Source organism: Aythya fuligula, chromosome 13 (genome assembly GCF_009819795.1).
Source record: "Aythya fuligula isolate bAytFul2 chromosome 13, bAytFul2.pri, whole genome shotgun sequence".
Taxonomy (NCBI): Eukaryota; Metazoa; Chordata; class Aves; order Anseriformes; family Anatidae; genus Aythya; species Aythya fuligula.
The window spans coordinates 7,084,991-7,567,816 of NC_045571.1; the positions used below are offsets into that span (position 1 = coordinate 7,084,991).

The following is a 482,826-nucleotide window of genomic DNA, read 5'->3' on the forward strand; positions in this document are numbered from 1 at the left end:
TCCTGAAAACCACTATGAGTCAAAGCCTATTCAAACGAGGGAAAGTGACATAACCACTGGTTACCAGTAGCAATGCAATGACAATCTCTCTATCAGGCATACGCCAACAGTATTTACATAGTTACATAGCAGACACTTTTAAAGAGATAACAATTGTGGAATAAAGGGAGGTTTTCTAGCAGCACGTGAATTCAAGATAGGGAATGAAAATAGATTATCACTGAAAATGTAATCAGGATTTGTGCTCTGAAAGGAACTTCCACAGATTCTATTTACAGCATAGGAAAGCGTCCACGGGGCTAGCTGACAGTCTGATCACTTGGGACTAAAATGAGTCTCAAAAAAGCACTGTGCAATGTACCTCTGGGAATTCTCTTACACCAGTAGGGACGTAGCTGAAATATTGCAAGAGAAAAGGGCAGCTGGGGCTTGTGAGCTGTTGCAGTGGTAGAGGCTGTATGCTTATGTGGATCATAGAATCACAGACCAAAGCCAAAAAACTGTTAAGACCTTATCGTGGATGGCTTATGGGCACCAGCTCTGTGACTTCTTGGGGAGGAAACCAGCTGGCTCTGCCTCTGCCAGTTCCTGCTGCGCGTGATGTTTGGTAAACGTTAGTACTGTGTGGGGTGTGACAGGTACAGAGTGAACCTTACGCTCGCTAACTTAAGTGTTTTAAAGCCAAGATACTACTTCACTTTTCACCAGTACAACTACACAATGCATGGTTCTGACAACCTGCCCAATTCTGCAAAGACTGCTTTAGCAAAAACAGCTGTATAAACTGATTGTACATACTCAATCTGGATATGCTGGTTTTTTGTTTTGCTTTGTGTTTTTTTTTTTTTTTGGGGGGGGGGTTATGTAACATCTGAAAGCATGGAGTTGTCTTACATTCATATGTGTTGATGGATTTGGAGCAGCAGTGGGTCATGAAATGTATTTGATTATAAAGGGGGGAAAAAAAAGGAAGGCAAACCCTACCTACCGGCATTGTTCATGAGATCAAGAACTGATTTATCCTTCACTTAAACAGAAGAAGTTAAAGCTAGGAGGTGACTCACTCTGCAAAAGCACATCTCTCTTGTATGATTTTTCTACAAAGGGAGGTTTAATTTCTTCCTTTTAATGACAACGAGCACAATACTGATCTTCTTCCAGCAGTTAATGGCTGGCGTAACAGACAGCATGAGAGCATGACTACATTCTTCAGTCTTCTTTGGGAGCTATAATCTGCATCACACTTAGAGACCACAAAACCAGTGAACAATCCCGTTCCTTTCCCCTCATGAACACAACTAACCACGTCTGAAATTCTGACATACTACTCATCCTGATGAAGCTTCTCCACTGGGAGTAGGAATGTTAAGTCACATAACAAAGCCCCAGATGGCTTTTTCTACTCAGGTGCTTCACACTAACAGTCTGTAGGTGAGAAGAGATTTGGACAGATGGCCCATGGAGTTGAGCCAATTAAAACCCAAAGTCAGGAAGCTGCACTAACTTATGGTTAGGTAGAGAACAGGAAGTGAAGACGTGTTTTTTTCTGTGTTATTTTGCTCCTGAATCTCTGGACAATTTCTAGCAATTATCTTTAACTCTCATTTTACGTTCTGCCTACTATGCCTATTCCTCCATGCACTGGGTGTCTCTGTTACCATATACAAATTATTTACATTGAAAAACAATCAAACTCAAGTTCTAGTTTGAATGTTTTGACACGTTAATCTTGAAAGAAAAAGTGTAATGTTCCATGTGCCATAAAGGAAATGAAAGAAAGGGAGTAATGATGAGGGAATTTATGTTCACATGTCATGGTTAGAAAATCACTAGGATTAAGACATTCACAAACACATTAGCCAGATTAAATAAATGCATGGCACCATCAAATAGAGAAAGCAAGTGTATCACTGGGGTTTGTTTTTCAGGGACAAGTACTAGTAGAACTTGTACAAGTCCTTGTTACCTATTGATCCGTGAACATTGTGTAGTAAGAAAAGCAGCGCCCTTCTCATGCAAACCTGCCAGCTTCCTAATTGATGGCTGACTAGCGATTGGCTTGACAAGACTTCAGGACTCAAACAGTGAGCATCCATCCCATTCCAGCTGTATCTTTCACTGTGTGATACTGAAAGAGGGACTCGCAATGTGTCCCTAAGCATAACCAAACCTAGAGTGAGCTGGGTAAAATCAGTTCTGTTCAGACATATCCAGACTCTTAGAAGGTTACTTTTATTCTGTATTGAAATGAAAAGACTATAGTCACAAGTTCAATGGAATTCAAATTCCAGAGTATTTTAATACTGAAGCAAGAAGATATTTCAATGCCAAACAAATATTTAATGAATAACTCACCAATTGGAAGGCTCATTTTATCAAAACTGAGGAACTATCTGACAGCCATTCCCACTAGCCATTTTGGTGAAAACTGAACTGTTTTACTGAAAAGCTTATCTGTCAAAAGCAGAGCCCAAATGAACTCTTTTTGCAAGTAAGAAATAAAAACCCAAGTGTTTAAGCTCCTGTCAGTGTGCACAGTAAACCACCAATAACGGTAACACGATGCTTAATGTGTGTCAACCCGAGACTAAGAGGTCCATTAGCCCTTCCAGAGAACACGTGGAAAATAGTCAGGAAGCCCTTCCATTTCTGGGAAACACATGCACCTGCTGTTACATAACCACTGAATGAATACGTTCTGTCTCGAAGCTAAGCATATTTATGGATTCTTCTATGCTGACCAGTGAAAAATGTCTTGAGCAACAGAAGATGTTAGACACCCATGCAGTGTTCCATTTGTCACAAAAGGCTTCATTAATGGTCTCAGCTGAGATACCTTTCCAGCTCAAAACCACATAAAGATAAACATTTAGAAGGGAAAAGTTATAACAAGGAACATAAGAACATATGTTTTGTTTCACACTTTGTGATAATGGAATTCCAGTAAGATGAACAAACTTCACAAAGCAAAACCAAAACATCAAATTAATGCAATGTACAGACCTCTTGAAGTTAGAGAAGCTAATTTTTATTTGCTTTGCTGTGAGCTAAACGTAATAGTTAATAATATGGATCAAACCATACTGTAAGTTGATGGGTCCCCTACAAAGAGCAAATAGGACATGCAGCTTTTTAACAGTTAAAAATCATGGCTGACCAGTTTATTACTTGAAACTACAGGACGCTTTCATGCATAGGTTTGAAAAGCTTTGTCTTGCAGCTATTCATCTGTCTGTAGATTGGTATGGACTGCCACCAAACAAGTCTCCTCTTAAAAAGTGTAACACTGAAGTTTTATGCCTGTTGTGATTCTTAAAATCCAAGACCAACTCGTCCTTTCCTGCAAACACCTGTTGAAGTGTAAAAGGCCTCCCAGATCCATAATTTTAATTTCAGTAGTTTTCTGCAAGGAATGAGGGTGATAAAGGTGAGTTCTACACTCACACAACATGGGAAGGAGAAGTATGGGTGGCACCACTTATATAGAAACCCAGCAAGCAGCGAGGTTAAGCCATTGCTCAACACTGGTAGCAGCATATGTGTTCTAGATTACCTCTGACAGCCGGATAAATCCTGTATTTGTAGGGCCCATCAGCTCTGCTGTTTGGCTGTTGCTCAGCCTTCATGTCTTTGCTCCTGGGGGAAAACTTTCAGCCACTGATTCAGGAATGCATCCCTTCTTGGCAAAACCCTTCCGGTAATATTTGTGGTCCCCTTGAGTTTAAATGAGACTTCAAACATATGCTTCAAATTAACAGAATTCCTCAAAGCTTTACGCATGGGGCAAAAGAACCTTCAGCCTGTGCTTAACTGTTTTTTTGACTTGGGTGCTTGAATATCCTCATACCTGTCACCTTCATCCTCATCCTGTGTTCTGACTTGCACTACTAACGAGTATATCAGCTGTAGTGGTCTACCATGCTGCTGCCTTCTGCTGTTTGCTACTATCTCAGGCCAGAGGTTTCTGCCCTGTAATGAGTCAGACGATTCAGTTCACACTGAAGACAGGAAATGCATGAGCTAAGGCAGGCATTCCCACTTAGAGAGATTACTACTGTTTGTCCCATACTTGTCAACCTGGCAGACTTGCATTGCACCTTCCACTTCTTCAGTTCCATGGAATTAGTTTTAGAAGTTCAATCCATACTTCTTTCTTGGTCCCCAGGCTTACAATTTTCTTCAAAATTAGCTTTTAAATATCTGTACCTATACCTGAGTCACCAAGAAGGCAGACAGCAATTTTACTTATGCCAAACTCAATCAATTTCACATTTGTTGTACTACAGCACAGCAGTGGGTTGCTTTTTTTTATTATTTTAAATTTTTTTTTATTTGAGACATTGCAGGGCTTTCTTCTGATACACATTGATGGGGCTTCTGGGAGCAGGCTTTCAAAAATAATTATAGTGATGAATCATAATCAGGAAGAAATGGTTCTTACATCTATTAAGACAGTTATTTAAAAATGTTTTGATGAATCATGCAAAAATGGTCACAAATAGGATTATACTTTTTCCATCAATATATTTTTTGTTTTTAAGTCTTAAGAAAAGAGCTTGTGCTTTTAACACTTGAATTGAAAAAATATTTACAACTGACATAAATGCTACATTGCACTTCAGACAGGCAAAGTGGTGATGGTCCTCTGCTTTACCATTCACGAAATTCACTGAGGATTTCAGATCTGTTCTGTAAACTCTCGATTTAGAAATGTTCAGTCCTGTATCTTCAATATGCTTCTTTTCTCCAAATCATTCATTTCCTTCAGTATAAGGGCAACATTGTATCTCAGCTCCTGAAACTTTGCGACTGGCACCTGAAACAGAACACTTAGGTTAGAAAATGTGACTCAGGTTAGGAACTTTGCATAGGGCATGCCTATGGATAGGGAACATTCCACAGCAGCAGCCCAATCTCTCAGCTTTTTTTTTATTTAGACTTAAGACAAAGGATTTGAGGTTAATAAAATTAATTCAAATAAATCATCTTTTATAATTCCTCTTTTTATAAAGAGGAGAAGAGCAGAAAAAAAAATCAAATAACACCTACACAGTATGTTTTCTATACTATATGATGTGAGAAAGGAAATATTCCAGATATTTTCCTTGTCCAAATTTGCAGGAGAAAGGAATCAAGCCTCTAACCAAGAAAGAGATTCAGCAGCAACCTCAAGAGCAAAGAAGACTGTGAACTAATAATATACATTGCTGAAAGCAGGCAAGGGCTACTACTGGGTGAGAATTTTTTTTCATAAGGAAGAAAAATTTGTCGTTAAAAATCTCTTCACCATCAACTTATGGAACTGGATCAGTGTAGTAAAGCAGCACAGAAAACCATGCACAAAAAACATTTGCTAAGTTAACTAAGGACCTGCCCCAAGTCTCCACTGCTGTCAAAGTCAGAAGGGAACAGCAGACCATATACTTTTTCAGGCTATAGCAACGTGTCAATGAAAGAACTGTGGCCATCAAATTCCTCTTTCACTGTGAGGTTAAAATTTTCCAAGTAGTTAATTAAATTCAAAATAATTAACCTACGCAAACAGGTGCTGCCCTGTCACCCTCTCCACAAAGTTATATTTACAGCATGGTCACAACCATAACAATTCTGATTATTTGGGTGAATTTCCTTTTGAAATGATCCAAGAGCTGTGTGAGGCAATGCTCAGGGTATAAAAATCCAGTTATGTTGTAGTTACAACTCCTTGATTCTATACCAGACATTTTCAGATGTGTTGTATCTCAGACTCAACTTTCCTGTTATCTTGATATGCCAAATTGATGGGGTTTTGTGGGTGCCAACTAGCAGAGAACAGAAGATCAAACTAGATTTAATCTTCTTTGAAGCAACCACTACATGAACGTGACTTCCAAGGTTCTTACAGGTCTCAAATCCAAATTCTTTGAGCCTGGACTTTTATGTGGGTCTTGATATATCTTCAGTTTGCAAATAGCACATCCAAAACAAGAGGCCTTGAGTTCCAGATTAACTCGGCTAAACACTTGCATCAGATGATAAAGACATGAGGTGGTAGAGAGGAGTCGAAAGAATTATAGTGTCACTTATGGGGATATTACCACAAAAAGACTATTTAACTAATGAGCAGACAACAGCTTTACATTCAAACTGAATAGTGTATTTCCTTATCTTGCCACCTAGTCCTGGTTAAAATGCAGTTTTACAAGGGATTAATGGTGACTAACTGCTCAAACACAGAAGAGGCCTTATGGTTGTCTACACTGACTGCAAGTTTACAGTCAGTTTCATAAATGAGCCTATTATGAAGCTAATGAGATAACATCTTCAAAAAGAGGACAGCCTTAGACAGCAAAAGCTATGTGCTGCAATTCAGCATTGTAAATGCTGCAAAACTAACTGGACAAGTGGACAGCAGGCATTTGTTTATGCACAAGCTTCCAAGTTAAGGAGATCAGCTTTTCAAAGGCCAAGAGGTAAAATCAGGTTATGGAAGGGCAATGTCTGCTCTCTGTGGATCAGGCACCAATGGTGCCCATGGTCGTTATTTCATTGCATGAGATTCATCATTTGGAGGAGCGGGAGAAGGCAGAAGACTAACGGATTTTCCTTTAACATTTCAAGCCAAATGGATGGAAGTCTATTTAGTGCATTTAAGACCCTTCTGAGAATGCATCTGAACACAGGCACAGACTGGTGGGACAGATGTGCTTGCGTGGGTACAGTCCCAGGCTGCTCTGCAGAGCACTGGCTAATTTGCTTTACTTTGTCTACACTGAAGGCACAGACTCCTTTGTCATCCTACCCACTGTAGCACAGATATCAATTATGTGACAGGAATCCAGCATCTGATTTACAATTCCCATATGTATCAGAAATGTATAAAATGCATTTTTGACATATATACCACGAAACTTGAAATGAAAACTTGAAATCAGAAACTAGTGTGCTTAGACAAAAAAAAAAAAGCCCAAAGAAAAAAACAAAACAAAAACAAAAAACAGGAGACCAAACAGTGCAACTTCTCCCTCTGGCATGTACATTTTAAAATTGTTCATAATGGAATTATCTTTGGGACTTATCACCTTACATAAGCCCTGTTAGTTAAGGGGACATTCAGTACATGTTGGAATGAAAGGAAACTGAAGAGGTGAGGACTGTGTTTACTTGCATATGGTATCAAATCAAAACACAAGTTTATCTCAAAAAGTGTCTGTGTGAAGACCGCTCATCAGATACAGAAATCCTGTTTACAGACAGATCTTTGGTATTCAGGTCTAAGCAGCAGCAAAATGCTGATTTTAAGAGGAAGGCATACTGTTTGCTATCAGCTATCTGTGCTTCTGCATGCACTGGACAGGCATAGCAGCACATCCCCACTGCAGAATAGCTCCAGCAACGTGTCTTCTGCAGACTTAAACAAACAAAACAACAACAAAATCAAACCAGAACAACAAAAATTTCCCAAACCAAAACACCCCACGAATCATGCCATCAAGACTTGACATTAAACGGAAACAAAGACCCAAATCAAAACAGTTAAGAGTACATGCTAGTTTTTATTCTCTTAAGTGAAATTCACCATGCTGTAAAGAGTTAACCTGAAGTCCCTGGCATCACTTAAGTTCCATGGAAGACCTCAGTCAGGGCTACAGGCTGCTCTAAGAAGGACTATCCACAGAGAAGTGAATTTGACCTTCTGTGAAGTGACACCCCAACACTTTGCAATGTAGCACAAAATTTATGCCTTCCTCAACAGCTGTCTTCTGGCGAAACGTAACACTGATACCACTCCACCTCTTTAAGCCCTCTGTGCTTTGGTGCTTCCTCCAGACTACTACTAATGCATGAACTGAAGCCAAAATCTTTAAAGAGTTCAAATGTAACAACGCCTGTTGTGCACTGAAATCCTGCATGCACTACCACGTTATTTATAGAACAAATAGCATTCCTTTTCAAAGGTTAGAATTATGGAAGGGTTTATGCCATTTTCTGGCAAGCAATTACGTACAGAGTCATAAATGCTGCCACTGACTAATTCTGAGGTAAAAAGCAAAGAAGTTTTTTCACTTTCTAGCAGCAAGATCTGAAGAAAACAAGACTACCTCTGCCACAGAAGAGAATGTTTCACCAGGTAGGAGGTTTAGTAGTGCACCATATATTATATAAACTACACACTAATTTTTCTCCTCTCAAAAGCCATCATCAGGTCTGAAGGTTAGAGTTGATATCTAACCTGTAATTTTTAACCAAACCAGGTATTATGCAACAGTGCTTTTCAGTATAACATTCTTCTACCAAATGAATTTGCAGCAAAATTTGAGTAGGAACAAGGTACAAAATGATTTTAGTTGGCATTCAGTTATGTGTTGTATGTGGTAACACCGAACATGGAGGAAAGAACAAACCAACCAACGACAATGCATTGTTTACAAAAGCTTTAAGGTTTTAAATAGTAATTCAGCTTTCTAAAAAGAACTTTAAGTGGTTTCTTTTCTATTTATTGCGGCAATCAGACTTACTTCAAAGCGATGAGCTGTCCCATCTGAAAGCTTCATCAGCATTAAAATGGATGGTTGAAGTGCACGGGCCAGTGAACTGAAATTATTTACATTATTAGCACTACAACAATAGACAGCGGCAGCATGACGAGTATAGCATTGTAGGCTAACCATTTAAGATGTTCATACAGGCTTTACATAGAACACATGAGTAATTTCTATTACAGAGTCACGTACCTGGCTGGTTGGAAACTCATAAACACAGAAGACTATCTAATTTACCTCAGTATTGAGACTAAAAAAACGTCAATAGTTTAATGGCAAGCTTAGGAGCATTTTCATTTTACAGAACTGTCAGTTTAGTGGAACTGTGATAGGGATAAGAGCTGACCAGCTACTGCTAGCACTAATGCACACTTTTTTTTGTGCATTTTCCTATGTTGCATTAACCATTTCCATCCCTTCGTAATTTCAATTGTTGTCTCATTTGGGGAAATAAGTTCTCCCAGTCTCCATCCTAAATTTGTGGGTTGCTCTTTATTTTACTTGATGACCCAATGAGGGGAAATGAGTCATTCTTGTGCAGCTTCCATCAACAGATCCTGCCAAAACCTGCTCAGGTACTGACAGGCATTACAGCCAGAAGCCATGCCTCTTCACAGAGGCCGTTGCTGGATGATAAACAAGAATTCCCAAGGGGAGGTTGACTGGAAAGGAAAATAAGAGGAAGGAAAATAGAAAAGGATAATGCTTCGCTCCTGTGTTGTTTGGAAAGCAATCACAGGATTTGCCTGCAGCTTGCAAGCATTGTGCCTGAGGACGTTTATCTGTACGTTTTGTTCTCTTATAGGTGCAGATTTTTCTGCATCATGATACCTGTGTGGGGCTTACAGCACTGCTCATCTGAGAGCCACTTGAACTAGAAGCTCGTGGCCATCAGAATTTCCACTTAGGAGCCTTCTTCCTTGGCTTCAGAAAGACTCTTCGGCTCTAGCCAAAGATTCATCCCCTAGCTGCCTATGCCATGGCAGATGGCAAGAAGCTGTTCACTGCAGGCACCGACAGGATGATCACAAAGGCCTTTATTCCTGTTTTGTGAAAGGAGCTAGCAGGCAGATCGATGACCAATTGCATAACTATGGCAGTGTGACGCTGCTGTTCTGAAGCCTCTCTGTCGAGTCTACAGCAGACTTGAGAGTTATGACAAGTCCTTTTATTTAACGCGTGCTACACACAAATGAGAGTCTACTTGAGAACTGAAGAGACAATTTCCATCCCATACTCCAGCGCAACTGAGAGCTTGGCTGGCTGCTTGAGGCTCAATCCATCTAACTGCTTCCATCATCAGTGAGAACCAGAGTTTTATCAGCTCCATCAAGTTTTAAAATATTAAAAGAGAGACTCAAACTTGGAGTCAAATGTTTCTAGCACACAAGTTTTAGAGCTTGTAACAAATACGCAGCATCAAAAAATATTAGTAGAAGATAGAGACAGTAGCCTGTTGGCAAGTCTGCATAATAGCAATAACCTTTTGTATATAAACTGACTTACACACTGGTCAAAACATTCCCTCCTTATCTTGCCATTTCATGCTACATGCAAATCCCTAACAGCAAGATACATTTTAACACTATTAACATTTTAAGCAGCACAAGAAGTCAGTTTAACCTTGGACAGATCTTTCCTGTGGTCATGCAGGGTTCTCTTTTTTTACCTTGTGGATATAGCTACATCCACTCTCCACTTGAAGTCCTGGACATTTGGCAGCCTACTTCCTTGTATCAGAGCTGTGCCTTCAGAAACAGGACGCCTACAGAGTAAATCAGAAACAGGAGACTGCAATGCAAATTCGTAAAAGCAACAATATATCTGAAAGTAAAATAAGACTCCCCAGAACAAACCTGTCTGGAACTTGTTTCTCTTGTCCATTTATACTCATTTAGAGAGGTGGCACAGAGTTGTTGAGGTTGGAAGGGACCTCTGGAGGTCATCTGGTCTAACCCCCTGCTCAAGCAGAACTACTTACAGCAGGTTGGTCAGAACCACGTTCAGACAGATTTTGAGTACCTCCAAGGAGGGAGATTCCACAACCTCTCTGGGCAACCTGTTCCAGTGCTCAGTCACCTGCACAGGTGTCCCAAGAGGTTTGAATGGGTGGTTTTGTGTATTTGAGATGGCTGTGCTCAGATTAGCCATTTTCCTGTGCTTAAATATCATCACTGTTTGTTTTTTTCTTATTAAAAAAAAATAAGAGAGAGAGAGACAAAGCTACTCTGTGTAATTCCAGTAAAGTCAGGTCATTATAGAGTTTAGTAAGAGTCATCATGGTGGCTGGCGTATCTATTATTTCAATTCTCATGCAACTCTAAGAGGTATGGAAAGGGATCTGGAAATAAATCTCCATGCAGGAACAGAAGACAGATGACTTCTCAAGCCAGAAAGTTGGAACAAGCTCACTGGGCTCCTTCAGCAGAAAGCATCTAGAATTAGCTAGCAGCAGTGCTTTAAATCTAATGATATTAGTGTGTACTCTGGAGCATACCTTAAAAATAAAAACCATACAGTGGTTCTTACTAATCCAGGATGCTTTACAAATTCCAAATTCCTCATGTGATGTTCACTGCCAGCCCCAGCACCACCTTCATGACTTTTGTCTAGACTAGTGTTTAAGAAAGCCCAGCTTGCCTTTATTACTCATTGCAGGAAGAATCAGGCTCATTAAGCCTCAGTTTATTTCTGGGAGGAAATACAGTTGACATTGATTAAACTTCAGACGGTTGACAGTCTTTAAAATTTTAATAGCATCTTAAGCTCTGGGTAAGTAAACAAGCCAAATCTGATACAAAGACATAACAACCATCCATTTTTAGCTATACATAGAGAAATGCTTTCAGAATGAGATCATTCCACTGGTCCATTAGAGAGCTAGTCTGGACCTGTGTGTTACTTACCAAATAGGTTTATTTTTTTCTTTGCTTTTTTTTGTTAAGCATCCCATGTCTCTGGCAGTTATTTACAGTACATTTCAAAGCTACTCCAGCTAAGGGAGGATAAGAAACGTTACATCCTTTATCCATGGTGCTAGACATAATCTAATTACAGTCTTTACATCAGAAAGGAATCCTCTCTGAACAAATCAAGGACTGTAGGAATGATAGTCTAACATCCCTACTCAGCCTCTTGTGTGCAAGTTAGCTGGTGCCTTTAGAAACTGCCGAGAAAGATTAGTGATTTGATAAGGTACAAAACACAGACAGGCTAAAATCCTCCAATACTCTTGCATAGTGCTTTTGCTACATAAGAAAGAATTTATCCTTTTTTTGGGGGAGTGCTGGGCAGAAGTGACACACATCCCTAATAGTATGGCAAAGTAACGAGCAGAGAAAAGAGATCAGCTGGTCCTTACTCACTGTACTACTACTAGAAGTAGGTCACCACAGCTGGGTGCAACCGTCAGGAGCCAGTCTGGAATGGTCATTAGCAGGATTAGACAATAAGAACAGGCCTTTCCCTCAGTGGTGAGTTGCTGCCAGAGTATTGCTTAATTTGGGGACTGTCTAAAAATAGCCAGACTGCTGCCGCTTCCTTCAGTGGAGGACAGTTCATTCAGTGCAACACCGGCATTTTGGGCAAATAATGAGCAGGGATGACAGGAAGGTGTTCTAGTTAGCAGTGATGGGAAAAATCAGTGATGTCCAGACAGAGATGACATTTCTCAATATCATTATGTCAATTCTGTGGCTAAACTCGACTGTACTTCAATACCATTTCCTCAGAGACTCACAACTTTTATAGCTCAGTTTCAGCTTCTGTCAGCACCCTTCCAGCTTGGACAGGATCACAACTGAACTGAAAGAATCCTGTAAGAATGACGGAATGCACATAGTGGCCAACATACATACAGAAATTATATAGGCCCTACATCAAGCTATTGGTTTCTAAGAGGAAGAACAAAATGGAGCAGAAGAAACTCAATGAACCTTGTACCCAACACCAAAGGAATATAATTACATTTCAGAAACTCTCTGTGCCAACAGCTGCAATATACTGTCAGCACATAATGCATAAGACAGAAGTTAGAAAGAGTAAAGCAATATGGATCAATTAGAGAACATCCAAATTACACTTGGGAAGGCTGATACACCTGCTGACAAGAATGTCACCTGCCAAAGGTTGCGGCAGAGCAACTGAAGAGGGAATGTTAGAGAATTTGGAGCAGCAACAGACCTAACAGTATCAAAACTGAAGACAAATTTGGGATGGTTTCAGATGCAGATAACTACGTAGCCTAGCAGGCCACTGAACTGGGAGAAAAGTATAAACTGGTATGTGTCAAACACTGTCAGATGGCATGCAGAATGCCCACTCATGGTAGAAACTAAAGCTATGCTATTAAAAAAAACCACAGTACATTTACTATAAATATTCAAAGAGGGACAAAATATGGCTATGCTTTCCCTTGAAAAAAAAAAAAAGTTTTATTTTCTTGCAGTTATTTTATGGCGCCAGCATGCCAAATTTCTCTTCCCTTTCAGTCTCTGTAGTTTGACGGAACTATGGGGACACAGAATTAAGAATGTTAAATTTCCAGCACTTCAGAGTTGTTCAATGAACAAAATGGCGAAAATAGGATAAGATGGCAGGAAAAGTATTAAAAACCTCTGAAATTGATTTTTCTGGGTTATCTAGCTCATGCTGAATTTTTGATCAGATGCTGATCCTTCTCTTACCATCACAATCATATGTATTTACAACTCAATAAGCATATGTATGATTCAGTGCTACATTTAAGATGATAAAAGCAGATCTGTCTAGAAATCAGATCCAAGGTGCTCTTCTCTGGTCTCAAAACACAGAGCAAGATTACACTGGATAATCACAGCTTTTGAAATGAGAAAAAGCTAAATTTTCCAGCATCGTGATTTCACAGTAGAAAACAGACAATCATGCATGCTTCAAATGACATCTAAATTTATCTTTTCTCCACTGCAAACAATATTTCCACTTTGCAACCATGAATTTTGCATTCTTTAACACCTATAATTCAAACAGAATAGCAGAGAAAAGATGAGAAGGCTGAATTTATTTTTACTCCAAGAACCGTAACTTTTAAGCCAAGATCTTGAGCAAAGAAATGAAAAATATTTTGAATTTTGGTAGCAGCATTCAGACCCTTGCAAGGGTAACTGAAATCCCACAACTAAAACTATCAGTATTCCATGAAGAATATGTGAAGCAGCTCTAGGTCAGTGATCTGGGGACACAGAATTAAGAATGTTAAATTTGCCTCACCGCTCAAGGAGGAAAGCTTTGCATATGCACTGAGATCAAGCAGTTTCCACATATAGAAGAAGACAGATATGTTTGAGTAGAGAACTGTACGGAAAAACAAAAAGGAAGTCCTAAAAGGAACAGCAGAGAGAGCCTTTTAAGAAACTTTTTGATTAGTACACCATCTGAAGCTAATGAGGTATATTGCTTGGTGAAATGAATAACAGCTAGTAGAGCAGTTGCTATCTGGTATGTATCATCAAGGCGCCCAGTGTGAATTCAGCCGTACGTTATCACTTGATTAAATGCTATCTGAGAAAGCTTCCACAAGCCACAGCATGTAAAAGGCTGCTTGTAGCTTTCCTGTCAACAAGGCAAGTCTTTCACTTTTGCTCTAACTTGCAATGATAATGATGATAAAATCACTTAATTCTGCACTGTATTTTTCATCTGTAGGTATCGATGCACCTTACAGAGGATATAGAACATTATAAAAAATTGACTGGCAATGATCACAAAAATGCCAGGAAAGCTATTTACTGCCACACCTGATGGACAGAAGTTCATACAGAATCAAAATAACTGTGCAAATCTTGTTCTCATGAATTGCTGTTTCTTCAACAGGTCTGGGACTTGGTCAACCAGCAGGGTTGCCCAGTGCATGATACATGAAAATACTAACCTGTTACCAAAGACAACACTGGAAAAGTCCGTGATGAACTCTTCTGGTATCCTTAAAGAAAGAGCAATACAGAACAGTCAAGTGTTTTGTAACCACAAATAAATGGGCTTAGCTACAAAATAACTATTGCAGAACACAAATACAGTGTCAACATTTTCCATCTTCCATTGCTTAAAATTGCCATCAGTTCTTACGTAAGCACTTCAGTATTGATTCAGTCTAGGCTCTCGGAATAACAGCCACCGTTTTTACAAGAACCCTAAAAGCTGTACTACATCCTCCTGTCCTACAAAGAATTGTAAGTTAGTTTCAAAAGAACCCCATATTTGCCTAACTTCTCTCATTAAAGAAAAGTTTTGCTGATCACTCTGACAAGTGCAGAAGTCAGACCATCAATGAATGCTTTAAAAAATCCCAAACCTATACGTTTACGTTTCACTTTCACCTTGAAGTGTAATGGAAACAAGATAGAGTGACTTGTTCCCTCAAAAGTAAAAATAGAGGTCCTTGTAGCTAAGAGTACTTACAAAAGGAGTGTACTTAACATGAGGAAGACAAGCATAAATTTATTGGGACTTTAAGAACAAGTTGAATATAATAATTCACACTCCATCTGCCTTTTGCCTCTCCACCACTTCACCATTCCCCCGATGCTGCTGCTGCTTTACAAACAAGCTGCTGTTGATTTTCAGTTCAATGTATCAGGCCATGAACTGCAAAGACTGCAGAGCAAACACTATCCATTCAGCTGCCTTTGCCATGGGGACAGTAACCTCCTACAGCGAGGCAAGTTGAACAAGTGGAAGAAGTAACTGTTTCAGCTGCCACGCTTAAATCCAACATTCAACATGAATCAGTGCCCTGAGACATTACTCACCAATCCCTTGAGATACACAGCAGTCTATCAAAGACAAAGCAAACAAAGAAGTTACCTGTCCTAAAGGGCTTATAGTGTCTGATGATGGGAAAAAAATCAACTCATCAACTCACACAGTGGGAAAATGAAATGGCAGTTATTAGAGTTTGAATCCTTAAAGGAAGAAGTGGGGTTGAAACATGTTTTAAAATGGTACTTGGATAAAACTGCATATAGTAGTATTAGTAAGCTAGTTATCTGAGGCAAGCTGGAAATTGAGGAGGAGGGACTAGACAGTGATTTCCAGCTGCACGTGTCTTTCAGAACAGAAGAGAGAAGGCAACTTCTGCAAACATTACCTACACTATCTGTGCAAACATATCATTAATCCATGCTAATGATGACCAAATAGCCTCTCTACATAGTGGAATGGCTGGAGAAAGGGGGTTGTAAGATGATTATTATGATAACTATCACAACACTTACTTGAACGTAAGAGCACGTGTTACTAAAATAGAAGCATTACTGCTACCTTGGAGCCTGCATTATTTTTGTTATGCAGTTAGTGATTTTGCTGCAAATTCTGTTCCTGGCTCAAGCAGCTTACACTAGACCAGTCACATCCTAAGCAGATCAGACACAGAACATGGCACAGCTAAGGCCTGAGCTACAGGTGGTAATCAGTTTTCAAAGGAACATTCTGAGGATGGGACTCAAAGGGCAAGGAAGAAGGTGGAAGGATGTCTCAATCCCATGTTATTGGCCCGAGCCATAAACTCATCAAACATACAGAGAAGGGAAGGAGAAAATAGCACTCACAATTTAGTGTGATTTTTATTCTTACTGACTGAGCCAGCCAGTCAAGCCAAAAAAATATGGGATATGGGATGACAACCCTGTGAAACCAGTAGCACCGATCTAATTAATCACAAGTGGGCATGTCTCCCAGCCTCTGTCTCTAACAAAACTAGAAGCCAAGACCAGCTGCATCACCAGGAAATTGAGAATTACAAGACTTTATGTGGATGGAACTAGGCCAATCTTCAGCTTCACTGAAAGGAACAGAATAGAATGCATGAGAAGTTGAAACAGGTAACCTGGCTCAGATCTCAATCCTCTTAAAAGAAGATATGACCAAAGAAAAAAAAAAAAAGGAAATGAGCAAAATTTCTGGCTTAAAATCCAAAATACTTGCCCAAACACTGGGTGCCAATAATGCCATGACATTGCTGTTCAACTACTTACACGTGTTCTTTGTGCACATGATCACAGGATGACACACAGGAGTCAATGCAAAAGGATAAATGTCTGATTGTAATTAGTAGGTGCCTTAAATCACGCAGGTATTTCACCACCAGACCTGACTGCATTGGGAAACATAGGAAATGACATTTCCCATGGGAATCAAAGGTGCTAACAAATTTACTGAGTACCCTAACTTGGGAGTAGAATGAGCTGTTCTGAAAGTTTATCCACAAAGCAAGGAAAGCTACTCACTTGAAAAAAAAGACTGTCAGAGGTGGAAGTTTGGAAGAATTCAAATAACCTCTGAGAATCATGGGAGCATATGAGCAACGATGAGCAGCACATAAAACATGTGAGTGCAAGCAACACAAATGCAGTTACCTGAATATTGTTGCTATGTCAGTCATATTAACCAGACCAACAAAATACAAAAGATTTAGCAAGACAGGAGAGAGAAAAGATCATTCAGACCAAAAAGCATCTTCATATGGCCATGAATAGTCCATAAAGTAAGAAAAGAGAACAAATACAAAAGAGTAAGGCATTAAAGTGCGGTCAGCTGACAAGGACAGAGGCCCGGGAGCCTGTATTTCTGGACACAGTGTACACAGCCAGCCCAGCCAGTGACTTCTGACACTCCTGTATACCTACTTTCTCTACTGTTCAGTAGAAGAATATTCATCCACCCCAAAAGAACTCAGCACAGAGATTTTAGAGTTCATCATTATTCCTTAATCACACTGAATGCATTCCGTGTGCACCTCAAAATACACCAACTCCCACTGGGTCAAAAGAAAGTCATCAGTTTCTTACTGACCTACTTTAACCTGGGTGTGAACTCCGTGATGTGCCAGAGGAAGCAGCTTGCATTTCAGCTCACAAGACAAAAGAAAGGGCAGACTCTAGCACTGAGCTGCAGACAAAATTATATCAACAAGCAAGGCACCTTTCACCATGGCCTCAATTACACTTCTCACCAATTAGACACTGATGATATCCATCAAATTTTTACAACCTTAAGTTGCTCGTAAAGCAACTTATGCTTACGATTCTGCAGAACAGAGTCTGAGGAGGAAGCTGATTTGCAGGATAATGGACAAATAAGGAGAAAAGAAAGAATTAGAAACATAGCTTTATCTCCTAGGTAGTAATCAGAATGCAAAGAATTGTAGGAAGTTAACATTTTAAAACATTTGGGCCTTGGTGCATGAGTTTCTCTATAGATGAAAACATAAACTGCTGTTATCCTCTTGTTACCACTGGATATGGAAATCAGGGAAAACCCTATAAAGATTATTAGTATGTGATGTCTGGCTTTTAGGATATGTACTTCTATTCGGAGATACTCTGAACAGACTCTGTAGTCAATGTAACAAACGTTATGCTTTGAAGGGTAATTGGAAGGAGAGATCATAGCGGAACAAGGTGGTAGGATTTCATGCATGTTATATCATTGGCCTTTCAAAGAAGAAAAAAAAAGTAGGGCAGTTTCTTAGCTTCTGAAATGTTATCGCTGTCTTACCAAACACGTTAAAACATATTGCAGGGCAAGGTGGGGATGACAAAGAGAAGGTCACTCACATTTGCATAACCTACATTACAGGCTAAATTAGACCAATCTCCCCAGCATGTGAAATTTACTGCTCATGCTCAGTGCTAAATCAAGTCTTACACAACACCTGTTTTTTTCCTTTGGCTTCATGTGACATTTGGCGACAGATGTATTGTGTGTTATTTACAGGTAATTTCTATACCAAGTTTGTTGTGTAAAAAAGTTGATTTAGGGTAGCAGTTACATAAAAGTTGTAAAAAAAAAAAAAAAAAACAGATGGAAAAAACAGGCATACCTGAGCTCCTTTAGGTCTTCCTTAAAAACCTAGAAAGACAAGGAAGGTAAAATTTTACAGGATGTAGGCATGACAACTGATTTCTTATCAAATAAATTAATATTGCTTACTTGCTTAGTATTTCCCACCCAAAAGTTTTAGTCTCAAGTGCCAGTAGTTTTGAAATGACACATTACATATTGAGAAAAATTTCTGAAAGTGTTCCATTAAGTTGTGAGAAATTATTTCTAAAGGCCTAAATCTCTTGGAAAGCTTTATTTTTGAAAGCAGCATCCCTACTATTTCTTTTACATAGCTATCCATAACATATCTTATTCTTTAGAGTAGTTATGTGACATTATTCTCATGTGTGCTTTGCAGTAACTCGTTTAAACTATGACAACAGGAAAGAAGCAGCAAAAGATAAGCTCTACATATTAAAAACACATTTTCACTGAGTTTCCTGAAAGTTTTCAGATATGAAAACAGTCTCTTAAACTAGAGAGAGGTGTCAGAAGTGGCTCATCCGCATAAAAATAAAATGAGAAAAGAAAAAGTGTAAGGTAACAAAAAAGTGAAGAAAATAGCTATGAAGAAGAAATAGGGATTGGGACTATGGCAGGTGTATGCATATTCACAAAGAACATCCATAGTGTAAGCACAAGTAGCACTTTCTCCCATTTCCCACTATGTTGTTCTGGCCATAGCACGCACCTTCCTCTAAGCAGAATTATGAAGACAGACAATTTCTCATAGTTGTCTGTACGTGTAAACAAAATGTGTGAACACACAGGGTAAGGGAGAGAGTCAATGGCAGAGAAATGACATTTTGCAGTGGTTTCTTCTGGGGTTTTAATTTAAGAGTGAAAATAAACATACACAGTAAACAAGATGCTGCAGCAGAAAAAGACAGAAGAATCTCTTTCCCAAAGCTTAATTTTTTTTTTTTTTTCTGTAAATCTACACAACAAGAAAAATAACCTCTACATTTCTAGCAGTTTCTTTTGACTGCTCTAACTTGGATCAACATTTCTGTGTGGAGCTCCCTGCTCTGGTAAACAGGGTTTAGATGGTAATTCATACAACTTCAGCTTATCGAGGCCCAGAACTTACTTCTTGTTTGAAAGTCGATAAGGGGAGTCTCAGAGCTTCTCGGAGAAGGGTATACATGCCAGAAATGAGGAAAGCAAGCTGCTCTTCTGAGAGATTAGTGCTTTCTGCAATCAGCTTGACAGATTCTTTGCAGTCTTTTCCTTCCAACGCATTAATGGTGACTGTGAATAAGAAAGCAACGCAAGATCCCTTTAGAAAGAGGAAGCCCCAGAGATCATGAACATTAACATAAGCATGTCTGTGATTGTACTTGACTCAGTGTGCTGACATTTTTCCTGGTATCAAACTCTCAAACTGTAAATACATCTGATTATCTTCCACCAAAGGTCAGTCTCGCAACACTTTACCAAGAGAACTTCAACATACTCAGCCTTTGCATTTTAAAATTGGAGATGATTTCACTGTGGAATTTGGTTCCAATGGGATAATGGAAAAAAAAAAAGTTCATTGCTCATGAGTTCACATCTGACGTGAGCTTCTATCATCAACATTGTTCACATCCAGTCTGCTTACAGCTTAACTACAGCTGCGATACACAAGAAAGCACTACAGAGTAAACCATTCAACACTGTTCTCTAACATCTCTCACAATTTGTCTTGCAGTATCAGCAGAGACTAACAATTAAATGAACAAGAACACAAAACTAAACCTTCAAGTCTTATAGTTAGCACAACTGCCAATTTATTCAAGCTTTGAAGGAAACGACTGTTAACACACAGCAATATTACACACTTGAAACTTCTCTGAGTTTATCTCAGCCTTCCAGCACTCAGTTATTCATTCTTTTTCCATATACAACCTGGCTTATACAAATGACAAATTTCTGTTGTCACATCAGCCTCTGTCCTGCACTCTGATCGGTCTCGAAGGACTGCTGGAGCCACAGGAAGCCCCATGGTGGATTAAAAAAAGACATTACTGACACAATCCCATTGCAGGATTGAGGAATTAGAGTAGTCTTTTATAATGTGTCATATACAGTGCTGTTAATAAAACACTGAAGTTAAAAATGACCATCAAGTCTTACCAAAAGCCAAGACTAAGAGATTAGTTTAACAATATGGTTAAAAAAAAAAGTTGTAAACTGTCAGCCTTCCTGTTGGTGTTGTGTGGGTTCCACTGACTGCTGTCTTCTTATTCATGAAAAATTTTCTTTGCTTTTCTCATTTTTACATGCACATCAAATAAAGTGGTGAGTCCTGGATCACTCATGTGGCTGGCTGAATGTGTACAGCACGATCTGCAGCGCAGACTTGGCAGTGGTTAGCTAGGATGGACAGGGTGCTAGCACCAAGCTTTCCACACTGTCTGGAAAAGGCTCTGCTCTAAGACAAAGAAACTGCCTTTGAAAAAAAGGAAGAAGATTCAATTCACCGGAAAAGCCAAACACAGATCACCACTGAGGCCTGTTCACTGGATCACGTGCAGAGCACTTCGTCCCAACGGAGCCTCCCTGCTGAGAGTCCCTTGCTCCTACAGGATGCTGCGGCCACAGACTTGCAGTTTAGCACTGCCTACGATACCATCACTTACAGATACTGTTATATGCAGGTTTTGTGTCTTTAAATGAGTGGGCATATGAAACAGCATTTTTTTTTTAATATATTAGTTATTATTCAGTGATAAATTGACTCCAACAGCATCAAAAAGACAACTTGGTGCAAGTGCCAGCGCAATCTGGACACAGCCAGCTGAAATCTGTCACGTCTTCATACTGCCCGTCCGTGGAAGGGCACACTGCTGTCCTGCACGCTGTGAATCCCAGCCCAGCGAGAGCAGAAGGCTCCTGGATGCTTCTGCAGGGCCCTGGGAGCCCATCTGCGGGCACTGGTGAACCTGCACGGCCTGGCTGCAGTTGCGGAGGGCTGTGTGCTCCCCCTAGGGCAGGCAGCACTCACTGCACACCCCGGGGATGACCGAAACCCACGGCGGGGCTTGGGGGACGGTCAGGTTTCCTGGCACCCATGCAGCCTTTCTGTCTCCATTCTCCCTGCACCGGACAGCAAACCTGGTTCCACATCGGTATTTATTTCTGTCCCAAATTTCCCTGCCTATCTGTAGCTTTATTGCTTGCAGTTGTTGCAGGGAGCGATGCATCCAGGATTTCCTGCATTCAGGATTTCCCTTTCTGACCCTGCATAGCAACACTTCTTAGAGACAAATCTTTTTTAAAAGACAACTACCAGCTGTTTTAAGCCTTTATTGACTGAAGCGATGAAACAGCCCGAAAGTTAGCAGGAGGAACGTGCACAGAGGGGCGGCGGCCCCGCACCGCGCCGTGCAGCCTGATCTCCCCTCAGCGAGCCCCAAGCCCGACCCCTTGCTCCCGGCAGCTTCGCCGATCGCCCCGCGATTATGTGGCCGGGACGGCACCGGGACGGCTGCAGCCCCCCCCGGCCCGGCCGTACCTCTGAGGAGGCGGCGGAAGGTGTCGTGGCCCACCTCCTGCACGCCCCGCGCCATCGCCTCCACCTCAGCGGGCACCCGCGGCCCCAGGAAGCCGCCGCCGCCGCCGCGTCCCTCGCTGTGCCCGTGGGCCGCGCCCGCCGCCTTCCCCGCCGCCACCGCCGCCGCCGCCATGGCAGCGCCGCCCCGGCAGGGCCCCTCCGCCGCGCCAGGGGGCGCAGCGGCCGCCGGAAGGAGCCCGGCGCCTCCCGCCCCGCTCCCTGCATGGCGGCGCCTGCGGCTCGGCCGCTCGCAGCGTGAGGCGATCGCGCCGCTCCTTCCCCCGCCGCCGCTGCCGCCATGACCGAGGAGCCGTACGAGAAGTTCCTGGCCCCCGACGAGCCGTGCCCGCTCCTCTCGCACCAGCACCCGCCGCGCGGCGGCAGCTGGAGCCTGAGCGAGGAGGGCTGCCTGGACGTCAGCGACTTCGGCTGCCAGCTCTCGTCCTGCCACCGCACCGACCCGCTGCGCCGCTTCCACTCCAACAGGTCGGCGGCGGGGGGCGGCCGGGGGTGGGGGGCACCCAGCGAGCCGCCGGGGGCTGCGGTGAGGCAGGAGGCCTGGGACTGCGGCGGCTCCCGCGGGAGCCTTTGGGTCCCCTGCTGCTAATTAGGGAAAAAAGCGACGGGCTGTAATTTGTGGGGAAGGCCTGCAAGGAAAATGCCGGTGCGGCTCTGCAGAGAAACGCCGGCTGCGCTTGTAAAATGCAAAGCAACCAGGCCTGCTTGCCAAGGGCCCTGGCTCGCCTTCCGTACACGCACACAGCCCAGCCTGGCTACAGCCACAGCGTCATGAGAGCAGTGCGAGGCCTCAGCCTTCGGCACGTGTACGTGTGGGGTTAGTTCCTGTCCCAGAGTCGCAAAATACTTTTGCTGGTTATTGGTGTTCCTGCTGCACCGTGATGGGGAGTAATGAGGCAGTCTCTCAACTGAATTTGTGTGAAATGACGGAAATTACGCTTCAAAAGTGTTCTCCAGTGCTCTGAACTGTAGGTTAAGTGTTTCGACATGAGAAGCATTGATCAAGTACAGTACAAATATCCTGAGACACGATAGTGGCAGGCAAAGTAAAATGCTTGGTATTTGTAGCGTGTCTGTAAGACTGATTAAATGCAGATGTGGGGAGGATCACTCCTTTGTCTTGTATATTTCCCTTCATGCTGTCTTCACCTTCTGAGTGTTTTCTTCAGGCTTGCTCATTTCACAAACCCAGGTACTGAAGGCACCTCAGGAGGGCATTTCATTTTCTTGGGCACCCATGCCCAGCCTCACACAGATTTAGCTGTTGCAGATGCACTGCACAGTCTGTGGTGCTCACAAAGGCTTTAATTTTTTTAAAGTTGCAAGTAACTGTAATGCAGTTCCCCCCTCTTCCTAACCCAGTTCATCCCAGCAAGCACAGCAGGCTGCGTGAGGAGAGGGCTGACTGCCTCCAGCTGCAGCGGTGCTACGAACCTGGCGTATCTGCACGCGGTTGGTGACAGTCTGAACCTCACCCCATGTTTTGAGATGTCTAGAAGCTTTGTCTGCTGTACCTATCCTTTTGTCAATACTTCATGAATATTGGAGCTGGAGTAATGCTCAGAATCATGCTGTGTCACCTCTTGTATTCTGTATACCGACTGACTGCCCTGCCTGCAGAAAGAAGTCTGTGCTACTAAAATGTAGCACACGGATACGGGGTGTGGAAAGGGAGAACAGAACCTCGTAAATCTGCTAAAAGAAAAGCTTCTGAGGTGTCTTTAAATTGTATAAATTCACTGCTGGCCAGATAGATGAGGGAGTGAGTCCATCACAAACAGCCAGCCAGGTGTGCAGCTAAATAACGATGGTGAGGACCTGCCTTTCTCATTGATGGCACTGCTCAGCCCTTGCAGTTGGATAGAGGAACATTTTTTTAGTTAGCCAGATTGAAGTGGGTAGACTGATGGGAGTTCAGTGCCTGGGTTTGTGTGGTGGGCCTGGGTTTGTGTGGTGGGTTTTGGAAGCTCTTTTCAAATTGTTTGGGCCGTATTGCAGTGCTGTGCTGACTCATAGTTGTCTCGACCTAGTTTTCACCAACATGTAAAATAAATCCAGATAGCGAGACTGGTTGCATGAGCTTGTTAAATTTTGGCTTACTCTTAGAAAACCTGTTCTGTGAAATCTGAGTCCTCAGTTGTTTTACTTTAGCAACAGCAGTAACTGGCTTTTAAAATGAAATTATAAGGGGAAAAAAGGTGTTGAGTTTTAGCATAACAGCATTTTCACACAGGTCAGGTTCCCACCTTGTACTGTCATTTCAACAGTGTGTCTGATGTTTTTGGTATTCAGAGCTGAAAGCAGTGAATAATGGGACCTTGAGTATATCCGTGTTGTGTTTCCCTATTAAGTATTAGTTTTGCGTGGGTTCATCATCCTAGAATTGCTTTGACTCCTGTTTGGAATGTAGATTACGAAATACTTTGTCATTCTGAAGTCCAATTGATTTAATCCTTGGTTTTGGTTATTTCAATTTATATGGCAGTTATATGAAATTATCTTCTAGTTTAGTGTATTTAAAGAAGAAAAAAGCAAAAATGCACGCACTATAGGAGTCATCACTCTGGGATGGAAAGTGTTAATATGTTATATTAAAGGTATAAATGCTCTGTGTATGGATTTTTGCCTTGCCATTTTTAATGTTGAATTCAGTTTGGTATTGTTTGCCTTTTAAAAATACTTAAAAACAGAATATTTCCATTTGAATAATAACTTCAGTATATTGTTACTGACAAGCAAAGTGGAGATGATTTTTTGAGGCTTAAAAAACCTAAGCATTTTCCAGGATGCACAATGCCAATACATTTTCTACTTTCTATTTATTTTGTCTTGTTTTACAGGTGGAACTTGACTTCTTGTGGAACCAGCGTGGCCAGCTCAGAGTGCAGTGAGGAGCTGTTCTCTTCGGTTTCAGTTGGCGACCAAGATGACTGTTATTCTCTGTTGGATGACCAGGAGTTCACCTCTTTTGATTTGTTCCCTGAGGGCAGCGTCTGCAGTGATGTCTCTTCCTCTATCAGCACATATTGGGATTGGTCAGACAGCGAGTTTGAATGGCAGGTAAGCTAGTTCCACTGTAAATGTAAAGTTTTATATAGACTGAGTCCTGGATTTATCTTTAATAGAAAAATCCTCTGCTGTTTTTTTTTTTTTGTTTTTTGTTTTTAATATTCTTTAATTCCTGAACTTAAGTACAGATATCCAAATTTTCAGTAATAAGGAAAATGTTTTGTTCCATTTTATTCTGGAGTATGTGGTCTGGAGGAGAGTCTGAAGGTTGGCTCCTCCAAGAGGAGTGGTTACATATTCTGCTTGCTTGGTTCTCGAGGTCATCGTGTATCTTGTAGCTGTGAGCTTAGCTCCTATGTCTTGAGGATCTGCCGTGCTGATGAAATCTGGCTATAGATGTCTGCTGGTGATTAGGTCATATTAAGTCTTCTGCAAAAAATGGAACTGACAGATAAAGTGTAGAAGCTCTTGCTATAGTCTATTTCCTTTTTTTTTTTTTCGTGTTGGGAAGAGTACAGAGCTCGCTTTGTCTTACCTGGATGGGAAAAATGTGAAGATGAATCATATACTGCTTCTGTTCTAATCTGTGTAGGGTGTGGTCCTAGTCAGGCATCGCCATGTGTCTTACTACTTTCTTTAGTGGTCTTCTAATGATAAGCATTTGTTCTTACACATTATAGACTTAACTCTTTTTATTTTATAGACTTATATCAACTTTTAACATGCATGTGAGTTTGAAATAGGAAACGTGCTTCAGAATATACTGAAGACTACTTTCAAATGTTGTCATAAAGCTTAGTCTAAGCATATACAGAGCCTTATAAATGCAACATAAGGACCAAGAATACAGATTTCCAGAAAGCACAAACTCTGTTCTGGAAGATACAAATAAACTTAAGAAAACATGGACAGAATATGCTCTGAATTTCTTACAGTTTTATTCTAACTGATAATCTCTGTATGCACTCCTTGAAGTTACAAGTGCGTTTGTGTAATGCAGCCTGTAGGAGCAGCTCAGATTGGATCCCAGTGTTTCACTGAGTTGTGAAATTTTAATTGCCTGATAAACTGGGGGATTATTGTGAGAAGAAGCAATTTCTCACATCTTAGTTAGCTGACAGCATGTTTGATTAGTAACTAGCTTTTTAAACAAGTATTTCTTAGGAGATGTACTTGATTCAACTTGTAGAATTTTTGAAAGCAACTTGTTGCTTTTTACAGTGTTATCTGGCAGAATCTGAGCATGAGTAATCCAACTGTCACACTTTAACTGGAAGTGCATTCAGAAATTACATGTCAGTTGTACAAATGAAGTTAGCTAAAGTTCTGCAGTTGCTTCCAAGAAAATGACAGCAATTTTAATATTTTATTTCAATTGTATTGTGTAATTATGGGATGTAATATAGATTATAGAACTAGTCTGTAATTATCTTTCCTAAACTAAAATTGTGCTCAAGAATGGGAGGTTTAGGTTTAGCTTTAGCTTTGGAATGTCATGAACAATTTTCACTGATGGAGAAGGAAAGGAGTGAAATGCCACATCCTACTGCTGTTTCTTTAAATGTATTTTTTTTTTTTAAGAGGTTTGAGTGTGATTTGCTACACTTGCAGTTTGTTGGAAGATTAAAACAAGTACTACAGGGTTTTGAATACTTATCTATATACTCTAACTATTTCCTAATAAGCAGTGCTTTGCTAATTTGAAAGCATGTTTTGAATTTGTTAATAGTGTTGAAATGACTTTAAATGTGCCTACGGTATTGTAAGGCTTTGTTCTTTCTCTTGCTCATTACAAGTTGCCTGGCAGTGACATTACAAGTGGGAGCGATGTACTTTCTGATGTTATACCTAGTATTCCAAGCTCTCCGTGTCTGCTTCCGAAGAAGAAAAACAAGCATAGGAATCTTGATGAACTTCCATGGAGTGCAATGACAAATGATGAGCAGGTGAAATTGACTTTCTTCTGTATCTTACAGTTATCATTATAAGAACAACTTTAATTAGTGCTGCATCTTAAAAGATATACTGGTTTCTCTAGGTGTAAATGCAACCATATGCAGTACTGTTTGATTTTTGAAATTAAATCTTGTCTTTTGAATCTGTAGTAGGCAGTTTAACATTCATTCAAGTTTTCTTCTTGTTTTTTTTTTGTTTTTTTTTTTTTTGAGGATACTCAGAGATGCAAGAATCATAGGAAATGGGATATTTGAGCGATTTATTCTGTCAGTCCTTTTTTTCTAGTTCTTTTAGAGTCAGTAATAGTTTTAAATGACCTGCTTATCTTTGGGTTCTAGGTTGAATATATTGAATATTTGAGTCGCAAAGTCAGCACGGAGATGGGCCTTCGAGAGCAACTTGACATTATTAAAATTATTGATCCCACTGCACAGATCTCACCTACAGATAGTGAATTCATTATTGAACTGAACTGTCTCACAGATGAAAAACTGAAACAGGTGAGTTAAGGTTTGTATATATGCCTTTGGGTTTTTTAAAGACCTCCAGCATCTGGTGTGTCTTGCAAAATGTTAATGGTGATCAATTTTTCTACATAGTTATTATATACAAGGAAATACTCCTAGTTTCCTCCTTCACAATAATATGCTCTAGTGTTCAAAAGCATATTGCATGTATTAAACTTACAAGAAAGACCCTTTGATTTTATAATCTCAGTACGTATTAGAAGTCTAGCAAACACTTCTGAAATGCTGGCATGTATGTAATGAGTCATGCTGTGGGACTGGTACTGCTTAAGACAAAGTTTCCATTTCATGACTGTCAACTGATCAAGGATATTAATTTGCTAACTGAACATAAACTAAACATAATTTAAAAGGGTAGACGGTCACTGTTCTTATGGACTAGACTATTTCGTATTTCAAACATTTTACAGGTATCACTGAAGTACAACTCTTCTCACACCAACTTTGTTTGTGTGTTTGTAGCAAAATAAATGTGTTTTAATAATTTAGGTGACATTGGCTGGTATTTCTGTTTTTTGTTGTTATTACAACTTAGTTGAAATATGTGGGGTTGGGCAGGAGGTGGTGGTGGTGGTGGGAAACAAAAACTTGTTAGTTAGTTTTCTTCCTTGCACAACAAAGTTAGTATTAACTTAGCTCTTGGCAAAGTTAGTTAATTTGATGACTGTGAGGTGGCATGGTATTTAAGCAGCAAACAGCAAAATGGTTTAAAAGACTTAACTGAACTGATCCATTAATTTCATCATTAGTAATAGGAAAATTATGTTTCTTTACCATGCAAAGGAGTATCTCAGTCCAGTGTTAGGCTTTAGTAATTCCATTGCCTTTGTTTTGAAGGTGAGAAACTATATTAAGGAACACGGACCTCGTCAACGATCTGCAAGGGAAAACTGGAAGAGGAGTAGCTACAGTTGTGCAAGTACCAGTGGTGTGAGCGGTGCCAGTGCCAGCAGCAGTAGTGCCAGCATGGTCAGCTCAGCAAGCAGCAGTGGTTCTAGTGTTGCTAACTCCGCATCAAACTCAAGTGCCAACATGAGTCGAGCACACAGTGATAGTAATTTGTCCACAAGTGCTGCAGAAAGAATCCGGGATTCAAAAGTAAAGTTTCTAGTTATGTACATGTGTATTAAGCTGTATAACTTGTTACGGTTGCTTATATGATCTGAACTGGGATGTTTGTGTTGAAGGAGCCTAGTTAGTAACTGTGGATCTGCTGAAGTCATCTAGCTAAATCAATGCTGTCTTTCCTCTGGCATGACCATAATGAATTTAAACTTGTACTCTTATCGTTTCTCCTCCAAGTTAAAGCCTGATGTTTGTATGTAGTAGATCTTCTGATTACTTTTGTTTGAATAAGGTGAGTGGGGGCTGAATAAGGGATTATACATCGAACTTTATCCTTTGAACAAGCACACGGTTCTACATTACATACCATTTTTTTCAACATTGATCAACCTAATCTTGCCATAATTTCTGGATAGTAAAGACAGTTTTGTTTATGTAGGCTTCATGGATCTTCAGTTTATTCTTCTGACATGTCTCATGAGATTACTTTGTGAGGAGTGACCTACTGAAGTACGTTTCAATTAAAGTAATACTGTGGCACTTGTCCCGTCTCCATAATTCCAATTTCAGGTGTGGAGGAGAAGAGCAGTTCCTGCTTGCTCTTCAACGTGTCAGGTTGGACTTCGGTTCTGTTTGCTATTTGAAGACTAACTTTTCCACTGTAATAGAGACTCTTCTGATCAAAGACTCAGCTGTGCAATGTCATAGGGTGATGTTGTGCCACATAATTGAGACACGGTAAACAGTCCCGATAAAGAATATGTGTACTAATCTTAAAAAAAAAATAAAAAAAAAATCAAGCTATAACAGGCATTTATTTAAATAATAAATTTGATTTTGGATGATGTTTGCGCTACCTCAAAATTCGTTTTAGTTATTTTTCAGAGCAAACCTTAATTTAGAGGTTAATGTATTTGTCAACTTTAAAGGTGGCTTCTAACATACCGAACAAAAACTTATGTCTGTTTTCTCAATTTTGGCAGAAACGTTCCAAGCAACGGAAACTACAGCAAAAGGCCTTACGCAAGAGACAGCTCAAAGAACAAAGACAAGCTCGTAAGGAAAGACTGAGTGGATTATTTCTTAATGAAGAAGTGCTCTCTTTAAAAGTGACTGAGGAGGACCATGAAGGAGATGTGGATGTTTTAATGTGACAGGGGTGAATTTATCAGTGTTCTTTCTAAGCCTTAAATGTATTATTCTTATTGTTTACATATATTTCTTGACCAAATTTTGATTAGTGTTAACAATATAAACCAGATCTTTTCTCCAGTATAATTTTGGTAAGACGTTCTAAGAATTGAGTAACTTCAGCTTTTTGAGACTAATTTTGCAACTGAGACTTCAGAAACTTAATTGACTTCTGAAAAGCTGCTGAATAGATAAATTCTTTTTAAGGAAAATTGAATTTGGCTAACATGCTACTTGCAAGACGTAAGTCTAGGGATGCTTTTGGATGACACTAAGTATGCAGTACTGTGCTTCAGCTTTTTTTCTGTTTTCGCCTAGTTAGAGATTAATATTACGCTTAGCTTGCTTTGTCTCTTCCTTTCTTGTTAGAAAGATTGTTTAGCATGAGGAAAAAATAATTCTATAAGGCTTTCTTCAGTCTTTCTCTTGGATCATACAGAATCAAAATACTGTGATAAATCTGATTTCTAGAAGTTTTGCTTTAACTCAAACGGCATAGAAAGCAAGAAGCAGGACTTCTAATGCAAAAAATGTATGTACACAAATAATACTTAATGACACAGTTATTTAGAAAACAGAGTCAAAAATGAAAACAAAAATTGCAAACTTAGTCTTTAAAAAGTTATTTTGCTGCTCAATATCTCTTAGTCTGGTCATTAATAACGGTTGACTAGTACATCCCTAGTATTGCTATAAAGAGATTGAAAGGAAACATCATTATGCATTAAAAGTACATTAATCTTCAATAACGTTGTCTAGGACACTTTAAAATAGCTGAAAATGCTACTGGAAACAGAAGTGGAAACAAGTGGCACACAACTTTGGTGGCTTTTCCCCCCCCCCCGGAATTTTATCTAAAAGGCAAGAGAAGTTAATGCAGATGTGTCGTACAATTATGTTTACTCCTTTACCACCCAACTAAGGATGGGTCTTCCATGCGGGTTGTTGCACAATTATTAATGTGCTTCATAATCCTGCTTTTGTTGTCTATCTTCTTTTGAAGTATCTCTTGCTGAGAAAATGAGGTAAACTTATGTGTTTTTTTTTTTTTTTTTTTTTTTTCAGGTAGGGAGGTAAAAGTAGTTGTTTTAACCTGTTTCCTAATCAAGACAATCTGTAAAGTGACTTCTGTCTTTATCTTGGAACTACGTGTTACAAAACTCCTTTCCCTCCAACCTGAGATGAAATCGATAGCTCTAAATTTCACAGTGAAAGTTGAGGAGTTCAAGTATTTTCTATTTCTGAGTTCAGGAAGGTGATTTTCTTAATACACTGATGCTTTACTATTTTAATTTTGATCACATGAATTAAGGTGTCTGGCAATTTAGTATGGTCACAGGTGCCTGTAAATGCAGGATATAACCCAGTCCTGCAGAATTGCATGATTCACTTTATATAGAGTTTTGGGACTACTCATTCATTTTGCATGTCCTGCACACACTTGTTTGCCATGACAGCTGAAGTCTATTTACTTCAGAGGTGGCATTCCATGTAGCCTGAAAATAAACTAACCAATAAAATATCTGAACAGTGGCTTCTGAAAGGGCTTCAGTAAGAAATAAATGATGTCCATAGTCTAACTAGTCTATGTGAACTCAGTCACTCATTGCAGCCAGGCTTGGCTATTAATAAAAGCTATGTAATGTCATTTGCAACTCAAATGTTAGCTACCCCATGTTGCCAGTCATTTGGCTGCAAACCAGAAGTGACTCTAATCTGTTAGTATTTGTTTGCACTGCATTATAGCTGGCTGACGCCTCTCTTACTCCTGTAGAAACAATACTAAAAACAAAGCTGTGTACAAGTTATTAAGAATTTAGATTGATTTGTATCTGCAGCTTTTTAAATGGATGGGAGAAGAGAATCAATTGCTGTCAATTCAGCTAATTTCAGGATGCAGCAGTTGCACTCTTGCAACTTACTATGGCAGTAATGGATGAATTCATGAAACATTTCACTGTGTGTACTGTCACAGTTGAGTATAACCTTTATTTTCCACAGTGATTTTGAGATGTGTATATTTATTTCCTGAAGAAAAATGTACATTTAATATTGTAGAGCATTGAAATTCTGAAATGAATTGTAAGAAAGGTGCAATACCTCAGCATGGTGGAGCATGAAAGTGTCGTTTTATTCTGTTTCAGTAGCTCTTCAAAGTTCAAATTCCTCAGGCCTTGTTGAGAGAAGACTTCCTCATTTTGATGAGGTACCTGTCTACTAGCTTTCAGAGGCTGTAAAATGAGGGAGGATAGTATTTCCATCTTGATTTTAGTATAAGCATGTAAGTATCAATTTACCCAAATGACTAAATGGTTCAAATTACTCACCTGTTGTATTGGAGGAAAGTTCCTGGGTGCCACAGTAGCTGCTTGGGGTAAGTTATCTCCAGCTGGGTACTTCAGTTACTTGTATGACAGTTAAAAGGATAGAAAAGTGTGAGTTTAAAGGGGTACCAGGTTAATAAGTCATAGCTCTAGAATCTCATAGTTCCAGAACACTTCTAACCTAAGAATACAAAACTGTGGATGTTCTGATCAGAATGTAGAATAACTTCTTGGTTACCTGAATTTCCTCTTTGCTAAGTACTTGGCATCTCAGAGAATCAGACCTGAAATAGGTTTGGGATCCAAACTTTGTCCCATACTTCTACATGCTCTCTTTTTTTCCTCTTTCATATCCTTCTTAGTTCTAATGGTACCCTCGTTTTGAGGAGGAGTGGGAAGTGTTTTTACCATATTTTGATCTTTTCTTGCAATATGCTGTATGTTTAAAATTTGTATTGGATGCCTGTGGCATTAGTTAGTTGGAATTTTAGTTACACTTTGATCAGCAAGACAAGGTTCAAGCCATAGTGGCTGCTATTTTGTTTTACAGGAGGCTATCTACAGCCTGTTGGGTTCAGATAGCTACAAAACAGCAACAGACTGCTAAAATTCAGCATTCTTTGTTTTTTTGTTTTTTTTTTTTTCAAAAAAACCCAAACAATCAGATCTCTATTTATTAATTGATGTAAAATGTTAAGCTTAAAAGCAAAACAGAGATACATGGGAAAAAGCTAGTAGTTGTATGGCTCCATGGTACTGAAGCTGTATATCTAGGTGCTTTGTACCCCCTGTAATACGAATGTAATCAGTTTACACTCTGTAACATTAATGATTTGCTTCCATGGTAACTTTTTCTCTAAAAAGGCTTAGAAGGAGCACTGAAAGTCTGATTGCAATAGGACTGTAAACAATAGAGAACATTCTTTTCTAATATGATTTTAAATATGAGGAAGAGAGCTAGCTGCCTGACAACCTGTCTAATTTGTGTGTATCTGGTGTTACCCTTTGTCTCTGTTAAGATGAACTATTTTTCTTTAACTGGGAAACTGATTAAAGGATGGTTATGGTATGCTCTGTATGGGGTGCTTACTAAGAAGAGCAAAAAGTCTTTGCGAAGCTTTCCTGGGCTTGACTTTTAGTTCTCATATTGTGGTTTGAAACCTGTGAAGAACATTCTTGGGGGGGAGGGGGATAAAAAGTTTAAATTCATTCATATGCATTTACATCAGAGTGCATATAAGGTGTAGAAGCAAATAAAATGGCAATATTTACTGTTCATCTATGCTGAGTGGCTTAAAGCCATTTGTTTTCTCTTAACACTCTTTGAGCTTTGAAATCAGTTGATGCATTGGTCTATAAATATTAATAATTTTGACTGTTTGGGTGGCTCTTGAAACTGAAACTCATTCTTATAAGCCAGCTTTTCATGGCCAATGTTGTTAGATTTATTGGTTTAAAGTTCTTGAGCTTATGGGTCTTGCGGTTCTTGGGCATAGAAAGGACCTGGTTGACATGCAATTTTCCATTTAAGGATTGCAAAATTAACTTATTAATCTACCAAGTGCAAATGTTAGTAGTATTCAAAGTTTGTCTATTTTTATTATTAACTCTGATAATCGTACTTGCATTCTCTCTCATCTGGCTAACTTTAAAATATTTCCAAATTACAAATAAATTCCGCAATTAAAAAATATATGTTGAAGCTTGAATATAGTTCATAACCAAAGCAAGGAGAAAATGGTGGGTTTTGTTTGTATTTTGTTTTGGTTTGTGTTTGGTTTTTTTTGATGTTTTGGTTTTCTTTGGGGGGTGGAGGGTGTAGATTAGAATATATGGTACTGCTTACATTGATTTTTTTTTTTTCCAGGTTCTCCACTAATTGTATGGCTAAAATGCACTTTTGTATAGAAAACTGTCCTATGTACATTCTGTATCTGCTTTCCACAATGTTTATAGAGATTTTTTCTGAAATTGTGAAGGATTTACCAATAGCTGCCATGCTGGTGACTGATGCTGTTTACATCAAGTTTTCATTGTATTTGAAAATAGTCATGTGCATATTGGAATACAGGTTGGAATTAAAACTGATGACATAGCAAAGATAGTCTCATGAAACTGTGGTATCTTGTTCAGAGCAGGGTTATTCATATATAGGGCTTATATACACCAGGCAGGCATAAAGTACGAGTTCATGTAGCACACATTTTCTGTTCTTTGTGACAGCAAGCAAACCAGTCCCTCCTTAACTACTGTAGTTTGTTACCCATACAACCTGATCAGAATTGTTTCTTAAGAAAAAAAAACACAAACGATATAATCCAAGATCTTGTACTGAAAACTGTCCTCTGTCATTGATTTCTGTGCCAATGGATTTTTCATCTTTAATATATGTATATGCTGTATATTATATATCTGTGGGCCTGGACATAGGAAGTCTGATCACTTCTTTTTATCGGCAATAACTGGATTTTCTTCTGCTGTCATCCTCACTGTCTGTAGTCATCAAGCCAACACCTGTCCTGTAATGTTTAAATATCCCTGATGGGATTTTTTTAAAAACTTATAACCAACCATGCTCTTGTAATTCATCATGCAGATGCCTATGTGTCACTCTATTGTAAATCCAGTTCTCAAATCCTCTGCCTTCTGCAACACTGAAGTTTCAAGTGTAGTGTTATGAAAAATCTTGTTTCCTACCTGGAACCAAGCAGAAAAACCCTGAAAATGCAGTAAGATCTCTTGCTGCGCAAGGATGTATTCTTTGACAGTTCAGAAGGCTCCCTGCAGTGCCTCAGGATTATAAACTGCCTTGTTCATCCCAGCTAGGGCTACAAGTCTCATCACCTAAGCAAGTTAAAATTCACCAACCATTACTATTCCAGCCTGCTTCTGTACACACAGAGGGACAGAGGAGGGTAGATGGGGGCAGAAACGTTGCACGCTACGGCAAGTCTTGTCAAATGGTCGGAGACCTCTAATTGTGGAGTGTGTGGCTGGGAGGCTGCAGAGTGCAACTGCAGGAGCTATTCCTCTTGTGATGCTTTGCCTTTACTCAACAACCTGCTTGTGCTTTTAGTCTGCTTTCACCTGAAGGCAAGGAACAGTGCAAAGTCTTCTGCAACAAAATAAACAGAGATGTTGCCAAGGTCCTTGACCCTCTGTGGTGGTCTCTAGTACTAAGGATTTCCCACTGTGTGACACCTAGAAGCTGTACAGAAGCTGTTGCTTGTGTTTTCTGAACTGCAGGGTCCCACCACGCTGCTGTGCTGTGTTCTCCTGAACTTTCAGAGGAAATCCCTTTGCAGCAGTTCACCACTGAGCCATGCAGCTGTTGGCGAAGTAATGGTATCTCCTGGCTTGACTCCCAAGCAAGGTCATGTGGTCGCAACTAAACAGTGCATGTTATGGAACTCTCATCAGCACTTACACATTTCTTCATTTATCCTTCTTGTGTAGCAAGTCTGACTGCAAGGAGAGAGTCTCACTTGTTGGCAAGTCCTATTTAGGCACAAACTGAACCAAAATTTCTACTTCAGCAAAATAAATAAATAGATAAACTTCCTTTACTAAATTGAAAGATGGTATTGGATATGATCTTGCTGTCGTCAGCCTTTTTATTACTGACCTGTGTGTTTTATGCTTTATTCAACTTTATTCAAACATTTCCTAGTACACTAGCAGTTGTAATTGGCTTCCCTCAGATCTTATCTAGTTTACCAACGCGATTTGAAAAGATCACTAACTCACCCGTGTGTATTTCCACTAGAGGGAGCACTGTACTTGCCTTTGAGACTATAGCTGCCAGCTTTGTTTTGCTACAAATACTTGTTTCTTTATTGTCCTGTTAACAGTTACTAGGAGGATTCACTTATGCTTTTTTTTTTTTTCTTCTTTTTGTAGGAGGAATGTGTCTGTTAAGAGTTTTATAATAAAAAAATTGCCAGTGACTAGAGAAACAGATGCTGCTTCCTGCCTGGTGCTGCTTACTGTGATTGAAAGATGGAAGTGTATCCCTATTCAGTGTTAATTTTTGTATGCATACTGCATTACTGCTTTAAACTTCCTGATTTGTTTCACATTCAGGCTTCTTTAGTGTGGGTTATGAATCTTGTAGCTGAGTATTTATTCTCATGTTACTCTAGTGGAGAGAGACCTCATGTAGAGCTGGGAATCTGCTGTGGTCAGGCCTTGGGCACACTGGCCACACTGGTTGTGGGCAACATGAGGCTGCTTGCTGTAAGCAGTCTGTCTGGTCCCCGTGTCAGCTGTGCCCCTGTGAGGAAACACGGCATCTTCTCAGTTCTGAGTGCTTGTCACAGCACTCAGAAATGGCAGCAACATGCCAATCCCGTGAGCCAGCAGCATTTGCCATCTCAACATCCTCAGCTGTGATGTTATCACTGTGCTGAGGACTGATGTCGCTGTCCTATTACTGGTGATATCCCAGACCTACAGCACTAGTAAGCACTGCTCTTTGTCCTCATTGCTACAGCACGGCCTTGCAAGAAGGGATGCCTCTGATGGTATCAGTTGGTTAAATGTTGTTGTCTGTGTTTAATGCCTTTCATAAGCTGCCTTGTACCAGTATATCTTCAAAAGCCACGCTGCCTCATGTCTAGCAGCAGTTTGCTGCTTCTGCTGTGGGACAGTTGGTGTGGATTGCTGCTCATGTGCACTTTTCCTTTGAAAACGGGGAGCTGATCTGAAGGGTTGTTAGTTCCACTTTGACCACAGTGTAAGGTTTCTTGTGAACGTGTTGCTTTATTCACTCCTTATAGATGGCTTGCACATGGGGACAATTACAGGGTAAATGATCTGAAAGCTGAAGTGCCAGGTTCCAAGTAGCACTTCCACATCTGTATCTGAAGGATCCTGTTAGTAATGTTGCTACTATGAAGGCTTCCTTCTCGGGCTCTTTTCACTCATTCTAGAATATCTTCCTCAGTGAAAACGTGCCCAACTAATCTTGAAAGGATGATGATTGCAGAGTAAAGAGCTTTGAAGTATGACATATAGCTCTTAATGTCTACATAGCTGTCTGTTTTTTCCTGTCACCTAGTTCCTGCCTATACTTCCTGAAAATAATAAATAGCAAGTACAGCATGGCAGTCATGAAGACTGCTTGGGAGTTACTGAAAAGATGCTTTGAATTCATCACAGACCCTAGTTATTTAGGTAATTCTAATTCCTTGGTGTTTGTTTCCATTCTTAGGTAGTTAAAAGGCTGTTGATTTAGTCCCTCCTTTCTTTGTTCAGAGTAGAAATTGATTAGTCACGGGGTTTTGTTTCACCCTCTGTTCCTGTTTGTGTAGAGCAGGAGCAAAGGAAGAGCTGACACAAGTTCCTTTCAACAGCTGGTTAACTTGCATGAGCGGACAACTTCTGTTGGCCATAGTTTAGATCACTATATATTTGATGTCTCCTGCATTCAAGAGATACCTAAAGGTGTAATGTATCAATTACTATCCTAAGGAGTGTTCTCTGTAAGCAAGAACTGTTACTGACAGGTGTATTCTTTGAGCAATACGTGTTCCACATGCAGGACCATTTTGTGCGTGTCCGAGGATCTTGTACTCAACCTCTTCCCTAAGCCAGAGCACGGTGCTGTGTTCACTGGCTGGGAATTTCTAGCAAGAGCAGCACGAGCTGCTTGGCAATTTCTATAGGTTGTTTTGGTTTAGGACCTCACAACTCTTGGATGGTTCTGCTTGGCATCTCCTCTCTGTCTTCCTAAAACATGGAGCAGCTTGGGTCTAGATGACTATATGGTTCCTAGTATTACAGGTATTGCTGATCAGAGCAAAAAGTGTTTGTGTATTAGGTAGCTTCAAAAATTTTTGAATTACAGTGCTTGACTATATAATTTAACCATGTAGTCACAACTATCGATGTCTGTCCACTTAGTGATTCCCTTCTGAGAGCAAAACTGATCACTAAATTTGATCAAATTGTCATGTACTTCTTAAATGCTCTTTCAATTGTATTTGATACTCATCCAGCTCTGCTTTGAATTGGTTCCTGTCTGGTAGTATGGAGTTCCAGGTCCTATCATGTCAGAGATTGCACCACAATCTCTTGCCTTGGAAGTTACCATTGTAGGTTGGAAACGATCACTCCAGAAACAATGTATATTGACAAATTTGGCAGACTGACACATGTGTGAGTGTATCCAGGTGTTTAATTTTGTTCAATTCAAGGTGAAGAAAACGTGCCAAGGGGCTAGCAAGTCTTCAGGAAAATTTAAAGAATATATTTTTTTCCTGTTTAATAGTTAATAAGGTGAATTTATTTACCCAATAGAAAGCATTCAGTGTATGTGCGACTTACAAGCGTGTTGCTCAAAAAATCCGTGCACTTCCTCCTGAAACAATTTAGATCATAAAATTGTTTATAGAAGTTACAAACGTTAGCCAACCGAAAACTAAGCAGTCTAAAATCTCAGTACAAACCCATTTGTGGACTGATAAACCCATTTGCAGACTGATAAAAACGAGTGTAATTTATGGTCTAGATACCTTATTGGCATATGTATTAAAATTCTGGAATATGTCTATTTTTCTTAGCGTTGCATTAGCTGTAATTTCTATGTAATGCTTCAATTCATTTATATATTTGCACAATACACTATCAGATAAAAAAGTGCCAAAATGTGTATAAGGAGGTCATCACTTTAGCTTAATTGCGCACAAATTTCCTGCAGACGCTGATGCTTAAGACCAATAACGAGAGTGCTACAGCTAGAATAAACGCATTAGCCTATAAATTTAGAGCTTCTACCTGCTTTGCAAAGGGAGAATCATCTCTAAATGAGCCTAGTAACATTGATTTGTGATTAATCATTTTACTTAGTGACTCATCTATGATCACAGTACAACAAAAATGTCATGTTTGCTTAGTGGCATTAACTCCATTTATCTTCTCTGCATTCGGAGAATTGCCTTGTTGTCAATGTGGGGCTGGGAATACAGCTGAGCAGTACTGTTGTTAAAGGGCTTTACAATGTCAGCTTACCAAAGCAGAATTCAGACCAAGAAAAAGGGGAAAAAATATTGGGGAGGGGGGAGGGAGGGATAAACATCCTCCTTGAAAATTAATTATTCTACTTGGTCAAGCCAAAACAAAAACATTTACAGTAGTGATATTGTATCTGCAAAAACAAATTAATGTAACCCTAGGTGCTTCTAATTTTTTCTAAGGTTGTATCTGCAAGTTAACAATTGTTTTAATTCTACTTCTGAGACTATTTTGCTTTACATGTTGCAAAGTAAATCCAAACATTACTAGAATGCTTTAGTTTGTTTCCAGTCAGATGCCATCAAAATGGTTTTCTAAAAATGCACTGCTGAGTGTTTGTGGAAAGTGATAGTCATTATCTTTAAGAACTTTTCTTAATAGCTTTATGTTAAGAAACATAGTAAACCCTTCACACACACATGCACCAGATTAAAATAAATAAATAAAAAGAGCTATACTGTTCTTTGCTAAGACTTGCATTGCTCAAAAACAAAGATCAACATGTTAAGAGTTTTTTTTTTATAGTATCCTTTATTCAGCAATGGCATAATGGCAAGGATCTGCCTCCCTGGTCCTGCAAATAGATCGCTAGGTATGGAAAGGAGATGCCTGATGTCTCATGGATTGTGTCCTGCTCCACTGCCTTATCCGTTGGCAGTGTCCTTTGCTGCTATTCCTCTACTGTCCAGCTGCTGTGTTCAAAGTGAAGCCTTTGCCTTCAGACATCTCTCTACAGCACTGCATTACAGCACCATGATCTTAACTAGAGCCTCTGCCTGTTGCCAAAGAAAAGACTGGAGGTGAGTTGCACTTGTACCGTGTTGTAGAATAATAGAAACACTCACTATGAACATGCACTTCCAGAAAGTTTAGTGAGGATGAAATTTCAGACCTGCCCTGTATTGCCTACTCAGTATTTAAAAATTGAGCTGGATCTCTGCATCAGGAAATTACTTTAAAAATCACTAATACTTGCACACATGCATAAATCCAGCTGGTTATGGATTTAGAGGGTGTGCTTTCAGAGTTTCTTGTGACTATGGAAGCTGAAAGTGATCTTTAAAGGAGGAGGCACACTCCTGCAACTTCATACTGGTGTCAGGGCAGCTTTAATAAAAGCACTACTTACAGTGAATGCTTATGAACTTGGATAATGCATCAGGAGAAGACCCCATCAGTGTGGTAAGTGTTGATATTAAAACAGAGTCCTAGTTGCTGCTTCTGTGGGAGGTATTTTTTTCTTTAACTTTCCAACTTAGACTGCCCGCTTTCTGTGCAGTTTAGCGATGATCAATATGAACATGCTGGAACTGTTTAGCTGAAGTAAGCTGAGTCATTCAACCTAATATTCATTTGTTTGACTAAAGCCTCTTTAGAGCCACTTGTGATCTGATGACTAATGTGGCACAAAGATGCTAATGCTCGATGTGTACATAAATCATTACTTAATTTGGATTTGGTAACCTGAGGCAACAGAATGCTCCATGGAGAAGCAGCTATATTTGTTTCTTTTCATTGTCAACCACCTGTCTCCAGAGATCCAGAATGCATTAGAAAAATGAATGTAATGACTGAACTAAATCTAGCTCTCCTGTTCCAGAAGAAACAGCAGTTTTTATGACCAGGAAGGCACGGAAATCCCAGGTCTGTTCTGCTAGCTGAGACAAGAAAAGTCAGCTCAAGCAGAAGGGATCTACTTATCCTAGACAGTAGTCTTGCAGTACTGCCAGAAAAAAACAAGATGAATCTAATTTTGAATTTTTGAAGGTGGCCTGGATAAGACTGCTTGAGGAAGAAAAATGGAATTCTGGTCCTTATTTAACTCCATTTGGTAGGATTTCATGCTTTAAACTCTGACCTGAAAACCCCACTTCAGCAATGCGTCAGCTATTCAGAGCTTACATTTGCTGCTCTTATCTTGTTTCTTACCTGTGGTTATTTCTTGAAGAGCCATGTCCCACTGAAATACCATAATGCATATTATTGATATCAGAGCCTAACAGAGCTTGTGCAAGGAGTTCTGTCTTTGTGCTGGTGCAGGGCAATAGACTTGGAACTTCATAAAGGGAAGCTTTGAGAAGTTCAATTTTTAGATGTAAATTGGCAGAAAGCAAGTGTGTAAGTATTTTGTAATGAGGTTTGTGAAAGAACTGAAGCTTTTGTTGAACTGTTACTAAATAAGGGTAGGTGGGTGTATTTAAATGTGTTGTATATGTAGAGCACCAGCGCTGCCTCTGTACCGAAGCTGGCTGGTCCTGTGCTTGCTCCTGCGAGTCTGAGAGAGGTTTTTGCCTTAGTTGTGAGCTAACCAGGATCCTGCCAAGTGTTTAGCAGCATGGGAAACGGGACCCGCCATCCTTCTGACCTAACTATTGAGCTATTCCTCCTTCAATACTGCAGTACTACCAGATTGGACCTCTTCCTCTTCAAGTTGTTCATTTGATCCTGTTGTGTAAAGAGCATGGTAAATGAGAACCTACAGGCATGTTATCAAATATTTCTGTTTGAGCCACATTTGGAATTTACACATACAGTGTGGGTATTTCAGAAATATGCTGTTTAACTGAGTCTGTCCTCCAAATCTCAATGTTAGTTTATTAAGTAAAGTCGATGTTTTAAAAATTATTTTCCTGTAAACATCAGGTGGACCCCCTTATTTTTAGAGAAGCATTACTGAAATATTTATGCCAGCATATCTTCCTGTTTGATCTGTCCTAGGTGAAATGTTTGCTTCATCTTTAAATATATAGCAAATAAACTGTACTGCTTTAGATCTTTATGGAGATACAAATTTGGAAAAGCGACATGCAAAAAAAGATACAATTTTGAAGGGCAAACAGGAGTTATGCTTCAGAGAAATCAAAATCACTTCAACATAAGGATCTTTGCAATGCACTCTCAGCTTAAAAGCTGGAAAATGAAGTGTAAGGGGCGAGTCAGTATTCTCACAAGGACTTGATTTACTTTTTGATACAAAACTTGGAGATTACTTGTCAGCTACATTAGCTTTTAAGGTCTGTTTACAGTGAAGGATATATACTTTAGAAGTAGTAGCTCTTTTTCAAGGATAACATTTTAATTTTATTTCAAATATTGAGTGAAAGCAACTCCAAAGAATTTAATACAATAAACCATTGCTGTGTTCAAGACAGTAATATAAGGTGTGTTTTTTTTTTTACAGTTGCTATTAGCAACTTATGTGGCGAACATAAGTACAGCAATTTAAAAGGACACTGTGGTAATGTGAATTTCTTCAAGTAGTTAAATACTAATGTCTTTCACCAAAACATCAATGTCAGCTCTGCTCCCAGTCAAGAAGTGAAGGACAAATGAACTTACTATTTTTATTTGCTTTTTTTGAATAGGAGGTTTTCAGAAAAGTGACAGTAGCCAGTCTAGTCTGTAATTTTAACTTGATTTATTTGAATTAGTGAAATCTTCAGTAAATACATCTCGGTATGCTTCTTAAATATTTCCCCATAGAGATTAAACTTCCATTTACTTGGGCTTCACCAGTGCTCACAGACTTTAATTGCAGTGCCTGACAGATTTCTCGAGAAAGGAAAAGTGATGAAAGAGGAAGAGAAGGTCACTCGTGTGCAGAGCCACTGCATGGAGCGGGAGCACTGGCTAGCACGCTTCAGCTGCTAATCTGAATGCCAGGCAAGCGTGGTCCTGCAGCAGGAGGCAGAGCTGAACCATTTACACCCCAGATTTCTTTTGTGTGTGGTGATCAGGAGGAGTATTTGTCTACTGCTAAAGAACTTGCCTTTCTGTGGGGTGTTCCCGGCTACTTGCTGCTCTGTGTGCGGGTAGAGTGGCTGCATTCATGTTACTTACCTTCATCTATGTTTCGGGTGGCTGGGTAATGGGAAAAAATGTTTAAGCAGAACCCTAGATCAGGATCCCACGTACAGTGTCAGCGGAGCACAAACCTGTCAGAAGAAGCTGGCAATAAAATGGCTAATTGTTAATGTCCATGCTGGAGGTGGAGTTCTACCTGTGCCGAAATCAATGGCAACAGCACAGCTGATTTCAGCCATGTCTGTATTTGCTGTCTGCTGCTGGTAACCATGGTATGGCAAGTGTGCTGTCTTCTTGGCTTGACACCTTTTTGCAAAGGCTGTGGAAGTTGTCAGCAGGGTTTTTCCTGCCCACAGTGAGGTCAGGATTTGGCGATATCAAAATGGAAATAAAAGGCCTGTGCTCTGTCCTGCTCCTTCCTCTCTGATCCCCTGATAGCTCTTTTAAACTATCCAGGTTGAAATGGCACAAACAAGTGCAAGTGCCCTTTTTGACTCCTGGTATTACTACTCAGAGGGAGAATCCCTCTGGGCAAATACTTGAAATAATACAGAAGTATTTGCCAGAGCTCACCTTTAATTCTTCGTTCCTTACTTTTGCTGCTTCTGTTGTCCCAGGAATTTACCCTTTAAAGAAGGACTCTTCTGCCCTCCTGGGACTTGCCTGTTCCCTGGTAATCTGAGCAACACAAGTGAAGATTCCTCTTGAAACAGAAATGAGTTGCTTAAGAAACTACTTCCAGACTAGAAACTTCTCTATTAACATCCCAAGCTGTGGAGCCCTCCAACTTGCTTTTGAGAGGTTTGTTTGCAGACACTGACTTCAAGGAGTGAGGAACAGGCCTTGTGCTAATGTCATCGTCCTTGAGACATTGCTTGGCTGTGCGTGTCTTCCCGTGCCCTTTTGGTGTTTCTAAGCAAATGCAGGCTGAACGAAGAACGTCATTCTCTACCCTGGTAAAGGTTCTGGAAACTTTACAAAGGGAAAGAAATGGGCAGTATTTTGAAAGATGTATGTATTTTCTGCTATAATTAGGTAGAATATGGACATAACATTATCGGTTCAATTAAAAGCATGTCAATAAAAGGCAGTTGTGCGCTACATAAAAGATTCTTTTGTTGAAAACTGGCCTGAGTTACGACTGTTTTATACACATTAATTTGCTTTGTACATACAGAATGGAGCTGATTGAACAGCATGATTGTCTGACGAGAGCTGAAAAGCAGCACTTGCTGTAGGTAATTTAAATTGAGCCCTATTATCATTTACGGATTTATTCTGCTTAGAATCAATAAGATGAAAAAGGGTCTGAAAGCTTTACGCTAATGCTAATCGCTTTTGGGTCAGTAACTCCTTGTGTTTAAGTTATGTATTTCTTCCCTGTATTCACAGAGCTACTTGGAAAGCGAAATATTTAAAATATTTTCCACTGAAGAGAGTCTCCCCTCCTACTTCACAGAGAATTCAGCATTGATAAACCTTTTGTTAAGCTGAAAAAGTTCCCTGAGAGGGAAGTGACACTAACCAAAAGGACAAAAGAGATGCTCTGGAAAGAAGTTCAGCACAAATGCACTGGAAATTTTGATTTAAAGCAGCACTCATGGTGGCTGGTGACTGAACTTGTCCCTAGGACACAGAGTGAAGCCAGGTTAGGGTAGCCACAGTCATTCTACTTTCTACGAGAGCAAAATTTTCTTCTTGGATAATTTATCTTTGAGAGTTAGAGATATCCCTGGGCTCAGGACAGAAGAGAAAAGACAAGGGCAGGGAAGGTTCAGAACCATGATATTTTTGGTATAGTGACTCAATCAAGAGGGAATACAGTGAAAGGATTTCACATGTATTAAACAAGGGAAAAAAAAAAAAGTGTGCTTTTTGGTTAAACAGGACTGAAAATGACAAAAAAAAAAAAAAAATTGACAAGTTTAATTGTCTAGTAAGACCTTGTAATTGTCTTTGGGGCTGCAGGCAAGGGACATAGTTATGCTGTGCCAAAGGGCTATGTTTGGCAGACTGGAGGAGAGCTGACAAGTTCCTATGAGGAAGAAACCTAAATACATCACTGAGCAAGGAGCCATGCAGGAGTTCCCAGTCCTCCAGACTTGCTTTGTTCCTTTTGAAGCTCAGGAACTGGTGCCAAAAGTCAGGCTTAAACACAAGGTGAGGAAAAATTGACCTCTGTTACAGTAAGAATGTCTACTGCATTAACAATGCCTAAATTATGAAATTAAATGTCATTTATTGGTTATACAGTAGTGAATGGACTGTGTTCCTTGTGAAGAAGCCAGGAAGGCTGGTAAGAGAAGTGTGCTGAATTGGATGTCTTTAGGAATTAGATTTGCAGTTCTGTGACAGAGCTTACTCTTGTAAAATAGTAATCTAGGACTCCTCACAGAGTAGCAGAGATGATACATTAGCAATGCTGCTCTGAGAAGGGTCCCTTAAGTACTGGTTTTGCTGTTTCTGCTAGTGCAGCTCCTCCTAGTTTTGACAGGAAAGATCAGTTCTGGAGGTTGAGAGGGAGCTCAGGGTGATAGCTTCTGAAATGATGGGCGCTATGGTAGTGCTGAGGTTCAGGATCCCGTTGGCACTGTCAAGGAGCAGAGTATGTGATGCTCCTCGCCCTAAAGAGACTTGGCAAGGTGTTGCAAAAGGATGAAATCTCCTACCCAAAGTGTGGGGAGCTGCACGGGCTGAGTCACAACTAGAATTTGTCTTCCAAGTCACAGGTGAGTGTCCCAGCCGCTGCACTCTGCTGCATCTCTGTTCAGATACAGAAAGGCTGGTTCTGGATGGTTAAATAATTAGTGCTGTTACAACTATAGTCCCCAGCGGACACCACTGTTGGAGCTGATTACCAAACCTTCATCAATGAAGATGCTTTCCCTCCTTATACTCAGAATCCCCAGATACTTTGGACTACTACTTTAGAGGTTTAACTTTTGTTTAAAGGTGTTTTAAAAAAGCATGTTAAACTTTTCTTGTATTAAAATGGGCAGGAGCAGCTAATACACTCTCTTGCAATAAATAGCTATAAAAACATCAAAGGTTTGGATAACTGTTAGCTGTATATTTTGTAATGCCTATTGTATTTCCATTTTGTTAGTTCTATTTAAAGAGTGGTATTATCATGCCCCATTTCCTGTTAGATAGTTCTATTTGTCTGCACTACAGGAGGCAGGAGATTTTAGGTCCAAAAGAAATTATCTCTCAGTAAATTACTCCTAACTCCATTACTGAATACTAAGCACTCTCCCCTTGCTGTGTGAGCAGCTTGAAGAGATAACATTGCAATTTATTTATTTGTTTTGTCCCTCATATATAGGTGACACACAGACTCATCTGAGCAGAGACAGCGATAACTGACAGGTACATTAGATCAGCCACATATAGCAAAGTTTACTTTGATTATGTAGTAAGTGTCAAGATGTACAGTAGCTGATGTCAGTTTGATCTCTCTTATAGTATATAATGGCTTGTCCTCATGGTTGAATGGACACTAATTTTTGTCTAATAAGTAAGCTATCAGTTGAGTGTTTTAGAGAGTAGCCAGAGTTTTTTATCCTACTGAAAGGGAAACCATTCGTGAAATTATTTTAAAATTTGTTTGGATTGCTTGTTGTATTCATTTTTCTCCTTCTCCAAGACCCCGTTTACTCAAAGGTACTAAAGGTACAATATTTTCTAAGGACCCGCTGTGAATCTATTGCAATGTGTATCAGACCTTTCCATATTAAAATAGTTGCAGAGAACAGAATATTTTTTCTGTCTTGATGTGTATTTGCCAAACTGCAAAGTCCATATGTACCACCTTTTAAACTTTAAAGAGAGGAAAAAACATGTTCTGTTGTTATGATCCCCTTCCTTCTCCCTTGTGTGGGTAAAGTAGGAAGGGTATAAGACTAATGTTTGTAGATGTTACGTTTTCTTATTGCTATGTGGTCATGATTTCAGTGAAATTGTATTTATGAAAACACCGTATTAAAATGCGTTTTGCAAGGCATAATATAGCTAATCAATAATAGATTTATGACAAAAATAAATATATTGACGAGCTCTTAAAGTGAAGAGTAGTGTTTTAGGTTGTCTAGCATGCCTTAGCTTCCTGGCACAAGGACAGTTCCAGGGGAAACACATTTACAGTGAATAGTAATTTCTAAATTTTGGAGATCTCAATATAAGAAGAGTAAACAAAAGAAAAAAAAAGACATTTCTGGTTACTACAAGTAATCTCTGAACCCTGTACTAGTTAAGTGTAAGTCACTGGCCTCACAAAGACTTAGTTAAGTATGGTTAGATCTTTTGTCGCTTACAGATTGAGCTGTTTTAGCTCCAATTAAAGTGATTTGCAGCAAGGTGCTGAGGCCTCTGATGCCTGGCACTCATAGATCTAGGGGGTTTTCTTTCCTTGTTTTGTTTGTTTTCTGTGGTGTGTGTGCACGCTTTCTTTCCCCACTCCGGTGTAGGCATTTCTTCCTTCTACCTAAAACATTACTGGTTTATAGGAATTTCTTATAAAAAGCATTGTCTTATCAAGGATACCCGGTGAATTTAAAAGTGTATGGACACTACCTAGTCAAAGGCAGGGTGTGAATGACTACTTGTGTTTCTGTTTGATCCAAGTGTTCTTCCATAAACAAAACTAATGAACACTTCATTGTAGAGGCTCTGAATAACTTCATTAATATGCCTTTGCAATCCAGAAGTTCTGGTAACAGAAAGTGTCAGAAACCTTAATAATAGAAATACTTAGTTTTAATCAACACAAAACTCACTACAAGAAAAAGATAACTTGTTAAAAAGGAGAATGTTTTCAATACACCTGACAGTAAACATTGAAAACATCTCTTGATTTAGGAGATGTTTGTGTCATTTCCTGAGGTATCACCCCGTTTTCTTTGCGTATCGCAGGGGCAAAGTATATCTTCATGTGAATTAAGTAAATTGTTGGACAACTGTGTCCTACTTTCCTCTTGTCTAACGGAAGTATGTGGTCTACCTGCTTTAGACAAGGATTGTGGGTCTCCAACCTTTTTCAGTTTACAAAGTGGAAGGTTTCAGAAGTAAAAGCTTCAGAAGTAGCTTATAAATTAACAGGAACCTGCAATCAGGGGCATACCAGTGAACCAGAGGATGTTTTTGAGTCCTGATTAATAGTGGTGTTCCCCCACTTCCACTGGGCTATGCCTGGTGCCTATAGGATGTGACTTATGTTTCTTGGTACCTTGAGTACCACTGGCAGGGTAGCTGCAGCATGCTGCAAATTTAATGCCTGGAGCTGCTGTTTTCATGTCCTTTGAGGCTGTGCCTTGCCTGTCCTTAGCAGTCCCCATCCACTCTTTGTGGGAGGGTTACTTGTTTTGAGCCCAGAACTGGGCTCAGAGCAGTGCACTCCACAGAGTCCCAAAGCAGAAGCCCTGCTGTGCTGCTGGGAACTGAATGTGAATGTCTTCCATCTGTTCTTCTGTTCTCCACATGCAGCCCCTTGCTCCTTCACGTTCTCTTTGCTTAGCTCTGCACTAAGAAGGTGAAAGCTTACCGTGCCAGTGTTACATCAGATGAAAGCTTTATTGCTGCAGTCAGCAACTTCTTCACTTGTTCAGTTTGAGAGAGCGCTAACAGAGGTAAGACTTAGATGTTTCTGATAACTTACTGATGAGAAAGTGTCTCCAGGCTCTCCTCATACATTAACATTGCTGCCTGCTTCACTTCTCTTCCTGTATTCTCTTTGGGATATATAGAAAATAAGGCTATAATAATGCTGTCCTTTCTTGTCTTCTTTCACAAACATTAATCCCATGATTTTTTATCAGTATGAAATAACCCTAGAGATAGGGCAGTCTGTGGATCAGCTTGTATGAAACTAGAAAACTGAAATTATTTTGTTTAATTGCGTGTGAAAGTCAACTTTTGTCAAAATCTCTAGCTGTGACTGGGTACTTACAAAATGCAATGTATTCTTTTCTTTAGCAGATCACCTAAATACATTTTACTAGCAACCCTTCTGAACCAGATGAAACTGTAATTCAAGCTGTCTTGTCTGCTTCTGCTTTAGTTCACAATAATGTCACTATGCAGCTCACACCAAAGACTTAAGTTTTTATCTCTAACAGCTACATCAGATATTTTGTCCTGAGTTTTTCTGCAGGTCATTACTGGTAAGGTAGCTTTTCTAAAACAATTAAAAAAAAAAAACCACTATTCCATTCAGTGTGTGTGTATATATATATGTATATATTAATGTAAAAGTTTTGCTACTCCATCAATGTGACTTTGCAAGTTTGTTCTAATCTTTCAGTGACCAGCAATAGTAGAGCAGTTCTTCTCCAGCTGGAATACAAGAAACATCACTGCAGCCAACAAACTAAATTAATGTAGAATGTTATATTCCTTCTAGGAATTGTGCTTTGGCATACTGCTTGACTGAACATCTTCAGTACGTGAAGGTTGTCTTTGCATTTGTTAGTAAATCGGATATATTAGAGGTAAGGGTACAATATGGCCAGGTGATGAAGGGATTGAGCAATGAACTAAATGCGTGCTCCTTGTGGTTCTGTGCCCCTGCTAAGTAAAGCACTAAATGCGTTGTGCTGTGGCTCCTTCATCTGCAGAGGGTTTAGCCCTGCCCTCAGATCTCTGTGAAGCAGGGAGGATGTCTCTGGGGTGTTGTTCAGACCTGGAACAAGAGTACAGGCGGTGGAGTGCCTGGGTTCCATGTAGGCAGAAGGAACAGTCTAGCTAAGTTCAAGTATTTCTTAAGCCATGGGGAAGTTTCAGGAGTAACAGGAGTTTGTGACACATCCCTTCAGAGGATTTGTCCCTGTGCTGGGTGCTGGTGCCCAGGTGGGGCAGCAGCCTGCAGGGCGCTGTGAGGAGAGGCCGCTTCCAGCAGCCCCACCACAGGGCAGGCCTGGGACCAGCAGCTCAGGGGAAACGTGTCTCAAAAAGGGCCAAACTTTACCAAGCAGTGAGGGGGAAAAAAGTGCAGGGAACAGCCCTGTGGCACCAGGGTCAGGGCAGGAGGCAGCGGGAGGTGCTCCAGGCCCGGGGCTCGCTGCGGCCTGTGGAGAAACCATGGTGGAGCCGGGGATGTGCCCTGAAGGAACGGCAGCTCATGGAGAGGAGCCCACGCTGGAGCAGTCTGTGAGGAGCCAGCGTGGAGCAGGGCATGAGTGTGGAGGAAGGAGAAGTAAAGAGGAGCTGTTAGGCACTGACCATGGCCACCATGCCCTTCCCCTGTGCCACACGGTGTGAAGGAGGAGGCAGAGGAATTGGGAATGGAGCGAAGTTGATCCTGGGGTAAGGTTAGGTGGCAGGGGGAAATGTTGCTTTAATTTGTTTTGGTATCTTACTATCCAACTTTTTATTTTTGAATTGGCAATAAATTAAATGAACTTTCCCCGGGTCAAGTCAGTTTTGCTCATGATGGTAACTGGTAAGTGATCTCCCTGTCGTTATCTCAACCCACAGGGCTTTTCTATCCTATTTTCTCTCTTTTCCCTTGAGGTTGGGGGGGGAAGAGAGAGAGAGAGAGAGACAGCAGCTGGGTGGGCGTCTGGCAGCTGGCCAAGGTCAACCCACCACAATCGCACAATTTCGTGCCATGTTTAAAAAGACTGTGTGCCTGGGCCTTTTACCAGCAGGATTTGCTTTGCGTGGTAGATCTGTTCAAGGAGACGCTGGTGTGTGAAAATGTAGTTGGTAGCCTTATTCGACCTTCAGGAGCAGCTCTGCAGCCCTTGTTTACTTCACTCTGCTGTACTCTGCTGTGTGTGTCTTAAAGTTTCCCCGCAGTAGCAGATTGCTTGGACACTTGCCCATCTCTTCGTTTTGGGAGAAATTTGCAGTGTGAGATGAGAAGCTCAGATCTGTCTGTCCTGCATGCTGACGATGGCTCGCGTATAACTTTGCTGCCAGGCTTTGTGTGTGTGTGGAGCAGCCAAGCTTAATTAAGGTCATTGGTGCATTTGTGTGAAGTAAGGTGCCATTGTGCCCTGATGGCCTTTGTGTTTGTGGGTGGCTCCACGTGGATCAGTACAGACTGTAACACAACCTGCTAGCTTCATTTCTTTGTAATCCTTACGTAGAGCTGCTTGGACGTAAGGTGTACAGAAATGCCCTGTCCTTAACTGCATTTTATGCAATTTGGGTCTTTCTATAGCTCAAGTGTAGTATGAGTGGCATTTGTATCATCACATGCTTCCACTTCTTAGGTTTATTTTGTTCATACAGCTTCATGGGAAGCTGCAACTCAGAAATTTGCTGGTAAGTATAATTGTGTTGCCAGAGATGCCCTATGCACAGTCTCTTTTTTTTAACCTTCTTTTTTTAAATTCTTTTGGCAGTATAAGCTTTATCTAGTTGTGATCCATGGCATGTAACGACAGGATTGAAAATGAACAAGTTGTTAAAAACCTCAAAAATAGAAAAAAAAAAAAAAAAAAATCTGTCTTGGGGGAAAGAAGATATTTCAAGGTTGGGGATACTGTTTCCTTATCTTCCCTTTCCTTTAATTTCAGGCATCTCTTGCAGGATGAGCAAATGGACCAGAATTATTACCTGACCAGAGGAGAGAAGAGTTCTTAAAGACAGCCTGTAAGTAGAGAAATTCTTATTTACCTGGTTAAAGTCAGTAGATCTCCATTTCCATGTGGCAGTGCATCCACGTTTATTGTTTGGACTAAGGAGAAAAGTAACATCCCACCCTATGGTTGGCAAATTTGCAGTGAGGACCCCATCGCACGCTAGTGGTTTACATCTCATATAACTTGAAATAAAGGAGTCACTCACACATTCATAATCAATACAATTACCACTACTTTACATGAATTAAGTAATTTGTATGGTATTACTGTTTGGGGCATTTGTATCCCTATTCAGAGCACTTCTGTATTTCAACCCCACTGATGGTAAAGGCAGGTGCATGCCAGTTACCCACAAAATGAGGGAAAGCTCTATGGGGAAACTCTTTTATGTCCATCTAGATTTGAATTTGTAGTCCCTTTCCAATTACTGTGCTAATTGTTTAAGAGATTGCTAGACTAAAAAAGTTTTTAATCGCTAATCTGTTTTTGAAAGGAACTTATGGGCTCAAAACCTGAACTACATACTTCTTAAATTAATTTTCTTCATGAATACTTCTTTCTCAATACAGATTTGTGAGTCAGAACACCCTACTGTGCTTGTTTCTTTTGTCTTTTCTTCAAACACCTGGCCTATTATTCTCCTTTTTTTTCCCCCCAACAAAATTGCTCTTTCTTTGTAGGCAGGGTTCTGATGATATTATGCCACTGGAAATACGAAAATTTACCCGACGTCCTATGTTACCAGAACTGAACTTGGGGCAGACGACAAACTAAACAAACCTGTCAATTTAGCCAAATGTGAGTACTCCAATAGAAATATTTGCAAGCATTTCTTGAAGAGGTATCAATATTGTCCAAAATCTACAAGCAAAACACCTCAAAAAATTGTCACACAGAGGGTAATGTCAAGAGATTAATTCCACAACTGCGTTTTTCTCACAGTGGCCTAAAGCCTGCAGAAGATGAAGGGGCGTGGTGGTGTGTTCAGATCTTGTGCTACTTTGAAAATTCTCCCCAAGATTTTTGCTTTCAGGGAAACCAGACAAACCCAATAAAACAAGCAGGGCTCTAGGCCTGCCTCAGTTGAAGCCTATGCCAAGAAACTGTGTTGATGTCACACAGAGAAGAATTAGGCTGCAACCCTGACAAAAAATCCTGCAGTCTTAATCCAGATCAGTGTAAGCTTTGCCTAAATTGCACTAAATTCTTTAGTCCTGTAAGGCAAAATAAAGTATCTGGAAATAATTGCAATGTTCAATGTGAGAACTGTTTAAAACAAACACAAATCAAAAAGCTCTCTGACTGGTTTGGAATGTAGGATGCTGCTGCTGCAGAGAAGAGCTAGGAAAGGAAATGTTCCTGCTTGGTTTATATAAGTGTTGACCCAAGTGTAGCTATGAAACCAGACTGAAGGTTTTTCAGTTAAATTCTTCCCAACATTTCTTAACTGCAATTTTAATGCCATGTCCACAAAAACTTTTAATCTTCTTTATTTAAATTTAAAACAAAGTAACATTTCTAAACAGGTAAGCTTTCTTCCTTGGTGTGATATTTTGTTAAAGAATAGCAATAATTAACATGAAAGGCTTGCTGAGTTTTGGTTACAGGTGTACTTTGATTTCTAAGCTGATTTCAAGTGTTGCCCTGCATATTTATTTTCATAATATCATTAGCTCTCACAGCTGGCTTTTTAATTCACATGAAAGAACAGAAATTTCTTGGAAGCACTCATTAAAGCAGAAAAAGTTAAATCAAGTTTAAAAAAAACGCACTTATCTGCATTTCAAACTAAGACTAGGTGGCACATCAGTGATCTGTGTTCCCTGCTTGCACCCACTGTGAGATGCTAATGTCTGCAGGCACCATCTTCCACTCAAATGGCATAGGAATGGCAGCCTTTATTTAATCTGTATATATCAAATCAGTGTACTTGCCATTGAAATTCTTTCACATATCAAAAAGTATGCAGTGGCTCGAAGCCACAGAGCCATGGATAAATACGCACTGGAGTCCCTGACTCGGTGTGACAAATTCAGAAGTTAGGGTGGCAGAGGAGCAGTACCAAGCAGGTGCTTGGTTGTGGTTGCAGTAAGAGAGGAGGGTGTTACCAGAGAAAGGGTGCCTTCTTGTAAGGTGAATCTGGAAAGAGCAACACCAAATCAACATGGGGAGTGGTTTAGGAACCAAACCTGGTATCCAAACCTCCAGTTTTGACAGGCCTGTGGCCTATGTAAAAGTGGCTGTATGGGCTGTGTAAAGGTAGCAGCTCCTAGATCTGGGTCTGGTACAAGCTATAATGCAAATAAGTGAAATTACTTGCCTCAACGTATTAATTGCTGTCCCTGAAATCATTCATGTCCATAGATATTAGCAAAATTTTGACAGATAAAAGTTACCTCTGCATGTAACTGCTGAAATCAAGGGAATTTTAGCATGTGAATTCACTTTTTCTGGGTGAAATTTTGATGGCCCTGTAGTCAAAGTTTTTGGTGAGCGTAAGGACTTGCTATTTCATGCTATTTATTCAAACCAGCCTTCAGCAGTTATTTTTCATGTGCTGCTTCTAGTGAATTTGTCTAGGAATAAAACTTGGCAGAAATAGGTTTCATTTTTATTGCAAAGTCCTCTTCTGAATGGCTTGTGGCAAATGCAAGACAGTTCCTGCTGCTTTTAATGAAACAGTGGCACAGTCTGCTTTCCTGCAGAACCTCCTCACCTTGCAAGAGTGACACTGATGGCAAGGAAAGATGCCACAGTCTACTCTGTGAATTGTGTACTGGCAGTTTTCATACCATTAACCTACTTAAAAGGTTAATTTGGAACAAACCCAGTGCTTGAGTGGATACTGTGTTGTGCTGCCAGCTGGCACCCTGGGCTATGGGAGTGGACTGGTGGGAGTGAATAGCTGTTGTGGAAGAAAACATGCACAAACTTCTTGTGAGAGGTCCTGGTCACATTGCCTTCCACGTCTTTGGCTGCTTGACCCACACAGCAGGACTAGCCAGTGTACTTTGGGTACAGAGCTTGCTTTTCCTAACAGTAAACCACCACCTCCCACCTGTGGTAACAGTCAGATCTGTGAATCCAGAAATACTTCCAGTCTTGTGGTAGGTTACAGCCCAAGAGCAGTCAAAGCAATTAGTAGTTCAGAGGAAATGAAAAACAGATCTACCTGATGCAGCAAACTGTCTTTCTTAGTCGCAAACCTGAATACAAGCTCAGAGAAGTCTACGGAAGCAGCAGTTGGGTATCTGGAGCCCTGCACTCAAAACCCTAGCCTAGAAAACATCTTTGATAGTCTCAAGAGTAGTCCCAGAGTTGCTGTGAGAAAAAAGCTCTAAAATTTACAAAATCTTTTCTCTGAATGTAGTGCTTGTGAATGGTCTTTAGGAACCAGACAGCATCAATGGGTGAGTCCCATGTTGTCGCATCAACCCACAACAGAACTTGCTTGGAGTGTCACTACAGCCTTGGGGAAGGTAATCTGCAGGTGTCCTCAGCTGTTGGCCTTTCTGCTGTGACTACTAAGAAACAATGAGCACTTGTGTAGCTCTACCACGTTTGTTTAATCAGTCCTCACAACAGCCCTGTGAGGTAGGCAAGTAAGCTGCAAAGCCTAGAGCTGGGATAGTTGTTCACAGTCTATTTGACGGATGGGGAAGTTCAGCAAAAACTTTGAAAAGATTTGTCCAAAACCAGAAAAGGAGTTGCTGATTTGGCTGAACTAGAGACTTCTGGTTAGTAGAACCTCTGTTTAGTCATTTCAACATCAGTCCAAGGAAGAATTTAACACTTCACGTTTAATTTTTGCTTAAATTCTCAATCTATTCAAGGCATGAAACATGGAAATATACAAGCGATTTGTTAACTTAGTGGTCTCATAATACGTGCCATTAGTCATGCTAAAAGTACTCAGTAACCTCATATTTACAGCTATTAGCTACTTACTGATGTGTCTATGTGCACAGAGAACTACACACAATTTACTGCACATTAATAACCTATAGTCACAGGGTACAGTTTTCAAATACGAAGTGTATTTTTTAATTATTAAAACATTGCCACTCTGAACATAAACATTTCTTGATTGAAACAAGGTTTACTTTATACAAACGTAGTTCTGAATCGAAAGCCTATACTGAAAATAGTCTAAGTCTCCTTCCTGCTAAGTCTGTCTAAAATGTGAGATTTCATTGGCATCTGTACTTCAACATGAAGCAGGTTTTCAAAGTTAAGAACATATCGCGTACTGGTTCTTACGTCTAAAGTACTGTATGTAAGAGTTCCTCCTGAGAAATGAGTTAAGAATTGCTTATGAGACTGAAGTTATTCCTACAAATTATTTCAAACATGTGAACTAGCATCCAGTGACTTAAGGAATTTCGAAGCTTCAGTTTCATTGTAGCCTGAGTTATAAAGATGAGGGCAGTTCCTGCTTATTTCTGTAGTGTCAGAAATTCACTCTGTATAAAAACAATGACAAAAGTCAACTTGCTACAGGATTTCATGTTGTAATAAAGGAAAAAATTTAGCAGGGTTACCTCCTTGTAGTCCATTGCTGAAGTTGGATGAACTACAGCTGGATGTGTTTTCTCCTTTTTTTTTTTTTTTTATTTCCTTTAAATGTCTCTAACAGGCGCTACTTATTGGGGAAGGCATTCACTTTCCCCTCTGTGGCTGCAGTCTGTGGGAGAGCTCCTAACAAAGTTCTTTGTTAGTGTTTGTAAGACTGGAGATGAGGTTTAATTGAGGGATTTGTGCTGAATGTTCTTTCGCTTTGAGCCTTAGTGCTGCAATGCTCGACGTTTTCCTTTCAACCGCTGCTGGATCAGTGAAGGCAGTAAGAGCAGGGTCTGACGGGGGTCCAGGAGCTTTCATTAGTACTGAAGCTGTTGTCATGAGAGGATTTAAAGCATTGAGAAACCTGTATTTGAAAGAAGTCAATATTATCCAAACTAAGAATTGTTTTGGAGAACAAGTACTTTCTGAGTTGCAGGGAATAATAATAATAATAAAAAAAGAGTGGGCTGACTTGCCAAAACTACCAGTTTCTTCCAAATGTACATTGTTTTGCAGAACGTATTTTTGCTTTATTTTGCAGTATAGTATCTTACTCTTAAAGTAAACAAAAAAACAGTTCATTGAAATAAACCTGACAGCTGATCAGACTGCAGATACCTAAAACATCAACCACTCACTTAACTCCTAATCCTTTCTCAGCAAACCTTGGATGCTGGAGCTCAGCCTGTTCTGTGAAAACAATAAATCACCTCATAAAAAGACCAATTCATGTAGCTGTTTACGTAGCCAATTTGTTCAGACAAGTTGCTAGATGTGAAAAGCAGCATTTGCCTGTGTGGCAGACAGATCTGCCCCTTAACGTGGAACTGATGCAGGCTGTAACTTCAGCAAGAGGAGAACACTGCCTTTTACATTTGTGTAGGTATATAAACATGTTTATACATGCTACACAGATGCTTTTTCATATCTTATGGGGTGCATTATGGAATCTTTTGATCTCCATAGAAAAAAATGACTAAAACCTTTATTCTGCCAAATCTCCTAGAAGCCACATCTGTCTGCAGTCACATCGTTATTTATGCAAGGTAAGGATGGAGCTGAAGCTACCTAGGTTACAGCACTCTATGTGAAGACCAATATTCAGTGAGACCAAAATTTTGGTAAGTATGCACAACTGATATTCAAACAGCAATTACATGGGAAGCTTTCACTAGCATGACTTACAACTAAATTTTTTTTTTTTTTTCTAATCAAGCGATCCCACACAGGAACCAGCTCCATTTTAAGTATGGGAGCACATTTGTTAACATATGTGAATATCAAACTAATAAAAATGCAGTTTTTAACAGTTCTGAGATTTAGGGGAGAAAAAAAAACAACGTACCTTCCAAAATGTGGATTTAAAATAGGATTTCTGAAGAGAGAAGTCCAGGTAAGGCTGCTGAGGCCAAATGGCCCTAGGGTTGAAGGACTAAAGGCTGAAGAGATGGATGGCACAGCCAATGTTGAAAAAGGCATTGACCTCCACGAGTGATCTAGGATGGGGGAATGACTCAGTGGAACATCCAAAAATAGACCAAGTGGGTGTGTTAAGGAGATTCCTGGAACAGTCCCCAGAATTTCAGTTTTTTCACGTTTCCTCCACTTTGCCCTTCTGTTTTGGAACCAGACCTTCAATAAGAAATTATAAAGGCATTAGCTGAACTTACTCTGAAGTTTGTCTTACCAGCTACTCCTGCACGCAGTGATATGGATGGCAAAATATTTACTGTTAAACAAAAACTTCTTAACATTAAAGATACATACATAAATACTGTAATGAGTTTATTAACAAATAAATTGGTTATAAAAACTGAATTTTACTACTGTAACTCTGACTGTATAGTCCCATATGGTTCAAAGCCATTGTGATAAACTGATCACTTGAGAACTTATGATCAGTTATTAAAATTATTATTCTTCCTTTCATAAGCTATTTATTGAAAATTAAATTTCAACAAAGCCTTTCAAGAGGTAGCTATTTCTGTACAGATACCTTGGGAAGCACCTTAATCATGACTATTAGAGGAACTTGTCCAAATATGTGGCATGTGCTTCTTATCTTGATAGCTGGGCCACTCATTCTTACACATGAAATTTAAAAGTAAAATGAAAACCTTTTGTTACCTACCATGAATGCAAACAGCATATAGTGATATGACAGTGATTAACTGAATTGCAGTGGAAGTCAATACTAAACTAGAAAATCTAGTAAGTCTTATTAGAACAGTGTATCAAGCTGTTCCTAAAGGGGCTTTAGCTAGCACTGGTTTTGTGTAGTAAGCCGTTGGGTACATTGCCTGTTCAAGCCTGACTAGTCATTATTTTAGCCCATTAAACATCTTTTAAAGATTTTAGTCAATCCAATCTACAGATCAGAAAACCTGACTCTTCACACTGTCATTATTTATCATTCACTGAGCTGAACCTTTCAGACCCAGGATGGTAGCAAAGAATAGACTGAAGAGCATCAGCCCTAAAACAGCAGGGAGAGGTTTTTTGTATTTTTTTTTTAATAATCTTGAAAGTATATGCTGCTGAGGTTGTACACTCAAAATCCAACTGTACTCAGCTGCTTGGGTTTTTGAGTCCCCTCTGTAGTGGGGACCATTCAAGCTAGATTCTGAACTGGATCTGGACTTGGAAGAAAGGCATTAGCTGTGCTTAATGCCTAATAATCTCAGCAGTCTTGTGTCGCTCAGTGAGCTGTGTGCAGGAGGGTTCTGTGTGTAATAATTAAACGCTCTGATGAGGATTCAATATTTAGTAGAAAGTGGTAATACAAAGAACAAGAGTTCTTGGAAACACACTTCTCAGTCCTGTACAGAACCATGACTTTCTGAAGTTTACTTGTGATTTAGGACGAAGGCAGACTTTAAAGATGGAGGTTGTTTAACATACAATGTAATTAACTTCATATCAAGAATCTGTCGATGTCACTAAACCAAAGTAAAATCATAAAATTAAGCTGCAAAAATGAAGTCTTAAAAAAAAAGACAGCAGATGCTAAAATAGTTATTCCTTTGGTATTAGTCTTTCTGAAATAGATTTTATAGCAGTAAGTGTTATGACAATCTTTGAATTTTGATGCAGAAGTTTTATGGATGTATGGCTTTTAATAGCTGCTTACTATATCTGCAATTATATTTCAGCCAAAATATTTTAACAGTTCTAAATTTCTATCATGTAATGTCTCAAAACTGGGTTTTGGGCGTTCCCACCTCCACTGCTCCTTTTAATATCAGACATGCCATCTAACTATTTGCAGAGACTAATTTACCTTCAGGTGCTAAAACAACATTAAGTGTGTTTGGAAGGAAAGGTGTTAGTGTTTTCCATTCAAATAAATCAATTAAGAAAGGCAGTGAACAGTCTCACACTGCAGATATGCAAGTGAAAAACTTTCCTAAAAGGAAATAATATGCTGCAAATGTATTAATTTCCTTACTAAGTCTTAGTGTTGTTCTTCAATCTGTTCTTCATCAAGAAGCCTAACATGAAGTGAGATGTGTGCTTTTCTGCTTTTTCTGTCCTAAAGCAAATCCATTTGATCACTGGTACTTTGACTACAAAATAACTTTTTTTATTGTTACAGATTTTGGGTTTACAACTAAACTTGATTTAAATCATCTCTCAGATTTTGTATTCTTCAAATGCGAAGAAGTATCACCACAGATATCTAATAATTACCTTTAGAAAAAAGCTGACTTTCAGTTTCTTACTGTTACAAACTTATCAACTCAAGTGCTAAAAGGGGCATAGGAATGTATCATACGTGACAAACAGCTATCAAAATTTAATGTATTATAGTCATTATCATTCAGATTAGTCATCTTGAAGCTTCTATTAAGCATTTTCCCTTGGCTTTACTTGTCTTTACTCTGTTTTTGGATATATCTGAAGTGACAAACTAAACATAAGAGAAACTGCTATGCTAGTGTTAAGGTATTTATGGTATGAGTTTGATAGCAGTGACAAAATACTTTTTCCAAAGTGCGTTACTTAAGTCTGAATATTTGAGTTTTAATACTCATAGGAAGATGAGTTTTAAAGTAATGATTTTGAGTTGTGCACTACATTATCCACATAGTTTTTGTAAGGATCGTAATCAGAAAACATGACAACACAGATCAGCTTTAGTTGTAAGCTGATGTTTTAACACTGATCCAGTTTGCGGAACTACCATACCCAAATGATGGCTTGCTCTACACATTATGAAAACAAAATATCCCTTTAACTTGTTCTTCTTTTCCTCCCGTAGCAATAACGTGAATTATGAGCAGAATGGCAAGAAGAGATGTTAATGCTACCGAAGAGCTTCCTAACACAGGTTCAGATGAATTAAAATGTTTTGTGGACTTTCAGACTACCCCTTTCATGGTATGGAAGAATGGGAAGATTCTTGCTGCCATCTCTTCCCTTCCTTCCTACAAGCAAATAATGAGTAGCAATGGTTGATGTCTTTTGAAGTGATGCTGAACTGCGACTATATTGATGGGTATTTTTTTTCCTTATTCGTTCACTTCCATATAAGGCTCCAAAATGCACAAGTGAGGGACAACACAGTGGCTTGTATTTATTTCAGCTGGTTGATAGAGGGGTCGCTGCAGCAAAGGTCTCAAATTGAAAACAATGAGGTGAAGGAGTCTGATTGTACTTGGGAAGATCAATTAGTTTCCTGGAATTACACTTGAGTAAATTAAAGATACTGCTTTTCATGCCAACTGGTTTATTCAGGTACTGTATAGAGGCATGGAAGTCTTCTCACAGGACACCATACAGAGCGACTATGAGCATGGGTGTTTGAGGGATGTATTTGGACATTAAGGTAGCTTGTTATTTACAGCATATCTCCATCCATACACTACCTGTTCCTATGAATCCTTTCACCTCCAAGCTAAGAGGTTTCCCATCTACCACAGGACAAGAACACATACGCAGACAGAAGTGCTGCACACTGGAAGTTTGCCCCAAGTGAACTGTGCTGACTGGGTGCTTGTGCTCTGGAGACTTGTTAGGATCTGAATCTGACAAGGAATATGTAAGTGCAAGGAACAGCCTTTTGTTGTTCCTTCCATCCACTGAGGATACATGAACTCTGAAATTTTGCTTGTTAATTCCTTTTTGACTACATCAAACCCAAACATTTCCATGTCTTTTAGATGAGTCACTATCAGATGAGTTCCTTTTTGCCATCTACCATTGCACTATTCCTTCACTAGTCAAATGGACTACAGAGTGAGCACCCTAGGAAGGGAATGCGACAGTAACAGGCAAGTTAACAGCTTTTCACCTGTATCCCTTCTATGCATAGGTGCTGTGTGTAGTTGCCAGATATTGGGGTATTTCAGTGAGTAGAAGTTTTAGTGATCATTGGTGGTAGGGAGAGGGAGGAGCACAAAACTTCTTCCAAGCACACACAAGAAATATGAAAAACATCCAGCTATTCTCAGCAGAGTAATGGTGAAGTACTGTTAATACTTCTAAGAACCTTTTCTGAAGATGGTGCATGTTAAAAGAAAAAAAAAATACAGCCTTACAGGTGTTCGCTAGTGTGAACCATCCCAGATCCAGTGAGTTAAGTTATGACAACAGATAAAAGCAAGGCTCTGGCACCAACAGTAACGAAGCTATGCAGCAATAAGTAGGACTGTCACACGGAGCAGCTGCACCCAGCTTTCAGTTCTCCATGAATATGCACATACCCAGGGCTGTGCTGGAAGAGTAGTTCAGTTGGTATCTGATAAACAGCACAAGCCAAATTTTATAGTTTTTTTATTCTGAGCTTAAAAATAGTTTGGAAGTCTTCACATAGTGTGAAGCAACATTTTCAAAAACGAATAAAAAAAAGTCCAACACAAAACGCAACACCAGAACACCTTGTTTTTGTACAGGAAGGGACTTCTAGCTTAGATGAGACATTCTGAGCTACGTTTTAGAAGGTATCAAGTGCTTAAAGTCAGGAAAAGCTAGTTGGGGCATTTGTAGATTAAGGAAAATGCACTCGATGAGAACGTGAGGCATGAACTCTACGCCTCAAGTTCTACGAGCGCTGCTGTTAGCACAGCTCACCCGGGCCATAAAACTCCCCAGGACGGTGCCTTGCTGTCACACGAACGTCAAACCAACCCCGTATTTCCTTTACCCACTCACTTCGCGCTGTGACTCGGAGCTCAGGCAGCGCAGCCGAGTGCTGCCAGCTCCTCGGGCTGCCCGCAGCTCCCCGGGGCTCTGCACGCCAGCCCCGCGCCCCGGCACACGGTACCTGCTCCAGCCCGGCGGGGGGTGCTCCCAGGAGGCTCCGCCGGTGTCCCCGTGGCGGCCGGCCCGTGTCTCTCTCTCTGTCTCCATCCGTCCCTGAGGGGCCGAAGCGCTGCCCGCCCGCCCCCGCCCGCCCCCCGGGCCGGCTCCCCGCCGCCGCCCGGCACTCACCCACCTGGACGCGGGCCTCGGTCAGCTCCAGGCGGCCGGCCAGCTCCTCCCTGCGGGGGGCAGCGCACCGTTAGCCGCCTTGCCCCCGTGCGGCGCCCGGCCCCTCCGCCCGCCCGGCTCCCCCCCCGCTACCTGGTGAACACGTCGGGGTAGTGCGACTTGCGGAAGGCTCGCTCCAGCTCCTCCAGCTGGAAGGTGCTGAACGTGGTGCGGTACCGCCGCTGCTTTCTCCTCAGCGGAGCCGGCGCCTCGCCGCCCACCCCCGCCGCCGCCTCATGGCCGGGCGGGCGCCCCCCGCGCCCCGCCGCTGAGGGCTCCTCGGCGGGGCCGGGCCGCGGCGGCGCTGGCTCCGCTCGCTCCTCGCCTGAGGGGAGAGAAGCGGGCAGTTAGCCCAGAGCTCGGCCCCTCGCCTCGCCTCGCCTCGCCCCGCCGCCCCTCACCGTGCCGCCGGCCCGCGCCGCCGTCGATGAAGCAGGAGGTGAGGAGGTGCAGCGCCGCCGGGGGGGCGCCCTGCATGGCGGCGGGCTGGCGGCGGGCAGAGCCCGGCACCGGGTTTTATGGGCGCGGGCAGCCCGGCCGGCTCGGCGCCCCGGTAATTAGCATTTCATTAACGCGTCAGGGCCGGGGGTGGGACGCGCACGGCCGGGCTCGGGGGGAACTCCCCGGGCTGTGCCGGGCTTCGCTGCTCTGCCCCTTCGGCTCCGCTTCAGGTCCCTGCGCTCGGCGGTGGCTCCGTGGCGACAAACACGGGGCAGGTGCACAGAAACCTGCGGGATTGTCGCCCTGCTGCAGGTCTCTACGCCTTCTCCCGGTTGAGTTGTGTTGTCGGCGCTGTTAGGGCAGAGATGGCTCAACAGGAGGCCTGCAAACTTTCCTGCGTGGGCTCCCAGCAGTTCCGTGATCTTGCTGAGGTATTCTGCTAGGGAAAGGACAGAAATTGGGTCACCAGGTGGCTTAATCCTGAGGTCTAGGTGGTGGAGGATGAGGATAAAATACCACGTTCCAAAAACTCTTACAGAGTGCCACGGGGCAGGGCTTAAAGGAAATTTAATCCGAAAAGTGACTGAAAGTTGAAGCCAGACACACTTAGATTAGAAACGAGACAGATTTTAAAATCCGTGTGTTTATGACTAACCCATAAAATAGCATAGCTGGTGGAGTGCTGGGTCTCCACGTCTGGGGATCGTCACACCAAGGCAGGGTGGTTTATGTTTTAGCTAAGGACAAAGAAGCTGTCCGTGTGGAGACGCTTCCTGAACTTGTAATGTCTCTCACACCAGATGTCTGACTGAACAATCTTCTGGTTTTGTAGTCTGCAAACAAATGACTTGGACTTTTGTCCTCTCTTCTCTCACCTCATGGGCTGTGTGAGTGCATAAGCGCTTCTGTCCTTGGTTACGGACAGGCCTCTCTCTTGCTGTGCCACAAGGTTCTTCCTTGAGCCAACTGTCAGCTTTAATCCTTTCACCGCAAAAATTGTGTTTGGCCTGAAGCAGTGTGCGTTTGTGAGCCTATTCCTGCAGCATCCTTTACGAGAAGCTTTGGGAAAGCACCTGAAGCACTTACTGATGCCTAATCTTGAAAATGCAGGTTGACTGTTTGAGAGATGGCTGCAAGGGTGATGCTTACAGAAAGCACCTTTACACAGATTTTTCATGACCTTTCACAGATTCTTGTCCTCTTTAGATCCTGACTTTAATTTTCAAACCTCAGACCGCCTTTTATTTTGTCTTTACAAAAAGACACTACTTAAATTTGTAGAAGCACGACTAAGGCTGTAGCGGTTGCCAGAAGTGGTGCCTGCAGTGTCACGCAGGAATTCCCAAACTACCTCTGAACAGGCCATCGGAAGCTCTTAAGAGGCAGGGTTAGCTAGCTGTTGCCAAATGGCTTGGAGGTGGTACTGGCCAGTTTCTGGTGCCCACTCTGGCTTGTTCTGGGCTAGTCTGGCTTTTGCTGCCCTGGAGTAAGGTCACAGAGCCGTATCGTGGTGGAAAGTGCTGAAGGCAACACAGGAAGGGAGATGCCATGCAACTGAACTCCCGAGTCTCCACATGTGGCTGTAGTTTTCAGCTGGGGCCATAGAAGAGTGGAGTTGGTCATCTTCCCTTTTCAAGAAGAGCCTGGAAATCAAGATCCATCTGTAGCCTCTTGGAGGGGCAGAGGTCTGGGCACGTGCATCCCTTAGAGTGGAGAGAGAAAACCTTCATCTTCTCCATCTGCCACGAGTTTACTAGGCATGCTAATGGAGAACAAATGGACAAAGACTTCCTGCTGCACAACTGCCTGTGTGGTGTGGGCCTTTTGCTGAGGGAACCCAACACGGGAGAGCTTACGTTAAATATGTTTTTTCCGCACATATCAAACAAAATGAAATACCTAATTTCTGCATGTTCCTATGCAGTCAGCTATGTGATTTTTCCTATGATTTTAAGTGACTGTACAATAAATCTGTTTCAGTAACAGGTAAGCAGAACGTGTGTGCTGTAGGTAGTGGAAGTATTGTAAATGTACTGCCTTTGCCTTTTGGGAGTGACTGCTGAACCATTCTCCGGATCGGATCTTCTGCCTGAATTGCATCCCTACCGCTCCTGTTAGCTGCAGAGCTTTTTTGACTTGGGATCCCAGAATGTTTCTTCAGTTGCTGCATTTGCTTCTGGGCTCTTTATTGCTAAACTGTTCTTAATCATTGGTGAAGATAGGTGTGCTTTGAAAAATCTTAGCTTTTACAGTAAGAAACAATCTTTTGGGGATTGTTGCAAATTAAAGAAGATACACTTAGAATTTTTGAATGATATATTTTTCACTGTACACAGTCACCTGCAATAAAAGAGGGATAGGTGCTTCATTTACGATGGATAGCAGGGAAAAAATATCCATGTGTAGAAGTATTGGGATGTGTTCTAGAAGTAGGACAGTGAAGAGGTATAGGTCAGCCCTGCACGAGCGTATGTTAAATCATTAAGACTTGCTAGATGTGCTCAGTGCTATCTTTTAAAGAATGACGTGGGGAGGGGAACAAATCTATGCCTGCTTCTCCTTTTGTGCCTCTGGATATTTTTTCCCTCCCTGATACTTCAGTGACTTAGGGAACTGCCGGTGTTTTCCCTGTTTGCAATCATTTTAGCAGCTTTTGGCTTTCCATTTTGAAGACCTTATCTATGTTTGAAGGCTTAGAGCCTCATTTGTGGTGGAAGGAACAGTGGTTCTACACAATAGTCTATAATACGGTTTCTTTTAGTTTCAGGAAACACGATTTGGGCCATCGAATTTCTTCCAGCCACAAGAATTGTCATCAGAACCTTATCAAGGAATGTCTTGCTTGTGTAACACCTGTGTAACCCTCCTTTGCAGGTTATATTTGCACACACATCTCTGCCCAAAGGGGGAGACTGAATCTTGGAGACCAGATGGAGGAACTTGAATGAGATCTTCCAGAGTCAAATGCAGACAAGTTCTACATCTCCTTTGTTCCAAACATCCCAAATCCAAGAGTACCCAAACCAGCAGATAAAGCACACTTATCTCCTTGCTACCTCAGCAGCAGCCATCTGACGCAAGCTGATTTTCATAAAAAGTATTTTCAGCAGAGCTTTTTATTGGGAAGCTGTTTTTCTTCCTACATCTGTTGTCTTTTGCTGGTGTTTTCTCTTTTGAAATGGAGATAAAAATATATTTTTATCACAAATGGTTGGATGAGGCAGTTAGCCATATTCTGAGGTTTTGTACATCGCTACAGGATGCTTCATTCTATTAGTTTGCAGTTTTCTAGCATTCTATGATCAGGTGAATCATGCTCCCCCTGGAAATTTTCAAGGATGAATATGTTTTAGCTGTTAATTCTGGGATACAGTGTAGTCTTCCTTTTCTGTCATGGTCTGGATTTTTTGGACGTCCTCAGGCAAGTCCCATACTGCTGGCTGAACTTCTGACTTAGTATTTTGCAGTTGTATTGTGTCTTACTGTGAGCTGGAGAGCCTGTTTCACAGTTGCTGCCCAGTGCCATTGAAAAATGCCCAGAATGAGTGTGATCTGAATGACATTTTCATCGTTTTGTGATTGACCAACCTTGCTGCTACTGCTTTCTTGCTTTTCTTTGGCTCCCATAAAAAGTAAAATGTGACGGATCAATAACAAAGCTCAGCTTCTTTGAAAGCATTTGAAAGGTGAAGGGAAGTATATGCTTATGTTTGGAGATGACAGCAGCTCTGGAACCTGCCGAGGGGTCTGATGCTTGATGTGCTTGAAATGTTTCTTGGTTTGTTTTAAGGGCGCACTGATCATATGCCAGCTTTCTTCATAGAACTTCATTAAAATATATATTTATATTTAAAGATTAATACTTCAGCTCAGAAAGCAAAGCCTGTCCATAATCATGTTGCAAGAAAATTATAAAAGAGATAAAATACTTGACAGGGTTAACAGGAAACACTTCTTGAGGTGTGTCCAAGGAGTTGATTTGCCAGCTCAGCACGGATCTTCAGTGAGCAGACGTCGTCTTCAAGCCAATAGCGACGTCAGTGCAGAGCTTGGATAAAGAAGTGCCTCTGATGAAAGCTCTGATCCAACTTTGATGTTCTAGGAACCAGATCCTGAAGGGTGCTGAGCATCTTTAATGCCAGCGTACCTCTCCAGTTTGTTTCATATTTGCTATTTCATTATATTTCTGTTTTACACAGCTCTCTGTGAGGATCTGTGTGATCTTTGTAGATCAGCACCTCTCTTTCTGTTTATGGTTTGAGATCTTGGTTACGTGGCAATTCTGCACATGCTGGTGACCTGCAAGGCTGGATTTTGTGGGACAGAGCCCTAGCTGGCATAGCTGGATTCTGTCGAAGCCAGTTGATGCTATTACACCAGCTGTGCTTGAGCGCAGTAACTCTTTTGTAATGGAATCACAGTATGCTGGTTTCCCATTTCAGTTAATAACTTTGGAAAATAATGTAACTGCTTTTTGCTGATGAGGCATACCTGACTGCTTGGAAAAAATGTGTGCACATTACAAGGCAAATCTGCTTCCCTTTCTCTGCTGCATATTCAAGAGCACAGTAAAATATTGGTTGGAAAACAAGTGAGGTAAGAATGGGGGTGTTGCTGCATGACTGTAGAGAAACCGTCGTGTTGAGATGATGGACTCTGCTGTCACCGTGCACATTCAGCCTGGAGCAGATGCCTTCTGCTGTGTCCACATCCACTTCTGCTTACAGTCTGGATTTCATATCTGTTCTAATCTCCCTTTACAGGTCTTTTATATAGGAAAATAAAGAGCACTTCAGCCTTTCCTCTGTGCGTTTGGTACTTGAAGGGGTTTGTTTGCGAAGGGCAGGCATGTAAGAGGTTGTAAGAGGTCCTGTTGGAATTACGTGATGAAGTATTGTGAGAGAGACCTCGAACAACCCAAACGCACCGCATTCTTTCAGCAGCTGGCATAATGGACTGTTTCTTAAACCCTCTAGGTGAAAAGTGAAGAGCTCCTTGCTGCATGGGCAGCTCTGGCAGTGTTGTTATGATACTGAAATACGTTCTGGGTCTGCAGAAGGCACCCCTTCTGGGGTCACAGCATTGTACAAGGCTCTTTTCTGGGAGTTAAAGAATACGTGTTTTAACTTCTAGGAGATTTTAGACTTTGCATTTATGGAGAGAAACTTAAAAACCTGGTAGGGCTTAGGGGAACCACAGGTGCAAGGAACAATAAAAACAATTCAAAACAATTTTTTGTTTAGTTAATTATAATGACTACTTGAGAAATATTTTTTAACAGATGTTGTTGTTTGGTATTGTCTGAAATTCTCCAGGATTCCTTAATGCAGATAAAGGATAGACACCCAGTTCATCCCAAACACAGCAGGTGCTGTGACTAGGTCAGCTCACTTCTTCGTTTGCAGACAGGGACCAAAGACACAGCGCTTTGAGGGCATGGACTGTCTGGTAATATGCAAAGGAGACTCTTAGATAAATTTGGTATTCTCTCTCTCTTCCACAGCTGGAGTGAATGCTGCTTCATCTGGTTGCTTCATAGCACTTTTTGCTGCTGCTGCTGTCATTTTACACAGGAAAGTGAGTCATGGAGGGACGGAGTGATGTGGGGAAGGTGGTGGTGTGGTCTGTATATAAAAAAAAGTGCTTGCCCGTGTTCTGCCTTACTGGCTCAACTATCAGACTCCCTTTAATGACACCCACTGTAATACATTTAAAATTTTAAAGTAGGTGTAACTGTAGAAACCTGTAGTGTGTGTGCATCTTTTCTCCTGTCAAATATTGTCGGTGAATCAGCCTATCTGGTAAAAGTCTGTAGTGGTAAATCTGTCTCTGTGTGCTTACTGCCAAACCTGCAGCTATTCCGTAACAACTGAGGATTTTACTGTAAAACACACTCAGCTACAGGGAGGTATTTGTGCTGTTTTGTGGATTGCATCTGTCTCATTCTTGCCTTTTGAACCGCCTTCAAGGGAAAGGACAGAGTCCTGCAGTCGGTAATGGTATGATCTGGGAGCTCCCTCTGCTGCATTTGCCAGGGCATCGAGACTGAGGGGACTCGGGTTATCGTGTGCCTGTCTGACTGCAGCAGCTCTGCTTCTGATTGATAACAGTGCGAGGATGAAGGGAATTGTGTCCGGTGTGTGCTCGACTGGTGACATGTTATGCAGTTACCAGGTGTGCTGCATTTCAGAAAGTGCTTACCTGGGTCTGCTGCTGTTGGTGTTTGTGACAGCCTCTGCCTATCAAGGGGAAATAGCTGTGGTCTGCAGCCACGCTGACATTCTAGGACTCAGCACGCCCCTCATTTGTGTGTTTGATCCTCATTGTGAGTGATGGGACAGATGCAGCCCAGATCTGAGCAGAGTTGAATAGCTACAGCCAACTAACCTTAGCCAAAAGGAGGGTAAGTGTGAGGCAGAGGGCTCAGTTCTCTTCACCTCCTTCTAGAAAATACGTCTGGATATAGTCTGTCTTTGTCCAGCAGTTTGTAAGGATATTTGACTTACTGTGTTTGATACCAGTGATAAAAATGGTACAGTTAAAACTCCTGCATGTGGGAAGTCAGTGGGCCGAAGCACCTGTGGGAGTGCTCTGCTGGGATGAGATTTTAGTCACTGTTTTTAATAGTGGTGTCAGCTGCAATCTGTAACTGCCTGGATTTAAGATTCATTTTTCCATTCTAACAATTCTGTTTCATAACAGTAGAACTTAGGAGTGTTAATGATCTGAGTGGTAAAAGAGAAAAGGAATGACCAGCGAGACCTTACTATTCAAAGAGCTCGTTCCCTCTTTGTGGCCAAGTTTATGCTGAAGAAGTGCTAGTAGTTCAGGAGGATTTTTTAGGAAGCTGTTTTCAGATAACATATTTACTGAGAAATCACAGGATGCTGCAGTTAGAAGCAGTACGTGCTGCTAGAATTATCTAGTTCTGCTCCTTGTCCCTCACCTCCACATGCATACCCAATATAGTTAGAAATGCTCACAAATTTCATGTAAGCATCCTGCTAGCACTGCTTTTTTTTTTTTTTTTTTTTTTTTTTTCCTCCATCAGGATTGTCTTGATTGTACCAGCCTTATGGCATTACTCTGTCTTTCTGTTCCTCAGATGAGCTCTGCAGCAACTGCTGACTTTGAAGAGAGCTCTGCACGGTGTGGATGTGAGACAACACCCTTCTCAAAGCAAAGAACTGCCCCTGTGAACTGCCCGAGGACCTGTGTGCTGTGTAAAAGCATCATAAACTGCCTATGACCAAGTTCGGCCTTACTGATGACGTGGAACTGCTTTTCCTTACCTGTTTCTCAGATCAGAAGGTGAACTCGTTGCTCCCTCTTGTGGTATTTGTAAAAATGTGAAAAAAAGTTTGGGAAAAAAACTGCCTATAATGCTGAGAAAGTTGAGAGTATGCATTTTCCTCATCCTTTTGTGATGAGTTAAATGAGAACTTTGACATCAGCTCAAATGGCATGAAAGTAAAAGATTTTATGAGATCAGAACACAGCTCTTAGCAAACATATATTTTTTTAAGTCTGTATTGTAGCATTCAAACAGCCAGGGAAGCCAGGGAAAGCAGAAGGATGAAATAAAGTTACATATATACTCTGATGTTTTTTTTAATGTTTATTTTTTTATATGCAGGGGAAGGAACAGCTTAGGGCTATTTGTCTAATACTGCCTAAAATTGTTTGTGGTACCTTTGTGCCACTTGGTATATTTTTCCATCATACGTTGTTGAGTGTTCTGCAGGTTTGTGATTCACAAGCAGAAAATGCCTCCCTTCTGTGCCTTATTAGCTTTCTTGACCTTAGAGTGTACAAAGCACTTAGATGTCCAAAGATCCTTCACCATATTCCTACCAATTCCTTCACCAATTCCTACCCAAGAAATGAGAAAAGGAATAGTTGTAGATAGCAAGACCACAGATTATTACGGGTTACTATGTACTGTGTAAAGATGTAGTGCTTTCCTGGACTTTAATGCCATATTTGCTGATGTTCTTTTTCTGGAAAAGTTTGTGCACTTAAAGGATGACTTTTTGGTGTCTTTATAGTGGATGTCATGTACGATGTCATCTGTGGTGCCAGGAGCCTGTCTGATGGGGACTTCATTGGCAGTAAGCCTCCTCTCCTTGCAACGGGCTGACAGGTTACTGTGTACATATGTGGGTGTCCAGAGCTCCAGCATGCACAGATACTCAAAGGTAATGAACTTACATGAAGTCTGGGCTTGAAGATACGGAGAGACAGGTGAAGAACTTCAGAGAGGTGAGCAGCTGTGTGGTGGTTAAAGCTGATGAATTGTGTTACCCAGATAGAACAAGAGAGACAGGCCTAGCTCATTTACACAGAACCTAATACACAGTTATTGCCTTTTTGGGCCAAAAATAAGCTTATGTAATTTTGGTTAAACAATGATGATATCACTGCCTATGTTTTCATCTGACTGAAAAAAATCTACAACCCTCTTTGGTAGGGGAGACCCTCTTTGACTTGCTTTAGTATCAGCTGCCTGCTTTGCAGTGTTCAAACACAGAGTCCAGGGTGTGAAAGCACATGATTCAAGCACAGCAGCTGCCTGCTGGGGAAATGTTTTGACCAGGTGGACCTGCTTGATAGCAGCGGACTATGGTCCTTGCAACTCTTGAGCTGCAGGCTTTCCGTGGAATGTTTTGTGGGAAGCATCTTCTTTTGCCTCACGTTAAAACAGGGAAACAACCTTTTGCCACCTAAACAGCAGTACCTGGGCTAGAAGCATTCTGCAGCTTATATCATGTCTTGTCCTCTCTGTTGGCCTTAATTATATCCCTTTAGTGTCTGCAATCTCCAGTAGCACCAACAGTTTTGTGGACAACATGAACTACTGGGATTTGCTAAATATATCATGGTTTTGAGAATGTGGTGAAAGATTTTGGTATTAAAGTAACCCTCTGATTTTGATGTGGTTCTTTTCATAGTTCCAGTCAAAATTGCTTTGCATTTCTCTTTGTTGTGGTTTAAAGAATTTGAGTCTGCTGCAGAGTGGGTTGTAGATATTTGTAATTTTAGAGCTGGCATAGGAAAAAACAAATCCAAGGAAACCAGTTGTTGCTTTATTTGAATTGGAAGCTGGGCTTTATGCAACATGTGCATTATTGCTTTATGCAATAATTTTACAGCAAGCGCTGTGTGCAATGCTAGCATTGAGTGAGCCACCAGGGCTTGTATTTCCAGTACAAGCTATTGTAAAAGTGAAATATCCTTGACAGCAATCTCTTCACTTTAAGTTTCAGTTCAACATTTAATTAATATATCCAGGGTGAATTTAAACAGATAGGTGTCTCCTCTGTTACTTTTTCAAGGTGGTCACGTTGCAGGGGCCTTGCAGGGGTTGAGATAAATATTTCAGTTGCTTAAAGTTTTTGCTTGGTGATGGAACGTGTCTCGAAGCATACCTGAGATGTACTGGAGTATTGATTGCTCAGGCAGCCCCCAGCCCCCTTTAGCCCTCTCATTGCATGGGCAATAGAGGATGGATGATTGCAGTGAGCAGTCAACTACATGCAAGTGGTGGATGAAAGATTTCCCAGGGAACTGGAGAACAAAACAGAGTGAAAAATGTTCCATTAAGAAAAAAAAAAAAAAAAAAGCCAATGAACCAAAACAAAGTTAACTAGGAGGTTGTGAAAAACCTGCCTCATGGGTGCTGGAGGTGCAAGCTGCCTGTTGGTTGTTGTGCTTTAGGTACAGTCGGTGTTGGGATGTGCTAACTGGAAGCTGAAGCCTATGGGACAAATCCGTTTCTTTCTCTTTGTCCTTAAACGGCCTCAGTGCTGCTAGCTCCAGGCATTTATGCTGCAGGTGACAAGTGCTGGGTGGTTACAAAACTGGCCTGGAAAACCCTGAGATTACAATAAATAACTGAAAGCATGAGTTCCTTTTTATACGCTTTCTGGCTTGGAGCTGTTCGAGTTACATATGTGGCGGGTGTACTGCTCCCAGTACCTGCAAGGGATATGGCTCTTTTTGCTCTCTAAATGGAAAAGCTGAGTTTCTGCTGGGATCACATGGCTGCAGCAGCAGGGTCTTTAAAGCAGACCCATGAGACAGAGCAGCACTTGTGGTGAGTTATGGGAGGTCTGACAATGCTGTTTAAAGAAAAAAAAAAAAAAGCCTGTATCTTGGCTCTTGCTGCCCGTTTCCTTGCAAAACCCTTATGTGTACTGCTCTCCTTCCTAGTACAGACAATAACATGATTTTTGTCCCCAAAGTAGCCCTGTAAAAGGGGAGGCTGTTGTAATTGCAGAGAAACGAAGCCGAGATTTATTTTTACATTAACCTGGAACATAAGTATCTTTCATCCTGTTAGGCTCTTTCACAGTCCTCGTTAATGGACTAAACTTGCTAGTTTGTCTCTTTATCATTTTGATAGACCTTTTAAATGAAACCCTGAGAGATCAGACAATTTAGTCCTGTGGCCAGTGGCAGCTTTTCATAGCAGTGATTTCTAGCTGGGTTGTACGTGCCAAATGTCCAGGCAGCTTGTGCTTATCAGCATCCATTATACTTTTTGTTGACTTGAACCATTAATAACCTGTCAGATTAGGTAATTAGGCTGTCTCTAGTAGCCAGGGGAAATTGTTTTTCCCTAACTGATGGTATGGGTTGTGCAGTTGTGCAGATAAGCACTTGGTCAAATGGTGGCTCAGGCGATTTTTAACTGGCCTTGCTGATGAATGCAAAACTAGTGCTGAAACGTTAGGGGCAGATAGCAACACAGAGACAGGCACCACGAAAAATAACCTGCCTCTTTCAGAACTCTATTCAAATAAGACACTAATTGTGGATCTGATTCTGCAAATCTGCTGCACATAGGAGTAACCCTGTTAATTTCAGTGCTGTGTGGTTTTATAAACATTGTTCGTTCCTTCTGAATTAAAGCTGATCCTGGACTTGGGGAACCAAAGGGATCCTCTGAAGGAGGTGCTGTTTTAATTCAGTGAACAAAGCTGGCTATACTAGTACCCACTGCTGCTCTGAGATGCTTTTTGTTCAGTGACCTTCTCTCTTTGGCACTGATGGAGTCTGTTGTGTCCAGGAGTTGCTTCAGCGGTTCGTGGATGCAGGAAAGGACTGTTTGTTCCATTCAAGCAGGAATCCCAGTTCTCAGGTGAATGACACTTACCCGTTTCTAGGACCCATCAATCTTCAGCATGAAAAGGCAGAAGTTTGTGGCAGCATCCATCAAACAGATGTGTGTCACTTGAGTTACGTGAAGGCTTTCTGTCAGAATAGACAAGAAAATGAATTCTCCTGAAAAGCCATTTGGGTTTCCCATGATTGAGGACTCAGGTCCTCAGTGCTTGCCCGCTTTTATTTGTGCCAACTGATAAGACGGGTGCAAGAGTTGCAGAGGCTACCTTATCTCCCAGAATTGGTAAGATGAATGAATTCTTACACAGAACAGGATTCAAAGAGAGAACCTGACCATACCCCCTGTCAAAAACCTACCCATACCTCTGAATTGGAACGACATGTCGGAGAGAAGCCAGCCAGCATGCAGCCAGTGACTCCCACAATCTGACTGTGGCTGCTGACAGATTCCCACAAAGGGCTGTGAGATGTGCTCAGCTGCCAGTCCTGTCAGCTCTCTGTGACACCGAGCAGGGGTGCAGGGGAGCTCTAGAAGGTGGAGAGACGGAGTGCTCTCTGTGCAGGTAGATGTTACAGTGAGTGTCTCAAGAGGGAAGACTTGGTTCTGGCTTAAAGCCACCTGCCCATGCTCACCTTGCACCCCAGATAAATGGAGCAGGGTCACAGACAGGTCTGGGGGGAAGTTGCCGCTACAGACACCTCAAAGGACCTGCTAGCCAGCCTGCCTCTACCGGGTCATTGTACTTTGAGTCCGTGTGTGTTACAGAGATTTGGGATCTGCCACTGAGATACATGGCCCAAACCCAACCACCCCAAAATCCAAGTACTTTGACAGGCCAGCCCTGTGTGGGATATATAATGCAGGAGAAGGAAAGCTTCTTGTCCCAGTAAGAAGTCCCAAAATGGCATGTGTCTGACCAGTGGGTTTTCCTAGTTCCCTGAAGTGTCCTTTGGGAGATGTACGCAGGATGTGAGCCAGGCCTAAGGGAGGACTGGTGTTTGCCCTGTAGATGTACCATACAGATCCCCAGGGGATCTTACCCAGGTGTTTTCTGCCTGGGTAAGAGTAGGAAAGTTCTGTGCAAGAATTCATTCCTTGCCTCTGTGCCCAAGGAATAGCCCGTGTTTGTGCTTGTCTGCAGCCCCTGGTGGGATGACAAAGCTTCTGCCTTTAAATGTCAGTGAAGAAATTTTGCTGAACCTCTGGCTGATAAAAACAGAAGATGACTTTGAACTCTCTCAATTTGATTTACTGTTTGAATTTCTTTGGTTGTGGGCTCCAATGCAGCATTAGGCATTTAATTTACTGTGGGTTCAAGGACTGGAGGCAGCTGATCTCTGGACAGCGATCCATTAGAAGCCAGCCTTATCCATCACCGAGATGGGTTAAGCCACTGCTTAGTTTGTGGAAGTGGCCGGATTGAGTGTATTGAGCTTTTCACTTAAAACAAGACTGAAATCCCCTCGCTTTGAAGTTCAGCAATCGGAATTAGACTCCAGCAGTTCCTGTCTCTTATTTTAGGGATGCAGTTGAATTTTCAGTATTGCTTTTTGTTAATGTAGTTACAGGCTTTGAGCTAACCTAATTCAAACGCAGCCTGCATCCTGGCTTTGTTTGCCTTCCCTCCTGTCCTCTTGTCCCCGTGAGGCATGCGTGTTGTGGTAGTGCCCGTGCCTGCCTCTCCTTAGCTTGACAAGCACAGCAGCACTGTTATAAAGCCCTTTGTCACCTATTTCTGGCAAAATGTTAGCCAGAGGATGGGCTGCAATAAATCAGAGGCCACTTTTTAATATCAGGAGGCAATTAAAGTTTGTAGTTAACTTCCAGGCTGGGCAGCTTTTCTTTCCAGATCGTGAATTGGGCTCAGAGACTGTGACAGGGAGGGGGACAAGGAGGCACTAAGGTGTGAGAGGCCAGAGTCATGCTGCCCGCAGAGTGGAGCACTGCAGGTGTGCAGTGGGATTCCCTGGGAAGCACACTCTGTGCTCACAGGTGGTTGCCTTCTAAAGCCATACCGGTACTGCTGAGCTGCAAGATCTACGTGCATCAGGGCTTTGATGGCTAATGAAAGCTTATTGTGGATTCCCTGGGAATTAACCCAGCGCAGCTCCCAGCTTCGCAGCAACAACAGCCACGCAGTGGAGACACCAGAAAGCCCAGGCTCCCCCTGTTACTTTTACTGGGGCTCCTTGCTAGCAGGGGAGGCGCAGCCCACAGCCCCAGCCCTGCTCTCCTGCACCCTGTGCCCTCCTGGTCCCTGCAGGGAGCGGGCCCGGAGCCGGGCTGGCCACGCGGTGTCGCCCGCCGGCCGCACACAGCTGCCTGCAGCACAAGGAGCTCCGTGTGCCGCTTCCTTTTCGTCGTGGAGCCCACTCGTCTCTGGAGTTGTTGGTGCTCCACGTGTAAGTCTGTATTTTGGCGGCATTACAGATGCCAGCAGTTAGGTAGGTGGACACGCTACTGCTCCTCACCTGCTCTCTGTGACAACAGGAGCCTGAGGCATCTCCAAATAACTTCTGGTACTGTTCTGCAGCATCCCAGCAAAGCAGATGAAATTAGCTTTTTTCAGACATCACGTACTGGTAGTAGCTAAGAAAAAACAAGAGTTAAATGGTCAGAGGGCAAGAAAGGAGCTTTTTTCCTTCTCCATCTAAACAACTTTTTATTCTGTAAAAGAGTCTGTATGAAAACTGTGTTGTGTCTGTATGTTTAGTCTATAAAAACTATGTTTAGTCTGTATAAAAACTACTCTGTGTCTATCTGTTTAGTCTACAAAAGCTGTGTTTAGTCTGTATGAAAACTGTTGTCTGTATGTTTCGTCTACAAAACTGTGTTTAGTCTGTGTGAAAACTATGTTGTGTCTAGTCTCCAAAGGCCAAGGAGGAAAAAGGCAAAAAAAAAACTGGCCTAGTAGAATTCAGCTGTGAACCTTACATAAAATTTAACAGGACCTTATGAACAGCTCCTATAAAAGTGACATTCAGGTTGGAAGGGAACCCCCTGGGCATCCAGGCAAACAGATGCAAAGAGTAGGAAATCATATCTGAACCCCAGAAGCACCTGGCTGTGGATCGCACAAAAGGTAAAAATACACTTTCAAAAATCTTGGTGCATTTCAGGACACTACATCTTATTTTCAAAGGTGATGGAGCAACCAAGGTCTCAGCATCCTTTTGACTTGCTGCAGGAATCCAAGCGCTGAGGTCTCATGAGCCCAGCAAGTTGTGCTGCTTGATATGGGGTAATGCCTCCAGCTCCTCCTTGTTCCTGTGGAGATTGCATCACCTGTAGTAGATCAAGCAATGGTTCAGCTCCTAAGCCTTCACAGTTCTGTACTGTAACTTAAACCATTGCTTGCAGCCTGTGAATGTGCTACACTGGGAGCTGCAGTGGCCAAGGTCCAAAACTTGTATGGAACTGGCTGAACCAGCTGAAGATGTAACCCTTCTTGCTGGTTATTCCTGACCTCTAAAGCTGCTGCAGCTCAGCCTGAAAGTGCTTGTGAGTCAGAGCCCTAAATCCATATCAGAAAGAAACCTGAGGTTTTAACCTGTTGTCTACTCATTGATGGTGAGAACAAATGTGAATCTGTTTTACATGTATTCCTTGTTTGCTTTGCTGAGCAACTGCTCCTTATCCCATGGAGAGCAGCTTCTCTAGGAGATGTCTGTAGTCAAACTTGCTAATAGAAGGTATTACTCTATTTATCTAGGCAAATCACAAGGGTATTTCTGGGACCAAATGGCAAAAGAGGTGCTGTCCCCTGACAGTGTTAGATTGGCATGAATTATTGAGCTGTTTCCATTGCATGGAACACTTGGAACCCCAGCTGAAGTTGGTCACCCTCTGTTTTAGTCAGCAGGCTTGTTTTCATTCTGTCATCGGAAATTTGGGCACATTAGTCTAAGGAGCTTTGTTAAGAGTGGCCAAAGTGCAGTAGAATGCAATTCCATGCTCTGTCATAATTCTGCAAAGTTGCATTTTGCCACCATGGACAGCGAGCTGGCTGTCTGCAAGGCAGCTGCAGAAGGTAATCCGGTGACATGTGCACTGCCAACATTTGAAGCAGCACTTTGTGCTGGGAACTGCCTTTCATCTTGGCAGACATCAGTTCTGGAAGCCTCCCTCAGCTGTATGGCAGATGTGTTATCTTCCCTTTCAGGTGGGGATTCTAGGCAGAGAGCTGGAGGGACTGACTTAGAGCCTAGAAATGAGGAACCCCACCTTCCTTCATGCCAGGGTCAGACCCTTTGGCACTGCAGGCCCTGGGCTATGTTTACAGCATGACTTCAGGTAGTGTTGTGGTGTGCAAACACTTGCTCTGTTTAATGAAAGTGGAATAGATGTGGCAAACAGGGAGCCGTAAGGACAGGAGTAATGAAAACAGCAGTTTCACACTCCAGTTGGGTTTCAGCACGTAGCTCAGGGAATTGCCCTCATGCTAACAGGAAGCAGCTCAGTGGGATGGGATGTTGCACAAGGTAGGGTTTCTTTGAGCAAAGCCCCACTCCAACACCTATTTCATTGCCCTCCATGGCTGGGCAAACCAATGCTTGTGTCCACCCCTTGGTGGACTGCTCAGTACACTGGCTAACTACCCATCATTTAGCTGCCCTACTGCTGTGCTGCCATTTCAGGTGGGTTCCTGCTTCATCCCGGGTAATGAAATTGCTCATAAACACACAAATGCTGGAGCTTGCAATGCTCAGGAAGCTGACAGTCGGCTGTGATAAGTGATTTGAGCAAAAATAACAATGAGATCTATTCTCAGCCTCGCCACTGACAAAGCAATCAAAACACACATGGAAGGATGTGTTTAGAGGAGGCAATGACATTCTCACACTGATAGAAATTAACCTTTAGTAGCCCTAAGGACCAAGGCAGGCAAAGTGGGAGGCAGATGTAAATTGCTCAGTCAAAATCTGTTGTTTGTGATTGAGATGAATGAGGAGACCTTGCCACTAGATTTCCATCAGTGCCAGTGCCTTGAGGGAATGAAAAAAACGTCCTCTAAAATACGGTGGGGGCTGGAGAGAGTGAGAACAGAACTCATTCCCTGCCTGCAGGTAACTGACACCAGCTTGTGGAGGATTGCACTCCCTGTGATTCTCTGCATCACCAACGTGAGCCCACACTGCTCAGCTAACCCAGCTGGGGAGAGACAGCTGGCTGGCACTCCGTCCCCTCTAGTATCAGCCCCAGGCCCAAGTTCTCATCATCTCTGCGTTATCTTCACAAACCATGGATGTGAGGCGGGGCAAGGCAGGCAAAACAGAGCCAGACTCTGTTTCATCCAGTAGCAATCCCGCAGCAAAGCTTTTAGGTCAGAAATGGGCACTTTTCTAGAAGGGAACAGAGAAATGTGTAACATTTTCTGTAAGGGAAAATCCCAGAGAGATGGTGAAGATACCAGCACCTGATCTGGAAGCTGGAAGCTGGGAGTCTCTCTGTCAGTGGATGCAGGAAAGTTCTCCTGGCACAATTACAGTTTGAGATGTATGTAAAACCCACTAGAGCTATTTTGGATGTTTTTTCCTGTGCCTGTTTCTGGTGTATGTTGTCAGAAATTGCGCTCAGCCTGCTGTTCTGCTCAACCAGCTGTCTTGGAGAGCTTTGGAGGAAGAGAGACAAAAATTAGAGGGGACCTAGATTAAGACTGAATCCAGAACTTCATGGTGGGTAGCTCCTGAATGTTAAAGACAAAGAAGATACAGAAGTTGCTTGGTTTTACTGCCTGGGTTTAGTCTTCCAATGGCTTGTCTCAATCCTACTGGAAGCAAGAGAGCAAGACATGGCATTTCCTTCCATTGCCTTGTCTGCAGCATGGTGCTCGTGGTGCTGGACGGGGTCACCAAGACCAAGATTTGTTTGTCAGTCTCCATGGTTTTAGGCAGCTGGTTTGCTGCAAAGCAACTGTTAGCACAGCTGAATCAGCAGCAGGGCTGGGAGATGATTTGGGAACAAGAACCACTGACAAGAAAAGTCACGGACCCAGTTTTCTCTTGGCTTTTTGCTGTGTGTTTCATGTTGTGGCAAAAAGCACCACAGTCTAATGCACGCAGCTATGAGCATCCTGCAGCATCCAATATCGAGTGCAAGAGCATAATAAAGCATTGATCAGCTCTTCTCTCCAGCACAACGTGCCGTTACATACTGCTGTCCTGAAATTATTGATTAGCCCGGGGTCCTGCCGATCTTGTGCTGCAAGCTGTTCTTGTGCTCAAACATCTGTTCAGCCTCTTCTCACTCCTTGGAAACGAAAGCTACCTCACTTGTCTGGCCGTTGAGTTTTGCGTGGTGTGTAGCAGCCTGGAGTGTGCAAAGCACTGCTCATCTTGTAGGGTACTGGGGTGGGCAGGACACTGGGATGGCTCGCTGTCTCTCTGGAGTAAGGGTTGAATTTCTCATTTTGTGAAAACTTGCAAAAATCACAAAAATGTCGGTGTTTCTGTATTATGCCCCAGCTGTTTGTTGCACTTTCTTCATCTTCACCTTCTTATACCTGCTAACTTCTGGTACATGGTGGGGTCAGGGTCAGCTTCCTGCACCTCTGCTATAAGCCCAGGTCTGAAATGCAGTATGTACGTAAACCTTTGTTACTTCTGGCTCTGGAATTTTGGAACCTGTGGCTATTGAGGATACACTTTGCTTCCTTCTTCCTATCCCATAGGCAGTATGTGCAGATTTTTCTGTGCTCTATTGGCACGATTCCCCCTTTGTTCCCAACCAGAACTTCAGCATAATTAATAAGCAGACTGTGCCCAGAAAATGGTATTTGTGTTTGATGTGTTGGGACACAAATTTGCAGATTGTTTGGGTACTCAAAGAGCCTGTGACTCAGTAAGAGTCCTTCCAGCAAAGACAAGCTTTCAGCTAAACCAGACTATGTAATTATTTACCTGCTGAACCCAGTGCTTTGATCTAGGTTGTTTCCAGTCACTTGGAATTACAACAATGTCCTTTTCTCATACTGGTTTGCTACAGCTGCCCCCATAACGTGTTGCAGATTCATAAAGTATAAAGTTGCAGATTCAGGTATGTTGGTTACTGTGCAAAGCTTGTAGTGCCGATAAAGTCCTGGAAGCCCATGGTTTGGGTATTGCCCTGAGGGAACCAGCTGTGTTCAGCGAGGTCAGAAGTGCACTTCAGTTTCTGCAGAGCTAAAAGAGCGTCTATAAAGTGTCAAGAGGAGAAATTTATCCTTGTCTTGCATGTCCTCTTATTTATTACATTCCTCATACAATTCCGCACATACCTGTGCTTGTAGCTTAGTTTTGCAATTTTCATATCTCATCAGAGGCTCACATGCATGCTGTTTTAGAAGCATAGAATGAAACGTAATGGGAAAAGACTTATCTCATAGTTTAGGGAGAGATTTATTCTCCTAGTCTATTTATATTGAATTAAGCTCTGTTATTACTCTGTCTTCTCTATTGATTACTTTCTCGAGTATGTTTAAAGTGAGCAATTGCCATGATCTTCTAACTTGCTGACATTTGAAAAGAGGGAATTCAAACACCCTCGTTTTAAGGTCTCTTTCTTAAATATATTTACCAAATTCTGTAATTTATCCATTATCCACCCCTTAGGTTCGTCTGTCTATACGTAACTGCGCCTGCTTGCATTGTGTGTGATAATAACACTCTGCGATGTGGCTTTCTTCACTGTAGGCAGAAAATTGGCAGCTGACAAATGAATCCGTCAGAATTCTGCGGAAAGAACACACAATTTCTGGATGTTTACAACTTCCAAGAGCATCACTACAAGCATTTTATCACTTCAAGATTTCTCGGCTTGTGTAGTTAGCAGATCTTCATAAGGCTTGTCTGGAATTCTATTTCTTAATAACTCTAATAACGTTACTCTTTGAAATCATGTTATCCATGTACCATGAGATCCAAATTTCTTCTATGCATATGGAAAGTAAAATGCCAAGTGTATATGCAGTCTAGAAAACTGTTTTTTACCTCAAACTTTGAACATTACTGTTGTTCTTAGAACCTGGAAAAGCAGGACAAATAATTTTGCATTCTGCTTTTTGGTGGGTCGATGTGTTCCTCTTTATTCAAAATTAGTTTATTTTCACAAGTTTTGGCTCTGCTGCATTGGTTATGCTTAAGTATGGAGTGAGACCCTTGGAGGTAGTCACTAACCTCCAGGCATCCGTGTAACAGAGTTATTATAACACAGTGCACAGGGTACGTGCATGGGTACCCTCAGTCACTAAGGGGAGCTATTTTGTAACAGAAGTGAGTTATAAGAAGGGAAAAATGGGGCCGCTGTTGATGCCAAGAGAAAAACTGACTGATGGAGCACTTTTTTTTCCTGAAAATGTATGTTACATTGAGGTCCCATTGGTATTTAGAAGCCAGTGGTCCCTTTACCTAGGAGCAAGGCAGCTTAGCAGGCAGAGCTCACAGGGGGTGCACCTAACTTGCAGAAGGCCAGATCCCCCACTGTTAACTTCACATGACTTTGGAAAAGGCTTCTGACCTGCTTCCCTTATAAACAGCAACATAAGTTCATGCCTGAATTTTTTCTTTGCACCTTGTCTAGATATTTATACCTGTGAACAGGGAGTGCTGAGCTGCCACCAAGAAAAAAGAACTCTTATTTGGAAGAATTTCATAGTCACTTTGTACAGGCAGAAATGAAGACTTAAAAGCTGTGGCAAAGGAGAGTAAGACCTGGAGACTGTCCTGAGCTCCGTGGAGATGATCAGACAGAATCCTTCCCCATCACAGAGCACTTCTGGCTTGTCATTGGTATGTTGTCTGTATTCATCAACTGCAGGGTTTGCCCTAGGCAGCCAAAAAGTACTGGAGGGATATATAGGCCCCAACCCTTGCATCTCTGCTAGTTTCCCTTCTTGTCACTCTGAGAATTATATGACATGTCATTTTCTGTCAGCTTCTTTTCTCTTTCAGGAGTGCTGAGGCAAATAATTTAGCTTGTTCCAGAAAATGTCATTTTTCTATCTCAATAAATTAGCCTGGCTGCTGTATCTCTCCAAGCCACTGAGACTGCTACACTCATAGCACCCCATGTGTCCTCCGGACTTGAATTTTTTATTATTATTTGTCTGAATGTCTTGCATCATCTTTTATTTATCCTACCCCTTTGCTATTCTTCTCATTTGTTCAGTTTTGAACTTCAGTCTTCTCAGTCTTCACTGCCTGATGTTTACTGTCCATCTGCCTCTAGAGCTCTTTATGGCTTTGTAGCAGCCTTTATTGTCCTTTTATGTCCAAGGAAAACTCAGGTAGTGAATCATGTCTTTACCACTGAGCCCAAAATGGTCCTTTCACATACCACAGAACATGCAAGCCACTTGTCCTGGGAGTCTTGTGAAGTTCTTGTGTGGTTTGGTTAGTTTTGTGATTTGATTAGTTCTCAGTGACTTGGAAAACTCTTCATTTCCACCCTAGCAGTACAAAGGACTTGTATCTCATGCTCACAGTGAGCACGATCTCATGCTCACAGTGGCCCACCGATCACTTAGCGTTGCAAAAAATGCAGTGTCCAAGTCTTGACATTACTCAAAAGAAAGGAAATGGCCTTGCATGTGAAAATTCATGAAAATTGTACATTTGCTTCTCTCCTACAGGTTTGCTCAATGACTTGGAAAGCAGTTCAGCAGGCAGTACCACTGAAATGGCAGCTTCTGTTGGTGGAAGATGACGCAGGAGATAAGGAAGAGAAGAGAGAGGAGCAGGCTGAGGAAGAGGTAGGTTCAGATATAGAAACAAGATGGGAATTTATTTATAGACAGCTTTTAATATTAGCACTAGTTTTGGTATCATCATTGAAGGGGCAAGAAGATGGATGGGATTAGCAGCTGGCCTCAGGTAAGAGAATTACTGGGTGAGCTTAAGACTTAGGTCCTGTGAATTTAAAGCACAAAGAGTTTGAATACTTGCCTTTCATTTGCACTGCATCTGCTCACTGTGTCTATGGAATCAGATCCAGTAATGTTACTGACACACTCAATTTAGATTGGATTTTGGTCCTGCTAGTCCTGTGGACAAGAATGGTTGTACTTTTTTACAGGTAGAAGTGTAAAATGAATGCTTTATTCTGCAGAACCATTTGAAGAAGACAAGATAGCAGCTTCGCTGTTGAGCTAGCATTGACTTTTCCAAGTTTCCCCCCCTTCTTTATAAACCGAGCATGTCTGATCTGGAGTCACTCAGAGGCAATAAGCATGAAATCCTATGACAAATGTCAGGAACCACATTTCAAAGCAGATTTGCTTCTTACTAAGCCCGTAAAAGACAAAGGTGTGAGTAAAGGCTTGAGAAGACAGAGTGAAGGTAACTATATTCAGGGACGTGATGGCAGGTGAGGGTTATGTGGGAGGAAGAGCCTGAATTCATATATAAGGATGTCTTTGGTACTTCATGGCCTGATCTGCGGAGGGTCTAAGTTTAGAGAATAAAGTTAAGATCTGAGCAAAGGGGAAGCAGTTACAGGAAACATAGCACATAGAGAACGTGCCACCCTGAAGGATTTAACTCAGTTGTAGGGATTTATGGAGCAGCCAGCAGCTGACAGCTCAGAGAAAGCCAGCTACAGAGATCTGAGTGAACAGTCCCCAGAGCAGTAACTCATTAGTGTCCCCAGAAAGACAGAACTATATAAGTCTGTTTCTCAGGTGAAAGAGATGTTACCTTCCAGCAATGAAGAGTTGTGCTGATGAAGAATTTCTGTTGTAAAAGCTCTGCTTCTGACTGAAATTTGCTGCTCTGCCCAGACTCAGCAATAACGGCAGATTCTGAGGCCATAACTATTTATACATACATGTATAAGGCAGCCCAGGATTATAGGGCTAGCATCAGCCTGATTCTCCTGTTAGCCTAGAGTAAACAAGTGAGCTCTCCCTTTTCTCATTTATGCGAAGAGTTTCAGGCTCTGTTCTCGGCAGGAGCAGGGACTGTTCAGTCCCTAGGCAGGGGAGATGCAGAAAGCTGTAAAGAGTGCAGGGGGCTGGCTATTGGGCCAACCATCCTGGCATGGCAATGAGGTGCTTGGCTTAAAAGATGGTAGGATTGCTTCTCTCTAGTACTGCTTCTGCAGCCCTGGCTGCTGCAAAGTAGTTTCAATTTTATATCTTGGAGTAAAATACCTGCCATTTTCTCGTTCTCCATTTCCGAGCTTTCCTGTCCCTGAAGAATCACTGTGAACAGCTTAGAGTACTTTTCCTTACAGCCTTACTTTTTCTTTTTTGAGGAAAACTGTGGTGTTTTATACTGTTAACCCATTATAGCAAAAAAATAAAGCGTTGCGGTTTTATCGTGAACTAGTGGTCTGGTTTTATCCACAGCTTGGCCACAGTCTTTAACCTGAATGCTGTAGCCCAGGGACTGCAGAAAGCATTAGCTGATTGAACAAAGAACTGATCTGTGGTGTAACAGTAGTTACAGATTTTGGCATGAGATTTGAAGAAAGCAGCTAACTGTTGGAGTTTTCTCTTGCCTTCGTTGGCTTTCCTGTGTTATCTCCTGAGGCCCTCAAGCTGGACTGGTAGCAGTTATGGTGCTTGTGCACTTGAGGGCAATGTAAGATCCGTCTCTCTGCTTCGTAATGATGTGCTCTTCGTCAAGGCAATTCTGAGCTGCTCCTAGCAGTGATCATATAACATTTTGAACTATTTTCTTACCTTTTTGTTGTTGTTTGTGTTGGTATATATTAGGTATAAATTAGCTATAAAAAAATAGTAGAAACATGTCTCTTAATGTTGTATCTTTCATTAAAAACGGAAATTTTAAAGTAAAAAGTAGGGAGAACAGTGAAAATTCTGAGTAGTTCAGGTCACAAATCAAGTACAGACTAGACTTTCGATAGGAAAGAGCCAGTACAGAAGATTCAGTTTCATCTGAAATCTAACAATCTGCCTTAGTCAAATAGACTGAAATATCCAGCAAAGTAAACTTTCCCTTCAACTTTCTGGGCAAACAAATAAGGATTCATTTATGCGGTGAAATATAGTGCCTGAATCTGACTCTGACCAGGCAAAAGAGCTAAATTCATGATCCTATTCCTGAGCTTCTCCTTGCTAGCTAAATCCACAGTGTCATATGCTCGGAATATATGCGAGTATCTCAGCTTTCAGTGTGCCAAGAATTAGTCCAATATCTGCTTGTTCTTCTATGTATGAGTACTTGGTACATTACATTGCATTATTCTGAGCTACCAAATGTAGTGGGACTTCCGTAATTTTTTTTAATGTAGACTTCAGAAGTACAATGTTTAGCTAGTACACCAAATGGATCTGACTGTTTCCCAAATTTAAGGACCCAAGGCTGAGCAAACAGATCATTCTTAGATGCTGGAGCATCACACAGGGATAATCAAAAGATTATCCAAGAGCAGTAACAGAAACATGCAAGTGCCACTGAAATGAGCTGTGCATGGCCTGGAAAAAAAAAAAAAAAAAAAAACTAATGTGAAAATTCAGGCCATTTACCTCTGCTCCTTTATGAGAAGTGTTTATACTGCAGACTGCGATTGATGCTTAGTGACGATGAGGCACGGTATGACAGGGAGAATTAGGAGCCAGGAGAAGATTGGATGCACAGCCACTTTCTCCCCTGTCAGGCTGGCCCCTCTGAGTTACTGCTGATGCTGTTAATGTTGTCTCCAGCTCACTTCACTCTACTGCTGCATGGAGGTGGGGGTGTTTCGCCCACTGCAGCTTGGTAGCGTGCACTGGCCACATTTGTCAGTGGGGGAATGTGGTATGTTTGTTAATCAAGCCAAATTGCTTTAAATGTTTGAAAAGCTACCTGAACTTCTGAGTAAGTTCACGTGTTTGTTGTCATGGCAGCTTTTACTGACTGGCTGTATTGCAATATCCTGCTCAACTGGGCAGTTTGAAAAAAAAAAAAGGGAAAAAAAATGTTCTAGAGAGATGGTGAGTTATGACCCTGTCTTTGGATGAGTGGAGGTTTCAAGGATGATTTCTGTTCCATTTCCAAACAGTCCAGTGAAGAACACAAACACAGAACTCCCTATTCTAGTTGCTTATTTTAGAATTAGATTGCCTGCTTTGAGGGCTTTCTAATCTCACATGGGTAGTCTTATTTGTGGGCAGGCTGCACTCCACAGATCTTCATTTTTCCTCAATGAGTATAAGCAAGGAGTGGGAATTGGACCAAATGACTTGCTGCAGCATCTCGTTCTGTTTGTTAATAATGGTCTATCAGTTACTGCTAAACAAAAGCTTATGAGAGAGCTGGCTACCTTAACATGAATGTGAAATTTGCCAGGTCTTTATTACCTGTATTATGTACATCACAGCAATTTGTTAAATTATTCTCCTGGAGATAAGAATTTTAGGGTTAGCATGAAGTTAGAAATAGCAGAGCCAGGGTGTGTAGGGGCAGCATACACATAGGTGTTATGCCAGTATAAAAGTCATTAATTCGAGGCTACTATACATAAAAACACTGAAAATAAATTACATATAAGAAGGGGTTTTGTTTTGTTTTGTTTTCTGTTTGGTTGTTTTCGTTTTTGAGGGAGAGGGATCTTTTCTTGGCAAATCAACTAATTCAAGGTGCTTTTTTTGTGTGGGAATAAAATCTTTTTTTTTGATTAACCTGTAAATTGGGAAACTTTATAAAATATGATTGTAATCATAAAGAACTGCTAATTATGGTATGAATAATGTCTGCTGTGGCTTCTCCTAAATACCTGAGTTGACTTTATCAAAGAAATAAGGCAGCTATAGTCAAAACGTAGCAAATGAAAAAAAAAAAAAAAAAAAAAAACAACCAAAGATTGGAGTTGACTGCTTTTTCTGTACTGGAATATTCCTGATTTTGTCTCAAGTTGGAGCAAGCTTTATGGTTCTCATAGCAGAATCAGGGGGAATGGATGGAAAGCTGAATCGTTTCTTCTGTGTTGATATAAAAACGTAGTCACAGGAACAGAGAGAGTAGTCTTAAAGAAGGACCAGAGAGAGTGGAAGGAGGAGATGAAGAAAATGATAACAGAAAACTGTCAGGGTGTTGTCACCGGAGATTGGAATCGGAGGGTTGAGACTGTCAGTGTTGGGGTGTCACGTTTCTTGAAGGTAACCATACCTGGTTCTGCTCAGATGAGGGCAGGCTACAGCTCAAGTTGCAGTTCTGCATTTGTGTTGAATACGGTCTTAATATTCCGAATGTCAGACCAAGCCACCCAATGGAGGAACTTGAAGTTTTTGTTTGTTTGAAACCTGGAATTTCTCTTGATTTCTCTTGAATTTTCTGAATCTGTCCCTGGGATGCTGCTTGTAAGAATGTTTAGAACTTAATGCTGGAAATTCAAGAAATTCATGCAAATATGGGTAGTCTTGGTATCTCTAGGGATGTAGTGGAAGCCATAATCTATGTTGATTATGGAAACAATTCTCCAATTATAGAACCACTGGATTTTGGAGATACTTTTGCTTTGAACAAGCATTTATGTTTGATTATTATTTATTTTTAATGCTCAGTTTAAACAACCAAAATTGTGATCTAAACATTAAATTAAAACCTCGTCATGAGTTGGTTTGTGTATGTTTCCAATTGCTTTTATGTTAAATGGCTTACATGGATGGTGTTACTTGTCTTGAAAGCAGGTTGACATACATATTAATGAGACCCAGGTGTTAACTTCATGCTGTTTCTTTCCAACTAAGAAAATCTTTACATTAACTTAAGATGTTTTTTTTTACATGTTTCTTGCAATAGTTACATGACAGCACTTAGTGCACCATAATGTTCCTACGTTACGGCCCCCTCATTTTATTCTTTCCCTTCTTGAGTCTCTTTAAGCTGCAGACAAAACAGGGAGCTATAGTAGATACAGTTCAACATAAGCTGAGTACAAAAATACTGAGGAACCTACCAAAATACCAGTAATAAAGTGGATTCAGTGCTCTCTAGCCCAAAAGACAGTCTTGGCGTATTCCTAGCTTCCCCTGACTCTACATAGCTTCATAGCAGTTCTTTAACTAACATGACTTTCCTTATTTTCCTTGCTGCCAGAAGATGGTACCATCTTATATGGAGATGAAAAATGTTGCATTTAGGTTTGGGAGCTGCAGCACAGATAGCTTTTACTCGTGACCTTTTATTTTAAAGATAGGTAATGCTGTCAGTGATTGAGGTGTGCTCTTGGACTTGTTGGAGCAGGCTGGGCAGTTTGTACAGCTAATCCTAGGAAAGACACTACTGGGCTGCAGAACTGCAATTCAACTGTAACTCCTGCAGCACTGACTTCATCCTTTGCTTGCATGTGAGGCCTTGGAAGCTTCTAAAGCATTGTTGGCTGTTGCTGGAAAGCAGAATTCATGTGTGTTAAATGAAATCTGCAGAATTATGCTCTGCACAGCTCTGGCTTAGCATGATGGATGTTTAATTAGCAAAAGGAGCAAGGGGTGAGCATCTGTAATAGCTTGTCTGAGAAGAGCTAGTTGAATGTGGAGGGATATGAGAAAAAGGAAGAATCCTTTAAAATCTGAGCCATCCAAAACAAAGCTAAATTCCAAGGAGTTTAGGAAGAAGACCCATGTTTCATAAGTAGACCTAGTTCCTGTAGAAGCCCAAATCTGAATTCCTTTGGATGTTGGACTCTAGTAGGACTGTGTGGTTTCACTCTGCTTGTGATAGCTGATTCTTCGCATGCATTTCAGTACCTGGCACAAGAACATTGTTCATCTGAGAGAGTTTAATCCTTCAGGATGCTAGACTTCATGCCCCTGATCTGATCAGCCACTTTGGCTCTAGTTCTGCATGGGACTTAGGCATGTGCTGAATGTAAGTATTAAACTCATGCTGTGTAAGAGCCGAAATGCTTCCTATCCTGCAAGCTTACTCCCAGGCCAACTAATGGCTCATAATGGGTGTATTAATCCCTGGTTATGTAAAGTATTTGGATTGCCCTACTAGAATAAATAGCTCGGTACATTTACATCCAACACAGACGCTTATTTATAGGTTTTAAAGGATCAGTACAAGAAGTACAGGAATAAATATATCTTTAAAAAGGAAAGAAAAGGAATTAGATTTATTCAGTTCAATTTACTGCATGTTGCTAAAGGACAGTGTATATATAGCAAGTGTATGTACTCAGGTTACAGAAATAAATTGATTTAGTAGTGTTGCTAGACTGAAATGGATGTAAAACACAAAAGTATTTTAACAGCAAGCCAAGACAAGCAGTGAGTTATGAATCCTTTCAATTAAATTTTTAAAAACATGTTTGTTTTTCCTTTTAATTTGAAATTATGAGCTCAATGAGCACTTAACTTTATTTCCAATATTAGTTACAGGTACTAATGGCTTCATTTACATTAGGTTAAATCATTACATTAAACTCTTGCTCAAGCAAATCTTTTTATGGGAGTCACTAAGAGTTCTTGTGTTAGGCGACAGGGCCAGAATTTACAGCTTATGGGAGTTGCTATTAAAATGTTAGCTTCTTTTAATGGATAGAGGTGTCAAATAGCTGCTCCCTAGAAGAATTTTTTTTAGCAATGGGATATTGGGTGGGTCTTTGTAAATGTTTTGGTGGAGAAGAGCTGGTTGTGAAGGTGGTCAAAGAAAGAGTGGAGAGCAGAAGGGCTTTGTGGAAATAGTTGATGAGTTTTTTTTTCAATGGCGGGGAGGAAGCGCTTGTCTATTTTTGTCAATGTTTTGAAAAATGTCATCAGTTCTCAAGGACTGTCAGCAGGTTTGTGAAGCTGGCACATTGGAGGGTGATAGAAAGAGAGCATTTGGCCTGTTCTTCTCACCTAGAAACCCTGCTCCTCTCGCCAACCCCCCGACAGCTGAGATTTCACTTCTTCACAAGTCTGCGAGAAGGGAAGAACAGAACCAGAGCTGGAAGGGACCTGCTAAGGGCTGGCCCCAGGCACGAGCACAATGTGCTGTTGCTCAAGGCAGGAAACAAGTGGAGAAGGTGACCACTCTGCCTGCTCTATTTTACAAAGCTCCTGGTGGAGCACTGGCTCTTTTGGCTCCACGGTATAGAGAGGAATTTACCCTCCAGAGCCTGTGGTTTGCATCAGAGCACGTGTGGCATTTTCAGGTAGCATCAGGCTGCAGGGATCTCTCCTGAGCGTCTTCTGCAGGCATGGCAAGCAAAAACTGGAATCTGCCAGACTTAGTGTCCTGCAAGAGCAGAAACATGTACAACTCATGTACCACAGGCACTGGTAATTCCACTGGCTGTTCTTGATTTAAGCTGAACCTCCGTGTCATAACTGGAATTTCCTCTGTGAGTCTGGGCTTTCAGAGCGGTCTGTGTGTAACCAGGGAGACTCCAGCAAAACCTGCAAGAACAGAATCCTTTTGCTGTAGTCATTAAGCTAATGAGCCCCGGTAGGATGGCACAAGGACCCAAGGGACAGGGCAGGAAGGAAGCAAGAAGGCTGATGTAAGCTGTGGCCAAGGCAAAAGAGCATGATAAATTAAGTGAAAGTGCAGTTGTGTTTGCCTTGGCTGCTGCAAGCTTGAAAGATTAGCAGATCGATGGATCCTGGCTGCAGAGGGTGAGGAACAAGTGGGCTTGTGAGGTGTGCAATTTTTATATTAGATATAAAAACAAGAGTTTATCTCTTGGATTTGTAAAGCTTTTATAGCTCTGATTGAGATGATGAACTGATTCTAGATGGGAATTTCAATTTTTAGAAATACTTAGAATAAAAGTTATTATGTGAATGCCATACTGCTACCAGGAGACAAATTTTTCACTGCTGGAGCAAGAAGTCTTCAAAGATGACTACAGAGCTGGTTGGGTCCATTACCCCTGAAGTGATTTTTCCCCAGCACAGCTCTGGCAGAGGTCAGGATGTTGATGGGACATTTGCAGGGAAGCAAACAGGGTGCTAAACTGTCAGTCAGGGCATGTTCTCAGCTCCATGGAGCCCAGCTCTCACTTTCCTGGGTTCATAATGACTGAGAGAATAAAACATTCATTGCAGACTTAAATTATCTCTTTTGGAGGAGGAAGTTCTCTGGTGGGATTGCTTATCATTTGAGTACAAAAAGTCCCCACTACTAACTTCCAGAGTGAACACCAGTATTTTTTAGAGATCTCTCCCATATCTCATGCCTGGCTCCTTATAACGTGAGTGGAGAGTTCATGAGACCTCAAGCAGCAGACACCAGACTCATCCTGAGGCTACTGTAAGCTGTAAATGGTTCTCAAAAAATCTGTTAAACTAGAATGCAGCATCTCTCTGCCTCCTTAGATAGAAGCTTGTCTTTTTCTTTGTGAGGTGTTCTTGTGCTATAAATCCCAACCACTGAGATGTGTGTAGTTGACATCAGGTTTTGAAAGACAGCAGAGACTGACTAGACTTTCTTTTTCCAGAAGTTATTCATGATTGAAGATGGGGAGAAGAAACAAACAGCACATGCTGAATGCTGGGGAGACAGTACTCAGACCATGGCATTGGCTAGCTGGTGCAAGAACAGATACAAACTGAAGTGCATGGAGATCTACGGACAAGTTAGTATTTTCACTCATTTTTATTACTGCACAACATTTCTCATTATAAAACCTTGCTTCAAACTGTCAGTGACTTTTCCACCCTTTCAACATTTAGTTGAAATTTGTTCACCTTCACTCCAACTTGTAGTTCTTCTGAGATATTCTGTGTGTGTAGTTCTCCGGATGTTGGGGTAATCATGGACTTGCTGTCACTCCACTGAAGTAATCAGATATGAAGTTACCCATTAATTATGGAGAGGGGTGTGCCTTTTCAATGCTTCATCAACCCCTATGTTGCTGACATTGAACTAAAGACTGTTAGGAATGTCTTATTCAGGATGCCCCGAGGAAGGATTCTAGTTATTTTTATAAATACCCTTCATTTCTCCTGCTTTCGAAAGGCTTCCTTTCACAAAACACCTCTTCTCGGAAAGAAAAAGAAACAACCCCCCAAAGAACAAGCAAAAAAAACCAAAACCAGCCAACAAAATTTGCTCTCATCTGCAGTTTTTAAGAAATGGCTGAAAGTGCACTTGGTACTTGAGTTCCCAGGAGAGTGTCACAGTGGGTGAGGCCGGTGTGGTAATTGCTGACCATGGGTAAGACTGAGGGGGAGTGCTTGAAGGAATAGTAACAAGAGATTGCTGCTTACAGCTGTCCAAATTTGCTCTCCTTTGCATCTCGGTAATGAGCAATTAGGACTTGCAGAGCAGCTTTATTTGTTTGCCCTGGTTTGTTCAATGTGCCAGGGTTTGCCTTATCTCCTGACTTGTTACGAGGTCTTGAAATTTTCAGCTAGTTGCTGTTAGGTTTTTGCTGCCTTGGAGGCTTTGGAAGAGCCCGTTAAATCACAGTGTGACTGCAGAGGGGCTGGAAGCAGCATATTGAGGCAGTCTTGAGATCTAGGACAAGCAGGCTAACTTTAGGGTATTGGTCCTCACTGGAGGGTAGAAGTAAACTTCCAGCTGTGGCCCAGGTTTCTTTTGGGAGGGCACGCCATGCAAAATAGGCATGGGGTGCTGATTCTGGAGCAAGATGGAGGTTCCTTTGTTCTAAGGCAACTCCACGTCCAGCGGAGGTGGTGGAGGCATTTCAAAAGGTGGCTGGGATTTTTTCAGACATTTGGCTTTGAATTGTTAAATTTAGCTAAATGGAATTTCTAAGCTGGGAAGTTCCAATCAGTATTAGGGCCTGGCTCTTCAAGCTTGGAGTGACCCATATGGCTACGGTAAAATAGGTTGGATAGTTCTCGTATGCCATGTGAATACCTGAGCCTCCGAGCTAAAAAGTCACCGTACTCCCTACCTTGAGGGGGTACATACACATTTCATAAAGAGAACAACAATTACTGTAGGAGATTGCGTATCATCAAGCATATAATATCTGTTGCTTAAAAACAATCAATTTTAGGCTATAAAATTATATATATAAATATATATTAATCAATAATCAAGCTCAAGAAATAATTCCCAGTGTTGATTACAAAGTAGACCAGTTTCAACAGAATTGAGTTGGTCCAGAGAGATCCTGGTGTTTTAAAAAAAAAAGACAAACACTACCCTGATAAACAGATTTGAAACCTTATTCTGCGATGAGTAGAAAAAGGATTTCTTTTATCTCTATAGATTTTTCTTTTCCTAGCTGAATTAGCAGATAGGCTGTCTTGCTGATTTTGTGATAGAGTGTAGCTGGCAGATTCTACTCTTTGCTGTTATTTGAAGAAGTTCAAAGTGAAACAAAAGTATTTGGGGCTGAAATGAGTAGTTCAAGCCAAAATGAATAGTTACTGTTTTAAGAAATAATTTTTTTATATAAATATATATACATATATATAAATACACGTGTGCACACACACATGCATAAATGTAAACAAAATGAAATAGCTTCTGGTCTACCTGAAATGTGTTTTTCACTCTCCAGCTAACCAACTGATCCAAAGGGATCAGTTATTCACACATCTCTATTGGTGAGGAATGTTTGCCTTTGTCAAATTGTCAGGTTTGTAATGAAATTGTAGTATACTGTAATAGCTTCTATCACAATTTTCTTTTAGGGTTCTTCTTCACCAGCTCGCTTAGAAACCTGACTTTTCAAATATAAGGATCCTGTGTCACCAACTTCAACCTAGGCTATAATTTCACCACATAGTTTTTCAGTAAAAATTCTAATTTCAGAAAGTGTCTTAAGGCAGCTGCTTTGCTTCCCCTTTAGGCATGTTTGGTTTCTCTTCTGACTTGTATCAGAAAGAGTTGGGGGGAAAAGTCATAATTTCTTCTTTTCTTTTTTAGTAACCTTTTCATCAAACATGAAGAGCTGCATGTCTTTTTGCTTCAAATAGTCTATCCTTAGGCAATGGTAAGTAGAAAAATGTGTTTCTGCCTTGAAAATCTTATCACCTTGCTTTCAGATTCTTCACTTCTCTTGTATCTCTGTGCATCCTTTGTTGACTGGGCATGTACTGTAACAACATTATTTATGTTAAGTACAGGAAAGAGCTGTACATTAAGAGTTCAAAGGCAGTTTGTAATTCAATAGAGATCAGGCATTTCTTTGATTTGCAGCTGGTTTAAAAAAATGAAAATGAAATACAAATCATCATTTCCTTCCCTCAATTATTTTGAAAAATAGAATAACATTTATGCCTTAGAAAATGATATTTTCTTAATCTAAAAATTATACTTAAATAGACATGGTTATTAGGAAACTTTTCGAAATGTGCAGCTTGGGGTTAATTTGATATAAAGAGGACAGTCATGAGTTTATCAATGTCCCTTAGTGGATAAACAGGGTAAGAGCCCATGGGATACCAGAGGCCTCCCCAGTCCCTAAGTAATGGAACAGTTTTTACTCAGATGCAGCGAGCTAGACAGTCAGGCTTGGGTGACCAGAGTGGAAAAGCTGCTTGTTTTGCTTCTCCAGTCTGCCCCTGAGCTGAAGGAGATTACCCCCACCTCCACTTGGGTCTCAATAAGGGCTCTGCAGGTTCAGAAATCTCAGGACACGAGGGGTAGCACGGCTTTGAGGTCAAGGGGCACTGCTGTGAGAGCAAGGAGCCTGGAGCCAGAAGGCTGAGGTGGGCTACCAGAGGAGAGCAGGACCCAGCAGGACCCTGCGTCCCCAGGGTGCTGAGCAGGTAGTGGGAGGGGAGGAGGTGTAGGTGTTGCAGTCACTTCTTGCATCTGAGCCAATGGGCCATTGCCGGGACTGGAAATAGACGTAATTTTAATGCAGAAGACCTAGGGTGATGTGGGATGTGTCCCATTCCAGGTGACGTTAATGAGGCCTGTGGACATGACAGGAGAGAGGACACCGCAGATTCTTCAGGTTTGTGAATCTCATCCCTCTAGCAAGCCCCTGAAATATTGGATCCGAGAGGCAGTCCTAATGTTTTACCAGGTACTGTAAGCAGCGCGGCAAAATGATTAATGAGACCTGGCCCTAGCTCTGTCAAAGCCAGATCTGTTGGGCTGCACAGTTTCTTCTTTTTTGGAATATTCTGCTCAGCAGCATGTTGCAGTACAGACTCATCAGCAAATGAGTAGCAGATGGAGCAGTGACACATTTTATCTTGCAGCAGCAGGGACATTGTATGTGCTAGGAGCTTTCAAGAAGTTAGTTTCATGTGAAGTATGTGATTGAAAAAAAAAAGAAAAAGCTGCTGATATTTTTTTGCTCTGCAAAATTGCAGATGGACAAACAGAGAGGAAGGCAGTTGTCTCCAGGGTTGCAAGGCAGTAACAAGAATCAAATGTTCAAGAAGTTAAAATTAAAACCATTGCCATGGCAAAAACATGCATCTCTGCATCCTGTGCCCAACTGATGCACCATGGATTAGTTTTTGTTTCAGGTAGTATCCTATCAGTGAGGGCTTTACAAGTTGGTAGGTAGAGTTACTGCTCTTTGAATGCCGGGTGCTTCCTGTCCTGAGAGCAGTCGCAGTTAATCCATATTTTAGGCCTTGTATAAATTGATTCTTCCACCCCTCCTAATACGTAGCAGATGAGACATTGTAAAGGAAATTTGAAAAGGAATCTGAGCTGAGACTAAGTTTCAGGATTGTTTGATTTCTGGGCTCTGCTGATGCATACTTCTTCTTCTCATAAGCTCCAAGCACCATAATGTTTACTACGATGCCCAGACTGGAAACTGCTGATTGTGGAGTTCTGGTCTGGAAAAGCAGGCGTTACAAGGCAAGTTGTCTGCATTTGTCCAGACAACATCTAACACCAGAAGATCCAGCCATGTTCAAGGTGTGTGTGGGGTTTAACTTGTGATTGTCCTTGCGGTAACTCATTTTCCTCTATTTTAGCAGACATACAGGGGGATGAATACTGCCTGGTTTATGTGGGCAATGCTTTCCTTTCTTGGTTGCCCTGATATTCATGCTGCATTCAGGGATTTGGCAAGTATTTTTTCCCAGTGACTGTACTGATCTATCCAGAGAGAGCATATGCAGTTGGCAACATACTGCGTGCCTTGCTGTTTACCAGGAACGAGGCACATCCATAGATGTCAATTTGCCATGGCAATGCTGTACAGTATTGGTAGATTTGGGCCAATGCACCCAAAAATGTCACCGCCCTCCCAGAATCTGATTATTCTTGAGATTGAGCTTGTTCAGATGAAGAAAGGTACAGGTAGCAGCAGGGAATCAGTCACAATAAACCAACTGTCCCTTTCTGTCCTTTATCACAGTCTCTACTGTGTCTTCTACAATAATTAATATCCTGTTTTAGTGCGCATAAGACATAATTCAACAGTCCATTCTCCTCACTTGCCCTTTGTTGTGACGTCCTTGAGGCACAAAGGGCTGTGACTTATAACAATAGACGAACTGGGAGCCATGTGCTGGGCTGTGAGGTCTGTCATGCTGTGCAGAGATGGGAGATGCTGGCAGCCAGCTTCAAGCCTGGAACTTCCTGAATTTAAATGTGTGGCTGCACTGCATTAGATTAAAATGTGTTGACTACTGGGAGAAGACAGAAAGAGCAGAAGTGGGACACTTGGGTGAGCTCCAGAGCTTTCCAGACAGTAAAAATGCCATGGTGGGAAAACCCTTGCCCTTCCCCGCAACCGTTGGCCAGACCAAATTCCCAGTCCCAAAGCTTTTGAGACAGAGAATCTGTAACTCCCTACTGATGATCTTTCTGCTGGCTGTGGTCTAGTAAGACAACAGTCGGATGTTTTTATTTGTAGTTGAAAGCTTTGCTAAAGCACCCAGCTCTGCACCCAGACAGCAAAGCACCCGAGGTGCCTACCCAGAGGCACACGAGTGAGTTAGTGACCATGAAATCTGAGAGTCCTGCTGCAGCTAGGTAGAATTTAAATACCAATTTTGCTGAGAACCTCCAACCAGCTCTTACGAACAAATAACAAAACTTCCCTGAAGAGGGTCTGATGTATATGCTAGTCAGGGAGCTTTGAGTGCTTTTGGAATCAGATTTGTTTTCATATAGAAGGCTGATGGAGAGGAGAGAGAAAAAGACAACCCTTTTTATCCTTGGGATCAAAGTTTAGATGAACTCTGAGATGTGCTTATGAAGCTTGGCTGTCCCAAGGCCAGCTCCTCTACTTATATTCTGAGCAGAGCTGCTGAGATCTCACAGAAGTTCATATATACCAAGGAAATCTTCGTGCTGCTCTGCCAGGTGTGCTTTCCCTCCTTTTTGAGGTGTGTGTAGATACGGATACAGAGCTGTACTTGTAGGCAGCAAGTGACCAATGTGATGTTCAGGTATGGGAAACCTGAAAGTTATCACCTGTCAGGGACACTGCCTTGTGTGAAGGGCATGTCTGAGAGGTCTAGGTGCATTTTAGTGTACGTATTCAGTCCTGAAAGAATCAAAGTAGGGTCATTTTTTCACACTTAGTGGGGGTTTTGTTTTCTGAATTTCAGCTGAAGACTACAGTAGAGCCAGTCTGACCTCTTTTTGGTAGCATGTAAAAATGATATTCTAATGACAAGCACATAAGTCCAGGTATTTTCTGCTCTTCTCTCTCTCTCTGAAGATCAAAGACCATCTAACGACGACAGTAATGAGTCTCCCAAAGGAATCAAGATTCAGGATTTAATATTTTGCCATTTGAAAACAACCAGACCTTTTATCACAGGAGAGAAAGGGAGGCACAGTGAAGAAAAAAGCATTCTGACAACAGTCAGCAATGCTGCAATGCTCAAATGATCTGTTGAAATACTGGCCTTGTCACACCTGGCTAGGCTGGGCAGAGCTGTAACAAGAGAACTTATTTTCTCTTTGAAATCTTTTTTTTTTTCTTTTTTTTTTTCCCTCCTTTGTGAGAGAGAATAATGAAGCAGTTGTTAGCACACAGAACTTTTACACCGGGCTAAGGAAGGTATGGGGGCAAAAGCTTTAAAGTGCCTGTCGATTATTTGATATATTCTGAGTTGTGATTTCTGAGGCTTCATTCTGAGGCACACATTCATTGTGGTCAGGGAAGGTCTTGCCGTACACTTTAATCACCTGCTAATCTTCTCAGGGACATTGACTTTCTGGTTGGCTGATAAATGCAGACAGCATCACAGAGCATGAGAATGGGAAGAAACGAGGGTGCTAGAGGCACACATTGCAGCTCTTATATATTTGACACCTAATGGTTGGAGGCCTGACTGATGCGAAGAGGTTTACAGAATGGTATTGTGCTCCTCAAACCCTGGCTCTAGGCTCTTCCTGACACTGAAAGGTGTTTCAGACTTCAGAGGTGAGGATGCTACTCTCAGTAGCAGTTGGTCAGAACACTAAGACAGCAACAAATGAGGGAGGTGTGTGTTGAGTTAGGATGGAGACATGTCTCAAAGAAGAGGGCAAGTGCCCTGCTCTTCAGGGAGGTTGTGGGTGGCATGAAGAGACAAGTACTTCCCTTCTGGAGAAGATGGGGAGGTTGAGGCTGGTGTCAGTCGCGCATCACTAGAGGATGAGAGTGGCTGGAGTTGGTAAAAGATAAGAATAATTGGGCTTCAGGAAGGGAGAGCTGGAAATACACATTTTACTTGAGAAAAAAAAAAAAAAGACCGAATGTGAGGCTGTACACAACAAATTGCAGTTACCTGAACAGACAGAGGGGCAGGCTGCCACCAGCAAGGCTCCACAGGTAATGCAGAGAGAGCAAAGTGCCTCTGTCTGGGAGCAGCAAACCACTGGAAGCTATCCTCTGATCAGCGTCATATGAGCAGCTCCTTACTTAGGTCACACTCTCAACAAAAAGCCTGTCCTCCTTCCCTTTTGTAGTGTGGTCTGTCCTCCTGGGGAAAGGTGGTTTGGGAAGTGATTGACAAAAGTCTGAAGAGGTCCCCTTCTGCTGTGGGTGAGTAACTCTCCTCTGGTGCTGTGGTGTTTGAAATCCTCTGCAAAACAGACTCCTAACCTTGTCATTAACGTCTCTGGCATGGTTGGGAGGAATGAAGGATGAGCTTCAGCTGAACATTAATCTCAGATTAGTCTGTTTTAGGGAAAAAAAAATAAAAAAGGCAATTGCGTAATTTCTGAAAACCGAAGGGAGACAGAAACCTATTCATTTAGATGTAAATCACCTTAACGTGCTGCTCTGTAGGCTAAAATTTAGTTGATATTAAATTTGTCAGCTTTAAAAAAAGGGCAGGGGGGAGAGAGAGAGAAATTGCAGGACCGCTTTCAGACTTCTTTTATAATCCTGTATATTTAGAAGGAAGTCAAATCCTACCTTGTGGTAGTACTACAGATTTGTCTGACAGAAGAGGAGGGAATATTTGCCTTCCAGTGCTTGCTTTGAACTTCTGAGCTTATTAGAGCCTTGAATCAATATTCAGTGCAATTTCATTACCAGTTGAGCGAATTTGGATTTTTCATTCAAAGTGATTATTTCCCTCCCTCTAGCTGTCAGAGCGACTCTTAAATACCCTTTTGCTCCAGACTGATCAAAACATTAGCAGAGCTTTTGTGAAGTTTGGACCTGCTGCTCAGCACCAGATCCATTAATCTTTTGGGTTCCTGACAGATGCTAACTAAAAGCAGCTGTATGTTAAAATTTTCCTTTGGTGATCAACACGCATTGGTATTAGGAGCTGGGAGGAATAACACAGTATATGTGCTGTGAATATGTAACTGAAACAGATAAAATGGCTAGAAAATGAAATATAAAACTGCAGCTTGACACGATTTGTTAGAATGTTTGTAGAGTATTTAACAGCTTAGTTTTCTTAATGATTTTAAGTGTTTGCTCTGAATATTTCTAATAGATATACACAGATAATATGGAGTTTAGCATTTTTATATTCAAGGCTGGAATTAATTTGTACAAAATTCCTCCAGTAAAAAATAGGTTTGTTTAATACTCTGCGTGCAGATGCTGCCAGTTCTTTAGGAATTTCCACGCTTACCAAGAAAAACTGTGTATATAATGAGACAAGTCTAATAGATCATATAGTTAGTCATTTAAACCTGCGGGAAACATATTTATTAGGATTTAATCTGTATTATTAAGCACTCATGGGGAATTTGCTATTAAGCCATAAATCACTGTCACTGATTGTCTCTAGAAAGCAATGAATTCTGACCATGATCTCCCACTCTTGGCTGCTCAGAGAGCGGGCACAACCTCACTTCCAGATGTGCCTGGATTAAAGTGGAGTCTCTTGGGGGTGGTGTGTGTGGTTGGTCCTTACCCCAAGCATCCATGCTATGCTGCATGTGTGATGTGACATCTGGCCGTACAGACCAGGGCCCACCTAGGCCATCGTGGCCCTCCGTCACCAACCAGCTGCTGGTGCTCATCCCTTGATCAGCATGACGGGGATGCATCCCTTAATAAATGTATTTATCTGGAGGCGTTCTGAGCTGCTGGTCCTCCTGGGCTTTCGTGAGTTAAGGAGGGAACAATTTAACTTCTGAGTGTGATGAGGGGAGTTACAAGAACGAGTTAACTGGGCAGCGCTACAGAGTAAGAGGCAGTGTGGGCTAAGCACAAAGTACTGTGACCAGTGTGTCCATTTGGACAGCTCTACTGGGAGGAGGTGGCTGATCTCTGACAGCTGACAAGCTCAGTATAACAAGAAAAGCCTTAAAGTGCTGCTTGGTAACAGCAGAAATCTGCAAGAAGGACAACATAGTGAATATTTTGCTGCATCCTGAAGGATGGAGACTGACGTGAACGTTGTGGCATTCAGCCACCACCCTGAGCAGTGGTTTAGTTCTCTCCGTTAGGCATTCATATAAATCATTTTCCTGATGGCAGTTTGATTTCGTTCTTGTTTGCTTTGATATGTTGTGAATTTAATTCTCAATTGCACTCAGGATTTTCGTTTTATCTGATGTCATATCAGAGGCTACAAAGCATGTTCACACGAAGTGCTCTTGTTATTGTCAGAGTGACTCCAGATGTCTCAGTCTGAGTGAGGAGAAGGTCTTTCTTGGTGCAACTCGGTGCTCAAATCCACAGAAGTAAAGTCTGCTGAAGTAAATGTTTATTTACTTGTTGTCTGGGAAATAAATATCAGTGTGATCACCAGACTGTGGCTGTAATTCATATTTAACTCTCCCGCAAGGTCTGGAGAGTCTGAGACAGAGACTGAAAAGACTATTAGGTTATCTACAGTCTTTCGTCTAGAATCTTTTCATTGACTAATAGCAGGATTACAATCAGTCTGTTATTCCTCCTCCGTGCACATTTCCTTGGGTCTTATTAAATATTCTTCTAGATAGCTTTGAATAAAAAGGTTAGAAATTATTCTTATTTAAAAAAGGGGCTGATTCAGAGTTAGAAAGTGTAAAACTAACATTAAAAATAGATGCAGAGTCCTGTGTCAGTCTAGTTTCAGATCCAAAGTGGTACTTGCATCTTGCAGAAGAACCACTTGGTTTGGCCCAGTGGGGATGTAATGTATTGACATCGGTGGCACGAGTATAACTGAGATGAATTTGATTCCACTTCTCAAGCCACTTCTTTCTTGAATCTATATTTCACCTGAGAAACTTGATTTGGTATCAGACAGAGTTGCATGTGGTAAAGGGTCCTGGCGTTTTATTGCTCCTGCCTAGATGATATTACTAATGTTTCAAGGAGTGCTGTAAAGCATAAAAGCAAGACATAAATCTCTAAAGGTAGCCTAGCTACTGTAAAACTGTAAAATAAATGTGAGCCCTTTGCATTTTTTGCTATGGTGTTGGAAGAGAACTAGGCTGATTGACTGCTAATTCTGCTGATGGAAAATGGGAGACAGGTTCCTATCAGCCCGATGAGATCTAACAGGCAATTTGCCCCCTTGTTCTTACAGTTGTGCAGTGCAGTAAAGGGAAAAAAAAAAAAGAACAGAGAAACACATGCCTGGTTTTTGTTTTGTTTTGTTTTTGTTTGTTTTTTTTGAGCTGACACAGGGCTATCAGTTAGAGCTGGCCAAAAGGCAGATTTTCCATGTTGTAAAACAACTTGTTTTTTTAATTACATTTCGTGTCAGTTTGAATCAGGCTGCTACCAAATATTTTGACACTTCTTGTGAACTGGATATCCTGGCAAAACATCATTTTGGAAATGCTGAAATATGTCACTTTAAATTTATTTCCCTTGGCCCACGCTGCTTCTGGGCAAAATACATTCCTCTTTTTCAGCATCGCCACTGTTGACAGCAGCCATGAAACAGGTAGGAGCAGTAGGGGGCTGGTGACCTGGAGCTTGTTCTGTGCCACATGCTCTGAGCTGTGGCCCCACAGGCTCCAAGGTGCCAAGGCAATGCCACTGGTGGCTGAGGGTACCCTGCTCTGTCTCCTCCCATTCCCTCTCCTCCCCTTGTTTATGCAGGTTGCTGCTTTTGCTGGCTCTGCTCTTGCTCGTTCCTCATTCAGAACCCCTTTTTGTGGTAATGAGTGTTGGTTTCCGGAATTATGCTCTGCATGCACACCCAGGGTCACTGCATTTGCAGGTTTCTGTCTACCTCATTGCACAACTTTTGCAGGTTCAATATTTGTCCAGCTTCTGAATGTACTCTGTTTTCAGGAAACTTTCTTTCCTGTGGACCTTGTTCCTTGAAACCCCTTCTTGTCTCAGTCTCAGCTTTATCTTCTCTTTTTTTATTGTTTTTTGGATGCTTCCACTGCCATTTTAGACTCCTTCAAGTCTAAAGCTGTAACTGTTGTACACAGAGTTCTGCTTTCGTTACCGTAGGTGTTGCCCTGGCATCGCTAGGTGACGTGCAACGTCTGATTTGCATGGCATTACCATCTCCACTTATGCCCACTTGAAATGTGCAGCCTGGCACATACTGCAACTGGAGCTGGAAGGAAGGCCCTGCAGCTGAGGCTGAAGTGTCTGAGCAGACACCTGACCTCACCTGGCTGGTTCAAGGCAGAGATACTAATTCCTTGCTTTCCTGGACATGCTTGCACAGCTTATTTAAAAACAAAACAACCAAAAAAAAAAAAAAAAAAAAAGGAAAAAGCAAACACCCTGCAAACATCTTAAAGTGATGCTTGATTACTTTTTGCTCATGCATTGTTAATTATGTTGTTCAGGTGGTTTGGAATCTAAAAATTACAGTCTTCAATCTTTAATGAGACATCGCTGCCAACAACAAAAAGCAGGGAAACTGTTCATGAGCATAATGGCAGGATGACTTAAATTCTCCAAAGTTTCTCAAGGATTCCAGTGCTAGCCTTAAGTCAGGCTCCCCATTTCCAGTTGCCACCATGCACTGTCAACTCCTGTCCTGAAGTGTATGCCAAAGGCATTAACTCATCGCTAAATAAAAATTGACAACTGGGAGTTATAAAATATTATTTTGCACGTAATTCTGTTTTCATTTTTCGTTTTGTTACTTGTTAGGCGATGTTGCCTGACACATTCCTAATCATCACTGTGAATGCATCACTAATTGTGTCAGTCTCTCCCTAGAAGGAGATGCTGTGATCTTGAGAAGGTATTTCAAGCAGAAATTACTGATCGTGATTTAAGGTCTGAAATACAGATATTTCAACAGTGAAAACTTTTTTACTGTATGTCGCCTCATATTCTGGAAGTGATGACTTTGGGAGTATTGAATGAGATACAGAATGGAGAATTAATTTTTCCAAATAAAAAGGGGGAAATGTCCTTTTTTTCCCCAATATGCTGAAGCCAGTAGTTATACCACAATTAAGTGACATAAAAGGTCTTGATCAAAGTAGTGTTTTCCAGCAACAAAAACCAACAACACTGAGTTTCAGCACTGAGGATTCCTAGGAAATTGCATAGCTGCACAGGACAGCTTCCAGTCCCCAGAAGATCGATTGTTTCACCTCTATTTCCTCTTTGATTGAACCAATGCCAGAGGCTGGCGCTGTGCAAAGTTAGGATGTATAAGAGCTAGCTGGCTAGATCTCCATGTAGATAAACCTGCAATGTAGTTGGGTCGGTGGGGAGATTGAGTACAAACAGCAAGACCTCTCTCTGCCCTGCCGTGCACGCTGGACACTTGCCATGGGACGTGATGGTTTGCTGCGCGGAGTTATTGCAGCTCTTGCTAAGCAGGCATTGCTCGACCTGTGCAGGAGTTTGCAGCCGTGCCCTTGGGATGTGCTCCTTGCTGTCGTTTGTGTTTTCATTCACTGGAGGTGCTGCGGCTGCTTTTGGTCCGCAGCCTGCCTTGTTCCAGAAGCTGGAGCCAGTAGCGGTGCGGCAGCTGCGGCAGCAAGCACCGTAGTGAGCACACTTTTGCTGCAGTCAGGTTTAAACAAAACAAAACAACTGACACCCAAATCTACAAAAAACAAACAAACAAACAAAAACGCCCCCCACTTTGTTTCTCTTGTCTGGGGTGGGGCTCCTGAGGCGCTGTTGTTGGCCTTGTGCTAATCAGAGCACTGATGCTTGGCAGCCAGGTCCCAGCTAGTCCCCAGCATCTAGCCTGGATTAGTACCCGCACAGGCAGCAATGTTACTGGGCTGGTGCAGCACTAATAGCCCCTGAGCCATCTAGAGTTCTCTGGGTGGGATTTAAGGTATTGACCTTCACTTGTTCTTATGGCTCACCGGGCTGAGAAGTTGCTCCTTCTGCTGTGCAGTGCTGTTTTAAAAGAGCATGGCCCACTGCACGGGCATTTTTGGTCAGCAGTGCAATTCTCTGTTCCTAAGTTGGATTGGAAATGGATCTAGTTTTAAAGTAAGTTTCAAAGTGCACATTTTCCTTTAGATTTTGGAGTTAGCTTCTGTAGGTACAGTGGGAATGGTCAGAGGGATTTTCTTTCCTCGTGTCTGCCTGTCTTCTGGAAGAATTTCCTTGGGTCTTTCCGTCAGCTTCCCAGGCCTTTGCATTTTGCTCATTTAGAGCTCCCTATTTCCTTTCCTTTACATTGAAATTAATGGATGAAATGCACATCTTCTAACAGGCACTTTAAAACTATAAAAACAACTACAAAACCAGAGGGGCTCAGGTTATAGCATGTTTTATAAGGAGTGAGCTGCATATATGAAACAATGTGCAGAAGATATTGTAATGAAGAAAGTATCAAAAATGGTAAAGAAAGTGAGTATAAAAGAAAATTATAACAGTGTGAAGTGATATGAAATAAGAGTGATGGTTTTAGGGTATAAAACTCAATGAAGTTGGGAAAAGATAAAATAATGTTCCTGAACTGAAATGTATCTGTCTCCTTGGCCCATCAGGCCAAACCTGTTGGATTGCAGACTGAAATGTATTCATGACTAATATGTAATGGTCTGCTTCATCTTTTCAGTTTGATGTTTGGTAAATTCCTGTATTCCATTAGAGCTGGGACTTCGGTGTTTCGTAATCTCTGAGTCCTGACTCTGTCCCACTCTGTGAGCTGTTGTATTCCCTTCCCACCACACTGGCTAAACTGTGAAGGAAGAAGTTGAATTATGTCAAGGCTTAATTGTTGCTAATACCAAGTGATTAATCAACACAGGATCTGTCTGATTTGCATCAAAACTTGTGAGATGATTTGGGGATAAAAGTTGCTGTTTTACAAGTCTGCTGGTCGAGATGCGGACTCACAGTGACTGGTCTTCATGTGATTTCTTTGGGACTGCCATGTGCTTTGGAGACCTGGCTCCCAGGAGCAAAGCAGTGCTCTGCTGCTCTGCTGGATGTTGTGGCTCACCTTGGGATGCAGAGGGGAGGTGGTGCAGGGCACTCACATTGTCATAGCTGACACAGCACCCTGCTCAACTGGGGCCTTCATTTATTGGAGCTGTCAATCTGGGATATTCTGTGAGCATAAAATCCTCTTTAAAAGTCCCACACAAATAAAAGAGGATTGAGGCAGAGCCAAACTGTTGAAATAAATTATCCAGAGTTAAGCAAGCATGAACTTTTTTGTTAAATTATGTAAATGTTAGAGAGGGCTGAAAAAATGCCTGGTTTTGAAGAAATGAGAATTCATCTTAAGAGTCTCTGATAGACTTCAGGCCAGCCAGGTCTGTCCCCAAGCAGCCTCACAGATACCAAGAGCCATGTTTGCTGCTGCTACTTCTCTCTTTGTTCTGGATGCATTAGGGGATTTCTCCTCTCTTCTTCCTCCGGTGTGACATTCAATGTCTTGCTTTGATAACTAAGTGGAAAGCTTCGTTTACAACACGCCACAGTTGCTGCTGACAGGTTTTCTGACAGCTAGCTAGAACCATGCTTCCCACCTTTGGACTGTCTGAACCTAACCAGCTGTGAGTAGTTCCTTCATGGGGAAGATTGGAGCATGTTGATCTTATTATCTTCCGATGACCTCCCTGTCAGTCTGCTGGGGTTCCCTCTGGTGTGCCTGCTGTGTCCTGTGCAATGGAAGGGTCATTTAACGCACATAGTGTAGCTTACATGTCTTGGATGTGGAAGGAAGATGTATGTTCTGCTTTTCCATGCCATTGTCTTCCCAAGGGCATTGCTATGATCTGTAACTTTGCTTTAAAAATTCCTTTTTTGTTTAACTTACCTCACCTGCTACCAATTGCTGTGGTCTTGTCTTTAACCGTTTGTGCTCTGACTTTTCCATGCAGGCTAATTTTCTTAGCAGATTTAGCTGAAGATATTCAGAAATACTACATATTGCTGTCATTGCAGAGTGCTAGGACAGATCTGAACCTTGGCTCAGATCTGACATGAGGGTACGAACAGAAGGCTGCAGAGCTGAGGATGCTTAGGAGCAGCAGATGGATCCAACTTCAGAGTGGCATTTCCAGCTAAGAGAAGTAGGATTGCTAAGACAGAAAGGGAGGATACTCAGTACTGATGGACAAAGCTCCCATTAAGTGGTAAGATGCAAAAGTCCATAACAATTACTGTGCTTGTGCTATCCAATGATTTGTACTCAAAATGGGATGTGGAAAAGGAGAAAGTGAACTTATTTGTTTGAAGCAGGGGATAAGACAATCAGGGTGATTGGGAATGGCCACGGGTCAGTAACACAGGTGACATCGTATATATTGATGTGAAATTATGCACCATGCCAAGCTGGGTTTGACCTACGCTTTTTTCTTTATTAATACAGTATTTTTAATTGGCCTACTTGTCTTTACAGCATTTTCATGGCTATATACAGAGCACTAATGTGGATGGAAATGTCCCACCCAAACAATACCTGTGCATGAGGTGGTCTTGCTGTGTGTATGGTGGGCCATGCCCCAGGAAATGTTGGGAATCTGGATCATATGGAATCAAATATGGGCTGGCTTTGGAATGTGTAAGAAGTAAAGTGGTAATTTGGCTTGGCAGATGATACACTGGCCTGGGAGCAAGGACACTACTCTCTGCTTTTCAGCAGTGCAGTGGGAGTCATGAGTTCATTACCTTTTGCAGCCTTTTACCCTCTTTCCATTGGTTTTGAGAGTCTGTTCACACTGCAAGCGAGCGTCTGTCCATTGGAGCACAAATGAGCCCTGACCACCACTCCATCACCATATAATCCCACTGATACAAATAATGCCCAATGTTTTTAACAGCCTACCTACAGCAGCCAGCAGAGACAGGCACTCATTTAAAGCTAGGAGCATGCCCAGATGCCTTCCCTAGGTGGGAAGCTTTCCAAAGCAAGAAGTTGAGGTGCTACTGGAGTATGTTACCCATAAGTAACAACAGAGGATCTAAATGAACAATTGCAGAACATTTTAGCTTTGGAATATCCAAGATCTACAGCTCATTGTCAATTTTCATTTAGTGCTTCTTTGAACTGGACCCTAGGGTCATTATTTGTGGTTCTGTCATTAAATTGTCATAAAAATATCGTGTATAGTATTAAACTTAGTAGCAATCATCTATTATAATTGTTTAACCTCAGTGACTTTCTACAAAGAACTGTTGGGAGCTGCCAATTTGCTCTATGATTAAAATCAAGGCCAGTAAGAGGGTTTGTGTGTGGCTGTACGTGCCTGCTACCCCCCAATGCAGAAACCTCATGGATGAAGAAAGTGAGAGGATAAAACCCATCGTGGTTATACATCTCAGCTGGCACATTCTGGGAGATCAGCCACTCTTGCCTGATCCTCTCCAGAGTCATCTTTGGTTATTTTTGCTGTAAACCTTTGTAACTGCAGGGAAAGAAAATGACAGTTCCATTTTCCCTTTTAGTTTTAGCAAAGGGTCGAGGGCCGGTTTTAGATTGCCTGCAGTCTCAGCAGCCTCAGGAATTTGTTCTGCAAGTGCCAGGCCTGTTCTTTAGCAGCTGGAGATGTAAACACACAGCAATTGAGCGTTTAATTTAACTTTGAGGGGCTGTATGACTTTCAGATTCTGAGGCAAATTTGCTGCTATTAAGGGGAACCACTGATGTTTATATATACATTTCATTCCAACAAAAGGCTGGAAGAACTTTTTAATATTTATGGTGCAATAATTGATCTTTTACCACTGTCAAAAGCTGTTAAAGGCTTATCAGCTTGCTATTTCAGCACCATATGCTCTACACCAGTTCCTCACCATGTGTCTTTCCTGCACTTTAGGGGAAGAACATTTGTTAGAATACCAAAACAGAAATGCTTCTTCAAGTGCTGGTGCCTCTGTGGATGTGCGGGACCTCAGCGTAAGCTCTCGTGTGTTGCCAGCCCTCTTGTGCATGGCGAGGTCTGGGGGACGCACGGTTGGGTCTCTGTGTAGTGAAGCGTGGTGATGGTGTTTTGTCAGAAAATGTGTCTTTGAATTTGCTTAAAGGTTGGCCTCAATAACTTCGTGCAGTCTCTGAGGGCTTCCTGAAGGCTGGAGGCTCCCTTGGTGAAACCGTGTGTTTCTATCCCAGTCACACTTTGCCAGCCTCACACCCATTTGTGCATGAGAAATGCGTCCGTAAAACATAAAGGATTGAGAGAAGAGTGAGAGGGAAGCAATAGGGGTGTGGGAAGAGGAGTTATTTAGATTGGATTTCTGTTTATTTTTATTGTGTAGTGAATTTATAGAGCAAGAGGGATGGAGTGAGTTGCTGTCATTCATAAATACCCCGTTTAAAGGGTCAGCCATGCACGGCCCGTGAAGAGAGGAAGAAGCCAAGCCTTTGGTGTGTCTTACGTCTGCTCAGAAGGTACTTGTGGCTTCTCCAAAGACCCTCAGGTACTGAAGAACTGCAGGCTTCCTGCGGAGCTGGCCCTGTGCCGTGCCCCCACCTGTAAGTTTGGGCTGTGTCCCTTGTTTGGAGGAACACAGCCCTGCAGGCCAGGCTGGCAGTGTCCGGAGCAGAAGGCAAATGCCTGCAGATGCAGCAGCCCAGGGGGCTCCTCTCCACACCAGGGCAGTCCCTACACAGGATTCAGGCTAAGACACAGTTGTCTGGGGGTCTTCATAGGTGAAGGCCTGATGGAGCCATGCTGGATGGCTAATTGGATTCCTCCCTCAAGGAAAGCTGTGAGGTGTGAGGAACTTGGTTCCCGTTGCTTTTTGTCTGTGTTATTTGGGTCCCTTTCTCTTTCAGGCTCTGGTGAAAAATCCTACTGTCACATCTCAGAAGGAGGTTACTGTGGCAACCTTAACTCTTGCTTTCTTGGCTGTGCAGCAGGCGTTGTGCCTTATTATGAGATGATTTTTGAAGGTTGTGGAGCTTTTGCAAACCTGTCTGTTCTCCATGGGAAAGGAGAAAAGTTCTGCTGGGGTTAGTGTTGGCCCTGGGAGCTCCATCGAATTCGGAGCTCCTCTTCTAGGAGAAATTACAGCCCTCCTTCATGTTCCTTCTGATCTTTCCTCAGGTTTCCCTCCTCTCCCTAACCTCCCAGTGACCTGTTCTTTCAGAGAGCATCTAAAAGTGTTTATAGACCTCCTATAACTAAGTAGGATGTTCAGCTGTGATCTCTTTTTTCCTGCTGTTTTTCCTCTTATCCTCCCTCTCCGATTTTAGCCATTTTCTCTAGCTGCTGCCTTCCTCTAACGCACAGCTGGCTGTCAAAGACTTGTGGAAGCAGCCTGATAGTAGAATTTACTTAAGGTAAGCTTCCTGACAACAGTGTGCTGGCTGATTTTTCAAAGTCACGTTTTGCTACGAGGACTGTTTGGAACTAAATTAAATTATCTAGCGCAATCCTTGGTGGATAGGCCAAGGCTGGGAGGTGTAACACCCTCCAAGGCAGTGCTACGTGCATGTATTTTTATATTTACCTGTAATTTGGTGAGGTTTGTTTACATGCAGTGAAATAAGATGAAGCAAAAACCCTAAGAAGAGGAGCAAGCAGAAGGGTCCCATTGGGCCAGCACTCATGGGTTGCTTCCTAATGAGACTGGCAAGGCCAAGAAACGTAGAGAAATTTGGGAGAAATTACCATAGCAGCTTTACTTCGTGTTAGTTGAGGACATGAAGACTGATAGGCTTAAAAGTGCAGCATCTGTGTGCCTGGCATAGCGATGTGGTGCTGTAAGCATGGGGCTGCGATCCAGGGCACCTGGGTTCTGCAGCCACTTTCTCTGCTGCAGCTCAAAGGATGTCGCTTACCCCACGCTGTTGTTTCTCCTTGTGGCTCTTGTCTGTTTTATCTGTTGTGATTTTTGACTTCCCTCAGCAGATGCTGTCCCCTGTATCTGAACAGCACCAGACACACTGGGGCTTTGCTTCTTATTAATGGTATCTGATGCTGAAGAACTACAATTTTGTCGTTTGGAGTTATGTTGGCTTGGGAACGAGTCCAACTCTGTGATATTCCAACGGGTTGTGACAAAGCAATCGATCCCATCCCTGCTTCCAGTGGAAGGAGTTTAGGAATGCAGGAGGCCATCAGGTATCACGTTCTGGGTTTGTTGGCCTGCTTTGCTTATATGCAAGGGTGTTAAGATGTTTTATGGTCACTTGATGGGGAAGATTATTCTAGCCACTGTATGATTCTGCAAGAGAGCTACGTCCATCTGTGAACTGTTGGTGAACTCGTGACGCGTGGCTGGGAGGTGGCAGGTTCAGGCCTGAGTCCCTGCCATGAGGGATTTGGACTGGGTGTCCACACTTCAGACAAACATCTTGGTTGCTAATCTGTTTTCTGTTTGTTTTCCTGTTTTTAGGGTAAAAGGCAGGGCATAGAATGACCACTGCATATAGATGCATTGTGTGCGTAGTGGAAATGTTTCTTGTTTGCGATTCACATCTGTGATTCTTTCTCACCAGTCTTTAGAGGCATGTTTATCTTTTCTCTTTCAGAGAGTAGAGACTGAAGGCAAAGAGGACTTGGGAAAACAGATAAGTGATCAGCAAAAATAGTCCAGGGATGCTTTTATCACATGCCAAAAGGCTGAGCCCATGGCACTGACATGCAGGCTCAGATTTACTTGTGAACAGTGTGATTTGAGATCCCAAAGACTAAGCCAGTGCTCCCTGATCTTGCATTCGTTACACAGCTCCAGTACCTTGTAAGATCATGGGAAGATCTGGAAGTCTGTTAAAAATGCAGGACTGAGCGTTATGTCACCTTAGGTCCTTCCTGTTAATAATTTAAATGTCAGGAGGCTGCATGGTTCTGTATGGAATGGGTCAAAGTATGGCTCGATAACATAAAATAGCTGTTTCAGCCGCGTGTAGTGAGGGGGACTTCAGGTCTTTGTGCCCTTTGAGTAGCTTTGTTTCCTCACAAGGCTACACTTTTTTTACTTTACTTGAGGATATTTTGCCCAGAATTGGAGAAAGTGTTTGCAAAACTGTGAAAAGGCATTGAAATTAAGAGTTGCTACACAAAATCAGAAATCACAAAGTTAATTCATTACCAATTAGCTTGCATTTCAGTACAACTTAGTTGATTCAGTGCCCCATTCGTTACGCAGAACAGGGAAAGGTTTCTCCACTGAAAGCCCCATCACACTGCAAGAAAGTAAGAAAGTCTTTGGGAGGCACCAAGGAAAGTCAGCTGTTATGGAGGCCATTGGGATCCCTCCTCACATCCCACATGGGCATTGCTGTTTAGAACTGCTGTCCAAAAACGATTAACCAATGATGGTTAATTCAGGAACACACCACCAAAAAGCAAAGTGGAAGCTACACACATTTAGCCTGTGTACAGGGAAAGACAAAGGCTGATGGCAGTGTATGAAGTAAATCATTGCCATAGCTTATAAACTTGAGAGCATGAACCATTGTTAGCCTGCATTCTCTGTATTCTTTACCAGGTGCCAAGATGACTCTAGGAAACAATTTTTTTGTAGGGTTGACTGTCGTCTTATCTGAATTACATTGGATGATAGAGATCTGCATAGGATAGGAATAGGAATTTATCTTCCCTAAATATATTATCTTCTCTTTTAAAGTTAAGTTTGCAGTGCTTTCCTAGCTTCTTTGTTTGCCTTAGTAAGACTCCATGTCCTATGTGCATTCACTCTTGCCAAACTTGTAGGAACTTAATAACTTTTGAACATCTCACTTTTTGCTGAATTTAAATCAAACTGGTCACCAAGTTCAGTAATTCCTAGGTGCCGACAGACAGAGGGCACAAGCAGTGCATGCCTCTCCTTAGGAAGTGAGACTAATAAAAAAAGGTCATATTTTGTTTCCTGTTCTCAATTAATTTATGTTGCTCATAAAAACACAATCCGTTTTCTTAGAAGTATTGTTTTAGAATTTAGAACACAGTAGCAAGTGTGACTCCCCAAGGCAATTCTTTTCCTCTTATAACTTCTTAAATATATGTTTCTATGGTGGTACTAAAATGAAGTAGAGAATTCACTCTAGACAAGGTGTTAGATGATGTGCATTACATAATTACTATGGAAATTGCTATAACATGGACAGCTAAGTATAAAATTTGTTTTTTGCCTTTAGTAATTTTGGATTCTTTTTTTCGCTAAATGTTATGATCCTGAATTGGAAGAATTCGTTTTGGTTGAAAAAAAAAAATCAAAAAGAAAATAACTGTGTGCAGTTCCAGAGTCACGGAGGGGTTGAGGATGGAAGGGACCTCTGGGGTCCCAGAACTGGACGCAGTGCTCCAGGTGTGGCCTCCCCAGGGCTGAGCAAAGGGGCAGAATCCTCTCCCTTGACCTGCTGGCAGCACTCTTCCAAATGCAGCCCAGGGTCCCATTGGCCTGCTTGGCCACAAGGGCACGTTGCTGGCTCGTGGTTAACTTCTTGTCCACCAGGGCTCCCAGATCCTTCTCCATAGGGCTGCTCTTCAGCAGGTCAGCCCCCCAAAGCCTTGCTGAAGCCAAGGTAGGCAACATCCACTCCTCTCCCCTCATCTACCCAGCCAGTCATGCTATCAGAGAAGGCTACCAGATTGGTTAAGCATGATTCCCCCTTGGTGAATCCATGCTGATCACCTCCTGATCACCCTCTTTTCATCTTTTTTTTTTAAAGGCAATATAAAAATGATACCCCTGTTCCCACTTTTTTTTTTCTCTCAATGAGCACTGTTACATTTGTTCAGTCCAGTAATATTATTTAAAACTGCTGGTCCTGCAAGCTCAGCAGTTTTTAAAAATGAAGGTTCTGTGCTCCTGTGCCCAGACCATCACACATTATCAGAAAAAATAACAGTGGAATTGACAAGAAATGGAAATTTTGGTTCTCTCTCTTGCTGCCAGCACTGAAAATGTGTCTTTTGTTTTATATTTTTTTTCCTCAGAGCTATACTTTTTCTTCCAGGACAAATTCTAGCAATCTGCTTATTTGGGAAACCTAAGGAAAATTTGACACGAGCAACACACAGAGTTCTAGCTACAGCTATGGATAGTATCTCAAGAATGGTAGGAAACAAGCTTTTTCTTCACCCTTCTCTGAGTACTGTAGTACTGCTGGTTTCATCCAAGGTCTCGGAGACCCATGGGATTGTCACTGATTTGGTGGGAATTTGAATCTGGCACTTAAAAAGGCCTTGCATTGTATCAGTAACCGTGCAATGAACAGATTTGGGTTTTACATCCAGTTTTAAATTTATATGAATTGACAAATCCGCTGTTTTAATTTGCATCTGTTCAATACTTAGCCAAAGATTTCTTGGAGCTGATGGGGGATTTATTAAGATGGGTAGCTGCCCTTTGTTTTTGCATCTGTGTTTTCATTCCTAGAAATATTGGCTTTGTCTGGTGAGTGCACGAGGGGTTGACTTTGAGATTTAGGAACCGATGAAATCTATTGTACAGAAGAGAACGATATTCCTACTGCTGCCTTTGGGCATAATTTGAGCTAAAAGCTGTCTGGTTTCTGTTGGAGGGCAACAATCAGATCTATGGTATTTATTTTTGCTCACTGCATCTTTCAAATAACCTAGTAAAACCCTTCTCTTTCTAGCATCTGGCTCTGTCTCATTAACTTGATGAGCCTCAATGCTCCATTCATCCGTTTCTCCCATAAACAGCTCTGTTTTTCATTTTCATGCTGCCTCTTTTCCATAGGATGTATGCTTATCTGCAAGTTTCTCCTCCTTCCTAGCATAAATCTCATGAAAAATCATTTGAGTCTGCCCACAGTAAGTGAAATAATGACTATCTTTTTGTTAGCTCCTCAGCTGGCAGATACAAACATGGGTTTCAATTTTTTGGAGCCTGGAGTCAGATTTGGCTCTGGAGAGGTAAAACTGCTGTGCTGAGGTGCTGCCTCCTCCAGGTGGGCAACATCAAGGGCTGGTGTAAAAGAACCATTCGTTTCCTCTGTATGTAAGGTCACTCATGTCTTTGGTCTGATGGAATTGAAATCTAGGGCAATTAGAAGAAATTCCTTTATTTCCCAAATTTAAAACTTAATTTTCCCATGTACCATTCCATAAGGACAAGGTTTTATTGTAACGATTGCAGGATTTTCTCTCTCTCTCTCTTTCTTTAAATTTCATACCGAGGCAGGACTCTTTCTCATATAAAACTTGGTAAAAAGGACCATTATTATCCTTTCAGTCTTTAATGCATTCTTCACTTTTTGAACTGGCTCAACTTCCACTTCTTTAATCTTTTAAAATTCTTCAAGGACATACTGGGGGAGAATGGGTAAGCATCTATTATTGTTGTGCCACTTCATTGTTCTGCATGAAACGAAGCCCTGCTATCTTCAAAGACCTATTCTCTTTCCTTTCCAGGGCAGTGGCTCAAAATATTGTAAGAGGAACATCTTATAATGTGCCTCCGTCTGTTTAACCATATCTTTGCTGTGCTGGCAGCGTGCAGCGCAGCGGGTTTCTTTGTAGGGGTTTGTTGCACACTGCGTTTGGGACAGGTCTGTGGAAATAGTGCTGTAGGGGATAGCTGGGAATGGGGGAGATGTTCAAGATGCTGTGGGGGTGTGTGCACCTGGGCTGCCCCGAGCTGTGCAGCTCCAAGGGCTGGTGGCTGAGCGAAGGGGGAACGTAGGTCCGGGCAGAGACCTGCCCCCCAGCTATCCTCCTGCGCTGTGCTGCTCTGAAGCCCTGCTGTCCTGTCCCGACTCGAGAGAAGTTACTTAGAGCACAGAGTCCTGTAGGTGTGCACGGGCATGTCTGTAACTCTAGAGGTGTTCATTTGTTCTGTAATCCACCTCAGGACAGATGCGAGACACAGGCTGGTATTCCGGGATCTGTCTGTGCTCTCCACCAGGTGTGCTGTTTTAATGGTGCCCTATGTGCCAAGGCAAACCTGGAAGTCTCCTCGTTTTTGATTTTTACTGGCATTAAATAGAGCCCAAGGGGGATTCAAATGGCATCAAGCAAAGCTCTGGGCTGAATTCTTCCGATGGTCCATCACTGCTAACTGATAAATCTATTATACAAGCCTGAAAGCCGTGTGGGACAAAGGATGTTGAACAAAGCTGTATAGATAATCCATAAACACTGTCCTGCTGGGAAACAGCACAGAGAACACCGCTACCTTGGCAATGAGAGATCTGAGGATAACGCACCAAATCCTGTAATTAAATGACTTTTAGTGTTCCTAAATGTTATGTTTCATCTAGACTTCCTAAACAGAATTAATTAGAAGCTAATTAAAAGGGCCTCCTGCTTTCTTTCAAAGTATCTTTCTGGTATCAACTATAGCGAGTTTATCTACTCCCAGAGCACCATGAATCACTCCCCTGCTTAAGGGAAAATTGATTGCTGTTCTAATACTTATTGAATACCTATAACAGATGTTCAAATCTCTACAAGCTTGAGATAATTAAAATAATAAATCTATACTCATTTGACAAGAATGTTAGCAGGAATCAAAGATATAAATAACCCAGTGGAGCCATAAGACGTTATTCTGCCGAGTGCTACGATCGTGTTCGTATGGAAATTTTGAGCCTGACTCTACAGCCCTTATTTAGGAAAAACTCCCATCAGGGGATGGTGTCCTGAGCAAGGCAGCGCTCAGTAAAGGTGCCCGAATCAGGGCTCAGGGCTGCATAACAGCAGTCCTCACTCACTGGAGTTGCAGATGTCCTGTTTTGCTCTCCAACACCAGAACCAGAGAGATATTGATCACTTCGTTTAAACCAATGAAGTGTGAGTGAATTATCTCTCAGAGTACAGAGAATGAAAGCACAGACAAGACAGCACATTACACAGGCAGGAAGACAATGTCTGGCACCTCTGTACACGGAGAGAACTTCCTATGCTGGCTTCTCTGCGTCAGGCCTTGGCAGTAGCTGGCTTTAATCCTTTCATATGGGGCCCATAAAGACACAATAATGGTAAAAATTACTCTCCTACCTAACCAGTCACTGACCAGTAAGTACATCCAACAGGAGAAGCAGCCACACATGGGGAAGCTGCTGACCAGATGAGGAGTTGTGCTCGTTTAACAGGAACCTCCGACACTAACGCTGTTGTTTTATAAAAGAGCTATGGGACTAGAGGTCTCAATTCCCATAGTGTGGCTTGTATGACAATTCAAGACAAGAAAATTAAAAAAACATTTTAAAAATCAGCATTTCTTTTCTTCTTACCACGGTGGTAGCTTTGTGATTCTTCCTCTTTTCAGTCTAATGAGCATGTTAAGCTGTGTTTCTTGTGTAGTTTCTGGCACCATGTGTCTTCTCTCTGTCAGCTTCTTAAGATCACTTGAAAGGGAGATTAGTGGGAAGAATGCCATGGCAGGGTTAGGAAGATAACTTTGCAAGGCTCTCTCTTGTTCCTTTCCTAGCCTTTCCTAGCTTTTCCTGTTCCTTTTCTAGCCTTTGTGCTCTCCCACAAGGATCCTGGCTGGCAAAGGAGGCCCAGCACTGCTAAACGTGAGGCAGTCACAGGCACACACTATGAGTGGGTCGCCCTTTGTGGTGTGCAGCGCTCATGCAGCACACACATCCTTGGCTGGGTGTGCCAAGTGCCTGGCAGTGTCCCTCTTGTGCCCTTGTGTTTGTTTTGCTGTGATAGCTGTCCTTTCAGGGGCTCTGTTTGCACTGTGACTTCTTTTATCGCCTTTGCAGCTCTATTAGCAAAGAGATCTACCAGCACTTCATTCATTATGTTTTTTCTTCCAGGGCAGATACATATAAATAAATAATTTTTTGTCAAGGGAACTCTAATGGTATGCTCCTATGTGGATAATTACTACTCTGTCAGCAAAAGGTTGTAAAAAAAAGTTCCTTTTGGGAAAATGCAGCAGGGACTTTTTCCTGGCAGGCAGATATTGTACAGATGTTCCTCTCTGGATAATACAGCTGAAATGCTCCTTGTAGGGTAACCTGACACAAACGCTTCTGTTGGGCTGATTTCTGTGTTACTGAAAGGCTGTCGACTGTTTTCCTAGGATGGAAAAAAAAAAACCTTCTACAGTTTCCTCCTACTGGGAAAGCATTATTCAGGCACCTGCTTCTGTCAGGATAATATAAAATAAAAAATGCTCTTTTTCTCTCCTTAAATGCATCAGCATCTCGCTTCAGAAAAGCTGTTAAACACGTGCTTAAATCTGCATTTAGAGGGACGGATCCCTCCCTGCTCAGCTACTGCCGAGCAGTGCCCGCAGTGCTGGGAGCAGGGTGTGCAGGTGGGGGCAGATGGACTCGCTGCGGGGGGCACGTTGCTGCCGGAGCCCTTCGCGGGGCTGGGCTGGGTGGGCTTTCTCCTGGCATCGTTCGTCTTGCGTTGAATCGTCCCAGGCACGTTACCTGGGGGAAGCTTTGCCTGCTGCAGGGTCTGTGGTGAGGGGGAAGGCAGAAAGGCAGACCTGGCCAAACCAGAAACCTTCCTGATTTCTGTCCCCAGCTGCAGCTGGATGGTGCTGCAACGCTCAGCTCCAAGCCCCAGCGCTTAGGAGGGCCTGGAGGAAGCGGCAGGTGGTGCAGTGGCTGTTTGTGCTTGGTGCCTCTGTGTAAACACGGTACTTTTGGGAGGGGAATTATTACCTGGCTCTGTCTATAAGCACGAACTGCTGCTTGGCCCGTTGCCTTGTGCCAGGCACTGCCCCTTGCGGGAGCTGGGAGGAGAGGAGCCCAGAAGAGCTTGTCAGCCTAAACTTGAGGATATGTATGTGAGAAGGCTTCTTTTTTCTTCTTCTTCAAACCTTTTTTGCCAGTGGGGGTGGGTGGGGAATGGGGGAGACAGCTTGGGGCATTTCAGATACTTTTGACTATCAGCTCTATAATGAAAGGGTTGTAGATTAAAGAGTAGGCTTTAATTGCTGATGAATCAACGTGCTGTGCATGATGTGTGTACAGGAGAAACAGAGAGCTACTCAAGGAAATTACTGCTTTTCACCCTCCTAATTACTGCTGCACTGAGGTCTAGGCAGAGGTCTAAGTGCTGCTTCCCAGTTGCTTTGTGTCCAAGAGTTCTGACAAGTAAAAGGAAATGAAAAATGTTTTTGTAGTTCAGGCAGGTCCAACCTGGTCTCATTCCTTTCTGTCAGGCTGTCCCCTCCTTGTGAACTACCAGTGGTGTCACCCGTGCAGAGGGATGGTGGCATCCCTGCCCCGGTGATGGAGCTAAATGGCAGTGGTCGCTTTGAGAAGGCCGCTGTGGAGCTGGTCTGAGTGCGTCTAACATTGGTTTATTTATTTATTTTATTTTCTATAGGACCAAGACTTGGAGACTTTGTGAAAACTGTTTTTAAAGATGCTTTGTATGAGCCAAGCGTTCAGGTGTGGTGCTCGGTGAAGGCAGTAGTTGCTGCAGAGGGAAGTTAAAGCACTGCTGTGCTGCTTCACCGTGGAGAAAGAATAGTGTGAGGAAATCAGGTAAATGTTAAATCCAGTGGAGCTCACCCAAGGCAAAACTTGATCAAGTGATACATCTGCTGGTTGAGCGATTCCCTAGAAAAGCACAAAGAAAATGATGGCCCATTTAAATGATCTGGACCTGCTGCATGGATCTCACTATGTAAAAAATGTATTTCTCTGTCCCTAAAGCAGATGCTTTGGAGGGAGAATATGATGTTGGTGTGAAACATCAGTATGGGTCCTGGAGTCACCCTGCCCAAGGGAAGCACAAGGACACCTGATGGGTGCAGGGGCTGGGAACAGGATGTGGAAATTCCACTGTGCAGGCTGTTGCTCTGCCCCCAGAGGTTTGAATTAATACAGACGTATTCCAGACTTTCGTGCCTTCCCTTTGTACAATTTGTTTTCTCCTTTCTCAGGAGGAATACCTACTAGTGTAGAGTTTCTGCTGAAAACCAAATCTGTGAATCCGTGACATTGCAGCATCTTTACTGGATTAACCAGCCCCAAAACAGCAGTGATGGCGGGGAGACTGCCTCATCTGCTCCAGCTCCTTTGAGTTAGCAGTGAGTAAAACCGAACTCCTAGGAGAGGGAGAAATACCTCAGAAACTTTAAGGAATTGGGGAATCCAAAGTAAAGGATTTTCTCAAGGTTTAAGCAATTATTCCTTTGATAAAGTGTGTGTAAATGTCACAGCTTGGTTGTTCAGGCACGTGGGGATGTATTTTAAGTACAGCTCTGCGCAGTGCAGAGGGTAAAAGCTGCCTCCTAGCCTTGCTGTTTCTCTTCCTCTGTGAACAAGAAATGTTTGCTCACAGAGGAGGAAGAGCTTTATCTGCCCAGCCTGATACTCTGACCAGCAGGTTGCAAGGTCACATCGCTCTTTCTTGGGTGTGACGACCTCCCTTCCCAAAGCTTGCCTTGCACTTGAAATAAAGTCCCTTAAGTTAATTGCAGTTTACTGCTAGTTTTTGGAAGAGGCTTTCAGTATTCACATATTTCTTTCCAGCAGTAGATGGCAGCAATTTTCTTAGTCCTGATCTGACAAAATCTGCATGTTAATTACTGTAAATTAAAGTATTTTAAAACTAAAGGTTTCAGTTGCCCTTTTCAGCACTCATTATTAACTAAGATGTGATCCCTGCTTTCCCCTGATGTGGAAGGCGTCAGAGGCCATTCATCCTCCGATGGCTGGCCTCAGATCAGAAGCCAAGTCAGTCCCGTGCTGGGCAAGAGCAGAGACCAGTGCCTGAGCCTGCCTGTGCTTGTGTTTTGTAAAGCCCAGCCAGCACCAGGGGTGCCAAGAATGGTCCTCCAGGCACCAGCAAGAGGTAGAACAGCCTCCAGCTCCTTTGAAGTTATGCTGGAGGCTAACGCAGGTAAGGGAAGCACATGGGTCCACATCCTTGTTTTCAGCTAGGAAGGGAACAAATAGCCTAGCAAATAATAAAGTACATAAACACCATGGTAAATGGTTATTTCTGAGACAGATCATTTCTGCTCTTTTCTTTTTCTTCAGACTGTTTAACTAGTCAATCCATGTGTATTACTCTAAGCTGACTTTCTCCCCTTGTACATGCATTTCCAGAAGACGGTCCTTAGGAGACTTATTTTTGAATGAAGTGTTCATCTTCAGTACAGAGGTTTGCAACAGAAGCTGCAAAGTATGAGAAATAAATTGGGCAACATTACTACATGAATCTAAAATATAATGGCTCCTGTTACGTGCCCATGGAAATAATGAGGTTGGAATTAGGGAAGCTTCATCAACTTTAAATGAAGAACTGATCTCCAGTGGACAGAGAGAAAACGGATTTTAATGATTGTTTTAAACCAACATTTGGCGTAATAAATGTTTAATGCATTTGTTCTAAAAAAGAATTAACTGCAGTGCCACATCTTATTCAGGGCACAAGCACTGCTTCTGTTTGGTACTTCCTCCATCTTTGCTCTCTTCCAACATCTGGGATAAGCTGAGATGTTTAACGTTTATAATCCATGTCAGGATGTCTGATCAATATACCCCTCTGCTACTGCTTTTGATGGCGTGTCTGCTTGACTTGGCTGTGTCACATGAAATGCATCTGCAAGGCCAAGAATCAGGCAAACTCATAATTGGGCAATTGTATTACAACCGTATTAAGCTCTGCTCACCCTGAAACATTGCAGGAATTATGAACTGCAGCTTTGCAGTCACGTGTGCTCCATTTCTAGCTCTACATTAGGAACCCACACACTATGTCATGTTTAAAAATGTGCTCGCAGTGTAATGCTGCTGCGTGCAGGGGCCTGACCTGCCCCAAATCGCAAGGAAAATTAGAAGGGGATGGGGAAGGATCCCTGTATAAGGAAGGCTCCTTGTATAACTTGGGCATTGTCACCATCACAATCGCTGCGGACAGCTGACCTATCTAGTGAGGGAGATGAAAACCTTCTCCTTGCTCATTAAAGGAAATCAGGTGTTAGATCTGAGCCCGAGGTGGTTCTGCCTGAGCACAGCTGTTTTCACAGGGGCCCTGGGGGAGCTGAAGGGATTTGGAGCATGATACCAGTGCTTGTAGGTTTAATGTGATGAATCACACCTAGGGCCTGAGCAACCTGGCTGGGGGCTCTCAGCACTACTCGGAGCAGTTTTAATTTGGGGCTTTCTTCCTCTTGCTGGTGTCTGAAGAGTGACAGGCTGAGAAAGCAATTGTGGTTAACAGCTTGTGTGAGAGTTCACGTTTCCTGATAACTTTCCAGAGCTGCTAGGAGCTTTCAGCTAGAACCTACTGCTGAACCATCCTGCTGGGGTCCTCTGCCCTCCCAAGGACAGGACTGCATCTTCTGAGCCTTCTGCTGGCTGTCCAGATGATGCCTGGAAAGTATTATTGGGTCTCAGTTTTGTTTCTTGAAATTACAGCAGAGATGTTGTGTGCTTCCATGGAAGTAGTTCAGTAGTTGGTACTGGCAAAAATGCTCTTGCTTGCATCTTGGGTAAGTGACTAGTTCTGAAATTAGCCCTTAATCAAAGAAAAGCAGTCAAGGGCTGTCTGCTATCCTCTAAAGCCTCCTCAAGGAGCTCCTCAGTCATTCTCTTTGCTCTTTCACTCTGGCTGCTTTTACGTTCTCCTGAGTACACTCTAAAGGTGAAAGTGCTCGTGGGACTGGATGTTCACTGTTAAAGCTGTTTTCTTCCAGGTGTTCCTTTTGACCTTGCTCTGTTTCCCCTGCTGAAAAGGTCAAGTACACAGTGAGCAGAGCTGTGCCTACCTAACAAGCATCCTACCTTTTCCCATGGTAGCAGGACCATTTCCCAGTGAAGTGCTCCCAGCAGAGAAATGCAGGTAAACAAATACGCTCGTACACTTCAGGGGCTCCTGCAGACTCTGGCTTGGAGCAGCAAGGTGAGCAGGAGGCAGCCCCTGAGGCACAGGGTGAAGGGACTGGTTTAGGAGGAGGTGGCTGGGAGGATGCAGAGCAGAAGCTGTCTGCTGGGTGGGGGGAGAGTGATGAGCCTGTGCATGGAAATAGCTTGTCCTGGCACTCGTACACAGCTGCTGTGAAAGGAAAGCAGCAGAAGTTGCGAGGACCACATTGTTGAGTCCAAGTCATGTTAGATGTCTTTGATGCTCACTTTCAAAGTGATGTTTAGGCTTTCTATTTATCTGTTTGAAGCCTCTGAAATTCTCTCTCCCTGACTACATCACCGCTATGGGCACTTGTGTTTTCTGGAAACAGGCCGTGTGATACCTCGTGCGTCCCCCCCAGAGCCTGGGTTGGAGTGATTTTGTTCTCTGAAGTGCTTCATGCTTTAAAGCGACTGCACGTTTGGGGTTTGTGGTTGTCTTCTCCATGACTCCTCAGCATGCAGATTTGTCTCTGAAGCCCTGAGCTTTTTTGCCCCTTGCTACTGCCAGCACCATAATTCTTTGGGATGTGCTGGCTTAGTGCTGCGTTTTGACCATGTGCTGCTGTAGCTGCTGTGCAGGGTTTGTTTGCAGCTTTGTCATGAAGGTCGCACGGGGATCTGAGACAGCAGGGACCAGCTCCCTTTGCTGGGGATGAAATGTAAGCGCTCTCATTATCAAACATGCACCACGCTCCCGCTCAGCACAGGCTACATCTGCCGGGAAGTTGAAAGGCGATGAGTTTGCATTAGACAAGTAAACTTGAAATATGAATTCTCCCTGTCTGAGATCCCTGTGGCCCTCCTGATGCAGTCCTTTGAGCAAGGGCTGTCATGTACTACATGGCTGTGTAGCTTAGCACAATAGGGCTCCGGCTCAGCTGATGCCTCTAGATACCAGCAGGAAATAAATATTAATAACACGGGAGCCTCCCTGCTTGCTGTGTTCCCGTTTCAGGCCCTCTTATTGCTGCGCCTTTGCAGCTGGAGAAATGGATGCAAAACGATCATCTCCTTTCAAATAACGGTAGAGCTGGAAGTGGAAGGGGCCAGAAGGGGCAGCTGAAATAACTATGAGCATAGGGGGACTGTCATCTGAGACGGTATTAAGCAAGATAAATCCCACTTAATTCTAAGAGCAGGCTAATAAAGAGGAGTGTGACAGAAGGATGTGTAATAACGAACAGCACTGAGAGGGTCAGTGGGGTTATGCCTCACTGTGTATTATTTGCAACACACAAAAGGGATGTTCAATGAAATCTGAAGGCAATGAACTTGAAATGGGTAAATGAGTTCTCTTTATACTCTGTGCAAAACTTAACCTGGTAGACCTCGCTTCTGCAAGATCCTGAGTTGTTATGAGACATACTAAGATACAAAAGTGGTGAGGATTTTATGTGCCACGCTGTCTAGATCTATTCAGTTCATTTAAAAACAGTTTATGTGTTAGCCAGAAACAAGAGCAAGCTCTGCTTCAGATGCAGAAGCAAGCAACTTCCTACAAAAATCCTATAAAATATAAAGTGAAGACTATGCCAAGCAGAACATATAGCTTTCAAAACTTTATGTCTTTCCAGTATGATTGGGAAGATGAGGTGCTAAACAGGGTAAAGGTTGATCTGGCTGGTTAGACCATATTATCTGATAGGACTGTAGGCTCAGAGAGACTGGATTCACAATTGGTTTTCATCTTTTCACAGAATCACAGAATGGCTTGGTTGGTTGGGACCTTAAAGTCCATCTGGTTCCAACCCCCTGCTATGGGCAGGGACACCTCCCACCAGCCCAGGCCGCTGTTTTTTTATTATTATTAATAATTAAATAGTTATTGCTTCTGTGGTTTTCATTGCGCCTGATGTTTATTTTTTGCTTTCTAGAACTTGCTAGAAGATTTTAATAGCTGGGAAAAAAAAAAAAGTGGTGGAATTATTTAACGCATGACATTATTTATCTTTAGATATTAGTGGAAGTAGGATAAATGACTGCAGATTCAACTTTGTTCTAAAATTGATTACATCTCTTTTGCACGCTTGATGTTATCTGTGGGGCTTTCAGTCATGCCTGTGATTTCGTTATCACACGGCATCGGGTCATACCTGCGGCTCTGGAGCCTGAAAGAATTGGATAGGGGTTAGTGCTACCCTAGCAAAGTAGAGATGAATTCCAGATAGGCAGACCAAAGTAGGTCGAACTACTTGATGTGGTTTGCATGGATTCCTCCAAACCCAGGGCTAGATTCCCCTCTTGGTTATGTTAGCACGGACTCCATTCAGTAGTTACCAGTATTCATTTAGGCAGAACAATTTCATCTCTTTGGCTGATGTCTGTGCTCAGCAAGGCGGGCTACCAATGTCAGACATCCTGGACAGATGGCCACTGGGCACGTCAAGCAGCTCTGCAGGTCAGATCACTGCCACGTGGAGTTACTATGTCCCTCGTGGGATATTGTGAACGTCATGCTTTGGACTGCCACAGCATGGAGAGTCTGCTCCAAAGCCCTCCTGTACCAATAGCACATCCTGCAATGCAACTGAGTCTGGCCACTCCGAAAGGTACTTCTGATGTCTGATGATAATTTCTCATTGCACCGAAAAGCAGAAGGGAAATTGTTTTTCAAGACCTGATGGGATCTTGAAAGCCCTGAGTAAACCTGCTCTGATCTCATGGCTGACCCTGCTTCAAACAGGGAGCTGGACTAGAGACCTCCTGAAGTCACTTCTAGCCTGACTTGTCCTGTGATCCCAAGCAAATAACGTGCCTGCAGGGTCTGTAACCCTTATGGAGCCTGTGTCACAGTGTGCCAAACTGCGGCTGGTGACAAGCAGGAATCTGCCTTTTCTGGAGGATCCTTGACTTTTCTAGCTTGGTGTGAGCTGCTTGTGTCTGAGAAGTCTCTGGTCCCTTATCTGTGGTGGTGGTAAAACAGCAGCTGGTGTGGGAGAAAGAAGGCTGCACACCCTGACTAGGAGTTGCAAAAACTTACTTCCTCTTTGTCTGGGGTACATTTTACGCTGGGTGTCAGAACCATTGACACACCTGGTGAAAGTTTCCCCAGAGTATTTGGTACTAAATTATTTCCAGTTGTGTAACACCTTTGTGTTTCAGAATATGTGAATAACGATCCAGAGACATTGGCTGTAAGTCAGCACCCCACAAATACAATGAAATTTGAGACAATGGTCACTGATCATCACAGCATCCCAGGACTGCATGGGCACTTGATATGGTAAAAAGTTTATTTTCGCAGAGTTTGGACAGGTACAATAAAACTGAACGCAGTTCCTCTGGGGCCTTCTGCTGCAGTCACTGAAATCCGTGTTTAAACCAGTAAAGCACTTGGTCCTTGCTGCCTGCTTCGAGTGGGAAAATACAGCTGCGATAGTGCAGTGCTTATGTCTAAAGCTATTTTAGAACTAAATTTTGTTCAGTAAGACTCCTTCAATCCCACAGAGACCTTTCAGCAGAAGGTTATTGTATATTTTCTATATTTTCTAGCTTTTTTTTTTTTTCCTTTTGCAAGGGGGAAATATTCCCACAGGTGCTTAGGAAAATAAAATAAGAAACTGAAATGCCAAATGTCTCAACCAGTCCTGCTTAGCACTGAATGTGGGCATCTACTGAATAGAGAAGGCAACAGAAATAACTCCAGTGTTTGTTTTGCAATCAGCTCGTTTGCACAGAGGACCAGCAGGGGAATTCAGTCTGCTGGCATTGTTGGCTATTTTAATTTTCAGATGCAGCTGTACAATCAATTGTGATCATCAGTCTCACTAACATTCTTATAAATACAAATCAAGTCAGTCAAAGGGCTTGGGTTTACATCTAATTATTAAAACTGCTGAGTTGGAAACCACTTTTCACTCCTGGTTTTGAACCTTTTGCTGTATGTGAACCGTGTCACCCATAATAGCCGTCCCTCAGAGAATTCCTCTAATCCATCTGGTAGCACAAATAGTTGAGGGATTCAAAATAACAAGGAAATTATTTACCTTTCTAAATAGGATACGGAATGGCTTTCTTGCCTCGTTACGGCAGCTCAGACACTTGCACAAATGTGTTAAGCTGCTTAGAGAGAGGATTGTTTGTCCAGGTAATGCGTCTTTCGGCAAGTTAAGCTGCGAGGAAAGCAAATGCCTGACTTCATGGAATTGGGGAATTCTGGAGAAATTGCCTCTGGGAGAAATTTAAATAAATAAATGGAGAGCTGCTGATTTCTTTCCTTCCTTGCCTTTATTCTGGGCGAGTTATTCGCTCTCTGTGCAAATGGGTCTATGCAACGCTAATAAGGAAGTCGTTTAATTATGTAAAGCTGCTCCAGGTAAATGTTATTTACAGATGGCTGAAAAATTTTGAATTATACTCATTTGCCAAGTGTAACCTCACTCTTTTCTCTATTGCTGGAGAGGTGTTTGTAGTCGTCATCAAGGTAGCTGCAGATTGTGTGCTCCTGTTTGCAGCTTTCTACCCATTCGGAGTGTTTACTTTCTTTGTGATTTTTAAATGGTAACCCTGCAGGCGTTGTGCACGTAATTGAAGTAAGCAATCTGCTTGTTTATCCCTGTTTCCATTAATTAAATATGTGCAAGCTAAATTTCCTACTGACAAACATGCGATGACATGCTAAGGGGCCAAATCTGCTTTCTCTCACAGGGCTGAACTGCCAGCAGTGGGGATGTCTCCAGAGCTGCATCTGCAGCCATCTCAGCTCGGGCCAGGCGGTGAGTGGAGGGCAAACATTTTACACTTGGAAGAGACTGGAGGAATGCCCCAAGGGGCCCCTTTTTTTCACCAGCATCTGTGTGAGCCCTCATGTCCTTTGGGCTTGCTGCAGGCTGAATGTACTGGAAGGTAAGTGCATGTCCATAGGACACCCTGAAGCTACGGTGTTGCCCCTGGGCAGTGTGAGATGGTGCTCCAGGAACTTTGCCCTCTGCCCAATGAATGCTTTTCTGTAGGCAGCTTTATTTTTCCCTACTTTGTTCAATGCTGTCCCAGTGCTTGAATCTTCACTTATTTATAAACAGCAAAGGTTCACCTACTAACCTGAATAGTTGCCCTTGGCCTACAGCAGCACAGCAAGGCCTAGAGGTGCTGTTACTTGCTGAGGAATCTCTGGGCCAAGATGACAATTTGCTTCTTGGCAGATTGTTTGCCTGGGTGCCAGCTCTGAGCGTTGGTGGTGGCTCTCATTTGAGGCTGGTGCTGCCTGCCTGGTTGGGAGCTCAGGGAAGGTGGGGAGTCACACAACTTAATCCACAGCAGTGGCTGCTGCTCCCGATTATAACACGCTCTCATTCAAATCACTGAGCAGGGGCACACTGAAGCCCTGGCACGTGGCAAGTTACAGCAGCAGCACACAGCGGGCACAGACTTGGGGACATGGCTTGGCCATGGCTGGGCCAGGGGGCATGCAGGCGTGCTGTGCTCAGCAAGCAGGTAACTCTGCCCAGCTGCCTCAGACCCAGCTTACTTGAAAGGAAGTTATATTTTTTGTTTTGTTTTAACCTCTTTTTATAAGGAAACACATCTTATTTGGGGCTCAGCAGAAATTGGCTTTTCTGGCTCTGCTGTCCTTAGAAGAGACAGGACTTACTCGGCCTCTCCTTTGCAGAGGAGGTTTGTGCAGGATCAGTTGTTTTCTAAGCATCTTGGCTGCTGTGGCTGAGTAATCTGTCCTTCGTCTCACCCCAGGCTGGGTGAAGAGCCTGTAAGAGGGAGTCCCACCCTCATGGCAAGCCTTGCTGCTGCTGGGCAGAGCTGGGGAGCTTGGGCACTCCGTCTGGATCCACCAGCAGATAAAGGCGAGCACGTACCTGTGCACTTAGTGAGATCAGGGCCTACCACTGCTTGCTGAAAGGGATAAATAAGTGGTTCTGCAAAGCTAATGGCCTCTTTTGCTTGTATATATGTGCCATAATCCCATTGCAATCCTGTAACAGCCTCCCTGATGTCGGAGTGGCCTTGTATACACTCACAGTAATGAGCTATCGCATCCTAACTCCCTGCCCAGCCCACACCCTCGTCCCTCTCGCCTTCCCTCTGTTGCTCTGAATCATTTTTCTTTTTCTCGCTTGTTGCTTGCCTGCAGTGATAGGTGCCTGCCCTTTTGCTCAGTGGGAGGCTGGCAGTAAATCATATGTTTACTTTTTTTTTTCCTTTTTACATTCAGGAGCAGCTCCTTTGCTTAGTTTGAAGCAGAATAAAAGACCTATAAATGGGGAGAATCCTGAAGGTAAGTACTTTACTGTGGACTTAATGTCAAGGTACAGTACACACAGTAGCTTTTACAGGGACCATTTAAAAACTGTTATCCACTGTATATTTTAAGGGCAGAGACATAATTCAAACATCTGATTGACTACCTGGAACGTTGATTCAGCAACATTTTTATTCTACAACTTCTATTATTAATAAACCTTGATCTGAGAAATACCGAGAACATCAAACATTGTGTTCATTGCCCTTAGTGGATTAATTCTGCTATCTGAGTTGCGACAGATTTGCAGTGACAGACAGGCAGAGAAAGAAATGGCAAGGTCTAAGAGAGGAGCAGTGGAAAAGTCGCTCCTGTACATTTGAGGACCGCTTAAGTGTTGTCTTCCCTTTTCATTGTAGGAAGTGTTATTTCCGATACTTCTCCAGGTGCTGATGGCTCCAGGGAGGACATGATTCAGTGATCTGGGATCCCTGCAGAGACCACAACACCATCTTAGTCCCTGTCTCAGAAATGGGGAAATGACAGCGACCTCCAGGGTACCCTCAGCAGACAGAGCATTGCCATTCTCAAGCACCAGGGATTTAAAACAAGGATTCAGGAAGAGAATTGGACTTGAAATATACTTGAGAAAGCTGTCAATCAGTTGTCTGTAGCTTTCAAGTCAGGCTGCTGCTGCTGTTGAATGCGTTGTTGTGATAATCTTTAAACTGAGTTTGTCACAGCATGTCTAAATTCTGGTGATTCCTGTAACTCTTTTCCTGCCCCTGTTCCTATCTGCCCTCAGACACACCCTTGTGTCTACCTCCGTGTCTGCAGAGCTCAGTGCAGGTCTGCAGCCCTCTGGAGAAGTGTTGCTGGGTTTGTTGCATCGGGTAGGGTGTTTGAGCAGCTTCTGCAGCCTGAGGGTTTTTACTGAACAGCCTCTCCAGGGCTCTCCAGATTTGCTGATCACCGGCATCCTCCCAACAAGCAGGATTTTCATCCGCTTTTGCACCTAACCTAACACCTGCTTCTACTCCCCCTCTCACAGCTATGAGAGATGCTGACTGGGGTTTCTCCACCAGGATGCGTTCTGTGCTCTGCATTTCAGAGGTTTTCATCACATCTCAATTACCTACCATTGCTCTGACTCCTCTTTATGTTGTTCCTCAGCTCAGCAAGGAGCTCCCTGCTTCCCAGCCCTTGCCCTTTTCTTCAGTCCTGGGAGTTGTCCCCCACTCAGAACATTTTGGAACATAGGGTTTACACTGCACAAGATGTTTCTTCAGGTCCTATGAGGTGCTTGAAGTCAATGCTGTGGTTCTGCTACTTGAGCTAAGGCTGCCTGTGATGTTCGTGCTCCAAAGCTGTGGTTATCGAAATTCCAAGACAACTGGCATATGGCTGCTCTGCTCAGGCAACTGATGCTGTGTGCTGACTTCCAAATCGCTACTTCTGTATTTTGGAACTACAAGAGATGCCTCTGGCCCCAGGCAGTTGGATGGAAACAGCACAATGGTCATCTTATGGAGGCTGAAGAGCACGGGCCATATGTGCCTGCGTGTAAGAGACATACCTGTGTGTTTGTCCTCCGCCTGTTTTCTGCCATGGAATATTAGCACTCAGAAGAGGAATTAATCAAGTAGTGTCAGCATGAACGTTCTGCTTCATTTAAGACAGGATATAGCTCTAGCGTGTTTGATATTTCCAAGTACTGGCATTTTTACATAGGTAAGAAACCTTCAAGTCTGAAATGCACTGAACAGCTTCTTACAGGAATTGAAGCCAATTTTGGAGTATTACCGTGTTATCACAAGCCAGAAGCATTGGCAATCAAAGGTGTTTTTGAAGCCGTTAGCTCCAGTTTCACTGACTCGTTTGGTGTTTTTGTCTTTGGTAGCACTCATTGCTTTTGAGGAAATGAACTCACTGACAGCTTGGAGGGCAGGACAGGCTTAGGCATACTGGAGAAAAACAAAACCAAAATGCTATATCTAAAGCCACTGTTTAATCTTTGAATCTGAGATTAAAGCATATTATTTTATTTCCATAAACGTTTCTCTTTACAGACGTCCTGGGAGACCGGAATTTGATGCCTTAAAATAGTTGCATGGACAACAGAGAATGAAAAAGCCTGAGAACAGATGTCCTGAACTGTGTTTATTACCATGCATTAAAGCAGGTAAGCCTGGAAGAGGTATTTTAGCATATTTTTTTGTTTTGTTGACTGCTGCTAATATATTTGATGGCTTTTTTTTTTTTTTTCCTCTCTTCATCTCATTCATAGGATATGGTCACTGGCTTAAAAAGACCTTGAAACATTAACACCAGAACTGAATTACGGATGTGATGAATTAAGGGAGCTACTTGAGCGGGTCGCGCTGGAGCAGCCTGCTCGGATGAACGGTGGCTGTGCAGGTGTGCAAATGTGGAGTACCTTTTTCTTGCCAAATGCATTTCATGTATCTATGCCTCAGAAAAACGAAGAAGAGTGTTTTCTGCCAAATCCTCTATTGCATAAAAGCAAGAGGATCTTTATGCCTATGTTGCCCTCGAGGTAAAATGAGGTCTCGAGGTCTTAACTTTTGAGCCCTCTCCCCATGCCTCTGGCACGACCTGCGCTCAGGAGAGCCGAGCCAGCCTCCTGCAGCTCCCCTTCCACCTGGAGCTTGGCACAGGCATCCCTAGCTGGGGGCTGTGTCACTGCGGCTAAGCAGCACCAGGCATTTAACACGCTTGGCTCCTTCTGAGCTCTGGCACGCCCGGCAGCGACTGCAGCGTGAGAGTGCCCAGAGCCAGGAAGGACCTCATGCAGATGTAAGCGGGAGCAACGAAATCCTCCTTTTCTGCATGTCAGGCTGGCCCCGTGCACCTGTGTCACTTGAAGCCCAGTTGGCTTTCTGGGGAGCACTAGAAAGACTCAGACTCTGTCATATACCATTTAACCTTGACCTTTACATTTTAGTTATGGTGCTGTTCAACCTGAGAAAGAGATGCTTGCTTACGGTATTTAGGTTTAATATAAGATTTATCTATTTGTAAACAAGGATATGAAACAACACTTAAAGATGATTATTGTTATTTTTACCACTTTTGTCCCCTGCTCTGAACCTCCATTTCATTTAGGTCTGAAACAACATTTGTCTTTTACTTTTGCCAACTGACCTGGAAAATCCATTATTCAACTAAATCTAAGCTACCCCAAATACATAGCTTCTGTTCAGAAAAGTAATTTGTTTTCTTTTTGCTGTCAGTCTAGAGTTTCGGATCATTTGTTGTACCCCTTCTCTTCATTGTTATGATTTGCTCTATTCTGTGGCCTGAAATGTGATAATATGAGCAGAACAGAAATGTGAAGTGAGAATATTTTTACAAACAGATCCAAAACTTATTTTGTTTGCTGCAAACACAGAAGTAAACAAAGTGCTATATTAATTTCTTCTTTTCTAGAAGTACCAGGAAAAAGTGGAGAGGGGAAAGAAAATTTGTAATAGAAAAACATAAAGATCAACATCAATATTTGTTGATTTCTAGGTTTTATTTCCTTTTTATTTTTTTAAACTAGTTTTTTCAAACCATCCACTTGCAGAAATTTGCATTTTATGAGGAAAAAGGTACAAGATATGATGAGATCATCTTAGGTAGCATACCTCTTTTTCCTCAGCTTGTGGCATCTAAAACTAACCGTGCTTGTCATCTTCTCAGTAATTTCTTATCATTGAAGTTAAAATATAATCTAAGTTTGCACCAAATGAGCTGTTCCAAGATGAGTTTGCCAAACTGTGTATTGCAGTGGGATTTCTGCAATTACGATTAGATACTGCCAAACAAGAATGATCTGTGGAATACAAGTGAATCCGGCGCTGATTAGCATCTCTAAATCCCACAAGAGGTTAGAAGCAGCACAACTCACATTTAATCTTTTGTCTCTGTGTCTTCCAACCACAGCTCTTCTGCAGTAGATGCAGCATGACTGAAAAGGGACAAACGGGGAAGAAATGAGGGGCTGATGGAGAGCTTTTCTATTATAAGGGGCTGAACTGCTTTAGGATGTTCTTGCTGCTCACCAGAGGTCTCTGCTGGATTGATTGATCATGTGGCTGTGTCCCATCCAGAGGACAGAAATTGCCAGTACGAGAGTCTGCATGTTTCTGTGGGCTTATTTTAACTCCTCTCATCCTTCTTCTAATTGATTATTGGTTCTCCCCACCCAAATTGAAATAAACAGCCAAAGGCAGCATTTGTCTTGGTTTTGTCTGAGAAATTACCAATGGGAAATGAAAACGTTTCCACTATCTGTTAGTGAATTTTACATTACTGCTCCACAAACTCTTCTGCACATGAAAAAAAGCTCTCCATCTGAGCAGTTTCACTAACAAGCTTTGTAGCTGCTTGCTGGATTAAGGCAAAGTTAGGATTTGTGTCTGATTTTAATTAATCCCAGGCAGTGCTTCCATTTCTGCTGTTGGCCAGTCAAGAGAGACAGGTAAATAGTCAATACGCTGTATCTTTTTACTCTTACCAAAAATATAATGCCTGCTGCATGAAGATGTTACTTCTGCTGTACGCCTGTCATGTTAGTCTCTGGGGAAAGAAATTCTTATTTTCCGATCCATATACTTATGTAAAACAGTCACTTCTCTTACATGCAAAACGTTTAATAATTTTATCTTCAGCTTTCAAACATAAAAGCAAGAAAGTTATCCTATTCCAAACTTAACTGCTTGTGTATGTTGTTGCTATTGCATAAGATTACTGCTCGGAAGACGGTGCATTTATCTTTCACTTGAAATAACCCAGGAGAATGTCAGATGCAAAATGATTTTTGAAATCTTGGCATTTACTGCTGCTTTATACTGTCTGTGTGCAACTTCAGTCAACAGCAGTGACATTACCGTGTGAGTCCCTCCAACTGAAGGGAATTGGCACCCTATTAAGGCTCCTTCTTTGCAGAGCTGAACTGGAAATATGGTGTCATGCAGCCCTGGTTTTACCTCCTGACAAGGAGTCATCAGAATCATGGCTGCTGCCAGTCAGGCAGGGTTCTCCCCTTGTCTATTTACCCCTTCCTTAATGGATCTTTCACCCGATATTAGCCACCCATTGATGTCCTCCCCATTCCTTTTGCAACAGGCTTCATTTTCCTTTGGCTTTTGTCCCATGTAAACGTGACCCTGCCAAGTCTCTCTGTGCTGAGCTCCCTTCCGTGCTCTGATGTTGCAGCATCAGCATCTCACATCCATGCGGCTCAGCGCTTCTGCCTCTCTGCTCCAGCGACGTGGGTGCTGCTGGCAGAGCAGCCCCCGGGATGTGGTGGGGCTGGGGACTGTGGACATGGCAAGGGGGTGGGTGATGCTCTGCAGTGTCCTTGTCCTGCAAGTCTGTCCCTGCCACTTGGTCTCAGGGAGGCTGGACGCTTGGCCTGTCTGCAGTGGTGTCACCCATCAGCTTTGCATCACTGTCTGCTGAAATTAATTGCTGAGTAAGGGTGGTGGTGTTTTTCAGCCTTATTTCCTCTTGCTTATGGTGGATGTTGCACGGTGGTGTGGTCTCTTCTGAGCGGGAACAAAGATGTGCTGCGTGTCCATGTGGGGCTGTGTTTCCCAAAGATCAAAGACCTGTGCTGCTGTTTACAAAAGACCAGACATAAAGACAATTAATGGGACTTGATGCAGTGGTAAATTCTCTCATCCTGTCATCTTTCCATTCAGGCAAGAAAGATGTGAGAATCATGTAGATGCAGAAGCAGAGCTTCATAGTAAGATGGAGGTCTTCTGATCACAGCCACAAATGATGGCCTCTTCAGGAACTAGCTGCTAGTGGTAGGGTTTATTAGGACAGTTTAGCCCCACCCAAATTCCCCTACTGCTGCTGGAGGCTGCTCACCTTGTACCCCAGTTTCTCAGTTGGGAGCTCTTTAATTTCTGCTATTTAAAGTCAAACCAAACCTATCTTATTTGGCTGAGGCAGGACACTGAAGCAAGGCGTTCAGCTGGCAGATCCATCAGTCCTTGGCAGGCGAGAAAAGAGCAGCTGGGAGAGACAACCTCTGCTGGTGGCAGTCAGAAGAGGATGTTTGGCCACAGCCTAATTGTAAGTGATGTGCATAAATTGATTAAAATAGATTAAGAAATAGACTGGGGACTATTCCCAAGCTAACTGTTGTCAGTGGAAAAGGGTCTTTTTCAGTGAAATCTGTGGCATTGGATCCCAAGCCTAGAAACACATCATGGAATAATGTGGTTAGTGGAAGGAATGGAGAGAGCTAACAAATCAAGAGTTGGAGAGCTAAATGGGATTTGAGGTGATGCACTGAGTTCCTGGCTCACCACAGACTTACTGCTTGGTATTGCCCAAGTTAATCAGTCTCTTTGGACATCTCTTCCCAGCATGGGCAGCGATGTGTGTGAAAAATTGATCTCTCTCACAGTTTTATCAGTATGTCCAATGCATTCTCCTTGCTCTTCCTGCGCATGCCTACAACACATGGTGTACCTGGCACGTCTTAGCTGGGGCCCCTAAGCTGCTTTATATGACACCTTAAGGAAAAAATGTCATAAACAAAGGCCACAATAGGTCTCGTTACTTCCTCAGTGGTGTCCCAGAAGCTAGCATAAGGTCCAGCGCATGGCAGGCTGTGCCTGCGGTCCCTCTGAAGGCTGAGCTTTTCTGCTCCATATGCAGCTGCATCAACGCCTTGTTGTTCCTCCTGAGCCTACCAGCTGTATGTCACATCGATCATACTACTAGTGTCTGTGAAATGGATCATTTTCCACAGTGGGTTGTGATGAGAGCAGAATAAGGGGAGCAAAATAAGCTTAAAAATGTTCAGTCTGAGGTATATTCCCCTCGTTTTTATGAGTTATGTATGCATTGTTACAGCGTGGCATAGTGTATAATTACCTTTTTTGACTTACTATAAAATGCTAAAGTATGCTTAATGATAGTGCTTTATCTATTGATTTAAAACCTAAACATAAATCCAAGGTATTATTCAATAGAGCTTCACATAACTATATTTCAAAGTTCGTGGGATGCTTTATATCTAGGCTTTTAATCTCTTAATTCAGCTAAAAAGTGACTTGAGTAAGTGACTTGATAAATAATTTAAAAACTAGCACCTTTACACTGTAATCACGCCAGGAGAAATGAAAGAGCAGCTGAAGCGTCAGGGGTTATAAATTGCAGCAAAAGTATTAAAGGATTAGCATCCCGGTGCCGAAGTCAGTGTCACAGGGAGAAGCGGGGTCTCCCGGCAACGTCTTGCCTCTTCCTAATTAGTGAAAAGATTTATACAGGCGGTATAAACGGGCTAGTTTATTGATCCTTGTCACCAACGAGTTTGGGTCGTTCACTTCAGGGAGAGGAACACCGGGTGGGCCTGCGGGGAGTCCCCGGGCCTGTGCCTGAGGGGCCGCGAGCGGCGGGGCCGGGGCCGAGGGGCCGCTGAGGCCGCCAGGGGGCGCTGCGGGCCCTGGCAGAGCGGGGCGGGCGCACCTGCCGTCGGCGGGCGGGCAGCGCCGCTCCTCAGCCCCGCGCCTCTCCCCTCAGCCCGCCGGCATGGAGGCGTAGCGGGGAGCCGCCGGCAGGTAAGCCCTCGCCCCGCGGCTTTCCGCTCGGAAGCTCCCCTCGGGAGGAGGAGGGGGGATCAAAAAGAACTTGGGACGGGGCTCGGGGGCTCCGTGCCCCCCGCGGGTGCCGCTCTCGCCGCCCTCTCGTCAGGAGCGAGCCCCGTCAGCAGCGGGGGGCTGTGAGGGGCGCTGCCGGGGGAGCCCCGTCAGCGGCGGCTCCTCAGCGGGCGGGGAGCCGGCAGCCCGGGGGAGCCTGCCGGGGGAGCCTGCCGGGGGAGCCTGCCGGGGGTCGCCGCTCAGCCCCCCGGTGTCCGAGCCCCGGCAGCCCCTCACGGCGGTGGGCGCGGGGCCGGTGGCGGTGAGCGGGGCAGGGCGCGGAGCTCCCTCACGGAGCCGTTCCCGAGCCGTAGTTGGGCAAAGTTACCCCGGGGCGCGGGGCAGCCTCTGCCCCGGTCGGGTCTGCACCCAAACGTGGCTTTGTACCGCACCCTGGCAGCACCCGGCTTTTTATTTTGTATTTTTTTCCCTCAGCGTGTTTGAGCTCTGTAGGTTTTATTGGAGTTATTTAAGAAAAAAACTCCGTGTTCAGCGGGTGCGTGGGGGCTGAGGCGGCGGGACCTCGCCACGCAGGGCAGGGGGAGCGGCAGGACGGGGCTCAGCACCCCCCGGCCCCGTGTCCCAGGGCTCCCACCAGCACGGAGCTGCTCCGGGCTCTGCGTTTGGACACCTCAGCCACAAGAGCAGGCGGCTGCCTCCTGCCCTGCCACCGTACCGTGCTGAGGGACCCCCCTGGGCAGCAGGAGCGCGGCGAATTTGGGGAGGACGCGGTGCCCACCGAGCCTTGGTCATGCCAGACCTGAGGCAGGAGGTAAGGCTGCAGAGGGAGCCTGACAGCGAGTCGAGTCCCTGCTGTGCAAACGCTGCTGCTGGGGAGGAGACGGAGGAATAGGTTGGGATTTGGGCTCTGTGAGCCGGCGGGATGTAACGCGCACACAGCAAACAGGAGAAGCAAATGCTCCTGTCAGGTTACTGAGGGACAGGCAGTGCTCGGCGAGCCCACGGTTAAGGAGAGGCTGCGCTTGGTGACGTCCAGCGTGGCTTTGCAAGAAACTCCCAAGGATCGACTCGGTCTGAGCGTGCCCCTCCGTGAGGGGAGACCCCTTGCAGGGGGAGGCCGGGGCTCGCCGTGGCCCCGCGTGTTGCTAAGTAGCAGCTCGCACCTCCAGCAGTGTGAGGCAGAGAGGGGAAACCTTCCCCTGCGCCAGCTGGAGCTTGCCAGCCAGCCCCCGAGGGTGTCGGGAAGTGTGTGTCCCATGTGAGTGTGTGTGCACGAGTTGCTGGCCTCCTCCAGAGCGCAGGGATGGCCGCTGATGGCACCGGGCCGTCCTCACCCCCCTGCCTGGGCTGTGGGCAGGTGCAGGAGAGAAAGGGGAACCTTCAGTGTTGGTTGCTCTTTCCATAAGGCTCCAGAGTTCCCCTCAGACCAGCCTTTTTACTTCCACAGTACCTGGAAGCTCACAGGAGATCTGTCTTCAAATTGGTTGGTGATGGATGGGTTAGCAGTTAAACAGCGGGAGGGATTTGCTTTCACGTGATGTAAGGAAAAAGACCCAGGTGAGCCACATGAGGGCATTTAGCCAACTTGTTAGCGGATGCCCCACAGCTGGCGGAGCTCCTGCATGCACATGGTGTCAGCTTTGCCTGCACTGCTCGGTGTGTCGCAGAGCAGGAGCAATGGAAAGCCGTTTAGTCCCTGGGGCTGCTGGTCTCCTGGAAGCATTTTGAAGAAGTGCAGTAGCCGAAGCTCCTGGAAACCACTGTGGGGGGACTTGTGCTCCAGACAGAAGTCAGGCCAAAACAGACCCTGAGAGGGTGAGGAGGGATTCAGAAGCAAGTGGTGAGAAGGTGAGCTCGGCAGAAGGGCTGTTCTTGTGGCACACACTCCTGGCTGTGGGGCCAGCTGAAGGCAGGGAGTGGCGGTGTAGGAGAGAGAGGAGGAGATTTCCTGGTCTGGTCTGGTGGAGGCCTCAGAAGAAGCCAGGCTTCGCAGCCTTCAGTCCCTAGAAGTGGCTGCAGAGGAGCGAGGAAGCAGAGGCAGGTAGGAGTGTGCGCGCTGGGCTCCAGCTGTTGTTTGCACTGAGGAGTTTATCACCTCAGTAGTCCGGGTGTCGTGCCTTGCCACTGTACGATAAGCTCAAGTCTCCGAGGGTTTAAGAGCGTGTGTGTAGGTGTCGGGCTTCAGTTCTGTGTAAAGAGCTGGGCAGAGGTGCAGGGAGGCTGCTGGATAGCAGGGGTGGGGAAATGGGAACTGCGTGTCAGGCCCATGCACCTCTGGGGCTGCTCTGCCTGCAGGGAGGTGGCAGAAGCATCCAGGTGAGGCTCGCTGGCTGGGACGGTCTCTTAAAGGTGTTTGGTTTGTTTGCACAGGTGAGTAGTTTGTTCCCTGACTGCAGAGAACTGGAGAGGGAAGGATGTGTGCTACAGTTACCTGGTTTAAAGTTGCACAGAACAGTGCCTTCTGTGTGGCATTTAGAAGAGAGAGAGGCTGTTTTCTGGTCCAAATTTTGTGTCCTGGGTTGAGGAGTGCTTGTGGGACTGAAGGCAGAGTTACAGGGAGCACGTCTCTGCCCTGTGGAGCCAGTAATCCCTGCTGGCTGGAGGCTGCAGAAGGAGGAGGCTGCCAGGGGTGGCTGAGGCTCAGGGCATGGACCTGCGTGTGAGGGAGAGGGCCTGGAATTTGTGTTCGTAACGAGAAGTACAAATAAAGCACTCCCAACGTATAGACTTCCTGCTCTCCATTACGTCTGGGCTGTGAGTAATCTCTCACTTCAAACTGAGGCTCAAGCTGAAAATACCAGGGGATGCTAAATTGTCAACAACTATTAAACAGCCTTAAAGAGCTGTATGGGAAGCTGGGTCTGCACTCTCAATTTCTGAGCGTTCCTCAACCAACCTGAGTCTGAGCTATTTATCAGGAGGTCTTTAGTGCTGGAAGGGGAAGGGAGCATTTAAACTCTAGCACAAAATAAGGAGGCACTTTAAGAGGCCATTTGCTTTTCAGGGTGTCCAACTGAGAATAAATCTTCCTTTAAACAGCCTTGAAAAGAAAACAAAGGAAAAAGATCCTGCCCTTGCTGCAAATAATGAGAACCTTGCTGCTAGCTTTGATGGTCAGGGTTTCCTCCCGCATCTTTCTGAGCATCTGGTACTTGACCTGGGTGAGCCCCCCTGGAATTGGCGAAGGGCTGAGGGCTGCGTTATGTTTGGTGGTGAAGCTGGTGGGGAGAGACTGCGTTAGGAACTTCTGCAGGTCTCTATATTAAATATATATATATATGTATGTGTGTTTTTTTTTTTCTAATCTTTTCTCTTTCTATCTCCTTCTACCCCAAAAGCACCACAGGGAGGGGAATTCCCTCCACCCCCCTTCCCACTGCTACATATAACAGTTAAATTCTCAAGGTTATCTATTTGACAGAGCAATTCCAGGGTATATAAAACACAAATTTGGATTTGATTTTGGCCTGTTTCAGTACAATACCACATTACTTTGAGATATTTTGTGGAGTCTTGCAACTAATGTTTTTTTTTGTTTGTTTGTTTTTTTCTCATAATTCTCAGATTCTGGAGGTTTTGTTTGTGAGAAAACAGTTTAGTTTAGCAAACAGAGAAACGTGGCAAATACGTAGAGATAAAGCATAGCCTCTGGTTATGTAAGGGGAAGAAATCCCCACCAAGGACGTGTTTTTGTCCAAGGCAGTAGGAGATAGTGAAAGCAACTCTCCTTTTGCCTCCAGCAGAGCAAAGTGCCCATCTTGCTTCCCTGGCACTGGTAAAAGCGTGTTTGCTGAGCAGCGTAGCAGCTGGCACGTCAGCTTTTCCTGCTAATTCTGCCTGCTTTGAGCGTTATGTATGAGGGAGGCATGTACTGTGAGTGAGACCAAGGGCACGCTGCCTGCAGAGTTGTTCTGTAGCTCGTTTCTTTAATGTCCAGGAGCGAATGTGAACCAAATTTGCCATGAATAGTGCAGATATCGTTACTGCAGAGACATCGCAGAGGTGTGAACGCATACAGCAGCAGATAGAAAGTCGATCCGGCTGCTGCTTGTAGCGACAACAGTCTGCCTGTGGTCCCAGGAAGAGCACTGATGAAGGCACTGCGCGAGCAGCTTCCCTCTCCAAGCAGGGAGCGTTTCAGCATGCAGATGGCAGCCCAGTCTCAAATCTCGTTCTGCGGCGTGCTGGGCACCTCCGTAATGAGCCTCAAGGAACGCAACGGGAATGAGAGGAGTGTGTGGGAGGGGGGGAGAGGAGAGCTGTGCTATATTTCAGGATTGAGACCTCTGCTTGAACTGTCTTTCTCTCCATTTTTAATAGTGTTTCTACAAAAGCTGCTTGGGGAGCAAGGTTGGTATGACTATAAAGAAGCAAAGCATCTAATCTTTTGGCTTAATAATGCTCTTGCGTAGGCTGCTGTGAATTGGAAGCCTTTCTTATTGATGTTAGAGCGGTGAGTGAGTTTTGAAATTGGCGTGGGTGAGAATGGACTTTTCTCATCTCTTTCAATCTGAAATGTCTTATCCTTTTGTGGCTGAAACTCCGTAGAGGAGATTTGCATTCATTGGCATGATCGCCTCAAGCGCTTAGGAGGCTGAGGCTGTGACCTGCCAGTGGTGTTTGCTTTGGGGGTCAGCAGTTGAAGAGCTGGAGCCAGGTGTAGCCGTGGGTTTTCACCAGTTTGCAGGCTTCAGAGCTGTTGATAAGCCCTTCAACTTCTCATCAGCCACTTGTTCTTCTTCTTTCCCCACCACCCCTGCAGAGCAGGGCGCTGCTCTGGCTTCCTCTGCTTCGGGAACTCATTGGCCCTAACTGCATCAACTTTAGGGCTTGGGTGAATTTAAGGATCAAACCAACCTCAGTACTAGCACATTTAGCTTTCCAGGTGTAGACCATCTGCCTGTTTTCTCCTGCCCCCCCCAGGTGACTGTTCTGTGATCTTCGAAGTACTTCTGCAGAGTTTGAAGAGGCTACACCCTGCTCTATAAACGTAAACTCACCAGCTCTGGCAATCTTTACGTTGCCTACAGTGCTTCACGTTGCCTGAGGTACTCTATTGATTAAACCACAATCTGCAGAAGTAAATATATGTAGAATATTAATAGCTCCTACCCTGGGGGGGGGAAAGGGCTGTAAATTAATAGATCCATTATGCTGACCTCATAAACCAGGAGCATTTGAAGTACAGCTGTAATCCTCCTCCCACAACACGTATTTCACTTTGAACATCTATAAAAGGCCTGGACTACTCAAATTTAAAAGCTGTGATAGGGGCCGAGCACATCCATATATCTCGTGGTGCGTAGCTAGCGTATGGCCAAGTTAAGGCTGGAACAATAGCTCTCTGTAGGGTCCCTGCTAGTGGTGGATCAGTACATCATCGACGAGGCATCTCGGCATGAGACTTTAAAACACAAAACAAAGAAGCTAGCGTTCCCCTTCCTTTGGTGTTTTTTTTTTTTTTTTTTTTCTCCTACTTTTCTTCTGCATTTCCACTTGCAGGAGATGCTGCACTAAGGGAGAAGGGGTGTGTGATTCAGGGATTTGAAATGCAATTTGAAGGTATAATGAACTTGAATTCTGTATGATGGAGTTGCTTGGGAAATCAAGGTCAGAGTGTGGTGTGAGCTGACAGCACTTGATCTGCTAATCAGTGCTGGGTAGGTTTAGCTCTTTTTTGTCCGTGAATCTGTTAAGATGGGCTGCTCAGGTTTTTGTTCATTTATCTTAGCAGAGATTTAGGTGAGTGCCTTTAGTACGTGTTCATCACTGACCCTTCTGGTTAGCATTTTGATTCTATTGATACAGGAAGCTTTTGTAGTATCGCAGGGCATTTCTCTATTTTCTGCTCTTATTTTTTTCCACTGTAAATAAGCTCTTAAGGCAGCTGTCAGTTCAGAAAGTTCCTGCAGGAAAAGGTTCTCGTGTTAATGCTTGCAGGGTTTTCTCGATACAGGACGGACCAGCAGCTCGCTCAGCGTTGAGCCTGCTGCTTTAACATCCCTAAAGCCACTTCTGCTTCTTGCAGCCAGGAGTCTTAATGGCACGAGTTACTGTGTGGAGGCCATCCATGGTATTTTTGTGCCTGCTGCTGAAGCCCATTTTTTGTTTTGCAGTTACACTGTCAGATGCCAATTAAGGCTTTAAGATGCTGCACTTAAATACTGTCCGAATGGCAACCTAGAAGATACCAAATTTTTAATGGAAACATTCCAGTCTTTCACATAAAGCCCCAGTGTTAACACCTAAGGGATGTTTCTTCTGAAATAACTGATAAGATTCTGAGTTTGCCTGCTTCACACCACAAAAGATCCAGGGCTTTTGTTCCTTTTCCTTCGCACACAGACACGCAGCCTTTGGAGGAGTCCTTACAGATTGTAGTTGGACCTTGTCAGGTTCTCTGCTGTCTCTTACATTTTTCATAGGATTACAGCTGCACCAGGAGAATTAGCCCAGTGTGAATTTAGTTAAGGACCTGAGCCCAGTGGAGCATCGCTGCCACGGAGGCTCTAATCCAGCCAAATGAATGCTGAATGCATGCTGCCTCGTAGAATTAATGTTCATCACATATTTAGGCGACTTAAGTGGCTGGTTATGATGGTGAAGATGCACAGCGGATTAGGCAAAATGAAATATTCTTTGATGCTCATTGAGCAACAGAGCGAAGAAAGGCAAGTGACTCGTATCAAGTAGAGCTGAAGATGTGATATTTGAACTAGCAGGTGGCTCTGATTTTAATATTTTGTTCATGTCTGTGAGATCAGGGTGTCAACAAAAGGGGCTGGTGCCTGTTCTGGCTTGCTTCCATCCAGCACACTGTTTGTATCAGCCTTTTACTCAGCTCAAAGTTTGGTGTGTAGGCAAAAGAAGACCTGAGGGAGAATTGTCATTAAAATTAAAAACCTTAAAAAGCAGAGTGGGCAAATGACTCGGAAAGAAACGAACATAAGTCACCACCTAGCATGCTGTAGAGAGGCCGAAAGAATTACTGTTGCCATTTCTTCCTTTGTGTCTGGGGTGAAAACGGTAATTTATTTCCCTGAGATTTCTGAACAACAAAACCTGACAACTGGAAACCACTAAGAGGTGGGCTGCTGGTTTTAATGAGCACCTTCTGCATCACAGCTTCTGTGGAGGCACCAGAACCTACAGAGCCTCATGGTGTGTCAGCAGCTCTCAGTCTGTGCATGGACGTGTGCGTGAGTGCATGCACACACCGCTTCTCTTGCTTTGCCTTCAAAAGGAACACTGTACAAAGCAGAGCTTGGGGTACAAATTAGAGCAAAACTAAATTACGTTTAAAGCAGTGACTTGGGAATCTCAGTGCTGGGCTTTGCGCAGAATATTAATGCTCCACTTGCCTTCCTGTTTCTAAACACTTTCTTCTAACCTTGTCATTTGATTGAAATTCTTCTGAGTCTTGGAAGCATTATGAGCCGAAGTGGGTGCTAGAAGGACAGCAAGCAGCGCACAAAGAAAAAGGAATGCAATTTTCCAAGGCCTCTTTTCTGAGGACTCAGAAGAAAAGAAAGGGCTAAGTTTGTCAGTGCTGATGAGGACCATTAGGCAGCATATGGGAGTCAGTCTTTTTCTTTCCTTTTTTTTTTTTTTTTTTTGCCTGTCTGTGGGCTGCAGCTTGTCCTATGCCTCTCCCTCTGGTAAGGACAGGAACCTCTTTGCTCATCTCCACACAAATGCAACCTGGTAGGTCCCACCAGGGCTGGATTCACTCAGTGATTCTTTCAGCCTTCTCAACCAGCACACGTTATTCTGTCTCTCTTCCCTCCTCTCAGCGATCTTGGGCAAGTTAGCTGTAATCAGCATTTCTGTGTATCCTTAGTAAGGAAAACATCTTCACTTTCCTGGAAAATGTCCCGAACTTGGTCCTCCTCCTGTGAGGTGTGCCCAGCAGTATGTTCTTGCTACAGCCGTGAGTCCCTGCTCGCGGCTGCTTGGGGTTGGCAGCATCAGAGTAAGCAGCTCCTCAGGGAATTGCTGCTGGGGCCTGGGGGGAAGGGTTCTCATTTGACAGGAGTTGCTCAGCTTTGCTTCTAGTACCTGGGGCTTCTGCTGCTTTGCATTGGCTCAGGCCACGTGTTGACCAGCAAAGCTGTGTGCTCCCTTTGGGCTTTGTCCATCCATTGCTGATGGGTTGAGCTGTGGGTATGAGCACGTGGGGGTAGGTCTCGTTACCTTATGTGTCATCGTGTGTTTCAGGTGGGTGTGAAATCACATCTGCCTCCTGCTGTGTGTGGGCTGGTTGGGTGTGCGAGAACTGTCCCAACACAAGTCCCTTCAGTGGTCAGCAGTGTACACAAAACCCTTGCTGGTATTTAGGGGGAAAGGAAGAAAAATGCACCAAGACATCCTGTTAGAGTAACGTTGCCTACAGCTTCACGTGGGAGCAGGTTTGTGGATGGGTTTCACGACTTCAAGGTCTGTCTGATGCACCCACATGCGTGTTTCAACCTAGATGTCCCAGGTTTCATGCACAGTGCAAGCATCATCTTTTTGCCGGTGAGGATGTGGGAATTATACCTCCGTTTTGTAATGAAACCAGTTTCTGTCATGTGTTCTGTCTATCCTGAGTCATTAAGTCTTAGATCTTAATTGTACGGTCCCAAATGTTGGAGGTGTTTGAGAACCTGTCACATGTACCTGTGGAAGGTGGGCAAATAAGGTGGTTTTGATAACCATTTTCAAAGGCAGAGTGACTGAAATTATCTTTTCTTCTTGTATTTGAAATAAAGGGGGGGAGGGAGAGAAATGAGGGATGCATTATTATAAAGGTACTTCTGTAACATACAGATATCCTAAATGGAGATGCTTGGTTTTTAAGAGAGCATCTTTGCACCAGGACAGGGAGCTTGGGGGTTTTGCAACTTAGCTGTTTCATGGGGAGCTGGAAGTGGGGAGGAGAAGACACTGCCTGGCATGAAATGAAACTTTAGTATAAAATGCTGTTAAAACCAATACTTTGAAATCTTGCAAGCTCCTAGCTGTAACCTGCTTTTTATGAAATGTGCTTCTAACTGGAGGGTATTGTGCTGTCGTGGGAGGTTTAAGTGGATTGCAGGAGACACGAGGGGAGCCTTAGGCTCAGCCACTGAAATCTCCTGAGCAAATGCAGAGACTGTCCGGGACACACGCAGCCTTCCTCCTTTTGGCTGCTTGGTGTTCTTCTGGGGGAAACATCTTTTACTGTACCTTGTGTTCTTTGACACGTGGTGTGCTGAAAAAAATGATGTATGATAGAGGAGTTTGAAAAGCCTTGTGGTCTGAGAGCTGTCCAGCAGGGGACGGAGGCAGTAAGCAGCTGAGCCACTGGTTGTGCTGGGCTGATCCTGCCTTCTGCTCATGGCCGGAGCAGTGAAGACAGCACTTCAGACACTGCTGTGGGTTTTTGTGCCAGCTCCAGAGGGGCTGTGTCAGGTGTGATGAGCTGGAGCTCTGGTCTAGGCTGCAAATAATGAAATGGTGGAGTAGTTTCTTGACCGCCTCCTGGTGTACGTCCAGTTCTGCTGGTGCAGGTACAGGCAGCAGCTGCCTTGGGGAGGCCGGGGCTTCAGAAAGCAAAGCTCCTGCTGATGCTGACAGAGCCAAGAATTTTCCCCTATCCCTAGCATGAATGCTGGATGGCAGAACTGGCTTTGAATGTGTATTTAATGCAGCATAGCTCATTTGGGGTGGGGATGAAGGGACCCCCATGAACAAAGAGCTAGGAGTTACATCCCTCAGCTGGAATAAGCGGAGGGAGGCAAGTGGAGAAAGCAATTTGCAAAGCTACACTTGAAAATCATTCTAGCATGCCATCATCATTACAATTATCTGTCAGAAGATTTAGTTCAATTACTTTTTTTGGGTCTCTTGTCAAGATGGCCTTGCCTGTTTCAGGATTTTGATACTCCAAGGAGAGGTTAGGGAAGAACGAATACTAATTCTCCCATTAACCACTGTCAGCCAGCCTTCAGCGCGTGTTATTCCTTGCGTACTCCTTTGGTTCTTCAGCATCATTACCCAGGGGAGTCAAAAGACATAAAGTGCCCTGGGGAACATAAAATGCAGGGGGGGAAATGGCGAAATCTGCTGCCTATTTATAGCTGGTAGTGCGGTGGGGTGAGGGGTGAAAACTTGGGATGGAGGTGGTAATTCTGCAATAATTGAATAGCAGCGTAACTGCCATTGTGTAAGGGATTATACATGGTTCCTTACACTGCCTTCATACAACAGTGGGCTGGTAGTAAAATTACAGGAGAAGAATACTTGATGCTATAAGCTCAAATTAAAGTGAATAATTTTCAGAGCACTGCAGGACATTGCTCTGTCGCAGCCTTACCAAGCTGAGCAAATGTTTGGAGCTGCCGGGGTCTGGGCTGGTCCCAGCGCTGCGGGTGCCTCAGATGGGGCTGGGAGGATGTGATACCCCCTTTAAAGTTTGCCTCTGCTCTGTTGGCCTTTGTTTTCCTTGCTAATGCAGGTGATTCAGTGCTTTTCTGCTTAAAAGAAACTGTAAAATGTCTGCTGATCATTTTGATGCAGGTAATAATTCCACGCTGGTTTAGATAACTGCCCCCTATATCTGAGAATAAGGGTCCTGATCCCAGTCTGTGTCCGACATGGAGGTGAATTCCTGGGGTCTAAGTACACCAAGCTACTTAAAGGTTTGACTTCAAGCTAAACATGTATTTGAGGACTCCAGCTTGTAATTAAGCATCTCTCTCTTTTCCCTGTAGAGAAGGATGGGCTTTGCTGGGTTTGGATTTATTACGCCTCTTTTTAAGTACACGTACAGAACCTCAGTTTGCTCTTCCTATTGCTGACTTTTCTTGAATGACCTTGTACTTGTAAATGAAAACAGTAATAGTAATTATATAAAACTCTAACTATGATATTAAACTACTACTTCTTGTTTTTTTAAATATATATATTACAAAGTAGATAGTAAAATTCCCAGGAGAGAATAATTTTAGCTTTTTAATAAGAATGCCAAGGTCTGCATTCATGCACTTCTGAATTTCATTCAGCTGCCTTTACTTCATTTTTTTAGGAGAAATGTCTGCAATTGCATTACTTCATTGTAGGAGCTTTTACAAGTTCACTAGTGGGGAAAATAAGGTTTGTAAGAGAAGTTGCATGAATAACTGACTCTTATCTTTTCCCAAACAATGTAAAGTTTTGTTAAAGCATGTGGCTTGTTTGCATTAAAAGTAGTTATAGACACTGGGGTCTCCTCCTTGATAACATACAAAAAACTGCCACATTAAACCCATGTGGTTTCAGATAAGTAGTTAAGTCTTATTTTGTTTTTCTTAAGCAAAATAATATTTTCCAAGTGTCATTTAAAAGTAAAACAACTTTTGTGTGATATTCAGAGATAAATTATTCATAGACGGTTACTTTGAACCATTCTGTTTTCCTACCTCTGTATAAAAATAAACCCAGAAGTCGCTGGGCTCAGCCACTGCCCTGCAATGGTTCTTTGAGAAGTGTTTAACTGTAGCTGCTGCTTTGTTGTAGTGAAGAGCTGTGATTCAGACTTGTACTGTTTGCATTTCAGCTGCCAAAGAAAGTGAAAGATGAAGCCTCTTGTTCTCTTGGTTCTTGTGATCTGTACTGTAGTCAGCATGAATTTGAAGCTCGTGTCAAAGAGAAATTCTGGTAAGTCACAGAAAAAAATCCTTTTTACTTTTGAATCTGGACTTAGTGCTCATGCAATCAAGCGTTTTAGATGGCTGCTTTTTGTCTTGCATATATACTTGCTCTCTTCTGAAAAACAAACAAAGCAGTGTCTGCTTACCAGATGTTACAGGATGAATTTTATCACTATAATGTTCTGTTGATGTCACTTAAGCTATTTCAAAATGTCCTTATGTTTTCTTAAGGGAAAAAAGGGGGGGGGGGGTGGGAAGGTTGATCTGATTGAAAGCCCGCCAAAGTAGTGATGGATTTGACATTGTGTTAACATCTAATCTTGTGCTCGTGCTAACGGATTTTCTTAGCTGTGGATGTGGTTCCTGATGACTTCTAGGTCTGGGTGGTTTTTCTGTATATTTGAAATACCCAGGATTCTGAGCAGACAGGTGGGTTACCTCTGGCCTTGCCTAGTGCAATCTGTCTGCTAGAGCCTCGTGTATGTGGACAGATAACTGATACGGTGCTGCAATTCTGAAATAATTCCCTTTGTCATTTTACATCTTCATGTAGGAGCTAATATAGGGTAGAAGTACTTTTCAACTTTTGTGTTAGCTTCATTTTTTCCCCACTAATTGTGTGCTGCACATACGAGTGTGAGGCCTTTGATCTTACTGTCCTCAGTGTCTTCAGCAAACATTTCTGGCAATTCTGGTACATACAGAAAAATCACTGATTTATTTGGTGTGGTCAATTTAAAGTTTAATTTCTGCATATTTTTTTTTGAAAATGTAGAAAAAATAGTTATTGGTATGTCCGTAATAAAGAACTGGATGCCCCATCCCGGGCCAGGAAATGTTTCTCTGGGAATCACCAGATCCTAGGCTGAATTCTTTTCACTGGGCTAAATGTTTAAATGGACGTTGCTAAATCAAACTAGTCCACAGCCTCCTGTTGTGGTTACTGTGAGCCCTCTTTGCCCTGTAGGGCAGTCATGGAGGTTGGGATTTGGCTACAGTATGGAGCTTGATCTAAAGTCTGCTGAAGGCAATGGCATTCCTATTTTTCAAAACTGCTATTCCTGGCCTGGATGGGAACCCCTGTGAGATCCATAATCTTTATAATTTAGCAGCCTTGACTCACTGATGCTAGGCAATACCACCTGGCTGCAAGGAAAGGCCTTTATCAGAAGTACACCTCTGTAGAAGTAAAATGCCTGTGGTTATCAGCATCATTCAGCTGATAGTTTACCTTTAATTATATTTTAGTATATTGTATTTTTTTTAGCTCTTTTCTTTGACTGGCTCTGTGGAATGCCTTCTGTTATTGGCAGCTGTTGACAGTATCAATTCAGGTTGAGTACTGGGAAGAAAAATGCTTTAATATGTTAGGCTGCTTATTGCTAAATATAACCCACTGTAGTGAATAGTTTGTTCTGTTTTCTTCCCATTTAATTGAGCCGGTATATGTTGAGTATAAGATGAAGGGGAAAACTGCACATAAAGTGAAATTACAGTTTCTTTGCAAGTACATGATCATGTAGTTGGCTTTCACCTTTCAATATTCATTCCCATGTGCTGATTTTCAGGTTGCTGTGTTGAACAAACTATTGATTTTTTTTCCCTTTTTCTTCTTCCAGCACATTGTGTGTGAAATGCATTTTCTGTTTCTGTAATTTCAGCACTTGGAGCGAAATTGGTAATTTGACTCCCTTTCTGAAAGGGCCTTTAGATACAAAGTACTCTCACTTGATTGCTTGGGTCCTCCCTGAATGTTAGGTTGTGCAGGGACAGATGCTGTTGATTTTTAACTCTGTGTGGTGTACGTAGAAGATTGGAGATGGAACAGAAAAGGAAAGCCAGGCAAAGGAAATGATGAGACCTTATTGCTCAGTGGGGTGACAGTAGCTGTGGCACCCTGGTGCTGTGCTTCAGGGGCATTTTTTTAACTGATGTCTTGGTAAAAGAGTGTGGGAAGGGGAAAGCACCTGGTTAGTTGTGGGCAGTTACACTGCGGTCTGTATGGCAGGATGTCTGATAGCAGCAAGGCTGGTGTTGCTGTAGCTGAGAGCAGGAGTGGATGAGGTGCCCAAATGATTCCCCGTGGACAGGAGCTCTGCAGCTGTGCTCCCTGGATGCTGTCAGTCTGTTTCTTGCTGCCTGTATGGGGATGTCGAAGCTGGTGAGCATCCTTAAAAGGGGCAGGGAAATTGTGTAGACGTTTACGTAGAGCTGTGTGAAGCAGTGCATGGAAAGTGCTGACACCGGTGATAAAAGCAGGTTTTGACTACCAGGGCAAGAAACCAGCAAAACTGGGGTACCTGGGTCTTGGCTGACCTACATAGACTGGCATTTTTCCAAGCAGTATGTAGAAATGTAGCATGAGTGGCAACAATTGTGATGAGTGTTGAGTACAAGAGCAATTGTGAAGTTGACCTGTGTGTGTGTAATACCACATAATGGATTGTGCCTTGCTTAAAGGTAGGGAGAATCTAAGGAGAGCAGGATTGAAGTGGACTTGGCATCTTCAGGGGCTGGTGGGAAAACCTACCTTTGAAGCCAAGGAATGGAAATGCAAGGGGAGAAAGCTGAGGATGAGATCTCCAGATAGCAATTGCAGACAGCGTGCAGAGGCTGGGCAACAGGCACGAGGTGTTCGAGCTGTCCAGGAGAGGAGTGTCTAAGGTGTCAAAAAGAAGGTGATGAAATATGGTTCTAGTAGCAGGAGTAGAATTAAAGCTTGCTGAAGAAATGATTCTCATGGAAGGAGGGAAAAAACAAACCAAGAAGAACTGAAAGAAATTTGTCTTGTGTGTCTTTGCTTGTGCTTTGTTATAAATCCAGGTGTTCGTATTTCCATTTGGAGAGGACAAACAGGAATGCATGTGAGGGCTATGGGTAGGTTTTAGAGAACCTTGCAATGCTGCAAAAACAACATAGAAACTTGGCTTCTTCTCAGTTGAGATGCTGTGCCAAAATAATTAAAATGGTTGAGCTAATTTAATTATGCTAGTCAGATTCTTCTTTACAGGCAGCAACTTCCAGATGCTCCAGAAGAAATCTGTCATGTCTACAGAGTAATGATTGCTGTTTGTGGTGGAAACAGAAGAGTTTGCTTCAAGCATCTGTGTGAATGGAGTGTTGACTTCAGTTTCATAAGCATTTCTTAATATTAAGGAGCTCTTCTGAAAGCTGCAGGTCATCCTTTTTGCCTGCTTTGAGAGGTGAAACTGAGCAACCAGCTGATGCTGGGACTGCAGCCCTAGTGATACCCTGGAAGAGTTTAGTAGGTGGAGGTTATGCAAATACACTGAGGGTGTGGGAGCTGTTAGGCTCCCAGCTGGTAGGGGATTTCCTTTTAATCTGATTAAATGACTTCTTTTCCCAAGCCTTTTGTATACAGTGCTTTGAATAATCGTCGCAGGGAATATAAAACCAATTAAAAATCAGCACACTTTTTAAGCACAAGATTTTTCAGATTATAGATTGTTTGATCTATGAGACATAATTCCATTAGTGACTAATTGATGTCCTGTATAGCTGCTGTATTTATTTGCTGAGCTGCAGTACCTCATCCCAGCACGCTTGGGCTCCGGAGGGCATGCCTGCCTTGTGCAGCAGAGCATGGCATCCCTGAGCTCTGTGTAAGGCTGCTGCCTGCAGAGCCAGGGTGGTCTTGTTCAGGTCTTTGGGGCTTCCTTGGCTCAAGCCTGGCATTGACGTGTCCTCCCAGCTACAAAGCCAGAGTCTTGTATCTTCTCTGTGTTGCATCAGATGGATGCTCTCTGGGCTTTCTGCTCTTCTCCTCTTTGCGTTGGGACCACCCCAAAGGCAGTTGTGTGTCTCTGAGCCCCCCTGCCCCGAGATGCTCCAGCGGTGTCCAACTTTGTCTCCAGTGGCTTGGGAGACAGAGGGCTTGATTTAGCATCGTGCCCTGCTGGTACGGGCATAGCCAAACTGTCTTAAAATGTTAATTGGATTAAATGCTTGGGACTTTAATGCGTTCATTTTAACGTATTCACATGCTTTACCATACTCATTTTAAACCTATTGGCTTGCTATTTCCTGCCTTCTAAACGCCTTGCAGCAGCTGACTGTGCTCTGCTGCGGATGTGTCAGGAGACCTCCACGTTCCTCCTGGCTGTGCCGGCTCTAGCCCAGGGTTTCCCCCTGCTCCTTTCTGTGAAGCTCAGCTTTGTTTCCTGGATTGCTGCCTGATTGTTGTGGCCATGAAAACTGCAGCGTACACAGAAGTGGAGGTGCTTCTACTTCAGAGGTGACCGAAGGATTTGTGCCTGGAATGGGATATTCTGGAGGAGCCCAGCTCTTAAAGGTCCATTTCTCCTGCCGGAATGGGTCCCTGGAGTGAGCATGTTGATTCTGTGATGCTCACTCACAGTTGCCTTTTCCTTTTTGTAGCAATTGCATCTGCCTGAACAGCTGACTCCTGCCCATCGTGTAGAATGCATGGCTTTGAATCTTCCCACTTCCTGAGATACAAGCAATGCAGAAGAGGTTTATCAACTTGCCCTTCCTGCAAATAATGCAAAGACAGTGAAAATGGGAGCGTGGCAACACGAATTGGCGTACACTGATCTCAAGATACCGTAGGTTATTTGCAGCCCCAGGAAACAAAAATGCAGCAAGGTGGACATTGTTCTGGGCTCTCACTGGTACAAGAGTGCATAGGGTCCCTCTTGCAGTCGTGTCTGCTCACCGGTTCCAGGCTGCTCTCCATCTGTAGGTTTTGGATCAGTGGGACAGGAGGGGAGCAGGGCTCCTGTGCTCAGTCACATCTCAGGGGGCTGTTGGAAAGAATGGGCGGTGTGTGCACCTCGGGATGGGTGTCTCAGCCTTGGTTTTCTCTCCTCTGGGTGCTGGTGGCAGCAGTTAGATGTTCTCTTTACTGCTGGAGGGGAAGGGAGATCTGTAGAGAAGAACAAGAAAGGAAATAATCTGCTAGAGGTTTGGTGTTTTTTTTTTTTTTTTTTAGTGACCTCAACCTGACAGGGTTTAAATATTGAGCTTATTTAAACACTCAAATTTTTAGCTATTACACTCGTTTAAAATGAGCTCATGTATAATTAAAACAATTAAAATATTGAGCTGATATTTAAATATTAAAGCTAGACTGCTCTCCCAAAAGGGAAACCGCAGCTGTATCTGAATAAAATAAATGAACACAATTAAATTGTTTCAGACTGCAGTAAATCATGAAGGTAGGATCTTCAGGGATAGGGGGAAATAAGAAAAGCATGAAAGAAATGTCATTTCTGAAGTTAGGAATTTATACATCTGTACTCTTCCACTCCTGCAGTGGACATCATGTCAGCTGGTGGGATGGCTGCTCTACATCTAGCTGCGGCATGGAAGAGTTTATTAATAATGTCTGAGCCTCTAGAAGGCATTTCCTTCGTGACTGAAAAATCTTCCAACTCCATGCCTTTAATTGGATAACGCTTTTTTTGAGTCCTTTTTAAATGAAAAAAAAAAATAAAAATCTTGTATCCAGATGTCTTGGCTTTGTTTTCTGTAAGGTCCTGAACAGAAATTTGAAGAGAGATCTTCATGTCAGTATTTCTGGCACTCTCATTTTGTGGGTGTGGATCCTAGGTTTGTGTCTTCTGACATTGACTGTCCTGAGGGACAGGGAAAGGTCTGGCATGTTTTCTTTTTCCTCTTATTCATGGAAATAGTATAGTTTTGGAAGGTTTGTCTTACGTAATGTTCAAGTGAAATCATTAATAATACAGCTGCAAACTTACCCAGAACACGGTCTTCAAGCTCAGCATGCACTCTGGTCCTGGTGCTTTGCAAAGAGCAGCCCCCCCGGGGATTTACCTAGCAGAAAGGTGGGGGATCTTTCTTCCTGTGGATCGTTGTGGTGTGTTACGTGGTGGGAGCAGCCTCCAGTACACTTGGATTTGAAAATACCGGGTTAGGCAGGCTTTTTAAAAACGTATTTCTTATTATTTTTACGCTTCGCTCAATAAAGTCTAGTAACCTCCTGGGCTCGGAGGTTGCTGAGGCGGGTGCGGACCTGCGTGGGCTGTAGGCAGGCTGTGGTGTTACGACTGAATTTGGGCCCAGCTCCTGAGCGAGTGCAGTTCTGTGCGTGCCTGGGTTTCTGTAACTCGGGTCTGTGTGTAAGGCAGGCTGTACGGGCTGCTGTAGGAATATAGACGGGGCTCCTTGGGCTCAACTGAGTACGAGCACTAATGTGTGTTCTCATCTCTCTGCCCACTGAATTTAAAGAACTTTTTCTACGTTACTTTCAGAACCTTGCTTGTTGCTTGAAGCGTGCTTTAGTTTTTAATTCCTAGTCCCCGTGATGCGTTTTACCAGTAGCTTCCCTTCTGTTTGTTCTGTTCTTGCTGTGAAAGCAACAAGCAGTAAAATCCTGAGGTAGGAGGCACTGGGATCAGCATGGGAAACAGCAATGGGGTGAAGAAATGAGGTGGTGCACTCTTGGTTAGTTTTCAGCATTTAATGCTGGAGAACTTGTTTTCCAGCAGGAAGGGAAGCATCAGAGGTATGCTGTCTCAGAAAGTGCAGAGCTGGGTTTCGAGTTGTAGATCTGCGATGCAGGAAGGAATTCTTTTCAGTGCAGTGCATGTGTGGAAGTGCTAGTATATGGACCTGTGAGACTGTTGTGGTACTGTTACCACTTGCTCAAGTAGAAATGATTGCCCATCTACCAGCTGAAAGAAAAATTGATCTGAGCTGCAGTGTCACCTCTAGACGGTGTTTCCTCACTTTATTAATCTCTAACCCTTTCAAATCCAATCGATCCTTTCCTACAAGGAGCATGATTAGTACTCATAATACATACCGATAGGAAAACGTGGTAGATGGAGTTGTGTTTTCAGTGCTTCACCACTGAAGACAGACTCAGGTAAAAGTTAAGCTTCTAACCCGAGCTCTTTGCTTTTCCAAGATGTGATGACTGAGCAGCCTGTGCCATGAGTTGCCCCACACCAGCCTCTGCCATCCATTCCTTCTCACTTTTTTTTTTGTGTGTGTGTGTGTTTTTTTTTTTTTTTTTTGTGTATTTATTTTAAATTTAAGAGAGGTGCAGATGTTTAGTCTTTTAGGGGTCATTATTCCTTTAAAAAGGCGTCTGGTATCTGTGCATCCATTGTTCCAGGTGTGAAATGGAATTGTACTGGAACACTTAGGAGACTGTTTAAGCCAGGCAGCTGTAAGCAGTGGTTTTAAATAAAGAGACTGGAGGCAATAGCAGTACCTGGTGTGAGCCTTTTGTGTCTGAGCATCTCTGTTTCAGTTGCTGTAATGGAGTGAGAGGAGTGGGAACCTGCCTCAGACTGCAAACAGCACGGCTGGGGCTGGAGGGCTCAGGGCAAGCCCCTGGAAGGACTTGGCTCCCCTTTCAGATAACAGGCATGAACCAGGGCAGGAGAGAGCCTCAAGCTCCCAAATGCCTTGCTGATGTTTAAAGTCTGGTATTTTTTGTGTCTCTTGCTTGTGTCTGTGGGACCTACTGCTGTTTTGCCATCCAGTAACCACGTGTACTGTTCAGATGTTAAGGCCATGTGGTAGAGGCTTTGAAACATGATGGTTACTTAATATTTTTGCCCTTTTAGTGTTGTAATAGTGCTTTGCTACCTTGGCAATTTTTTTTTTTAAGGTCTCATGGGACTACTCGGTGTTTTAGGTAAAGGTCTGCTACCGTGGTACCAGTACTACTTGCTCTTCCGTCCTAAAGAACCTTTGCTGGCCATAAACTGATGCAGCAAAGCTGCCAGTCCCCTGTGTCTGAGCCATGCTGAGCTGCCTCTGTGCTCACCCAGTGTCTGCCTTTCGTTTGGTAGCAGTCCCAGGGCTGGGATTCTGTCATCCGCTGTGCGAGTGGCTTAAAACAGCTCTGTCCAAGGACACCTCCATCTGCGTACAGTCTAACCAGATGTTCGTGTTTGTTCTTTGGTCCTTTCATCCTGCTGTACGAATGCATATCAAATCAGTTGTGGAAGTTGTATGCTAAATAGTTTCACAGGTTTTATTATTTGAGAGTTAATGGACTTTGTCTGGTGTGTTGAAGGTAGAACTGCATTAATATTTGCAAACCCTGATGTTAATGCAGCAGCTTAGACATGTCATGAGACAACAGTGGGGCTTGCCGGTGGGTCTGCTGGGTAAAAGCTCTCCTGTAATAGTTTCCTTGCTGTGATCGGAGCTGGCAAGATTTTTCAGGTTTGTGCAAGACAAGCACATCCTTTCCTGCACACGGGGTTGCCCTTTTCTAGATCATAATGTGTAATATAGTTGTAAAAATCGGATCTCTTTTAATGGCTTTATTGTGCACATGAAAGCTGTGCATTATCAATGTAATTACAGAGATAATTTAATACTTGCTCTATGCTTTACTACAGCACTTTCCAACAGGGAGCTGTAAAAGGTAATTTTGATCTCCTTAAACTTTGTTTAGATTATTAAGAAATATTTTCTAGTGGCAGAAGAGGGAATTCTATTTCTGCATGATCTACTAGCCCCTTAGGGCTAGCCCTTTACAGTCGTATTCATCAGGTAAGGGACGCGATGGGAGCAGTTAGTCACCTCCTGAAGAGCCGGCTGGTTCCCGAGCACGCAGCACCCGCAGACGAGGATCTCCACCAGCAGAGCTGTGTGGCCTTTGGCGATGCTCTCTGCCAGGCTTTTGCCAATGATTGGGAGGCAAGAGGGAGTAAAACCATCACAGGTCTTACAGCTGTTGCAGTCTGCCCTTTGAGGCGTTACTAAAGGAATCTTAGTGCCCCAAGCAGCCTAGAGTGATGGAGTGGGCTGAGCGACCTCCTTTGTAGGATGCTCCTCTGGCAGCTTCTGTTCCACATTTGGGCCACCCCGGGGAGCAGCAGGGTGGTCCTGTGCTCGTGCCCCGTGCAGGGAGGTTGGAATTGGACTGGATTGTGTCTTGTCCCCCGTCCCCTTTTTTTTCTTCTTGAAGAAACTCTCTTTAGAATAGGATCCCCTGTAATATACCTGGAGAATAAACCAGGGAAACTTCTAAAGTGAGAGGGGCTTGCTAATTGCTTAAAAATTAGGCAGCCTCCATCTGAATAATCGCCATTAGCTGGCTGGCCTTCTTCAGTCTAAGTAGCAGCTCATTAGTAGGATACACACAGATGGTTCTGTGCTTCAAGGTATTTAAAATACACAGGCAGAGAGCTGTATTAATAAGGCAAACCTGTCCTTAGTTTCTGTGAGTGAGTTTGCTGCAAGCAGCAGAGGGAACAATGCCATTTGGTAAATATCATTAGGTAAGGGCATTTCATACATTTATTTAGTTTGCACATTTTTCTGCAGATAACAGATTATGATAAATACTGAAAGTAATGTACTGTTTTTGGGAAAATTATATTGTAAGAACAGACTTACAGCAGCTATTTAGTTTATTCAGTAGCTCATTTACCCATATAATTGCTTGGAAAGAGATTTATTCAGAGCCTAAGCTTTATTTGGAATATATGTCGTTTCTTGCTTTCTGTTCTCTCTCTCTCCTATGATGTTTCCTGTAGGCAGTTTGCTAATAGTTTACTCAAAATAATTAATCTTCTGAGCTGGATTCCTTCTGCAAGTGCTAGTGGATAGCAAAATAAGAGACCACCTGTCAAGGAAGCCAGGAACCGCTGAGCCCCAGCCCTCAGAAACGCCAGGGAAGGAGCTGCCGTGCAGAGGAGCAATGTAAATTCAGATGTGATGGTAAACGTGGCTTCGTTGTCAAATGGCAGACTTGCCCTCTGCTTCTCCTCCTGTGTGTATCATTGGATGGGCAACTGCTCCATCCTTCCCTCAGGCAGGCTCTTTTCTTTGTGTTACACCTGAGCAGCGTTCGAACCCATCTTATAATGACCGTGTCCATTAGTGCACTTGGCTGTGAATCCAGCTGTGAATCTATTAGCATATCGGCTTTCCAGTGTAAGAGACTTTTACCTCTAAGACCGGGCTCTGGAAGAAGGAAGTCTCCCTCAGACAGTTGTTCTTCCCCAGACAGTCAGAATTTGGTCTTTATCCCCTCCCTTGGAGGGTTTACACAGAGGGGGTAGCTCCAGCCTTTTCTCCCCAAGTCCTCAACAGACCTGCTTCCATTTTCAGCAAGCATGATTCACGTGGTTGCTTCGCTCTTCTTTTTCTTTCTGATAGATTTGGCGTGTATTACTTGACTATGCTGCTGATGAGAAGAAAGCATGTTTCCCTTTCCTTCTGACTAGTCTTTGCCTTGCTGTGTGTGTGCAAGTTACAGCGCTGCTTTGGTAGATCTCTGAGTTACTGTTTGTTTTTCTGGAGTGTATTTCAAAAATATTAGTCCAGACTAGGAGACTCTCAGCTGGAACAGATGTAGTCTGAAGAATATATATATATTTATAGCTACCATGTTGTGTTTTTTTTTTTTTTTTTTTTTTTTTTTTTTTTTTTTGTTATACATAAGTGTTCTGAATGATTGCAATCCTCTCTGTGGTAAATTACTATTTAGTTCAAGTCCTGCTTTGGGCTCCTGTTCAGCATGTGGAAGTACACGTGGCTTCTTCCACTACCTGCACTGGATGGAGCAGAACTGTTTGTTTTGTGGGACTCGAGTCTGAACCTGAAAGAAAATGAAGAAACACTAGGAGGTACTTACTGCTCATGGGTGATGGGACTCTGTTTCCAAAGCCGTTTAAGGAGGGCTGTAAGTAGGAAAACAACCTAGTGGTGTATGGAGAGGATGGGATGGATGTTGTGCTGAGGGAACTAGGAAGGCTTCCTGCAAGGATCTGTGAAAAGACCAAGATTTCAGTAGAAAAAATATTTAAAATGTTTAAATTTTTAAAATGTTTACCTATTTATAGACTTGGCTTCCTGGAAATGTGGGGAGAGTTTGGGATTTACAAGGACGGGAAGTCACCAAGTGACCTGATTTCCCAGGAAAGTGCAGGAGCTGGGTAGCAGTGGGATTCTGTGAATGGTGCAGGGGTGGCACCTCTGGAGCAAGGAGGGCTTTCAGGTGAAGGTGGTGAGGCAGGAAGAACAGTACTTCATTTCAGCTCTCAAATTGCAGGGTAATTTGATAGGGTTTACTAGTAACCCTAGGCTATGCTGTTTGTTTGTTTGGTTTTTCATACTGCTGTAAAGCCACTGAAGTTGGTGGAATGAAACTAGGAATTAACAAACATGACTGCATAGCAATGGGACTGTTTCTCCTGTCTGTGTGCCAAGCTTCTGCTTACTTGGTGTGATTCTGCAAAACATCCATTGATTTTGGTTCCTCAGAAGCTAATTACCTCGTAACCCACAGGATCAAGCAGCAGTGCCCACTTATTTAGCCTGTAACAGCGCCGTTCTGACTGTGCTGCCCAGTTGTGCTGGCACTTGCTGCAGGGAAGCTCCCATTGACCCTGCCTGCACCAGGGCTGCAGAGCAGCCCCCGCTCACGTATCCTGCCCCTGCACTGTGGCTGTTGTGCATGCAAATGGGCAGGAATTGTCACTGAAGCAGTGGGTACTTGATGCATGTTTGTAAATGCAGCTCCTTTTGGAGCTGAAATTTCCCTGCCAGTGTTAATTTGGTATTTGTCACAAATTGCAGGGGCGAGAACAGGAGGGGAAGCCAGGCTCTCAGCCACGGTGGGCTCCAGCTGCTCCTCTTCCTGCTTCTACCTCAGGCATTGCCACAGGTGAGTGGGGAGAGGAGCAGAAATGTCCCAAGGTAAATCCCCAGGAAGAATCTTTGTCTTTTCTAGGGAGTATCATGATGCAGATTGCATTGATGTGGATTTTGTAGGGATCTGGTTCATTAAAATAAGACAAGCCTGCCAATATACAGTAGATGTAGCAGAACACCCCCGACCCAGAATGATGCCTTGGTTTTAGTTTGACAAGTCATAGTACAGGGTGAATTCGGGCACACTGTGCATCTTTCTTCACTGCATCCACTTGAGAAGGCCCTTCAGTGCTAATCCATTTGGATAGCAAGGTATTGTTTCCAAATACGTTGTGTGAATCTTAATTGACGTTTTGTAGCCCACAGGAGAGAAGTAATACATCACTGCTATTATTGCGAAGACATGTCCTTTGGGGGAAACCCCCAGTTGCAATTCCTCAAGCATCTTTAAGGTTCTGAGAAGCAAATCAATACATTTCTCAACAACGGTTATCCTCGGAAACCCTCGGAATTAGATGTGAGAGAAAGAAACAAAGCTGGGGTGATCTCCAGCTGAGCTTTCTGCCCACGGAACTGCCCTTGCAACTGGAAGGCTGAATGAAATTGTAAGTCTGAGCTCGACTGTATCAGTAAGCAGCTATTTTTTGCCAAGTAGGCACAGTGATAAAATTGCCTCTGAAGTGGTTGATGTGTTTAATCTGCGAGTTTTCCTGGATGGGCACCATCTCATGTCTTCAACTGGAGCTTTCGGGTGCTTCAGCTGTACAGAGAACCAGGAATGCTTTAGTAGTGCCAGTGAGAGGGACTTGGTCTGCCCCAGAGGGCTCGTTTGAAGTTACATTGATAAGAGTAATCAATTAAGTCAATCAAGTAGTCAATTAGGATTACTTGCAGATGTTTGGATCTCTCTGTACAGAAGAGCAGAAGTGCTGCTGTTTCTGGTTGGTCCTTTTAATTCGGTAACAGAACGACTTTAACTACTGATAGCATTTATGGTTGACTTCTGGAGGGCTTGTGCCAATTGGAGTAGAACTAAGAACTGCTCTGTGGATCAAAGCTGCTTGGTAAGCTGTGAGTTGGGTGCTCTGCTGGAGCACCTGCCTGGTGAGCACACCAAGCAACTTTTTATTGTGGGAAAAGACCCTGAATTGCTTGTCAGTGGTCATCACAGTCCTGTCCTGCCTGTTCAGTTTGCAGCAGCAAATCTCCTGGATGTCCTGTGCTGTGGATCTCCCTGGCCTTGGGGATGAGGAGCTGCATGTTAAATTTTGTCTCGCCAAGCTAACGATACTGCAGCAAGCCACGCTTCTAGCTAGGAAGAAGCAGCCCTGAAAAAGCGTGTGTTTAATGCCCATTTGGAAATGTCCAAGTTAAATACTCTGGTGGAGCACTGTACTGGAACAAATGTATGGGAATCTCTCTTTTCCAGGGGATCGCAGGCTGGCTGTGCAGCCCTTGAGATCTCCTGGGACTAAAAGGCTCGGGGAAGTGTCCAACACTTCACAGCACAGCAAACATCCACCTCGTGCTATTCGCTCAGAAAGGGTTAAGGGCTCTCTGGCAACTGCTGAGTACTACAGCAGATATTTTCCCTGTGTAACAGTGGAAGAATGACTATGCATAATCTAATTTTAACTTAATCTAGTGTACCTGGTATTTTCATATATAGGATAATGCTAGAGGAATGTGAAAAAGCTTTCCTCTTACCAAAGCCTGTGCTAAAATTCTGACATCAATAGAGGAAATGTGTTGATTCAAAGAAATTTTAAAAAGCTCACTTTGTGTTCTGTATTTGATGATTTAAAAATACATTGTCATGATTAATTTGTTGTTCTTGGTACAATCTTAAGCTCTTCTTCTAATAAGATCGTGCTGATAGTAAAGATTCATACACTGGTGTGATTTCCCTCTCTGTTAGTTAATAGCTGCCTAATTGGAAAAGTAAAAGTAATTCTTGTTGTGTAAACAGACTTCAAAACCTCTTAATGGATCATGCAGCTTACTTATTTAATTTTTGTAGTGCTGACAAAGGGAGGACTTTGCTTTGAATTTCCTCTAGCAACAGTAATAATTAAGGAAAGAAAAAGGCCTGCTTCTAACTGAAATGCTTTTTGTCACAGCGGACAAAGGGGAGTTTTGAGATGGTGGGGTGGGAAACTTCTCTTGTGGGAAACAGAAGCAAATGAATGGATGTTCTAAAGAGACTTTGGGCTTTTCTCCTGTTTGCGAATTCTCCAGTGGCTCCCTGTACTTCTCATATTTCTCTCTTAGACCATATTTTGTTACATCTTCTCTTTTTACATTCTGTAGTGGGATGGGGGTCTCTAGCATTACTGTCACCTCTTCTGAACCAGAAAGCGAAAGATTATGGAGAGAAGGAGAAAAAAATCACGTTGTGACTTCCCAGAAGTGCTGAAGGCCTTCATACCCTTCAAAGAATTGTAGCTCCCAATTCTTGTTGACTGCAATATATTTTAAAATACCTACCCTTAAAAAAAATGGCCTTGAGTACCTACAGCCTGTTTGCAATTGATGAGAGTTGCAGAACCTAAGCACCACTGAAAATCAAGCTATCAGTCACGCTCACTGGCTCCCTTTGATGGAAGCAACACTGCGCCTTAGGGAGCGCTGAGAGCTGTGCTTACAATCCCAGCTCCTAAATGAAGAGCGCTTTCTGTTTGTCTCCTTGCTTCTGGTGGAGTCACCTTTGGGGAGCAGAGCTGGGGCTGTCCTGCTGGAGATGCTCTCCTGCATCACCTTTCGGGATGCCCAAATCCCCCCAGACCTGCTCTTTTCCCCATCCTGCCATGGGGCGGCAGCCTAGAAAGTGAGCAGTGTTTATCAGGTAGTGGCAGTCAGGTTTTGATTACTGCTTTCTGAAGCTTATTGTTAACAAGACACATCAACTAGACACAAGAAAGCCCTGACTAAATATGCAGTGTTGCATCCCAGTACACACGGCGTATGTTGGCAGACTGATAGTGCAACAAGTGGAAGCTCATGGCTTCGTGGGGCCTGTGTGCACGCCCCGAGCTGCGTGCAGGTCATTCCCAGCCACCTATTTCTGTGCTGTAAGCTCTTTCCCAGGAAATAGGGTTTCCTGGGCTTCTGCACACCCTCTCTGAGCTTTGGGGGTGTAAATGAGCTTCCCTGAGGCCATTGAGAAGACTAAGCAGTGCTGAGCAAGCAGGCACGTTATAAACCTGGCAGAGCTGAGGTTTGGTGCAGGAGTGTGTTTGCGTGATGGCTGAGGGAAGGAAGGAGGAGAGGAAGGTGAAAAGTTTGGCAAAACCTCTTAGCTTTGCCAGGATGGAGAAGCTGGGGAGAAGAGTGGGTTGCTCATTCAGCAACCTGGAGTTGGATCCCGGGCCGTGTCCTCACGGTGCCTTCCAAGCATGCCCCTGGGAACGCGCTGGCTTCAGCTCAGTGCTAACTTGTGCCAGAGAGATGGGCTTTCTCGGTGGAGAGCAAAGAGGAGATTAGAGGGAAGTGAAAATGTCAAGTAGTCGGGCAGAGAACGATTTTCTCTAAACACAAAGGGGGTGGGAAAGCAGCTGAATCCCTTCTGCATTTCCAGCCTGAGTTCAGACTTCTTTTCCACCCTGCAGGAGCAGGGACTGGCTCGCTGTGTTCAAGTGGCAAGCTCCGGTTGCTTTGCTGTGCAGCACACGTGTTGGCTGCAGGGGGAATCAGGGCAGAACTTCTCCTCCAGTTGCAAGAACCTTTAATGCCCGCAGAGCTTAGGGTGCTCCAGAACGCCAACCTGTCTTCATAAATAATTCTGCACGCCCCCCTCAGGCTGTCGGCAAACACAAACAAGGGGCAGGTTACAGTAAGGAGCGCAGGGAATCGTTGTCACAGAGCTAAAGAGGCGCTCCAGGTAGTAGTGCTCCGGGAGTTAGTTCTGGATCTGGTTGTCCCAGCGAAACGGACTGGCTACCGAAAGCAGAGCCCTTTCCAAAGCACGTCTCTGCGAAGCTTTGCTCTCCGTCACCTCCAACTCATCTCAAAGCAGGGCTGAGCTGGCAGCTGTGGCCCTGAGCATCCCCCAACAGCCTAGACCAGGGGTCTTGGTGCAGGATGGGGGCACTGCGGGCTCCTGGCCCTGTCCTGCTGGGTGCTGAGCAGAGCTGGGTCTGCGGTGCTGAGAGCAAAGCCCCGGCCCTGTCGCTGTCGCCAGCAGCGCCTGTGAAGCTGAGGGACAGCTGTCAAGGTAAAGAGGATTTGCATCAGCAAAGCAAGGATAAACCCTGGCTCCTTGCCTCGGGCAAGTTTCCCTCGTTTTTTGAAGACTTGGGGCCTGGTGCCGGGAGGTCACCTGCCTGACTTGCGCGTTTTTGCGATACCTGAGATGAATGCTCGCTGCCTTGCATTATGTATCAGCTATTGGAGGCAGAAACCGAAATGAGAATATAATTAATATATAAAAGCCTTTGTTCTTTGCCTCTGGCCTGTTTCTAGTTTGTTTCAGTACATCCCAGCGTGTGCTGGCCTTAGCTCACTGACTCCAGACCGATGGCTGGCATCAATGCAGCAAATCCCGCAATCAGCTGTGCCTCCTTCCTTCGGAACCGCCTCAGAAGTGGTGGCTCAGGGCACTGAAGTGTCACCTGCAGGTACTTCTGGGGCCCCCAGCCCTCCTTTTTGAGGGCAAGCTGTAAAAAACTGTTGGCCGTAGGAAGAGTTTGTTTTCCTGGGTGCATGAGACTGATGGCAGAGGCTGCAACTATTTTGAAGTAGTTATTTCCTAGACTCCTTTGCTTCACTCCCAATACTGTTCTGGATCTACGCAGACCCCTGTACTTCTATACAGGGTATCTGTCACTCTGGTTCCTGGAAAGAGGGCAGCATATTCCTTGTTTTGTTTTGTGGTTTTGTAGGGTAAATAGAGGCTTCTACCAACATTTTTGGTAAAAAAAGGTAAGGTTGGCATTGCTTTGAGAACTACTGAGCAATGGGGTTAACTAAAACTGTTTATATTGAGAAGTTTTTTAATATTGAACAGTGAGAATGGTGGCTGATGGATGGAGAGACCGTGGGGTTATCTCCGTACCCCCAAATAATGGGGGTGAATGATCCTCTTGAGTCATGTGGAGTATTCAGGAGGTCTGTTTTGGACCGTGGCTTATTTTCTGTTTCAGTAGGTTTAAGTTTGTACTTGCTCAGAACTTCTGTGTCCCGATCCATCATAACGTGTATGTTTTTTCTCTCTGAAGACCTTTGTGGGTCTGGGATACTGAGGGTCACCAGTAAGGACATCAGCCTATCCCATTTAATGCTGTCCTGGTTGTGACCATGTCTCTTCAGAGGTTCGCAAACCCTGTTTGTTGTCTCTTGCAGTAAAAGACACCTTTGCTAGTGTTTACTTGTGTGTAATTTTCTAAATGCACAAGATGATCCCTTTCCTTCCATGGCACTTGTTAATTAATGTCAACTGCCTTGTGCTTTATGTGAGCCCTCTCACCAGGCCAGCCAAGCAGCCTGGCCCCTGCCCTGTGCTGGAGCCCTCTTTAGAGTCCCAAAATTGCAAATTTCATAGCCACAGGTGAGTGCATGTTGAAATATATTAAGCACAAGAATGGCACAACTGCAGTTCCTGCATTTTTCCTCTAAAAGTGCTTCTTGGCTGTGGAATGCTTGACTAAATATGAGGTAGTGGCAGAGTCTGAGAGCTTGTGGTTTCCTGTTGAGGTTGGTGCCAGTTCAAACAATATAGGGACTTGGTTGGCTTCAGTACGTCTGTATCTGCTCGATGCATCGAGATATAGAAGGTCAGTGAGGTTCACTCTGAGCTTCTTGGCTTGGTTAAACGTACAGCTGCAGCGTAAGGCCATCCATCTGAGACAGAAACTCGAGAAATGAGATGCCAGCAAGTGCAGGGGATAACGGTGGTTCTGCTGTAGGGGAGCTCGCAGCATCCCAGCAGGGCCAGTCCAGACTCGGGATTTCTGGTTAAAAGGAGACTTTGCACACTTGAAAGTCAGTCTCCATTCCAGTTCAAAACCGAAACCCACCTTTCCCCTTCTTGAAATGAAACGAAGCTTTCAGTGCTCTTACAGGTGGGAAATAAGATGTTGCTTTAGTGCCTGATGTTCCCCAAGGCCTTCCAAATGAAGGGGCTCCAAGTGTAGGATTCATGGCTTGGCTATTTGCGTGCTACTTTTGTTATATTTTTAAAATGGCCCAACATGCTACAAAATAATCTTTTAAACAAGGAGAAAGGCCATAATATAATTACAAATTTAATGGGGAAATGAGTGATTCCTTTTTTGACCCAAATTCAACCAAACTCAAGCCCTGTGGAAACCCTTTTGGCCAGCCACTGGGTCGCAGTCTGAGCGCCGTGGTGCAGCGGGGAATCGGTGTCAGTCGCCAGGGAGCGAAGGATGAATGGGACATTAAGAATGTCAATATTTCCCTTTCTAAACCCAACTTCTCGGCAGCGTTGAGATGATCCATATGTCTTAACTCGTGGTGTTGGAGTGGGAGGAAGCTCGCGCAGGAACTGCTTGAGGAGGAGGAGGAGCAGTTAGTCAAAATAACTGCTTCTCTCCCCGAGGACTTTTGGGTGCTGGAAGCATTTAACAGATGAAATAGGGAGAGCAGCAGCCCTGGGGGAGCTGCCAGAGGCGAGTGACACTGCGGGTGGTGCAGATGGCTGAAAGGCTGCTTGCCTGCGGAGGGCCGGGAGGTGCTGGCCCTGCAGGGAGGGCTGAGGGCTGGCTGCTGCTCTCCAGGGGCAGCTCTGTGCTGTGGGGTGCCCTCAATTCTGCTGCCTCCGAATTGCCAACTGACCTGCTGGTGAAGGCACGTTGGCAGGTACCGTCGGACCCATCAGATCTCACGGCCTGCGAACTTAATTAGCGTGCAAAACCCACCAAAACTTAATTAGTCAGCAACTTAAGGTTGTTAGCATACTCTCTGGGGTAATAATATCCAAAAAAGAGTACGTGAAGGCTGTGATAAAATAATTAACAGTATAAGATCCTCGTGGCATGCTTTGTTTAGCACTCATCTCTACCATGTATAAGTCTAGGTGGAGGAATAAGGACAGCAGCAGCTCGAAGGTGGGCTCTGAGAGGGATGAGACTGGCAGCGAGTGCTCGGGCAGGATGTAGCAGTGCCTCACTGCGGGCCTTCGACAGAAAGGGGATGGGATTTGGTAACAGCAAGCGTGCCCCGTCTGTCACAGCAAGAGATGGATGCCCTCGTCTTCCCAATGCTCTGCTGCAGCACCAACCTGCTGCAAAATATTTATTCCAGTGACCCGTGGTTTTGTGAGAGCAGTCTCTCTCTCTTCTGAGCGGAGCCTGGCTTAAAATGAAGCAACGAAAAATACTTAGGGCAGCCCTGGGCTCGACTGCGGCCTGGTGCTGGATGCTTGTGCTGTGAGTGAGTGCTCCTCGGTGTCCCCACATGCCATGGGGAACGAACGGAGCAAACCTCCTGGTCCTGGGAACAATATGTGCAAGTCAGCAGTGACTAAGAGATGTCTGGAGGCCGAAACCACTTACCCACTTACAAAAGAAAAAATGAATAAAACATCCTCTGGCTTCTCCCTGTCTTTCCCAGAGGATGGTTTCTAACCCTGTTCCCTCTCCTACCTACAGCAAGACAGTGACTTTGGTTCATGGGCCCTGCAAACTTGACAGGGGAGGCGTTTTGGAGGCACCTGAAACTATTCCAGCTGCCTCCCTGCACAGCAGTGCCACGGAGGGTCTCTCGGAGATCCGGGATAGCGAACGGGAGATGTGCTCAGGTACTCGGACAGGGAGAAGAGGAGCAGCATCCCACGCTTCAATATGTGTCTCTTGAGTTTTGCTTTGGTTCCTGGTGAAGCTGAGGGATCAAAGCAGGGCCGATCACCGAAGGCTCCTCTGTATCACGTGCACGGGGCTCACTCTCATCTCTCAGGGAACCTGCTGAAAAGGCACGGAGAGTTGTTGGCTGGTCTCTGCACAGCTGCCAGCAGGTAATGGGACACACAGTTGGGTCTGGGATTTTGCTCTGTCTCGTGTAACATCCAGCAGAAGTCTGGCTGCATTAAACTCTGGAAATTTCAGGCTGACATTTATAAAACCAGAGTTCTTGGTGTGCTTTCATCCCAGGCTTGTGACAAATTAAAGGATGAGTGACAGGATTTTGTAACGTTACCAGATTTCTGAGAGCCAGCCTACATACCATTAAGTGTGCTTAATTTAATGAAGCAAGGGATGCCAAGTAATCTAACCACTTATTATGTTAAGAGGCAGCAGATAATCCAGTGATCCACAGGTGGCTGTTTGGGTTTTACTGCCTGAAGTTAAAGACGTGCTTCATGTGCTACTGGAGAGCAGCTCCTTTCAGAACCAGGAGCAGTCAGAGCAGAAGGTGTCACCTCACCTTCTGGGTCCCTCACTCCTCTGCTTCAAGCAAGCATGATGTAGGACAACTCGCCTCGAGCCATGGCGTCGGCACTGAGGCCTTTTTTTTGAGGGGTAGGGTCCCAGTTTGCCTGGCGGCCCCCTTCCCACCTCTAGGAGCTGGTGCTAGGAGCACAGGGTCAGGACTGAGCAGCCTCAGTCTTACAGCAACCTTCAGTTTTGTGACCCTGAAGTTCCTGTTTCACCAAAAGCAATGCTGGGATTCTTACTGAAAACCAGCAAATGCAAATTTATTTATTTATGAAGAATGTCTCCTAGTTTGCTGCCTTCGTATACGTGCGTAAGTGCTGCGATCAGCTGAGGAAGTACACGTTTTATTTTTGTGGAATGCATAGGTACTAAAAAAGTATTTATTTGCAACCTCTAATCAGGTTGTAATCATGATCTGTAATCACAATCAATGAATTAATAGATTAATTAAAAAATTAACTTAAAGTTTTATTTTTATATTGATTTTATGTCTTTTTTATCGCTTTTAGTGGCTGGGAATGCCAGCTTCACCTCTGGGTGTACCTTCAAAGGAGCAAGGTGAATTTTAGTGGTGTTTGTGTCTAGCAGTTAGGAACTCTCACTGCTTTTTGGTGTGTGCCCCTTTTGGGCAGAGTTAATGTTATTCCTATAAACCATTTCCATTCCTCATCATAACGGTCAGCTCTACTTCTAATTGGGTTTGCTTCTATTCAATCTCCCTGTAATAATTTGAGTTTTTTTTTTGTTTAAAACTTCAATCATGCCTGCCATATGGTGAGTATCATTTATACATAAAAGCTACTTGCTGTTTTACCTTTGGAAGTGGTTAGAGCCTTCGCAGTGAGAGCTTCCTAACCATCTGCTCCCCTCTCAAACCTTGCGCTAATGTAGACATCTGCAGTTGTGACTCCGGGGTTATTAAGCAGCGCTGTCCGGCCGAATGCCCTTGTGCCTGGCTTTCCAAAACTCAGCGCTGCAGAAGGCGATCGCTTCAGCTGCAACAAAAGCTATTAAATTGGCACCCGTGGAGGGCAGGCACCCACCCTTCCCTGCATTTTCCTGTGGCCCAGACAGAGCAAGGGGCTTTGGCCGGGGGGCTGCAGCCCTCCCAGTTAGCTGTGGGTTCAGATCGGTGTCCTGTAATCCCGTAATGCTCACGAGGCTCCAGCATGAGCCCCCGTGCTAATCCTTTTTTCAAACGGGCAAAGAAGATTAGGCCATTTTAAAAACGAGCTAATTAGTTGCGGTTAATCAAAGCATCCCACAAATTGCAGAACTGAATGCTGGGGGTTGAAATCCTGGCCTCAGTTAAGGCAGCAGCAAAAGCCCTGCTTCAGCAGGGTGAGATTTCGGTGCTCGCCCTGTCCCTCAGCCAGCCCTGGCTGCTTTGTATGCTGGGCTTTGGCTTTTTGGGCTTCGTCTCGCTTTTTTCTGTCAGATTTTTGTATGCAAATTCTCATCAGTGAGGAGGGAGAGGTGGCTCCCAGTGACCTCCTGGCTGGTGGGAGCTGAAAACAACTGAGCTAATTGCACAACTCAAATGTGAATGTCTTCGGTGTTTAGAGGCTTGATATTTTTCATCTGAGCGCTGTGTAGATGGCAGGTAAAGACACACCGATCATTTGAGAGCTCTGCTTTTACTTAGGAAAAGAAAACAGGAAAGGAAAAGCTAATTTCATTGTGTTGTCAATGTCCTTTAAATTGTACTTTTTGAAACAAATCGAGCTTATTAGAGCTGTTAAAGTTGTTTATATACACATTTTTTGGTATTGTGTGCAACCACAATAATGAAAATCAAATTTAATGCATTCACATCAATACAGCTGTATTTTTCCTAAAGGAGAATGCTTTTAATCCCGTGCAATAATGTAGCTATTGAATAGCAGTGGTGATAATCAGTACAAAAATGTTTTATTTTGGAGTTTTTCAGGCAATATGTCAGTCTAAAACTGTCTTATCTGCATTAATGCCTTTAAATAACCCAAGAAAAGTGTTCTAAAATGTATTGGAGGTTAATGGATTATGTACAGCAGTTCAATGCCAGGATTTTGGATAAGGTGGCTGTTTCTAATGGCCCACCAGCAGGTAATAAATCCTGACTGGGGAGTAAGAGTTTGGGGGAAGGAAATGTATCCTGTGGTTGCATCCGTAGTGTCAAGCTGTTAAGTTTCCCTTGTGCTGTCCCACAGCAGAAAAATAAGCGTGTTCATGTTCTTTGGTGGTGGTGATGTAAAGCTGCTTATTTATTTAGTATTTTAAAATCCAATCTTATGGATTTGATGTCTGAAATAGATTGTTTGCTACGATGGAAGTGTGGCCAAACTTGTCTCCTGGCAGTTGGGTAAGTCAGCGTCGCTGTGTGCGGATGGACACATTTAGGCTGCTGCTGTGTCGTTTCCTTCGAGTCTACAAAGAGCCTAAAAATGGAGCTGACAAACTGCATGTGTTCTCTGAAAAGAGATCAGTGAAGTGTCTAAAATGCTCTCTAACTTACTATTTTTGACCAAATTCCATAAATATTTCCACGCACCGTGTTTGGTTTTCAGGTACCCCAGTGCTGAATTTTTTTAGGCAAGGCCGTGGTGATGCTCGCTGTGTGGTCAGAGGTGGGTGGTATGGGGGTGGCCAATGGGGAAACCAGAGGGCCATGATGCCCTTTTTAAAGGTAAGGCAAGAAGAAACATAATGAAATAGAATGCAAAAGGAGGAAAAAATGCTTATGGAGGGATCTGCTGGGTGGCCGTCCTCTTAAGAGAAGGGGTGAGCTCCAGAGCATCCTCCGCTGTGGGCTCAGAGGCTGCCCTGCTGGAGAGGAGGGCATTGTGGTGGGCTGGCAGAGGCATGGGTGCGAGCTGCTGGTGCTTTTCTTCAGCCCGGCGTAATTCCTGCAGCCTGGCTGTGGCTAAGCGGTTCGTTAGGGAGTGTAATTGACCTTGAAATGTGCTGCGAGCGAGGAGGACAAACTCTCTCCCACTTCGGGGAACTTGTTTATTGCCGGTTGCCACTTGCTCCTGAGCCTTAATTTAATTCTTTCTCAAACTCTTCTTTTCAAAATCCCTTAAATCCATGTGGAACGGGGAGAAATGGCAATTACGGAGGTTACCTGCTTGCCCACGGAGAGGGGCACGGGAGGAGGCAGCCCTGTGAGCCAGGGTGCCCGCAGGGACCTTTGTGGCCGGCGTGGAAAGGAGGTGTCCCAGGGGAGCTGCGTGGCTGCCTGGTAGTTTTGCTGTTGTCATTTTTATTTAAGCATCTCTGTTGCTGGAACTTGAAACGGGGCGCAGCCGCTCGGCCGTGCTGTTCGTGCTGCCTCATAGGAAACGCACAGCGTGTGCTTCCGAGGCGGCAGCGCGCTCCTGGGCTTGAGGATGAGATCGGTGCGCAATGTTCTCTTGCAGAGAGGCAGATGTTAGTGATCTGCATGCCATAAAGGAGCTGTATCCGTACAAACTGCTGCTAATTCTGCTGCAGCTGTCTAGGTGAATGCACTGCGATGCCTTTACCCAGCCCCACGCTGCTTTACAGGTACATGGCAGAGCCCACTCCTCCCGTTCCTTTAGCTCCTGGGATGAGGAAAGAAGGATATACCTAAATCAGCGAGGCAGCCGTGTATGCTGGTCATCAGGACACAGCTTCCTACTTCAGGGTGACATTTTCAAATGCCTCTGTGCCTTTCATATTTTACTTCTTTAAAAAGGCAAAAGCTTAGTCTCTACCAGCAGACTTGTTTCTGGACCAGATCCTGCCAGTTGTGCTAGGAAGCCACAGCAGCCTGTGCATATGTAATTCATTGCAGGGTCTCTTTTAAAACGGTTTAATACACTTGTAGCGGTAGAAATGCGTACTTTGTCTTGTAACTTCCAGAGTAAACTACTTAATATTGCTTACTGCTGTGTGCTGTGACTGCTGGCAGTTTAATTAAGTGAACTGTTGTTGTGCCGAGATGTTCAGCTGTTCCTGCTGCAGCTATTCACCTTACAAGGGAAGATGTGAAGCTCGTCACAGAGCCAGCAAGCTCAGGTACAGGGAAGTAAAGACTTGTCCGTTTCGTTACTGGATGAGGGATTTTTCACCGTAGTTCACCAATTCTAAATCAACCGCACTAGTGCTTAGGGGAGGATTTCCACAGAAGCTCCTTCAGGTCCAGTTGACTTTGGAAACCTTTTCCTCTTTCTGCCAAGGCAGCCCTGGCACTTGGGGTCCGGCTGATCCTCCCGTGCAGCCGGAGCCCCGTGCCTGGCAGCCCTGCAGAGGAGCTCCTGTCCCCAGGGGTCCCGGGAGCCTGCCCGAGCACACCTTTGTGCACAGTCGCTCATTTTTCATTAGGCAGTGATTTGATTAGATAAAAATAAAAGTTGCTTGAGCATTCACTTTTGCAGTGATGCATAACAAATTTATGCAGATTTGAATAGAACTAATCTGCATGCAAAATATAAAAATGTGATTACTAACCCATATGCACCTGTACCGAAGTTTAATCGGGTACAAATACGAGCAGGAAGAAAGAAGCTTAACAAAATGCACGGCCTCGAATTTGGGTATGAATTAATGCAAAGAGATCCTTATAGTGTTAATGATGATTCAGGTGTTTCCGGAGTAAATTAAATCTTCCAGTTATTTAAGAACACTGTTATTCTTTAATTAACTTTGGCTTTATTAAAATAAAAATCCCACTTTCTGCGGTCCTTGAGCTGCTGACTTCCTTTAGCTGTGCTGCTCTAATGGCATTCAGTCCGTGTCCAGGATCACCCTGAAAACACAGGTGATGGATTCCGACCAGGCGTGAGGCAGTTTGCAATGAATACAGTTTCCTTGACATAAAGGAAGCTTTATCTACTCTGACGGCGCGCTGGGAGGTCAGGCCTGAGAGTTGGGGGAGCTTTAAAGAACACGTTAGTGCTGATTTTCCTAATAGTCGTGGTGGTGTTCAGTGATTCGTTCCTCAAACCCTGCAGCTTGGGTTAGTGTTCAATACCAGAGCGTATCACTTGGCTCTGAAGGTTTTTATGGTCCAGGAAAGTTGGATGGCAGCGGCAATGCATTTTACCTGATGTTTTCTGCTTCCTGGATGCTCTGAGAAGGTTGTTAATGTTCCATGGTTGAGGAGAGGAGAGTGAATGTAGTTGTAGAAATGAATGAGTAATGAGAAGAGAAGCTGAGAGCCAGTCAGCAGCCCTTGCTTCTCTTTCTTAGAGCATGTCTTCGAGGGGAGGCTCCAGCCCTACAGGCCCCGTATCTTCTCTCTCTCCCTGTCACTTCCATATTTCTGGCAGGGACCATCTCTGTATTGAACAATGGGCAAAGCTCGAGTGAGATGGTGTTACACACTGAAGCCAAGTGTTTCCCTTGTGAAGCAGTGCCGGGAGAGGAAAGCCTCTGCCCGTTCCAGGAGGCCTGGGCTGGGACCATGGCCGGCTCCCTGCCCTTGCAGACAGTGGCCACCCTGGGCTTTGGAAGCTCCTCCAGGTAGTAGCAGCCTCCAACACGTCTCTTTATAACTTGGCCTGTTGCAGTGGGAGTGATGCTGTGGTGAGGACAGATCCTATCAAGGCAGCATCGCGTGTTGTGGCCACCAGCGGTTGCAGCTGGGTCCTGTAGCCCCTTTCGGGCACGGAATAATTCTGATGAAGAGATTTCTGACACATTTTGATGGAAAGCAAATGCCAAGGAGTGGGGATGCTTTAAGTAAAGCGAGCTGACATCAGATAATCAAAACCACTTAACATCGTGACACAAAGTGACAGCGTCACGGAATTTCAGAATCGGAGGTGACACTCTGTCCTCCGCATCAGGAGGCGCAGAAACGAAGAGCGCGGTGGCACGGGCTGAGCACAGGGCGCTGGGGTTTCCTCTCCAGTGGCTGCAATTCGGTGAGGGCGGCCCGTAACCCCAGTGTTGTTTTAGAGGAGAGGTTTTGTAGCATAGAAATGAACAAGCCCTTGAAAAGTAAGCTGCTTAAAAAGTGCCTTGCCCAGAAGGCTCCAACTGGAGTGATCGGTAGGATATTGGATGTAACAGGGGAGAGGACTTGTGATTTGAACCTTGCTAGGCAGAGCCTACCCCAGTTTAATAAAAATATCCTGAAAAGGCTGCAAGGGGAGCCTCGGGTTCAGACACCTGTTGAAGCTAAGCATGTGAGACCTCTCCATTTGACGAATTTCCCAAGAGGAAACAGCCCGTGTTATTTCCCTTAAGCATTTGCACGGGGATATGCTACTCACAACAGCTGCTGCTTGCAAGAACCTCCGTTTTGTGAACGCCACCTTTGCCAGAAAATATTAAAAACCAGATCGTAACGTACCTACGGTGGGGTGTTCAGCTCAGCAGGAAGCGGCACCGGTGCCAGGACAGAAGGAGGCACAACAAGAGGATTGAGGAGCAGACAAGGTATTCGTGTTTAATGAGTTGGGAGAGGTACCACAGGAAGAAAGGCTGGCGTGATTTGGCAGTGCTCACAAACTTGTGGGAAGGCTTTGTGAGTGTTGGGGCTGCACTAAGCTCCCAAGAAATATCTTTATGTTCTGGAAAGCAATAAAGAATAAAGGAATGTCTTTGTTTCGTTAGGCAGAAGGCAAATTGATGGGAAGGGGTTTTATCCTGAAGTACCATCCACATGTCCCTGAGCTGCTTGTGAGCTGAAGAAAAGGGTAAGCTGTCCCACAACCCCTTGAAGGCCTGGAATTGGCTGATCAACAAGTGCCTAACTGGCTCACCCATCCTCCTTTGTCTGCTTTTAGCTGGTGCTGCTGACAGGCTGCCATGCTGGTTGGGTCTCAGGTTGCTCTGGCAGCCCTGGCCCTTGCAGCGGGCACTTGCTAGTGTCAGAACAATATTTTGGTGAGCCCTAAAGGAGGATGGAGGGGGTTCTTAACACAAAAGAAAAGGGGGAGAAAAGACGGGAAGGAGGCAGTGAAGAAGGCTGGTCTTTTATATATATTTTGCATATCAGTGGGCTTTGTGTTTTAATATCCGTGAACAGCCTGTGAGTATGTATGTGCCAGTGGAGGGTGGCATTTCAAGCCAGAATACCCTGATATTCCGGGCTAAGTGAGCTCATGGCGGTGTATATATAGCCGAGGCCAGCTTCGGCTGTGTCGCTGCCACTGGCTGCGTGACGTGGCACCATCCTTCACTGCCCTAGAACATGTTCAGGCCACGGAGGTGCGATGCGTGGGTACACAGCAGAGGCATATTTGGAGCTTGGCTTTATGTTCGGATATAGCAAAAGCGAGCTTCCCAGTTTGGTTTGCCTCGGGTTGGGATTGCAGGGTGGTGTGGGAGTACCCAGAGCCTTTAGGAAAGACTCCAGTGCAGTGTACAGAGTCTCCATAGAAACATTCACGTGTTGAGAGTGTGACAGGATTGTCAGTGTGGAGGCTTCCTGAGGCTTTGGAGGCTGATCATTTTAGGAAGTAGTGGAACATGACCAATGAAGCGAAATGGAGACATTCGGAGTATATCAGATATGTCTGGGTGTGCGTGGAGAGATGGGGATGGCTCTGGATCAAGTCTTGTCTAGTGGGCAAGCATGTCACATCCTCCTCTTCTTAACTGTACCAGGATGCATTGTGAGATAGTGGGATCCTGGCTCACACTGCTGCTGCAGCCCCCCTGGGCTCGAGTGGCTGGAGACCTCCTTATTCCCACCCCACAGGGACATGGGGTTCCTCAGGGCTGTGTGAATAGCTTGTCTGCCTCCCCGGTGCTTTCATCTGAAGTACTTAGGAGTCAATTATTTTGCTGTCTTCACCTTGGAAAATTGAATCTCGGTTTGCCTGGCCCCCTAGGTCATCCTTCGCAGCGCTCCTCTCAATTTGAATTTTTCAGTCATGGGTGAGTGACACTGTGCAGGTCTAGCGAATCCTTTCCCTTTCAGCTTGCCGTGTCCCACAGGTGCATGAAATCTTGCAGTGGCCATGTCCAGGGGCCAAAGATAATTTACCCTTTAGCAAAAGCTTCAAGTTGGTTTGTATTTTTTTTTTTTTTTTTTTTGGTAAAATGATCATGGTGGGCTCTGAGCTGTCCCATTGAAGAGGCCAGAAATGTTATCTGTTCACATCTCCAGTGCTGTGGGAAGTACGAAGCATTAATTAACCATTATATCTCTAAAATTCATACACCAGTTCTTTCTTGCACAACGAATAACCTGTTGCAGCTCAACACTGGGCAGTTTCTCTAGTTAAAAGATATTCGGTCTCCGTCTTCATCTTGTTTTGGAAGAGTAGGGACTTCAAAGAAAGGAACTCAGAGAAAGAGCCCTCCCTCGGATGTCGCTTGCAGATGATGACTGCTCTGTGTGTGCCGCTGGCTCACCAGGACGTCTGGGAGCTCTGTGGGTGCTTGGAGCACAGATGAGGAGCTCAGAGCTTCCACAAGTGTGGGCCTCCCGCAGCTCCTGCTCTCTCCTCGAAAAACCTTGCAGATAGGAAGCAAATCGGGTAGTGCAGCAGTAAGCACTGATGAGCCTTTCTGTTAGATAATCTGTGCCTACGGAGGCTTTGTACCTGATTCAGAAACTACATTTAGTCTGTTTTTTAATATCTCTGACTATACATTTGTAAATGCACACATGTTTCTGAAGTTCTGCTGACAGTAATGAGGCTTCAGGTTTTCGCCTCTTCTCCAGAACTCTTCAGAATAACGTTTATAGAAAAGGATGGTGAACAAGCATTGCTTGAGCCAGCCTTAACAGGAGGTAATCCAATTTGTTCTTAGAGAGTTCCTTGGCTTTAGGTAACCATTCTCTGCTGTTTTGCTGTCCTTGCAGGGGGATTTGTAACGCTGAACCTCAGTCACCTGTGCTGCAAAATACTCCCATGAAGAAGAGAATGATTGCTTGGTTTAAGTTCTGCTTTCTGGCACTGTGGTATTTAGTGTTGTAAGTGTTCTCCATTCCTTTTGGAAATGGAATAAAAGCAAGGCCACCTGGATGATAAGAGTGCAAGCATGCTGTTATAACAAATGGAGGACACAAACTAGATTGAAAGTTCAGAATATTTGCTTTCTGGCATGGCTGCTAAGGTGTTTCCTGTTTCTCAAAGCTTTATAGAGAAATTAAGGAAGAATAAAAGCTGACGGGAAGAAAGGAATGTTATTTTAACTCCCACAAGAAGTGGGAAGGTGGCCATAAAGAAATGATGTTCAGGGGCAAATTAGGAAATTGAATTCTATAACGCATAGAGAATGAGCTTAATAATGTTCTGTTGCAAAACTCGTCCTCAGCATGGTGCTTGGCTGAGGGGGCTGGAAATATCTGACCGGCCTCCTGTGGAGAACCAGGTTAGAGTGAAACCAGTGAGGATTTTGCCCCCCAGGTTCAGAAGCATTGAGACTTCATCATTTTTTTTTTTTATTTTTTCCCTTGTTGAGGATGGGATCCTGTAGGGTCTCTGGTTTGTGTGTGCAAGACAGTCAGCTCCTGTCTTTGATGGAGCTGATTGTTTTCCTGGAATTTGTGTTGTTATTTCATAATAAAATATTGAAGACACCATTTATATATATATATTTTTTTTTCTGATAAGTTACTTCTCGTCTTGGAGAGTCACTCTGAATTATCTGCCAGGCTCCCAGTCCTTTTTAGAATTAATGGCTTGACCCAGTCACACAATTCATCCCTCATTCATTTTTGCTTAGTATCTTAGTCATCTATTTCCCCTCTCCTTGTATATTGCAATGACCTGTCCTGTATTTTGCTGGTTATTTAGCTCCCATTGGGACATGGGATTTTCTGGAGGCTTGACGTGCACTGCCATACAGACAGCTTCTTGTCTTTTTCCTAAGTTCTCGTGGGAGCTGGTTGGTACTGCTGGTTGTTTTGTGCAGGGCTGGTGCATGGTGCTGTGTGTTAGAAACATAATAGCAAAGCAATCTTCATCAAATGGCTTGATTTTGAGCAATCTCTGAACAACAGGCTGAAATTAGCTGTTTTCTTTCTCTTCCCAGTGCCCAAATATTGCTAAGTCAGTGAGGTTAGAACTAAATCCATGTTTTTGTGTCTTAAAAAATGGCACGTTAAAAATTTGAAGCCGTGGTGGCATGTTCTCCTATTGCTAATACTCGCTGTAGATTTTTCTTTTTCCTCACCAGCGCTTTTCCAAGCAGGAAGGAGGTGGCTTTCTTTGTGTTCTGTTTATTTGAATCATTCAAAGTGAATGACAGTGGACTCCCACTCCGCATGCCGTCCTTGTTGTGAGTTTTGAAAGAGCATGCATGGATCTAATACAAATTCTGTCTCTGCTGTTATTTTAGTGCTGTTTTTTAATATAACATTTACAGAAACATTGGCAATCAAAGGACTTGTTACCATTTGTGCTAATTTCAGGAGATGATCACGGGACTACGTAATTAGCATTGCTTTAACAAGGAGCTGAATGGAGAGAGGCTACTTCTGCGATGGGAGAGCAGGACATATCCCTGCTAGACAAGGGACACTTAACTGTATGGTAATGAACCAAGACAGCTGGAGAATTCATAAAGGGCAACATCAGATAAGATTGCCTCTGCTACAAGGCAGTAGGTAGGTCACTGGGCATTACGAGATACTTCAGATGGTGTCCTGCTGTACTCTGGGGAAAGTAAGAGACTTGTGTAATGGAAATCCTGTTTCACAGCTCTAATAAGCTTGTTAATAACAATTCAGTGTGTCGCGGCATTTAGAGAGGATTTCAGATTTTGTCATGTAGAAAGATTCAAATGGGAAGGGAAGAAAGGCTTTCCAGTGGGGTTAGCCTTGCCCGGGGGATGCTTGCAGGGACTGTAACTCAAAGTCTGGCTGCACGGTGTGAAGGCAGCCTGGTTCCACTGGGCTGTGTTACGTTAGCAGAGAGCTTGCTGGAGAGAATTAGGCAGGGGCACTTCGTTTTTTTTTGAGTGGCTTGTGTCAAAGGTTTTCTGAGCTCTCTTGTTAAACCTCTCATGCAGACAACTCATACAAGCCCTGTTCTTCCTTCCCTGCAGTGCGAACAGGGCGCTCTGAGCAAGCATCGCTGGGTGCAGTCTGTTTCTCACCTTGGCGTTCACCCACCTGCATCAGCTGAGCAGATTGATGCTACCACCTGGAACCGGGGCAGAAATTTAGGGTACTGAAATCTAGGAATGAGTTTAGTAAGTGACGTATCCCCGTGCAGTGCTGTTAGTGCTAACTCAGCTCAGTGCCTAACTCATTCACATGGTAAGCTTGAGTGCCTGGGTGGGTTACCATATGAGGGAGCCTACAGTATCCACAGAGGTCTAGAACCATTTCGGGAGTTGTGGTTTACCACCCAAATGAGCCAAATATTTAGACTGTGCTGGTTCCCATCTAACCCTTCGCAGGCTTGACTGCCCCTCAGAAGGGCAATTCAACTTGCCTCCTCTGCTGTTCTCCTCAAATCCAAAATCTGGTGTCAGGGCAACCCTAGAAGTCAGTTTGATCTTCTGTAATCACTATCGGAAGAGCACGTTCAAGAGCTTGTCAGTATTTCTAATGGATGTTACTTCCAGAACTGACCATTTTGATATTCCACAGCAGTGCAGCAGCGTTATGTCACTACCGTGTTTGGCATCGGCTTGAGACACAACAGCAGCATCTGTGCAAATCTGCACACACCTGCCTGCAGCAGCTTCTCTTACTTTGCCTCTCCACTCTTAAAAGCCCATTTTGGTTCATGTGCACAAGCGCAGTTCTGCCCTTTAAATACGGGTACAGCAGCTCAGCAGTGGTTACAGGGGGGTTATTTTTTTATGGTCAGTGTCTCGGGTATAAGCCAACATCTGTGCGACACGCGTCCTCTTAATAACTGGCGAGCAGCCTGAGGCAACACCCTGCACATCTGAACAGCTCCACAGCTTAAGTAGAGGGGAGGGAATGAAACTTTTTTGGCCTTGAGTTTCTGTGGCTGATTCTTTTCTTATAGTTAACCTGGCTCTTTGAATCTCAGCACCAGTTTAGGGTGACTGAAACCCTGTTTGAGACACAACTTTCAGGGTTAGCTTACTAGAGGGTAAGGACAGTGGTGTTTGTTGGGACCTGAGTTGAGTTATAACATGCAGCATATCTTTGCTCTTGCTTCCAGATCATCTGCTCGTTTGCAGCACATGTGATGTATTGATACAGGTGAGCAGATATAAGCTTATTCCAGCTTGCTTGTACATCCACGTGCTGTGTTCTCTGCCTTGGATACAGTTAGAGGGAGAAATCGCAGAGCTGTGGAGGTGGTGCATTTTTCATCCGTTGCCAGTTCCAAGTAAGGCCTTTTCACTAGGCAAAGTCATGCTGGCAATAAAAATCGACTGCCAGATTTATTTCTTTTTATTTTTTATTCTCTTTTTCTTGAAGGACAGTGATTGGACTAATTGGGGCTGTTTCCTAATTGCAATGGAAGCATAGGTGAAGGTATACATTAAAGTATGAACAAACAGGAATCTGCTGGATAAACATTTAATTTCTGCCTACTTACTTCAATTTTCAAGTCCCAGAGGACCAACTTCCTATTATCACTGAACCTCATTATAGTTTTATCTCTGGTCTTACAATAAAATCAAAAGCATTAAGTAACTAGAGCTCTCCTAGGCTATTTATGATCGATTCAGGTAACCACTAATTGCAGTTTGCCTCCCAAATGCTGTGGAAGTTGAAGGTCTTTTGCTATATGTGGTGGACAGATACCTTCTAAGATCCTGGACAAAGAAAAGTTAATAGCGACCAGGGTTATTTAATATCCTAAATAAGGATACAGAGGAGGAAGTGGAAAGCAATCTGGCAATGTCTGCTGTAGCTGCTGGCATGGGTTTTGTTACAAATTAACTGTATCAGAGTGAATTAGAGAAAAAAGAGTTGCAAATGTTCATAGGATTTGTAAAGTGGAAGTCAGATTAGCTTGTATATACGAATGCATTTTCATGTTTTCCATTAAACTAGTTCATATGGCTTCAATTATTCTCTTAAGTCCCATATTATTATTTTCAGTTTCCTGAGTGCGTGATTTATGTAACTAAGAATATTAAAGTCAAACACACAAATTGAAATTCACTGCACGTTGATTAAATTGGCTGTATGCATTACTTAAGTTAAATAAATTACATATGTTAAAAAATAAGCAGCAAACTATGACTGTAATAGTTACAATTTGCAATTCGAATGACCTATAAACCAAGAATTATTTGCTGACAAAATGTTTGAGTAATATTGAATAATGAATACATTAGAGAATTTCATGATGTGTTCATCACGATTAATGAATAAGGAAAAAATATTCATCAAGCATTATGTAAGTTTTTGTTCAGGGGAAAATCAAACTCTCAACAGGTTTTTGGGGGAAGTCTAGCTGGAAAGATTGCAGGAATTGGTGAGTTGTGGTGAAACAAACTGGTGAGGGGCAGCTTCAGAAGCTGTCTGGTCGACCCACATGATGTATTGGCTGTTGGGTATCTCAAGAAAGGCATAATGTAAGGAACTCGTGGCCATCCTTGTAGCAGTCCACCAGCAGCGTTGCACCTAATATTTTAAGAAAGTTGTTTTTCTGTATGTATGCATCTTCTCTCTCTGAAGAAAGAAAAATGTAAGACGGGTGGTGATGCTGCATCCCTTGAAGGTAATAATGGTGTGGTTAAAATGCCAACTCCTCTTCTGCTCCAGAAGGCAACCCAGACTGATTTTTGCCCTGCTGGTGCTGCTCCCTTCTCTACAGATGTGTGTCTGCTAGGTCTGTGGGCCTGGGGCTGCTCCGTGCACAGGTGGGAAGTGGGAATGCTGCACCTCTTGGAGACAGGGAGAAGGTTCAGGGTGTTCAGGGTTAAAACTTCTAAAAGTAGCTTAGGGGCTTGGGCTCATTTGTTCTGGAAGTTGGTCCCTGTTGAGATGTTTCAAGTGCAGCATTCGCTCTGAGTATTAGGTAATGATTAGGTCAAACTTCATAAAGCTTTTCTTCATTGTTTGCTCTAGTCCTGTTAAAATAACACCCCAAAAGCTGTGGGCAGTTGAGCTTTTATTCTGATGGAAAAATTAGACAACAGTGGAAACAAGCAAGTCACCCCCCCTAAAAACAAACAAACAAACACCAAAACCACCCAAACCGAGCTATTTTTCAAAATAGCTTCAAATGCCAGCTCTCAAATGTCAGAAATCCATCAATTTACAGAACTTCCTAACCTTCTAGAGGAACCTGTCGTGTTTCATGGAAGTTGCTGTTTGTATACATAGGAACAAACACTTAAAAAGGTGTTGAATTTTATTTTAACATAGAGACAAAGTGCTTTATACCAAAAGACCTAACTGTAGGATGCTTAGCAAAGCATTTGCATTTAGAGATGAAGTGCTCAAAAGAATTGGCAACAGCTTGTATGGAAAACTCCAAAAGTCGCACCAGTGATGATTGTATTAGGGGAGAAAGGGCATGTTAGTGAGGAGCAGCACGAGTAGATGTGAAATGTATTTATTCACACTGGGGAGACAGAGAAGTACATTAGCTGAGTTGGTTGTTGTTTATTTTTGTTTCTAATAATTTGCAAACTATTTCCTTAGCATTAAAACAAACAACAAAAAAAAACCCACACACCCTTCTCTGTATCATTTTCTTTTTATCTTCTCTGCTTCAGGGAGAGGAAAAAGATTCTGGGCTGCTGCAGTGCTGGGTTCTGCGTGGTGCTGCTGGATTGCCTGCAGCACCCTGGGCTTGTGCAGCTGGCCAGGAGCAGCAGACAGCCCAGTTGTATTTCCCCCACTCTTCCCTGGACTCCTGCCGTCCTCTATTTCACCCCGCCGCAGCCTTTCTTTGCATTGTGGAAAGTCTAAAACCCGCTTTGGTTGTTGGAATAATGCTTGGAAACATTATTGAGTTCTGAGCTGAACAAAGATCAGGGCTGTGCGTGCAGAGAGCAGTGACTGAAGTACCCAGCACAGTACCTTCTGGGGAGTGTTTTTATTTTCCATTTATTTCCATTATTTCCTTCAAGTAACGCTCTCGTGGGGGGAGTGGGTTATAAGTGCTCCTTCTTAAAGTTTCCTTTAGAAGTGCCGCTGTGCTGACTCTGCAGAGGGAGCGTTTTTAATGCCGTTGCAGCCATCCTCCAGCGAGGTGAGTTATCTTCCTGCCCCGCGAGGTGCCCCGTGCCTGCCGCTTTGTTATCTGCCACCTTCCCAGGCATGTGTCTGAACACCAGCACCTGCAAAGGCAGCCTCGGAAGAGGAGAACAATGCATGAATGTGAACAATCCTGAAAAAGCCCTTGTGAAATAAATAGGCTACTCGTATTGTACAGAAAGCAGGGAGCTGATGCTGTCTGCTGTTGTGCTCCCCGTGCAGCGGTGGCAGGCAGCCCTCCGAGTGTGAAGCCCTAAAAACATCTCCCCCAGCAGCACCTGCTCTGGGACCAGGCTGCCAAAGAGCCTCCTTCCCCCAGTCTGTTCGAACCGTGCTGCCCCCGCAGTGACGGTGTGTGGGGAAGGTAGAGCAGCTCAGCATTTGAATTTGAAATTAATTTGGGTAATTTGATTAGCTGGTACGATCTATAAAATGTTCTGTGTAAAATGCACAAAATGAAAACCAACGGCCATCTGTGGCAATCCAGCATCTCTCCTGTGATCACGGGGAGAAAAAGAAAGAGGGAGCTTTTTCTTGAAAAATTGCTCTTGAGGTGAAAGGTAATCCTCCAGCTTTGGCTGCTGGATAGCGAAGTGTACACTTGGATATTTGTGGCTCTTTCTCTGCTGTGGAACTGCTTTTGTAAAACGTCAAAATCTTTCAAGTCCTGTCTTGGATTTACGGGTAAGGATAAAGGATGCTTGGGTCTGTTGGTTTCCATAAAACACACTTTGTCTTCAACAGGCCAGCTAATCTGACACGCTAGAGACTGAGAAGTCGTTTTGGTTGGAAAGTGCAGGTAGTTTAAGTCTTAGAAAGACAAAAACTCAACTCGACGTGGAAGTTACAGCATTCATTGCACTGCCCAAAGCAGGCAGGGCGGTAGTGACAAATTGCTCCGCACGCGGATGCTTCCTAAGCACGTCTGCTCTGCGAGTGTCCCTCTGAGCTGACAGATCGGGAAGAAATGCTTCGCTTTCGCAGGATTGTGTGAGTGGGTGGAATCTGCCGAGCTGGGCTCCCCTGTGAACAAAGCACAGCGGTGCCGGCACGCTGGCCGGGCTGTCGCATCCGTTAGGAGGTGTGTAAGCAGAGCAGGAGGGCCTGGAAACTTCAGCTTGAGACAAAGACGAATGTTAATGTCAGCAGGATGCGGTCTGCCCACCTAGCTGCTTGCCTGAAATCAGAGGAGCTGGCGCTGCTGGGTGAATGCAAACAAAGTCGAGGTGCATTCAGCACCTTCTCACTCAGCTCTCCATCGCCTTCCCTGTGGCAGGGCTGGTGTGGAGCCGAGCATTTTTAAGTCATTAGAATAAACTAAAAGCAACTGGACTGCAGTGCTTGTCATAAGCAGGGTTGGTCCAAAAGCAAGCTGGGCACTCATTTTCTTCACCAAAACTGGCTGTTTCTTGCCTGAAGAGCTGCTTGCAATTTTTCAAGCTCCTCCTCGTAATAAATCAGGCTTCTGCCCACTTTGCTCTCATCACATGCACAACTCTTATTTCCTGGAGCCCTGGAGAGCCAGGCTGGGATGTACAGGATAGGACAGGGCAGGGCACATGTGTGATGGAGGAGACGGCTTGGTCCCAGCACCAGCTGCTGCTGACCGTCTCTGCCGTCCTCTCTCATGACTCTGAGAAGTCCTTGAACGTGTTTGTGGTCAGCAGGGATCGGGCATTGCTCAGGAAGAGACACCTTTGGTTTTCCTCTTGTGTATTCCTTCAGAGAACGTGTTGTCCTGTCCTCAGCTGCAGCGCACGATGCCAGCTGTAGTCACTCGTGTTTTCCCTCGGTGCTGTCTCTTTGAGAAAACTTTTTTCAACTGCTCTTTGCACAAAGGCAACAGACATTAGCTGATGTGCTGCCGAAGCTGCTGCCTTATGCTGATGGGTATTTTGGTGCTGTAGCCTGTTGAGTGCATGTGATAATTGCTTTCCCTTCTGGGCTTTGAGGACAGGAGATGCAATTAGCATGTCCGGCATATTTGCTTTTATACCTTCTCAAAATTGCAATTCTTTTAGGAACACTGAGGAGTCATTAAATTGGGACTGGCTTCTTACATTGTAAAATACCTTTGCTTTCTGAGCATCAGAAGAAATTGCTTGCCCTAGCTGCTGCTCTGGCAGTCTATTTGAATTCAGCTGCGGTGTCACAAGTGCAAGCACGAAATCCCATTGAAGTATACCACAAACATTAAAGGTAGCTTTGCAAAGCTCTTGAGACTTGGAGCTCTTGCCAAAGGACAGGTGTCAGCCCTCGATTCCTCTTTCAGACAAAGCTCGGAGAGGTTTGTAGGTGGATGAGGGGGGTATTTACATGTTAAACTTATGGCACTTCTCATTGTGTACCGAAAACAATGTGTGCATGGCACTTCAAAGTTTACCAACGTCTTGTTTCTAGCACCTTGCCACTCTGACTAACGGCACAGCCAGCCTACACTGCAATCTGGCTACCTGCATGAGGGCTGTGTTTGAGGAGGAAAGAGCCAGAACACGAGGGGCACACGGTTTCAGGTTTGCCTATGTCTGTGTATGCAGGTCCCCAAGACTACACCGAGACACTTTTCCCTGCTAGAGACAACTGGAGACTTTCCTGGGATGCTGGAGAGCAGCTGGGCAGTGGTAAGATCAACGGCTGTATGTCCTTTTCCTCCACATCCCATATTAGTCTTCTTGTCTGCTGGCTCGTGCTCATGTGTGGATGTACATTTGTTCCTTGTTGGGCCAAAGAAAAAAGGTGTATTTGTTTCTGTTAAAATAAGGAATGGTGGCATGCTGAAATCTCGAGGTTTTGCAGGCTAGGAAGCAGGTCTGCTGCTGAGAATTTATTGGGATTATTGCACACTTGGAATAAAGAATCAGAAAAGGGAAAAGGAGAGAGCAGGATAAAAAGAGTGAACACCCTGATTTTGCTCATCCATAAGTGCTGCTGAGGAGCTGTGTGACTGACTGCCAGCTCCTGCAAGGAAAGAAAACAACCTTCATCTGTCTGAGATTCCTTTGGGAAAAAAATGTTACTTCAATGAATAAGTGAACTTTTGGCAACGTTTGTCCTGCGTAAGTGACAAAAATAAAAATAAGGTTTTGGTTGTGAACCAGGTAACTTCTTCCAAATATTTCCCATTTCTGTGTAAAAACCAACAAAAAAAGGCAGATTTCACCAGGGCATTCTGGTTTTGCAGAGACAGAGGAAGACACCCCCAAACCTTGCTCTTCCAGACCTCAGCATCTCTGGTAACCTGCCTTAAAAAAGCCAATGTTTGCCAACAGCCACCACAAATTTCCAACAGTTACTGTCCTAACTGCAGGCAGAAACTGTTGCCTTAGATGCTGCTGTATGGAAACTGTCAAACGCTGACATTTAATGGCAACCATGGGAGCTGGCGATCTGCTGCTTTGGAGGGGATTCTAGAAATACTCCATAAAAAGTAAGTTTAAGCTCTGTTACTGCTATAACCATAACGTTTAAAAAGATCTTCACCGAGTTCTGTATGAGAAACAAACACCCTACAATAAAATTAAAAAAGAAGCCCAAATCCACCGTAGGGATGAGATGTGGCATTTGTCATCGTTTGCCCGTTTCTGTGGGGTTATTACCAGCAAAGGAAGTTTGGAACAAACCCCGTTAGGATTTCTACTCGTGTCTGTAGGGCTGCAAGCCTGGCGTGCAGACATTAATTTACCAATTTCGAAAGGCTTTTTATCTAATAAAAAGACAGGTGAGTAAGAGCTTGCACTTGATTGCAGACACAGGCGTAGTTATGACAACATTACCTGCAGCCTCGGTGCTCAGCAGAGAGGAGGAGCTGCGCAGAGCTCTGCTCACCCAGCATCCCAGCAAACCTGCTTTGCCGTGCTGGCCAGCTTGAGTCTGGCAGTGTTGGTTCAAAGTTTATGGGCATGGCTCCTCGCATGGCTAAGGAGAGCATGCCAGAGCCTGGGGAGTGTTAGGGAAAGGAATTGAGCTGAAAGGGGAGCCTGCGTGTGCCTGCTGCAGGTGGTGCTGGCCGGGCAGTCACAACCAGGGGTGGTTCCTCTCTAGGTGCAGGGCTTGGATCTGCTGGCGGTGAGCTGAGCTGCCTCAGGGCTGTGGGATGGGATCAGGGCTGAGGGTTGCCACTCAGGGATGCCAGAGGGACAGTTTGGCCAGTTTGGCTTGGAAACAGGCTTCTAAGTGAGGCAGACTGTGAGCATAAAACTGCCGTGGGGGTGATGCGGTGGTGGTGGGGCTGCAGGGAGTCCGGGATTGCCTGGAGCAGAGAGCAGAGAGGACGGGTCCAGGTGTCGGGGCCAAGGTATGTCCTGGATGCAGGTGGCTGGGAGAGGAGAGGCCTCCTGTGTCCGGGAGGATGCTGAGATGGCCAGGAAGGAGAAAACTGCAGAGGATGGGGAGAGAATTTAATCCCCTTTCTTCCTCTTTGCTAGAGGATACTGCTTTAAATTGAGGAGAAGGCTGAGGTAGGATATACTGTGTCAGAAGAGCTGCTGGGGCTGCCGTTGTGCCCTGGGCTTTGTGACAACCTCAGCTCAGCACAGGGCAGTGGCAGGGGAGGTCTCACCCCTCTGGGCTGCTGAGGGTCAGGGTTGTCACCGGGCAGCTGCTGCTGAGGACAGGTTTGGTACCCGCCTGATTCACCTATGACACAGAGGCCTGTCTGTGACGGGCTGCCTTTAAGAGGAGCCAATTTGGGCCTTGTGTTTCATATCCTGGGGGCTCAGGCTGATGGCAGCACCTGCTGTGTGCCAGCACCTTCCCGTGCCAACGCTCCCATCGCTGCTTCTGTTTGTGGAGAGCTGCTCAGCCGAGCACACGAGAGGTACGTGCTGCCCTTCCTCGCCAAGCACTTATGGTGTTTTCCACGTTTGCACTGCAAAAACCTTACTGACCTCTGGTCTGAAGCTTGGCAGAGGATCGGAGGTGTAGCTGAAGGGCTGCTGAGGGAAACGGGGTTTGTGGAAACCAGGCTGGGGCTGTAACTTGCTGTGGAAGGAGGGGTGGTGTTTGCTGGCGCCAGTGCTGTGAATGCTCATGTTGCATAAAATACACGTAAGTGGTGAGGGGGGGATAAAGGCATCTTGAATTCTCCCTTAAAAACGTGTCAGTTGTCAGAACGGTGGGATTAGCATGCTAATTCCTTCCTAATAGGAAAAGGATTGGGGTAATTTAGCTTTAATCAAGATTATGGCGTTGTTTAGACATTTTAATACACTTTTTTTTTTTTTTTTTCCCCATGCCTTAAAAAAAAAAATCAAGCTGTGTGGGCTGCAATAGCTCTGAAACGCAGCCAACTGGCAGGCCGTAAACTAACTTAGCACACTAATTTTATAAAGCTAAAATAATAGAAACCCTGGGACAAGCAGCGCTCTGCCTGCACATCGTGAGATCTGCTCGCGGTGGGGGAAGCATTTGTCAGGGCGCAGCTGCCTGCCCAGTCAGCTCACCGAGGGTTTGGGCTCTCTCCGGTGTTTCTGGAGTGCTGTTTGTGTGCTAACGACGTCCACCCAGGTCTTGACCACACTGATTTGTTCGGGTACGTGCGTTCAGCAGGATCCCTGCCTCTCCCTAGGGAATAGGTAAGGTGGGGAGGTAATCCTGCGCCTCTTCACAGGGGTCTTGGCAGGCGTAATAAGGGTTTGTGATTCGTGTCCAACACAAGTGCCAAGAGCTGACATCTCAGGGCAAGTTGTAGATACTAAGGGGCTACGTAAAACCGGCTTTTGATCTTTATGGGTTTCTCTCTGCTAGATCAAAAGTGAAGCTGTTAATTCAGTTGATCAAACCTTTGGTCCCTTTTTACGCTTCAATTATTGGATTAAGCAGCGTCTTAATCAGCTCAAATCTCTACCTTTTCCTTCTGCGAGGCACTGCAAAAGCTGGACCTGTAACATTTGTCTGTTTTAATGAAGCTTCAGCTAATGCCGAATAGGACAGGACTGCAGAAAGAGCTACCAGGAGGGGAGGTAGTCATCACGTGCAGTCACTTCACATTTAATGATGAAACCTGGCTGTAGGCTTTTGGATGCAGAGGGTTGTCAGGTCTGGACTATGGCTGCCCTTACAATTTTAACCTCTTCCCAATATTGACGCGTTGCTCGTTCTGGTTGGTTTCCTCCCTGTAATTTTCTCAGCCAGTGGACGTTTGTGCTGGGTGTGCTTTGCCCGAATTTGGAAGGAGCTGCAGGACTGGCTCTGGTTCCCTTCCCATGCTTCGTGCTGGAGCCGAGCTCCTTTCTGTTCCTCTGACTCTCCTGTGCTTAGAAATCATCAGCACCCTGATGAGGTGAACAAGGGGAGGGTTTTGTCATCCATCTGCCCCGCTGCGGCTCGTTTCTTACCGCTGTGCTCTAACAGGCAGCGTGGCTGTGTGCAGGGTTGTGGGGTCTGGCCCTAAAACGTCGGGGGTATTCACCTGCAGTGCTGGCTGCAGAGGTGGCTCTGGAGAGCCAGGGGCTGAGCGTCAGTGCCAGGGCAGAGGGTGAAAGGAGAAGGGGTGTACAGGGCAGTCCTGGAGGCTTTTCTGGAGAAGAAAAGGCACAAAGCCCCAAATCCTACTCCTGGAATGGTTTTGCAGCCTCACTAAAGCAAAACAGAAACCTTGAGAAGTTCAGGATTCACTAATGGGTAGGGCCGGTGCTGGGTATTGCATGTACGGGATCTCAAGATGAGTTGTTTGTAGCTTGTTTTTAAGCAAGAAGCAGGTAATAGGTTTCTGTGCCTATTTAATGTAAAATTGGAGGCAGTCTGCAGCGTGGCCAGTTTCTGTTTTATTTTGGTTTAAATTCTTATTTTTTATTTTTCAACTCCAGGTGATGCATTACGTGCACCTGGGTGCTCCCTGCCCAGCGTACCGGTTATCTGCGCCGTGACAGCTCCGTGTCTTCGGTGTCAGCTAGCTGCTCCGCAGGCAGAGGAGATTCACAGCTTCTGTTATATTCCTATTGAACAGCTCTTAATCTGGGCAGAGGAAAACATGCTCCGACCAGGGCTTTTTATCCCCTGACTTTAGCGTTAGGAGCCTTTTTGGCAGGGTTGGACGCGGTGTTACAAGTCCAGCACCAGCTCGGTTCCCAACGCTAAGAAACGTAACCCTGTGGATGCTGCAGGCAGAGGTTGCTCGCACACGCGGGCGTGCGTCTGTCTGGATAAAGACCAGCAGTGGCACTCATCGAAGGGCTTTGTCTGCGTAACGTTGGGTTTATCTCACAGGTCACTTGGTGTTGCTTTCTGCTCGTGTCTTGCATTCATGTGTTACAACCTCTGTGTAAAACACTGGTTGTGAGTCTGAACACAGAAGCTGTCCTCAGCCCCTCGTTGTTTTGGCAGCTTTATTCCTGCCATCCCAGTTCCCTTAATAATTCAAGATTGTGTGCGTGAGGAAATGTAACTGCTCTGTGCATGAAAAATGACATTTGTTTTGCTTGTATGATTTTGCAAACGGAGTTCCTGCATTATTTAGCCTCTTTTGAGCAGAATAACGCGGGATGCCTTCCCTTGACCTGTGAGGAGCAGCAGCGGCACTGCGCTGTGTGTGTAGCACCTTGTTATAATTAGCAGCGCTTCTTTCCTCTTTTAGTTTTAGGCAGTATAATATAAATTAGCAGTAAGTAGGCAGGAGCATACCAACGACTGCAGGAATGGTGTGCTGTGAATGTGAATGGTCCCTCTGGGTTTCAGCTTTTTTTTTTCCCCCCCCCTCTATTGCTCAGCTTTCTCCCACCAGCTGCTTTGACCTTGTATCTCCCTTCAGACTCTCACTTCTTACTACCTTTTTTTCAATTGATCCCCGCTGTTAGTGCTCTGAATGCCATTGACTCAACATTGTGGTTATTCGTACAGCTCAGCAGTTCCACCTTGTTTCAGCTGCTGAAGTCTATCTCTTATCTCTCCCCTTTTTGTTCGCTAAAGAGAAAGGAAGGGGAGAGAGGGAGTTGGGATCCATCGCTGGGAAGCACACGATTTGGTTTGATCCTGTTGGCAGAGGGGGAGGACAGTGGCTCTGCCTTGCGTACAGATGTAGGTCATGAAAATGTACAAGCAGCTTACACTTGTATCCACACGCTGCCGGGAAATAATCCTGCTCAGCAGCACTTTACGGGGCTTGGGGTCTTTCTGAACCTCCTAATCCCTGGTGATATTTAAATAACACGTTGTGGTCACCGTTTGGCTTAATTCCTGCAGGAGGGGCGGATCAGACAGACGTGAAGCATGGAACCGTGCGCGCTCAGCCACGTGCACAACGTGCGTACCCCTCGCGCCGAATGATTTGGGTTTGCAGGCTGCGAGCTGAACCCTGGGCTGTGCAGATGCAGCTCCCTGGGCAGAGGTGCTCTCGCGCTGGGGTTGCTGCGTTTCTGGGAAAGCTGAACTAGTGCAGTGCTGATTTGCCGTGCTATTTTTAGATGGAAATTTTGGCCTAAAACTAGAACTGCCACGATTGTCCCGTTTCTGCAGATAAAGCTCAGTTTGCTGCTTCCCGTACTGGAGGAGGACAGGTGAGGTTTTTCCTCAGCTCGCTGGGTTGTTGGCCAAAAGGGGGCTGCCCTGCAGTGTGAAACCAGCTTTGAGGAGCTGCTCAGTGAATCGTGTAGAAAATTTCTCAATCTGGAGCATCCAGCACCTGTACAACCTACTGTCAATGGCCATGTGAAGGTACCTTGTCTGTGAAGCTGTGAACCCAAGGAAGGTCTAAAAACCCTACAGAACCTCTGGCCGGGGCTGTGCTTGGGCTTCTCCTGGGAGAGAAGCTATTTGTGAAGCTCTACCAGAGTCAAAGGGAGCATTGTTGGCCCGAGTTTCTCTCTTGCTTGCCATCTCCGGGGTGGAACTGCGAATACAAATATTCCTCCCCCAGTTGCCCTGCGTTTTAAGCAGCCATCTGTGTTTCTCCCTCAGCTGTGGTGTGGATATAGGGCATGCCTCTGCCTACCTTTGCCTGAATGCTTCCTTCCTGAGTGAGATACCCGGAATGTCTTACAAACACAGGTTGGAAATGTGCCGAATTAAGCGTCGGTCAGTGCTGACTTGCTCCAGCACTCAGCCTGGTGGCAAAAAGTGAGAACGATGTGCACGGGAGGCCCCAGCACTGACCCCCGGCAGGGCCTGGCTTTGCAGGACTTGTTGTGATACACACATGTGCTACCTGTAGCCACGCGTTTGTCTTTAATGTAGCCCACAGAGAAATTGTGATTTCCTTAGTCAGAGAAGACGGGCTTTCATCTAACAAAGCACAGAAGTTCGTAAATAGATCCAGGTCATGATGGAACAAATGAAAATGTTTAAACACCAAAATGAAAATGTTTAAACACCAGCCCTTGCGGGTGTGTGGTGTGAGGGCAGCGTGCAGTTAGCACTGCTGGTTGTTTGCAGGGGGGGATGTCAGAAACAGGAGCAGCACTCACAGTAAGAGGCCAGGTTCTGACTCGGGAATGCCAACTGCAGACGCACAGCGGGCTTTCCAGATTAGAATCTGGTCCACACAATGGGATCATCATGAATTTATATTAAAAGTCCTTTTCACTGGCATGAAGAATTACTATTGCAATATCTCCCACTCTATTATTAATAATAATTGAAATGCTTGAAAAAAAAAAGCTAATATTTAAACTACTTATTATCAAATCAAAGTTTCGTAGATAAAATCACTTAATTAAGCTGCATTTTATTTGCTAAGCATCTAGATCAGTATTCAATGGAGGTAAATAATGTTCCTATGATTTCTAATAGCAGCCGGCGTACTCGTTTCTTGAAGCATGACTACAATAAGCAGCGTTTTTGGAATGCTGCTTCTGTAGCCAGAAACTGGTCTGCTGTGCAGCTGAACAAGGATTATTAATTTAAAGCAAATGATCAGTTACAGAAAACCTCTGACAGCCTCCAAGTGCTGTTCTGTGAGTCAGGGTTTCCCTCATCTTCTGAAGTTAGTTTTATATGGCCATGGATGTTGATGCTTGGAAGGTTGGAGCCAAGCGAGTCATTCCTATCCATTTGAACAGAAATTTCTCCCTTCTTTCCTTGTACGACTCCTGTGAGTGTCCTGCTTTGCTCTGAGAACTGTTCCGAGGTAACTCATGTCACCGCAGTGAGCGCTCTGCAGCCTCCTTCATTTTTCATGGCTGCCTGAAGGACGTTTGGGGCTGGAGATGCTGTTAGCCTGCGCAGTTCTACCCGGAGAAAGTGAGCTGATTCACTGGGCCGCCTTACTGAACTGCACCTCAGTCATAAATACAGAGAAATGATGTTTAAAAGATGCTAAAGCTCTGACACATAGGCAAAAGAGAAGTCGGTACTACTGATGACGAGGAGTTGGTCCTAAAAATCCTCGATCACCCAGGTAGAGCAGCAGATCTGGGAGGAAAAAATGGTTCTGTTTCTTAGCCCTGCAGTATGCACCTGCCCAGAAATGCACTTCGGGATTTGGACTCGCTGAAATCTGGGATGTGTTTCAGGTTATTAACTTGTATTTTCTGCATATGGAGAGGAAAGAAAAGCTTTGGCAGCAATGCAAGAGGGATTTGTTTGGATGATTGCGGTGCTCTTTGTGGTATCCCAATAATTAGAGAAAATAATTATATGAATTGCATTTTGAAAAGAGAGGTAGGTTCCTGAGCACTTAAATCCCGTTGATTTCCCGTGGAACATGCTCTCACAAATCACCTCGGTGCTTTCTGATCCTTTGCCCTGTCCCCTTTCCTGCGCAGAGCTCCCTAATGAGAGCTCCCAGGTACAAATGTCGTCACTGGTCTTTAACGCTGTTAATTAGATCCACTTCAGAAATAAACCCGGTTTTATTAGATGATTATGTTTTCTTTATAACTAGTTATTTAGGGAAGCATAACAAATGTGGCCATTTGTTTACAGAGCACTGCTGACAACGTAAGTACTTAGTACAAGTACAGGACTGCTCGTTGTAGTACTCACTGAGCACCTACCACGAGGTGTACCTACTCCTGGTAGTGCATGGCTGGCTTGTAAAATTAATCACTGTAAACCACAAATGTAGGGGAGAAGAAGAGATTTCTATCAAATCCTGCTTGTTCTCCAGTGTTTGGAGGCTATTTTAGTCTGGAGCTGTGTACGTGTGGTTTTTGAGAGAGCTGATAAAATGACTATATTAGAGAGCCTCTACAGAAGGCGCTCCTAATTACCAACTTTTAAAGAAGGTACTGAAATGATCACACTGATAAATTTTATGCTAATGAATTTTTCGGCTAGCTAATTAGGAAAAAAAAAGTACAATTCGTTGTTGGAATAATTGTAGAGCACCTTTCTATATCAAGCCTTGCGGTGTGCAGAAGGGTGAGGAAGTTTGAAGGATTAAATTCCCATTTTGGTGCAAGGATTGGCAGGGTGCAGCGCTTCCTGAAGGAGAGGCTGTGCTTGCTGAGGGAAACAATTCCTGATTTATCTGGCCTCCTCGGATTTTTCAGTCATTAGTCCTAGACCTGGATCAGGACAAAACCCTGTGATCCGAATGCTGAAAACTTGAGAGAATTTGGACCGTGATAAATATTTTGCAGCTGGCTCCCTCTGCTTATGAATGAGCTCCACTAGAAAATCTGGCTCCCACAATTAAGTGATTTAGAGACCTAATTGCAAGGCAAAAGGGAATTGCAAGCTCCTATTTCTGTGGCAACCAAGGTAATTTTAGATCCTGAATCCAAATGATGGAGCATATGGAAATTAGGGATCCAGACTCGGGCTTTCAGTGAGCTTTGCACAGCAACGACAAGCAGAACCCAAAAAGCAGAGGTGGAGAGCAGCTCACCCACAAGAAGGCTGAGCTGATGGTCACTGATATTAGCACGGTGGGAGACTGCGACTGGCTGGGAGAGTTGAGTTAGTTATGGCTCTGCAGGGCAAATCCTGGTTTGGATGGGGAAGAGCAATACGGGAAAGAGAGAGGAAGAAGGTTCGGGGGTTTTCTGGTGCCAGGTGCTGAGGAGCAATCCCCCTGTATGGGGGATTGTATGGGTGATGGAGAGCAGCAGGCGTGCTCAGCCCTGCCGGTAGCGGGGTACTTGGCCACTCGCTCGCTCTGTTGATTTTCTTCGCTGTACAGTTGTGTAACACGTCAGGGAGCAGAAGGCGCTGAAGGGTGTGTAGGAGCAGAATGGCTCCTGCCAGGAGCACAGATGGTTGGAGAACAAGCCACCCTCAGCAGCCACACTTTTTTTTTTTTTTTTTTCTTCCCCATTTTGCTTTCAAACCGCAGTATTAAATCGGGAATAGTTGAAACAGAAATAATTCCATCCCTCCCACTCCTCCCTAGGGTCTGGGTATGAGCGTGCTCCCCGGGCACGCGGCGTTTCATTGCAGAGCGGCTCTGGGAGGCGCGGTGGGGCCGTCTCTGGGGGGCAGCGAGGGTTTGGCTGCTGGTGGCTGCTCCTGGCAGCCTCTGCTCCCAGCAGGGGCAAATCAGATCCACTGGGGTTAGCCAGGTAGCTGGGGAGGTTGCTCTTGCAGCTTTTGGTGGTGGTTCCCTTCATCATCCCAAGACACCGCCTAGCTCCCCTCTCCTTCCCCAGGTGGTGTTGCCCTGGCACAAAGCTTTGGACTGCCAGCAGGTAAGACAGCGTTAGAAAAGACGAAGCTTGGACTCTTTCCATCCTATGGGAGCTAAGAAAGCCAGATCCGTGAGGGCATGGCCTGTGACCACTCATGGGAAGAAATGGAAGGGAAGGAGAAGCAGCAGTGGCTGTGGGTCGCTTTGCCAGTGGAGCAAGCAAAAGGCATGTGGGGGATGTGCAGGTCAGCACCCGAGGCACTAACACGGGGTCTTCCCAGTGGAAAAGGGATGTTACGTGCTCGTGGAAGGTCAAATGCAGCGTGGTGATTGCCTCGAAGGATAACGTCCTTTGCCAGATGTTTCTGTGCAGGTTGATTTTCCATTAGCAGCAGGGAGATGGAGGCAGTGGCACCCCGCAGGTTTCTCAGGGAGGTGTTGGTGCATGGCTGCTGTACAGAAAGCAACTTGGGCTGAGTCTGATGCATGCCTCAGCTAAAAGGAAGCGCTCTTATATAAAACATAGAGCTAAACATGTTCTTTCTCTACAGGAAACTATACATGCGCGCATTTGCATATGTGTATAAAATTGTAAACGTGTTTGAATTTTCTTGGCCAAGAACATTTCTCTATTGCACTTGTGGTGTTAGACTGAGTAATCACAAGGTCTGATGAGGAGCTGACTCTGATCTTCTCCTTGTAGCTCTGTCCCTGCTTTCCAGTGCTCCTTTGGCTCAGCCCCGGTGCTGAGCGAGGCTCTCTGCAGAGTCACCTGCTGGGACAGCCCAGGCTTCGCCTTCAGACCTGTTCCTGCAGTAAGCTGCTCGTGGGATCAGGTTTGTGTGTTGGTTTGGATGCCTGCAGATGGCAGTATCACGTCCCTGTGTGTGCGAGCAGGCTGGGACCGCTGTCCTGTGCAGCGCTGGGCAAGGCAGAGCTGCAGAGCCACGGGCCAGCCTCCAACACACCCTGCCTGCACCACAACCGGCGTGGTCGTGGGGTGCCCTGAGAGCTGCTGTGCCCCTCCTTGGGTCCCTGCCCTTCTCAAGGCTGTGTGCGAGCTCTGCCCTTCGCCTCGGCCTCCTGGGCTGGCAGCTGGTGGGTGATGGCAGAGCAGCAGCCGCAGCTCCTGGGGGCGAGGGCTGGAGGTGCCCTGGGGTGCCAGCGGCTCCCTTCCCTCCTCTCCTGCTGCTGCTCACCACGAGCAGCGACTTAGGAGGGTGATGGAGAGAGGAGAGTGGAGATGTGCCGCTCCTTGGAGGGGGCCGGGTTGGGCAGACAGTCCGAGCATTGACTCCAGCGATGGTGGTGGGGTTGTGCAGGGTGGGAGGACGCTGTCCTGGCGCAGGGGGCAGGGAGCTGCCGACACATACGCAGACAGCAAGGCTCTGCGGCTGGGCTGACGGATTAGTTCTGCATAGCGTTCATTCCAGCGCCCTGTGACTTAATTTAAAAAAAGAAAGCCTCATTGACCTTGGGTGGGGGGTGCCGAGGTCACGGCCAGCCCCAGGGCTGGAGCCGGGCACAATGATGACATTGCTGAGCTGGGCTCGGAAAAACTGGCTGCTATCACAGCCTAGAAGAGCTATTCACAAATCACTTGGGGCTGGCGTTGCTCTTCCACCTCTCCTGATGGTACTGAACTTATCCAACGCATCTTGGGGTTAGAAGAGGAGGTAGAGTCCCAAGAAATTCTCTTCTAGGGAAGGAGGTGAGAGGAAAGGATATATCCATGCTCCTCCCTTAGCATGCTGTGGAGTCCCTGCCTGCAGCTCCTGGGCACCCCAGTGCCCTGCCAGGAGGCCTTCCCCAGCTCTAGGAACAGCCCGGGGGACCCTCAGAGGGAAGAGCTGAACTTGCTTTGGCAGAGAGAGCACGTCTAAGTATAAAATGTTCCCTCCTTCCTACCAAATGTTAGGAGGTTTCCATTTCAGGAAGGAAGTGTGGGTCTGTGCTGTCATAGCTGGGGGTGGGAGAGCCCCGTGGTTAATTAGTGCTGCACGCCTCCGCGCCGCCGCTACAGACTGTAAACAGAGCTGATCAAGTGATGGTGTGGGAGAGGAATTATTTAAAATACATTTTAATAAATTATAAATAATGCAGGACTGGCTTCTGTTTAACCAACTCGAGCTAGCCACCCAGTATTTCCGAGCTTATGAAACGCAGCGTCGTGTCGGCAGTGCTCACGGGAGTGACTGCGCTGGTGGCTGAATGTTCCTCGTCCACGTTGAATTCAGCGTGTGCTGGTAGGAGCTGGAGTCCTGGCTGAAGATGAGGGGTTGTCCTGGTTTTTGGCACTATGTAGTGGATGGCTCTTATCTGGCTGCATCAAACGTTCTGCAAAACCAAAACTCAATGGCTATTGAGCCCTTGGAGGGGAGGAGAAGGAAGATTTCAAGTCCTGCTCTAACTGCTTTGTTGGTCGGGGATTTGGGGAGCAAAGGAAGCTGGTTTAGATATGGGCTACGCTGCTCAACTTGGCAGCGCATACAGTATTGTTTGCTTTGTGCAGATTCACAAATGGACCTGAAAATAGGAGATTAGGAGGAGTGAGGACAGTCAAAAGCTGTTTGGAGGAAGGCAGCCCTGCTGGGATGCGTTGTGCCCCCTCCCTTGGCTGTCCCACAGGGCGCTGATTATGGGGCCGTGGAGTTTGGGGCTGTGGCTGAAGGGACTGGAGCATGGCCAGGGCTGCATTGGATGCTGTGGCACAATGAGGACACTGCGGCATGCCTGAACTTAACAACTCTGTGCACGGAAGCAGAGGTGTTGCAGATGAGTGCATTGATTCCATGGGGATTTCTTTGTTGTTCTTTTTATCCGAACAAAATCAGTATCGGACAGCACAGTCCCACTCGCCGAAGACGGGAGAGCCCAGCAAGACCTTTTCCATGCCCTCAGAGTGCTGGAGCACCGCCTGCTTTTCTTTCCTTGAGAGGTATCGGGGAGGTAGAACAAAGCTCTGCTCTTGCCTCCCGGCAAGTGACCTCAGCCGTTTCAGCTGAAACATATGACTCGGAGGAAGTATTTTGCAAAAACAGATGCACAGAAAGTCAATTTCCTATTCATATTTTGTTGTGGCAATTGGTACTTTAAAGAGATGGCAGACTTAAATTAGCTGGAAAAGTGACATCTTTAATTAGGAAAGCCTCTCTGCCAGCACATTGAACAGTTGCCAGTTTCTCAGCATTTAGGAACCATTGATTGCCAACAATGGCAGCTAAACTGCTTCTGGGTAGAAACTAATTGAATTTCCTCAAGTTAAAACGAGGATCTGAAGTTGAAGCAAGATCAACTCCTCTGCTTGCTCTCATTTTACTTACCGCTGGGATATTCTTAGCAGGCTGAGGGCTGTGCTGCGGGGGCACAGCTGTGCACCTTCCTCCGGCCCTGTCATCCTGGGACCCTGCTGCAGAGGAGCAGTGCTGGTGGCCTTTCCTGAGCTCTGCTGTAAATGCTGCTGAACCCCTTGGCCACATACAGGTCCCGAGGGGTGTGCTGCTGCAGTGGGTTTGTCCTTTTTTCTTCTTTTCCCCCCAAAGATATTTTTTTTTGCCAATGCTAAATCTGAAGTCGTTAGGGTTAGCTGCCTGTGTGGAAGCTACAAATGTTTTGCATGAACTCAGCTGTGTGCTTCATCTCCATTGGCTTCCCTTTCCCCTCTCAGGGCTTGTAGGGGACGGTCTCCACTTGCTTCCTGCAGCCAGAAATCCATCTCTAGCTGAAGTTAAATACAAGGCTGATCCCAGGGGAGGGAGTCTGCTGGAGGAATGGTCTCATCCTAACCCCGTGCAATGTCTGTTTAGTAAAGCTATCCAGTTCTGCTAAACCGTTAGTGCTGTAAATATGTATATCTATTGGGTTCTCCTTCTGTTTCCCACGTAGAATCTAGGCGAAGTCAGAACTTTATATTTTGATCAAAACTGAAGTATTTTCTCAGCCAACCTGCTTTACCCCCATACCTTTGGAGGGCTTTGTTTTCCTGTTCAAACATTCAGGGAGATTTTGCAGAAGGGCAGCCCACGTGCCGCAGCCTGGCAGAAGACAGGCAGTGGGGGAATGGAAAGCTCCTCAGCAGCAGCTGCCAGGGAAAGCTTTACTCGGGGTCCTCAAGGAAGGCAACGTGCTTGATGCAAGGCATCAGCCGAGGCCCTGGTGGGCAGGGGCTTCCAGCTGTTGTCTGCTTCAGAAATGTGTCTTTAAAATCTGGCCTGGTGGTGTGGGGCTGTCCATCAACCCAGCCCCATTATAAAGAGGCATATGCCTCTTTATAAAAACAAATGGAACAACTAAAAAGGATGACAAAAAATAAAACCAGGCTTGTCCAATGTGTCTTGTCATGGATTGCTACCTTTGGTGCTCTTCCTAAGTCTGTCTTTAAAAAAAAAAAAAGAAAAAAAAGTTGCAATGGGTAAAAAACTGAAAGAGGTTTTAAATCTTAGCAGGAGAACGAATTCAGATAAATCTTTTACTAGAAAAATTCCTTTTTTGAGCAGCTCAGGGTAAATTATTCAGCTTCTCCCATTACCCTCCGGCATTAGTCCAGAACACAAATATTTTGCTCATGAAACGTCCATCCTGCTTTCAGGAGTACTTTTATTATAAATGCTTTGCTCCTCCTTGCTTCCGCTATGAATACAGTGAAAGAAAGATCCTCGCACCTCTTCCAGGTCCAGTGTCAGGGAACAGTTCTTGCCTCCCTTCCTGGTGGTTGGTGAAACACAGGGGTATTTACAGGAGGATATTTGTCGGCTCTGGAGATGCTCGGGGAAATTTCCTCATCACTGTGTAAAAGGACAGGAAACATACTGCCTGTGTTATCGAGAAAAGATTAAAAGAAGGGAAGGCAAAGATGTGGGAAAGTCGGTCGTTCTCTTCAGATGAGAAGTGTTTTGGGAATGATCTGTGTTGGAAAGTGAGGGGGACAAGCTGCTGGGGGCATGTGGATAAAAGCCAAACAATAACCAAAGCTGGGAAGGGAGAATGAGAGATGGGGAGCCCCGACCTGTCGAGTGGGACCAAGGAGTTTCAGGGCTGCAGAGCGTTGATTTAAACGGAGGGTTTTACTGTTTAATTTTCCATCATCTTAATTGCTATAAAGCAGATTTCCAACAGTCAAAGCAAGCAAAACAGCCCAAGTTCCTTAATAGAACTACAAAGACTGACAGGCTGAGAAAGGAGGATGCTTTCTCCCTCGCATAAAGGAACTGAGGTTTGTGCAACGAAGCTGTCAAGAGCAGTAATAGTAGCAGAAAGCCTGTGGTGCTGCTGGGCGAAGTGTGTCCTCCTACCTCGTGGGCAGGCTCAGCTGTTTGCACTTCCCATTCTTCTGCTGGTTTCACTTGGGGTGCGCCGGATGCTTAACGCTTTGGTGTGGTCAAAGGCAGAGACCTTGGAAATAAAACAGAGCATGGAACAAGCGGGAGTAGGAGGGTGGTTTTGATGAGTGTTTTGCTATGCTGTGTAAACTTCTGAAGTTCCTTGTGTGATGCCTGTGGAGAGAAGGAAAACCCAATAAACCTAAAGACTGACTGAATTACAGCTGGGGGCTTTAATGTTGAGCAACCGAGCAGGCACGCAGGGTTTTGTGGCTGAGCAACTGGTGGAGTTGGCTGGCGAGGAGATAAAAAGAGCTCTTGCTAGCATTTGCAGTTGAAGCTGTTTTGCACAATGCTATTGAAGATTTACTGGTTTCTTTTGCCCGCTGAGTTTTGCCATTTGAAGAGGTAGGATTGGGGCAGGCTTTTAAGAAGTTCACTCAGACTTGTGAGGTGGGCAATGAGGAGAAATCGTCTGTACGGACAGCCCTGGGGCCGTGTGGTCCCCATGTGGGTCTCTGCAAGGAGCTTCTTGTTCCTTCCAAGGGTGACACTTTGGGAGGAAGCTTGCCTTTGAGACATACAAGAAGTAGATGTGTTTTTATACTCCTTTAAACATTGCTCATTTTTCTCCACCAAATGGTATTAAAGCAAAAACGCAGTCAGCTCATCACGAGAAGTTCAGCAGCAGAAAGTCAAGGAACTTTCAATCAAGAATAGATTTTAATAAGGTCCCAAGATCCCCAATTAATTCTCCTTCTTTATTACTATTTTTAAATACTCATCAATTTCAGGCCACCAATTGCATCGAGTGTCCTTTAAAAATAATTAATACTGCAGTCCCTAAGCACTTTCAAGGTAAATAAGTTTTAAAGGTAAACCACGGTAATGGTAAAGAAATAGAAACTGCTATTTTCCACTCTTCCTATATATAACTATAGGCCCATATAGCTAATAAAACATTTCTAGGCGGATCTGGATCGATTTAGAGATTACAGCTGAAGCAGGGGTTGAATTGCAGCTGGATGTTGTTGAAATTGTGCAAGCTCTCTTCTTGACATTTTCTATATTCCAGCTTCCTCTTGCTCTTTTCCTCTTCCCCACGAAATCTTGTATTATCTGCAGGTTTTGAAGACTTTTCTAATCTGGGTTGCTTTTTTTGTTTTGCTCCTTAAATAGAGATTGAGAAAATTGGAGGGCAATAATTGACAACCAAATTGTGGCGGAGTAAAAGCAAGAGTTGACTTTGTTCCGTGGAGCTGGATCAGCTGGGCTGCCCTTCTGGCAAAGTAGGAAGGGAGAGAGGGAAGTTACAGATGCTTCATGTCTAAGCTTATGGGGCGCTACTGGAAGCGGCCTGCTTGCTACAGTGGGGAAATCTTTCAAAGCTGCTAAGAAATTTTCAGTCTGCAGTATTGGTTTGGATCGGGCGTGTTTTCAAGTGAATCTTGAGCATCCCCACTGAGCTGGCGTGGTTTGCCCTGGAGGGTGTTCAGCCAGCACTTGAGCTGAATTTTTTTTAGTAAAGGTGAATGCGGAGTCTTTTTGTTCATCTAACCACTGACTGCTGGTGGGCATTCAGTCCGTGTGACCAGACTGGCTCCACTGTGAAGTACAGTGATGTGAAAGCCTGAAATGTGTGGGCTTGGTCCTCCCCAGCGGGTGTTTCCCTCTGCACACCTGCCCCATTGCATGGCTCTGCTGGGTAGGAGTGGCTGAGCCACAGCTGAGCAGTTTATTCCACTGAGATCATGGCCTTTGCTTCTCAGCCAGGAGAAATAGAGTCATTTCGGTATCTTTGGGAAATCCTGTCCTAGAAGTCTGCTGGTGACCCAGCCATACAGAGAGCTTGGCTGAGAAAAATCTTCTAACCGCATGCGGCATCTGAAATGTGCTAAGTAGGAGTCGGGCTATTAAAAAGAGCTGCTATGAATGTCTGAGAAGGTACCTAGTACAAATGATGTGTGCTTTAAACATTTGACATCTGAATTATTTGTGGAGTTAATCTGTTGTTTTTCCTGTAAAGTTGCTTTTTTCCTTCTTCTTAGTCTCTCATACCGAGAGGAGGTCTTGCTGCTTGTATATGTGCCGTGACCCAGTGATGCGTGCATCAGAAATTCATCTATAGATGAGTGAGACTGGATTTCTGTGTTCTGCAGAACTAAATCAAAGCTCATTTTAATAATGTGATTTGTCTTAAATTTTCAGCTGGGTCTAAACCTTCAGACTTTTCAATCTGCCTTCCAGTCATTATAGACAGATCTCTACATGAATAATGCATAGCTTTGCTTTAAAAATCAGTTGACACAAACACTTCATTTTCACTTTTTATTGATTCCAGCCTTGGTAGCTTGCATATATCAGAAATTTCACAACTTAAAAATGTGCCTAGCCATACAAACTAGGTATTGATCAAACAAGGTTAACTTGACTCCCTTGAATTTTTTTATTGTCTCCCTTTTTGTTTCTATATAGCTAGTAAAAACAATTTCCATTTAGAAACTTCAATTTACGAAAGGTTAGGGATTCACTTTCTCTGCAGAGTACTTGTGCATACGGTGTATTCAGTTAAGGAACCAGTTCACAGAAAATTTGAAGCTATCACAGTCACTCATTGTTGCAAGAATGCTTAGGTTCTGCTTCCCTTCCAACCTGATTCATCTGCTGTTACCTGCTTCTATTTTATTCAACGTGAAGTTCAAGTATAATGGAATACGATGTTTTTTGAGAAGGTGAAGACAATATTTTGACCTCTACGTTTGCAGTAACGTTTTCAGCAGTAATCTTTTTTTTTTTTTTTTTTCTTTTTCCTTCCTTGGTCTATTTCATTTTCCCTTTGAATTGAGGTTTAAAGTGCTGAATTTCTTCAGCACTTTTCTTCTCTGTATCCAAGCATTCCGTCATCTTACTTCTCCCTTACTTTTTTCTTTCTGAGTTGGATGTATGAGGGGCCTAAATCCGAACTTGCAGGGAACCTTGCTTGGCACAAGTCATTAGGATTAATTACCAGCATGCTAGCAAGCAAGAGCTGTATGGTAACAAGCTGCTCTCGTGTGTCAGGTTTTGTTTTCCTTGCAGAAGTGGTTGCTCCCCCACGACCGACCAGCAGCACAGCACGTGCACCCCAGGCATTTGCTTTTCTCTTGCACTCTCATTGCACTTGACACCTGCGTGAGCTGGCACTTAAATATGCTCCGTCCAGCCTGAGGCCCTGGTGCTGCTGATGAAGTTGGCGATTCAGACGAAAATAGGAGTCGTGCCTGTTGTGGCAATTTCAGCCTTTATTCTGTTGTTTCCTGAGGAGGTCAGCGGCTTCTCTGGAGCCGTCTCAGCAGCGGGCTCTGGGCTGAAGCGATGGGACAGGTGACCCCGTGTCCCTACGGATTACGTCTGTTCGGGAATGCCATCAGCCACCACAGCCCCAGGGCCCTGATCTTGTGCCCTCTTCGTCGGCTGAGCTGTCTGCCTGGCACACAGCCTGCTACCATGTCCTAGCGGTGGATGCGCTCCCGGCTTCTGAATCGTGGATTTACCCTGAGAAACAGGAGCAGCGCGGGCGATGCATTTATTCAGAGCCGAGGGAAGGGGCCTCTAGCAGCCTGGCTGGCTGTGCGACATTTCCCTGCTCATGCCTGCCAGGAGTTTTATTGCTAAAACGAGGCCTGCAAACTGCTCCTCTCAGCTCCCCTTCGTCGGTGGGGGCAGAAGTCCTTAGGGAGGCCAGACAGAAGCTGTCGTGAGGCAGCGTCCCAGGTGCTTGGGACACTTGTGCCACTTGCTGTCACTGTCATCTATCATGTGTCCTGTGCTTGTGAGAGACTGAGATGAAAAAATCACGTAAGCATCTGATTATATGTAGTCTTTTGTAGGGCATCATTTAAGCAGGTAAATTGTTATCTGTATTTGAGCCCAGTTAGAATTATTTTTTTCCTGAAGTGGGCTCTGAAAGCTGAACGTAACTGTGCCCAGCCTTCAAAAGACAAAGGTGTCCCCATCCTGGTAACTGGGTGAACTATTTATTTGTTCTGGCACGTTCAAAAAGATGCAAATATACAGGGCTGGATCCAAAACACGTAAGAGGGAAGACGTCCATTGCTTCTTCGTACTCGGCCTGCTGAGGCGCTGGGCCTCACGGAGCCGCTGGGCTGAGGGAGCAGCCGGAGTCTGGCGCTGGGAGGCTTCGTGTGTCTGTCCCGGCTGCTTTCATGAGGTGTGAGGGGTTTGGTGAGCCATGGGAAGGGCTGGGGTTTGGGATCGCTCTGTGGTGAAGCCCCGTGAAGGACGCCACCTGCCTTTTTGTTTAATGTGAGTGTGTGGGGGGCGGTGGTGGCTGTGAGGGCGGCCGCCATGACAGGAGGGTGAGGAGGGTTTGTGCTTAACGCCAGGGAGGCCGTCGCCCTGCTCTTATTTTGCTTTTTTGTTCAGATTTGGGATTCTGCTTTGTCTCAGTACTTGATGAACTTCCCTCAGTGCCTTAGAGATGTGATAAACGTGTGCCAGATGTTTCATTTTTCTGCTTTTCTTCTAGCACCTACCCAAATGCAGCGTTACCTGGCTTTGCCAGGTGGTTGTAGTGGGACTGGTTATGGTTTCTCCCCATGTATCGTCCCAGGCTCTGTACAGGTCTCCTGAATTGCAAAAGACCTTTCAAAAATCATTATGACAAAATAAGTAAAAACAAAGAATAAAGCTTAACACACATATTTGATGTATTTCTTCTAAAAATTTACTTCTTGTCCTTAGCAGTACCAAGCTTGTTGTACATGTTGAAGAGAAACAGAGCTAACGTTGTATTAGCACCTTTATTAACCTGGCCTTTTCAATCCAACAGCAAAGAGTAGCTTGGGGGAGGGTGTTACGGCTTGCTTTCTGCTCTTGACATCTTGTCCAAATTAATGGCAAAGCACCGTGTGCTGTGCAAAGTGAAAATGAGATTGTGCGGGTGCTGGAGAAATCTCTGCTAAAACTCTGAAATGAAAATTTTCTTTGCTTGAACCCTGTGACCCAGCCTCCTCCTGTGTGTGACCAAGGGGCGGCTGGGAGAAGAGACAAGGGGAATGGGGAAAGAAAAGAGAATTTTGAATTTTGCTCAGCCTGCGATTTGTTATTCCTCAGCTCTCTGGAATGCCACTAGGCTTTTTAAAGCATCCGCTATTTGTTACTTGGCAGAGAGAGGCTGATAGTTTGAGACTTGAATTGTCATTTTATGCACAACACACTGACAGATCAGTGCAAAAACAAACCTACCAGAAATTACACTTAAAAAGATGTATAAGGACACCGAATTAACTAACAGGGAGCTCACAGACAGTATGCTTAATTCAGTGATAAAAGATGAGAAAGAGGGGATTGCTGGAATTGCCTCTTGTATTTGTACTGATTTCATGTACCTTGTGGAATTGCTTTCTAGTTCTCTCTTTAAAGGAGTAGGCTTTCCTGAACCTCAGGACTGGGGGAACACCTGGCTTTTTAGTTCTTCAGAGGCAGAACAGAAAATCCAGCTATGCGGGGAACTGCTTGAAAGCAGGGAGCAGTCTCCGCTGTTGAACAAGGTCTTGTGTCAATAATTTGTCTTTGGGATGTGTCTAAATTGGAACGTGAATTTGCTTTTGGGCATGGCAGTGCTTTTTCTAGTCTGTGTCCACACATAGTGGATGGGTTGTTTTTTTCATTTGCGTGAATGTCACCTGGGATGTCTGGGCTCTGAGAAGCTGTTTTCAAAGTGATCGTTTCCCAACAGGGATCAAGCAACATGTGTTAGTGCAGAAGGGAGAAAGGTTTCACCAAAACCCCGTGGTCAAAGCAGATGTTGCACTAAGTGGCAAGATGAGGAAGAGTTTTGCCCCTCCTGCTGTTTCTTGGTGCAGCACTTCTGTGAAAGTGTCCAAATGTTAGTTTTAATCTCTGTAGCCACCTGTGCATTTTATTTTAGCTCAGTATTTTAAAGGTAAAGGTATTTTATACTTTTGCTGTATGAAGTAAGTAAGCTCTGCGAAGTAAATACAAGAAGTTTTTTTTCTTTTATTCATGCTCACACTTACTAGTGCAGCTGTTTGCTGTGCAATTCTCAAGTTTTCTTGCTAAATGACTTTTATAATGGTCAGATTGATTGCTTAGGAGTTGAACACTCCCATGGAAATACTCAATCCACCAAACCTCAAATTGAAGCTGTGCTTTAGAGGCATTTAATTGGGAGTTATTTCTGTTTTCTACAGCCAATAGGTACTATTACTGTTTTTTCTTGGAGTAGCACTTAAAGGCTTCAGTTAGAGATCAGGTCCCTCCTATACTAAACGACATCTAGAAATATTGAAAAAATACGGTTCCCATTCCATGGGCTTTAGAGCTGAAGTTATACATTTACTGTGAAAAAGAAATTTTAAGCAAGCTAGTGCTGAACGTGCATTTCTGAAGAGCCAGGGAAGAAAAATATTGGTCATCCCATCTACTTCTGGATGATGCATTGCCTTGAATTTGAGAAAGAGGCGCTTACCTGCCCCTGTTGTCAAGGGTATGCCAAACTGAGTATTAAAATGAGCAATGTTTTGAAGTCGGGCTGCTGATACACATTAGTGGGCTGTACGCACTGACTTGACACGCTGACCCTGGCTGTTGCAGGGTAACCCTTGGAATATATATGCAGGTATTTGAGAGGACTGAGCTTAGCTCTTACATTTCAAGAAGAGAAATCACTGTATCGCTGCTGTCTCTCTGACCTTGAAAGGTCTTGAATTATTAAATAGCCTCTTAAAGAGTGCAACCAAGTTTCCAAGCTCTGTAACTTTACATGGCATAACCATTGTGAAATTGTGTTCTGGAATCATTTAGGCAATTTTTTCTGCATCACTTAATTACAAAAATTGGATGTTCCTCTTGCTTTAGAATGTTTTATCATCTTAATTAAAAATAATAATTTTGTGTGCACTGCAGTGCTGTGAATTCAGGGTAACCAAAGTTTGAACAACTCCTAATGCTCTTGCAAAAGTATGTTGAGCAGCCGAAATACTGGGGGAGTTGACTTACGGTGCCTGATTTACTCTGGTGCATACTTAAATTACATAGGTATCTCGGTAGCTTTAAATACCACTGGGGTGTGAAAGTGTTGTGCTGCTGAGCAGAAATCAGACACTGCTGTGAGAACAGGGGATGGACCCCACTTGGAACTGCTTAACAAAACCACCCATGTCTGGGCAGCTTTGACTGCGAATGAGAAGATTTTGAAATAATGATATCAAGGTGGCACTTGATTGCGTTGGGTTAGAAGTTTTCACACAAGAAGTCCTGCGTGTTCCCATAGGATGCAGGTGGTGGTGATGTGCAGTGTTTGCCCCAGACTTGCCCTTGATGCAGTGGGGCAGAGTCAGGACTCCAGTTATTTGCTGCTGTTTTTTAGTATCTCATTTGTTAACGTCAAAAAAGTGGTGAGCCCTGAGCCCTAGGTCTGGCTTATTTTACGTTCTCTTGTGCATAAGAGAGAAGTGAGCTTTGTAGACTGAAGGGGAATCCTGCAACAGGAAACGTGGTCCAGCCCCCCATCCTTGCTCACACAGATGCGGTCATGTTTTGGCTGGCACCAGGCACGGCTCTGCCCCCGTAGCACCTGCAGGCTGTGGTCAAAGCTGAAATCTTGGCCATGGGATGGCTTCAGGTCTTGCAAATCTGGTGGAAGGCAAAGTCCTTTCCGTGTCTAATACCAGCCTGTTGCTGTTGAGTGGGAATACCTAAAGAAAGCAGGCATGGGAACATGTAGGAGTTTACTGATACGAGGAGCAGGGCAGGGTTTTTGGTGGGGGTCGGAGGGCTGGTGCCTGTCACCGGCCATGCATTGTGGTGCTGCCTTGGGTGCGATAACGCAGCGCGGTGCGGTATTTTGGTGGCTGTTGTCAGCTGCCTGCTAATGGGGCTGTGCTCCTGACCTGCAGCTTGTGTTCCTGCAGAGCTGCTCCAGCACAGGCTGCGGGAAGTGGGGAGGGAGGGAGAGGAGCAATTAGCTGAGTCTCTTCTGCAGAGCAGCGTCCCATGGATTCTGATACCATCGCATCTCGTTTTCCTGCTCGTGTGTTTGTCGCAGATTGAGCCGTGCTATCTCTACCTTCAAATGTAATTACCTTAAAAGAGGGGGTTTCAGGTGCCAGGCTCCTGCGTGGTGCCAGAGCTGCGCAGAACTCCTTCGGGAATCTGTCCTCTGGTACAGGGATGCTGCAAAAAGCATGACCCGTCCCCTTGGCTTCCTCCATCCGAGCGAAATAGAGACATCTTTCAAAGCTCATTGCAAAATATTCTTTCTGTCAGAAGTAATTGGTGCCCTTGAAGGGCTGAAACCCTCCTTCACAGACAATCAGATGAACTTTGGGATGTTTGTGATGTGATTTGTGATGTGTTAAAAATCTCATTGCGATGCAGCAGACGGCTTCCAGACCCTTCTTTCTCTGAATCCGTAGACTGAAAGCCAGTGCGTTCTGTAATTAGGAGGTAAAGCTGTGGGGAATGTTAAATTGAGGGCAGAACTGCTTCAAATATGCACGAGGTGCTCACCCAGCACCCAAAGGCCAGGAGGGTCTGTGCCACAGGGGGCAGAAGGCAGCACCAGGAGGCTCTGGGCCCTTCCCTCGTGAAACTTCCCCAGCGAGGGGAAACGGGAACAGTTGGTTTCCACTCCGAGAGGAATTAAGCATAATAATGTGTTAGCCGAGGCTGCTACCTGCCAGAGTCAGACAGACTCGAGACTGGGATAAAAAAAGATTGTCATCTGATTTTTCCATCTGGATGAGACTGCTCAGTTCGCCTGCAGACTCCGTCTCTGGGGGCCGAAGAGGAGCGGCGGCGGCTGCCTCCCTGCAGCGCGGGAGGAGGGGGCCCAGCCGACCAGGACCTCGTGGGGATGTGGACACCTCGGTGGAGAGAACGTGCTGGTGGCCGGCAGGGCCAGGGAGGGGGTTCTCCCCCTCTGCTCCGCTCTCGTGAGACCTCACCTGCTCTGGGGCCCAGCACAAGAAGGACGTGGACCTGTCAGAGTGAGCCCTGAGGAGAGCCACGAAGAGCAAACACGGGAAGCAATGGGTGTGAAGTATCCTGGGCACTAATGCCCAAATGCTATGCCTGGCATCTCATAAAAAGAGGATTTCTGTTTAATACCTAGCAATTAAGCTATATGCAGTTAGGGTGAGACCACTTAGCGGCTGTCCAGGCTAGCTGTCCCTACCTATTCAGTCAGGCTTCCCTGAACAAATTAATTTCATAGCAAAGCACAAAGAGTAATTAGCATAGAAACAGTGTTTATTATAATTATCCTGCAATGGCTGCACTACTGCAAGAGTTAAGTCTCATTTACATCTTCCTGTACAAGGATGTGCGGAGAGTTGTTGTATTACAGCCAGTAAGGCTAACGTGTAGGATGTTAACGTGTCAGCTTTTGGGTCTGCCTGGTTGGGCTTCTCATTTCCTGCCGGTTCATAACTTCTGGTTTCTTGATATTAAAAGGAAAGGCAAGCACTTTGGGGCCTCGAAAGCAGGGGAAAACGACTTATGTGGATGTGATTTGTTCATTTTAGATTTAAAAACTATTCTGATCTTTTATTTATGTGCTTAAGTCTGTAGTTTGCTTCCTTGTTTGTTTTATTTTTAACCGCGAAGTTTTTTATAAGCCCTCCAAGAGGTACAGTAGTGCTGAAGAACCTGCAGTTGTCACAGTTGGCACAAATAGAGCTGTCAGGTTTGCTGCAAGTGACACAAATATCATGCAGTAAAGACCGATGGCAGAGCCAGTCTTCAGAATAGATGGTTAAGGATTTATTATTGTTTTGCAAATTATTTTTATTTTAGTAAAGTAAGCAAACTGGGCTGTGGTTCAGCTTCCAGCCTCACCTGCCAGTCATTATTTGAAATCATCAGGTCATTTGTAGTCCCCAGCTCCTCCTCTTTGTGAGCGGCTTTGTGGACGGACAGCATGCCAACTGCTAACTACATTTCAGATTTTAAGAAGGCCTTTGGTTGTATAACTCAGGATGATAAAATCCTATTTAATGAGGAATGCTCCTGTGCTATAGGCATGATCAATAAATTAAATAGATTAATTAAGTCGAGCTGTCAGGACCAAGGACTGCTGTGAAGTCAGGCCAGTGGAGCTGGCCATTTATCAGAGGCAGAAACCCAACCAAAAGAAGCCGCCTTTAATGGGGGATTCTGGAGTGCATGCAAATGAGCAGGTACACGAAAACTGAGCGGTGAGTGAGTGCTGTCATCGGGTCTGAAGCGGTGTAAAAGAGGCGGGTACCTCTGTGTCAAGTCATTAAATGTACTCATCAGACTCCTTCCTGGGAGTTTTTGAACTGGGAGCTGTGAGGAAATGAGCTGACTGGTGGTGTGGGTACATACTCTCAGGTATTGCCAGTTTTTAATCTTCAGTGGGAAACGCAATTAGTTTTATGTTTTGAGAGAGAGACGTGCCCATATATGTATGTACGAAGTGATTCAGAATGCAAGCTTATTAAAAAAAGCTAGGCTAGCTTTTACTGCACCCAGAGAACTGAGCTCTGCAGGTGGGTCAGCTGCAGCGCAGAGCTTGCAGGCAGAGCCCCACTTGCTGCCCTTTCAGCCCAGGAAGCTCCTGGCTTGGTGGCTGCCCAGTGCTGTCACCCACCCGAGGAGAGGCTCAGCGCTGGCCCTGCGGACGTGGCCCTGCTGCCAACGGCCTCACCCAGCGAGGGACGCTCAGCAGAGGTTCAAGCAGCAGCAAATCAGCAGGAATATGGGCTCCATATTTCTAATTTCCCCCCGCACGCCTTAGAGTGCTGAGATGCTGCTGTTTCTCCAGCCGAGATGAGAAGGTGTCACCCAGGGGCCGGTCCCCTCGGAGCCACAGGCCTCTCGCTGCCGCCTGCTGCTCTGCTTCTGCGGCCCTGCGAGCTTCCCAAGGCAGTGTGCGGAGCTGCAGGAAGGCTGCGTCTCTGTTTTGGTGCTGCCACTCGAGCTGCAAAGCCCTGGCCATATGGAGGTACTCCTACAGCCACTCTGGAGACAAGCTGAGAATAAAATGAGCTGTGTGCAAGTGCTATCAGGCTGTGTAAATGAAACCTGCCTGACAAACCAGAAACATGCCTTTTTGGTGCATAACAAAAATAAAATTCTCTCCAGGCGTAGAACCCTTACGTCTGTTCAATTCGTGTTGATTAAATAGTTTGGAGCTTCAAACAGAGAGGAAGCAAGCCAGGGATGCCGGTGTCACGTTAGCAAGGAGAAACGTGTCTGTCAGGAGGAACGGGGAGGAAGACAGGGCTGGAAAAATGGCACTCAGGAGAGGCTGAGCTCTTCTGAAGACCTGGTCTGCTGGGGCAAGGAGGTGAAAGGAGGAGCAAGAACTTGCTCTCGTTTTCTTGAGGCTCTTGTGGTCAGATGGAAAGGAAGAGCTAGAGAATAGCACTCTGACTTCGGCCACAGAAGTGCTCATCAGCAGCTCTGGTGGAAGAGGGTGAAAATGAGATGTGTGAGGGGTGGTGGCTCGTGTTTGGAGCAAGCCAGGAGCTGCTGGGTTGCCTCCCACTGCTGCTCAGGGAGGCGATGAGAGCCGCTGCCCCTTGCTGTGGTACGGGGTTTTGTCTAAGGGACCTGGGGCAAAATGTAGAAATGCCTCAGTCATTATGAGAGCTGGGCTCTGAAGAGTGCAAATTGTGTGTGATGGGGGTCTGTAGGATCTTGGTGAACATGTTGGAAATGGCCCTGCTACTTTAGCTGTAGGAAAGCAGGGCCTTCTTTTTTTTCTTTATTTTTTTCTTCTCCTATTATCAGCAGCTGTGAAGAGTGATGCAATCCGTGTGCCGTATGGAGCACCTATATATAACAATCCGACATATGGATGTTGTGAAGTTCTCAGAAGATTCCACATGCTTGAAATCATCCATGTTTTAAAAACACTCTGTTTGGGAATTATTTGTCGAGGTGCTATGCTGAATTCCCAGACGTGAGATCAGGCAAATCGGGAGTGTTTGTAGCGGGGAGCCAGGGCTGAATTCCTCCTCTTGGTCCCTGCTGGAGCACTGCAAGCTTTGGGAAGGACACGTCTGGGGGAAAAGTTTTCAGGCTGGCTGGCTTTTACTGGAGCTGTTAAGCTAGCAGCCCTGAGCCCTGTCTTGCTCGCTGTTCCTCACCCCTGTCTGCTGCCCCTCGCCTAGCCGGGAGTGTACGGGAGGGGAGGACGAGGCACGATATGACCAAACAGCTGGCTTCTCAATCAAGTCTTCAGGCCTCTTGCTGCTCCACACTGTTGTTTGGCTGCCCAGAAATGAGGCAGCCCCCTGGCTGCCGCGCCTGTGGGGTTTGAGGAAGGCAGGAAAGCCACACAGAGCCAGCAGTTGGTAAAAGCACGTTGTTTGCCAGAAGCTGCCTCCTTTGCTCATGTCCAGTCACCGTGCTGCTGTCAAAATTGTTACTGGGAAGTTCTCCGTGGCTAAGTAGCAGGGGTTGGCCGGGCCTTTTCTTCATCCTGTTTTATCCGCCAGGCTGGGAGCTCACCCTTCACTGCAGGTGGGGATGGCACGGTGGTGCTGGCTGCTCCAGCTCCCTGCCCACTCGCTGCTGGGGCACCTGAGCAAGTGGAGGGGCGAGTGAGGGGGAAGGTACATTAAAACTGCAGTCTCTCAGTTTATCTCACTGTGTAAGAAGCCTTTAGCGAGTGCTGTAAATGAGGGACGGATACTGTGTAGCTGGTCGATCCTCTCTTCCGTTCTGGTGGGACGGCAGGGGACTGACAGAGATGTGAGTGGGGCCTTCTGAATCGCTTAGTCCAGGCTCCAGCGATGCAGAGCAGCAGCGAGCGGCACGCTCTGGCACTTGGTTGTTCAGGAGCTCTGGTACAGGTGTGTGCAAACCCCTTCCTCCCCAAAGAGCTGTCAGGGTGAAGTTACTTCCACCACCAGTAAGTGCTTGTTGTAAGCTGTGAGCCTACAGCAGGTGTGTGTACGGCACTGCAGTGTGTGAGCAGCCTGCTTCAATTTCGGGTTCGTAGGTACGGCTCTGGGCATGGGCTGTGCTGCTGGATCCTGCCTGCTTCAAAGCCTTCAGAGGGAGGAAATTTTTTTTTTTCTGGCTTTTATTTGAAATGAAAGCCGCTCCCTAGAGTCATGTCAGCTGCAGAAATCCGGACCCCAGCACAAGTGTCTGCATTACAAACCGGGCTTTGGGTTCTGTTACAGCCCCGTAACTTCATGTCACAAGCAGAGGAAGGCAGAGCAGCAGCGCAGGCACTTAAAAGGTTGCAGCCGTGCTTTGAAACCGAGGGGCTTTTGAAACCATGGGGCTGCAGCCAGGGGAAAAGAAACAATTATCTCCTCTCTTCACCTCTTGCAGCCCCCTTTCTGCAGCCCCTGTCAGCTCCGAGCTTTAAACTTTGTCAGAAATGATCTGCTCGCCTCTTGGTAGCCTTCTGCTGCATTTTAATTGGGCTTGGCAGGTAAGGCAACAAGGCAAGGAATTGGAAATAACCTCTACAGATAAAACCGTGGAGACAAAGAAGACAACCCTTCAATTAAAGGTAGTGATGGTCACTACCACACTTTGGGAAGAGTTTTTAAACTCCTGATTAGATCGTGCTAAATTGTGTGAAACTTCCAAGGTCTTTGAATACGAACGGGGCTGGGAAAGGCTGAGCAGAGAGCGGCAGGGCTCCAGCAGAAGACGTGTATCATCACAGTTTTCTGCACACTGTACAGGCAACAAGCCATGCGGGTGGGTTAATGCATCTTTTTCAAATTTAGCATAGAATTACACATTGTCTTATTCCTCGGATGAGGTGCAGCACGTGGTTGTGTGTGTGTGTCCCCTCAACACACAGTCTGTGTGCAGTGCAGGGTCCCTCACACCAGTGTCGATCTCCTATTTTGGCTGCCTTGTACGGATGGCTCTGAACCTGGGTTAGGAGCTGAGCCCTAACCTCTCCTTAGGTCTTCAGCAGCTTGAAGAAGCTCTGCTGTGATTTTTCCTTCCTGCCCTAGTGGGGAAAACAGTGGTTGGCTCCTACTCCCTGCTTCCATGCCCGACTTTGTTCATGTTTCCTTCCGTTTACTGCAGGAGGTGAAGCGGGACTCATGCTAACAGCTCTTTGCTATGTAGGCTGATTTTGGGGAGCAGAGCAGGTGCATTCTCCCAGATGTCCTCCTGTGAGTACCTGCGACACCGTAAGGGCCAGCACAGCACAGGTGAATGTGGACAAAAGCAGGGCAGGCAGCAGTCTGCAGCTGGACTTGCCAGAAAACCGTCCCTGTCTCGTTTAAGGACGCCTCATTTACAAAAGTGTTAAAAAATTTCCATATGGCTTAAGTTTGTCTCCAGATCCCCGCCCACCCAGTCTCTAATTAAAAGATTTTCTCATTTATGATTAATATTTGTTTTCAGGGCAAGCTACAAAATAGTTGAAAAAGTAAGATTTATCTGTCTGCTGCTTTCCTTCTGCCTTTTTAGTTTGCAAATGAATGTAGAGTTATTTGACATCGTTTGTCTTCTTAGAACTTTTGCCAGTTTTAATTCAGTAAAAAGCAGCAGTCATTCCTCATATTTATCTGTAAATTGCATTGAATCTTGCTGCAGTCATATTAGGTGGTAATGATTTATATGCCGTCTAATAATTTATCTGATTATGCCGGCTATATTCCATTTTTAAGGAATTATTAAGTTAATGCTCTAGCGTAGAGAACAAAGAAATATTTTCCCTAGTTCTTGCTCTGCCTTCCCGCAGCGTGGTACAGCGCCGCGTGGCTGAGGTGTTGCAGTGGCGTGCGAGGATCATGTGGCTGATTTCTTACAGGTATTTATTTATTGCCATTAGACTTTGCACAGAAGCTGTGCGTCTAAAGGCTGCTTACACGTGTGTGGGGCAGTATTTAGGGGGTTCTGCTGAGTACACGTCCCCAGATTCCTCTTGTCTTTGATGGGAGCGACTGTGCTGGGTGCAGGAGGGACTGGCAGCTCCATGCTCTGCTGCAGAGGGTGGTGTGAGTGTGAGGGATGAGTGGCTGGGTGTCGGAAATCCCAGTGGCAAAGCGCATTGGTTCCTCCTCTCCTTTTTCTTATTCCCCAGTAATTCTTCCTCGCGAGTCTGCGGAGCCTCTCAGCCCCTTATCTTCAAAGGGCTGACTTCAGGAGCGTAGATAAGCACAGGCTTAACTCTGAGATTAGAAATACTGCCACCAATTTCGGAGGCGATTCTTCTCTCAAAGGTAAACATCTGGAGCTGGGGCCGGTAAGGAGGGGCAGAAACTGAAAAGGACACTCAGCAGGACTAAAGCAAAGCGGTTCCTCTGTCCCCTGTGTCTAATACACGTGAAACTTGGCGTGTCTCCTCCTTTCTTTATGGACCATCTACCCTGTCTGTTTTCTCTCCCGTTTGGAAATGTGTGCCTAACTCCTGGGTAATGTGCCTCCCACGCCATCTGACAAAACACAAAGCAGTAGGAAGAAGCTTCAGCTCTAGAGAGAAAACTCTTCTCTTCGTGAAAAAATGATGTCGCTTTGCTTTGCTTTTCCTTGACTTGCATATTTAGAGAAGCATAGGAATGAAGTCACTGCACAAACGCAAATAACCCCCAACTTCTTTCTCTAACATTTCTGCTTGAAAAATAGTGACTTTCTTTGTGACTCTGTTGGCATAAAATATTGATTTTGGCAGTGTTTGAATGCTGCTTTTTGCCATTTAGAAGCAGAATTACGCTGCTGAGACTTTGGACTTCTGAACAGGATGAAACATGGCTGCTGCTAATGGGAACTGTGATACTCCAGAAGCAAAAAAGCCTTTTCCAGGATTCACTTAGGGTCTGGGACTGTGTGAGTCTGAGGGGAGCGGCAGTACAGCTCAAAGGGCCACGGAAATGCACCCGCATCTCCTTGCGGGAGTTTTCTTTCATCCTGGGGTTTTCTTTCCTGTTCCTGTTTCGTACTCACTTTGCTGTTCCCAGGTTCATATGGCCACGGAGAGCTGCTGTGTTTGGGGATAGGCTGCCTTGACCCCTCAGCTCTTTTCTTTTTGACATTATTTGCTTACTAAAGGCAGCTGTGTGCACATGGGAACATCGTGGGCCTGCTGAACTGCAAAACCTCTTTGCAGCAATGTGTAATTTCCATGGCCATATTTTCACTTCTGTGTGATACCTGTTTGCAGTCTGGCACGTCTTCTGGCTCTGCTGCTTTACAGATCGAGCAGCAGAGAGCTGCCAACAAGGAATACCCCTCGTTTTCTGCAGAGCTTTGGTGCTTGTATGTATGGGGCTGCTCCCAAGGACTCGGTACATACTCGGTGTAGCTGCCAAGGACTGGGGGTGTTTAAGCAGCCTGGTGTTGGTTGCTGACGCTCTCCTTTCATTTGTTCTGCTTTGGAAAGGTCGCTTACACTCAGACAACCTCTTTGTTGCCAGAGTGGCTGAGAGTTTGCTAAGAGGCTGATTTCAACCTCATCTTTACACATGGTTGGTTATTATGGGATGCAACAATCCTGTGTCGGGTTTTCCACTGCGTTAAGCAGGCACAGCATCTCCACGAGCAGAAGCACCTGCTGACACAGGAGCTGCTTTCGGTGTGTTGGCAGTGGTTGGGTTTTTGCAGCAGTGGATCGGAGCGCAGCTCACTGTGGTGTGCCAGCTCTCTGGCGATCCCGAGCTGGGTTTTGGTCCCGACACATCAGCAGCACGCCTGCAAAGCCTCACTCCCTGTTAGCTCCCGGGGCAGCTCTCTTACAGCACTCCCTTGACACGTGGAAGGCAGCTCACGTCCCGGGACCTGCGTTCAGTCAGATGTGGCCCTGGAGCTCAGCTTTGGGCTGGGCACGCTTTGCCTGCAGCTTCCTCCCAAACCACTGCCTTCTCTGTGACCAAATTCTTCTTATTACTTCCCATCTGCGGTGCCTTTTTTAATCCAGAGATGTGAAATATTTGTTCCTGCACACACCGGCCTCTTGCTTGTTCTTGAAAACACGCAGTGGAGAATTGCATTGCTGTCTGCTACTGCTCTGCTTTTGATTAATCTGTTTTTCCACCAGGACTCTGTTATGAGAGAAGATTAATATTACAGAGAAGATACTTGTTTGTTTCAAACATTTTGTTTCCTTTCTCTGTTGGGAATAGGAGTGTAAACACCAGGCAATCTGAATTTAAATAGCTGAAGTATTGGTCTTGCTATTCCAATTGCTCGTTGTTACACTTGAGGACGTGGTTACAGCTGATTATACAGAAATACCTGAGCCATACATCTTAGGTTCTCAATCAGCGTATTATAGATGAACTGTGAAAATTGGAGATAGCTTTTTATGATAATTGGGAGATATTCTCCTTGAAGTATGCGAGACTCTTGAGAGAGGTCAAATTGCTTGTCTGTAATTTTGTTATAAGCCTTCCCTTGTATTTATTTAACACGTGGGTTCTTGCAGCTGGATATTGTTCTTCGGGCTCCCTATCAGAGGCTGCACGTTCAGAAGGCTGATCTCAGGTTCGATATCCTCACACAGCAGGTTGTTTTCCAGACCAGTCCTGAAGCATCCTCCACGAGCCTGACTCACGCACAAGGCTTTGGTGCGCTTCAGTGAAGAAAATGCCAATTGTCCTTGCCCGAGCGGCCGCCTGCACCTCCCCGTGACACACCAAGCGCCGTCGGGCAGCCCCTGCCCTGAACCTCGAGCTGCCATCGGCTCCTCCAGGCTTCACCCTCTGGGGCTGTGCCGGAGCCAGGCTGGAGGCCGGGAGCTGTCCTCCAGTCCCTGCCGTGGAGTTGGGCTCTCCCCGAGGCCGGCAGCGCGGGCTGCTCTGTGTGCCCTTCTGCCGGCCTGGCCTGGGGGGCCTGTCCCTTCCAGGCACCCCCCCAAGATGTGCAGGGCAGCCCCAGGGCATGCTCTTGTAGTAAAATATGTAGGGTTCTGGCTGCTGAAGGGTCTTGAAGGGGATGAAGGTAACTCAGGGGGTAACTGAGAGGAGTTTTTCTCCTGCTTACTAAAATGGAAATCGCCTGGTTTGGGAGCGGGCTGCGATCCCTTCAGAAAACTCATCTTTAATACATTTCCTGTAATCACAGCCTAAAAACAACCCCACGGTTTCCAAATGTTCTTTGCTTTTGACCCCGCTGTTCCTTACACAGGCATTACGCAGCCAGGGCTCCGTCCCAGCGCGGAGCAGCGTTGCGGTGAAGAGCCGGCTGCTTGTGCCTGATGAAAAACCCCCGTGGTTTCCCAGCGAGATCCCCACCGCTCTGGGGAGTGCTGACAGTGCCAAAAAAATGCGCGTTGACCTGTGACACAGGTGTGCTGTGCAGCAGGATTTCAGTGGCACGGGCTCTTGAGAGCTTACTCGCAGAATATGCTGGGTTTTACGATTCAGAGGCTCAGAGCCAGCTTTTGGGCTGTCCAAACGGAGCCTGGCTTGGTGGTCACCAGGTTAGCAAGCGTGTGCTGGCTCCGGGAGGGACGTGGCACACTGGAAATGCTGAGTGCCTGTTTTTCATCTGCTTTACAGTCTGGCGAGGCGCTGGGGTTTGCCCCCGGTGTGTTCCTGCAGCACTGGCTTGCAGTTGAGTGACAGAGATGGCTCAGTGTTACTCCCTTCCTTCTGAACAGGGCTGTGTGGGATTTGAGCGAGGTCAGAGCCATGTTACGGGGTCAGGTGGCAGTGCCCTGCTCCCTTGTCCGTGCTGTTCGCTCTTAGCCCATTTCCCTGGGCTTTTTCTTCCACCAAGATCTTCCCTTTTGACAGCGAGCCCTGCTCACCGCAGGGTCTCAGATCCGTGTGGTGAGCTGGGGGCGACAGCAGCGAGCTGAATGGGAACTTTGCCTTTCCGTGCAGTGCTGGGCCCAGGCACAAGGGCTTGGAAAGGAGGACTGATTCCTGCCGGGGACGGGCTTAGCAGGCTGCAGTGGCAAGGTCCGAAATCCTGAGGAGGCTGCAACAAGACTGGCTTTTTGTAGCTCCACACGTTGTCACAAGGCCATCAAGCATAAAGCTTTTCTTGTTTGTCTGTGAATTTTAAACCGTGATGGTCGTCTCTCACTGCAGAGAGGTCAGACACTGCGTGCGGTCATCTCCGGGTGCTGGAGTGCCTCCTCCTCTGCAGCATGGGCTGCTGGGCAGCCTCGCTGTGTTTCACCTGGAAGCGTGGTATGAGAACAGCCGGGGCTGCTGAGCCCTGTCCCCTTTGCACAAGGCAAGCCAAGCAAAACCTGTGCCAGGAGGGAGTCCAAGCAAACCCAGTGCCCACAGCCCCCCTGCCTCTTGAGAGCAGCTTCTCAGTGCTGAAACAGCCAAGAAAACAGCCCCAACCATCTGAAAACGTGTAATTTACTACATAGTCTCACGTTGTTGTGCAGGAGCCCAGGAAAGCAGCACCTGCTGGTGTCCCTGCGTGTAGGTGGTGCTGGTTGCTGAACACACAGGTCAGTAAATGGGAGCGTCAGGGCACCTGGCCCTAGCGGTGGGGAGGGAGCTGGAAGTGGGTGCTGCAGGCTGGAATTTGCAAGGCTCTGTTCTGGCTTTTGACTGCAGTGAAGTAAAGCTGGGGACTAGGACGTTTAAAAATTTAATGTGAAAACAACAGGCTGGCAGCCTGCGGTTCTGAAGACTTTTAAAAATTAAAGTGCCACCACGTTTAGTGGAGTCACCACAAGTAATGATAGAAACGAAACCGCTGCTGCCGAGACAAATGTTCGGCTAAGTAAAGAGTATTACACATCAAAACTGGCTCGGGTAGCCTAGGTAATGTGAAATGAGCTGTAGCTCTTAGAGCTCAATGTGCAAATGAGCTGGAGGTTACATATAGGGAATATTTGCAGGGCAACAGCCAGGAATTTAAGTTGATTCTGAAGAAATCCAAATCCTCTAGGTGCTGGTGGCCATGTTCCCATTTGGGTTCATCTTTACTCAGGTTTGACGTTGAGACCTTAGCCCCAAAAAGCACTTAACTGTTAGGTGGCTGCGATGGAAATCTGTACACAGTGCCTTTTCTTTATCTATTCTGTAGTCCCAATGCATTCGTGCTTTGATTCAACAGGTGTGTGAGTGCAGGAGGAGCAGTTTATTTTGCAGTTGTAACGCAATTTAGTTGCTGCGATATTAAAGACCCTTCTTTGCTTCTGAATTTGACTGTGGTACAATTGACAAGACGAAAACCCTTCAAAACTACCATCAAATCTGATGCTTAACTTCAGCCAAGAATCAGCTTGTTTGTAAACCAGGAGCAGCATTACCAAACGATCCGTCAGCTGCGATGATGAAAACAAAAACAATGAACAGTCCTCCGTAATTGTTTGGGATTTTGTCAGACCTTTCTCTCTTACATGCATTGTTTTTATAAAAAAAAACAAACAAAAAAACACACAAAACAAAAATAAAAGTAAGCTTGTAACAGTTTGGCAAAGCTGTTTAGAAAGGAAGTGTGGTGTGATGGAAAGCAGGATCAGCCATGCTGTGCCGCATTCGATCAGCACGTGTAGCCGCTATTGATTGCAGGGAAGCAGCGTCCGTTCGTACCAGGAATGAACTTGGCCAGACAATTACCCTGTGTTTTAATAAGAGATGATAATGAGTATTGATTAACGCTGTCGCAGGTGTTGCTGCAGCCTGAAGGAGCAGCCAGAGGAGCTGGGGATAAAGTCGGGTGGGTGGAAGGTGCTGCTGCCTTCCTGCTGCCTTCCTGCTGTATTAGCCAAGAGTCGCCACAAGTGGCTGGATTAATGCTTCAGCTGCCTGTATGAATTGGAAGAAATCTGTTTTGGAAAACCTAGAGGGCTTACAGTTTGGTAATTGCTCAACATCCCAGCAGAGGCTGGGCCTCTGATGGTAAAGAGGAACCCATACAAGCCTGCCATAGCTGGAAATGGTGAATGCGTAGTGCCTCTGAGCTATTGTTAGCTGAGCTATAATCATAGCTATAGAGGGTTTAAAAATAGGATGGCCTGCTGGGAGGAAGCGTAAGGTAATAGTACGAATTAATATATTGTATTTATACACACAGCATGCTTTTCTTGCAGGCAGGGGCGTTTTAATTATAGCCTTTTACACACGTGGCACAGATCTTGGCGTACCTGTGGGGCTTGGGGCAGAGCGCAGCGGGCACGGAGCTGCTCGGGAAGGTGCAGGAAGGGCAGAGGTGGCCAAAGACACAGGAGGAGCAGTGGGTCCATGAGAGGCAGATGTCACTTGCGCTATAATACAGCGGGGTTTAAATTTAGAACTCTTTGAGACCCAGCGTCGAGTCAGAACCGCGTTGTTGAAAGTGTCTAATCAGCTCCAAGTGGCTGTCTTGTAAATCTCCAGAGTGGAAACTGGCCTCGGGCTAGCAGCCGTCCCCGCTGCATCTTTGCTCGAGTGAACTTTAATTTGACTCTTTATCAAGAAAAGCACTGAGAGAAAGAGGGGGTTGAGAAATGAGCGCAGAGCCACTCGCACAAAATAGGCTTTGTGTGGCTGAAGCTGATTTTGCCAGAGACTCTGCAAGGACTTCACATGCCCTAAAAGAAAAGCAGAGCCCTGTTACAAAACACATGGACCGAGGTGAGCCGAAGGGGCAAGGGAATGCAGCACTTCTGAGTTGAAAAGCTCCTTTTGACTTTGCTAGATTGGAAGTGTGTACAGTGCCTCTGCAGATGAAGTGGTTTCAAATCAGGCTGCTAAAATCTGGGGCCGGCTTGCAAAGCAGGCTGTGCTTTGTGCCTGGCTTTCTCTGCTGAAGTTGCTGACAAAAATGGGATGAGCGTCTCGGCAAGCATCTGAGATCTCCCTGATCATCGTGCTGTTACACACGGGGGTGTTCAGCGAGGGGCCCTCAGTCAAACACTGCCTGAAATCCTGAGCTTCTGGCTGGGGAGTCTGTGTGTCATTACACAGTGAAATCTACACCATGAGGAGGGATTTCCAGTGTCAGGAAACTAAGCAAACCTCCTCAGGTCTTCCTTGAGTTTATGTGGTTTTATTACAATCTTCCATGCTGGAGACCAGCGGTTTTTCACAGGTCTCAGGCGAAGTAAAATAAATAAAATATTAGTGACAAATGGAAATTTAATCTCAGGGCAGTTTATAGTCCATTGATCAATACGCTTTGGAGCAACCTTAGAGATTTGGGGGGTGATGCTTCGTTTTGCAGGTGCTGAGCACAGACTAATTCCTAGGAGCCAGTTTGCAGTCTGGGCCCCAACCAGAATCTGAAAATCAATTTCTTCTGAAATAATTCAAATCCCTTTTCAAAGCCATGGTCTAAAAATATAGCTTTTAACCATTTTTATGGGTGAAACGTTTGATATTTAGCAAACTACATATTTACGCGTGTCCATATGTTGATGGCAAACATAAACATTTCTATGAAGTAGCACTGAAAATCTGTATGCTTCACACGTCGGAAGGGTGTCTGAGTCCAGTCTGTGTTCCCTGAGGGAATATCAAAATCATTTCCTAAAATGAAATTGGATTTAAAAATAATGCTTATAGCTAAGTATTCCAAATATATAGATCTACGTAGAGAGGCTGCTATTTCTTCTCCTAAGGAAACAGTGGAAAAAGGTGATGTGGTCTGTGTGTGCCTACAAAGTATGTGGCCTAAAAATCAGTCATGAAAGTCTACAGTCAGAAATTGCAGTAGCTCGGTCTGGTCAGCTTATTCAAGAGAAGGTAGCTGGTGGTCCCTACCCCCAGAATTCCTGCTTGATGCTAAAATCTTCCCTTATTATTTTTTTCTTCCATACTGTGCCATTGTTTTTTCCTCCAAGCCATCAAAGTGCTCGAGAAGGCAGCGCGTATCGAGCCTTTCTAAAAGGTGCAAATGCTGGGTCTGCTTCCCTCGGGAGGGCTCTGGAGGTCTCGGCAGGGTCGTGGCCTGACCAGTCCCGGAGGACTTGCAGCAGAGAGGCCTCTGTAGCTCCTCACGCCCAGGTTCCAAGCTCACACCTTGCTGCATCGTCGCTGTCCTCCTCATCGATTCGTTTGGTGTCTGTAAGTTGAAGCCTCTGCACGTTCAACATTTTCAAACCTTAGAACAGAAAAACAACCTGGCACACAACCAACCGTAGACTGCGAAGCCCCAAAATATCAGGAAGGAAGAAGCGTGAGTTATTTTTGAAGTTATCTGCTGCTACCTCGTTTGTTGGGGAAAAATAGTTGTGAGCTTCGGAGAGGGGCCGTGGTAGATGCTGAAGGCTGTCACGAGGCTCTTTGTTCAAAAATAAATCTTAACTAATGTAAGCCATTTGAAGAAGTGTTTTACCAATAATCTTAAAAATAGCTTCAGATGTCTTCTGATCTCGGCGGCCTTCCTTCTCCTCCAGAGATGCCTATTTACAACATTTTCTTATCTTGAAACTAGGTGAATGGTTACAAAAAGCTTTTTTTCCCCTTTGACATCCATATTGGAGGAGAAAATTATGTTTAAAACCCCTTTAGCTTCAAGCTAATTAGAGTTAATAATGAAGCCTTTCTTCTCGCGTGCTGTTTCTCATGTAACTCCGATAATTACGTACGGGCAGAGGCATCTGTCTGTGAGACTGACAGGCTCAGAGGCTGGGGCACAAAACTGGCTGTGTTGGGCTGAAGCCTGGGCTGCGCAGTGCCAGGGCCAAACTCAGCCCTGCTCTTTGGTCTCGTCTTACGGCCAGGCAGGTCCTGTGCCTGCGAGAGGACACCGGCACGGGCAGTGCATCCCAAATCAGCATCTGCCTCCACGTGCTGTACTGCGAGCCAGCCTCATTTCCAGCTGGAGGGGAAAGCTTGGGAAAGAAGAGGTGGCTGCTGCGGTGCAAAGAAGTTAAAGTCTCACAAGAGGTTGAGTCGTGCTTCTGTGCTCTTCCTTCATTTAGCTGCAGTGGGGCTACTTGAAGGCAAATGAACCCCCGAGCTCCAGGCAGGGGTAGCTGAAGGGATAAAAGCTGAGCTTGGTGCATAGGAGGAGCGAAATGGATCGGAGAACCTGCTCCCAGATACTTCTCTCACGCAGTCACTGGGAAGTGAAATGGGAAATGAAACTGCCATTTCAAGCGAGTTATTTTCAAGCTGAAAGCTTTGAAGGTCAGCCCCACTGGAGTGACATTTTAGCCGGGGGAGCAGAGGAAAGATCATCCGGTGAGTGAAGCAGAGCCAGTCATGACCTTAATGGAGTTGTAAAAGCAGAACGAGAGAGTCCGGCAGCGAGTCCCCAAATCCAAGGAAGGATTTTATATTCAATCTGGAACAAAACAAGCAGCGAAGAAAGAAGTTTGAATGCTCCCCTCTTCTTCTTGTCAAAAAGAAAAGCACAGTGTTGGAATGGAGTTGTTTTTTTTGAAAGTAGCTCCTGATTGATAATCATTGCTAAAATAAACTTCAGCTGCTCCAGTGCATGAACAAAATGATCTCTTATCCCCGAGGGTATTCTCTTCTCATCTAATTACTTTCTTCACAGAGGTAATTCAGTTGTTTGTAAAGGACCCATCAGAAATCAGTTCTGGAGGGACTGACTGCATTAGAGTTTGTTCAAGGCAAGGTTTTCAGAACATTTAAAAATTGGATTTTGTACTCGAATTTCATGCTCTTCGGTAGAGCTCCTGTGCAATTTGGTGATAACCGGCCCAGCCCAGCAACCGTCCTCGTCTCTGATGGTGGCTGCTTCAGGTGTGCTGCCGCTCTCTGGCAGCAGGGTAGCTCATGGTTAAAACTCTAATAAGAGCAGTGCTCTAGAAGCCCGAGTATCCAAATGAAGATGTCTTTTTTTCTTCTGAAAGGCAATTTAGATCAATCATGAGCTAATAGGTAAGGTGTAGGAACATTGGAGCAGTTCTTCTGCTGAGTGTTTTGCAAATGCAAACACACAGAGAGGATGCTCTGGGTGAAAGCAGTTTACCTGTGCTTAGAAGTGTCTCGGTCACTCAGACACAGGCTGAATCCCTCTAAATCCCTCCTGCTGTGCTGTAGTAAAAATTATTTAGTGTATCTTGCTTTCAATTTATTTCCTGTTAAGAAGAGGGAAAACATTTCTCAACTCCTACTATGTTTTGGTTTTGCTTCAGCTGAAATATAAGCCCTCCAGACATGTGGCTTAGCACTTTTAAAACATAGATGATTTTTCAGGCTTTAAAAGAAAAAAAAAAGCCATAAATTATGAATGTTGCTTGTATTTCAGTTCTTGTGTACGCACCTCCTGGTACTAAGAGCCAGGGTCGGGAGGATGCGAGAAACAAATTGTTATGAAAGAATTAACTCATTTCCCTGACCTAGACGGGGGTACTCGCTGTTGTAACCCTGGTGTTAGTCTGCAGGAAGCAGAATGCCCTGGGTAGGCTGACTGACCCCTGTAATTCAGCCTAATCTGGGTGCCTCATTCCCCACGCCACGTTCATCTCACAAGCACTGCTTCGAGGCTCATCCCCTGAGCCCGTTGCCTCTTTGCACAGCTGAGCATTGAGTTGTGTTCTCTGCGTGGCCATGGGGCCTTCCACCAAGGCAAGCAAACCCGGCGTTATTTAGTATCCGTGCCTGAAATGGTGACAAACCACCCTGCTGGCAGCAGACGCTGCTCGGACGGTTCCCCGTGTTACTGATGGCCGTCTTGGCTGTAATTGCTGCTTGGAGACAACCGTATCGATTTAGGTCTAATGATCTAAAAACAAAGCAAAAACATCATTGTGAGGAGCACGGAAAACCCCGCGCTGTGCAGCGGAGAGGTGAACGCTCGCTTCCTGCTCGGAAGGCATGGCAGGGGCTGGAGGGCAGAGCTGGGTGAGTGAAACGGCTGGGAAACGCTCGGGGGCTGCGCTGTGACCCTGGGCAGGGTCTGCAGGGGAGGTGGGGAGTGACAGAGAGCCTGGAGGGGTTCCTCGCCCAGGGGTTGTGGGCGCAGAGACCCGAGAAGCCTGAACTCTGAGATCCCAGCTCTGCCCAGCAATGCCTGCAGGAGCGGCGTCTCTGCTGCGCAGCCCCATGTGGCTCTGCCTGTGTCCTAGAGTGAGTCTGCTCTGGGCACAGACCGTGCTGTAGGAAGGCCTGTAAATCTTGGGAAGCGCTGGCTTGTGACTTCTGTGTCATCTGAGGAAAGAGGACCCGTGTCCCTGCTGCTAATCGGGGTGCCTGAGTGTGGGAAATGCACCTTAAACTCTGCACCTTACGCTACTGATAGCTTGTGCTCTTCTTACCAGCTCTTTATCTCTGCTTCTTGTAGGATTAATTATTGAACTCACTTTGTGCTCCTTACTCTGGTTAACACAAGTTGCTGCCTTGGTGTTTCACGCAGGTCCCCGTGCTCGGTGTGCTGCCCTGCTGGGAGAGCAGCCCCTCTGCCAGCCTTCACCTCGCTGCCTGCTGGCTCCTCGCAGGCAGGGCTACCCCACAGCCTGGTTTCACACGGTCTGATGGTAAAGCAAGGACAGCACGGGAGGTTTTTAAATGGCAATAAGGAGAAAAATCAATTTTAATCCCAGGAATAGAGGGGCTGTGGGGGTAGAAGGTTACCCAAGATTGTGCTGCAGCAGTCAACCTGGCAAGGCGTTCCCAGGGAAGTAAAAAGCTGGGAGCTGGGGCACAAAAGCAGTGCTTTGGCATGTTTTTACAGGAAAGATCACTCACGCAACCAGCTGGACTATGTGGAGCTTGGGTCTCAGGGGGAAGGGGAATTTGTTTTGCACAGCGCTTACTAACCACTTGTAGAATAAGGAGAAAATAGGGATTTGAAGTAATAAAAATAGGGATCCTGCCGTTACGCTCATTGAAGCAGAGTTTTCAGTCGTTACACACCCGTACCTTTCCTGTGAGCAGCTGTGTGAAAATGGCAGAGGGAGCAGTGCTTTGGTAAATTCCTTCTGAAACTGTGAGTGGTTGTGTTAGCCTGGGGGGGCTTTGAAAGCACCCAGGAGGGCAGCCCCGTGCACCTTCCCAGGCTGCTCAAGCCCCTGCGTCGGTCTTTGCTTTGGCAAGAAACAGCGCTGGTGAAGGTGATGGTGAACTTTAGGGCACTTGCAGGAGGTAAGAAATCTTAATGCGGGCTTTGAAAAGAGCCGGAGCCGCACTCGCTCGCTGCCTGCTCGCTAACCTTGCGCTGGAAAAGCTCGGGGAGGAAAGTCAGGGAACTTGAAGGGAAATTATACAGTGCCGTAGCTTTAGAAGCATGAGACAGCTTTCTTCTTCCTTATCAAAGAGTGATAATCAACTTTCTTCTTTGTGACAGAAGTAGCTGTAAAACCGTTCTTTTCTCTCCCACCCTGCCTTTTTTCTCATGTATTACTTTAAAGTTGTTTGCCTTGTACGTACACACCTCTCCGCTCCTGGAGTTGACGGAGATGCTCTTTCATGAAATAACCATTAAAAAAAGTCAGTAAAGCTCTCGTTGCCGTACAGAAAGCTGTACTTGCTTGCTATTTTAATACTTATCTAAAATTATGTTTTGGTTGGTTTTGAAGGCGTTTATACAAGTAGAAGGTAAAATAAGAAAATGGCAAAAAAATCCTCAAAGGTTGTTATTTTTTATGAACAAACAGATTCATGAAAGTCTTTGTACACACAGCTCCTTGGTCAGACCAAACGTAGGTCATTGTCTTGGCACCCAGATTTCCACAGCTTTCTCTAAATAGAATGTATTTTCCCTGAAGATACTGACTGTCAGGTTAAGAAAACCAAATTCATTATTTACTTGAGTTCCTTCCTGGATTTTTTAATATACCTGCATAATATACTGCAAAATCTCTCCGATCTGGCCCCTCAGAGCTATAGCAGTGTCTGACACCTCCTGATTTCTCAGTCAGCCCATTTCTCAATGAGATCACTGGAAATCCTTGGCTTCGCTTTTGTTTCTGGGCAGCTTTACGTGGGAGGTGCAGACACAAACCCTGCCGTGGCCTCTGGAGCTCAGGGGATGCTGGCTGGTTTTTAGCAGTTGTTGCCATGTTCCTTTTCGGTTTGTAAAGAATTGAAAAGTTCCCTCTTGGTGTTTAAGGTGTTGGAAAACTTGTTTGGGGGGTGAATTTGATTAACTGCAAAAGCAAAGGAGCAGGAGGGCTTTTCACTCCAGCACAAATCGCTAATAACTGGCTGTGCCAGTGCTACGGCAGCAGGAGGATTTCTTGGGGGAAGTAAATCTCTGCAGCGGGGCATTCTGGATGAGTCCCCGTGCTTGACCTGCTGTAAAATTGAGTGTACACACTTTATTCTATGCTTAGCATGGGAACAATACCCAATTTAAGACACATCTTGGTAGCTAATTTTAGTTCCAGATCAAATTGCTGTAAGGAATTTATTTTTTCTCCAAGGGAAATGGGTTCTGCTGCTAGGAAGTGGCTGTTTGCATCTGTCTGCTTACACTACGGTGACTGAAAGGTTTCAGCTCAAACCTGTGCTTCAGCACTCAGCATCCCATGGATTTTCAGTGTATGAGATGCTTACCCTGGAGTGTAGAGTCACAGGCACAAAACAATCAGTCTTAATTAGGAAACTTTTCCTCCTTTAAAAAAGGAATAAACACTTATTTAAACAGCTTCTTAATTAGAAGCTGTTTCCTTTTTAGAAGCAGGAGGGAAACCATTTGGTTCAACGTTGGTATTGTAAGACAGTGAAGAGCAGGCGTGTTCCCCCTTGAGGAGCGTGTTGCAGTTAGATTTAGGATGGAGCTGGCTGCTGCTTGGTGTTTGGAGCAGATCTCCTCGTCCTCGAACAGTCGGCGCCCCATCCCTACCCCTCTTGGCACCAGTGCTGCCTCTGCTGACCAGAATGGCAGCGTGCACACAGCCCGGGGATTCACTAAAAACACAAGTGCGGTTTGTGAACAGATGTAAAAGAAGTGAGGCAGATGGATCGGGTGGCCTTTTTTCTGCCCCATAAGGTCATGCAAAGAAGATCAAGATAAGCATGCGGCATAGCCTTTAGCAAGGAAGAACACAACAAAACTCAGCTCGCCAAGTTTTCCACATTTGTTTCTCTCTCAGTAAGAAGTACAAGTTGACCTCCATAGGGGCACGCTTGTTTTGCTTGTACAACCACTTGAGTTTTCCTTTCCCTTGAATGACAGTCCTGTTCCCTGCGAGAAGAGGGTGCTTTGCAGCAGGTGTACCTGGTAAAAACCTGCCTTTAATTTCCCGTTTTTCTTACAAGGGGTAAAACGTTTGGGTTGACGTCGTGGCTTTTGGAGAAGTCGGTAAGATTGAGGTGAGTTCTGCATTTGGTTTTGTTTGAGTAGTAACTGCTGGGGCTCCCGTCCCCAAACGTTTGAGCAAGTGGCAATTAAAAGTGATGCTGAAAATGGTGGCTCCTTTAAAATATTCCTGTACACAGTCACGAGTATTCTTGCCGAAATGTAACGTGTGTACGGATTTTCCATGTACTATGGTAAACGACAGCCTTCCCACTGTACTCGCTCCTGCTGTTCAGTGGGACTGCCTTGTACCAGTCCCAACCTGCCCTGTATTCCCTCCCAATGAATCTCGTACCACTCAGCTCCACCCAAGTGCCCCCACAGACTCAGCGCTCGGTGTTTCCTCATCGCCACCCTCGCCAGGAGAAAATACGGCCCTGGGATCGCTGCAGCCGCAAACTTTTGCTGTTTGTCTTCCCCGTCTCAGTGGTCTGATGTCGAGTGATCAAAGCGTGAGTGGAGGAATCTTGCTATGGAAATACTTCTCCTGCCACCTTCTTTGAAGAGCGACGGGGACAAGCTGGGGGTCCCGAGCAGCGTACGGCTGTGTACTGCTCTGTTTTCACTGCCTATGTTTTCCCGACCCCGGCGTGCTTTTTGTTCCCCCGCCAAGCATTTTGTATTCCTGCTTTTATTGTTGACAGTGTTTTATCTTTGTCTTTATCTGATATAACTCCAGGTAGTTTTGTTTGCTCTGGCAGATTAACTGGGGTGGATTTTTGTGCAGCAATTCTTCATCTGTTTTGACAAGTGTATCTGATGGTTTTATCAATTTTCACCAAGACGAGACTGGGGGAATCTTAATCACAGCGTTTGTTCTGGCACCGCCGCTCCGTGTGAGCCCCTTCACTTGAATTCTCTTTCTTGGTGGCTGAGGGACTCTGTGCTTTTGGAAAAGGAAGGGTTGGTTTCCTTATATTTATTAAAATCCTGGCATTAGGCACTGGTTTTGTTAATTTCCAGTGCAGATACCCAACCTGAGCTCACGGCGTGGGCCACGTGCTGGGCAAACAGAGAGAATCCCCCTGGGGTGCTCGTGGGGCAAGGAGCAAAGGAGGGGAAGGAGGTGTGGAGGGGGGCAAGGTCTGAAGACCTGGATAGGTTTTTAGTTTTTTTTTGGTTCATGATCACATCGGAAGGCTGTATCAGAGCTGGGACTGAAATCTGGGTCCCTGACGTTCAGCCCACAGTACTGCTTTTGTTCTTTGCTCAGCCCTCTTGATTTCAAAGACTCCCCAGGCCTCATCCTGATTTTCATAACAAAAAGATTCACTGAATTTCTTACGCTGTTGCAGTGTTCTCTGCTATCAACTCTTCTGCCGAGGTGAGCCCAACCTCTCCTGCCTTCTTCTCTTTCAGAGCTGGCTGCAAATACAAGTGCCTGAGTTGTTAGCTGGAACAGCAGGACCAGGTTTAGTGTTGGGGTACTTTTATTAACTTACTCTTTTTGGTCCATGTGGAGTTTCTTTTCTACTCAGTCCCTCCAGGACAGCCCACGTGTTCAGTTTTCTTCATCCTTGATGCAAGGAGTTGAGCAGCCCAATGCTCTGGTGATCTATCAGGTAGAGACAAAGGAGAGCAGCTTCCCAAGGTGGCCTGCAGGCAAATGGAGCAGGATAGGGGATGGTCGCCCTTGGACAACCTTCTGCTGGGTTTCCCCTTGATCCCTTGGGAAGGTGTCCTCTGTTCTCCTGGAGGCGTACAGAGATACCACTCGGTATCATCTCCGTTAGGTCCTGGGAGTAAATGACCGCGGTCTGACTTGATGAAGCTGGATATTCACTTTCCCTTTTTAATTTGCTTCCAACAACTGCTGTCTCCTGCAGCACTCAATCGTCAGCGCTGTGCTGTGGGGAATAATCAGCAAAATGAGCCTGCTGCTTGCTCTGGGCTTCTGCAGAGCCCTGAAAGGGTTTGTCCCATTAGCAACACCAGCAGTGCCGCTCTGCCTCTAAGAGCACACCTATCCACTGCCTTGGATATGCTGCTGCTTGGGAAGGAAAAGGAGGAACAAGGAGAGGTTTTGTCACCCTTACCCAGCCCTACTGTGCTCCTTGTTTGTGCCCTCCTCGCCTGCTCCCTCATCCTTTTGTCTGGAGCAGTTTGCGAGGTGTTTCTTGTCCGCCTCGGTCTCTTTCTCTCTTAAGAGGGCACCGAAATAATAATCAGTGTTGGAGAAGTAAAAGGCAGAACGGGGAGCAGAGGCTGGAGGAAAAGGAGAGAGATGAAGCAGGGCACAGCAGGAACAGAATTCAAAAGGTTTTTTTTTTCTTTTCTTTTTTTTCCCCTCCTCCAGTCTTGAAGATCGCTTAAATCCTTTAAACCGATGATGTTTGCCACAACTTTCATCTCGCTCAAGTACTTCACTGGGTTGGGCAAACTACGTGGGCTCGTGTATGAGGACATGAGCAGTCTGTCTCTCTTTTGTTCTCACTTATTTGTAGAGTCCTAATGAGCCTTGATTGGGCTTTAGGCTAACAGCTCTCCAAGTGATTCAGACTTGTGGGGAACAATTATTTGTGAGTGCATTATTGCTTTATCTTCATTACTGCCAAAATCTGAAGGGTACTATTACTGTAAGCTGACTGTAATAAGTTGCTTCTGATTTTCTTTTAATTAGTGAAACGTTACCTCCTGAAACGTCGGCTAATGCCAATTAAGAAAGCATTGTGAGATGGGGCTGATGCAGTAGCACTGGAACTCCTCTCTGCCTGAAGAAAGCGAGAAAAAGAAATAGCAAAGGATGCTTGTTCCTGATGGGTTTGCCTTCCTTGCACTCTCTGTCATTTAGTAAGTGTCCAGAGGGACACAGATGTGATTGCTGGTGGAGGTTTCTCTGGGACAGACGTTCCTCTAACCCCGAGTACTTCTTCCTCATCCAAGGAGGGCAGGGCTTGAGTGTGAGCAGGCGATGGGGAGCAGCAGCGTGCCTTTCTCGGTGCTGATGACAACCTTGGATGAAGCCATGAGCCATCACGGGGGCTGCTGGGGCTGAAACAGAAACACAAGCGTTAGTTGTCGTCGAGCGCGCTTGGCATGGCCTGTGGGTTGTTTTTTTTTTGCTGTTGGACATGACATTTGCTGTTGCCAACCTCTTGGGTCAGTAAGCAGGAGGTGAGAAGGCTTCTGGAGCTAAATGCAGTCACACATCAGCAGCTTAAAGCAAGCCGTGTGCCCCTCGCAGGGTGGTCTCCTGGGCGCTCAGGGAACAGCAGGCCTTCCGACACGTGGCAGGGCTTATGTAAGAGTCAGTGCAAATAGGTAAAAGCCGGCATAAATAAACAAACTGGCGTGCCGTTGTCATTATTTTTGCAGGCTATTTGAAAGGCAAATTATGTTTCTATAGTAATTCCCTCTATGCAGTGCAGCTCTCGTTCCTGGCTGTCAGTAACCGGTTCATTAAGAGCTAATATTAAATTTGGTAGCGGATACGAGGAATGGGCCCCTGAGCTACTGATTAAAAAGCAAGGTAGGGAAGGCCAAAGCATTTAATTGGAAGCATGAGAGCTGCTAATCCTTTTGTTTTCCTCCAGCCAACAAATTGTTGTTGCAATGGAAGGGGGAGAAGGGCTGTGCTTTTAGAGAACAGAAAATGCTTGTGAAGAAAGCCTTCAGCTCGCTCTTACGGCCCCAGTGGCTGCAGGAAAATTCAGGGGGAAAGGACAGCTGGGACAAAACCCAAGTGCTTGGGCTATTGCAGCACAGAAATACGATGGGTTGGAAATAAGCAAATGACAGATAATGCACACTGGTGGCCGTGTGCTCAACGCCACACAATTTTGGGTAGTGACATTAATGTTTGAGAAGCATTTAGCAGCATCTCGGGGAAGGCTCTCGCGGGCAGCAGAAATGGCTGGCTGTGCTCTGCCTCCTGGTTCAGCAGCTCTCTGACAGCACTGCGTTTCTGTCGCTGGTGTTTTTGGTGCACCTTTTATTCAGAAGGGCCACGAAATGCTTTTCTGGAGCTGATGCCTGTGCAGGAGGGGAGCGCAGCCGCTTTGCTTACCCAGCCCGAGCCACCCAGCAGCTTTGTAGCAGCACCTTGGTAAATGCCCGGTGTGGAAAAACGTTCCTGCAGGGCTGGGGATTGCCCCAGCCCCTTTGTGTTGGTGCACGGTCCTTCCCTGACTGCTTGCGTGTTGCCTGTGTCTCTGACCTGGTGGGCATGGATGGGACAGGGACGAGCTTCTGACTTGTGTGCCTGCTGGCAGAATGGTGCTAGCCAGAGCCGGGCCTTTAAGCATTAACTCCTGCAGGTGAGAAGTACTCATGGGGAGTGGTGTAAGGGGAGGAACACGAGCAGATGCCTGGGTAAACGGAGGGAACCTGCTCTCAAGGCACCAAGCAGGAAACAAAGGGAGCACTGACAGGGCACCCCAAAACATGGGCTGTGGTGTTCAGGCATGGTATGTCGGGTAACAACTGAGCCATGAGCATGGCAGGGGGATCCAGTGAATAGTTAAGCTACAGACTCTTTTTTTTTTTTTTTTTTTTTTTTAAATAAGAGAGAGAGAGAACATATAAATATATAATAGCTATAAATCACTGGGTTATTCAATTATTCATACCCATACAAAAACCCTGCATTTATTTTAAGAGAGGAAAAACCAAAAGGGATTATTTCTCCTAGTTATTTTTTAATATAAGCAATGGAGGAGAAGTAGTAAATGATCTTTGTTTTGCTTTCTTTCACTGAATTTGTAGTGTTTGGTCCTTTTGAGTGCTTTAGTAAATCAGTTCACTGGCAAATTTTTTTAAATGATAGCATTGCTTTTCCAGCCAGTGCACAGAGCAATTGTGGAAAACAATTTTTCCTTCCCCAGACATGCATTCCTGATGGACACCAACATAACCTTTAGGACAGGGCGGAAATTCTCCTACCTGCTGTGGACTCATCAGTGTCATGTACAAGGATGATTCAGTGAGTAAGTGCAAATAAAAAGAAGTGAGGAATTTGGAGCCTGTTAGTATTCATGTTGAAAAAACTGAGATTAATTAGATAAATGATTCAGTATGAATTATTTACTTAGATCCTTGTAATGGGGCAAAATTTCCTCCTGCTGTAGCGTCGCTGACCTCAGGGAAGGTGAGTCACTGCACCAGGGAGCTTTGCCTGTTACTTCCTTATGGGAGTATTGGCCCAGATTTAGCACCCAGGGTTTTTTTCCCCTGTTAATCTCAAATTAAAAGTCTGCCAATAAGGATTATCTGGCAGTGGAGAACATGGCAAGTTGGGAAGCGCGTGCAGCACCAGCTGCCGCAGCGCTGAGCTGACCCCCGTGCTCCTCACCGTATCCAGCCTGCAGGAGCTCTGCGGAGAGGAATCTGCTCCTAAACCTGAAGAACGAATTTCTCCCCACCCGTTCCATCTCCAGACTCCCCCCAGCACTTAATTGTTGATAGCACAGCGTCCTCTGACCGATGTCTCCCTCTTATTGCTGTGGGAGCTCATCTCCTCGTGCTGCTGAAGCGGTGATGCTTGTGGCGATGCGCGGTGAGTGACTCGTGCTGGGAGCACGTTACCTGCACTGCCGAGGGGCAGGCAGGGCTCGGTACAGACACCAGGTCTGCTGGCACCCATGCAGCACGCCTTTGCTTTTGCATAAGCAGGATCTTTAATGCTATTTAATGTAGCTTTCCCTTTATGAATTATGTAGGTCTGCGTTTCACACGCTGTGCTTACAGCACTGGAATTTTAACCAGCCCTTTCTAACTTCTGCTGGGGTTTTGGTGCTGCATCAAAGACCTCCAGCTCCTTCATCTCCAAGTAGCATCAGCCTTCAGCTAAATCCGGGACATATTTTCCCTTTGCAGTTTTGTTCACCCCAAATGGTTGTTCTGGTCTTTACTAAGAGAATCTGGAACTGAACTGGAATAGTTTTTGGAAGCGGCCCTTTTAGAGTCCTCCTTCCTCTGGCTTCATGGGGAAACAGCATTTTCCCTTTAGCATCCCTTCTGTATATTTATACACCTCCTTACTGTGTTACGTGTTTACTCATTTCTCAACATAAACTATCTTCAGAGTGTTGATTAAGGCACTGAGGGGGCTGATCCAGAATTTTTTGGGGTCGGGTGGACCCTTTCAGTTGATCTCCATGAGAACGGAGTAGGATTGATAGAAGTGGCAGAATGCTAAGTAAGTCCCCGTCTGCTCCCATATCAAGCCAAGCCCTAATTCTTGTTGAATATGGTTGAGCTCTGTCAGGTGAACCAGTCACTGTAATGGGCCTTGCAGTTTGGGAGAAATAATTGGAATTATTAACTAATTAGTAACAATGGGGAACCCAGGGGTTTGAACCTTTCTGTATGGCTCTTCCCTGATGCCAAGGAATGATCTCCACTTGACGCTTAGGCGAGGTTTCAGGTATTTTCAATCTAGAGACTGGAAGTTAGCGTGTTCTTCATTTCGTGTATTACTTTGTCCATTGTCTCATTGCACATAAACTGTGTAGAAACCACTCTCCAAACAGGGCTTGGCTGCATTCGTGAACCTTACAGGGTTTCGTTCTGAGAATATTCAGGAATTTAAATTTTGAAAATAAATGAGTAACAATGCAAGCATGAGCTAGGTGTATGCATGCTCACTCCTGTGTGATTTTAGTCTTCAAGCAGAACATCCAATAATTTATTGAACTACAAAATTAAAGTTTTGATAGCACTTTCATGGTGCTGAGTGCAATCAAATTGTTCTGGTAGCTAAAAAATAGGCTGTTCTTCAGCTGCTGCTTGTTCCTCCCGATGATTGTGTGACTAAATGTGAGGAATCGTTTTCTTTCGGGGTGAAATGATGAGTCCTCACATGAGTATGCAGACACACTCCAGAGTACTGTGCGTGTTTTCTCCTTCTGTTCTGTGTTGCTATAACTAAAAAAAAAAAAACATAAAATTATCCAGTATTTACCTCTGTTGACTTCCTTCGCTGGTCCTGTCTCAGAGAATACAGGCAGTGTGGTTTAATATGGATGAGAAAGGTTTCTGGACTGGCCCCGTGGTCCTTCACTAACATTTTGAAAGCTATTTCTTCTCAAGTGCTTTGAAGCCCTGGTTCTTGACACTCAAGTTAAATATGATGGAATTAATTTTGGAGATGGGCTCATCATGAAAAGCAAGATGGGATCAGCTCCACGGAGACTATTCCGGTTAGTACGTTAACTTTAATTATATAGAAAAAAGATCTGTTTAACCCTGATAAGTTAGCACTTGTCATTGCTGTAGTTTCTCTTGGATGTTCTCCAGAGCAGGTAGGTTAGCTAATTTTAACATGTGAATGGAGAAGAGAATATCATTAATACCCTTCCCCCAAACAAAACTATTTAACACTACTTGGAATAGAAAATTATAGGCTGCAAACAAATGATACTTTTCACACCTAGACTTTACATGGGCCTTTGAATACAAAATTGAAACTGCTTTCTCTTGTATTCCCATAGCAACGAGAAAATAGTAACACAGATGTAAAGCGATATATCGGTGCCATTCCGGCTCTCCTTTCCTGTGGGTAGCCTTTCCCTTCCTCTCGGCTGCCGTGCGGTATTGATCTACTCCTGTTCAAAGGTTCTGTGGCTCAGGGCTACTGCAGGATGTTCCTGTCTTTGTGAGCCTCTGGTTTCTAATGCTCCTTCACCAGGACGTGGTGTCTGCAGCCTCAGGAGCAGAACGAGAGGCTTCCAGACCAGAGAGGAGTTCAGTGAGTGCCCCTGCAAGTAGCTGCAGGCCGGGACGGCAGTCGTCCTCTGCCACTGCTGGCACGAGGCTCTTGGCCTGGCAGCAATCGCACTGAACTTTGGGGTTTCCCAGCGAGCTGAGGAGTGAAGGATAGGAAAAATGTACTCCTCAAAGTTGTTTAAAACTGGCTCACAACTTGGGATGTATTAAGTTAATTCAAGAAATGAACGAATGCCCGGTGCCTTCTGGAGGCCTTGCTAGCTTTGTAACAGAGATCCATTGGTAGAGCAGGTGCCGGTAGCGTGCACCTCATTGTTTTCGTGTTTGTGTTTGCAGTTGATTCATGTTTGATGCTACTTCAGTCTACGTTCTTGGCAATGCAAGTTGTTTTCATACTAAAGACACTTCAGAGGTATTGATATTTACAGTATTTCTAGAAAGGTGCTAGCTCAAACTGGAAATCTCACTTCTAAAATTCCAGTAAGTTTATTTTTTTTAATTATTATTTTTTCTCCTTTCAGTGTAGAAAACATTCTCAAATAATGCCTACACGAAGGCAGTATTGAGAATCCTGATGTGAGGTACGGGTATTTTACCATGGAGTTACTGACACCAGAAAGGTCAGAATGTTTTGTTTCAGTGCCTGTTGTATCGTGAGCTATGCGTGTGCACAAAGTGAAGTGGGTTGGCCACATGCTAAACCCCGAGTGGAGTATTTTTGACACCTTCAAAATCAGAGTCCAGTCATTTCTCTTACAAAAGGTTAAGGAAAGGTTTTCGTTTAGTCGGATCATAACATCAGAAGAAAAGAAAAGCCATTGAAACCTGTGTGTGCATAACCCGCCTGGTTTTTTATCCTTCCTGAACTCGTGGCAATGATACCACATCCTCGTTCCAGAGATGGACAATGTATTGTGTCAAGTTTGCAAACTTCTGGCAGCATTGAATGTGTCCTTGATCTTACATTATGAAAGAGACTGAATTGTAGACCCTGATTCATCTTTGCTGTACCTTTTATCATGCTGTCTTTATTTTCGTGTCATCTCTACCTTTGCTTTTGCTTCTCTCATCTAAGTAGTCCCAATGTCTTCAGTCTCTACTGATACGGAAGACTTTGTGTAACTTTAATCATTTTTATTGCCAATCTTTGAATCTTTTATAACTCTGCTACATCTCTTTGGAAATGGTGTGACCCGAATTGAATGGGACACCTCACCCTTTTGTGTGCTCTCCTCCCCTTTGAAGCACATTTTGAACTTAATGTTTCTCCTTTCTTTGATGGCAAGAAAAAGATTCATTCAGCTGGGCAGAGACAGTATCTGTTTTGAATGGGCAGATTTATTTTTCCTTGCAAAGACTTCGGGCATGTCACTTACAATCAAGTGGAAGGCAGTGCCAGTAGCATGCAAGTATTGTACCAAACGTGGAAGTACAAGCTCCTTTTGAATAATGCATTATTTATTATGCATTAAGCTATTAATAGAGTGAAGAGTCTGAGATTGCCTAAGACGAAAGCCTGGAATTTGGTTGGAAGGGAAAAGGCTGTTGTTAACTGAAACTTTTTTGAATGTGTTTTCTTTGACCCACATTTTTGAGGAACCTCTGATTTATTTGAAATGGATTTCAGTTATTTTGGGGAGAGGGGAGGGACTGTTTGTAATTTTTTTTCTGTTTCATATTTCTCTTCAGAGCCTAAACATCCTTACTGGCCGCAGCAATTGCATATAAGAAAAGAGCTGGCGAAAATACTATTTTAGCTTTTTAAGGCACAAATAAATGAGTCTGAGTCAGAATTCTCTTACTATCTGTGAATTTTGCATTTGGAAGTAGCCATGGTTGGACCCTGACATGGTTAAAACTTCTGGCTTTTCCTATTTAGTTCAAAGATCATGTCCCCGTTGGTGTGGCTGTGCCCCTGTGGATAAGCCCTTGTAAAAACAAGGTCGGGCTGCCTGGTAGCTCCGAGCCGTGGGCCCTCTGAACTGCTGAACACAAACCTTGTAGCGCTGGGCTGTCAGCGCCCTGAAGGATCTAGCTTAGTTTGCCAGATGGACCTGATTTTGCCATTTCTAGGTGTTTGCATTTCATGTTGAAGCCTGTTCTGCAGAGGTCCTCAGCTGAGCTTTCTGAAGGCTAGCTGGCCATGCTGCTTGTGGAGGTTTGTCATTGAAGTCAACAGACAAAAGTGAAGAAGTGTTTAGAAAGCACTGAAAAGGCTGAAGCAAGGTCTTGCTATGCCCAGCACCGGTGGGTCTGCCAGCCTGGAAAAACTCCCAGGTTAGCAGGGAGGCTTTGTGAAAAGGAGCCTGAGGAGCAGATGAGGATCCAGCCAAACTCATGGGGCAGATCTCTGAGGAGGATCTGAAAACTCACTGCTTACCCTGTGATTTATTTAGTCAAGTCTGAGAATGCTGCTAAGCTGCTTTAATTTTCCTGTCTCGTAGAAGTGAGAAGGGCAAATGATACAGTACTGAAAATACCGATCTTCCCCATCTCATCCTTTTTTTTTTTTCCTAGTGCACTTGTTCTTAAATGAGAAAAGGATAAAGCCTTTTTTTTTTTTTTTCTTTTTTTTTTTTTTCCCCACAAAGAGTCTCTAAGTGTAAAGAATTCACCGTGTATCTTTTGGTTTGCTTGGTTTTTGATTTTCCAGTGGCTGGATCTAGCAGCACGACTGACCCAGTCGGTGCACAGTGTCTCACAGCAGCATCAGAAATGTCAGCCGAGGAACCAGTCTGCACCATTGACTAACCTAATTCTGGGAGCTTTAACTGGTCGGAAGGGACAGGGATGGATCTGTGAAAACGGTCCTGACACTTGGCCATTTCTTTTTGATGCTAATGGGGTTAACATCCTCCCCTGCCATCATGAATTAGAAACTTTCATCCGTTGGCTTTTAGCCCCCAGGGCTATTAAATGGGATCATCAAATGTAAATGAAGCCCTGGTAAGATCTCTACGTTTTTCCTGATGAAATAATGGCACAAATGTATAAATGAAAATGTAGATCGCTGCAAGGTAGCAAACCTGTGAACAGGAAATAGCATGAGTGGTAGAAGTAGTAGGTAGCAACAGATAAAACAGCAAATTATCTGCTTTCTCTAATGGTATCAGTTGAGTAAGAAAACTGAATGTCCCTCTAACACTTGAATATTTAGGTACCCTGACTACAGCTCTGCAGGGTCAGTGCTGTATGGAGTTACCTGCTGTAGCAGCCACCAAGAAGCCTACAGCTGCCAAGAAGACAGAGTGGAGGTTAGGGAAATACAAACCCTGTTGAAACCCAAGGTGTTCCAGCAGTCTGTAGTTTGTATGCAGCTTTCTCATGAGCCTTACCTGGTCTCTGTAAGGGAAAGCAGCTGAAGGGAATTGGGCTTTGGGAAATGGACTTTGTAGCACCTGCAGTTTCTTCAGCGTTGTGATTTCCAACTAACTTGATTAAAACGTTAACATGGGCATACGTGTGTGTGCGTAGAGCTGCTTGTAGAGCTATACAATGTTAAATAGACGTCCAGGATTTGATAACAAAACCCTGGTGTGACAGGCTGAGGCTAGTACTCCAGTTATCTTCTCGTACCAGTCCTGTTTCATGTTTCTCACTTGGTATCTTGCATGCAACGGGGGGGGAAAAAAAAAAAAAAAAAAAAAAAAAAGGTTAAAATGCCACCTTGTATTTGACCAAGAAGTTCAGATGTTTAAATCTCCTCTTGTGTCTTGTTTTCCAGGTACCTCTTTCGTCGGCTAAATAATTCAGTCTTTCTTGCACAGGAGTTTGTTTTTTCTTGAGGGGTGTGTGTGTTTGTGAGAGACAGTTTATTAACATGTCATGTTGTAGAAACTAATCCTATTACCACCGTTCCCTGTAGAAAACAAGCCCTGGCATGCGGTGCTCACATCACTGCAGGGTTTCTTCCAGCACAAAGGCAGCTTCCACTTCTGGTGTCCTGTCATAATCTCTCTCCTGTACTTCTGCCTCTAGGGCACTTTTCAGCGTTTTGAGCTTGATGTTACAATTTGGTAAATGCTAATTACCACAATAAAGGTTGCTCTTGTATGCTGATTAGGACTTTTTTTTTTTTAAATCCCTAGCCAAAGTAAGATTACATATCATTGTCATAGTGGTTAAGCCTGGTGAACTTGACTGATCATTTCAACGTGTCATTTCATAGCGTACAACGTTTTAGTGCGCTAAAGTTGATGTAGATGACTGTAGGAACATGATGAGTAGGGCTGTATGAATCTTTCATAATGAAGCATGAAATAGGATGGAATTCTCCTGGACTCCAATCTTGCAGACACCGATTTAATGGCACTATATCCCCTAGTAAAAGGAAATTGAAGCCTGTAATAAGCACTGAGGCTGACTCAAAATTTGTTGTCAAAACTGTTTTTGAATGACAAAAAGAAAAATAAAAAAAAAGAGTTGCTAACTCTATATTAAAAATAATCATTTTTTGAGAGAGGAACTTTCTCCTTTGTTTTGGCTTCTGATTTACAGGACTCTTCGGTGCTTCACAGGAGTTGTCGTAGGAAGGGAAAAATAGTTTGATGAGCACTGAAACAAATAGGCTGTGCCATCCTAACCCGGTAATGGGTCCAGTGAAAGGAAGATATGGGCAGATACCACGTGCCTGACGTGGTGGGGCTGAAGATGAAGTCGTCTCTTTCCTGATCCGTGGAGTTTTAAGGAGATGCAGAGGAAACCTGGAGATCATTGAGAGGCTTTGGAAGGACTCAGTGAGCTTCAGAGCATTGAGCAGGGAGCAGCCAAATTGGGGTGTGCTGCGAGCAAGTCCTGTGAGTGAAGGGGTAGTGTGGCACTGGTAATGAGCAGTGAGGCTGCAGTTCTTCAGATCTGGGAGTCAGAAACAAGATGTTTCTTGGGCTGCGTGACAGCAGGGGGTGATTCGGCTTGAAGAGAAGCCGGGGTTAATGGAGAAATCTGAAAAACACAGTTATTTCTGCTCTGGAGTCTCGTGTATGCTGCCGTTTACTGAGTTCAGGAAAGAAGCCTTAAAACTGGGAAGGCAGAGAGGAGTTACTGGGATAATCAGGGCAGAGGGAAGCCTTGGTAATGAGATGAGACAAAACAGCCTCGTTAGCAGCAAAACGAAGCCTGTAAGGTTTGGAAGAGGAGCAAAAGTTCAAATAGTAGTAAAGGTCAGCAACCCAAACTGAAAGTTGCATGAGCAAAACCAGTTGGTGAAAACGCAGTTGGAGTGTCTGTAACAACCTAAGTTTTCTTGAAATTTGTACAGGTGGTTCAAAAGTTTCGCACATGGAAATGCACATCTCAGTTTAACCGTTTGGAAGTAATTCACGGGAAGTATATTCCTCTGAAACTTCTCCTTTTTTATCAAATCAGCATTTTTGAAGTAGAAAAGTCTGAATGTCAAGTGAGTCAGCTTCAGAACAGTGCGCCAAACTGTGTTATTAAGTTAAAAAAGGGAAATAATAATTGAAGATGATCCGCTCTGTCTGTGGGCATTGGATATGCTTACGCTTGCCAGAGTCGTCATCCTGATTTAGGAAAACATGAAAATCGTTGGTGAGGTTAGGGGAAACGCGATGGCTGAAGGTATCTGAGTTTCTGGCAGACCTGGGAGATCTGCCACATCTCGGCCATGGGCAGGTATCTCCACGTCCCCTTGCAGAGCCAGGGAGGCAGCAGCATGGACAGCAAGGACCACAGCATACTTTAATTTCACCTTCTCTTCCAACTCCTTCCTATCTGGGCTGAAATATGACCTCTGAAATATTTATGCAACAGATAAACAAATTTAAGGCAGGGAAATGTTCTATCTATTTTTTCCCTGCTTACATTTCCATCTTTTTAATAAACAGTGCTGCTTTTGTCAGGGGTCTTATAAGCATTCATAACGTGCTCAGTCTGTGTTAAAAATGACAAAAGTCTTGTTATCTTGTTTTTGTTGACCTTCCTCCTAAAACTGATGTGACTGATGACATAATAGGTAATAGGGAGAGATGGTGTATTAATATTTAATGGGGATAGATAGGTTCATTACTGAAACATGTGAAATGCTCTCACAGCTGTCAGCTGTAATTACTGCCTCTGTCCAAAAGGTACGGACACATTTGTGTATTTATCGAGTCAAGTTAGAAAGTCGAGATGGTCAAAGTTAAGTACTTAAATAGCTTGTGTTTGTCAGAATTGACCATTATTGCAGGGCTTTAAAAACAGGGCACGCTTCAGTGCGTAAGGAATTTAGTTTTTAGCCCTTGTTAATCCATCTTGTTTCATCAGCTGGATGGATCTTCGTGCGGCTTTCAGAGTCGGTGATGATCTTGGAGATGCAACAAGCTCTGTAGGAAAACCAGCAGATCAGCTGAGTATTGTGACGACAAAGCCCGTGGTCAGGAGAGCTCACGGTGAGCCCGGTCTGCACCTCCACGGGCTGGTATTCAGCCGGGGCTTTCGTGCCTCTCAGCATCAAATCCTCCTCGTGCCTGGTTTGTGGGTTCTGGGCTTCAAACTCCAGCTGTCCAGTTGGTTTGGCACAACTCTGAGGTATCGCTGCCGTCTTGTTTGGCAGGTTCAAAATATCTGGATAACCAAAACAGCAGAAAGGAGCTCATGAAACTTCTGAAACAGAAAAGGTCTACGACAGATATTACTGCAATTCACAACAAAAATAGCTGTGGTTTTTTTTCAGTGGCTGATAAAGTTGGTTTTATTTATTTTTATTTGATGGTGAAGTGACAGATTTTATCAGCCCGAGGGGTTCTGTTTGAGCATTTCCATTCCAAAAGGCAAATACTAAAAGCAAAGCTTCCCGAGCTTTCTGTCACTTCTGCTTTCTGTCAGCATAGACACAATCCAAAATTGTATCCCGTTATTAAATAAGTGAGAACAGTGTGCTGGAAGCACGGTTATCCTCTCACTCAGATGACAGAGTTCTTATGAAAAATTATGTATCTTTACATGATGTTGTTAGTTTGATTTGTTATTTTTGCCTTTCCCCTTGAAAGCCCACCTCAGTGCTACAAACTTAATTTATTTGCTCTCGCTCATAATGCGCACTTCATAGAAATGTCTGCTAAGGCTAGAGAAACAGCCCTTGTGCTTTTTTAAAGCCTTATGATAGGAATTGTATTTCAGGGGGAGAGAAATTTCCTTATTTTTTGTCAGCGATCACAGAGACTTCTCGAATCAGACTCAGAGCAGGCGCTGGCGTAGCTTTTCCATGCCACCATCACCTGATGTCCCCTGTTTGGCTGCTGTGCGTGGCAGGCTGCTGAGGATTACTGCTACTTCGCTTTTCTTCTATTTTCTGCTTGAAGAACGAGACAGGAAAGTTTAATATACGTAGACTTGGCACGGTTATTATAACAGCAGCGTATCCCCAGGACGGTGAGTAAGGCAAGCTGCAGCAAGCTGTGCTCAAGTCAGGCCTGCAGCTGTTGAGATGCTCTCACTCGAACATCGCTGTGTGTTCCCAAGGAATTCTTTTACTTTGTTTTGTTGTTATCAAGAAGGCTGTCAGAAGTGGGAATGACTTGGACATCTGTTCTCTGGTTCCCACAGGTTGATAGTCCCCGAGTTTCACATTTAAATAGGTCCCAGAAGCAAGCTCAGTAAAGTTTTGCCTTTTTTGATTTCCCCAGTCCCCCATCACAGCCCTGGCTGTTTGGAACGCAGCCCAGACTTGCTACCCTGCTCATACACCTTCAGTTTCTCCTGGTTTTAGGTTTTCTTAGGAAACCTTCATTTTCTTTGCCCAGTGCTGGGCTGTACTTTGATTATGTGAAAAACCAGATGTGGTGATTGCTAGGATGTGGTGGATGCAGGACTGGCCTGAAAGGATACAAACTTTGGAGGTGGTCAGTTTGAGTCCGTCTGAGCTAATCTTCTGTATATACAAATACAGTTCTTGTGTCTCTGTAATTGCTGCCTGCCTGTATTAATGTAGCAATTACGCAATTATGACACTTGTGTGGATGTATTGTCTGCATAGTGCATGGTAATGATATAATGATTATAAAATCATTACAGGATATAAGCGTGCCTGTAAAATACAGTGCCTGCCCTGCACTCCTGATACATAGCTGCACTCTGTAAAAGGCCTGGCTCTCCTTGGAAGGTTGGTAAAAATTGTTTATTTTTATCTGCTGTCCTTTGCTGTGAAAAATTTAACCAATTTCCACAATTCAAGCTTTAATGGTTTCCTCTAACTACTGGCCATCTGTTGTAGTGCGGAAATATTTCCTACAGGGATGCCTGCTTTAACAAATTCTTGCCTTTTGCTGTCATATCAACTCAGCATTTCCCTGTCATCTTTCTGTTGGGATAAACTCTTCCTGAATTGACAGCTGTCACACACATGCTTAGGTAGCAATTGGGAAGATCCACTGCCAGATCCAAGCTAAATCCTTTCACTAGTTCATTATATCGGAATAAGGTAGGGACAGAGAAAATGTTTGCTGGGGCGTTTTACAATGAGCTGTAGAATTTAATCTAACTTCTGTGTGTTACCAACATTTCTATAGAGTGAGGCTCCTGACTGGCAGAATGCATGATCCTGCCAGCCGTGGTCATGCCTGATGTTGCAGGCAGGGAGAGTTTAATTTATTTCAGTAGGATGTCGCTACCTGGGGGAGACGTAGCAAGGGGGAAACAACAGAGGTCTAAGAAATAGCGGGTATAGAGAAGGTAAAGAGCAATTGTTTGTCGTATTATCTAGTGAAATATTGCAGGAAATGCAATGGAAGTATGTGGTAGGATAAAAATACAGTCTACATGAAGAGATTGCTCTTGCTGGTGGGAGTGTGTTGAAAAATAGACAAAAATCCAAAAAAGGGACTGGACAAATTCATGGAAGAAACGCCCTAAGGACTGTTACACCCAAAGGCAACTCTTCTGACTTGGGAAGTCACTAATGCTCGAGTTGCTTGCGTCTAGGAGGATATCCTGAAAAACCTGCCTCGTGTGCCTTCTCAGCCCCACTGCCACCCAGCCGTGACCAGCCGTGGCCACGGGACCCGTGCTTCAGCGTGGGACAGTCCTTCCTACATTGCCTGCTCTGTGCTCCGCTCTGCAGCACCTGAACGCGCTGGCTGCACGTTTGCTTGCATTTGGAGGTCAGCCCTACCTTCCAGCATGAATATTTTAAAAAATGAAGATGATGGGAATTAGCACAGAATGGAAAACATCTTTGTTGTGTTGAAAAAAGCGTTGAGATCTCCTAAGATAGTGTGCCATCTGAAACACAGCTCTTCCTCTGAAGCTGTTGACCTACTTTGTTCGCTATACAATTTCTTACAAATTTACTATATTATAACAGCTGTGTTCATGCTGTTCCAGTGTCAGCAATTCTATTATAAACCCCCTTTTTTACACACTTCCGTAATAACTCAGAAAACTTGGGTAAAACATGGTTCTGCACTAGCATTTTATTCTCCAAAGCGTGTCTGCTTTGTCCCCTTTCTGCTTTGCAGAGCGTGGCTGGGGGCTCTGCTTGAGGGTGGCAAGCAGAGAGATCTGAGCCCGTCCTTGTGGAGAGGAAACCAAAGTCTGCTCTAGTCCTTGAGAGGCCGATGGCAGGCGTATGGTGCGTGTCCTGTGCTGGTTTTTGGGCTCCAACTCGGTTTGGAGTTCCCTGCTCAGCCTCTGTGCTTTGGGATGGGCTCTGCTTGTGCTCCCAGGAGGCAGTCCCTGTGGTCCTAGTTGCCCTGCAGGGCAGGGTTTGATGAGATCCCCTCTTTTATTCTCTCTCTCTCTCACTATGGATTTCCAAATCGGGGCTGGTTAATGCTTCGTGCCGGGGCAAAACTACCAGACCCTGTTTGGATTTCAGTATGGGATCCCTCCCTTTGTTCACTTTACTTGGGCAAAAGGTCCGATGCCTCCAGGTGGATTATTAGGACTGTGGTGTTATGTGACTCTATTAAACTTGTTCTCGGTGAAAAGGTCTTACTGACATCAGCCAGTCTGTCTGGGTGAGTGTGGCTAAAGCCTTTGGCTCTGTTTTTGCCTTCAGTAAAATCACATATCCATAATTTTTTTCTCTTTTTTTTTTTTTTTTTTTTTTTCCTCCCATGTATTTGAGTGCTAGTGATAGACTCAAATTGGAATTTGATTGAAATGCTTGATTTTGGTCAACATCTGGCTGGATTGAGCAGATCAACCTTGATGGCTTGTGAAATAGTCACAGAGAAGACAACTTTCTGTTGAATATTAGGAAGGTAAAGCTGGATTTTCTCTCTTCTGGATTATAAACCAGTCCAAATAGAAGTACTATTTACTCACAGGTCAAATTCTGTTCAAAACTGTGGCTGAACTTCTTTCATCTGAGAAACCAGACAGAAGTGTTGTGTTTGGCTGAGCAGTTCTATTGCTTCTGAATGGTAACAGCAGAGCTCTTCTGTTAAGGCTTTTCATCATGAAAGAAGGCAAAGAGTTTTCTCTCTTCTGTTCTTTCTCTGAGCAACAAGAAACGCTGTGGTTCTGGGGCTCTCTCAGTAACTGATAGCCTATCTTGGGAATTTTGGGGAGTCTAACTCAATGGGCGTGGATATGAAAGTTACCAGCCTCTAAGTGACAATAGCATCAAACTGTGTTCTAGAGGACAAGGTTGCTCCAAACACTACACACCCCCATGAGACCTTCTGTAGCTGCTTTGTGATCCCCTGGACAAACACTGCTGCATGGAGGTAGCACTTTGAAGTCTCTCTGTCCATCCTCACCTCTGTTTAAATTCTAGTACTTTCATCTTGTCTTGGCTTCTCTGTCCTATTTTTCTCCTTCATTCTGCTCCTGGCAAAGAGGTTTTGTGGCTCTCTTTCTCTCCCTATTTTGACTTTTCTGTACGTCTCAACTGCCAGCCAATTTGTTGCTTTGGGCTATGCTGCTTTTGTTAGTCAGGTTCAGCAGCGAAGCCCGCATGGCTCAGAATAATACGTAGATAGATAAGGGTGCTCTCCTGAACCTCCAGTTCTGAAACCATCTAAATACCAGTGTTACTTTGACATCTGTGTGTGTTGTTCTGTGCCATAGCTTCCATGGGAAAGAAATCCCGAGTACTAAAGCGATAACATGACTGGGATTGAACCATAATGTTTTCAAGGGACTCAGCCTTCCCTTTTCAGAAATAATCTATTTACGAGGAGGCAACGTTGAATTGATTTTTGAGAGTCAATGACTCGGTGTTGAAAAGGCTCCAGAAAGCGGCACTTAATCGCTCTGTGCAACCCAGAAGCTGATTTTCAGTGTGAGTGACTTCCCGGCCCAAAGTTTTGGTCTTGAGCTTCCAGCAATATTGATAACCAGCTTCACAAGTTAATCATAATGCTCTGGGGCTCTTTAAGCAGTTTCCTGTCTTGTTCTAAAATTTGCCTTTTGTGTGCATTTGAAAACATCTAGTACTTTCTGACAGAGGAAAAAACCGTGTTTGCCTTCTCTTCCATCCTGTGCCTTGAGTATGCCTCATGTTATTTGTTACCAAATTCTTTTCAAAAACAATTCCATCTCCGTCTTTCAAAGCTTCATACAGCAACATTTCACAACTTTCATTTCTTGTGCTGCCTGTCCTTTGCTTGCTTTTCTATGCAGTCGTTCTTTAAGCAAACAGTAAGCCCTGTAATTTTGTTAGGAGCTAGCAGAACTCTATTCTCTCTCAGTAATATTCCTTCCTTTTTTGGGTGACACCCCAGTCTGTCTGGGAGCTGAATATTTCAATGAAGCACGTCTGTTCTTTGCAGAAGCCAATGCCAATAATTTTTGGACATTTGGTAATAAACACACGTTTTTTGCACAGAAACGGACCCAGGCATGATCTTCGGTGCCAGTCTCTGTCTGAACTCTTCTATGTTTGAGTCGTTTATTTTCGTGCTGACTCGCAGATAAATGTTCACGCTATTTTTTCCCTGGGTTATATAATCCTTATTTAGGCAGCTGACGCAGCAATCTGAGTTGCAGTGGTACTTAGCAAGGAGTGGAGGAATGATTGGAATGATATGTTTTAACATTTCAGAGTCACAGGATGTTCAGCTTGTGCTTCATGACTGCTGAGTAACCTTATTGATAACGAGAATGACGCTGAAATACTGACCTCTTTTTAATCACACAGCAAAATCATGCTATTATGCGCCACTGCGTCTTACCAGTAGGGAATTGGAAAAATGATTTACTTACAGGTCTGGTAAATAGGTGCTATTCTTTATCCAGAGGGAAAATCAAATACCAAGAATTGAACCTCTTCCTTGAAAGTGAAATTAATGGAGCACTATCAGCTGTGTTTCAACTTCATATGTTTCGCTTTGATTTCACATTTGCAAAGAAGTTTGTTCACAGAGGACTTAATTTTATCTAAGGGATGCACAATAGGTAATGGAAGACCAACATGCAACAGAGTAAGTAGATTTGTTCTTCAACACGAACAGGTATTTTGGCCACGTGTGCATTTTTAAGGATAGGTAAAACAGCGCCTGACCATGAGCTTACTACTAGTCTGACCACAGCTGCAGGTGGTTCAGTAAATTGAGACAATTCTCATCCAGACCATCTAAGTCAGGGATAAAATGAAATACTGTGTGCTTTTGTACCGTACGCTTGTCTGCAGTCAGCAGAGGATGCACTCTTTCCCATGTGAAAGCTTTCTGCTCAGCTGCAGTCATCCTTCTCTTGATGCTGCCCAGCTGGAAAGGAGCTTTGCAGGAAAGGACTTGGGGTTGCTGGTGGGTACCAAGTTAACCTCGAGCCAGCAAAGAAGGCCAGTGGTAGCCTGGCTCTTGGTGGTCCTGCTTGGGCAGGGGGTTGGACCAGATGGCATCCACAGGTCCCTGCCAACCTCAACCATTCTGTGTCCCTCGTGGACCTTCTCCCTCAAGACCTGAACCCAGCCCTTGGCTGGTGTGGAGCGTGGCCAAGGGTGGGCATCTGGAGACTGTCCTCGTTTTTTTGGAGCTGTCAGTCCTTGGCCTTGCAGATGTTTTGGAGTTTGCAAGTCATGGGTCTCCCATGGCTAAGATGCTCAAAAGTAATTCTGAACTTGTGAGTATTGCAAACAATTTCATGAAAGCGATGAAGCCCAGTTTCTTGAAAAACTCTGTGTCAAATTAGGACCTATTTTTGTTGCCGTGGCTGGAGTGTGTTAGTGCTGCCACGAGCAGTGGGCACTCAGCTCATCTTCTGAATCACGGATATTGTGCTGAATTGAAATGTAAGCTTTGAGAAGTACTTAATCCGTAATAATCACAATCAAGATTGAATTTTAAGGCAGTTTAGGATAATTAGCCATTTATCAAATGGATTTGTTTGGGGGTATTTGAAGTGCCTGGCAGCGTAGAGCTGAATTCTTCTAAGTTCCATCCCAGAGCACCCACCGTTCATTTTAATGATGAGCTTTTGTCCCGTAGCTCATTTATAAATGAGGTTGTGCAGGTCTGGGGTTGGGCATGTTTAGGCTGCGATGGGTTTGTGTTGTCGGTGGCCGCTGTGTCACAGTCAGAGCTGGGACAGGAGGCGGTCGGTGCCCTGAACTCATGGTATTTTGTGGAACTGCTCACATTTGGTTTCAGAGAAGTCGTGTCCAGGCGATTTGCAGCACCAGAGTGCAGAGAGGGGATGCAAGAAAGGCACAGGAGGCAGCCGAGCGCTTTCTGGCTCATTGCTTGGCTCCGGGTTGCTACTAAAATGAAGCTTTAAAAACAGATCTTTGTGGGACAGATAGAGCTGTGAAAATAACTACGTAAACTCAAATGAGAGCCACTAAGGACACAGATGTGCACTGGGGAAGTGCTCAGCAATGTTGGAACAGATGCCCAAAGGTCACCCCCGTCACCTGGCAGCAACAGGTCTGGGAGGCAAAGGAAAAGGTTGGTGCGGCTGAGCAAGGGTATGCAAAAAGCAGTCAAGGACGGAAAGATGGTTTGTTCTTAAGGAATGAACATGAAATTCTTACCGAGTGCAAGCAGTAAGGTAAGACAAGTGTAAAGGCAAGCAGGGAAGTGCTGGTGGCTCCTGATGCAGGGAGCTTGCGGTGCCCTGGGGAACGGAGCTGCTCGCTGGGTGAGGAGTCTGCTCTCTCCAACAGCAAGTTAGGCCCCATTGCAAGAGAAAGCAAATGCCTTCTAACAAGGAAAAAGAAATTCTGGTTTCAGCATCTCAGAAAAGTTGGTTGTCTCCGCTCTGGTCAGCTACAGATGAATTTTAAGGGGGGTTTCTATGCTGGCTAGAAACGGAGCTGAGAGCCTGAAGGCAACAGCCTGCAGACATGTCCCTGGGCAGTGCCATGGCACTGGGGAGGTGGTGGTAGTGCTGGGGAAGAACGGGGGCAGGAGTCAAATAGTTGAAAACAATGATTTGATAAGGCAGGTAGGAGGAGTAGCACGATCAAGGGAATATGGGAATCAAGGGGTGAAATTCCTAACCTGGTTGGAAAAGACGTTTTTTGTGTCATGGGTAAAAAGGGTTTTGAGATTTTTAACTTAAACCCTGCATGAGATGAAAAAGAGATATGAAGAATTTGGTTGCTACATAGTTTTTTCACTGTTGGAATATTTGATTTGAGTAAACTTCCCTTGTGTTCTTCAGGTTCTTATTTCTCATTTTCTTCACAATATTTTATTTAGGAACTTAGTGGAGTGAGTAATGTCAACTTGAAAAATGGAAACCCGGTGCTAGTTAAACGCAGAGAGCTGGTGCTTTGTGTGCATTTCCCAGATATTTCCCCTTCCTCTTCTAAAATGTGAAAGCACTGTGCTGTTCGATTGTGTATGTACATGGTGCTTCAAAGGACCGTAGAAGAAATGGCTGAGAGTTTTTCTTTTTCCCCTTTTTGTAAACCATGCTTGGTGTAATTGAGTTGGTCTTGCTCTGGCCGTAGAGCCCCATGGGGCAGAGGTGGTGCTGTGGGGGAAGGCGGGGGGATACAAACTCATCCCTCGCTTAGAAGTGGAGGCGAGGAAGGCACAGATGTTTTGAAATCACACCGCAGCGTTATCTAATTTTTATGGTTAGCCATTACTGTAACTACCTCAATGGAAAGGAAAGAGAAAATTGGTATGGCTTCTAAAACCAATGAGGCGTTAAATAGGTGACAATAATCTTGATATAAACTTGGAATATTTAACTGGCATGCGGAATACCTGTGGGGAGCGTTACGTTTCAGGCTGTTCTCCAAATACCGAGTGCTTGTGCCATGGAGTTTGTGCCCGCGAAGTTCCAGCTGATCCCGCTCTCGGATGGGGTCATGGGAGCCCTTTGCCAGCAGCATTTCATTTCTCTCCTCGTGCTTTCTGTGCCCGGCTCTTTGCTTTTGAGGTTTATACGGAATCAGCTTGTTTCAAGGCCTTCCACAGTAAGTGTTGTCCTGCCTCATGGGGGTTTCCCTTTGGATCACATCCTCAGTCTTAAAAAAGCTGCTGGGGACAGGGGCACTGGGGGAAGACCTCAGAGGCTGGGGATGCCCGCTGGGCTCATGGAGCTTCCCTGCTGATCCAGGGTTATTGGAGATCGGAGGTTTATATGTTTTGAGTGACTTCTGCTCTCCTTTTACATAATTCAGATAACAGGATTTTTGCTGCTTTCTCAGAGAGGTGGTTTTGTAGCTTGGCTGTGAGCAGCACCTTGAGTTTAGTTTCCTGCTTGGTTTGGTTTTGTTTTTCCCCAATGTTCTTCTCTTGTCCCAGCTGCCACTCTTGGTTGTATCTCTGACTTCTTAGAGTCCCTGTGCTCAGCCATGGGCTGGGAACTACCAAAGGAGCTGGTGCTCTTTCTCCTCCCGTCTTGGGAAAGGTGGTGGGAAGCCGGCAGCGATGCCAACAGAGTGCTCAGCGTCCCTGCTCACACCGAGAGGACAGCAGTCACCGTGTGCCCCCTGTCCTGGGCTGCAGAAGCCCAGGTGGGTGTGCACGCCGAGAGTGCCTGGCCCTCCCAGACCTGCCAGGCTCTTCATCAGGTAGCTTACCCTTATTTTCTGTTTGACATCATAACATGTATTTCCAAGTAGTAAATGTGTTTTTCATGTTCTTGCAGTGTTGTGTTGTGTGTTACGGTGCCAAATCTTACAGGAATAACACCTAAATGTGATATACAACCAAAATCATGTGCAGCTGAGATCGATCCTTTCCCCTTAGACAGTAGGTTCTTATACAGTGCAAAAACATTTCCATGAAGACAGACAAAATTCCTTTCTGGAAAAAACAAGCTCCGTAAATGAAACAGTGAATTTCCTTTTCCTGTGATGCTCAATTTTCAAAGCCTTTCCCCTTGTGCCCCAAAAGCATTTTCTCCTGTGTTTGTTGTGCTCTGTTGTTGAAAACCTACCCTGGGAACATGCAGCACCCCTTTATTAAGTTGCCAAATGATTTTCGCAATCTTATTTTCCACATCTGGTTTTCAAACCTTTGAAAAGGAGCCAGGCCTGGGAAAAGAAGCAATGAATTGCAAATGCGCGCGTCTCGGAAAGTTACCTCGCCTTCTCTGACCTAGAAATGCTCATCTGCAGCAGGGCAAGCGGTGACTCCAGCGGGTTATTGTGGCAGCAGCCTGCTGCTGGGGCGTGCCTGCAGCCAGCTGCAGAGCAGGGCTCGGGGAGGGAGATGCCCCGCAAGTGGCCTCCTGGTGAAGCTGGCTGCTGCCTTGCACACTTGTTGGTTGTAGCGTCTCTTTCTCTCGCTTTCTCTGTTCTGGTCTTCTCAGAAAAAAAGCTGCTCTTTTTTTTCTGGTGCTTGGTTTACAACCATTAAATACTAAAATAAAGTAGCAGCTCAACGGCATTTTCCTGCATGGCTCTGTCCGGCAAACTCGTTTCATTTCTGTGTCACAAGAAGCTGCTGGCTGGTCCCCTTGTGTAGCGCAGCAGGAGAAGCCGTGTGGCTGTAAGCCCTTTCTGCCACCCAGAGAAGCAAAGGAGCGAGATGCAGGGCCTGGAAAACCCAAACTCCAGCTGAAGCAGCTACTGACCACCTCCTGAGACAGCCCAGAGCTCAGAGGGGCTCAGCCTCCTCCCTCGCAGAGCTGAGGGTTTCACTGTTTGTATGGAGGGAAAAACAAATCTCAGCTCACTGCGGTCTGTTGTGTGCTGTAACACAGAGCTGTGCTGTGGGTGATTCCCTAAGCTGCAGCCTCCAGAACCACAACTCCTAAGGGCTGAAGGAAGCCCTGACCCGTTCATTACTGTACGGAGGTTACTAGCACTGTACAATTAGTAGTAGCGTGTACAGTAGCAATTAAGAAGTCAGAAGTGTAGACGTGAACAATAGGCCATCTGTTTGACGGAGATAACTATTAAGATCAGTATGAATATAGATGCTGCTTTACTGCTTAACCCACCCTAAATTACTTCTTGTGGTAGCGGCGCCTCGTTAGCTAATGAACGTTCTGTGGGAAACCCCCAGGACGAACGCTGGCGAAGTACTAGGCAAAAAATTAAATATTGATTATTTTTAATGCATCAATTAAACTTAATCATTCTCTAGGAAATACATAATGCTTCCCAGAAATAATTGAAATCCCACTGCTGGTTCTTATACAAGGTGATTTCACACCGAAATGAGTTGCAGTACAATAGACGCTTCCGCTAACTTATAATTTGTGAAATTCAGAAAGCGTTAGCATGTCATTTAGATAATGAAACCTTTACACCCGCCTAGATTTGTAAGTACCAACTTGAGTGAAGGAAATGCTATTTCAGTGCTATTATATTAAATTATAAACATTTGCTGGGGGGTTGATGGCTGTATGTTTAATTTACAAGCTTTTCATTCCGAGCTTTTCATTTATTCTCGGCAATTTAGGAAACTGGAGTTTTAAAAACTCCTGATGGCAGTGTGAAAATCAAGTGCGTATTCACGAGGCTGACCAAAGCCTCAATGATCAAAGTAGTCAATAAATACGAATCATTTCCAAGACACTTAATAACTATTTTTCTGAGCGTTTTAATTGCCCGTTCCTCTCATGAACCACAGTCCGTCTCTCCCCGTCTTCCCCAGTTAATATTGGACCGTTCTATTTAGGAGCTGCAGTCAGACGTCTCCGTGTGAGAATGGAAGCTTAGCTTGGGGTCTCTTGGCAATTCATTCAAATCTTAAGTGAGTATCTGAAGATAAGAGGTGATGCTTTGTTGCAGTAGATCCCAAAGGATCCTCGTTGGATGGGGAAGCAGGAGGATGGCGTAAGCAAGGGTCTGTGTGCTGGAGGGGTGCCCACCCAGGACTCCACGTGGGTAGCTACCAGATCTGGATACCATGCCTCTCCCTGCCCCTCTTTTTGTACATTTTTTTTTGGTTTTCCAAGGCCAGTAAGAACCCAGCGTACAGGTATCGTAGTAATTTGTAGCCTCCTTGAGGAGGAAATGGATTAAAGCAAAGAAAAAGGGTTTTGGATATCGTATCTTTCCATAACCCTCTTGAATTATCAATGACATAGTAATGACACTGCTATTTGTGTCATTACTGTTGTGCCATCAACATTTTATTTGAAAGCATCCTTCCTTCTAAGGGGTTTTATAACAGGTAAAGTAATTTTGAGGCTTAGCACAAAAACCCACAGCATTTAGTTTGAGGCCATTTATTTTTATTTTATTTGGGGGACCATAAGGTGGTCAAAAGATTGAATCGTTACAGCAAGCGGAGTGCAGAGATATTTCAGGGAAGGATTTCCCATTCCTGTAATTTCATGCTTCCAAGGGAAGAGGAGTGATTTGCAGGGGTCTTACACTTGCTTTTTATACTCCAGGTTAATCCCTTGCACTGTTACGCTCCCCGTTAATACATTGCACTACTCCATAATGGCTCATCAGTGCTTGGTGCCTCATGCAAAGCAGAAATATTGGAAAGCAAATGTGGAGAGACAAAGACACTTGTCCAAAGATATGCTGTGAGTTTGAGCTCCAGGTGTCCAACCCAGCCCAGGAACCCTGCATTTTGTGGCTTTCCCCATCACAGCTGCACACACTCAGCTGGGAGCCCTGGGTTTGGTCCATCCCCTCCTCTTCCTCCACCACAGCTGACCCTGACGTGGTGCTCGTAGCCAAAATGTGGCTGTGGGTGCTGTTAGGGCAGGAGGAGAGGCAGCTGGGGCCAGGCAGCTCTGCACTGGGAGAGGAGCCTGGGGGTGCCTCGCGGGCAGCTCCACATCTGGCTCCTGCCCTCACCCTGCACAGGGATGTGGGGGCACACGTTCCTTCCAGCCTTCCCCATTTCTTATTTTTAATTTTATTTGGGGGGACGAGGAGGGATAATGAATCAGGGAATTAACTGAGCTCCCAGACAGACTCCTGCAGAGCACGTCCAGCCCCTCTGGGCAGGGCCCCATTGATAACTGCTTGCAGAGAATGAGATTTCTCTTCCTTTTGAACCAGCTCTACAGCTGGTCATGAGAAGTTTTTGACCTCAATGTCAAAGATCCACCCAGCAAGCTGGCAGCTTTCTCAGTGCAGCGGGCTGCAACAATGGAAGAGGAGGAACTTGCAAAAGGTCTTCAAAGGGTTTGATGAAATAGGTTGTGGGGGTTCATCTGGAGCTGTTAGAACTGATGGCGTTAATAACCCGCCCTTCAAAGGCTCCTGAAATCCATTCAGGTTTACAAGGTGAGAGCTGGCCTTCAAAAGGCTTTTTTCTTCTTCATCTGAGTCACCGCATTAATGGGGATGGCTCCTGGGGGGAGAGGAGCATCGCTGGGATCAACGACATGTCTTAAATGTGAGCTGCAGGGTAATCACCCCTGCTGAAGCTCGCCAGGTGCCCTTTGTGCAGCCACAGGGGGGTCACTGCCCGGCTCAGGGCCCAGTGGGAGAGCTGGGGGCTTTTGGGTTACGAAGAGAAAGGATGGAGATCTTCACAAATGGCATGTCTTGGGGCCGTATCAGCTTTGGGGTGGGTTCGTCAGGAAGATACACAAGGAAATCTGTTTGTTTACTAAGGAACATTGTGGGGAATGAATATCTTTTCCTATCTAAACTTGTAGGAATTTCTACAGTATTAATTGAAAAACACTCGTTCAGCTGATACAAATTGGTTTGGGTAAAGTGGGTTCCCTGAACTGTGTGAAAATATGTAAAACACGGACTATTTAGAATTCATTACATTTTTCTTACACGATTTTAAAAACACACCTATAATCCTAAGCTTTTGGCTTCAGCTGCTTGACAGGCGCAGCTGAGCCCATTTTTAAGCAGGTATTTTGCATGTTTGCCTTGCTGTAATCAGTTGCAGATGAAGAGCTGGGTTCTGTTCTGTGGTAGCAGTGACTCAGGAAATTTGCAGTACCTTAAACAGCACAGACAGCTTGTGAAAATGTGGGGTGGGGAACCCATATTGCGAGAGGAAAGCTAATTAGGTTTAATTAAAGTTAGGCACAAATCATGGAGTTCAGGTCACAATCTAACAACCTCCCCAGGGCTTAGGGGGATTTTTCATTAAAATCAAGCCTTGGTGAGGCAAAGCTGATTGTGCCAAGAAATCTGCTGGTTTTATCTGCAGCTCCTCAAGCAGGATTCTCATTAGCTTCCCAGTCGTGAGCGTGCAGTCTGTAGTTCGTACATTAAAAAGCTGGAAATATTGTTTGCTTTAAGTTATTGTCCTAGATCTGGGGAATAACTGAGGTGAGAAGGGGACTGACAGCAGGCATTTGTGTGTCCCTGTGGTACGAGAGCTAACAGGCGCCTGGTGAGGAACAAGACAAAAGACTTAAAGTAAGTAAACCCAGTATATTTTAGGTAAGACGTGAAATTACATCATGTAAGTCATTGCCACTGTATGGTGTGAAGGCCAAACGTATGGAGTTCAAAAATTCATTGGATAAGTAAACGGAGGCTGAGTCCGTCAACCTCTGTTAGGTGTAGTCTGAATTCAGGGAGTCCTCGGCTATTTATTTCTGAAATTGAGCAGCACCAACCTCTGTCCTGGGGCTCTGCTGAAAGGCTTTTTTGAGAGTCCACGTGCTCCCAGTGCCTTCAGAGGAGGGATCCTGAGCCTGTGGAGCCCCGGGTCAGCAGCACGGTCCTGCTGCAGGGAGCTCGAGAGGGAATCTGTGCAGAGCCTCGCTCGGTCAGGTTGCCACGTGGCTTTGGATCCTGCCTTCATCCTTCGTGTCTGTAAAACCTGTTCACCCAGCGTTTGGGTTATTGGGTTATTAGTGCTCCTTTGCTTGTAAAAAAAGCCGTGTGTTCACACGCAAGGAAAAGTTGCAGCTTTATTTTGTCCAGGTTGCGTTCTGCTTGAGAGGTACAAAGCTGAGTGACCCTCAGTCAGCCGTGCGCAGTAACAGAGCAGGTGAGAAGTTCTCAGTGGGATTTATTTTCTGGATTTAACACTGTTTTTTCTAGAAATAATCTTCAGAGAGCTTCCAGCTCTTTCTTCATCGTGTCTCTCACCCGAGCTGGTGCTGAGCAGCCGGCCGGCCACCCCTGGGGTTTGCTTGCTGGGAGCCCAGCTCTGCGCTTCGGGGCTGTCGCTGGGAGGAAACCTTTCGTTTGCAGCTGGTGTGTTCGGCCTGAACCGACACAGGAGGCATTTAGAAATTTCTCCATGTCTTTACTAATCTTTTTCATAGATTTTCACTGAAGAAAAATGTTGACATTCTGGGGAAAAAGGATTTTTGGCCAGCGTGTCACTTAAAATGTGTATTCCGGAGTAATTAGTTCATCTAGGTGTAGGAACCTACCTTCCCGTACAAACCCAAACAGTATGATCATTCATTGGTGAAGAATAATTTGACAAGCTGTCACAAGGATTTCAGCTTTTTTAGTTGTCTTCTATTTCGGTTGCTTCTGTCAAGAGGATTTTTTTTTCTTAACACGAGGAAAATTCAGTTCAATGGGACAGATTTCCTTCCAGAAGATAATTTTGAACGTTTAGCTAGCTGTAGTGGTTTTCCTCCAGCTGTCACTGCTTTCTTGTTCCCACACTCTTGAGAGAAGATTTTAAAAATAATTAAGAGTGTGCCTTTCCTAGCAAGGGCTTTGGTTTGTTTAAATTTGGCAGCTCCTCGTGCTCCTGCTGCAAACTGGGCTGCCTCGTGCCTCGCAGGTCACAGCCGAAGCGGGGCTGTCAGGAGGCAGAGAGGAAGGCTGGCAGTGAGACCCAGACCACGGAGAAGGCTTCAGTGGGATGTGTTGGCCGGTGAGCAGTGCAAACTATCTCCTCGGCTGCTGGGGAGGTGCAGGGATAAATCCTGTCCTCAATACAGCAGTGGGACTGGAGTGGAGACCCCTGTAGCCCCGATGAAGGTGATGGGGAATAGGGAATCTGCTCCCTGGGGCAGCTTCCAGCTCCTGGGTGCGCTGTCTCACATCAGAAGTGCCTCTGATGGGGGTTTCCATGGGCACGGAGCCGCAAGGCAACAGGAAAGAAAACGTGCAATGAAGCCAGGGGCCTAGCACTGAGTCAGGGAAACAGAAATCAAAGGGCAAGCCCTATAAAAATTTCAGTGCCAGGGTTATTGATTGAAAAGAAGGATTCCTTTAAAATGTATGGGAATTGTTTTATCCACACCTGTTCTCCGCTGTTGCAGGGCATCACTGTTGTTCCCCCAGCGCTCGCTCCAAGGCTTGGGGACATCCTGAGGAGGATGAGGATGGTGGCACCCCTGCTGCTGTCCCCATCTGCCCACAGTGCCTGGCGTTGGGGTGGTCAGCTCCTGGGCAGGGTGTCCCTGGCAACATGGGAATGGCTGTGGGTTTTGTGCCAGAAAAGAGCCTTTTGGAAGCTCTGCTGCTCAGCGCTGTGCCTGTACAGCCCACATAGCCCCGCTACCTGATATCGATCTTTAATGATGATAACTTGGCTAAATTCAGCCCTTGATAAATCTTAGAGTTGGCTTTTCAAAGTTGAGAATCAAATATAACCCGGTTACTTTGCTGTTTGATTAAACTGAACTGCCGCTTTGGTGAAGTGCTTAAATGAATCAGAATTAATGTATTTTGCTCCAGTAAATGAAGTTCTGTCTGGGTGGTTCAAATATCGACAGTCACACGGAGCTCGTGGAAATGAAGCCCTGCCGGTCTGTGTGGAGAGAGGGACCTAGGGAAATAAATGTCTTATGGGCTTCCTGGAGAGCTGGGATGATGGTTTGAGTGGGGATGATTGAAAACGAGTTTTCAGAATGGCAAAACAATTTTAAATACACGTGTTATGGAGGGCCGTTATATTTGATGTTAGCTCTGTAAGGACTCACGGCTTTGTTAGGAGCTGCTGAAGGAATGTTTTGGGGGCTTCGTGTGCTCAATCCCGTAGTGCTATCTGCCAGGAGCGAGGACGAGGGGCTGCTGAGCCCCTCCAAGCCCTTGGTGGGGCTCTCAGACCCTGCTTTGCCAAGAACCATTTCCAGTCAGAGGGCCCAAAGCAGTTCTTTAGCTGCCTGGAGGCTGTAGGAGGCTACAGGGGGCTGAACTCCTCGTGCTGCCGTGGAGCTGTCAGTGATTCCTGCTGGGGCTTGCGTTCAGCTGCTCAGCTCCTGGCTCGTTTCCCCCAGTCTTTCCGCAGACAGGATCTTGTCAACCCAATTGCAGGCCTCCGAGAAACGGTGCAAAAGGGCAACCCGCCAGCTCTTCTGGATGGCTTCGTGTTTCCAGGCTCGTAAGGTTTGGGAAATGAGCTCCTTAATTCCAGATCTTAGTCCTTCAGTCTTGGTAAGCCTCAGGGGTGGGCTTTGCATCCATCCTGGAGCCCTTGTATTTATTGTCACAGCACGTGCACGAGATTCCCAGGTTTATTTTGTGCCTTTCCAAGCACTGACTTCCATCACCCAGAAATTCGGGGGGTGTGCTGCTTGTTTGGGGCTGCAAAAACCTGTTCAGTTTTCAGCCTGTGCCTGTTTTGAGCAGCTTGGCGTGGTGCAATCCATGCCCGCATACAGGGTGCTGTGCCTCTTGTCCTCGTGTCTGAGGCTTCCCACTGGAGGGGGGGACACAGCCATCTTCTGGAGCTCGCCTTGTTTCTCTGTAGGTACCTGTTAAATTGCCATCTTCAGCCCACGCTGCCACCAGAAAAGTCTTTTCAAGGAGACCAAATGGTTGAGAATCTCAGAAGAGATGTCCAATGAGCCTGCTAGATAGAGTTGGCAAATAAAAATGGCAATTAAGGGAAACTGCACGAATCCAAAACACAGATCTGCCTCTCATCACCTTTCCTGAGGGTGAAAAAAGCATTTCTGCGAGTGGGAGTTGGAGTGACTAATGTGTTGTTATTCAGTTAAATCAACTCAAGAATGAAAACTTCTTGTTCCTTTTCAGAACGCTCAATATTTTATTGGTAATTTACAGTGAAGGAACGTGCCCAGACAGCCTCCGTTTTTTTCTTATGCAGGCTTTTATGCTTAATGCCTCTTCTTAAGGCATGTTTCCCTACTGGTTTATACTCTTTCCTTAACTTCCTTTGGCCATCATGCATAGTTGTGAGGTGGCTTTTCTTACCTGGCCTCCTTCGCCATGAGCAAAGATGGGGTTTAGTGTGTTGTTTTGTTTGTTTGGTTGTTTTTTTCCTTTATCTAAAACCTACTCACTTCTACTATTCACTTTGCAGGGTGAAAACAAAAAGACCCTGAAGCATGGGAGTGCTACTTCCCAGATAAATCATTGGAAGGGTCTCCGAGGAAGTATTTATCCTGGCTTTTTGTGGTTAGTTTAAGACGAGTCAGCATCTGCAGTTTCTACAAGACATCCTTTATCTTGTATCAGGGGACCTGGAGACAAGTGTTCGATTTGGAGGCTTGTGAGATCCCCTTTATGTGAGGCTTTCCTATCTTAGTTCATTCTCTGCACCTCTCCTTTTTCTTCTCTCTCCCATCCTCATCTATGCCTGCTCTAAAGGTTTCCAGGACAGGACAAAATCTCCTCCTGCTCCAGGACCGATTACACATCCAGTCTCCCAGCCACGTAACACCCAGTTAAGTTCATGGAAGAGCTTTGAAATTGAATGCATGGCCCTGCAAGACCAAGGCGTGGAGACAAATTCGAGGCTTTGTCCACCAGTGGAAGAGTACAGGGTCAAATTCAGTTGTAGGCATTGATATGGCCAGGGATAGAAGCTCCAGGACACCACCAGCCATGGTGAGTGGGGGCCGTCAGATGTTAGAGTGGAAACCACGTACAGAGAGAGGCAGAACCACACGGACAGTGTATTTGGCTAATTACTGCAAATACTAATAGGTAAATATTATTTATTAGACCGCTCTGTCTGCAGTGAAGGGTCTGGTAAGCTAGAGCAAAGATCTTTCTCTGCTGTCAGGCAGAGTTTTATTTATTTCTTAGGTAAATGCACTACATCCATACGGTTTTGTTCCCCGGAGAGAAATGCAAATGTGACTGGTTTGCAGCTCTCGAATAGGGCAGAAATTAGCAGCATCTTTTTAAGAGGGGCTGCTCAGTTCTATGTTGTCTCCATAGCCCAGAGACGTAACATCAGCTTTAGCAGTCGGCCTTGAGGCTTTGGATCTGACTTTGATGCCTCATGCACAGATACAAGAGCTCTTTGTGCTTCTGAACGTCCTTGTGGGCTAGAGCAGATCAGCACAGGATTTGAGCCAAACCTTATTAGAGTCAATGCAAGTTTTCTCTGCTTGCTTGTTAAATAATGACTCTGTTGGTGCAGCAAGGGTCTTGTTAAGAAAAAAATCTAATAATGCTTTCTAATCTGCAGAAGGGGGTCCTGTTATTTTAGTAGTATTAGTCCCATTGCTAATTAGGATTTGCTGTCTTCCCAGGCTGAGAACAAGGTATGAGAATAACCAGTATGAGGTGTGTTTTTTCCCTGTTTTCTTTGCTATGGCATAAAACAAAAAAGAATAGGAAAGATACAGCTGTTATGATCATCCTTTTTAGCTATCTAGGATGTTAATGCCAGGTAATTGGTTTGCTGATGTTAGGAATACTCAGTGTTGCATTGTCGTGTTTGTGATTCTGGTGTGCTGCCTGTTGCCAGGATTAAAATGTTCTGTAAGCATCACCACAAGTGATCCTGCTCTGATGAAACCACGCTGAAATGTAGAAGTCTTGCCCCGGTGCATGCGCTGAATTAGATGCGATGTGACGCCTTTGTCGATGCCGTGTCCTGCGTGAAGGATTCTTTGCTGTGCTTAATCTGCGAAGCTCAAATTAAAAACTCTTTCAAGTAGATTCTTTCGTTCAAGTAGATTCTTTTCAGTGAAGGTAAAATTAAAAAATCTTCTGATTAGGTTTGTGGAAGGATTACAGATCATTGAAGAGTAATTAGTGATGTCTGCAGGGTCAGGAAACACGGTAAATGGGATTCATGTATTTTGAACCAGCCTTGAGATCAGGTTTCTGATCTCTAGGGACCAGCTAGGAGTAAGAGTGCAGCTTGCACGTAACTGGATGGAGATCTGTGTCTGGAGAGCAGCAGCTCTGAAAAGCTTGTACAGCTTGCATGGGAGGACCTGTTAAACAGGAGCCCAAGATGGAACGCCGTGGTGAAGAGGAACAGTGTGAATGTGTAAGCATTGATGGCTTGGGAAGAGGTGGCCTCTTCACTGTAAGCAGTACTGGCAATTGCTGCAATACATCCCATCCTGGTGGCTGAAAAGTACTGGTAAGAATTATGAAAGTAATTTCAGGTGAATAAAACTGTCTTAGAAAGAGTTAGTAAAGAAACTTGATGCATTTATCTGGCACAGGAGAGGAAAAAAACAGAACAAAACACCAAAACGAGAGGTGTCTTGATGAGGCTGTGTGTTCATTTATTTGGAGAGATGGTATCTGAGTGTTTGAAAACTACTCCCAGCCCTGAGCCTGGTGCTCGGTAAGCCTGCTAGAGCACGCTTATCTTTGCTCTTTTGCCACGTCAACGTTTCCCTCATCACATAAGAGTCATGCTGAATTAGCGTTAGTTGTCACCAGTAGGGTAGGAAAGACTGATCATATTAGGGACTGTCGCACCCTATTAGTCAAAATTAATACCGAAAGAATATGATAGAACCTGGATCAGTGTTTCAGATGCCGCATCTCAGCACAGGGAGCCGTCTCCCACCCAAACCCTTGTTTTCTCCCTCAGTGCTGCTTGATGTGAGATAAATGCCGTGCTCCATTTCCACGGGATGCCAGTGCTCCATGGGGCTCCAGCGACAACAGGCTTCGAGGACAGTCAGGTTTTGGGCTGTTCATCTTAAATTTATAAGGTGGGGAGTGGGGGTGTAGCTGTCATCGAGGCTCCCAACACGCCACTTGACAGCCTGACCTGTTAACGGAGGGCAGCAGCGTTATTTTCACTGCCCCCTGCCGTGGTGTGCAGGGGGTCAGCAGCGTCACGGGGAGGCTAAACCATAGCTGGGGCAGAGCTGGGAGCACAGAAACACCTCATCTGTCCTGGGGCAATACAAGATAGCTGGGCTGCACTCAGAAAACTGCTCGTGGGTGCAGGACATGCGTGGCCTTTCAGGAGCCCCTACTGCCTGCAGGCTGGGGGCTCCCAGCCCCTGCCCAGGGCTTTTGCAGCCATGGCAGCATTCCTGAGCATCCCAGGCAGACATTTTTCCCCTCTTTGCATTAAATTAATTAGTGTATTTTATTTATTTTTTAGAAACTTAGATTTTTTTGGTAATGAACACAGCATCACGTTGTATTAGCTGCACAGCAAAATGTTGTGTCCTGCAGCTGCTGCACAGGTTCTGCTTTCAAGCTGTCGGTGTTAATGCACTGACCTGAAATTTTGTTCATTGTTGGCTCAGAAGCTCTCAGAGAGGAGACGCTTTGCATTAATGAAACGCGTTTCAAAGCTGCACAAAAAGCCAAAAAGAAAAGTTTGAAATTAATTGGAAAGAAGAAAAAAATCGACTTTAAAGCCTGAGGCAGAATGATTTCCAGGCAAAAATTGGTTTCAGGTGAAGTGGAAGAGGATTGACAAGCTGCTGCTTCTGCCTGCTTGGGGACCTGATGGCCGAGGTTGGGGAGTGGGATCCTTGCTCGCCCCACAAGGGATCCGGCAGATCCCTGACGTGGTCCCCCTGTCCCCAAAAGGCTCCGTGCGAGCTGAGCCCCTGTCTCTGCTCCCTCCCTGCCTCTGGCACTCCAGGAAGGCTGTTATCAGGGTTGATTTGTTGTTGTTGTTGTTGTTAGTTCAGTTTTTCCCTGGAGGAAATGTTGATTTTGCAGAAGGGTGATATCTTCTGGAATGGCACTGTGATGAGAACGCCCCCCGGCTCTCACTCAATCCCTCGCATCAGCTGTGCCAGGTTACAGACGGGAGGCTGCGAGGAGGAGGAGAGGAAGGAGGCTCCTGCTAGCCCCAGGCGTGCGGTGCTGGGATTAGGGGATGTGTCCCTGGGGTGTGGAACAGGAAAGAGACCTGCAAAAATGCTGTTTGCAAATCGTTGGTGCAGATCTCGGTGTAGGAGGCCAGGCTGCGTTTCAGAGCCCTGGGTCTCCTGCCGTGAGATGCCCACCGCCTTTGTATGTCTTTCACCTCACCTGGTTTTCACTCCGGTGCTTGGAGCGGGCTCTGAACTGCACGAGACAGGAATCAGGGATGAAAAGAGGCATCACTGGTGCATCTCGTAAGGGGAGAACAGCTGAGGTACAGAGAGGAGAGTTCCTGCAGCCCTCCCAAGAGATCCGGGGCCTGCTTCGTGCCTTTCACGAGTCAGAATCCAACAGTGAAGGGAGCTGGATTTCATCGCCCTGTTTCTGATTAGAGTGGAGGATACGGTAGGAGTCTGATTGTACTTCAGCAACAGCACCCAGTTGGGCTGAATAAAGGTATTTCGCACTTAATTCAGTGCTCTTGGAGCTGGGCCCCTGCAGGCTCCGGAATCTGCTGGGATTGCAATTTGTGTTGGATGTCGGGTAAAGTTGGCTCCTTGTCACACGTCGGTCGCTGATAAATGACGGAGATGAACTCTGTACGGATGTGGCAGCCTCCTACAGAAGCATCGACCTGCTGGCTTCGCTGTTCCCCCTGCCTACACCATCACGGACCGAGGGCAGATCCTGGGCGTGCCGTGCCGTAAGGTGCTCTGAAGCCAGGGTGGTTGTAGGAACAGTGCAGCATCGCTGGGCCTTTCCAAATGTGAAGGGACAGGAAAATTGTCAGCTCCTCTGTGTAACTGCTGGGGCTTGTGCGTGGATTATCACAGGGGCTGGGTTGTCGTGTAACGCCCGGTGCGTCATGGCAAAGCACGCCAAAACAGATTGCCTTCAGCTCTCAAACCTGCATCGTTTCATGTCCAGCGTGTGCATGGCTGTGCAGAGGATCAGAAAAGAGAATTAAAAGGCGGGAGCTAATCTTCACCAATTGCAGCACACGTAAGCAGATTATACAAAAAAAAGGTTAATTTTTTTTTACTAATAAATCCCACTTTAGGGAGAAGAAGCCCTTAATACTCTGGCTAAAGAGTCTAGTCACACCCGATTAGCATTGTTGGACGCTCACAATAAAAATAGCTGGGTCTGATTAGTGTCACTTAAAGTTTTCTGAATGAGAGCCAGAAGTCTTTGAATTAAACTGCTTAAATAGCAGCCGAGGATTCCTAAGGAATAATTTGTATTAAAAGTTAAGACCTTCACTACTTTTCTAAAGGAAAATCTATCGACACTGCAGGAATTATGTACCATGCGTGTACCAGCGTGAAAAGAAAGGAGCTTCACAGAGCAGAAATGGAATAAAGAAACGTCTGAAACTGATTTTCATTTCAGCAGATTACTTCTGTTTTCCTCCAGAATGGGAAGAGCACACTCTAACCCACATCACGTTTCAGAGGTAGAGCTACTCGTTTGATCCAGGTATCCACGCCAAAATGCAACGAGCTCCACGTGCATCCTTCCCTGGGAGCTGCATCTCTGCATCAGCACGTCTGTATTTTGCACTTGTAGGGAGGCTCTGGGCTTTGGGAGGGAAACACTTCTGTTTCCCCAGTGTTTCCTGGGGGATACCCTGCCTTTGGGGTGGCTTGGCTTAGCTACCTCCCCCAGCACTGTGCAGGAAGCCTGACAAACTCTCGTATTTTCAGTTTTGTTGATCGATTTGAGCCCACTTTCTTAAGGAGAAAAGGAGAACGCGATCACCTTGTGTGTGCGTGTGCCGGCCTGTTCAGCTGAGCAATTCAAGGATGAGGCACCCTTCCTCTACCAGCTAGGTGATGTCGGAGACAGTAAGGTTGTCAAGGTAACTTTTGAGGCAAGGTGCTGCAAAAACGGCTCAAAGATTTGCATGGGTCTGTGATTGATTCAGTTGCATGGAGTAGGGTTGTTTCCTGTGACATAAATCCATTTTTTGTGTGCCATATGGCCTCAACGTGGTTGGAAGGTGGCAGTGGCTCTGCCTGGCTCTAAGGGAACCCAAAGCCTTTGGAGGGAGGTACAGGACGGGGTGCTGACAGATGGGGGTTAACCCGGATTTTATACTGTCAGTATCAACAGTATAAAAAGTATAAGGAGACAAGACCGGAGCCATGTCCCTGTGCCCAAGCAAACAAGATGCTGCCCACAAGGATTTTCCTTGCTCGCTGCTATGCCTGCTCCATCAGTGCAGGCAGTTTCTCTGCGATCCGCGCTGAAAACTTGTTTGCTACCCAATAAAACCTAACAAAGGCAACTAAAACCTTTGCAGTTCGGATGTTTCCCTGGTACCCAGAGCATGCCAAAGAAAATCAACAGCTTAAATGGCATGTGTTCATACTATTTAGAGATAAGACGTAAACAGTTTTCATTCCCCTGTTCTAGGGGCACGAGGCTGTTGACTGTTTTCCTAGGATAGAAAAAAAAAAAAATCCTTCTACAGTTTCCTCCTACTGGGAAAGCATTATTCAGGCACCTGCTTCTGTCAGGATAATACAAACAAAAACCACTATTTTTTTTCCTCTTAAATGCATCAGCATCTCGCTTCAGAAAAGCTGTTAAACACGTGCTTAAATCTGTATTTAGAGGGATGGATCCCTCCCTGCTCAGCTACTGCCGAGCAGTGCCCGCAGTGCTGGGAGCAGGGTGTGCAGGTGGGGGCAGATGGACTCGCTGCGGGGGGCACATTGCTGCCGGAGCCCTTCGCGGGGCTGGGCTGGGTGGGCTTTCTCCTGGCATCGTTCGTCTTGCGTTGGATCGTCCCAGGCACGTTACCTGGGGGAAGCTTTGCCTGCTGCAGGGTCTGTGGTGGGGAAAGGCAGAAAGGCAGACCTGGCCAAATCAGAAACCTTCGCAATTTGCTGCTTGGACTTGATCTCAGCAGTCTTCTCCAAGCTAAAGGATCCCACGACCGTGTGCTTCCCCATTCCAGGGGTGATGACAATTGAACCTCCCCGTATTACGAATTCCTAGTTCAGGAGTAGCTGTTGGTGTTATTTGATATGAAGGAGCTAACTGCACCAATCGTTACCCTCAGCCTGACGTGATCTGCTGTTTATTCCGTGGCGGTAATTAATCCTATAATTAGGAAATGTCCTGTTCGGTAACTTCTCTGGGAATTCAGCCTGTTGTCCTGTGCAGGGTAGGACAGCTTTAAGAAGCTGCGGTGCCGTAGGGGCAACCTTGGGAATTTGGCTGCTTTTATCAACGAGACCTGGTTTGCCTCACTGGGAGATCACCTGATCCACGTGGGTTTTCTGTCTGCTTTTGCTCTGCCTTTCTGTGAGGAGTTCGTATGAAACGAGTGAGCTTCCTAAGGTATCGGAGTGACCAGGAGAAAATCAATAAGCAATCTATGTGATGATTAATTAGCATGCCAGGAGGAATTAATCTTTCTTCCCCTCCTGATTTGGGTCACAGTCACATCTGATTTGGGAAGTTGTCATTTCTTCCCTTTCAGCTTGGTCTTTGTTCTTGTTTTCTATATCTGTTGTTACGATTCGTGGCCAGAAGGACGGAGGGATGGAGTGGCAGGTAGGAAATCCCGCTGCGCAGAGCTGCTCCTCCCGGGAAGGTGACAGGGTTGAGCTCAGCACCCAGCAGAGCCAGCTGACAGAGGCGTGCTGCCTGCTGCCCCGGGGCATATTATCGAGCCTCAGCATAAATTCCTACCCTTGCTATCCTGTTTTCCTTCCCTAGTCTCACAAAAGACTAATTCTACGTGCTAGACTAATGAACTCATTTGGTAAATATAGCAGGCAGTGAGATGGATGGGTGCCTGCTCAACTTTCTCAATGAGCTTCAGGAGCCCCGATTCCCCTCCTGCCCAACAAATTGGCCTCCATCAACAGAAAGAAGTCTCTGAGAGCATCTCCGCCAGGGCTTTAATGATAACAAATAACTCTACTTTTTACTTGATAATAGGCAAGAAAAAGCACTCCACATTGAACATGTTGAGCATTTAGTAAGGATCTGAAGTGAGCCCGTGATGATTACTTGGAGCCTTGTGAATTAGCATGTGGGAGTGAGCAAGTTTTTATTTATTTATTTTAATGGTAGGGTAACAAGCAAAGCGGCGTTGTTACAGTGTCCTAAAGGCTTCACAGAAAATTAAGGGACTCAGGAGCATTCATAAAAAAATTACGGTATTTATGAAAGGCAGTTTTGTTTTTTCCATCTAACTCCGACATTTTCAAGCACTTTTCAGTTGGCTTTCTCTTAAAACTGACTTTCTTCTTTTTGTAGTTTTGAAACCTTGCAGAATATGGAATTTGTTTCATGTTTGTTTCATGATTAATGTATTTTCCCAATGCAGTTCTCAGGGCATCAGGAGTTCTTGTTTACTAAAGGTCAAATTTCAGGAGACATTTGGGCACCTGAAATTTATGCCAGGGCTGGGCACCAGTGAGATGTATTTACCTGAAAACTGTTTTGGTTGGAAATAGTTTGCTTGAACTCCAAGAAGTTTGTGATATATATTTATATATATATATAAAATATATATTCCATGTAAAGGAGCTTAAAGCATTTTTATGAAGATATAACCCTAATAAGCAGTTTTTATTACCCCTCCTTTGTGCGGAGGAGTTGATGCGATTGCCATCCTCGTGGTATTTTAACCACCTACACTTTAGCTGGACCAAATGTGGTTTAAGAGCTATGACTAGTATGTGTGAGGGAGATCTGATTTCTTCTTCTAATTTATGACATCAAGAAGAAAGCAGATGAGAAATGTTCTTCAACAACTCTGAACATGCTCAGCGCTTTCTGACCAGGTTAAAGAAGCTGTGTCGCATCAGGGGTAGAACCTGGGCTTTTCCTTTAGGTTGCTCCACACACAGCTTTCAGAAGCAGCCCAGTGGAGGTCCTGCTCTGCCAGAGGACCACCTGTGATGTCCAATCAGTACTTATAACGTGGCTATAAATACGTTCAGGGAGAAAAAATTATCCAGCCCGTTTGTGCTCTCTTCCAGCATCACAGTGTAATTACAGGGAAGTTGAAGTTTGGCCCCGAGCGCGTTGTGGAGGCAGTGGCTTCTTACTCAACGTCTGTCTGTTACGTCTGTCACATTTTCAGGAACTGAAAGCAGAGAGTCACATGCTGCCTACTCAGACAAGCGAAACTGCTGCTCCATTTGCAAGGAGTCATTTGCTTTTAATTAGCAGAACCTTTTGGATGAGTGTATTGACGCCGTTGAATGTCTCCTCTGGTTCCGTGCAGTCAGATATTCTCTGTTTCCTGTGTGAAACATTTTTTTTTCTCCAAACGCAAGAGTACAAGGTTTATTTATAAAGCAGCTTTTGCCGCAAGTTTCTTACCCAGCTCCAGCTAGATAGGCTTAAGTTTTTAAGCAAACTGCATTTGGCAGAGGTTGGCTGGAAGGCATCAGCTCAAGTGATGCAACTTTTTGTTTTAGAACCAAGCCAAGTTCTCAGTATCTCAAGATTAAGGAATGGGGTGAAACAACCTAATGAGAGTAAAATACAAAACGGGGGTATAAGGCACTACTGCATGCTGGCTTAAGTGATGGGAAAGAACCTTAGAAAACCTTTAGTTTTTCCAAGCAGTGATGGACTAATTATCCTGAACAGATGCTGAAAACCAGAAATCATCCGGAATGCTGGAGGTGCGGAGCAGCATTGAGCCTCCCTGCTCTGAGCTCTGATTGCTGCAGACAAAAATTATTTCACCTCCAGGGGCTGTTCTCAGCACAGTAGTGAAAGTAATGGGTGCTGGGAAGCTCCTTAACTTCAGAACATCTCCAACATTGAAATTATTCTTTTTAAGTCCTGGTAGTCACTTGTGAGAGTGAACCTGGAGCAGTTTGAACTCAGCAGTTCAGGCCTAGGAGATTTTGGGTTGAAAAAACTTTTGAGTTTTTTGGTGAGAGCTTCTGAAACTTAAGCAGAAACTGTATTTGCAAAAAGCCCTGAGTAGGGCTTTGATCATGACAAAGGAAAACATGCTGGAAGACAGATGCTTAAAGGCTCCTGGAGAGCAGAGTTCCTCAGCAGACCGCTCACAGGTTGGTAAGATCTGGGAGGTGTAGGCCATCCTTTGTCCTCACCAAACAAAACTCTGAGTGAACTTAAACCACGCACCCTAAAGCTGCAACAGTGTCAGAAAGGCTGGGGAAGTTTTTGTGCAGAAACTCAGCCCAGAGACGCAAGCAGCAGCATGAGATCCTTTGGAAAATGAAGCAAAAAAAAATAATCGTCTGTAAAGCAGCATTGGTTGGTTTGCCCCCTCTTATTCCAAAGAAGGCAGGAAGAGAAAATGCTCGGTTTGTGCAGAGCAGTGTTCTTGTTGGAACTGTATCCATCTTTAGGATGGACAGAAACCAGATGACTAGTAATTAGAATTCGGTTAGCTATCTAAGGTACTATTTATCGTAGGTTATCATGGGTTAAAATTTACAGACTGTAATTTCTAGAATGTAAAAATGGGAAAGATCAAGTTTATCTGAAAGACTTGTCTTGCCAACAGTCGTGGCATTTAATAAACTTCCAGCAGCTGTGAAGGTGTTTCTGCTAATATTGAACTAACCTCAGTACTCTGCTCGTCTCCTCTATAAAATATGCAGAGAGCTGGGAGCAAGAGGCTGGGCTGGCAGCTGCAGAGCTGGGCAAGGTCTCGTCGTGGTGGCAGCAGCAAAGTCCCCTCAGCTTCCATGGGAGCAGAGCGGAGGAGTCAAGTAGAGGCAAGTTGGGATGCTTGATATTTAAATGAGCTGTCTAGATACTTACCTTTTCACTGGGAGGCTTTAACTGTTATCTTTTTTTCTAAAGAGCACCCGAGAGGTTTATTTACTGCTTGTTCAGTGGGTGTTGGACGAGGGAACTGGTGGTGGTTCCGTGTCCGTGTGCACATCTCTCCGTCAGGTCAATTCGCTCAGAGAGGACCTGAGGTTTAACTTCGGGACTGCCGCATCAGCTGGAGGTGCTTCTCTTGTGTTGTTTAGACTCTTCCTGCTCCCAGCGGTGACTGTACTAAGATCCAGAACTGAATTTTTATCCTAACAACTCTTAGAAAAGAAACTGCGTTTCTTTTCTAAGAAAGTTAGTCCACAAAGGTTTTTCATCTCTGCGAAAGTTAAGAGGGTTATTTTATTTATTCATCCTGCTTCTCTGCTCGCTGCTTTTTCCCAGATGCATAGATGAGTTGGCAGTCTCCAAGAATATCATGTCATGTCTGAAGAGGAGGAGATAGTTTTAGAAAACCATTTCTGAATTCCCCAGGAGCGTGTGGCTCAGTTGCTGCTTCTGATGCTGCCTTTGTAGAATTGTAATGCCTGTGAGCCAGAGAAGTTTGTGATAAGAAATGAGTGTTTGATATCCAGTAATTCTATACATGAATTTCCCTTTATCCATGGTAATGTTACAGTTACGGAATTCTTTTTGCATTTTTTCCCCAGGAATTTTGTTATCCAGCGGTTCTGGAGCAGGTTAAATTACTCTGCGGACAGTTTAACTGCAGGAAAATCGTTAATGGTGTTTAAGGTTATCTCCTGCTACAAATGCCAGAGGTGACCAAAGCTTCTTTTCTATTTCCTGTCCCATCCCTGAAAAGACTCTTTAAAGATGAAGCTGTTGACTACATGTTTTTTCCTATTAAAAATACACCTTTGGGTCTTCCTGAACTGCGTGCAGTTTCCTAAGTGGAGGATATTATGTTGGGAATGTTACCTGTTACTCTTCCATTACGTGTGAATTAAATCCTCCTTGCTACTTTATTGATTTATTTGATTATTTAATATATAAAATTAAATTAATATATAAAATTAATTGTATTTTTTAAATTAAAAAAAAAGTAGTTGCAGGGCAAGCTGGGCCCACAAATTGGTGGGCTGGTTTGGAGATCTGGCCGTGGTTCCTGCACAAATATTTCTGTTGAGAGAGAAGGCTCATTGTTGCCTTCCATAGCAAGAACAAAGCTTTTCTAGGCTAATTTTAATTTACGGCTTATGTAAGGACATGTTGAGACCCAGGTCCTGCCTGTACTACAGCAGCAGATAACCCCATCTTTATTTGCCACACAGCTCGTCTCCCGTGTTGTGAAAGATGCAGCACCAGCTAAATTCTGTATTTTGAAGTGTCAAGCTGAATTATCTAAAATGTCATTTGAAAACGAGGTGGGCATTTCTTTCCTCTCTGTCTCTCTAGTTTTTTATTTATTTGTCAAGTAGCGATGCTTCAGTTTTGCCTTGAAAGTTCATCGTGGTGAAATTTCTGGCTGACTTCTAATCATAACAGCTAGATGTTAGGTAGATGCAATATGAATATTTTTCTTGCTTAAGTAGTTCTAAATCATTTTTATTTGAGGTTACCTACGAGTCTGTTACGTGTTCCCTAGGTGAAGGAGGAAGTATTTTTTCCTGGGAGAGGCACCTGCAGGAAAAACTGCCTTTCACCCGGGCTTTTGTGGCATGACTGTAAAAGCCTCTCAGAGGAGACCTCTTTCAAGTGTTGATGTGCCTCTGGGGAGTGATGGTGTGGGCGATAACTTCTCCAAGGTGTGCTTGTGACTCGCAGTGCTTGCAGCTAACTCCAAGTTTCCTGCTGTCGTGTTTCATTAGAGCGGGTCTCGCACGCACGTCACTGCGCGAAGTCGTTGTGGTAGAAGCAGCCTGACTTAAAGCTACTCCAAGACAAATGAGCTCCTTCTCAGCAATCGGGTAAACTCAATTTTATGTATGGAAGTTTGAGAACCCTCGTGTGAACATCTTGTTTTTTGTCAACAAGCATTACGCAGTAATTGTATAATATTAAATAGCAAATGTTGAAAGTAGAGCTAAAATATGCTGAAATGTAGGATCCTGTGAGAGCAGGGTACAGCACTCTGCGTAAAGCACTGCACTTTGTAGGCTGACAGTTCCTAATGGCATCGGGTTGTCCAAATCATCTTAAAAACCCAGCCATAAATACCTCAATTTCTTCATTATTTTTTTCCCCCTGTAACCCTTGATAGCGTTAATCTAAGTCAAGTAAATCTTAGTAGAAACCTAAAAAGGAGCCAAAGTTACAAGTCTGAGTTGGACCTTGAAAAGTTTGGGCACTGTTGGGTTTGAGTTTCACTGTGGGGTCCCAAGTGGCTGACGTTGCAGTTCTGGGGTTGGGGTGATGGCGAAGCTCGGCCCAGCTCGTGCTTGCCTCCATCCCAAGGCTGGGCCCCAGAAGAGATGAGCCCCTTACCGCAGCCCCCCAGAACAAAACCGTCAGCCTCAAAAGCAAAGTAACAGGTCGTGACAGGATGGACGGTGGAGTTGGTATCGTCTGTCGTAGCCACCAGCAGCTGCTGGCTTTGGCCGTGCTGACTTACAAGGCTGAATTGCAGCTTGCGCTGTGCCGGGTGGTAACTGCAGCGCTCTGCATGGGTAACGGGGGGGAATTTAGAGGAAACGGGTCAAGTCGACCTCTGCTTTGTCAACAAAAAAATCAGAAGACATTTCTGTGTTGCTGAATTACAATGGTAGAGGAGGAATATCTTGTTTTTATTGCAAGTGCTGGACAAAATAATAAATTGCAGCCTTTTGAGGCTGAGTGGAGTAAGACTCAAGTGAGATGGAGTGCCTTGTGAGGAACATCCACAAGTACCCATTTGGTTTTGTTTTACTCCTCCGTATGCTCCTTTCTCCTTTTCTTTCTTGTTTGGGATCTTCCTGTACTCGATCCTGGTTGCTTTTTGTACCCAGCTCCTGTTCCTTGCAGCACAGCCTGGTCTGCCGTGGGGCTTAGAGGTGAGGTGTGCTGAAAACATCCAGGAGAGGCTGAGAGCATCCACAAGCAGGCTCTGCAGCACCCAGGGAGCTTGTACCTCCTTGCCAGGTGGTGCAATAGTCTGTTTCCTGCCCAGAAAACAAATGAGGAGCCATTAACCATCCATCTATTTTCACTGAGTTTGTAAGTGCAAGTAGTTAAACTCAGCTTGATGGTGATCAGTTGTTAATGTGGCACTTTGAGACACCAGCCTCTCAAATTGGGCATTTTAAGGTTTTGAGGCAGTGAGAAATCTTCAGAAGCGTTATATATTTGGTTCTATGTTGTGTTGTCCTTTTCCACCTTTTTTTTCCCCCCCACTTTGAGTTGGATTCATCTTTAAGAAAGCTGAAGTGAAGAGCAAAAGGTGCCAAAGATGATAAAGGGGTCCAACAGGCGGCTTTGGAGAGAGATCCTCAGGGGGAGGTTTGACAACCTGCTTTGTCAGGGCAAGTTGCTGAATTAAAAGTCTTCTATATTACAGCTAAGAGCTGCGAGGTGATTAAAATGACATCTCTTGTTGGAAAAAAACTGTTCAGAAGTAATATTTTTAGAGGAAAACCTTTGCTGTCTTTTTAATTGCATGTTGAAATTTCAAAATGAAACCTTTTTTTTTTTTTTTCCCTGAAAGTTTAATTTAGAAATTTAGAAATCATAGAAAAAATGAGTTTTCATTCCTTTTGTTTGTTTGTTTGTTTTTGTTTTTCTTTCTTCCTGTCCCTTCCTAATTTCAAACAGCTGCCACCTTCCATTCGTGCCCAGCAGGAAAAAGCTGAAATCATGTGAGAGAGGGCAGAGGAAATGAACCACTTTCTCACTGTTTGACAGACCCATCCTTTCCCCATTTCCTCCTCTTAGGAAAACGGGTGAAGGGTATTAAAATCATCACGTAGGAGTTGGATTTGCGTGCTTCCTGGTTTGGGTACAGCTGTCAGTGGTACCGTATTCTGCACAGCACCCTTCTTGGAGGAAGTTGCAGTCCAGTTAAGTATGTTTTTCCGTGATGGCAGGTTTCTTATTTTATCACGTCAACGCCTATGCTATCCCCTGATGTCCTGTCTGAACCTATCGGTGTTGCAGATGGTGCAAGCATTGACACAGGTGGCTGGTGCAAAACCCTGCGTACCTGCAGCATTCAGGGGGCCAGAACAACACTTCTATTTTCTCCTTCCCTAAAAACTTCCCAACAGAAGATCAGTGCCAAGAATTGAAATCTCTTGTTGATAGGTTGCTGTTCTGCAGGTGGGAAGGCTGCAGGGCTTTCTGCGAGCAGCGATATCGAAGTGGAGCAGTGCTAAGGTGCTAAATCACGCCGGGCTTCCAGGTAGCGCACTCGGGATTTCATCTCTGCCTCTCTTCCTGCTGGACCGATTTTTGCTCTTTGCAGAGCACTGCCTTGTGCATATGGGCAGGCATATGCCGTGCGATGATTCTTCGTGGGGGAAGGAGGGGGTGTTAGTCTCTGTAATACAAAGCCTGTTCGTCACTAGACCAGTCTGGCATCGCTCATCTCTGAGCAGTCATGGGATAACTCGAGGGATCTGACACAATTAACGCTGAAAACAGTGAATCAGTTCAAATACTGATGTTTTGGAAATGATCTGGTACTTGATACACAATTCAAATTCTGTGGTTCTTTAAACATTAATGTGGATTTATGTCTCTTGTACTTGGTAGGAGAGCTTGACCTAGTAACGCACAGGTAAAAATAATTCAGATGCAGTGGATGCAGACGCTGAAGATGAAGTAAAAGCAAATGAAGCAGATCGCTGAATTTATGAGAAATAAAGTTATTGGATGAAATCCTACAGTACATCCCAACTCCATATGCTGTCTTAGTAATGCTATAATTAAGTCAAAGAGTCATGTCAAACTGGCCTTTTCCATCTGCTCTGTGATCTGCTCGGGGAGCAATTCAGAAAGAATGACAGCTGACCTCAAAACCCATGCGCTCAGCTAATGTGCGTTCCGCCAGAGCTGATACTTGAACAGATCTCATCCACTCTCCTGTACGAGCACGAATTGTTCCTCATTTCATCAGGAAAATCAAAACAGTGGGCTGGCTGTTAGGCAGGCTCGTTCACAATTTTTGTTTCAGTAACTGCCTCTTGGTATTAGCCGAGACATTTGATGGCTCATAAAAATATTCTTCCATTTTATTTGCAGCTCTGTGATGGCATAAATTTCAAACAGCACTGTTGGGTTTTTCTCTTCATTTTTATAGCTTTTGCCAAAACAAACCTGTTAACGATAAAGCCTCAGAAGTTCGGTGTGGATAATTGACATGTGAGACACGTGAAGCCCAGCCTGTATTTATAATACTAATTGTTTTCATTTATTCTGCATCCCCTGCGAATTTCTCACTGTCAGTCTTGCCATTATCTTAATGTTGTTGTTCCCAATAACACTCCGAAAAGTCATTTTAAAGGCAGGGGGTCTTTCAGCACAGATGCATCAGGTGTAAAGCTCGCTTTCCTCGGAGGTGATCAAACTGGCTGCAGGAAACCCCGTGGCATGGCAGGGCTCACAAAGCAGGGGCTGCCCATCTGCTGGAGCCTGCGCTGCCTCGTGAAGGGCTGCCTAATGCTCGGTCCCACGAGTGCCTGTGGTCACATCACGCGGGCTTGTTCTGTGCTGTGACAGGGAGCTGTGAAAAATGCGAGCGCTGGAATCAGCGCGGTATTGAGAAGGTCACGGTCGCTGCTGCAGGAGGAGAGCGGGACCTGCCTGCCGCTGGGGGGGTTGGCTGCAGGTAGGCTTCTTGATTAGGAGAAAATAGTTGCAGCTGTCTAGTGAGCCCGCTGGGAACCCTGAAACGCATCCCATGTGTTAAAGCTGGAGGCAAACGGCTGATCTGTGGAGACATTTGAATCCGTATCTAAACTTCTTATCTGGCAATGCTGCCGCACCTTGAGCTGATGGGATTCTGGGGGGCTTCCCACGGGCTGCTTGCTCTCCAGATTTGCAGAGCTGCTGCTGTCCACCTTATAAATGTGGATCCTGCTCTGTAATTAATGACTGGCTCCAGTTTTTGCCTTCCCGTCAAATGGAAAAGGGTGGGACTCACCAAACTTGATTTCTTTGCAGTCAGGGAAAACTGATCACCATCGCTAACGTGACTCCCCGCCTGTACTTTGTGCTGGCCTGGAATAAGAAAAGCAGTCGTTCACAGCCTTGTAGGAAAAAAGTAATCTCTGTCTCTGCTTGAACAGAATGAAAATATAAATGTGGTTGAGAATAATCTCAGTTAATGGTGTTTGGCTCGTCTGCCTGATGGGTTCCTGCTCTGTGTCTAGCGGGCAGAGAACCCAAATCAGCGCTGCTGTCTGAGAGCAAACCCCAGCTGCTTCACCCAGAGATTTTTAGCACCTTCCTTACTTCTACGCCTTCTTTCAAACAGCAGTTGGGTCTTTAACTGGAGCTGTCCTCGGGTGTCCTGACCCCTTCCCTGCTGCCTTCTGGTGGATCTCTGGCTTTTCCAGCCGGGCAGTAACCCCGTCCTTTTGCTGGAGAGAAGAGCAGCTGGCGGTGGGGCCGGTGTCCCTTGCACTGTTCCCTCCTGCCACTGCTCTTGGTGTCTCGGAGAGGAATTTTTCCAGCCTTCAGCAGCTCAGCGTTGGATGTTTCAAGCCACTACATGCTGTGGGTTTTCACCAAGTGCTTTGCTCAAGCTGGAAGCAGTTCCAAGATGAAACTCAGGCAATGAAATTCGAGTGACGCTTGGTCACTTTCTGTTCTTTAACTTCTGGTGTGATTTACTGGTCCAGACTGTATTTGGGAAGCATTTTTCACCTCCTGGTTTTCTTGCCCTATTTTCCAAAAGGTAAAGGCAAGCAGAGGTTGCCTGCTATATCCCAGAGTCTCTATTTTCTGCCCGTGCCTAGCAGGGACCTCTCTTCAGCCCAAGCTACCTCAGAAATTAGGAAAATCAGAAGGCAGCAAACGAGGACCAGCAAGAAACTCAGAATTAGGAACGAGGAACCTCTTACATGGTGGTGTTCACCACGTTCCTGCGGTGGCCGAGTGATGGGCAGAGCACGGTACGTGTCTGGCACTGCCTTGCGTTGTGTGTTGGGAGGGGAAAGGCACTTCACCCCCACATGTAATTGCTCCAGGAGTGCTGTGTCTTGTCAGGAACTGCTTGCAAAGCACCACCAGCCTCCTGGGGCAGGGACACAGGACTGCAGGGACCTCCTTGGAGGCCTCTGCTGGAGCCACGGGCTGGGGAATGGCCACTCGGCTCCGGCAGGGCATTGCAGAGCTTTTAATTCACAGCCTGGTAATGATGCTGTGGTTGAGCTTTACCTGCCTGGGGCAGCAGATCGGTGCTGAAGGTTGTTGTTGGGGGTATTACACAATGGTCTGTTATTGCAGTGAAGTATTAAATAAAATAGTTTCCACGTCAGGAAATAGAGAGATGACCTGCCACGAAACCTTAGTCACACTCTCAGGCACGCCTGAACCTGCTGACCTCCCAGACCCAGCTCAAGGCCCATCTTTTATTTCTTCAGACTTCGGCCAGATGGGGTGGCCGGAGGCACTGTGTCGCGGCGTGGCGGAGGCTCTCGTAAGGCTGTCACCTCACCGAAATATCGATCAGAGCGTGCAGGGACCGTGTGATGGCTGCCGGGGGAGCTCAGCGAGCACAGTCCCCAGAGGCTCTCCTCTGCTCCAGCGAGCAGAAGGAGCCCGTGTAAGCACTGGCTGCTCACGGGTCAGTGCAGCTTCACGAGACCAGCGCTGTAAATCACGGAGCCCGCACGAGGAGGTTGTTTTGTGTTGGGAAGGGGGAGCCTCAGCCCTCACGTTTGCTCAGCAGAGCCACTGCTGGACGTGCTGCAGCCCCGTGCCGGGCAGCAGTCCCGGGCTCACCTCTTTCTGAGCACAGTGTGGGCGTTTTAAGGCAGCGCTGCAGGGGGGTTAACAGCTTGCTGTGAGGATCTGAAGCACGCATGTGTGTGCTCTGGGAGTCTCCTGTAAGGCTCAGCATCCATATGTCTCCCATGGCCCTGCTCTTTCCCTTGGGATGTTGCTCAGGAAGCGGAGCTGGCTCTGCCAGAGGAGGATTTTTGCCTGTCTGGAGCTCAGAGGCAGGCACAGCACGAGCAGGGCTCTTTGCTAAACAGGGTTCAACCCCGTGTGATAGAGTCCTGGCCCTCCCAGCCCTGCTGTAGAGGAACCTGCCCACTGCCACTGGGGCTGAATCCTCTCCCAGGCACTCCTCGGGTGGTGCTCTTGCAGGAAGCAAAATGCAGAAGTGGAAAAAGTAGAAATAAGAGCAATGATCTTGCCAGTTACCAAACCGCTCTGGAATCTGGCTTCCAGGTGTCCTTTCTATACTGGCTCCTGGCAGTATGTGACAGCTGTCATATATTTTAATAGAGCCAAGCTGAAAAAAGGCCCTTGTTTTAATCAGTCATGATTCACTTCAGGGATGCATTTCCTTTTAAAAATCAATTTCTAAGGACTCGTTTTGTTCCCTGCCGGCTCCGAAGCAGTGGCAAGTGCAGCTTGGCGCAGAGGAGAAGCGAGGCGCAGGGAGCAGTGTGAGCCTGCAGGAGGGCAAACCTGAGCAAGTCCCAGGCCTCGCAGCCCAGTTGAGTGACCGCAGCATGCTCCTTGCGTGGTGCCGTCCTAGGGTGCTTGTTGGGTTTCCTCCTGCCTTCAAATGAAAGCAAAGTTTTGCAAATCTATTTCTGCGAAATGCTGGCCTGCAGCCCTCGTCCTCCACCGTGATACAGGCAGAGGCATGGCAGCCTGGTCAGAAGCCAGCACCCATTCAGCGTGGCCACGAGCGAAATTTTTGGCAGCCTTTGCCCTGAATCGTAAACTCGACTCTGTGGGAACTCCGAGCAGTTGTCGGGAGTCCTGTGAAGCTTCCCAGCTCCATGCAAGGTTTGTACTACAGCTGGCTCACCCGTGAGCTGCATGAAATGTGCAGATCAGTGATTTTCCACTGGAGCGTGAAGGATCTTTTATAACACTTGTTGGAAGTCTTCACCCTTTTGGAGCCGTAACTTCATGGACACGATCCACTGCAGTGCAGGTGGAAAGCAGTAATGGTTGTGGGTTTTTTAAGGGACAGCCGTTGGTGCTTGGCCTTTGATGTGATTTATGGATGAAAGCTTTAAAATGCAAACAAAAAGCATAGTGTGAGGAAATGGCCAAATAAGCAAGTTTCTTTTTCTGAATTGTCAGCCTGGAGATTGTAGTGCTCTGTTTGTTCAGGAAATAAAAGCAAGTGCCACGCTCTCGCCTTAATGAGCATCAGCCTCGACACAGAGGGGCTGTGCAGCAATAACCATTTCTTGTGGGCTCACACCTGGTGGCAGAGCTGCTCTCTCGGATGGGCTGGCTCGCTGTTAATGCTGCAGTCCAGCCACAGCCTCCTCTGGTGATGGCATTAGGGACATCTGGCCATTGCAAATGCTCTGAGGCCGTGTATTCGAGTCACGCCACTTTCCCATGCAGTCCTCACACGATCTTCTCAGAAGTGCAACCACTCAACATCTCCTTGCTGAGCTGTTGGGGCAGGGGTCGTGGAAAAGCTGGGGCTGAGTGAATGGGAAATTACAGGAAAGTCAGCAGCAGGTCCTCCCAGAGTGAGAATAATGTTATTCTCAGTACAATCAGGGCCAGGCTTCTATTTATCAGTGAAAAGGAAAGCTAAATTCAGCGATCACAATAGCTGTTAATGAAATTGTATGGATTAATGATGATGAAGAGGTTGTCAGCTATAGCTTCTGGGAATTTTTTCTTGAAAACAGCGCACTTCAAGCCCTCAGCCAGCCCCTCTAATCTCAATCTCTCTCATCATCTGCATTTTAAAAATAGTTAGAAACAGGCAGACTTGCGTAGCCAGCAGCAGTGCAGTGCGGTGTGTTTGAAAGTTTAGCTGGAGTATTTGTGTGCATAGACTGGAAAGGAACAGCTGGTGGGGGAAAAAGTGAGGAGTTGAGATGAGGAAAAAAAAAAAGCAAAAAACCCAAACCCCAAGAGATAATTGTGAGTGCATTTCATAGCAAAACACAATTTCTGAGAGCCTGAGTGGTATATGTGGGGAAGGGATGGGAGAGGCACACCACACGTGCTCTGGTGGTGCATGGCTGCACTCAGGGCTTAGCAGTGGCTACATCCAAATAAGTGGCCTCTTCTCTCGGACTGAGACAAGTCTGAGCTGAAACCAATGTGGAAGGGTGATGATTTCAGTCCAGGTTTAATTATTATTATTGTTTTTAACCTGAAGACACAGCAGGATGCTCGTGCATGAAAGCCATAGACTGGGGTTGGTGTTTAAATCTCTTCGCTACCACTAACCTGATGAGGACCTGCACACCATCTGCAGCGTCTTCTTAAAGCTGGTATTGTGTATGAAAAGGTTTCCTTGCCCTAAAGCTTCAATAGTTCTTTTTCCCGTAGGGAATTGAGATAATTATTAATTTTATCTGCTTTTCTTATCAAGCTGCTATATTGCTGGGGTGTTGTCTCTCTCTTGTTTGAGAAACAGCTGCTCCTGCCCCAGCTTCCAGGGGACGAGCTCGGTGGTGGGCATGCGGAGCAGCCACATGGAGATGAGCGGGTGCTGCTCATCCGAGCCTTGGGGGCTGTACAGATACCAGTTTACCTGCCTGCTCAAATGGCAGAATTTTGGCTTTTTGAAAACTTTGTTGCATCTTAAAAGTGATAGTTGAGAAATGGTGGTCATTTTGTCCCTTTTCTGAATTTAGTTCCAGTGTCATAGCAAGATGCTATTTCTTTAATTGCCAGAGTTACCCAACATTTCCCCTTTTCAGCTTCTTTCTGAGCTGAGACTCGGAGTTAGAGGAACAGCTGCTCCGTGTGCTCAGATGCCTGCAGTGTTTTTTTGTAGGAAAGCATGGAGACGTTTCATGTATGGAAATGAACCTTCTCCAAATGCTTTTTTTTTTTTTTTTTTTCCCCTGTAGCTTTTGCTAGTTTACTAGTACAATAACTTTTTAATAAACCAGCATTGTATCAATAAGGCTACTTGGCCAGTTGGCACATTCAGTGAGGTTTAAAGTGCAGGAACACTCTAGGTAAGTAACAAATGACCATAAGTTAGCACGGTAGAAGTAATAAGTACGAAAGTGGCTGCCCACATTGTCACGAGGCTAAAATATTAAGGGTTGGGAGGGAATTGCTATAGTTCATCGCTAAGTGCATAGAAGTACAGAACAGGAGGATGGAAAATGTCAGGTCAGCACGGTTGTTTTGCAAATGCCAGCGTTATCAAAGCTCTGGTGACCAAGTCTGTGCTAGAACAATTTTTTTCTAAGAAAAAATCGGAGTTGTAACTGTGTCTATAATGGCCAGGGGATTTAGTTTGCATATTAGCCTTGCCTCTGAATGGCGGGCAGGCTCCTTCTCCTCGAGAAGGCCACGCGAAGGTAATCCTCACCATCTGGAGGGACATGAGACCTGAGAAGGCCCGGCCTTGGCAAAGCTGGCAGAAATTCCCTTCAGGTGCTTTTTGTAGGAGGTTTGCTTTCATTTGCAGCCTGAAGCTTAAAGAACGCAACGCTCGGTATCATCTGACTATGAGTCTTTTGTCAGAGCTGAAAATAGACGTGGTGGCGTTACAGACACAAATGCTTGAATGATTCAGTCGCCTCCTTGTGAGCCCCATCTTCCCCCAGCCCAGCGAAACGCCAGCTCTCTTGTACAGTGTCCACCAGGGGAACTTGGGTGTGTAGGGCCAGGTTATTTTTAGTTGTTGTCTTCTCCTGCAGGCAGCAATAAAAAGGGCAAGGTGGTTGTAGGAATTCCCCCTAGAATGCTTAAAACACAGCAAACACTCACTGAAAGCTCTTGGGAAGGAAGGCAAAGTTTAAATACCCAAGTTTTGAAGTTTTCACTTGTGTAAAAACAAACCTAGTTAAACTCAGTGGGTTGAAATGATGCAAAAACACCTGTTGGAGATTAAAAAAAAAAAAAAGAAAGAAGAAAGCTTATGGAAGCAGGTTACTTGTGGAAGGTTTGGAAGTCGGAAGTGATGTGCCAAGCTTTCCTTGTTAAATATCAGCGTTGGTAGAGCAGATCTAGAAGTTGTTCAGAATTACATCTTCAGCTTTGTACCCAGCACAGCCTCCTGCACAACTTGTTCCTGGCGAAGCAGGCTTTAGATTATTTTTTCAGAGCTGTGGTCCTTAACACATCAGAAAGTGAGCCTTGGGTCCGCTACAAAAAGAGCTGGGATTAGAAATACGCCCGTGCCTGGCCACACACCACTCTTCTAAGCCACCATGGTTCTTCTGCGGTGCATCCCTCCCTTGTACAACGTACTCTGGTCATGCTTGTGTGTGGTAGAAAGGGCTGGCTTATGTTGAGCTCCAAGGAATTGAATTAAACATAGCTAAAATATGCAGTTTACAGGAACAAGCAACGTTAGGGGAGGTTTTATTAATTATTTCCGTGAAGATCCATTCAGGGATGCAATTCCTGCAGTTCATCTCCCCTGTGAAATGTTTTGATGAAACTTCATTGCAAAAACAATGCTGTACTGGGATGGTGCTACCTGTTCGTACTGCGGGGGGGATCTTTGCATGTTCTTCATTATCTTGGCACACGAGCTTAGTTTGAGACATGAGAATGTGCAGCTTGCTTTATTGAACGCTGTAGTTAGCTTTCCTCCTGGCTTTAGATAGACGACTTTCAGGGTGGGAGATGGAGGGAGGCTGGGGGCTCCCCGTGATTCCAACAGCTGAGTTAGAGGGAATGCAGCGACTTGTGGAGCTGAAGTTTTAGCACTCTGGAGTATCTCAGAAAATGAACTGAATGTTCTTTTTGTTCTTAGGGGTTTTTTCTGGAGCTTCAATTAATTATGAGGTGAAGCTCTGTTTGGACTGGATCCAGGCATGCTTGCTTTTGGTATAAGTAGTGTAGTTTGAAAAGTCATTTGAAACTTCTTTGGAGGACTTTGCACTTCAGCTGTTTTCTTCTTAGCAGTTCTCAGAGAAGAAACTGGATTTGGTACGTATCCCAGTTTCAGCTGGGATAGAGTTCATTTTCTTCATAATAGCTAGTGAGGTGCTGGGTTTGGGATGTAAGGTGAAAATAATGCTGATAACACCGATCGATGCTTGAGTTGTTGCAGAGCAGTGCCCACGTATAGCCAAGAACCTTTCAGCTCTGCCCTGCCAGCGAGGTGCTGGGGGTGCCCCAGGAGCTGGGAGGGGACACAGCCAGGACAGCTGGCCCAGGCTGGCCACAGGGATGTCCCCTACCAGGTGGTGTTATGCTCAGCAACAAAATGGGGGGGAGTTGGTCCAGGATCCCCCCATTGCTTGGGGACAGGCTGGGAACCAGTTGGCTGGTGGTGAGCAATTGCATTGTGCATCGCTTGCTTTATGTTTTCTTCTCCCTCCTTCTCTGCTCCACTGTCCTTATCTTAACCCACGAATTTTGCTCTTTTTTCCCTGATTCTCTCCCCCATTCCACTGGAGGGGGAAGTGAGCAAACAGCTGTGCGATGCTGAGCTGCCTGCTGGGTTCAACCACAACTAGGAAATATTACCCATGCATGGTCACCAGTGTCCCATATTTAAATGTCATAGGGTCACAGCATTATATTCCTGAACCATGCTTCTATCATAAATCGTCTTCTGACTGTAAAAAATTGAGTATGAGTAAAAAATGTATGAAAACCAACAGCTTAACCAATTTCCCACTTATTTAAGGACTTTACAAGGATGCATCATTTTTTTACTTGTCATATAGAAATGCCGGGGCTTCCGTAGGAGAATTTTGCCAATAGTTAGTTACTTGAGCTTAAAATAGAAACATTCTTTAATAACGAGTAAAGGGAAACATTATCCACTTCAATTTTACAAATGAAGAATGAATCATAACCCCCTGAGCTGTCTAGGTGTTTGACTCTTATAGGGAATTGATACTTAATTACCTTTGATGATCTGGGCATTAGAAACTCTGATTTCTTTACTACCATAAACAGTTCACCCAAAACTGTGATTAAAGGCCTAAGGAATGTGTAGTTAACTCATAAAAAATTATGTACATAAATTCTGCTGATTCATTTCACTGTAAAGCACATCCTTATTTATTATTATAAATGAATCTCTAATGTAGCTCATGCAAAGTCTAAATGAATGCAATTCTTTTTCATTAGGTAGCTCTTTAAAATCGATAATGTTTTCTTTAAGGGAAAGCTTTAGCTGTTACTAATTTAAATCTCATTAACTTTTGCCTTTTTTTTTTTCCGAAGGCTCAATTGGAGCTACATTTTTCATTTAGATTTGAAGCTGCAGGCTACATGTAATTCCATTTAAAATCACAAGGTAGGCAAGAGTAATGTTGGGTTAACAGTAATTCAGAGAACTAAATCTTCAGAATATTTTGCATGGAGCCTACACTTATCATTTAGAAGTAAATGGTTTTCCCAGCACACAGTTTGGAGATGCATGGGTTTTGAGAAATCCTTTCCTAATTAATGCAAGGCTTGCAAAAGCCACTCTTTCCAGCACCCTAGTCTTCTGATTTATGCACATGTATACGCAGTGAAAGTCCATGAATATTTTTAAGCCGTAATCTCAGTCCCTCCTCTCCATGCCTGTGTTTGCATTTCAGTTGCTTTGGGTCTGGTGGGACACTGCTGTCATTCATGTATGGTGCTGGGACTATTTTTGAGTATGTGCAAATAGAAGCAAAGAAGTGCAGGGTCCTTTATGCCTACAGAGTACATTTCTTCTCTTCTAACAGATGGCCATCCAACAGCAACCGGGCTGGTAGCGATGCTTTTTGTTATCCAAAGTTTGTAGCTCATTAATGAGGTTTTATTTGCCCATCTTTCCTAGTGAAGGCACGCTGATCAATCCCAGGGAAGAGGAAGAGAGCCAGTTCTCATAATTCCGATGGGATATTTTTGAATATTTAGTGTTAAACAATAGCAAAAAATACATTGTAAAGGTTTATGCAGCCTTGGGAAGGCTGGAAATTCAAAACTTAGTGCTGCTTTTCAGAATAGGAGTTGTCTGGAAGGGTTCTGGCACCATGTTACTCACTGTGCATCAAAATTAACACATTACAACCATTTTTTTTTAATTATGTAAAATCAGATGAGTCTTTAGAGAGATTAAAATGAGATTTGTAACGGCTTAGGAGAATTCTTAAAATTGACAACTTGACACAGCATGATTTCAGATTATCTGAGATCTGGCATAAGGATATTTATACTTCTGCTTGCAAAGATTCTCTTCAAAGTCATCACGATGGAAATATTTACAATGAAGACATAATAATGTCTTTAATATGTAAATCATTATAATTGCATTTCTTACATTGTCAGCCTCACACTGAAATATCATTTATTTCACAAGTGACACAGGAAAAAATGTGATTGTATTTGTGATACTCTGATTTTTTAACAGAAATGTAACAGTAAGTGCCTTCACATATGAAGAACTTCTGGTTATCAGCAATTCCCTTGACATACTTTGTGTGACATCTGCATCTCTTTATTTCTGATTTGTATCGCTGGTTCTAGCTTCTGCAATCTTTCTGTCTCTGTTTCCTTCTCCTTCCCTTCTCGCAAAGAGATTTTGCCTGTAGGGATGTGCTCCCCAGAGTATCGGCACCCAGCGCTGTGGGGTTCAGGGATGGCGATAATTGTTGCCATCAAATTCTGTTTCAAACTCGTTGAGAGATGATTTAAAATGTATTTTTTGTACCACTGTAACACATGTTGTATTGTCAGAGGCGTCTCACTTCATGTCCCTACATGTAGCCCAAATTCCCTACCCTGAGGCCCCGTACATCATGTGTGCTTTTACCCTCTCTTCAGATGTAGAACTGAACGGAGGTAATAATAAAATCAGCTAGGTTGAATTAAACACAATATTTTTAATTGAGAAGGCATTCCTTCAACCCCGTGTATGGAAATGAATCCTCGCCCTGCTCTGGCTTCCCTACCAAGCACTATTTGCTGAATTCAGCTCGCATTTAGCAGGGAGCCGGGCTCCAGGAGCCCTCGGTGGGCCTGCTGAGAGGGGCAGGAGCCCTGGGTGTGAGCTTTGGGCCCCTCAGCACCATGAGGAACCTGCAGCCAGGCTTGGGGACTTGGCACCCTCTATGAACAGGAGTTTGGTGAAAGGAGAAGAGAGAATCCAGCTTTCGACTCCCTCATCACTGTGAGTTTTCTCTATTTAAGAATTTAATACTGTTTTCCATATTTTGAAACATGGTTTCATGACTGAGAAACATACTGGTTTTCTTGGGGGCCACCACCATAGAAGCCAGTGTAGTCAAAGCCACCTCATTCCAGTTTTAGTTTTTTTTTTTTTTTTTTTTTTTTTTTTTTCTGGTTTATCAGTAACTCACATGGAAGCTTTTAAAATGATTTTTCAGAGTCATCTTTTAACGTGGATCTGTGACAATTTAGTCATGATGGAGACTGGATGGTAGGGCTGCTGGCCAGTGTCCTGGCTGTAGGACATGGTGACATCTGAAGGGTCCTGGGGCCCTGGGCACTGTATCTCTCTCTGTGTCCTGGGTCCCCAAATCCTGCCCTCGCCTCAGCGAGGCGCTCGAAGAACTCGCCATCCCCTGCCTTGCTCTGTGCACTGGGCAGTCCGGCCCTGCGAGCGGCAGCTGCGGTGCTTTGCAAATCGAGCTGGGGCCCTTCGGACTGACAGGAGGCCTATGAATAAAATACAGGCCTGCTTGTGCCGCTCTGAGCAGGGAGCGGACGATGTATTAGTAATGAAGTGTTTGCAGTTAGTTGCTTTTGCTTACTAAGAAATGAAAACCTGCTGCCAGCTTTGTTTCTGGCTTACGAAGATACTGGGAAGTGTGAGGAAAAGGCTGTAAACTGGGCCGAGCTGGGGGCTCTCTTCTGGTAACGGCTATTTGTTAGCCCAAAGCACTGCCAGTTCCTGTGGGGCTTTTAGTCAGCTTTTGGCCCTGGTCTGAGAGCCTTGTGAGTCCAGACTCAATGAAGACAACAGGAAAGAGGACCCATCCTGTGTGGGGAGCTGCAGCCCCTGAGGACAAAATGGCTGCTCGCCTCAGGCTAGGGCCCCGCACTGTGGCTGCAGGAGCAGGGGGAGACTTAGGAATCGGAGTGCCTGTGGTCCCATAAATGTGGCCCTCATTTGCACTGGAGGTTTGTTACCAGGGTTGTGTGAAGCTGCCTGCAACTGTGGGATGGAGAGATCTAAGAAAAAGCACGTGAAGGTGAACCTAAACGTACGCGGAACGTGTTACGGAGCACAGCACTCGCTGCAGCTTGCTGCTTCACCTAGAGAGACGTCTGTAACAGAGGTAGTCTTGTAAAGGTTCATTTTTCAATCATGAACCTTTTCTTTCTTACATTTAATTATAATTGCTTGTAGGAAGGATAATTCAATGTTTGCTTTAAATGGAAACAAAAGTCTGAGGAACAATGTTTATTGTTTAAAAGTATTGCATTTTGAGAGCACTTTGTAATTTATCAGTTACAGACATATTTTAGTCAAATAACCCCATAACAGTTCTATTCATAGTTGTCCTATAAAAGCAAATATTGTTTTGATTTGTAAGTGTTCGTTTTACTGAAATGAAATTCATTGTGTTCTGCTGTCAGGAGAATTCCCTATTTAAATTCTGCTGCGTACATGGAACGGATGAATTAAAACGAGAGGAGAAATTACAACCTAGGTTAGAGCATGGGTCACAACCTTTTTGAGCCAAGATCCACCTGGCATGCAAGTAGAAACAATAATTGGCTCATTGCAGCTCAAGTTGTCTGTGCCAGATAACAGCAGGAATGGCATAGCAATTGTACAATGGTATATCCAAAGGCTAATGTGTAGAGACAAAGCAAATGACCAAAGCTGGTTATTTGTTGCAAGTAAATTCAGATGAACTTGACTTGTTCCTTTATATTAATTACTATGTACTGATTTAAAGCTGTGCATTCTTTTTTATTTATTTATTTATTTATTATTTTAATTTATCATTGCAACATATTCATTAAATAGTTTGCAAATGTCCAAAATCCAAAACATTCATTCTACCCACTGTGCTTATAATGAGGAATTAGTTTTGTAAAGGATCGGGTTATGTTCTGATGGGCTGACTGCAGCTTAGTACGCTAGGGAATAGAGATGGTCAGTAGGGAGGTTGGAAAGAGTTGTGAAGAGTGACACTGCCATAATCCTGTGTGCTCCCAGAGATGGGCATTCATGTGAAAGGCTTCCTGCACTGAGGTGGCCCAGTGAATAATTCCTCAAACCGTGCACAAATACCAACCAGCTGACCACAGAAGTAACACCCAGTCTTGAGTCCTGTTTTCTTCTTGTGGTGGGGTGTGATATTATCCACAGGCTTTTCTGATAGTCCTCGTGCACTCTTCTGTCAAGCAGTTTTTCTCTGCCACAGGTGGGATGAAATGAGAGCCCTTAGAGCAGACCTGTGACACTCCAGGATTCTCCTCTGCAGATAACAGAGGAGATGAATTTAGCCCAGTGAATTCAAGACGGAGTCCGTCTTCCTAACCTAATCCAAACTCAAGAGATCGAGCCCTCAAAGCACGTAACCCAACTCAAACTATCCACGTACTTGAAAAACAGATGGAAAAAAAAATAATCTTGTGCACGTACACCAGCCCCTCTCCCCCACAGGGACCAGAAAGTTAATAGAGTTTCATTCTTTTTCATTTAAAATTCTTATTATTCACAGCTCTTTCTTATAATTCTCTGCTGGGAATAGCAAGCAGTGGATATAGAGTTTCCTAATTGTGTGATTACTTGAGACTGCAACTACCTGATCTGGGATCTAGTTTCCATTTACTTTACCTTCAGTAACTTTGTTCAAAGGACTAATGAAAAGAGACTCATCAATTATTGAAATGAATTCAGCTTTGTTCCCAGAGTTTGCATGGTGCTAAAGACTTGAAAACAGCGTGTGTGAAAGTCTCCATGGGTTAATGTGCTTCTTTGGAGAATACCAAAACTGTCTCAGAGCGTGTCCTTAAAGAGCTTGTGTTTAGTCAACAACACTTAAAATAATAATTGCACGTACCTTCAGGTATAAGGCATATTTCCAGAGTGTTGCTTCTAGCCTGGAATCTTCAGTAGGATAAACTTTTTAAGAGCAGTGGTGTATTTTCAAGCCTGTTTTACTCATTGGTTGCCTCAGATATTGTTTTCCCTTTTCTCAGAGAAAGAAAACAAGAATTGGCATCTGTCTAATTTGTATAGGGGTAGTTCTTTGTACCAAAGAATCATCAGAGGTGCTGGGAAATTTATCTTTGCGCTTTTGTGTCATTTGTTGATGCAAAAGAGGTTAAAACAAACAAACAAACAAACAAAAAGTGCCTCTTGTATTGTTTTCTATGTGGTGGCAGCCATGGAGAATCAAGGTATTACACAAGGAATATGTAAAACCAAAGCAGTTCATAAGTTCTAATTTCTCTATTATTTACTTCAGCACAGACTTTAAAAACCTGCCAGGTATTGAAGCGACTGGGAGAACATGGTCACCAAACTCATTTTTAGGTAAATATGCTGCATTTTAAACAGTTGCTTTAGTGCCCTCCTCTTTCTGTTGGCTAAGCAGGGCAATTTGCTGGAAGCGTAGAGCACAGCTTTGGAAGGGCGCTTCAGTTCAGGTCCATCTATCTGCAGGAACATTTGACGTAGACGAGGTAGCAAAGAATACGATGAGACCAGAGATGTGCTTTCCATCACACAGCGTGTTTCAGAGCTTCCTGTCTCCAGCAAAATCTAACCTGCCAGCTGTGATGTGCTCTTCTTCTCTCCATCAGCACGCATTCCCGAAAATCCCCGTGATAAGGTGCCATCCAAAAAGCTGGCACCAGACCCATCAGTTTGCATGGCCAATCTGATGGGTGCTGCAGGATGAGATGTCCGTGTCTGGTAACTTCTACTGACACTCCTTTAGCATTTTGCTTCCTCACGGAGAATTTCAGAGTCCCAACCTCATTAATATGCCTTGGCTCCTGGAAGCTGAGGTTTGTTCAGGGCCCAAGCTGGCTTTTGTCTCTTCCTAGATCGATGATCTGCTAGTATGTTCTTTCTTTTGCATTTTGAGTTGAAGACTAAAATGCTTCTGGCTCTGTATGCATATGTAAGTCAGGACAGAGCCATCCGTTCTTATTTGGACCTCTGGCAGTATATATTTACAGTTTGTTTGACCTCAAAGGAAATTATGAGTGTTCAGCTGGAATCTTTGACATTTGGGCTGGGTTGTTTAGCTGTAGCCTCATAAGAAAAGCTGGTCAGAAAGAGTGAAGCATATACAAATCTTGAAAACCTTTTAGCCCATGTTACAGAGATTGTAAACTTTGATCAGAATTTAGAAGAAATTCAGCCAATGTATAAGGATAAGTAAATGCATTTTTCTGCCTTATTTATGAGCCAGACTGGGAGATGTACTTGCATGTTGATAAATCTAATGAAGTTTCTTTGCACTCGTAATTATTCAGCTTAGGAATTCTGAAATATTTGCACTTTTCCATGTCTTGAAAATCCCAAGCTTCTTCACTGGTAAACTCGAATGGTCTAAACCTTGTTAGAAAGCATTCAGAAGATGGAGATGAGAGCAGAGAAACTACAAAGTCTTTGTGTGATCCTTTTCTTAGATGTTGTGCTTCTACAGCAAAACAGTCATGGCAGATGACTGCCGAACCTAGACACTACTGTGATAGGAATAAATTATTTAGTTAAAATTGTTAACAGGGTAGGAGGAAAAACACTGCAAAATTTACCAAGCTTGAAGCACGATAAACTTGTTTTTCTCTCAAGGTTGAAGGTGGTTTTCTAAGTGGTCTTCATCTGCTACAGATAATTTTTTTGATTTACTCTATCCCTTGGGACAACTGTTTGTTTTTTTCTAAAATGCAGTTTAAAATATGAGTGTAGTCAGAACCAGAAGCTACAGTTCTCTTGGCGCAAAGAAGGGTGAAACTGTAACTCATGGAAAAGAAAAATGGCAAGCACCTGACCTTAACTTCCCTCTCCTTCCCTCCCTGCCTGCTCGCTGAGCTCAGCTCCTCTGCTTCTGGGGGAGGTCCTGTGAAGGAGGTACTGTGAAGTACCCGCACAGCCTGTCCTTCTCCCTGTGACACGGGTAACTTGCTCTCTGTTCACTGACTCTCTCTGGCCATCACTTCTGATGTGCCACACACAGCAGCCAGCTGTTTTTTGTCTGCCATATGCAAACTGCAGCTGTCTTCATGCTGTGCAATCTGAACCTTTAATTTCTGTACACACCTATTATTATTATTACTATGTAAGTCAATGGTATCTGTAAAGCTGCATCTGGAATCTAGTAGGAGAGGAGGCATTGCTAATGGTGGGATGTATCCCAAGTATGAGGGGCACTGTGAAATTCTGGAATGGTCTTCCTGACCACTTCCTCTCTGCGGAGATAAACGTCTCTCTTCTGCCTCCCAGCCTCCTTTTTATTTTTCTTTTGGCCTCTGGTGCTTGGACATTGCAGAGATAAACACCCCCAGTGACACAATTGGAGAAGTGTTGTACAAGGCTAGAGAGGGAGCAGGTGAGCCTGAGCTAATACCCAGGCTCTTTGGGAAGACCACGTCCAGCCAGAGCTATTAAAGGCGTTACTGTGGTTGCTCAAATACAGGGTATGCTCCCTTTCCTCTAGAATCAAGATCTGAAAATACCAAGTTGCCTAAAATTTGTGGGCTGTAACCGACCTCTGCCCTTCAAGAGTCCCAAAAAATTGCATGCCTTTTTGTGGGCTTCCTTCACAGAGTGCATCCATCGTTGCTCGTGTCTGCAGACCCCAGGTGAGATGGATATCAGTTCCTGGGCTCCGCCGCTCTATGGCTAATCTATAAATAAAAATGTAACTCAGAGGAATGTTTTTCTGGCTAAATATTTACAGTCACAAGCATTTCTTGCTTTGTGGAGCAATAAATTTAACACATTAGCTAGTATATTTATTTTTTAATCATTTATTTGTAGATGATTTCAATTTAAAATGAGATTTCAGGTAACGGGCAAGCATGTTTAACAATCCTGTGATATAAATTGCTGTAGGTGACAGATCCCAACAAAAATTATTACAGGCAGATTCGCAATGCAAAAATTATTTATATGACAGCAAGCAGAAAGACAAATTACTCAGAGACTATGTACATGCTCTTCTGTAATTGCTCATAAATTATTGTGGTTCGTCTTAAAATGCATCTAGAATCCCTCGACAACTGGATTTATTTAAAATAAGAATAATGGCAGATTACCAGGAAGCGTTGGGGAAGGAGATGCTGTGCGCACTTGGGGTGACTGCTAACACAGACGTACGGTAATGTAACGCCAGGCAACTTAATCTATAACGTGTCTGATGAATTCAGACCCTTCCTTCTCAGCTCACCATCTCCGCAGGTTGCAGTAGGCTGGACAGATAACTGGGGTGGTCCTGGATAATACCAGGGACAAGTCCACCATGATCAGCTGCTGCTGTACTTGCTGGCAGCACTTCCCTCCCTGCCGGGGCCACGGCAGGTCTCTCTCTGTGCCTCAGCCCTTTCAAGTGCTACGAAATAGGGCTGTGATCAGCCAGTGGGGCCAGAAGGAGCTCTGGTGGGGCTGGGGGACAGGCAGGCAAACCTCCTTTCCTCAGGAAGCCAGGCCAGAAGTGGGACAATTTTTCCACATCCTCTCAATACTCTACGTTTTAGAGCATATTTCAAATAACTGTCTTTACTGAAAGTGTCTAAAATACTCCCACAATAGAGGGGATTTGATCTGAATGGGCTTTCAATCAGGCACTTATTAGGGATCAGCTAATAATTGGGTAGCAGAGAAAAGATGTATGTACAGTTTTTATACAATAAGTGCCTCTCTCTAATGCCATTACTTTTGTCTTCTTACCACCCTGATCACATTGCACATTGAGAGCCAGCCCCACAAAAATGACAGCAAACTTTGTTCTCGATAATGGAGTGCTAAACTCCACCTAAGCAGCTCCCGTCACTCGCGATGACAGCTCGGAGAATACTCCAAATTAATCCAACAAAGCACACGCTCCGCTGACTGACGGCGCGGCGGGAGGAAAAATCCCGGCTGCCACGTGAGCGCAGGGAGCCTGACCTACATTTTAGCCTCTACAGCTTCATAAGAGGAAACGTTCCCGGCGGTGTGTTTAACGAGGAAAAAAAGGGTAAAAGTCATCTCTTGTTTGATTAGTTTTTCTCCACTGATTAAGATTTAGTTGAGGCGCTCTGCGGGACTTTTCCCTTCTGCAGGTGCCATCCGCAACCTATAATGAATGGTTACTTTACTCTGTTCCCCATGTGCTCTCCTCTCCATTTTCGTTTTCTCCTTTGAAAGTGCAGGTGCAGGTCTGGGGTCAGCTCGCTGTGTTGGTGACCCCGCTGAAGCATGGTTATGGCCGGCTCTAGCCCTCTGCTGGGGCAGCCAGAGATGGGTTTTGGTGTCTCTAGTGCCTTGGCTACAAATTGCCATTCCGGTGTCTTTCATCCATTGCTCTGTGCTGAAGCAGTTGTAAAACTTTAGCAGCTGGAGGTAAAAGAGTAGAGAAGCACACACTAGAAGAAATTTTCACAAGAGTGGAAGGTGAGGCAGACTGAATGCCCCCGAAGGGTGCTTAATATTTCTTTGAGCTGCGCTTTGACAAGCTGATGGCGTGGCTGTGGCAGAAATTGCATTGGAAACAGCAGTGTTTGCAGCTTCTAAAGTTGGATTTCCCTGTTAGATCAGAACCAGACTTCCTATTTGTAATCGTGACTCTGCTCTGCGATACAGCAGAAAAGCTGGCACCTTTCTGCTTGACCTAGAGGCTTTCCACGTGTGTCTGAATGTCAGTTACTCTTCACTGTGGTTTAACTTTGCTGAACCAGCGTAAGTTTGAAAGCTTTAGATGACGTGACAGGATTAGATTGACAGGAGATTGACAGAATTAATTAGATCAGCTGAATTAGTTGGGATTTAAATTCCAGTTCTGGGCACCCCTATTCATTTCAGCTTACGTATTGCCTTAGACTTCTGTGACTTTGCTAAACTACAGGAGAACGGAAGCCTCGGAGAATATCTGTACGTCCTGAAGGAGGAGGATGAGCAATCTGGAGATCTCAGCATTTTCCTTTGACATCTCTTGCTGGGAGAAGGAGGCTGTAAGCTCTGCAGTGCTTTTTAATTGTAAACTCGTGCCAGCCGAAAGAGAAGGGCTTAAAAAAGGCACAAAGTGAATGTGAGGAGGCTTTGCATGGAGTACACTGAGAACCACTTGATGTTAAAGCCACCTGTATAAAATTATTCATGAGGTTAGAACCACGCTTTATTGAAAAAATGGGTTGGATGGGTTTGTAGAGCAGGGAGATTGGGGTACTTCTTCCAGCTGTGCTGCTGCTTGTCCGTGTCTGCGTAGCACCATAGCTAGAGGCAGTATTTTATGTGGTCCTAGCAAGAGACTGGGTTACAACGCACAGCTTTGGTCGTAATGAAGGCTCTTAAACACATGGAAGAGATGTGCTGAGAACAAATACTTCACGATGTGATTTTTTGGGTAGTAATTAGCCAAACTTGATGCTGCAGCAGTGAGAAAGGAAACATACCGCTCTGGCTGGAAGCACCAGAGGGTCTCCCTTCTGTTACCCCATGACAGCTGCTGGGTTAAACAAACAGTTTGGAGTAACGGGGTCCTGGTCCTCCCGTCCTGAGCCTGTGTCAGTTTGTTTTACCGAGATGTTGCATGGAAGTTTATGTACAAGAAATGTGTGAGCAGGTTTAAAATACGGTTCAGCTGCACAGTTCATGTGGTCATGGTACAATTAAAGCTGATAAACTGCACTGGGGAAATCAAAAGCTCTCATTTATCATGGCTAGTTTTGAAGGATTTGCTGTAGCAAGGTGGGGGTTGGTCTGTTCTCCCACGTGCCTGGTGACAGGACGAGGGGGAACGGGCTAAAGTTGCGCCAGGGGAGTTTTAGGTTGGATGTTAGGAAGAACTTCTTTACTGAGAGGGTTGTGAGGCATTGGAATGGGCTGCCCAGGGAAGTGGTGGAGTCACCATCCCTGGAGGGCTTTAAAAGGCGTTTAGATGTTGAACTTAGCGATATGGTTTAGTGGAGGACTTATTAGTGTTAGGTCAGAAGTTGAACTTGAGGTCTCTTCCAACCTAGACAATTCTGTGATTCTGTGATTCAAGAGAAGCCTGAAAAAATGGTAGGCATAATTTAAAGGTAAGAAAAGCCACTAAAAAGTACTAGATCTGGTATTCCACTATGGATACAAATTTGTGCGTAGTACTTGTGCTTAGGAAGTAAATAAAAAAATCACTTGATGAGGGAATGCTATTGAAGATGTATGTGAAATGAGGAGCATATGAGAGTATCCAACATTGAGAGTCAGAGGACTGATGCTGTAAATGCAGAAGAGGCAACTTGATCCTTACTTGGTTGAATTTGAGGTAGTTACATCAAGGATAAAGATGCTTCAGTTACATGTAGCTGGAAATGATCAATAAATTCCACAAAATATATATTAGATCAAGTGCATTGATTTTAGGCAATGTATTTGCCTGCTGACAGCCTGCTTTGCTGTCTTCTTTTTTGCTTATATTCTCAGTTGACTTTCAGGCTTCCATTTTTTCTAAGAATACAAAAGATTGAATTAAAAAGTCTCTGATACACGAGGGGAATTATGTGTTGATATGTAGGTACTAGGATTATAGTGTAACCAAAAGGATTTAAAAGTAATGGGAGGAAAAAATGTAGAAAGAAATAATCTTTTAATAAATTGGCTGACACATTCATTTTTAAAGTGAAGTATCAAACCTTTTTTTTAGCTAAGGAAAGCTGTTTCAAAAGTTTTTGATGAACAGAACATCAAAAGATTCCTTTTCATATTTGTACAATATCTGCATTAAGCTTGATTGCATTGATAAAATGTTGTAGTTTTATTCTATTGTATATAATTCTTTCTCTATAGTTTGAGTAGGCTGTAGGAAAAAAACAACTGTGTGTAACTGCCTTGGAAGAGAATAATTGTCACATCTCTTATTTTTTATGTAACATAATTAGCAGAGGTGGAGGGAAATGTTTTAAGGGATAAATTGGGGTCAGATGCCAACAGACATTTTCCTCCAACAAGGAATTAGTGAATTCAGAATTGTTTTATTAGAGCAGGTAGGTAAGGTGAAAACACTTGGTTTATTTATTAAAGAATTAGTGAAAGTGGATGAAGGTAATGATGTTCTAAAGAAATGGAATCGGGCAGGTCTAATGTGCTCTAATAATAATAATGTGCTCTTACAGCCTGCACATTTTACATTTACATGTAACTAAGAAAACCGTATAAAATGCTTTTGATTGCTAATAGCTGCCACAAGTTTATCACACTGCTCTAAAACAAAGGTTTTTTTCTTTTGATTAATTGTTTTGCATTTCACAGGCTGCCTCTCGCTGTCTTGAAGAATTGTATCTGTATCTAATATGTCTTTATTATTGTTTTGCTTTCAGTTGATGGTTGCATTGACTGGTCAGTGGATCTCAAGACATACATGGCTTTGGCAGGTGAACCAGTCCGAGTGAAATGTGCCCTTTTCTACAGCTATATCAGAACTAATTATAGCATGGCCCAAAGCACAGGTCTTAGGCTTATGTGGTACAAAAACAAAGGAGACTTAGAAGAACCCATTATATTTTCTGAAGTTAGGATGAGCAAGGATGAAGATTCAATATGGTTTCACTCGGTTGAGTTGCAAGACAGTGGTTTCTACACGTGTGTTCTAAGGTGGGTATCGTGTTAAAATATCACTAAGAATGTGTAGATTGTCTCATTTGAAAAATGTTTCAATTTAGCTTCATGATTGAGATAGTCTTCCAGTTAATACTTACTCAGTATTTGCCTTCTCATAATTTTGTCACATAATGCTTTGTTGTAAAAATTAGTTTCCCTAGTAATTATAGTTACCTCTTCCAATAGCTACAATTAAACATTTGCAAACTTACATTTTGCCATAAACCCTCATAAATGGATGCTTCTTAAAGCATTAAGTATTTTGGCTAAGTAATCCTCAAATTCTCATGAGTGCCAAAGGTCATAAATGATTTTTCAAAGTTGGTAATTTTGTGACACAGTTTAAATTATTCTGATAGGTTTAGGCCATAGAGAGTTAGATTTCTGTCTGGTTCTGAGAAAATGTTTGTTTTAATATACATTTAAGATTTGTCATAACGTGAAGCCGGCCTCATTAGGTAAGGTGGTGTAAGGTAATGCTTGTCTCAAGTATTTTGGAACTGTTGGATGATCCTTAAATGAAGTATGTGCTGGAGCTCACGATGTCCATCATGTGGATGTTGATACCAGCTCTGTGCCTAAAATGAGAGGATAAAAAAGGAGGAGTCCGTAAGAGTGAATGAATAAATATCCCTTAAATGATCCAGTTTTGAATTAAAAGGAGTTTACAGATACTTCCTATGATTCAGTGTTAAACTGTTTGGTTTTAGAGAATGAAGCTTGCTCTATCCTTGTCTGCTGTTCCATACTGAAATTATATGCAGGTTTGGTGAATTTAATATAAAATATTTGCAGATAAATAACAACACTGTTAAGAGCCCAGAAGTTGTGCTCTCTCCATCTCTGCCTTGCTGCCTTGTCTCAACTTGCCTCTGTTCTGATCCTAAAGAATGGTGCTAAAGTCAAAGTTTGTGCTGTGGTACTTGGTTTGTAATGGGAAGAGCCAACACCCAGTTTGACTGTCAGCTGCATCTACCAGACTCACTATTCAGTCTGTGTTGCAGCCTTTGGAGTTTATTATTCCTTTATTAGCTGCTCCATCACAGGTTTGGGGTTATGTGAATTCCATGGTTTTGAAATGTTACGGGAAGATAGTGGTTTACATGTTTCAGGAGAGACATACTTGTTTCATAAGATATAGCTGCAGTGCTAATCAAATTACTAGTTTAATACTTCTGGAAAATTTTATGCAAATCCTATGTGAACAATGAATAACTGATCTTGAATCAAATTCTGGGACACACTTTTACTTGGGAAATTTCAAAACCCTTTGCTCATTTACATGACAAAGTACTTTTGGTAACAAATGGGAAGGTTGTTAAATAATTCATGAATTCTTCTAATTTTCAGATAAAAACTATATGACATGCTTCTTGGAAGGCATTACACAGCAGTATCATCTTCCCTGTCAGTTATATGTTTTTGCTGTTTATGCTAGAACTTACTTACATAATTGCAGACATTTTGGCCTTTTTCAGATTTATGTGGGAGTGCAGATTATTATATGTAGTGATTACACATAAGAGACCATATTTCTTCCTTGAATTAACTTATTTTTTCTTCCAAAAATATGGTAATGTATCCTTGCTGTTATTGTCTATAAAATTGCACGGGGCTTAAAATAGCTGAGGAAATAGCAATAGTAATTTACTTTAATTTCATTAAAATTAGGTTAGAGGTAGAGTTCTGAAATATGACCACAGGTCTGTGGTAGACTGTCCACCCCATTAACTGTGTAATTTCAGCTTTCTTAATCCATTTTTTAAGAAGGGGATAAGCAGATGTTTGTGTTTTAGTCATTAACCAGGATCACCTGCTTTGAGAAAAGGTGAGGATCTGTGTCACAGGTGAGAGCAGGAATTCTAGGATCTGATTTTATTTTCTAGAAACATTAACAGTTTCTGTTACAAACGCCTTCTTTTGTAGACTGAATGAATAAAGACCTTAGAGAGAACTCAATGCACTGGAAATGAAGAGGTCACCGTGTCCATCAGTATGCAACACTGGGCCTAAGGTTGCATGCATAATTGAGTCTTTTGGTTTGGTAATTGAATTTTAAAAAAAAATAAATAGGAGGAAAGGGGTTTTAGTTCCAGAAAAATGTAAAGCTTCTGAAGTCTTGTTTTGTTTTGTTTTGTTTTTGATTGAGAGTATTTTGACTGAAGTGGTTTGTTTTGTTTTGTTTTGTTTCTTGGTCTGAAATATGTACTTTTCTTTACAAAAGGGCACTAGGGGGTGAGGTGCTCAGACACGGTGCTAAGGCTAAGTGGGGACAACGGGTCCCAGTCCCCAAAGTTAATGGCTTCAACTGGGAAGATCTTCTCTGACAGAAGAATGGAATTGAACACCAGGGGTTTTTAACAAGTTGTACACAACGGGTGTCACAGGCAATAGCAACAATTATCCTGGTTTATTCTCCCCCAGCTTGTTATATTTTCCCCACTCAAAGACAACTTGGCAAACATGAGAACTGTACTGGGAAAATGGCAATTGCACTTTTCACTGAATTTCCTGTTTGTTGAAAAGATTCTTCACGATCCTAATAAAATTGTGTTTTTCAAGGAGCTCCATTTCTTGGTTGCTCATGGATGCTTACAGGTTCAAGGCATGCTTCATCTTTGAAGCAACTTGGAAGGAAATTGTCAGAAGCTGCTTGAAAAGGATGGGGACAAGCAGGTGAAGGCAAGCTTGATATGGCAACGATTTTAGAAATGGATAAAAATTAAATGTATCAGTGAATTCTTGAAATGACAAAACTGTCATTTCAGTAGTACTGACGCCTGCTTTGTAAATTAACTCATAATGCTGAACAAAATTAAAGTGTATTAGAGCAGCATCAATGAAAGAGATTGCTACTCTCAGGCTAGAGAGTTCTGGGAGCAGAATTTAAATATTGCCTCTCCTTTATTAACTGATTAGACATTGTTACATAGGCAGGTGTGTATTGGTAATAGCGGGAAATTCATGTTGCATTAAACCTTATTTCTCTCTTCTCATGATATGTTTTGACGTTGAGGTGACACTGAGATGGAAACCAAAGGGTAGTATTTTTCTCCTGCGTTAAGCATGGCCATGGCATATTAAGGGATCCAGATTCTTCACTTTTAAATTAATGTGGAGTTCATCTCCGTTGGGTAACCCTCATAAATTCCATGCAACTGCTTTGTTCACACGTGACTTTTTTGTCAGGGCTGCTGACTGGTGGATAGAAGTGTGTTTCATTAGGGTTCCCAGATAAATGCTGGGACATTTGTGTCAAGACTTCAGTGCACAATCTGGAAATGCTGCATTCTGGAGGTCTCCTTGCAGTACAGGCCTTGGATATGCCGTTAATCTTCCAGCACCTGCCGATGCTACTTTTAGATAAAGCTGTCAGCATTTCTCTTACAGAGGTTGTTTTTCTGGGATTTTCACATCAGCACTCTGGATTGAAACATCCTCCTCACTGAAGGTTTCAGAGATGAAAGCAAAGCAAACAAGGAAGCTAAAATTGATCTAAAAGCATAGGGTGGCCTCAAAGTTCTGAGTGTGGAGGAAGTTCATTTGCCAGATCATGTGCTGCTTTTGCCCTCTGCACAAATACATCTGTTTTTCTGTGTCAAAAGGCACTGCTTTTTAAAGAGTGAAGAAGAACAGGGCCTACTTGGATCTCCTGATAAAAGAAGAGGAGCTGAAGAAGAAATCTCAGCAAAGTTTAGCTGTACCTTTGCCCTCAGCAAGGAGCTACTTCTGAAGGCCTTTCTTCTAACTGGGCCCAGCTCCAAAATAAACTGAAATACAATAAATGCTTTGCAAGCGAGATCAGTAAAAAGTGGTAAAATGTTGATACTTATTTGCTGTTGATTAGTTGGTAGAATACAATAAACTCAATTCTCATAATAAGAATCAGGAAGGTAAGGAGTCTGGGGCCTGAGGGGTGCAGGGTAAGCAGGAGGTACGGGTTTTTGGTCACCAGACTGAGTGATGGACGTAAGCCTTGACTTCTGTACCAGAGGTAGAATAGCAAATGGGGGCTCCATGCATGCCTGTAAGGAAATAAGCCTGCAGATCTTTAATACCTGCATTTGATGCCAGAGAACTGCCAACAAATCAAGTTAGGAAATCTGTGTATCCTTTTCCCTTACTTTGTTCCTATCTGTACAGTTCTTAATGGAGAACAGCATTGCCACGGACATGCACAGAAGAATCAAGCCTTCATCAGGCCATCAGTGAAATATTGAAATATTCCTTTCTGAGCAGTAATAACATAGACTGATAGTAGATTTTAAGCCTTCAGGCTTCTGAATGTCTGTGAAGCGCATGACCAGCAAATCAAAATCAGATTTAGACAGCCTAGAGGTGCTGTCAGTAAAACTTAATTTGCGGCATAACCTTTGTGCTCTCGCTTCAGTGGGTGTGAGGAGGAGTTGAGGAACTTGTTTCAAATGCCTGCAGCCTGGACTACAGTAGTCACCCGTGATCCCAGGAAAAGCTGTGCTACTTTTTTCAGAGCACTGGAAGTCCATCTTCCAAGTGAAAGGAAAGAAAACTTCTTCCAGGTCTTTAAGACCAAACAGGAAAATCGGACTAAACCATGCTGTGAAAATGGGGAGGGGTAAGGTTGTTTTTTTCTGCAGCCATCTTCTGTGGTTCTTCTGGTATGTGTTTTAATACAGTCATTTTGTGTCTTCTTGTTGCAGAATGTTTTCTGGCTTTATCCAGTGCTCAATTCATGAGCAAAATTGGTTTATGTTTCAAATCCATTTGAGCATCGTGTTACTCTGAAAAGGTACGAAGATGATACCTTCTAGTAGTCTTTTGTCATCTGGTATCCAAGAGGAGCACATCTAAGTAGTTGCTGTACTACGTATCTCCTAGTTACCTCTCATACTTGCACACTGGTATCTGATAGCTTTCACAGCTGTACTGTCTCAGGTATTTTTGGAGAAGTCAGTTAAATTTCGCACATAGAACAAGAGCATGGGTACAGCAGGGCTTACTCTTCCCAGGCACTTTGTGATGTTAACATTAAATGTCACACATTAAAAACGTGTGACACTTCCCCTGTTAAAAGTGACAGATTCCGTATAAACAAAATCCCTATAATAATATAGTATTCTATACTTGAATACAGTGTTAGGGCAGATACAACATAAAGTCAGCATGATTCATCATAAAATAAAATTCAACTTACTGAGATAAAATGTTTTGGCATTATCTAAATGCAAAGGAAAGTAGAATCAGAATATTTCTACTTTTCTGTCTAAAACTATGTAAAAACTGATGGTGCTCCTGCAAATCCTTTTGATGACATAGTGTTTATTGAGAGAAATCAGTTCTACATGTTCTTTTGACACACTTGTGGGAAACAAATATTTGTTTTTGTTTCATGGTGATATGCATACTGCTCACTCACCTTCCTTCTCTAAAGACTTAGAATAGAAGATATCCATCCTCTGTCTTTCTGAAAGCCAGTGTTTATGTTGACATGAAGCTGGAACAGTCGGGGCTTCAAGCAGGAATGTCTGTGTTGCTCTGCAGTTGGAGAGCATCCAGCAACACAAGAGTCTTGCGTATTCTTTAGTTTTCCTAGTAGTAAAATCCCAGCTTTAGTTCCTATCAAAATGAGTGGCATTACCCTCTAGTCCCAACAGATTGTTGGAGCAAGAGCTCTGCATGCTGCAGTGCATCAGTAACATTTTGACTCGCTGTCACTGGTTGTTCACGGATGAAATGCCTTCCCTGGTGGGCTTCAAACCTTGCCTGCTTGGGAGAAAGGATACAGAGTGGAGTGACCGCTTCCTCGCCAAGTAATCTTTGCCTTCAGGAGACCGAATGCCAAGATTATTCAACCATCCTCAGCCCTCTCTTCTCCAGCATGTCAGGGGGTTCATTTCCCTGCTGTTCTCCAAACAGCAAAGGAGGAGAATGTGCTTACCCACGTACCACTCCTGTTGAAACCTGCATCAAAGCCAGCTGTAACCATAACGTCAGTAGGCAACATTGTGTGCGTCCTGGGAGAGGACAGGCAAATGGAAGTTTTCCTGCGGAAATCCATCATGCCCAAAGTACAAGGTGACAGATACATAGGGAATAAAACTGGTATTTGGTAAGTGATTTCTTCTTTTCTGGCAAAAAAAAAAAAAAACAAATACAAAACTTAAGATAAGAGACACAGTCAGGAGGACTCAGCTGCAGAACTCAGACAGCTCTCCCTGCCAGTTGGCATAATGACATTCATGTCATGTTTATTCATGATAGCATTCTTTTTATAACCCATCAGATAATAACTTCCATTGTTTTATGTGCTCGATTGCCTGTTTACAAACTGAAGGGGGCTTGCTTTTCCTCATTGCATCTACAAATAGGATGTACATACATGATGAAGGATATACTCCACAGGTTTTATTCCTTCAGGCAACAAAATCAGTGAGGTTTAGCAGTGCAGACATATCTAATGGGTATCCTGAACTCAACCTTTGCTTTATGCACTAGGTGCCTAATAATAAAGCAAAGAATAGATACACTAATTCACCCATGCGTGGGTTGGAAGAAATAAAGGAGAAAATGTTCAATGCTCTCAGAACCAGGGTATTGCAAACGCAAAATTATTGGAAGGGGATTTCTTAATATATTCCTTCATGGAAGCAGTTGTCCCTGTGCCTCAGATTTATGTCATTCGTAATGGGTCTTTTCAGTAAAAGAATATAATTTAACAGTAATATACAGAGTTCTACTAGAAAATTATTAGAAAATAAATGAAAGGGTCTTAGTCGTTTACAGTAGCAAACTTCGGGGCAGCACGCTGCTTTGTAATACTTGAGGGCAAGGAAGAAATTTTCCCTAATAGCAATCCCAGGCAATTGTATTTTTATTTTTTTTCTGCTGGAACAGGATGTGTTGAAGCTGGTAGAGACCAGATAGTTTGTGAGCATAGGTGCAATGTGCTGAGATAGCTTTGTGTTCTTTGGGCTTCTGCATTTTTTCTCTCTTCTTAATTATATTTTCACTTATTTATTTCTCGTAACTAACACTCTTGAAGACTTTAAAAGGAAGTAAGGAGCGCTGTTAACCTGTGTGATTCAACTTAAGTGCTAGGAGAGTTTCCCCTGGGCCCAATTAGTCCCTGTTGTAATGACTGTCTGGTGATTGGTGTGGTTTTTGATTGCTGCTGTCATGATCCAGAGTTCAGCAGGACCACTGTTTGTTTGTGTGAAGGCAATTAGAAAAGAAGTGGCACCCCCAGGCATTTAGCCATGTGCAAATCAGGCTGTGTGCCGCTTCCTGTTCTCAGAGAGTTTTAAGAAATATGGTGCTAGAGATAATTCCTGTGTTTTCAAATCACGGGCTTGCTGTTATGGCCTATGTCACTGGCTGCACTAGGCACGCTCTGACATTTCTGTGTCACATTTCCTTCTTAATAAGGATGTTAGCTCAAATCCAACTTAAATGTAAACTTATCTAAACTTTAATGAGGTAGATTGAACTGAGAGAAACTTTACTCAACTGCTAGATACAAACATCTTTTCTTCTCTGTCCCAGTATCCAAGAAGCCTAAAAACTCCCTAAACAGGGCTAAACTCACTGTGAGAAATACAGGGCTTGCAGTTAAGTGCCTCTGGTGAGACCTCTGGTGAGAACTCTGGTGAGTTCTCTGGAGAACTATATTCCTGAATGTTAACTTGTGGAGACATCCTTGGATATCTGTTTTTCAAGCTGTCATCACTGTAAGCCTTTTAAGATTACCCTTCAGTAAGTTCTCAGAAGTTCTGTCTTTTAAGTAGTGATGTTTTAGTTTTTCTTCATTGTAAGACATAGGCCTCTGGGACATCTAGTATGTGTAAATCAAATCGTCATCTTGTCTCTAGTGAATCTTGTGTGGTGATTAAGTCTGAGAAGAAAAGATGTACAGAAGGACTAAAAATTCTTAAGAGTGATGGCTAGCTCAGCACAAAATACTTTTTCTACCTGAAGAAACGGGCATTTGAATGGCGCTTCCATCTGAATTCACAACACAGGTTTCTTGGAGGTTTGGAGGAGGTAGAAATAATGAAAGAATATTGGATTTGTAACATGTTTTAGTATCCTGCTCTTAATTTTCTGAGATCGTATTTCCATGACATCTTCTTTTACTACCAGGATCCTGAAAACCAGTCAGATGTTAAAGGAGATCTAATATGGAGTGAGGATTTTTTCTTATCATGAATAGGAGCTGGGATTAGAATTGCAGTTATAAAAGCAAATGAGCAAGCACTACAAGACAGGGGTGTCTGGAGTTGCACCCAGGCCAGATATCACACACACATGCCACGGAATCACTGTACTTCGTGGTGTACGGTTCAGGGAACATCTACAATATTAAACCATTGAATTGTTCCACTTCAGGTATTGCTCTTTCACTTGACAAAATGATAGCAAGAAAATAATGTAGCACATGGGGTAATTTCAAAACTTTGAAAATAATTGTGATTATTTGTAACCTCTGACACCACAAGTGGGAATTTGATCTCTTCAAGGCAATTACCCCAGACACATAAAAGTTGTAGTTGCAGAGAAATAAGGTAATGCTGGAGTGAAACCTTGGAAGAGTAAAAAATTATTTGTTCGTTTTTAGGAAAGAGGCTACACTTATGTCATCTAAACAAACAAACAAAAAATGTACTTACTTGTCTTTAAAAAGATTGGCAAACCATGAGCTCATTGATCTGGGTGAAACAATCTCAGGTTCCAATAAAATGACCTGGTAATAGTTTTGTCAAGTGTGAAATTTAATCTGGAATAAAATGATACAAATTCTCATGAACAGAGAGGAAAACCATCAACTGTTGAATTGAGTCTGAAAGCTGGTAACGCATTCTAATAGCAGCTGGTAGTGGATTAATTGCTCTGGACCTCAAGACAGATAAAAAGGGTTGGTGATGTTGTTGCTGTTGTTCATTTAATTCAGAACGAGCAAAGATAAATGCAGGGGATGGCTTACACAGACCTGTAATCAGTATTTCACTAAGCCAGTGGAAAAAGTCATTAAAACAGACAGGCAGAGTGTTTAGGTATACTGGGAGAGGTCTAAGTCTGAGCTGTGCTGTTTCCTGAGAATTGCTTTAATACTTCCCAGCTTTTGGATCTACCACCACATTGGAGTCTTAGAACTTTAATAATAATAATAAATATAGAATGAAAACTGAGACTGCAATTAAAAATAATAATAATAATGCAAATCCTCTTGTATAAGTATGCAATTCTAGTTTTAGGGTGTTTTTCAATTAGTAGGTATGAATAAAATATTCATCCACTTTGCCAACTTCCTCTTTATAAGACAGTTGATAAACAGGAGAAGAGAATATGTCCCTTGCATACTAGAGACAAAATTGTTTTACTTGACTCTTTTAACAAACCGCCCTGCCTGGTAGAAACCAGAAATGCTGAAGAAAACAGTTTTGTCAAAGTTGTGAATGTTTTTTTCTAATTTGAATTCAGCTTTAGGGCTGATGAATTGTGTTGAATCCAAACAAAGTAAAAAATAATTAGGGATTGCCACTTCAATTTCAAATGCCCTTCTTAACCATTTCTCTGTTTTCTCCCTTTTTTCCTCTTGTCTTTGCTTTGAAGTGAAGCCAAACTCATAATTTTGCTTGCTTTTGTTTTGAGACCTGTTAAGCTCCCTTGTTTTTGCCTGTGTCTTTCTATTGGATTCTGAGCTGGCTTCAGTTTGTGTTTCAGAGCCAGTTCCAGGTGGTCTGGGAATTATGAATGCCTTGCCACAGAACAGAGGAAAACTGCTTTGTGAACTCTGGCAAAGCTAAACCTTTTTTCACATTTTCAGTCCAGAGAGTAGGCCTAGCTTATAACTAGCTCCTTGAAATAGAGAATTATAAATCTTAGTTATAAATCTTAGTTTGTGTGGAAACGTAAGACTTTACAATGTTTTTCTTCATGCTGCAGAGTGATTCTTTCTTTTCCATTCCTCATATGACCACTGCTACTGCTTATAAACAAGGAAACCACTGGTAATTGGGTCCCGTGGAGGATGACCGCTTTGGATACCTTTTACAAAACACAAACTATTAAAAGACACACTTCAAAACTCATTGGCTTATTTCCTATACATGTGGAAAATGGGCTCTCTGCAGTCTCTTGGGTTCCTTTGGGTTCCATGTAGTCAACAATATTCTCTACTCTGAGTTGTATATGACTCTCAATCTCTCTTGATATTGTGATTACCATCACAAGCCCTCCAGCATCCTCCCCAACCACCCGGAAGGTGCATCCGCCTCCTTTTTGATCTTTCATTCACCAGTTCTGATAGCAAAACCCAGCTTACTGGCTTTGCTGATCCTTTTGTTTCTTGCATGTTCCAGCTTCTCTCATTAAATGCGCTCGCCTGCCCTGCCAGTCTGCAAACTGCTGGGAGCACTGACCTCCTCCACAGAGTTCCATGACCATGTACTGAAAACAAAAGGAGATTCTCTGGTTTACAATTCTGTAATTCCTATAATAGGCCATTTGCTTAGCTTTTAGAAGAAAAAAAAAGCAAGAAAAGGAGGGTTCATGCCAGTCTGCATATCTTTATTAAAATACAAAACAAACAAAAAACCACCAAAAAACAGACATTGCCAGAAACAAATGCAGCTCAATTAAGGAGAACCAGAGGTCATGAAAACAGTTGGAAAGGAAGAGCTGGATCCATCCCAGCACAGCGGCTTCATGGGCTTCCTGAAGGACCTCTGTAGGTGAGTCTCCATCACCTCAGTGACCTGCACCATTATTTTCCAATCTAGGTTGTATATCTTCTTAGGAAGCTCTGTCTCATAGCATTTGGGCTGATAGAAAGGTAGTAGACACAGAAATCTCCAAGAAAAGTGAACGCAGACCCACCACCCTGCTTAGAGGACTGTGTGGTGAATTCTGTACCAACCTGGGGATCAGCTTGCCTAGCAAACGAAGGAATGGCTCGCATCATCTGTAAACAGTGACTCCAAGGCTTCTGCTTCAAAACTGAGAAAAACAGCAACGCTGATCAAACTGCTGTTTTGTTTTGCACATGACTGAAATGGAACTGTTATCCCAAACTGACTAGATTAAAGGAAGGCTGTTGCTTTATTAACTGGAATTCCTGCAATTGCAGAAGTTGCTCTTTTTTGAATTACCATCAGTAGTGCTAATGTGAATGGCTGATGAAGAAGCATTCATAAAGCTTTCAAGTCTGTTGCTGTTGGCTTAGTGAGGGAGGGCTTTCTTCATCATGAATCTGAACAGATTTATTGTCTTGGTTATGGAGTATGAACAAAAGTGATAGTGCTCACCAGGCACTTAGTTGACTCAATTCTATTCAATTCTAATTGTAACTAGTGAAAAGAGTACTACGTTTTTAGGTCGTGGTTCCAGGAAGCATTTTAAATAGAAGTAGTCTCCAGCACTGTTCAAAATGCAATCTAAATAATGCAAGATTGTTAGCAGAAAATACAGTACTATTAAATAACACTGAGTAATGGTCAGCTATTCAAAGTCGTTATTCTTGATTAGCCTTGATCATTATTACTAAGAGCATGTGACCTTATTTCCCCCAGTAATACTCATAGTTATTCAGGAAAGTTAAATAATCATTCCTGATTTATTACTATGGATTATACATAGTCATACCCATTTTTTGTGGATTTCAGGGCTGTATTTGAAAGCATTGAAATTTTCCAAGTATGTTTTATTTTCTTACAAAGAAGGCAACCCTATTCAAAAGCAGGTAGCTTTAGAAGAAAGCTGACTTATGTTCCGTAAATCATGTAGGTATTTCTGAAAAGGCCCAATAAAATGATGCATCTTGTTTAGTCCAGATAACTTCTGTTTCAAGTAAAAGTGCAATTCGTGTAGTTTGTGAGGATGAGACTTTTCCATAGCCTCTCAACTGAAACAGAGCATGGCAGTGCACCAAGAGCCTTTCTCCTCTAAGGTGTGGGACAGAGAAAATACCTGCTGACTTTATTACGTGAATGTTCACGTGGTGTTGTGAAGATAAGGGAGCAGGAAGATGGAGTGCGTGGCAAATTCAGTATTTCCTGCAGCGTATTTTCATGTCAGTAGCATTTGTTGCTCGTGGACAGTGTGAAGGTAGAAGAGGGCTAATCTGAAATTTGGAAGGTGACTTCAGCTCTGGGACCTGTCCTGCACTCTTGAGTGTCTCTTTGTGCCTCACTTTCCCCGTTATTAGAGTAGTCCTGCCTCAGGCTGGCAGAAGGCCCTTTGGGGAGATGTAAGATGCTTCGGCTGGGAGCCCCGTGTTATGGTTGGTTCTGCTGAATACCTAACTCTGATGACTTTGAAAGCTGAAGGTTTCAGAAGATCGCTCATTGATTTGCGTTGCAGATGCCATCTTCTGCAAATACCTGCTCACGGCATGCCTTTGACAAGCCATTTGCACGCTGTTCTGTCAGCACTTGTTTAGCATGAAGCTTAGAGCCATGATGAAGTGCCCCTTTAGGCCTTTTTATTTTCTTCCTAACTACGGGCTCACTTGACAGGGTGACATGTTGTTCAAACATGTCTTAAAAAAAGACTTGTTACAGAGCACACAGGATTTTTATTTTTTTTTTTTTAATTCAAAGCATTGTCATGAGTCCGTTTGGAGGGAGTAGGCATCCAGTACCATTAGTGTCAAAGTTTGACTGATAGATCGCTTTCCACATGCATAGGGCACAACAAAATTTGTCTGCCTTGCCATTGAAGTCCTTTGCAGCAGAGCTGCGATGGAAGAGGCGGCAGCAAAGCCGTAATATCTTCTACAAGAGACTGCACAGCTCCCTTTGATGGGAGTAACCACCCAGCATGTCAGATGTACTCCAGGCTTTTTGGTTATGGCGTAGTCAATTAAAATGACAAAAATGATGCACGATGGGAGGAAGAGCCTCATTATATTGTCGCTTGTACTTTGTAGTTTGCTTTTAAAGGACTCTGCTTGCCATCACACCTAATGAAGGCCAGAAGCTGACAGTCTGGGTTGCAACAATCCTGTGCAAAGTGCAAATGCTTTACAGTAACACCACAACAAACATTGGTTTAGGTTTTTTATTGTGTGTCTGATAACTCCGTTAAAGATGTGAGTCTGAAGGAATTTAATTTAATCCTGTTTTCATGATCATGAGGCACAGGAGCTGGCTTGGTTGTGTTTATTGTGGCCTGATACTAAGGAAAAAATAAGCTTAGACAGCTCACAAACCACTCTGCTTGTTAACCGTATCAGGAATCTTTCATGATAGAGTAGGGAATGGTTTTAATTGCTAAGGGATTGCATTTTTCAGTATTGTAAGGCCAAAATGTGTCAGTTGACTTGCACGTGTGTGCTGGGGGCCCGTGCCCAGGCGGAGCAGTGGGCCTGCAGGGCGCTGTGAGGAGAGGCCGGCTCCAGCGGCCCCACCACAGGGCAGGCCTGGGCCCAGCAGTGGCCCTGGGGGCACCTCGGGGGAAATGTATCTGAAAAAAAGGAGAGGCTGCACAGCTGTGAGGAAGAAAAGTGTGAGGAACAGCCCTGTGGCACCGGGGTCAGGGCAGGAGGCAACGGGAGGTGCTCCAGGCCCGGGGCTCGCTGCGGCCTGTGGAGAAACCATGGTGGAGCCGGGGGATGTGCCCTAAGGAACGGCAGCCCATGGAGAGGAGCCCACGCTGGAGCAGTCTGTGAGGAGCCAGCGTGGAGCAGGGCATGAGTGTGGAGGAAGGAGAAGTAAAGAGGAGCTGTTAGGCACTGACCATGGCCACCATGCCCTTCCCCTGCGCCGCTAGTGGGAGAGAGGCAGAGGAGTTAAAATCAGGGGTGAGGAGGTGTTTGTTTTTTTTTTTTTTTTTGTCTTTCTCATGCATTTAAACCTAATTTAGTTGGCAATGAATCAAAATAATGTTTCCCAAGTCAAATCTGTTTTGCCCATGACAGTAACTGGTAAGTGATCTCCCTGTGTTATCTCAACCCATGAGCTTTTTCATCTTATTTTCTTCTCCCTGCCCTGTTGAGGGGGAGTGAGGGAGCAGCTGGGTGGGCAGCTGGACAGGGTCAACCCCCCATCATATGCTGTAGGATTTTATATGGCAGTTCCTTCAGAGGGAGGAATTCTATCTCCATGATGTTTAACATCTAGCACAAGCTAGCAATAACCCTTCATCGTAATTGTTAAAGTGCTGCATACTGGTGTGAAATCTGAAGGTGAAGGAGGAGGAGTGCCTGTGGCACGCAGAGGAAATGGGAATGATGAATCAGTGCATCCCGACCAACATTTGAGGTGGCAACAGTTTCCTGTCTGTAGGCTTGCAAGATCAAAAGAGCTGCTATGCTGGGTTGGATCACTTGTCAACAAAATTTCTGCAGGGTTCTTCGTAGTAAGCCGGAAATTAGCCTTTACGTCTTTTAGTAATGCAGTAAATGCACAGTATGACAGCCACTGTTTGAATGTGTCGCTGACGTGTTTGTGAAGATCAGTGTTTAACAAGGAAACTTACTGTACTGAAACAGACTTGGTAAAAAAAAAAAAAAAAATAATAATAATAATAATAATTTTGTGTGTGTGTGTAAGATAAATGACATCATATTTTTGTCCCTGCAGAAACTCAACATATTGCATGAAGGTGTCCATGTCCTTGACGGTAGCTGAGAATGAATCTGGGCTTTGCTACAACAGCAAGATCAGATATCTGGAAAAATCAGAAGTCACTAAGAGAAAGACAATCTCCTGTCCTGATATTGAGGATTACAAAATAGCCAGTCAAGAGCCAGATGTTGTGTGGTACAAGGTAACTATTGCTGTGTTACTGCTGTTGTGCTGAAGCTATACAAAACTTCCACTTTTTTAACCACTGTGCCCTGTGCCAGTTTTCACTTTGGTGAGATGTCTCCATACCTGATGCTCTAGGAGAAACAAAGGGAAGCAACCTAAAATGGAGCCAAAGTTTTACCAAAACTGCCAGCTTCGGCAGTGCTGCCCAATTAATTTTTATGAAATCTGTTGGGTAATTTTACCAAGGCCATTTGAGTTTTACCAAAGTCCATTGGGTAATTTCACAGAGATACATTTAGTTTTGCTGAGGTTCATTAAATAATTTTACCAAGGTCTGTTAATTTTAACTGAAGCCTGCTAGATACTTTTATTACTCCGCAGGTAAGTGTGATGGCTGTGCCTTCTCTAAGGCCTATCAAGTATCACACAGCACTTGAAGCAGCAGGAACATCTGTGTTGCTGTAGCTCTGCAAGAGAACTGAACAATGGCTAAAATGCACGTTGTTTGTCAGGTAACATCAAGTACCAAGACCATACCAAGGTCTTGGCAAGTTTTACATGCTGTCTGGATGTGGACCAAAGTCTGATATTTGAAAAGCTGTTGAGTGTGAGGAGCTGCAGGAAACAATGGGGAGGAATAAAGAGATGAGAGTCAGAGGGAACAAGAAATAATAGTTGGACAAGAGGAAGATCTCAGTGGGATCAGTGTAGTTTGGACTACAGGGATAAGAGAAGGATGAGTTTTGGACGAACCTTGTTAGGTAATGAAGACAGAAATGCACAAAGCAGTTAAATTCTAAATTTTTGCTTGATTTAGCAACCTTAACATTCTTTAAAGATGATTATTTTGTGTGAAATAAGCGTTACATGCAGAGCTACAGACATTTCACATGTTCTAGCTTATGGTAACAAAACGTGCCATAACCCACTGTAGGTATAAACAGAAATTTTCTTTCAGCCATTGAAGCTGTTTCTCTCAGCATATGGGTGACTATCTTCAGTGCTGTTCATGCATAAAATATTTGTATTCACTTAGGTCTGAAATCTCAATAGAAAAAATGGTACCAAAGAAAAGCTGCTTGTTCCCCTGTCTACCTGGGTATTACTGAACACCTGAGCACTGAGATCTCTTTTGTGCAATAGCATGCTGCAAAAATAATCTGGCAGGGATAACCTTCAGCTGTCATGGAGCAGAAATCAGTCTAAGGAAGATGCATGTCCAGCCCCACATTACTGATGTTCTGTGCTGTCCAAGAACGGGGAAGGAAGAGGTTTGGTTTCATACAGCCACACGTGTTACCTGGGTTGCTCACACAGGTTGTGTGACACCAGGCTGGAGTGTGACAGCTGACACGTCATTGCTGTGGTGAAATTGATGGGAATTGATACGGTTGGATAATAGCAGACAGTCCAGGTCAACAGTCCTTAGTCTGGCTTGATAATGCAAAGAGACATTAATGGAATAACCTACTACAAATACCTCCTTATTCATAATTAACAATGAGGTGCTATCAGTTCAGTTTTTAGATAACACCTCTGTTGTCTGGACCGGAGTCAGGAAGCTCAGTAATGTGAAATGTCAACGTTAATATTATGCAGAAGGTTTTAGCATGAAACATATTCCTGAAACAGAGTTTAGAAAAATGTTCTAGAGGGTATAGTAGTATTAACTATTAATAGAAATCTGCTTCTTGAAAAGAGATGAAGTCTAGTTTGTAGAAAATATATAATTACATAGATTTCAAGATAATATGGTGAGTACTGGGGTTACCCCTAGAAACTGCAGTCTAGAACTTAAAATCAGGCTACATTAGGTGATGTGTATGAAAAAAAGCAGGTCCCTTCTCCCAAAAAATAGTGTAATGTGATATTCCAGTTTAGGACCTGATCCTCACTTCCCAAAGAATGCATTTGTTTTCAGACATAATAGAGTAGATCTTCAGTTTATTACCCTCTAACTTTGTGTTTGAGTTTAATGTATCCATGAAGGTATAGTCAGCCATCTTCCCATGTAAATCTGTTGCAGAGGCATTGGAGGCAGTTGCTTTTCATTATGCGGAAATATTTAGAGAAGATTTTCAAGGGGAGAGTATAAATTGTCCATATATATAGTGCATAAATATATATGAGGAAGTCCTGAAGGTTCTTCCTTTATTCTTTGGCTGAAAAGAGAAATCCTTGTGGACACGAGAGAGCCTGTCAGTCCCCTGATAGCTGGGGAATTTGGACTTCTGACTGATGAACTGATACCAGAAAAGACACCAGTGCTGCCAGCTCACAGTGTGCAGGACTCGCCCTGCCTTCCAGAAGCCTTCTCTGTGTGGGGAGATTAATGAATCAGAGCCAATAATTGCATCAATTTAGAGGGAGTTAACTGTAATTTAAATACACTCTTAAAATAATTATGCCTGAGTAGATTTCTACATACACACCCAATAAGTAATGCTAAAACATTTGCTATCGGGGCTTTTTTTTTTAACAGTAGTATGAACTTCACTTCTGGCTAGAATTACAGTGCGTGAAATATTTCTTTTGAAAGATTTCCACAGTTAATGCCATTGATATACACACAGCTCTGTTAGGCCCATTAGAACTGTTTTGACAAGAAGTATAAGGATTTTTTTTTTTGAAATAAATGTATATGCCAAGGCACGATTGAATGAATGGGATTTAACAGTAAGAGCAGTTTCAAGAAAAATCAACTGGCAGAGGAAAAAGGTATATTACATCTAGCATGCAGAGCCTTAATCCATCTCCACCACCTCTTGCCTACTAGTAGGATGAAGGAAGGGCTGTAAAAACAATCAAAATGGTGGGTGAAGGACAATAGTTGTTATTTACCCTACAAAAAATAGAGGTGTGGAGATGCTGCCACTTACATTTCCCAGAAGAGAAGCAGCAGCAGCATAATAACTCTCTAATTAATTATTTGGGGGGAAAACAAACTAGCAAACAAATAAACAAAAAAACATTTAAAATGTCTGTGGAGGATACATAGGTTAGAGAAGAAACTTTTACATTCTCCCAGCAGGTAAACGTAATGGAAAAGCAGAAAAAAACAATTAATTGGATAAGCAAGCAACAGTCATATACTTGGGCACTTACTATTTTAATGAAATTAGTAGACCTTTGACAGCAAAATCTAGATTGTTTCTTCAAAATAAAGACTGGTTATTTTTTTCTTTATTCACTTCATCCTGGCCTTTTTTTGTTGTTGTTTGTTTTCTGCTTTAAATAGACATCTTTATGATTTTCTATCTTCCTCTTTTTTGCCCTTTTTTTTTTTTTTTTTTTTTTTTTGTGGATTGAACTGGTCTGTGAAAAAAAGAGGCAGGATAAAAGAGGCAAAAGAGGCACTTTCAACACATATTTAAAAAGCCCATATAGTCGGTAGACAAAAAGTAATTAGCTAAAATTTTGGAATGGGAGGCTTATAAATCGTTCTTTAATATGAAGTGTTTTAAGTAGATAAGAAAAGGAAGTCAGTGGAACGATTTCTCACTGTAAAACCACAACAGCACAAACATCGTGCTAAATCATTAATCTCTATGGTAGTAAAGATGTTGCCCTTCTTACTGTGACCATGTAGGATATAAAACTATAAAGCATATGAAAATGCATCTTTTCAGTCTCTTCATTTGTGTACTTTTAAGAATAAATATACAGACTGTTAAACTGGTAACATATTTATGGCAGGGTCTTCCAGTGTTGCACTGCAAGGTTGCGTATCTGAAATATGCTTACTGTGTTTATTCCTAGAATTGTATTCCTTCTAAATTAGGATTGAATGGAATTGAATCATATTCTCTGCCCAGACTTCAGATTTACTTAGTCCAAGAAGGTGGTTGATGCAACTCCATTGCCCCTGTAAATAGGTCTGAAAATTAAGTGCAAATCAGAAAGGGCTTTACGCCATTTTCCTGCTCAGATCCATTCCCCACACGAGTCTCAAGCCATGTCAGTGCAATTTAGTAACAACAATAAGCTCAGATTTTTAGCACAGCAGAAAGGATCTGGATTCTGAGCATTGTGTTTCATCGCTGTTAGCTGAAGTTCACATGCAAGACAAGGTTATGTGCTTTGGAGACAGAAAGATAACGTGAACACTGTTACCTGCAGTGGAATTGCACATCTTAGGTATTCTGTAGTTGACTACATTGTAACTGAATTTGACCTATTAGAAAGAGGGATAATTGCTTCAGTGCTCAATTTTCAGGTGCAAGGGCAGAAGCTCACTGTCTCGCCTTTTTACTTCTTTATTATTCTCCTTTAGAAACTGACATTGTAGATTTAGAGCGTGCATGGAGTCTCATGAAAAAATAGTATTTATGTCATTCCAATCCTTTGCTGTCATACACTATATTTGCATGTCAACATGTTTTCTTGTTTGGTTGTTTCTTAAAAGAAAGAAAGCTCTGTTCTGTTTTGTTTACTGTATGTTTGACACTGCTACTGCAGGCAGACAGAAAATGGGGTATAGATCAGGGCTCTTTATGTGAATTTCAGAAATTGGTGAGCCTGCTGCTGATGGTGATGCAGGATTGTTATTCGCAGTCTGAGAGCTCATTCCATGTTGCCACCTTGAGAGAGGGAATAAATGGCATTAAAGGTACTTGAGTCCTAACTGTGTTGCTTTCTATGCTCTGGGAAGCAGAATTAACCAGAGTACTCAGTGTTTTAGAGAACTGAGAAAGGCGTGATTTTGTTTGTGCGCAGAACAGACTTGATGCTAAAGCTACTGAGAGGCAATAAACATATCATCCTAAGGTACCATTTTAAAGAGACAGTGGTAGGACTGTGTCCATGCACAGTGGTTCAGAGCATTTCAAGAGGTATCCTGAGTACCATTAGTGCGGAAAGGGACTGGTCTGGTTGCAAGGATGCAGTACATTAGGAAAAGAAGAGCCATCTCTTCCTGTGTAACACACTCTGTACAGGACTCAAACGCTGTTCCAGTAGGACCGCAGTGCATAGGGACGAACCTAAATCTAACATCTGCCAGGGAAAGTCAGTAGAAGTTGCAGACCATCAGAACCACGTACTCCACCAGATGATGCACATGGGGTGATGCTACAAAGAGCCCAGGGATGGGAAAGGGCTGAATCAGAGCTCACACCTTGTTAGATGTAAGAGAAGCCACTGATGAGACACAAGGCCATAAGGAAACCAGGTTTCTCAAATTCTCTTGCTCACAAAACTGCTGCTGCTCTTCCTGTGTTCTTCTGTTGGTAAATGAGGCTGAGACTGTGCGTAAAGTGTGTCTCCAGGCTAGCTCTTAACAGATGTTGCCTATGCTCCCTTCAAACAGAGATGTGTTTTAATGGTCCATCCTAAAATAAAGATCTTGGCAGTTGTCCATCATGAAAAAGAGAAGATACTTAGCCATTGCTTCAGGGCACCACATACTAAACATGGCCCATGTAATACAGTGGGAATTGGTGAACTTTAAAAACAATTCTGTGCAATTTCTGTCTTCAGATAAATTCCAGTTCCAGATCTCCATGCTTTCTGAAATTAGATTTGAATTTTAATTGCAAAATATATTGAGGTTGTTTACTTATGTATATAATACTGAAAATCTGATCAGGCAACACAATCCTATGTCATACAAGCTGGGAAATATTACAGTGTTTCTTTGCTGTTGCTTTTTTTTTCTGCAGGAATGTAAGCCAAAATTGTGGAGAAGTATTGTAATTCAGAAGGGAAATACTCTTTTAATACAAGAAGTCCAGGAGGAAGATGGAGGAAACTATACCTGTGAACTGAAGTTTGAAGGCAAGCTTATACGAAGAACAGTTGAATTGAAAGTTACTGGTAAGAATCCTTGTTTTATGCCAATAGAAAAAATGAACTTTTAAAATGAATGCAAACTATTTTCACATGTCAGTGCATCTCTTTGATAGAAATAAGTCCAAACCAAACCCTGATGGCCAAGTAGTCTCAGACTAGGAGAAATTTAGGTCAAGACCTACAAAATTCCACAGAAGATGACCACTACCTTTTGCTCTCTACAAAACCTGGAAATGCTGATTCTAAAACAAAGGGTAGAACAGACCTAAGCTCAGCTCATATGCTGGAAGAAATTCAGATTCCAGTTTCATCGTTAATGCTTACATACAGGAGAAGCTGAGTGAACCCGTATAAACAGACTTCTAGTGAAGTTTGTCCTAGAATATAGCAAAGCCAAAAGGGGCATCATAAATCACTGATTTATTTTTTGGAGTGATTATTCCACATATTTTATCTTTGGTTTAATTTATGATGGTCAGCTTCTCTAGTCTAGGGGTTATCTTCACTGAAGAGTGTGGCACAACCTATTCCTAGAATGAAGTTAGGAACATTGGACTGTCAAGAAGTAACCTACTTATCAGGAGGCTCATACAGTTTATGTTTCTGAGTCCACGTAGTAATCTAGTCAACAATGTTTTTCCATCACTTTTTGTCAAGTATCAATAATGAATGGGTATACAAGTGTTGCCTACCCCTGCATTCCTGATTCCTTTCCATTCCACTGTACGGTATGACATCTGTAATTATTATTTTGCCTTCAATGTCTGTGGAACATTGCAAGTATCTGAAAACAGCTAAGATTTTTCAGCCTTTTCACACAACCATATAAACAAATGGTTAGTTTTTTTTTTTTTTTCCTGTGTGCTGACATACTCATTAAAATGGGTCCTACACGAAGTGGTGATAAGTAGAAACGTATTCTCTTGTACCAAACAGAATTAGTCCCTATGGTATCTCTAATACGATCTTGAAATACAGTTCTTCCCTTTGTTTTCAGCAAAATCCATTTTTCTTTTCTTATCGTTATTCCTCATTCTTAAACGTGTTATTTTCCCTCTGTGCCAGACTCATATATCATGTGATTTTTTATTGTCCATTTTGGACCATGGACAGATCTCTAAAGTATTGATTTGACCTACCTGCCCCCAGACCTGTCAAATGAAGATGTAATACATACCTTGGGGATAGTTGCTATCCTAGGTAGCGTGCTGGTCTTCAACCAGAATATGAAGTAAGGTTGACAAAGTGAAAATGAGATGCATCTAATTCAATTCCACATGATGGATATTCTTTAGATTACCGATAGTGTGCTCTGCCTCTTATCATGACCTTGTAAGAACTGGTGTGTTCTCTTCATCATTATATGAACGTGTGGTATGTTAATACTTAACAATCTAATGACTTTGTCCTAAACTAACTACAGTATGTGTTAAAGTTATTTATTCTGTTGTTTATGGTGTGAATTATCAAAAACGTAAGTATGAAATATGCAAGTATTCTCCTTTTTGCAAAATGCTTGAGAACCAGAAGATTGTCTCCCTTGTAATTTGATGTGGAATTTGCATTAAATTAAATGTCCTTTAGTTCATAAAAGCACCTATGTGCATACGTTATGTATTTAGCATTACAACAATGCCAGAAATATAGAAGCCATCTCCATTTATAGAAAAAATAGATGAATTTTAGCCAAATACTTTTTCCAGGTTTAAGCATTTTGGAGACGTGTCTGATGTGTGTTTGCTGGTCAAATTTCTAGTTATCTATAATAACCTAGAAAGTTTATGTAGACGATGACCTGAACGTTAGGAGATACAAATGTAATACACAGGACTATGTAAGCATATGATCATGCAGCTTGTTGCTTTGTAAAGTTTCTTTGTCCTGTTTCTGGTTTGTTTCGGTTTGTGAATTTTACATGCATATGGTTTCAGCTTGTTGAGAGGGGGCAAGGGTGATAAAACTCAAACAGCAAACAGCAGAGGATTACTTGTGTTGCGTGGCTGGTGGTTTCTGAGGCAGGTAAGATCACAGGCTGGAGCTGGTGCATGACATATTTAGGGATTTGTTTGAAGAATATGTCTCACTTTAGGCAGAAGGAAAACTACATATTATTGTTGTTATTAGCACACATCCTGAGAACTTGCTTACCCTGGGGCTAGTTCAGATGTAGGTGCAAGGCACCTCTGGAGATCATCCTGTCCAGCCCCCAGCTCAGCAGGATCAGCTCAAGCAGGCTGCCCAGGGCTATGTCTGGCCACCCTCTGATTATATCTCCATGAACAGAGACTCTACAACCTCTCTGGGCAACTTGCCACCATGTTGAGCCACCCTCACACTAAAGAAGATTTTTCTTATGTTCAAACAGAATTTCTTTTACTGCATTTTGTGTGCCCATTGCCTCTTATTCTTTCATGAGGCACCACTAAGAACACTCTGGTTGCATCTTCTTGATGCCTTCCCACCAGGTGTTTATACACATGGATCAGATCCTCCTGAGCCTTCTCTTCTCCAGATGGACGCACCTCAGCTTTTTCAGCCTCTCCTTGTATGATAGATGTTCCAGTTCCTTAATTGCATTTGTGGTCCTTCACCAGAGTTGTTCCAGTATGCCCATGTCTTTGTTGTACTGGAATTGCTGGTGCACTGGGCCCCATTATTCCCCTGTCTGAAAACTGAGTTCTTGTCGCAACACAGCACTGTACCAGGAGCAGGTAGGATGGGACCAGAGCTCAGACTGCTGAACACGCTGCTCTGTATAAATCACCATTTGCAAACACTGCTGCAGGCTTACCAGCAAAGCCGTGGTAGAATTATCTCTGCTAGCCTGTAATGCAGATGTGGAGAAAAGGATCTTGCCTACTGCTTTCGGAGGCTCTTTGCTCTGCAGGGACTTTCTAATGCTGTTTCTATTGCAGTTACTTATTAACATGCCTGAATTGACATTTGGGAAAGTACGTGTGCCTGAGTTCCGCTAACAATACAGATCTTGAACAGCAAGACCCTGTTGGCCACTGCCAGCAGCCATGGTAACCTCAAATTGTTATCAAAGAGTTATTCTGACAGGGAAACAGGCAACTCCACAGCTCCCTTGAGCAAGGAGAGCTGCACTGCCATGGCTAGAGAGGAGGCTGGGCTAGTTTCCCTGTAGCCTTTCAGGCATCCACTGAAGTATGCAATACTTGCAATACTGCTTAAGTCAATTTAAGTTATTTACTTAATTAAAATTAATTTTAAAAGCCATGCAGTTGTGTCATAAGTGGAGAACATGCAGAACAGAGGTCTACTTTTGTGGGAATAACTTGTAGACAAGTGATAGACAGTGACTTCGTACATGTTTTTTTATGTGTTGCCTCACTTGCCATGTTTATGCTCTCCAAACGGGATCTTTCAGAATCCATGGGGAAAAGAGGAGGCAGAAATGAGCAATATTTGCATAGGATATGTGTAATACATGCAGCTGTTTGTATGGTATGAGTATTGTGCATCTAATAAAAATTAAAAGATCCAGAAATTAATTCACAGGTCATATAAATATTCAAGCCTCTTCATGCAGCAAATAGGACCTGGCTATGGCAGATGTTGAACCATTGGCACATAAATACTCCTTGTTGTAGGATTGGTTTATCAGATTTTTGTGTCCCAATCAACCAGAGTGGCTGTGGCTGCAGAAAGGAGCTGCAAAGACAGCATGTGCCAGTCCTTGGGAACTATTTTCCTCAACTCCGGTCTTGCCTTTTGACTTTTGTAGACCCAAATGGGAGATCTCAATGGCTCAGTTAGAGGTAAAAGGGGAGTTCACGTTCCTTTTCTTCCTCCTGTGACCAAGTCATTCTATTAGCTGCTATGAGATAATTAGTAAAGAAAAGGTTGCTGGACTCATATATAGAAACTGAAACCATCAACATAACATCTGCCAGCTGTCAGAAATAAAAAGGAATCTGGGTCTTAATAGTAGACAAGTAGAGCACAAATCAAACAGGTTAAAAGGCATTTGTAGCAAGGGCTGGTGGAGTATTGTACGTGGCTTCCAATGTCATGGGGTGGCTACAATGGGAAAGGTATGGGAGAGGGCGTTTAGGATGATAAAAGGCTTCAGAAATTATTCTTCTTTGGGGTTGTAAGGAAAAGGCTTTCAGCCTAAAATATACGTGAAAAATACTTTGACACAAAATATTTATGGGGACAAAATCCTGAGCTACAATACAGCACTAATAAGCAATGCCTACATCTTGCTGTTTGGGTGCATTTAAGAATAATAGGTTGTCAAGAAAACAGCTTTTTCATCACTAGTTCTTCGTGGGTTTGTTATATTATGCAGACAGATGTGAAACAAGTCTCGTCAGCCCTTTTCACTGAATAAACATGACAATAGCATTATCACTTAGCAAGTAACATGTAACCCTTCAGTCTGTAAAAAGCAAAAGAAAACAAAAACGTTTTCGCTTTGCTTCTTGGTGGTTTTGTTGTGGATGGAAAGATGAGGTTAGCACCTGTGATTTAGGGTTTCTAAAACCTGAAAATTGAACAAAACCACTCAGGGTTTAATAAGAGAAGAAGAGTGTATCCAGCTTGAAAAACGAACATAAAAATATACAGATAATCAACATTATCAGAACTTATTAATTTTCAATAAGCACTTTTATGTGCTTGGAACACAGGTCTGTGAGGAAATAGGCTTGTAAGAAGATGGAAGTAGCTGTAAGCGGGAAGATGGAGAAAGGGGGTTCCTCCTGAGCAAGGAGCCAGCCCCGGTGTCGTGGGACAGCCGGGTGTTCCCTGGCAGGTGGGGCTGCCTTGCAGGGGTGTGCTTTTCCATGGGCAGCTGTGTTGGTGGGAGAGTTTGCCTTGATGTGATTTGTGAACTCGTACTGGAGCATTATTTTCCAAATTGACAACAGAAGGTGGCCATCTGACCGGTTTCATAAAGTGCCAGTGATGTATTGGAATGACATGCAGGATTTACTGGGCTGCTCCATCCAGCAGCCCTGTCCTCTGAGTTTCCTTCAAGCCCAATTCTATCTTCATCTCCATCATTTCCTTCTTACAGACTGCTAAAATGCCTGGCTGTTTCTAAAAGCCATTTGTACAGCAGTATTTGTTTTGACTGTCCTAAATGACAAATTATTCCACATGGCTACATGAATTGAATGATTCTGCCTGAATTCACTCTTTGCTCATAGTTTTTCAATTAAATTCTTTCAGATCTCATTACACTGCTCACTTTTCAAATTACACCTGCTGCCGTTGCTAGATTTTGTTTGTGTGCTTGGGACCCCTCTGTTAGCAGAAGCGATTGATGGCAATTTGCTATTTTTAAACCAAGGGGGTGAATTGGATTTGAAAACGCCAACAATTAGTCACGCTTCCAACAGCACCAGGGACAGAGACAAGCTACCAGAGAATAAGGGAGAGTTTGAGCTAAAAAGTACATCCCTATTTTGTGGGAGTTGCTTTTCTGCATATTTTAGCCCTCTGTAAGCTGGGTATGCTATTTCACGTCATTTTTAGTGGGAGCTAGTGGCAGGTTGGCAGGAACCAATGGATGCTGATCAGTGACAAATTTTCACCTGCAGTAATCTGTATGTGCACCCTAAGCCTTATCAGCTTACAGCAGATAAAGTGTTCTCAACATAGTCACAGGAATGCCATGTGGATTGACAGCATTTGGGGCTGTTGACAGGGAAACTGCAGAAAAAAAAGTATTAAAGTAAATGAAAAGTGTGTTTGAACTGAACTGCAATACCTCATTTGGAATTCCAGCTATTATAAGGGATTTACTTTTGTGGTGTAAAATATGAGTATTATTATTTGCTTAAAAACCTGAAAATATTTCATGATAATTCTATCCTAATGTCGTTATGCTTTGTCACAAGCAGTTTGGCAAATCTGCAGTGAATTTATGAAATGCTTCAGTATTGCTTAAGTAGTTACTTATCAAAAAAAAAAAAAAAACACAAAACCAACAGTTTAGCTCTGAAAGGTCACTGAGCTCTGAATATCATCATACAGGTGGGAATTGGATATACATAAAAGCAGGGTCAACATAAGACACAGGTTAAAAAAGCAGGTAGCTAAGGAGGAAAAGCACAGAAACCGAACATAGTCAGCAGAGATTCCTGAAGCAATACTGAGGACGTGCCTGTCGCACAAAGCTCTGGTCTGTAGGGATTTCTAAGTTAACTCCGAAGGAGTTTTTCAGCAGAGCTAGTTAAAATATTTGTACTGCTTTTGGTACCCAAAGTAACTCTGACATCTCTGCCTGGCAGTGCTCCGTGCAGGGAGGGCAGAACCTCGGGGTCCTGGAGGAGGCCAGGTGCGTTCTCGCCCTGTTGTCACTTCATGGTCTGTGCCCCAGAGCCTTTTCTTTGGGGGTGGGATGGAGTATCAGTTATTAACCCCATTGGATCACCAAATAAGGCAATAGTGTGTTAAATGAGCACTGTGCAGAAATAACTATTTCTGTTTAATAATTTTAGTATCAGAGATCGTATTGCAAGATTTTACATTTCTTACTTTGTTTTGTCAAATGACTTCTTCCTGTGAACTGAGAGGTTTTCATTTGATTTGTGTGTATGTGATTTTTAATAATGCATATAGCTACTGAGATATATTACTGGTGTCTTTCAGCATTCCTGAAATTAGAAGTTTTGATGGCTCCTGCTCCAAAAATGTTTGGAATTGGTATTTCACAGGAAGTTTCTTTTAGCTAACGGAATTGTCACCAAAGGCAGATTCCAGTTCCTGGCAGCACTGTGCATCTCACCTACCCCCTAGGATCTGGAGGGTGCTTGAAGTGCAGGGGTATTTTCATGTCTGTTTTTGACCTGTGGTACTGGTGAGAGCTGCTCCCCTCTCTTGTATTTATCTGTCTTTTCAAACACAGGTCACAACGCCTGTTGTCTCAAACAAATCTGAAAATATTTCAAGGAGGGCCATAGGCAGCTTATGAATTTTTCTGATGAAACAGACTTAAAAGCACTCCAAAGCAAAGCGTGGTGACGTGTGTGGTGGGAGTTAGCCTGGCCTTCAGGGTTTGCTCCTCCTCCCGTACTTGCATGGCCGGTGCTGCCAAGGATGGGAGGTGTTTGCTGCATTTGGAGCTGTTTCCCTTTTCCTGGCAACAGCTGCTCCTCCTAGAGAGCTCTTTTCTAGCTCCAAATGAAAAATTTCCCTTATTGAGGGCTTACCAGAATTGTATCACATCTAAAGTGGTGTTGAGGCTGTCTGCAGCAGTTGGACCCAGGAGCACGCCTTTCCTTCTTGCCCTTCTCTTCTGACTCGGCAGCTTTAGGCCTTCTTCCCACCCTAAACAATGTTCACTTCACTCTCAGTGCTTGGCAATTCTCAACATATGGCCAAGGGTGCCTGTCCCGGCTCGTATCCCGTGCGAGTGCTCTAGCTGGAGCTCTTTCTTGGCAGGAGATGAACAGTTTGCAGCTGAAGGCCCAATGTGTGCCCACTGTAACCATCACACCCTGGGGAGATGCAGGGAGAAGGGGGCTCACTGTGGCTTCCCTGAGGTTTGCCTGCTCTCCACGTTGGGCTTTAGGTACCATTCTCTTGTCATGTCACAAGCTAGGATACAGTGGTTAACCAGCCAGAGCAGGTGAGGCCAAAACAATGTAGACGTTTTCAGATTTTCATCAACCATAGCTTAAACAGGGCAGATAATAAACTGGGAAGTGTTAGTACATGCTGTGGGCCAATGAACTGCACTTAGAGTGGTAAAGGCAGCAGGGCCCTTCCCTTCTGGAAAACACATTTTAGCACTTTTTGTAACAGGACTTTTAATATTATTTTAGTCCAAAAGAGAGAATAAATTAAGAACTTATTGTTGGGGGGGAAATATTTGCAAGAACAAAAGGGGAAGATAAAATCAGCTTGCTTGTGGCTACCGTTATAACTGTCAAAAGGAGATGCTGCTTAAACTCAAAAAAGAAATCTGAAAGTGAACAAGTTGAATTGCAGAAATCCTGTCTCTGGGAAGGATGCTACAGATCATTTTGAGACAGAAAATCCTCCCTGTTCCCTCCTAATGTTGACATGTTAACATTACGTCATATCTGAAGTGACATTTTCTTGCTGCTGTAATGTAACATTTCCATAGCAAGACTTCATCCCTTCTCTCTGTTTGCAATATCTTGACAGAGTCAGCGAATCACTTTTTTATTAAATGCAAAGACAGAGCAACCCACTCAAGTTTTTACTGACTTCAAAAGGCCATTAGTGGGAGATATTGTTCTCAGCGTTTCCTCTGCTACATTTTCATTAAAATGATGAATTATGTCGTACAGTATTTTGATTATCTGAAGGGAGCCTTCCTTTTTCTGACAGGAACCGAGTCAGAAATGAGTTAAGTGCTGACAAATATGATACTAAAAGACCAGGAAATGAATTTCACAGCTGAGTTCTTCAAAACATTGAAGAAATAACTGTCTATTTAAAGCAACATATAGGAAGTGACAAAAATTAGCCTTTTCTTTTGATATATTTTATGTCATTTGTATTAATATTTATCAAGGTTTGTGCTTTGTAAATACTAGATTTGTTTCTTACAGTGAAGTGTTTATCTTAAAGCCTGGATTCTGACTCGTTCTGTGTCTGGCCAGCAGCATCCCATTAACAGCTGCAGACAGCTAAACATGCTTCTGTGGTCAGAGCACACTTAATAGCCAGTAATTTCTCTGGTGCCTTTTATTTTTCCTAACTACCTCAGGCAAACAGTGTGATCCAGAAAGAGAAATGTGGCCAGTTGCTTTTGGCCACATTTGGAAAATGGAGCAATTTCTCTGTCCCTTTCAGAGCACTCCTTGTTCAGTCACACAAAAACCCCACTGTAAATCTGCAGGGATTTCTGTGTTTGCAGAGAGTCAACAGGAAAATTAAAGCAAGAGCAAGGTATCAGTACAGTGCAGGCGTCTGTTCGCCTGGGAGAAGTGCTACACGCAGTCATGTTCTGTCTCGTAACGTCTCCTTTTCACCTGACACCCAGCAAGGTCCTGATAAATTGACCCAAGTGTGCTGGTTTCAAGGGTGCCTCATCAGAATCAGCAAGCCGAGGATCTGGGCAGTGTCTGCAGAAGCACAAGCCCATTCGTGGATGCTGTGTGAACTGTGCTGCCGCTGAAGTGACAACGCAATATATCCACAAGGGTAAAAGCTCCTTCATTTCAGGCCCTCAAATGATCCAGATTGATGGCTTTCCCATTCACCAGAGTGACCTGTTAATACAGGGCTCATGAAAAACGAGTTTGGAAGATAAACATTAAGTATTACCTCCATATTTCCTGGAGAAAGTACAAGTTCTAAGGGCAATGAGAAATGTAGCAATATGCTGCAGCCTATGAATTATATATGGTGTCAGTACTCCTGGCGCTTTACTTACAGCTTCACAAACTGCTTTCCTAGCTCATGAACATGCAAAGTAATTAGAATGGCAAATAGAGTTAGATTTTATTGACCTGTGATGCCCCCTAGTTCTCTGACGTGTTCTTGAACATCATCTAGTGTTTTTTTCCTTCAGCTTTAAATCAGCAGTTTGTAGTTTGTAGCATCGGTTATTTGGTATTTCTAATTTATTGATGTGGACAGCCAAGGCTTCCACACTTGTTATCGGTTGCTCGTTTATCCGCTGATCTGTCATTGTGCACAGCAACTGTAGCTTGCTGAATCACTTACTATATACTGTAAATGTCAGATATGAGCTCCCCCTTTAAGAATTGCCTTTTATTCTGGGAGCTGCTGAGCCACATCCTCGAAGTGTATTGTGCTTTCGGTAGCAGAGGTGATTTAGTACAAATGATAGGATTGTGGGTTTTTTGCCCACAACAGCGAGGTAAAGCACAACCGCTGAAATAAACTTGTACATTTTCATTTCCTATATAAAAGAGGCTTCCTTCATCACGAAAATGTAGGCTGGATGCTCATTCTTCTTTATTAATAATAAATAGGCAGATAGATGCACAGACACAGAGTAACACTGCCCCTGAAACGATTTTGCTAATGGTAAAATAGATACACATGAGCGAGCAGATTGCTTTACCCACTAAAAATGTAGCCTTCCCACCCTCCCAGAGAAACACTGCAAATCTTGAGTAATGTTTTGTCTCCTAAGTAATGCGAGCGGAGGAAGCAAAGCCTGTCTCCTTCCTTTGAAAAGAGTAGGGAAATTTTAATAGGTGAGCTGCAGTACCTTTAGCTGAAGATTAGGGTTATGTTTTCTCAGCACAATGCTGACGCCTTTCAGAGCTGGTTTATGCTGCTGAATATCTGAGATGAGAAGTTCTGCTGTGGAAGGAATAGTGCTCACTTCTGAATTGTCAGCACTATTTTTCTTGACGCACTTATGTGATTCTCAAAGGTGTCTTATTCAAGCGCCTGTTTGGCCTGACCCTGTTTAGCTTATGAGATCTGACAGTGGTGGTATTGCTGCAGGCTCTGATGTTACTCTTATGATGTTCTCCAGAAGACTGAAGCTAATAACTTACCGATGTTTGTTCTGTGTCATGCAGTTTTTGAGTTGAAAGGACATGCAAAAATATGTTTGGTGTGTTAAGTATCCTATCTGTCTTTCAGACAGTGGAGCAGTATGAAATACTTATTCTTAATTTTTGTCAGTACCAACCAAGCTACTTTTTGGTTTTGATGGCGTTATTGACCTCTTGTAAGCAGGAGAAAAATCAGTGTTCAATAAATTTGTATTTAGGTGCTTATGATTCCAGTGTATTTCAAAGAATGGGTAGCTACTAGGTTGGGTTTGACTTTCACGTACTGACATATTTACTGTATGTGTTGAGTGGGTTTTGCAATGCAAGCATATTTCAGTAAATAAAATCAATTTGCAACCAATGGGAAGGGAACAGTAAGTGATTTAACTTTTCATCTTTTTCTTCAGCTTAAAATGGAAAGCTCTCAGAGGGATTGTTTATGACAAGCCCTGTGGGCTGAAGCACTCTGAAAAAGCCCAGGAAAGATAAGGAGTAGAATTGCAAATCGAAGTGATTAAACAGTAAGATTAATAGACAATATAGTTGTCAATTTGGAAGGCACCTTTGGGCTCTTATCCTCTCTGTTTTTTTCTGCTGTAGCCCAGCTAAGGACCAAAGGAACTGTTAATACTAGTAAGGGGCAGTTTTCTGCGTGGGCTCCAATTCTGTTTCATCTTGGCTAGTGCCAGGTGTAGGGAATTGGTCTAAGATAATTTCATAATGGCTTGAGATGATAAAGGTTTCTGGTTATATCAAAGCAGACTAGACGCAAGCACCAGATGGATTTTCAGCTTTATAGAGTACATAGCACATTAGTGATCCAGTTGTGGATAGCTGAGTTGCCCATCCCGGGCTATGAGTGATTACAGGTTCTGGCAGGGAAGGTACCAATTTGCCACAAGCCACGTACGCCCTTAGGACTTCTCTGGAATACACTGACGTGCTTCTTTTTCTTCTAAATTGGAAAGAGGGGCATCTGGAACAAGGGAGCTGTGACCCTGCCAGGGCTTTGACAGCTCCGTAACCTCTGGGTGCCCTTAGAAGCCAGAGTTAGGCAGATGTTTTTAAGGAGAATATTGTTTTCCAGATCTGTGCATTTATATGTGACTATGTGCAGTGAAGTGATCTGATTTAGAGGCATTATTTGAGTTGTGCTTCCCTTGGGACACAGCCTAATGCAAACAGGCACCTTAATTTGTAAATAAAACAGGAACGAGAGGTGCTCGGACAGCAGGTCTTTGAGCATGGCTTTGATGACAGAAGAAGAGGAAGGGGCTATGTGATACTGGGTGGTATAGGCAGAGAAACTGGTGAAAAACCTAACCAAAGCATCCTGTTCCTGAAGAAATGTGAGTTTTCTGATAAAAGTCATTTTGTCAAAGAGGAATTTTAGCACTTTCCCACCTTATGAAACACTTGGATGATGTCCTCGTCTTTGACAGGTTTCACAGAACCTATGGGAAATGAGGTTTTCATAGTTCACTCATATATTGAATTTAATTCACTTGGAATTGTTTGTTTGAAGCAAATTTACCAAAGAAAAAAATGTCTTTCCTATTAGAGGTTTCCCATACAGGACAAGTCAAGTTCCTGTGGATTACACCAACACAACTGAAGCTGCATGGTAAAGCATTTCCAGCCATTCCCTCAAGGATAGTTGTCAAGACATTCATTCCAGAAAGGCAGTCACAGAAGCTGGGCCTGTCTAAAATGTACATGTGGTATAGTTCTACCTACAGGGAAAATACCCTTTTTTGGGTTTTATTTCTGTTTTCTGCTTCTCCTCCTGGCTAACAGGAATAGTTCCCTTCATAACTGTTCACAGCTCTGGCGTCATGCTGGAATTGTCTATTTCATAAACAAATACTGAAGTTTGTTTCAGTTAGATTTGGTGATGTAGGGGAGAGCTTAATCTGACCCAGCACGCTCTGAGGATAAGAAGTAGGAGTTCTGTATAATAGTTCAATGTGAAAGATATTCACTGGAAAGAATTAAAGATTATTCATTTTTATTAAGTTGTGGGAGGGTCAGAGGAACAGCTTTCAGCATCTCCGAGATCTTAAGCTACCTGTCACCATATCTCTGTTCCCCACCAGCCCAGACCTCATTTCAATATTTAAAATTGTACCTGTTTTCTTTTTCTAGTCCTCAAAAGGGCTTTAATTCCTTTCCTTGTTCTGCTAGTGCTCTAGCTGCTACAGCTGTTGCTGTCACATTTAATAAGGACTTTGTAGGGTTTAAATATTGCATTGCTGCACCTGCTTGTCTTTGGTGTAAGAAAAGAGCTTTGTTCCTTACGATGAGGTGCTCCTCACTGGCTCTGCTGCTGACACACGGGTTTCAGCTGAAGGTGACAGGAATTTATAACTCACCCCAGTGTGCATGAGAAGCTCCCTGCAGCGCCGGTGCTGCCTGGCACCATAATGCAGCCACCGACGGAGCTAGGAGCTTGCTGTGCCCCGTGCTAGACTCCATCCAGCACCGAGCCCTGACGTAGCCATTTGTTCCAGGGCTGTGGTATCTGCAGCCTCACATCTTTCAAGTGAGAATTGACCACGTTATAGTTCCTGACGTGGCTGTTGTACTGCTACTCCAACGTTGTGGTTACATAGTTCTCATTTTCAACTCCATAGTGATAATGTAGAGCCTTTTGTGCAGTAAACAGGTAACTTTCCCCTGCTCGCTTGCAGACTAGGTGTGAAGCAAGGCAGCAACAGGGACAGTAGCTCGACATTTTAAAATGTCAGGGGGAGGATGAAGTGAGACTAAAACTTGATGTCCTCATGCCTACAGTAACTCAACTGCTGATTGAAATATTCTTCTCCCCAGCCTTGAGCTCTGTATGTGTCAATCCAGCTGAATATAATTGGAGCTGTTTACTTTGACAGACAGTGAAAATTCAGGAAAAACATGGAAGAAAACACTCAGCCCCAGATCTGCAGTGTACTACTGTATGCCCTGCTGTGTACTGTGTATCTACCCCCATCCTCCTTCCCTCCAAACTCCTCCATCCCTCTGCACTGCCAGGCTAGATATTTACATTCATTCGCAATGTTAAGCTGTGCATTAAAAAAGCCCATTTCCTTCCTGAAGCTATTCATCATCTCCTAGGACCTTTGATGACATCCCCTTCCTTTGATTCTGAATTGTTCTCGTGCTTTCACTATGACACAGAGTGATTTGATTTGATTTGATTTGATTTTTTTCTAACATAACAAGAGAGGTTGGTCTTTTTGTAAGGATTTCTTTTGAAGTATCCAGGGGTGAAAAGAGCTGAGCTGCAGGACAGAAAAGTATTGCTAAAACATTACATTTTAAAAAATTGATAATGAAGTCTAGGTTAAAAAAGAAGTTACTGTGCAATGCATATATTTTCATCTAAACATTACAGGCTGTTCTTTTGTTTGAATTCTCTGGGCTATGAAGGAAAACAGATGAGTGCTCATTTTGGTAAAGATACTACATTTCAAGAATATTATCAATTATTTTTGTATACCTCGTGGCATGTTTCTATCCTTTAAATAGGATTGGTTTTGGCTTAGCGTGCTCGTATGGCTCTGATTCTGCTTTAATTTACAGACATTTGCGTTTCTCTGCTTTCACTGCTGGTAGCATACTTGGTGAATAACAGCTTGCTGGATTTACATTATGAAAATAAGAAAAGGAAATGAAAATGCAGATCCTTATCTTGAAGCAAAGATGCCTAAATTAGAGCAAATCTTTTTGTTGTTCTTATATTTGCTAAATATAAGGCGTAGTCAAATCCCAGAAGCTGAGATCAGACACATCTGCAGTACGACAAGTGGCGATTCAGGTTCTCAAATCCATGACATGGCCGTGCCCTTTAAACCTGGGCCCAATTAAAGTGAAATCGGAGCAGAGGTTGTTTCCGTGTTTGCATTTGAGGATCTCCATTTTAATGCATGCTTTCGTGTCTAGCTGAGAACCTCCAACCATGTTGTGCTATATTATCATAAAAATAATTTAAAAAGAGGGAGCCTCCAAAGGGCAGCTGCAGTGACCCAGCACCAACAGTCAGCAGAAGATATCCCCAAAGACTTGGTGGAGAGGAGGCTAAAACAGGGACTTAAAAGCAATCCAGAGCCTCAACTGGCAAAAATCAGCAGTAAAAGTCTACGAGACAATGCTGCTTTGTACTGACTGAGGGCCTGTAAGTTTAATTCTCAGCTGCTTATTACAGAGGTGGATTTGAAGAGTTGATCTTGTTCATTTAGAACCAGCTTTATGTTTGTCAAGGACCTTGCCACAGGAGAGGGCATTGCAAGATAACACAAGTAACAACAAGAGTGATTGTTCTCTCGTCTGAAGACCTAGTGTACCAATTACTATTTAAAATCATTATTTAAAGTGTTTGCTGTAAACCCTTTCATAGCAGGAACACTTTGGAAATACTAAGTGCTATTTTCCTTTTAGCCAGAGAAAGGATTGGGAGTCACCTGAAAGCATGTGGCTGCAATTTCTCGTTTGAAGCTCATTTGTCAACAGAACGGATGTGCTGCTGGAGGTGTGGGGTGGTGGTGAGTGTGCTGCTCATCGCTCCAAGGGCTGTCCTGGAGGCAGGACAGTGCTTGCCGGAGGCTGTCCGTGCTGCAGCTCATCGCACGGTCTAGACATACGCACAGTGCGTGCGTTGTCTGAACAGCTGCTAAAATTAACCTTGTAGGCATGACTTGTTTTTTACAGCCTCATTTTGCTTTTCTTCAGGCAAGGTCAGCTGTTTGAGAGGGGGGAGGCTGAGACCTGACCTGTGAGGTGGTTGGCTGTGCTATCCTTCATACTGGTTTGTGCGAAGAACAAAGTCATTGAAGTGGATACTTACAGTGGTGTAAAATTCATGGGAGGTAGGGGCGAGGCTTTGAACATTATGAAAGTATTCTTTTCTAAATTTGCCCTTGGTTTTGAGTTTCCGACCTTCAAAAGAGAAAAAGAGCAGCTGAAGAGAGATTTTTTGTGTAACAAAAATGGCGACAGCAACATAAACTCTGGTCTCTGATCAAGCCCAAGAAATTTGAGCCTGAAAGGGGAAGGTTCGTAAGTCACTGGAATGGCACAAAAGAGCAACCTGGTAAGTGCACTTGTATGCGTAGCTGTAACCATCATAACAAGGGCTAACGTGCGCCTACCAAAGAAAACTAAAAATAACAACCCACAGTGCGAGAAGTGTAGGAGATGAAAAAAAAAAAAAAAAAGTAACCAGGTGCGTAAATAGTTATGGATTGCAAGAAACCCACTGCGATAGCAAAAATCAAGAATACAGAAGCAAATTTACATTAAGCTGGTTTTATCTTAGGGTAGCCTTTGATTTAAAGGCCATTTGACCAAAATCTGATGAGTCTGAAGAGCATCAAAAGCCAGGACAGCCCTCCTCCCTGCACCGCTGCTGTGGGCGTGCCATCCCTGCAGTCACTCCCTTGTGTCATGAGGGACCAAACCACCTGAAGTGAACAGTGTGGATTCCATTAATGTTAATCAACAATAATAATGTTTCCCATTAATGTTAATCAAATGTAATAATATGCACAGTGGTCTTCTGCCAGTGTACACTTGAGCATTTGGTTCATGGCATGCATACATGGCAGTGCTGGAGAACAGCTGCTTGCATGCATGGGCTAAAGAATTAGGAAAGGAACAGGTGAGGGGAGCAGGCTGAAAAGAAGAGCTTCCATTTCTGTGAAAGAGAGCAAATCTTTGGTGGGTGTTAAGTTTCCTTTGCCATGGAGAGCAAGCTCGTCAAGCCATGCTTTGTTCCAGTCTAAACAGAAACATATGCACTTCCAGCTGTGAAGATTATCACACAGTAAACTAGTCTCAAATGATTTTGCTGCTTCATTTCATTTTCGTAATTTTGGAAGCTTAACACAGCAAAGGCCTTCATTACGGACTAAGTTCAAACCAAGTTTCAGGTTTTAAAATTGAAGTCGTTTGTGAAATCGCCAAGATTTAAAAATGTCCCCGAAGAATTGAACAGATGAAAAATGCATTTTATGTTGAAGAGTTCATTCGGAAGGAAAACCAAGGGGAGGACGAAGGAGTGGAGGGAACAGTTGCTTCTTAACAGGAAAATAATTTATCCACTTGGTGTTGGGATTGTCTTCTCACCTCTGCAGAGTCGTAAGGTGCTCGTATTTTAAAATAAAGGCAGCGCTTGGAATGCTGTGGTACCCGCAGCGGGCACACATATCTGCCTTACTGCGTATTGCAGAAATGATGCTCCATACCTGAGTTTACTCAGAGCTCGTTCTCTGTCTCCTCTTCTTCTCTGTTGAGAAGCACTTGCTGAGCTGCTTGAGCTTTCTGGTCTTGGTTCTGACTCTTAACTCCTGTAGTCTGAAATGTCGGGAGGATACTAACGAGTCTTAATTGATTTTTGTGGGACCAAGGTTAAGCATGAGCCTGTTGCCCATCCCTTATCCAGTTGTCTGTTGCTGTTCAGCAAAAAAAGTGTTTTATTCTCCTACGAGTCAGTGAGGTTTAAGCACAATGCTTAAGGGCTGTCGCATGGTCCAAGACTTTGGCTGAACAGGAAAGGATCTTCAGAGAGATGGTGCCTGTGCAAACCTTTACAGGGGCTGTCTTTCTCCCAGGGCTGCCTCTGTTCACCTCCAGCTCGACTACGTGAGGCCAGAGCAGCTTTTCCAGCTGTGACAGCACTGCGACTGCCACTGGCATTGTAAAACATACAGTCCCTTTCTCTAATGCCCTCTAATTCCAAACACTTGAAAGTATATGTGAAGCTTATGCTGAATCAATACCCTGCAAATAAGGAAGCTTTTCTTACAGAGCTGGTGGCAGAAATGAATGCTTGGCTCTTGTGTTGAACAAAGTGTACTTGTGCAGCAGTTCCATCTCTGAATGGCATCTTTAGCTGCAGATACTTGAAGCTTAAATGGCAAAAACCATGCTCTGTTGTTAAGGCCATGTTGAAAATAAAACTTGTCTTGTACTCGTGTACTGAGTAATAAAGATAATTAAACTGTTCAGAAAGTGCTACTACTTGAATTGGGCCTGTCTTCATCTCGTTAAAATAAATGTATTTGTTAAACACGCACATCTTTATCTCTTATGTAACGAGAAGAACAGAGACGTATCACAGATCTGCAGTGCCTTTTGTGCTGAATAAATTCTGTGTGACAGGCACCAGACAAAAAGTGATTTATGCTCTGTCTTGTAACGGGTGGAATAATTAACAGTGGTGGCATCCATCACTTCTGCAACAAGCTTCTCTCAGAACTTTTCCCCTGATTCAAGAGAAAAGCAGGAACAAAACAGGGAGAGAACAACAAAAGTCAGTTCCACGCTCAGCCCTTTCACCTGGCTGTGCCTGATTCAGACACCTGATGAGTGATCTCTACTGCGTTAGGGAACAACTAAGAAGCTTAATAACGTGGGCACGGTCTGCACTCAGTTTGTTGGAAATGAATTCTGCAGGGGTAAGAGTAAAGGAAAACTAAACCCCACAACTGTCTGTGACATGTGAAGACTAACAAATGAGTTTCTGCAGGAAATTTTGCTTGCTGCCAAGACACTGTCTTCACCGGGAGCATGTGATAGCTAAAGATCTTGTAAAAGTTTCCTGTCATTGTAAGGCATGTGGATTCAGAATTAGCTACAAGAGGTATCTTAAAAAAAAAAAAAAAAAAAAAAGAAAAAAAAAAAGTAGTACACAAGCAAATCATTTCTCGGCTCTGGTGCAATGTACTTCTGATTTCCACCACCTGTTAACTGGCTGCTTGGAGTTCTGACGAAGTGAGACCTGCTGAGAGCCTGGCTCTGACTTCACGTCTTCAGGAATTCCCTTCATCTTCTCTCCTCCAATTCCAGAATTAACCTGTGGAACAGCCATGAGCTGGGATTACTGTTACCTCCCATTTTCTTTATAACTTCTGCAAAGCTGCTTGCCCAGTGCAGCGCCATCAAACCGCACGGCAATCCACTCCAGCAGTCCCTTCTGACAACGACACGGGAGCAAAGCAATGCTGTGTGAGACATGGAGCATCCTCAGTGCAACCCACCCTCCTTTTCTATATCTTCCTGCACTTCTCTGCTCCTTAAAAGCTAGTTTATTTGCTAGTTTTGTTGGTTTGTAAAAAATAGAGGAACAGTAAGACACTGTAATTCTGTATAAGACATGAAGATAATGGCTTTTGGAAGACTGCTGTAAGAATCAAAATCACTATGATTATTCTTTTTTTCTGTATTGAAAGTAAAAACACATTGTATGAATGGGAGGTGTCCAGGAATTACTGGGTACAAGATTTGTGAGAAGCTCAAGTGCAGTATGAAAGTGGCTGGCTAAAGATAACGCCAAGGTTAATAAGAGGATGAAATAGGTTTCTCCCCATAAATCACATGTATTTATGCTAAATAAGGTTAAAAGAGCATTTGGATCTTGGGCTCCTGTCGGTGGACTGATCACTGGAGCCAATTCCCCAAGCACTGACGTGTTCCTCAGCACTTCTCATGGAGCTTCATCTGGTGTGACGCAGAAGAGAGAGGAAAAGTTTTGAAGCAGCCGGTCAGCCAGCGGGGTTCCCTGCTCAGAGCTCTTTTCTTCTGTAAAAAAGAAGCAGGAATTCACAACGATACCAGAGTGTTAGTTGATCTGACCAAAGATCAAATGAATATCTGAAGAAGGGTTTGTGGTTCAGAGTATCCATCCGTGCTGGCTGAAATGTCATCTGTGGCTTTGAAGCCGGGAGGTCAGGCTGCTCTATCTGCTGCCGGGCAGCTTGGTGCTTCCTGGGGCAGTGCGCTTTCATCTGCTGCTACGTTTCCTAGAGCCCCAGCGAGAGCACACAAACATTTTTCTCAGCAGTGAAAATGCTACTTTAGTGAATGCTGTTTCCATCCTGCTTGCACTGGGAAATGTTTGGAGTGATAGAGGCTCGCTGCATGCCAGGGACAACTCTGTCTCCTCCAGCTCAGAGATCTTAAATAATCCTAATGACTCCTTATGCCTCTCTGATGGACCATTCCTGCCTCTCCTGGTACTTCTCCTGCTTACATTTCCCAGCAGGTTGTTATACCAACTGTGGTGAGCGTGGGGATGCGCAGGAAGGATGTCAGTCCCTGCCCCAAGGAGCGTGAAGTATAACACACATGGGGCTTGTAAGAATGTCTGCTGAAACACATGGGAACAGGGAATCCTCCCCAAAGGCTCAGCTCCTTTATCTGCAGGCACATACAGTTTTAGCCTGGTCTCTGTCAGACAGTAGGTGTTTGTTTTGCCTGCCTAGGCTCTAAAAAACTGCATTAGCTTTCCCCATACGTAGCAATTATGTATGTAACACTATGGTTTCTCTTTCTTCATCATGCGTCGGGGGTTTATCACACAGATCCTTGTGCTGAGACTTCCTAAGGCTCCTTTCTGGTGAGCTGTATCCATCACATAAAAAGTTGTTTGCCTTTCAAAGATGAATGTAAGAAGTTAAACCAAAGCTTGAATTTAATCCTTTTGGCCACCCAAAAATTAGGCTGAGTTTAAATAAAACTCAGAGGCTAGTCAGCATGGATCATGAACATTGCACCAGAACATTGTGATTGTGGACACTGCACCAAAAGCCTGACCAGAGACAGTGAGAAATTATGTATGATAAGAACCCTCACTGGTGAATTTAGTCTGGAAAGTCCACAGTATCTGAATTCAGAGGAAGAAACCTAGGGAAAATATTGTGTTCACTTTTAATAAAAGTGCACCATCACTCACACGATTTGGGGGTTATTTCCACGGTGCTTTGAGCAGAACAAAAATCCCTTTACAAACACAAATCTTTCTGTTGATATAATTCAGCCCCCATTTAGATGGGAAAGGAAGAAAGCCTTTAGTTCTGTTGTCCTTGAAAAACAATGGCCTTAAATTAAGAGGGATTATTTTTAGTGAAATACAACACAGAGTGAAGAAACATAAAACTTCTCTAGTGGCCACTGAAATTCAAAGCACTCTGAGTTCTGGCGTTAGTGCAGAAAGAACTGCAATATAAATATGTACACACGGTCTGTCACTGCTCCCATGCCATACTGGGTCTGTTCTTAGAGCGCACGCAGCTTTCTGTGAGTATGTAATTACTTTGCTGACTGCTAAATAATAATGTCATTTACTGAGTTCATTTAACAGCAGACACATAATCATCTGTTCAAAACAATTATGCAAGATTCGAGTTGATCTGAAGAAAGTTGTATAGCTTTTTAGCCTATAATTAACATACGTGCTTGCCAGCTTTGCTTTTGCACATAGGGATAAGAGCAGTTGTGTATTTTATTACATTTTCTCTTTGCTGGGAGTCTGCATTCCAAACACGACAGAAAGCTGTGAAGGATTTGCATGGGTAGTGCTGTAAAACAGAGCTTGAGAAAACATAGATATATAGAGAGAGAGTTTCTATGCAAGGGCCTGGCTCAGTTATAAAGCCTGCACTGCATACACATAGCTAACCTTTAAGGAACATATACATTATATATATATAGATACGTATATATGACTATTCCCTGAGGGTGCAAGTGCCTTGGGTTTTAGTGGCTATGAGTCTTCACCTATTACCAAGGTGCTTGTGATCAGAGCAGATGTAGCCCATGCTGGTAGAGAATGAGTCTTTGTCCCCCACTAGTGGTTGACCCAGGATGTTAAAAATGTATCCCAGCTGGTTGCAAGCGGCAGTAGTTCCTTGCTGGTGTTGATAAGCATCTCTTCGTGCAGATCTGATGGTGCTGCAACTTAAACCTTCAGAGTTCTGGCTCTGCTGCTCAACCTACTCAACTCATGGCTTTGAGCAAGTTATTAAATTCAGATTTTTCCCTCCCAGCAAAAGCTCAAGCATACGTAGTGCTTGCACAGCGTGATCCATGCTTCCAGGATTCTGCAGGCAGAAGGACAGAAGCAAAAATAACAGCTGTTGTCATCTGCTGGGGCTGCAGCTCCTAATTCTGCCTGCACTTGACTTTGACTAGAAGGTTTTCATGTGTCTGACTAAGTCACCAGGTAATCTCACAGGGTGTTTTAGCTGGGAATATGGAGGTGATTGCCACGGCACGGGCTTTCTTACAAAAAACTCTGATATAATTGGTAACCTTAGGTAATGCAGGAGTGATTCATTCTAACGTAGATTCATGCCAGTGCTAAGATTTGGAAGCGGGGGAGAAAGAGTGGCCATATACAGTGGGAAAGTATTGCAGTTTATTTGTCCTGCATCCAGGCATTTTACAGATAGACGATGCCAAATTCAGATCTCTCCTGAAATCAGACACATGGCAGTGGATTCAGAGAAGTTAAATCAGTCAGCTGGGAGTGTGAGGAGGACTGGTGACAACCTTCAACTTTTGGTCTGAACCTTAGGGTTTAGAGGCGAAGGGCAGAGCACTGTGCAACACCTGGTCTTGGGCTCCCCCAGCTTCTTCGGTGGCAGCACAGAAAACAGGGCTGTAAACGATGGTAAATAACATCAAGGAGTCTACTCTTTATAATGCCTGCAACATAAGCACTCTTACTAGAAAGGCATCTCTATTCAGGGAGTTCCGTACGAGCATTTTTTCTTGCTAGAGAATACAAAGTTCTTGATGAGAGCCGTGTGATTCAAGCCCATCCAGAAATTATCTGCCACAACAGGAGCAAAAATTTGATAGAGCATCCTACTGATGTTAAATCTCAGTGCAGACAGGCTGTGGCATCATTTTATTAGCAGACTAGATACGGTGTTAAAAATTGTATCTATTATATCCATCCCAGAGGCATTCATCCAGAAGGGAGTAAGGGAGCTCAGCTGACAAAAGGGATTTGTCCATTCGGACATGCTGAAGGGCCTTGAGATAAGAAGTAATTCTAATATAAGCAGTTCCTGAGTTAAAGTATTAATTTATAGGAAATACTTTAAAAATAGGTCTTTTGAGGAGATCTTATATGGCTCAGGGTTCTCATTTTTAGAAGCTTTAGAGCTTACCTCACCTGGTAAGAGTTTGCAAATCCAATCGCAGTGATTTGTGTGCCCACATTCACACTTTGCGAGGGATAATAATTTCCTAAGGAAGGAGCGTGTTAAGCACAGCAGTCCTGGGAGCAGCTTTCTCTTTCATAGCACCTCCCTTTGCGGTGGCAGCCTACTTTGCTCTTTGGAGGAGCCCTGCTTCCCTGATGATGCTCCCTCCGCTGTCGCTGCAGGGGCTGAGGGTTTGTTGCTCCCCTCTTCCATCTGACCTGGCAGCTGGATTTCAGCTCTCTGCCTGGGCTGTTTCAGTACATTTCCACAATTAATTTACAAGGTGCTGTATCAGGTGCTTTGCTAACATTCATATTTATCGCCTGGGCTGCTGCCTGCCTGCGCTGTCGCAGTTCCTCCGAAGAGCAGGATGTTTGTCTGGCACGGCTTGTTCTTTACGCACCGTGCTGCCTCCTGCTTGCGTAGCTATCACCCAGTGGAGATGCAGAGTGCTGCTTCCAGGGGTGGAGGAGGAGGTGTGACGTTATTCTGCTCTTACCATTTGTTAACAGGCAGCACTGAGGAGCTATGAAGGCTGCTGTGTGTCTGTTGAGCTCATTCCTTAGTTGGTACAGAGTTTGTCACCCCTCTAAATGAGCTCAGAGATTACCTATACTCTAGCTACTAAACCCCCTGGTCAGCAGAATGCAGGAGGGGAATGCATTGGTTTGTCCTTTCCCTGCTTTTGTGGTTACTTCTAGTTTACTTCAAGCAGTTTCAAATAATAGAGAAGATGTCAGGAACATAGTTGCTAGGAGAAACCTCTCCTCTTCAAGAACTGCTTCTGTGTTAGGAGATTTTTGATGTTTGAATTCTCAGCTTTTCAATGGCAGTGTTGAAGCCACATCCGTGCCTGCTTGCTTCCAGTTGCAGATTGAGAGTGCTTTTAAAATTGTGTTTAAAGACGTCATTTGTAAGAATATGCGAGAGAATAGGATTGTGTAAGTAATGTATGTAGCCCGTTTGTCAGGGATGAACTGCAGAGAGCTAAAAGTCGCGTTTTATGTGGCATCTCTCTTGAGCTTGGTTTTGGGAACACCTCACACTGATCTTGGTTGCACAAAATGAAAAGAGCCATCCCAGATCTCTGCAGGCTGCCCCCTGCCCCTAGGGTTACATTTGAATTATTTTCATTTGCAGAGACAGAGAATAATTTCCATAAAGGTGATCTGGGAAATTAAAGGTTTCTCCTTGCTTTGAAGCAGTTACGAGGCCAAAGCCTATGGAAGTCCAAGCACTCAATGAAGTCCCATTTTTTCTGTACTCCTGATGAAAGTGCTATTGCATTTGGTGAGACGTTCCCAAGTAATATCTACTGTTTACCCAGTGTTATTTGTCTGGGCAGAACATACTTGCCTCCCCAACCTGCAAGAAATATGAAACTTGCCTCTGGCCCTTTAGATTTTATATTAACCTATTTTTCAGTCCTTAGTGAGGAAAATCCTTTCCTTGCTGTTCCCTCCTCAGTGCTGGAAGTGGCAGCAGCGTGGTCCTGCCAGCTCGCAGCCTCCCCATCTGCACGTCCCTGATTGCGATGGGATTTTTTTGTTCCTCACAGGGGGCTAGAGTCAGCCCCGACAGCCCTCCCATGCCGTGTGAGAAGCTGTATTATTCTCTGCAGTGCCATGGGCTGTGCTTTGAGGTGTGTTCGACTTCTGGTTGTGTGCACAGAGGTAAGGTACAAGGTGTAGTGGGTACAAGACTAAATCTTGAGCTTGGTTTTCTTGGGAATAAAATGTGGAAACCTCTTCTCCTGTTGTACACAGGCTGGTCTAGTCGCACGGACTAGGGAGCCAGGCCTGGAGATGCAGGTGCTGGTGGCAGGAGTAGTGCCCCATGGCTTTCCAGTGGTGGGAGGCAAATGAAGAACAGGAGAAATAGGGAATTAGGAGCGCCAGCCGGATTTCTCATTAGCAGGGGAGGCCCAGCAAACCTACCTGCAGCTCTGAAGTGAAAATGCAGAATAAAAAATCTCAGGCGGGGAGCATCTCCCACAGCCTCAGACACAGGGAGGCACAGCAAAGAGGAACAGCAGGCCGTGTTTTCTTCATTGTCTTTACAAGCGGTCTCACCTAATATTATGCATGCACATCTTTTTCCGGGCATTTTTCACAATTCTGCATTTTGTTTGGCTTTTTCAGTTTCCCCAGATGTTCTCTGCATTCGTGTGAGCAAGGATATATAGGTGCATAATAGGTGCATAATTGCTTCGTGTCCCCAGTGTTCATGCAGAGGTGAAGCTTCGTGTACGTGTGCAGACAGACACAGGCACCGGTGTGCAGAACCAAGTTAATTAAATGCTGCAGGCTCAGAATTGGGCATCCACAGCACAACTGTTTCCACAGACACAAGCCATTGAGCTACACGTGCTCGAGCACCTGCCAAACTTTACTCGCACAGAATACTCCACTATTTGCCATAAGGAGCAGAAGCTTTTGACCACAGGTGTAACACTTTTAATGAGGAGCTTTGGGATGCAGCAGCACCCCAGGAAGTGCCCTGTGCTCTCATTCTGATCTTCCAGACCTGTAGACTAAATGGTTCTGTGCTCCCACTGGCGGTCCGGTCCCTCCAGGTGGTATTTCTCCTTTTTATTACCTTTCATGACCACTGGCTATCTCTGTAGTTACAGAACTACGGAAGTGATCTCTCATTATGCAATTTGGCGTATGCATAATTATGAAAGGATAGCGTGTAATTTATTCATTCGTTGAGACAGCCCAGTGATAAAATCCACAGCTGCTTCTTTCCCTGGGAAACCCCCCTTTTTTTTTTTTTTCCCTTTTGTTTTTGCAAGGGCTGAGTGGGAGGTGGGTGTGCACGTCACGTCAGTGCCATGCAAGAACGCGGCAGGGCCGGGCAGCCTGTGTGTGGATGGCAGGCAGTGACGGCGCAGTGCTTTGCTGCCAGGGGTGCGAGGGCTTGCAGGACACACGTGGGCCTTGTGCCACCGTGCCCAGCGTGTGCAGGCACCAGGAGCTCCTGTGCACGGCTCAGTCCCTGCCCTGATCCTTCCAGAGGTATTTATCACGTCTCTGTGTGCAGCACCAGCACGGGGCACCTGACGTACCGGGGGCTGTTTCCAGGCTTGGTCCTTAGCAAGCAGCTTGCTGTAGGGTTCAGTCCCGAATCGAGGCTGCTGCTGCATTCAGGCTTTGATAGGGGAAGGGAAACATGAAACATCTTTTTGGTGAAACAAAGGAGGCCGATAAAGTACGACTTGTGAATTGGATGTTAATGCTCTTCCAGGGCAAATACTTGAAGGATCGAGATGCTCTATTGAGAGCAGATCTGCTCGTAGGCCTTTAAGGGAACACAGTGCCTTTTAACTCCCATCTTATTTCCATTTAGAAGTAATTAAATGACTTTCAGATTCAAATGTGAATTATTTGGTAGTGATTTAGATTCTCATACAGACAAGGTATGAAAGTATACCTTTTTATTGTACCTACATTTTAACAGAAATTTATAATAAAATTGAAGTCCTGCTTTTTATAGAAGCTTTGGGTATTTCTTGAGAGCTCAGTACAATTGGGACTTATCAGCTCTAGCTCTTAACATTAGCAGCTACTTTTTAACCCAGCCTCATACAATTCCACATGATAAAAAGGCAGAGTTAAATTCAAAAATACATATTTAATTGGCAAGAAAATCCATCAAAATCTTTTCAATGAGATTTCTATTTTTTGGGCCGGAGCAGGACTGACTTGATAGCCCCATGTGGCAGAGGATGTAAGGGAAGCTGTAGCTTAAACCTGACCTGCCAGGGCACTGCCCTTACCACCAGATCACTAGTGCTTCTCTTCCAGTATCTCCTGTTCTGGTGTTTATTGAGTGTTTTGGGAAAGAAAATTCAGTATTTGCTTGTAGGTTGGACACAGTTTTAGGAGACTGTTTGCTGCTACGTACTTGCCAGACTGAATTGCTGCTTTCTGATTATCCCGAAGTCATTGCAGCTGTAAAGAATGGAAAATGGATATGGATCATGCTTGGCCCAAACTCAGCCTCAGTGTGCACACTGCAGCGATCGGCCTTTAGGTATCCCATGGTGTCATGGCATAAATTGCTTCAAGCTCCAAGAATTGTTCCATTTAATGCTGTTGTCACAGCTGATTAACATCACGAGTATCTTCCCATCACAGCCTTTCCTTGCCCTCTTTCAGCTGGGGAAGGGGAGTTGCTTCGTGCCACCCCTGCTCTGGGCTGGGAGATGGGCTCAGCGCTCCCCATGTGGCACGGCGGTGCCTGGCCAGGGACAGAGCCCTTCTGCTGGGAACTGTGGCCTGGGAATGGATCCGGGAGGCTGCTGCAAAAATGTCCTGTAGCATCTGGATCTGACAGTGCAGGGCAGCTGTGCCACGTCCCACGAAGCAGCAAGTCTCTCACCGGTGTCAGACGGACGAAGATTTCACTGAAGTCCAGAAATCTCGGTAACTCAACGCAGCTCTCGATTATCAGAGCAAACTTCACCCTCTCTTTAATGCTTTGAGTGAATATTTAAAAAAGTGAAGCAACCAATTAATTAGGGAGAAGCCTCCTCTCTGGCTGGTATTTCTTTTCTTGCAGTATCTCTTTCCTAAGTCTTAGGCATTATTTTGTTGTCTTTAATACCTCTTGATTGCATCTTGTTATCATCTTGTCTTGATTGGCTTTGTGGCTCGTTACACAAAAAGGGTGCTAATCTTTGTTAATTAGTTCCTTATTAGAGTCAATTGAGATTTGTAGCACAAGAAGCGAGCTGTATGTCTGATGATAAATAATTGGCTGCCAAGGAATTCTTAGCGTGAAATCATGTCAGTATAAGTGATGATACTTCAATATTTTATGTGTTTTTCTATGTGTTTACTGCGGTACTTCTTGGTTCTTCCAGCTGCTCTTCCCAAGACCTTTTCTCTTTTTTTTTCTTTTCTTTTTTTTTTTTTTTTGTTGTCCTGTGGTTGTGTTACTGGTTTGGACACAGCCTTCCTTTCCAAGATATTTCTTTTCATATCACGTTCTATAAATTCATTACCTTGTTGCAGAGAACTTATTTCATTCAGAAAATTGCCTTCCCCAAATGGCAGGAAGCGCTCCTACTGCTTTTCACACTCGCCTTTGTTCTATGCTGCTTTTTGCTGCGTCGTAGGATTGGATATTATAATGTCTTTGGTGAGCATTAACACCCAAAATGTTTTCTGGAGAGCTGGTAATAGGAAATGAGACGTAAAATTGCAGCGCTATTTCAGATCAGTGGGAATTCTGTTGGCTCAAGCTGTCCCATGTTTCACCCGACGTCCAAGTCTCTGCTCCGTACCCGGTCCCACTGGTGAGGAGCCCGGCCTCGTGCGTGGCCCCGCTCGCAGCGTCCCCAGACGTGCTGCTGCTGCCTCGGGGCACGCACCCAGGAGATGAGGCTGAACACACGCGAGCCCTGTGGCCTGACAGCACAGGGATTTCTCATGGGAGGTAAGAGAAGATAAGGTTTACAGCATTAATCCATATCAAAGCAAACAAAACCTTAGGAGCCCGAGCATCTTAAGAGACCTGTGTTCCTACCCCACAGTGACTACAGTGACTCTGTGCTTTCCTTTCTCCCCTGTGAGATGGGAATAGAGACACCCTTCAGGGCAGCAATGAGGTGCCCTACAGCGACGTAAAGCCTCAGTCCATGGACCTGTGCTAGTGAAGAATTGCCTCAGGCCAGAGCGGGCCCCTCTGCAGCAGGGCTTGGCCCTCCTGGCACGCTGCTACAGAGAAGGTGGCTGGTGCTGGCTGCTAACTAAACCAAGGAGCAGCAACAAGCTCAGGGGGAGAACGCATGTGTAACCTCCAAGTTATTTTTTATTCTATTTGTAGCCTAAATGCTTGTATCTGTTTGATCAGAGGGCTGGAGCACCTCTCCAGTGAAGGCAGACTGAGAGAGCCGGGGATGTTCAGCCAGGAGAAGAGAAGGCTCTGGGGAGACCTCGGTGTAGCTTCTCAGTACTTAAAAGGGGCTTATAAAAAAGATGGAGAGCAACTTTTCACTCAGGCAGATAGGGATTGGACAAGGGGGAACGGTTTTAAACTAAAAGAGAGGAGATTTAGATGAGATGTTAGGAAGAAATTCTTCCCTCAGAGGGTGGTAAGGCACAGGACAGGCTGCCCAGAGACGCTGGGGATGCCCCATCCCTGGAGGTGTTCAAGGCCAGCCTGGGTTGGACTTTGGGCAGCCTGGGCTGTGGGAGGTGTCCCTGCCCATGGCAGGGGGTTGGAGCCAGGTGGGTGTTAAGGGCCCTTCCAACCCAAGCCATTCAGTGATTCTGTGATCTGTTTTACTGCTTCTTTTCCATTTTCTACATTATGGACAGAGCCCAAAGATGCCACCCAAATGTATACTTTTTAATTTGTTTTTTATTGTCCAGCAGTACATTCATTTTACAAAAGTAACAGAGAGATTGTTCTCTTCTAATAATACCCATAGAAAAGCTGTTGTTTGTGACTTTCCCCGAATCACATTTATTTTAAAGATTGCTTTGAAACAGTGGAGGTGCATTCTGAAGCAGGTTAACTCCAGTCAGTTATACTGTTGAACCTTTAGATTTTGCACAAGGGCCAAATCTCCAATCTTGCTAAAATCCTGTGGGGCTTTTACCTTCAAGGCTCTGCAACTTCAGTTCTGCGTGTTTGCCCCCAGCTGCTTGTTCTTTAAACAGCAGGATTTATCTAGGTAAATATTGAAATTCAAAGATGGGCCTGTGGGATTCATGCTCAGCATCCACGGGGTGTGATTGCCTCGGTGTAGTTGCTCTGTTATTCCCATTCTGTGCTGAATTCCACTCATTTGTCCAGTCCGTACCCACACAAGGGAGGACGTGTACCAGGCAGATGCTGACGCCTCTCCACAGGCTGTGCTCCGGCTTTACAATTAGTTCATAGAGCAAAGAGCTTTTAAAAGTATCTACCCCACCTGCAAGTGATATTGTTCACGCTGTGTACAAGTCTGTAGTGCCTTCTCATACCAAATCTGTCCTAAATTTAATCCTAAAATTGCGTTCTTCCATTGCACAGCACATATCCTGTTTTGTACCCATTCATGTGTCGTTCTGGTTCCCCATCGACCACTAATCTCTCTACTGCACTGTGCAAGCTCTGGTCTCGTCATGGAGCTTTCCATCACACTTTGTAAGTTTTTACCATTTCTTTCGAGAAATGTAGTTTCACAACTAGGTTTTAAAAAGTACAAGAAATCCAATGCTTATAAATAGGCTAACCTCTGGGCGTTCTGCTTTACCGCGTGGTGGTCTGAACTCTCATTTGAAAAATAATGCCGTGTTATTTCTCAAGGATATGCGCCACGTCTGAAATAGATCCGGTATTTAAAGTCCTGAAGAATCACAGCGCATTTCAAAACTATGTTTTGCTTTTGAGACGCTGTGTGCAGAGGGATGCAGATTTAAATAGTGCATAAAGTATTTTGACAATGAAATATTTTTGAAGATGTAAACTGAATGTTTGTGAGTTATGAGCTTTAGCCTCAGTAGTCAGGATAATGCATTTATTCCCATTAGTGCAAAAGAACTCATAAATCAGAGCGGCAAGATAACGACAATACGATGCTCACAAACGCTCGCGTGTATGCAGGTGCATGTACTCTTCTTTCTCTGAGCTGAATAGTTGTGTTTCAGTCATTATCTTAAACTATGCTTGTGAAAATCAGCTTAGATCCCACTGTAGCCTAGTGAAATAAGTTGCTTAGCTCCAGCTGACTGTAGCCCATGGTGATAAATAAGTCAGGAACCTTACGGTCTTGAATATTGTATTGATAGCACAACTTCTGGCAATTTCTCAAAGACTATTTCTGTGCTACAAGTTGGAAAACCGAAGAAACCCTGGACCAACTCCCCCTGGTTTTGTTGCTGAGCATAACAGCACCTGGTAGAGGACATCCTTGTGGCCAGCCTGGGCCAGCTGTCCTGGCTGTGTCCCCTCCCAGCTCCTGGGGCACCCCCAGGGACCTTGCTGGCAGGGCAGCACGAGCAGCTGAAACGTTCTTGGCTTAATGCAAGCAGTGCTCTGCAACAGCTAAAGCATTGGTGGGTTATCAACGGTATTTTTCTCCTACATGCAACACATGGCATCGTACCAGCCGCTGTGAAGAAAATGAACTCTATCTTAGCTGAAAGCAGGATATCTAGCCAGTGCTGTCACTACTGGAGCACAGAATTCCCCACAAAATGAGAAAAATGGGTAAGTCAGTGTGGGGGTAGCCAGCATTTGGATAGCTGTTTATGTTAGCTGTGCTTTTGAAGCTCTCCTTTGAAACTTTCTGTGAGATGCCTTCAGTAACCCGGTGCCCAAAGTGTGAGAAACGCCTCGCAGTGAGTAGCTTCAGCTGAACAAGCAGAGTGCCGTGGAGCCAAAGCCAGCAGTGGCTGGAGCTGTGCTGCCTCCCTGCTTTGCGTGCTCTTTGCAGGTTGTGGATGTGTCCGTGTAAGCTGCTGCAGTGTTCAACAGCAAATGTCACCTGCAGTTGAGTGAAAGGTGTGCTTGATCCAGGAGCGACCGGCTGATAATTAGTAGAATTTAGCGAATGGGCAGACAGCTGGTCCTCTCTATCCTTTCTGAGTCTTCTCCATTCTGGACATGGGAATATGTGCATAAAATTAGCATTATAGTCCAACACTGGAAGCAAAGGTGCCATCAAGAGGAGAATTCCTGTCAAAGGAAGACTCCTTATCTTAATGAATGCCTCTCTATCGAGTTAAGAGCATCTTTACAGTGAAACTACAGAACTAAGCCCTGCACCGGACAAAGTCACGGTCTTGTAAAAAGATAATGATTTTAAAAAAGATTATAAAAGAACACCTTAGCACCTGCCATTTAAAAAATGGTGAATCCTGAAATGAAGGCAGTCATGAATAAGATAAGGATGCACCCCTCCAAGAAATACTTCAGGGGATTTCTTTTAATAAGACCTGAAAAATCTGCCTTGGGCAGAAGACCACAGAACCGAGATTTGAAAGCCTTGAGCTAAGTTTCTCTTTTGCCATTGTAACGTGACCCAGCCGTTGTGTTTAATCACTGGATATGAGGTAGCTCCAAGCTCCCATCCCTCGGATAACTTGTCACAAGTTCCATAGTTTTACTTTCATCTATTTCTCATCGTGGCTAAATGGTTGAAAAAAATGTGAAAACCCTTTCTTTAACATTTCTAAAGAAGAAAGGCACTTAATTGGGAACTTCCCATTCCCAGTTGTCTGTTAGTGGCATTTAAAGGGGAAAACTGCATTAAGACATTTCGGTGAGGTGCCTGAGGGAAGGTAGGGGAACACTCGAGGTGCAGTGAACCCAAGCTTGCAGCAAGCTGAGGCCCTCATCTCACAAACCTTAGGTAGTTTCATGCCAGCGGGAGCTGAAAGTGCTTAGCCTTGTGTGAACAATCTGATTGCAATTTACTCCTGCACAGAGGGCTGCTGAAAAGGACCTGGTGGTTACAGTGGATGCCAAGTCGAAAATGAGACAAAGTGTTCCACGGCAAATTGGGCAAGCCTCATATCGAGAAGCATTGGGAGGGGCAAAGTCAGTAGATGAGCGAAGAAGAGAATTCATGTCTATCCTGGCTTTCTGCTTGTTATGGGAGAATCAGCGCTGCCATAATTATTTGGGGGTTTGATTTGAAATATGTGAGCTATCTGATTCTGAGCATGTTTGCCTGCATTAGCTCCCTTGGAGTGCTCCAGTTAGAGCTAAATGCCTGAGCTCACCTGGAGAATACTTGAGCTTTGCTTGTATAACACAGATGGATTATTAAAGAATGGGCTTCCAAAGCACATTTCCAGCCGTGGCTCCATGTCACTTTGAATATCCTATGGAAACACTGAAGAAAAGCCTGGACCACGCTTGCCAGGAAAGCAGTGGTGGTAGAGGAGTGTTAAAGGTGAAGCTGATCCTCCTTTGTGTTAGGGGAGTGATCTCTAGGGGTACCTTGCCATTTTCTGTCAAAGAGATTTGTCAGCCCTCAGTAAAACACAGCAATGATAATACTTCCAGCTGTTTTTATTTCGCTGTCCATCGCTAGTTCTGCTCCCGAGGCCCTTTCAAGCACTGCAGGTCTCTGACGCACGGCAATCTGTGATCGCATCGGTCTCATTTAGTTTTTGTAATAATAAATGTCCTGCGTTGCCCAGTTACTTGGCAATTAAAATTGTAACCAACAGTTGTACAATTGGCTTTAACATACAGTTTGGTGTTTAAAATGGGATCCTTTGAAAAAGTTGCAGGTTTATGTACCTTTTTATTGTGAAAATCTTACTAACAGGAACAACGATTTGCTTGAGAGTCAATAATGTAATTCTCCAAGCTGTCCTCATGCAAGCAAATGACATTTCAAAATATTAGATTTAAAAATGTATAAAGACCCTGCACCCAAAGTACTGCAGAAAATCAAAAACATTGTCTGTTCCATTAACGTCTTGATTCCAGACTCTCTGAAACTACTTTATGAGATTTACAGCTGCAGTTTTGCAGGCAATCATGATGTATTAAAACGTTCATGGGTATAGACAGGCTCTGTGTGAACCTTCAAAGCAAAACCAAAAGGATTAGGAGTCCAAGTTTGGCTGGGTAACATATTAATCATCTTTGGAAGTTACTGCTTACCACTAGTATCGGGGTAGTGTCACAGGATTTAAGTCACAAGCGTGTTTAAAGAGGGATTGCTTTGTCTCTTTGTTTGCAGTGTCACTAGGAGAGACACATACAGAAGGCACTTCTGGAGTCAAGAGGGTTTTCTGCTCTGGGTTATGTCCTGTATCCATGAGAGATGGCTGGAGGCAGCAGAATGACACCCTCTGGATAATTTTAGGCGTATGCTTGTTTGTAATCAACTGTTTGAATCAACTGCTGGAAAGATCACTTTCTAAATTGGCATAGCATTGCACACTATCGTAACTAATCTGGCAGCTGGTACTGGATATTAGGTTTCTTTACTTTTTCACCCCTTACGTCGTTCTGAAACAAAGCCTCTGCTGGAATTCATGTTTATCTTACGCCTTGATTTAAAATATATGCATTTAAATTAGGTGAGTTTCTCAGTTCAGGCAGTAGCTGCTCTCATCAGTGGAGTTGAAGAGCATCCACACCATCACCAAACTTGCTTTATACCAGGATATAACACTTACTGTGGTTTTGAAATGAAGACAGCCTTTTATGTAGCTGTTGCACAAAAATGTCAAAGCAAGCAGGACAGGCACTTTGCTTTAGGCCTCAGCTGTCAGTTTTGTAGCTTCCATATTGTCAGTACACTGATTTTCCCCCCCTCCCTTGTGCAGAATGCTTTGAGCTTAAGGAGTCGAGTTGCATCCTTACAAGGACATTCCTCATACTATAGAAAATGTTTGCTCAGCACTTGACTCGGTTGTTTTCTTTCTAAGATTTGAACATGTCATGGTTATCTCCCCATATATCTTTTGTTAGATGCTTGAAATAAAAACTTCCTTGTGGCTCAGGCTTGTAAAACTCTGGTATAGATCAATGTATCTTGTCTTCCATATGGAGAAACCTGTTACCACTTCATAGGGTTAAAAAGAACAAATTCCTCAGGTTGGAATTAACATCACTGAATGCAGATAGCTGCATTACTGGAAAGACATGGAAAACAGTGAAGTACGGAGTACTTCACTCGATAGAAATCCTTTCTCCACTCGTATTGTTAGTTTCATAATAAAAACCAGATTCTAGAAGGGATCTCAAGGTAAAATGGAAACAAACTTAGAGCATGTTATAGGCAGATTTCAGATTTTGTGTTAATTTAAGAATGTTGGAGGCTGCTGACTGACTTTGCTTAAATATATATATATATATATACACGTGTGTGTGTGTATTTCCCATAGCTTCTATGTGTGTTTGATTGCTCATGAAATGAAAATGGAAACCACTATTTACCGAACAAGTATGGCTGCACAGCTCAGGGATGTGCAGTGGCAATTTGCTGGCACCAAGGAGTTACCTCCTTCCAACTTTTCCTTCTTCCATCCCTTGACCATCTTCAGCTCTGAAGTTCTTACTTAATTAAAACTACTGCAGCAGCTCGTGCGTCCTGCGCAATTAGAGATTCCCAGCTCCATGGACTGCCACTCATTAAGCTGTACTCAGTATTCTCTGACAAAAGGGCAAGAGGGCCATATGCTCGCTATGGATGAAGCTATCTGCATGAAAGGAGGTTTGGAGGCTGTATCTGCAGCAGTGAAGGAGCCTTTTGGTCGTCGTAGCTGAATTTTGGCTAGGTAGAGATGTTCAATTGCCTGCATGTTTGCCCTGTGCTGGTGAACACCTATCAGCATAATGAAGCATGAAATAAGAGCCCCAATTCTCAGATGGAAGAATGAAGGCTGTTTTGCATTCATCTCCTGTGCAGGCACAGCGCTAAGAGTTTGATCGGTATCTCTGCGATGCCGTGCAATATGTACAAAGCCTTCTGTAAACCTCTGTGCTGCCAGCTCCGTGCAGGCCCTAAGGACTGTGTCTCTGCACACCCACACACCTCAGCACAGGGACTGCAGTGCCTCTCCCAGCACAGTGGCAGGCGAGCCACACGTCTGCTTGGGCTGGGAAGTCTGAAGGTGTCCAGAAGCCCAGGCTGCCTTCTGACATGCTGCCACTCAGGAGCTAATAGTTCTTTGCCACTGAATTTGTGAGTTGTAAAGGAAAATATTAATCTCTGGCGTTGTCACCTAAAGCAAATGCAGGCTTAGAATTGCTCCCCACTTTTTTTTTTTTTTTTTTTTTTTTTTTTTTTTTTTTTTTCATTTCCTTTTTTGAATTTTCTTTCTCAGCAGAAATCCCAGTTAGCTTAAGCTTGGGTTTTTGTTTTTTTTCTCCAAAGCATAATGTCAAGCTAAAATCTTTTGCTGTTGCTGCTTCTTTACAATGTTTTTCAAGTTGAAGTTAACCTTCCTATTAGCATTTTAATGGAAAAGAGATTCTACCTTTTAGACAAGTTTTGTCTGCTTTCAAATTTCACCACAGTAATGGTATGAAATGCTGCTTTCCAGTGCTTGCACATCCCTTCTTTCCCTGCAGCAAGGCTCTTTGTATTTAGTGGTACAAATATGGACAGCTTTTGGCAGGAATCTCCCAGGTCATCTGTTCTAGTCTTTTCATTAATAACCACATCAAGTATTGGCCATTATAAGCTAGTTAGTTCCGTTATAAGCTAGTTAGTCTTGTTTTAAATGAAATAACTTTTCTTTTTGTCCCTGCTTTCTTTAGTCTAAGCTTATTCTAAGCGCTCGCTCCTCTGGTGGTTAAGATGCATCTTCATAGCCTCAGTGAATTCGTGGTCAATTATAGCCACTTGTACCAGTGCCAATAATGTCCTTTAGCTGAAATATTGTTCTTTTAAGTGAAGATGACTTTCCAAATAGGATTTTGTTGCCGTAGTCCTCCCTTCCAGACGTACCCTTGCGTGGCACTGTATGGGCAGCCCTTTCCTTAGTGGGATCTGAAAGTGGGTCAGGGCATTGTGCGCCTAAGCAGATAATATTCAACGTACTGTCAGCTTTCCAAAGGTACTGCAGGGTCTTTCTAACACCCTCCCAAAATAGTGGAGGTTAAGTCATGTGAAAACTGAAGGGCAAGCAGTGGATTTGTTATATGGGCAAGAATTATTTATTAAAAATTCCCAAGACAATAAAGACTTTAAAATAAGGCTTATAATAATAGCTTTGCTCTGCCTTGCTACGGCTTCCACTAGACATTAATTCCATTATTAAAAATTAAATTTGTTTTATTTATGATCCTGTTTTCTTGGAAGACACCTATTGATCAAAATAAGCCTTGCCTTATTAAAAATTCAGAGCATTATCTGGATCAGTTGTCAGGCTAGATATATTAAACCAGAAAGCGCTTTAACACGAGCGTGTAGAAAGTGATGTGCCAGGGAAAGGAGAAGGGGAGCCAGGCACAACTACAAACTATATCCCAAAAACCCAAAGCACTGTCAGGCGCCTCAGGGCAGGAGCAAGCTGTGGTGGGGTGCCAACGGGGCTATGGAGGGTGCATGAGGCACCTCTCCAGCCACAAAGCCATTCGTTCTCCAAGCTCTGGTGACGTGCAACAACTGCAGTTGTGTGCTTACATGGAGATGGGGTGAGAGTTGTTGGCTTTTTACTGCACCAGCTGGAAGACAAATGGATAGAAAGGTACACGTGTCTTGTAAATCGGTTGAATAACAGTGTGTTTGGGGAAAATGTTGGATTTTGCACTCGGGTATCTGATGAGGCTGGGTTAAAAGACAGAAACGGCATGAAAAATGCTCAGATGAGTAGGGTTCATGGTGGGAAAGAGCTCGACAAGTGGGCAGTGCCTGCTGGTGAGACTGAGAATGAGTTATTGTCTGAGACTAAGTGGGAAGTGGAATAATAGGAGGCCAGTTCATGCAAGAAAGAGCCTACAACTGATCTCCACAGAGGGTGGAGTATTCCTCCTCCCAAGGGGCTTGACGTGGGAGATACGGATAATAGTTTGGTTTTCTCCAGACTCCTCCAGAATATCATTTATTTAAAAACAACAACAACAAAAAACAAACACAAAAACAAGCAAACAAAACAAAATCCCACAAAAGTTAGGGCTCTAGCTACTGCAGCTGTGAAGGAAGCTTTCAAAACTAACATGAATTTAAATTAGGAAGTTTTTATCTGCCTGAATGTGATGCTTGAAAATAAGAGTCATTTCAGGCAATTCAGTGGCATAATGAAATAATGAAAACATCGTATGAAATTATGCAAAACCAGGGGAAATTCAATATCCTGAAAGCCTACACTCGGATTAATTAAGTTAATGGCAAGGTATAAAAGGGCACAAAATTTGGGAGATTATGTAGAACTTCAGCTTTTAACAGCCTTGGAAGGGGCAGGTGATGCTTTAAGTGCTGTAAGGCACCTTGCTCAGTAGTTAAATGTAACATTTAGGGGAAAAGTACTGATTTCCCTTTCTTTCCCTTCCTGATTGGAGGTAATCAAATATGCTTCAAAGATGCTGTCTTAATTTTCCAAACAGAAACAGATAACAATGTATTTCATATAGGAAAAATGTCACACCAAGATGTTCATATTTGTGGAGAAGAGGTACATTACTGTTTCTTTTTTTTTTCATCTAAAACTGAATCTGATATTAATTTACAAATAGTTTCAGGCAACCAGTAACTCAATTTCTTTTCCTTCATAAAGTATTTGTCTGAAAAAATTAACTGCACTTCTACCTTGACTACTTGCAAACTGCTCAGTCCGCAAACAGCATTAAAGTATGATGGGAATCTCCTGGCTTCTGCTGCCTCTCATCTTTAGGTAGGGACGAGATCTGGCAAAGGATGTTAGACACACAAAACCTACAATGAAATTTGTGAATGGAAAACGTGTACGTACCGAGACCATCAGCAAAAATGAATGCTAAGAATCAGACCCCTTGCTATCAAACTGCTGCCCCCAAACTCTGGCAGCTTGGAAATCAGCTGCCCAGTGTACTGTCCTTGGTGACAGGCTGCTGGGGCAGCCCTCAGGGTCATCCCACTGCCCCCACAGAGAGTGGAGAAAGCTGAAAGCTGCAAAGGAACAAGACAACCAGCAGCATGGTGATCAGCACAGCAAAGCTTCTGCCTGCCCTAACTGTGCTAGCTGGGGAGCGCAGCCTCATCATATTTTGATCCCTCAAACTCAGATTGGAAAGTTCCCTGACTCAGATTGGAAAGTTCCCTGATCTGAGGGCTTTTAAAGCTGTGTTCCCGCTACAGCAGTCTAAAATGCCCCCCCGCTTGGTTCCCAAGGGAGGTATTTCAGCATGTGGTATGGATAGATCAGCTTTCAGAGAGGCAGAGGGAGATGGGAGGGAGGAGGAAGGGGAATTACGTGCAGGTAGAGGGGTGGAAAGAGGTTGCTCCATTGTGCTGCTTGAGATCTGGTGAGCAGTTCTTGGTGGATTCCACTGTCCCCAAGGTAGACTTCGCAAATATGCTGAGACAACAGAGTCAAACACCAGAAGGGAACTGCGTGTTCCTCTGAAAACACGTTGTTGAAGCCTGTTCATTGTACAAACCAGTGATCAGCGTACAAAAGAGACAGCAACATCTCCTGAGTAAAGATAACCTGGGGGAAGAGAGAGAATGAGCAGGTTCGCCTGTCCTGGCAGGGTCACAGTATGGAGCATCTGTGAGCACGGAGCCTCCGGACCCTGCTTCTCTCCTGACTCACACCTGGGTCTGTCGAGCAAGGTTCTTTAACCTTAACAACGCAGCTGCAGAGTTATCCTGTCTCATTCAGTTCCATTTCAAGTAAACTGAACTCCTCTTGCTAAGTCACCTGCCATAACACTGTGGGCATCGTGCGGCTCAGAGCTGGCTGCTCAGGAGAAAGGTGCTTGCCTGGGAGGTAGTTCACGTGTTAGTAAAGGGACCATCAAACTGCAGGCCAAACAGGGAGAGACGGTGATCTGTGATAGAAATGTGTGTCAAATCGGGGAGGAAAATGCAGGGGAAGAAAATGGGGAGGAGAAAATTTGCAGTTAGATAGCAGTCCAGTGAAAGTGGCATCGTTTAATATTGCTAGCAGGAAAACGTATTGTGGTTTAAATTAATGGAATGTTTTATGGGGTGCTTTTATACAGCAATTCGGTGCTCATGGTGAAGTTTTGAGTTGAGAAGTAATAAAGAATATTCCGTTGTAAAATATGCTACCTTCATTGTTCATAAAACCCACCATACTTTAAGGGACCCAATCCCGTTCACATCCACGGAAACTGAAGCTTTGCCATTGACTTCCATAAAAGCAAGGTCAGCTACAAGATGATCAATTAAATAGGATTTCAAGAATGATTTATTGTCCCCACGATATTCATTTTCACCCCATTAGTGTTCCTTTTCGTTACTGTGACCTTCAATCAGAGTGAAATGTTCCTTGCTCCGAACCCTGCCGTAACATGGTGAGGCTGCAACCAGCAAGGCGCTGAGCTGAACCCAACGGGGCAGCACCAGGGGGCAGGGACTTCATGCAGTACGGTGGGCTCCTGGCCAACACCTTGTTGTTTGGGTCATGTAAATGCTCTGCAATTATAATACATCAGTTAGTGTACAAGTTTGAGGGATCAAAATATTTTTAATAAATCCAATTGCTTGCTGATCATTTTAATTCTATTTCAGTGACTGCATTGTGGCATTCAGACAGATATTTTACTGGGGAGCGATTCATGGTTCGCTTTCCCAAAGCCAGAATTGGAGCTTTGGACCTCTCAGACACGTTGAAATCAAAGGGCCAAACCCAGTGGAACAGGGTCTCATTTATGAACCATGGATTCACAGACCTTGGAAATGTTGACTTGCAGCTTCGTTGAAAAATGGAGATGTTTGATGCAGTGACAGATAATAGACTATACTGTATTTTATTCTTCTATTGCCGTTTGAATTGTATATTTAGTGAATTAGTCATGATTGATGATAGTGTTTTAAGGACTTGCTAGTTCTTCCCAGGAAAAGATGGCATATTTTAACTATATTAATGGTTTGAGACTTAAGGATAGCACCATATATTTTTGTAATCTTTCAGCAGCGAAGCCACAATTTATACAAATGGATTCACTCTGTCTTTAGCTCAAGCAACTCTGACAAAAGATGTCATTTGAAGTAATGTTGCTCATCATTCATAGACAAAAGCTTAAGGCTACATTGCTTTGATATGAAATTGCTTTGGAGTTTTCCACACCTAGCAAGATCAGTTTATGCTGTTAATGATAATTTAACTGTTTTCTGCAGCTCCAGATGAGACTTCCTTTGAACAAAAAACCCCACTTATTTACCAACAGAAAGAGCTGTACTACCTTGACAGTGTGTAGGAGGAGAAAAGAACCATTGCAGCCACAACTCGGAATCACCTGAGTATCAGCTCTGGAGCTGTTAGAAAATAGCGCCAGCAGGTGGTCTGCTAAAATAGCCCATTGACAGTGCCGTGCATTAGATCCCTTTGCAGCACCTCGGTAAGGAAGCACATCATTGCAGAATAATGGAAAGGGCCAGGAGAAGTCTTTGACTTCTACTTTGGTGTGTTAGCTGAAATGGAGCTCAATCCTGCGTTTGTAGTCAGATGCTGCCTTTTGTTATGATAGCAATGATGGGGACCCATCTCTGGGTGGGTAACAGTAACCAAACAGCAAAAAAGGTAGATTGTAAGCACAATCTGAGAATAATAATAGATTAAGAAAAACATTCTGTCCTAAAAGTGCATTACTGTTGCACAGTGGTTTTGCTTTTGTTATCCAACCCTTTTACAAAGCCACTATGATTTTATTACTTACAAACAAACAGTCCTTCCTTTCTCTATTTAATCTACTGGTTCTGTCAAAAGCAATGGTGCCATGTGCTCTGTAGATAAGTGATAGATCTTTATCAAGTGCCTATTTTACAGATGTGCTGACACACAAGGACTTTCTTTAATTATTAATTAAAATCTGGGAGAGGAAGTGACAGTATTTTCCACCTGTAATGCTCCATTTAGATTTTCTCCATATTACCCAATTAAAATACTTTGTTCTGTAATTATTAATTCAAATATTGTTCACTTCCTCAGAAGCTCTCATGCTCTTTAGCTACACCTATTACTATTTCAGTTGAAAATGTGGCCTTACATTTCAGGAAAATATGGCTTAGAACTGAAGACTCTTGATGAACAAGACATAATCTTTTTTCCTGTAGTAAATAAAACCTGATTGATAAATATTGTGGGTCAGGAAGAGGTGATGGATATGTACATGCTGATTAGAGAGAAGTGCACATGGTGCATAGTGCATTTTAAAGCCTACAGCAGAACTGAGAAAATATTTCAGATGGGGGTAGGTGACAGGTAAAACAGTCACAGGTACCTGGGGCAGGTTGTCACTGCATGATGAACAAGACAAGTAACACGTCCTCTACTGTTTCCTACACTGCCACTGTGAGTTTGTGCTTAGTTTCTCCATCAGTCTGTCATCCCACCCTTTGGGACAGGAGTGTTAGGAATGGTCAGTAATTTATGTCTTTTTTGGGGGGAAAAATGTGTTTCCTTTTCTCAGATTTTACATTAGAAAAAAAGCCCAAATTTTCAGGATTCCCCATCTAAAGGCAAACCTGAAAAATGCAATTTGGGAATAGTGTTTCAGAAGGAAATGGAAATTTCAGGGTAGTATTGTTAGAAAACCTGTGAGTTGGGGTGTCCTCTTTAAATTCTTTCCTTTGTTGCTTGAACATCGTTCCCTAAGCTGTGGCAGCAGCAGCAGCACATAATGATGTATAAGATAAGATATACAATGGCAGTCAAAATAGTATGCTGAGTTTTCTTTGAATGATGCAGTTTAAATGTAATGTCATTTACTAACCAGAACAGATTGAATCGTCTTGTTCTCTTGTTGAAAATGCCAAAGCAGAATCTCAAATTGCTTCAACACATGACAAACAGAAGTCACTTTCAACAGGAAAACGAAGTGTCGAGCAGGTTCGTTACAACAAGATGACACAATTCCATGAAAAATCTCTCAGAAATTACATCCCTGCTGCAAAACGTGCATCTGGCTGCTGGAAATAAGCAGCAGAAAACCTTAAAGCTGGGAACAGCGGGGAAGTGCAGAAGCTAAGGGAAGGGATCTCTGTTCTGAGCTGCTTTACCAGCAGTGTCCCAGGGGCTGTGGGGGGGAGGGAGCACTGCTGGTTGCTGTCCTGAAAATCAGGTGGAGATTCTCCCTAGATTTCAGAGAGTTTACTATTTTCTGCTTGATGTTGCTTGGCTTTTGCATATTATTTTTTTTGTTTCTTTTTTTTTCCCGTAATGTAAAAATTATCTCCCTCTGTTAATAAGGGTTGGGGGAATTATACTGAGGTAGAATCATGACTCATGAGGCAGGATAAACAGCAGCAAGTGTACCCCTGATTACTTTACGTGCCTATATTATTCCTGCTTTTATTCATTTTCCTTCTAATCCATACACTAATGATATGACTCTGCCCAATTTTTTCTTAACAGTGCTACAGGTGTTTAGTGACTACTACAGTTCAACATTTCATGTCAAAGGAGAAGGAAAAATAATAGCAAAACCTGGCACAATATATCATGTAGCTTTTGAAGACAAATTAGAGACACTGAGCCTACATCAATATTGCATAAACATTTTATGAAAAGGTTTTCCTTGTCAAGTGTAGTAACGCTTCTCATTATTGTAGCAAAGCCTCCCAAGCCAGCGTCTTAATCCAAAGAAGGATCAGAATTAACAGGCGGGATGGGGCAGGATGAAACCTCCTCATTAATCACCTATTGAGAGTAATCCATTGGCAAGGGAGGACTTAACAGAAGTGTCCATATTTCTTGTTCATGAATATTGTTAATCTGAAAAACTTAAAATTGGATTCTCATCTAGAGGTTGTTTGCTGTGTGGCAGCTTTGAAATTGCGGTGCTCCTGCTGAACATCAAAGAAGGCCAAGCTGTTACATGGCGCAATATCTAATTATGTCCAAAGCACGAGTTTTAGATGGTCTCTACTGCCTTTGAGCCTTCAAGTGAAGTGTATTATTAATGCAGATCTTCAGTAGCTCTGTCCTCTTTGAAAAGCTGTGCGCAAATCCTTGGTCTGGAAGAAGGGTTTGGGCTGTGGGCTCTCAAGGCACGGGGAGGCTCGTGGCTGTCTGAGACAGCAAACCAAGGGAGGTGGGAAGGTGGGGCCGGCTCCTGCATTGCCTGATTGTGGTGTGCATGGCAGGGAGCTCCTACTGAGCTTGGAGAGGGCTTTTCCCAGCTCCACAAAGAGCATCCACAGTTTTGTTTAGCTACAGGACCTTAGGTGAATCAGTACGTAGCTGGCATTCATCGTCCACAATGATTCTCTTTTGATACGAGGGGTTTAGTTCAGAAAATAATGGATCGCTTTGGGTTTTAATCAAATAACATGTGAAATCCACTCCGTGTTAGCTCATGTTGCTGGGGTTGTGCCATGGTGCGGTACCTCACCGCACACGAGTGGCCACATCCATCATAGAACATGAATTGGTTGTGGACGGCAGGGTTTTGGTGCTCTGACTTGAGGTTGACAAGAATGATAGCTTTCATCTGCATGCAGAGCCCCCAGCTGTCCCTTTGAGATGGATGAGGAGATCTGGCTTCATCTGTCACCACTCCTTTACTTCTTTGTACGACAAAAAGAAAAAAAAGAATTAAGAAATCCAAAAGATAAAATGTTGTAAGATGTTCTTTGTAGATCTCCTTGAAATGGAGGGCTGCTTCAATGCCCATAGTCCAAGAGAGACATTTTCAGTGCAGGTGAAATGATGTATCCTTTGTGTTAAATACACTCAATTCATTAAATAAAGCACACTCCATTTGAGATTTTCATGAATTATATTGCAAGAAAATGCAATTTACATTTAGCAACAATTTATTACGCTTTTTTTCTCTGTTTCTCAGGAAACTCATGCTCACCTCATAAAAGAAAGCTGCAAGACTCACATTTAGGAAGAGAATAAGATGATCGCGTATAATCATACCCAATCTGTGAAATTTATAAACGTGGTGAAAAGAAAGATGTGGTGTTGGCAACCGCAGGAATGTGGAAACTTGGTATCATCAGCCAGAGCCCCGCTAACACAGAACCGTGCTGCTTCCCAGCACCTACCCCAGCATGGCCCGAGTGGCAGCCCTGAGAGCAACCCATGCCCTCAGTGCCACTGCAGGCTGCTAATGGCTCGCATCCAGAGACACCTGACAGTCAGCTGCCACTGGCATTTGATGTGGGTACTGCAGGAGTGTTGTTAGAACAGCCCTGGTGTAATTACTTTGTGATAGGCACCTTGTGGGATTCTGTCATCTGTACTTCACGCGTGTGCAGTCTCTGCTGTCATTTCTGTTTCACTTCACCAGAGTCCCCCTAAATTAGGTTCTGTTGCATAAGGGCCATCAGAACCTCACCACTCTTTTTCTGCAGCCCTACGTGACTTGATTGCCTTGTAAGAAGGGGGCAGAAGGTCCTCCACAAATCTGCAAACTGGAGGAGCCAAAAAAATCTAAAATTCAGTTCCTTTTTACTTTTCTTAATATATTCATGAATTCAACAAAGCTCCTGCCCTCCTCCCCACAGTAGTTCCTCCATCTGCATCTGCTCTGAGAGCTTCCTGTGTGCAGTAGCTGAAGGCATCTTAGGTGAGCAGCCTGGCAGCAAGACTTCAGAGCCTGGCAGAGATGATTTCACAACAGAATTGTCAGCTGCTGTTGCTCATTTGAAATAGGCACCCTGTGCTGCAAGGCACGACCTTGCAGCAGGAGCTGTTGGAGCAGCTGGCAAGAGCAGGACAGACGGACGCAGCTCGTCATTAAGGATTTTCACTGCTCTCAAAGTCAAGGGGGCTACAAGCGGGGCCAGCTTCTGTTTGGTGCCAGCATCAGGACCTCCCAAGCACGGGTCTGTTCCAAATTATCAAGGGCTTAATGGGTTCGAATCAAACCCAGCAGTAACGATCCAAGAGCGTTTGAGTGCTTCAAAATTCATCTGCATTTCAGCAGAGACACAGCATCTTCCTTAAAATGGTGATTGTGTTGTCTCTCTCTGTCATAAAAACAATTAATGTGATAAATTCTAATCATTTACTGCTAATACCAAAAGGCTAAACTCCTTCTTGCAGGAAACAGTCCCACAGAGGCAGACCAAACAGTAAAGCACTCTGATCCCAGGCAGTGTGCAGAAACTGATATTTGTGATGCTGGTGGTAGAGGGGGAGGCCTCCAGTTGCTGTATCATTTCACCCCATTGTCCCCAAAGATGCATTTCTTGTTTGAATAGTCATAAACAGAGCAAAACTCTTTGTCACTGGGTGATGACTCCTGGCTTCCACACAAGTTCTGAGCTGATCGAGTTGGAGTTATTGAGAATGAGGGCTCAGCGTTGATCTTCAAAGGTGAAGACATTTATCCTGCGACAATGTTTAGTTGCGACGGCTTCATTTCTGTTACAGCAAGTGACGGCTGGAGGTGCAGTCATCCTGCCAGCTTGCAGCTGCTGGGGCGCAGCACAAGGGCTGGGTGCTGAGGAGGTGCTGGGGCTGAGTACTGCACTGCCACAACGCAGCTGATCAGGGAGCAGGCTCCCCACAGAATCACGGCCTCGTGGAGCTGCATTTGTATGAATGAGCTGCTTGATGCGGTTCTTTGCTGCTTTTCACCTTGTGTGGTAATTTACTGCTGTGCCAACAGAATGAAAAGCGATCCTTCTGATCCGGGAGTGACTTGCTGCTGAACGTGTGCTGGAGGCTCAGTCCCCAGAGGATATTTATTACGAGCCCGAGTGGGAACCCCTGGCTCTTCAGACAAGCTTTTAACTCTGCGAGTGCACAGCTCAGTCCCTGGCAGCCAAGACGGTAGCTGTCGCTTTCACATTTACATCTGCACAAGTGGCTCACACATTTGCTGAGGTGTAAGCAAACATAACAGGAGGCAGTAGCAGGTCAGGCCTGGAGCATTTTACTGTCAGCCACTGAGAAATCGGCCGGCACGGGCTGGGATTTCAGATGAGCCAAAGGGAGTTAGGTGCCTCTTCTCCAAGCAGCACGATGCTGCACTTTGCCTCGCAGCACCTGCCCTCTGCTTAACGTCCTCATCTGGCATTTCGCACACAGCTCCGCCTCCGGTGTGAAAGTTACAACGTCACTGCCAAGATCGTTGGATGCCAAAGCAGATCTGAGCCGTGCCTGGAAGCGTGTGTATTTGAACTAGGAGCGAACAAAAGCTTAACTTGGGGTATGAGCTACTTGCAGATGAAGGACTTGGCACGCTGTTATTTGCCCCGGAGGATGCTATTCAAACACATCAGTTCTGCTGTCAAAAGGTTAGCCAGATCCTTGTTTGAGTGATACTGGAGGCTCTGCGCTAATTACTGGTGGGAAAATGCCAGATCCTTTGATTTAAGGAAGTAGGCTGGCATGCAATTGTCTCGTGGAAGATTTGAAACAATTTTGTTAGATTCTCTGCATTCTGCTTGATATTTGGATAATTGCTCCTTTCATCACTTTTCATCATTGCAAATCACATGAACAAATGTCCAGGAGGCACATCCGTAGCAAAATCATAGAACAGCAACCGTACTCTGGGTACATCACGACAAGAGGAAAAGTCACCATCCACACCAAGGGAGAAGAGAAAGAGGAAAACCTTTCCCCACTATTTGGCTGATTCTTAGCCATATACGAATTAATATTTTTACACTTCTGCCTTTAGCTCCCTTAGAAGAGCTCTCTGACTGATCTGGAAAGCAGTTCGGCTGTGCCGTCCCAAGAAAGAAGCCCTCCACCTTGTAAGCAGCTGTATTTGAGTGTGACTGGCTTGGTGCTGGTAGAAGTTCGGGTGCTTGGGGCACAGGTGATCCCTGTTGGCTCAGGGCATGCCTTCACCTGATGTGGGGGTGTTAAATTCAGAAGTTGGGAGCAGCTCAGCTGCCCAAAAATTGCAGTAAGGGGCTTGCCTTTGTAGCAGCAGCCTGAGTTATTCCTGCCTGTGGCTGCTGGGAAGGAGAGGAGTGGAGTAAAGCACTGCAGGGCTGCTACAGCAGGAAGGTAGGGAATAATACAGGGAATAGAGCTATGAGAGGTAACTAACGGAGGGAGCTGGCGCTCTCTGAGATGCCTGGTGGTTTTTTGAGCTGTGAGCCCTTCCCCCAGTCCTAAGGCAGTCTCTTTTCAACTGCTTTGTGCTTTTTCAGGAGAGCTCCATTAGTGTGTTATGTGCAAGTTTGGCTATGGAACGAGATGTTTTTGAAATGGTAAGGCTGTGGTGGGTGAAAAAGTGAGCAGCTAGGCTCTTGTACTGCACTGGCGCTTAAAACCAGGGGCTGTTCCTTCTGGGCTGTTTTCTTTTTCGGTCAGTCCTGTGGGTAGCTGGATGCTGCCCCATACAGCGGGTCCTACTAGCTGTTACTCCAGGACAAAGCACAAAACCCTACCTGAGGCTTCCAGTCAGCCTTAATTCAGCATTGTGGAGCTGGCGCTTGCACAAGCAACCACTGATAAAGCCATCCCAGCCTTTGTGAAGTCCCAGAAGGGCAGGGCAAGGCAGAGAACTGCTTAGAGCGCTGCCTTGTTGGACCAAGCGTCTGGGAAAGGCAAAAAAAAAAAAATGGTGCTTTGGGGAACCAAAACATCCTTGTTCCAGCAGCTTTGCTGCAGTAGTACTGCTGCTCAGAGCAGCCCAGGAGTGTGTTGTGTTCCCAGGGATCTGAACAACCTGCAGACAGCTCCATCCTGCTCTCCCTCTGACAGTAACGAGGCACACGCATGTTGCTCTGCAGAAGTACTGCTGAGTCCTGTTCCTGCTAGGCAGAACGTCCGCAGTGCGTGTCATTGGTGTAATTTAAAGTGGTTTTGTGGGATGTGAAGCAGGAGTTAGGTGAGAAAGCATAATGTTGCTGGCTTCATTAAAGGCACAACGGCATAGTAACAGCTTTAACTTTTTGCTCTGTCTTCCCTTTCAGCAAGGCTGAAGATCAGAGTGCCTCTGTGATCTATAAAATTGTCCAGGGAACTCACAAAACTTCTCTTAGAGGAATGTGCATTTGCATAGAGGCTGTTTATGGACTTCTGTCGAGTACAGAGATCTTGTTTTAGATCAGAATTCTTTGCAGCTGAGAGTATCTTGCATCTTCTTACTGCTTAAGAAGGACCAAAAGTGAATTTCACAAGGTGAATAAGTAATCTGTTGTCTGACCTCGAAAATAAGGCTGGCTTTTGTTTTCTTATGAACGTGCATGACATTGAAGAGCCAGCAGTTCACTGCCTGCTGGGCTCAGAATCCCTCTGGGCCACTTCAGCTCCTGCATACAGAGCTCTGATGGGCTGTCAGCTCCTTACAATCACTACCCTCCAAGAACAATATGGCAAAATAAAACCAGTTATTTAAGGGAAGCAGGGGAAGCCCTGCTTGGGGTGGGTTGTGAGGGGTGCAGTGGGAATGAGATCTACAAAGAACATGAAGCAAGAAAAGCCTGAACAGCCTGGCACCGCATGGGTGCAGCTTCCCCAAGTCATATGGTGCACTGAGAGGACAAGTTAGTACCAGAGATGAAAAGTAATAACACAAGGAAGGTTTAAGGGTAGCAAAAGTTTAAGGGAAAAGAGCAAAGTGGTGGTAGTAGAAAATGAAATGCTGCTGAGAGTCCTCATGAAGTGCGGACGCCCACGCTCAACTGAAATGTCAGGTTTGGGGAACTGGGAATTTATTTTTGTCAGACTTCCTCCCTCAAAAAAAAAAATATCTACCTGCTATATGAAGCTGCTTAGAATTGTGTTCTTAAGCTGATCTTTCTCCACTTCAGTCTTTGCTTTCATTATGAGGTCTTGGACATGTGCTGAATTCTCATCAACAGAATTTCCCATTCATATTTCCTATTTATCTTTCATTCTGAGCCCTTCTTGTGGCTTTAGGCTTATTGAGATGCTGTTTAAATCCCTTAGGAGATTCCTGTGTTGTCCGTGTGGGTAAACCTTGCAAAGGGTTCTTACCAACGTGTGCTTTGGATCAGAAATGTTGGCTTGTTACTGAAATGTCTGTTCAGCAATGAGCAAAGCATGGCCGAGGTCATGTCACAAGGTCATGGTCAGTGGAAGGAGCTCTGTTTTCATTTAAACAAAATGGGGAGCTGGTTGTGCTGACAATCACCCAATTTGTCACCTTCTTCAGATGTGGGCTTGATGTTGTGTGGGTTGCAGATCCTTTGATAGCAGAGTTGAGCTGCCTCTGACTTTGCACAGCTGCCATTTGATCACTGCTTATCAGAGCTGCTCTCACCCATTAGTGAGATGTGTGACTGCTGCACCGCTGCTTCAGCTGATCACCTGGCTTCTTTGAAAGCCCTGGAGAAGGTGAGCTGCAAGGTGCTGCTGCAGAGATGTCCTCCCAGCACACCAGTGAGCTGAGCTCCACTGGGAGCGTGGGGCAGGAGAGTGCAGAGCTCCTTCCTCCTGGCTGCAGAGACCTGCTGCCTGGCCAAGGGCAGCTCTCAGCTCCAGCTAGCAAAGCTCCGGGCCTGCTAGTTTCCTATCAGACCGGTAGGTGCTGAGGCTTCTGAGGAGCTGAGGGTGATCTTGCCTTTGTCTTTTATGGGAAAATGCAAGCTTAGTTTGCGAACTCCGATCAAATAACTTCTAGTGATCAATTTTAACAGAAGAAGTTTTGAAGTATATTTGAAGTGTTTAATTTTTTTTTTTTTTGGTACAAGATGCTGTATTTGTTTTAAAATAAAAATCTCCCCATATTATATATGTATACTTCAGGAATACTCGTTCTTGTAGCTCAAACTTGCATACACAGGCTGGGACTGAGCTCTTACACTGGGTCATGAAGCTGGTGTCTGTAGCTGTACTGCTCAGGACTAGCATTGCCCATGTCTGTCTGTCCTTGTGGCTTGAGCGGACACCTGGGTGTTGTTTCCAGCTCTCCCAACAGAGAAACCTCAGAATAGAAGCAGCAAGGTCCCCGCTTTGAGAAGAGCATCCAGATGCTGGGTTCTTCTCTTTAAGAATCTAAATACTGCATTGGGGAAACTTAAATGTTGGGGTTGGTCACGCTGGAATGATTAGGTGGATGTTGCAAATGAATTATGCCTGTAACTTTACAGGATGAGAATCTAAAATTGATGTAGGTATTGTATCTGGATTAAAAATGACAAATGGAGTTCCTCTTGCTGCTTCGTGTTAAGAACATAACTCCTGAAATTACTTATTTCCACTTTATTGGTGCCCACTGCAGCCACTAGGAATTGAGCCCTGCATTGGCAGCTTAGCAGCCAAAGCAGCAGTATTAGGTAATAAATGCTTGCATGCCATCAAGTGTACAAACATGTGGTTGCTTACATGACAGAGCTTTTCTTATCCAGTTATTTGTCTCAATTTTTCCATTACATTTTCTCATTTTCTTTTCTAGCTTTGCTCACAGACAAGCCTCCAAAGCCATTGTTCCCCATGGAGAACCAGCCAACTGTTATAGATGTCCAGCTGGGTAAGTCCCCTTGTGGGAATAATAGATCCTAAACTTCCATTCTGGTAGCAGATGGGGAAAAATTGCGAGTGGTAAGAAAGGTTCAGTGGTGCTGTTATTAAATGCAAATCAATCTGCAGCTTCTCATTTATAACTGTAGAGTTTTCCATCATGGCAATTTCAGGGAGTGAACTTGTGTAACATTGCGGACAGCAGTACTAATTGGTTATGCTGGGTATTAAAGTCTAGAAATATACAAAATATAAAGTTCTGCAGCTCTTCTTAACAGATGATTGATAGAGTAACATGTCTGCATTGGTGCTGTATTGATCTGTAGATGTTCACCCTAAGACAAATAGTCTCATAAAAGAAATGCTGATTCCTTTAAAAGTTAATGGAAAACTGCGGTTTCAGGTGGTTCTGAATGTGTACCAGAAAGGGCTTTTGACTAAAATGGCTGTATGCGTTCTCATTCCCGCTGTATTTTCGTGTGTGGTTGCAGAGCTCTGACTCTCAGCTGGCAGCACGTATTTTCTCTCATGTTGAGAAACTCTGTTAGAAAGTTCTGCTAACTTTGGGGAGCTGTGAGGCATCGTGATGCTGAAAGAATTGTTTGGCTTTGAAGTTCCAGAGGTTTTTTTTTTCAGTGCCTTGAAAGGATATTTCTAAATTGAAGAAATGTGACTGGAGTTACTTTTGAGGACTCTGTTGCCACGAGTTTAAATTACAAAGGATGCATTGCAAATGTGGGTTATTTACTTTGTGTTGAAGGGGTGCCATTTGCTTTCTTCTTGAGCTTGATTCTTCCACTCTTAATTGCAAAGTTGGGTAGGATTTGGTGGTGGAGTAGTCTTTAAAGGCAAGCAGAGTTGGAATGAAACATGTAAGGTGGCTGGGGAGTGCAGTAAGCCTTTTGTCTGTCTGTCTGTGTGACATCCTCGTTTTTAAACTAGGAGCCTAACAGTATCAACAAAACACTTCAGATAGCATGGAGTATTTAAAAATGGGGCTTGAATTCCTGAGTGTGATTCCTGAATTGTGGCAAGAATGAGAATCATTTGTGACCCTTGCTAATTTTTCTCTCGTGTACCTGACCTGACTCCTGAGTCTGTCTGGATTTGCTCAGGGAAGGAAGGCAGCAGTGGAGCTGGGAAACAGGCAGTGCCTGCTGAATCCTGCAGCAGGTAAATGTGTATGCTCACGCTCCCTTCCTCAGAAAATCCTGAGCAGAAATTAAGCCTAAAAGGCAAAACCACAAAATCAGTCTGAGGCCATACTCAGAAGCTCCACAAAACTAGCAGCAGAACAGCCATCAAAGTTTGGATCGGCCCTAAAGGCTGAATTTGGTTTCCAGGTCCAGCTTGTTAAAAGTCAACTTTGTAATGATTTCCTCTGGGAGCAAACTGTCCCCGCATGCAGCTGGGTAATAAAGGCACTCAGAGGCACATCTTTGCTTGCTGCATTTTTATTCCGCCTTCATTTCCTATTCCAAGTTCCTCCATTCCATCAGGACTGTTTTGTACCGAGCTTTTTCTTTCCTACGTGAAAACATTTTGTTCTGACTGATTAAAAGGAGTCGATCTAAACTAAGTAAAATGAAAACAAACAAAACCCCTCCTCTCCTCGGAGATGGGGCTCAGTAATGGGATTTTGGAATATCTCTGTGGGGAAATAGAAATCTTGCATCTTTGTGTGCTGGAATGTATTCCACGAGTTGTCCTCCAAGATCAGGGAATTTGCTTGTGGGGCTTTTCTTCTGGTGGGGGAATGGTTTTGGTTATCATCGCTAAACCATATTCATCTTATGCTGTAAGAAATCAATGCTTATGGAAGAATCTGAACTTCTTTCTGGAATATACAGGGAAAATTGATGCATATCCCTCCTAATTTTAAAATGGCAAATAAATAGAGCTAGGAAAGTCCCAGGGATCACCTTCAGCTTGTGACAGGTACCTGACCTCTGCGGTGTGCTGAGGACCCCGTAAGGACTGGAGCTTTGGAGGAGAGAGAAACACTTGATTGTAGTGAAGAAACACAGCATCAAGTTTTAAGTCAGGTCATCTGCTGGAATGCTTTTCTGAAATCTTGCTAAACTGTTAAGAGTTTTAACAAGTGATGTTTTTCTGTGTCATACCAGACTTGAAAGCAAAGCCCCTCTGAAAGGATCCGTTCTTCGGAGGGCATTTAGCCCATGGAGCCAAATCATCCCATACGCCTGCTTTTTCAGCGGTCATGCAAGTATGAATGTGCTGTTAAACTACAAAAGAAGTGGAGTTTAATCCACCTACTTGTTCGGAGAGATTATTTTAGATTCTGCTGGAAAACTAATCTTTAAAGAGATGGCTGTCTTTGCTTTATGAGTGGAGCAGATTAATAGTTATTTAGGGGCTTTATTCTAAATGATTAGCACAATGCAGTGCAAAATCCTCCCAAAACTCTAGGCAGCGGCCTGACTATTTAGCAGCTTACTTGACCTGATTGCAGACTTCAGAATTCACCTTTTGGCTTTCCAGTTTTGTAAGAAGGTTCAAATGAAAATAGGTATGTGCAATTCTTATTGACAGTGGATGAAAGAGCTCCTCCAGGCTTCAAACATGGCCCAGAGCCTGCCTTGTTCTTCTGAACGAGCATGCTTGTACTTCTTGCTTGTTCCTTTTTCCTTTGGAATTTGACAGAGATCAAAACCAACCCTGTCAAGGTTATAGAGAAGCAGAAGCCAGAATTTTCTTCTTGTGTTCTGTGTTTGCTTGTGGTGGAGAAGTAGAGGAAGAGAGGAGAGATGAGCACAAAACAGCATCCCAGGGGACTAGAGAAATAGACCAAAACCAATTTCACTGTCTTGGATGCTTTATGAGGTCAGATAATCACTTCATCTGTGGGCAGATCTAGAAAATAACAACAATTTATTTTTTGTTTACATCTCCCTTTTCATAAAAGGGGGGAAAACACCCCCGGATTTTTATTTTGATAGCTCTTGGCTTCGGGGGACAGCATAATAGTGGTACTTCATTGCATGACGATACAGCACATTTAATCTTACATCTTGATTGTAACAAATATACTTTATAGAAAGAACAAACATCATGTTTTTGCAGATATGAGCTTAATCTGATACTATATCATTTGCTTTCTGAAAAATGATATTCCTGAATTTCTTCATTAAATTTAAATCAAATTTGATTGTACAAGCCAAAATACACGCAGGTCTTCTGCCCAGGAGGCAGCGTGGCTTTAGCGTGGCTCTGGAGATAGTATTTAAAGAATTTTGTGCCATACATCCTTACTTTTCTGTTTGCAAAATGTGACAGTCTCCCCCGTAAAGGTCTGCATGTGAATGTCCTAAGGCTTAGGACAGTGTGATTCAAAGAAGTTGTTCAAAGGCTTTTTTTTGTTGTTGCTTTGACCATATAAACCTAGCTGCCTATTTGGATTGTTTGTACCAAATGGCTCAGGCTAGACAACTCCTGGTACGAGTTAGGAAAGTAAAGATCCAAACCCCTGTCAGAAGTCTCCAGGCTGTGGTGCCGTGAGTTTTCAAGATCTCTCACCCACTTTCACAGGCAGCTGTTCTGGCAGTGAGGGGAGTGTGCTGTGCTCGAAGTCTTCAGTGACCTGTTGGTGCAGCACTCTGATTTCTTAATTTCTTTTAACTCTTTTTTCCAGCTAACTCTGTTCACTCCTAGTACTTTGAATGTGGAAGGAAAGATAACCAAGCCTTTGAATTCTGATTACGCGGTTACAGAGTAGGTCTCTCCTCTGACCTGGCTTCTTTGCCTAATCCTGGTGGTGCCAAGAGGCTGGTGTCTGGTGGAAAAGCAGCGTGGCAGGGGCACGTGTTAGCAGCAGAAAGGAAGCACGCCTCTGCTTTGCTGACTTTGGGCTGGACAGCACCCTGTAAGAATCGTGCAGCAGCTGCATCTCGCTAGCCAACGTTTAAGGAGCTCCCAGCGTCATCTTGCCTGCAACATTGCTGCTGTTTTACACTTGTGTGGTGTTCTTCAGTATCAAAAAAGCTAAAAAACACCACACCAAAACAGATGCTAGGACTTTCTGTTCTGTTCTACACCATGGCATGCAGTGGTTGCGGTGTGAAGTTAGGCTTTTCCTTATGAATATTTATGGCAAACTAGGTGAGACTGGAGTTAATGTTTGCGTCTATATGAAGTTGATCGCTTTGGTATCACTGGCTTTAAATTAGGTACCAGTTTTGCTTTCAGACACTTACATAAGAAAAGTTGCAGGAGTCTTAAAGAACAAAACAACAAATATCTATGTTAATTCATTTACTTAATAAGGGAAATGTCAGGGGATTTACCTCACTGATTTCACGGTAGTTTCTGTGTCCAAAGATGCTGAGGAAGGAAAATGCGTAGTTTATGAGGGTTCTCACTTTCTCCTAATAGTTGACCTGGTCAGAAAGATTTTGTTTCTAGAAGATTTAACAGTGCAATTCCTTGAGGCTGGTTATTAAGCAGATCAATAGAGCTACCATAAAACAAGCATAAGAGAACATACAAAGCTCCAGTGTCTGCTGACAGGTACGGGAAAAGCATAAAAAAAGTAGCACTTAAAAAATAGTGAAAGGTCCTCTAAAGTGCTGGCTTCATGCTCTTCTGTGGAGATGTGGAGCTCTTGTCACTTGTATGAAATGCTGCAGCAGCCCAAACACACATTTACAAGGAGATCTTAGCCCTGGTGGAGGGAGACGTAGGCACAGAAGATGCCAGGTGTCCAGAGCCAATGCCTGAGTCACCCCGGAGCTTGTTCAAACTCCTTCTCCTGAAAGCTCAAACCTGGGTAGACCTGGGAGGATTTTCCTGCAAATGGAAAGGGCGCTCACCTGGTGTAGGGTTGGGTGTCTCTTCTAGGATTGACAGGCTGGGAGGTAATGTCTTCTTTCACCCGTTCTGTGAGAAAGCTGGAGGTGTTTGATGTAGATGTCTTCCCCTCTGTGTCTTCCAAAATTAAAAAGGTCTGATTAAGGTAATTAATTTTTTCAATTTGATTTCACCAAATAGATCAATCAACACAAAATCATAAGCATGGAAAGGCAGAGCCTTATAAAGAACAGCCTTGATAGGAAATAAATCCTATATAAAGGTAGTCTCTAACAGTTGGGAAATCAAGTAGCAGTCAGCAATGCTGTTTTTTCTGTTGAATCCAGCTTTTTTTGAGATACAAGTCCTTTTCCTGCTAGACTAGCCTGTAAATGTTACCCCCATAATACAGTCTGGAACTTTTACTAAAAGTAGTAACGCTGTAAGTGGAGGAATGGGTGCAGAGGGGAGGCTATCCCCAGAGCCTCAGTTGCCCTTGCCCTGCTTGGTGCTCACGTGTGGGGTGGGTGATGCTTGCCCCGCATCTCTTCTCTCTGGGCACTCTTGGTGTCTGGAGGAGCAAGCCAGGACCCTCACTGTCTCCTCCGTGCCTTCCAGCTGTCTGCATCTCTCTCCTGCACCACCTTTTCCCAAAAATAAGCAGGGACTTCCTCTTCCTTCCCCCGGGAGCACAAACCCCAGATGCTTTTCCTCTCCCGTAAGTGGCTACAGATGTGCTGTGTAAATGATCCGGACTCCACGCTGGAGATTCGCTCCATCTTGGTGGTGCAAACCGTGACACTAAAAGCTTTGTGTCCCTGCACAGAAATACACGAAGGAGCACTTTTCCCTAGGGAATGAGAAGAAACCTGGGGTGTACTTTTGAGGAGCTGCCTGCCCCCACAGCACAGGGATGTGGCTCTGCAGCTATTTCAGCCGTACGTGCCTGTGCGAAGGGGTGCAGGATTTGCATCTATTACAACCATTTTGTACTAATCTGCAGGGAATATTAGAGACAAATTGTCTGACATTTAGGTTTAGAAGTAGTTCCCTAAATACCCTAAGTGTATTACCACTAATGCTTTGATGCTAATTTGGTGTGTTGTTAATATCCCAGCTTTTCCCGGGGATAATGGCGAAATGCTGTACTTCAGAGACTTGAGGCTGGCTTCTGCTGTTCAGCTGGCATAAATCCTCAGTTGTTGTACTTTGTGTGGTTAATCCAGATACATATGTGAAGCGGGGAACAGTTTGATACTTGTACAGATCTTCCTTTTGCTGTAATTGGCTTGGAGAAGTAAGGCTGAATTCTGGCTCCATGTTTTTTACATCCATTCGGATCCGTTGGATTGGCACGAATATGTCAGAAGGCAGCATTTGGCACTTGGAGTATTTTTTTTGTATTTCTATGAACTATTTATTGCTTATGATGATTTCAGTGCTTGTTTCATCAACATTATATATATTTGAAGGACACTCTTTATGAAATAAAGTGATGAACTGATGTTAGACAACCTTGTGGTTACGTTTGCAATAGCACTGCTTTAGATAAATGTTGTTTCTTTAATAAAAAGATAGTAAAGAAAAACCCTGTTAAGTACTGGTTTACACATCTTTGGTGGCATTCATACAGGGGCAATAACTAATTTATGGCAGAAAAATGACTCAAGTCTTCTTGCACCAGTAAAACTTTCCCTGAAAACTGTGATGATTTTGTGTGGGTGTTCAGGATGTTCATCTTTAGTACTTCACTGGGACTAAGCTGTCATTAACAAATGTTAACGTCACTTTAACCACTGCAGGCATGCAGCTGTGCTGATCTTGGCTTACGGATCTCCTGTTTGGTGTCTGGGGTTGCTATGTTTGACTTGTGCCAGAGAAACAGGCGTGAGTTTATTTCTGCAAAAATGAAATTTGCCTTGGGGGACAAGGTGAGAAAAGATGGTCTTCCTGGAGAGAGGGGAGTAGGGCTGCTGATGAGAGCAACGTTTTCTTACTCTGCTAGGGTTTTGCTGACCTTGGTCTGGACTCTGTGCTCTTTTGAAGTGAGGCCAGTACTCTTCTGTTTCCCAGGAGTGTTATGACAGTAAAATCGGGTGGTATCAGAAGTGCTCTGAGACAAGCACGGAGTACAGGTAGGGAAGAGTCACAGAATATCCCAAGTTGGAAGGGGCCCACAAGCAAGGATCACGAAGTCCAGCTCCTGGCTCCACACAGCAGCACCCCAAAACCAGGCCATATATCTGAGAGCATTGTCCAAATGCTCCTGAACTCAGGTAGGCTGGGTGCTGTGACCACCGCCTGGGGAAGTGGCCTGGCTCTGACCAAGGCTTTTCCCAGGACCTTTACCTTTAGGATTCTGAGCCTGGCTGCAAACCCAGAGACAACTGACTGCAGTCCTCAGCCGTACGCCGTTGCGCATGGAATGTCAGGCAATATTAACGTTCCCAAAGAGAGAACCACGGGGCAAAGTTTGCACTGTTTTTCTGGGCTTGTTAGAAACGCTGTCACTGGAAGGGATTCATGTTCTGCCATTTTACGTTGTCTCCACAGTGTTTGTCATGTGAATGAGTTATTAGGCTGTGAATGCCTCATATATTCTGTAAATTACAGGGTAGAAACATTCAGCAGTACTATTTTGACCTTTTCAGCATTCTGTGATTTGCTGGGCATGCCATTTCCCATCTCTTGTTTATGGCTTCACTAAAACGTGGGGATGGAGCCGAGTGGGCAAACAGTCAAAACATCCAGGGCTGCGAAAGGTCAGGGTCATGCATCACAATGCCGCTGTTCAGCGGGCACCGACAATTAAAATCTGGAGTAACCATTCTCATGATTTCTTCCTTCACCGAAGAATAATGGAAAATTGTACTTGGTAATCTGTTCTGAAGGCAACAACGCAGAAAGTGAAGAGTGATGGCTTAATTCTTGGTTCGTAAAACTTCAGAGTTGTGATGCCGTGATCTCGGAGGCCATGGAAATCTGAGCAGTCGTACTCCTTCAGAACCAAGGAGGTGAGATTCCACCTACCAAATCTTTGCTTCTTTTAATCCACTTGATAATTTCTGCTCTTAACGTCATCCTGATACACTTGCATTTGTTTCTGTTGTACAGAAACAAATAGCTCATTTTTAGGAAATTGAACTTTGACTGTTAAAACCAGGCTGCTTTACTGTTCTTCTGGGAGACGTTTCCGTCCAATGAAGTCCAAATAAAAAAGATTCAAAGCAAAATTTCTCTAGAAATGAAGAGATACTTTTAGCCTGCTGAAGACATATGGTACATGACTTCTCAATGCCCGTAATCAGATGGAAAGTAAAACTATATGAAGTAGTAATCTGTGGAAAAGTGCTCGAGGCATGCTGTTTTCTACTGCGCATTTTTAGTTTAGCAAACCAGCTTTGCAGTAAATGACTGTACCTTTCTCGTGCTGAATGTGTTTTTGTCATCTGCTTATGCTATGGGAGGCTTATTAATTTAAGCATGCTTGGCCCTAGTCCCATGAACAAATTAATATGATTAGTCATGAAAACATCCCGGGAGGTTTCTCTGTTGCTTACTCAGGTGTGGAGTTACCCCAGCTCAGAGGAGCGTACAATTAAGTGCATAACTCAATGCTTTCTGTTGCTCAAATACAAATCTTGCTGATAGACTTGTATGCTGTATTAATTAAAAGGCATAAGTAAATTTAGTTTTATATCCAGCAGAGTCTTAAATCCAAATGAACTGTGTGCAGCACCGATAGGTGCTCGGTCCTGGAGCTGCGTGCTCTGCTGCTCAGATGCTGTGTAATCCTTTCCAAGCTCAAAACGTTTTCCACATTTCTCTGATCAAACCGGGTGGTTTGAGGTCAGGATTTTAATACTTGATCTGCAGGTTTTTTTCTTTTTCTAAAAAGCATTAAGTGTGCTGTTTTTCCGCTAGTGAGCGGAGTAAATAATTAATAGCAAATAATGTATTTCATGAATTTTGCTGCTTTATGTGAAGGGAAAGATTGTCCATGTGGATCTTCTCTCCAAAGTCATTCAGACACTTTCTGTAAATGCTTCTGAACTTGATGAACTCTTAAATAGTTTTTTGCTAAGTCCTGAGCATGGGGGATTTGCAAAGTAAAACCGCTTTGATTGGGCAGGCTGATGAAATGAAGCTTTCTGTTTTCCTGATTACATTACTGTTAACTTCTTAAAATGGCTTCCTGTTCTGCAGCCATGAGTTTGAAATCAAATTTATAGCAAACATTCTGCAGCCTATTGTTCAAATAGTTGATACCATTAAATGCTCCAGGCAGAAAAGTGTGGAGCATTTGAGCCTTTGCCCCAGTAAAGTGAATGCATGAAGAAGTAGAGTAAGCAGAGGGTTTCATTGTAAGCGTGCTGGATGTTTCTGGTTTAACTTGATCTGAATTCACCCGGCTTTCGTGCTTTACTCAGTTTGAAAACTAAGTTCTAGAGGCTGCCCTGTCTGTGTTAGGAAATCTCCTTTACTGAAGATCACTGACAAAGCACTTCTGTTTAGGATTGCAGTTTGGCTTTCCTAAATATCATCAGGCAGAACAAGTGGCGTGTAGATACCCAACTGTTTGTACCATGGGCCTCTGCTTCTGCGAAGGGATCTGTTACATTTTTGGCAATCGTTCAGATGCCGCAGGCATGTATGCTTCTGTTTCAGAACTCCAGACCCCAGCCTATCGTGACCCAGCACATCCTTTTAACATCCTCTTACAGCCTGATCTATCTTTGCAGAAACACTTCTGAACTCAAAAGATTTTGAAACTTGTGGTTTCAAACACCAATGTCAGCAAGCATTTGGGGATTACAAGCCATACTTCTGCCTGTAAAAAGTAAGTAGGAAATCCACAGGCAAATTACAGTGTGTAGCACATAATAACAGGCACGGTAGTCTTGGATTATTTTAGAACAGCTTTTTTAAAAGAGAGACTGAATAGTTCCCTGGGAATTCGCAAGCATCTTCATTTTTTGTGCTACTTTTCTCCTGGGTCCTTTGTTCACGCCTGTTTTATACAATATTCTGTGCCAACTGAGCGCTCAGGTGTTTTCCGGTGTGTTTGCAAAACCAAGCTTGCAATGCACCTGGAGGCTTTCAGGTTCTTTCTTTCCTGTGTGATGTTTGCTGTCCTCTGTAACTAACTTGTAAGTATAGGTATGGAACATTCTTGTTTCCTGTAATGCCTCATCCGTGGTTATTTGTCTTACAGTGTCAAGCACTAAAATCCCCTTCAGTTTCTGCTCATCTAGTATTGAAGACAACATGAAAATTACAAGAATCTAATGACTGAGAAAGCTTTGGGGAATTTCTCTGGCAATTAGTAACTTTAAATGGAGGTACTGTGCTCCTACTTAAACATCCCAAAAGCGCATTCCTTTAAACACTTAGGGAGCCTAGTTAACAGTAGGGTGGCGCACGGCTTCTGGCACAACAAGGATTCAAGTGATGAATGGGAGGAGCTGAGGCTCTAAATTCTGACTGGGGATGCCAGAACAGCAGCTGCCCAGGCTCAGTCTAGCTCACGGTACTGTTATGAGACAAGCCAAAGGTGCTTAACCTCTTAGGTTGAGAGAAGGTGTTTTTGATGTGCACAATGAAGCATCCACTGTGGCATGTCTTTAAAAATAAATAAATAAATTAAAAAAAGAAAATAAGTCAATAATTAAAGTCCAACATGAATATTTTTGGACTAACTTATTTGGGAGTGGAAGCAGGAGGTCTGGAAGAAGGGAATGGTAACAGCTTGTCACGAAATATTCAAGAATGTTTTCATTTTGACTCAGACTGCAAAACAATGAATGGCCAAAAGTGTAATTTAAGCTCAGACTTTGTGTTTAACCCCATCTGTGGCCAGTGTCCTCCAAGTGGTGAAAGCTTTAAATAGACTTAGGAGTCCAGTACTTGGTTATGAATGAGTGTGGTGTCTCCTGACTAAGCATGGTCTCATAGTAGCAAATGGAGCGTTCCTGCTCTGACACTAACTAAATCTCAGTTTGTGAAGCCATTGGTCTTTGTGCTCACACTTCTAGTGGCACAAATAAGGTATATTTGGTCTAGATCTTCAGGAATTCTGGAATTGTTTTTTTTTCTTTCTATAATGGAAGCCAGAGAAAGCTCTTTAAATACTGTTTGTTTGGTTTTTTTAAACCAGACAATAATAAATGATTATGAGATCAAAAGTGGGCAACAGAACAGCTGGCATGAGTTAGAACTTATATTTCCTTGCTGTAACCCTGATTGAAATTGACAGTTTTCAAAGCTGATGCTGACTCTGTTAAATCTAATTTAGTTTCTGCATCAACTCAGTTGAAGCAGAAGCATAACTGGGAAGGAAACCGATGTTCTCGAACATGATCTCTCAGCAGAATGCCACATCTGCAGCGTCAGGCACGCGAGTCCCCACAAACACCTGTTTTAATAAAAAGATAATTTGCTAATGCTCAGTTATGCCCACAAACAGCATCTGTTTCTGGCCAGTTGTCTACCTGAATAGAACATCCTCCCTAATCAGTGAAAGCCTCTGTTGCATCACTGCTCTGATTCATTTTTATCCGGAGATGGGAATTACCCACTCTGCTCCCTACCCTTAATATCCTTCTTGATGGGATTGGTAGAAAACAGTCTGCTGGAAAACAGTTCCCCCCTCCTTTCCAGGCATGTAGAGCAGTCAGGACTTTGGGATATGCGAGCAGTAAAAATAAATACAGCTTTAGAGCTGGGTGCTATTAAAATACAACTTAGGGTGAATGATAAGTAGTGAGGGATCAGTGTAACTCCAAGGGTGTTCCCACAGTGAGTGTCACTGTAACAGTGGGTCTAGATCAGCAACCCAGAAAGGTGCCCCAACTTCTCTAGTGGGTTGGGTGCTGGGGAGGTGCTTTAGAGGAGCTTTCTTCTTAATATCAGCACCTTCATGTTGATGGAAATTTCCATCTGAAGATCTTGGATCTTCAGATGGAAATTTCAGATCCAGTAAGAAATTTTGTCTGCGTGTCAAGGCCTATGGCTGTGCGTACAGCCTTCCAGTGCTAGTAAAGGGGTAAATAAAACTACTACACTGTGTAACCGCTACGTAATATCCTGCCTTTGAAGAAAACAGCCTAGTGGGAGTGGTGAGGAGGGAGTTTTTTGTTTTCTTCCCATGCTCCACTAGTAGTTAATAGGGCTGCATTTGAACTGGATTCAATTATTAAAGTATTTTATTGCTTTTCTTGTTAAACTCTCCTGATGGGGTTTTAACTAGAGACCATTGCACTTAGACATAAGTAAAGTGACTTCTTTTGAACACTGCCTACACTTGTAATAAGTGATGTATTGCCTATTTATTACTACAAGTAATAATAAATTGATGGCACAAATAAGTGGGTGGGAGTGAGGGAATAGCGAGTCAAAGCAGTAAGACAGGGAGATTTAGGCGTTAACTTTTCAAGAGTTGACCATCGACTGAATGCAGTACCATGAGATGGCACACCATAGCCAGGGAGAAGCACATCTCTAACCCAGGGAAAGTGAAACTCACTTAAACGTTGCAGCAGAACATTGCTAAGTCAGCCTGTGCTGCTTCTCTGCAAGTTCCAAATCTTTCATCTTCCCTGTTAGTTCTGTCCAGCAAATGGTGTGTGGTGCTAGGTCAGTGGAAGCCAGCCCAAACTGCTTGGGATTTGATTTATGGTCTACAGAAACTGACCTGCATGAATCACTGGGAAAGTAACGTGGTTCTGTGGCCTCTGGTAGAAAAATGGGATATTCACTGCTTATCCATTCTTGCGTTACATCTTCAAAAAGAAATATTCATGCAGTTCAAACTCTGCTTAGTGAGCGAGGAAGCAACCCTTTAAGCCTCATCTGAGCAAACAGCGGTAGATATTTGCTCTGAGTCCATAATGTACCCTGACAAGGGAGGTCACTGGTAGGCAAAATAAAATTAATATTGAATAAAAACTGAAACTCTGGGACAAAATTGCGATGTTCTATTTTATTTTTGAGACATCTGAGCTCGCTGGGATTTTCTGAATGTCTCTCACCAAAGCTGCATATTAAGTACCTGGAAAGCAAGTGACACAGCACGGAAGGGATCTGGCTACTCCCTGGGTGCTGAGCAGAGGTTTTTCATTTCATCCATCATTCACAACCTGCTGCAGTGCTTCCAGAACTTACTGAGTGTATCTAATGTAGGGTGGAACAAGAAGACTGCACCATGCTCTGCCTCTGAACTGAATGCTGTTAGTCAGTTTGTAATTGCTGTTTTTAGTAGCGTAATTAATCCTACAGAACGTTGTGTGGCTCTTTACGGTGCTCCTTAGGATCTGTGTTAGGATCAGAAGTCGTGAACTGGAGCTCTACAAATCACAAGACCGACTTGAAAATTTTGCTTTTTTGTTTCTTGCAACTGTAGTTTGCAGCCAATTTTAAACTTCCACCCATAAGCACATCGTTAGAACTGTACTTCCAAAATAAAAACTTGCTCCTCCATATCCCCCGGTATATTGCATCATGTCCACGTTAATGGATCTTTGGCTTTCCAGATCATCCACTTCTCACCATCTGCACATCAGAGGATGTACAGAGTAGCAGTAAAAAAAAAAATGGAGCTGGGAGTTGTTGGCTTAGTGCTAGCCGACCAGCCCTGGGGGCTAGTGATGGATGGACTGGTCTCTCAGTGCCCCTCCTGACTCAATATCCATTGTGCTATAATTTGAGAAGCTGGAGGTTTTAAAAAGAGCAAGACTTCTAGTAAAATCCAGAGAGATTAATTTGACAGTGTACATCATCTTTTCTTTCCATATTTCCATTTAATTGCAGCTAGTGTAAATTCTATAATCAAATTATTAACATGGCTTTCATTTGTCTGCTTCTTAAGTACACTTCTGATCTTTGCTGTTAGTGTGTGTGTGGAGAGATGAAATTGCCTGTAGCCCTCTAAATTACCAAAGCTTTTTTGATTTCTATCAGTAGGCAGGTCCTTAAATGCTTATGGTACTTAAGGATCAGGTCCTTAAATGTTAATGGTACTTAAGGAACATAGCGAAACTGTGAAACATGTAGGAATGGCTGGAAACTTCCAACCTTTGAGTCAGCTGAAATCGGGTGGTTTGACGTTTGTTTTGCTGGTGAGCCAGGCTAGGAGGTACTGAATTGAGCTGCTGGCATCTTAGGGCTTGGCACTGGGACTCAGGCTTTGGGCTTAAACCCTTTCTGGGTTAGATGCTTGGGGTTTCCAACGCTGCAGTTACACAAATCCGTAAGAGGCAGGTAGAGCTAATGGAAGAAAGCTGCTGCTCAGTAGCCTAAAAGAGAAAGATGTGCTCGTGCTGACGCAGGGTGAGCTCAACCAGCACGTGGAGCTGGTTGGGTTCATTGGTTTGGATGTTCGTATTTGGTGTTTGAGCCCAATGAACACTTGACGTTGTGAAGCTTGTAACTGCAACAGACAGGTTTGCTACCTCTTTACCTTACTGTCACTGTGATAGGCAGACTGTTCATCTCGGACTGCATCCGGCCTGATTTTCAGGGCTCCTGCTTCACAAAGTGTTTCTCTGTCCTGCTGTGAGAGGGCAGGGGAGGGGCAGCTCCTGGGGCAGAAGGAGCTCACCCAAGCAAGCTTCTCTCAGTTGTCTTTGGCCGTGGCCTTTTCCCTGCTTTCCTTGCCGCTTTCTGGGAAGGCACTGACTCGGAGGCGCTGCTCAGCCCCGACCAAGTGTCTGACTCGCTGCAGCCACCAGATGCACACAGGTCTCCTTTTATCTTCAGTAAAGTAGATTGAGTCGGTGCTACAGACAATGAGGAAATCATCGTCTCATCCCAGGACTTCCAAATAGTTGCTTCAGGGCCACGCTCAGGTACATTCTTTCAGCCATGGCAGGCACTTACAACTGAGTTAACTGTATCGGTCTGGCCCTGTAGTCAGCTCTGTCAGCAGGTGCCCAGCCTTTGGATCATCTAAATTACTGACAGAGGATGAATGGCGGTTTATTTGGTGGTTAAGTTTAGGAGAGAATCCAGAAACTGAGATTTCTTGGGGCAAGAGGGGAAGAACAAGGACTACAATCCTGTTGCTTTAGCACAAATCTCTTCGCCTCTTCTTGGGGAAGAGAGTGGTTGGCAACTCTAAAAAGATGATTTTGTGGCACCTGCCTCGTTTTGTTGGAGCCATCCTTCTTTGTGTCTGACTAACTCTGTATGCTACATCAAGGTGGGTTTTGGAAGTCGTGATTCTTTGCAGATTGTGTGCCCTTGGTTGGGGGCAGTGTCTGTAGAAACAAAGCTGCAGGTGCCCTTTGCAGCACGTGCAACAAGGAGGTTAGTTAATTCAGGAGGAATTTCATGGCAGCTTCATTTCTCTGCTCCTAGTTCCTGTGCCTCGTGAGATGGAAGTCAAACTTAAAAAATCATTTTCCAAAAAAAGAAAGGAAACAATGATTTAGCAAATCCGTACCCCGCAATTCAGCATTCAGGCTTTGGACAATGGCAGCATTATGTCACTGTCGTACCAGTGAATGTCGCCTCTAAATTTGTACGTTCTGAGGATGGGAAGTGAAGCAGCTTTTTCTGATAAAAGAAAGGCTGGTTGTCTTTGATATCATAGATAAATGCTTGGATAGTTACTCTTTAATTGCTTTATTGCCAGAAGTTTTCAATGAAGCCATAAAAGAGGAAAAAAATGATCAGCCTAATTGCCTCAAGATGGATATGTAATGCATAAATCTCTTGTTTAATGGGTCTAGTAATAGACCACCTGTTTCAGTTGCCTTTTCCCATTCAGAATATGAATGAATGCTTCTCTCAGATGTTCACAAAGAGAAAAGACAATTGCACCATCAAAAACTCAGTGATTTTTCTTTTACTTTTTTTTCTTTGAGGTTTGTTCATTCTTGTTTTGTGTGTCCACCGATCTGAGTACATTTAACTTTGGGGAAGCAAAACCGTTTGGGATGATGCATGAAGTGCCATGTATTTCTGTTGTCCAGTGGTGTTTCAAGTGAGATGAGAGGAGCTACAACAAAAAAGACATACGCACGTTAATAGACATTGACCAGGTCCCAGAGCATGATGTGGTCCCTGGTCTGGATTTTTTTTTTTTTTTTTTTGATCTCTGTGGCTCCCTGTGTCTTCTAGTATCACCAGTTTTCCTTGTGGAAACAGATTTGGGGGCCTCTTTACAAAGCTCAGCCCCACAGCAGTAGACGTTTGGGACTCGAGGGCTGCTTCTGTCTGGAGACTTCACAAGCCCCAGCTCAAGGTGAGTGAATCGAGCAGTCTGGCAGGCATTAAAATAGCAGCAAACAAGGAGGGTGGAAAGGGAACAAATGAGCACTTATTTAGCAAAAATCAAGATGTCAAGAACAGAATCAATCAAACCACCAAAGGACGTAAGCTCCTTTTTTAAGCGTCTTTACACACCCATGCAAGCAACCTGGGTAGCAGGCAACAAGAAAGGGAACGCTAATTTACGGGCATGAATTCAGCCTAGTCAATAGAACAGAGGTCTGGTGGGAAGGGTTTGCACAATGGGAATGTTAAAATCCATGTTTATAACCTATTTAAGAGCAGATGAGGGGAAGAGGAGCAGCCTGTCAGAAGTGGCGTTTGCTGCTTCTGAGACCCTGGAAGCAGTTTGAGGGCTGCCTCTGTACGGAGTGGTGCCAGCGCTGTTCAAGGACAGGATGGGGAAGGAGCCCCTGGCCCCACAGAGCCTGGTTTAGCAGCAGGGAGCAGGATGACCCATTGCAAAGCCTTCTGCTGTGTGTTGTGGGCTGGGGGAGCTGTTCCACTGTGAATTTCATTCCTGTCACAGCCAGCTGGAAATCATGCTTTGTCAGCAATAAAACACCCTCCAAGTACTACGTCCTTAGCAGGGGATTTGTGTTAGCTTCATCCTGACAGGCAAAGAGGGATAGACCAGAGAAGTAAATGCCGTTGAGTTTAAGTAGGCAGGGAAGGCTTGTGATTTGGTGATCTTGTTTCCGTGTGATGTGTTTCACCAGCCCAGACTGGTGAAAAAGCCTTCAAAGCATGAGAAATGCTGTATTATACCTGCTTCGTTTCTCACTGATGCTGTTGTAACATTGTGGTACGATACGTTGTGGTCTCTGCTGCCATACTCAGCCCTTCCCTCCCTGTCAAGCCCTGCTCTGCCTCCGTGCCTGTTTCCTTCTCTGGGACCAGGGCGAATTCTCCAACCCTCTTCTTCCAGTGCAGAGGAGAAAAGGCTGCCCTGTGCTCCCGGCTGTCCTCGCTGTGCTCCTTCCTCTCCGTTCTGTCTGTCTGCACTTCGAGGAAGCTGAGTACCTGGCAAGCAGTGAGGGGAGAGCCAGGGAGAAGTAAAAAGCCTAGGAACCCTGTCTTCAGCCTTCAACACCATGCCAAATAGCTTAGACTGTGAATTGCATAGAGAGGGAATTGAAATCTGATGATGGAGAGCTCTTGTATCTATTAAGCTGAAGTGTTTAACAAGATCTGATTACTGTGTTGATGCCAGATGAGTGTACACTAGACTTAGAGCCCGTGCTTTTACCAGCGAAGGTAATGCAGAAGCCCAGCAGTTCATCATCCTGTGGCTCTCCCCCAGTGTTGATTCTTAAATCAAGAATTTGGGTTCGCCCTGTCTGAGAGCTGCTGCAGGCAGATCTCAGCCCGTGGCTGGTGCTGAGGAGCTCAGATGGGAGATCACGGGGCCCTTCTGCTGCTGTCTGTGCAGAGGTGGGATGCCTGGTGGTAAGCTCTTGAGCCTGTGGTGTGTAAGTGTAAGATCTTCAGGATCATCGTTTTGGAGCATCCATGGCCCTTTCAAAGTCAACAGGATCTGTGAGAGTTCAGCCCCTTTGGCTGTTGGGATTCATACACCCAGTGAAATTCCTGCACCTAAATCATTAATTGTGCTGGAATGGCTCGTTATTTACAAGTACACTTGCAGAGGAACAGTGTATGAGAGGAAATAGCTTTATTCAGTCTAAAAGTTCCTGGTTTTATAGGTGGTCAAACCAAAGTATGTTGGAGGTGCAGGCCCCAGAGGCCGAGTAATTGTCTTACTCCGAACAAAGCAGGGCTCGTTTACCATGGGCTCTCCCCAAAACACCTCCTAGACTTCCAGTTCTGTTCACTGCAAGCTCACTTGTAGTAGATGGAAATCTGAGAGATGCACCTGTGTGGAAAAGGTGTTAGTTAATAAATGTTTTATTTTTTTTTATTGAACATAACATTTATGCCAGTGCGCTCCTTGCTACGTAGCTATGCTAACATAAAGGTGTCTTCTGCTCCAAGGTACTTTCTTGTTCTTAGCACTGAATATCTGTGCTTGTATGTGAGGACTTTGAGGTAATGTATAGTTTTAATAACCGCTTTTGATGGTCTGAGTTTACACAAAACAAGTATCAGATTATGCCTGCTTTTTATGTGCCAACTCTCTTTCTGTTTTTATTTCTCTATAAATAAAGAGCCAAGCTCCCGTTACATATGCCTAAATGCCTGTAAAGAGGGATTTGATTCCAGAAGTTGTTGTTGTAATACGGTTAGGTCTGATTTTCTGCTAGCAAATTCCATTTTGAATTATTTTAATGTAGGAAAGGAAAATAGATTGTGAAAGTTAGCTGCTTCTACCATTTGGAATAACCAGCTTTTCTTCCCCTTAGTTCTCTATTTTATGAAGGAAGGAGTCTAAAAATTTGTTGGAACTCTTTTCAAAGAAATAGAGGTGCATGGTGTATTCTGCCTCTTACAAGAAAGAAGTAAGATATAAATCCTGTGGTTTGCCTAGGAGCGTATAAAGCCTTATCCCGCTTAGTAAATCTGGTCTGTATTACCTGAGAGAGGAGTTCATAAATAACCATACCAGGACTGGGTGTGTTCCCCGCATCTGAAGGCTTTGCTGTAGTCTCTGACTTCAGGTGCTGAGATACCCTGATAAAATCAAAGCACGCTCAGAGATTTTTACCTGTTTCTTTTCTCATTTAGTTCCTTAACTTTTGGTTGTCTCATTTTAGGCTGTGGCTTATTTTAAGGTATAGTAACACAAGTGTTTTCCATGCCTCTGGAGGAGCTATGCTTTTTCCTCATTTTTCAGAACTAAAGAGCCAGCATCTTCAAAGGTAAGGCAAGCTTGCTAGGAAATCAGTAAATCTGGACCTGGTATTTTATCCAAGGCTGTTAATGATTCAATTTAATCAGCTTCTACCAATTCCCAACATTCCATCCATTGGATAGAGTGATGCAAACTTTAGCAAAGCCATTGCCTTATTCGAACAACTTGTCCCTTTGCTTGCAGTGTGCCGTCACTGGGTATTCAGACAAAAGGGATAATTCATTATGACCGAGTTGTCATTTATAGCATTATTAAATTAGAACAATTATGCTGTTATATAGACCCAGAACATCCTACATCCGTTGCTGTCATGGCCATGTATTGTGTGATTTAATGGAATTCTCCCAGCCCAAGAAAGGAAGAATCAGTGGTGAGGAATTACAGCTTAATAATTACATACAATCAAATGTTTAACAGCCTTCAAAAAGGATTTCATTTGAACATAACCTGCAGCTCTAACCATGAAGACAAAGGCTAGTCAGCCACATGTGTGTTCTTCTAGGTCCTTCTTACCTGTGGTTCTGGTTGCTTCTTTGAGGGCCTCTCTCTGTTTACCTATATTAATTATCAGCATTTTGCTGAGCAATAAATAGGCTTTGATCTGCATGAAGAATTGCTACTGCTAAGTGTTAAAACACCTAAATGTCTCAAAATCATGTTTTAAAAATTATGAAAATGATGGGTGGGGGAATTTATCCTTCTCCTTAGACTTTAAGAAAGATTTTGCACGAGGTCTCTTTGGTATAATTCACCTATTCTAAGATGAATGGCCTGTGAAAGGTAGTGAAACGAGGTTGTTGTAAGAGCAGGGGAGAAAGAAAGTGAGAGGTATTAGGAGATAGAATATGAACAGGGCCAGGAGCTGGAGGGAAGGGAGGAAAAAGCCGTTTGGGGGAAAAATGGCAGAATGACAGGAAGAGAGAAGTAGTTATCTATGAGTGAGCAGGAAAGCATAAATGAACAGGTCTTGGTGGAGAGCAAAGATGTTTGAGATGCTGTTTTGACTTTTTTTATAGAGTTAAGAAACATCTTGATGTAGCATCCAGTCTCAGGAGAGCTGTCCTAAAAAATAGGAGAAAGATAAACAGGATACTTCGCTTCTCCTGGCTGTTTACTCAGATGTATACATTTCATTAAGGTCTGAATAATTTCCCACAACTACATGCAAATACTGGCATCCATGCTTGACACTCCCCAAAACCTGGCAGGGTTGCTTTGAAACTCACAGCAGACCCTGACTCTTTCTCTATTACATATCTACTGGCAAATAATGTGGAACTGGTTAAATTAGAGCATCGTGGGTGTGTGCAGAGGGATGAGCCCACACGTGTGCATCTTCAGGAACGCACAAAGCTGTGCCACAAACGGGGCAGCGAGAGTTTGCAGGGCTGTTCTGCTCCTTAACGAGTGTGGATTATCTCTCCAGTTCTTTGCCTTGAATCATGCAGTGTTTAGGAATCATGCAATATTACAGTTATTGTTGATTATTGCCTGTGAAGTTGAGCATATGGTCCTGAAAAGGTTCTAAATGATTTTGTTTTCTATTTTATTGTTATCCATCTGATGCATACAACCAGGCAGCATAAGGCACTTAATTCCTTTCCCCGATCCCTTGTGCACAATATTAAAACAATTCAAAGCAGTGCATATTTCAGCTGTCCTTTAGAGATGAATTATTGCTGTTTCTTCTTTGTGCAGAGGCTTGGAAACAGATTTCTGCATAAATATGATATTTTGCTAGCGAGTAAGGTTTTAAAACCACAGTTAGATGAGATTTAAATCTAAATTATTGTCCATTTGTTTAAATCTGAGATGAATCTTTAATTAGGATATCAACAGTAAATCTAAAATGAGGGGGGAGAGATACCGTGCAGCTGTTAACCATTTCAGAAGCATCTCTTACACAGGAGAAAAAGTCACGATTCAGAGTGAGAAACACCTTGCTGAGTGGCGGTGCCCTCAACCCTGAAAACATTTTTGTATAAGAGTTGGTGCCATGCTCTCAGCTGCGCTCCTCACCCTTTCATTTACGCTGAGAATTCAGTGTTAAAGGTAAGATACGTGGCTCCAGAGCAGTCGAGGATAAAGCTGCTACTAATGGAAATAACATTTTACTCTGCTGTCCACGTGTAACTAAGGGCAGCTGAGCAACTGAACACTGCTTTTGGGCAGATTGTGACTCATGATACCTGGAGAGATCATGCCTGATCACTGCCTCGCACACAGTCCTGTAAGTACGCTGTCCTGGAAAGTTTCACACCCAAATATTGCATTTCCACAGCGAGGCAGCCAACCTGTCCTGGTTTTTTCCTTTCTTTTTCTACTCCAGTCAAATGCAGATGGTGGTTAAGAAAACTGAAAGGATAAAGCACAAAAAATAATATCTTCTGTCCCTCTGCCCTCACAGGGAAAGTCACTGCAAAGCCATTTTGTTCTTAGGTACAGCATTGTGTCACCTGCATCTTTTCCTCACCGTAATCTCTTTTTCTGTGTCACTTCTTAAAAATTCTGGCTTTCGAACAGCTATGTAAATTTCCTTAAACATCTCCTGACTCAATAAAAAAGGGAGGAAGAGATTAAACCGAACGCTCAAGCTTCGTGGCATCGTCTTGCTTACAAAAGTGTTCATGAAATACCATGAAATAAATCTTCCTGTCCTGTCAGGTCATCTCAATAGCTGCCACATTATTTACAGTATCATCTGTGGAATCCTTGCTCCTGAGTAATCAGAAAGTTCCTCTTCCCCCCAGCCAGCTCAGGTGATCCTTAGGAGCACAAAGTGCAAGTCTGCTACTTAACTTCAGATAACAGACACAGGGATCGTGCGGGAGGAGCGCATGGTTTTCCTCAAATGATGATAATGTTCAATGGGATGAGAAATTCTGGAGATTTGCCTCATTTCGTTTGTGTAGTAGCAAAGCTGGAAGTGGGCTGCTGCTGCGTGAGCATTTCTGGAAGAGGATTCTTAAATTGCCTTTGTGAACGTGACTGCATGGGGCAGGGAGGTCTGGCTCCTGCTCTGCTTGGAGCTGTGAGGTTTCACAAGGCCACGGAAGAGGTATTTCTTTGGTTGATTTTTTGCTTTCTGGGTAGCTTATTTGAGAGGGCAGAGGTGATTGCAGGGCAGCTGACGGTCCAGAGGAGAGCGTTCAGGAAAGGAGCAGAAGAGACCCCAAATTCTGCTCTGCTCAATTGAGCCCTTCCGTGGTGGTGCCTGTGGATTGGGGCTTTAACCAGGCTATAGCTTCATTTCCCCCAAAACAGAAAGAAAAGGCTTTTTTTTGGTGTCACCTTTGGGAATGAACACTTGTAAGGATGCACGCAGCACGTATGACCGAGAGCCCCACTCCTCCCATGGGCTCCCTTCCCCTCACTGCAAGGCACAGACAGCAGGGCTGGGCAAGGACAACTCTCGGCTGGAAAGACAAGGGTTTTAAAAGTGAATGCCTAGCTATAAAGATCCCCGTGGGAAACTATTGGCATGTGATCTGTGCCAAAGCACATCAATATGCCGAAGGAAAAGAGGAGAATTTGCAAACATGATTGCACTCTGCTCTCAGTGGCCTCTCCTCGCGAGCGTGCTTTGAACAGCTCCTGGCGGCAAGAAGTGACATTGGCTTCAGTGTGCTGAAAGCCTCTAACTGCTTGTGAGGTGTGGGTTTAGAGAATTGGGCTGTCAGTCCTTCAATTATGGATACTGAATAGATTGCCTCTACTTCTAAATAGAGATTTCTGTTTTTTAATCCCCCATTACCTAACTTGGCACCACTGAATTTGATGCTACAGCACTATGAGGAAAATAGTTCTCCTTGGAAATAAGGCTTTGCTACAGGTAATGGTTGGAAAAATAAATATTTGCTCTTTCTTCTGGGCTGGTGAGTCCGGTGCTTACTGCAGATGCTCTCCTCCATGCCTAAGTTGTTACTGGCTGCTGCATAAAAGGCTGTTTTTGTTTTAAAATGTAGGAGCCTTTGCTGCAAATACTTTGAAAATCAAATCTCATCACATCTGTTTCATACGGTTTAGAATTCTGTTAGGCAGCTTTTCTGCAGGTGTTTGCTGATCTTTTGCTTTTGTGTCGCTTGTCCCAGTTTGATTCTGTCTGAAAATTTTCCAATTTGATGTCATCCCATACATTGTGCGGCTGTCATAGCTCTGAGTGGCTAAGATGCCATGGTGCCTAACCCTGTTATGCTCCATAAAGGCAGGAGCTAGAATCCCTCGGTATAATCTTTGCCACTAACTCTTTTTCTAAACCCTTTACAAATGGACCCAATATCATTTATCATGTATATTGCATCCTGACAGATGAAAGAGAGATATCCCATACCATCAGAATTTAGGGTAAACTGCATTTCTAAGTTATTTTTCTGGACAGTAGTGGAGAGGAAGTGTTGAACACGTGGAGTTTTGCTTCTCTTTGCTGGGTTTGATAATACACAGATTTATTAGGTTAAGTCTTAGGTTTCAGTTATTTGGTGGTACCCTAATTTACATTCTCTTTTTTTTTTTTTTTTTTTTTTTTTTTTTTTTAACGGTGTAGTTCCTTACTTTGCTGTGTAATAAACCAGATCTGTCTCTCTTTCTGTGGCAGAATCTCCCAGTGTTGGGTTTACAAAGATCAGGTACACACCAAAAAGTGCAGGTAGGTTCAGGAGGCAGATGGGTGCAGCACGCGTGGCTGTATGGAAGGGTCTGCTAATTCCTAGGGACTTCTGGTGCCACCAGGTGCCTCTCCTGCTCAGATGTGATGTGTTTCTCACAGGGCACCTCTCTACTTTTACAAGTCAGGCCGCTTGCTGAAGAAATGACAGCTACTCTGACATCAGCAGGGCTATTTGCAACCCTCAGGTTAGTGCAACATGAGGCAGAATTAATCCTATAAATAAAAGCTCATCCGTTATTTCAGATCCAAGTGGAAACTTTGACTTTTCCCAGCTGCTACCCCTCATTTAATTTCTTCTCCCATGTACTTCACAGTGGCTGTTAATTACATAGTTCCTGTTCTCTTCCCTGGCATCTATTTTCCAGTGTTTTGCATGAAAGTGGTAGATAATATGGTGTGCGTATCTCCTTGGAGATTTGGCTCTTCAGAGAGCAGAGTTGTAAAGGGATTTGGTGATAATCCATATTGTTTTAAATAGTTTATGACATCGGTAAAAACAGTTGTTACGCTGTCATAGAAAATCACTGCTGGTTTCGTGCAAGTGTGGAATTTCTCACAGTCCTCTGCAAACTCTGAGGAGTTGTGTTGGGGGAGCCATGTTTTCATGGCTCTGATTTTCTTTTTGTTGCTAAATACACTTTAAGGAGTGGCATTGGTGGTGTTATAGTTGGTGAGATGAGGCCACTAAAAAAATAAGCTCCCGTTTGTTGGCTGCAGAACACCGCAGCTCTGCAGTCATTGCAGGGTGGGGGTTTCCTTCGCTCGGACACAGTTCTGATGCCCATAAGAAGATGGGGAAACTCTGGATCTACCTTCACAGCATTTTATCAGGACTAGGACGTAACTGCTGTGTCCTCACTGCCGAGGACGGTGTGGTAGAGCTGAGAGCCCTGCCAGGAGCCTGGGCTCTGAGCTCACCGTGGTGCAGCCTGATCCCCAGCCGGAGCGATTCCCTGGGGGAAGTGATGATGTCTTTCTTACTGTCTTTGCATCATCCACAAAGTGTGACAAAGAGCACTTGGAAAAGGCACAAAAAGACTCTATGAATTTAGAAGCACAGCCAGCTCCTGGGATAATTATTCCTGTGTCTTAGCTGCCATATTTCATTAGCCCAGAGGAACGAGGGAAGTTGACGAAGGCTGAATGACTTTCAAAGAACCGCCTGTATCAGCCACTAGCTCCTGACGGCATCGGTGTTCCAGCGAGCTGATGTGACAAGTAACAAAAAGTTTGGGCTGTAATGAGAAGAGACAAAGGCAAACTACTGATGTGTCGCTTTGATCTCTTTTTAACAAGGTGCAAAACGCTCGCAGATTTGACACGGCGTATCTTTAAGTATGTATGGTACTGTGAAATTTATGGGAGTCATCAGCACCAGGAGCTGAGAAAGATGGAGATTTGTTCCATTTACTTCAGAAAGGGATTTTGATGGTTTAAGTATATGAGAGCTATGTTAAAATTGAGAGAGGCTAAATCCTGACCCTCCTTGTAACGAGGTGCTGGTTGAAGAACAGGCTGCCTCCACGCTGTGCCATGCCACCGGCCCTGAGCAAAGCCTGTGAGTTAAAGGAATCGTGCAGACTACCCAAGAACTGCTCAAAACCATAAAAACTCTCCTAAATATATGTTTTTGTGTGGCTACAAGGAACTGCTTCTCTTTAAATATCCAGCGCGTATGGAGCTCCTCTGGCCTACCACGAGCCAACCTCATAAATATCCCTGATCCTTTAAAACTGTGGCCAAGTTCACCACATTAAAATGCAAGTTCAAGATGATTAGAAATATTTATATGCTATAGAAAAACGGCATCATATTTCTCTGCATTCCTTGTGCTAAAGTAGATTTTTCTTCAACATTAAAGCGGTAATCTCAGAGGTATTTATTATTTCCAAAGAATTAATGATCGTTTCCTCAGCTAACAGCCCAAGGCAAAGCAAAAGGGTTTAACGTTGTGCCAAGTGGTGGCTTCTTGTAGGAATGACTGCTCTCAAAGAATTAGTTATGCAAAATGCTTTCACGATATGCCAGTCAGCTAAATGGTTTACAGCACTAATAGTCTGCGTGTTTTCAAATCATTTACCCTAGTGTTTTAGATGCAAGTTAGATTTACAAATCCAATCTGTGCTTATGGATGAACTGATAATTATCCGGCTAGTAAGCATGTGAGCTTACTCTCAATCAAAAAAAAAAAAAGCAAGCAGAGAGTTGTATGGTTGGTGTTGGAAGCATGCCTGTGAACTGAGTTCTTCTGTAGATAAATCAAACCTCTGGGTAGATTTCTGGAAAGTTGATCTAATTCAGGGTCCACTGAAATCAGTACTTCTGCTTCCATGCGGAACAGTGGAAGTTCCTCTTCTGCTTCTCTTGTGGGTCGTGCCAGGACAGTTACAGAAAACGGTGGTGTGCTTTATTTGGACTGAACTTGAAAAGCTAAATCCCATGTTTCAGAGGCACGTTATTTCCATATTTTGCAGCATCCCTGACAATGCTGTAGCTGAAGAATATCTTTGGGCCTTGAAAGTTTAAGACAAAGACACTGCTCAGAAACACTGAGGCTGCCTGATAGAGAGCCCTGAATTCTACTTGCAGAGCACTAGTTTGGCTGATGCTCACATGAGCGCAGTGTTACATCACTTCTATCTTCCCTTATCTGAAAGCTGCAAATGGAATATAACGTGCTGTCAGGGAGCAGTCCAAACACAGCATGCCCACCTCAGTCCTATTGCTTGGTGTGTGCTAAAACCCAATTCTATATGACTCCTAGAGTGCAGGTTCAAATCTTGTTAATAGAAATGACAGTCACTTCACTAGATTTTCTTTTTTTTTTTTTTTTTTTTTTTTTTTTTTTCTGGTATCTGCAACTGTGGCACGGACAGTTGGTGGAGAATTGATGTTAACAAGACACTTCCACTGATAGTGAAGAAGGCATATCATACGTTCATTGTTGCCTGACTTAAATCCACATTTGGCATTAGCAAACCTAGACAAACTCATTCCCTTAAATTTGGTAAACTTGTTTGTGATCTATGAGGGCAGCTCAGGCAATGTTACAGAGCACAGTTCATTTACTTGGTCTCAGCCTCGGGAACCGGAGTGTGTCCTGGAGCATTCGACAGAGCACAGACTGTCCAATGTGAACTGACAAGGTGATGAGTATCCCCCCACCTCACCCCCACTGCCCCTGAGCAGGAACAAGCACTGGGCTGTTGTCTTTCAGATGACAACATGAAATCTTACACTTCTCTTGTTAGTTCTTCCCAACTACAACGTTTGCCATATGCTCTGTGGGTGTTCACCCTCACTACGTGGTGCTAAGCAGTGGTAGTAGACTTGCTGCAGTGTTAGCAGCTCTCCTATCACTGTCTTACTAAGGCTATTGGACACTTGCCACTATGAAACACTGTTTTCATTTGCCTTCATGTAATTTGGGTAAAGTTTAACCTTTGAACTCACATTTTCCATTCTGGTGGATGCGCCCTCGACAAATAATTAATTTAAATCGAAGTGACTCAGATGTGGGAGCAAAGTAAAAGAAAATAATTGTTTGACTGTTGCTTTGCAAACAGAAGCTTGCTAGCTTGGAGATGGAAGTTAACGTGGACTTCAGGGATGTACCATTTGGCATCACCGAGAAAATCTGCCCCATTTGACCAAGCGATAAGCTTTCACAATGCAGATGAACATCTGGACTCTCACAGGCTTCATGTTGTCTCTCGTTCTTTGGGGTTGCCTACATGGACTAACAAGCGTGGATCCAACCCCTCTGATCCAGCTGGCCAGCCAGAGGAGACCTGTTGGAGAGAACAGGTTTGAAGCTCTGCCTTTGCGATAGAGGAGAATGCTTTATGCTAGCGTCCGAACTAGGAAGAGGATTAAAAAGCAGGCAGTGCTAGCTGTGACTTATCTCACCACTGAATCTGTTGTCTGGAGCCCAGTCGAGGTATTTCTTGAAAAGACTTGCTGCTGCCAGGTAAGGGCCAACTTGGGAATGCTGCCTTCCCTGCCAGTAGGAGTTTGCAGTTCCCTGCCCTCTGGGATGTTTCTGTGGAACTCAAAGTACATGGAGGGTTCCCACTGGCCATGCAAAGAAAATTCATGTGATGAGGAAACAAGCTTGTCTTCATAAAGGGAGAGAGAAATCATTTCTAAAATAGCCCTGAAGTGGAAATGGGACAGAAGCCAAAAACTGTTTAAAAGCTGGACTGAGGGCAAACCGCCTTGTACGTAGTTGAATAAATCCCACAGCTACATGGCAGTTGTTAATCCTGAGCTGGATTATGTGTCTTTTCAGAAGCACTCGGGTTGTGGCTGCTGCTCAGGGTTGCACTGTGAGCCTGGCTCCCCTCCGCTGCGGGGATCGCAGCAGCACAGGCTGGGCTGGCTTAGAAACACCTCCCAGAGAGGGAAGGAGGCTGTCTGGCAGGTTCATTTTCCCTTCCTGGTGAACACTGATCATTATCGTGGATCAGAGTTGCCCATAAATTTCAGGATGGTATTTGCTATGCAGCTGTAATTCCTCCAGTTGTGGAGAAACGAGTGCCGCAACAGGCACGGTACAACTCAGTGCTTTGCGTTGGAAGCTCTTCCCTTTATTGCTACGGCAGGAGCTGATGTCTTCATCGTGTTATTAATTGTGGATATTTCCTGCCTACAAATGCATCACGCAATTTAAATATCTAAGACTTCAATTAGAATCAGTGAAATTTTAAATGGCATTCGTCTTTCCTGGGAGTTTACCTTTTAAATATTAGGTGTATTGCGCGTCAGCAATTCATTACTCATCTCTTCATTGTTTCCAAGTCAGGTAATGATCACCTCTGGCTTTTGTCTTTCTAGAATGGGTGTTTTTCATTTGAATGAAGATGAGGTGTCTTGAAAAGAGTGTTCATTATTGCAACAAACCTATTATGCATTGATACAGAGAGCTGTGCCTCCTTGTTGAAGGGAATAACAATAACAGCATGAAGCATGGCAGCAAAAAGAAGTGGAATTAAAACAGAAAATAGCTGTTGACATCCAGGAACTGATTCAGCTCATGTATCAGTAGGTAGTGATAGTACACGACTCGGCAGGAATTGGCTTTAGCTAATGATAGTAAAAGGAATGACAGGACTTGTCGAGGGGGAAAAAACAAATGGGCTGTTATCGGGGAGCTCACAGGCCGAGAGGGATGGGATTTTCAACACAAATCCCATTGCTGTAGAAGTGTGGATAGCCCCAGTTCTTTGATGGAAGCCAGTCTTCAGACTGCACGGCTGCTTTTTTTGAAAATCTTGTAAGACATTCACATGGGACACAATAGCATCTTGCCTGCACAGTATATCGTGTTGGTCTCTGTTATCCTGTTATGACTTATTTGTGGGGGAAAAAAATCCCACCTAAGACCTGGTTTTCAGTTTGCATGTTGCAATTTAATAATATGAAGAAAGGAGTGATGCTTTGACTTTTTTTTTTTTTTTTTTTTTTTTTTTTTTTACTAATTTCTACATAAATTTGTTTGCAAAATACACTGTTAATGCAAGTTATGATGCAAATAGTGCACACAACTGAAATGTATCTTAGTTGTATTTGTGGTGTATGAGTTCAAAGACAGCAGCTAGCACGGCCTACTACTTTGGGTAACTCATTCAGAGGCTGTTAAAATCCTGAGATGTTTCCATTGCCCTCGGTGGATTTTGGCCCTGGCCACTTTGAATGGTAAAAGCCCTCTGTACGCTACTGCCTTGCACAGAGTAGGCACCCCCTGCCCCACACACCCCAAATTTTTTGAGGGACAGGGCAATTTTTTGCTACAGATAATCCCTGTGGAGGAGAGTTACAGTTTAATTCTCATAGTAAGTTGGTTGGTTTTGATGTAGATGTTGAAAATACATGGATCAAACCTCCTCCTCTACTCCTTAGTAGGCAACTATTGAGACTTAAGAGATCTAATTATGATCTCTGTGCATGTGAACCTAGGCTTGTATAGCACTGACATCTCCTATTGCCTGATCAGCTTCCAAAGAGTAACACCAGTCATGGAAAATGGATTTAGGAAATCTGTGCTTTAATTAAATCTGCTAAGAGTCAAGTTTTGTTAGAGCAGTTTTACTCTCTGGCTGTAAGTTTTGTCTGCTCTCTTATGGCAGAACTAATCATCACCTCGCAGAGAACGATACCTTCTATTTCTGTACGTAGCTCAGAGCTATTCACTCAGGAAGCGCTTTCATTCTGCTCCTAATCAAACTAATTTGTTACTACGATTTGTAAGCCTTTCCTTTGCCATCTGAGCACTTTTGTTCACCCACGGTCTCAGCTAAAACTCAGCAGAAAACCTGGTACAAAGCTGCTCCGTGGCTGTATGCATCGCCTCTGCTGCAAGGAAGGCACCAGGCTTTCCGGAGGAGGAATTACTATCCCTATTTTTGTATAACAAGGGATGATTCTGTATTAAAGCAGTATTCTTCATATTGAACTGCTCTGCAGCAGGTGGGACCCCAGAGCAGTACCATGACACAAGTGACTATTTCAGTGCATCTGGCTTCCCAAAACCCCCCCTTGGGATGGGGATGCCAGGGTGAGGTACGTACACGGAGAGGGCAGCAGATTCTGTCCCCATCCACATTTTGTAGAAGAGAGAGAACCTCACAATACTTCCTCAGTATCCCTCAGGCAGGGTTAGGCTCTGCATGTGGTTTTCCTGAGCTCCTCCACCCTGGAAATAAGGCTTCCCAGGTCTTGGTCTCGCTGGGTGATGCTGCCTCCTCTGGGCGGGAGGGAGCTGGCTTGCACAGCCTGCCTTTTCCAAATAGGCTCTGGGCGGGTCTGACACTGGTGACACCTAGCTCCTTTGTCCCCAGGCACTAACGCTGTGCAGTGGGCAAAAATAAAGAAATAATCGGAGTCTCCGAGCTATAAATGTACCCGGCAAATAGATCAGAGTTCAGTGTCCTATAATAGCGAGCCTTTTCGCTGACTAGCAGAAAGGCAGTGACTCAGCCGGGCTGTGCGCGCACTGAAATAGACTTTTCAAGTTTGGAGACAAAGGCCTTTACATCCATTTATAAAATTGCCTTTAAAACGCTTGTGAATGAGTTAATCACACAGGCATCTGATTAGACATGAACAACTTCACTATTTTTTTTTATAGGATTAGGTCATCCCAAGAGAATCGTAAAATAAAATAGAATTCGATGTGTCATTCGGGGGTGACTAATAAATGAAACAGTGCAATGGGGAAGCGGTGCAAGTAGGAATTTTTTAAGCCAATTTCACAATTCTGTGTCCTTCACCTGCCTCACCAGAGTCCACTTTTGATGGAGTTGATGGGAAAAGCTGCTCTTTGCAGTCCTCCTGCGTGGTTTTGTGCCTGCTGTCATTGATTCCTGCTGCCGGTGACTCCAGTCCTGGCTTGATCATCCTTCCCCACTGCTCAGCTTCTGCACACCAATTCCCCAAAGCACCCCATCCTCCTGCCACATGGGGGCTTTGCTTTCCTTCTGCAGTTCCCTCTTTGTCCTGGTCCCTTGTTGCCTTGTCAAGTGCAAGGTCATGGAGCACATGCAGCGTAGTCTCAGAGCTGAGAGTCATGCACATGTAAAGGGCACGCAGGTGTTTTGTGAAGTACAGTAGAGGAGGGTCTGAACCTTGTTGCATGCTGGCTTTCATCTTATGCTAGCTACCAACGTGAAGCTTTTGCTAAGCCAACCATCATTGCCCAGATATTTGTAACCTGTTGAACTCCTCCTGTAATGGGCTTTTGCTTATAAGCTCAGAGAGCAAGAGACGCAAAGGTCGTGTTTCTTCTGGTGCCTACTTCTCCTGCAGCTTTAATTGTGAGTGGCACCTAATTGCTATCAGTCAGCTGTCCAGTGCGACCCTGGGAAAGGAAACAGCATCTGAGGACAGCTGAGAATTAAAAGGAAATGTGCAACTCGCTCGATTACTAGGGGGCACCAGTCTTTGAGGTGTCTTTCTCTTTGCATTCCTAAGAAGCTTGTTTTATACCTGTCACCTCTAAAGAACAAATGCTGGCTTTCCCAAGCACCTCTCTCTAGTGATGGCAGCTGTCTGGGGAGATAACTACACAGCCTGGCACAATTGCTGATATGACGATGCTTTGAATGGCAAGCTCTCCACTGCTGTAATAAAAGGAAGAGGTAGAGGCCAAAATCTGTGGTAGCTGGTTCTTACTATGTAAAAAAGCTGCACAGATGAAGTCAGGACAGCTCGAAGAAGGTAGCAGAGCATCCTTCACCTCCTCTACTTCATACAGAACCTGAGGGGAAGGCAACTGGCACCTTGTTTGTGGTTTTGGAAGACCTTCAACTATCCAGCCAGATACGTGATCCAGTATCAGTTGTCTTTCCGGTTTGCATTTTGGGAACGAGAGCATAGGCAATCCCAAGTGAGTACGCATTGACGTCCAAAGAGGAAAACATAAGATTATTTTACCAAATTCCATAAAGGCCCCACGCCCCAAAATTAGCTGTTTCACCTCACTTGGGACTGCGTGTGTGACCTTGCTTCCCTCCCGGTTTGCATGCTCGGTCTGATGTATCCAGAGGCAGTCCCTGCCCCTTGGCTGGGAAAACACTTCCCTGCTCGGCAGAAGTTGTTAGCCCGTGTCTGCCTCCTCTCCCTGAGCAGATTTAAAATGAAACACGCTCAGCTGCTTGAATGGAAAGGACTAACCGGGTGCCTGCTGTTCCGCTCTGTGTTGGGATGTATTAGCCACATGGTGCTTGGCAATACACATCAGTGATTTAGACGTCTGGGGGAAAAATCAATGGAACACCGAGTCCTAATTCACTTACGTACTTGAACAAATACACCCTGGAGTTGTTCAATATGCTGTGTTTTGTTGTGATGAATCTTAAAATTAGGCTGGCCCAAACCTTTGTAAGCGTTATTAATAGCACTGCATTCATATCGTGTACTGATGTGCATAATCAGGTGTTTCTTAATATAAATCCACGTTAGGGTGATATAAATGAGCTCCCCCCATGTGCCTGGTGGCACTCCATAACTCCGGTTCGCCTACGTAGCGTGTCACTGCCTGCACATTAGGGGTTCTGGGACTTTGAGTTTTGATGCTGCCAAAATGGAACTCAATAGCTCTGAGATGCACTGTAGTTAATAAATAAGGAGACTAAAGAGGAAAAAAGCATCACTCCTGGCTTGCTCTTGTTTTCCAACATCTACCCGCTTTTTGGAAATCAGGTTCAGGTTCTGACTGTACAAATGGTGACTGACTTCTTATTCTTGCAAAGAATGTCAAAGTAATGGGTTCAGGTCTTAAACATCTGTTCTGTCAGAAGCACTTCCTCTGAAATCATTGCCCCAGAGAAAAATATGAAAAATACACTTTTTTTTTTTTTTTTTCCGAGAAATCTGTAGGTGGGGTAGAGCTGCTGAATAAGTAGTCCTAAGAAAGGGAAACAGTGGCAGCAGCTCGAAGGAAGGAATCAACTATTATCTTATACAGATGTTAACCAAGGTTTGCTATTCAGAGGGAGAGAGATTGGGAGGAGAAGCGTAGCGTTAAGGTATACAAAAAACCTCCCTGGGGACAGAGATTGAAGGATATGTAACGTGTTGCCAGAGTTTGAGGAAGAAATGAAAACTTCTGAATGTGTTTGATTGAGAAGTTGCTGGGAGGAAGAAACAGGATGACTTTGGATGTTGGGTCTCTTCGAGAACTAGTTAATATCCTGTTCTTCCTGGGGAAAAAAGAACCTGTGCTGGGATAAGGTGAGGAAGTGACCTGAAGACAGACTTCAGAGGGTTTGATCTCATCCTGATGAAGGCAGAAACCTTCAGAAATGGAACCATGCACTGCTTTACGTGGTGCAGGATGGCAGCCCGTACCCACAGCAGTTAGTCAGTCTGTGGTTTCTTCCCTCTCCTGGAAAGGAGCTCAAGTCCAATTTAAGCTGTTTTACACATTGAGCTGGGGGATGCTTGTCTGATGCTCCAGACCAGAGCATGCTGGAGAACCAAGTGCCGTGCTAATGTGAGCAGGACCAGTGAGCTCCAGGCAGCGGCCAGGCAGTAGCGGTGCTCCCCTTCATACAGGATCCAGGAGCAGCAGCAGCTGGGGTGCTATCTGGGGTCTTCTGCGTGAATGTGGTGCCTCGGCAGAGGTTGGAGCCATGGGTAACTCCGCTGGGTAATTAAAGAAGTGGTTTAAAGGTGTCTTGGTCCATTAACGACAAGTCCTTTAATTGCTGAGTTCATTTCTCTGGGTGACCAGTAAAGCACTCCGAGGTGGTACTTTACAAGGAACCCAAACAGAGCAGGCTGCAGGGAAAAAACAGCTTGCAAAATGCCACAGACAATAAAACTGCTATTTCAGAAGCAAAAAGGGGTTGGGAGTTATGTACACATTTGGAAACTAAACCGGTGAGGATTTAAATGTTCTAATAAAAACAAATAAAAAATAGCAGAACATTTAAAAGAAGCTTATTTCTACAATAACACGCAATGGTAAGCGCAGATTTACAAGCACAAATAACCACTCAGGTCACAAAATAGGCTGAGGCGTTACAGCAGCACCATTAAATAGATGAAAGAGCAGCAGTCAATCTCATCTATAGCTTTCCTTTGCTGCCTCTGAAGCCAATGATACCATACTGAAAGGGGAAATGCTCTGTAGTTTGGCTCCTTTTTAACCCTTTGGGTTTGCCCCCGATACCTGGAGAGGAAGGCTGTCAGCCTGCCAGTGCTCAAGGCTGCTCGGGGCCGCTGGAAGCAGCGGTCAGTTTGTAGCTCTGCGGGGACACCTCTTGTTTTATGGACTCCCTCTGTGTTAGAGCCTGTGAAACAGCCCCAGTAAAATCCTCGTGCTGTTCTGGTAAACCTAGCTGGGAAGCGCTCGTCTTGATCATTGTTTATTCCCACATCTGATCCCCCCCATAAAGCCAGGCGCTGCTAATTGCCAGTGACCCGGATATCCCAGGGCTGTGTGGTTACAGGAGGGAGCGTGCAGGGCTGAGGAGGGATGGGAGCAGGCTGCTGGCGCTGTGCGTGCTGCCTTTGGCACCTGGTAGCTCTTCACGGTAAGAGCAGAGGCAGTAAAACTTGAAATTTAAAGGCTCGGTTCGGCGATGGACTTCAGCACAAGCTTTGCTTAGCATTGGAGCGTGTGCTTATATCCCGTGGTAGGCATCAAATCAAGGGCTTCTTTTCATTGCTGCCTGCGTGTTTGTGCCTTACAGAATAGAGCTGGAGAGGTAACGTGGGACCTGGAGCACAGACACGGTCACCCCCAGCCAGGATTTGACCCCCCAGGGATTTCACCTGTTGCTGTTAATCCTTCAGCAGGCTGTAGGCAAAGACCAGGATCCCCAGGAGCTTTGCCATGCCATGCCGCGTTCAGCAGCTGCAGCAGAACTCTTCTCTTCAGCATCACTCTCAGGTGCTACAACGAGGGAGTGCCAGGAGAGAGCAAACCCTCTCAGGTCCTGCCCTGGTGGCTTTGGGGCAGCCTCCCCGTGCCCCTGCAGGTGGGAAGGATTGCCCCCGGCGCCTGCTGCCCTGCCCCAGCCCACGCCTCGCTGAAATGCAAGCTGGGGAGTTGGCCTGGGACGAAGTCCTAGGCACTTCACCCAGGGAAGTGTGAGCCCTCATGAATTTTATGGCAAAGCAGGTGCTGCAGTAGTCTTGGGATGAGAAAGCGTGCGGTGCTGCCGCTCTTGCAGTGGCCTGGGTTATCAGCAGCTGATGCAGGCGTAGTAGGCAGAGACACATGGAAGGCGTGTTTGCAGTCTGTATTCTCCAAAGGCAGCCTCCAACCAAAATCTCAAGAAATGGAGAACTCGCTGTGTTGCTTGGCTCAGCGTTCAAAAGCAATGCCTTGTTTCCCAAACGAATTTGTCTGGCTTCAGTTCCCAGCCATTAGTTCTTCTGGTGTAATTTCCCTGCTAGACAAAAGGGGCTGTAAGTACCCAGGGTTTGTTTGTTTTCTCCCTGGGAAAGCGCTTACGCTGTATGAACTGGTCACTTGTCAATCTTGGGTTTACAAACCAAATGTACTGAGGTTTCTGTAGCCTCGCTGTACAGATTTTCCTCCAGTAGTCAAGATTTTGAGGCTGTTTCCTGTATTCTCTCCAGTTTTTCTAAGACAAGAACACGCTGTATGCTAACAGAGGTCTCTCAAGTGCTATATACGCTTCCCTACTTCTCCTCGTTGCCCTCCAGTATTCATATTTAAGGAATAAATTAGCATTTTCATCTGGCTGAGATCATAATGGGAGCTCATGTCTGGCGTAGATATCCATATCTAGCCTTTTGTACTAACGCACATCCTTTCTGGAATTGCAGATGCATTCCCCTTCCTGCAAGTAGATTTTCTTGTGTTGTCTCTATGGTTCTTGTCTTTGGCTACATTAAAATCTACTTAATTTGACTGGACCCATCTTGCTGATGATCCGTACCATCTTCACTGGCTTGTCTTCCTCACAAGCCACTTTGTCACCTGCAGATATGTGGGCAAGAGATCTTGGGTTGGCTTCCAGGTCGTTGGGGAGCACATGGAGTTGTGCTAGGACTCACATTTGTTGCCCCCCTGTGGAGCACCTTCAATTAGGGCTCAGTCCTAGGTGACAGAGCACTCGTGCCCACAGTTGACGTCCCCTTGCCCTATAATTTCCACAGCTGTGTCTGCGTGCTTTAGGCTGGTAAAGTCTTTTTGTCTTCAAAGTCTTTTGTCTTCAAAGTTTTGCTCCTAGCTGTTGCATTTTACTGAAAAGGATAAAATAGTCAAAGTGTCCAGATCTTCAGAGACTCGTAATTTTGGGACGCAGGTTTTTCACATTGGCATGAACAGACAGACGTGCCTTGTGGTTTTCAGAGTCCTCGTATTCCTGTTGTGGGAGGATCAGTGGATAACCAACGAGTCAAAACGGTTCACCAAACCTGCCAAAATATAACTGCTCATCTGGCAGAAGTCACAAAATGTAAGAGTTTTGTTTCACAGCTGGACTGCTAATCCCATTGTTGTATTCACTTGTCAGAGCATCTTAATGCAGCCAAGTGAAAACTGTTTCTAGGTACAAGCTATTGAATATTTAAAATGAAGAATTAAATGGCACTTTCAGAGCATCTAAAAGATGTGATAATAAACCACAATGGATCTTAAAGGAAAGGTTGGCTACCCTTTATGTGTTTCGAGCCTAATTATAAATCAAAAGAAAATCAGTTAGAAATCAAATGATCAATGAGAATGTCCTATGGTTTTGTTAAACATCTGTCCATCTGTATTGATAGAGTAATCCTTTTCATTAGTGATGGAGAGAAGCATCAAGGAGAGGAGAGAAAGGAGAGAAGCAAAGTGGGAACTGGGCTGAAAAATTGGTCAAGGGAACTATGCAGGCAGAAAGAAGAAACTAAGAGATTAAAAACCTGGTGGGTAAAGGCACGCTGAGTTTCTGTGCAGGTTTACGCCCTGAAGCGAGGAGAAGGATTGCTACTAAGTTCTGTGAGTGCTCAAACTTTTACTTAGCTAGCACACAAAGGCCCTACTCATCCATATGATCATTTACTTTCCTCCATAAATATTCTGTTGTAAACCTTTTTAAGCAGCTAGAGCCAAGTGTCTAAAAACTTCTAATGCCGTCGATAAAACAACATACCCAAATGTAAGCAGGTGCACTGGAGACTGCCTTGTAGTCAGTGACTGTAGCCCTTGCAAATGACATTCTCTTTGCTCCTAGCTTGGTAGCAGCAGGCCGGATCCTGTCTGACTTATTGATTGCAACAGGGCTGTTGGTATGAATAAGCAAGAAGGCTTTGCCACCGCGTTTGGATGCAGGATACAGACCTCGGGTTCTGAGCCACCACCGAGATTCCCCAGTACAATCATTCAACCCTGCGCGTCTTCTCTCCGATGGCGTTTGTAGGGCTCAGCAGGAGGAGGTAAATAATAACGTGCTCACTGCCATTTATCTGCACGGCCAGGAGGCAGAGGGGCAGAGCTGGGGTTTTGGCTTACCTGGGCAGGGTGCAGCTCGCTGCTTTGGGGTGGCACAGAGCCACAGCACGGGGTGAGCCAGCCTGGGCTCTCTGTGCCTCTGTCCCTGAGTGGAGAGCATGGGGGAGCCGAGGGACTCCTGCATTTCCGTGTTGTGCAGCCCACAAAATCCTAAGCCTTCTGCTGTGAGCCCTGCGGGGCAGGCTCAAGGCTAGTCAAGCAATTCTGCAAGGACAAGAAAAATCCAGATGGATGCTGTAGTTCCAGCTCAGCACCAACTGTGCTAGAGATGGGCTGGCTCAGGGCAAATTGCTCCAGTGCCTCCAGCTCAGGGCTTGGTACCAAGGAGCCCAGTGCTCTGCAGATGGGCAAACTGGCACCCCCAGCCTTGTCCAAGGACACGCAGCGGGCTGGTGGCAGCACTAGGAATAAAACCCAGTTTCCCAGCGCTCTGATGTCTTGCTTTATCAGTTGTGCCCTACGACACATAGATCATCTTTCTGTACTTCGCTTGTGTCTTTTAAGTGGGAAAAATAATCACCAATGTTAGAAACTGTGAATTTCCCAGATAAACCACACACGCACACGTTTCGGTGTCTGTATTATTTATTGCTACCTTTCACGGGCAGAGCCATGTCAGATAAATCCTTACCACTCGTTTAGTCTGCATTTATGCCTTGGTGGTCCCTTTGGCAATTGGTTATAACTGCCACTTTCAGGTTTCCTTCCTTCCCCCTGGCTCCTGAGCATCAGCGTACACCCACGTGAGTCTGAATGTTTATTTTTGCAGGTATGGCAGCACGCTGTAGTATCTGTACAAAATAAAGCTGTAAATTAAAGGAAACATCAAATCTTTAGCAGGGGTTGTATTTTCTAGGGAAAAAAAAAAAAAAAAAAAAAGATGTGACATTAAATGCTTAATGAGGGATTTCTGCAAATTGGCAAGATTCATTAAAACTTCACCGCAGTTCCTCTGTCCCATTTCCCTTTTGGGGCACGCAGGTCCTCCTTTCATCACGTTTAATGCTTTCAGGGATCAGCCATGCAGGAAAGCATCACGGGCTCCCAGCAATAACTCAGGAGCGCTTTGGTCCTGCCACGCTTGTAAGAAACACACAGGAAGGATCAGGCAGCTGCTTGGTCCTGGGCAGTGCTGCCCTGTGCTCGGCTCGTCGCGGCATGTCGGGGGAGCTGGGAGCAGCACGTGGAATTCAGGGCTCTGCAGGACCGTGACCGGTCCCGGCTGTGGCTTGGCCAGATGGTGAGCAGCGCACAGAGCAGGGAGCATGCGATAGATCGGTGCCAAGCCTGGGGCTCAGCTGCCAAATCTCATGTGAAGTAGGGCTGTGTGGATGAAACGGAGACATGAATTAGAGTTTGTTAATGTTCATTAAAACTTTTGGTGCTTGTTACCCTGCTGAGATGAAGAATTCCAGAACAAGTGGAAACCCCCAGGAGCTCACCAGGTTTCCTACAACCGTCTCCTTCAATCTCTGATTTACATCCACCTTCTTCCTCAAAAATGTTTAATTGCCAGGTGTTTGATGGCTCCAGGCTCCTGACTTACGCAACTGAGAGCAAGCCTTTAAGTGTAAACAAAGCCTTCACTTCAGTAATAAGCCTGGAATTATTTCTGCTCCTTCCACTTCACAGCGCTACAGCGGTCTTGTAGGACATGCAGGGTGGTTCGACAATTGTGATAAAAGCAGGACTAAATATGTTACTATTTATATCATCAAAGTGACCAGATGGGAAAAAAAAAACAACAAAACAAAACAAAACAGGAGCATTGTCCTAATCTAACTAGCAACATAGAAAGCCTGTCTCCTTCAAGCCTCTTTCTTCAGGATTCTGGCTGGGAACACACCTCTGCTTTTATAGGTAAATTGCAAGGTCCTCCACGGGCAGGAAGAGGGCACAGAGGGGTGCAGGAGCATGTGGGGAGCTGCTGGTTGGCAGAAGTGAAGCCCCATAAGTTTGTTTAAAGTCTTAAATTGTTCTTTATTTCTTTTTACATTTTGGCTGTTGCCTGCACAACTCAAATCTCAGTGTTTTGCCTGAAGCAGGGCCTATTCACTCAGCAATTTGGGGCAAAATCCAGACAGTGAGTTCCTGTAAGCTGAGCACTAAGCTTCAAGACACTTGCAAAAAGGGCAACTTGGCCCTGGAGAATGTTTAGAGCTAGGTGGTGGTGGTCTGTAAATCGAGATGCAGACAGACCCTGCAGCAGTGTAAGTGGTGGGGTGTCCTGGAGTTCATGCAACTCGGACAAGATCTGCCCCATGGTATGTCTGTGTTGTGGGGGAAAGCGCCTATTTGCTCATTTTATCGGCGTTGCCTTCTGTTTCGGAACTTTCTTCGGTACATAGGGATGGAAGAAGCTCCCCAGAGAATAATTCTTCAAACGCAGTGGGAAGGATTGCAAGTAAAGCACTGAATTTCTTTAAGAAGCATGATGAACAAACAGAGCAATAATAACAGGAGCAATAACCTCCCAACTGGATTTGGGAGCGCGGTTGCGTTGGAGATCACCATCACTGGCGGAGAACGCCAGCACTACTTGTCCGTGTAACTAACTTAGAAAACAAGGTAGGCTTTCAATCAGAGCTGTAAACTGCAGCTGGATGAAAGGAGAACGTTTTGTTGTGCACACAGAAGCACTTTAGAAGCACACTGTTCTGAGCTAAAACTATGCGTGGTGCCCAGGGATGAATTCAGTCCCCTGCTTTTTCTTGCTATTTGATTGTGTTATACGGAGGGAAGTGCAGTTTGGAATTGACTCTGTCTTTCTATCCTTAAAAGTAACAAGGCTTTCTTGGCTGCCTCTGCTGGCTTTGTTGTAAGTTTTTGCAGCTTGTGCTAAGCACATTGCTACAAAGCTTTTCCTAAGCAGTAAAGCGGGTCTTTAGCTTTTAGTTTTTCTTTTTCATTGTTGTTGCTTTAGGGTTTTTTGTGTGTTGTTTTTCTTTTTGGAATTCGGTCACTGCCTGCTTTTCTCTTGGGTTCCTTTTCCTCGTTTTTATTGCAACGTTTAAGACTCAATTCACCCATCTGAGCAATGGGAATACTTCCCAGCACTGCAACAGAAGCAAGCCGTTATCTCAACTACTGCGGGAGACGTTTTGTATGCTCCAAGCAGACATTTTATTCCTCCCGGAAAATCATCTGGTAGGGTTCCACGTCCTAAAACCGTTACTGTTTTGACACAAAACAAGCTATTCTTTTGATTTGCTGCCCTGCAAAGTTCCTTGGCAGGGAAGTGGTTCTGCATTCAGTAGGGACAGTTGAAACTATTGCAGATTGGAGCTGGAGGCCAGGTTTGGACTGCTTCGTGTTTACATCTCAGAGGGAATGGGTTGTCTCTGGGCTTTGGGGTTATAATGGAAGGCTGTCAGGTGTAGGAGATTAAAGTGCAATTTCCTTAACCTTGATGCAAAATGATAATCCCAATTTGCTTCTTCACATTTTATTAAGGTCAGCGGTGGAAATATGTACAGCAGCTGCCTTTTGTTGTGCTAATTCTGCTGGAATTGGTCATTGGTTACAAACTATTTCTTAGAAACTGCACATTTTGGCATTTTGACTGTTCGGGATGTGGTCCCCAGCTGCCAGTACTGGAGGTCAGAGCCCCCAGCAGGAGGCGACAGAACAGCCCGTGCAGCTCACAGCCTGAGTTGTTGAGGTACGTGGGAACTGGTGGCAAGTGAACGTCTGCACCAGGCTCTAACACACGGTGGAGGAGAGCACACTTGTCACCCAGACTCTGCCATCCCCATCAGCAGGACACTAACGCCTGCCTGCTGCCCAGCGAACATTTAGGGTCAGCAACCTCTTCAACTACCCAGGAGGCGTGGAGTTTAGAAGGTATCTCTGATTCTGGCCACAGCAAGAAATTAAAGCTATTTGTGCACTCACATTTTAGTGTCCTTCTGAAACAGGTAGCAGATTTCCTATGGAGCTGAATGCGATGCAGAATTTTGTCCTGGAGAAACAAACACCAGTTGGGCACTGTGCTTCAGCAGTATTCATAGCGTGTCGTGCAGGAGGAAAAGGATCCTTGAATGCCTTCTGTTTCCATCCCTCCCAAAGCACAGCCTCCCTATACTAGGGCTTCATCTGTTGTGCTAAGTCAGCATTGCCAGTTTGAGAATGTCAGACGGCAACTTTGAGGAACATTTAAATAGACAAACATTTGCCTATGTCAAACTCTAAGTTGTTTGTTCAGAAGAAGTTGCATTTGTCCTTACCTTAGGCTAAAGCAAATTGCAGAGTAGATTAATTTATTACAAGCATGATATTTAGTGGCAGTTAAACCCATTTACAAGCTGATCTGGAAAGCAAAATTCTGTAATTGCACACGTGGTTGTTTACAAAGGTCTTGGCATAGAAAATAATATTAAGAGGATAACTAGTAAGGGCTGAGTAGTGCTTGCTCTGAATAAATACGAGTGGCTGAATAATGGGGTGAAGTTAAATTGGCGGGACCTCCCTCATTTAATCTCATTTTCCAGGAAAAGAGAGACCCAGCCACAACGTGCACTACCAGAACTTACTCCTGTATGCAGAGGAAAGACATTTACTACTCATTTAATCTGCATTCAAATGAAAAGACATTTGCCTTATTATTTTTAATTCCTTCATAAATTTGGAATGATATTGCTTCCATGACCTTGTTATAATTAGCAGTAGCTATTTCTTGTTAATGAGCTATTACCTGCAAATTCATCTAATTCATCTGACAGGCTGACAGCCTGACTAATTAACAAGGTTTGACCAGTATCTCGAGCCCTCTGCAAAAGATTTTCTCTTCTGACACTAAAAAAGTGTTCTCTGAGATTCCATGTATAAATATATCAAACACTGTAAATGGTTTTTGCAGGGAGGTTACAAAATCACCCTGCCAAGAAGCTTGTCTGTAACATTCATCCCGAATAGCGGCTGTTCCCTAAAACCCCTGCTTTGCACCACATTGATCCTGTGATTAAAACTGTGCTAACAACAACGAAGTTTATAAATCCCAAGCAATCCATAGCGACAATTCTACACGGCTTGCAAAAAAAATACTTGAAAACAGAAAACACCCGGCCTCCCTGCATCGAGAAGCCTCCAGACCTCTCTGCTGGCAGAAAACAAAATTTGAGAAGGTATTTGCTTGCTTCCAACATCAGCTTTTAGAGCCCCATCAGTCAGACCTCACAAGAAGATGAATTTTTCTGCACTTTGGTGCAATTTGGATCTGGCCCTGGCCCTTCGTGGCTGTGCTCTCCTACCTAGCCCATCTTCATCGCCTTGCCTTGTACCCATGCATGTAACAGGGAATCATTTCTCGTTTCAATTTTTTTTTTCCAATTTCTCATTTCAAAACTGTAAGTGGCGTTAAGGCAGGGTGTTCAGAAAAGCTAAGAGCATGATGTTCAGAAGAGCTAAGACATCTTGTAACATTAAGACTGTTCTCTATAGATTTATAGATGTGGAGATTAATACATTGAAGAAAAGGAGACCGCAGTTCACTGCAGCTGTGTGAGAATTACAGAGCCCTCTCCCCAGCAGCGTTTCTGTTGGCCTGGCACAGGAGCCTTGAGGTAGGAGAGAGCTGTTTGTGCAGTGAGACGTAGCCCAAGGCCTCCACTGAGCAAGCCTTCGGAGCATGCAGTGTGCCCTTAATGTTGGCACTGAGATTTACACACTTTTAAGCATTCTGGGGATCAGGGATTTCAGGGGAAATTGTTCTTGTATGGAATAGAAATCGTGTAAAAATCTGAATGGAAGGTAACAGCAAAAACATTTATAGCTTTCAAGGCATTATTTTAAATTGTATTTGGCTCTGGGAAGGTCTGCAGCAGAGTTTTGGGGCTTTTAGACCAAACAGTGCTCTGACCTCATGCACGCTGGGTGCCACCCTTGCTATCTGATGGTGGGAAGATTTCATCTGGGGACAGTGCATCATTTATAAGAAGTTTAGGCCCGAGAGCAGGCATAATAAATCGCCTGCCTTTCAAGGAAAAGATGAGGAATAGCACATGGGACCGCGTGGGCTCTCAGCAGCCACCACTTGAGCACAGCAGCACGTCCCATGTCAGGGATGCTGAGCTGAGCACGTAGCAGCTGCCAGCCTGCAGAGCCAGCAGCAGCAGCGTGGTTCTGTGCAGGATCCCCTCTGCTCCCCATCACGAAGGCTCCGAGCGCTGCAGCCGACAGGCAGATGAACTTGAGCACGAGCGATGGCAGCTCTCTGCTGACGGAGGTAAGAGGCAGCAAAGGGGTCTTTTGAGGATGGTTGCCAGTAGGTAGGGCACACGCTTAGAGCACTATTAGGTTAGAGGAGCACACTGTGGACCAGGTGAATTTCCCCATAAAGCAGGGGACAGCGTGATGAATGAGAGACTCGCCGCTGATGGCCACAAGGACCGGGAGCGCACTTCTTGGGTAAATATGCCATAAATCTTCTGGCAAGGCACATTGCTATTGTAGAGCGCCAGCCGTATCTGTGTAGGAATGCCATCAAAATCCAGGCAGGGAAAGCTCTGAAAGACAGGCGGGCTTTGGTGCTAGCCTGCTTTCCACCTCCAACTTCAGCCACCTACTTGGTGAGTTATTGTTATTGTATTTGTAAGTAACTCTCTGCAGACAATTTACATCTTAACCAATGCAGCACATTTGCTTTGTGACAGCTTTAGCACCCTGATTCCTTATAATCTGTTCAGGCCGCAGGGAAGAACTGCTGCTCTTCTTATTCCCTCATCACTCACGTGCCCCTCCTGTCTCTCACCCTCCTCCAAGCAGGCAGCAGGAGGGAAGCAGCCTTGCACTCACTGCCCTCACCCTTGGCTTGCAAGAAGGAGCATCCCAGGTTCATGGCATTCCCTCTAAAAGGAAGCACAGGATGCAGTCAGGATAATCCAATCCACTTCTGCCCAGGGTTTTTCCCTCAACCAGTCTCTTTCCTTGCAAGGTTGCCAGGGATGCTCCTTCCTTCCCCTGCATGGCCAGTCTCCAAGAAAAAAAATATTAAAAAAATTACAAAATACAGGAAAAACATGACACAAATAATGTTCTTTCAGACAGCAAAACACATGCCAAAGATACCTGGATTCAGCTCTGGAAAAAGGACAACCCAATCTCTGTCCAAATGCATGCTGAGTCTAAGAAGTTGTTGTATAGGTAATAAGGGAAAATTTTGTCTAGACACATTTTATATCAACAGGAAAAGTATGTATCTGTGTCACAAGCTGACTTGTGTGACATTTGGTAATGATTTTGCTCCTATGTTAGCAAGGAGAACAACCATTTTGAAAGCTAATTTCAATGGTGTGATAACATATGCTGCTGTTGGTATTTATTTGCAATTGGTCACAATCGCAGATGATAAAATTATTCTGCTCCTAGCTGCTGTTACAGAGAGGCTCAGTGTGTCAAAACAGGTTGGGAGAGAGGCTGGTAGGGCACAACCATCAGCAGCTGCGAAATGCGATGCAACCTGCAGCTCAGGAAGTCCTCACGATGCTGATTGCCGAAGGGATGAAATACATTTCAGGGGCAGGATCGTGGTTTTCCTTTGGCACTCATCCCAGTTACTGTCAGAGGAAAGATAGGAGGATCCACTTCTGGCCTGATCCAGTACGGCTGTTTTTATGTTGCAAGGATCCTGTTAATTATTCAAGAGCAAAGGAGCTGGTCTTCAGAACAGTGTGGCATCAGTGCAGAATGGTAATAGGCTTGGACAACTGCACAGGTTTTGACTGAGGTGCTGCTGATTTAATAAGCAGTCAAGACCTAATGGAGTGCACTGTCACTCCAAACACACTTTTAAAGTTGGCTTTAATTGTGGAGTAAGATCTCCCCGGGCTGAGAGCAGTGCACCTTATCATTTGTTAGCAAAGTGCCATGTGTACTAGTAAGTGCGTCTGCGAAGAACTCGAGGTGGAAGTGAAAAATGGCAAAGACTTTAAAAGCATTAATGAGTTGGAAACAGGTCAGCAACAGAGTCCTGGCTCGTTAAAGATGTCCTCTTGGTTCAGAATAATTGCCAGCATAAGTTGGGCAGACATTCTCCGAGCAGCACAGCAGACTCAGATGAACTTGAGAATTAGAAATGAATCACAAAAGGTCTGCTACCTCCCCTCACTCGGGGAAATGTCCATTTTTAGCATTACCAGCCAAAGTGATGCTTTAATATTTGTACAGCTTTTTTAAATGCAAATCTCCCCTTTAAGAATTGGTTCATCTATCTGAAATCCTTTTATATAAAATTATATTGGGCTCCATCTTCAGCTAATATAAGTTCCAGGGAGTTGTCTATTTACAGCAAATGAGAATCTGTCTCATTTATCTTATTGCTCTGCTGAGAAAGCAGCCGTATCATTCTAGACCTTCCCTCAGGCCAAAACTGCCAAGAGAACTCTGAAAAGGGGACAATTTACTGATAAGCAGATTTTCATTCAAGCCTGGGGACCGGTTTTGTATTTGTTTGTTCCTCTTCTTAACCTAAAACTAATTTAAGGAATTTCATGTGTTGTATTTTGGATAGCTTTCTGTCTGCAGATAAATTGCTAAGACGACCTTTCACCAAATCCTATTAGTGACCTCTACATTTAAGGGGTAATAGGGTTTCTTCCTACCTGTAAAACAGAAGAAAAAAATCAAACAATGTGTGCAGACTCACTAGAAAGAAGATTTTATTAGATGTATGAAATTCTAGAGATAAGAAATGTGCCGAGATTAGATTTGGACAACAGCACTTCAGTAGTCAAGTCTGCAGGAAAAAAAAAAAAAGCCTAAAACAAAATTATTTTTAAAATAATCGTTTTCCTAAAAGTCTTTAAAGGTCCCCTGGGTTTTGCCGTTTCTCTCTAAATTAAGATGTAGGTCATCTCGCATCACTTAGATGGAATATTTCACGTTGATGATGTCTGTTGGGAGCAGTTCCCACCAGTTGACCCAGACGTGCAAATTCTCCTTTATTTAGGTACTTTCATGCCACTAATCTCATCGACATTAGTCCTCAGACTCTCAGAGCTTAGGGAAAGACAGGATCATTAGTTCACCTGACTTGGTCTTTTATGCGTTACAGGCAATTTAATTTTCAGCAACCCCTGCACTGAGCCCAACTCAACTTGTAGAAAACCATGGAGTTCAGGAAGACAGCTGGCCTCGGTCTGAAGGTGTTGAGAGCTGGAGAGTTCTCCGAATCTGAGTCACCTTTCAATCGCTGCTCACATTCGCTGTTGAGAATTTCTGCCTTCTTTGCAATGAAATCTTCTTGCTTCACCTTTTGCTTCTTGAAATGCCCTCACTGCAGTACTAACAAGTCTTCCGTTGTCTTGCGTTTCCTCCCAGTGAAATCCTCGTGTACTGTAACGTAGGCACTTCTCAACCCTGCTTTTGACAAAATGAGTACACCACCACCATCTCAAGACTGGGAGACCGTAACAGAGCTACCTGTGTAATGAAGGAAATTCGAACAGAATCATGACTGAAGACGGTAAATAGAGAATTTGGCTAAGCAGGTGGAGCGGCGTTGGCTCTGAATTCCTGTCGGATACGATGGGAGCTGGACTCTGCCTTTGCACAGGCGACTGAAGAGAAGTGTTGTTCAGCGCTGGGTGCTGCCAAGTGGTTCAGTTAAATTTGCTGCAGTCAGCCAGTCCACATTTGGCATACACAGAAATTGCGCGCAACTTGCTGAGATGTAATCACTGAGTCACATCGCTGAGTGCTTCATCTCCAGGAAAGTTAACTTTTTCGGCACAGGGTAGAGCACATCAGCAGGATTCTTTCTTGTTTATTCCCAGGTGCTGATAATGCCTTCTGCTCCTCTCGCAGGAGAGGTTGTGGGCAGTGCCATGGGAGCTGCTTTGATGTCATATCACGGTGCTTTTACAAACACATCAAAAATGCAAAAGCACAGCTTGTTTTCTTTAGAGCAACAAAGGGGCAAGTACACTTAGGTCAGAGAACTTGCCAATACCAACATATGAGTGCGTAGGCTTCACGATTAGACAGATCTTCGGGGGCTTTAAAACATGGTGCCATCTAACAAAACCCCCAGACACACCACAAATGTGCCCATTCCCCTTACTTGGCAGGAATCTGTTAAATTAGCAGCTCTTTGTTTGGCAGCCGTGCCAGAAGGAATAAAAGGAAAAGGCTGTGCCAGTGTTTACTGACCGCACAGCTGCACTCACAGGCAGAGATACAAAGTCATTCCTTGACATGCCTCCTGTGACAGCCGGGCTCCTGCTCAGCAGCTCTAATTTCCTTGATGCCCATTTCCCAACGTGTGATGTTCCTTTGAAACATCCCTATTTATCCGTGTGACAGTTGCAATGTCAATGACAAGGAAACATAATGAGTGGCTGCAGCTTTGCAAAAATAAGTTGGAAGTGAGAAAGCCAAAGTTCTTGTTGAGTTCTGCATCTTGAGCTCTCTGCCCTACCCCAAGAAATATCAAGATTTTGCCTGTCTCAAGACCCCAAAAACGATCTTGTGTATTTGGGTCATGTACAGTAGAGGGTCATTGTCTGTCCTTCAACGTTAATGCTTTTTTTGACAAATCAGCAAGGAAGTGGGAAGACTCTTAGCCTTTAAGGCAACAGTGGTATTTTTGCTTCAGTCACTTGATGTGACATTTGTTTTTCAGAGGCTCTGTCCAAAAAAAACATCCTTGCTCCTCCCCTTAGCCTCTTTTGACTCCAAGTAGAGTTTCTCACCTATATTTCTGCTTGTTCTCCTTGATACCTCTCAAACATCACCCTGAAAGTGAGAACAGGTCTGTCTAAAGGAGCAGTTTGTCAGTGATTTGGGTCTAAAAATCAACAACGATAATTTTCCAAGTCCCTTTCTCACTTCAAGCCAGTCAGTCTCACCCTAGCCACCTGGAGCATTTTGCAATTTAACTCCAGGCAGAATTTCTGATGGTCTTCGGTGTCGGTGAGTATTCACTACTCTGGAAACCTTCTACAGGCTATGCAGGCTGAAACTGAAGCTCTTACATGGAAGAGGATGGAGGGGGAATGTGGTAAGGGAGCAGACATGGCTTAAGCAACTATAAATAATCATAAGAGACCTTTCATCTTGTTCCTCACAATTTGGACTCAAGGAATTTTTTGCAAAAAAAAAGGAAGCAAGGAGCGCTAAACATAGTTGGGAGGTTTGTGTGTCAGGTTTCTGTTCACCTGCAACTGGACAGTCATTATCTGCTTTCAAAACGCTGGCAGCTCAGCCAGCTAATGAGCCTCTTTTTTTCAGAGAAGAAAAGGAAATCAAGCCGTATTTTGTACATTCTTAAATCCTTTTGAGGATGCTGTTCGTAGACTGAGACCCTGATGAAACGCAGGATTTTCAAAGTACTGGCTGCTCAGAAATAGGAACACGGGACAATCTAACAAGTGGCCAGATTGGAAGGAAGTACAGGTAATCTCAGGGACAGCTTCTGTGCCTGCTCAAACCCTTCCTGCCAGAGAGGCAGCAGTGGTTTAAGATGATATTCATAAGTCATTTGACCAAAAAGCGTTTTCTTTCATAGGGGTAGGAGGGTTCTGATCACAAGGTCAGTTCTGAAGATGCAAAAAACCACAATGGAATGAGAAATCTGTGCTTTCCTCTTTATACTTCGGAAAGTATCTTTACTTTCAGCATCTTTATACTTCAGAAATATTAGTTCAGAACACTAACAGAAACATACTGGATCTAATTTTGTTTTTTTGGAAGAAACGGCAATTTAGTTTTTTTTTTCTATTATCCGCCCAGTATCTGGCTTGATCGATTTTCTTAATAAATAGGCACTTGTTTGGAATGCCAAGGACAGAGGACAGCTGCTGAGTGCTGTTGGTACATCCCTGCCTGTCCTGAGAACATGTACAAGCCTCACGGTGGTACTGAAATAATAATCATAACAATAAGCCTAAACCCCAGAGGGGATGGGCGGCTCTGAAAGAGTGTGAGCTTTGTGTGTTTGCTGAGGGAACAGATGACCGACGGATGGTAGGCAGGTAAACACAGGGTGTCTACCTGGGAGTGCATAAATTCAAAGGGAGCTGTCAATGAGAGTGTCAGCGCCCCCTTACTAATAGCCTACTAATTGTTTGCTGGTTTCTATTGATCTTTAAATTGCATAAAGCCAAGATCAATTTCCTGAGTAATGCTTCTGACATCTGTAAGCAGTACCCAATATAATAGCTGATCTGAGGTCATCGCGTCTGGAGCTGACAATGTTGTAAATGTCCACTGATCAATGCGTTCCCAAATAATGCTTTGGTGATACCTCTTGGAAGAAGCCGTACGTCTCATAGGAGCTATGTGCACCACAGGAGCTTGTCTGAAAGTGCACAGTGAGGAGATGATCTTTTCTCTGGCCATTGGGTGTATCCATCCAGGCTGTAATGTTGTTTTCCCTGGGTCCATTTAACAAAACAACAGCCCCTATATTTAAGAACGGAGTCTTTTAGAGAAGAGCTTGGTGGGGATTCTGAAAAGATCTTAAAAAAAATCTATGCAGGTTTGTATTAGATGGTAAATTTATGTTATGGTTCAGTGTGGGTTATTCGTGGTAATTTTCTCAACCAGCACCATCTTGTTGTGCATTCCCTTGGGACTTCCCCATCCCCAGCCATCCAACCCCGCAAGGAAGGAGAGGGACCAGTCATGATCCCTGCCATGGAGCATCTGCTCTGATGCTTGTACTTCTTGCAGGGAGCTAAAGCATTACATTATTCTTTACTATTGGCAACTTGAAGGAAAAATGTCAGGCTCCAAAAATATGTTAAATAGTTTGAAAATGCCAGAACGGTCTTCGGGCATTGCTGGGCACTTCTTCATACTTGAATTAGATCGCTGAGCTTCATGTTTCTCCGTAACCATCAGGACAAAAGCTGGCGTTCTCCTTGGGATCTGTGCCTCAAGGAGACAGAGCACCAGAGCACGACTGCACAAAGCCCCACAACACAGTTGCAAGAGTTGGCTTTGGTAGTTTTCCCTCTTCTGAAACTTCAGCATCGTTGGCTGCTTGACACTCTCAGTGTTTCTTTCAGCTTTATCACTTTGACTTGTGTACCAGGCATCTGCAAGGCTCTGCATCTGTAGCCCTTGAGCTCTCCTCCCCCAGGTTTGTTCTCTGCAGTGTCCATGCAGCCTGACAGCTTAGTAGAGGGCTTATTGAGCTCCTGCAGTTGTGGATGTGCAATGTTGGATGTAAAAAGAGAGCAGATGAGGTGGGTTCAGCTCCTGTGGCGGGCAGCACCCAGCAGTGGGGCTCACAGAGACCTGCCCAGCATGGTGCTGAGTGCTAGGGGTCAGCACCGAGGACGTTTGGGTCCAACAGGAATTCCCTGCAGAGGTTGAAATGCTTCTCCTGCCCCTGGGTGGAAGGAGCTTCCTGAGAAAGGTGAAAATTTTGCACCAACTGTGAAGAACGTGGTAGTAATGTATTGAGGACTGCCAGCTTCCAGAAGTGGTTAACGAACAGCCATGTACTCATGACAGAGAGGTAAGACTGAAGTGGGTCAAAACAGATTAAATAGCTTCTTTTCCTCAATTTCATGCTCTGAGGAGGACCTCTGAAAGCAGTGATTTGCATATAGGCAGTGTTCTGTCTTAATGAGAACATTTTTTCTGCTTGTTTTCCCCACCCCCCCCGTAGATCAGGCTGTATGAGGGAGCTGCACATCCCACTCCAGCAGCCAGTCAGAGCAGCAGAGCCTGGTGTTTGGCTCCTCGCTATGGCACGAGGGTTGCTGCTGCACCTAACAGAGGACATGAATGCAGCAAAGAAGCCAAAGCTTTTACTCAGACTTGAAAACCTACCTCTGGAAAGGACAGGATGAGAGAAATTGGACACGCATCAAAAGCAATAAGATGCTTTTATTTTCCCCCTTTCTTTCTTTCTTTCGTAAAAAGCAAATTAGGTTCAAAAAGCAAGGATCATTATAACTGGTCGCCAGTCTCTGATTTTGACTGACCGGCCATAGCTGCTTGGTCTGTTCACAGGGGCTCTGACAAACAGGAGCAGCTAAATACCTGGAAAATTCCCCCAAGAAGCAGTCAGTGGGCACTAACATAAGTACAGAAATGTGTCATCCTGTGACACGCTCTGTGCAGGATCGGTTTCTCATTACTGAAGCCAAGCCATGGAGAACTTGCTGCTTGCCCTCTACCGTAATTTATCCCCTAACGCTATAAACAGATTCATAAAAAAATGGCAACCGATCCATATCTATCACGTTTTATGTTTGGGTGAAGAATATGGGTATTACTTTTATTAAGTTTCATGAAATATCTGCTCTTATATTCAAAGTGATAGATGGCTCCTTACCAAAGGGTTTTTTAAGGTGGTTTGGGGCAGTGGAGCACAGGAAGGGATGCTAAGGAAGAGAGGAGGAGATCCCGTATGATTTTTATCTTGCTGAGGACAAAGAAGTTATAAACCCTTCTCGCCTTGGGGAAGTGTATGCAAGAGACTTTCTGCCGTATCCGGGGCTATCTATAACAGGACAGTATTTTCTGCGAGCCTTCTTAAATACGTTTTGCTGAAGTAAATTGATCCTGACAAAAACCTTCCTGTCACAGCTAAGTTCTCTCCTGAGCAGAGCCTGCCAGCTGTGCTGAGATTTGCCAGGTTTACAAAGCTCTGCTGGGGACCGGGCAGGGCCTTCATGGTATTAGATTTCCAAGTATGTAGCTGTGCTTCTCTTCCAAAACATATTTACTATCAAACACGGGGACTGCAGATGGCTTACAGCTTCCTAATCACTATTTTGAAAACACAGCTTTGTCACAGAAAGAGATTCTCCAGGAGCAGATAAAAATAAGCATGCAGGTTTGCATTTGATCACCTCATTAATCCCGTGTTGTCTTTTCCCTTTTTGAAACAGGCTGTGTACATAACCAGCACTTAACAAATCTGCAAACCCTGCAGAGGATGGTACAGGCTGGTTGTCTGCAAGCTCCTAACCATGGGTGCTGATGCCTGGAGTGATGCCAAGTGGTGCACAAGGCTATCAAGCCATGAGAGGTAGTTTGTAGAGGAGGAGGGATAACTCCTGAGGGTACGCTTTGCTCCCTTTGTGCCTTCAGTTTTACCCCACATTTTCTCTGAGTGGTGGATCAGACTTTACAGAGCATTTCCCATTCCCTAAACCACACACTCAGCCTCTTTCTACAAGCGCTCTTGCCAAAGCACAAATTAATTATGGGCAGGGATGAGGAGAGATGGGCTTGATGGCCCATTCCGGCCCTAAAAATCCATGGTGCCTGCAGAAAGCTCAGCGCAGCTACCAGCGGAGCAAACCACCATTAGAGAAGTGAATCCTGGCTGCTGGTAAAACAGCACAGATGAAATAGCAGCAGAGAGGTTCCATTTTCGGCTTGAATCGTATGGGCTTAGAGAGGCAGCACGCTATGCGGTAGGCTCCTGCAGATTTCCAAGACCTCTCCTTGAAATCAACCCGAGCATCAGCGTGCTCAATTCCTGTTCTCTAGCCGTTGTGTAATTTCACAGACTGTCTCTGTCATTCCCATTTTCCAGCACAATGTGTGGAAAATTCGGGTCAGCATCTAACAGTGCGGTAGCGGCAGGGTTGCTCTGCCTGGGGTTGTTTAAGGAAATAAGCAAAGCAACACGCACCGGCAGCGAGAGTCCTCACTCACTGCACAGAACAGGCCAATAGTCACAAAAATAAAATTCAAATTGATGCTTTCTTGCAAAAATACAGGGTAAATAAATTCGTAAAGCAATACAGCATCTAAGACCCTCATCTGGCAAATGTATGTATGTGTACTTAACGGGATCAGTGGGATTATTTGTGCCTTTCAACCCGCTTGTGTGCATTAGCAGCATAAGGACGGAGCTTAGACTGCAAAGGGAAAAGTGCCTGATAGTTACTGAGGTAGTAAGGAAACCCCACACCTTCATTTACACCTGGTTTCTAATTGTTACATGTGTAATGACAGGTATTCGCTGTGTATGGGGCGATCCAGCAATGTAAAAAGGCTTATTATTTTAAGAGCTGTAACTGTGCCTGTTGTATAGCTTTTTTGAGGGAAGGCTAGAGGTAAAAGCAAGTTGTCTAGCATGTCCTTTCAGCTCCTATATACGTGTTTTTGTGCCTTGCATGTGTGTATGTGTGTTTAAAAGGTCTATACAAAATGTGCCATAATAGTCTTTGGGCCAAAATGGAGCAGAAAACCTTGCCAGTCATCTCCAAATCCTCTGAAATATGTAGCATCCACTTTGCATCACCCGGATTACGACTTTTTTCATGTAATTTTGCCTTTTTAAATCAAAGATGATTTCCTGCAAGGCATCGTTTAAATAATTGAGTGAATTTACTAACTAGATCTATTAATTGTGAGCGTGCTTGGAACCAGAAGTAAGGCATGGTGCTCTGTTGTGCAGCATTAAGGCAGAAGTACAATTTGCAGTGCCTCCATGAGCTGCCCTTGATAATCACGTCCTCAGGTTGTGGCTTTTTAAACAAGTCCGTGGCTGCCTGCTGGGGGACACCCTCCCAAAGCTTTGGCAGCAGCCAAAGGAGGAAGGTCTCTGGTGAAAAGTGAGATGTAGAAACCTTGGGCAAAGCAAGGACAGTGTCCCACGAGAGCCTGCTTGCTTTTGTCCTTCTTGCCCGTCCTAGTGGCTGTAGGGATGAGCTGTGTGTTTTGTGCCTTGGTGCTTTTCTGAGTGCTGTGGATTGCAGGCCGTGTCTTTAGCCCCTTCCCGGCCGTGTCTTTAGCCCCTTCCCGGCGCAGTTATTTTTAACAGAGTGCTTTACAATTTTACATACCAGTAATTCACACAGAATGGAGCTCTGGCTCCCCCAATTCATGACGGCAGATGCACTGGGTCAGGACCGAGATTCCACCAGCAGGAACCTCACGAATTTTAGGTGTCGCTGTGTTGACAGATTGCTCTGTGAAGTGCAAGTCAGGTGTGTGAGCAAGCTGGCCTGAGCTCCAGCAGGAGAATGAGGCGCACCTTGTGTGCATATAAAAGAAAAATTGGAGGGAATGATTCATGCATGATGCTTCCTAATGGCTGCTTGCTGTAAAACAGATCTTGGGTTCAGTGGAGGGAGCTGCAGAGAAAAGGAGGGACAGCACCAGCGGGGGAGTCTGCAAAGCAGATTCAGGAGCTGAACCTAAAGAACCTGGCCGGCCCTGGGAGAGTGGTTTCCATGGTTAATTTTCTCTTATGCGTTACTGATTTTTCTTTTCATTATGTTTGAAATTGATGGAGCTTTGTTCAACATTAGTAGCCAATGGCAATAAGCTGTAGAGATGAGACTCTGCAGAGACAGGGCAGGGGAAAAGAAAAGGTGTGAGAAATTGAAATGACAGGGTCGCGGTGGGGGCTAGTGATGTGGAGGAAGGAAGTTTTTACCCAACGTGCTTTGATGAGCAGTTAGGAGAGGAGACTACAGCAGGCAGGGAAGTCCTTAGAGACCAAGCTGGCACGTCTGGAGCCTATCTGGTGCAAAACAAAAGAAAATTGAAGCATTTCTGTTATATATGAGTGTATTTGGGAGATAGCTGTGATTTTCTTTCTGCAGATGAAGGTGTGTGAGGATGTTTTCATTTAGGAGAGAACCAATATGAACCACTGACCACATCTGGTGTCTGCACGAGGAACAGGAGCTATCAGCATGACTCACGTCTGTTCCAGCTCTGTCCGCTGCAAGTGTGATCGTGCTTTTGAGACCTTCCCATTGCAACCAGCAGCTTTGTTGGCAGCTATCCTCGTAGGGTTTCTCCTCCTTTCTGCTCAGCTGTGGCCCCAAAGTGCAATGTGCTTTTGATGTATGGGAGTTAGCATATATTTTTATTTTAAGGAGTAAATAATTTCCAAAGACTGAAAAATGAGCCATTTCCAGTGCATGTCGCCCTGGCTTCTACTTCATTTCCACATGAGCAAGCAGAAAGTTCCATCGCAAGGGCTCTGAGCAGCTTGGGGATGCCTCAGTGTGACAAAAGCAAAGTGCGGGGTGCCAGCAGGCAGTGGCTCCCACGGCCTGGCTGTCACGTTGTCCTCTCCTGGGCAGCTAAAGCCAAAAAGCAGCCAGGCAGCGCCAGGGAACGAGGCGCTTTGGGCCCTGGGGGGACACTGTCCCCGCACATACCCCTGCTGCATGGGACAAGCAGCACAGCTCTCTCCTACCCTTCCCAAGGGAGCGCTGCTCATGCCCACAGCCAGGACCAGGAGCATCCTCCCTCTACCTGCGGAGATCCCTCCGTTCCAGCAGTCCTGCCCGCAGCCTGGGTTTGGCTGCCTTTTCTGTCTCTGATACTCAGCAGGAAGAGAGCTGGGGAAGGACCTCTCTGACTGCAAAATGCAGCAGCCCCCCACAGGTATGGCCCAGCACGGGGAAGCCTCTGGTAGCGTTCCTTGGGGTGTTGGAGTGGGAAATAGCCACGAGGCGCTGCCAGCCATTTCATGGGGCCCTGTGCCTAAAGAGCAGTGGATTTCCTCAGTCTGGGAGTGCATACTGGACTGCAGCAGGCTTTATCTGTTGTTCTTATCCTCTGGTTTGTATTGCTGCATGAGCCTCCTAAAACATACGCAGCATCCCCTTAAAAAGCCTTCGAAGCAGCATTCACAAGATGTGTGGGGCAGGCGTTGGCTTCAGTCTGTTATCAGCTGCGGGCACAGCTTTATTCAGTGCTCTGAGAGGCAGCAGATGCACATCTCTAAAGGCCAGGCCTTTGGTCTTGCTCCTGCACATCTGTGTGTGATTAGACCATCACACTTCCAGCTGATCACAATTACCTGGGTCCTTGCTTCATTTTGCCTGATGGCAGGAGCTGTCCCAAGGGACAGAGGAGCAAGTCCGTAACCTTTCCTGGTTAATGCAGAGGTGACAGCCACAAAAACATTTCTGGCACTAGAAAAAGCTCAAGTAACAATCTTGGGGCAGAAATGCCCATGGTTTCACGTGAGATATTGCAGGGAGCAGCTTAATTTCTCTCTCGGCGCTATCCTAGCTGAGAGAAGAGATAAGCAATAAAGAGCAAAGCTTTTCTCTCCCAGGGAGGGTTTTTAAGATCCTGCTCTGAGCTTCTAAGATTCTGCCTTATATCCCAGTGCCACCATGGGCAAGACAGGAGGGCAATCTGAGGCTCCAGGGGTGCTGGAAATCAGAACTGCTTTCTGGGGGAGCCAGCTCTGTGTGCCAGGTGCTCTTTTGTGGCTTCTTGCAGTGTGCTGGGGCTCCTGCCTGGGCCACAGAGCAGCTCGCTCGTGCTCTGCCTGCTGTGCTACAGCCTGCCAGCCCTGCCCATGTCGGGGAGCACAGGCTCCTGCTTCCTGATTCCCCTTTATTTTATACAATAGCAAATGGTCTTTTAAAGATGAACCGCGTAGGTCCAGACTGAAATTCTCAGCAGGTTGCTCAGGTTAACTGATCCCATGGCTCGCCCAGGTGGAACAAGGTCACACCATTACCTGCAGCAGGGAAAGAGAAAGAGAGCTTCCTCCTCCTCAGGGTGGTTCAGATTCAGTCACAGCATCTCCTTGTAAGCCCGGAGAAGGACTTGTCTGCCATCTCCAAAAGAGGTCTGCGTGTATACGTTTTGTATTTATTTATTGAGTAAAAATATTCCTCTCTAGCCACATGGGCTCTGTGCTCATATTTTGGGGGCACAAATCACCATGAATGTGGGTTGGATGGTTTCCCCTTACAGGAGATGTTCTACTTTGGGCCAGCAAAGTATTCTTTGATTTTTGGGGTGTTTTAACCATCCTCACTTGGCAGTGCTGAGAGCAAGGGTGTGGATTCGGGGCTGTGCCTTTCCTGTGCATAGGGACCCCAGAGAAGAACGAGGTGGGGCAGAATCTAGTTCCGAGTTCAACTTCATGATCTGGCCCTCACCTGGGGAAATTTGGGATTATTAGACTCCAGTGCAACTAAAATTACGTTTAATGCGTATTTAATGTGAGTGCTATCAGCTGAATGCAAGGCAAGAGGCTTAGAGTAAATCTGAGTCTTCACCGCTAATAGGTTTAGGGCAATCAGCCTGCTGACTTCTGCAGATCACATCCATCAGAGAAAACACCAAGGTCATTCCTAGCGTGGCATTTATCTGAACTGATAGATTACGGCTCAACTCACCGAGCACAAGGCGTTGTCGCTGTGTCTCTTTAGGAAGGAGTTTTAACACTGGGAAGCTGTCTGAGTTCGTAACATTTCTGATGACCCCTTCCATCTTTAAATGCTTGCTAAATTCTTTCACCCAAGGCATGGGACCCTGTTTTAGGCCTTGCATCTTGATTAAAAAATTCTTAACCCAAGATTTGGATGGAAGAAAAACAGAAAAAATGATGTAAAACTGTTCCTATTTTAGTCGGAGTTTCCTGTGTTTGACTTTTTCTAAAAACGCTGTTCCCTTTGATGTTACTTGCTTTTTTTATCGCTACTTTTTTAATAATAAGAAGGGCAAATAAACATGTTTCCTTGAATTTTGACAAATTAAAGGGATTAGATTTCCCTGTAAATTCTGTATTGGACAACTGATGAGCAGCATTGATTGAATCAATGAACAAAACACAGGTTGTGTTTATCGAACTGTTTTGCATCCCTGCTCTCCCTGAGTGTTATATCTAAACTTAAGGAAATAATGGAAATTATTTACTGGAGTTATCTTGGAGAAAATGCTGCTCCCTGTGGCTGCTGTTCTCCTTTCGGCACTTTTTGGGTACATACAGTCTTAAATAAAGACTCGCTGTTGTCCTGACTCAGCACAGCACTTAAATATCTGCTTAAATGTACTGAAGAAGGAAACCTCTCCCTATTCAGCAGAACACTGGAGCATATGTCAAGTTTTAAGCACATCAATCAGTTGTAGGTTCTTGTCTGAGTACAGGCTGATCTGGGTAGCTGTGTCCTCTGGGTCCCTTTGTGCAGGGGAAATGAACTTGTGTCATCTTAGCACGAGCCACAGCAGGTCCGGTGCCGGAGGATGAGCCTGCATAGCCGAGGCCACGTGTTTTGTCCACGTGAAGCTAGACTGCTCCTTAGAAATGGATGCTGGATTTCATCCTTTTTCTTACCTGAGAGAAAAGATAAAGACATAGTTACTCAGGAAACTGAAGGGTAAGAAATGATAGTCTGTAGAAAAAATTTTGGAGGGTGAGTTGGGGAGTTGGCAAGTGCCAAAGTCAGCAAGAAGCAGCAGCATGTGGGAGAGGTCACTGCCTTCCTCCGGAGCCAGCAGATCGCTGGGAGGAGGCAGGAACATTTTGTGGTCCATCTCTGATGCTGAAGCAAACAATTGGCTGTTTCCCTTTATCACCATGGGACGGTGACCTAAAGAACCAAATGTCCTCTGAATGTTTTTTTTCCTTCCTGCTCTTCTCTCAAAGCAGCGCACCGGTGTGGTGCCAACTATTCTGGCCATCCTAAAACCCAATATTAAACAGAAATGCTCACTGTGCCAGCAGGGGGGCCATGGCCATAACAATTACTTTGTTCCATCTCACCCCCTGCTTAGTTCCCACTAGCCTGGATGTTGCTGCCCCATAACGTTTGGTTCCACTCCTCAGGCTCCTGGTGTAACAGCCCCTCCTCTACCAGCCGAGACGCGGCAGCTTGCCTGTGTGACAGCCAGCTGGCTGAAAAGGCTCAGAGGTGAACTTCTTATCCTCTGTTTCATTGACTTCATTCCCTAAAGCATTTTGCTGGGGGACTTGAAACAATTGCTGCTGCTTTTTGTACTTTTTCATAAGAGTAAATAAGAATGACTGCATAAGGCTGAAGGGCAGCCTCGTCTGGAGCAAAAGGGGACGAGGACAGGCAAAATTGGAAGACACATTTCTGCTAAAAAGAGAAGGCAAGTCATTAGCAAATAGTCCTCAGACAGGTACACATCATCCTGCCTCCAGATGTCAGATGGGGATACAAGGCCTAGGCTTCTGCAGGATGCAGCTAATGAAAGGAAACCCCAGTTTTCTTTCAAGCATGGACACGATGGGCCAGAAAGCTGCAGCCCATTCTCTTGTGTACTGCTCCCTTCAAAGAAAGCATATCCATATGGAGCATCCCCTTATCAGCTCACTGACAGCCCAGATTAGGCCGTGGCAGACGAGCACTTTGGCTCTGGATGCCAGCAGCAGGTAGTTACAATCTGAAATAAAACTTCTCAAATTTGCCGCTCCTCACAGTTCCCTGGAGGCTGGCAGCTTCACATGTGGTGTCCTGCCTCCAACTCCTGTGCTAATTTTCCTGGACTGTTTTTTAGCTTGTATGGTGCTAAGAGAGCCTTTATCCCTGCGCTTTTCTTAAATCAATGCCTTAAAATGCATGGAAATGAGATTTTCAAAAGGATCTCAGTCAGGGCAAGGCAGCTGTCAAGCTGCTTCTGGAAATCCTGCTAAGCATCTGTCTTCATTGCAGGTGAAAAGCAAAAACCCCTGACTTTCAATTACACCTGAGCCCTCGATGACTAGGGCTTTTGAAACCCTGCCCTCAAGGCAGCTCTGAAAACGGAGTAAAGGATTTTAGGTTATTTGGGGCTGCTTCTGGATGTCTTTTTTGGAAGGAAGTTACTCCGGGAGATTTTGCTTTGATTGATCTGTTTGTGCTTGGATTTTTCTGTTTAGTTTCCCAAAAGGCACTTGGAACATCTGATAATTCTTTATCAACACCGTTTCAGCCTCGTGTGTGTGTTAGTTTTGTTCTTCTCTTTTTGTGCGAGCCCCAGTCAATAGCCAAGCCTACAAGCAGCGCTTGGGCTGGGTCATGAGCCTGGTGTTTAAATGAGAAGTGGCTGTGGCTGCACGCAATGACAGCAATGCACGGGCTTGTGTTCTTGGCAGCAAACTGTCTCGAGGTTTGCTTGGGTTTGTTTCATGTTTGGGATTTTGCTGCTTGTTGTTAGTCAGTGTTATTTTGGGTACTTTTTAGATCTGCTATTTGCTCGCTTGAGCGAGACAGAAGAGCACAAATAGCTCATGGCTGTGTGCTCGGTGATGTCTCAGGGCGTAAGAAATAAGAGCAGAGCAGGAAAGAAGGTTGGAATTCAGATCGTAAACTACAGAGGGCAAAACAAGACCTAAAGATCTTTCGCGTGTTTCTTGTCAAAGTTTTTACTTGGCTCTTTCTTATTGTTGAAGACTTGCCTCGGCGAAAGAGCTCTGATATGAGGGAGCAGCCAACTTGCTGTACGTCATGTACCACCATTTGTTATTTCCTACACATCAGGACAGCTGCCAGAACATCATTTTAGTTGCTCGCATATGCTGGTCATACCAGAGCCCTACTTGAGAGAAGAGCACCTCCATTAGACTTTTTTTTTATACAAACTTGGAGAATAAAACAGTCTAGTAAAAAATAATGTATACATATGTGTTTTAAAATGCTGTTAAACTGATTGGAAATGTCTGGAGGCTAGTTAGGTTTGATTTTGCTGTAAATTTATCTTATTACAGCAATTATTATCACTGCATAAAGCAGGTTTCTTTCTGTATTAATTTCGTTAAAAATGCTGTCGGTTCATTAATTCCGAGCTGATCTTTAATTATGCAAATGTTTGTAGGGGTCATATCTGGTCATAAATCTACTGGCTGCTGGAATAGAGCTTTGAAACGCAGGGTTTTCTGTATATTTTTTGTTTCCAGAGAAAATAATTGCTTTTGAATGTATGTTATTTTCACTCCATCCAGTAATGCTCAAAATAGTCACTGGATGCCATAAGACTGTTATCTAAATCAGGGTGGCATGATTTGGCACACAGCAAAGCTTGTGTTCTGCAGGATAACCTGGTGAAAGAGGAGGTAAAATAAGCCCAGGTATAGCAATTAGCACTGACTATATACATCTTGTTGTCCTAAAGAAAATAAGGAAGAAAATAAGGCTGGGAAATGGCAAGGAAAAAATAAAGGAGGGAGGTAATAATGCACCTGAGGTTTTTGTGATTTTTTTTTTTTCTAAATCCAGTGAGGGGTAAATCTGTGAAGGATTTCACAGCGTGGCATTAGCAGGTAACAGGAGCAGATGCTGAAGACCCTGATGTTGCCAAGTGGTGCTGCAGTCCCTTGACCTGTGCTGAGAGGGACCTGGAAAAACCCCTTGTGAAGGTGGCTGACGTGAGGATATGCCTGGCACTGCCAGATGCCTCCGGCCTCCTTTAGTAAGCCATCCCAGCTGGGGCACGGCTGAGCCCTAGCAGCATCCTCCTGTGCGTGGAGCCAGCTGGGCAGTGCAGGCTGATGAACCAAAAAAAGGAGAATTGCACTTGAATAAATCAGCAAAGTTCGGAGCTGGCTGGGTTTATTGGGGTGTTTCTGAGTAGACATAAGGTTGTGGGTAGAGCAGCTGGCAAGGACAACTGCAACCACAGCATTAAAGCTCTTCCTAATTCCTGTGGAAGACAAAGGAAGGTGGATCTCTGCAGGAGAGAATTAGGCTTGGGTTTGTGATGGGAGGAAGGAGGAAAAGAGAACTGGGAGATCGGGAAAGTGCAACGGGTATAGCAAGTAGGTGACTACGGCAGTGAGTGTTGGAGACTGTCCTTTACTCCCTGGTCTCAAGATGTGAACGTGGTTGGTGCGTACTCTAGTCATTGTGCTTCACGGGATAAGGGGAGGGATGGAGGTAGAGCAAAAAGGGTGGAAGGCAGAATGGAAACTGAAAGGAAGAAGCTATGAAATGAGGGCCAGAGGAAATGGTGAGAAGAGGGATAGTGAAGTTACGAAAGTGGGTCAGGCAGAAAGGAGAGAGCAGAGAGTTGAATGAACCTAGCAGAAACCAAGGGATAGAAGCAGAAAGGAGCAAAGTGAGAAATGAAAAGGAGACAGCGCAGCACCAGCCCTCATATCTGATGGTGTGGTTGGTCGAGCGCCTTGTTTTTTTTGTATTACTCAATCTTATGAATGAGACTACAATTGCATTTCAGGGGTTGTAAGTTTAGATGGTACGTGTGGATGCCCTATTAGGGTGTGGAAAATGGCTCTGAATCGTGGAAAGTGGGCTGCTTTGTGAGTCCTGATCTATCGGAGCATCCAAATACAGGATTTGAATCTGAATTGGGGCGGTCTCGTTGCCTGGTTTCCGGAGTCAACAGCTTCCCTTATTTAACACCAAACTTTTCAACATCAGTATTCATTGCTCACCACGTCAGTCCAGGACAAGTGGCCGAGCAGCAATTTTTCAATCAGCCAGGTGATGCTGAACCACGGCACGCACATCCCACGAGCTGCCTTGCAACGCTCAGCGCGTCGCAGGGAGTTTGTATCTGCAGCATCCGTCAGGTTTGACCCTGGCGCAGACAAGGTGGGAGATCTCGGCATGAGGAGGAATTACCTGCTGCCGGAATAGGGAATTGATGAAGTCGTCTTTTGAACCAGTGTGATACTGTTGGCTCAGAAGTAGTGACTGCAGGCACCCATGACTCCTTACCTAAACCTTCGATTGACTGAAACCTTTTAAGCACAACCTTGTGAACGTAACAAAGATAAAAACAACCCGCCTCAGGGAGCACCTGGCACGGGATGCTCGGCGGAGAGCTGGGGCTCAGCCTCAGGATTTGGGTCTCAGACTGCCAGAGTGGCCTCGAGCAGGCAGCGTTTGTTGCTGTCACCACCCTGCAGTCCCTGGCCGCAGCTCAGCACAGCGCTCGGTGGCAGCCAACTTTGCTGAGCCCAGCACCAGGGGGGCTCCTCCATGTGCTGCTGGGCTCTGCCCCGTGCTGAGCATCAGGGAGGGGTGAGGAGGATGGTTTTGCAAGGGGCTCGGAGAAAACTGACGTCCTCTGCAAGCTATAGATAGAAGCTGCCACACACACAGGCTGTTTTTCATGAGTCAAGGTCTACGGTGCTCCTGGCACTTGTTTTGTGGATAAATTGCAGGCGTCAGCTCTGTGTCCCATATCTTCTTATCCAGGGTGTCCTTCCAAAGGAAAAGGAAGAGTACTCTTTGCTTTGTGGTTGTATACCATCCAGCCTGGCTTACCAGAGGAGTTTAAATCACTCTGCTGCTCTTTGGCTGGTTTCTAGCATTTGTAAAAGACATTGGAGCACTAACGAGTCAGATTCGATCCTGCAGGCAGGCAAAGGGTGCCGTTACTGAGTTACTCAGCGGAGACCTCACTGCTCTCTGCAACTGCCTGGAAGGAAGGGGTGGGGAGCTGGGGGGTGGCCTCTGCTCACAAGTAACCAGTGATAGGACTAGAGGGAACGGCCTCAAGTTGTGCCAGGGGAGGTTTAGGTTGGAAATCAGGAGAAATTTATTCTCAGGAGGAGTGGAAGCATTGGGACGGGTTGCCCAGGGAGGTGGTGGAGTCACCATCCCTGGGGGTGTTCAAGGAAAGGTTGGACCTGGTGCTTGGGGACATGGGTTAGTGGTGACATTGGTGGTAGGGGGATGGTTGGAGCAGGTGATCTTGGAGGTGAGTGCCCTGCCTGTGTAAGCAGCCCTGCACTGGGAGCCCATGCAGTGCAGGCACCAAGCGCAGCCCCGCAGCCTCCACCCCTGGTGATTCATTAGGAAATGGGTTTGTATGGCCACACTGAACTTCTGGCACCACAGGGACTGGTTGGGGACCACTTTCACACATCTGTGAGTCCCCAGGGATGTGAGCAAACAGCAGCTTTTCCCCAGCAAAGAGCCAAACCCTTCATGGGTTTTTTCCCTGTGAATCCATCAAGAGATTCACGTTACCATGACAGAAGTCTGGCCCTCTGCTTTTGGGAATGGTGTAGCCCTCCTCCAGTCACTATATAATTTGGACAATCAGGCTGAAATTGAGCGAGGAGGCTGTGAGAGGATGTTACCACTGCACTGGCTTCTGTTTCTGTTATTGTTTCTTTCAATTTCTTAGAGAAGTGCCAATGGTTTGGGGCTTTGATTGATTAGAAGCCTCCCACTATGGTGCAAGGAGATGCTAAAGCATTGATCAGACTTGTTGTGAGTGGAGCTGTATCTGGCACAAAAACACGAAAGAATTGGAAAAAAATGAATGTTTCAAGCTGTAGCAAAAAAATCACAAAAAGCAAAGGATTCACAAATGACTTTGATGGCCGTCAGATGGGTAATTTGCTCTGGGAGCAAAACCTGATGTGCTGGAAGAACAGAGCAGCAGCAGAACATCGGGGAACATGGACTGTGCAGGGCACCCCTGAACGGATGCTGGCAAATAAACCAAGAAATACACTCTCTTGTTCAAAGTGAAAAAGAAAAAATAATCAGTATTTTTCATGAGTCAAAAAAAAAAAATCCCTGAAAAATTGCTTTGGCATAAGCCAGATCTTATGGTCTGTGAACAGCTTTTGTTTTCTGTGCTGGTCAGTCATCTAGCCTTGGCGTTTGGGTTGTTAAAGGATTGAAGAACTTTTAGGTATTTTAAGCTTCATTTATTTGATGCTTGGAGCATGACTTTTTTAAGGGAGCCTGTGCTGCAGTATTTGTCATTCTCTTTCAAGGCATGTCAGGCCCGCAGTAAGCACATTCAGAACCGTGCCAGGCTAATTTATTTTGCAGACCCTTCCTCCACCCTCAGCCAGGACTCGTACCCCCAGCATTCAGCTCTTTTGCTTGAATAATTGCGTTTCTGTGGATTCTCCTTCTCGGAAGAAAAAAGAGATATTAAAATGTACGATGGAGTTCACGCGGATTTATTGTGAAAACAGTCGCATGAAAACTGTACAATAAGATTTAGCAATAAATGTCATTCCTATTGCCAGCGGTTGTGTCTTATCAGCTGGGTTTGCAACAAGCCTGCCTGATTGACGGAGTAAGGAAAAAAGGTAAAGCAGAGACTGCTGCTGGGACCGGAGGCTTTCCTTCCCAAGGTGACCCCAGCGATGCAGTAGGCGCAGGGATGTCTGTGAGCGGCCTTTTCTAATTTCTCTCCTCGTGTCTTGAAACATTCTCTTAAACGTTAATTCATTAGAAATCTCTCTAATCATTTTCTCCGTTTCTCAGCAAATTATTTTACTAAGTGAAGTTGCAGGTGAAACAGGAACAGGTTTAAGCAGAAACCATTTATAAATTGAAAACTTTCAGGCTAGTATTCATTCTAGGAACTTTGATGTGATTAATTAAGTGATGCTAGGGGAAATTTTCTTTAATTAGAAATTAGTAGTGGGACCATTTAGTGTTGTGTGGAGTATGGACTGGGTCCTGCTGTCACAGAGGAGTGGGAGAGTTAGAGAGCAGGGGCTGCCTCGGTGAGCTAGAGAGGAGCGGGACGTCCCCATCAGCTCGGGGAGTAGAAGGGTGGTGTGCCAGAGTTTGGGCTTGGATGGGACCTGGGGGTGTCACCAAGCCCCAGGCCTTTTCCCCCCCAAGACAGATCAGCCCAAGCCAGGCGTGCGTCGTTGTGCTACGGCGAGAGGAGGGGGCTGTTCCTGCAATGCCACCGCTGTCACCTCCGTCTGATCAGCGGTGGGTTCACAGGTGAGCTGGACTGGGGGGCTTTTCAGTCCTGGGCTCAGAGCTGGAAATATGAATCTCCTCTAACTGAAGGTTGCCCTTGGCCATGTTAGTTTATGCTGGTGTTTTTCCCTGGCAGCAGAGCGGGGACACAGGCTGTCCCGGTACAGGGACCGGGTTCATTTACCACAGGAGCTGCATGCCGTAGCTTCTCTTAGTTCTTCCTATTTGTACAGAAAACTTTATTTCTTCAGAACAGTTACATTACCTCAGGATATTTACTCTGCGAGTATAGAAATTTTAGCTTCACCTTATTTTCATTACCTCAGGGGGTAATTATTTATTTTTATTTAAAGTAAAAATGTGCTGGCTCGAGGAACAGCACGCCCTGCAATATATTTTGCCCGTAACACTTAATGCCCAGCACGATGTGCCAAGGAAAGGGCATATTCTGTCAAGGCTGCTGGGCCCTATCTAGCCATTTTTCTTTTTCACATTGCTGTGATTGTCTTTTTCCATTAAAATCAAACGTGGACCGAGCAGCGACATGCCAGGAATCGCTAAGTGGTATTTAAATCGACGTCTGTCGTGCCTCTGAGGCGAGCAGCACAGAAGACCTCACAGCTGGCATTCGGCGTGTTGGGAAGACGTGAGATGGATGCAGCCACAGGCCCCGAATCTCCCCATCACCCGTGGTGGGCGCACAGCACCTCACAGGGTGCTCCCATCACAGCGTGGTTTGTGGGACACCCGCGAGTCGGACTCTTCACCAGCTGATGAGGCTGGAAACTTTCCTGTGACACTGGTCAGTGTTGGAGGGTATGGAGATGGCTGTGAATATCCACTTGGCCTCGTGGTCTGGACATTTGCGCTCGTTGTGTGAATCTGTGAGCGTCAGCACGTGTACGGTGGCCAGCTGTGGTGCCGGGGTTCATGGTGAATGCGGGGATAATGAAAGGTTCTGCGACACGGCTTCAGGATAAACACTCTGATTTCCTTTCCATTTCTGTCTCTTGCTATTTGAGAGACACAAACTCAAGTACGGTCTTTAAACATTTTCTGGCTGTATCCTAATGTTTGAAAAGGACTTGTAATTTTGGCTCTTGGAAACAATTTAAAGGCGTCTGATTTTCAGTGGCTGGGAATGCTGCGCTTCCTGCATAATCAGACTCTTTTGACATGTCTTAAATTGGGCACGGAGAGAATGGATAGGCAAGTACAAGTAGTTGACTTAGCACAGCTCTGGGGGGTTAGGCAAAGGCGCTTAAACACCCAGCTCTGATATGCTCTGAGCGTGCACACAGCCAGTTATCACCTCTGGGCAGACAAGAGGTAAATGATTAAGGCACAATAAGTCAATCGTGTGAAACCATAAGGCCATGTTGAACCAAATGACAGGCTCCGAATGACTAGCCCTTCCTAAAAATTGTGTGCTTGTTGCTGAGTGTCAGAAGAGTCTCCTGCTGGCACTGAATAATGCTGGCTGGAATAATAAAACATTGCTTCTAAATATTGCAACATGCTTTGCATGTTTGATCCAAGTCCTGGAGGAGTCAGCAGATGTCTCCAGTGACATGAAACGAAGCCTGGCCTCCCATGTAGCTCCTCTACAGCTGCTTTGTAAGCTTGACCACCTATGCTGGGTAAAAAAAAAAAACAAAGTGGGTGCAGCAGCTTATTTGCACACTAAGGGAGCGGGGATGGTTGTCCTGAATCTCCTGGCTTTTTTCTGTTTTTGTTTTGCGCAGACAGACACCCGTCTGTCCTGGCAGTCTAAGCACGGCAGTCTTTGACTACTCAGTACAACCAGCGCCCCAGCCAACCAAAAAGCCATGTATATGCTGAATTCTTGGAGAGAAAAGGAATCTGATTATTTTCCAAGTTCTCTTTTCTTTCTTCTGGAGGTGTTTTTGAACAGCTGAAAGGGAGAAGTACTTTCCTGTACTGCCTGAGCGATGCTTTGAAGTTCAGCCCTTCGCCAAAAGCCTGTTGACAGCAACACAAGTGTTGGAGCTCACTGGCATCACGTATTGCTTGGGGATCTTTAAAAGCTCTCTGAACAGCTTACCAAGACTTCATTAACATTTGATTTCTACCTAAGTGAGGATGAAATTATCACTGTCTTTTTTTTTTTTTTTTTTTTTTACAAGTGATTAGGCAGCAGTAAGTTTGGTGATTTACCTATCTACTAGGGCACACTCTTCTGTCTTGGAAGGCATCCCAGGAGTCTGACAAAGTGATCCTTTTTTTTTTTTTTTTTTTTTTTTTTAATAACCAATTTTATAACACCTTACATTGCCACCGTTTCCATACCCTCAAATCAATCGTGTAGCATCTTTGGGGGAAAAAAATGAAATGATGGATAATTTGAGTTTCCTTTAACAGCTGTTTTCCTCTAGATGCAAATCCGCATCACTGTTCTTCAGGTTTACAATGATTCACTTTTATTCCCCAGTTTTATGTGGGGAGGTGTATCAGGCATTAAGTTTTCTCTTAGTCATTCTCTTTATAGCAGCCATGTCAATGTGTCTAACCCTCTCTTTTCTCGTTTTCCTCAGGCAACCCTCTGACTGTGGCCTGCAAAGCTTTCTTTGGATTCAGCGGAGAGTCAGGCCCCATGATCTACTGGATGAAAGGGGAAAAATTCATAGAAGAATTAGAAGGTCACATCAGAGAAGGCGAAATCAGGTATTTTTTGGAGTACTCAGTGTTAGAAATGTTGCATATCCCAAAAGCTTGTTTGTGGTTTGGTTTTGTTTTCAAAACACATTTTTAATTGTAAGTGGAAACAATTTTCTGTCTAAAGGCAGATGAATGACTTGGAGCCAGGGCAGTGTGAGTTGCATCCTTCCAGTGAGTAAACTTTAAAGACACAGTAGTTATCCATGTGCCTGAAAATCTGTCACCAGATTCCCCTGATAGTAGCTGAAACATCTCCTGAGTGTTCTGGGGGCCGATGTTAGTCCTGCATGGAAATGATGCTGTCCACTGCAGCCGGCCCTTCTGGCAGGCTTTGCAAGATGACGTTCATTTCAACATCAGTGTTAATCTCAGAGATGAATAGTCTCCTCTCAAAGTCACCCTACTTTTTCTCTCCTACTGAACGCGTTGTCTGCTTATGATCCAGCTCTCTAGGACTTAACCAGGGCTTTCAGAGAGCAGCATTTGTTCCTCCTTGTTTACCATTTAAGAGATGGGTGTCACTGTGTGTGAAGTCATATACAAAGATTGTGCAGGGTTTGTTCCAGATGCTGGTTATCATTTACTGTATCAGTTGTAAAGAAAACAGGCGCTTGCATCCACATGAATGTGCATGGAGTTTGCACGTAACAGTATCTTCTGATCTTCCCTGATGAATAATTACCTGATTAATAATTCTTTGAGCAAAGACTAAGCTATGATTATCAAGGTGGTCCCAGCTCCTATAGACAGATGATGAGTATGGATCATAAAGAATACCAAGGTCTTTGTATCTTCCATCTAATGCTTTTTTTTCTTTTTTTTTTTTTCATCTGTTTTCTGAGTTGTTTCTTTCTTCTAACAGTGATTCTGGAGAGCAGGCAGAGAGATTCTGTTGCTTTATCTCCAGATCAATAATTTGAAGTTCACTCATTTGGCCACTGGTTATTAAGTTATACTAAAATAACTGACCTGGTATTGCACCTTAATTGTGTACAGATGGAATTTATCGTATATTATCAGAATGGCTTTAAGTGTAAAATCCTCTTTTGGGCTTCCGACCACAAAATACAATTACATGAAACTTCTGCCATGGCACGTAATCAGCATTTAGCAGCACTGTGTCTTCTCTGGTATCTGAACAGAGTGGTTTTGGTTTTTGCTCTCCTTTCACGTCAGAAGTACAGCTTGAGGTTTGTATTTAAAGAGCCCTCTAGCTCCAGGGACGTTCCAAATTTTTCCTTGATGTGCATTTCTGTTAGTGAAATCGAGTTTGAAAAAATTGCATTTGTACTTCATTGCCCCCATCTCATTCCACATTCGTGTTTCAAATTAATTTTGCAATGACTCCTTTTCTCTCTCTGTTAAGATGCTTTGACTCTGTTTACAGACCCCTCGCTATTCAGCTTCTCTTCAGCAAAGCTGCTTCTCACACACCCAATCTTATGAACATCCCAGCCAGCAGTAAAAGCATCTACCACAACCTACTGCATCGTTACCAGCAGTGCCACAGTCCATCCCTTTTCTCATTTCGAAGTAGCTATAGCAACTGCAGGAGTAACTTTTCGCAAATGACTTTTTCATAGTAGCAGCTCTTGTTTGTGCATCCCGCTGCAGCTCTGCTGCTGCGGGGAAACGAAGCGGCACCGACTGTTCCATCAGCACCCTGAGCCTGCCCGCATCTCCCACCCAGTCGTATTTATTGATGGATTTCAAAAAATGTCATGTATGTTTCAAGTTTGATGAGCCATGGGAAGCTGGCTGGTTAGATGCTTTTCCCATCAGTGTGCTTGTACGTGACATTATCAGCACGTTGGGTTTTTAACGCTGAAAAACTACAAGTAGGTGGGGATTGCTACGAGCAGACCAAGATAAGCCATGGGTTGTTCCTTCGGCAAATATCTACCGTTTTACTTCCCTGTGTTAAGTTAGTTCACACATTTAAAAGTAAAGCCCTGATTTTTTTTTGCTGTCCTTACCCTGGACACAACCATGGGGAGCACCCAGCCCTCACGTGCATGCTGGAGCATGCGTAATTACCAGGCAATTTTCCTGCTTTTATGAAAGCACTGAAATAAGGATGCATGTGACTTGAGCAATCCTATTAAAACCAAGCCCCCAGAACTGTTTGTTTTGGGGACAGGCTTCGCCGCAAGTACTACCACAGCTCTGGCCTTGCGGTTATTTATTAGACCTCGTTAGAGAGCCTCATAAGGAAAAGAAACCAGTCAGTACTGCAGGGTTGGGAGGTGACAACCCCTTCTCTAATGCACCTTCTTGCCTTCCCCTGAGCTAAGCTCTTCATATGTTAGAAATTCATAGGGGGAAAAGGAGAAAGATTTGCTTTTTCTAGGTGGGCTTTTCACAGCACTATTAAAATGTCATGTAAATTGACCCAGGGCTATTAGAGAAGGAATCAAAGCCTTTAAGCCTGCTTGCAGAGTTGTCCATTGCACCTAATGATATAAGGAGCCCACAGGAAATGTCAACACCGTTTCTTTGCCATAGCAAATAAATATTTTCAGGCGTATATCTTACTGTCCCAGCCACCTATGTGTTGCTTCTTTTCCTTCTTCGGACGGCACTGCAGAAGAGTTTGCAAATGACCGTAGCACCCAGTTTGTAGAACATGTTTGTCTTTTCTTTTTTTCTTCTGTCTTCACCATTTTTAAAGTGCAAATAGTTTAACTCGTTTGAGAGGCATGGAAATATGTGAATAGAGACATTTGGAACTGCAGCCTTATTTCCTCCTGCTGATTAATTTTACATTCTGCCTTTTCACCCGCAGAAGTCAACTGATGGGTGCAAAACACCCAGACAAGATGAGAACGTTGTACCCTGTTAGGAAGGGATGCTAAAGGAGGGAGGCAGAATTACCATCGCTGCCTGGCTGACGCGTTAGGTACTTTGCAGAGAAGTGAGGAAGTGACAGCTCCCTCCTGAAAAGCTCACACTATTTAAGTAGACAATTTATGGGCAGAGAATGAGGAACAGACTACTGGTAAAGACCAGAAGGAAGGACTAGAGTTCTTATCCCTGTTCACAGTCCAGATCCTCTATCTAAAAAAGAATTAAAGTTTCCTTTTTGCTAAGTCCCGATCAGTAAGAATTTGGAATCAATTATTTGGTCCAGCAAAGAGACCCAGCCGAAGCTTTCTTCAGGCCTTGCTATCTGTGGTCAGATAAAACCTGGCAATTGGAGGAGAATATGGTTTCAAAGCAAAAATATTTTATCTTCAGATTTGACTTAGTACATAAATGCAGAGAAAAATATGACAAAACGTTTGAAAAATCTGAAACATGGGATATTCTTCAAAGAAAACATTTGAGTTATGACATTACAGTTCTTTTTAATTCACGTTTTCTTAACTGATAAATCATCAGTAGACAAAACGTTTTGTTTCAGAGCAAATAAATTGCTTCAGCTTGAACAAAAAGAAAGCATTGGGTATTTTTTTCACTTCACCCATCTCTTCTCTCTCTCCCTCCGTCCTGTTTATTGTGAGTTGTCAAGCACCACTGATTTCTGTATGTATTCAATGATGGAATTACTCTTACAGTTTGTTCATCAAACCAGAAAAAAAAGAGCCATTATTTTCTCAACTTGTCGGAACTGGCATGTGTTGGCAGTGTTACTGGCAAGGTTCCCACCAACCCAGATAAGGACAGAGCTTCATTTTCTGCATGTTCAGCAAATGTTATTGCTGCTTTAAGGTCTAACTTGTTGACGCTACATTCCTTTTCTTCCCCAAAAATACTGTGCTCCACTTTCTCTGAACCAACTGTAAAATGCAATGACCTAACGGCTGTGCACATGCTAAAAAATAAAATAAAATGTAGATTGGTGACTCTATTTCTGTGCAAATAATGTAGCACAAGCTGTAGAGGACTGGTTTTAGAAAAAATAAAATAATAAAGGCAGGAAGATTTAACACCACCAGGAGCTTTTCTGCATGTTGCTACCAGCACAATGTTTAAGTTGTCTGTCAGCATTTTCCCAATACATCTCATTCTGAGATCTTTCTAGAGACGGCAATTAGCATGAAAAGAAGAAAAATCATATTCTTTTTTATGAAAGCTCCTTTTTAGCTGACCATATATTATTTAAATCTAGGCTAAAGGTTGATTATTTTAAATAGATTCAGAATAATAGTTTATTTTAATTGTAATGTCTTTGTAATTGTTACTGTGCATAAAATATGCTCATTATAATAAACACAAGACAATCTGAACATTCACAGAGTGCTCCAGATTAATGTCCCAGTTATCTTCTACGTTAATGATTTTGTTTGTTCCCTGCAGCATAATTTGTAGGCTAAAATTTGTAAAGCATATTGTTTACCAACAGAGAAGGAAGACTTCCCTGAGTTTAAAATATTTTGCTGTATAAATGGAATATTAATAGGTAAATGAGAATTGATTTATCTGATCCTCAGTGGTTTATGTTGATTTGAGTCTGCAGGCAGATTGGGCTGTCCTGGGAGGTTTCTTTCCTGTCCAGAAAGGTGAAAAATCAGACTTCCTTGCATTATTTTCAACACTAGGAGTCGGGGCCAGAATAATAATAATAAAAAAGCAGAAATACAGAAATAAGTGAGGGTGAATTTGCAGAAATGACGCAATCCAAGTTTCCAAATGCAACACACGTGCCTGTCCTTAAACTACTGTTTTTTCATTTGCCTTTTTTGCAAGTTACACAGCTGTAGTGAAAGAGGTAAATATTTGTGGGTGCTCCCAGTGTGTCTTCTGAGTTTCTGTCAGATCACAGAAGCCTTCAAAGGCAAAGCGCTGTATGAAATCTTTCTGTAGTGTTTGGTTTGTAGCAGTCAGGCTTGCGTTTTTGAATTTCAGGTGCAACTCCCTCACATTTCTGATTAGTTTTCAAATGTGGAGATCTGTGTTTGTTATATGAAATTATGTACTGGGCATAAGAAAATGCTTGTGTTCATTAAAAACCCCAAACAGCTTTGGTTTGAGTAGAGAAATTTGGTATTTGTTGTTAATGAAGAATTTAAGCTCTCTGAGAGAAACAGTTTCCATCCAACACAAACAGTACTTTGGCTAATTACCCGTCTTCCCCTGTGCCTTTCATCAATATCTGGAAGAAAGATTTATTTGGGGTAGTAAAATAAAGTAAAATACAGTTTTATCCATAGAGCCATGTTAGACTGCCAGCAGGACTATGTGCAATGGTGAGTTCACAAGCTTTGGACTGCGAGGGCATTGCACATTTTATGTTCATCCCCTTCCCTTTATGCAGCAGTACACTACCAGGATCAAATGAACCTGGCAGATTATACTTGAGATCACATTTCCTTGCTCAAAGGACCCATAACTTTCTTGAGCAACTGATAAGTCTTTTGAGAGAACAGTACATTTTATTTTCAGACTTATGTCATCAGAAAACACTTGGGTTTACTTTGCATTATTTTAATGTTGGTGTTAGAACGACGACACAAAAAGGCTGTACCTCTGGCCTGAAACTCTGATAGAACTTTCTGTTCCTTACGGGGGAGTTTTATATGTCCCATTTGTGCTCTCAAAGGAGCAAAGAGCTCTTGGTTTTTATACTGTCCCCTTATAAAGTCAGGGTCTAGAGGAAAAAAAAAAAAGGAAAATTCCAGAGTAGCATAGCTCCTTCCATTGATTTTCAAGATTGCATTAAAATGTAGCACAAGACGCAGCCTTTAAAATATTGCCTTATAATTTGCTCAGCCATGGCATATTTACTTCTCTGGAAAGTGAGTATTTATTGCTCCTTTTAAAATAGGAACTATTTTTAGCATGTTAATTCTGGGAGAGCCAAAGTAAACAAGCAGCGTGCAACTCTTGTGCTGACTGCCACATTCCTCCTGACTTGCTCCTGCTCCTCGCTGCAGACACGAGGGGAGAGAAAGGGGTTTGGTTGTTGTGAAAGTTGCATTTGCGAAGTCTCTTTCTTTCCAAGTTCTCCTTCAGGTGTGCAAGGAGGCTTGGAAAACTTTGTATCTTGTGCTTGACAAGTCATGGTTCTTGTGGGAATCTCTCACAACCTTCTCTTAGCTGAATGAATACGGGGTATCTTTCCTTTCAGACTCCTCAGAGAACATCTTGGAGAAAAAGAAGTTGAATTGACATTGATCTTTGACGCCGTAGAGGAGGCAGATCTGGCTAACTATACATGTCATGTGGAAAACAGGAATGGACGGAAACATGCCAGTGTTCTTCTGCGCAAGAAAGGTAATTCTCAGTATTTTATTCCTGTAATCTCGCTTGCCTCAGCAGCCATGGGTCAGCCAGTAGCAAAGGTCCTGCTGACCTGTCTGAGCCAGGCTGAGCTCCTGGGTGCTTATTGGAGCTGAAGTACATTTTTGCTATGGCTTCAGTTTACTATTTGCTGAAAAAAAGAATCGTGAACTGTTCTTTAGTGACTAGTGAATCAGCCTCACAGGTGATGTGCTTGCCTGGAATACTGTCACTCATAAAGCCCCACTAAAATCAGTGGAAGTATTTTGGTCTAAACAACCTATGAATTTGACCCAGAGTTGACTGACTAGACCAGAGGTAATTGTGTGATAGAGTTAAAATGTCTGTTCCTTACAACAGGAACCTCAGCAGTGAGGTCAGATGTCCTCGTACTTCTCCACTTCCTTAAACAGCTTCACTGTTTAAATGGAAATCTTTAAATAATTGCCATGCATTTTGATTTCTAACTGCAGAGGGGAATGAAAACATTGCAGTGGTAGCTACAAATCAATGGAGAATTACCTCATTGTTACATTACTTCGCTGGAGACAGTGCCTGGAATAGGGACTACCACTATTGACAAGTTATCTGTAGCAGAACAGGAACCATTTGGGTTTGAACGTGCCAAATTAAAAGGTGCTACCGTGCTGTTTGTAGAAGTTGTTATCGTAAGGCACAGTAGCAGTATCTCATTACAGTTCTTATCTTGTTAGTTCAATCACCTCTTCTATTTGTAAGTAGAGTGACATTTAAATTTGACTGTAACCTCTGTAACATGAGTGTCTTAGGCAGCACCAAAGCTGTAAGACAGTAACTGTTGGGAGAGCGAGGAAACATTACACACTCAGGGTACAAAAGTAATGTGAAACCATAGAGCTGTCAGCACAGAAGATAGACTAAAGAGTAAATAACGTTGTCCAGATCTCTGTTGTCATTTTTGGCTATAAATCATTTACCGAAAGAGAAAAAGAAATGTTTCCACAAGGCACACCTGCGAGAGCTGTTCCAGTCCTTCATGTGCTTTCAGACCACTGAGGCAAAGGACCCCCTTAGCAGCAGATTGTGGATTGCAGGGTTAGTGTTGGTTAAAAAAGCTGGTGGTCTCCATCACATCCTTGCAGCTAAATCCCATAGAGGTGTCCCTATTACAAGAAGGTTTAAATACACTGTTAGTACCTGAGCATGCTGAAGGTTGATCTCTGAGCCTAGGTAGATGTCACCATGGGACAAATGAACCAAGAGCCAGGTGAAGGAATAGGAAGACCAGCTGAGGCATCTCTAGATGGGGTTGAGACCAGGTTCACCAGCATCTTCAGTCTGGCAAAGAACCACAGCCAGCAGGTTCACCTAAAGCCAAGTTGAATGCTAAGTGCTGTGTTTCGTGTACCCTCAGATAATCTGTATATAATTAAAGGTAAGGGAGAGATGGCATTGAGACCAAAAAAAAAACACAAACTAGTAGGGAGAGGAAATTTTGGGCTCAACAGCCTTTTCTACTATTCTTTCTTGTGAGCAGCAGGTTATATGTGCAAAAGTACAGTATTCAGTCCTGCCAAAACTGGATCAACTCTGCTTACACAATCTCCTACACAAGAGTTTTATGTCCTCCCGGGAAGAAGGGTGTGTCATAGGCCATGCCCTATGTGTGATAGGGATAAAACACAACACAAACACCACAAAGCACCTTGAAAAACAAGGGCCTGCAGTTGTGATGCAGAACACACAGGAATGTTTATTTAACATATAAATTGACAGGGTGTCACAACTTTAATTAAGGAAACTGGTCATCATGATGAAGGATTAGCCTCTTTAGCGCCAAAAAGCGTTCTACCTTTCCATCCACTGAACCTAATAAATACACAACTGATAGCATGTATATCTGTGTTGACACTGGTAAATGCTCAGCTGTGTTGCATATATTAGAATAACAAGCTAGGTTTATTTATAACAAGAAAATGCAGACATTTCAGAGCTCTGCTGAAATTATGGAAGAAGCAGTGCTGAATACAGAATTTGGAGGTGGAGAGGATCACTTCTCAGCCGCTATTTCATTTCTCTCTGAAATGTGACTGTAGAAAGCTTATATTCCCCTTGGGCATTCTTGATAGTTTATTTTCAAGCTATTAAAGTGCCATTTAAAATATCCCCAGTATTTTCACTATGTCCTTTGATGACCTGTCCCATTGGCTTGTTTTTTAAAGTATTAATTAAGTTCTTACTAATACTTGGCCAAACTTTTCCTTTCTGCAGCTTGATATAATTCTTATCCTAGCTTTTTTTTGGCTTGAGTAGAGTATTCATAAGCCAGGAAATACTAGTTTTACTGACCTGTGACAGGAATTAGGACAAGAATGGTAGAGGGCTGCTGACCAGCATCCTCTATGTCAAAGGATCGTGGATTCCTATAGCTGGGGCACTTGGAACAACAAGAAGGAAGCACATCTCCTGGTCAGAGAAGTCTCTCTCCCTCTCAAGTCCTACCTGCTAAGGGCTGCTCTGTCCCTGTTGGGCAGGAGGTGTTGGCAGCTCACTTTTGGCTCCATCTTTCAGCAGTGTTATAGGTTGTCTGCCCTTTTTAAGAATACAGGATGCTGTCTGATAGCCAGGAATGCTGCTATATTGATAGCCCCAGATCATGCATCATCACGTAGGATTTTTATTTTTGACTTAAAATGAACCAAATCCAGCTTTGCATTGTTTGCCCTCCATGCTTGAATTACATGGGATCACAATATACACCCACTTATTCTTAGCTGTGGAAATAGCTCAGGGTTCCCTTCAGATGAATTTGAAAACAGTCCAGTATTTTCCTGACTGAAGTCAAAGTACACTATAAAATAACTGTCCTGGAACATGAATAACTTGTCTGGAACTGCAGAGTAAAATCGAGCAGTGCTCCTAGTGGAAAGAAGCAGTGAATTTAGATAAAAGTAAATATTACAATTATGTTGGCTCAACGTTTATTTTCAAGGACGCTGCCTTTGTTCAAGACCTACAGGAAACTAAGATGTTTTTTGATGCTGATGTAATATTAAATTGTGAAGAACCTTCTGAAGTATATTTGTCTTTCACTTATTGGGTATTTAGGAGACTTCTAGTATTTTAAAGGCTATTATCCTCTATACGATCAGCTGTGGCTGGATCCTTCAAAAATATTTTAAGTTAGAACCTATCTGAATATTATTATTTATTAATTTTCAGCCACCATTATGGCACAAAGGCCAGCTTCAGCTCCTTTCCTAATGTTGCATTTACCTGACTGCCTTCCCCATTGATTTCAGTGAGGACTGCTTGAGGGGTAAGGCATTAATCAGAGGCAGAGACTAAGAGCTCAAACAGGCAAGAAAACGGAATGCTTGTGGGGTTTCCTCCATTGCCCCCGCCTTGGAATAGAGATAAGGAGACCAGAAGTGAAGTCTGGAGTCTAGGAGAGTTACGGGGCAGAAAGACAAATAAAGGAGGAGGTGTAAAAGGGAGGTCAGTTCTACTTTTTGAGCTGGAATTAGTGTTTTCACTGCCATTTTGCTGCCACACCCTGCCATTGCCCAGGCAAGTGGCTTCAGGTCTGTGCTCCTGTGTGGGCTACGGATGACCTTCAGGACACAGCACAGGCAAAAATAGTCATTCAACAAACCCAGCTTTGCTGGGGGAGTAGACAAGTCACTGCCACGGATGGGCTGTTTGAGTCCTGTAACGTGCAACCGCTTCAAATGGTGCCAAATCAAAGAGGCAAACTCCAAAAGCGTGCAACATAATGTGCTCAGGGATTTGTCAACTGCTTAACTCCAGGTGTTCATTGCCCAGCAAGTGGATCATAGATCAGAGAATACAACGGGCTCTGTTCCTGGACTTTATTCTGCAAGGTAGCATAGGTCAGCTGCAATGTTCAGAATTGAATGGCCTTCATCCTTTTCTCTCCTTCCCAGCTGTCAGTTCTGCCATCATCCCAATCTCCTAGTAGAAAAGTTTCAGTACAAGAAAGGTTTTCTTTTTTTCTTTTTTTTTCCTCCACTGAAAAGTAATTTTGACCAACTCTGTTCTCTATTTGACCAGATTTCTCCCCAGAGCATATGCTAACTTTATCTTGCAGTGTAATAAAAGTCCCATGAATTCCCTGTTCTCAGAGAGATTAAATAGCTATTATAATAGACTTTTTCCATCTATTAGTCCATGGCTTCTCAGCAGACAGACATCAGAGATACTGTAAACTGGGAATAACTTGACATCTGATGTTAATTATTGAAATACAAGGCATGGTGAGGCAGGGCTAACCCCAAAAGATACACAACTAATTTGCTTTTTATCTTGAAAATGACACAAATGACATACCAGTAATTTCTTCTGGCCTAAGTTTTAGAAGTGTAAAGATCACAAAAACTTTTTCTTGCCTGTATTACAGTTTTTATATCTTCATATTGTATTTATCACAGCAGCAAATATCTTCATGACGTCTTACCTAATTAATATAGAGGCTAATTAATATAGATGCTGTTGTCAAATTGGTATCTTTTATCTTTTATGGTAATGTAATATGCCAAGTGGTGTTGCGAGCAATATTGTGTTCCAAGGACATTTCAGGATAAGGAGTGATGCTGCTAAAGCTAGCATCCTAGGTCAGATAGAGCACTGTATTTAAGGCTTTTTATCTCATTCTGGCATTGGTTTGCCAAATGACCTTGAACGCATTGCTTCCAGGCCTCTGTTTCTCCAGCTGTAAAAGATGGATAATTGCATTTGGATGGATTTGTGAAGTACTTTGGGATAGACTGCTTGTGATGTTTTCTAATAAGAGCATCCCAGTAGGAAATTTTAGCAAGCACTAGTTCCCATGTAAAGTATAACATGTGCTAAACAAACATGTGAGAACTCCACTGGTAGCCGTCACAACTTGAAATGTGTGCTTCTGGCTCCTCACAGTATTTTGGGCACTCTACATGCTCAGTTCATTCACTAGTGATTCAGCCAAAGTCCTGGCTTGACAGCTTACATCAGCTCATCTGCTGGCTCCCCAAATATAAAATCAAAGTTTAATATTATTTGGGGGACTGGAGTCTCCCAAATGGGGTACAATATGCCTAGTAAACCTATTCTCACATGCTTCATACAGTATTTAATGCTCTCTGCCAAGATAGAAGTTTCAAACTCCACAAGCTCATTAAAGGTTGATTAATCCTCAGTGTAAAATCACTACATAAGTTCCTGGTAGAATTATGATTATAGTCTCAAATGCATTCTGGATGGCAATTTCAGACAGACAGTAGAAGGAATGAGTGGTTGGAGTTGAATAATAGGTAATGAACAACAACAACAAAAAAAGGCATCCTTAATGTTACAGTGGTTATAATGAAGTTGTGCAATTTTACGTGGAATTATACAGTGTGTTAGAGCAATTAAAGTTCAAAAAGATCATACCCTTTGTCTTTCCCTGGTAATTTTAGATTTGATCTACAAAATAGAGCTTGCTGGAGGTTTGGGAGCCATCCTTCTTCTGCTTATTTTGCTGGTGACCATCTATAAGTGCTACAACATAGAGTTAATGCTCTTCTACAGACAGAACTTTGGAGGAGATGAAGCAGCAGATGGTAAGCAGTTGCTCAGAAAACTCATAATTTATGCACTGGAAATATTTCAGAGGTCCAAAGTGGTGAAATTTCTAGTTTAAGTTCAAACTTCTACACACCCAAAAGTGTAAATCCCTAAGACTTTTTCTCAAAGCCTACTGGAATCAGAGTCTGTTCACTGAAGTGTCACTGGTCCGTTCCATAGGCAAATGGGAGTAGGAAGAAATGTTCAGGACCCAATTATGGATACTTGGATGCTGTTTGTGAACCGATTCCCCAGCAAAACTCTTTTAAACATTTCCCCATCAATTATTTTTAGGCTGTTGACTAACTCTAGGAACTAGTAAGAGTCAATTGTTATGGAGGTTAACTAGTTACTTCAGTTAATTGCGAGTCTGAAAACAATTTAATGGAAATATACAGCTTGCTTGAAGACTACATTTAAGAATAGCATGGAATGTTTTTCAGTGTTCCCCCCACACTTTTGGTAGCATATGATCTGTTTGGTGCCTAAAGCTAAGCCTGTTTTTTAAATTGAAGCTTTAATTTCCCTGAACATAGAATGTTCCTGCTCCTGTGAAGCTGGAATAAGCCCTGATGAACTAAATCCAACTGTTTTGAATCATACTAGTGAATTATAGCATAGTTAATATACTATTAATGTGCATATAACTAGTATCTGCTGAAGATCTAAAGTACAGTGTTCAAGTAAAGGTACTTCTCATAGCCTACTTCAGCACTTAAGAGTCACGTAGGCAGTCTGGAGTGGGATCTAGAAACAATAACGTATTTGCAAAAGGAGCGGGGAACACATTTCCCCCATTGTGCAAAAACAATGGGCAGTTGTACAGACGTGTTGCTTTCTGCGGCTAGCATCACCTTTATCGAAATAATTGTTTTCTGTTAAGCACTGGGTAGATGAATTTTGAAAAGGTTTGGCTGCAAAGAAATCCATAGGAGTTCTGGAGTGATATCCAAGGGGTTATAGAATGTGGAATGTTAAATAGCAGGAACAGAGGTCAGGAAACTTCTCTCAATCTTCGTGTAAGTGGGAAAACCTACAGTTATGCTTTTCTCATACTATACAATACTGGACAATGTTTATTCTAATATGTAGGAGAAAGTGAAGGGTAAGATTGTGTGATTTTAGAGGTAATTTACTTGTAGTACCTTGGGATTATACCAATATGATTCCTTGGTTTGCACCAACCAGAAGTGATGTGAAGTGGTAGCTTTCCTCCAGATTGCTTTCATTTGTTTAGCTCGTGTTTTCAGTGTGAAGCTGCTGCATTTTTATTAATGCAACTTCACTGTTCGGTTACTTTTTAATTCATGAAACATGATTTATTTTCTAGTTGTTTAGAAGAGACCTCACGAGTACTTCAAGGATTCTGTGTGCATGACAATTCTGAAATCACCCTCTTGTTTTTCCAGTGCCTGCTTTTAGACCTATTGCAGCCTTGTATCTTGTTCTGGTCCTGCTGAATGAAAGATGGAGGCAGAATGTTGCACAAGTCACAGTGTGTTTCTTCCTACGTCTGTAGGCTATAGAGTGAAAATGTAGCAGTCCTGCGAGAAGCCAGCTGCATATATGCAATTGCAGGATCATATCCCGTTTTATAAGTGTATTTCTTTAAAGTAAAAGATTTTGAACCAAAAAGATTTGCTTCATCCAATTGTTAAAAACACCCTGTGTAAGCAGTGTTGGATGCATTCACTTCCTGTGTTGTACATAGCATTGCTTTTAGACAAAACATTTCAGCACTACTGAAGAGTAAGGGAAGCCGTTTACAAAATAGCCCCCAGCAGTGCTGCATCTGAAGCACACAGAGCAAGCAGTGGGTGAGCATGGCTAGGTCCTTCTGTTAACGTCCTGTAAATGTCAGGCTTGTGAAGAGGCAGCTGGACTGCAGAGATGTAGCACAAGCATATGGACTGACGGGAGCCCTGGGGGAGCTGCTTCTGTCTCCCTTTTGCTTGCTTGCATTGTGGATAGAGGCGGCTGGAGAGGGCAGTGGTACCCACGCAGCTGGAAGGGACAGGACTCAGCTCAGGGACTGTTCACGCTGTTCCTAGTCCCTGTCTTCCTCTCTTAGCGCACAGCTTTCATGCTGCTTTGTAACCAAGCACATCAGTGCTCAGGGGTTTGCTCTGCTACCTTTACAGAGCTCTCAGATGTTTCCAGGGATGTTTGTGTCCTGAATCCCATGGTAGCTGGCTTCTCTTAAAAGGTTTCAACAAGCTTCATTACAGACAAGATAGCAGGTTTTGGACATGGCTCCAAAGCCAACTGGCCTTCATTTCTTTGCTGTTAGTTCTTCTGTCAACTTTCCGTCAGTCACTACCAGTTCTGTGAGCTGCTGATTTCAGAGAAATGCCAGCACACCAGGTGGACCTCCTCCCATAGAGCTCCGGTGACACCAGGCAAATTGCCTTTTACAGACAATTATTCACATGCTTCGTCTGTGGTTCTGACCCTCATGGACCTGGCTTTGTGTCAGGAATTATAAGAAAGTCACCATCACCATCGTTTCAAGGTCATTGAAGAACGTGTTGTATTATGATTAGCTATTTTTTCTTTTTATTGGAATGTATTGATGAGTTTTAACTGCTTCCATTACCTTTCATGTGCGCAGTTCTTCACAGATAATTGGCACTCAGCAATCCCCCATTCATGCAGTTTTGTCCTCGCAACATTAACTGTTTGATTTTTCATTTCTGTAAATAATGGCAGCTGTGCTCTTCCCTGGAGACTAAATTGCTGAAGGTTGACTTTTTCAATACACTCTTTTCCATTACTGCAGAGGAATAACAAAGAGAAATGTCACTAAGACAGCCTGATCACAGCATGGATCTCGAGCTCGATAGCGGTGCCACTTCTGTTCCTGGCACGCTTGCCAGCTCTCAGCTCTGTGTGTCGGATGCGGAGAGCTGGAGTCTAGCCCCGGTGCTGTGCAGGAGGGGAAGGGAATTGTGTTGCCAGACCTCTGTGACACAGCCCAGCTTTCCTTACAAGGCATTTTCTGGGGTCCCCTCTGTCACCCACCTTTTGATGAAGCCCTGAGGCTTTGTTTCCACCCTGAGCTACAGGCGTCCTAGTGCAGGAGCAAGTCTCTCCCTGCTCCACACTTGCTCTTGGAGTTATTTCTAGCTCCGATAAGGTGAGCCCCAGGTATGTAAAATGTCCTGGATCAAGTGACCTCTAAAGTTACGATATGCTGGCTTTAAAATTTGGAAGATTTTCTGAAAGAATGCTTTGAACTATTCACATTTGACACTGTTTTCTGTATAATCAGTATTCATTTGAGTTTAAGTTGTGCATTTCTCACATTTATTTGTGAAAGGAAGTTCTTTAAGTGAGAGCTCAAAACTTTCCCATAACCATAGCACTCCTGAGGCACGGGAGTTGAAAGAAAGATTTCCATTAGCACCAGAGAAAGGATTAAAATAAGAAGTTCCAGCATTAATATTTGTATTTGATTTTTTCCCAGATCTTTTCAGATATGAAGTGTGTACGCTGACCACATGAGCCAGACATACTAGCCAGCTAATTCCTCTGCAGAAGCCAGGTTATATGTTCATATGAAAAGTACCACTTTTGCTGAGAAATGCGTGATCATTTCTAGGAATAATACAGTTTTCTAGAACTGTCCTGTGCTCTTTCTAGTGCTTTTGCACACATCAGGCTGAACGTGAATTTGTTTCCTTACAGACAACAAGGAATATGACGCGTATCTCTCATACACCAAAGTGGATCCCGATGCATTAGATTGTGATAATAACGAAGAGGAGCACTTTGCACTGGAAATCCTGCCAGACGTTCTCGAAAAGCACTATGGATATAAGCTCTTCATTCCAGATAGGGACCTGATTCCTAGTGGAAGTAAGTATTTCTGACCTTTGAGTTTTAATTCCCTCCGATGTGCTGTGAAGGCCTGGACTGTGCAATAAATACTAGATAGGGAAAGCCTGTCCTTGTGCAGTGGCTGTCAGGAGCGGCTAAGTTTCCTCACTGCTGCAGATTTGAGCTCTAGCTTAGAGTTTGTTCCTGCACCACTGAAACCAGAGGGGGAGCTGCTATTGATTTCAGTGGAGGCAGAAGCTGGACCTTTCAACAAGGGAGGCAGCAGTGCTGCAAGCAATAGTGTAATATAAAATCTCTGTGTCAGATACAAGGAGCTAAAAATGAAAGTTCCAAAAAAGATTTGTGGTTTCTGTTTTATTATTGAAAATGGGATTATTTTTTGTCTTTCTTTTCCCTAACTTTGAAGCCTTATAAATAGCTACATTAGTTTTCCAAATAATGGCAAACATGTAGTTTTTCCATTAGAGTTCTGACCAAGTGTTGCATTTCTGAGCAGTATCGGTATTGTGTAAGTAATACTAATTCTTCAGGGGACTGTGCACGGTCCTGTGCTCTGATGCTGTCTTCCATGCTGATGGTAAAATACAGCTGTCCATTTTAAATCAATTTTGCTGCTGCGTCTGAAGATTCAGCAGCACCTTTGGATGTCTGTACCAACAGTTAATGCCTTCTGAGCTGTGGTTATGGCATCTCTTCTTCCAAATCCATTTCTGGACAAGTCAAAAAGACCATGAATCACGTCAAGGAATGGCACAATATGTTTGCTTTAATATCATATTTATTTGAAATCTTACCCATGTGAAAAGCATGCTTTCTTCCCCCTTCCCCCCCACTAATTTTGTCTGCTACAAATCATTTCCATGAAAAATGCTAAAAGAGTGTATGAACTTATTTCTGTATATGCTACTGGATAGGAAATAGGAACAAGAAAACAAAGCATTGACTGTACTGGAGCAGATGTCCCCAAACATGAAACAGCTAGAACATGACTGCATTAGCAGCCTGCCTGCCAAAGACTTGAAACTGCTGCCTTGCTGCTGCCAAACCCAGTGCCTGCCCCAGAAGTTGAAGCCTGTTTCTTTGCTATTTGAGGGAGCTGGAAGCAGAGCTCTGACTCCAGTCCCACTGGGAGAGAGGAGTCAGAGCCTAGGCAGAGATCATGCAAAACCCCCTGCAGTGGCTTGAACCGATCATGTGCATTTGCAGCTCCTAGCCCAGGGCTGCTTCCTTTATTCCTTTGTGCTTTGCCCTTGCGAGGAGTGAGTTTTACTGTCCCCTGAAACATATTCCAGTAAGGGGACTTGGCTTATAGCCTTTTTATTTCTGACAGCCCAAGCAAGCGGTACTGAATTATTAGATAATAAGAGAAAATGTCTTTTTGTGTTAAAAATCACGGGACTGTAGTAAATAGTTGTTTCATATCCAACCGTATAGCAGTTATACACTGCAATTATACAAGTGAATTGGCGTTTAAATCTGGCCTTTCACCAATAACTATACGCACAGATTAATCTGAAATGAGATCCTTCTTTCCAATTGCTATACCAGCCAGCCTGGTATTTTATTTTTGTCTATTTTTGTCAGTCAGACACTCAGCAAATACTTGTCATCACTTCGGGTATTCATTAAACCTCTCCTGAAAATGTAGGGTACCTGAAAATGTCAGTTCTCATTTATGAGCATTCACAGACTTAATACTTCTTTTTTCCTCTCAAACTCACTTCTTCAGTGTTATGAAAGGGCCTGATTCTAACATATGGAGCTTCAAGAACGCTTAATCAGGCATAATGACAATACAGAATAAAATACGGATCCGAAATGAGAGTGATTTGCACGCTTCAGCTTTGGAAAAGAAATGGGGGGTGGCACTTGATTTTGAGGGGGGCAAGAGAGAGGGAAAGGTGATGGGGAAGGAGGGAAGGCTCAGCCTCCTCTATTTGCAAGCTGTTGGTGTGCAAAGGAGAAGGGAACGTGGCTGTTTCTGCCATTTGTGCAATGCTCACCAGTCTTACAAGGGCTTGCAGTGCGTAGTGAGGAGAGCAGGCAGCATGATGTGCTATCGACCTGCTAGAAATTTCAGAGGCAAACCTAACATATTTTAGAGTGACTGTCACAAAAAGTGGCAGATGTGACAAAATATACAGCTCTTCAGGGTATATTCCTATAGAAAAATGGGGTTTTGGTCATAGTTATCCATTTTGATTTTAGGAAATATTTCTTCTCACGTGTACCGCATTTCCTTGTCTTTTGGTGTAAATGACTTGGTGTGATACAATGCTTTCCCGCTCTCCATGCTGATGTTGCCTTCTGTATCTTTTCCCCTGTACTTAAATGTGTGATTCCAGCAAATCTGGGGTGTTTTCTAAGTCTGGTTGTTTCACACAATCTCTGCAGTTTTAAGGTGCTGCCACAGGAGGGTGTGCATTATTGCGCTTGCTTCCTGGCATGCAGTAACACAGCTGCTGTTTGGGTTTGAGAGCAAGCAAAAAATAGATATGTTAAGTAGTATTTCATTTGTCTTCCCTGGATACTTCTCTGAACAAACTGAAAAGCTGACTGCAGAAAAGTTCAGGACGAATTTGATTATGATTTTGCCAGGTGATTCGCCTCTAGGGAAAAGCTGTGACAGGCGCAGCATGCCCCTCTGCAGCTGTGGGAGAAGTTCGAGCCAGATGTACCTGAGCAGGGGTTTGCTCACTCAGCAGAGCTCCTCTGCTGAAAGGGGGGACCCTGGCAGTGTCCCCACCTCTGCATTTTGGCTCTATGCTGAGGACTGGCTGTCTGAAGGAGGCATGTGGAGCAGATGTTGCAGGCCCTTGGAGGACAGAGATGATGGCTGCGGGGGCCGAGGCTGTATCTTTGGAAAGCAGATTCCTGGCCTCAGGAGTCCAAGTTAGATTAGCCTGAGTCACATTTGCAGGAAGCGTCGGTTTCTGTGCCCTCCAAAGCCGGAACACATTTACTATCCCAGCGAAGCACGTTGTCCTAGTGGGAGACCCCTCAGGAAGGGCACTGAGGGCCTCGGTGATGCCCACCTCGCAGGAGCCAGCAAGGACCTTTGTGGAGACTCTTGGTGTCGCCTGAGAGCAGCATGAAAGGACCCAGCCGTGACCCGGTGAGGTGGAAACAGGCCTCAAGCAGCCACCGCTCCTCTGCTCTCCCTCACGCAGAAGCCCACGCAGCCGTGCAGGCCGGAGGGGCGGCAAGGCAGCAAGACGCCACATGTGGTGTGCTGTGTAAGCAGCAAGACCAAGTTTGACTTTAATTCCAGCTATTCTTTCTTAAAGAGTATCCTTTGGTAATGAGAGAGAGAGCATTCTTCACTCCCTCAAAGCTGACAGCACATATACCTCTCTGCCTGGGCACCTAAGGCGCCAATGAACATGTCAGCCTGTATAAGGAGGCGGCGAGCCTTAATTCTTCTTAACCATTAACATTTTTTCCACCTTATTACTTTTCAAGACCTTTTTTGAACAGACCCTTTTCCGCAGCCAAGCAGACTCTCAAATCCTGTGAGCTTTTTAATTCAGTGTTAGGAGACCCGAGGAAAAAGTAGAAATACTTACATTTTTATCTGAGACTTTTTCTGTCTTGCTGAGGATGTTTCTACAGAGAGAATGATATATTTGTGCTTGATTTTCTAAAATTGGATCTACATCAGAGGAAGATATTTTTCTCCAGTGGCTTCTACAAATTATTTTAAACCCTGAAAGTGAAGAGATCAAGACTGTCTATTTGTATTTTTAATACCAGCAATACTAATCTATTAGAACATCATCTAGCTGCTCTCTAAGCATACGCGCATTTGATCTTAACAGGATTGAAAACACACCAGCAATTCACCCCAGCTCTGCCCAGGGTGTAGAGATCAGGCACTGAAAAGAACAACACTGATAGAATAAAAATCTTTGCTTTTACCTGGGAAATAAGAGCTTGGCAGCATGACAGGAGAGCACCTCAGGCATCCAATAAAAAGCACCCAACAGTCAATATTGGATTTCTGGCTGTTTGTAGTTTTGTCTGCCCGTCTGCAGTGGGTTTCTTTTGTGTTGTTGGTTTTGTTTGGTTTTCTGTTGTTGTTGACTGAGCTTCCTAAGTTCCTGGATGAAGAAAACCCACTTGGACAGTGTGCCTGGGGTTCCCAAGCAGCCTTTATTAGGTATGTGATACCATTTACGTGGATCGGAAATAGAGCACTCAGCACCACAAAAACTCCCTTACGAAGTCCCTGGTTATTTGCTCTGTATGAATCTTACAGTTAATGCCAGGCAAGTAAAAATGAAATACAGCAGAATTATAGTGGAAAGCACAGAGGCAGACTCTTCTCAGAGATGCACAGTTGTTGGATAAGAGGCCACAGATGGAAGTTCTAACCCTGAAAATTCCAATCTAATATTTGGAAATTTTCCCTTGCCATGAGGGTGGTCAGACACCAGGACAGTACCCATAGTCACCAGAGAAGAAACCTTGAGAAGATCCTTGGAGATTTTCAAAGCTCTACTAGACAAGGCCCTGAGGAATCTTCTCTTCCTGCTTGGGGCAGAGGATTGAGCTGGAGACCTTCAGATCCCAGCCTGTGTCTACGAGTCTTTGATTCTAAATACCCAGAATTTTGATTCCAACATCCACTACTCTACCAGTTTCCCCAAAATCACCAACTTCAGACACTTGGGTCTTCAAGGAGTTACCACCAAGGCCATCTTCTATTTTATTGTTTCTTTCTGTTGTGCTCATCACCCGTCTCTTAGCTTATAGTGGGACTGTGCTCTCTTTGGGGCAGAGGCTGTCACTCTGTTCTGTTTCAGCATTGCTGACTGCATTGCTGTTCTTGCTGGAGCTAACACAAGCAACAAATATTAAAAAAAAAAAAAAAAAAAAAAAAAAAAAAAAAAAAAAAAAAACAGGAAAAGCAAGACAAGCAGTTATTTTTGTTGTAATAAAGTAACTTGAGTTAGGGTTTAGGAACTATTGGGAACTGAATTATTCTTCTATAAATAACTCTTCCTCAAGTGATAGTCATGTTGCCAGAGGCAGAAAGTCTGGTTATTTTCAGTGTCAGGAACTGGCCAGCATGGTTGATGGCACGTACTGCTTGGTCCTTGTGGTGCTGCAGACCACATTTGCCAAAAATATCCATAAGACGTGATACGGTTGCTGTTCTTCCCCTCTCCCTCAGCTGCTTTTGCAGATTGTTTGAATCTAGTTAGTCAGATATTTCTTTGTGTAAGCAACTCCGTGTCCATAGTGTTCTTTAGTTTTCTTGATCTTGGACCACTTGCATATTAGGTTGTCTGGGTTTCCTCCTGGCCCATGGTTAGCGTGGCTCATTCAGGATTCAGGAGGTAATTATGGGTGATTACAGTCTTGCAAATAGGATGTGTGTCTCAGACATCAGTGCTCCACACTACGTTCACCATCGTTACATGTTGACGGTATCTAGTGAGTGTGTATTTGCTGTCAGGTTATCTGTCTTCATCGCTGAGGGGCAACCATGCAAAAAAAACGTTTGTTTATGGGTCTAAAACTTCTTGTTGTCCATATTTCATTGAAGGTCACATTGGCCATGATACAAGTAAGTTAGTGGCAGAGCTTCCCAAAACTGTAATTTTTTAATGAGAAATGCTAACGTTTTGAAAACTGTTTTTGTGCCATATTGCAAAATGGTGTTTCAAGAAGAGGAGAGAAAAAAAAGGTCAAAATTAAAATGTCCTTTTTCAATAAAATCAAGTGGGTTAATGCTAATTCTGCCATTTTATTTTTACTTTATACTTTATGATACAATATAATTTTGAGAAACAAAGACAAATTATCCTGATTTCATCAAGATTTTTTCTCCCCTCATAATGAAATGTCATTGAAACGGACTCCTTCTTTGACAACAATCAAGTTTTAATGAAATGACATTTATCTGATGAAAATATACTTGTCTGGAGTCTTGCAGTTGATGATGGTTGGTGATGTGAATCCTGAAGTGTTTGTTCAGTTTCTTCTTGAAAGTGAAACAGAACCACTGCTTGACAATTACCTTTTAGCTCAATAGAAAGGCAAAACCAACCCTTTGCAATATAGCTGGTTTGGATTTAATACTTCTAATAGAGAGAACACTTAAGAGAGCTTACCCTCCGTTATTTTGAGCAGTCTCTAATCCTGAATTGAAAGGGAGTGGGTGAGTGATTTAGCAACTCTAAAATTTATGCACTCTTGTAGCACTGAAGGGTGGGCAGAAGCATGAATTTCCAGAGGCTTTAGAAAGACAGGAACCCGTCCTTCTTTGCTTTTCCTGGCAGAAATGTTTGTTGTGCACATTGGGCATTCTGCAGGATGCACCCAATGGAACCACGTGCTCCAGGGAAGTAGTAGCAGTTGTCCCAAGCTTAAGTTATGGGGCGTATTCAATGTTTCTGGGCCAGATGGCTGGAAAAGTTGTTTGCCTTTCATTTGGGTTTCCATTTTTTCTGTAATACAGTGTATTTCATCCTCACTGCACCAGCAGACCCCGTGTACATTGGCTGTGTCCATCATTGAACCAGCTGCAACTTGGAATTTGCACCTAGTGGTCATTTGTGAAGGTCTGTACAAAGTTGTCTGTAGAAACAGCTCCAAAGTTGCAATATCCATCAAGTAAGGAGGGCATACCAAAGTATGGGAGAGGCACAGAGGGGAGAAGTGTACACCTGAGAAAATAGGGGATTTTTCCTCTAACCTTCCTACCTTATTTCCTCTTCGGCTAAAGCAAAGTCTGGTGAGTTTTCGGTTGAGGTGGTGCAATGGATGGGTTGTTGCCACTGAAATTATTGCTGCTGGATATTTGAAGATATGAAAGGGAAGTGACTTTTTTCTTTGGAATTGGATGCGTACAGGATATGCGTGGCTGTGCTTAGCGCTAACCTGGCTACATGGTACTGAATGTGTCCTGCAGAGAATTGTCTTGTACATAGCAGTGTGCTGAGGTGTTTGGAGGAGGGATGAATATGTCTCAGGAAAGATGCATGATAGTTTGTTGTTTTACTGTATCTTGCAGATTCAACCTCTAATGATGAAGCTTCCCACCTAAATTCTTTCTTTTTGGGAGCAGAAAGAAAGGAAGAAAATGAAGAGTCTGAGCTGTTGATACATTGGGATAATCTCTTTCCATTGTATTGAACATTTCTACCTTTCCCTAAGTTTTGTTTCACCAGTTCTGCTTATCATTTTCTCATTGTTGCTGATTCTCTCCCCTCTCTGCTGCCTCTCCCATGGATCATAATGTTGAATTTTTTTCATTAATGAGTAACTATTTTACACAGAGCAATGTGGGGGTTGTCCTCATAAAATATTTTAAGAGAAAAAAAAAAAAAACTGTAAATGCTGCATGATTAAAGAATCATAAAACTGAAAGTCAGGATTGTTGCCTAGAGATTTGTAATGTATGTGTATGTCTTAATTTTGTGTGTGTCTGTGGGATGTTTACAATTGCCTCTTTTTTCCATTTGTGAAAGAAATTCTTCTTGCTGCTAAGTGGTGAAATAAAACATTAGTAAAGGCAGATTTGATGCTAACTATGCCTTCAGTCTCATGAAAATAAGCTATTTTAGAATGTTCCTGTTGGCCTATTTTGTAGCTATTTACTTTACTGGAAGTGGTGTGAATAAGCATGCTGTGGTACGGTGCCTGGGACTATAAAAATGAGTCTTGCAGTAACAGATGTTGATTAATGATGTTATTTGTAATCGTTGTTCCTGCTAGAGGGCAGTGTGTGTAAGAGAGGCCCTGCCCTGTGCTGAGTAAAGATCTGTTCTGTGCAGCTTTTGTGTCCAAGTCTTCATTTATAACACATGCTTCTCCTCTGTTGTCAGATAGCACATTATGAGTAGCATGGTCAAAAGGTTCATGTAGTTAAAATAATAATTTCCTGTCTCTAAGCTCACAATCACGATGCTCTGCAACCAGTGAACACTTTTCTGATCTTCGTATTTCTTTCAAGTGTTTTCATGTTGCTGGTCCTGACCCAAAACCCATTGAAACTTCTTGGAGTCCTGTCATTTAAATGGGTTTTAGATCAGGTCTGTAAGTAGACCTCTTTCCCATCCCGTTCCATGTCAGACCACTATAATTGGCATCTCTTCCCTGCCATCCCTGGGACAAGTGAAACTCTGGATCAGAAACCCAAGTCCAACTTCAAGACCAGTTTCAAGTTCAGTAAGCTGACTTCATGGAGCTGATGATGGGGCTGGCATTTCTGCTTACACTGATCATTCGCAACTTCTTGGTGTGCATGAATGAAAGAAGAATACTATTTTCTTCATCACTGATGTCTCAGCAAATAAACACCTCCAATATGCTTAAATTTTCCATTTGTTCCCGTCACTTGTGAAGTTTCTGTTAATACCTTGGTGTACATAGAAGCACAGGTTTGCAGTATTAAAACAGACCATTGAGCCACAAAAAATGCTGCTGTGTTTTTGTGGTCAGTACCTAGAGAAGAAAGAGCTACCATGCTGCTTCTATGCCATAGCACAACTTCTGCATGTGATAAGGTTGATTTCTTTCTGAGCACTTGCTAGTTACAGTTTGCACACCCTGCAGCATCCTCCTGCCCTTGCATCTGAAACACAAGAACTGCTTCCCAGAGTGTGCTTCCCTCAATGTGACTTTAATCATAACCAGTGTTAATGTTAAAATTTACACAAACATTACATTGATCTTGACCTATAACTTGGCAATAAGTGAACTGTGTGTTTTTAGTCAGTAATGCATCTACACAGTGAGGATATTATGTAAATGCCGTTCTGTTGAGATGAACAGGGAGAAACAGTTACGGACTGAGGTTGTTATTGAGGAGTTTTCTTGTATATATTCTATTAATAGCAATGTGTTGTGATGCACAATCCTGTTTCTGTTGGAGTATATCGTGAAGTGCCCCTTGTCTTAAATGGCGTGGATCAGTGAGCTATAGGATTTTGTTAAACGTAATTGCAAGCCTGATGTTTTGATACAATAGTCTTCTTTATTCTTTACTCTTTCTCTCTTTCTATAATTTGTAGCCTACATTGAAGATCTCACAAGATGTGTTGAGCAAAGCAGAAGACTCATTATCGTGTTAACTCCAGACTATGTTCTCAGGAGAGGATGGAGTATTTTTGAGATGGAAAACAGACTCCATAACATGCTAGTCAGTGGAGAAATCAAAGTTATTTTGATTGAGTGTACTGAATTAAAAGGGAAAGTGCATTATCACGAAGTGGAATCTTTAAAGCACACCATCAAACTTCTCTCAGTGGTGAAGTGGAAAGGACCAAGAAGCAGCAAACTGAATTCTAAGTTTTGGAAGCGCCTTGTCTTTGAAATGCCAGGGAAGAAAAAGGAGGTGGTGTCTCGGCGTCAGGTCCTGGATTCTGCGGAGCAGGGCCTTTTCGGAGACCTCCAGACTGTACCCTCCCTTGCCGTCACAGGCACTTCTGCCACGCTGGTAGAATCGCGGGCTGATTTAACTGATTGCCATCAAGCAGATTCTGTGCAAATGAGACATTACTGCAGAGGATACGAATATGACGTGGCGGCAGCAACGTTGCCGATAGCTTCCATAAGCAACCACCACACATACTGTAACATACCTTTGACACTACTAAACGGACAGCTACCTCTTAACAATACCATGAAGGATCCCCAGGAGTTTCACAGGAACAACCCCTTGCTACCTTTATCAGCAAGGGAGCTTAGCTTCACCAGTGATATCTGGTAGTGAAGATCAGGACACTTCTGAGATGCTTCATGACTGCCATGAAGACGTGTTTTTAAAGAACTTTGCCCAAACCCCATGGGACAACAAATCATATTTGAAGCAGCGGCACACTTACTTGCTTTTCTACTTGAACTTTTTTGTTTACATTTACAAATTATTGACAAAGGGGGCATTCTTTTGTAAGTCAGTAATGTCCTTCCTGTCTTTTAATGTACAGCTTGATTGCTTCTATAAAAAAAAAGGGGGGGGGGGAGGGGGGAGAGAAAAAACACATCACATTCTACAGTAGGTTTACAATCTGGGATGGATAAAAGTTCACTGTGTATGATCTCCAGCATCCATACTTATGTAATAGTATTTGAAATACACAGAAGTTGTTGGTTTTCTCATACAACCTTCAGTACGGTTTGAAATTCTAATATCATATCATGCTACAAAAATGATTATCTCCTGCACAGACCACAAGGGGTGAATCATTCTCAAAAGGAAGGAGGAGGAGATCTTCCCAGTAACATTCTCTTTCAATGCATTTTAGAAGATGACCAGCTGAAACAAGGCAGATGAAGCTTTATCGATAAAGTGCATAGTAACAGCTACTGCAGAATAAATCACCTGCTTGCATCAGCATCCCTTCATTTTATTATTGAGGCATGTTGTACTCCTAGTGAATGATTAGCAATGTGTTTTTATTAAACAACCTACTAGAATATTGAAAGATGTTTAGGAGGATTTAAAACAATTTTTCTGTGGATTATAGATTATTTCATAATTTTTCCAGGTTTTTAATGGTGTTTTTTAAAATTATGTATAAATTTGTCTTTTGGTGAATTAATTGATTTGAAATTTCTTAAGATCTCGAGCTGTTTTAAGATTTGTAGTAAAGGCAATGTAATTTCACATAGCTTTTTTCCCCAAATCAATAGTTACAATTTCAAATTAATCTTTTTCTGAGAACGTCAGCAATAGAAAATAATTACTACAGCAATATTCAGAGATGAAGTGCTAAATTATTCACGTTTACTAGTAGTCTGACTTCAATTGCAGTGATAATCACCTGAGACAAGTTCTTTCCCAATCCACCTGTCACTTTATACCTTTAAAATCTAGCTGAAGCAGGAATATTTCCGCTCTCTGCGCAAGTAGTGAAAAGTGATATTTTTAAAAAGATGGCCAGGTCTTGCATTCTCACTTCTGTGCATGGTCCCATCAGTCACATGAGGATACTGTCATTTACCTTCAGTGGAAAGCATTCTTGCTGCTTGTGGATGAGGGGCTGCCCAGACACTCGGCATCACGCATTGCTACGCAGTGAGTTTTCTTCAGAGCAGTGTGTTTCATGAAGATTTCCAGCCTAGTTGATTACAAGTTCAGTATACAACAGTATTCAAGGAAAAGGCTCTAAATAACGAAGGCAGAAGCCAATTTTGCTTTTTTTTTTGGCACAGCGTTAATGAAAACACAATAGACACAAGAGTTTTGTCTCAGTCAGATCTGCTGAAGCAAGTCCCCAGAAATACTTGTATGGCAAGCGATCTTGCCTGCATTTCAGTATGTTTTTCACATTGTTCTCTCTGATTGCATGGATAAAAGTTAGCACTCTGCACTCAGCTGCCTGTGGTTTCATCAGCAAACAAGCTCAGTAAATCCTTAACATTTTGCAGTGGTTCCTAAATTGTACCCTACAGTCAAAGTGGAAACAAACGCTGACCTAAGACTTAGAAGTATCCAGAGTTGGCCCAAAGGCCATGAGAATGATCTCAAACGTGCAATAATTCAGAGAGGTCAGTATTTTTCCATTGCTTCTTTCCCCAGTTCTTTATTCGTTGTCCTCTTACATCAGTTTTTATCTATAATTTTTTTCTTAGGTTCTAAATAATACATTTCTCTTGTTGCTTTCACTAGCGTTATTATGCATTTGACACTAACACCAAAATAGAGATCTAGGAGAGATGCTAATTTCTTACACACTATAGAACTATAACTTGCTCTTTTGTGAAGTTAAGTTCCGAACATAGAGATAGGTGTTTAATATGCGTATTTTTCTACTGAGAAAGTGATTTTACCTCCATTATAAATATCTGTATTTCAACCTCCTCCCAGAAATCTACAAAATTTGCACTGTTTTATAAGTGTTACGGACTGTTTACACTGGCTATGTTCTTTAATGCAAAGTGTAATTTTAAAGAAGAAAAACTAAAGAAATCCCTGCATGAAGACAGCTGCCTATGTTTAAATGAAAAGCTGTACTTTTCATTCTCTTCCTTTTCACATTACTTTAGAATCTGGTTAATTCACATAGAATGCTCAGTGAGATTTTAAACCTACTAGTTCTGTATTAAGCATGCAAATTCAAAAGAAAAAAGAAAAAATCCATGCGCAGATTGGTCTGCTTCTTTTATTTACAATGATTAAATATGGGTAGCAAATTTATTTACCTGATGCCAATATGTCTCTTAGAGCAGTAGTGTTCAAAAAGCCAAACGCAGCCATGTTTGTATTGAGGTACCATGAAAAGAACAGTTTTTCTGTCATTTTGCAAAAGCACATTGTGTGTCTGTGTATCGATATATTTTAGTTATAGACGACACGTCATGACCTGCTTTAAGATTTCCAAGTGTGTATTGAGTGCTCTGACAATATATACGTGAACCAGAACCGCCTGTACCCCTCTGCTTTCAGGGCGGGGAAGGGACCTGAGCTCAGGAGGCCTCTCGCGTTGACTCAGGTTCGTGTGAGACTGCTGTGACACGCTGGAGATGGAGTGTTACCCTAGGCAGTAAGTGAGGGTTTGGAAAAATACCATCAAGCAGTGCAGTGCATCCGTCGGGGGGGCCTGGCTGGCACAGAGGCCGGGAACTTGTCCCCCCGTGCAGCCATGAGAATCGCCCCCCTAACTGGGGGTGGCAGCTGGATCAGGGCCACGACGACAGAAATGTCCTGGCTCATTCACGCACACTTCATTAGCTGAACCAAGAGTGTTTCGCATTCCTCTGTTTCACCAAAACCATGTACTTATTCAGCTGGATTTCTGGGGAAGAGGCCAGGGTGCTGCATCGCACTCGTGCGACCGCGCAGCCGTTGCCAGCCGCAGGCTGTTGCACAGCCTGACAAAGTCACCGGCACCAAACATCCTCACTGCAGCCTCATGGGGCTTCTGGTCTGGGGCACGGTCATTTAAAGTGGTTGGTTGCAATGTCTGGAAACTATTGCTTGTATGCTTATCCTTGTGTGCGATGTGCTTAAGAAGCAATTGTGGTTGGAAGGTTGTCTATAGAAATGAGTTAGAAATCGGAAACCTGTTTGGTCTTTACAGATTTAACATTCCTAAAGAAAGTGCAGAGAGAAAGTAGGGTAATTTTGATTTCAGCAACAAGGTAGAATGAATATTGGCAGTTGAGGGGGGCTGTGTGCTGGACCAGTATTTCAATAATGTAATATTCCTTTCTCTAGAAACCAGATGAGAAAGCTGTATAAAAATGCTGCTGTCTTCCATCTACAAGGCCTGCTCCAAAACCCATTCAATCCAGCAGAAAGAGCTCCATCAAATTCAGCAGACTTAGCATAAGGCCACAAAGCCAGGTTTGCTGTGTACAGAGAAATAAAAAAAGTCAAAGAGGGCAGAGAGAAGTAAGGAGATTTTCTTGCTTGCTTATTTAATCTGTCTAAAATCAAGCTTATTTTTGTCCCCGTTTGGTGCGGATGTGCTCCAGGACTGTCCAGCCTTGGGAAAGGAATTTTGTGCATTTCTTTGTTATAAACAAGATAAGGACTTGGGAATAAATAACAGATACTTTTAGAACAAAACCCATGTGATTTTTAAGGGCTTCTACTCCACTCTCAGCAGTTTCTTTTGATTCAGCAGCCTTTGTTCATGCAAAGGCATAAGCACATACTTAAATTCCCCTTAATTCAGTGAGAAATACTTAACTGAGTGGGGACCTAGAAGAGTAGTTCGTAGACCAGTGCCAGAAACCGTGGTATTTAGCTGCTTTTAGAATTGTGCCCTGGTGAAGGGCCTCGGAGGAGCTTTTCTCATTTCGGTCCCTGAAGGGACACTGGTGTTAGGGCAGGACAGCTGGTGGCCCTCACAGTCCTGCTCACAGGAGAGAGACTCCTTAGTGCTTGCTGGCCTGGCACCAACATCTCTCTGGGAGCTCAGTGGCAGACAGAGAACAATGTTTTTTTTCTCGTGTCCCATTGGGGAGACTGGGAGCTTACCCCACGGGCTCGGTTAGAAGTACCTGCAGGGCACCTCCACCTCCCTGCAGCGTTTTGTGCAGCTGCTCCCCTTCGAGGTTTGTACCGGGGCTGCAAAGTTACTGGGAGGCCAGGGAATGAGTGTGGAGAGGGGAGAGGAAGAAGAGAGCGGTCATGTCCAAGTGTTTTCCAGGCAGAAATGCTGATTCTGTATAGCACAGTGACAGCTCTTGCATGAATGCATCATGTTTGTCTGCTATTCAACAGATGCAAAGCTCCCCAGAAAAATGCCATTTCTAGCCAGCTCACTTGCTTCAAACCCCTTGTTGTGATCCTTTTTCAATTATATTGCAATTCCCACTGGATGGAAAATTTTTTGTTTGTTTGTTTTTACCAAAAAAGTTTCAGCTTATGTGTGTGGAAATGCCCCACAAAGTGGAAACTGATGCCTTGTGTTGGTCCTGTGGGTTTGAAACTCAGACGTGATGCCTGAGGTGTTACTAGATCGATCACCTCCGGTGAGCAGCGTGGGGGTGAGCGGTTTGTGCTGTGCAACGCATGCTGTCACGGGGAGGACAGCTTCTCCTTCAGGCTCTCCAGCAAACCAAACTGCTACGGTCCACGGGACGTGCATTACCAGTCAGCATGGCCCTGGGTTAAGAGGAAAGTGGGTGGCAAACCTCACAACCCAGGGACTGTATCAGTTTGCATCGGTGCCATCCCCAGGGGTCTCGTTCCTGCAGCCTGCTGAGCACTGCAGCCACAGCCAGAGCCTGCTGTTCCTCTGCAGCTATGCCAGATCTTATCTGAAGCCCTTGGGAATTAGCCCTGGTCCTCAGCTCTTGCAAATACTGCCACCGTCGCTGTGCTGGTTAGGGCTGTGGGAAATGACAGCTCCTGGGGTGAGTGTGTGAGCATTACGGTGGTGTTTGTTTAATGCAGTCGTTGGTCTACTTGCTCATAAAATACTGAAAAATACATAGAAGTCCCTTCCCCCATGGTCCTGGAAGTATTTAAGGTTTTAAAATTTCATAACAGTGATTCAAATAGTTCCTTTCTGGCATCAGTTAGCACAGCAAACATTAAAAATACGTGATTTTGGAACCTGTTGTGTGTTACAGGAGGAAAGCAGAATTCAAAACTGGAAAGTTATGGCATGTCACGTTCAGGCAAACACAAAGAACGATGTTGATCTACATTTTCTTGTTGCTGAAAGATACTTTGCTTCCCTAAAGGAATGGCATGAAGTGTTCCTGATGGTGAATGGAGGACAGCTTTGCCTTGCTTACCGCAAAAGGACATTTGATCATTTTGGTGCCACTGGAGGAATTCAGAGGTTAATAAGGCCACTCCAGAGAGGTATAAAACAATGTCTGAAAGAAAGAAATGTAAAGTAAAAGTTACCGAGCTTTGCCAAGATATTTGTCATTTAAATATAAAACAGTAGCACTGCCAATGGAAGCAGAACATGACCTGTCAGCATTTATGCTTCATTACAATATCATTGTACAGCTACAGGCCAAGCGGAAAAACAAATAAATAATAATAATAAAAATACAGTTTGTCAAGCTGAGCCACATCCTCATGGTAGGTATTTTATAAGCAACTCCTGTAATTCATTTCGATAAAGTGTAATTGGCTTTGCAAGGTTTTAAGAGCTTTCTCCTCTTCAGGACAAACACAAAGGCAGAACAATGTATTTTACACTGCCCGAGTTTTGCAATTTCTTTCCAGTCTGTGAAATAATTCCTTTTTACACAGCAGCGGGTGATAAATGCTTTCCTGACTGCAAGTTTCCACTGTGGGTATGCAAAGTGGTTTGCAGGAGCGCGAGCACCGGCAGCGCCTGCTGAACCCATCAGAGCCAACAGCCCCACGGGGCTATGTTCGAGTCTGGGGGGGCACCCACCGTGCTCACAGGCTTCACTATTTCACTGGGTGATGGCTAGAGAGCAAAGCACCCATTAAGACGGTGCTTGTACTGTACACAGGAATTTTAAAAGCCTCTGGTGCCCTCTTTTAATGCAGCAGCGCAGGCACGCCAAGGTGGAAATGAGAATTGTCAAAGGAAGAGTCGTGTGTCTTGGTTCTATATACATCCAAATTATTTGGGATTCAGAGCATGGCCCTGGGATTTATGATGTCGAGGACAGCATTAGTGATTCTCATGCAGGGAGCGCAAGGGGCTTTGCTTTTACTACCAAGACATATTTTCATGAGAAATCCAGACCCTGACGTGGCCTAGCCTTAATGTAAATTAGCCTCTTATGAGACAGCTCAAGAGGAGAAGGTCTAATGAGATGTGAAGAAGCTTTTAAAGTACAATGTACTCTAATCAGGATGTGTATGAGGCTTAAAGGTAACTTCTGCCAGCACCTAAGAGGGAACATTTAATACTTACTCCCCAGATAATATTAGAATCCATGGTCCGTGTAGGCTGTGCACAGAAAATTAGCATTTACTCCACAAATAATAACAGCTTCTAAAACCCTTAACAGCTCTTTGATTAAAGGATATCAAAGGCTTTATGATCATGAAACAATTGAATGCCTAACTGGGCTGGGGAAATGTTTTCATCCTCTCTTTAGGAAATGAAGAACAGGGCTGGGAGCTGTTTTGCCCAAGATCCTACCAAAAGCCACCAGCAGAGCTGGGGATTTGCCCCCAGTCCCCCAGTCCCGAGCTCTGCCCAGTGGATAACAGTCCCTGGACTGAACTGGTGATTTCACAGCAGATTGCCCTACAGCCACATCTTCTCTCAACCAACAGAAAAAAAAAAAAAAAAAAAAAATTGTTCCCGTCTGCACAGGCACCCTCTGAATGTCCTGGAGGTGGATTACACATTTTGGAGGATGTGGGAGAGCCCTCCCAGAGCTGACGGCCACATCTCCCTCTGGGACCAGCGGCTCCCTGCAAGAGGTGACAAGGCAGAAGCCTTTATTGCAAGTCGCTGGCAATAAAGTGGTTTTGGAAGGACACAGACTGACAAGAGGAGATAACTGGAAATCTCTGCGCTGCAACAAATTATTGGCAGAAGGAGACAGTAGGGAAAAATCGGGCTGAGAGGTAATTTATACCTAATGACCAGCCTGAACCCACATCAGAGCTCTGGCTCCTCGCTGCCAAACTCGGGGAAAATCTGAACAAAGTTCAAACTCCATCACTAACACCGATCAGCATAACGAACAGAACGAGCATCTGCGATGTGGTGGTGCCAGTCTGCAAGGAAGGCGTCGATCCAGGGCCAGAAGTTTCAGCCGCCCGTCGGGACAATTGCTCCTTGCAAAAGGCCTAGAGCAGTGCAGGTGTGGGTGTCTGAGTGCTCAGGCAGCTCACAGCAGCCCTCTCTCAAAAGAGAGCAGCTTGAGATGGCAAACGGGGGATGTTCATGGATGTGGTGGGCCTGGCTTGACCTTGGCAGACTCCCCCAGCTGCAAAATGCTGGCACAACCAGAGCTAAAGCCTACCTGGACAGCTCTGCCCCCAGCAGACGTGCAACTAGAGGCTATAAGGGACTAATAACAGGAACAATACTAGGAATTAATTCAGAAACCTGTTCTAACTCCCTTTCTTAACCTAGTAACTGTATGCTACAAACTCATCACCCCACCTGTCTTTAAGATAGCCAGCTCCCTGAAGAAGGCATTGAAGCAGCATTGTGGCAGCCAGGAGTGTGCAGTATAATGCTGGGTGCAGTTGTATGGCCAAAGGGGGAGCTGCCTTCCATGGGAGGAGGAGAGGACGTGTCTGCAGGGCAGCGTTGGAGATCTCCAAGCCTGCACCACGAGTGTGAGGATGAGCAGGAGCTGCGCAGCGCGGCTTCGTCTCCGCAGTCAGCAAAACGGCAGCAGCCCACGACCAGCGCTCCTCTTGCAAAACGCAGCGGTGTAACCTTTGAGCTGCTAATCATTTTTCCTTTTTGGCAGCCAAACAAATGTTGTGAAAGAGTAATTCTCAGCATCCATCATACCCTGAGGGTTAACAAACACGTACGAGAAGAGCTCCAGATACAGAGCTGGCAGCCTCTGCTTCTCCTTCAGTGTGCGGAGAGCTCTGCTGAGACCTGAGGGATAATGGGAGTTGCCTTCTCGTTATCTTTTTTTTTTTTCCCCTTTTTTGGGAGAAATAAGGTCACAGGAATTGTCAGAGGAGCATGCGGAGCAATTATAGCAAAAGCACAGGAGACTGTCGGAGACACTTCCTGACTTTAGAAGCCTGCCTTGTTATTTTACAGTAAGACTATACAGCACAGACTTCCCCACGAGAGCCCGGGGAAAGCACTGGTTGTGCTGGGCTGTGACAGAAGCCGAGGCAGGCATGGGCAGGGGGGGACAAACCCCTGTGCCTGCCTGGGATGCTTGAGGCTCACCTCACAGGGTGCCCGGTGGGGCTGGAGCTCAGGGGAAGCACAGCACCCATCGTCCATCATCCCAGCACCCCAAGCTGTGCTGCCTGAGGGCCCCTTCTCTGTGACAGGATCGGCTGATCTTGGGGTGGTTTCCCCTTTGGCAGCCTTTTCCCTTCGCTCAGCAAAGAGGTTAGAGCACCCCCACAGACCAAATTGTTGCCCAGCTCTGGCACGCAACAGGTTGAATGGCCAGCACCCCAGGCACAGGGGTTCACGGGCTGCCTGCTCCCCAGCAGGAGATTCTTACAGGTTTGGAAGAGGCCTATTCAGTAGCATTTCAGTAGCCCTCCACCAGGCCATGCTGGCCCCAAAACCGCACCAAACTTCACAGTTCCTACCCACCCTGAGCCATCAAATACCCTGGGACTGGCGCTGATGGTAAAACCACGATGTCAAAATTAGACTCAAGCATCACCAAGTAACTTACTCGGGACCATTGTAGCTTGTACAAAGTTACAAGCTTCTTAAATTGTACTTGAAAACTGTGATGTGGAAGGCATGTTTCCACACAGTAATTGAGGCAACACAAGCTCAGGTAAGCAGCCACTTCAGTGGGGCATCACTGCTGAACCCACAGAGCCCATCGCAGATGCTCCGTGCTTCTCCTGATGCTTAACTCATACTTTGCACAGCACCACGCTAGGCAGCTCCCTGATTCGGCACACGAGTGAGCAGCAAGCCACTGACTGTGGGCTTTGCCAGAAAACAGCAACATTTCTTTAATTTTGCTCTCTTCCCTACAGGCTGCGGAGGAAGTGACTAAGTCCTGAGCAGGCAGACAAGGACCTGGTGAGAGATTTCAGGTATGTGTTGGAAGGTGAAAACGCTCTGGTGCCTTGTCTAGTCTTGGTGCTATTAGTCAAGCCTAAGTCACAGCGCTACGCCCGAGATCGACTTCCCCAGAGAAACCACAGGCTGCTAATTTGGAGGGAGGAAGCAGTGAGGATTTTTTACACTAAGATGATAAAATAAAGGTCTCCAGCTGAGATATCCATTTTGGGAGATGAATGATAATTTGCCAGAACAGGGGACAGCTGAAATTAATGATATTCTGCTGTAATTTGTACTACTCTACAGCCAGAGTCAAGGCAGCGTAGTCACTGGGGATCTGTACCCGATTCCTCTGAATGAGAATTTGTCCCATTAATCTGAGCAGCTTTAAAGGAAGATGGTAATAACACTGAGCATTTGACTTCAGTTGATCCAACAGCTTCTACTGAGGATAAAAAAAATACCAGTGTGCTGCAGGTTCTGTGCTTCTGTACCTATGCTGGTTTATGCACTGTGGCTTTGCAGAACTTGTGGTTCCTTCTAACACAGAGAGGAGTTACCAGGCCTGTTTTCAGTTTGACATCTGAAGTAGAAAACCACGCCTCCCACCCAGATTTTACTTGGGTAAGATATTAGGTACTTCACCAAATTTTAAGACGTGAGCTGAAACCATGTTCCCCACTCAAGCCAACCAAAACTTCCCAGGTTGAGCTGCACTGTAAAAAACCACAAAAGTGACAGTGTAATGGCCAGAATCTCCCTTCCTGACCCCAAATGCAAGCAGGTTTCAGCTTGACTGAAGTTCAGTTCCCTTTCTGTTAAGCCACATCTTTGCAATGGGCCCCAGTGCAGTCACCCTAGGGCCTGGCCCTTGACCAAGCCCTGCTGCCTCTGGTCTCATATCTGATAAGTTAGGAAGGCAAAACTGCAGAAAGTGCTCTCAAAAGGTTAAAAAGAAAAATGCAGTAGAAACGCTGGCCAAGTCAGGATCAGCCCTGGAAGCTTACTAATTCTCAGTTTGAGCTTGGACATGTGGAAAAAATAATAGTCATGAAAGGACTTGCAGGCCCTCCCAATCTAGATGAAGAACAAACAATACAAAAGGACATAGCAAAGGGAAAAAAAAAAAAAAAGAAAAAAAAAAAAAAAAGATAAATGATGATTATCCTCCCAGCAACTGTAACATGGAAATTAGGACAGGGTAACCGGCAGTCTAATACCAGCACACACACTGGAAAAGTGGAGGTGGCCACAGAGGGGATTAAATATGACTGAAAAAGCTGCTAACATCAGTGTGGGAGAATCATCCAAATAAGCCAAGAAGAGAAAAGCGAATGGGAACGCAAACACAGACCTTTGCTGCATTGTTCAGAGGCACGTGAGCAGCCCCAGCCAGGCACACAACGCAGCAGTTATCTGGCTGAGCCGGCCAACGTGTCCGCACAGGAAAGGCAGCAATCGATCTCCATGGGGTAACCCAGGGCCAGAAAACAAGAACAAAAGGCTTCGATATTGCAGTTAATCTGCAGGTTTGGTTTGTTTTTTAAATTAAAGTTAAAAAAATAATAATAATAAAATGAAGGTGATGTTAGGGCTTCAAAGCAAAGTGGTAAAAGCACAGAGCTCAGGAAAGGTGTGTGTGAGAGAGCAAGGCATTGTGTGTGTGTGTGCTTGCTGGCACCACGAGGAACATCTTCAGGATTAGCGAGCGGAGTGAAGAACAGAAAGCACACAGAGCACTGGTGGTAGTGCAAGCACAGCCAGAACAGCCCGCCAGCCTCATGCAGCATCCCGAACAGCCCTGCCAGGGGCACAGCAGGATGGGAGCAGCACTGGGCTGACCAAAACCCCAGAATAACCCACAAATATTGTCCCATCGCAGCCTGCGATGTCTCTGTAAGGATTTTACCCTGTGTGGGACCAGAGTGCATCTGGAGAGGGCCCCAGAGAGGGCCATCCTCTGGTTACGGCTACAAATTAATTGAGCAGTGAGCCTTGGAGGAAGGCTGATGGGCCGCGGTGGAGGGTGGTGCTGCGTGAGGCTCTCAGCTGTCAGTAATTCACACAAAAGGCCCCACAGCCCCCAACTGCATTTCTTGGAGCTGCAAGGAAAAGGCCCAGCAAAGGCTCTGTTAAGAGGCAGCTGGCACAAAGCAGCCACACCTGTGTCACCTCCCTGCAGCCAGCTGTGTCCCTGCCTGGTGAGGAGCCCAGTGTCAGGCAGCGGCCGTGTGTCCTGCAGGCCAGCCCTGCTCTGGGCCTGGAGGCACCAGCTCTGTGATGAGGGCTTTATTTGGAGCTGTGTGGCCTTGGGGAGCTTTGATCTGAAAGGCAGGTAGGTTTCTGAAACACTGTTTGTAGGAAATGCTGATGTTTGCAGGGAAGGGGGGGGAATGCCGAGGTGCCTCCTGTGTGGGGAGAATTTGGGGCTGGGAAGTTTTGTGGCTAGAGCTATGGGTCTGGAGATGATTTGCACCCAGGGCCTGCCTAGGACAGGGCTCATCTTAGGAAGCTGTTGTGAGGATCCAGCCCCCAGCTGCCACATCCTCCTTGGGGCAGCTTCGTCCAGAGGGCCCCTCCTGGGTGCTGGGCCGATGGATGAGGCACTCTGTGGGCCTGGCGGAGAGGGCAGCAACCTCGGAGCAAACACCCGTATCTCACTGCTCCAGCAGGAACAGACAGTGACCTTGTACATGAGCAATGGCAATAGCAGCTCCAGAGTAATGGAGCGGGTCTGCCCTTCGTGTAATGCCCGGGTAAATGCTCCTTTTCAGTCACAGGCATGTGACTGACCTCAAGTGAGTGGGCGAACTGTGTTTTTATTGCTGTAAAATGATGCAGAGTTTACTGACAAAGGCAGATTGGGCAGCTGGCAGGGATTTTTAATCACAGAGAAGATCCAGTGGTCACCAAATGCTAATCCACAACTGTTCACAGAACCGCATTGTTATCGCGGCCTGCTGTCCTGCCTGGGCAGGAGTTAAAGCTGTATTTAATAGGGCATAATGATGTGTGGTTATTAACTGCCTAAAAAGTGTCTATGACAGTTACAGCGTGTAGGAGGTGCACAGTAATTTTATTTACATGTATATAATGCAAATCTATTTGCTTTATATGTAATTGGATATAGCTATGCAAGATATGTCCTACAGGAAACAAAGGGGGCTGGTGATAGGCTCGCAAAAGATCTTACGATGTGGTTTTCTGGCTTTCAGGTTATTGCTAATTTGCCTATTTAAAAACAACAACAAAAACACTGCTTCAGAGCCTTGACTGTAAGCTTTCGTGTTCGGATATCTGATGGCTTTCCTAGTGTTGTCCTCCTGGTGGAGCTGACTAATCCAAAGGAAAAAGGGCAGATAAGGAATTGGGGTGGGACTCGAGGGGTGACTGTGCTGCCCTCTGGGATGTGTTGCTGGACACGTCAGCTGTGCCTGCCTGTGCTACCACGCTGGTGTGGAAACAAGGGAAAGAGCTGTTTTTCCCAAACACTTAGTGTGCAAGGTTTACGAGTGTGTAAAGCTACTTATTACTGTATAACCTACAACTGTGGCTTTTGAAAAGCACATAAAGAAAGGGGAAATTGGCCTCTTCCAAACCTGTAAGAATCTGCTGGCAGAAGGGATCTGCTGGGGCAGAGCACCCGGGTGTGGGTCACAGGGATCCTGGGCTGAGCTTGGGGCTGCTGCCTGTGACCTCATCGGCGCTGAGGTCTCAGCCGGGTGAAATCAGCTTTTGCTCTTTAAAGCAATGTCAGCATGCAGACTGCTCGGAGCAAGTACAAGGGCTGAAGGACTTAAAGATGCTTAATTGGTTTATGGAGCTAACCTCCTTAAAGAACTTAAGCTGCTGTGAAAAGGGAAGCTGGTTTAAATCCCCTGCTGCAAGTCTGAGCCCACAGACGCGGTGGGGTGCCACTTCTGGGCTCGGCTGCAACTGGGAAGTGGCCAGGCAGCCTCTGGAGGGAAAAGGTTTCCTGGGTGCTGCTGCAGCCTCTTGGGTGCATGGGCAGGATGGCTTTGCACCAGGGAAGCAGCCTCAGAGGCTGATGAAAACATCTGTAACTTGGGGAGGTCTGAGCGCTCCTGCACTGGCTCTAGGAAGCAGAAAGAGAGACCCAGGCGAAATGGAAACCAACTGGTCTGTCAAAATGTGGAGCCTTTGTTTCTGCCTTTTTTTTTTTTTTTTTTTCCCAGTTTCTGCTTCAGCTACTGGTTCTCATTATGTCTTTTGTGATTCAAGTAGTTGCTAAGGAAAAATCCTTAGGAGAAAATATCAAGTCATTTCTCTTTTTAATAAGGTGAGAGCTTTAGCTCTTTAAGATAGGCACAATAAGCCATTTTGTCCTGGGTTGTTAATTTTTGTGCCACTTCCTTGTGCTAAATCCAAGCCTTCAGCATCTTTTTGTAACATGCAGAGCAGAACTGGAGCTGCAGTTCCAGCATCCATCTCGCCGAAGCCAAATGGGAGAGTCTGACTTCTCTGCTTATGCAGCCACAGTCCCATCAGCCACAGCACGGCACCAGGATGTTCATGGCCTCTTTGGGCCCTGTGAACAAAGCAGAGATTAATTAGTATTTGTTCCAAGTTATTGGTTAAAAACAGTGAATGCAGTCTCGAACCTCTGCCACGGTCGCATTCCTTACCCACAGCGCTTCCATGACCAAGTGTCGGTGAATGACTGGCAGATGTACAGGGGCTTCCCGTTCTTCCCAAGCCACTGAACAACCTGTCAAATTCAATTTTTAAAGCATTTACAGTCTCAGCTGACAGCTGCACTGTGCAGCCGCAAGACGACTGCACCTACCCCCGGCTTTCCCGTGCGGTGGAAATCCCGCTGGAGCCTCCCGAGAGCTGTGCTGCCTGCTCTGGAGCTAGCACGGGGGTGCAGACAGCATCGAAACTTGGCTGGAAGTTGTGTGCTGGTTATTAATATACAAAGATAGAGAATGTTTAGATAGGACTGGCAAGGATCTACAGGAAAAGGCACAGACTTATTCATGAGTTAGTGTTGGAAGAGGACACTGTTGCTCGAGGCTCATATGAGCTTCCCCTCGCCTTCCCCATCCAGCAGGCTCGCACACAAAAAAGGCAGCCTCCCAAAGACGGGACTCCATTTCCCCTGAGGAACAGAAGAGGATTTAAAAGGCTCAGGCACTGCGTTGGGGCATCCAAGTGCGTTTGAAATGTTCAAAGTTGACGAAGTACCGAGATGAAAAGCAACTTGGAACTACATGGAAATTGGAGTGAGAATAGAGGAGACTTTCCTGAAGATGTCTAATAGGTCACAGAGGGCAGGTTTTGTTCCACAGGGCTGGATGAGGGCTCATAAATTACAGTTCCTCTTTTACTCTTTTTTTTTTTCTTTTTTCCCCCCTCTAAGAAAGGAGAAGCAGGGGGCCTGGGAACTGCAGATGTGTAACAGGGACTTGAGCAATGAGGTAGGCTTTTTTTGTAGCTAAAGATGAGTTTAAAATTGTGTAATTTTGTGAGGCACAAGCTAGGCTTGCAACACGACTGAAAAAGTCTGGTTGATTTACTGAGACTGTACCCAGACTGACACATGACATTGAGAAGTTTAAGCAGATAGGACAAAGTTAATTTTTTTGGTGTTGTAAGTACATGAAAGTCGTCCCCACTTTCATAGTTGCTGGATTTTTCTTTCCTCTGGGGTGAAAGGGGACAAAAAAACAAACCAAACATCCCACCCTGAAGCCCAAGGCCCTTCTTTTGCTTATTTAGTTTTTAATCTGACAATTCCCCCAAACCAAGGGTGATTCAGATACAAGTTCCCTCTTAGCTAACCACTAAACTTCAGTGGTTTGGATAAAAGGGAACCCCGATCTGAGTCATCCGAGGTTAGCATTTGGTTGGCAAAATCAAAGCTGTGCCTACAAGATTTTCTAAAAGTCAAAAAACCTCCGTCTGTCAGAAAAGTCACCACAACTTGTCTCTCTTTCACAGAAGAAATTGGGTGTGTGCCACATGATATTTTGACTGATTAAATTTAATGTGGTAGCGATTAAATTGTGCTATGTCAGTTTTCTTTGTATTTTCTTTCTTTTTTTTTTTTCTGAGAAATCTGCCTGCGAAGCGGCAGCAGCTATTTTTTCCCATAATTGCATCTGTTTCAGAGAGCAGACAGATGTTGGGCTGAAATTCATTATGGTATTCAGAAAACCCATTGGGATCTGATGACCTAGTAACATATAGCTACTGTTCCTTGCAAGGCATTTAAAGTGGTCGTCGCTTGAATGAAGAGAGAGAGGACTTTGCAGGCGATAGGAGGGAAGGGAAAAACCTATAGCTCAGCCGAGAGCAGTAATATGCAATAGTAATATAAAATATGAGTTCAGTTTATTTCAATAAATTATCTTGTTCTTAATTTTGCAAATTTGCAAGCCAGCCTTCATGCACTGGTGTTGCCATAGCATGCAGGTCCCGCACTGGCATATAGTCAAGGTGAAATACCCAACGACAAAGGAAAGGAAAGAAAATCAGAGTAAGAACAATTCTAATGCAGAGACAACTCAACAGAAATGGCTTTTGTGCAAGGAAATGGTTATTGGTATGATTTGTGAATTATAACACTAAGTCACAATCGAGGATTCAATAGGCTCTGAAACTGAGAATCCAGAACCAGAAATGTGGAATATCAGCATGCCCAAAACTACGTCTCTTCTGTGGCTGCTGCTGGGGGCAGCAGGGAAATGTGCTGGGCTGGAAGGAAACGGGAAACTTCCCGCAGCCTTGCTGCTGCTGCTGGAGAAGCTCGGAGGTGCCGAGCTGGAACAATGCTGTGAAGTCAGGGGTCGGGCAGCGAGCGAGGGGTTATCGGTCCCGCAAGGGAAGGGCTTCTCCTGCTCCGGGACGTGCCCCCAGGGCATGCCTCTTTGTGTGCAATTGAAAAGAAAATACATTTCTGCAGGAGTCCCAGCGAGTGGCACTGGGGCTAACGTGGGTTTTGTGGGAGGCCGGTATTTTAAGCTGTGCCCTGGGAAATGAGGTGGACGTCCTGGCTGCGGTTCCAGCGGTGAGAGGCACTTTTTCCAACTCGCCCCATCCATTCAGGAATTGCTGGGGAAGGAAGCTGTTCGGTCTCGTTTTGGATATCCTGTGAAGCTAAACTAGCACGGCTGCCAGGAACTGAAAAAAGTTATTTAATTTTTAAAGAGCTGAAAACTACTGTATGTGCTCCTGAGCGTTGTATGGGAAACGGCTGTTTGGTTTTGTTTGTCTGGGTTTCTGGTATGCCCAGTTCGCTAAAGGTAGCAATCCTGTCCCTCGATCCTAATGCAGGAACCTCTGCAAAGCGCAAGTCTGAAGACAGATTCAGGTTTAGACGCTGCTTCCTGGCCCCCTCTTAGTGTGTTTGGAATGAAGTGGAATTTTCTTTAGTTCAAATAGGAGAAGGCATGAGAAATATTCAGAGCCTGATCCAAAAACCCATTGAAAACAAAGACATCTTACTGTGATTTCAAAGCACGGCAGGGATGGGTCATAGAAATACTGAAATTAAAAAGCAGACTGGGTTGAGGGGGGAGCCTTGGTTCATTAGTTTTTACATCTTTTAACTAAAGTGGAATGTAAGTAAGTGGGTGTCCTGGCCTGAAGCTCAGAACTTTCCCCTGCGATCCAGAGAGTTCTTGCTGCAGCTAAGATAAGTTGTGCTGCTGTTTTCCAAGGTGTGACCTGACGGAGCTGCTCTCTGCTTCTCTGCGTTCATCCGACAGCACTCAGACATAGTGTGGATGGCAGCACTGACTGCACCAAGCCACGCAGAGGCAGACCCAGGCCCTGTAAGGTCCTGTGCAGGTTTTTAATGCGTAATCTTCTTCCTGACAGCCTACCAAAGCCTCCTGTAGCAAGGAACCATGCTACAACTGGGAACAGGAGCGATCAACTTTTGAAGTTAGTGGCTGGCCTTCAAAATGAAGATTTTTAGCAGCAGATATTTTGTACTCCAGGACTTCACAAAAACCATTAATAACAGTAAATTGCTCCAAGGATGGGGCTGTAAATGGTACTGGATCCAAGCAGCAGCCAGGGGCCCCTGCTGATGGATGGCTGGGCTAATATGGTGCTGGCTGCTGCCACCCATTGACTCTTCTGTAATCAGCATTTAACAGCTGTTCATCTTTCAGTTCTGGTGCAACCAAGTGAGGAGAAAATGGTTTCTGAAAGCATGAGACAGGCAAAAAGATTGCCCTTCCTCTCTGAGTAAGCCTGAGAGCTTCTGGGAAAGAGGAAAGGTGAGGTCTGTAAGGAGGTATTGCGGGGTTTTGTGTCACTTTGCTGCCTCTTGGCTAAGGGCTGTGCTTTAAGGAAACACCA

General features: G+C 44.1%; 4 protein-coding genes across 4 annotated transcripts; 2 read left to right on the forward strand and 2 right to left on the reverse strand.

The window, feature by feature from the left end:
• Positions 1–3,006: 3,006 nt before the first annotated feature.
• Positions 3,007–22,051, reverse strand: LOC116494495 (COMM domain-containing protein 5-like). The gene is made up of 7 exons (XM_032196411.1): positions 21,880–22,051; positions 19,471–19,631; positions 18,379–18,407; positions 14,431–14,481; positions 10,192–10,287; positions 8,499–8,574; positions 3,007–4,816 (listed from the first exon to the last, which is right to left on the reverse strand). The coding sequence occupies exons 1-7, from the start codon at positions 22,049–22,051 to the stop codon at positions 4,715–4,717; spliced, it is 687 nt and encodes a 228-aa protein (XP_032052302.1). The 3' UTR covers positions 3,007–4,714.
• A 162-nt stretch (positions 22,052–22,213) lies between these two features.
• Positions 22,214–30,704, forward strand: FAM199X (family with sequence similarity 199, X-linked). Its single transcript, XM_032196537.1, has 6 exons — positions 22,214–22,404; positions 24,777–24,996; positions 26,742–26,891; positions 27,240–27,401; positions 28,266–28,526; positions 29,477–30,704. Exons 1-6 carry the CDS (start codon positions 22,217–22,219, stop codon positions 29,645–29,647), a joined length of 1,152 nt encoding a protein of 383 aa, XP_032052428.1. The 5' UTR covers positions 22,214–22,216; the 3' UTR covers positions 29,648–30,704.
• A 26,809-nt stretch (positions 30,705–57,513) lies between these two features.
• On the reverse strand, positions 57,514–62,919 carry ESX1 (ESX homeobox 1; the record flags this gene model as incomplete). The annotated part of the gene is made up of 4 exons (XM_032196415.1): positions 62,844–62,919; positions 62,536–62,767; positions 62,408–62,453; positions 57,514–57,603 (listed from the first exon to the last, which is right to left on the reverse strand). Coding segments are annotated over exons 1-4 (444 nt in total), but the record flags the coding sequence as incomplete, so codon positions are not given.
• Positions 62,920–137,087: 74,168 nt separating this feature from the next.
• IL1RAPL2 (interleukin 1 receptor accessory protein like 2) lies at positions 137,088–465,321 on the forward strand. Its single transcript, XM_032196249.1, has 11 exons — positions 137,088–137,108; positions 148,705–148,805; positions 299,946–300,219; positions 314,784–314,970; positions 320,615–320,768; positions 371,140–371,214; positions 439,624–439,753; positions 445,818–445,963; positions 451,408–451,551; positions 455,243–455,413; positions 464,419–465,321. The coding sequence occupies exons 2-11, from the start codon at positions 148,724–148,726 to the stop codon at positions 465,114–465,116; spliced, it is 2,061 nt and encodes a 686-aa protein (XP_032052140.1). The 5' UTR covers positions 137,088–137,108; positions 148,705–148,723; the 3' UTR covers positions 465,117–465,321.
• Positions 465,322–482,826: the final 17,505 nt, after the last annotated feature.

Excerpts from the sequence above, each read along its gene's own strand:
- FAM199X (XM_032196537.1), top strand. The coding sequence starts at position 22,217 with ATGACCGAGGAGCCGTACGAGAAGTTCCTGGCCCCCGACGAGCCGTGC. Across the intron at positions 24,997-26,741 it reads ACAGCGAGTTTGAATGGCAG|TTGCCTGGCAGTGACATTAC; the intron begins GTAAGCTAGTTC and ends GCTCATTACAAG. Across the intron at positions 27,402-28,265 it reads CAGATGAAAAACTGAAACAG|GTGAGAAACTATATTAAGGA; the intron begins GTGAGTTAAGGT and ends TTTGTTTTGAAG.
- LOC116494495 (XM_032196411.1), bottom strand. The coding sequence starts at position 22,051 with ATGGCGGCGGCGGCGGTGGCGGCGGGGAAGGCGGCGGGCGCGGCCCAC. Across the intron at positions 19,632-21,879 it reads CTTCCGCCGCCTCCTCAGAG|TCACCATTAATGCGTTGGAA; the intron begins GTACGGCCGGGC and ends TCTTATTCACAG. Across the intron at positions 18,408-19,470 it reads TATCGACTTTCAAACAAGAA|GTTTTTAAGGAAGACCTAAA; the intron begins GTAAGTTCTGGG and ends TTGTCTTTCTAG.
- IL1RAPL2 (XM_032196249.1), top strand. The coding sequence starts at position 148,724 with ATGAAGCCTCTTGTTCTCTTGGTTCTTGTGATCTGTACTGTAGTCAGC. Across the intron at positions 439,754-445,817 it reads ATCAGAGAAGGCGAAATCAG|ACTCCTCAGAGAACATCTTG; the intron begins GTATTTTTTGGA and ends CTTTCCTTTCAG. Across the intron at positions 445,964-451,407 it reads TGTTCTTCTGCGCAAGAAAG|ATTTGATCTACAAAATAGAG; the intron begins GTAATTCTCAGT and ends TGGTAATTTTAG.